The 517090-nt window shown below is 36.9% G+C and overlaps 14 protein-coding genes and 1 pseudogene across 30 annotated transcripts; 8 read left to right on the top strand and 7 right to left on the bottom strand.

The window, feature by feature from the left end:
- Positions 1–215: 215 nt before the first annotated feature.
- Positions 216–76308, top strand: LOC149414623 (box C/D snoRNA protein 1-like). 2 transcript variants are annotated; one of them, XM_089642893.1, is made up of 7 exons: positions 216–409; positions 2643–2919; positions 12255–12418; positions 12782–12906; positions 14363–14515; positions 15037–15297; positions 75411–76308. In XM_089642893.1, the coding sequence occupies exons 1-6, from the start codon at positions 330–332 to the stop codon at positions 15294–15296; spliced, it is 1059 nt and encodes a 352-aa protein (XP_089499019.1). In that variant the 5' UTR covers positions 216–329; the 3' UTR covers position 15297; positions 75411–76308. The 2 variants fall into 2 exon arrangements, with proteins under 2 accessions (XP_089499019.1, XP_089499020.1); XM_089642894.1 differs by lacking the exon at positions 75411–76308 and having other exon boundaries at positions 15037–15978.
- LOC149414624 (large subunit ribosomal RNA) lies at positions 54510–55941 on the bottom strand (annotated as a pseudogene).
- Positions 58507–65083, bottom strand: LOC149414625 (uncharacterized). Of its 2 annotated transcripts, XM_089643306.1 has the most exons (3): positions 59660–65083; positions 59151–59266; positions 58507–58751 (listed from the first exon to the last, which is right to left on the bottom strand). In XM_089643306.1, the coding sequence occupies exons 1-3, from the start codon at positions 59714–59716 to the stop codon at positions 58610–58612; spliced, it is 315 nt and encodes a 104-aa protein (XP_089499432.1). In that variant the 5' UTR covers positions 59717–65083; the 3' UTR covers positions 58507–58609. The 2 variants fall into 2 exon arrangements, with proteins under 2 accessions (XP_089499432.1, XP_089499433.1); XM_089643307.1 differs by having other exon boundaries at positions 58507–59266.
- Positions 76309–76721: 413 nt separating the features above from the next.
- Positions 76722–138650, top strand: LOC149414626 (transmembrane protease serine 9-like). The gene is made up of 14 exons (XM_089642940.1): positions 76722–76892; positions 80442–80633; positions 83721–83842; positions 111184–111363; positions 113686–113845; positions 117319–117513; positions 118356–118450; positions 118912–118996; positions 122909–123036; positions 124782–124888; positions 125498–125650; positions 128025–128133; positions 135778–135903; positions 137821–138650. Exons 1-14 carry the CDS (start codon positions 76793–76795, stop codon positions 137980–137982), a joined length of 1914 nt encoding a protein of 637 aa, XP_089499066.1. The 5' UTR covers positions 76722–76792; the 3' UTR covers positions 137983–138650.
- A 25915-nt stretch (positions 138651–164565) lies between these two features.
- Positions 164566–203297, top strand: Atf6 (bZIP_ATF6 domain-containing protein ATf6). Of its 3 annotated transcripts, none has more exons than XM_089642935.1 (17): positions 164566–164604; positions 165637–165754; positions 171164–171338; positions 171844–171965; positions 172330–172445; positions 172591–172672; positions 180615–180874; positions 181059–181223; positions 182138–182272; positions 183452–183618; positions 184229–184558; positions 185983–186119; positions 189120–189296; positions 189420–189521; positions 190453–190632; positions 191339–191442; positions 191567–192744. In XM_089642935.1, the coding sequence occupies exons 2-17, from the start codon at positions 165724–165726 to the stop codon at positions 192107–192109; spliced, it is 2826 nt and encodes a 941-aa protein (XP_089499061.1). In that variant the 5' UTR covers positions 164566–164604; positions 165637–165723; the 3' UTR covers positions 192110–192744. The 3 variants fall into 3 exon arrangements, with proteins under 3 accessions (XP_089499061.1, XP_089499062.1, XP_089499063.1); XM_089642936.1 differs by having other exon boundaries at positions 190456–190632; XM_089642937.1 differs by lacking the exons at positions 191339–191442; positions 191567–192744 and adding an exon at positions 202906–203297.
- Positions 203298–210002: 6705 nt separating this feature from the next.
- On the bottom strand, positions 210003–239403 carry LOC149414628 (rab-like protein 6). Its single transcript, XM_089643181.1, has 12 exons — positions 239228–239403; positions 238738–238863; positions 230628–230782; positions 228806–228993; positions 226646–226792; positions 225557–225731; positions 223187–223351; positions 220457–220668; positions 216485–216640; positions 214771–215384; positions 214638–214684; positions 210003–213247 (listed from the first exon to the last, which is right to left on the bottom strand). Exons 2-12 carry the CDS (start codon positions 238853–238855, stop codon positions 213029–213031), a joined length of 2196 nt encoding a protein of 731 aa, XP_089499307.1. The 5' UTR covers positions 238856–238863; positions 239228–239403; the 3' UTR covers positions 210003–213028.
- Positions 239404–240446: 1043 nt separating this feature from the next.
- Orc4 (origin recognition complex subunit 4) lies at positions 240447–253732 on the top strand. The gene is made up of 6 exons (XM_089643062.1): positions 240447–241004; positions 242550–242675; positions 243615–243837; positions 246174–246706; positions 247990–248198; positions 252626–253732. Exons 1-6 carry the CDS (start codon positions 240807–240809, stop codon positions 252876–252878), a joined length of 1542 nt encoding a protein of 513 aa, XP_089499188.1. The 5' UTR covers positions 240447–240806; the 3' UTR covers positions 252879–253732.
- Positions 253733–254039: 307 nt separating this feature from the next.
- On the bottom strand, positions 254040–269012 carry hyx (cell division cycle 73 hyrax). The gene is made up of 11 exons (XM_089643521.1): positions 268876–269012; positions 268653–268758; positions 268269–268388; positions 266846–266991; positions 265803–266028; positions 264287–264461; positions 263486–263771; positions 262485–262605; positions 261169–261310; positions 259713–259854; positions 254040–258675 (listed from the first exon to the last, which is right to left on the bottom strand). The coding sequence occupies exons 1-11, from the start codon at positions 269004–269006 to the stop codon at positions 258639–258641; spliced, it is 1632 nt and encodes a 543-aa protein (XP_089499647.1). The 5' UTR covers positions 269007–269012; the 3' UTR covers positions 254040–258638.
- A 1469-nt stretch (positions 269013–270481) lies between these two features.
- On the bottom strand, positions 270482–296732 carry G9a (histone-lysine N-methyltransferase G9a). Its single transcript, XM_089643050.1, has 18 exons — positions 296549–296732; positions 294213–296196; positions 293700–294119; positions 292643–292764; positions 291684–291871; positions 290318–290577; positions 289140–289429; positions 286633–286838; positions 285934–286086; positions 283227–283402; positions 282374–282532; positions 281208–281271; positions 280349–280491; positions 279485–279629; positions 278410–278574; positions 278099–278332; positions 277747–277925; positions 270482–274715 (listed from the first exon to the last, which is right to left on the bottom strand). The coding sequence occupies exons 2-18, from the start codon at positions 296162–296164 to the stop codon at positions 274493–274495; spliced, it is 5079 nt and encodes a 1692-aa protein (XP_089499176.1). The 5' UTR covers positions 296165–296196; positions 296549–296732; the 3' UTR covers positions 270482–274492.
- A 2218-nt stretch (positions 296733–298950) lies between these two features.
- Positions 298951–303063, top strand: LOC149414632 (cyclin N-terminal domain-containing protein 1-like). Its single transcript, XM_089643365.1, has 4 exons — positions 298951–298963; positions 299713–299922; positions 300227–300413; positions 302862–303063. Exons 1-4 carry the CDS (start codon positions 298951–298953, stop codon positions 303061–303063), a joined length of 612 nt encoding a protein of 203 aa, XP_089499491.1.
- Positions 303064–303729: 666 nt separating this feature from the next.
- On the bottom strand, positions 303730–416137 carry alpha-Spec (alpha spectrin). 6 transcript variants are annotated; one of them, XM_089643515.1, is made up of 47 exons: positions 415998–416137; positions 394094–394272; positions 387419–387592; positions 386984–387119; positions 386079–386209; positions 385752–385940; positions 385469–385657; positions 384399–384569; positions 376270–376437; positions 375103–375342; positions 374233–374421; positions 373352–373460; positions 371627–371806; positions 370472–370656; positions 368178–368330; positions 363267–363426; positions 362514–362719; positions 360758–360862; positions 359954–360076; positions 358720–358854; positions 339484–339618; positions 332935–333060; positions 331854–332045; positions 331041–331277; positions 330419–330582; positions 329476–329593; positions 326597–326641; positions 323322–323470; positions 322302–322500; positions 320861–321006; positions 320409–320511; positions 319531–319680; positions 318956–319093; positions 318682–318799; positions 316817–317021; positions 315752–315881; positions 315116–315303; positions 314300–314504; positions 313504–313708; positions 313274–313394; positions 312418–312785; positions 311100–311214; positions 310323–310346; positions 308068–308330; positions 307284–307454; positions 306326–306492; positions 303730–305726 (listed from the first exon to the last, which is right to left on the bottom strand). In XM_089643515.1, exons 2-47 carry the CDS (start codon positions 394166–394168, stop codon positions 305598–305600), a joined length of 7329 nt encoding a protein of 2442 aa, XP_089499641.1. In that variant the 5' UTR covers positions 394169–394272; positions 415998–416137; the 3' UTR covers positions 303730–305597. The 6 variants fall into 6 exon arrangements, with proteins under 6 accessions (XP_089499641.1, XP_089499640.1, XP_089499642.1 ...); XM_089643514.1 differs by having other exon boundaries at positions 370463–370656; XM_089643516.1 differs by lacking the exon at positions 310323–310346 and having other exon boundaries at positions 370463–370656.
- Positions 416138–417083: 946 nt separating this feature from the next.
- Gapvd1 (GTPase activating protein and VPS9 domains 1) lies at positions 417084–470688 on the top strand. Of its 8 annotated transcripts, none has more exons than XM_089643531.1 (28): positions 417084–417215; positions 417555–418047; positions 424132–424343; positions 425771–425935; positions 434173–434821; positions 435524–436029; positions 437530–437687; positions 439257–439467; positions 439891–440032; positions 442601–442719; positions 445869–445977; positions 446729–446882; positions 447653–447771; positions 450066–450197; positions 451291–451529; positions 452061–452232; positions 452667–452857; positions 454848–455873; positions 458838–459001; positions 460791–460922; positions 461462–461624; positions 462127–462223; positions 464082–464272; positions 466057–466265; positions 466574–466688; positions 467055–467190; positions 468780–468896; positions 469776–470688. In XM_089643531.1, exons 2-28 carry the CDS (start codon positions 417760–417762, stop codon positions 469929–469931), a joined length of 6072 nt encoding a protein of 2023 aa, XP_089499657.1. In that variant the 5' UTR covers positions 417084–417215; positions 417555–417759; the 3' UTR covers positions 469932–470688. The 8 variants fall into 8 exon arrangements, with proteins under 8 accessions (XP_089499657.1, XP_089499659.1, XP_089499660.1 ...); XM_089643533.1 differs by having other exon boundaries at positions 417090–417151; positions 417264–418047; XM_089643534.1 differs by having other exon boundaries at positions 417093–417387; positions 417723–418047.
- Positions 470689–480599: 9911 nt separating this feature from the next.
- Positions 480600–482313, top strand: asrij (OCIA domain-containing protein asrij). Its single transcript, XM_089642898.1, has one exon. It carries the CDS (start codon positions 480723–480725, stop codon positions 481437–481439), a length of 717 nt encoding a protein of 238 aa, XP_089499024.1. The 5' UTR covers positions 480600–480722; the 3' UTR covers positions 481440–482313.
- A 9577-nt stretch (positions 482314–491890) lies between these two features.
- Positions 491891–500829, bottom strand: RpS23 (ribosomal protein S23). Its single transcript, XM_089643437.1, has 5 exons — positions 500712–500829; positions 500200–500359; positions 497995–498193; positions 492128–492220; positions 491891–492018 (listed from the first exon to the last, which is right to left on the bottom strand). The coding sequence occupies exons 1-4, from the start codon at positions 500713–500715 to the stop codon at positions 492152–492154; spliced, it is 432 nt and encodes a 143-aa protein (XP_089499563.1). The 5' UTR covers positions 500716–500829; the 3' UTR covers positions 491891–492018; positions 492128–492151.
- Positions 500830–502196: 1367 nt separating this feature from the next.
- Positions 502197–502896, top strand: Polr2I (RNA polymerase II subunit RpII15). Its single transcript, XM_089642878.1, has one exon. The coding sequence runs from the start codon at positions 502334–502336 to the stop codon at positions 502718–502720; it is 387 nt and encodes a 128-aa protein (XP_089499004.1). The 5' UTR covers positions 502197–502333; the 3' UTR covers positions 502721–502896.
- The last annotated feature ends 14194 nt before the right edge of the window (positions 502897–517090 follow it).

Raw genomic sequence — 517090 nt, forward strand, 5'->3', positions numbered from 1 at the left:
AAGAATTTTTCGAAATGCAATTCCGTAGCTACCCCCCCCATGGATTTCGAATAATAAAAGGGGTAATCAAGCTCACGTAGAATATTTGTGGAGAATATGTGGGCAGAATTTATGTGAGTTCATTAGAATTACTGCAACTGAAATTCGGCTACATTAGGCCACTTAATGTTTGAAAAACGGCGACATTAGGCCAAGATCTGCCAAGATCCGTTGGCAACACTGATAAGCACATGTTTATTTACGCTCCATAAGTTGATAATTTTGCCATTTGCAATTTTGTGTTTCATTTATTCTGTCTAGAAACATTAGAAACAATCGATTTTCGCGTCATGTGCGATCTGGATTCCGAAACAGTTTGCTCAATCGCGAATCAAGAGCCCGAGAGTGTTGACAATCTCCCGATGCACAGGTAAATACTGAAATAAAATAGGTAGCAGTTAAATGTAACATTTTTGTTTTATTTTTTTATTGTAAAGGATAATTTTCAGGTAAATATTTCTTCTTTCTATGGCTTGGACAGTTGTCAATCTTGTTTGTTTTCATTCCGCGCATATTCCGCGTCTCGCAGCTCTTGTGATCCGCTGTATAATAATAGTATAAGTAAACTTTTCGATCGATTTGATGCGAGTTATACGGATCTGATGTGTTATGTGTGCGGTGTTATTATTTCTGCACCTGACATTACGTGAGTGAATTCCGCTTCTCCGGCGACTATCTACCCTCGAAACCCCGGTTCGCCTCCGTGCCGTGCCGTCCACCATCACCTTCTCCCGTCCCATCGTCGTCGATTATTTACCGTTAAATAATAATAATCATGGTGTTATATCTTCGCGCGCGCGAAACGATCCGAACAAAAATGGCGTGTCATTGTCCGAACCTCCGCTTTGGCTTTTCATATTAGTCCAAGCGATGACCGTAAAAATCCCATCCCATAGGCCACATGAATCAAAATAGTACTGGGCTTTAACCCCAAATAAGATTAGTTAAAAAAACGCATTCATCCAGATTTCGGCCCGGGAGGAGTCCTGGAAAGCGACGATTCGCACTGTGGTTAGTTGGTTTGTTAAGTGATCTACTGAAATTGTTTAAAAAGCAATTTTTGCATTTCGGTGGATCTTGTTTTTTGGGCATTCTTGAAATGTACCTAAAGCAGGGTACTCACCTAACCGTGTAACATGTAACGTATCTGATACTGTATCAAGTGAGTGCGTAGGCGCGAGCCTACTGCGAGCCGCTCGCGGGTGGAGCGCAGTAGGCTCGCAGCGACCCGTCGACGGCGGTTTCACTGCGAGCACTAAAGGCGGATCCGGGAGCTCGTAGCTGGATACGCGGTTACCGTGGACGAGCCGTACCCACTTGCAGATTGATACAGTATCAGATACGTTACATGCTACACTCTTGGTGAGTACCCTGCTTAAGATGTCTAAACAAAACAAAAGAACCATCTTGCTCAACCAGTTTGGTTAAATTTAAGGCAATGCTTTGTGCAGCTGGACTGCAGTCTTCTACCTTTACTTTATTATATCCAAGATTATCAGTGTATTTGTTCTTTTCTCATTGTCCCACTAGGTAGTTTCCACTATGACGTTAGAAAATTCAGTTGTTTTCCTCTTTATTATTTTTTTTACCTCCATCCTGTTGGCAGCGTCCATTTCGTGAGCATTTTTTATATCTTCATTTTGTGCTATTATTTGCCATTTCATTTTCAACTCCTTTAAAAATAATTCACGGTTTTTTTTTTTCTTACGTCTTCTGCTGTTATGTGGATGATATTTGTTTTCTTATTTATTTCCATTTATTGTGGCTAAGGGACTGACATAACTGACTCTGAATGTCTCGGGGGCTGTAGTAACGACACTACTTCAAGATTATTTAAATAAAGGACATAATATTTTTATTGATAATTGGTACAGTAGCCCTCAACTATATGATTTTCTCCATACGAACAAAACCAATGCATGTGGTACGGTGCGGAAGACACGAAAAGGCATGGCAAAATTTAATAAACTTAAAAAGGGTGAAATGAAAGCACAACATCGTGGACCTCTGTTGGCTTTAAAGTGGTGCAGTAAAAGAGAAGTTCACATGCTAACAACCTTACATGACGACTCCATGGACATGACGGGAAAAGTTGATTGGAAAACTCGTCAACCAATTATGAAACCCAAGTGCGTTCTAGACTATAATAAGTGTATGGGTTCTGTTGACAAAGTGGACTTGATGTTAAGTAGTATTAATTGCCTGCGAAAAACAATTAAGTGGTATAAAAAAGTGGCCTTCCATATTGTTGATCTATATTTATTGAACTCTCATATAGCTTTTAAATCAATTACAAATAAAAATGTTAGTTTAGCAGATTTCCAATTAGCCGTAATACGACAATTGTTGCAAAAATATCATAAAACTTCCCAATCTGAGCCTCATTCTCGCTCTTCACACGATTTACCTCTGCATTAGTCTAAATGATTTTCGTCAGTCGCTATACAAATAATAATATTTTTTTCTATTATTAATCTCAATTCTCCTTCGAATCCTTGTTGACTTGACATTTTGCATATTTATAGATTTGTTCTCTCCTTCCATCATCATTCAGCACTTTTTATTAATTTGGTAAAATTATAATATGTTTGAATATTGATCAGATTGTCATCATGCGAAGTGTGCAACGCCACGGATGCCAAATATACCTGTCCCAAGTGTGAAGTCAAGACATGCAGTTTGAATTGTGTAAATATACACAAAAAGGAACTCCAATGTGATGGAATTCGAGATCGGACCAAATTTGTCAGCTTGAGGGATTTCTCCAGTACAGACTTGTACAGCGACTACGTGTTTCTTGAAGAGTGCTCCCGATTCGTCTACGGCAAACAAAGGAATGTTGCCAAGCGTTATACACACATCGACAAGCCTCTGCCACACGTGAGTAATAATAATATTCATGATTTAACGCAAAAATAAACAATCTTTCAAACCATGATAATTAAATTCTGTGGGGGCAGGTGGTGCTTGTTTGATTTTTATACAAATCTATGAGCTCACTTGAACTTCAAAACAAGAGGAAGGTCACTGTCTAAGTCTGATTTCTAAAAACTGTAAGGATGGCTTGTTTAGCAGAATTTGAACAATTCATCATGTTGACACAACTATTAATCTTCCTTTAATTACCTACAAGTACCTATCATTATCTGACTATACCCACGTTGTGTGTGTGTGTGATTTTACAACAATAAAAGTGACTGTCAAACCAGTTTGATGATGGAGCCTGTTTGATGAACATCTCTTGTTATCAGTGCTGTTATTAGTATCGACTCAGGGTAGAAGGCCTGTGCAGTGAACATATTCGGTTCCCTCAGTGTGTTTCGTATCCAACCTGCATGTTATGGAAGCTTGTGCGTGAAATCATACCATCATCATCTTTGAAGAACATCAAAGGGTTAAGTCGGATTCCTTCCTTACTCCATGTTAACCATCTCCAACCATAGTTGTGTCAACTTCAAAGTTCAACATTAATATTTTACAGTCTACTCTTGATTCGCCTATTGCGATCACACATCAAATTTCAAAGTATATTTTAAGTTCAGTGAAAGTTCTATTCAAGTTCTGTGAAGCAACCAGTACATAATGATACAATAATATAACTTGAATATGACTTTCACAGAACCAGAAAATGAATGTTGAAATTTGATGGATTGTTTAAATTCTTAAGTGTAAAGCCCCCCAGGGACATCAGCTCAGTAGTCAGTACCTACTAATGAACATATTAACTGACTAATTTTTATTACACTTTTCTTACAGTAATGATGTTGAGTGTTTTTATACATATAAGTTTCTTGCGCCAACTGATTCTATTTTCCAGTAACTAGCAATGATATGTGGAAGAATTTTTTTGTTTGATTTTGAAGAAAAAAAAGACGAGAAATCTATATATTTACAATACTTTAGGTCAATTTCACCGCCAACAACTAGGGCTGTTTTAGAAACAATCTTGTTTCAGAAACAGTACCCAATACTAAATCTTTGGGTATTCATTAACAACTTACCTTTTTAAGCTGTCATACCCTTCAATTAAATATACCATTCCTGAGAGAAAGTCCAATTATATCCAATTATGTCCTAAATCCTGTATCTATCTGTACAATTAGTTAAATGTAAATTAAGTGTTAATCTCAAGTGACCTACCAGGTAAGTATGGTACTGAAAGTGTAAATTATCTCCATATATAGTTAGTAGGTCATTTATTTATTGTTTTCAAGTTTAATTTGTAGAACTCCATTATATATTTTTTTAATTTCTTCAATATACTCAATAATATTATTATTCAATTTATAAAAACAATTTATTTATAAACAAGTTCTGCTATGTAATTATTATTACTTGTGACAGCTGTTTCGCCCTCAAGGTATTATCAAACTGTGGCATTACCACTTACAAACAATGTAAATATCGATATAAATACATCGTCCGTAAGTGGTAATGCCATAGTTTGATAATGCCATCAGAGGGCGACGTAATAATAATTACCCAGCAGAACTTGTTTATAAATAAACTGTTTTTATAAATTGAATAATAATATTATTGAGTATTTAAATTAGTAGATCATTGTAGAAGTGTATTATATATTTGTACAGCGCCCTTGAGGTGATTTTGCACAAAAACGGCGCTGTATAAATCATCCAAATATTTTTTTTTTTTTTTTTTTTTTTCTACTTCCGATTTAGTTGTCCGGGTTAAATCTTCCCCAAAGGAAAAACTTAACCCTTCCACTCACTTTTCCACAAATGATCATCTAGTCAATCAACATTATGTAAGTGCATTATATAAGTAAAATAAATACAAAACAATACAAGAACAACAACACGTCAACTCACCAGATATCAAATGGGAAAAAAAATTCACCGTCTCCAGATATTTTCATATCAGAGGGTTCGGCTCGGTAGAACTTCTAAAAGGGCCTATAAATCCTACTGATCCCTCAACATAAATATTTAAAAAATCTTTTGTTATCCTACATGTATTCAAAATGACCGACTTTTGCATCTTTATATATAATTTTTTTGATAAATCTAATACGCCTAAATTTTTAATTAGAGAGCTAGGTATAATGCCGAATAATAACGAATGGTAATATTTTTATAGTCTGAGAATGCCAAATTCTTTTTATTTCATTTCCTAAATCTGTGTATTTTCTTATTTTTTCGCTAACAGATTTTTGAATATTACAGGAATTTGGTATAGCGACATCAATGATATAAGTTATTTTTTTTAATTTTGTCATGTAAAACTATATCGGGTCTATTATGACTAATCGCTCGGTCTGTTAGTATAGTTTTATCATAATATATTTTATAAAATTCGTTTTCTAAAAATGAATTTGGTTCGTATTCATAATATGGTACTACATTACGGCAGTCAATCAAGTTATGTTTAATTACCAAATTTTGGTGAATTATTTTTAAAACTTGATTGTGCCTAAATGTATACTCGGACGGTGCTAATATAGAACATCCCGATATAATATGTTCTATAGTTTCCGGAAAAGCCAAACATTTTCTACACAAATCATCAATTTGATGTAGAAAATATTATATTATTATTAATATTATGTAGATTGGTCAGCCATGTTGGAATAGAGATGGGGTCGCATTGAAACTCGAGTGGTAATGGTAACAGTTGGACAAAAAAATTAAAATGAATTATAAGCACGTTTTCTAAGGGTTTTAAATTCAAGAATAATTGTCACTTTCAAAAATTACTTATAGTAAGACATATAAGGCTAGCTTTAGACTTGTAAGTTTTTTCGTAAACTTACGACTTCTAGCCAATGGGCGTATTGGATTTTAAAAATGCAAGATGCCCATTGGCTAGAAGTCGTAAATTTACGAAAAAACTTACAAGTCTAAAGCTAGCCTAATGCTATTAATAATACTGATGTAGCTTTTTGTGTTGCATTAATTAAGTGACTAGAATTGTAGTTATTTCGTCGATTGAAGGCCAGTATAATAATAATATTATTGTATTTACTATGCTTATATAATGCACTTGCATAGTGTGGATTGACTTTAGTTTTTCCTGTGGGGAAGACTTAACCCAGGCAAAAAGTCTCAATTTTTTGTTTGTTTTTTTTTCTTCATTTTTTGTAACAATCTGAAATAATGATATCCTCACTGGGATCTCCCGCACTGAGAATTTAATTTACATTTAATTAGAATGTGGTAGTTTTGATAATATGAAGAATATATAACTAACTAACTAACCATCACACCGTTTCTGCGCAGGGGTAGGCAGAGAGGACGGACCGCCAAACAACTCGGTCTTGGCACACACTTCTTGCCTCATTCACATTCATACATCGTCTCATACATACTCTTCTATTGTTCTGACTCTTGACATGGCCCGACTCAAGTATCTGATTCACTTTGTCGTGCCATGTCTTCCTCGGGCGTCCCCGACTTCTGCTACCATTCACATTTGCATCGTTTGCATCTCCTTACACTCCTTTCTTCGCTCATTCGCTCTACATGCCCAAACCATCTAAGCGTCCCTTTCTTGATCTTACTCATTACGCTTACATCAGCCTTGCACACTTTGTGGATCTCCACATTCCTCAGGGATCTCATTTGAACAGCATTCAATCTACTTTCATCCTTTCTTTGCCAGTTCCATGCCTCACTTTCATACATCAGGGTAGGTACCAGCACTCCATTGTGGACTGCTAACTTTGCTTCTTTGGACAATTTTTTCTTCATTAATAGAGTTACCTGCATTTACTCTTCTTTCAATATCTCTGTCAGCCTTCCCATCTCTCGTAAACATGCTTCCTAAATACACACACTCACCCACCTGCTCCAAGTATTCCTCATTCACAGCTATATTGCACACTGTTTTCGTACTCTCTCTTTCAAATACCATTACTTTAGACCAGAGATGTGCAAAATGGGTACCCAAAACCATTTGAAATGCAAAATGGAAATGGGTCAAAACTTTTCCATTTAAAAATGCAAAATGGTTTTTAGAAAAGCATTTCAAATGCAAAATACCTATTTTCAAAATGCATTGAAAATGCAAAATGGTTTCTCAGGTCAAACAATCAAAATAATTATATAATTTTTAAACAATTTTGTCATTTAATAATGGACATCAATGTAGAACAAACATATTACATGATGGTAAATCCAAAAACACCACGACTACAGATTATGAAACCACAAAAAATTTGCGCGGTACTAGTGTTGCCAACGTAAAAACATAGAAACTGCTATCTAACATTTAATATTACAGCGTCATGGCCCCATGTTCAGTATTTGAATCAGTGTTTTTTGTAATGGTATCACTCAATTGCCAGGGCTCCTACCAGGGAGCAACTTGATAAATGGAAATTATCTCTCATTGCGAGGTTGAGGACCGACTGATATTTGGGGCTTATGAAAAAAAGGTGTGTGGAGAAAGTAGGAATAATGTTGCAAAAAAGAATTTAAAATGGAAAATGCATTGAGAAAAGCATTTAAAATGCAAAATGGTTTTTAGAAAAGCATTTAAAATGCAAAATGGAAAATACCCATTTTGCATTTCCATTTGAAATGGATTTATTTGAAATAAAGCACATCTCTGCTTTAGACTTACTTACATTCATCATTAACTTATTCTTCATGCATACTTCGTTCATCCTAGACACGGGAGACTGCAGATCGATCATCCATAAAAGATTATATGCTTAGTAGCAATTTTGTGATTTATTGACTAACAAACTAACTATTCGTCACGCCGTCACACAACTCTGTATTGGTATACATTGTTCGCTTCAAGCACATTCATGCATATTATAATTCACAATTAAAATTACAAAATGGTATATGGCAAATAAATGTATCTTTCATAGTCTTCACAAAACAGTTGTACACCAATACAATGTAAATGATAAATGGCTAAAAAAATCGGTTGTACATGAGTGAAATGTGAAATACTCCCTAGTGAAATTATTCATGATCCATGAACTCAAATTTACTTTGAATTTAATTGTCATATTCAAAATTGAAACTGCTTGTGTGAAGTAGATTTCAGGTAAGCGTGTAATGGGTACATACCCATAATATTTAACTGAAATTAGATAGCTTTGCTTAAATTCAAATACGGTATTGTCTTTACTTTAAAAGTTGTTATAAAAACATAAGATTGTTCATTTTAATAGTAGATTTATTTTTTTCGTAATTATATATTTTTTAAAGTCTTTAGAAATTAATATTATTTCACAATGTTTCAAAATAAAACCGGTGACCGATTATCGTGCTTCGAATTTGGAAGATGATCCGCCCCATCACTAATTAAACAGCTGACCAGAGCTAAATGGCGAACAGATGATCCGCCCCATCACTAATTAAACAGCTGACCAGAGCTAAATGGCGAACAGATGATCCGCCCCATCACTAATTAAACAGCTGACCAGAGCTAAATGGCGAACAGATGATCCGCCCCATCACTAATTAAACAGCTGACCAGAGCTAAATGGCGAACGTTTCGTCATCATTCGTAAAAATTAAAAATGATAACTTGTTTTTCATGAATAATGATTAATCATAAATACTTTCACGATATTCACATAAATATAAATCAAACACTGCAAATTCAATGCGAAAACACTCTTTGAAAGACATTCACTTTTAACATACTATTATTGTACGATTAAATCATCAAAAGCAACCAAAACGAACACACACAAGTCGTTAATATATTTATTTATTATTTTTTATTTTGGCTTTCACCCATTAGGGGTGATCTTGGCCATATACAAAAATAAGTGTAGGTATATTCATATGTATATATTCTAAAATGAGGGCCTCAATACGGGCTAGGCGCTAGCGTTATGAGGCAGGTAATGACGAACCTCAACTTTTGTTACATATTGTTATTTTATATTTTTATTAATTTGTAAACAAATGTATACTATGCACAATTAACATGTATACTCGGTTATGATTTCTTACAACAAAGATATTAAATAATGGAGCAACATTAATAATCGGGTACGTTTATCCCCTCGTTCCATTGGAGTGGAGGACCCTCAAAAAGGCGTATCCAGAGGGCCTTGCATGACCATATGCGGACCATGTTGGGTTTCATGGTCACCTCGTATAGCCTCTCACAAGATAACATTGTAATACCTTTATCCCCTCGTTCCATTGGAGTGGAGGACCCTCGAAAAGGCGTATCCAGAGGTCCTTGCATGACCATATGCGGACCATGTTGGGTTTCATGGTCACCTCGTATAGCCTCTCACAAGATAACATTGTAATACCTTTATCCCCTCGTTCCATTGGAGTGGAGGACCCTCGAAAAGGCGTATCCAGAGGGCCTTGCATGACCATATGCGGACCATGTTGGGTTTCATGGTCACCTCGTATAGCCTCTCACAAGATAACATTGTAATACCTTTATCCCCTCGTTCCATTGGAGTGGAGGACCCTCGAAAAGGCGTATCCAGAGGTCCTTGCATGACCATATGCGGACCATGTTGGGTTTCATGGTCACCTCGTATAGCCTCTCACAAGATAACATTGTAATACCTTTATCCCCTCGTTCCATTGGAGTGGAGGACCCTCGAAAAGGCGTATCCAGAGGGCCTTGCATGACCATATGCGGACCATGTTGGGTTTCATGGTCACCTCGTATAGCCTCTCACAAGATAACATTGTAATACCTTTATCCCCTCGTTCCATTGGAGTGGAGGACCCTCGAAAAGGCGTATCCAGAGGTCCTTGCATGACCATATGCGGACCATGTTGGGTTTCATGGTCACCTCGTATAGCCTCTCACAAGATAACATTGTAATACCTTTATCCCCTCGTTCCATTGGAGTGGAGGACCCTCGAAAAGGCGTATCCAGAGGGCCTTGCATGACCATATGCGGACCATGTTGGGTTTCATGGTCACCTCGTATAGCCTCTCACAAGATAACATTGTAATACCTTTATCCCCTCGTTCCATTGGAGTGGAGGACCCTCGAAAAGGCGTATCCAGAGGTCCTTGCATGACCATATGCGGACCATGTTGGGTTTCATGGTCACCTCGTATAGCCTCTCACAAGATAACATTGTAATACCTTTATCCCCTCGTTCCATTGGAGTGGAGGACCCTCGAAAAGGCGTATCCAGAGGTCCTTGCATGACCATATGCGGACCATGTTGGGTTTCATGGTCACCTCGTATAGCCTCTCACAAGATAACATTGTAATACCTTTATCCCCTCGTTCCATTGGAGTGGAGGACCCTCGAAAAGGCGTATCCAGAGGGCCTTGCATGACCATATGCGGACCATGTTGGGTTTCATGGTCACCTCGTATAGCCTCTCACAAGATAACATTGTAATACCTTTATCCCCTCGTTCCATTGGAGTGGAGGACCCTCGAAAAGGCGTATCCAGAGGTCCTTGCATGACCATATGCGGACCATGTTGGGTTTCATGGTCACCTCGTATAGCCTCTCACAAGATAACATTGTAATACCTTTATCCCCTCGTTCCATTGGAGTGGAGGACCCTCGAAAAGGCGTATCCAGAGGGCCTTGCATGACCATATGCGGACCATGTTGGGTTTCATGGTCACCTCGTATAGCCTCTCACAAGATAACATTGTAATACCTTTATCCCCTCGTTCCATTGGAGTGGAGGACCCTCGAAAAGGCGTATCCAGAGGTCCTTGCATGACCATATGCGGACCATGTTGGGTTTCATGGTCACCTCGTATAGCCTCTCACAAGATAACATTGTAATACCTTTATCCCCTCGTTCCATTGGAGTGGAGGACCCTCGAAAAGGCGTATCCAGAGGGCCTTGCATGACCATATGCGGACCATGTTGGGTTTCATGGTCACCTCGTATAGCCTCTCACAAGATAACATTGTAATACCTTTATCCCCTCGTTCCATTGGAGTGGAGGACCCTCGAAAAGGCGTATCCAGAGGTCCTTGCATGACCATATGCGGACCATGTTGGGTTTCATGGTCACCTCGTATAGCCTCTCACAAGATAACATTGTAATACCTTTATCCCCTCGTTCCATTGGAGTGGAGGACCCTCGAAAAGGCGTATCCAGAGGGCCTTGCATGACCATATGCGGACCATGTTGGGTTTCATGGTCACCTCGTATAGCCTCTCACAAGATAACATTGTAATACCTTTATCCCCTCGTTCCATTGGAGTGGAGGACCCTCAAAAAGGCGTATCCAGAGGTCCTTGCATGACCATATGCGGACCATGTTGGGTTTCATGGTCACCTCGTATAGCCTCTCACAAGATAACATTGTAATACCTTTATCCCCTCGTTCCATTGGAGTGGAGGACCCTCGAAAAGGCGTATCCAGAGGGCCTTGCATGACCATATGCGGACCATGTTGGGTTTCATGGTCACCTCGTATAGCCTCTCACAAGATAACATTGTAATACCTTTATCCCCTCGTTCCATTGGAGTGGAGGACCCTCGAAAAGGCGTATCCAGAGGTCCTTGCATGACCATATGCGGACCATGTTGGGTTTCATGGTCACCTCGTATAGCCTCTCACAAGATAACATTGTAATACCTTTATCCCCTCGTTCCATTGGAGTGGAGGACCCTCGAAAAGGCGTATCCAGAGGTCCTTGCATGACCATATGCGGACCATGTTGGGTTTCATGGTCACCTCGTATAGCCTCTCACAAGATAACATTGTAATACCTTTATCCCCTCGTTCCATTGGAGTGGAGGACCCTCGAAAAGGCGTATCCAGAGGTCCTTGCATGACCATATGCGGACCATGTTGGGTTTCATGGTCACCTCGTATAGCCTCTCACAAGATAACATTGTAATACCTTTATCCCCTCGTTCCATTGGAGTGGAGGACCCTCGAAAAGGCGTATCCAGAGGGCCTTGCATGACCATATGCGGACCATGTTGGGTTTCATGGTCACCTCGTATAGCCTCTCACAAGATAACATTGTAATACCTTTATCCCCTCGTTCCATTGGAGTGGAGGACCCTCGAAAAGGCGTATCCAGAGGGCCTTGCATGACCATATGCGGACCATGTTGGGTTTCATGGTCACCTCGTATAGCCTCTCACAAGATAACATTGTAATACCTTTATCCCCTCGTTCCATTGGAGTGGAGGACCCTCGAAAAGGCGTATCCAGAGGGCCTTGCATGACCATATGCGGACCATGTTGGGTTTCATGGTCACTTGGTATAGCCTCTCACAAGATAACATTGTAATACCTTTTTGTATTTTTCAGTACCTAAACAGATTGAAACGGGCCGCTCGGGAGCGAGGAACTGTGTTGCTGTTCCTTCCGGAACATTTCGTTTGCCGGAAGAACAACACTAGCCGCATAGCCAAGGGTCAGCAGATATTGTGGAGAGTCGACTGGCTGTTTGCAGACTACCTACTACCAAACAAGTAGGTCTAAACTCAATGCCTTTCCATCCGCCAAATACTTAAAGCAGTTAAGATTACAAAGACAATATCAAATGAATATGTAATAGGTGACATTATGTAGCATAGGCTTTATTTAATTAAAACCTATAAAGTGAGATAAACATTACCATTTTGCAGCCAAATGGACCAGTTTCTTACCAAGTTCGTGTGTAATTCTTAGTTTAAATTTCCCGCCAATGTCACCTGGCAGTCCTGGCACTCCCGGCACTCCCGGCACTCCCATCTGTCAGGCGCCCTTGCCCATTAAATATCAGTTGAAATACCAGAGTTTGAACTTAACTTACTTTGTGCATGACCTAAGTGTTACGCTTTAACCTTTTTCAGGGGTGGTCCATTGGCGGAGACGACGGTGCTTGGACGGGTGCTCCAGGAACGACTGGAGGAAAAGGACCCCCGGCTGGATTGCTACCGGGCTGCAGGGGTGCCAAATGTTAGATTATTTCTTAAAGGTAATAATATATTATGTATTATTAGTGAGCAGGCAGCCGTCTGTTGATGCGCTCATGTCTATTTTCACAATAAGTCGATCCTTTCCTCTCTCCAAATGAGAATCCAATCTTGAGCTTTAAATTGATTTATATTTGTGGCATCGATGACATGTTGTGGAAGTTTGTGCCTTGCTTCCACCACTCTGTTTGCAAGGAAGTGATCCTAGGATTGGATACAAAATTTGTATTGTTAATTTTTTTGTATCCACAGATTTATATTTGTGTTGGTGGTGAAAAAATTTCTTGAATACAGGACAATTATAACGTCCAGATAAAATTTTGAAAGTCTCAATCAAAACGTCCCCTTTCTTCTTTCTTTTAACACTATATGGTCGGGCATTTTGCCGCCAAATCACAGCGTAGCGCGGATGTTTTTTTAAATTTTAGCGCCAAAATTAGACTTTCCGCAAAATATTCATATCTTATGATCTATTTGATATTTTTCGATGAAACTTTCAGTGTTTTACTTTAAAAAGATGTCTCTATTTATTTACTTAGCAATGTATGTGTAATTCCTTTTTTTAAGAACAAAAACATTCTATTTTCTTGGGAATCATAGAAAAAACAGTATTTCACAATCGAAATAACTTTATTCATACAAAATTACAACATTATTTAGTAATTTTCAATACATAAAAAAAAAACTATATCCTAATAGTGCTTCAATGTGTGATAGCGTTCAAAACACTTTCCTTTATGCAGGGGCACATTGCAAAACTTGCACATGTACCGCGTTTCACTGCGTAGTTTGTGAGCGGAACATATGCGACAACAACGTAAAACGTTTTTATTTTTGCCGGTTCCCACTAACGGTTAATAACGGTTTGATTCCTCCACAAGGAACGCAAACAAATTGTCGTCGATAATCAAATTTACGGCATCTACCACGCTGTCAGGAACGTCCTCGGTATTTATTCCTGGCTGCCCTAAAAACTGGTGAAGTATCTCTTGATGACCATTCTTCGCCATGGTCTAAATCAGAACTTATTCGTCTTCGGGTAAACGTTGATGGAATAGGAATAACATCTTCTTCACAAGGATCACTGACGGCCGGCATAGTCCAGTGGTAACGCATTGGACTGCCATTCCGAAGGTCGCGGGTTCGAACCCGGCGTGCGCAAATAAATTTTATTTGATTAATTTGTGTTATTTCACAATTAATTAATTAAAATAATATATAGTATATTTGCGGCACGTTCCAGAGTGGAAGATACTACCAGTATCGCCCTGGTGTAAGATACTACCAGTATCGCCCTCTTTCACATTTTGTTAATATTTGAATGGTTAATAATATTGTCTTTAATGGTTAAATATTACAGTTTGACGTTTTACTCAATAAGTTATTTTATATGTATTTATCGTTTTCCCTGTGTTAAAATAGAATTAAGTGACCATACGCTGTATTTATTTTGTTTAGCTGAGCGCATCCCAGGCTGCTGCGGCAAATATTACGAGCTGGACCCGGAGATGAGCATCCAGCAGAACCTGACAGGCAAGTGCCTTGTGGAGTACCCAACGGTGCACGTCCTGCTGAAGGACCATGCGTATGCCCTGGACCTTGTCAACTCGGGTGAGTTTAATACAATAGAAACAATGGAGATGGGCCATGATTCATTATAAGTATGAAACATCGTTCACCAATTCTACTGCAAATCACATCTACGCATAACGGCGGCCCACCAGCCTTTCTCCCTACACACTAAATGCACAACTTTCATAGTTTGGTCATAGCTCGGCAGCAGTTGGCGCGTTTCCATGCTTATCTCCCTGTGCTTCTATTATCTGCGGTAGCAATGCAATTTTTATTAAATTCTAAAATTCTCTTATTAAACTATGACATATGTATTACACAGATGATTATCGGAAACTGAATATGAATAGAGGAGATTGTAGTTTTTTTTTTAATATTTTTTTTATTTCAATAAAACGGAGACGATTTACAGTTTCCGTGAGCACTATCTCCCTAATTTTTTATCCTAATATTCCTTCTGTAGTGCCCTCTCCTATCGGAGATTGGTTGGTTGGCTGTCAATCTAGGAGACTAGTACGAACAAATAATACTAGTGTATTCTAATTGTATAACTTCTACAGATGATGAATTGGATAATAAGGATGAGCTGATCTGCCACACCTCGGATCCTCCTCTCAAGAGAAGTCACACGGAAGAAGAGGGTGCTGTGGACACTAAGAGACACAAGGAGTTGATGACGGTGCGGGTGGCGCGCGAGGAGCGCTACAAGATCCAGCAGCAGGTGGAGCAAGAGCTGAAGCAAAAGCCTCGGAACCTGCTCTTCGTCACTGGCTACTCATCAGATGAGCTCTCTGGTGAAGAAGACAACAACTCAAACTAAGGTTCAATGCTGACTTTATTTCTGGTCTAGGTCCTGATATGTACTATGTTTTTAAAAATATTTTCCATTTTTGTTATGTGAATATAGCCTTTAATTTTTGTGAATACTGCACTAGAGTCCCAACTGATACCAACCGTCTGGAGTGCAACTATGGCATCCATGTCTGCGATTATCAATGGCATGCATTGTTGCCAGTTCGATTGGTAGTGAGTGTCTTTCGTTACAGAATCGTAGAATTCTATTTTATGTCTGAATATGAGTAATATTAAATCATTAGGTTTACTATTGAAAACAACTTAATGGGCAGAAGTGTGAGGCGTCCCTTTACTAAAAGACAGCAGCAGCGCAACAGTCTGTATAAGAACTTTATAAGCTTGCCTCCAATTTAATGTGTACCAAATAGTACTAGTAGCTAGTTAAAAATTTATTTCTTTCATTTGAGGAGATGTTACTTTCTTTTTCATGGCGACGGAGCACTTATATGTATATGCACTCGTCGGGTTGCCCCGTGTCGTTTGCGGTGCATTTATTTCCTTCTCCCGAGGAGATATTACTTTCTTTGCTTTTTCATGGCAACAGAACTAGGGAATGCAAATCTCGCGAGATTGGGGCTCAAGCGAGATCCCGCGAGTTTATGAATCTAGTACCTCGAGATCTCGAAATTGCCGAGATCTCGCGAGATTGGCAGTCTTGTGTGTTTATTTTTGCAAATAATCACAATATTTGAATAAATTAGTATTATAAGATAAACATTTATGTTCACGAATAGACTATTAGAAATTACACATTAATTAACAAAATATACCAATCAAATCAGTTCAAATCACAAGCCATTATTAGGAATTATTTTGAAAATAGCTCCTTAAGAAGCACAAAATGTCCAAAGAATCGTCTGCTAAACGGCTTCTTATTTTGTGGCCAGATAACCAGCCGCTGAGAAGGCCTTTTCGGATTCAACGCTAGTTGTAACCACAGATCTCAGGCAGTTATCCACCAACTGTAAAAGTTCGCCTTTTGACCCCCCGGACTCGTATAAATTCATTTCCTTTTTGATTTATGCCTCCAGAGAATTCGTAGTTAGTTTTCTGTCTCTAGGTTCTTTGAACGCAGCAGTCAATGTTTCCTGAAGTTCTTCTTGCAATGAAATACTCTTGCGTGTCTCAGAAAGAGATGAAAGCGGATCATTATCGTCATCATCAAATTCAGCTATATCATTAGCGGTGGCAGCTGATGTTGATGCGATAGACCAAGATGGATCTGAATTTGTCTGTGTTTGTGAATTAGTCAGACTGTATTGCGGATGCCAACGCTCTATAAGTGATTTAATTTCAGTTCGAATCACGTTTTTCGGAGGCAATTTAAATGTTCCGTCTTTCGCAAGCTCTTCTTTATCTGCTTGGTATTTAGCTGGATCTCTAATATACAACGAGCATGCTGTCAAATTCGTCCGACGCTCAAGAATGCGCTTTCTCAAGGAGCCAGCTAGTTTTTCTGCCAATGGAGTTTTTAGCTCTTCCAGTTTGCGAATCATAAACCTAAGTGTTGTTTCTGCGATAGCCAAGTCTGTATCTTGACGACATAACACCTCCACAGCCAGTTTTACAGGTTGAAATGCCTTGTCTAAGTTCGCTAAAACCGCACGTTCTTCCGCATTCAAAGAGAAGTTCGATCAAAGCTTTGCTGACACACAGCTTGATTCTAATAAATGTAGATTTTTTATTTAGAAAAAAAGTTAATATTCACAAGAGATAAAAAATATATTACATTTCATATCAGACATCACTTTTTTGTTTACCCAATTTGTAGAGAAATATTCTCGGGTCAAACTGGGGAGCTAGTCTATCTGTCTTCTCCTCCGTGCAGCCACCGCGCCTGGTTGCTCCAAGAGCCCTGTAGGCTCTCTTGTAGTCCGCCTTCAGCAAAGTCAGCTCATTCGACCACCATGGCGTCCTGAAAGACGACTTTGGGTTTATTCTTCCCAGAGCCGTCTCTGCGGCTGATACTACGGCCGCGTTGAAAAAGTTCCCCAAATTGTCAGGATCGTTAGCTGCTACGTCGTGAAATCCCCTTAAAGGATCACGTAGCGCATCCCCAAAGTTATCCCAAATCGCTGAATTGGTTTTGAAGCTCCAGGAGGATTTAGGAGCTCCAGTCTTTTGGACACCAATCTTGAAGGTAATGAGCCTGTGATCAGAGGCAATTGAGGATTCGTGTACCTTCCAAAGCGATATCTTGGCCGCAACTGATCCAGAGCAGAGAGTTAGATCTATGTTACTCTTCCCATGGGCGTTCGAAAATGTGTATAACGAGTTAGGCTCGTTTAAGATAGTAAGACCTTGCGCAGCAATGAGGTCTTCAACGGCGTCCGAACGTTCCGTTCGATTTCTAACATCATGATCGTGCCAGAATGGGGAGTGAGCGTTAAAGTCTCCTCCGATTACTACGTTCCGACCTTTAAGCGCGTTTAGGGCGCGCGTCAGGCTCAAGATATGCGGTCCGACCGGGTTCCCATATTTAAAATATACTGAGATCAGTACGATCTCAGTATTACCAAACTTAATTGAGACGCAGGTTTGGTATTCGTCAGAGAGACCCGCCAGGAGAAGGGGGCTGATCAATGTTGAGTTGAACAGAATCCCCGCTCCGGGCGCGACGCCCGTTTCAATGACCGCACCTGGATGGCAAACAGGGGTTTTACCGCCCCAGGTGTACTGTTCCTGGACAAGCAGGATGTCGATGTGAAGGTCAGACATGACCTTCAGCGCCTCACTGGTGGTCGCCCGGGATCTCTGAAGGTTGATCTGACCTAAGGAAAGGGAGGAGTTATTGACTATAGTCGGTCATTCTGACTTCGCGTTGATGGCAGCCTGTAGAGCTGGGCAGAGTCTGTCACCTGTCGGGTGGTTGGCTGGTTTTTTAAATCTGGTGCACGTGGCACATGTAGCCACCAGATTTTTCTTCGGACAGGCTTCTGCAGGTGGAGCTCTCTTGGGTGCAGGCCTTGGAGATGTGGCCGTATTGCTGGCATTTGAAGCACCTGGTTGCTCCCAGGTAATCTCTGGTCCTGCAGGCGTTCCATCCCAGGAAGCATAGGCCGCTATCAATGAGGAGTTTCCTGGCTTCTGGGTGACATGTTACTACCATGTTCATGGTAGCTCCCTCTTTCTTCCCGAACAGGGAGACTCGTCTCATGGTTCTCAGGTGGTCGACCTTAGAGAGGACACTCTTGCCTGAGATGTTGTTCTCGAAAATTTCGTCGAACAAGGCGGTATCTCCTTCCGAGTCTCCTCGGGGGATGTCGTAAATCACAATTTTAGGTAGGCGTCCCTGGGGAGCTACCATTTTTATGCCCTTGTCGGCCAGTTTATCCATCGCCTTCTGGATGTTGAGGATGCCTCCGGGAGTGGTGGTTTGGACAGCGATCCCAGCCCCTTTAATATCTTCCGCGTGCGGACAACTTGGAAGCCGTCCTTCCGAGGGTTGAGGATTTCGTTGAGGCATTTCTGCACTTCCTCTGATGTTTTGCCCTCTGGGATGGTCGGGTAGAAAAGGATGGTGGGCTGAAGTAGAGGGGCTGGTCGTTCGACTCCGTTCGTAATGATGGATTTGGACAGAGGGGGTGAGCTGGCAGTGGCGCTTGCGTACAATCTCGGACTAGTTGTGGTGGAAATAGGGATGCTGGTAACTGGATTGCAGATCTCCTTGTCGATTTTCACAATTAGGGACTGTTGGGAGGCAAGGATCTGGTCAATGGTGACGCTTCTGGTCCTCACTGCGGTGAGTTCAAGGGAGATAGATGTTAGGTCTGCCATTAGGGAGTCAACCAGAGACGTGATTTCGCTCTTGTCATTCTTGTTGAGCTTGTTGCTCCCTTCAGTGATAATGGATACGATTCTCCTCAGGTTCAGAAGGGAGGGGAGGAGTTTCTCTTGTTCGGGGGATGAATTCGGGTCATGGTCAGTTGTTGTTGGTCGCTAGTTGTGTTGGAAACTGTGTTGGATTTTTCACCGGTTGAGGCGGTCTCATCGCCTTTGTCTCCATTATCCGATTTCCTTTTACGGGATTTGGACATGGCCTTGACGTATGCCGCGTAGCTTTTGATAGATTCACACTCAGAGTCCGAAGACCCTGAGGTCGACATTATTATTATTTTTTTTTTCCAAACTGCTATGAGTGGATCGATGAAATGGCAGAGTCCGTGGAAACAGAGGCCGACCGGGGAGCAAATATGATTTTGAGCGTAGAGTGGAAGGGTCCTGCGGGCAGAGCCCGGGAATTACCGTGCATGCTGAGAAAGGTGTGAGCGGCTACTCTAAAAACTGTCTGGGAGAGTTTGTTTGATGAGATCTGATTGTGCACTTTTGCCCCTGAAGGTGGCGCTGTGGGACACCCCGAGGGGAGGGGGAAATGGACTGTCTGTGAGTGCGTTGGTGAAGTGATATTGGTGCGTGAAAAGAAAAAAGAAATAAAAACTTTTCTCAGGAAAATTTGAAGTGGAAGGGGGAAAATGTCTGTGCGTGAATGTTATGTGATATGAAGTGAGTGAACTGTAAGTTTGTCGGATATTACTGTAATTTTGGTCGATGCACTGGAGGGGGCGGATAACTATAGAAACGTCTGTGCGTGATAAAAATTGTGACTATTGGCCTTGTAAACTGAGGTAATAGTAAAATGTAATAATCACTGGAGAACACTGGATATGTTTGATTGTATGTGTATTCACGTCACTGATACACTATGTTTGGAATAAAAGCACATTGTTCTAAAACAAGATGGCGGTCACTTACTGTGGAAGATTGTACTTACTGTAGTAGATAGGGACAGATGGGAATCTTGTTAATCCATTCATGCGCGTCACTAATTAGATGACGAGGCATTTGGCTATTTTACAAATCAATCTGACCGGGTCAGCTAAACTATCAACTTCACCTATATTAGTGACGCATACCCCCAGTCTGCCCGTAAGTAGAGACCGGAGTCTCAGACCACCGGGCGAGACCGGGGTAGGACTAAAGACCTCCAACCATCGGTCACACAAATAAATTTACTGATGCTACTCGCCGACGATATGGTACCTGCCGGTCGTCAGGTCCTAAAAATAACGGCGTGTCTGCACACGTCCGTATTAGAGGGTTCGTTTGCCAAACTTACCCTACACCACTCCGATATCCGCGTCCAGTTCCATTACCAAATTGCCCGTAGTTAATCCGGGTGTTTCTCATAAATGCTCTGAAGTTCATAAATGAACCCCAGAGCACTCGTGTGGTTATACCACGGAGGGTACCCCTGGTAATGCCAAGAGCTGACAACTCTTTAACACTATCGGGTTGCCAAACTCCACGCCAGGAGATTGTCGCCGCATTCACAACGACGTTGTCCACTGTGCCGCCAAGCCTAGCAGCGACCGCCTGCTTAAGCTCGTTGCCGCTATATTTCGCAACTTTTTCACGATGGGCTCTGATGATACCCCAACTATCGGATATTACTTGTGCGTCCAAGATGACTTGGACGCCCTCCCGTTTCGCCACAATGTCCGGTTGAAGATTGACATCTCCGGCTATAAACCTTTTCTCCCTTTCTACTTGCCACCCCTTGTCTCGCAACGCGCCTGCGAGACTAGCACACACCGCATCGTGCCTACGCACTCGGCCTCCATGAGTTCTGGGGCAGTTTTGAATCACATGGGCTGCCGTTTTGGTCGCATTGCAACCGGCACGACAACTCACGCGCTCATCCCTCCCCACACCATCGTTCCGACCAGAGCTTCTCCTCCCTCTGGTGGTCCTCATCTTAACCGGTAACGCGTTTATATGCACCTGATGATAGTGTCGGTAATCACCTGCGGGTATCCCATCGGAATTAGGTAAAATCCAATCCGATGAGAACCGACAGCCCCTGGTAAGTGCTAGTTCCTTACCATCGACACTATCGTGCAGCAGTTTTGCGAAGTGCGTTTTGGTCTCGCGGGAGTTCCCTACTCCCAGAGCGTTTAATCGATCCCTGCTCCATCTGAGCTGCTTCTCCATTCGACCTACCCCTGGAAGGTCCAAGTCGATATAGTCGTCACCTTCTTCTTGTCTTGCCACGATAGTACGGCGACATTACCAGCGTGACGACCGAAATAATGTACGTCAGCCATGTCGATACGACTGAATTCTGGTGGAACATTGGCCCTATTAGTGCGCAATGTTCCAGCGCAGTCTGTCTTATTTCGCTTGAGGAACCTAGCTAGTAGAGGAGAGTTGAACCAATTGTCCATCCAAAGCGTGTAGCCCTTATTCAATAGTGGTTTTATAAGCCTAAGTACTGTGGATGTGGATTTCAAAAGCCCAGGTGTTGAATCTACAGCAGTTGTTTTTCCCGAATAAACAAAGAACGACCACAGAATTTAGCAGCCTTTGTTTTAATGTATTGCTTCATACCCAATTGACCTTTCCATAATGTTAACGACTCGTCAATTGAAATATTTTGGCCTGGAACATAAAGTTCTTGAAATTTGGTATTCAAGTGATTTATTATAGGCAATATTTTCGAAAGCCGCATGTCTTCAGGACAAGTGTACCTACGATCGTTGTCGTTGTAGTGTAAACACCTCACCAACTCACCGTACCGCTTGTAAGTAATTAATTTTCTAAGCACATTAGTTTTCATCAACCAATGAGTTGAGAAACAAGAATTTATTGTTGGCATGCGAATAATTCCTAGCATCATGAAAAATGAAAACAAAATTAAAATTTCATGTCTGTCAGTGTTCCTCCATGTAAGGCTTAGATTGTGATGACGCCGAGCGTCCATCGCATATTTGTTCGTCTCTGCTACAATAAAATCAAGAATCTCATCAGTCCATATAGCTCGAAATGCGTCATAGATGGTATCATACTTAGAGGTAGGCCCTGACATCTGGGGCACAAATGTTTCCTTTTGACCGGCATATGTACTTATGCCAGCCCAAAAGAACTCCGATGCGTTCTCACTATCGGTCAACAAATGATCACCGGTATCCGAAATGGGGTAATCCACTTGTTCACCATCTGCCTCAAGTGTTGGCCGATGATCAGAACGTGCTGGCAACGGTGCACCTCGCGCTTGGCGAATGCGCCCACCGCGAGCCATACGGGTCATTTGTGCCCGAGATAAAGCCGAGAGCTCGGGAGGTACCTGGTCATCCGTCGCATAAACCTCAGTTGGTAAATTCCCGGATACCTAGGTATCTCCCGCTCCAACAGGACGTGTCCTCCAGCGGCGTTGCTGGACAGCAGCCCGGACGATGTTGCTGCCTTCGGTCCCAACACCGTTTCCGCGGGTGCGTCTGTTTCCGCGGCCGCGTCTACCCCCCCGTGACGCCTCGAGTGGAACCAGGAGCTCGAAATCTAAAAATAATGGTAGAAGTTATAGAAATTATTACTTTTTGTCATATTTTGTAAAAGTTTATGTAAAATAATTTTTTTTTTTTTATTTATTTCATATATATCCCGTTAAACTACAGTTAAGTAGTTTGTCAAACAGGATTTTTATTACAACTTTTTACAGATTACAACTTAGACCTTAATTTATACAATAACAATAAACTTACACATTAAATCGCCTAATACAAATTATTTCTACCTAGTAGCCACGTTTTCAGCAAATATCTGACTCTATTTGGAAATTCGCATTTCTTAATATTACCAGGTAGCATATTATATATTTTAGGCACATTATACTCAAGGGTTCGCTGTCCGTATTTATTATTATGTTTAGGTACAAGCATGCCTTCATTCTTTGTGAACCTAGTATTGTGCCCATGTTCAACTTTCCTCTTATACTCAGAGTCAGATATGTGCTGAATTAATATTTTATACCACAATAAGGCCTGCACCGGCAAAACTGTTAAATTTTGATACAAAAGTGAAATGTTTCGTCTTTGCGAAAAAATATTTTTTTTAACTAGTAATTTAACGATAGAATTTTGTATTGATTGTGCGTAATTTAAATTTGTTTTGCAAGAATGTCCCCAAGTGGTTATTCCATATCTTAAAGTTGATTCCGCGAGTGACATGTAAATAATTCTTAAGGTATTCACAGGAACGAAACACTTCAATTTGTATATTCTACCCACTATCGCCCGCAGCCGTTTACAAATTTTGTGTATTTGTATGTCCCATTTAAAGTAGCAATCAACAGTCACGCCCAAATAAACATATTCGTTTACTAGCTCAATCGTTTCGCATGAGCAGGGCTGCACAATATTTTGATGGATGCAGGTAAAGTTATGAGAAATTATTTCAGGCATGATGGAAACTTTTGCATGTGGAGATCTTATGTGCATGAGTTTAGTTTTTTTTGTATTTATAATTAATCCTACGTCATGACACCATTTAATCAGAGATATAAAGTCTTCTTGCATATATTTCATCGCAGTATATAATTGTTCATCCGATATGACCAGTGCCGTGTCGTCAGCATATACAAAGTGTTTAACATGTGAGAATAGTTTACTCATTATTGATACAAATATTATATAGAGGGTGGGTCCCAAAATTGACCCCTGCGGGACACCGGCGTACATTTTTTTTTTTCCACTCAGTTTTTCAAATATTTTTACACAGATATGTCTATTAGATAGATAATTTTTAAATAAATTTAGTAGATTTCCTCTGCTTCCTATTGCTTCTAGAATATTTAATAATTTTTGCGGATTAATTGTGTCAAACGCCTTGGAATTATCGATAAATAATACTAAAACATGCATTTTTTTATTTAATTCATTATTTACATAATTCGAGAAATCCTGTAATAATATTTCAGTACTCTTTTTCTTTTGAAAGCCATATTGACTTTTGTCTATAATGGAAAATTTCTGTAAGTATTTGTTTAATTTTAAAGAAATATATTTTTCAAAGATTTTTTCAAGTGCAGGCAAGATACTGATAGGTCGATAGTTTCCTATCTCTGAGTGTACTCCACCTTTGTAAATAGGTCTAATTATAGCACACTTTAGATCATCAGGTATTTCTGCTTGAGTAATAAGTCTATTTACTAAGTGCGTAATAATTGGGGCTAAAATATTTATATGTTTTTTTATGTCGTGCATTCTTATACTATCCATTGCAGCAGATTTTGAGTTTTTAATTTTTTTAACAATATTTGTTATCTCCGTGATAGTTGCTTTAGGTAGGTACATACTGTGAGGTAATTCTACTGTATCAATATTAGATGCTTTAAAATCACACTTGTGCAACATATGACATATAGTATCTGAAAAATAATTCACATATTGGTTAGTTACACTTTCCACTGTCTGATCTTTTATCACATATCGCGAGATGACTTCATCACAATTGCTTTTAGTTTTTCTTCCTAAAATTTTATTTATCTCATCCCACGTTTTTTTAGTATTATTGAAACATGTTTTAAATTTATCTTTAAAAAAATATGATTTTTGTTTAGTAATTAGTTTGTTAACATTATTTCGAAAGGCCTTGTATTCATTTTCGTAATTTTTATTGGTTGGTGAATTCTTCCACCTTCGAAATAGCAAATCTCTTTTTTTAATTTTCTCTAAAATATCAGTAGTTATCCAATTTTTGATCCTGTTTGGTCTTTTATTCGGTTTTTTCAGGAATGATACTGTGCATCTTTCGTATAGGTTAATAAAATTGTTTTTAATTTTTTGATACAGTGTAATACTGTCTTGTTCATCAAGTAAGGAATTCCAATTTATTTTATGTATTTGGCTGTCTATACGTTTTTGGGACAAAACAATAATCTCCTTCGCAATGTTTAAAGGTTCCTTTTGCTCGTCATATTTAATATTAACTGCGACCATGTAATGATCTGCTATAGCAATCTCGCATACGCACGCTGATAACGCGTCCACTTGTTTATGCCCGTTATTGTACCTAACATAAATGTGATCGATGCATGAGCGTGTAACGCGTCCGTCTACAATTGCTTCTCTAGTCACGCCGTCTATACACTTGATTAAGTAATTGCTAGCTAGAATATTTTCATATGAGATTACAGCAGGATCTTGGTAATTCATCAAATTTAGATTAACATCCCCAAAGAACAAAACATTATCGAGAGGATCTATGAAACTTGTCAAAACAGATGTTATTTCCCCAATAAATGATTGTTTGCTAAGATTCGGCGGTCGATATATTGCTAAAATACTAATATTTTCTTTATTTGGAAGAGTAATTACACCGAATACATTTTCAAAATAAAACGATTCTAGTTGTTTTTGTTTGAATACAATATTATTCCGAACATATAGTAGAATGCCCCCACCTGACTTGTTAGTGCGGCAATAGTTATAGCATGTGTAGCCCGGTATCTCATATAAATCAATAAGGTCAGTTTGTATGGAAGTTTCGCATAGCATTAAAATGTCTACAAACTCCCAGCAACTATTTAAGTATACATGTAATACATCCCAATATTTACATATTGATCTAATATTAACTTGGATGCAAATTAAATCTCCTATCTCACTTTTACGTTTCATTTTTACCCATTGATTCAAATTGTTTGTTCTTATAAAGTCCACTTCACAGTCATCTTCTATATAATTATTTAAAGCCATAGTCGATGGTTGCCAAGTCCCTGGATAGTGCTGCTTGATAAGCTGGGCATTCCTTGTCTCCCGTCGGGTGGTCCGCGGCCTTACCGAACCTCGTGCATGTTGCACATACCGGCTTGGCTTCAGCGCTTGGGCACGATTCACGTCCGTGTCCTTCCTTGGCGCAGTGAGCGCATCTTGGTTTTTCCTTACAAAATTTGAATGAATGTCCAGTCATCTGGCAATTAGAGCACACAGTAAGCCCTATAAAATCTCGTACACGGCACACCGTCCAATCCACGAATACCCGTTCCTGTTCTACTAACAGATGACGTAGCTTAGCCGGAACCTCATACACTCGATGACAGGTTGAGCCAGATCGAGCGCCAGCCAAATGGCTGAGTCGGCAATTCGAAATCATCTCTCCAGTGTCCATTTGCTCCATGTTTGGAATTCCAGCTAAAGCGCTATTCAGGAAGCTCTCATCGGATAACTCTCTAGGTACATTGAAAAATATTACCTTGGGATGTCTTTTTGCTGGTAGTCGTGCGCTTAAAGTACTTGAATTTGTATTAGTGAGCGCAATTAATAATTTTTGTTGGTCTTCAACACTGGCAGTATGAATCGCTACTCCCTTATTTCGTATGTTTCTCATGCCGGTTACTCGGACACCTAAAGCTGAGGGCTTTAAAGTTTTTCTTACATTTTGTTTTGTTTCCTCGCTGTCTTTAATGCTATCCAGCTTAGGAAAAACGCATATAGTAGGCTTTGTAGGTCCTACTGCTTGTCCTGTACGAGTGATCGGCAATGGAGTCGCATCTTTAGTTTTTATTTTGGTGATGTCCGCAAATGACATGGTCGCCTCAGTAGCTTCAGCGACACGTCGCATCACAGGTCCTAGGTCCGCCTCTAGCTGCTGAATTTTCTCCGCGAGGTGACGGTTGCAGTCCTCAACCGAACGTTTTTCCGCCTGGGCCACTTTCAAACCAGCCTGGGCAGTAGTCAGATCAGCTCTCAGTTTTTCTCTGTCCAATGTAAGTTGTGATACAGCACCAATTACGTAGGTTACGTTTCTGGCAATTTTTAGTTGCTGCTCCTTGCTTACCTTACATTGCTTTTCAGCTAAAGTGTCCTGCAATTCCTCCAGCGCCATCTGGACATCGCTTAGAGCTTCTTTCCCAGATCTAAAGTATTCTTCAGAATTGTCCGAATCCTCGTCCGAAATATCACCTAGTTCTAGCCTGGGACTGCTGCAGCTGGTGCCCGGGATCTCGGCGGCGGCGGTTGTGGGAGAGTGCGGGGGGGCGCCGCCTCTCTTCTTCCTTCGGCGTACGTTATCGTCCGGTTGATCCATAGATGATGGAAGGTAATTCTGGAGTGGTCTTCTCTGCGTTATTGTTCACTTTGTAAACATATAACTATTATCCTCTACTAAGCACTAGTTAATAATATTATAAACTTCACTCGGTACAGCCGCGAAAACAAACGTCAACTGTCAAAAACTACCGCAAACATAAACGTCAAAATTAACACAAAAAAAGGAATCTAAAACTATGCTGAATTGACCGTGCCAGATTTCACTCGATGGGAAATGTTTTTTAACTTCTGGGTGGTCTCTTATTTACTAGATTAGAACTGACTTAAGTACTAAAACACTAACTTAAAGACCGGGTCCTTTGGACCGGGCCGAACTGTCACTTTCAAAAACACTAAACCATATAATTACGTTGATTTTAAGTTTTAATATTATGAAACTGATAAATTGGCGGAAAGCCCTTGACTTTCTACGTCGATTGAGCACTTATTTTCTTAATGAAAAACGCTATTTTGAATTTTAGAGTTGAGAATTGCACGGAGCAAGTGTTATTGTATTGCATAATAGGGTGAACGCTATAGCTATTGGACAGTTAAGAGAATGACTTTTTTTTAAAGTGTATAATTCGAAAAATATTACTGAAAAATATCTAATAATCTTGAAACTGTATTATTGATAAATCTTGCCTATTTCTTACTTATCCCTTTGGTTTTGCAAATATATGATTTACTTACTTACATGATTCCATATAATTGAGCTAGGATTCACTCACCAAACACAAGAGCCTCGTCTCTTTATGGTGAGGAAAAGCTATTATTATTTACCTTTATAACACTGTATAATATGTATAAATTGTATATTTATTGTAAAAAACATACAAATATAAAATAAATAAAAAAATAAAAATTATTATGTAGGAAATATTTCAGGTATGTGTAGTGCTGTAGAATTGAATGGGCCATAAGGAAATATAGATAAAAAAAAATATCTAAGGTTTTTTAATTATATTTTATTAAACTAAAAAGTACGAAAAAATACAGTTATTGGACACTTTTTATAGTATTGGGACATCGGTGGCACAGTTATTGGACTCTGCATTTAAATTAGAATTTCAAGTAAAATGAATGTCCAAAGTCATACCCCCATATGTCAGTTCAGGTTCTACAAACATAAAAAAAAACAAAATAGTGTTTTCAAACTAAAAAAAACTAATTTGCTACAAAAAACCCATTTCAACGTTATAGTCATTGAGTTCTTTTAATATATGCGTTATGCTTTCATCAGACCCATCAGATTCTTCAGACACCTAATAGCATACGTGACATAAAAACGTGTCATTATCCTCTCTCATTGGTACATTTTCGGAATGCTTTTTTGGTATGCAGTTGACATGAAAAATTCCAACGCACTCAGAGCATTTAATTTTATCATTTTCCACATGCCTTTCACATCTGTTACATCTATTTAAAGATATATTTTGCGATGATGATTCTATGGTTATATTTTCCAATTGAGCATTTGATGTGCTAGGCTCATTTTCTTTATCCTTTTTTTTATTTTCGGCATTTTTTTTCACCATTTTCAAACGCTTCATATTCTTTCCTTCATCCAATCGTCGTTTTTTTTCATCCCGTAATTGTTTTTTTAGCTTTTTTTCATCTTCGAATCTGATCTTTTCTCTTGCCTTATTTTCAAGGGCTTCTTGGTTCTCTTTGGAAGAGATATTAAAGGAAATCCGTGCTGTTTGTCTCTTACCTTTCCTTTTAGGTTCTGCAGGCTGAATAAGAAAATCTTTTATTCTAGTTTTCATCTCGATGTCCTCAGCACTTGGGTTATTGTTCTGTGCCAAAGGCAATCTATTTATTTCTGAAGAGCACGCCTTTGACAATTTCTGGGGAAGCAATTTCGTCTGTTGCAGTTGGCATGATGAATGCATTTGCTATTGAATTTTGTTTATGAATTAGATCTTGATCTCCAGTGGAATTCAAGGAAATTTGCGAAACATCTTCAGTGTTAACAGTTGGATGCTGTGACGAAATGAAGAAGGAATTGGTTTCACAAGCCGTAGTTTGTTCGATGGATGTATTTGCTTTATAAACCTGTTCTTGAATTTCACCTTCAGAATGATGCAAACTGTGCGAAACTTCTTCATTATATCCTTCGGTTCGTTTTGATTTATAAAATTCCCAGATCCTAAATAATGTTTAGCTCCTCGTTTTTATTATGTTCAACATTATCGGTAAATCTTTTAAACTTTTCGATTGTTTCTATCCCAACAATCTCCTTAAAATTTTGATAGGGCATGTCTGGGAAATTCTCGTCAACGTCGGAAATCGGTGGGTTCTTTGCTGCAAGGCACTTTGAATAATCCACTGCATCTGGGTCAAAGGGTTGCAAACCGCAAGCTCGGAAGCCGTTTATTACGCACGGCAAAATTCTGTTTGTTGACTGGTTCTCCCACATGTTCTATTCCCCAATCACGCACTGCTGCCTTCCAGAGTTGTTTAATGGGTCTAAAGAGAGCAACGTCCGCTGGCTGTAGAATGTGTGTGGAGTTTGGGTATAATGCAATTATTTCAATTCTCAGTGTGCTCGCTATGGTGTCGGTACCTGGTGTAGTGTGCCATATTGTCTTTGAATGGGGTTTTCCTGGGAATCGCAGTTAGAAATGCCTGCACAGAGTCCAATATATCTTCTTTGGATCTAGGAAATCCCTTTCGCCCTAATTCACAAATCCAGCCTTCCAAGTCTTGCTCCTCTTGATTTGAAAGATATGGATTGGGTCCAAAATTTATCTTTTTGTTTGAATGGGTCATCTTGTAGTGAATGGTGCTTTTTGGAATTCCATATTTTTTTGATGTAGCCCTTATGCCTGCCCCTGCGCTGATTTCCTCTAAAGCCTTGTCCAGTAGTTCATTGGTATAAAGAGGTTTTTTTGGGATTTTGTGAGATCTTAAAAAAAGGCGTAAAAAATGTTTTAGTTATTGGACCGTACCTTGTTATAGTTATTGGACACCCGTCCAATTACTGAACGCATAATGTCAGAGAATAGCTCTAATTGACATACTATTAAAGCTCACCAACTTTCATGAAGATCGATAAATTTTAAGCGGAGACAGTATTAGGACAGGGCGTTCAATTACCAAAACATTCATAAAATTTGTTATAGTAATTGAACACCCACATTTTGAGGTTATTATTCATATTACTGATTAAATCTCAATGAATACTCACAGTTTGTAGCCCTTTGCAACCTCCCTTAGATGTTTCTTCCAAAATATACTGAACTTGTATGAAATAATCAGGAATAAAATATCTCTGTCCCTTAAACAAGTTGCTAAAAAAACACACGTTATAACGGTTTTATCACGACTTGACATATGAATAAAGTTTTGTCAGTGGTGACATCTGTTGGTAAATATTAGAACATGCATACGTATAAAGGAGAAAACAACATATAGATTGGTCCCTTTCACACTTACAGAAATGCTGAGATTGCCTTGTTTCGGAAGTTTAAAGTTGAAGTGTCCAATAGCTATAGCCCGTTCAATTACTATAGCACCCACCCTAAATAGATAAAAAAGTATATAAAATGTACCTTCTGCGTAGCTGCCACCCACTTGGCCAGCAATACCGCCACCGACGTCTGTCATCAATTTTGAAAATATAACAAATTATTAGAATGCAAGTACATAAATCGATATATACATATCTTAAAAAATAAATATAAATAAATTTACGTTCTGCATGGCTGCCTCCCGCCTGGCTAGTACCGCCGCCACTGACATCTGTCATCAATTCTGAAAATATATCAAACTATTAGAATGCAAGTACATTTCTCGATATCTTCGTAAGAAAAACTGTGCTTTATGTTACGTATTTATTACTGCAATATTTTTACTAGCACTCATACCATCGTCCGTGGTCTGGAAAACTACTTCCATCATCCCCACATCCATATTCCTTGCGTAAAATGATGACGCCTGTGAATAAAGCAAATATATTATTATATAATTATTCACCGCATTATTTCAAGTGCAGTGTGAAATAAAATAAATAATGAATACCTCTTCGAAACCATCAACCGGGTTGAGGATTTCTTTCTCACTCGTCTCTTCGTCATCTTTTCGCTGCTGGTACTTATCGTTTCGAGAAATTCCAGCAACTCGGTTGGTGGCTCTTCCTCCGTTGCGCAATTCCATAATTTCCTAATGTAATTGTCACAATAATGAGTTTTATGTATTATTCTATCGCTGAATTTTGGTAACCAAAAATGTTTATAGTTAGATACCTATTTATTATTTCTGTATGTTATTTTTTTCTCCAATTCATTATCAATATTTAATATTATTACGATAGTACATAAAAAAATGATTATAAGCAATCATTATTAGCCTGAAATATCCATTCAAACTGAAAAAAATATTACGAGAAAAAAATATGGCCGCCGACAAGACTCGAACACGTTTAAATATAGCATATAATAATTTCTTATCCTTTGTGCTATGCATAAAAACCTTGTCTTATAAACTTTAGTTTGATATTTAAAAAAAAAAAGATTATTATTAAATTTTAAATTTAAAGAAATTTTAGATAAAGATTATGCACAATAACGATAATATACCTACTTTATAAAAATATAATTAAAATTACAGTTACAAAATAAATAATTAATACCCACAAATCTTCGAATTTTTTTAATTTTTTTTTTAAATTTATTTATTAAATTTAATATAATTACATTTTTATACAATATAATGTATGGGTAGTCCCACAAAGCTGTGACAATCAGCTTGTCTGTAGGTTCTACCATTTAATGTTATAACATAATACACATTAGCTTAAGTTTAAAAATTATTTTTTTTATTTTTATTTATTTATAGAATACATGATAATACAATAATACATTTTCTTACATGTGATACATTAAATCACCACACTAGGCGACTGCCTGTCTCGTGGCGACCAATGGTATATAGTTAGTATGTGAGGTCTAGTGTTAACATATGAATTAAATATTTATACATGTTTAAAGTATGAAAGATTATATTAGAATGAATTATAATGGAAATAGAAAATATAAAAAATTTTAAAGTAGAAAGCAGAAGACAAAAAGAAAAAAAGAAAAATAAAAAGAATGAAGAAGAAATAAAAATAAAAGAAAAACAAAAAAACAACAAAAAAAAATTAGAAGTCTAAGACATGCTATTATGCAGGAAAAGATCAAATACATAACTCTCTATTCTGGTTGTGTAAGTGTGCATGCATGAATGAGCGCGTAAATACGCGTGTACACGCATACATCCACACACACACTTATTCATATTTATAGATGCATACATATTCATACAAAGATATACAAATATATATAAATGTATACATACATACATACACATATATATATATATATATATATATATATATATGCATACATACATACACACACATACACATGCCTACTTGTACATAGTTGTTTATTCACTATCTGAGAATGAGAAACAAGTGATTAACACTGTCACAATCATTAATCAAAAAGTCATCAAGCGCTTTTTTGAAAGTGAGATATTTGGTTATTGACTTTATTTCAATTGATAAATTGTTAAATATTTTAGGGGCAAGAAAGTTAAACTGGGACTGTGCCATTGAAGTTTTTGTTGCCGGAATAATATAGTTGTATTGGTTCGAGTATCTTGTGTTATAATTTGAATCGGATATATATTTTTTTGTAAATTTGAATTTAAAATAAGAGGTAACATTTTTTACATATAAGGATTTTATATTAAGAACTTTAAAGTCTTTAAATAAGTCCTTCGTGGGTTGTATATAATGCGCTTTGTAGATAGTCCGTATTATCAATTTTTGGGCTTTTATTAGTGGATCTAGTACAGTTTTAGAGCATCCTCCCCAGACAATTATACCGTACGATAAAATTGATTGACACAGGGAAAAGTATACTGTTTTTAGTGTGTTTTTGTTTAGTATATTTCGCAATGCTCTAAAAATATATGCCAGTTTCCTTATACGGCTCGTGGCATTAATTAGATGATCTTCCCATCGAAGTTTATTGTCGATTATTACGCCCAAGTATCTAATTGAATCTACTCGTTCCAGTGCGTTGCATAGACAGCTAGATATATCCCTACAGGAATGTATTTTTAGTACATGATTTATTGAGGGTTGATTTGGATTATTTGTACTAAATGTTAGGTATTTTGTTTTACTTATATTTAATGTGAGTAAATTATTATCCAGCCATTGTTTAGTAATTTTCAAGATTAGTTCTGCTCTATGAAAAGTTTCTTCCCATGTTTTACTTTTTATTACTAAGGCAGTATCATCGGCAAAAGTGATTATATTGCCATCAATTTGTAATCTACATAAGTCATTAATGTATATGAGAAAAAGTATAGGACCGAGTACGCTGCCCTGTGGTACACCAAAATTAATTCTGGTAGGTTGAGACGATTTTTGTGATGGTAGCTTAACACATTGCTTTCTGTCTGTCAGGTATGATTTGAACCATTCAAATGCCTTATTCTTTATTCCGATTTTCTGTAGTTTAGCTAGAAGGATTGGACGAGAGACTGTGTCAAATGCCTTAGCCAAGTCCAGAAATATTGCCAGACATTTATCACCTTTATCTAGGGCTTGTGTTATGTGTGATGTTAATTCTAGAATAGCTGAGTCTGTGCTTAGCCCTTCTCTGAACCCATGCTGGTTTGGCGAGAGAATGTTGTATTTTGTAAGATGGTCGGTAAGTCTTTTTTTTACAATTTTTTCTATAATTTTGGACAGTGATGATAAAATGGAGATAGGTCTATAGTTTGAAATATCAGTTGGAGTTCCAGCCTTAAAAATTGGTTGAACCAGAGCAAGTTTGAGTTTATTCGGAAATACGCCTTTATTGAGACTGAGGTTAATGATATGTACTAGTGGTTGATGTATAAAAGGTTCAATAATTTTGAGTATGTTTGAGGATATTTTGTCATGATTACATGAATGGGAGGGCTTTAATTGTTTGATAGTTTGCGTAATTTCAGTAGAGTTGGTGGGGTTAAGTGTGAGTAAATTATTTGTTTCACAAGCAGAGTTTTTGATTTTGTCGGCAAGAGAATTTTCATCGGTTGATGTCTTATTTAATATTTGTGATGCTAAATTTTTTCCGATATTACAAAAATATTCATTTATATGATTGGTCACAGTGTCAGGGTCGTCTTTTAGGGAGGTGTCTAGTCCGTTGATATTTAATTTATTGATTGGTGGTATTGATTGGTTAGTGTCAGATATTTCTTTAATAATTTGCCAAATTTTTTTATTGTTATTGCCGGCTCTGAACAATTTTTGTTTATAATAGTTTAATACCAAATATAATGTTTAGGATAGATAAACGTTTTGTTCATTTATTAACCACTTTTTTGTCTGTTTAGGGCAGGGTTCCTCATTATTTTTCAAGTTAAAGTTTTCGTTAAATTTGTTATAAATCACAGGTATCAAATAGTCAAGTGTTCTGCTACCATACTTATTTGATATTAGTGGAATTTTTAGGCCTTTTTTTTCAGTAAATCTTGTTTTGTGACTATGCACCAATGGCTTTTTGTACGCATTTTCTCCCGCATTATCCATAATTATAATAAACCAGAGAAGCCCTTTAATTGAATAAATTATCGATTCAATTTTGGTTGCGTTCACTAAATTATGCAATTCAGAAATTTGGTACATAAAACATATTTCGACATTCGAGTTGACATTTTAGAACAATACTTTGTAATTATATAGATTAAGTCATTACTGTGTTTCGTGAATATTAAATGTAAATATATGCTTCCACTTTTTACATAAAAATATTCATAAAATACAGGGAACTCAATTACTAAAAATGGATTTAAAAATGCGTTTGCGGCGATTTTAGCATTTTTTAAATTTTCTATAGGATAATTATTGCATTTTAAATCATCAAAACCTATCAAATATAACATAAACACGTATATAATATATTGATTAACAAATACAAGTTTACTTACCTAGACATTTCGTCGTATTTTTCGTTAAAAACGGTTTTTTGTAAATTCAGGCGCACACACTTCACGATTGTATTGTGAATAAAGGGCGGGAAACAAAACGGTCACTTTGATTCAAGATAGTAAAATATCTATGTAAAATAGCTTCGATATTTAAAAGACAATAACAAGCACTATTTCGTTCTCTTTCTGACATAAAAGAAATAATTAATTTTTAGATGAGAGGAAGAGAGATATATGCATTTTAATAATGTGCGGTCGTTCTGGGACAAATATGGTCTTAGGAGAGTATAATGCGCGCACGGCATTTGGGACTGTTTGGGTCTTAGAAGGTCCCAAGGGTTAAAACAGTGTTTATTTCGTGAAAGACACAGGTAGGTTTTACATTTTTCACATAAAATTTTCGTTCGGCTTTTACAATTTTCCATGCGACAAATTCTTGGTGTAACAATATTATCATCAAATATTGCCAAATGGTCATAACCGTCATATCTCCTATCTGTTACTGGCAGATTCACAGGCTTGTACTGTTTATTTTGGGTATGTTCACATTCTTCTTCGTTCAGATCCTCAGGTGACTTTCTTTTACGTTCTGGAGTTGTAGTAAGCGCTTCACCAACCTCCAAACGAAATTTTAATAAGTCTAAAGGCTTTTTATTTGCAGTTTTTTTTTAATTCTTCGCGATACAACAACCATGAGTTTACCAAAACCAAGTCCAAAATGTGTATTATGGTTTTTAGGGTCCATTTTTTTGTTTTGATCCACGTACGGTAACACTCCATTAGCTGGTCGCAAATATCCACACCTCCCATTAGCTTGTTATATTTTTTTATAATTTGGGGTGCCCGAACAGCAGCGTATGTCTTTGTGGATTTGTTCCACCTCGTGACAGTTGAAAGGGGCTCAGCTCCTGTACAGTTTGACCCAATTAAAACTGTTTTTTTATCTCGCCATTTAATTAACGCGATATTCTCGTTGACAAGCTATTGATGGTCTCCTTGTTTCATCAATTTATCAGGTTTTAATTTCAAACCTCTTAAACGGTTAGCCATAATAGTTCCCGTCCCATGAAAACCGATTTGAGCTAATTTTTCTAGAAGGGCGAGTGTTGTAAAATACCTATCGAAATATAGGCGGCTGTTAGGTGGTAAAGTTTGTGCTAAGCGCAGAACGACACCAGGACCTAGGCCTAACTCTCTGTTGGGAAGTGGAGTGGACGGTCCTTGATAGATTTCAAAATCTACCACTAGCCCACTAGAAGAGGCTACAACGAAGTTTTTTAAACCTCTGGGTCTAGGTTTGTTTCTAACTAACTGCCGAACAGGACACCTACCTGTGAAAGGTATCATTTGCTCATCTATTGAATAAGTTCTGCCAGCTCGTTCAAGACTAAGGCATCTCTTCCTGACAGCGTCAATAACTGGTTGTACCTTCCACAGCTTGTTTTGATGATGATCAGATTGAGGAGTGACGGTATCGACAAAATGGAGGGAAGAACGCAGTAAAAAAAATCTATCTCTTGTTAATATCGGTGCAATAGATTCTTGTCTATATTTTTTATTCCAGTACATGTGAATTCGCGGGTAGGGAATACAGCCCATGATAATGTGTATTCCAAATAGTTTTTTCATCTCAGGAACGGTTGTGTTCAGTAATTTACCGTTCTTCAGAAGATGATATCGGCTGGAGAAGTCAACTGCTTTTTCAAAAAAGTCATCATTGAAGTGATCATTAAAGTACTCGTGGTGAACGTACCTCAACATTTGTTCATAAGTATACAAAATAAAAAATGTGGTTAAAACCTATAAAAAAAGAAACCTAACCGAAGAAAAAGATAAGAACATAAGGGAAAAAGATTACAAAAAGAGGTAAGAAAAAGATAAAGGAAGTTGCATTAAATTCAATTAGCTGTATCTCTTCCCAAGAACATCTTTCCTGTTGTCTTTAAATTGAGTTCAACTTGAGTCTTCTCCTCTGAAGTGAGGTTGTCGATCCTGTACCAACTTGTGGTTCCGTAAGTATGAATATAGTTTTTCTTCTCTAACTCATTTTTCAACTTAGATCTCAAGTGTGTCAACATTTCCACCATTCCAGCCATCGTTCTGGGTGTATTAAGAGAGTCATTTCCACCCGAAGCCAAGTAAGATATAAAATCTTTACTCATTGTAACTTCACGTTTCCCAGAGAAAACCGCTACAGTTGATATCTGGGAAAAGGTATTGCTTAGTAGACCAGACATGTTTGCCCCAGATAGCTTAGACCAGTAGTTCAAGGTGGGAGGAACGAACTTGACATCTGAGGATTTATCCTTCTTGAATCCTGATCCTAAGTCTGAGCGGGTAAACCAGTTACCAGTGTTGGTGACCTGTGCAAGTACGCCCAAATCTTCTTTAAATGACCCAAACACACAGTGAAAGAATACCTGAGAAGCTGCCTCTCTAGTATGAGAACCCGGTAGACTGAATTCCCTATTCATTATTTCTTTGTAAGCAAGGAAACCACCTTGCCCTGAGAAGTTGAAGTTCTCATCTTTCACGTCTATCAACTCAGGGTTATATCCATTATCTCTCATGAATGCAGGTGCAAGTGCCCATGCTAGGACATTTGATGGAAAGAACATATGGGATTGTTGCCTGCCCCATGTTATCAAGAGTATGTCTCCCAAAAGGCTTGTGATTTGTTTTGTCTCGGCATAGCTCTTAGATACACACAACTCTATGATGGTATCGATCTCTGGGATGTGAGACATATCACGTTTAACCGCAGAACGCCATTTGTGGGTATATGCCCTTTCAGAGTGTACCAATTGAACGAAGGCTGACAGAGGACCAATACTCTGGGGCATGCTTGATTTCTTCTCGGGGGCCCATGTGATTCCTTCAGCTAACACATGGTGGTGCCCCTTGATTCCGATATCTTTGATATCAATTGTCCTTGTTATCCCGTCAGCTTTTCTAATGGGCATCCGTGATTGTCCCATTCTAAGTTCGTTGAGCCTTAGCTGGAAGCCCCCGACATAATTCAAAAGTGGGCCTGCTGTTCCGTACCAATTTTCCGGACTTTCCAAGTCGTACTTTTTGTACTCGAGATTATGTCTCTTAGCAGCCTCTAATACGAGCAGCTGTGCTTTCTCTCTTGTAATAGGATGCTCTATCTTTCCTTCAGTCACTTTAAAGGCTGTCTTCTCATGGGTTTTTGTTAGAGAAGAAACTATTTGGTTTGCTTTTTGCCTGAGAGCATTATGCGTTGCGAAGACGATGTTGTGCACTTGCATCGCTATCCCAATCTCCAATTTGAATCTTTGGAGAAGTTTTACCTCGTTTGCAACAGCTGCATTCGCTGATATAACGAAACTTAGTACGTTATTTTTCTTGTTGGGATCAAGTTCAATCTTCACTCTCTTGCTGTCGGTCACTTCTTTATTTATGTCATCAGGATCAACTCTGATGAAGGATCTTTTCTGTCCCTTGTCTTCATTTCTTATTCCAGATGGTCCGGGCTCATTTTCTTGTCCGAAACATCGACCTCAGGGTGATCCAGTCCTGGGAAATCAGTCTCCTTCCAAATCGGTTTCCTCACAGATGAAGTAGATGCAACAGGTTCTACATCATCCAACACATAATCATTTTGATCGTCATTCTCTTCCACGTCTGGAATCTCAGGAATGGATCTGTTCGCTAATAATGCAAGGGTATCAGCAACAAGATCCTCATCCTAACTCGAATATCCTTCTATTTCCGAACCGTTTCCATCTCCAATAGCATTCAGGACAAAATTTTCGAATCCTTCATCATCTGGTGATATTTCAGGAATTTCACCTTAAAAAAAAATATTTAAAAAAAATTAAAAACATACTCCAATACAATTTTATTATGCCCAAACATAATTACAATGAATATCTGGTGTAACGCCTGTGTTGAGATTGCCTGTGGCAATTTACAGAGTGTTTTTATATATCTATATTATATAGATGTCTCCTGTGACAGGTTAAAACATGGTAACATGCTTTTTTAAATCAGTGCCATCTGTTGGACGTACTATTTTTTCTCTATCTGCACAGAATTAAATTAAACAGACATTATCTCATTGAAAAAGAAAGAAAAAGAGAAAAATTATAACACTTTGCAAATATTTATCGGACAGAATTGGAATGGAATGTATGAGAATAAACCTGACCAGCACGTCCGTGCTGGTGTTAATATTTCCATTAATAAATAACACAATGCTGAATGTCATACTAAAGAATGAACTCATTGATTAACATGTTAATTACAATAATAACACGGTGAATTACTTAAATACTTTATATATTTGTATTTATAAATAACTTACGCCACATTTTGACAGTTTTTAATGATGCCCCTAGCGGTAATTTTGGAAACAATGGCCAGTAGGGCTTAGATACAAGCCCGCACGGTCATTGTAGGCCGGAATACCAACGAAATTTAAAACCGTTTTCGAGAAATATTTTTATAAACGGACCCGCACGATCGTATCAGCCAGTGCTGAATGGGATATGAATATCAAAAATAAGCTTAGAGTCCAATGTCACTCCCAAATCTTTGATTTCTGTTTTGTTGATTAATATTGAGCCGTTCAGATTATATTCATTGATAATGATATTTTTATTTCGTGTGAAATTCACAACGAAACACTTTTTAACATTAATTTTAAGGGTATGCTGTGTACAGTAAATATTAATTGTATTTCAATATTCAAATTATCATTGCTAATGTCTATACCAGAGGTTTGCCAAAGAGCCAAATATGTACATTACAATGATTTAAAAAAAAAATAAGAGCCAATTCTGTTTTTTTGATTTAGCATTATATTATAATTTCAGCACTTTATTAAATTACGGGTAGCTACGCTGAATAAAACTTGATATCATATTTAATAAACATTTTATTCAAAAAATAATATATAATTAAGGAATCCATAATGAGACATCTCATTCAAAAATCAAAACAAAAGTAAGGTCATTCTACCTCCGTGGAACATGAAAACAGTTAGGTCATTCTACCTCCGTGGAACATGAAAACAGTTAGGTCATTCTACCTCCGTGGAACATGAAAACAGTTAGGTCATTCTACCTCCGTGGAACATGAAAACAGTTAGGTCATTCTACCTCCGTGGAACATGAAAACAGTTAGGTCATTCTACCTCCGTGGAACATGAAAACAGTTAGGTCATTCTACCTCCGTGGAACATGAAAACAGTTAGGTCATTCTACCTCCGTGGAACATGAAAACAGTTAGGTCATTCTACCTCCGTGGAACATGAAAACAGTTAGGTCATTCTACCTCCGTGGAACATGAAAACAGTTAGGTCATTCTACCTCCGTGGAACATGAAAACAGTTAGGTCATTCTACCTCCGTGGAACATGAAAACAGTTAGGTCATTCTACCTCCGTGGAACATGAAAACAGTTAGGTCATTCTACCTCCGTGGAACATGAAAACAGTTAGGTCATTCTACCTCCGTGGAACATGAAAACAGTTAGGTCATTCTACCTCCGTGGAACATGAAAACAGTTAGGTCATTCTACCTCCGTGGAACATGAAAACAGTTAGGTCATTCTACCTCCGTGGAACATGAAAACAGTTAGGTCATTCTACCTCCGTGGAACATGAAAACAGTTAGGTCATTCTACCTCCGTGGAACATGAAAACAAATATGTAGAACTATACAAGATCTGTGAAAAACAAATAATATTGAAAACAAATAATATTCAAAACCAATAATATTCAAAACCAATAATATTCAAAACCAATAATATTGTGGACAAATACCTAGATCTGTTAACCATTGTGAAATAAACTCTATGCCGTCTACGTAAGGGTTTCACGCTTTTGTATTTAGTTACCGCCCAGCTCTGGCGGTATGAAGACGTTCTTTATCTTAGTGCCGCTCTGTTCTGTGAAATTTTTTCAACTAAAATCAGTTTACGTGTAATAGTTTTTTTTTAAATTCCTAGTTTTATACAATGGGGAGGAAAGATAATAAAAAAACTGGGTACGCTGAGTGGCCCAAAAAAAAAAAAACATTTTGGAATATTTGGGTTAGTTAAAATAATTTTTTTCATAATTAGGTACCTAGAAACAATAACGCAAGAAATATTTGTTTATTTTACGTTATTATGTTTAGAAATCAAACAGATATACATAAAGAATAATAGAAGACCCCAAGGCAAGAAGTTGTTAACTTACATTGAAGGCATTCTGAGATATTTAGACTTTTGCATTTTGCCTTATAATTTTTTATTTGAATGTCATTTACAATGTACTGATCTTTCATGGTGTAGTAAACAAACCAAATTTACATTACATGTAGTAATATTAAGTAGTTTTGCAGTCTAAAAGTTAAAATAAACATGTTTTCTACAAAAAAATGTAGTTAACATGTTCATGCCATCTTCAGGGATAAAATCCAGAATCTATAATAGTAGGCGGGAGGGTTTTATTGGAGGCATGCCATGGCATTTTGTTAAATGAAGTTTAAATTCGAGTAAGATAAAAAAATAAAGCAATGAATTATTAAATCGATTATTTTTTATTTATTCATTATGTACTTAATTTTAATTGTAAATATTTCAATTAACCACGTATTTCTGGGCATTTTGAAATATTTTTACGTTAAAAATTTAACGTTTTTTTGTTTTATGTGATTACCATGCGAATCTAAATTTATTATTTATTGCCCGAAGCCAGTGGTAGAATCATAGAATCGCATCTCCAATTTGTAGAATGTTACAACGAAAGAACAATGGGAAAGAGGAAAAACATAACTAATTTAAACCATTTCAAGTAACATTGTAGTTCTGACGAGGGCCATAATGAGAGTAACTAACCACCGTAAATGTGCTTTGTATTATTTTACGTAAGTAACCAACCATTAATGGTGACATCATGCTGTTTTCTCAGTCCTGGCAAACAATACATACCCTTCTGTTATTCTGCCTCTAGACATGGCCCGACTAACTATAAATAAATAATTATTATTTATGAATATAATTATATTCATAAATATTTAAACATTAATTTAATTATCATTTTTTATATTTGGAAGCTTTTATAAATTTTTCAACAGCGCCAAGAGTAGGGATCCTGAAATACAGACATTTTGTATTTGCACTTGGACTGGGACAGAGCGGCAATTGACTAAATTCCTTCTTCTTATAAATTCATTCCATAAAAATATCCAATTCACTTTAGAGATAGGCAGTAATGCATCGATTCATTTTTTAGATTTAACGCTAACTTCAGTAAATAATAGAATTACATTTATCGTAAATCCACATACACGGATACAATCATACATAACACATAAACATTCTGCTTATCCTTCGATGGTAAACCGGCTAGTAAAAATCCCTTTATCATCTGTTAATTTCACAATTGAACTATCTAAAATTAAACATATGGTCTAAATAATGGTTACTCCACACACTCATAAATCAATGACAAAATCCTGAATTTCACCAAATATTTTATTCACAAAACTTAAACTAGCCCGCTATCTCGAGCTGCCTTTAACCTGAAGGATCCTTCAACTACAATTGTAGTTGAAGGAAAATTCTCCTACAAGCCGACCCACTACAATAGCAGTTTCGAGAATTCGTCATGTTCATCTCCAAATATTGAGTTAATTTACCGGTAAATTTTAAAAGTAAAAGGTTCATACTCTAAAACTGAATGTTTTCTATCATACCATTTAAAGAGGAACTCCTTTTTACTTACAGTGATTTTTTAATTAATTTTTTTGTATCCATGTATCCCTTCACAATTCATCAAACTTTTTGTCACTCGCATTAGAAGTGTGTCGTTCCGCTCATTTTTCGGACTCGAATCAGAGTCCGGACTCATTCTAAAGGACTTGATTCATTGGATTCGCTCCGACTCCTTCGAATCAAGGCGATCAAACCGCTCCGCCGGACTCATACTACAAAACGAATCAAGCGAGTCCGGCGGAACGGTTTGAGTCGGAACGTTTGAAATGAGTCCGGCGGAACGGCTTGAGTCGGAACGTTTGAAATGAGTCCGGCGGACTCAAACTAGAAACCGTTCCGCCGGACTCATCTTGAATCGATTGAGGTTCAAGTCCTGTGGACTTGAATTTGAATCAGCTGGATTCGCAGAACCCGGTGGAACGTCACAATGAGTGTCACGAAATAATAATTTTGTGTATCCTGTTATCTGTAAGGCTAGCTTTAGACTTGTAAGTTTTTTCGTAAATTTACGACTTCTAGCCAATGGGCATATTGGATTTTCAAAATGCAATATTTTGAAAATCCAATATGCCCATTGGCTAGAAGTCGTAAATTTACGAAAAAACTTACAAGTCTAAAGCTAGCCTTATACCTAGAGATGGCAAAATTTCGTTTTAATTAAAAACGCGAAAAAATATTTATGGTTCGAAAATAGGGCATTTATAAGTTTTCTTTGCGTTTCAAGGCATCTGAAAGTGTTTCCAGTGATTTCTATTTCGCGAATTAACGCGAAAAACGTGATTTTGGCCGTATTTCAGCTAAATTATTCTATTTAGCGAAATAGGCGCGAATTTTCCGAAAATACCGGGTATGTAACAATTTCAAAAAATCGATATTTATCAGCGGAAATAAGTGATTAAAAATCATCTCTAACTTCAGCTCGCGCTCCCCCGACTGTGTGCGTAAACGCTTTCCGAAAATATTGCGTATTTCAGAAGTCGAAGAACCATACAAATTGGAGAAGCTGATACAGTAATATTTAGTCCAGTACAACTAAAGAAGAATTGAGAAAAATGCATAAGGAAGGTAGTTTCATGTGAATATGCAGGGAAAAGTATTATGCCTACTTTATTTCAATTTTGGAATCCTTTCCTACGATTTTTTATAATTTTGTAACTATTTTATGTGTAAATATTTAATATTTCTGTACTGTAGGCTAAAATTGCTTTTTGACATTACACAAATTGTGCGAAATAAATTACGCCTATTAATGTTAATCGCAATCTGCATTTGTTGTGTTTGTGTTCGACCCGTACTTAGAGTTTCCTTCCTTATTAATTTAATATTAAAATTAATTATTTATAATCTTTCACATGGAAATACTTGCAAATTAAGGTTAAACATATATTTTACCAAAAATACTTAAAATATGCGCTAAAAACATTCAGGAAATACATTTTTTCTATTTTGCTACAAAACGCTAAATTATGCCTCAAAATGCTATAAAACGCTAAATTTCCAATTATTAATGCTAAAAAATCTGAAAATTAATGCTAAATTTTGCCATCTCTACTTATACCTACTTCGCAACTCGCCCTTTTCGAAAGGTAAAGGATTAGTTACACATATTATTATTAACTACAGGAAGGATACTTAAAAATACAAAATTTGCAAGATTAAAAAAAAGTCGAATTAAAAAAAAATCTATTTAAAAAAAAACAAAATTTTCAAAAAAAGTCAAAATTTTCAAAAAATCAAATTTTTCAAAAAAAAAATCAAATTTTCTAAAAAATTCGAATTACCCAAAAAAGGCAAATTTTCAAAAAAAATCTAATTTTCAAAAGTTTAAAAAAATTACCAATTTTTTAAAAATCAATAAGTAGGTTTATTTAATAATTTGTTTATTTGCTTCACTCAATTCGTGAGGTACCCACCTTTCAAGCTTTTTCACATTCCCAATTTGCTTCAAGTGGATTAAAACAGTTTTATCACTAACACCGCAACCTGCAGCTTACTCGGACAGTTACAATATATATAATCTACAAATTTAATTAAGGAATATTAAAACATCGTACGTTGGAAGTGGAACCACCACCATTGAAACTTTTTATTACGTCCTTTCATTTTTTTATGATGATACAAAAGGTCCATTTACCCAACAAAATTCATATTACTGCTTATGAACATCATCTGAGATACCTTTTCAGGATTCAGCCTGCTTCTTCTGTCACTAATTATCATTCCGGTTTTGGAGAACAACCTCTCACATGGGACTGAAGTCGGTAGTATACATAGTCTGGTCTTCATAATTTTATAAAGACGGGGATATACCCGCCTTCTCTCTTCCCACCACTTCAAAGGATCTTCCTTTCTGTTCATGATGGGCTCCTCAATGTATTTTTTTACTTCGAGCAATGCAGCTGCTTTGAAGTTAGAAACAGTCGGAGCCATCACAGTCCTGACTGTTTTGTCGTATGTTTTCCATAAAGAAGATTCAGCTGTGCTGCTGTCGTAACTAAAAACATAGTAATTACCAAAATTATCAAATGTGACCACCACCACAACAATCATCACAACAACCACCACAACAATTAAATAAGTAATAGTGTATTTGTGGCACGTTAGTATATTCAGTTTTCGAGATTGAAACGTTGCTTGAAATGATTTTATCCGTGTTTGGTGACTAGATCTGAAGAGCCAGGTACTTCCAAAATGTATCTACTACTTCATCTACTTCCCTTCCCCATTTATTTCGCCCCACAACATACCCCAACCAGGATGCCATAGTAGTTGGGACTTAGGACTATTTTTCACATTTTATTGCTTTTTTACTTACTTACAGGCACTACACATACAGGCACTACACTCGAACACTTAGAAAACGAAAACGCCATTAATAAGTAAAAACAGGAAATCTCATATTTTCAATAGATATCATTATAATAATTAGAATAACATCACTTAGTTACATATTATTATACTTTACAAACTTTTTATGGATAATATAGGAGCCTGGAGCCAGTGAGGCTATGGTATCGCCAATTGGGGTATGTTGTGAGGCTGAAGGTAGTGGGGAGGGAAAGGAGATGGGGAAGAGGAATGTGGGAAAGTACCTGACTTTTCAGACCTAATCACCAAACACGGCTAAAGCCATTTCAAGCAAAGTTTCAATTCTGAAAGGTGGTCCTAGACCAGAGCGATACTAAAGTATCTTCTACTCTGGAACGAGCTGCAAATATAAATATACCTTATATTATTTTTATATGATTGAATTGGGAAATGACACAATTCTATCAATTAAACTTACTTGCGCTCACCAGGATTTTAACCGCTCGATCAAGGAAGCCGTCAAAATAGTTTGATCATGCCTTCAGAAGGCGAAACAGCTTTCATGCGTAATAATAATTACACATCAGATATTGTCGATAAATAAACTGCTTTTAAAAATTGAATAAAAATATTATTGATTATTTAAAATAAAATAAAATAAGTATTTACTTACCACGGCAGTACCGATGATGGAGAAGAATCGCTTGTACTCGTCGTCGCCGTTAGTTCTTCTTCGACATTACATGTAATTGATGTCATATACGATGCCCTCATTTCAATTTCATTTCTTGTAATTTTAAACTGGTTTTCAGTCATCCCTCCGTATTGCTTGAATCTTGGGTCCAAAAAGATAATTTCATTGATTATTTTGTCTTTATGGACCTTCGAAAACCTCCTTATAATTTCTTCATTTAAGAAGTACGCCATTTCACATACTTCAACTGGAAAATTACTTCCATTCGCACAGTATGAATTCAAGTGGTCATGCATTGCCTGAATATAAATGATCACTTTGGAAAATGCTACATTATTTTCACTGCTGACGTCATTGGTGACGTCAAGAAATATTTTTAAAATTAAAATGGAGTGTTCTATGATAATCCATTTGTTTTGAGTCATGGAGAGCAATAATGGTTGTTCCACGACCAACGTTGAAACAACAGCATCCCTCAGCAGCCAAATCCTCGACAGCATATTGTATGTTGAATTCCATCTCGTGACGACGTCTTGTATCAATTTTAAGGGCGGCAAGTTTAACTCGTTTTGTCTTGCTGTTAATTTAGCCAAAGCATGGGAGCTGCGTTTGAAATATTCTACCATTGCTTTGACTTTAATTAAAGTTGGTTTAATTTTTTCCAGCCCAGACTGAACAATTAAATTTATGGTGTGGGCAAAGCACCCAAAATGGGGCCAACCACACAGACGAACTCCACTTACAACATTAGCTGCGTTGTCTGATATAACGGCTGATATTTTTAGATTCAAACTCCATTCCTTCACAAGGGATTTTAAAAATATTGAAATATTTTCTGCGGTATGCCTTTCGTCAAACGAAATACACCCCAGCAAAACAGAAGTCAGTTGCGTTTGATTGTTTATAAAATGGCATGTCAGAGCATAATAGCTTTGATTGGTGCGAGAGGTCCACCCATCCGTCATCAAGGAAACGGCTTCTGCTTCTTTCAAAACCATTATTACCTTTTCTTTAGTTAAATTGTACATTTTAGGCAATAGGCTTTTGCTGATGGTTTTTCTAGATGGAAGGCTGTAGCTTGGACATAATAAGGCTATTAATTTTTTAAACTCAGGATCTTCTACGAGGCTAAAAGGATGATATTCCTTGACTATCATCAACAGTAATTGGTTATCAATCTCTCTTGATTTATGCACAGAAATAGGTTTTTTTACGGTGACGTAGTCCGCGATACAAGTTTGCGCACCACTGATAATACGAACATTTCTCGTAGCTGGTTCTGATGAAGTGGAAGGCTCGCTTTCGGGTATTGCTGGTGGCTGTCCTGGTGGCGATACTGATGAGGAAGTAATGACACTGGTACTGGCACTAGCACTAACACTATTATACATTGTAGGTTTACAAGCTGGCACAATTAATCTGTTTGCCCCGGACCTACTGGAATACATTATATTTTTTACAACGGGCACTGTTGAATGTTTGCGTTTCATGTGACGTGATAAATTACTTGTTGACCCACTAAAATTAATAATATCAGAACAATATTCACATTTCGCATTCTTTGTATTTGTAGGTAACACCGAAAAATGCTTCCAGATTTCACTTCTCTTATTTATTGCAGACATTACGGAACAAATTGCTTTAAGTTTTTGCGTACGTTCGCCTTCACCCGACTACGAGTACGAAAACTGCTACTTTTACTTTAAAAAAAATTATCTCTAATACTAATACAATGAGTAATTAATGCACAACAATAAAAAAGTATCACCTTTGTTATTTATTGTTATAATAATAAAAACAATAATGACCTATTGAGTTTGCAAATTTGTGAGGTGCCTTACTTAACGCCCTGAACCCTTGAGACCTTGTTCCGAAACTTCTTGCAGGTGCTCTGGGATGAAGCTGATGTTTTAAAGAAAAATCCCACATATTACACTATTGAATAGGGTTGATTTTCGTTTATGACTAATATTCATGACGTATATTCAAAAGCCTCGTCGTTCCTTTATACAGTACAGATGGTTAGATTCCCCACCAAAATAAACATATGATCACAAACCTTTCACTCAAACGCAATGTTGTAACTTGATTATTTAACAGCCAATAGAAGACTTGAGATGACGCGCCACAAGAAATTTAATGCTTTTTATCAAATGTTAGTTTTCTTAATACGCTGCTTCCAATTTATCGGGGACGTCCGGCGTATATATTTTTTGAGGTATTCATACAGCTGATTAAATTGTTAATAATAAAGTCAGCGCCGTCAGCGGTGACCCCCAGCTAAAATACTAATAACTGCTTTAATGTTGTGTTTGAAAAATGATCTTCACAAAGCTAAATAATTAGACTAGATAAGACCTAAGTAACGTTGGCGCGAGTTTACTGGAACGCAAATTTGCCCTATGCAGACCAACAAAAGGAAAAAGCAATGCTTGTTGCTATCTTTTGACTAAGACTTACTAAACTTTCTTTTTGAAAAATATTTTCGTCAACCAGTGCAGATCAACAATCCAAACACAGTTCGGTTCGAGGTGCGAGTTACGAGCGAGAGGCGAGAGCGAGAGGTGAGAGTTGAGAGCGAGAGGTGAGAGTGAGTCCGGACTCGATCCATTTTATTTTGCGGACTCGGATCGATTCAAACGCCTTCGGACTCGGACTCATTTGATTCGCTCCGGCCGGAACGACACACTTCTAACTCGCATACAGTCTCGTAACGCGCGTCGATGTATGCGTGTCGTCCCGTTGCCGCGAGTGTGTTTACATTACAGACTGAGTTATTGCTACTTGCGGTGAACATAATTGTTTATTAGAATTTTTTATCTTTATAGCTAATAATAAACTGTTTGAGAAATGTGGAATCCTTTGTCCAATATAAGATAATCTTGTTAATATTTACATTAGTGAAGTGATTACTTTAGATATACCATTTTATTTAGGAACATTTATTCTTTGGGTGTCTTCAAAAATATTCCGTTGCGGTGCATATTCTTCCATGGTCCATTTTTTATTATCTCCAATAATTTCACATAAATAGTTTGGGATTTTAATTCTTAAAAATGAATAACGAAGATATCGAAAACTTTGTGTTAGATTGTGATTCGGACTTTTCCATGAGTGACGATGAAGACTATATTCCAGAAGATTTGGAGAGTTTAGATGAATCATCAGAAAATGGAGATAATGAAATTGACATTTCTGGTTTGGACGAACATTCCTCCCCTGATATAAATTTTATGAATTTCTCGCCAATATGGGAAAATGGAATTAATTTCCAACCTGAAGAACACAATTTTAATCAACAATCTGGTTTAAGAGATTGTGAACTCAATCAGGAGAGTAGTGAAGTTGAATTTTTTGAACTTTTCCTAAATAAAACTGTTGTGGGTTGCATTACAACCGAAACCAACAGATATTTTGATACTGTAAAATCACAAAAAGTATTTGCTCCAAATTCGAGTTTACATAAATGGAAAAATGTTGATACAGAGGAAATGTATGTGTTCATTGCCCTGACTATGCTAATGGCAAGAAGCAAGAAGGGAAAAATCCGTCAATATTGGACACTAGACAAGCTCATTTCATCGCCTATATTTGGAGAAACCATGTCAAGAGATCGATATTTATCCATTTTAAGCATGCTCCATTTTTCAGATAGTGAAAAACAAAAAAGGGGCGATACGACATTTAAAATAAGAGATTTTGTGGATATGGTGTGCAGTCAGTTTAAAAAATTCTTTTATCCATACGAGAATTTGTGCATTGACGAATCTTTGGTATTATTCAAAGGTAGATTATCAATTAAGCAATATCTCCCAGCAAAAAGACATCGATTTGGCGTCAAACTATTTGTTTTATGTGATTGTAAAACCGGTTTCATTTTACAATTTGTTATTTATTGTGGAGCTAAAACGGACATTATCATACCAAATGTGGAAGAAGGCATATCGAAGCAATTGATGGTTTCTGGGAAAGTTGTGGTGTCATTATTGGCTGACTTTTTAGGAAAGGGCCACACTGTATACACAGATAACTGGTATACAAGTCCTTTTTTATTTAGTTATTTACATAGTAAAACCACCAATGCTTGTGGCACTGTTAAAAAGACGCGAAAATGTTTACCACCATTTGGTGATGTAAAAAAAGGAGACATGGAATGCAAAAAATCTGGGAGCCTACTTGCAATCAAATGGCATGATAAAAGGGACGTTCATATGCTGACCACATCACACAACGCTTCAATGGTAGAAACAGGAAAAGCGAATTGGAAAACAAAGGATCCAATAGTAAAACCCAGTTGTATAGTAAATTATAATAGAAATATGGGGGGGGGTTGATAGGTCAGATATGTTGATAACCTTCGTGCAATGTGTTCGTAAAACTGTTAAGTGGTACAAAAAAATTGCGTTTCGGACAATCGATGTAGTTTTAATAAATGCCCACGCGATGTATAAGTACAAAACGGAGTTTGACGAACTTCGCTGAATTGACGGACAACTTGAAAACTCTTCGAGCAGCTCTGAGAGCCCCCTGTCGGGCGGCTGCCTCCTCCTCCGTGCAGCCACCGCGCCTGGTTGCTCCAAGAGCCCTGTAGGCCCTCCTGTAGTCCGCCTTCAGCAAAGTCAGCTCATTCGACCACCATGGCGTCCTGATAGACGACTTTGGGTTTATTCTTCCCAGAGCCGTCTCTGCGGCTGATACTACGGCCTTGTTGAAAAAGTTCCCCAAATTGTCAGGATCATTAGCTGCTACGTTGTGAAAGCCCCTTAAAGTATCACGTAGCGCATCCCCAAAGTTATCCCAGTTCGCTGAATTGGTTTTGAAGCTCCAGGAGGATTTAGGAGCTCCAGTCTTTTGGACACCAATCTTGAAGGTAATGAGCCTGTGATCAGAGGCAATTGAAGATTCGTGTACCTTCCAAAGCGATATCTTGGCCGCAACTGATCCAGAGCATAGAGTTAGATCTATGTTACTCTCCCCATGGGCGTTCGAAAATGTGTATAGCGAGTTAGGCTCGTTTAAGATAGTAAGACCTTGCGCAGCAATGAGGTCTTCAACGGCGTCCGAACGTTCCGTTCGATTTCTGACATCATGATCGTGCCAGAATGGGGAGCGAGCGTTAAAGTCTCCTCCGATTACTACGTTCCGACCTTTAAGCACGTTAAGGGCGCGCGTCAGGCTCAAGATATGCGGTCCGACCGGGTTCCCATATTTAAAATATACTGAGATCAGTACGATCTCAGTATTACCAAACTTGATTGAGACACAGGTTTGGTATTCGTCAGAGAGACCCGCCAGGAGAAGGGGGCTGATCAATGTTGAGTTGAACAGAATCCCCGCTCCGGGCGCGACTCCCGTTTCAATCACCGCACCTGGATGAGAAACAGGGGTTTTACCGCCCCAGGTGTACTGTTCCTGGATAAGCAGGATGTCGATGTTAAGGTCAGACATGACCTTCAGCGCCTCACTGGTGGTCGCCCGGGATCTCTGAAGATTGATCTGACCTAAGGAAAGGGAGGATTTATTGACCATAGTCGGTCATTCTGACTTGCGCGTTGATGGCAGCCTGTAGTGCTGGGCAGAGTCTGTCACCTGTCGGGTGGTTGGCTGCTTTCTTAAATCTAGTGCACGTTGCACATGTAGCCACCAGATTTTTCTTCGGACAGGCTTCAAACTCATGCCCCGTCTCTGCACAGTGTCTGCAGGTGGAGCTCTCCTGGGTGCAGACCTTGGAGATGTGGCCGTACTGCTGGCATTTGAAGCACCTGGTTGCTCCCAGGTAGTCACGGGTCCTGCAGGCGTTCCAGCCCAGGAAGCAAAGGCCACTGTTAATGAGGAGCTTCCTGGCTTCTGGGTGGCATGTTCACCATAATTCTACCATATCACCAACTACCATATTCATGGTAGCTCCCTCTTTCTTCCCGAACAGGGAGACTCGTCTCATGGTTCTGAGATGGTCGACCTTAGAGAGGACACTCTTGCCTGATATATTGTTCTCATATATTTCGTCGAACAAGGCGGTGTCTCCTTCCGAGTCTCCTCGGGGGATGTCGTATATAACGATTTTGGGAAGGCGTCCCTGGGGAGCTACCATTTTGATGCCCTTATCAGCCAGTCGGTCCATCGCCTTTTGGATGTTAGCTATGCCTCCGGGAGTGGTGGTTTGGACAGCAATCCCTGCCCCCTTGATCTTCCGTGTGCGGACCACTTGGAATCCGTCCTTCCGAGGGTTGAGGATCTCGTTGAGGCATTTCTGCACTTCCTCTGATGTTTTGCCCTCTGGGATGGACGGGTAGAATAGGATGGTAGGCTGGAGAAGGGGGGCAGGTCGTTCGATACCATTTGTAATGATGGATTTGGACAGAGGAGGGGGAGTGGCTGTGGCGCTTGCATAGGATCTAGATCCGGTAGTGGAGATGGGGATGCTGGTTGGAGGACTGCTGATTTCCTTGTCTATTTTGACTATAAGAGACTGTTGGGAGACAAGAATCTGGTCAATTGTGTCGCTTCTGGTCCTTACTGCATTGAGTTCCAGGGATATGGAAGTTAGGTCCGCCATTAGGGAGTCAACCAGAGACGTGATTTCACTCTTGTCATTCTTGTTGAGCTTGTTGCTCCCTTCAGTAATGATGGACACTATCCTTCTAAGGTTCAATAGGGAGGGCAGGAGTTTGACTTGTTCAGGGCAGGAGTTCGGGATCATGGTGTGTAGTTGGTCAAGTAAAGATTTCGGATTTTCAGACATTGAGGCATGCTCATCAACTTTTTCTCCATTGTCTCCATTGTCAGATTTTCTCTTTCTGGTCTTGGACAAGGAAAAGGCCTTTACGTATGCCGCATAACTTTTCATCGATTCACACTCAGAGTCCGAAGACCCTGAGGTTGACATTATTGTTTTTTTCCTATCCCCAAACTGCTATGAGTGAGTCGATCAAATGGCAGAGTCCGTGAAAGCAGAGGCCGACCGGGGAGAAAGTGTGACTTTGTGCGTAGAGTGAAAGAGTCCTGCGGGCAGAGCCCGGGAATTTCGTGCCAGCTGAGAATGGTGTGAGCGGCTACTCTAAAATGTGACTGGGAGAGTTGTTTGATGAGATCTGAATTTTGCACTTTTGCCCCCTAAAGGTGGCGCTGTGGGACACCCCGAGGGGAGGGGGAAGTGGACTGTCAGTGGGTGCGTGGGTGATGTGATGTTGGTGCGTGAACAAAAATTTGTAAAACTTTTCTCAAGAAAACTTGAGGTGGAGGGGGATAAACGTCTGTGCGTGTGAACGTTACGTGAAATGTAATGAGTGAAGTGAAAGTTAGTCGGATTTTCCTGTAATTTTGGTCGATGCACTGGAGGGGGCGGATGACTATGTAAACGTCTGTGCGTGATGTAAAATGTGAATATTGGCCTTGTAATGTAAAATGTAATAATCACTGGCGATGTTGGAATTGTATGTGAGTTCACAACACTGATACACTATGTTTGTGTTAATTGCACACTGTTCTAAAACCAAGATGGCCGTCACTTGTATAGAGAAAGAAATCACATTAGCACATTGTTCTAAATCAAGATGGGTCACTTACTGTGGAAATGTGTGTGGGTGGTCCCATGGAAGCTTTGAAAGCTTCTAGAACAATCGAGATCCTTCTAGAAGGAAACAAGATGGCCGGCCAAGATGGCCGGCCAAGATGGCCGCCCTGACGCCGCGTTGCCCTCCACACTATCGACCAATAATTTTGTTTTTGGAGATTAAAGCACTTGCACTTATCCGAAATCACTGTTTTAAACGTACACTTTGCGGATAGAGTGTAACTCTATCCACTGTCAAAATCCGTTTAGCCGGAACTAGTTTGTTTCACTCGTATTCACTATATTGGTTTCACTTTTGTAATTCACTGTATGTAAAGACACACAACAGGTCTAAACCTGGCTTCCCAGCACTCGTAAGGTGAAATTTCACTGCACTTATATCACTATGAGAGAATGTGGTGAAAATTCTGGTGAAAAGTGTGAAAATTCCCACGAAAAACCTTTTTTACAAAATTAATTCGTGGAGTAATAGCTCAGTGTGACCGCTCTACTCGAGAGTAGAAACTGAGATAGAGTAGATAGGGACAGATGGGAATCTCGTTAATCCATTCATGCGCGTCACTAATTAGATGACGAGGCATTTGGCTAGGTTTAATTTAATCTACCCCGATTTAAATTTTGGATCTGAATGGAATTTCGCGAAAAGGATTTAAAGTTTAATTTAGATGCCGAAAGATGGAAAGAATGAGTTACTCTGGGGCGGTAGAGTTATGAATTTACTGAGTCTAAAGATGAATAAGTTTGTGCGTACCAGTGCACGCCTGCTGAAAGGGGCTCGTTTTCAGCCCACACCGATCCGCCGACTAAGACCACTCTGAATGTTTCTCCTAGTAAAAACTGCCAGCCTGCCAGCCAGTTATCCCTGTGGTAACTTTTCTGGCACCTCTCGCTAAAAACTCTTTATACGAAAGGATCGATAGGCCGTGCTTTCGCAGTCTCTATGCATACTGAACATCGTGATCAAACCAGCTTTTGCCCTTTTGCTCGACGCGAGATTTCCGGCCTCGCTGAGCTGGTCTTAGGACACCTGCGTTATTCTTTGACAGATGTACCGCCCCAGTCAAACTCCCCGCCTGGCAGTGTCCTCAGAACGGATCACGCGGGGAAATGCGGCGACGCGACGGAACGAACGGCGGCGCACTTGCGCACGCACACCGCCCGAGACCGCCGCGGCTCGCCGCCCCGTACACGTTTGGCGCGAAAAACCCGTGACGCGCGGCATTAACGCCGGCGCACGCCCTCCGCCCAACTGAGTAAGTAACGAAACGATGAAAGTAGTGGTATTTCACGTTTGGAGGAATTGCTCCCGCCTCCCACTTATTCTGCACCCCTCATGTCACCTTACAATACCAGACTAGAGTCAAGCTCAACAGGGTCTTCTTTCCCCGCTGATTCTCCCAAGCCCGTTCCCTTGGCAGTGGTTTCGCTAGATAGTAGATAGGGACAGATGGGAATCTCGTTAATCCATTCATGCGCGTCACTAATTAGATGACGAGGCATTTGGCTACCTTAAGAGAGTCATAGTTACTCCCGCCGTTTACCCGCGCTTAATTGAATTTCTTCACATTGACATTCAGAGCACTGGGCAGAAATCACATTGCGTCAACACCCGCGAGGGCCATCGCAATGCTTTGTTTTAATTAGACAGTCGGATTCCCCTTGTCCGTGCCAGTTCTGAGTTGACCGTCGTCCGGCGGCCGTACAGGTAACCGAGCGTGCGCGAACACGCCGGCACCACACAGCGAGGAAGATCCGAGGGGAGGCCAAGGCGAGGCGCCGGGTGACGGAGATCCACACCCGCGCGGCACCCGAGGGCACCACGCGGGGAGACCCCGCCCGGCTTCCACGTCTCGGCCGATGACCTCTTCCCGACCAGGCCCGACACGCCACGGCCCTCAGAGCCAATCCTTATCCCGAAGTTACGGATCCAACTTGCCGACTTCCCTTACCTACATTATTCTATCGGCTAGAGGCTCTTCACCTTGGAGACCTGCTGCGGATATGGGTACGAGCCGGCGCGACATCTCCGCGTATCCCTCACCTGAATTTTCAAGGTCCGAGGGGCCGATCCGGACACCGCCGCATCGGCGATGCTCTTCGCGTCCCGAGCCCTATCTCCCCGCTATGGGATTCCAGGGCGCTCGAACGCTCAGGCAGAAAAGATAACTCTCTCCGTACAAAAGATGTGAGCCTCACAGATTTTCATTTAGAAGTTATCAGGCAACTCATTCAAAAACATCATGTTCCCGGCTCATCAAGAAGAGTTAATCGAGTTGGCGAAAATCCGCTGAGGCTAATTGCCAGACATTTTCTTTCGGATGTTCCACAGGCCGCAAATTCTAAGAGAAAGTCGGTTTACCGGGAGTGTTATGTTTGCAAACACTCAAAACTCAATCCAAAACGTCGCGTTCAGACACGTTATTGGTGTTCGGACTGTGAAGTTGCCTTATGCCCTACTACATGTTTTAAAATATATCATACTGTACAGAAGTTTTAATAATTAAAGTGTCCGCAGCGCTTAATACTCTTATGGTAACCCTATCTAATATGGACACGATGTCTTGTAAGTGTATGTGTAGCCGGGGGAAAAAAGCGACTGCGTAATAAGAAATCAATAATTGTAATCAATGTGTTAATCAAACGGCAGATAAATTTTCATAAGATGACTGATAAAGGTATATTATTTATGTGTGAAGAAAAAATTCTTCGATATTATAATGAATAAATAAACAATGAGTGATTATATTTGGAGTGGCGGCATTTTGAAGGTAAATTTGCTTTTACATTTAACATAACACAAAATCAGACACTAAAAACCTAATTTTCGATATACATATACAATAAAACAACATTTAAGAATGCCATAAAATAAAATTTATAACTTAAAACCTGTTTGGGGCAGCTGTATAAATTTTTAAACAATGACACAAAATTTCAGAAAATCATGCCGGTCCAGGCAACCAATTCATTGAGATCCTTCCCGGTTCCTAAGGGTTAAGGCAGCCCTCTTCGCCCTCCTCGCCATGTTGCTACGTTGCCTCCTCGTCTGTAACATTATCTCCTGCTCCTTTATACGCTGCCACCACTTGAATACAATCCACCCTCTATTTGCAATGAAGATTGCAATAAACATATAGATCATGTAATCCAGAATTTTCCACATCTGAGAAATAAATTAAACATTAATAAGATAAAATCCAGAATCTACTGAGATAAAATGATAGAAAATATGATTAATTTTAAAAAGGAATTAAGAAAGTATGCGTGCCTCCATTTTGATGTAATTTTTTACAGATTCATTATACAGACTTACCAACGTCGAAAATTATGTTTAAAAATAGAGCAAAAAATAATCAATTTATTAAATCCTGATTGAAATTAAGAACTTTCCTAAGTTGGTACTTTTATTAACTCCACTCGAGGCCTTGTAACGGGATAATTAAGTACCCCGTTATTTTAATTAAGTACGTAGTTCCCGTGAGCACTTAGGCCATAGGCCCATTGTGCTATATCCCATTTTACCTCTTAAATCCAAGGTCATGCTAAAGAGAAATCAATACTCCGTACAGACTTGCTTCTATACTCTCTTTGTCTTCGCGTCTTCCAATTAAAATAAATGAATAAATATTACTGATCTATAACTAAAAACGAAAATAGACACAATTCTGAGGTTAAATTAACGTAAGTTATACAATACATTAGGAACAAACAAAGAGAGATTCGTACCTGTATTATTGTTATAATCAAATTTCTTGTTTTCTACACACCGAGGTCGAGGCAAATCCACGCATTGTCCGATGACGGGAAGATTAAGTGTCGGCAATGCATGCTTTCTCAATGCACCATTCGACCCTTTGCAATGAATTGCAAAATGCGATGCACAAACTCTAGCATATGTCGTCAATATCAGGTTATGAATGAACTCTAATCTATTTATCCTCCACGACCATTCACGAAACACAATCTGGCACTCACTGACACGGAAACCTGTGTCGAATTGATGTAGTGTCTGTGCATCATTTAACATTGCACTATCTTTTAAGAGTTTTCGACATTTTCATAAAAAATATTTGTTTTGACATCGGCGTATAAACATGAACTGAGCACAAAAGTTTGTGCAGAATGTACGTCACATAGCCATAGAGATTGTCGTGTCTTTTTTACTGACCCACTTTTTTCTCGGAGTTATACCCCCCTGTTGTTTGGCATATTGGTAGTTGGTACCACTTACGTAGAATAACTGGCAAATTGTGCTGATTATGTTATGTTTTTAAAAATCACTATTCTTAGTTACGATCCTTTTTAATCAAAACCGTTCTTATTTATTACCGTGTTTAGTTGTCATATGATCCATATGTATGTGTTGAAAACTCATGTTATGAAAATGTTTTTTTTTTTCGTTATCTGTTCACCTATGGCTAGTAAAAATCCCTTTATCATCTGTTAATTTCACAATTGAACTATCTAAAATTAAACAAATGGTCTAAATAATGGTTACTCCACACACTCATAAATCAATGACAAAATCCTGAATTTTAACATATTTATTTATTTATAATATTTTAATTTATTTTCCGCTGTCTCGAGCTGCCTTTAAGGCAGCTCTCTTCAGTCTTCTTGTCATGTTTGCTCTCACTCTCCGGGCCTCCAGCAATTGATTTTGTTCATTCGTCTGTAGCCACTAATTGTAGAACTCTCGTAAGTTAAGGATGGTGAAAAAAATTGCCATAGCAATGATAATAAAAGGGATGTAGTCCAACTGCATTTTCCACATCTGAGAAATAAATTAAACATTAATAAGATAAAATCCAGAATCTACTGAGATAATATGATTAATTTTAAAAAGGAATTAAGAAAGTATGTGTGCCTCCATTTTGGAGTTATTTTTTAGATTCTGAAACGGATTCTGTACGGAGTATATAAATACGAACAGTTGTCACTGTTGTTATTGTTGTGAATACAAGAATATAATATTAAATTAAATTTAAAAAATTTTGATTTTAGCGGCCGCCTTCACGGGCCGCTCTCAATGCGACCCGTCGCATTCTCTTTGCCAGGTTATGTACCATGTTATTGCAAAAATGTTGTCATTATGTACCTGCTGACAAACTACATAAGTAGTTTAGCAGGTTTGAATGTTAATAAATAAATAAAAATAAAAAATAATAATTACCTTGCTTCTCCCGGGGGCCGCCGGCCACTCATAATATCGGAAAGTTCTCGGTGGAGGGCGGCCGCTACCTCGGGAGCAGCATCCAGCAACAGCTCCCCTATCTCTCCAATCCGTTCCTGAGAACATAATTGATACCAAACTAGTTTAAAACATGACAATGTACTATTATTTGGAATTAATATGTGAAAAGGAAAAAGCAAATAACCCATATTTAAGAAATGAAAAGTCGTCAAACAACATTATATTTCAAAACATTGTTCTTATTGTCTATATTACCCTCCACACAGCATCCCCAAAGATGACATAGGCCCTGAGGGAAATTATTTTCTTCGGGGCCTCCTGTGTGGAGTTAATATTAAAAAAAATATATATATATATATAATGAATAAAAAAGTGTTAATAATGCAAATTTTAAAATCTTCTCAATTATATGGAGCCATTTGAGTAAAAGCCATTGGTAAAAAAGTAATTGGTAATTACTAAAAAAATAATTATTTCAATCAATTTACCTTTATATTCTCTTCGGGACGCTGAGACGCTTTCTCAACCAAAGTAATTATTTTCATAACAGTATGTTATTAATGTATATGATACGGTATAGAATGCAACATCATACCAAATCCCATGGTATTCGCTCCTCTCTCCACTGATGCGTATGATTGTCCGAGTAGGGCGCATATATTTTTATCCTCCTTAACATTTTTTGGACATCTTTCGTCAATTCTTTACTCCTTGTAGCGCCCATTTTGGCTTGATTAAATTTTGATCTAGAATTTTCCAAACAAAAGCATACAGTTTATTGTTTGAAATTTAAAATCTTTTTCTTGCAAGGCGATTGGAGATAAGTCGGTACTGGAAAAATAACATAGTTCCTGCATAGTTATGCATTGTCGTTTCAAAACCAAACAGCTTATAAACATTAAATTATAAGTTAGAGGCACTATTATAAAAATAAAGTAGAATATCGTATATCCTCCAAATATCCGGGCCGTATATCCTCCAAATGCAATCTATTAAATAGAAAATGTTAATAAAAACGTATGTATGTTATTAATGTATATGATACGGTGCGGTGTGTATAGAATGCAATATCATACCAAATCCCAGGGGAGATGGGACGCTCTCCATTGATGAGTACGATTATCTTCCATTCTTAACAGTTAGCGCCACGCCGAGTACAATGGCACGGTAGATTTGATACAAAAGATAGCCGCCGTCTCGGGCCGCTCTTAGAGCAGCCCTTCGCAACCTCCTCGCCAGGTTGTTTCTGTTGCGCCTGTCCTGGATCATTCTTTCCATTTGGTTAATAATTGGGTCGACCGTCCTCCCAAGATCTGGTCGCGCCTTGGTCAGTTCAATGTTGATATTGCCCCTGAAACCCTCTGCTACCATGCAGGCTTTTGCATCAATCCACATGCCTATCTCTTGGTCCGTGTATCGTTTCTTGGCTCTGTCCACAACAATGGCTGCGTTATGAGCCTCCGGGCGGGCATGTCTCGTGTGGACCCCAAGGCCAGTCTTACTCCCGAAGTGCCGTGGACAGAACGAGCACGCAATCTCATCATCGGTGTGGTAATGGTCTGAGTCAGTTGATCGGGGGGGATTCAAGCATTCCTGATTCGGTCCGCGCCTTGTATTTAATCTGTTCATGCAAGTGGTTGGCACCACCCTCACCCCCAGTACGAGCCTGGTCACACTATTTGAGGTCCCCACACTTGGTTGTTCTCAGCTGTTGGTTCGGGGTCACCATAAGGGTCACCCCTTACCTTGAGGACCCCCTGCATGTTATTCAGGGTGTCCTTTTTATTTAATTTTAGCCAGTCTACCAGATGGATTATTCAAAGAGATTAGCCATTTTACACTGCTATGGTCAGTAACCACAGTAAATTTGCTACCGTCTATGTATCCTCGAAAGTGGTGAATAGATTCCATTACTGCCAGTAACTCTTTTTCGGTTATTCCGTAGTTCTTTTCGTGTTTGTTCGGGAAAAGTATGCTACAGGGTGTTCGCCGTCGGGGAATTCCTTCCGGAAGGGAGTTAGTACTCCGCCGATTCCAACATTAGATGCGGTGAAATCAGGACAATTCAGCACAGGTGCCGTTTGCAGTGCAGATTTCAAGGTGGTGAAGGCTTCTTCGGTTTCGGGGGACCATAAGAAGTTACTGATGCCTTTACGAGTGCCAGTGATTTTGTTGAGGGGTGCTGCTATGCTAAGTTTTTGATGAACCTTCTATAGTAACCGGCAAGTCCTAGAAAAACTTTGACTTCTTTTGCGTTTCTGGGCCTGGGGAAATTCGCCATGGCTTCGACTTTAGCTGGGTCTGTTCTCAGACCTTTTTCATCGACAACAAAGCCTAAGTAACGCAAGCGGGACTTGCAAAATTATGATTTTTTCAAGTTGATGGTCAGACCGGCGAGCTTGCCAGCAACTGCCGAAGTGCCGGACTGTCCCGCTGGCGGTTCAGCCTGAGCCATTGAGACTTCCCTCGGTTCTTGTTCAATGGTCGCAGCCTCGTTATGACGCGCGCCATGGATGCTGGTTTAAGGTGACGAGTGCCTTTGAGTAGGCGCCGGATGCCTCACCGACAAGCTCTTTAGGAGCGCCACAGAGCGTGGTGAAAGTTCTTTTTGTTTGCTAAGCGCTTTGCGTAGTAACTCATTTTCGCTACACAGCACAGCAAATTCAACAGAGGGACCCCTTCCAGGGGTTCCCTCATCGGAATCCTCCGATTCCGACATACGGAAAAATATTCCCTAAAAATGGGGAAAAAAAATAGAAGAAAAAAAATATAGACAATAGCTTTTATAAATACTTAATTCTGAATAGAGTCACTTGCCAGCGTCAAAAAAAATGTCAAAAATTATAAACTTAAAGATTAGAAAAAAATTAGTAAACACTGCACCAAACTGTGGTGTACAGTAAGGTGGAGTGAAATTTTTTTTTTGAGAATTTCGAAATCGGCATAGTTGCGAAAGATGCTCCATATATTAACAATTACAACATAAAGAATAAAAAAAATATATTCACAATACCTGGACATCTCCAAAGCTTTATATTTTATCATTTTCACGATTTTACCTAAGTATTTATAGCTCATGTACGCGAAATAAAACACACATAAAATTTGTATTTTACCAATTATTTTACAGATAATACATTCGTAGATTGTTAGAATGGAACAAATAGTGGAAATAAAAAATGTACATATATTATTTACCGCATTGAAAAACTTGAAAATTACAAAAGTTACTATGAACGGTACTGCATTTTGGTGTTTAAAATAAGCATAAGGTGTCGTGACTCTAAGCTTGTTTTTATGAATCAATCTCGCCTCAAGGGTCCACAAACAACGGCTGAGGCTTCTGTTACAATAATCTCTCTGTAGCTTGAGTGTGGCAAGGAAAATTCTTTATCATGACATCGTCAATAAGGAAGTTGAGTCCATTTTTTAAAATGTTTTTTATCAATTTTTTATTCAAACTTAAATACTGGTATTTTTTTTTTTTTAAGTTTGTTTTCATAATTAAATTAATTCTCAAAGTTAAAATTTTATTAATCCCGCCAAAACGAGCGGAATCCGAGCGGTAAGAGGCGGGGTGTGGGTGTGAGGTCATTCAAACTGTGAGAACCACGTCGCTTAAGCATTTTGTACGGAAAAATTTTTAATTCTTCAATAAGGAATTCCAGTAATTTTTTTACCAATGTTAACCGTCTATTAGAATTGATGTTATTAAAAAAAATAGAAAATTGATTAAGATTTCATAGTTAAATTAATATTTTAAGTTAAAATATTTGCTTCTCCAGCCCGGCACGGTATTGCCGTCGCTATTTGTTGACGTGCCCCGTGCCAATTCAGGACCGCCGCGCAGAAAAGTAAAGACCATAGGTAAAATAACGGTTTACAGCCCAGTTCACTGTGAGACTTTTCTGCGCGGCGGCCTGAAGTGGCGCTATTGACAAAGGGGTTTCTCCGGGAATGCAGCTGGTTTTCAGCAGTGCCTTATTATATGGTAAACAAAAGATGAAATATTTAAAAGCCATCACCACATTATAATATATATTATAATGTGTAGAGAATAATTATCATGTCATGCGAAATCAATAAATATACCTGCACAAAACTAGTGAGGTTATGGCGAAATGTCAGATGGGTAGATACGCAATGATTATTATACTGTAAAAATGTATTATATTTATCGTAACGTACAAATGAACACAATTAATAATTTGATATACTTACTTGGAAGCTTTAACTCCACGAATTTCAGCACTAATGTAATCAGTATTATCTCTTAGATATAAAATCAACATGTCAGAATCAACTACTGGTAGGTTGTCAGACTGGGCTTGAATATATCCGATTTCTGACATGGTATGTAGTTTTTTAAACAGATTTTGTATTACATGAACTTTGTTAACTAAACTATAAATACACCAAACCATCCACTACTAAACTTAAAAAGTATTTTATGAGATAGGAAGCAAAACCGTTTGTACTGAAGACCGGCTGTGGTTTGACCCAAATAAACGTTTGGCCTATACACCTCTCTCATCTAAACCGACCATCTCTCATGTAATAGAAAGAGATGCACCATAGACATTGCAGTGACCCGTTCTACGTACAAGCCACGATACATGTGACGTCAGAATTCTTTCGACCAATCGTGGAGCGTATTCAGTTTATTGCTATTTAATGCTTTTTCAAGAACGTTATTCCAAGAATAATAATATAGAATTCGTAATTCTAAGAATAATAATATAGAAATATATTTATATATTTAGAATCGATATTTTTTGATCTACATGAACATATTTTTTATAAGTCAAAATATTTTTCACTCAACTTCCTTATTATCGTGTGATCGGTAATGGCTTGTAAAATTGTCTCGTCACGTCAATTTTACGGCATACTTAATGGTGTTCACTGTGTCTCAATTGCACTGAATTTAAAAGAGTAATGGACTGAAATGTCAAAAACTATGTCCCAAGGTTCAGACTTGGCCCTCTTTTTTCTGAGAACTAAAATTGTAAATAAAAACCATTAAACTGCATAGAATTAGAAGTAGTTTTTTCCCATACGTCCACGGGGACAGCGCGCACACGAGGGTACCCCTTGGGGGAGCCTGAGGGGTACGGGGGCATTTGGATGGCACCCAGACGGGGGTATGGCTGCCAAACTGTCACTTTTAAAACTTAAAGTACTGAAAAAAAAACTTTTTATTCACTGTAACACTCTGGAAAAAAAGCACTAGTCTTGTAGCCCGTAACTTTAAACGTTAGTAATGCACTTTTGACTCGATTTGAGCTATATTTATGTTTTATTATTATTATTTATTAATCTTAAGTTAGCTCACATCTTCGTGTGTGCTAATAGTTTTATAAACATATAAACATGTACATTGTTTGGCAAACATAATCTTTCTTTAAATATTTCAATAAAGTCACAAAAAAAGAAACATTAATAATTGAGATAGACATATTTTCTTAATTCATTTTTGAACTTATTAATATTTTCTATCACAGCAATTTCCTTCGGGATTTTGTTATAGAGTTGAACGGCCTGGTACATCAGAGATTTTTGGGTGCTTGTTTTTTTTCTTGTTGGCAATCTAATTTGCTTAGAATTTCTCGTCCCGTGTCCGTGTATCTCGTTATTGTAATTTATTTTTCTTTTCAGTTCCTTAGACATCATCCCTATGTTAATTTTATGTATAAAAATAAGTACATTCAAATACACAGTTTGCTTCACCGTCAAAATATTCAGCTCCTTTAACATGTCTCTTATCCGTGTGTATATGTTGCGCTTAAGTATTATTCGCATTGCTTTATTTTGCAGTATTTGCATTTTTTCATTTTCTCTTTATTGCAGAGAAAAAGAATACTTGAACAGTAATTAAAGTGTGGTGATATAATTGTATTGTATATTATCTGGCATTTTTATTTTATTTTTATTTTTATTTTTTATTTTTTTTTTTTTTTTTTTTTTTATAAATTTAATTTAGATTAAATTTGATAATATTATTATTAAGTTCTGCAAGTGTTTTAGTTTTTTATTATTGTGACAGCTGTTTCGGCTTACAAGGCCATTTTCAAACTGAAAACTGACAGTTTGAAAATGGCCTTGTAAGCCGAAACAGCTGTCACAATAATAAAAAACTAAAACACTTGCAGAACTTAATAATAATATTATCAAATTTAATCTAAATTAAATTTATAAAAAATTAAATGGAGTTTTACGAATTAAACACAAAAACAATAAATAATTATCTGGCATGTTTCTTTATTTACTTTGTTTATGATTCTACCAAGAAATGATATTTTTTTTGCAATTTTTTTAATTGTATAGTCTGCATTTTTTGAGAAGTTCAATTTTGAGTCTATAATAACACCTAGATATTTAATTTCTTCCACTTTTTTTATGATTTCTCCATTTATAGAAACCTTTGGTTCAAATTTTATGAGCAAATGAGCAAAATTTTCCTTTTTATGAGCAAATGTAGCACAAAGCGAGGTAAAGTAAGGCAGGTCTGCACAAAAGGCGAGAACTGAACTGACTTTTTCCAGCATTACGATGTGTTTTTCAAACGTATCGGTGATGATGATCGTCTAGATAACAGAATAGGTTTGCTATCCGATTCTGGACCGAATAATTTGTCCATTAATCTTTGTAGCTCGGCGGGGCTGTTTTTGAGACCGAATAGTAATCTTTTAAAATGAAACGTACCTTCACCCGGTACGACAAATGCAGTTTTTTCACATGATGCGGTGTCTAATGGTACCTGCCAAAAAGCTTTGCTTAAATCCACTGAAGATATAAACTTGGCGTTCCGTAGTTTGTCCAGGATCGCGTGAACAAACGGCAGTGGGTATGCGTCAGCCTCCGTGCAAGCGTTAAGGCTTCTACTGTCGAGGTAGAATCGTGCAGAGCCATTTTGATACCAAAAGAGTTGGGTTGGTCCAGGCGCTTCTGATAGGGACTACAACGCCCATACCCAACATCTAACTCATTTTCCAATTGTTTAAGTTTTTGGGGAGCTAGGTTATAATACCTTTTTTTGATGTAATGTTCGACTAGGTTGGTTAATCCCAAGCCGCATTTTTCTAAGGAAATAGATTCGAATTTGTAGAATTTTAATTGTTGTGACTGCAGAACTTAAATTTTCGTTAGGTATTATTGTACGAATCTCACTAACTTGAGTGGAGTGGGGTGTGTTGCCGCAAGTGTTGAATGCCTGGGGGGCGACATTAAAGGCTTTCCAGAAGTCTACACTGAGGATGAAGTTTTGAGTTATTGAAGGAACCACTAAAAAGTTAATTGTGATTGTTTTGTTTCCTCAGCTGACAGGTAGTGCAAGAGAACCTGTGACGGTTTGGGCTGTGTTGTCTGCGGTTGTAACGTGTGTAGAATGCATTTTGATTCTAAATCCGCAATTGACGAAAGGTGTATGTGCCTTATTGCCGAGGCAACTGATAAATGCGCCACTATCCAAAAGTCCCGAAAAGGTGACATTGTTGACGGAGAATTGGGCGTAAGGTCTTCCGTCCTGTGCTTCTTCACAGCTTACAGTTGAAAGATGTTAGGCCTGGTTGAAGTAATTTATGTGTCAACCATTCCTTAGGCCTTGGGGTGAAATGGGTTCTCGGAGGTTGGATATTAGTTTTTTTTGTTTTTTACTCACCCAATCTGGTGGGAGTCTTGTAAAGTCCGGTGGAGGTTTGACAAATTTATTGGGAGCTTGTAGTCTCTCGTAATTGTGTCTTGACCTTTTAAAAATATCTCGTAGGTTGTCACGAGGTGGAGAGCGGTTTTGGGAGGAATGCCTCTTGGGTGCTCTGGCATCCCGGGGTTCTTGGAGTTTAGCTTTTTAAAACAAGTAGATTGAGAATGGTCGTTTTCTTGCAGAAGGAGCAAATTTTCCTTTCATTGTATTCCGGTTTGATGCCAGAGGATCTGCTTGGTTTGATGATTCCGTTTGCAGTGTTAGTGTCTTGTCTTCTGTTTTGGTATGTTTCCAATAAGAGGCATATGTCGTTTAATTGGTCTAGGGTGAGGATTTTTTCTACAAAAAAGTTCGTCATCCGGAACGGGTGAAGAGAGCCTGGCGTTTATGATCTCGGCTCTTTGTATATAGTTGGCCACTGACTTGTTTGAGAGTTGCTTGATTGCAAACAGCGATAGTTTTATTTTATGCTGTGCTTCTTTCTTTCCGAAACTGGTGATGAGAGCTGATCTGAGTTTAGGCCAAGAATCTGCCCTCTTTTTCTGTAACTTAGCCACGTAAGTAATTCCGGTGTAATGGAATTCCTCTGATTTGGGCGGTTTCCTCTATTTTTTCAATGAAGTTTTCTACATCAGTGTGACCGTTGAATTAAGATGTTAGATCGTAGCTTTTATTTAGGGGAATTACCGGTGTCCGTATGTTTTTTGTCTCCAAGGGATTCTGGTGCAATTATTTTTGCTTCGGAGCATTTGAATCGTAAGTTTTTGATGTACTTTTTGTTGAAGTAAAAGTAAAGGGCGTAAGTTTATTAAAGATTTCCTTGATTTGTCAGTCGGAGACAGATCCCTTTTACGAAGAGCTTGGAGTAAGATTTCTCTTTTAGATTGGTATAAGTTGGCAATTACACCAAATGTAGTTTTTGCAGGTACTGTGAGTGTATCCATTTTAAAGGATTGTTTGTTGTTTGAGAAGAGAGGAGAAGAATTTTGAAGAAAAGGCATGAGTTTAAATTACACTTTTTCACTTCACTAGTATTAAGGTTAACACTGTCACCTGCGCACTTGAAAAACAGTTATACCTATAATTTATTGGAAGTAAAATGCATAAATGGTGTTGGTTGGTAATGTTCACGACAGGGGAAGAAACATTACGACTTTGTAATGTCTTAAAAGAAAAACAAACACAATTTCGCAATGTTTTTTGAAAAACAAAAACAACTTTGCGGCTTTTGTTTGAGATCGCCATGTTTTATGCACGCGATTTTGCTCTGCTTGGCAGTTGAAATACGAACGAAGGGCGGGGGAGCCATTTTGTAAAAACGATTTGGCCCGTGGACATTTACTAGGAGAGAATATTACATGTTGTACAAGGGAAATAGTTGTAGAAATTATGAGATGGTATTGATGAGCACTTTTTAATTGATAACCGAGGTCCCAAGGAAGGCCGTCACATTGGATTGCCAGTGCTGCGATTCGGGCTCCCACCTTGGGATGCCAGTGTTGCGTTTCAGACTGCAGCGAGTGGAACACAACTTTACCTCTTTGACTCGCTCAAGTCGGCTGGCGATGAGACTCCAAGGACAACACATGGCATACATATTCGTAACACACACAGTTTAAATAGTATAAGGCACAGCACAAGATTACTAGCTCGCAGTTACAATGAATCACGGCACACGAACGGAGCGTCATGGAACTAACTTTACAATATTAAACGTATTTTAATTACCATAGAGTTTTGTAATGTAACACTACTCTAACAGTTTCTTCTAATTATTTTGAAATTTCCCGCCAATATTGCGTACATATATACAAGTATTGTATGCTTACCTAACCTATTTGGTGATAAACTGTTTAAGAACTTTGAAAATCTAGCTAAATATTCAACCCAAGTGTCACAATTTTTGATTTTTAACACTTTTTTAGTGGGTGTGCGAAATGGTTCCGTGTTCGGAAGTAATTTTTGACAGTCAGTTTATGTAAAATAATAATCTGAATAAGCAGGTACTTCCCAACCTTCCTCTTTACCATCTCCTTGGACTCCCCACTCATTTGGGGATGCCGTAGTCCCACTGGCTCCAGACACTTGTGTCTCTTGTGCGGTATAAAATAAAATAAATAGAGTTACAAAAGAGTGTAAAATATTCTTCAGTGTGTGTATTAATGTGCTGATTTTATGACATTTAAAATAAATAATAATTCAGTTAAGTTACAGATCAACATACTCATGCAGTTGGGGACATTTTGTAAATACAAAAAAATATATTTGTAGATTTCAAAAATTGTTTTGCTTGTTCAACTTTTGGCTGCACAGATAAACATGTCAAGATGTACCTGTAATTTTTTGTTGATATATTTTTTTTGTTTTCAAATTTCTATGAAATAATAAAATGTAAGCTTAATATTTCAGCATTCTGCGAATATTAATAATTGTACAGTAAAATGTATTGTTAGGTCATTTGGTTTGTTGTTTCAGTAAACGAGAATGTTAATAATTGTACAGTAAAATGTATTGTTAGGTCATTTGGTTTGTTGTTTCAGTAAACGAGAATGTTAATGATTGTACAGTAAAATGTATTGTGAGGTCATTTGGTATGTTATTTCAGTAAACGAGAATGTTAATAATTGTACAGTAAAATGTATTGTTAGGTCATTTGGTTTGTTGTTTCAGTAAACGAGAATGTTAATAATTGTACAGTAAAATGTATTGTTAGGTCATTTGGTTTGTTGTTTCAGTAAACGAGAATGTTAATAATTGTACAGTAAAATGTATTGTGAGGTCATTTGGTATGTTATTTCAGTAAACGAGAATGTTAATAATTGTACAGTAAAATGTATTGTTAGGTCATTTGGTTTGTTGTTTCAGTAAACGAGAATGTTAATAATTGTACAGTAAAATGTATTGTTAGGTCATTTGGTTTGTTGTTTCAGTAAACGAGAATGTTAATAATTGTACAGTAAAATGTATTGTGAGGTCATTTGGTATGTTATTTCAGTAAACGAGAATGTTAATAATTGTACAGTAAAATGTATTGTGAGGTCATTTGGTTTCTTATTTAACACCTCGACTCCGGTGATGGGTCTGGTTTGACCCAGTGTTTTAAAAAAAAAAGATTTTGCCGCAAATATCTCGTTTAGGCTAATTTCCTTTTGTCTATTCTTTCATCAAATATTTACCCACATTTCAACTCAAAAATGATTAAAATCGGACACGTTTTAAAAAAGTTATAAGAATAATTGTGTTTAAAAACACGCAAAAACTCATTTCTTCTCAGTTGAATTCGAGCAGCCGACGAAACAGCATATCTCTCGCTCTGTCCTTCCGTCTTTGTCTCTCACAGTCCCGCGCAGATGTTGTCAACCATTCGGGCACATTTCTAGTATTGTGATTTTTGTTTGTGACTTTGTTTTAATTTTTTTTTCGTAGCGTACGAACGCAATGGCAAAGCAAAATTATTTATCTGATAATGAGATCGAAAAGCTACTTAACAGTTCGAACAGTGAGATCAGTGATGATGGCGACTTGGAATTCGAAACATTAGATCCAGAATTTGAAAGTGATCCGGAAGAAATATTACTAGAGGAAATATCTGAAAGTGGAAATGGAAGTGATAATGAAGTTAGTATTTAAATTATTATGTATTTAAATTTTATTAATCGTCGAATCATTTTTGTATTTTCGTATTTAGAATATTGCTTTTATTCCTTTTTTTTAAATGAAAATTGTTAATTTAAATTTGTTTTATTGAAAAATAAAAGTTTTAGTATATTTTAATGTGTGTCATTCAATGGTTTTAATTGTGACAAATAAATGTGTGAGGAAGTAAATACTCAACTTGAATTTGAATGCCATTATATAATATTTTCTAATATTTGCATAAGCAATCATCGTTTAATATGGCTTTAAATTGAATTTATTTTCTCTTTACACAACTTTCTATTAGAGGTACAGCCACAAGGAAATTATCAAATAAGTGATTTATTTCTGGTATTTTAAATAATACACGATATTCTTGTAAATGCACACCATCGAAAATTTTAATAATTATAGAAATAAAAATGTTTGTTTCCGCTGACGAACGCTTCCTGTCCCCCTCTCCCGCACTGCCCTCCTCATTCCCCTGACCGTCGCCCGGCACCCGCATCGGCCGTCGGGGCCGTCTTCGATTCAGTCGTTGATTAGCTGTTGCGCGGGATGTCCGCGCCGCTGTATATCGACGAACCGCAAAATTTACGGAACACTAATTTCCAAAACTTTCATGTTCATACAAGAAACACAGGGGATATGTTATGAGTTAATGAGGAACTACAATAATATCATATAAAAGTAAGAATATGAACGAAAAATGCATAAAAAGCCTTTTAATTTCATCATTTCAGCCGGGTCAATCTGGACCCACCACCGCCGCATGTGTTTCATTTTCAACCTCCGGGTATTACGTGTTAAGTAAACAATAATATTAATAATTATACAGTAAAGTGTATTGTGAGGTCATTTGGTTTCTTATTTAATTAAACAAGAATATTTCATTGCCACTGATATTTTTTATGAAAATTAATAATATTAAATGTTATTTTCTTAAACAATCTGTTGTAATTTTTTTTTATTGCTTGCCTAACAGAGATTTGAAAAACTATGTATTTTTTATGAAAATTAATAATATTAAATGTTATTTCCTTAAACAATCTGTTGTTATTTTTTTATTGCTTGCCTAACAGAGATTTGAAAAACTATCCATGTTTCTTGTCTTCTTGTGTCCTATCCTATCAGAGGTTGTCTATCATCAGAGAATTCTTCACCCTGAGGGTCAGAGCCTGGAACAACTCAACAGAAATGCATGTATAGAATTTACAGCCTTCATAACAACAAAGCCATTTGCTTTGCCTTTGGAAAACTTCACCGTTCACAATAATCATAATTTTCAACACGTTGACTGCCAACTACGAGATAACTCGTAGTGTGTTTACTTGCCATAATCGCTAAAATACGATAAAATTCCTAGTATATCAGTGGTAATATGGGTAGATGGCTTCTGGGAAGAGAACAAAAAATCAATGCTGGCTTACAGAACATAAAATTTATTAATAAATTAACAGAAAATATAATTATAAAAAAATTATTCAAAATCAAGTATGTAGTAAAAAAATATTTAAATTGGCTTTTTAGACCGGAATTCTGAAAATTGTTGTGGCAGTCAACGTGTTAATGTTTACTCTTTTTTTATAGAGGTCTTCAATTTTTAGAACTTAATATTGAAATTGCAAAGGGTTATTTATTTCTGTCTCTGATACAATTTTACAGGAGAGCAAAAACAATGTTTTGAAATGGTTTGACCCTTAGACTATAGATATATACTTGAGTACCTATAGAACAATCCATTTGTATGGAGTTATTCTGGGGAAAGTACTTATAACAATAATTGGATAATTTGTACAGTGCCGTTTTTGTGAAAAATCACCCCAAGGGTGCTGTACAATTTATTACGAGTTCCTAGGCTCTATCTTATTTTTTTATTTACAAACAGATATAGAAAACATTCTTACCTGGCAGGTCAGTTCAGATAAACACACTTTATTTACAAACAGATATAGAAAACATTCTTACCTGGCAGGTCTGTTCAGATAAACACACTTTGTTTACAAACAGATATAGAAAACATTCTTACCTGGCAGGTCAGTTCAGATAAACACACTTTATTTACAAACAGATATAGAAAACATTCTTACCTGGCAGGTCTGTTCAGATAAACACACTTTGTTTACAAACAGATATAGAAAACATTCTTACCTGGCAGGTCAGGACGGCCGGCATAGTCCAGTGGTAACGCATTGGACTGCCATTCCGAAGGTCGCGGGTTCGAACCCGGCGTGTGCAAATAAATTTTATTTGATTAATTTGTGTTATTTAACAATTAATTAATTAAAATACAATAATATATAGTATAATATATAGTATATTTGCGGCACGTTCCAGAGTGGAAGATACTACCAGTATCGCCCTGGTGTAAGACCACCATTCAGAATTGAAACGTTGCTCCAAATGGCTTTAGCCGTGTTTAGTGACTAGATCTGAATAGCCAGGTACTTCCCCACCTTCCTCTTTCCCTTCCCCACTTACCTTCAGCCTCACAACATCCCCCAATTGGGGATGCCATAGTCTCACTGGCTCCAGACGGGAGCAGTTGGGACTCTTGTGAGGTATTCACTATAAAAAAAAAAAAAAAGGTCAGTTCAGATAAACACACTTTATTTACAAACAGACATAGAAAACATTCTTACCTGGCAGGTCAGTTCAGATAAACACACTTTATTTACAAACAGATATAGAAAACATTCTTACCTGGCAGGTCAGTTCAGATAAACACACTTTATTTGAACGTTTATGCTTGGAGAAGATACAGAGCATTACATTTGCTATTTTACCGTTGAAAGTTTGTAACACCCGTTTATTTATACGTGGCCAGCAAAGGGCGCAATTAGCAGCCAAGCAGAAATATAAGGCGAGGAAGGGTTTCTGGTTGCAATGGCAACACTTCTTCCGCCTATCCATCGAGGAAGTAAACATATAATATACCGAACTGTTAGTTACGTCAACTTGTGCTTGAGTCATCAATTTACATACTATTATTTGTCATTCTCCTGCATAATAAGATACCAAATCACTCCATCACTATTGGTATTTAATTTATTAGAAGATTAATGTGGATAATTTAGAGTTGATATTTACATGTTTTAACCCTTGGGACCTTCTAAGACCCAAACAGTCCCAAATGCCGTGCGCGCATTATAGTCTCCTAAGACCATATTTGTCCCAGAACGACCACTTATTATTAAAATGCATATATCTCTCTTCCTCTCATCTAAAAAATAATTATTTCTTTTATGTCAGAAAGAGAAAGAAATAGTGCTTGTTATTGTCTTTGAAAAAATGGAAGCTTAGAGAATGTTCGATGCGTGCAAATCAACAACGTCTCAAGGGTTAAAAGACTGGAAAATTTAGGACTCTAGGACTGGAGAATTTTTATAAAATGACCAATATTTGTCCAATCGAACCTTAAATTTCTATTCAAATGGGATGGAGAGCTACAATGTTAGAAGAGTGAACATTTGTTTTATTTTATTTATTTATTTATCTATCAATATAAAGTTTTTTACATGTATTTATCGACATCTGTCTCACTAGGGTACACCTGTGTCGAGACAGACGTAATCAGATACTTGAAGATTTTTACAAAAATATATGTATGAATATATGTTTGTATATTATATAATAATTATACTGGCAGAGAGGGGATGGAAGTGGAATACTGTAGAAATAAATCACTGAGGCCTATGTGCTATAAAACCATGTATATTCCCAAAATAATGCAATGCGTAAGATTAAGAAAGGGGCGGTTTAGGCATGTAGAGCAAATGTATCTGGAAAGAGGTTAAACATATCGAAACAAAATCTAAAAAAAATGAATCTAAAATAATAATGTTTTCTATAACTTTATTAAAGCACATTGCATAGGAGGCGAGTTATTTGTGAAAAACATATCTCGAATCGCCCAACTGAAATTAGGTTTACTTATTTGTAACTGAGATGACGCTGTAGTTTTATCAATGGTTCATATAACTTTATTAAAGCACATTGCATAGGAGGCGAGTTATTTGTGAAAAACATATCTCGAATCGCCCAGCTGAAATTAGGTTTACTTATTTGTAACTGAGATGACGCTGTAGTTTTATCAATGGTTCATATAACTTTATTAAAGCACATTGCATAGGAGGCGAGTTATTTGTGAAAAACATATCTCGAATCGCCCAGCTGAAATTAGGTTTACTTATTTGTAACTGAGATGACGCTGTAGTTTTATCAATGGTTCATATAACTTTATTAAAGCACATTGCATAGGAGGCGAGTTATTTGTGAAAAACATATCTCGAATCGCCCAGCTGAAATTAGGTTTACTTATTTGTAACTGAGATGACGCTGTAGTTTTATCAATGGTTCATATAACTTTATTAAAGCACATTGCATAGGAGGCGAGTTATTTGTGAAAAACATATCTCGAATCGCCCAGCAGTCTTCTGGCTGTTGTTTTAGTGGGGTCCACACAAGGATAGTTTACTTGCAATCAAACAGATTTTAGAAGATCACAGGCACTTCTCAACGATGATCATTTGCGTTGGACTGAACAACCTCACAGGACAAGTCATTACAGGGCTAGAGGTAATCCACAACTGAATCTGGACGGCGCACGCCTCAAAGTGCACACAAACCCTAGCTCTATCATTGGTGCAGAACAAACAGTAACAAACATCCAAGCGTATGTGTGTATGAAAATTCAGCTTTATAGGAATTTTTCTGTCTAAAAATCCTCATTATACTATAATAATTTATTTTATTCCAGAATGTTGGGAGTTTAATTCGATTCCACACATCCCACAAAAAATATAGACACATGTGAGAAAGTACAAAAAAAAATATATATATATATATAAATGGAACAAAAAAAGCATTATTCGAGATTAATGAGGCCAATAATTTTTCAGTGTTCTTCGGTGCTGGAAACTGGAAATTGGCTGGATTCTATAATGAGGATATTTCTGGAGTTGTGTATCCTGTTCCTTAATCCTGCCATCCGGGCTCTTATGGGGGCTGCAAAACTAGGAACTCGTCCCTCTGTTAACACGTTGGAAGCACTGCAGTATCTGGGAAGGCAGAACATCATGCAGTAGGCGTTGTTGTACTGCACACAAAGCCTTTTAATGCTGCTCTTGTTAAAGTTGGCCCAAAGCTCGCAAATAGGTTCTATGATAACTCATGAAAAAACTAACCTAACATACGTAATGTATTTAACCTAGTTTTGTTTCATCACTTTTTATATATATTTTTTCACTTTCACTTTTTAACCCTTATGAGATGGGTAAAATTTTGTAAATATCTCAAACAAAAATTTAATATTGAAAATTAAACTAGAAATAATAGACACACTTCTACAAAATGTCGCTGATCAGATGCTCTTGTATAAAATTATTAACTCTAAAGTTGAGTGCCCGGAGTTGCTGAACAAAATAAATTTCCATGCGCCAATTCGATACAGCAGACAAAATACCCTTTTCTACATTGATAGATGCAATACCAATTCCAACCAAAATGAATTTATGCAAAGGACATGTAACTACTATAATAATAAATTTGCAAATATAGACACTCGTGCCGACATATTCACTGCTAGTTACTATCACTACAGAATTTCATTGTATCACATTCTAATTCATATTAACCACTGTTAAATTGATTGTACCTAATATTTTAATATTACTTGCGTGGCAACTTTTCCTCATCCCTCTCCTCCCCTTTCCCGTTCCAACCCAAGTCTATTTAAGTATAGTTAAAATCACTTTTATTTATTGCCGTTTATGGTAGGCATATTATAGGTTTATCGTTTACAGGTTAGTTTTATGTTTCTATATATATCTGTGAACATTAATAATTGGTCTGTTTTTTTGTTATTCTCTTATGTATATTATATTACTAAGACTGTTTATGTTCCTCAAATAAATAAATAAATAAATAAAAATGGACTTTTTTACTTTGGAATTTTCATGAACAGTAACAAAATGCGTTAAAAACATTTAAAACCTAGCTTTACACACTGCACACTGCAGTGCACCTCAACAAAGTCATAATTTCACTGGACGTTAGGGGTTAAAGGTGTATGTTGAATTATTGTTGTGTTGAGTTGTCCGGTTGCCTCTTTTTCTTCCTTCTACTGAGCACATTCGACGAGCGTATCAGAATGTGGTTACATTAATTAAAATAAAGATAAGAAAGACAGCAACTAGGTGATAATGAACCAAAACAATATTCAGTCAACATTCAACAGCGTAGAAGACTGTGTCGTGTTGCTTGTGTTGGCCATTTGACCATAATGATAGTGTGTAAGGTGGTATTGATGGCCTTTGCGGTCTGCTTACCCTTGTGTATAGGGCAGACAATGGTAGTGGGAGATGCGGAAATTAATCATGAAGGTAAATCATTGATTAAAACAATTAATTAGGATTCTTATTTTAATATCCTTCAGAACTTATATTTAAAGCAATTTATAGTTAGAAATATATATTCCTGTACTACACAAATTATAAATATAATATAAAGGAGATATTTTAAATAAAACTGCACCTGCACATGTTATTAAATACACTCTCATATGTAAACACTCTCTGAATTGAAAACTACAAATACAATTCTTTAATGAATTACTACAAAATATAATAACGTATTATTCAAACGCACAACGACAATAGTAGGCAGCTTTTTATTAGGTACAAATAATAATCTATATTAATTTTCGTTTGTTCAAAATCTTAAATCTCCAAATGTTCTTCACCGATTGCTTTGAAATTTTGACACAATGTTGTTATATTATATAGATGTCACCTGTGACAGATAAAACATGCTTTGTTTTTAAAATGTGCAATCTGTAAAAGCAACACGCACTATTGTTTCACTATCTGTACAGACAGACGGAGTATAGCTGGTAATATACATATATGTACTATTGTTTCTCAATCTGCACAGACAGACTGAGCCACAGCAACGCGTGGCCCAGTACAGCCACTAATATACATACGTATACTTTAAAATAATAACTTCTTCAATTACAACCCAGATACCAAAACTTGACCAAGAAATGAACTTATTTTAAATTAGAACATTGCACGAATACAACATATTATGCCTTTTAATCTATAAAATACAACATTTATAAAAACGTCACAAGTACACTAACACTCTACAAGACAACATAATAAATTGTACACTAATACAGTAAAGTGGTAAGAGAAGCATAGGCCATGAACTCTAAACTAACTGATAGCCTAAAAACGGAGAATCAAATAAATAAATTTAGTAAACAATTATGATTTAAGATTTTCACGGCCAAAAGTATTTTTGTTTTTGGGGTGTTATGCCGTGTTGCGCTAACTTCAGATAACACATCTGCCCTGATGATGGACACTGCAATGCTGTCTGAAACGTTGGTGAAGAAGGAGTTAGCGCAACACGGCATAACACCCCAAAAACAAATAACAAAAATTAATAAACAATTGTTCAATCTTAAGTTCAGTGGACAAAATTATTATTTTATTTTATTTATTGTTTATTTGTGAAAAACAGAGATTCCAATAACATTTCACATCATTTACAATAAATCATACACCTACGAGTACATTAATCTATTTTATACATTTATTAAAACAGTTGCGATGCATCATTGTGTTATTGGAAACATGTCTATCTCTGAAGGAAGTTGGTTTAAAAGCGTAGTCATTCTCCCCAGGGGCAGAATTATTATTGTCACGTGTATTCATATTATCAGAGATGTGCTTTATTTCAAATAAATCCATTTCAAATGGAAATGCAAAATGCAAAATGGGTATTTTCCATTTTGCATTTTGAATGCTTTTCTAAAAACCATTTTGCATTTTAAATGCTTTTCTCAATGCATTTTCCATTTTAAATGCTTTTTTGCAACATTCTTCCTACTACATATCTCCACTCATCTTTTTTTCATAAGCCCCAAATATCAGTCGGTACTCAACCTCGCTATGAGAAATAATTTACATTTGTCAAGTTGCTCCCTGGTAGGAGCCCTGGTAATTGAGTGACCATTACAAAAAATACTGATTCAAATACTAAACATGGGGCCATGACGCTATAATATTAAATGTTAGATAGCAGTTTCTATGATTTTACGTTGGCAACATTAGTCCCGTGCAAATTTTTGTGGTTTCATAATCTGTAGTCGTGGTGTTTTTGGATTTACCATCATGTAATATGTTTGTTCTACATTGATGTCCATCATTAAATGACGAAAATTGTTTAAAAATTCTATAATTATTTTAATTGTTTGACCTGAGAAACCATTTTGCATTTTCAATGCATTTTGATAATAGGTATTTTGCATTTTGCATTTGAAATGCTTTTCTAAAAACCATTTTGCATTTTCAAATGGAAAAGTTTTGACCCATTTCCATTTTGCATTTCAAATGGTTTTGGGTACCCATTTTGTACATCTCTGCATATTATATAGCTGTATTTATGTGGTTAGAAAGTGAAATACTTATAACTATGTATAATAAAAAATACAAAAGTATATACCTAATAATTATTAGAGTAATATTGTAAAATTTCAATCTTATAATAATTGTAAGAATGAAATGTTACAATATTCCTCTGTATCAATTATATAGGATGCGCTAATTTTGAGAAGGGATTCTTCATGATTGTAAAAGTAACAAATGCTACAATATTCCTCTGTATCAATTATATAGGATGCGCTAATTTTGAGAAGGGATTCTACATGATTGTAAAAGTAACAAATGCTACAATATTCCTCTGTATCAATTATATAGGATGCGCTAATTTTGAGAAGGGATTCTACATGATTGTAAAAGTAACAAATGCTACAATATTCCTCTGTATCAATTATATAGGATGCGCTAATTTTGAGAAGGGATTCTACATGATTGTAAAAGTAACAAATGCTACAATATTCCTCTGTATCAATTATATAGGATGCGCTAATTTTGAGAAGGGATTCTACATGATTGTAAAAGTAACAAATGCTACAATATTCCTCTGTATCAATTATATAGGATGCGCTAATTTTGAGAAGGGATTCTACATGATTGTAAAAGTAACAAATGCTACAATATTCCTCTGTATCAATTATATAGGATGCGCTAATTTTGAGAAGGGATTCTACATGATTGTAAAAGTAACAAATGCTACAATATTCCTCTGTATCAATTATATAGGATGCGCTAATTTTGAGAAGGGATTCTACATGATTGTAAAAGTAACAAATGCTACAATATTCCTCTGTATCAATTATATAGGATGCGCTAATTTTGAGAAGGGATTCTACATGATTGTAAAAGTAACAAATGCTACAATATTCCTCTGTATCAATTATATAGGATGCGCTAATTTTGAGAAGGGATTCTACATGATTGTAAAAGTAACAAATGCTACAATATTCCTCTGTATCAATTATATAGGATGCGCTAACTTTGAGAAGGGATTCAACATGATGGTAAAAGTAACAAATGCTACAATATTCCTCTGTATCAATTATATAGGATGCGCTAACTTTGAGAAGGGATTCTACATGATTGTAAAAGTAACAAATGCTACAATATTCCTCTGTATCAATTATACAGGTGTCTTAGTTTTAGTTGATCACCTCGAGAAAGAATATCGACAAGTGTGAAGAATAATAATAACCATCTTGTAAAATATTGTACTTTTCGCTTGATTTGAAAGATTGTTTTTTTTTTTTAATTTTTTGCACGGATATTTCTTCCAATTTAAATTTCGCACTCAATGTAACATTGTCCGATTGTCATCAAAAATGGCCAATCAGCACTATTTGTTTTTTTCGACATTTGAAACGTTAAATGCCAATTCTAGACCCGTTTTAGTTTTTGAACAAAGTGTGATCAACAGAAAAGCACGATTATCACGTGTTTATGCTTGTCAGCAGTTCAATTTGACATTTTTTGTTGTAATTTAAGATTGTGGAGTTGAAAAGAAAGAGAATAAAACATACGCCCAAGCAGTCCAAACAGCCCAACCTTTGATGATGTACGCACAGGATGTGGAACCAACCAAATTCCCATGGCACGTTGGAATCTTCAAATATACCCCGGGGGAATACAAAAATATATGCGGTGGAAGCCTGATATCGCTGAGGGTCGTGGTGAGCGGTAAGTGCCCTTCGCCTTTCTCATCTCCTTAATATTTAACAGTTGTACACCGATGTACACAATGTCCGGAAACAAAAGCATACCAATAATTCTAGTTCTAGAGTCAAACAAGGTTTTTAAATTTTCTTTCAATAAAAGTTTGAAAATGGCCTTGAGCGCTGAAACAGCTGTCACAATAATAAAAACTGAAATGCTTGCAGAACTAAACATGATAAAATAAATTTTATAAGCATTATTAAATGGAGTTATAATTCATATGAAACACAAAAACAATTAATAATTAATCAAACAACGTTATCCACAAAAAACATACCTATAATTACTTGTATTTCTTTTTATCGATAATGTTACATGACTTTAAGACTTAGAAATGTTTTTTGTAGATAGCATTCGAACCTCGCTAGAAGCTCATGAATTGGAGTTAATTTTGTGGTATCTATAAGAGCTTTCGTTTTCGAATAAATCGAGTTTGAGGTAGGAATTTTTTACTTCAAATGGGGTAACAATTTTTTTTTATTGTCCTCAGATGCGTAGACCAGGCTTCAACAGTTTTTATTGTCCTCAGATGCGTAGACCAGGCTTCAACAGTTTTTATTGTCCTCAGATGCGTAGACCAGGCTTCAACAGTTTTTAACCCTTAGTTACTCTACACAACTACAAAATGCTCACAACGACTCCAAAAAAACATGGCACGTCATAAACGAAATCTCTAACAGGAACCAAAAAGTTCATAAAATTCCTCAAAAAATCATTACTGACAATAACACAACCATCGAAGACGCTGAGAGCATTGCAAACAATTTCAATCACTTCTTTACAAACATCGCCTCAACCCTCATAGATGATAATCCCAGTCTTAGCATCCACTCGAATCAAATTCCTCCCGGCCTTTCAGATTCTAATGTCACTACATATGAACTATCTACCTTCAAAGAAATAACAGAACTTGAAATCTCAAAACAAATTGACAACCTTAAAGAGAAGTCTGCAAATGGCCCAGATAACATTAGCAATACCACAATTAAATCAATTAAAAAGCATATAATCATTCCAATACATCATATTTTCAACAACTGCATCAGGCATAGCATTTACCCCAATGACTTCAAACTCTCTCACATCATTCCAATACATAAATCCGGATCTCAATTCAAAACAGACAACTACAGACCTATAACTTTAACTTCTCAATTATCCAAAATCTTCGAAAAGTGTTTAAAACGACAAATTATGAACTTTCTAGAATCTAATGATATCCTCTCAGCTAATCAATACGGCTTTAGAACCAAACTGTGCACCGATGACGCTATCTTTAGCTTAACCAAAAGCATATACTCTAACCTTGACTCTAACACTAAAACGCTAACCATTTTCTTGGATTTAAAGAAAGCGTTTGACACAGTCAACCACAGAATTTTATTAAAAAAAATCTCTAAAGTCGGTATTAAAAACAAAAGTTTCATGTTATTAAAAAGCTATATATTGAATCGCCAACAACGCACAAAAATAGGAACAAGCTTAAGCACCTATGACTTGACAAAACATGGTATTCCTCAAGGAACTGTCTTAGGGCCACTACTCTTTCTAATCTACATCAATGACCTATGCAATATTGCAATACCAGGTAAAATTCTCTCTTTTGCCGATGATACTGCAATAACAGTACAAGGTAAAACGTGGGAAGAAACAACCAGTAAAGCCAACAAATGTATTGCAACAGTCAAAGATTGGCTTGATAGAAATCTCCTCAGTCTAAATTTGAATAAAACTATCTTTATTCCCTTTTACAATTCCCAAAAGTCATCCCCTAAAAATAATCTTAATCTGAAGTTCCACAACCCTAATTGTAACTTTGCGACATGCTTAAATTGCGAAGACGTGAAATTCGGACAATATATCAAGTATTTAGGAGTTACTATAGACTGCCAACTCAAATGGACTTACCATATAGAAAAGACGGTCAATAAACTGAGATACCTAAGTTACATTTTCAAACGAATGAGCAACATTGTCAATATAAGAACCATGAAACTTGTTTATGACGCGTTAGTGCTTTCATCTATTTCCTATGGAATAATTGCCTGGGGAGGAACTTACAATAATCACGTAAAACCCTTAGAAATCGCTCAGAAATCCATCATTAAAATAATGTACCAAAGGACCAAGACATATCCCACCAACCAGTTATTTCAAGAAACAGAAATCATGGAACTAAGACGGATCTATTGTATTCAATGTCTCAAATTTATATTTACGCGTCCTATCAATTTCACCAAAAACACAAATCGCTCGAGCCAGAGACATACCACATGCGTGTTCACAGTCCCTCACTGCAAAACTAGGCTGGGCCAAAGGCACATCAACTATATTGCCCCAAAATTGTTCAATTCTTTACCCAATTCCATCAACATGTGTCAAAACCTGAACTTATATAAGAAAAATGTTAAAAGTTGGATAAGAAACAATTTTGAAGCGAGTAACTTTTTTCTATAATTTAAGCCATCTGTTTCTAAATAACTAAACAACCACATGTCTTTCTGTAAATTAAAGATTAATTTCTTTAAATCAAAGAAATATATACATGCATCTATGTCTTATGTGTGTGTGTGGGTGTGTGTGTGTGTGTGTGTGCGTGAGTGTGTGTGCGTGTGTCTGTGTGTGCGTGTGTCTGTGTGTCTGTGTGTGTGTGTGTATATGTTTGTAAATTTAAAAAAAAGAAGATAAAATAAAAACTTCTCTAAAAAAAAAACCAATCACATTGATCTCTATAGATACATTTAACAAGTTTAAAAAAATATATATTTTAAACACCACTGTTTTATCCTTACACTATAATACCCACGCTCAGGCTTCGCCTTTGTGGGATTTTTTTGCTACTCTTTCATTCTATATTACTATGTATGTACCTGAATTGTATATGTATCAAAAATTTTGTTAATAAAAAAAAAAAAAAAAAAAAAAAGTTGCCGAAAAAAAAATCAAAATTCTGAATCAAACCCAAAAACTCATTTTTTTATGGTTAAGGGTTAAGATTTGTTATAAACTGTCCCAAAAGTAAATAAAAAATAAAGGTTTTTTGGTTTCCAGCCGCTCATTGCTTCTATGATCCTAACACCTACGCTACCCTTCCGGCAACTGGGTTCAGGGTTTCCGCGGGCTCCCTGAAGAGGATCTGGGACCCCAGCGACCCCAACAGGCAGGAGTCAGAGGTTAGTCACTAGGCCTGGGTATCGCCTAATACTGATATATTTCTCTGCCAGATAACATCCGACACATATATAATATTATCCTAATACTTATTATTAGGATAATATATGCGGCGGACAGAAGTAGCCCCATCTTTTGTCCACGCTTTAAATTTTTTTATTTTTTTTTTATTTGGTAAAAGATTATACATTTACATATATAAATTACTTAAGAAATGTTTTGACTGCCCAACTAGGAGGATTCCCGTTTTAGGTCAGTCAAACTAGGATGAGTATTAATATTTTGATAAGTTGTTTGATAAGTATAGTATTAAAATAATAATGAAATAATATGTATATGTACTTTTAACTGGTGCCTAAGCCTTCTAACATATTTTGTATAAATGTGAATAACAAAGAGAAGAAATAGAATTAAATAAAATATCCAATTAAACATACGATTAACTGCTGCTTGGGTAGCATTCTAATTACATCACAAATTAGACACATTATCGATATACATATATCTATATGTATATATATATATGAATATCGAATCCGATATCGATATATCTGATATCTGGCGGTATATAAACAAATGACAATAATGACAAATATAATGGGTAGAGACCGGATTATTTGCAACAAAAATAGCCCAAAATATGCATGCAAATATGCAATAAAAATAGCTAAAATATGCACGAAAATCCATAAAAAGGGTCAAAATATGCAACATGAAATAATACAGGAAGTCGTATTTTTACATATTTTTTTTTATTTTAGTAAGCTATTAGTTCTCAAGGATAACAATTATATTTTCTAAAATATCAATTATAAAATGTATTTATCAATAAAATTTACCTTTAAAAACGTATATGACTAAGTACTGTTCTAAATGTTCTGTAGACAAATTGTGTCTACGATCGCTTAATATATTTTTGTAAGCGGAAAAGGAACGTTCTACGTCTACTGATGTGGCTGGACAGAATTTAAATTTGGGTGCGATTTTTGAACTTATTGTTCCGGGCAAAATTTCACCTGCCCCGTTGATGAAGTTATCAATTTGGCACAAAGGTTCAAACCCTGGGTTATTATTCAGTATGTTTTCAAATTTTTCTTTGAGTTTAGCTCGGCTGTGGAACGAACTGCCGGCCTCTGTGTTTCCTCCCTCCTACAACATGGGACTCTTCAAGACCCATGTTCACTCCTTCCTCTCCAAAAAAAGACCCTCCACACAGCATCCCCAAAGATGACATAGGCCCCGAGGGAAATTATTTTCTTCAGGGCCTCCTGTGTGGAGTAAATATAAAAAAAAAAAAAAAAAACTCGGGAATAGCTTTGGCAACGAGGAATTCATAAGGCGAATTTCCAACCAATTCGCCTTATGAATTCCTCGTTGCCAAAGCTATTCCCGAGTAAACTCAAAGAAAAATTTGAAAACATACTGAATAATAACCCAGGGTTTGAACCTTTGTGCCAAATTGATAACTTCATCAACGGGGCAGGTGAAATTTTGCCCGGAACAATAAGTTCAAAAATCGCACCCAAATATAAATTCTGTCCAGCCACATCAGTAGACGCTAAAATTTTTAACCTGAATAGATGCATTCAACGCCAATCCATGGGTTTCAAGCGTTTTTATACTTGTAGGTATGTAGGCGAAATGAGTGGTAATCATAGCTAGGTTTTTTTAATACTGGCGTCGTCAAACGATTCTTTGCACTGGAAAACTGCCAAAGCCTCTGCACTATCGAAGTCATTGATAACACCCTTGATGGCTTCAAAATGTTCATGGTAAAACATCGCAGCTTCGATCCATGTACCCCAACGTGTTATTACTGGCTCAGGAGGTAAAGGGATATTTGGCAGTTTTTCTTTATAGGCCTTTATACGAGCAGGCGCCTTAAGAAACACTTTCTTTGCTGATGAAATCAGGTTATTTACATTCGCAAACGTGGATCTCACTTCTTCGGCGAGTCTGTGAATTCCGTGAGCAAAACACGTCACATGAATCAAATTGGGATAAAATACTTGGAGGGCTTTGCCTGCTTTGATCATATAGGGGGCAGCATCTGAGAGCAACACATACACATTTTCATCCGCAGAAGATTCAGGAAATATTTTTTTTATACCTTCATTCACAAATCTGGCGATCGTAGAATGATTTGCCTTTTCAAGTTCTCTGCAGGCCGCCAAATAGAAAGGTGAAGGTTTTAATGCACCAACAATCAAATTTGCAATGTAACGGCCGCAAGTGTCGGTGGTTTCGTCAGCTGAAATCCATATGATGTTATCCTTGAGTTCATTGCGTATTTCTTCCAGCACATGTAGATAAATTGATGGTATGTAATTTTTACGTAAAGCAGATTCATCCGGTATATTTTGATTTATGCAATATTTTCTGAGAAAATCCTTCAAGGCAGGATTTGTCAGTTTGTATAGAGGGATATTGCTTGCTGGCCGCCGGCCGTAGCGATCAGTGAGATCAGTTATCAGTTCTTCGCTCAGCTTCGCTAGCGGCGCGCCTTGCTATCTGACGTCTATAGTGTCGCTATGTGAGGCATCTGAACGATATCAAGCGTAAATATGCAAGATCTCAAATTATTTGCTTAAATATGCAACTACCGCTGAAAAGGGTCTAAATATGCATTTGCATATGCAAATATGCAAATGCATATAATCCGGTTTCTAATAATGGGCTTTAAAAACAAAATTATTTTAAAAATCCCACCATTCATAAATCTTAACTTCTTTCAAATTATTTATTTCTTCTTCATTATTATTTATAAGCCATATTCTCAAACTTCCTATAATTGTTTGGTTTCAGTTAACAATAATAATGATATTTGGATGATTTTTATAGCGCCGTTTTTGTGTACAAGTATATATGTAATACATTTCTACTATGTTATTACTAACTATATATGGAGATAATATACAGTACAATACTTACCGGGTAGGTCACTTGAGATTAACACTTAATTAACATTAACTAATTGTTTATTAGCGAAATTTAGATACAGGATTTAGGACATAATTGGAAATAACTGGACTTTCTGTCAGGAATGGTATATTTAATTTAAGGGTATGACAGCTTAAAAAGGTAAGTTTTTAGTTTAGACCTGAATTCTGTTGGACTTGTTATGGATCTTAGTTCTGGAGGGAGTTTATTCCAAGCCTTCGGCCCAGATACTCCGAAAGCGCGATCACCAAACTTAGTATTTGGCTTGCGCTTAGGTTCCATCAGTCTGCCTACAGCTGATGATGTTGCTGATCTAAGAGTTGATTGCCTCAGACCAGTGTTTTCCGGGATGCATAGTTCAGAGATGTAGCGTGGGGCCATTTCATTGATGGATTTAAACACCATCCAGCACAGTTTGTACTGGATTCTTTCAGGGCACTTGAGCCAGTGAAGGTTACGAAGGTGTTCTGAAATGTGCGAATATTTTGAAACCCCGGCCTCCTTATTGTACCTTTTCTAAATTTAATGTCTACTCTGAATTATTTGTTTTTGGGGTATTATGTCGTGTTGCGCTACGTCCTTCTTTAGCCAATGTTTCAGACAGCATTGCAGTGTAGTTAAATAACACATCTGCCCTGATGATGGATACTGCAATGCTGTCCGAAACGTTGGCTAAAGAAGGAGGTAGCGCAACATGATTAAATACCACAAAAAAAAAATCTCTGTAATACTTTTGGGCGTGAAAATCTCAAATCATACTCTACTCCGAATGTTTTATATTATGTTTTAGTTTTAATATTCTTGTTTTGTCCTGTTATTTTTATTCTTTGTTTTGTCATCACTTTGTATAAACTGTACATTTAGTGTTATATTATTTGATCTGTATTGGGTAAGGCACACTGTAAGAATAGTTTGTCAGTAAAGCGCACTTGAAGTGAAATGACACTAAACTGCTCTTTATAAATGTAATATTATTATTATCATTTATAATGATATACATTGGTCTATCCAGGCCTATTGGTCGCTTTTCAAACCTCTCCGTTAATAATGAACTACTGCACATTATTTTCAAACTGTTGCCCAATTTGTCATCAAAACATATTTTGTGTTACACGAAATATATGTATTTATAAATTGTAATTATTTAATCCAATGTATTGCGGAGAACTCTGCGTTTAGTATATTTACAGAGATATTTTTATAATTATTGGAGACGATGTCAAATCAATTGAAAAACAAAGGTTTAAGTTCAGCATGTACATATTTTTTTTTTTTTTTTTTTTTTTTTTTTTAAAAGAAAGACAAACATTCCCGGGTTACGAATAACCCAACAATGTTTGAAAATCTCCTACTACCACCACAGAAAGCCGAAAATGTTGCTTGTGTTGTGATGGAGGACTTAGCCAGCCGAGGAATCGAACACGCGACGCTCGGGTGAGACCCAAGCGCTATGCCCACTCAACCACTGACCGGTCTATATACATATACATATATTTTTTTAAATTTAATTAAAATCAAATTTAATAATATAATCATTATTTATTCCCCGCTTCTAAGTATTTTCACAAAACCAAAACAATATAACACATTTAAATAAATGAATAGCAGCCACATCATTATTAAACAATTAAGATAACATTAATGGCTACCATAATACGGGCATGTGCCTAGATGGTGGCTGCAGAAACAAAAAAACTGTAATCATTTAAATTTTTATGAATAAAGAAACACAAAAAAAAATAAAAAAATGTGGGGAAAACAGGTTTCAAAATACCCCCACAAAATATAAAATCTATTGTCACAATAAGGAAGTTGAATCCATTTTTTTAATTTTTTTTTATCAATGTTCGCATTCAAACTTAAATACTGGTATTTTTTTTTTTTTTTTAAAGTTTGTTTTCATAATTAAATTAATTCTCAAATTTTATTAAGCCCGCCAAAACGAGCAGAATCCGAGCGGTAAGAGGCGGGGTGTGGTGTGACGTCATTCGAACTGTGAAAACCACGTCGCTTAAGCATTTTGTATGGAAAATTTTTTAATTCTTCAACAAGGAATTCCAGTAATTTTTTTACCCATGTTAACCGTCTATTAGAATTGATGTTATTAAAAAAAAAGAAAATTGTTTAAGATTTCATAGTTAAATTAATATTTTAAGTTAGAATATTTGCTTTTCCCGCCCGGTACGGTACTTGTACGGTATTGCCGTCGCTATTTGTTGATGTTCCCCGCGCGAATTCAGGACCACCGCGCAGAAAAGTAAAGACCAATAGTAAAATAACTGTTTACAGCCCAGTTCACTGTGGGACTTTTCTGGGCGACCGGCGGCCTGAAGTGTATCACATGTAATGTGACATGTATAATAATAAAAACTTCTAAGTTATGCAATAAACAACATATTATTATAAAGCACTATACGAATATGTATCTTTAGAAATCCATTTCATATAATAATAACAAATACGTACATATATTTGACAAACCCAAATAAACCTTTGGCCTATACACCTCTCTCATTTAAACCGACCATCTCTCATGTAATAGAAAGAGATGCACCATAGGTGATCCGTTGTACGTACAAGTCACGACACATGTGACGTCAGAATTCTTTCGACCAATCGTGGAGCGTATACAGTCTATTGCTAATGAATGCTTTTTCAAGAACGTTTAACTAATTATAAGAATAATAATATAGAAATATATTTATATATTTAGAATCGATATTTTTTGATCTACATGAACATATTTTTTATAAGTCAAAATATTTTTCACTCAACTTCCTTATTATTTAAATGGTAAAATATATAAATCGGTTTTAAATAATCGGAAAAATGGGGGTGGGAGTGATTTTTCGAAATCTTACTAAGACAGTGACCTTCCTCCTGTTTTAAAGGTCATGTGTGCAAAATTTAATCTGTCCGTAAACTGATACTTTTTAGATACTGTTTCTGTTTTCGAATATCTACTGCATCCACTTTATTTTTACAGCTAGCCTTACTTTGGACTAGGTGGCTAATTTTGACTATGGTTCAGAAATGATTAATTTTTGAAATGTGAAATCGTTGTGTTTATTTGGACTTTCTTATTTGCATTTTTTCAACATTATGGTACCTACCTGCCTGAAGAAAGTTTGAAAAGAATTATTATTATTTGTACTAGACGGGAGTCCGCACAAGACTGTAGATTTGGGCGTTGGGTCCAAACCGTGTCTTCAACCGATGGGAATGCTCCTTTACGGCCGATGATGATGATAGTTATTTATTGTTTTTGTGTTTAATTCGTAGAACTCCATTTAATTTTTTATAAATTTAATTTAGATTAAATTTGATAATATTATTATTAAGTTCTGCAAGTGTTTTAGTTTTTTATTATTGTGACAGCTGTTTCGTTACATCGGACAAACGGGGAGGGCATTCTCAACTAGATTCCAAGAACATATACGATGTTATAATAATAAAAACACATCCTCAAAATTCGCAGAACATCTCTTGGTGAATAATCATACCCCACTTAACAACAAGGGTCCTAAACCATTGCATATAGAAAAAAAGGGCATTAGATTAAATTTACTTGAACAATTAGAAATCAATAAACGAACGAATGACCCAAATTTAACACTAATTAATAAAGTACGGAAAATAATTTACTCACCACTTCTTAGTATTTTCACAAAACCCAAGCAGTATAATGCACCCAAATAATTCATAGCAATAAAGTCATTAGTAAATAATTAAGAACCCATTACCATTTACTGAGGGGAAAACATAGATTGGTTTAACCAACAATAGATCATGTCATCGGTGTAACCAGTAATAAATCAATGTATGCACCTTCAAAATTTACATTTGAAATAGTATAAAAACGTCGTCTCAATGTGGACTAACCACAGTTTGAAAATGGCCTTGTAAGCCGAAACAGCTGTCACAATAATAAAAAACTAAAACACTTGCAGAACTTAATAATAATATTATCAAATTTAATCTAAATTAAATTTATAAAAAATTAAATGGAGTTCTACGAATTAAACACAAAAACAATAAATAAATTAAAGGTAGTTGATATAGCTACCCTTGTGATCTTATATAGACGACTTAAACTCAAACATCGAAAAATAGTTCAAAATTTGTGGTTTAACCAAGAGTGCTTGAAGTGTAATGTGATTCCGAAGTTCGTGCAGATCTCCATCAAAAGTACATCTACGGCAGCCATAGCCACTGTGGTGAGAGCACAGAGGATATGGCTGAAGGAAGAAACAAAGGAGTGCTGTCGGAAACGGGACACATTGCTTCACTACATAAAGGTGATCCATTCAGAATTAACATTTAAACTTCACGCATGGGAATTTGATACCCTAGATTTTGATACACGTGAACATATTAACGGAATTATATTTGAAAAATTTAAAACACAACAAAATAAACTTCAAAATTTGATTGATAACAAAAATAAAAGTTCGAAAATAACTAAGATTCCCACCAGGAAAAATATAGAATTTTATAAAAAAACTGTGAATTTGTCAAACACTGCATTTGAAACGGATGAAAATAATTTATTAGATAAAGGCTTTAAATATAAAATCCCTAGCGAAGTAACACCCAAACAAATAGAATCATTAGCTATCGACACTGAAATTTCTCTACGTAAAGTGGAAAATAATAATTTAACAAAACACGTCACGGCAGTTATTTTAGAAAAAACACTAAAATCGATAAACAATAAAAATAAATATGCTGTCAGTACAGAAACCCGAACATTGAAAGAAATTAGAGATAAAATTAAAAATAATAATCTAACTATAACCAAAGCTGACAAAGGTAACTCAATCGTTATTTTAGATAGAATTGATTACATCAGTAAGGTGGAAGACTTCTTGTTACCAGAAGATTTTAAAATTTTAACTAAGGATCCAACCAATAAAATTGTCAATAACGTCAACATCCTTATAAATAATTGCAATGCCATATTTCCCACCGAATGGTCAAAGAAAAACGTAAGGGTCATGAACCCAAGAGCCCCAGCTCTGTATGGCCAACCTAAGCTCCATAAAGCGAATAATCCAATAAGGCCCGTAGTATCTTTTATTAACGCCCCTACATCAAACCTGGCTAAAAGACTTAACTTCATCTTCAAAAAATTAACAAATTTTTCACCACGTTACAGTGTCAAAAACTCGATAGAACTAGTTAATAAAATAAAAAATTTCAATCTCCCGCATAACTGTAAATTCATTTCTCTAGACGTAAAATCCCTATTTACCAACATCCCCATTAAAGAATGCCTAATAATAATTGAAAATATCTTGGAAAAATGCAATATCAATCCGGTAATAAGAAAAGAGTTATTCCAGCTCATAAAAATCTGCGTAGATACAAATTATTTCCTTTTCAATGATATATATTACCAACAACATGATGGTCTCCCCATGGGGTCACCATTAAGTCCACTTCTAGCGGAGATATTTATGGATTATATTGAAAATATAATTCTTAAATCTCCCTTAGCTAAACATATAGTATATTATGTCCGATACGTAGACGACATCCTTATATGTTGGAATGGTACCAACCGACAGTTAGATATCTTTACTAATTGGGCCAACACCGTTAATAATAAAATCTGCTTCACAGTTGAACATGAGATTGAAGGTAAAATAAACTTTTTAGATCTGACAATTGGTAAAAGTAATAATAAACATACCTTTGAAATATTTAGAAAACCAACTTTTACAGATACAACAATAAATTCAAATTCAAATCATCCTTGGTCTCATAAATTATCAGCGTACCATTCAATGGTACATAGACTCATTAACATTCCCTTAGACAATAAAGCTTATGTAAAAGAAAAGGAAACGATAAAAACGATCGCGATTAATAACGGCTATGAGGCAAATAACATTGAAAAAATAATAAAAAATAAGAAATATAAAAATAAAATCAATTTAATATATCCGGTAAATAACAAAAATATAGAAAAATTTGCATGTCTCGAATTCCTCGGCCCAATATCTGAAAAAATTGCAAAAGAAATTAAAAAATGTGGTTTAAATATAGCTTTTCGAACAAACAATAATTTAGGAACAAGCCTTAAAAACTCTAAAAGTAAAATCCCTATACTCAATAACAGTGGCATATATGAATTAAAATGTGACCACGCCGATTGTAACGCCACTTACATCGGACAAACGGGGAGGGCATTCTCAACTAGATTCCAAGAACATATACGATGTTATAATAATAAAAACACATCCTCAAAATTCGCAGAACATCTCTTGGTGAATAATCATACCCCACTTAACAACAAGGGTCCTAAACCATTGCATATAGAAAAAAAGGGCATTAGATTAAATTTACTTGAACAATTAGAAATCAATAAACGAACGAATGACCCAAATTTAACACTAATTAATAAAGTACGGAAAATAATTTACTCACCACTTCTTAGTATTTTCACAAAACCCAAGCAGTATAATGCACCCAAATAATTCATAGCAATAAAGTCATTAGTAAATAATTAAGAACCCATTACCATTTACTGAGGGGAAAACATAGATTGGTTTAACCAACAATAGATCATGTCATCGGTGTAACCAGTAATAAATCAATGTATGCACCTTCAAAATTTACATTTGAAATAGTATAAAAACGTCGTCTCAATGTGGACTAACCACAGTTTGAAAATGGCCTTGTAAGCCGAAACAGCTGTCACAATAATAAAAAACTAAAACACTTGCAGAACTTAATAATAATATTATCAAATTTAATCTAAATTAAATTTATAAAAAATTAAAATGATGATAGTTGTATGAATTTTGCAATCTGCCTCCCGCACCCGGTGCTCGGTGAATGTTGGGCACTGGGTGTGCTGTCTTCTCTGCTCGCTTCTGCTGTTGGCGGTTTTCCTAGGCAGGGCCGGCTGGTCTTGATGAGGTAACACCAGAAGGTTTGGAGCAGAAGACTCGGCGAGGTGAGGCAGTTGGTGGGCAGGAGGCACTTGTAGAAATAAAAACGCTTGTTTTGATGGTAAAGTTGAACTGATTTAATATTTTTAATGTCGCTGCTTATATTCTATAAGGTTGACTCGCAGCCGATATTTGGCTGTCGACCGAAAAAGGGTGGGGATTCTATCCGCGCCACAAACGCGTACATAAGCCACCGTAAAATGTTGCATATTCATTTTGCCGGTGGATTAGCCGAAAGCAGACACTTGAATTTGAGAGTTTGCAAAGATTTTGCAAGCTCGCCCGTATTACAATAACATAGTTTTATTACATAGCAGTTATAACAATGTGTATCCTGACAACTAGATTTTTAGTTTGTCAAGAAACGACAAAAAATAAGAAATGTTTGTAAAAATGATCTTGAAGCGATCAAATTTGTAAAATGGTTATGGGAGTATTTTTCGCAGGTCCCCCTTGACATAGCGCTCCGAAAGAGGAAAGATTCACTATGCTACGAGGTTCCTGGATTTTCGTAAATATGTAAAAATAATTATACAAAAATGGTTACATAAAATTGTTAAAAAACGGCATTTTAAATATCTCCTCAGTGGTAGCATATCGCAAATAGTTTTTATTTGACTAACCGCCTAGGAGATGTACAACTTAAAAATAGGTATTAGTAATATTTAGTAAATTATAATTTGTTAGTAAAATTTGTAAACCTAAAAATCTGAACATCGTACCGCTCGGCCGTGGTACGTGCGCGATACGATACCGATGCTTTTCGGAGTCAGAATTTTTGGGCAATTTTGGCCGAAACGGGATACAAATGAGAAGTGGCGGGGAGTGAGGAATTTGCCAATGGCGTGGAGTTGGCACATTTTATAAATGTAAACATATTTTTGACAAAATGAAAAATGTGGCCAACAACGTCCGTTACAATTATTATTGAGATAGTGACGTTTCTTAAGACAAATTGTATAATACTTTATTTGAAATAAAAAAGTTAAGTAAAACAAAATATATGTGGTTTATTATTTCTGTGGGAATTTTCGGATTCGAAATTAGAAATATTTTAAACACAATTTTTCTACTATTCACGGAACTACTGGTGTATAATATTTACACATATTAATAATTATCGATTTATTTCTAGGGTACTGTAAAATATTGCACTCAATCCTTTTTAATTTCCAGTTCAATTCCTTTTACAATATTAAAATTCAAGGACGCTTCGGTCACAAGCTGTTTATTGCAGAGTTAGAAAATTCGAAGAGAATAAAAGAACACTGATTATCTACTGTACGAGACGAGCGGGAGTGTCTGCACAGATACTGTATTCACGATAGGGGCCAGACATTATGTCAGTCAATCTCAGAAAGCGAGGTAAATCTAAGTCAATTGCAGAGAAGAATTTAATTCTGGATCTGAATTGACACTAGGCAAAACTGATTATAACATTTTCAGATTAAATATTTTTACAGTGCATAAAATACAGTTAGGTGTCAGTTTTCAGGTGCTGATATTTATTTCCTGATTATAATTATGACCAGTTTCTCCGTAATTTGTACGGAGAAACTGATTACAACAACAACAATACGGAGGGTGCACACGCATTATTTTTATCCTAACAAAATCATCTAAAGCAGTCATAAAAAGTATTAAATTTAAAGTGTTTCACCTAATTATATTAAATTAACACTGGCTTAAAGTTTACTAATTGTCAGAAAAGTATATAGTGCATTAAAAGTGTTTAAAACAAGGATTAGTGTAATCAAGTGACAGTTGCTATAAGCCCCCCGCGCCCGCATCTACACCGCCCGCGCCGCCAGCGGTAGTACTTACACGCCCTACCAAAAATCCAGGGGTTCACAACTGTTTAAAAAAAGAAAAATAAAAATAACAATGGCTCTGAGTGATAAAGCTTCGCAGTACATTACCAAAGTAAATGCGATAATCAGTGGATTGATCTCAATCGTTCATGAGCCTAGCAATAAATTCTCTAAGGAAAATATCGTAAAAATAATACCAAAAACAACCGAACTTATGGCTACGATTGCAGAATTGGTAGTCGATTTTGGAGTAATGCAAGGAGAATTAAATTCAATGAAAAATAATACGCAACTCAGCAGGACCAACCCGATTGACATTAATATGGGTGATATTGTCACCGAAATGGAAGATAGGGCCATCAGATCTAACAACGTCATATTATATAACGTTCCCGAGAGCTTGTCTGATGAAAAGGCAGTCATCATTACGGAAGATAGAGATAAAGTTTCTTCGGCTATAAAAGCTATCGACCCGTCATTAGATCTAATCAACGTCAAAGTATTCCGACTGGGTGCCAAGAAAATTGCCAACAAAAATCGTCCAATTAAATTGGAATTTACAAACAATATCGCACCGAGAACTCTCCTACGTAATAGCACCAAATTTAAAGACGGAATCAAAGCAAGTAATGACTTAACCATCCTCCAAAGGAATCAATTGGTGGAGCTTAGAAAGCAGTTATTGTTCCGTCAAGAGAATGGTGAACCAAACCTTACCATAAAGTACATAAACTCCAAACCAACTATTGTTACAACCCTTCCAAAAAACGACACAATGTAAACAAACTGAAGTGCTATTACCAAAATGTCAGAGGCATGAAAACTAAACTTAAGGACTTTAAAATACATGCCCCAACACTGCCACATGACATCCTCATTCTTACGGAAACCTGGCTGGAACCATCCATCAACTCTGCTGAGCTTGGTCTACCCCACCATCATATTTACCGGTCTGACAGAAGTCAACAAACCAGCGCTAAATCTAGAGGCGGTGGCGTCATGATAGCTGTCAACAAGATACATCCTTCAAAACTTCTGAAAACCAAAAATTCTAATGTGGAACAAGTTTACATTTTACTAAACGGCAAAAATCAAAAAAATATCATAGGCAGTGTTTATATTCCGCCATCATCAGATATAAGTGTATACAAAAGTCATTTCGAGGATATTGAACAACTGTCGTTTAAATTTCCAAATAGTAAAATCACTATCATCGGTGATTACAATTTACCAAAAATCAACTGGGGTACCCGCGACAATTCTACATTATCTCAAAACTCTAGCTTAACTGACACAGAAAAAGAAATAGTTGAATTATGTGATTTCCTTAACCTAGTTCAATTAAACAATGTAAAAAATGACAATAATAGATTACTAGATCTTGTTCTGTGTACCGACTTGTCAACTGCGGTTGGAAAGTCACTCGATTCAGTTCTTCCCCCTGATTCTCATCACCCACCTTTAGATATTACTGTATTATGTAACCCTATAAAATGCCAAATTAAAAACCAGACACAATATCCTAACTTTAATAAAGCCAATTATGTTGCAATACACAATTATCTATATAACACTGACTGGTCTATACTAGAAGGAGGTAATCTCGATTAGAATATTAAAGCCTTTTACGATCATCTATATAAAACCATAGAAAACTTTGTCCCAATTAGTTATAAACTATCTTCAAATTTCCCTCGCTGGTTTAGCAAGGACCTCATTAACATAGTAATTGAGAAGAAAAAAGCGCATAAAATTTACAAAGAAACAACAAATCTTTCTGATTTTATAATTTTCAGCAAGCTGCGAAAAGATTGTAATAAATTATCAAACATTTGTTATAATAATTACATTAAGAATGTGGAATTTTCGATTGGTAACAATGTAAAATATTTTTTCAACTATTGTAAAGCTCAAAATAACAACAACCTTGGCATACCTGAAACTATGCACTATAAACTGAAAACTTCCTGTAAAATCAAAGATATTGTCAATTTGTTTGCAGATTTTTTCAAGGATGTATATGAAACAGATATCCCTGATGAAGACATTCCAAACTTTGAGTCCGATATAAATTTACAACTATCTCAGATACATATTGAGATTAAAGAAATTGCAGCATGTATCAAACTACTGGAACCTAAATCGTGCTCAGGGCCAGATAAAATTCCCCCCGTATTTCTAAAAAACTGTGGGAGTAGTGTCTCTTACCCTCTGTACCTACTATTTAATCAATCACTTTTAACAGGCAAGTTCCCACAAATATGGAAAAATAGCTTTCTCACTCCTATATTCAAAAGCGGAGACAAGTCTTTAGTTGAAAATTACAGACCAATATGCATACAATCGTCAATACCAAAAATTTTTGAAAAGTTAATTCTCCAAAAAATATGTTCTTGCATAAAATTTAATATCTCATCATTTCAACATGGTTTTATCTCTGGACGATCTACCTTAACTAACCTTACACTGTATGAACATTTTATCTCTGGTGCTCTTGCTAATAGAGAACAAGTTGATTCAATTTACACGGATTTTAGTAAAGCCTTTGATAAGGTTTGCATTAAAATTCTTATAAATAAATTGTCTAAATTAGGAATAAGTGGTAATTTATTATGTTGGATTAAGAATTATTTATCAAAACGTGTACTAACTGTCTGTATTAAAGAACACTTATCTTACGAATTTGAAGCCACTAGTGGTGTGCCTCAGGGTTCGCACCTTGGTCCAATATTGTTTATACTATTCATAAACGATGTCACTTCCATATTCACTGATGTTAACATATTATTATTTGCCGATGACATGAAAATATATAAAATCATAAAAAATATATACGACTGCTTGTCCCTCCAATCCAATTTTATAAAATTCGTAGAATGGTGTACCATTAACAAACTTACACTTAATATAAAAAAATGTCAAATCATGAGTTTCTTTAGAATTAAAAACCCTATCAAATATAGTTACTCTTTTAACAATCACAGTTTATTGTCAGTACCTGTAATAAGGGACCTTGGAATAACCTTCGACTCTAAACTACTATTTACCAATCACATTGATATAATAACGGGTAAAGCAATGAAAATTCTGGGCTTCATTGTAAGAATTTGTAAAGATTTTAAAAATATCCAAACATTTAAAATACTATATACAACTCTGGTTAGGAGTCATTTAGAATACAATTCCCCCATATGGAACCCTTTCTACAAAAGCCATGCAAACTCCATTGAAAGAATCCAACGCAAATTTCTCAGATCAATTAATTTCAAATTAGGTATTCCTGCGGTTGACATAAACTATGAATCTTTATTACAAAAAATGAGACTCTTATCGTTAAAAGATAGAAGAATACTCAATGATCTTATTTTCTTATTTAAAATAAACAATAACTGGTTTGACTCCCCTGAATTGGTCTCATTAATAAATTACCATGTACCTAGTAGACCGACTCGACTCAAAACACCTTTTCACTGTGACAATACTATGACGAACGCAGAACAAAACTCAACCATCAATCGCTTGCATATTTTAGGCAATGAATATGCTAATATTGATCACGCTGCCGGTAATCTGTCTTCATACAAAAGATGCGTTAAACTAAATTTGTTTGCTAGTACCACGTAAATACATCATGTAAACATAATATGCCTACCAGTACTTCTAAAACTATTAATGCACTTGAAATCATAAGTACTTGTAAAATTTATCATATCGGTTAACATAATCCAGGATTTATTACTTTTTATATTTAAATCATTGTCGGTACCTTGAGATAGGTATCTTATTGGTACATTTTATTGTTTTATTTCAATCTTTAAATTTTTAAATTTTTAAATTATTATTTTTATTTATACTTTTTCCTAATAAATTATGGTTTGTACTTTAATACTTTATATTTTAAACTATTCACTTTACAATGTCGGGATATAAGAAAGCACCACCAATATTGTTAATATTAAGATGGTCACACTTATGTAATTGCAACACCGGCCGCTCGGGTCGCCGAACGTTCCAGCGGACACGCCGGCGACCGCAGCGCCACTCTGTTTTCGAGCGTCTTAGGATTAACACTTTGCTTACAAATGTTAAACGTACCTTCATTAAATAAATAATTAAACGTGGAAATTTCTTTTACTTCTCCGAGTCGATAGCCCCGCTACTACAGGTAAGTATCCGTGGCTATCCCAAGCCGCATAACTTCTTCCACAACTGGTGACTTCCGACTTTGAATCGTAACTTTTGTAAATTCATTCGCCATTTTCAATTTCGCGAAACACGTGTTAGTTCGACGCGAATGACCTCGAAAACAGAGTCCTGGGACAAATTTGGTAAGCACCTTTTCATTTTTAATTTAAAACATTTAAATTCTAGTAAAAATTTAATAAATCCCAGTATTTTTTTGTAGAAATTATATTCAATCATATGTGTTTGCACCACGGGTAGCTCTGCAATTACCCGCTTTACAATTCTGAATACCCACTGAATTCATTCTACGTCTGTATATCCACGGCGTATAAAAATAAAATAAATCGAACAACAAGCCCTTCTTCTGTTGTAAACTGTGACATTTTCGTAATTTGAACTAAAGGCGTGTTACCCTCTATTTCAGCTAAAACTGACGCAACTTGTGGAAACTTCCACACCTTTCACATCATCATTCATGAGCCGAGATCTTCCACATCTGGCCTACGAGGAGATCTCAAACTACATCTTCCACAATCTGTCCACAACGGGTAACCTCTTCCACAACTGGTCTTCCACATCATCGATCTACCAGCCGTCTCCAGCCCAGATCCAACCTGCAACGGACGACCTCGGAAACCTGATCAACGTTTCCATCCATCGTCAACATCCATGATCCCGCCACGTAAATTTCACATTTTTTGTCATTATCTGTGTTCAAATATTCTTACAAAACATTAATTTCTCACACAAATTTCGATTGAAATTTAGCGTAACGTATTGTCACATAGAAATCAAATTCTTGCTTGAGATGCTGAAAAATAATATGTCACATGGTATTTGCAATTCTTGTAACAAAAGTGTACAATAATGTTACATTCTATGTTCACAAACAACAATATTAATCTCATGTAAAATTTATTTAAATTTATTTAAATTCATTTCGCATTTTACGAAAAAGGTTTGCGTCTAGAATATTTTTTTTTTTGGGCAAAACTTGAAGAATACTCACATAGATGTCGGCAATCTATTTTTTTTTTTTTTTTAATTTCTAGCATTATTCTAAATTTTTATAACCTGTAGGATTTGCCATACTATTGTCTTCAGTGCTATTCCGATTTATGTTGAAATGACCTCGGAAAAGAACAACTATACGTCAAGCACATCATCAAGTGAACATCAAGATCAGGCAGCTAAAAATATTCGCACCAACATGGAACATATCGACAATTCAAGCTCCGCAACAACGATTAATTATGTCTCGGTTAGACTACCACCGTGCTGGAGAGAAAACATCTCACTATGGTTTGTGCAAGCTGAAGCACAGTTCATCAACTCGCGTATCAAGGATGATTTCACCAAATATAATATCATCATCGCAGCGTTGGACACACAAACACTACAATGCGTGAGCGACGTAGTGATGCAACCACCTACCTCAGAAAAATACATCAATCTGAAAGCAGCACTTATAGATCGACTTCAAGACTCTGCTGAAAAACGCCTCACTAGATTACTGACCGGCATTCAACTGGAAGACAGGAAGCCTACCGGCCTATTACGTCACATGCTTGAACTCGCAGGACCTACCTTGGCAGACAGCGCAATAGTACGCACTTTATGGTTACAACGCCTACCTCAACATGTGCAAGCAATCCTTTCAGCTCTTCCGGACAACGACATCAATCAACTTGCCACAGCTGCAGACAAAATCTTAGATGTGTACCAATCTACCGACTGCAGCGCTGTTGATGACAACAATAAAGCAAACACCTCTCGTCACAAGCCGCATGAAACCTTCCACATCTGAAAAACAAAACTTCTTCATATACAGATGAACTTTCCTGACTGCTACAACTTCAACAACAAAACGCCGCACTTTCGCAGGAAGTTTCACAGCTACGCATGGCGAGAAATGAACCACTCATGACCCGGTTCACGCAACTCATCTCCCAATTGGAATCGAGAGGGAAAATCAGGCAGATCAACGTCAGACGTACATCAAATATTTTTTTCTACAAAACAAATAAAAAGCTTACCCTTCAAACAACAACTCAAATCAATCAACAATCAGCCGTCAACAATTTAAGAGAAAAGCAAGTAATAACCTCCGCATCTTCACCGACCAAATCACACAGCCGTCAACAATTTGAGAAACGCAAGCAATAACTCGCGCATCTTCATCGACCAAATCAGCCGTCAACCAGCCTTCAACAATTTGAGAAACGCAAGCAATAACTCGCGCATCTTCATCGACCAAATCAGCCGTCAACCAGCCTTCAACAATTCGAGAGAAACGCAAGCAACAACCCGCGCAGCTTTACCGCGCGAAGGACGATATTCCCAGCTCTGCTAATGGACTCATCGGGACAACACTGTAGCGCCCTGGCCCCGGCAACCGCCCCGGACCAGCGCTACATCGGACCTGAACGCCCTGGCTCCTGCAATCGGACCAGCGCTTCATCCAAGCACCACGACCACCACGAGGATACGCGACATCCTCACTGGTCTAAACAGCACCCGCCCAACCGCCTACAAGGTCAACTGTACCTTCGGCATCCTGTCAGCACCGGAGTGAAGAACCATGTTCTTCCCCAGCGCCTGACCATCACCGAGTCCGGTCAACAGCGTCCGACGTCGACTCACTGACTCACGCACGACCAGCAAACCACCGCACGCATCCGGGGAATTCAATATCTGTCACACATCATCTCTCATCACGACTACCGCATATCACCTTCAAGCTAATGGCCAAGTTGAAAACCTCTCTTATGGCAAGTAGAGACCTAAACTGGCAATGAAGGTCCTCACAAGGCAGAAGAGCGCGACGACAAAACATTTGTCACCTCACTATGGACACACCTGCCGCTATCACACCTGGAACCAAGAAAACAACTCGCTCAGGTCGGCAAGTACATTCTCCAAAACGATTTGGATCGGAATACGCACAAAAAGACACTTCTATTGGCATTTCATTTTTTTCTACAACTCATGATAGAAATTAATTACCAAATTCCGCCTAGCTTTCTCTTACAAACCTTATTCTTGAAATACATATTTTTCTTAAAAAACGGCAAACCAAACAATATTAAATTTACATATTTTTGATGGAAATTTGACTTTAGTATTGTTTGTTATCAAATAATTATAATTATAATTTATTATGTATTCACGAGGTGAAACATTTTCATTACGATGAACACAAATCATCTTGTAAACTGCATAACTCATGCACCTTAAAACGTATAACAATTATACAATAACTCTATGCTCGGATGAAAACTTTTCACCACTTAATAGCATTTATATATGCATTGCTACTCAATTATTAGCATCAACCGTCATCACAAGTGTGATCGACTACCAATAATAATGAGCATAGTTCATTTATTTTTTTGCAAGCATATTAGTGAAAACTTTTCACCGCTTAATAGCATTTATATATGCATTGCTACGCGATTAATTGCATCAACCGTCATCACAAGTGTGATCGACTACCAATATAATGAGCATAGTTCATTTATTTTTTTTTGCAACCATATTATCGAAAACTTCTGTTATTTAATGTTTTATTATTATTTTTTTCTCATGCAATAACAGTAAACAGCTGATGATGTATTACTTTCCTAACTAAGGAACATTAACCCACTTTGTTCATACGTATGTAAATAAACATGGTTATTCGACTTTTTGTCTTCAAAAAACACATATTTACATACTGATGACAGACGTGTTGCATAGTTAATGTAAAATTATCAATTCACCGCTACAGATTAGCGTAACATATTAGATTTCTAATACCATAATGAACACCTTACTAAGGTTACCTTAAACATGTACTTCTTTAATTAAGACAACTGTATTATTTATGCTTATGTTACTCTATACTCTAGTTATAGTTCTCTTGACATATATTGTTGGTCAAACAAATATTTTTATATAATAATTTAATGACCCGCGCTACATTGTACGCACTCTGCATAAAAATCAAGCAGTTACACTGAACATAGTTCTACTTGCAAATTTCACGATTTATACAGTGAAACCACAAACTGGAATCAAACTTGGATTTCCATGCACTACAAAGTAATAAACAATGCTCCGAACAACTAGTTCGTCGATGCACCTGACACCGCAAACGCGGTATATTAGCAAACTTTTAGTTTTAAGTTACTTTGTAAATAAATTAAGACTGCAAACACTCATTGTAATTAAAAACTTAGCAATAACACCTATAGTTATTATAAGTAATCTTAACTAGTAAATACTGTATTAGAATTAAGTTCTCTTGCTGACCAATATGTTGCTTCTTATATCCCAACTCCTTTAGCATGTCGTGGACACTGGAGGGGAGGCTGTCGGGATATAAGAAAGCACCACCAATATTGTTAATATTAAGATGGTCACACTTATGTAATTGCAACACCGGCCGCTCGGGTCGCCGAACGTTCCAGCGGACACGCCGGCGACCGCAGCGCCACTCTGTTTTCGAGCGTCTTAGGATTAACACTTTGCTTACAAATGTTAAACGTACCTTCATTAAATAAATAATTAAACGTGGAAATTTCTTTTACTTCTCCGAGTCGATAGCCCCGCTACTACAGGTAAGTATCCGTGGCTATCCCAAGCCGCATAACTTCTTCCACAACAATTTACTTTATACAGGGTGTATCGGCACTAACCCGACAAACTTTAACCAGCTATTCCTTAGCACATTTGGAGTAAAAAATGTTATGTACACTTTGCTGTCCGGTAACATTTTTTTTCTTTTAAAAACAAAAAATAAATAAAATTTCCACACTCCGCTACTGCCCACAGTATAGGGGTAAAATAATTGGCAACGCCGCGCTACTGTCATCTCTTTCACACATATTCTGTCTCAAGTCCCGTGTGGTTCCCGCCACCCCGTCTCGTATCAGTGGTCAGTGCTGTTTTGGGAGTTCGCATGTCATCAAGTTTCTAGTTTCGTTTTTGTTTTGTTATCTAAGTTTTTACTGTTGAAATATGCCCCTCAATTATCCACCTGCCGAGCAAGCAGATATTGTTTTTGTTTATGGATTTTGCAATGGAAATTCACGAGCAGCCGTAAGGGAGTATCGCATGAGGTTTCCTGGAAGACGCGTCCCACACCATGCTACCTTTGTCCAGGTTTGTACCCTATCAATTGTTTATTGAAACTATTTACATTCATTGATAATGCCAAAAAGCGCTTTTGAAATTTAAACTGGGAACATTAAAAACATAACAAGGGGCCACCAACTTTAAAAATGTAAATTGTACTTTAGGTGATTTGTGTTCAGTGGTCACTAAACGGCGTTTTAAAAAGTTAATTAATTTTAATCTCTAATAAATGCATCATTCACTGCAATTGAATTCACTCCCTTTCTCACCATGGGATTATTTAAATTACTTGAATTCAATTTCACCCCTGTGAATCCAAGATATCAACCGTACCTAGTTAAGAAAATTATAATTTAAAACACTTTGTTATACATTTTACTATAAAAAAATGAAATAAATGAAGAGAAAACGTAAGTTTTCTGATATGTGCCTAAAATAAGTGTTCTTTAAAAATAAAATGAGTGAAAAAGCCCGCGATTGTTTATTTGACATTATTACTGAGCTGAATAATAAAAGCAGTTGTTATTTGTTGTTTTGTTTCAGATGTATCAACAATTGCGTGACTGTGGCATCGGACGGATTGAAGGCGCCGGCGGAGGACACAACATCGTTCCTGTGGCAGTTGAGGAGAGAATCCTGAACTTAATTACCGAAGACCCCACGCTGTCCGTGCGTCGGGTCGCTCTGATGATAGGACACAGGGAACACATGGCGGTATGGAGAGTTCTGAAGAAGCACGGGCTCAAACCTTTTCACTATAGGCGCTGCCAAGGCCTCATGGAGAATGACCACTTTTCCAGAGTCGTGTACTGCAGAAGAATGCTGCATAATGTCATAAGAGATGCAGACTTCATGAAAAACATATTGTTTACCGACGAAGCACAGTTCACTAAAACAGGAGTGCTAAATGTGCACAACTTGCACCATTGGGCTGAACAAAACCCCAAGCTTGTTCGGGAGTCGTCGAGCCAGGACAGATTTTCCATCAACATGTGGGCAGGAATCCTGGGAAATCAAATACTCGGTCCAATCGAGTTGCCTCCCAGACTAAATGGACCGATGTATTTGGAGTTCTTACAAGTGCAACTGGGCGAGATTCTGGAAGATGTGAACCTCGAATTACTACGGAGAATGTGGTTCCAGCACGATGGAGCCCCACCACACTATTCGATTGCCGTGCGGAACTACTTGGATGTCGAGTTTCCTGGTCGTTGGATAGGCCGTGGAAGTCCGGCCATTGCTTGGCCACCAAGATCACCCGACCTGACCCCCCTGGATTACTACCTGTGGGGGGCTCTCAAGGAAAAAGTGTATGCTAAGCCAATAGCCTCAAGAGAGCAACTGCTCGAACGAGTGATGGAAGCCGCTGCAGAAATTAAAGCAAATCCTGCAAACTTAAATAATCAAAATATAACAAGACTACACGCTTGCATCGAAAATAATGGTAGTCACTTCGAACAAATGCTCCAATAAAAAAATTAACATAAACTACATGTCCGCATTTTCATTTATTATTTATTGGTAAAATTCTCACAATGTCATTCATTTACACATCAATATTACCTACATATCAATATTTAATAAAATCTGTAGAAGAGTATGCCCGTCGGCATTCAACAAGTTTTTCGACAAGTGTGTCGAAAAGCGTCTTCTCTCTTTCCTACACACTAAATATTAATGGTTAAAAATGAGACGACTGATGCTTGTAAGCGCGCCAATACGTAAAAACAACGAAACTCGAATAAGAATTGCCAGGTGGGTTTTTTAATCGCTTTAATCTGACTTTAAACAATAATTAAACACGTAAAAATTATTTAATATAATATTACAGTACAGTACTTTGAACCTTCGCAATAAATTTATTTGATTTTAAGTTTAGTTTGTAGAACTCCATTTCAATTTAGAGATTTTTTTTATTTTAACAGTCTTATTAAAAAATTTATAAAAACAGTGTGTTTATAAACAAGTTCTGCTAGTTGTAATTATTATTACGCGTGACAGCTGTTTCACCTTCTGACGGCATTATCAAACTTTGGTAAAGCCACTTACAGACGACGTAAGTGATAACTTTCTTTTTTTATTATTCTGGCTTTATTGATTTCCGAGTAAATTGTCGTAAATTATTATTTGCTAATCCCAATATTATTTGCTAATGCTAATAATTAAGTGAAATTTTAAACAATGCAATAATAGGATTATTGCATTGTTAATTTCACTTAATGTCGTTGGTATTTCCAACTGATGACTCAGGGGTTTATTTCCCTGAATAATTAAGTATTTTGGGGTCTAATTATTATGCATTTCATTACATCCGATAATTTAAACAATTTTTATGTTGAATTGGGGTAAGTTTTATGGCTAAGGGAAGGAGTGGAAGGTGAGGAAGTACCTGGATATTCAGATCTGGTCACCAAATACGGCTAGTCATTTCAAGCAACGTTTAAATTCTAAACCTGGATATTCAGATCTGGTCACCAAATACGGCTAGTCATTTCAAGCAACGTTTAAATTCTGAACCTGGATATTCAGATCTGGTCACCAAATACGGCTAGTCATTTCAAGTAACGTTTAAATTCTAAACCTGGATATTCAGATCTGGTCACCAAATACGGCTAGTCATTTCAAGCAACGTTTAAATTCTGAACCTGGATATTCAGATCTGGTCACCAAATACGGCTAGTCATTTCAAGCAACGTTTAAATTCTAAACCTGGATATTCAGATCTGGTCACCAAATACGGCTAGTCATTTCAAGCAACGTTTAAATTCTGAACCTGGATATTTAGATCTGGTCACCAAATACGGCTAGTCATTTCAAGCAACGTTTAAATTCTAAACCTGGATATTCAGATCTGGTCACCAAATACGGCTAGTCATTTCAAGCAACGTTTAAATTCTGAACCTGGATATTCAGATCTGGTCACCAAATACGGCTAGTCATTTCAAGCAACGTTTAAATTCTGAATTAATTAATCAATTACGAAAAAGCGTGGGGTTAAGAATATTTTTTTTAAATTATAGTTGTAATTTATTGTCGATTTTTTAAAAAAATTGCGATATTTTAAATAAAATTTAATAATTATTGTTTAAATAAATTAGCAATCTGGCAGCATTCATTTGCAGGTGGTCAATCCAATGCAGTCATGACGTTTGTGTGAGTGCTTTCCTTTGTCTCAGTGTGTTGCGCAGCAGTTTTATATGAACCGTTTTTTGATTCATCGGGATTGTTTTTAAAACTATACATTCTTTGTACCTTCAAATTAGTGGAAATAAACTTAAGTGTGTCAAGCTGCTCGTTATATTCCGGTAATTCTGGAAGGCTTTTAACATAAGCAATAATATTCATAAATCACATTCCGCGAAGTTGTAAATAACTAAATTTATTAAAAAATATACGTTGTAGGATAGCCTAGCAAGTAACATTTTGACAGAGCACTTACGGTGATTTAAAAAACAACGGCGCTGTTCAAATAATCCAATTATTATTATTGATAAGTACCTAAGTGAGGAAAATTGTTTTTAAAAGTGCTCAGAATTATTGGACTTCGATTATAAATTCAGGAAATCTACTAATTAGTTTCTTAGTTTCAAAATTAGACTATTTAATACGTGAAACGCGTAAGAGGTGAAACCAAAGCATTCCAGAGGTGAAACAATTTAGATACAAAAATAAAACTGATGTGTACAATACAAGAAGACAATCAGTGATTCGCATACGAAAAATGTGAATAATCATTATTGTTAAATAAAATATTTCTTTTCTGGTACTGGATTATGTAATACGGGCTTCGTTCGCAGCAACACGCGAGAGTTGCGATGTTGCTTTCAAATTTTGACAAAGGATAAAACAGTGGTGACATGTGGTGAAAATATGTTTAATTAATTTTTTATTAAAAAAAAACGTTACCGGACAGCAAAGTGCACATAACATTTTTTACTCCAAATGTGCTAAGGAATAGCTGGTTAAAGTTTGTCGGGTTAGTGCCGATACACCCTGTATACATTATAGTTTTTATACACTACTTATTACCTTACTTTTTACCTATTTTCTTAAATTTTACTAACATTATACTGTTATTCTTCATGTTGTTGTACTATTATAAGTATGTCAATTATGTTAATGGCACGTGTTGTGCCGTATATGTGTAAATAAATAAATAAATAAAGTAATTTAGTTTGAGAAATCGTAATTATTTGCAACTTCACTGTGATTGGCTGTAGGGCTGTTCGGGCCAGTGGGAGTTAGCATTTCATCCGGTGAGTAGTGGATGGGGGATAACGTGTACATGTATGTACTCAGGAAGTCCCTAGCGGCAGTCATTCCCTCGTCTGGTGGCTCCAGATGAAGAGATAGATCTACACTTAGATTGGCTGTAGGGCTGTTCGGGCCAGTGGGAGTTAGCATTTCATCCGGTGAGTAGTGGATGGGGGATAACGTGTACATGTATGTACTCAGGAAGTCCCTAGCGGCAGTCATTCCCTCGTCTGGTGGCTCCAGATGAAGAGATAGATCTACACTTAGATTGGCTGTAGGGCTGTTCGGGCCAGTGGGAGTTAGCATTTCATCCGGTGAGTAGTGGATGGGGGATAACGTGTACATGTATGTACTCAGGAAGTCCCTAGCGGCAGTCATTCCCTCGTCTGGTGGCTCCAGATGAAGAGATAGATCTACACTTAGATTGGCTGTAGGGCTGTTCGGGCCAGTGGGAGTTAGCATTTCATCCGGTGAGTAGTGGATGGGGGATAACGTGTACATGTATGTACTCAGGAAGTCCCTAGCGGCAGTCATTCCCTCGTCTGGTGGCTCCAGATGAAGAGATAGATCTACACTTAGATTGGCTGTAGGGCTGTTCGGGCCAGTGGGAGTTAGCATTTCATCCGGTGAGTAGTGGATGGGGGATAACGTGTACATGTATGTACTCAGGAAGTCCCTAGCGGCAGTCATTCCCTCGTCTGGTGGCTCCAGATGAAGAGATAGATCTACACTTAGATTGGCTGTAGGGCTGTTCGGGCCAGTGGGAGTTAGCATTTCATCCGGTGAGTAGTGGATGGGGGATAACGTGTACATGTATGTACTCAGGAAGTCCCTAGCGGCAGTCATTCCCTCGTCTGGTGGCTCCAGATGAAGAGATAGATCTACACTTAGATTGGCTGTAGGGCTGTTCGGGCCAGTGGGAGTTAGCATTTCATCCGGTGAGTAGTGGATGGGGGATAACGTGTACATGTATGTACTCAGGAAGTCCCTAGCGGCAGTCATTCCCTCGTCTGGTGGCTCCAGATGAAGAGATAGATCTACACTTAGATTGGCTGTAGGGCTGTTCGGGCCAGTGGGAGTTAGCATTTCATCCGGTGAGTAGTGGATGGGGGATAACGTGTACATGTATGTACTCAGGAAGTCCCTAGCGGCAGTCATTCCCTCGTCTGGTGGCTCCAGATGAAGAGATAGATCTACACTTAGATTGGCTGTAGGGCTGTTCGGGCCAGTGGGAGTTAGCATTTCATCCGGTGAGTAGTGGATGGGGGATAACGTGTACATGTATGTACTCAGGAAGTCCCTAGCGGCAGTCATTCCCTCGTCTGGTGGCTCCAGATGAAGAGATAGATCTACACTTAGATTGGCTGTAGGGCTGTTCGGGCCAGTGGGAGTTAGCATTTCATCCGGTGAGTAGTGGATGGGGGATAACGTGTACATGTATGTACTCAGGAAGTCCCTAGCGGCAGTCATTCCCTCGTCTGGTGGCTCCAGATGAAGAGATAGATCTACACTTAGATTGGCTGTAGGGCTGTTCGGGCCAGTGGGAGTTAGCATTTCATCCGGTGAGTAGTGGATGGGGGATAACATGTACATGTATGTACTCAGGAAGTCCCTAGCGGCAGTCATTCCCTCGTCTGGTGGCTCCAGATGAAGAGATAGATCTACACTTAGATTGGCTGTAGGGCTGTTCGGGCCAGTGGGAGTTAGCATTTCATCCGGTGAGTAGTGGATGGGGGATAACGTGTACATGTATGTACTCAGGAAGTCCCTAGCGGCAGTCATTCCCTCGTCTGGTGGCTCCAGATGAAGAGATAGATCTACACTTAGATTGGCTGTAGGGCTGTTCGGGCCAGTGGGAGTTAGCATTTCATCCGGTGAGTAGTGGATGGGGGATAACGTGTACATGTATGTACTCAAGAAGTCCCTAGCGGCAGTTATTCGTATGCTACAATCTTCTAAATTGACAAAAAAATGGTTGCTATAGTAAAATTAAAGTGACATCTGTTGAAAACATTAAATATACCTCTAAACTTAAACAGGTACCATAATTGTACCGAATCAATTTTCTGTCCACAGGTGCTCGAAATTCACCTCAGAGAGAAGTTCGCTGGAATGGAGAAGAACTTTCAGGAAGACATAGCGCTCTTGTTGCTGGCGAGTCAGTTCAAGTATACGGAGATGGTCCGGCCGGTCTGCGTGAGTCTCAGCAACCGCGACTTCTACAGAAGGCAGGTCAAGCCTGGCAACTCCGGCTATGTGAGGACAACATCATTCATCACATCCTAACCTAACTTAACACACTTCATGCTGACGAAAACATGGGTCCTTTTCGACTAAATGGATTTTGGTTTTTGAAAATAATACATGATTTGAATTGAATTTTTAATGTTAAACTCACCACACCCCTTATCTGTGTTAACAATTCATGAACAAGTCTGAAATTAAAGCCTGTCTTTGTAATACGACTCACGACAAACTGAAATTAAAGCCTGCCTTTGTAATACGACTCACGACAAACTGAAGTTAAAGTCGGTATTAGGCCATTCAGTGATGTTTTATGTGGTAACAATTTATTTATTTAATATCCACAGTATAAATATGGTGACCGGATAAATCATCACAATGATAATTCATCACATCTTTTAAAAGTCATGGAAAGTGATGAAACAAAAACTTTATTAACTGGGTTATGTGGGTTAGGTTAGGTTAAAAAAAAAAAAAATTTCATGGTTTCTAATGACTCTATATCACTTTTTAAAAGTGTGTTGAATTGTCACTGTGTTGAGTTATCATGAAACCATAAATATACCATACACACAGAATATAAGCATAGTCAAACACTAGTAATAATTTAAACAAAAATGGCATTTTATCATAAAATGACAACAGTAATAAAATTAATACTAGAAGGAGATACAAGTGCATACAAAATATTATCAACAAGTATCAGTAGACTTACGTTACAGTAGTAATGATTTAGAAGATATGATAGTATAGCCTTCTTGTACCTAGCTTCTGTGCAGTTAAACAGATCCGGTACATCTGCGTACCTATTACTAACTTCATGTAATCTAGTCCTGGAATTGTTACATTTAAACAGATCCGCTACATCTGCGTACCTATTACTAACTTCATGTAATCTAGTCCTGGAATTGTTACATTTAAACAGATCCGCTACATCTGCGTACCTATTACTAACTTCATGTAATCTAGTCCTGGAATTGTTACATTTAAACAGATCCGCTACATCTGCGTACCTATTACTAACTTCATGTAATCTAGTCCTGGAATTGTTACATTTAAACAGATCCGCTACATCTGCGTACCTATTACTAACTTCATGTAATCTAGTCCTGGAATTGTTACATTCAAACAGGACTTTAAAAAGTGTAGCTCTTGTAGGTATACAAAATTCAATGCGGTTAATTAAATAAAGGCTATTATATGTACGTATTTTATTCGATAACATAAAATTTGTTTTCATTTTCAAAAAACAAATTTTTACAAAAAAAAAAACAAAATGTTTTGCATCTCTAGTGCGATAAGTGTAAGGTTGTATTATCCGTTCTACGGGTTTAATAGTTTGCTTTTGATAAAATATTCTTACACACAAAAGACAAGAAGTTGAAGATGAGGAAGACTTTACATTCCTTAAAACATATATGTAGTTGGAACCTTACAAAGAGATTGATATAAAACATATATGTAGTTGGAACCTTACAAAGAGATTGATATAAAACATATATGTAGTTGGAACCTTACAAAGAGATTGATATAAAACATATATGTAGTTGGAACCTTACAAAGAGATTGATATAAAACATATATGTAGTTGGAACCTTACAAAGAGATTGATATAAAACATATATGTAGTTGGAACCTTACAAAGAGATTGATATAAAACATATATGTAGTTGGAACCTTACAAAGAGATTGATATAAAACATATATGTAGTTGGAACCTTACAAAGAGATTGATATAAAACGTCTTTCCTGCCATTCAAGTAGGACCGGCGTAAAAGGTCCTACCCGCCAGAAGTGAGTTAATCTGACCTATTCTGTGGCAGAGGTAAATATGGTCCTCGTGGCAGCAGTAAATATATTCTAACTATGAATTAATAACGTTTGTGACCAAGTCTCGGCTTGGAATCCAGAGGTTGCGGGGTCGGGGTCGAGTGCCAGCGTGCTCAAATTAATTTAATTTGAGTTACTTTCAATAAACGTAAAATAATATATTTGCAGCATGTTCAGTGAGGTAGGTACTCGTAGTATAAGATCTGGTGACCAGATCTGAGTAGCTAGGTACTTCTCAACTTACCATCACGTTAGGCTAACAGTTACTATTGTGCGGTACAAGAATATGTAATATTATCGCCTTTCAGGCAAAGTCACCAACCCACATGCGTTTTGAGATATTAAATTTGAAAGTAAATAATCAAATTTGATTGCTTTTAATTGTTTTCTATTATTTTGTGGGTAGATAAATTTCAAATTGACAGCATGTGAGTATGTGTGTGTGTGTGGTTTGGTGACATTTGCCTGAACCGGGATAATATAGTACCACGACTCTTATTCCAGGTGGCTGGCTGGGGTCTGACGGAAATGGACAGGCCCTCGGATGTCCTCAAAGTTCTGAGTATCCCGATTATTGGAGACAGGGAATGCACCGCCATGTCGCGTAAATGGAAGCACACCTCGTTCATGACGGCTGATAAAATATGCGCCGGACACTTTAACGGTAAGTTCTCTGAACAATGATTTTTATCTCACTGATCTCGCCCCGGGAACCATTTATTGGATAATCAACACTTCTTCTGCCGTAGGTCACCCCAAGTGGTTTGCTACATTTGGTGACTTAGCAGGAGTGCCCGGGTTCATCAGGTGAGGTGTGTGCAGGATGCGCCTGCCCAACACACCGCGTGGCGTGCCAGATCGGGAGAGGCTGGTTTGGGGACACCCTTTAACCTCTCTCAACCCATGGTGTGATATATTCATATGTCCGTCACACTGATTCCTACCCAACCATCATACCTTTTACCTACCCAGAACTTCCTCTCCTTCCTTTCCTTGATGAAGACCCTCCACACAGCATCCTCAATTAGTTAATGTTTAACTTTATCTTTATTACCATACGTAACCAGTCTCGCTTTATCGTATTTTGGATGAAAATCCTTTTTTACTTTGATATTTACCTTATATCCTATCGGCCGCATTATTTGATTCGGCCAGTTTATTGAGACTCTTGGTGTCTAAATACTCTGGGATCAAATAATATAACTTAAACTTGAAAATTGAATGGTTGATGGCTGAGTTGACAATGCCCACCCAGGGGTCCCACCCAGGCGTAGTGTGTTCAATTCCTCCACAGAACACAAGCAACATTTTCCGCTTACTGTGGTGGTAGTAGGAGATTTTGAAATATTGTCAGGTTATTCGTAACCTGGTAATGTTTGTCTTTCTTTTTAAGTTATAAAAAAAAAAGTGAACTTTTATTTGTGATATTATTATATACAGGGTGTCCGGAAACTCGTAGTACAAGCGGGAAACTGGTGAATCTACATCACATTTGGAGTCGATTTTGTAGTATATTTTTTTGTTATTTGAGCTTTCGTTATCGAGTAAATCGAGTTTGAAGTTGATTTTTTTATTTTTTTAATTTTTTTTTTTTTAATCAAATTCTTATAAATTATTACTGAAGATCAAAGTACCCAACTAATTAAAACTATTTGAAAGTAAAACAAATGAAGAAACTCGGATTTGAAGCATTATTTTGAAATCACCCTTTTATTTAACCCGGTGTAATCATAAAATATTTCTGCTCTGCAGGGTTAAAACATCTGTTATTCAACCCTTAACACCAGAAAAATCTTTCACCCTAAAATAGCCGAAAAATATTTTTTTTTGGTTTTTTTTTTTTTTGAAAATGCTCAAATCAAAAAACTTAAGAGAAAATAATGATCTATTGATTTGTAAAACAGCTGAGCCATTTGCTGTAAAGCAAATTGGGCCCACTTATGTACGCATATTTTAGTAGAAATCAATCACTTTGCGTTCTGACATTATTATTGTGTGAAATAAAATATTCACTTTGTACGAACCACTAAATTTATTGATATACACAGGTCTGGAAACTTGTGAATCTACATCGCTTAGAGCAGTGGTCCCCAAACCCCGGTCTGCGGATCGGTACCGATCCGTGAACCAAATGGTGCCGGGCCGCAAAAAAAACCAACTGTTGAAAACATCTTTACGCGATAATTAACCGCTGACACACTACCTTTGAACACAATTCAATAAAAATTATTCAAAATATTAACATTTTATTAAACCACCCTCATCGGGCTGCGGTAAAATTTTTAGAGGTTGACCGGTCCGCGACGACAAAAAGGTTGGAGACCACTGGCTTAGAGAACCCAACTTTCCTTTTTGTTTCGGAAACGATAGGGTTAAAAAACTTATATAAATAAACATCTGATGGTAACCCCGTAGCGACTGATTTTTTGCAAATTTGACCTAAAAACATTACGACTTGGAACTCGGAAATGAAAGCTGAAATCAAAAATCTTATGCGACAAAATCTACTCCAACGGAATGTAGATTCAACAGTTTCCCTGCTTGTAACACTGGTTTCCGGATACTCTAATATAATTTAATTTCCGGTAATTTAACGACTCATACAAGGTTGAAGATTTTATTTTTTGTTCAATTCAATTTATTAATTTTAAAAACATTACAAAATTGTTCATTGTAATGCGTTTTTAAATACATTTATGAAGATAATTCTTACATATACACGGTGTCCGGAAACTCGTAGTACAAGCGGGAAACTGGAGAATCTACACCACATGGGGAACCCAAAAAAACATAAAGTTTTTCGATTTGAGCATTTTCAAAAAAAAAAAAAAAAAACCAAAAAAAAATATTTTTCGGCTATTTTAGGGTTAAAGTTTTTTCTGGTGTTTAGGGTTGAATAACAGATGTTTTAACCCTGCAGAGCAGAAATATTTTATGATTACACCGGGTTAAATGAAGGGTGATTTCAAAATAATGCTTCAAATCCGAGTTTCTTCATTTGTTTTACTTTCAAATAGTTTTAATTAGTTGGGTACTTTGATCTTCAGTAATAATTTATAAGAATTTGATTAAAAAAAAAAAAATAAAAAAAAAATAAAAAAATCAACTTCAAACTCGATTTACTCGATAACGAAAGCTCAAATAAAAAAAAAATATACTACAAAATCGACTCCAAATGTGATGTAGATTCACCAGTTTCCCGCTTGTACTACGAGTTTCCGGACACCCTGTATATATGTATATCAATCTACCACACGTAAAAACCTTCAATTTTCCAAAAAAGTAAGTTTCCTCTCTTAGTCAGTATATATTTTATTTTATTTTTACATAAGCTTCACACAGCAGTCCCTGAGGAAATAAATTGCCTCAGGGTCTATGTCGTCTTTGGGGATGCTGTGTGGAGGGTATCATTAGGGGAAGGAAGGAGAGGAAGTTATAAGAAGTATGAATCTGGGGTAAAAGTGACCCGGAGTGACAGACGTATGAATCCATCCCTCCCACTGCAGTGCAAGACGGTGGATCCAGAGAGTCCAGTTGGAGAAGTCAAAAGGTCTCAGTATCTCTCAATCTGGCATGCCACACAGTAGGTGGGCAAACGCAACGGTTTTGTTTGTGTGCACTTTCCCTGGATATTTGATACAGATCTGACATACTCACGCACACTATATGACTTTTGTAGAAGCTTGAAGAGACTCATGTTTCAGCGGGAGGAAACACAGAGCCCTTCAAAACATTCTACAGCCGAGCCATTGAACCGTGTATGACAAATATCAACCGTGTACAAATGTTGGGGCGCGCGTTAGGCGTGCTTCCTGGTCCCTTTGAAAACTTCTTAAGAGAGTTTCACTGTATTTGTAATCCAGCTATGTTGAAATACTCATAGGAGATCTCATGTACTGTTTATGTTTTGAAAGTGATAAATTTTTGCTTCTCAGAACGCACCAATAAACAGAACAAGTCAACTGTTTAAGGATGCTGCATTTACAATTGACATTTTTAACACAGCCAGTTTAGCGACTATCTTTTGACACAAGCAACTAAATAGTCGCAAAGCTATCCCCATGACCCTTATATACTTCTGTTTCCGTGGAAGGGGCGCTACTACCACCAACACATTATACATTGATCTGTGTGCAGCTTCCACAGTGTGCCAGGGTGATAGCGGCGGTGGGCTCGTGTTTCGGTCGCTGGGGCGCTACTACCTGCGCGGCTTGGTGAGCAACTCGCCCAAGGTGTTAATCAGCAACCAGGAGTGCAGCCCCACATATGCGCTCTTCACCGACATCAACGCGCACGAGGAATGGCTGCGAGCCAAGATCCTACAGACGTCTGGTGCGATTTTCTTTTTCTTTTAAAGCAAAGGGCGGGGAACTTGTATGCTTGCATGAAAATGGTTCTAATTTTTACAGCAAACAGTCTGCATCTTGGATTAAAAACTTAATCCAAGATTGATTTTGATTTTTACAACTTTATTCTTGGATTAAGATCAAAGATGGGGTGATTTTAATTTTATATAGTTATAAAATTTAACATTTTATATCTTGTGTACATCTATTCTAAAACTAGTATAATAATGTTCTATTACCTACGTACTAATATTTGGACTTCACAACATTGAGGAAACCCATGAAAAACTAACAGAATTTTGGCTTCCTTAACATTTATAACACGTCCTTTTCCCTTATGTGTTATTATTTGTCCGACAAAGTATTATTTTGTTATTCTTACATAAATCATGTATATATTCGTACCAGCATTTTGGTTTGAATTAGTTTAACAATGATTTTCATTAAAAAGATGGTACAAGAGTATGTGACATGTGGGTACTTTCAAATCAATTTTGTTTAATTAATTCGGGCAGTCAGTAAAGTTGCTTACGATTTTGTATGTAATCTGGATATTGGCTACGTACACTCAATGCATATTTAGAATAATACAGTTGCATCAGATAATTATTAAATCGATTGTGCGATTTGTAAAAAATGTATTTTTTCTGAATCGATTCAATTTTGTTTATACATATGTACTTCATAAAATGACCTAGGGATAGAAGAATAGTTGTTTTGTTATGATTTAAAATAATTAAGAAAGATTTAAATGACTTCATAAAGTGTTTTCAACTTCTTTGATATAATTGCTTACACAACTTGTGAAACATTGTATATACATTATAGCCTGTACGCTCAAGAATGGCAATGTGGGAAGGTGCCGGTCCCGGACTGGCTGTCCGCCAGCGATGGAACTACGCGAAAATAATATTTTACCAGAGGTAAGCTGATAACTGACATCTTTCAAACAACCCTTACCAAGAGATAGACTTTTCGTAAATATACAGGAAATAGGGACATGCACATTATAAAAATAATGTATTTTACATAAAAACATAATAGGGATCACACTGGATAACTTGAGAGGCAAGTATGAAAAGCCAAAACATTAATAGCAAAGTCATCAACAACCAAATAAACTTAAATAAAAGTCCAATACTTAGGTTGTTCCCTATTGACAAAGAGCACTTTCTTCCTAATCCTTCACCTACTTCTACCACCTCTTCCACTGAAGCTCAGCCTACTTGTAGGTTTTAGTAGAGTACATATTGTAATGCCCTGAAGAAGCTACAGTTGTAAAGAAACACGGTCAACATTAATTATAAAATATAAAAGTGGTGTTTACGAAGTTAATGTTTAATTTTAAATTATAATGTCAAAAAGATTATTTTTATGTTTCCAGCCATGTCTTCCAGGCGTGGACCGGGTTTGCTGTGATGAGTGTCCGTCACTACCGCAGAAGACAATTGCTTCCAAAGCCTTTAAGTGTAAGTCTCTGCATGTTTCTTATTAGTCGAATGGTTGCAGAAAAACGAAGTTTATTTTTTTTAGACACTCGCAACAGGAAAAAAACCTTTTGTTGAAAAATCGGGAATAAATTTTTCATTATGGATGTGTGTGTTACTAACTTGGCGAGTGGTGCAAAGTTTCTCTTGCCGTGCGACTCTGTGCGGTCGTAAATATAAGGCGGTTTTAAAAAAAATTATTTACTATGATTTGTATTGACATAATTTTATTTCACAATGTTTTTCCCACTGGGATTTCCCGTGCCGGGAGATTAATGGCCGGCTGGCAGTAATGGATGTGTCATGCATTTTAGGCGTGGCCAATATTTTTTCCGCGGATTCGACACTATATTTCATAAATGTACATTTAATTATTATTTTTTTGACTAATTGTATCTGTAAACTAATACAGATTACAAAAATGAAAGAAAATTAAAATGTAGCCTTACTGGGGCCACATTGAACATGTAGCCTTACTGGGGCCACACTGAAAATGTAGCCTTATTGTGGTCACGCTGAACATGTAGCCTTATTGAGGCCACACTGAACATGTAGCCTTACTAGGGCCACACTGAAAATGTAGCCTTACTGGGGCCACACTGAAAATGTAGCCTTATTGTGGTCACGCTGAACATGTAGCCTTATTGAGGCCACACTGAACATGTAGCCTTACTAGGGCCACACTGAAAATGTAGACTTATTGTGGTCACGCTGAACATGTAGCCTTATTGAGGCCACACTGAACATGTAGCCTTACTAGGGCCACACTGAAAATGTAGCCTTACTGGGGCCACACTGAAAATGTAGCCTTATTGTGATCACGCTGAACATGTAGCCTTATTGAGGCCACACTGAACATGTAGCCTTACTAGGGCCACACTGAAAATGTAGCCTTACTGGGGCCACACTGAAAATGTAGCCTTATTGTGGTCACGCTGAACATGTAGCCTTATTGAGGCCACACTGAACATGTAGCCTTACTAGGGCCACACTGAAAAAGTAGACTTATTGTGGTCACGCTGAACATGTAGCCTTATTGAGGCCACACTGAACATGTAGCCTTACTAGGGCCACACTGAACATGTAGCCTTACTAGGGCCACACTGAAAATGTAGACTTATTGTGGTCACGCTGAACATGTAGCCTTATTGAGGCCACACTGAACATGTAGCCTTACTAGGGCCACACTGAAAATGTAGACTTATTGTGGTCACGCTGAACATGTAGCCTTATTGAGGCCACACTGAACATGTAGCCTTACTAGGGCCACACTGAAAATGTAGCCTTACTGGGGCCACACTGAACATGTAGCCTTATTGAGGCCACACTGAACATGTAGCCTTACTAGGGCCACACTGAAAATGTAGACTTATTGTGGTCACGCTGAACATGTAGCCTTATTGAGGCCACACTAAACATGTAGCCTTACTAGGGCCACACTGAAAATGTAGACTTATTGTGGTCACGCTGAACATGTAGCCTTATTGAGGCCACATTGAACACGTAGCCTTACTGGGGCCATTTAATGCAAACTTCCATAATTCAATTAGTGTGTGTAATGCTGCGTATAGACACGAGGAAAAAACGCATGAGCTGAGCGACAAATTACGGGAAAGGAACGAAGCAACCACAATCGGCGTTTCGCGCTATTTTCGGTTGCTTCGTTCCTTTCCTATAAGTTTTGGTTTGACTCGGCAGTTCGCTCGCGTGTTTATACGCACCCTTATATTTAAATAATCATATTTAGGTAATAATGTCAATTCTGAAAAAGTAAAAGATGTATGTTAGAATTATGTAAGTGCATAAAGAAGAGAAAAATGTTTTAAAAAAGTATTCACTTTTTGGGCACTTTTGGGAGATATTCTTCACCATAGAGAATCATAATGGATCAACCATAGAGTCTTTTTGGGAGATATGTATTCTTGCCTGACATGGTCTCATAAAAGTTGTGCTCATTTTGTATTGTGGTGAGAAATATGATTTAAACCGCATTAGAAAGAAATTGAAGTTTTAGTTTGAATTAAAAATTTTACCATTCACGCTTCCGGAAATTTGTTAAAAATTCTATGAAACAACATTTAGCATTTTAAAAATATTTTTCAATGTTTGCAAATTTTTTAAATTTTTTGAAAAAAAAAACGTAAAAAAGTGGTGACGATAACTTCTACAATACTTTTACTAATAAAATGCAATAAATAGTTTTGTATAAAAGAGTAATTACAGTATACATAATAAAAACCATCGGAAAGCATCTTTAAAAACTTTAAGTATCTTTGTTTGCTTTAAAAACTTTAATATTAATATTATTTTAAATATTTTCCCAATTACCCGGTCTTTCCCGTCTAATGACATTTTAATTCCTACTTTGAATAATCCTCCCCCACTCTTACCCCTCCCCGCTTCTTCTACCTCTTCTTTCTAGACCTAATTTTAATTATAACTTTAGTATACTTGTGCTCCTGATGAAGTGAACTTGGTTCATGAAACATGTTGAGATTTTGTATCGAAATAAAGTGATGTAAACAATGTTATTTGTTTTTTTATAAAAAATAAATAATGCCATCACAAAGTGAAAAGCAGTTAGAAGAAGTTTTCTTAGAAAAAATAATATTTTTAATCGTATGAATGTCGATTTATAATACTTAAATAATCTTTAATCTGCTTTCGAGCTTTTTGAAATAGATTTTTAAAACAGTGGTTAGAGAGGGAGAGTGTTGTATAAGTTGATTAAAAGTAATGAAAATTTATTTGAGCAAATGTCGATCTAGTTGTGGTAATTAATAATGCAAACTATTCATTTTTATCCTACCTAAATTAACAAAACTCCACAGACATAGGAATTAATAGACGAGAAGATAATGGCGAGGGGTAAAATCAACTGTTGAAGAACGAAGGGGGTTAAGCTGACTGTGATTCGTCAATAAATCAATCTGACAGTAAATAGGCATCTCGCATTATAATATAACCATTTAGTTCTTAAAAGTAAAATCTGCTTTTGAATGAATAGACATTTTTACATGGGAGCGCAAATTACTCGCCACGTTATGAACTAATTTGCGAAGTCCAAATTCGGCAAAGTAAATTTCTTCTGTTTGCAGAGTCGTAGTTAGTTTCAGAGTATTTAGTTAAGACACTTTTACAAATGTTTCATAATTTACTTACCCCAGTAAACAACGATGAGCACCCTTGAGAATCGCTACATTGTGATGTGATAGTATATGTTTCTAAAACTGATCCATATAATACGGTGTGAATAAGCTTAAAATAAAGTAAAATAATGCTTACTTATGGAATGTAATACGACAATTGGGTTTATTCTCTTTTTCACATCTATTTTTACAAGTTTTCATATCACAAGTCAACATTTTGCCGTGTTATTTCGTAAAATGAACCGATGATGCCTCGACCATAGTTCGCACAAGAATGATGACGTCACGTTTTCAAATTTCACTTGAGGCCATACGCGAGCCCAGCCGGCTCCAATGGAACCGGTATGGGGAGTGGGGATAATACGCTTTTAATCACTTAGGGCAGGTCTACTAATATTCATATGTCTATGCAAAACTCTAAGGCCCAGTTGTTTAGCGGAAATTCACATGCGATAAAGTCATCACCATTTTGTTTTTTTGACAGTTGAAAGGATCCCATTGAATGCCGACATAAGTCCGTATCAGCTTTGAACAAATTACAAAATTAGAAGAAGAGGACAATTTTAATGATATTAAGCTTATCAGCTTATTACAATCTGATAAACAGATGAATTGCGCCTAGAATCAGCATTTAACTGGGACCTTTGAAATGACAATGTTACATTTGAATTTCTGCAAAGCAATTGGGTTAAAATGTACACTGGGAGTTGAGTACCGTTAAGGAATGTAAATAATGATGTTGCAGACTGCAGAGGTATGGCCGAGAAGGTGTTTCCCTGTCCGGCAGACGGTGGGGGGAGGTGTCCCACTCCTGGTTTCCCTGCACAACCGTTCTCCAACACGCCCATGACCGTAGCTGAGATTCCGCATTACGTGAGTAGCACTTTATTTTTACATTAACTTTCGAGGGTCTTTGTGAGAAGAGACTGTCGTTAATAATTTTGTTCATCTCGAGGTGTGTGAGCAGTTTGTCGTTGATCACTTTACCTTGGATAGATTAGATGTGAACACTATTGGGCGGTAGTTGGCCGGGTTGGAGCGGTCACCCCACTTTGGAATAGGATTAATGACCGCTTTTTTCTATCCAGAGGGTACAGAGCCAGACTTCGGGAACATTTTGAAAAGCTTCATCAAAATTGGAGCTATTTCTGCAGCGTACCTCTGCAATATCAGGGCAGGTATTTCATCAGGCCTACTAGCTTTACTAACATCGAGCCCCCGGAGTACATCCCGATGCTGGATCCTCAGCTTTTTCATAAAGAAACCGCAGTGAGGAACCGACGCCGGGACAGCACCCCGATCATGGAGGGTCAAGTTTTCCGAAAACATTTTATCTAATAAGTTGGCCTTTTCGGCGGCAGAGGTGGTAGATTGGATTTGCAGAAATTGCGACCACTACAATACATATTAACCTCTAGTGTGCCAAGAAATCTACTGTGGATTCCTGACATTTGTACTCGTCGTGCGCCAGCAAATCCACCGTGGATTTGCTAATGGCTCATAGCACTCGATTTTTGGTACCTTAAAAAATGCTCCAGGAATACCAAAATATATTTATTGGGTTGGCAATAAAATAATGTATCTTAATATTATTTTAGCTTGTTCTTTCATCACTTGCAAATGCGTCGCAAAATTCCATGTTATAATTCCGATTTTCAAAATCTATTGGTGTTTGAAAATATTAATATAATTTATTTATATATATTTTTATCATTCTACTTACAGGATCTCGTTTTTTGCTTTGTTATTAACACATTTTCTTTACTTCTATATTCTATCCATTGCTGCTTTACACACTCATTATTGAGCTTGGATTAAAACTGACGAAAAATAACACAAATAATAGTAAATATATAGAATTATGCTAATATAGTGGTAATTGGTCATTAGAATAGAAATTATGATTTCAATCACACATCAGACAAAATTCATACATAAATGTAGCACATATAAGTCTGTCAAAATGTGAAGTTGTCAGTTCTTCGCAACATGGAACGAGAAATATTTTATTAGTTTTTTTTATTTTTTATTTCTTTTATATACTTAATAATATTATTATTCAATTTATAAACAAGTTCTGCCATGTAATTATTATTACGTGTGACAGCTGTTTCGCCCTCTGAAGGCATTATCAAACTGTGGCATTACCACTTACAGACGATGTATTTATATTACTAGATAGGTGTTTGCAATAAAAAGATTTTATTGCTTTTATTTTTAAATTATCTACTGATTTCCCATATTAATTTCTGATTAAAGTGGCTGCAATTGAATAATAATATTATTGAGTATATAAAAGAAATAAAAAATAAAAAAAAAACTAATAAATAAAATGGAGTTCTACAAATTAAACTTAAAAAAATAAATAATTTTTTTATTAGTAATAATTCGAAATAGAAATTGAACAGTCTTTGTACAATGTGTAACAAAAAACACCGTTTAACGGTTGTGAAGTGATTTTTGAATAATGTTAGTAGTTTTAGTATGTAAGAGGCGAAAGGCGTTAATAATTCAACTAAATAATAATAATAAATACCTCTAAAAATTGTGTAACTTTGGTTTTCATCCAGACTGAGACCTTTTGTTTGTTTTCATGTGATGTCTGTGTTATGTTGCAGGTGAAACTCGGCAAGGGTGAGCGCTCGTACATTCGTTGGTGGTGCCGCGGCGTGTTGATCAGCGAGAGTTGGGTGTTGAGCACCGCCAAGTGCGTCCAACAGCAGGGGTGAGTGCCATCACATCAGCATTAGTATGCGGGAGTCAGGCGCTTCCCTCTTCTTTAGCCAACGTTTCAGGCAGCGTTACAGTGTCCATCATCAGGGCAGGTGATGTTTTTTTTGGGAAAGAAATATGTATAAGCCTAGTAACTACACTAGTAAGCATAAAGGTTTTGCTGTTAATGTCACAATGGAGGTTCTAACAACTAGGCCTATTTTTGCTCGCAAAAAAAAGGTGGAAACAAATGTTGGCTTTCACTCCAGGGCCACTGGTCAACATGTGAAGACCGTTACTCATTCGATTAGCGAACCAGCAAATTTACAAACGATATCTCTTGAAGACAAGATGATGAAAAAGATATCTATTGAAGAAAAAAATTTCAAATTTTTAACAATTTAACAAATGTATGTATAAGTGGAAATTAAAATGTGTATTTATATTAGTGTATCTATTTTTAGTTTAATATAAATAAATTTTAATAAAACAAGCAGTAACCAGTTAAGACAGAACACAATAAAATAATAAGTTAAGGTTAGGTTAGGTATGTGTTTTTCATGCCCTACTCATCAGCAAACCAGTAACTTGAACGGTGACTATAAACAATGTTTTGTTGCAGGCCGATGCAGTTCGCCCGCACCGGCCTCAGTACGCAACGGCACTTCACTACCGGCGATACGTACGGCATCAGCCGGCTAGTTATTCATCCGGTTTACAACTCCAGTTATTCCCTCGTCTACAACGACATTAGTCTACTGCAGCTCGAAACGCCGTAAGTCTAAATATTATGTATATAATCTAATTATATATAGAGATTTGGAGGATTGTGATTATCGCCAATTTAAATGGGTGGTTGGCTGAATGATTCTGTGGTTTTCCAATCCGCAGAATCCAAGGTTGCGTGATTACTCTCAGTGTGTAATCCGCAGAATCCAAGGTTGCGTGATTACTCTCAGTGTGTAATCCGCAGAATCCAAGGTTGCGTGATTACTCTCAGTGTGTAATCCGCAGAATCCAAGGTTGCGTGATTACCCTCAGTGTGTAATAATGAGAATTCGGATATTTCCAATTTAGTGTTTTATTTTAACAAAACTCACGTTACAATAATATTATGAACAAACAGATCGCGTACGCTAGAGGAGATTTAGGGCTAACCAGACGGCTAGACCGCTGGAAACAAAATAAAATATTTTCCGCGCGAGGTACAGTGATGGCAGCCTCACAAGAATGTGGGTAAAAATAATGTTGTCCTTATTTTTGGGAGATGTGTGGAGAAGTCCCTATAATTTACCCTACAGGGAACATACCAGACTAACTTTCACCATCGCTTATTTGGACTAAAATTTATACTTGGCTTTATGGTTAGTTTAATACGCTTGTGATTGCCGCTTTAGAGGTACCTACTGCTAAGTGTTGGTTAAAACCAGCTGGGATCGAACCAGGTTATGAATTGGCTAGCTCAGTAAGGGTAAGCAGATGAAACTCGTGTACTATCAGGGGTGGGCAGCTCCTTTAATCATCAGCTCGTCCATCGGTTAGGAGGTTGGAAAGGTCAACACACAGTAATAACACATGAGTAGAAAGGCACAAGGTATATTAATCATCTCGAGAAATACAGGGTTGACATAGATCTCTACTCTCTCCCTATAAATTGACGACCGGATGAAACGAGGAATATACATGAATTTATATGTTTGAACACAAGAAAGGGGTATACTGGAAGCTTACGATTCGCCTTGAGATGAGGAATGGTGCATCAGGCCGAGCTGGTCTTTCCCGCGCCAAAAAGGCCCGGCGGTAATGTCGAGGTGAAGTTGAAACACATTGATGCTTCGACGGAATCGTGGTCCCGGCGAACAAGGGTTAATTTTGGGATGTAGAATCATGATTATGAATGATGCGGCAACTATTGATTACAACAATTGAGTTGGTTTAAATACGCGAGAACTACGTGAGATTCGGGTGAAATGATAATTGCCAACTGTAAGAGCGCGTGGCTTAATTACAAGCCGGAACAAGGTCGCGTCTAATATCGCGTAATTATGCACGCCAGACATTGTGAGTGTTTGACTCCGCGAGAGACACAGTTGCTACGACCAAGGTCGGTTCTACTGCTGGTGCCGCGCGGCAAGCGGGGCCGCTGGCAGTGTTTGCTTTGACCACTTACTTGGTGGAAGGGGTAACACGTGTACTGTGCATGCCGTGGACCTTTGGCATGGTGCGGTGACCATTGCTGTATGTAACCATCCTTTTTGATTTAAGGTGACTCTATTACGTAGGGTGACTGTATTACGTAACACTACATAAGAGTTAATTGGTTTTGAATACCCGCAGTCGATTTGCCCAAAATATGCATCCTCATTATTCCTTCCTTATCTCTTCCCGCAATCTCTGACAGACGGCCTCCATGGTCGAGTATACTTGCGGCACGTTCCTGAAGATATGGAAGACACTCTCAGTATCGCCCTGGTGCAAGACCACCATTCAGTATTGAAACATTACTTGGAATGGCTTTACCCGTGTTCGTTGACAAGATCTGAACAGCCAGGTATTTCCCCACCTTCCTCTTACCCATCTCCTTTCCCTTCCCACTAAATTCAGTCTCACAACATACCCCGATTGGGGATGCCATAGTCTCACTGGCTCCAGAAGGTTGGGAGCTGTTGGGATCTTGTGCGGTATTCACATAAAATAAAACCTAAAATCGCAGAAAAAAACTCAGTTATCCAATTATGCTGTTGGCTGAACGCTGCACCTGCTTCGCTGATTTCGGACAAACCGCAAATACTTACGATCTATCTCGTGGATTGCTAAATCCGCTGCGATCTTGGATTGTGTTTATAACATAATTATTTTATGTTGAAACTGTCATTGTAAATGTTCTGTGATAAGAGACCAGAAGAAGAAACCAAGAAGAGGCATTGAAGCCCAAAATTACAGACCACGGTAAGTCTGTGGCTTCCCCTCTCTTCCTTTCCTCCATTCCGCATTATTGGGCAACTTAATTATTGTTTTTGTATCCCACCGCAAAGAACGATAGTTGATAGAACCAGCGTGTCACCAATTGGCAAGTAATTGGCAGTTACTTAGCAGAGTGACCAGTGACGACTTGTGAAAGTTTTTATATTATTTTATGATGATTTCAGGGTGACCTTCTCTAAGACAGTTCACCCAGTCTGTCTCCAGACCAAGGAGCAAATGCCTCCTGGACTGGTCTTCCTCGGATGGAGCAAAGAACTCAAGAGATATGCCAAGGTGAGTGTATTCTTTTAATGTTACTATCAAAGCTGGCGCAATTCGTCTTGCTCCCTTTTCTGGTGCCCATGGGAATAGTACATCAAAGCTAAGCAATGAACTCAAGGAGTATGCTAAAAAGTGACATTGTCCTTCTGAATTTATATATTCATTTTGGGCAAATTTCAAAATTATATGAAAGATTGGAGTCGAATTCAGACAAGAGATGAGCTGTTCAATGGGGGGAGGCAATTTTAGACAAGGCTTGATAGAAGAGAGGATACATATTTGTTTGGAGAGGGACAACCAAAATATACGTGGTCTAAAGTTCCCACTTCTAGTCCACAGAGAGTACAATCTGAGGAGTCAAGCACGTGAATTTTAAAAAGGTGAGAAGGAATGAAACAATGTCAAATCCTCATTCGAATAAGTGAGGAACTTTCTTTTTTGGAGAAATGGGGGAATTGGTGAACCCACAGTCTTGATGGGATAGTCCTTTGTATTGAGGCATAGCAGGCTCCCTTGGATGGACTAGCAATGTACCAATACTCTGCCCACACACAAAGTGATCATCAGGATGAAGAAGAGGACTGGATTTAAGTTTTTGGAGGGAACTGTAAAAGTCAGAGAGAACAAGGAAATGTTCAAAATTATTTTTGAGAGATTCAATTATTGCATTGCACTCTGCTGAAAATATTGAAAATTGGTTTGAAATTGAATGAAATATTCTGTCATTAGAATTATTGTGGTAAACGTTAATACCTATACCACTATTAGGAGAGTCTGGAGATTTGGAGCCATCAGTAAATGAAGGAGTTGGGCCACTTATTATTGTATAATTGCACATACATTATTGACAGTACGTGCCGGGAGATTGGAATGGCTTTTAAGGATGCCGATTCCTTCTAAAATTGTTGGGGTAGGGTGACGTAACTATATTTTAATTTCTGTAAGGGAAGAAGATCATTTTGGGATAGCCATATATCAAACAGAGGTTTATTGATTAGATATTTTGGTATTATATGCTGTGGAAAGGACAGAATAAAGTTTTGAGTTATGTAATATGCGAGTCAATGTTTCTACAAAATATTACAATATTGCATTTTTTTAAGAGGATGTTACCGCAAGTGCAGCATAATTGCGGTTTTTGACGCAGTTTTTAGAAATTTATATATTGTTTATTAGAAAATAATAATATGTTTTGAACAAATAATTTATTTTTCTAAACAATGAGTAAACAAAACGTATTAAAATGTTTAAAACAATTGCGTGAAAAAATATTTACAGAACCTCTAAAAATAGCTTAAAGTTCGATTGTATCCTTTAATTCTAAAAACAGGAGAATTTTTAATATATAAATTATCACCACGTCAATGTCGCCTAAACGATTAGAGAATAAAATTATTTAAAAAAAGCATTAAAACAATGCTTAAATAAATAAGAACAGTGTTTCAATACTAAGATTTCAATCCTGGGTCCGCTGTTGTTTATTCTTTTTATTAACACTGTTACTAAATGTTTCGTGCATTGTTTATATCTTTTGTACGCTGATGACATAAAAATATTTGCCATTGTTCGGAATCTAAACGATTGTCTGCTCATACAAAGCGACTTAGTAAGGTTCGAAACGTTTTGCAATGAAAACAAAATTTACCTAAGCTACAATAAATGTAAACAAATAAGTTTTACTAAAAACCACAACGCTATCAAACACAATTATTGTATTGGTAATTATTTACTCGAGCGCGTTTACTGTATAAGAGATCTAGGCGTTCTTTTTGATTCCAAACTCCACTTCGATGCGCACATTGATAATATTGTGAATAAAGCTTACAGCATGCTAGGATTTGTCATCAGAAACAGCCGTGAATTTCGAAAACCTGAAACATATCTTCTTCTTTACCACACTCTGGTCCGTTCTCAACTTGAATACTGCACCTCCATATGGAATCCACTTTACGATATCTATAAAGAAAATATTGAAAGTATTCAAAAGAAATTTCTGCGTTGCCTCAATTACAGAATGAGCGCACCCAAACGCGGGTACATAAATATGCTCTCGAGTTATAAAGTCTCCACTCTATCTAACCGGCGAACATACCTTGATCTCATGACTCTGTATAAAATCTGTAACAACGTTATTGACTGTCCCGACTTACTGAAATTAATAAACTTCAAAGTACCACCCAGAGTAACAAGGCTTAACGACTTATTCCACATTAGCAGGACGCGTACAAATGCTGGTGTCAGGGATCCAATCAGAAGAATGTGCGAATCACTTAATCAGAACCAAAACCTCAAGGACTCTGACTTATTCTTTGATACACGCACTACTTTTAGTAGAAAAATGAAGACTGTTTTCCTACAAAGTTCACAGTAAAAAACTTAGACATACTTGTTTAAATATGTATATATTTTTTAATTTCTGTTTAACATTGTTTATCTATTTATATATATATATATATATATTTTTTTTTTTTTTTGTTTTACTCTCTAAATTTTTTCAAAAATAATTTGTAAATTCTTATAAGGATATTGCGCATTTCTTTCATATCTCTATTTGTAAAATAATATTCTTATGTATATATTTTTCCCCTATTTATAAGTCAAAATATTTGTAAATGTTTTTAACTGCTGTTTAAGTTAATTCGTGAGAAATAGTTTGGATGCAGGTAAATTCTCTAGTTGATGTTTTGTATATTCTTGTCAATTGATATCTGTATCTGTTTTTTCTCCTAAATAAAAAAAAAAAAAAAAAAAAAAAAAAGATATTATTACTTGTATCACCGCATTATATAAATCACGACGCAAGTTATTTATCTTCAGTGTCCGAGATGGCTTCAAAGCGAGAGCACGTTTCATTTTACAAAAAATTAATACGTAAATGTGTAGGCACATGAGAAAAGAGATCTCACTAAAGCATAGTCGTTATGTTATTATGTATCATTTCTAGCCCAAGTTGACTTTTTTACTATAAATCCCGTTTTACGACACTTGGCCAGCCGGCTGACAACCAGCGGCACAGAATGTTATAGAGTGTCCCTTCACTAGAATCGTATTCCTAGTTTCATTTATTTACGCCCTACTGGGCTTTTACATAAATTTCTTACTATACAGTTATGTTAGTTGTAACAATGGTATATCTTATAAATTATGGTAAAATAAAATGGGTTTTTTACCAAGGAGTGATATTCTCTTATATTTCGATAAAGTGTTTGTGAAGAGTTCGTTTCATTACTAATACGGACTCCCCAAATATATCGACAACATTCTCAAATATAAAAACCAGATTATGCCGTCGTTTTATAGATGTGGTAGTTAGTTTCAATAAAAACACAGGTTACAAACTTTTTAAATTGGATTAACTAGGCAAGATCACAATGGAGTTAGAAATCGCGTTTGATTTACACACGATAGTTAAACTTTTTTGATATGTTTCGATATAGCGAATTTTTTTCAAGTGTCAAATGATTAGTTTGATAGAGCGCGTCGTTACTTCTAACGTGTAGGTACGGTCATCACCAACAAATCAATACAAAAACCGACCTATATAAACCGTAAATCTTTTTTCGTAATTGTTTAGAATGGGCAAAAAACAAAAGAAGAACAGGCATCCGCTAGTAAGCAGGGTGAAAAAAATACTGAAAAAAGGTGCAATTAATGCTTGCTTCTAGACTCAGCTATATTGCACCTTGACCTCTACCTATATGTATTACAACACAGGTAATTTATACATTTGTATATACCCATCTATACACTCGCGTGTCTAATGCCAAAATTTGATTAAAAAGTGAATTAACATAATTTTTCTAATATTGTTTTTATTTCATCAGGAAAATACTGAAAATATCAATAATGCGATGTCGAAAGGACCGATGTCGCCTGAGAAAAATTCTTAACAATTAATAACTGATTTAAACATGTAATTTTTTTATGAACGTTTTGAAGTCGTAAAAGAATTTTCAAATAAATATTTCCCATACATATTGTTTTCAATTGACGTAAATAAAGTAAATGTTTTGTTTACACAGGAAAAGAAGAAACCCGTTATTCTGGAAGGAAAAAGAATAGTAGACAGAATATTTTTTTAAATCTCATATATTAAATTTAGCAGTACGACTCTGTAAATTATCTAACTTGGAGGTAGTTGAAGAGAAGCAATTAGGATTTAATTCAGTATTGATATTTATTTGTAATATGTGCATGAACAAATTTAGTATTTTTACCTGAATGTTACTGATTCAATGGTTTCTGGAATTATAAGTATTGGATCTGGCTATTCTAACCTAAAAAAACTAACGACAGTAGCAGGGATCCCTTGTATGAGTAACAGACAGTTCAGCAAATCACATGAAAGGGCATGTCAAAAGCCGGATATGGATAAAATATCGTTTGATGCTGCAAAAAAGCAGTTTTTAAAAGATTTGCAATGTTCTTACCCAGCACATCGGCGAATTGAAAAGGAAACCATTTTACAGTGGTGAATGGTTAGAAAGGCGTCGAAATCTTTTGACAGCGTCGTGGTTTAGTTAGATTTGTAAGAGAAGAATGATTAGTTGTGCGCCACTAGTTAAAACTTTACAATGTGGACGTTCTTTGCAAAATGTTGAATCAATTAAATATGGGAAAATAAATGAGCCAATCTCAATTCGGCAGTTATGTGAACAAGAGTCCAACTATTGAACAGATTTATTAGTGGATTAGTATTAAAGCGAATAAATTAATTAATAATTCTTTATTTGTGTGTTGCTTTGTTTTGTTTCGTTACGTACATTTGACAAATGTAATTTTGAATGTTTACTTACTTTAAAAAGATAATTTGTTTTCTTTCGAAAGGTCTTATTTGCCGTGAGCTTATTATTTATGTTGATTATCGTGAGTAAAATGTTATTTTTTAAATGCTTTCAGCTCTTAAAATCCAAAAATTATAATATCCCACGATTTGGGTTATGGGTCATGTCAGTCATGGTCAGGCATGACAGCGTACCGTCTAGCAGTGTAGTTGATGGTGTGGGACATAAAGGAAATAAAGTAGTCCCACAATGGTATCGAATAATTTATCAAACTAGTTTGATAGAAATCTGATATGAATCATAAAATCATGAGCTCCCTCTGGAAGAGGTAATTTTTCTATCAAAATTTACCTAAAACATGCACATTCAACTTAATATTACTATTCACATAGTTTGAAAGACGCCCATTATTAAGCATTTCATGTTCAAACCTTACTCATGGGTACCATCTAGTGGATTTCATCGCTGCTCTGACTTCGAACTGAGTTGACCAGCGCGCGTAGCGTGTTCCCCGTTCCAACTTACTTGATTGTACACTTTTCTTTTTACCTTGATTTCCAGAATCTCAGAAAAACAATAGTTTCTCGAAAATATTTATAAATAATTTCTCTAAATCATTAATTATTATTCACATTATAAATTCATTTTTTTTTTAAATTACAAATGGGATTCATAATTTTTTTTCAAAACAGCATTCAAGATGTATGAATTAACATATTTCATGATCATGTTATATCTAAGACCTAAGTATAAAAACTGTTAATCACTATACATAGGTACACACTTCTTAATAATCTCTTTTTAATGGGAGGAAGAAGTTTAGTTCGAGCTCTGATTGTAAGTGCATGTATGTGTTGAGTCGTTGAACAATGGGGATAACCTATAACTACTGTAGTATATGTGAGTTTGAAAGAGTGAGATAGGGACGCAAGAATGAGAGTGCAAATTTTAGTTCACCAGTTTTAATAAACGGCCAACGCTATTCTTGTATTACATGAGTCGTGTGTGTATCGTTCATTAAGTCAATTTATTGTTATTGCATTGTGTAAAGTGTTCAGTGATAAATATATACAGTCAAACTTGGTTATAACGAGCATCAGGGGATCGACTAAATTTGCTCCTTATATGTAGCCGTTAATCGTTACATCCAAATCAGTTTTATAACTTATATATTTATGTATGTACCTACCTAAATGCCTCTACCATCAATATATTCGCAAATGTGTAGTATATTTTCAAAATACGACTAGGTATTTATTACCTATTAAAAAATTAGTTAATTAAATACATACACTTATATTTCTCAAATTTATTATCAATGTTTGTTAATAAATTTGCTGCTCAATTTCCTCTTGAAAACAATCAAAGCATTATAACTATCATCACCTGGTTCAAGGCTTCAAAGCATTATAACTATCATCACCTGGTTCAAGGCTTCAAAGCATTATAACTATCATCACCTGGTTCAAGGCTTCAAAGCATTATAACTATCATCACCTGGTTCAAGGCTTCAAAGCATTATAACTATCATCACCTGGTTCAAGGTTTCAAAGCATTATAACTACCATCACCTGGTGCAAGGCATCCAAGAAAAATATCACTAAATTGTATATCTTTTTATCACTAGCTTGTGCGTGCTGTGTGCAGGATTGGTTTGGTTTTCGGATGTAAAAATTTACTTGTCACAAACCTGTGATGCACAACCCCCGGCCCCATTCTTGTGGCCCGCGTGTCTATTTCTTACGACCCACTTGGCTATAGAGAAATCTAAATGTTTGGGGTAATTCTTGAAAACCCTGGCTGAGAACATTTTTGGATCAATGGTACGAAATTTGAAGAACCGGGAACAAAATTCAACAGAAACCTTAACTCTTGAATTTTGCTGTCAACCCCCTCCCCCTCGTCAAACATCAAAAAATACCGCTTGTAAGGTCGCGGGCTGTTTGAATAATAGGCAAAGCGGCCCCTTTGCTGAAAAAGTTGTGCATCACTATCACAAATTTACCCCGTGCAGAGATGTATGTACTCATAACTAGGTACCTTCATAAACATATTTATTGGTTTTTAAAACAAAATTGAAGATGAATTGTAAAACAAAAGAAGACGTTATAAGCTGTGGTGTCATTTTTTAAATGAATTTAACTAGACAGGGCTAATCTAGTATAATATATCAATGGTCGGTAATTGACCGGTCGGTGGCCGAGTTGACATCGCGCTTGGGTCCCACTCAGGCGTAGTGTGTTCAACTCCTCGGCTGGCTAAGTCCTCCGTCACAACACAAGCAACATTTTCAGCTTACTGTGGTGGTAGTAGGATATTTTCAAATATTGTCAGGTTATTCGTAACCCGGGAATGTTTGTCTTTCTTTTAAAAAAATAAAAAAATTATAAGGGAACAAAATTTGCAAAGCTCAAATTTCGCATGACTTTCGCAGATTTTATGACAATTTTACACTGTTCTCGATGGATAACAGTCGACAGGTAATGCCATAAAAATATGAATCCGTCCCTAACGGGGTAGGAAATTCCCGCCCATTTGTATGTCACTACTTACTTCGGGAATAATTCTTGAATAAATCCCAACTATTCATGTATTCAGAAATTGTATTATTTGCTAGGTATATCAGTGAATCAACCTCGTTATAACAGTCAACAATAGAAATAAGAAATTATCGTTTTGTAATTGCTCATTATAGCCATGAACTCGCTATTGCTGTGATCGTTATAACCAAGTTCGACTGTATTATAAATCGGAACTGGACTTATCTATTACTTCTCCTAGATAAACCAAGGACGTAACAATAACTTTGCCTATTGTGTACCTACATTTAAAATTAATATAAAAATATTTAAAAGAAAACTTCTAATTGCAGACAACAATGGAGGGTTTACTCAACACCCAATGCAGTAGTGTATTCCCCTCGAGTACAGACCTGCCCGATGGAGTGCGCAGCAGCACACAGGTGTGCGCGAAGCCCAAGAAGGCGGGCAACTGTCACGTGAGTTATTTGTTCCACCCTCATGCATGCATAACCTTGCAAATGTTGCTTGGAAGGTTGCATCGGACCTTAGAGAATCACGTCAAAGTCACCACTTTAGGAGTCCATCGGTGGGTTGTGTAATCTCACACTAAATTGAAGAATTTGCTGGTGCGGCGACAACCAATAAATAAAAAAATAACAAAAGGATTAATGCATATTTAATCATTTATTGACTGATTAATATATTTATGCTGAATTATAAGAACTAAGGTAACGCCTTTCATTGCATGAAATCTACCTCTTTATTAAAAAAATCTGTCCATAGGAGCGGAATCCAAAATGCACCTATGGACAGATAATTCCTATAATATTTCATAAGAACAAAAATCTATCTCGTAAAGTGAAAGGTACGCACCTCTCTACATCTGATTGCAATATTCGTTTGATGTGCAAACAACATTCACAACCGGGACTCTTGTGACATCTGACCAATGGGTTAAAAATTTAATAGAATATGTGAAACCGCACAAAAGTCCCAACTGCTCCCAATCGTCTGGAGCCAGTGAGGCTATGGCATCCCCAATTGGGATTCGTTGTGATGCTGAACGTAATGGGTAGGGGAAGAGGAAGGTGTGGAAATACCTGGCTATACAGATCTTACACCAGGGCAATACTGAGAGTATCTTCCACTCTGGAACGTGCCGCAAATATACTTAATAAGTAAACTGTGAATAATTGTGCGCACGTTAGGATTTGAACCCGCGACCCCTGGTTTGCTAGACGAGAGCCTTACCCCTCATCACGTGTGTCGGCCTAAACCAAAAACGTTTATACCAGTGACATCTAAGAATACATTTATTAAATGCCAATCACTCCTTAGATAATGAGGTGTCTCTCTCATTTTGTAGTATTGGCAATGATATCTAAGTGGCCCTTTTGCGTGTTCAATATGAGGCAGTACTAGAGTTTAGAAAGAGAATTAGCGTAACAAACCCGTGCGTGTTTTAAGGCAGCAATAATGCCTATTGAACACGGAAAAGGAAATATGCGGCCCTTCACATCCCTGAGTGCTTTGAGGATTATCTTAAAAAAAATTATTATATGTAATAATAAATATCAAATTTATCATTGTTACTTTTCTGTCAAAAAAAAATTGAAAGTTATTATTTAATCCGCATTTACACATATAATTGTTTTCAAGGCATACAAAAAGTCGAAAGATTTGGTCCATCACACAAGTAAATTTTTTAAATTATTACATTTAAACTTATGGTTGAAAATTTATATTTATAGATTTCAATTTTTGGTACGAAATTAATTGTGGGGTGAGGACCAATTTAAAAGTTTAATGAGTCTGGGACCAGTGGATTGAGGATTAAGTGAACGGAGATTAAAGGAATTATTTTTCTTCTTTAAACTCTTATTGAACCTCCTTTGAGAATGACCGCAAATCACTACTGGCATCATCAAATGTGGTAGAACATCAAAATAGTTCAAATTAAATGTTGATTCCCCTCATATGATTTTTAGGTAACCGGATAACTCAACACAATGACAATTCAACACACTTTTAGAAAGTGATAATCATGAAAAGTGATGAAAGAAAAACTAGGTTAAATAGGTTATTTTTTTTCATCACTTTTAATACTGCACAAGAGTAACTACCGCACTGTCTGGAGCCAGTGAGACTATGGCATCCTCATTTGGGGTATGTTGTGAATATCCTCCTGTATGAAGGTAGATCAGATCTGATCACCAAACACAGCTATTTCAAGCAACATTTCAATTATGAATGGTGGTCTTACACCAGGGCGATACTAAGAGTACCTTCAACATTTTAAAGGTGTGTTTGTTGAATTCTCATTGTGTTGAGTTATGAATGTTTGTATGCCCACAGTAATATACCCAAACTAAACTAAATGTGTTGGCTTTTAGAGTTACTTCAGCGGCTCGCCACTGCAGGCGCCCAATACGGAGGTGCCTTGCACCCAGCTGCTGGCGGGACTCAGCTCAATCTGGGAGACAAACAATTGCACGCGAATCTTCCTGCGCACCGCTACCTTCGTGTCCTGGATAGAGGACATTGTGTGGCCCTAAGGCCCCAACTTGCGCTCTATTTCAATTTTTTAACATTAACTCTACATAGGAGGCCCCGATGGAAATAAGTTAGTAGGGCATGTGTCATCTTGGGGATGGGATGCTGTGAAAATGGTATACATTGAGGATACAAGACTTGGAAAAAATTATTTCAACTCACTTCGGGAGGGTCCCAAATTGGTGCCAAAATTGTACACATGGAGGTCAAGTTTTCCTAGAGCCCCCACCAGGTGTCTTGTGTCCTATGCAGAGATGTGCTTTATTTCAAATAAATCCATTTCAAATGGAAATGCAAAATGCAAAATGGGTATTTTCCATTTTGCATTTTAAATGCTTTTCTAAAAACCATTTTGCATTTTAAATGCTTTTCTCAATGCATTTTCCATTTTAAATGCTTTTTTGCAACATTCTTCCTACTGTCTCCACTCATCTTTTTTTCATAAGCCCCAAATATCAGTCGGTCCTCAACCTCGCTATGAGAGATAATTTACATTTGTCAAGTTGCTCCCTGGTAGGAGCCCTGGTAATTGAGTGATACCATTACAAAAAATACTGATTCAAATACTGAACATGGCCATGACGCTGTAATATTAAATTTTTTCGTAGGAAGCAATCACTTTGTGGTTAGACATTATATATTAAATCAAATAAAACACTTTGTTTATTAACCACGACTTTTTTATTATTACATCTAGGTACCGGTTTCGCTACAGTCGAGCTTCATCAGGATGTGAAATATAACTAAAAACTAAGACAGAGGTCATGCATATTTATAGGAAAGCAGAGGGAGACGGAATATAACACATTATAAAAGTGGGAGGAGTCAAATATTACATAGGCATAGTGAATTAAAGATATATAATAACAAATTACAAAAAAGCATTTTTACATGAATTATACATATAATAATACATTTTAAAGACATAAGAAAAAACATAAACATATTATTAAGGAGTGGAATGGATTGTGGGAAACAAGTTAAATATAGGACCATAGAATGTGTTTTTTTGATTAGATAAATTAATTTGTGTATTTAATAAATGGTCTGACAATATTAAATGTTAGATAGCAGTTTCTATGTTTTTACGTTGGCAACATTAGTCCCGCGCAAATTTTTTGTGGTTTCATAATCTGTAGTCGTGGTGTTTTTGGATTTACCATCATGTAATATGTTTGTTCTACATTGATGTCCATTATTAAATGACAAATTTGTTTAAAAATTCTATAATTATTTTAATTGTTTGACCTGAGAAACCATTTTGCATTTTCAATGCATTTTGAAAATAGGTATTTTGCATTTTGCATTTGAAATGCTTTTCTAAAAACCATTTTGCATTTTCAAATGGAAAAGTTTTGACCCATTTCCATTTTGCATTTCAAATGGTTTTGGGTACCCATTTTGCACATCTCTGGTCCTATGCCCTGTACAATGAAATCAGGTGCAAATCGCGAGTGCGCCCCACTGTTGAATTTGGCAGCCACCTCTGGTCTGGAGCCCCAAAACAAACCCCTTTTCACCTGCGCAGATACGGACAATCTCAGAGCACAGGCGTCAGATAGAAATGCTTTCCTTGTTCTACTGACATGTCAATGGGGAAGATGCTTTGAGGAACTAGCGTCATTGATTCCTTCGGCAAAGGGTGCATAGTTGGTAAACATGCACAAACGTGCGCCTAACTTTTGAACACATTTGTCATTGACGACTCATTCTTGAGTTGAACAGCTCGGCTGTGTTTCCTCTATCCTAAAACATGGGTCTCTTCAAGACCAGTGTTCACTCCTCAAAAAGCCCCTCTACACAACATCTCCAAAGACAACATAGGCCCCGAGAGAAATTATTTTCATCAGAGCCTCCTGTATGTAGTTAAGCCATTCCGGAGACGGCCGGCATAGTCCAGTGGTAACGCATTGGACTGCCATTCCGAAGGTCGCGGGTTCGAACCCGGCGTGCGCAAATAAATTTTATTTGATTGATTTGTGTTATTTCACAATTAATTAATTAAAATAATATATAGTATATTTGCGGCACGTTCCAGAGTGGAAGATACTACCAGTACCGCCCTGGTGTAAGACCACCATTCAGAATTGAAACGTTGCTCCAAATGGCTTTAGCAGTGTTTAGTGACTAGATCTGAATAGCCAGGTACTTCCCCACCTTCCTCTTTCCCTTCCCCACTTACCTTCAGCCTCACAACATCCCCCGATTGGGGATGCCATAGTCTCACTGGCTCCAGACGGGAGCAGTTGGGACTCTTGTGAGGTATTCACTATAAAAAAAAAAAAAAAAATTCGATCAAATCAGTCCCTGTCCTGTGTATTTCAATGGCAGTTCGCCCACTACACAACTTGTCAAAGGCCAGTTTTCAACGCCGACACGACCAGTCTCTAACAACTCTAGTCTATGTGAGTTCAGGAGGTTGAAAAATTCCCTTCATGATTATTCAAAACATAACGGAAAAGCTTGGAGCGAAGCGGGAGAAAAAGTGAATTTACCTTCACATATGTGTATGATTCCACTGCCGAAAGGGCTGTTTTTGGTGATTCTTATAAAGTTATCAGTCAAATAACTTCTTAGGTTAATATTTGAACACTGCAAAGTTATTTAAAGATCCTGTGGAGATGGTATTGTCTCGGTCTGGACTAAAATTTGTATCGTAATAAAATTGTCGTGGGTTGTACTGGATATCCCAAGATTTCTCTTTTAGACTTGTTGCTAATGGCGTCTTCACCATCACAGTAAACATTTTTTAATATTACAATGATAGACAAGGTGCTTTTCTTTGGTTAAACAATCTGAGGTAATGACTGAAACCGTAAACTTGAGCAGCGTCGTGAGAGAAGCTCGGTCGTCAATCAGTTGGCAACCTGCTCTCGGTTTCGGTTTATTCGTGAGTGAAGGGCCTTGCCACGCCCCGTGCCCTATGCCTTGTGCCCTCCTTGGAATTTATTATAATTCATAGTTATAATATTTTAGTATGTACATAAACTCTGTCTTGCAACATATAAATAAAATAAAACGCTGTAACTAAACCAAAAAGACAAAACTTTGTTTGAATATTTTTATTTTTTAAACCATTCGGAGCAAACACTCCACCATAAGGTCAAAAAATAACTTAAATAATTAAATACCTACAAATAACATGATGCAAACAACACATACCTATAGTGTGTGTATTGGTGTATATTCACTTCCGTTATTGTTTTTAGCAAAAAAAGAGTTGACAACACATGGGGATCTTAATGGAATTTTAATATTTAAAGTGTGTAACACTTCCAATAAGCAATTGTGCTGTGCTTTATATCAACTCTGATTGCGATAGTTGCAATACCTATCGATATGCCGTATAAATTTCATCTTGTCTTCATTTATGAATCATTTTCCTTACATTTACGTAACAAGCAATGTATTAACGCTGTTTTAATTAGAAGTTACAATGCATTCACAAAATATCTCTGCGTCCTGTTCTTGCAACCACAATCCAGGCAGGTCCTAATTATAATCAATATCTCTGCGTCCTGTTCTTGCAACCACAATCCAGGCAGGTCCTAATTATAATCAATATCTCTGCGTCCTGTTCTTGCAACCACAATCCAGGCAGGTCCTAATTATAATCAATATCTCTGCGTCCTGTTCTTGCAACCACAATCCAGGCAGGTCCTAATTATAATCAATATCTCTGCGTCCTGTTCTTGCAACCACAATCCAGGCAGGTCCTAATTATAAACAATATCTCTGCGTCCTGTTCTTGCAACCACAATCCAGGCAGGTCCTAATTATAATCAATATCTCTGCTCCCTGTTCTTGCAACCACAATCCAGGCAGGTCCTAATTATAATCAATATCTCTGCGTCCTGTTCTTGCAACCACAATCCAGGCAGGTCCTAATTATAATCAATATCTCTGCGTCCTGTTCTTGCAACAACAATCCAGGCAGGTACTAATTATAATCAATATAACAAAAAAAAAATTCAAATGGGCCAAATTTTTGGCCGAAAATTGATAAAAAAAGTAAAAATCAAATTTACACAAAAATTTTCGTAGAATAAATCAATCAATAAATTGATATAAAAATACATAATATTTGAGACATGAACTTCTAGTAGATTTTTCAAAATAATATCTTGGCTATAAAATTACCACAAATTTATATTATTATTGTACATATTATGTGATCTGTTTGAATTCACTAGGTTAGAAGAGATGGAAAGGATATTGAACTAGGGAGGCTAGCAGCCTACAAGAGAGGGTTGATACCAACCCTGATGCATGGCAGTGAGACATATAAGAGGTAGGATGAAAGCAGACTGAATGCTGTAGAAATGATATTGAAATTAGTGGACATCTGGAAAGAATAATATTCAGATAGGGACCCTTAGACATGTAGAGCGAATGAGCAAAGAAAGGAGAATATATGATGCATAATATATGGAAGTAAATGGAAGAAGTCAGACACAACCGAGCGAATGAAATACTCAGGTCATGTCAAGAGTCAGAATTACAGAAGAGTATGGGATCTTAGTGTCAACATTATCAACTTAGTTGTAAAACCAAACTGATTATAATTTGTATATATTATTATGATTGGTAGGATAATGATAATTTCTTTAAGGGCTGCTCTAATGGTGATAATTTTTTTAGCGTTTTTCGGGGAAGATATTATCTCATTTAAGAAAGAAACATTCCTAGGTTGAAATAACCTTACAATATGTGAATTCTCACGTTTTTTCTCGGTTTGCCCACGTAACGTAGTTCCTGACGTTTCAATTTTAGTGTAACGCCTTCAAAAATTCCAAAAGAAGATATTATCACCGCAGTAGAATCATCCATCTCCAAACTTCCCTTAAACAAAGCTGAAATAATCAGACAAGACACTTGTCATATTCTTAAGAAAAGCCGTACAACCTAAGAAAAATATATCACTAGAAGAATCTAAAGCCCTTAAGGCATTTCTTACCGACAGATAAAGGCAACGCGACAGTAATAATGAACACAAGCGATTATACCTCAAAAATGCGCGAAATCTTACTTGATCCCTGTACGAGACAATTTACCGTCCGTACAATAACTGTAAATACGAAGGTAGCTGGGTACACTTGTCAGCGTTTCAGTCTTGGTGGATGTTGCAGAGGTTTGTAGTGAAGTATAAAAAGCCAAGATCAGAAAGGAATTTATTTCGAAATCTGAGCTGACGAAAAGAATTTATTACTGGCAAAAACTGAATTTAATTCTGAATAAAAACACTTGAAAATATTTCTTGGAGACTTGGAGATGGTTTTTCAGGAGAGAGGATTCTCTTCCAGAGGTAGTTGCTGAACTGACTTTGTATGGAATTCGATTCTCTATTTATAGAACGTTTTCAAATCGGGCCCTCTCGGAGGAGGTTTTACCTCTTTAGTGAGGGGTGAGTTGGTTAGGTATTTTTCCTCTTCGCAATTAGCTTGTTGAGAGGAAAGTTATATTTTAATATGATACCTTTAACCGAGTCAGTTCAATCTACTAAAACCATCTCCCCCGGTCTCGTTTATTTATTTTATAACAAATTATACAAATTTTCATATTGGGTTTGAAGTTAAATATCTTTGGTTTGAACATTTCCCAAAGAGTAACAAATATATTTAGGCATAATTTTTTATGTTATTATGTTAGCATATAATCATTTCTTGATGTTGATATTTATTCCGTGGTTATATTTTCTATAATTTTCCCGTAAATTGAGTCTGATGTTATCACAAATAGTCGCATTGAATTTCGTAATCATTGTTTGATTAGAATCTCAATGGAATATGCTGTGCTGTGATTGGTTGAAGTCGGCGGCCATCATGGAATTCCATCCGGGTAGTAGTGGAGGGGGGTCAACGTAAATACTGAGTCGCTTCCTTAGCGGGGGTCATTTCGTGGGTTGGTGGCTCCGAGTGAGGTGGTGGATGGTTATTTTCAGATGTGTTTCAGGTTCTGCTGTTATATCGCTATGTAATTATCTTGATTAATCACATATAGCACATCATTTGGTTGAGTAATTATGATGTTAAGATTTCCAATTGTGTCGGCGACACGGTATCAAGCGGTTTCGGGGTTTGAGTGTTCTTGCGTTTTTTGCGTAAATATGAATTTTCTTGAAAAATTCTGGATGTCTAGATACGTATGATACAATCCCGTTTACAAAGTTAATAAAAACGACCCCACTACATATCTTGAGAAAACAACAAAAAGCAAAATCATGGCCTCTGAACTCGATGATGATCTCAAGAAGATGCCTATCTCTAGAGAAAAGTCATCACGTTGTCCAAAAATGTATGGTCTTCCAAAGATTCATAAACCCAACGCGCCCCTCAGGCCTATTGTTGGCTCATGTTGTTCACCCACCCAGAAATTAGCAAAATTTCTAGCCCAACACTTACAGCCTTTTGTTGAAAAAGCTAATTCTTATGTGCGTAATGCTGAGCATTTTACTTCAATTATATCTAATATTACTCACAAAGGGGACATTTTAGTTAGCTTCGATGTAGTCTCTTTGTTCACAAAAATACCAATCATTGAAGCATTAGAGTTAATTAATCGAAACTAGACGTTCCCGCTGATTTTATCACTTTGACGGAACATTGCTTTAAAAATACCTACTTTCAGTTTGAGGGACAAATACATAAACAAATTCTTGGGGCTCCCATGGGCTCACCCCTCAGCCCGGTAATCGCTAATATTTAAAAGATGTATTGAAATAAAGGCATTAGAGAGCGCTCCTCTGAAACCTTCAGTATGGCGTCGGTACGTATATGATACCTTCATTATTTGGCAACACGGAATTGAAGAATTAAATAACTTTCTTATTCATTTGAACAGTATCCACGAAGATATTAAATTTACCATGGAAATCGAAGAAAACGATTGTCTCCCATTTCTCGATATTTTAGTTAAAAAGAAAAATAACGGCAGCCTTGGCCACACCGTATATCGTAAAGAGACACATACAAATAGATACTTAACCCTTGGGACCTTCTAAGACCCAAACAGTCCCAAATGCCGTGCGCGCATTATACTCTCCTAAGACCATATTTGTCCCAGAACGACCGCACATTATTAATGCATATATCTCTCTTCCTCTCATCTAAAAATTAATTATTTCTTTTGTGTCAGAAAGAGAACGAAATAGTGCTTGTTATTGTCTTTGAAAAAATGGAAGCTTGTAGAAGGTTCGATCCGTGCAAATCAACAACGTCTCATGGGTTAAACGCCAACTAAAATCACAACCCATCTCAGTTGTCATCAGTTATAAATACCTTAGTTACCTGATCAAAACGAATAGCAGACAAAGATCATATTCATGAAGAACTGGATCTTCTTAGTAGTGATCTTCAAGCAAACGGCTTCTCCAAATATGTAATAGACAAATCCATAAATAGACGCAAAAAAACTAATCCTGAAACGGAAGAAGATCCCCCTTTCTATAGCAATTCTCCCATACATCAAAGGCTCAACAGATAAAATTAGTCGTATCCTCAAAAGCAATAAAATCAAAACCATTTATAAATCGGAAAATAAAATCTCGTCTCTATTAAGAAGCCCGAAAGACTACATTCCACTTGAGTCACATGGTATTTATAAAATACCTTGTGGGGCATATGAAAGGTGTATATTGGACGGTGTAATAGAAAAATATCATGTAGAATTGCAGAACATAAGGTGGATGTCACTAATAAACGCTTTACTTCATCCATAGTTCAACACGTCCTTAATGAAGGTCATAAAATAGACTTTAATAATACCACAACAAAAGCTAGCATTTACAATAAATCAAAAAGAATTTACCGCGAAGCAATTGAAATTCGTAAACATAAAAATAATATGAATACCAGAAATGAATCAATTAGAATTCCCAACACCTGGAAAGTTATAATTGACCAAAATAACTCAAAAACGGCATTTCCAAAATTCTCAAAAGTACCTCAAAGTAGTACAAAGCAACCCAATCAGGTCACTACACGCATACCGCTTGATATTGCCAACCCCGCCCCCACCCCCACCCCCTCTACCGTCAAATCACTCTCAACACTTCGTCCTAGACATGAGAATTGAAAAGTTCCAACTTGTATCTTGACTTCTGGACCAAACAGACACGCGAAAGCGTTCAGTTTGAGACAAAACTCAAGACATAAGGCCTCTGAAGATGGACAGTGAGATCTGTCTGAAACGTCAGGAATTATTAAGTCCTTTTAAGGACTGCGTTACGCGGGTAAACCGAGAAAATTATTCTACATTTTACACCCGTGAAACCTTAGTGGTCGAGAGCCTTACCCCTCGACCACGGGGGCCATCAAAGACCACTCCCTGTTAAAAGACCTCTATTCAGAATGGAAACATTGCTTGAAATGGCTTTACCCGTGTTTGGTGACCAGATCTGAATAGCCAGGTACTTCTCAACCTTCCTCTTGCACATCGCATTTCCTTCCCCACTATGTTCAGGTACAACATACCCCAATTTGGGAACATCACAGAAAATATGGACACTGTAGGCACATTTTATTTTGGTAATCTTTTACCTACAACTAACGTTTTTAATACGCATTTTTAAAAAACCTTTAATTTAACTTAATGTCAACAAACAACAACTTTTTGCATTTACGATTATGGAAAATAGTGCTATTTAATATTAATGTCTTAAATATTAATAAACCCGCAAATCTGTAAACTGACACACCATTCTTGGCAGATCATCAAAGTGAATCAATGAACTATGGTGAAAAATATTATGGCTAAAAAAATATATATATTCATACGGATCAGGGGTGGGGAACATTCGGATCAGGGGTGGGGAACATTCGGATCAGGGGTGGGGAACATGCGGCCCGCAAGCCTTTTTGTTGCGCTTCCAGTGCAGCCCGCTGACCACAAAATAAAATAATTTCAGAATGCGAGAATAGTTTTCTTTCAGAGTGTTTCAGATACATTTTTAAGGCATTATTAAAAAAAACCCAGAGAAAGGTATAACATAGCTAACGGGTACTTACGTATGATGCACCTACTTTACTAGAAAGCCATTTAGGCACAAATAAATAGTCGATCCAACATCCCTTTTTAATTTTAATTTCTTATTATTTTTCTAATAAGATATTAAATGTGTAATAATACATTATGAGTGTAATGCTAATTAAACTGGGGACTCGCTTACAGATAAAAATTACAATTGTGGATTAATCTGCAAACGCATTGAGGAAGGAAGCCATTATCGTGTTCTATGTGCAGTTATAAAATTCAAGATGCAGACTGTGTGCTGCAAGAGAAAACCATTGGATGTAGTTTTAATCAAAGCTGTGGGGGAGGGAACTCACATACAGATTCAATCTTAACCTTTTCACCGCAATCAAATGTACCGAAAATTACACTCGTACGCGGTACTCACTTTGAAAATCAAAACCCACCACTTGAAACAGCTATAAATCTCTTATTTCTAGACAGATTTATGATTTGCTTATCTTAAAAGCTTTATTAATGCTCTTGAAGTTTGTTGAAACACATAAATAAACAATAAACCGCAAGATACAGATATAATATTATAAACAGTGACCCATCACAAGAAATCAACAAGAACTGTCGCCATCGCATGCACACTGCTATATTGTTTATAGTATTTACTTACCCGGTCTGATGGGATTTGGACCACTGCGCCGATATCATCAAAACACAATTATTTTTATTATTATATCTACTAACAAATAAAGTTTTAATAAAAAGTTAACACGAGGAGAAATATTTATAAGTTTTGTTTTTCATGGTAGTTTCTAAAACATGGCCACACACACAATGTCACATCGCACTCTGGGCATTTATACTGGGATATTTTCCTTTTTTTAGAAATGGCGCACACTCGGCAGGCTCGGTGAAGTTTTTGAGAATTATTTCCCTTTATTGGGTGGGGCATATGTTTTGCTAATGCCTTAGCAGTTAGTCTCAGAGGTAAATCGTGTGAAGAGCGAGAATGAGGCTCAGATCGGGAAGTTTCATGATATTTTTGCAACAATTGTCGTATTACGGCTAATTGGAAATCTGCTAAACTAACATTTTTATTTGTAATTGATTTAAAAGCTATATGAGAGTTCAATAAATACAGATCAATAATATGGAAGGCCACTTTTTTATACCACTTAATTGTTTTTCGCAGGCAATTAATACTACATAACATCAAGTCCACTTTGTCAACAGAACCCATACACTTATTATAGTCTAGAACGCACTTGGGTTTCATAATTGGTTGACGAGTTTTCCAATCAACTTTTCCCGTCATGTCCATGGAGTCGTCATGTAAGGTTGTTAGCATGTGAACTTCTCTTTTATCGCACCACTTTAAAGCCAACAGAGGTCCACGATGTTGTGCTTTCATTTCACCCTTTTTAAGTTTATTAAATTTTGCCATGCCTTTTCGTGTCTTCCGCACCGTACCACATGCATTGGTTTTGTTAGTATGTATGGAGAAAATCATATAGTTGAGGGCTACTGTACCAATTATCAATAAAAATATTATGTCCTTTATTTAAATAATCTTGAAGTAGTGTCGTTACTACAGCCCCCGAAACTCCGAGACATTCAGAGTCAGTTATGTCAGTCCCTTCGCCACAATAAATAATGAAGTCTAATATAAAACCCGTCTTCACGTCACACAATACAAACATTTTAATTCCAAACCGGTGACGTTTGGATGGTATATATTGTTTGAAAATTAAACGCCCTTTGAAAACAATTATGCTCTCATCGATGCATAAATTTTCATAAGGTATCAAAGTTTTTTTGAACATTTTTCGGGTATGGTCAGTTAGGATTTTAATTTTGTAAAATCGGTCACCAGGAATTTGTGTGTCGGGGTTTGAGAAGTGTAACATTCGCAATATAATTTCGTAACGATCCCTAGATATTGTTTTTTCCGAAAATTGTACTAGTGAGCAATGGGTCAGTGGACCAGTGTTCTTCGATAGTAAGATGTCGGTTTCTCGTCATTAACATTAACAGTGCAAAAAAAATGTACATTTCTTCGACAGATGTGTCAACCCATTTACGAAGTCTGGATTTTTGGGAAGGTTCTTGTTTTGATATGGTGGCTATGTAATATCGATTAGTTTCGATCACCATTTTTGTCACTATTTCTTTGTTCAAGAAGTATTCAAAAAAGTCAATTTCCGATTAATTACCAGAAAATAAAGTGGATGGATCAAAACCTGACACAAAATCATCAAATTTATGAATTATTGGAATAAATGGACCAGAGGTCCAAGAAGAAAAGCAGTCTGCATTTACGGTATAGTCTAAGTTAGGTGTACGAGAGTCATGATCTTGGCTTGTCCCGGGGGCGTTTATTTCACTGTCACTAACTTCTTCAGTAATTGGTATATCTTGATCATCTTCACTTATTTCTAAATCAGAGTCCATGTCTAAAAATGTTTCATAAATTTCGTCTTCCGTAAGACTGGGGTTTGCCATTTTTAAGGGAGTTCAATTTTGATATATAAACGGTAAGCCTATAAATATAGACAGATATATTACTATTTAGGTTGTCCACAAAATTTAGAAATAAAATCATAAAATAAAGTCAATCAAAAAGTCTTGAGTAAAATAACTATTTTTAAAACACGTCACGTCACAAGTTCACAAACAAACGAAAGTCAATCAAAAAGTCTTGAGTAAAATAACTATTTTTAAAACACGTCACGTCACTTAAGTTCACAAACAAACTAATGTATCACAGAAAAATAAATTACTTAAAAAGATTCGCAAAATAGAAATCGGTCAATATTTTACATCGACGCATAAGTCCATCAAAGCAGATTAGATCACCTAAGAAATACTATGGATGACAACGATTCAGCGGCGGGACATTCAAATGACTGAATGAAGATTTAACGAATCATCGCTTTCACAATGTTTTATGTAAACAATTTATTATATTTTAACCAGCAAACGCAAGATGTCAGTAAGAAAAAGGATTGAACTATTTTTTGGTTCAGTTATCTGCTAAATTCGTCGCGTATTTACGTAGTATCAAGCCGCTAAGGTGAAACGCATGATATGATGCGCGTAGCGTGGGGGGCACGAATTATTTTCGCATGAATCGATGCGCGTAGCGGCGAAAAAGTTAAGTTAAGAGCAGTTTTGTTTTCCAAATGATGTGTTCAAATTCCAGTGCGATTTCGAAGGAAACCGTTCGCCTGTGCCGAGTGGAGTTTAAATTATAGTTTCACACAATGTGCTGCCAAATTCCGAGGAAAACCATTTGCTTGTTCCGCGTGTAATGAATATTTAAGCTCGTGGACTCTCATGCAGAATTACTCTAAAGTTTATTAAACAAGTCTTGTGTTTTGAAAGCAAACTTAAAATTCGATTTGCGGACTCATCTCACTGTAGATCCAACGCAAGGGAAACCATTCTCACATTCCGAGTGTAGAATTTTTAGGAGCAGACTCGTTTGCGAAAATGACATTTGGTCACGCATTTTCCATTTATTTAAATTCTTGCCAGGTGTGATATAAAAATAAAATAAAATCGGTACTTGGTAAAATGATGTTATAATAATATATCGAGGACTCCCCCCCCCCCCCCTCCGCCAGCAAAATCTTGGTGCGGCCTGTGGGTGAAACTACAAACATCCAAATGGCCCCCGATGGCGAAAAGGTTCCCCACCCCTGATACACCGTTTCGTCGGTACGACTGAATCTGCTGATTGTTGTTTGCTGCTGTCATAACCTGTCTACGTTGGTAATGTACCTATGGTCTACAATACCCACATCGAGGTTTTGAACAAAAGAGAAAAATCCGAAAATGACTTGAAAATAAAAAGTAAAAGCTAATTTCAATAGAATTTCATTTCATTTTGGAGGTAAAGGAAGTCGTGGGGAATTTGAACATTAGAACATATGCATTGGCAACTCTGGTCCACATTCACATTTGAACATTAGAACATATGCATTGGCAACTCTGGTCCACATTCACATTTGAACATTAGAACATATGCATTGGCAACTCTGGTCCACATTCACATTTGAACATTAGAACATATGCATTGGCAACTCTGGTCCACATTCACATATGAACGGATGAAAATGTTTTAATGCAGGTTTTTAAACACCGGTAAATTGTTTATTAGGTGTGGTCAAGGATGCATTTATGTACTGTGGTTCAATATGATAATATTAGTGACAAAATGCTAACATTTACCTAGTGTTCTTCAATGTTAAAAGCGGGTAATCTTAAGAATATAAAACGTCTCGACTCTCTTACAAAAAACAGCATTTGTAAAAAAAAAAATAGTCATTTTGAGACTGATGACGTCACCACAGGTCACGTCCATAAATTTGATGCCTTTTCAGGAGACCTGAAAAATCAAAACTGTTAATACTAACTATAACAATAAAAGAAATATACTGATATTTAAGTTAGAAGGTCATTGTAATTATTTATTTTGGCCATATAAAGTTTAGATTTTCTCTTAAAATTAGTTACATTTTATTTTTTGGAATAACTTAATGAGTAAAACCTCAAATTGTAATATTTAATTATTGAAAACAATATTAGCGATTCCTAAACGAAAATTTCAAACAGAAAAATCAGAAAAAGATACGGTCACATCTAGGACTGCCTTACAACTTGGGATTATCTAGATTGCATTTAGTTCGGGTTGAATCTTGCCATCGTACATAAAGATAGCTGCCAATAAAAATGTGCGGTGAGAAAAATGAAGACAATGTTGGTAGTTCTTATTCAAAGTATGATATGACGGTTTTGTTTCAAATTTTCGTTTAGGAATCGCTAATATTGTTTTCAATAATTAAATGGTTACATTTTATTTTCAACTTCAGTTACATCAAAGAAACAAACGTGTTTATAAAAAATACAATAAATGAGAGTAAACAAACATTCAGATGATTCTAGATTTCAACATTTAAAAGAACAGATTTAAAAAAAAAACTGTTACTTTGAAATAAACAAAACAAAACTGTGGTTACACGGAAAAGACAAACTTATATTACAAATATGTACATCAAATGAATGTAGAACAATAATCAGATGATTATAGTAACACACTTTATGCAGGCGAAAACAAGGGTCCCATTCGAGAAAATTGAGAGTTTTTAAACAGCTGTCTTTGAAAATAATACATATATTTTAGTTACATTTTTTACATAGTACTCACCACACCCCAACTATAAAATTGCTGTCTGAAGTTAAGCCTACTTTTGTAATAGAACTCCATAATCTGAAGTTGAACATCAGTGTTGGGACATTTAGTGATGTTTCAATTGTAAAAAATGTGCATAGTTTTTATTACATTAGAAATATTTTTTTGCTCAAATCATTACAAAAGAAAAACAAAAAACTTCCGCATTTCCGGTGCAATAAGTGGAAGGATGTACTACGGGTTTAAATATAGTTTACTTTAGATAAAATATTCTTCTATACAAAAGATAAGGATTTAAAGATATGGGAAGACTTGGTTTGCATTTTTAAATACATATACATCATAGACATATGAATATTAGTAGACCTGCCCTAAGTGATTAAAAGCGTATTATTCCCCACTCCCCATACCGGTTCCATTGGAGCCGACTGGGCTCGCGTATGGCTTCCCGTGAATCTTGAAAATGTGACGTCATCATTCTTGTTCGAACTAGCGTCGAGCTATGGTCGAGGCATTTTATGAAATAACACGGCAAAATAGTGACTTGTGATATAAAAAAATTGTAAAAATAGATGTGAAAAAGAGAATAAACCCAATTGTCGTATTACATTCCATATGTAAGCATCATTTTAAGCTTATTCACGTCGTATAATATGAATCAGTTGTAGAAACATATACTATCACATCAGCCAACATTGGTCGAATGTAGCGATTCTCAAGTGTGCGCATCGTTGTTACTAGGAAGTAAATTATGAACACTTATAAAAGTGTCTTAACTAAATACGTAAACAAAATATTCGACTCTGAAAATAGAAGAAATTTTTTTTTGCCGAATTTGGACTTCGCAAATTTGTTCATAACGTGGCGAGTAATTTGCGCTCCCATGTAAAAATGTCTATTCATTCAAAAGCAGATTTTACTTTTAAGAACTAAATGGTGATATTAAAATGCGAGATGCCTATATACTGTCAGATTGATTTATTGACGAATCACAGTCAGCTTTACCCCCTTCGTTCTTCAACAGTTGATTTTACCCCTCACCTTTAATTTCTAGTCTATATATTCATATGTCTGTGATATACATATAGTTGAGATCCTTACAAAGAGATTGGTATAAAAAATTTATGTTAATTTATCGGACAGCAATGCCTTTTCCGCCATTCAGGTAGGACCGGCGTAAAAGGCACAACTACCCTTCCCGGACAAAGTGTGTTGACATAAACATAGTATCTATTTTATTTTATGTTACTGTTGGTAATATACATATGTTGGGAGGTGAGAGAGCTGTGAGAAGTAGCAGCTCGATATCCTGATCAATGATTATGACTGCATCATGTTGAGAAGGCAAAGACTTTGCTGTGGTTACTACGAGAATATCAACATCCAACCAAAGATTACAAACGTAATTTGAGAAAAAATTATGAAACTTTGTGAATTTTTTAAAAATAATTTTTATATGAACCGACCAAAAGTGTTTGCCATGTTGCTCATGTTTGCCTTCTAAATAATATTATTTGGATACATACATTCAGGAATATTCCATTTATTTGGATTTTTTGCAAAGTGGAAATGCACACAAATTCTCCGGCCTTCTGACAGCATCTTTAAAAAAATATAAGTCTATATGCCAGAGGCCTAAGGGGTTAACATAAACAATACAGAGCTGGTAATAATATTAGGTAATCACAAAATTATAAAAATAGGAACTTGTGTACAGTAATAATGGTCATTTTTCACTATTTAAAAGAACAGATTTTTCCATAATTAGTAACATTTTTTTAACTTATATTTATTTTATCTTTAGGTGTACAAAATGTCAGTTTATTTAAATTTTGACTGTCTTATTGAACAGACAAAACATTTTTCAAATGTATGCACGGTGTCCGGAAACTCGTAGTACAAGCGGAAAACTGGTGAATCTACATCACATTTGGAGTCAATTTTGTAGTATAATTTTTTTTGATTTGAGCTTTCGTTTTCGAGTAAATCGAGTCAGAAGTTGATTTTTTTTGTGATTAAATTCTTATAAATTATTACTGAAGATCAAAGTACCCAAGTAATTAAAACTATATAAATGTAAAACAAATAAAGAAACCCGGATTTATAGCATTATTCTGAAATCACCCTTCATTTAATCCGGTGTAATCGTAAAATATTTCTGCTCTGCGGGGTTAAAACATCTGTTCTTCTAATATTCATACCTATCTCTGACATATTCGCAAAATATAGCTTTCTAGTATGTTGGGTTCTATTACCATACGAAGGAAAGAGACGCACAATAGTTTTCAAAAATACGATTAGTCAAGGAACTTAAGATACATAGATACAGTAGTGCTCGAACCAACGTGAACAAGGTTAATATTATTTTGTTAATAATTTATTTATTTGTATAAAGTATATTAACTAATATGAAATATGTCTAACATTGGCTTTAATAACTTCTTGAACTCAGTTTTTTCAATTGTTGCCTTACAAATTGCCCAGACAATTTAAAGGACAAGAATTGCAATCCAAGCAGCAGATATTGCTATAACTGAAAAAATAAAGATCCGTCTTTGATTTGTGGTAAGGTGCGTTACCTTGTTGGAAACTGCCAAACCTACTACTTACCACTACTTCGTAACCCACTACGACTACTTTGTAAGTTCAACAGCTGATCGATCTTCCAAAAGATTTTTACATCGTGACACGTGTCACCACAATCTACATATCTGCCCTGATGATGAACAATACAATGCTGTCCGAAACGTTGGCTAAAAAAAAAAAGCGCGTAAAGAGAAAGCGCAACACAGCATACTGTCCCAAAAAACTTTTGGACTTGAGATTCTAAAATTTACATCATTTTATTTCACGATAATAATTCTAGTCACTTACGCACTGACGGATCAGCTTTCAAAGTTCCCAACCAATATCGACGTCACGTTTATTTTTCAAGCGGTGAAATAGATATCCGAAAATTGGTAGGTATCCCGCATTTTGATTGGTGTCCGCAATAACTAACTTATTAACTCTGCAACAATCACACCTACACAAAAAGACACGACAAATGTTTTACACCTTCCGCAGAAGAAATTATTATGTTTACGCACCAAAATGTAGTTTTTTGTGTAAATTTTGTTGTTTTGCGACAAAAAGTTTGCAGGATGCAAGATATAGTAGCGAATACACGCTGTTAGCGGTAAGCCATCTTGTATGAATCTAGTTAGTAGATGTAGTGTTTGGTGATTTAGGTTCGGGCAGGTTCGGGTTCTACCGAACGCTACCAACGGCCTCCGATTACATTGTCGGGTCGCGAGGAGCTCATTCTCTCGCTAGACGGCCTTTAGGCAACTTGTATTGTCAGTTTATTATATTCCGAATTAAACAACGTCCGTATATAAGAATCTACGACTATTCAATATATTACCAGATCCCTTCCTCGTTAGAATACTGGAGATTAAGGGCCCAGTATTCTATCCTATTCAACAACGATACGTTACAGTAGACTTTTTATACGATTTGACAGAGAGTCGGTCAATGCTAACGGCAACACGTTGCCATGAAGCCATCTTGGAGAGAGTAAAATTTCAGGTGTATTGGTCTCATTGAGCGCTTCCGTAAGTTAAACTTCTGAAAAACTATTAATTTTCATAAGTTGTACTCGTATTTACACGCACTCCTGAGTGATTTATCAAAAACTTAGATAAGCCATACATTTAACCTCGGAGTGTAAAGGCCGCCTAAGTGAAAGTGATAAGTTATAGGACAAAATTAAGTTGTACTGTATTTAAACTAGAAAGTTGGTTACTAATTGTATTGTTGTCTTGTTTTGAGTTATTGTTTAAAAACGAGTGAATAGACAGCAGAAGTGAATTAAAAAAAACTTAAGCAACTTTGTTGCAAGTTAGTTCAAAACAGCGCGACTGCAAATTTGGAACGTTAAAATAAATTAAAAAATAATAATCCCAACGTTCGGCATAAAGTGAACAGTATTCTAAGCAGATGTCCCATTTCTGTTAAATCGTAAGTAGGTCAGTGTTGATTTATGGGTCGTCGTGAGTGGTTTATTTATGGGATTGTTTACATTGCGTTTTGCTTTAAGAAATGTTCTCGTTAATTTAAACATAAAAGCGAATTGTGGGCGAAATTTGTGTGTTTTAAAACGCCTTATTATTGTTTTGATATTGATACTTTAAGATTTATCATCGATGCTTTCGACGTGTTTGAAAACAGTTGTACGTTTTTAAAGTTTTGATTTTGAGACTTATCATCGATGCCTTCGACGAGGTAAAAATTAACTCCAACATGATTCGAAGAGTGCAATAATCAATCATCAGACGGACCTAACTGTGAACATTTTAAATAATTTTTGTGACGTGTTTGCGCTTTGAATTGGAGATCGCTACATATTGTGAGTACCTACCTGTGCAAATAATAATTCCTATCCGTTGCGTCGGCGTCTCAGATCGAATGACGAAAAAATTTTAACCCTGAAATGGCCGAAAAATATATTTTTTGGTTTTTTTTTTTTTTTGTTGAAAATGCTCAAATCAAAAAACTTTATTTTTATTTGGGATCCCCATGTGGTGTAGATTCTCCACTTTCCCGCTTGTACTACGAGTTTCCGGACACCGTGTATAATAACAGTACTATAGACAAGATGATTATCGACAAGTGTATTAACATAAACAGTCAGAGTTGGTGTTAGTGATCACGAAATTGTATGGTATAAGGTTCCTAAAAATAGGAACCTGAACAACTGAACACAATGGCATTGCAAGAACAAATGATTAAATGTTCAGATCACTTTTATAAATAAACTAGTGGGCCCGGCAATGCTTTGCTATTGATAATGTCATTCTCGGACATCTCCGACTTCTTCCACCATTCACTACTGTGTACCACAATGTTACTGTTAAAAACACTACATTACGTTGACTTTAATTCAACTCATTCGGATACACAGATATTGCGTTAAGTATTCCTCGGGAGTTCCAGACTTCTTCTAACATTCAAAGCGTCTCTTTAAACACTTCTCCCACTAATAAAAACAAACTTTGAAATTTTCATCAATATCGGTCAACTACTTCCAATTTTTGCGAGTGTAGGCTAATTTTTTTTTATATAAATATTTCGCCAAAAAATGGTGAATATCAGGAGTGATGAATCTGAGAAAGCAGGGTATAGATAGGCCAGTGCAATTAGAGCAAAAAAGGGGGTCGAGATTGTTATTATTCCGGTAGTCAATAAAGACAAAAAATAATTTAAAAAACATGTTCAAGAAGTCGATAAGATAAATTATTTTGTTTCCTGAGAGATCCGTAGATGAAGAAACAAATTGGGCATTGTAGTCATCCAGAATGACCAATGAAGTAGATATTTTTCGAAGCATGTGGATCCATAATGAAAGGTCAAATGGGATAGAATCAGAGGCGGTTCCTTGGTACGTGCATTTGTGCATTGCACTGCTTGTCTTCAATCTCCACATAACAAATTACAACGACATCTGTGCCCCAGTGATCGATGTAAGAAATTCGTAATTCCCGTCAGGTCATTATTTGAGCTATCTTCTAGTAAAAAAATCCCGTCCAAGAGCAAGCGGTCGTGCATACCCAGATATGCACAAAACCAACTTTTACCATACTACTAAAACAGCGTTGGGCAGTATCGAGACAGCCCGAAGTAGCCGAAACGGTGACATGAGCGAGACAGATTACACTCTTAACGTCAAATTACGTGTTAGAGCAGTGCAGATACATAACCCATCCGTGCATTATCGAAGTGTTTTGACGGCGAGTGAATTTTGCATCACTTTGATCATGCGTAATCCAATGCGTTTGGAATGGATTCGCTTAGAAATACTAATGTTCAATGTTAACGCAACAACATTAACACATTGGAACTCGTTCGCGGTGAAATCAAACGGTTTCGCTATATTTTCAACGATGAATTGAGAGTCCTTTATTTTCGAGATAATTTTGTATTATTTAATCAGTTATTTTACAAATATAACTTAGAAGATAGAATGAATTGCAGTAGGTGTTCCCATTCATTAATTTGCTCCACCTAAATTACAGACTAGGTATATTTTAAAAGTGAAATGCACTGCTGGTAATTACAGTCACGGGCCGCTTCTGGATAGAATGTAATATTAGAGGCAGTAGCTGCTACTCATTGTTGATGGGAAGGGTGGTGCAGCCCTTCTGGGCCTTTGCGGTCGCCCGCAGACACTGGCAGCCACTCACCTTGAAGAGCTAAGACGTCTAAACCAAGACTCAGAGATGGTGGTGCAGCCCTTCTCGGCCTTTGCGGTCGCCCGCAGACACTGGCAGCCACTCACCTTGAAGAGCTAAGACGTCTAAACCAAGACTCAGAGATGGTGGTGCAGCCCTTCTCGGCCTTTGCGGTCGCCCGCAGACACTGGCAGCCACTCACCTTGAAGAGCTAAGACGTCTAAACCAAGACTCAGAGATGGTGGTGCAGCCCTTCTCGGCCTTTGCGGTCGCCCGCAGACACTGGCAGCCACTCACCTTGAAGAGCTAAGACGTCTAAACCAAGACTCAGAGATGGTGGTGCAGCCCTTCTCGGCCTTTGCGGTCGCCCGCAGACACTGGCAGCCACTCACCTTGAAGAGCTAAGACGTCTAAACCAAGACTCAGAGATGGCCGCAATCGATATGGAGTGTAAATGTAGAAGGCGGATGAGGTGCTTCTACTATTCCACTGAAGAATTGCTGCTATCGAACTGGAGTTCCTTATTCGCTTATGTTTGTAGGTATTGCAGGCACTACCAACCTAGAAAAACAAAATACGAAACACATAACCAGAAGCTAGAAATGCATAAATACAAACATAATTAATAATAATGGATTGTAAAATTAGCCAACAAACCTCGAATCACTCTCTGCTAACTCAGACCTGAACTCATTATCTTCGTCATTATATGGATAGTAGGCCATACTTGCCATTTTAAAAAATGAATGTATTCTGTCTTTGTGTTTTGGAAGTGATCTTTTCCAGAGGAATTCACATAGGTATCCTTCGGAGTGCAACTCGCTCCTTCCAAATCTAGGAAGATTGGCACGAACTTCTCGCCAACATCTTTCAATATTTTGAGTATGGGCTCCACTTTCCTGATCTACGAAGGTGACACTACGGTTCACACTCAAATGAACAAAGCCCTCTTCCTGTAGGCAGTTATAGGCCTTCCAACAATCAGAAATTATCGTGGTTCCAGGCAAAATATTGTCTTTAATTGCTTTCAATAGAGTTTCCTTGGATCTATCTGGAACTGAACACACAAACATTTTTTTTGATTCCCTTTCGAAACCGCCGAACACCCAATTTTCGTTTACTCGTTGACCCCTGTTATATTTGCGTTTTACAATTCTTGCTTCGTCAATTTCTACAGTAATGCCAATCCCACCCACTTTCTCCTTCGTTTTGTGGCACCAATTTATACATACTTCCCTACAAAATGATGCCCAGTCCACTGCAGTACGGCTACTAATCTCGAGCTCATCAATTAAAAAGGCCGTCCTTGGTGGTCGCAGAATTGACCAATATAAAACAAATTTACAAATTTCCTCAATTGGCAATTTTGATTGAGAAAAAAAGGTGCATTTTCTAATAGATGCAGTAAAATTACATCTAGTTTTTTTGCTATTACGGTGTACAGTGATTGTTTTCCCACATTTAAAATTAAGTCGGGAAGTCAATGTACACTGATTTCCACACTTTTCACAATTTTTGACACTACGTATAACTTCATGATTTCGTAGCCAATCCAATAACATATCCTTATTTCTAATGATGTCCAAAAATCCCGCCAAGCCAATTACACAAGAATCACAAGACATTTTATAATTTTCAGTTTGAAATAGCTGGAACCAGAAACAAACCACTCACGTTGGAACACTAATTGACAAACATAAATAAACAATCTGACAAATAACGGCTTTATTATTAAATGATAAATAAACCAATCACCAGTGTTGCCAACGGATCTTGGCCTAATGTCGCCGTTTTTCAAACATTTAGTAGTCTAATGTAGCCGAATTTCAGTTGCAGTAAATTCTGCCCAAATATTCCCTACAAATATTCTACGTGAGCTTGATTCCCCCTTTCATTATTCGAAATCCATGGGGGGGGGTTGTTAGAGAATTTCTGTAAAACATAATTCCCCACAAAAATGATTCAAAATAAGTACTACCCACAAAATAATTGAAATCCATGGGTTGTTTCAAAACTTCGCTGTAAAAAAATTCCGCACAGCCAAAAACATTATGTGATTCCCCACAACAATTTTGAAATCCATGGGGGGGGGGTGGCTACGGACGAAAAATTCCTCACATTTTTCCATTGAAATTTAAAAATCTGAGGTAGCCTAATCGGCGACCAGTCGCCTTTTCGATTTTTACGTCGCCGATTCTCGTTCTGAGTAGCCTAAATGGCGATAAATCGCCTTCGTTGGCAACACTGCCAATCACCGCTCAACTAAATGGACCGTTTTCTGAGTAATTATAAAATATCCGCTAGATGGAAGGCGCCCCCCGTGTCTTCTTTTTTTTTTAATTTTCTAGATTCTTAAATTCCATGAAGTGGTGAATCATTTAAATTTACTGAATTTAAAGTTAATGTTCTTTATACAAATAGAACGGCGTTATATGCGCCTCACAATTTTTACCTCATATGGGTTTATTTAAATATTACCTGGCTTTTATAGACTTAGAGGCCTTGTATTTTATCGGGAGGGAAAAAATTTGTGTCTTCGATCTAAGCGGTTTATCTATGGACCACGGTTGCCAATTCGTGGCGGATTCCCCAAATTCGGGCAAATTCTATAAATTTAAACCGATTGTGGAGAGAACCTTGATGTGGGTAAAATGCATGGATTGTACAATTTTACGAGAACTGTAGATTAAAAGAGCATTTCCTGACTATGCAACCCTATTGAAAAACAATATTTACAATTACAAGTGAGAATGTACTATGTTTTCGTTTTCTTTCGCAGCAAAATTTCAAACTAATTTCTAATTTTTCTATTTAAAATTTCTAAGCCAAAAGTGAAAATCCGAAAAAGACTAAATAATAAATTTTAATGTTAATTTCAATAGAATTTTGTCTCATTTTGGACTTCAAACATTTGGGCCCAATATTTTCGAGATATCAACATAAGTTTTAAGTATTCCTACCATGTTTATTTATGATTCCAGCACTCACACAAGAAGACTTGCGTGATATATAATTCATAGTGCGGCACCTATAGCGGTGTAGTCAGTAGTGGTGCGAGTTGATTCGAACGGCATTCTAGAAGTTTCGGCTTTTTCCAAACAAGCTTCTTGGATGTTCTTTTATTTTTTAATTTTAGTTTGGCAATATTTACATAGCAACCAAAATGTTCCAGAAGCTTCTTCACCTTATAAAAGCGACAGCGTGAAGGAACTCGACAGTCAGTCTGCCATCAGTCGTTCAACAATTTACAAGACTTCGCGAGTGACAACCCGCGCCCCTCCGCTGTGCGCGGGGCGATAACACCCGGCTTTTCAATCATGGACTCCATCGGGATAATCAACACAGCGCCCTGGCCCCGGCCATCGTCCCTGGCCATCGCTACATCCAGCACATCTGACCAGCGCTACATCCACGCATCTAGACCACGCGGCATCCTTGCCGGTCTATGCCATCTCCCGCACAACCGCCGACCAGGTCCACTGCACCTTTCGGCTACCCTGTTCAGCACTGGAGCACCCGGAAGACCCACGCTCTTCACCAGTTCCTGACAGTCAACGAGTCCGGTCACCAGCAGCGGCGTCGACTCACTGACCCACGCTTGACCAGCACTTCACCGCCTGCATCCGGAGTCTTCATCATCGGTCCTCAAGTCATCTCACATACGGCAACCTGACTCAAATAAAACACTGTGACCTTCACAACATCTTTCATATCGTGCCTCCTCACCAGATCTCCAAAGCGACAAAGACGTGCGAAAACAAATAACACCTGAAAAATAGCTTAAGTTGCCATTTCTTCAAAAATAAAATAAAAAAACACGGGGAGGGGGTAGGCTATTTTGAATTTTTTGAGGAAACGGTTCAATTTTTGTCAGAATTACTATAGGCACCCCCCCGAGGTTTTTATTGACAATCTATTTCACATACTAACGATTTCTAGTTTCGGGACCATTCGGGACTTGGAACTACCAGATGCGTTTTTTTTGCTAATGCATGTAACCGACGTTGTTGGACATTTTCCATCTTTTTTTTAAATTTTGTGCCAACTCCACGCCACTGGCAAAACCTCACTCCCCGCCACTGGACAATTCTATACCGGTTTTTGCCAAAATTGGCTGAAATTTTTGACTCCGAAATGCCGGAGATACCGCGCCGTCCACTACCATGGCCGGTCGGACCATTTTGTAAATTTATCTATGGAATTCGTTTACATAATTGTGAAAATTAACTAAAATGTTATTAATTCTTTTATATCTTGTATATCTCCGAAGCGGTAGTAAAATCAAAAACTATTTGGGATACACTACCACTGGAGAGGTATTAATTACCTTTATTGATAAAATTTCAATATTTCTGTAATAAAATTTACATATTTGCGTATACAAAAATCCAGGAACCTCGCGGAGTGAAACAAACCTATTTTGGTGCGCTACCCTACGGGGGACCTCGGAAAAATCCAAATTTTACATTTCTTACAAATTTATTCGACTGAGGATCAAATTTATTTTCAACTTTTACAAACATTTTTTTTGTATCTTGACTAACTAAAAATCTAGTTGTCAAAATACACCTTTTACCATATGTCATAATATTAAACACTGTATATGTTATACAGGTGAGATGCAGGTGAGCCTGTATAATTATTTTAAAAAAATAAATTCAAACGAATGTCTCCAGCAAGTAATCTGACAAAATGACTTATGAAATATTGGCATACAGAGCTCCGGGCCAAAAAGGCCCCTTTCTCTTTCATCATGATTTTAAATATTGGTTGTAGGAAAAATAGACAATCTGACAAAATGTACATGAAACATTTTTTGTCAGCTTATATACCCCATCTAGTCAGTGTTGCCAACGAAGGCGATTTATCGCCATTTAGGCTACTCATAACGAGAATCGGCGACGAAAAAATCGAAAAGGCGACTGGTCGCCGATTAGGCTACCTCAGAGACAAGTTATTTAAATCAGCCAAATAATAAATAATTGAAATGAAATTTTTCAATTTTGTGGGGAGTACCTTTTTTGAATTATTTTTGTGGGGAATTATGTTTTACAGAAATTCTCTAACCACTCCCCCCCCCCATTGATTTCGAATAATAAAAGGGGGAATCAAGCTCACGTAGAATATTTGTGGGGAATATGTGGGCAGAATTTATGCGAGTTCATTAGAATTACTGCAACTGAAATTCGGCTACATTAGGCTACTAAATGTTTGAAAAACGGCGACATTAGGCCAATATCCGTTGGCAAGACTGCATCTAGCGGGGACAAATTTCCCCACATTTTTTCGGCCGGCAGGCAAATGATGTCGCTATCGCATCGGCCGAATATGATGTAAATAGCGAATTATAAGAAAATAAATCAGATCATCTTTACCACTCAACAAGTCTTTTTACTTACCTCAAAAAGTGACTCCTGACCACCAGCTGCCACACCTCGCCTCTGCTCTAAACCTTCTAGTGCTTACCTCATCAAGAACAGCCGGCCCTGTTAGGCGACCGCAAATTGCCAGAAGCGAGCAGGGGCGAAGCACATCTAGTTCCCACCATCTACCGGGCGCTGGGCAGCTTGGTGCGGGAGGCAGAATTTTACTACTGTCATCATCATCATCCTCGTATAAGCAGATTTTCACCAATTACTATCATCATCATCGTGAAGGAGCATTCTCGTCGGTTGAAGACACAGTTTGGGACCAGTACCTAAATCTACTGTCTTGTGTGGATACATGTCCAGTACAATGCAGTTTTAACAACTAATGATTATTTTTAGGGTATTTGATGAGAAAAGGAACGGAATACGACATTACAAAAATTAAGTACTAAGGCACTGTTGGTAGACACGGTGCACTTTTTCGCTGCAGCAGCTGGTCCAGTTTCCTCACCACCTAGGATTCTTGCTCCAGAGTCGCCATCTTCTATATTTGTGTCACCTGTTGCTCTAGTTCATCACCTGTTCCTGTACATCATTTTATTTAACTTTATTTTTGTAATATTTATATTTTTTGTAGCATCAAATTTAAAGCGCCCCTGAGGTAGTATCTCACAAAAGCGGCGTTATATAAATTTTCCAATAAATAAATAATAGCTGTGTTGAACCACCGGAACCGTACCATAAATCAACTATCTACCGTACTAGCAAATAAGTACAGTCCACTTGGAAGTAGGGAATTCAAATAATTCAATTTACTCATAATGGCAACACCTTTATTTATAGAATGGCCGACTGTCCTTGGGCCGTGTTGAAGTTAATGTTTTCATTCGACGCAGGGGCATTTAACTAAGCTTTGGCCTCGAAACTCATTTGAAACCGCCACGCCCACCTCAAAATTCTTATAGAAAACGAATAATATGGCTAAAAGCTCAGATCTCATTGGTGAGAACAGAAGGATTGGTTTGATCTCTCGCTCTCTACCATAATGACTCGTGTAACAGAAAGAGATGACGGAATTTTGACAGTTTCAAATCATTCAAACAAAATGACAGTGGTTTATTTATACACGCGGGTTGTCATTTTCTGCCGAAATACTATCATTTCCGTCGAAAATATTGCGTGTTAATGTTGTTCGTGATAAAAATACAATATAAGCCAGTATAGTGTTAGCGAGTTACAAACATATTATATTCAACCTACCTACGTAAGTTCAAGTTTAAAGTGAATTAACAGTTTTAGGTTATTCGTTCGGTTTTTTGAACAATGCTTCATACTTGACATTATGTCTTCCTCCACAACGTATAAATGTTATTTATTATATCGATAAACTTATTCATGTTATTGATTAGTGTTATCCTGTATTATCTTATTGTTTTGGTAAAATTAAAGATTTTTTAACATATGTAACCATGAGTTCATGAGGCTGAAAAATGTCGGAATTCTTCGTCATACTGTCGGACAATCATGTTTTGGAAATTTTCTTCAGTGTTTTTGCAAATTTCTTGTCATTTTGGGTTTCTTCTTCTCAGATTTACAAGTTTCATCTCAAGGAAATGCACTGTAAAAGTTTATTTTCTTAGTCAGGCCCTTGGAAAACATTTCGACATTTTTCTGCTTCAAGGACATTTTTATTTTTAAAATATTTTTTTTGGGCTAGTGAATGAATGGAGTAGGCCGAGAGCAATTATATTGTCTATGGTTGCATCTTACTTTTAGATGACCTTGAGTTTTTTCTATCTTGTCTACTGCTCTTTTCCGCACGGTAGGTACTGCTTGTATATCTGTGGTTAAGTACTGTATAATTCTGTTGTATACAAAAAGCCCGAAGATATCGATCTAGAGAGTGGTATATTTATGATTCGACGTGTCAAATCGCGGCGATAATGGGCAATCCTTAACTGCTGTGTTTCATTAAATATAACATTTCGGTGTTTTATAGCCGGCATGGACATCGACCAGGATACTTTCATTTATGGTTTGTGAATCATTTCGTTTCCTGTTAACTACGCACCGGTTTTCATTTTAAATTTAAGACTGAAATACTTGTAAATAGTGAGTAACGTGTATTATTACGTTATTGTGATGCCAGTTAGAATAATATAGATAGCCCAGCGAGCTATTGCAGCGCCGAACTTGTCAGGTAGTTTATGAGCATGTGAGATTGTTTGGCAGCCGATAAGTCGATGACCCCCACCTGATCCTGACCAAAAATAATGGTTGTTTTTCCTGATAATATTATGCTCGCGTATAGCTTCTATCCCTTGTCACTCGATAATACGTTATTAATAACTGTTCGCGTTTTCAATTATTGTAAATAAAAATGAAAATATAAAAGTTAGATCTATTCAACGAAAACTATCATATACTTCTTTATACTCAGGTACAACAGTGACTTCAATAAATTAGGTTAGGAAGTTATAAGATTCTGAGCAGATTGCTATTGTCTCCTATCCATTTAAGTCCAAAAACCATCAAGAAATATCAAGCAAAACTGAGTTCTCTATCTTTTTTACATCATTATTTATACATTAAATAACATGGTAAACTTTTACCTACGACTACCATTCAATACGCATTTTAAAAAATAACCCTTTGATTCAACTTGATAACAATAAGAACCGACTATTTCAGATGTTGGAGAGGGAAACGTAAAGTCCTTATTGAATATGACAATTTGGAAGTTGACCCATGTGAGCTTGGCCGATCACGTAAAAGCCTTCTTATTGGATATGACAGTTTGGAAGTTGACCGACGTGAAGTTGGCCGATAGATAGGTACTGCCAACCTAAAAAAGAAAACATGAAATCACTTAACGAGGTGATAACGAGGAGCTATAAACGCAGAGCCACTATTCCGACATTAGGAACGAAATCTAAACAGAATTAATAATAATGGATTGTAAAATTAGCAAACAAACCTTTAATTAAAATCTAAAATTAATTAATAAAATGGATTGTAAAATTATTGTTAATTAGAATCTAAAATTAATTATTAATAATGGACTGTAAAATTACCTTCAATTAGAATCACTCTCAAAATTATGTATTTACATTACATTAGGTTTACATATAAATAACTAGCTGTACCCCACCACGCGTTGCTGTGGCTCAGTCTGTCTGTGCAGATAGAGAAACAATATTAACTTTCGGAAAGCGCTCTGTGACAGGATAACGTCTTATATTATAAAATGCATTCCAAATGGTTGAGTTAAATTCTAATTGATTTTTAATCTTAACACTTTTCTGGTGGGTATTTTTTGCACTGGCGCTATGCTGTCTCCGGTCAAAAATAAAAGTAAAAATTTCTACGTACTAACTCCGCATACCCAAGCTATAAAAGTACTAAACGAATATTATTTGAAATGCAACTCAATTAACGTTGTAATATGTTTATTACGGTTCGCCTATTGGTATTTGGCCATACTTGCTTTCTTTAAATACATCTCTCGCTCGCTAGAAGTGACCTGTTCTCATGTGACAAATGTCAACTGTGGAAAGTTTGGACTGTGCACCGGTGTCGAAGGGATCAATGACGATAGTTCCTTGGAACATCTTCCATTGAAATATCTGTATAACAAGGATAACATTCCCACTCAACACCTGTAGTTTAAAGATTGTAATCCGTTTGTTAAGATCAGAGAATCCATCAATCAGACCACCCGTTCAGCACAGAGCCAAATGTTTTCATTTTTTTAAATTCAAACATGGGGGCACTTGTCATTTGTAAAGGGTTGGCCTTAGGCCCTGTACAGTCCTGTCGGCCCAGCTTCTGAGAGGCTAACTTGACTCTGGCTTCGATGGAGACCCCGTGCCTGAGCTGGTCACGGGTTACACCAAACGTACTAATGGAAGGCTTGTTGGGAAAATTGCTTCCGTTGGAAGAATAATACCCACTGTGCAATAATCCCTAGTAATTAGTATTAGAGGATTATATTTACCGGTCAATGTCTGAGTTGGCATTGCGTCTGGGTCCCATCCAGGTGTCGGAACTTCAATTTTTCGTCTGGCTAAGTCCTTCATTTTAACACAGGCAAAATTTTCCACGTAGTGTGGTGGTAGTAGGAGCTTTTAAAATAATGTAAGATTTCGATGTTCGATGATGTTAATGTTCATCTTTATTTTTAAAAAAAATGTACAAGCTCACCCAATACAAGTTGTGCCCGAAGAGAACTTCGATTTCATGGATTCATTAGAATCATCAAAATATTAAAAAAATAAACCCGTAAATAACTAATTAAAATGTGTGAACAGCGCTATTAGATAATCCAAATCCTAATTGGATGGTACCGAAACTTATTTCGTATATTACTGCTGAAAATTTTCATAATGTCATCCAATTTCGGAGAAATACTTGTATATGTATGCGTGAGTACCACCAAAAGTTTATAGATTGCATTGTCATTGACAAAAAGTCTATTTGCCGAGCTTCAGCTTGATTGGATGTCGGAAAGTGGGTTAATTTTCACTTCCAAGATTCCATTTCATTCATTCATTCATTCAAATAGATGTATTTAAAACTAAATCATCTTTTTGGTACTGAAACCAAGCTTATGAAGCAATTAACGTTTTGTCCATTGCGAATAATGAGTGTGTCCCTAATAATAATATTTTCTTTAATGTCACAAAGGCTTAACACGTAATACGCCCTTGTGTTTCTAATTTTATATTTTCATTTGTATCTCTTAAATGGCTGTATGTATGAAATAGAGCTTCGTGTCACTTATAAATATGATTATGGCATTAACTCAAAACAACAGTTTTCGTAGTTAGGCCCCCGTGATACTAAGCCCCGTATTATTAATTATTTTTATATTTTCATACCTCATTTCGTACTAGGGTCTCTGCGTTTATAGCCCCTGATTATGTGACTTCATGTTTTCTTTTTTAGGTTGGCTGTTGGCCAACTGGGCCAACCTCACATCATTTGAATATTTAGGAAATTATTATTAAACCCCACTATTTTTTCTCTCGGACAACAGAAATAGTCGTTTTCTTATTGACATTGAGGCCATTCCCACATGGAGCAACTTTCAAGCGTAACGAGTGCTGTGCGCGTAGCATATGCGTCACTCGTGAGTATCTGCCATACTATTTTGCTAGTGTTCGTAAAGGACGCGTCGACTACGGGTTTGACCTCAGTTGCACGCTACTGACAGTGATGGTAGCGCGCTACGTGAGTTCATTCGCATCTACTACTCGTTTGACAGAAATGACGTCCAAATGTGAATTGAATGTTTAATTTATTCTGGAGGTGGGAAAATATCCATGATTATATAACTTTAATTTACCGAAATACGTTAGAAAGGATTTAGCGCAGAAAGCATGGATCTTGGTTGGAAATAAAAGTCAATTTGACATCATTCTCATTTAGTTTCTTGGTAGCGACGAATGCAGTTAACTTTTATTTCGTTGTGTGAGTTTTTATTTTATTTTTTTATTTTTATTTTTATTTTTTTTATTATTATTTTTTATGTGACACCTCACAAGAGTGTCCCTGCCTGTGCGGTGTACAGACAGGGGAACTATGTCACCACCCGGTTGGGCGGCGTTGTGAGGCGGAATAAGGTAGGGGCTGTAGGAAGGGATTTGTTAATGCGGGCCTTGAAGAGGCTCGGATTATAGGAGGGAGGAAAAACAAATGCCAGTAGCTCGTTCCACATACGAGCCGACTTACACAAAAACGAGTCGTAAAAACGGCCCGTTCTCATGAAGCCAAAGTCAACCGTGAACGGGTGTTCAGTTCGTGTCCGTCGAGTTTCGCGCACGTGCACCGGTGCATCAGGAATCAATGCTGCTAGCTCCTTGGAGCAGGCTCCATTGAAATACCTGTAGAACAGACACAGCATGCCTACATTGCGTCTATGCATTAGAGAAGGCAATCGGTCTGTTAACAACGGATTGTCAATCAGACGGATCGCTCTCCTTTGCACAGATTCAAGCAGGTTTATCAAGTACCATTGATATGCTTGGTGTAACTATAAGTGACCAGCTCAGGTACGGGGGCTCCATCGAAGCCAGAGTAAAGTTGGCCTCTCAGAAGCTGGGCGTACTGTACAGGGCCCGCAGATACTTTAATAGTACACAACTGCTCACCCTGTAAAAATCGCAAGTGCGCCCTACGGTCGAATTTGGCAGCCATCTCTGGTCTGGAGCCCCTAAATACCTGAAAAAAACCCTTGACTCTGTGCAGAAACGGGCGGTCCGTTTGATAGATTCCCCAATCTTAACAAACGGACTGCAATCTTTAGAGCACAGGCGTCAGGTAGGTATGCTGTCCTTGTTCTATCGGTATTACAATGGAAGATGCTCTGAGGAACTAGCGTCATTGATCCCTTCGGCACCGGTGCGTAGTCGGGATACACGCCAAACGCGCGCCCAACATTTGTACACAGTTGACACTTGTCACATGAGAACGGGTCGCTTCTACGATTCGTTCTTAAGTTCAACAGCTCGGCTGTGGAACGAACTGCCGGCCTCTGTGTTTCCTCCCTCCTACAACATGGGACTCTTCAAGACCCATGTTCACTCCTTCCTCTCCACAAAAAGACCCTCCACACAGCATCCCCAAAGATGACATAGGCCCTGAGGGAAATTATTTTCTTCAGGGCCTCCTGTGTGGAGTAAATATAAAAAAAAAAAAAAAAAAAAGTATTTTGGGGCACCAGCCCAAAGGTGGCTCCCAAATTCAATAGTTGGGCGGACTTGAGACTTGTACAGGGTCAGCAGCTGGTCACTGTTGAAGAATCTCCTAGCCCTGTACAAGACGCCCAACTTTTTGGAGGCCTGATTTACTCGGGCTTCTATGGATCCCCGATACTTGAGCTGGTCTGATATAGTAACTCCAAGCATTTCAATGGAGTCTTTATTGGGGAGAGTGCTCCCATCAAATTGCACCAGACAGTCATTGATCTCCCTCTTTGCCGAAATCAGACACGCTTGGGTTTGGAGTGAACCCATAATCTTGTTTTAGATTGTTTTTTATGTTTGTAAATATAAAGAAATATTATTGTGTTCATCGCTAGCGTCACTTTATATCTATTAAGTTTGGTCTAATTCGGTTAGCGCCGAGTACGGAAACCAGCTTTAAAGAGTAACATATCGGTAGGCTACTTGTGGTTGCGTCACAATCTCGTAGCTCTGCGTACAAAGGGTTTAAGTTACATCAAAGGTTTGTTTTTTAAAAAAATCTTATTAATAACTTGTAGGTAAAAGTTTACTACCGAAATAAAAAGTTTTCAAAATAATGTGCATAAAATTATTTATTCTTTGTGTTTTGCCTTCATCCGTCCTGTCAGTAAAAATGCAAACAATAAAAACAACCACACTGGTATTGTAAACACGAAATCAGTTGAAGTAATTTTATATATTTTTTATCACTATTCCAGATGGCTCCGATGACCTGTTGTCGTGCCTGTCCCGAGAGCTGCTGCTGCCCTCGGTGCTGGAGGGAGACGCTTCGGCAGGGGAGATCCTGGCGCAGGCGGCGCTGCAGATGGACCAGCACACGCACAATGTGTCAGACAGCTCATCGGCGCATAATAGCGACGATGAATCTAAAAGGTACGGTCTTTTTTCATACTAAATTATATCAATCAGCTTTTGTTAATTCGTAGTTCAATTAGGTAATAAATTACATTTGAAATATCGTGATCATCTTGCTAGTGTAATTTTTTAAAGCCCACCTCCTCACGGGTTAAAAAACAACTTTGCAACAATGAATGGCCGACAGTCCAGGATCATTGTTTAATACAGGAAAAGAGAAAAGGATTCAAAACATAAATAAACAAGTATCAGAAATTTTGTTAAGTGATTATACATAATTGAAAAAGGTTGATAGGAAAACACGTATACACTGCTATTTTGTGACATGCGTCAAAAGTTAGTTGTTAAACTGTCATCAAGCGACGATAAAAGTGTCAACGGTTAACGCAGTATCATTAAACTTTGATTGGCACGTTCTGATAAGTAGAAGTTCTCTCTTTTGGAACATAAAATAGTTTGTGAGATTTTTACAAGTATATTTGTTAAAGACAATTAATAGTTATAATGATGTTGGTTGTTCCAGCTACCAGTACTGCAGCAGTGCGATGCTGTCCAGCTCTCCTAGTAGTAGCTCCAGTGAGGGTCTTTCGGACTTTGGACAAAATGGCTTCGAGGAGATAAACATGACGGGAAATTCTGAATGGGGTATGATTATTTTATTTAAATTAACTCATTGAATTAAATGAGCACACTTTATCGCTCCAAAGAAATGATTTTGATTTAAACCGCTATACCTTTGAAAATAATGTGAATGTTTTAACGAGGTTTGTATTTAGTAGTTCTCACTATATCCCAGCATAAAAAGCATTGACTGAAATGAAAGCGTACTTTGTAATGTAACTCAATAAACTGAAAGCAAATTCAGTGTTGGATCATTATGGTGTAATGTTTTAAGTGTAAATAGGGTCCATATGTATGTAAGTCTAAATAGCTATCATGCAGGGGTAGGCAGAGGATGGACTGCCACACAACTCTGCTTTGGCTAATAAACCTGGTGTTTTGTTTGCAGATAACATTTATACAGACTTTGGGGTGCGGCGTAACGGATACGGCGCAATGGAGGAAGCTCCCGCCACTCTGCCACACCAAATATTCTCACACCAACACCAGAACATCAAACTCGAGGTTGCTTAGCTCTCATTATACTAATTTTTACTAATGCGACGGCCTATGTATGGTTAAACCGACCTTGAAAGGCCGACTTACCCATACCATGCTGAATCTAACAAGTAAGATGGACTATAATACTAAGTATCCCATTCTCTTGCAGGATATGGGATGCACTATAAAGGAGGAGTTGAAGATGGAACCGTCATCTGAACGAACTTGTCCTTCCCCCCAAAAGATACAAGGTAACGCTACAGTCATTATTTTATGTATTCTCCAAGCTTTTAATATAATACCTTCATAAAAAAACAAAAAGGTAGCTATGTGAAGTTATATTCAATAAGAAGTATAATTAACACATTGTCGTCGGGACAAGGCATTTGCCGTTTTTCGCGGACTGTCGGTCAACTGCGGGACACGGCAAATGCCGTTTTTATCGACTGTCGGTTTTTGGCGGGAAACGGCATTACAGTAGAACCCCGTTAATTCGAACCCCGATAATTCGAAAAAACGCGTAATTCGAAATTTTCGCAAAAAAAATTTCCGCTGAAAAATTTTTTCATACAAAATTTTTTTTAATTCGAAATTCGTTAATTCGTAATTCGAAATTTATTTTTGTCCGCGCACGAAAATTTGTTCGTGTAATTCGAAAAAATTTGATTTTTGCGAAAATAAATCATAATATTTCGTAAATCTGAATCTAAAAGTCAGCCGTGGCGGTGAAACGCCGAAAAATGTATTTTTACGTGGTTGTACATCGTCCTAATTAGTATTATTATTTTGTAAATCTCAATCGATTTACACTGGAATGTTGTATTTTTTCAAATTTATTTCGAATATCCGAGTTTAAAGGGCCGAGAAAATACATTTTACGCGGATATATGTCGTAGTTTTACGAGTTTACGCCAAATATCTGAATTTAAAGGGTCGGCCGCGACGAAACTCGGCCGCGTAATTTCGATTTATGCGTAAATATATCGTATTTCATCACCGCGACGGAAATCGGACGCGAAATTTCAATTTATGCGGAAATATATCGTATTTTTACTAACTTTACTTCGAATATCTGAGTTGAAAAAATACGGCGCGACGGAAATCGGCCGAAAAATTTCGATCCATGCCGAAATATGACATATTTTTACGAATTTACTTCAAATATCTGAACTTAAAAGGCCGGCCGCGACGAAAAACTGCCGACAAAATTCGATTTACGCGGAAATATATCATATTTTTACGAATTTATTTCTAATATCTGAATTTGAAGAGCCGGCCGCGACGGAATACGGCCGCGAATTTTCGTTTTACGCGGTAATATATCGTATTATTACGAATATCTCAATTTAAAGGGTAGGCCGCGACCGAAATCGGCAGCGAAATCTCGATTTACGCGTAAATATATAGCATTTTTATGAATTTATTTCGAATATCTGAATTTGAAGAGCCGGCCGCGACGGAATACGGCCGCGAATCCTCGTTTTACGCGGAAATATATCGTATTTTCACGAATTCAAATTCAAATATTTGAAATATACGGCCGGCCGCGACAGAAAATTACCGCGAAATCTCAATTTACGCGGAAATATATCGTATTATTACGAATATCTCAATTTAAAGGGTAGGCCGCGACCGAAATCGGCAGCGAAATCTCGATTTACGCGTAAACATATAGCATTTTTATGAATTTATTTCGAATATCTGAATTTGAAGAGCCGGCCGCGATGGAATACGGCCGCGAATCCTCGTTTTACGCGGAAATATATCGTATTTTTACGAATTCAAATTCAGATATTTGAAATAAAGGGCCGGCCGCGACCGAAAATTACCGCGAAATCTCGATTTACGCGGAAATATATCGTATTTTTACGAATATCTCAATTTAAAGGGTAGGCCGCGACCGAAATCCGCAGCAAAATCTCGATTTACTCGTAAATATATAGCATTTTTACGAATTTATTGCGAATATCTGAATTTAAAGGGCCGACCGCTACGGTAATCGACCGCGAAAATAAAGAAATAATTGGTATTAATACGAATTTACAACTAAAATACCACTCGGATTTGAAGAGGCGGCCGAAAAAATCGATTTTCGGCGAATTTTAAAATTTTTTTTTTTTCATAAAATTTCGAATTACGTGGGAATTCGTTAATTCGAAATTTGATTTTTGATGTCCGCTGGATTTCGAATTAACGAGGTTCTACTGTATAAGGGTTTGTTATCAGCGTGAAATAAAACGCCTTGAAGGGTAATTTGCTACCTGGGTGCTAGGCGACACTCTGTCAACGTTATTTGAGATGCCTTGTCCGGATTGGCTAGTGTGCCGCTTGTAAAGGTGTCTCCAGAAATCTACAGTTTTTATGCGATCTCAATCTCCAGTTTAGTTTGAGTCATTTCACGTATTGGACTAATTTTCATACCGCTCGCACTGTTTTGTTTACTGTTTGGTATTTTATTATTTGAATATATTATCATTACTTTATCCCTACAAAAATGTCTTTACAAGCCAATGATACATGCACTTATGGTGTGTGATGGATTATCAACATATGAAGTGTACTGATTCCTTGAAAGAATAAATACTATCATTCATAAGTGGAATGGGCTCTTCAATTAGGCGAGGCAACCGCAAAAGACTCTTTTTTGACAAAAATCAATTAAACTTATGAGTTATTGAGTGTTCGCCTTCGGCCTTAGGCGACACTGTTCAATATTTACGCGATCAGATTTCAGACATCCAGCGATTGTAAAATTGCGGGCATGGCAAATATATATTATTATTTATTATATAACTATATGATATAAATAAACATGTTATCTTTTACATGGAATTTTCAAATATTGAATATTGAATGCTATTTACTGAATTAATATCAGGTTTTTATATTCAGCTTTGAAATGTGGTGAAATTATGATGTAATCAAAGCAATTATAATTTATTTTTGATGATCTAATGTCATATTCCTTTGAAAATTTCAATCGAAAATATTATTTGGTTTAGAAATTGTATCAATTTTTAAGAAACCTGACTACCTACCTCTATTTATGAAACTATTGATGTACTTGTTGATAATACTAATTTGTTCATACATTTATTTTTACTTGCTTATTATATAAGGCTTTTATGCTGCTATTTAAACTTTTCTGCAATGTAACCAATTTATGTAATTATGTACCGTTCAAATTGTATCTTATGAGTGTATAAATGTTGTCTCTATGTCCCTGCTGACAAACTACATAAGTAGTTTAGCGGGTTTAAATGAAATAAATAAAAAAAAAAATTAAAAAAAGCGATATATTTTTGCGCTAATCGCGAAAAACACCCGCTATAGGCTAGAGTCTGTTGTTTGAAGCGCCCGACTACAATGTGTTAATAATTGTTATCTCTTCTTGAATACATACATGGTTATTTCATTATCCGGACCATGTTAAATCCCTAATAGTCGGAATAATGGAGGTTCTATTGTAATTAATAATTGTTTTCTCTTCTTGAATACATACATGGTTATTTCATTATCCGGACCGTGTTAAATCCAGAATAGTCGGAATAATGGAGGTTCTACTGTAATTAATAATTGTTATCTCTTCTTGAATACATATGTATCAGACGTAATCGTGTGACACATAAGACTGTAAGGGGCCGGTGATCCCAATCCGTGGAGGCGGAAGATGTCGTCCTTCAGTGGCGTGGAGGGGTAGAACGGGGCCGTCTCTGTAGCCGCTGTAGAGCTGGTCCGATCGCTTGTCGCTTGTTCTTGAGCTGATTCCGAGTCTGGTCCGAAGGGGTAGGCAAGTCCGTGGTCCAGGGTGAGGCGGGGGTCAGAGTGAAAGAAGGCGAGTAGAAGCAGAAGTCGGAGCAAGGTAGAGGGCAGAGCAGAGAGAGAGGTGTAGAGCTGGTGGTGGTTTCTGGAGATCTGACGTTTTGAGGGCCTGTTGCCCGTTTTATAGCCGCCAGCGGGCGCGCGACGCGCACACGGGCCCACTTTCTCTTTGATTCCTGGAATCTGTGAGCCGTGTTTGCGACGCTATCGCGGCGCCCCGCCGGGCCGTCTACCGCCGCTCGGCCGGTAGTATCGGGCCGTGGTCGAACGTGACCACGGCCTTCCTTTGTTTGGGCACGATCCTCAGAACCGCGCCCGTGGGACGTAATGACAGCGTACCACCGGTCATTTGTGACGCTATGACGGCGCATGGCGCACGGCACGGCTTCCCACTACGTTTTGGCACGGTTCTAACAATCGTGCCCGAATTAAAATATGATTATGATTTTACCAGCTCTCACGATACTTCACTGCCCGTATACCTCTAGCCAAGCTCCGACGTTTCGTTTATTGTAACAATTTTACATTTTACATAGCAATTTTACAAATTTCTTCATTTTACATATTTACAGGCAGTTTATTTATTTTAAAAATAGATTGAAATATGGGGCGACCGCGTCCGATCCCGGAGCAGTACGTCCGTTACAACATACATGGTTATTTCATTATCTGAACCGTGTTCAATCCCAAATAGTCGGAATAATGGAGGTTCTACTGTATTTAATAATTGAACACAATGTTCAGCAACGACCGATAGGCGATTACTATAATCGTGTTGCACTGCTTCCATGACAAAGTAGAAAACCGGAGAAAAGTGATGATAAGTAATAATTCAATCTGACCTAAGCTATTATTTTATAATATTCTGTTTTGTCTGGTTACCGTTACATGTACACGTGTAATGTTTTCTGCTGTTTAATTTGGGAAGCGGGTTTGGGTACAGCTGCGCCGGTATCCATTTATTGGATAACCAACACCTCTGCCGTAAATCACCCCAAGTGCTTCGCTACGTTTGGTGACTTAGCAGGGGTTCATCGGGTGAGTTGTGTTCAGGGTGCAACTGCCCACCAGCTGCGTGGCGTGCCAGATCGGGAGAGGCTGGTTTTGGGAGACCCTTAGATCTCTCTCGACCCATTGCCTTGTGCCGCAGCGGGAGGGATATATTCATATGTCTGTCACTCCTGGACACACTAATCCCTAGATTCCTACCCAACCCTCATTCCTTTTACCTTCCCAGAACTTTCTCTACTTCCTTTCCTTAAAAAAGACCCTTCACACATCATCCCCAAACATGACATGTTATACTTGACAGTAAACTTACATTTGAGGCTCATATTGATATGATTGTTAAGAAAGCCCTTAGAATGCTAGGATTCTTATTCCGTATTGGAAAAGAATTTAATAATATCATAACACTTAAAATATTGTATTTTTCTTATGGTCGCAGTCATCTTGAATTCGCTTCTCCCATATGGAATCCTCAATATAATATTTACATAAATCGCATTGAAGCCATCCAAAGAAAATTTGTCCATCATTTAAATTTCAAACTAAATTCAAACCTTGACGTAAACAGCTCGATGGACCTTTATGGACTTAAGCCATTAAAAACTAGAAGAGACTCCGCAGATATAATATATCGAATACTTATATTATGTAATTAATAACCTACTATATTGTGTAATTATATTATGTAATTGTTATATTATGTAATTCGTGTATCTTTTTTTTACTAATAAAAAAAACTAAAAAAAAAAAAAAAAACTAAAAAAAATAAATAATATATCTCCATAAAATTATCAATGGCTTTATTGATTGTTCTCCCCTTCTGTCTGAAATTAATTTTAGAGTCCCGAGCGTTAGAACTAGAGAAAAATCACTTTTTCATCTCCATAAATGTTCTACTAATATAAGACAAAATGCGTTTATATTCAGAGCCTGTAGTATATTTAATAAGAATTTTAATGATATGGACATATTCTCAAGTAATTTAGGAACCTTTAAAAGATATGTAATAACTAACATTAAATAATTTTAAATATTCTACTTGAAGTTATCATGTTATTGCTTTGAATCCTTTCCAGTTACTTACCTTCCAATTTATACTCATGTGTTCAATTTAGTTGTAGGTATACATTTATTATATTGTTATTATTGCTATTGTGTAGTGCTTTTATTGATTGCCGCTGTGTTGAAATTTTACAATACATTTTGTTTTGAATTTTAGTTGGTTATTAGTATATCAGTTAAATTTAAATTTTTGAAATTTAGCTGGTTATTAGTATATTAGTATATCAGTTAACTTTAAATTTTAATTTATTTGTGTTCCTAGATCTGTTATTATTTTTTATTTATTATTTACAATTTTGTATTTTTTGTAAATTTCTCAGGCCACGGGTACAGAACCCTTAGTTTCTTGTTTTAATATTTTTTATTATTATTATAATTTTAAGTGAAAATCTGTTATTGGATTTTATCTTTATTATTTAGTTTATTCTTATATATGTAAATAATCTGTTGATTTTCCCAAATAAATAAAATAAAATAAAATAAAAATGACAAAGGCCCCGAGAGAAATTATTTTCCATTTTTATTTGTTTGTTTTTGAATCTTTATTTAGATGTACGCAAATTTTTTCATACATCTAGTAGGAAAATATAAATAATACAAAAAATAACAATTACATTTTAAAAGAAAAAGATAAAAATAATATTGAATAAAATAATGTTGGTGAGTATGTTCAACAATAAAAAATTATTTTTTACATATAAAGCACATGTCCTACGAAAAGTGCTAACGCTTGTGGCTTCCTTTATGACATTTGGTAGGTTATTATAAAGTTTTTGCCCTTTATAAAACGCGCTGTTTTGTGTGCATGAAAGTTTAGTTTTGGGAAGCCTAAAATCTCTGCGTCTTCTCGTAGGATAATTGTGAACATTTTCATGGTACATAACATTTCTTTGCAGATAATTTGGGAGCATATTATTTTGAAGCTTATACATCATTGTTAACGTATTATATGTTGTTTGGTTGTCATCATATTTAAATTTTGTAACATAATTTTAACTCTAGTAAAAATGTTGCATTTTAAAATCATTCTCATCCCCCTATTTTGTATAACCTGGAGTTTATTATTTTGGGCTTCGTTGCATAAGAATAAAACACTAGAACAATAATTTAAATGCGGAGTAACAATAGAATTGTAAACAAGGCGCGTTGTCTTTAGATCCAAGTTATTTCTGATCCTTTTAAGGAATCCAACTTTTTTAGCAATTTTCTTTGTTATGTATTCTAAGTGTTCAATCAAATTTTAATTTTTCATCTAATATTACACCCAGATATTTAATGCTACTCACCCTTTCTATGTTTACGTTATCAATTTTTAGTATTGCCTGCTCGTTTCCCCCTACACTATCCACAATTAAAAACTTTGTTTTCATAACATTCAATTTTAGTTTGTTTTGGTTTAACCAAAGTGTTACACAATTTAAGTCAATTTGTATTTTTGCAATGGCGTCCTGTAAATTTTTACTGGCTATGTATAACAATGTATCATCAGCAAAGAGTTTAATTGCACAATGCTTTAACACTTTGATAATATCATTCATGTATATAATGAACAACAGTGGACCTAATACAGAACATTTATTGGTGTGATGTGGTTCAGATGTTATACCACCATATTTTGTTACTTGCGTTCTTTCTGATATTCGTTTTTGCATTACTCTCCTCACCTCCAACCATGTTTATTTGGTCTATATTAGGTTAGTTGTCATCTTGCCTGCGGTGTACACTATTACCCTAAATGCCATTTCATATCACTATATAATTAGTATAATTTAAAAGTAGTATAATTTTTTTGATTATTTTTTCGCCTATTGGGCAGATTAAATTTCATCATTCATTCTTTAATCCCTAGAGTCATTTTAGGAGATTAAACAGTATTAGAAAGACAGAACACCACGTTTCGTGTTTTCATTTAAAAGTTTACAATAGAATTTTTTTTTAATTTTAAATAATTCTATGAAAAAACAGCCTTTGAAAAATGTCTAAAATATTTTTGTATAATGAAGTGACAATAACTTTTATACCTATATCTTTTTCTAATTAAATATGTTTTTTAGGATTCATAATTAGTTGTCTTAATTACAGTTTAGACGATAAAAACCATTTTAAAAGCTTTATCTACGTTTGCGTTCAAAATTTTAATATTTTATGTATGTATATTTGTAATACTAAAATCTGAAAGAGTCTCTCATCTGCTTCCAAAACAGCGATTCTATTTCAGATTAAATGTCAAGCAAGAATATTTGATGATATGATATTAATTTGTTGAGGCCTATTCTATAAAGTGCCTCTTCTACTCATAAGGTGTGCGCGTATACTCAGGACTGCCGCAGTTTAAAATGGAGCGCGAGAGTAGCGCCGGTCGCGACACGGACTCCTCCAACCTGGAGCGGAACCAGCTGCTGAAGTTGACCAACGGAACCATACGGAACGGACGCCTCTTCCTGACGGACGTGGCCGCCAAGATCCTGCCCGAGACGCCGCCAATATCCCCCCCGTCCGCCCTCAGCCCCCCCGCCTCACCCCCCGCACACCTTAAGCTGGATCAGACCAACGGCGTCAAGGTTTATATAATTTTTATTAAATTTGTTCTCCAGTCCTAAAATCCAACCATAGATTTTAAACTTAGCTACTGCTGTCCTTGTTGTGTTAATGTAATTAATGTATGTAAAGTAATATTGTACTACGTCCTTGAGGTGATTTTTCACAAAACGGATCTGTACAAATGATCCAACTATTATTATTAAGGTGTCAGTCCTGCCCACCGTCCGCCTGCAGAACGGAGGCTTTGTCAAGAAGTTGAAGTTTCAACCGAAGCCGTATTCCAAACAACCGAGTCAGCCCGTTCAGAATGGAGAGAATAAGAAGACCATATTATTGAGCGCTCAGGATTTTGCAGCGCTGTCTAAAAAGGTAATTAAAAATATATCATTAAACATTCTTTAACGAAATAGAACAGTGAAAAAGAGTGTTGAAAACTAATCTATCCTTACCTATTATTTTTGTCATATTCTATTGTAATTGTTCTGTAATATCTGGTTACTATATTCACCTTTTAGTAATTAAGGCGAAGCACTATGTAGTCATGCAAAATCAAATTTTAGTTTGAATATTTGATTGCTTACAAATATTTTAAATGCTTTAATTAAATACTGTGAGTAAAACACATGTTGGCCTTTGGAATAATCGAGTCTTTTTATTAGCTAAGGACGAAATAAAGTTTTGGGCCTATAAAAACTCCTTTAAAGTTCAAAATCTCCTACTTATGAAATCATTTTCTGTTATGGTTGTACCCCGCCACTCGTTGCTGTGGCTCAGTCTGTCTATGCAGATAGAGAAACGATAGCCCGTGTTGCTTTTACGTCCAACAGATAGCGCTCAAAATGTTTTTACCTGTTACATGTGACAACTATATAATATAGGCATATAAAACAAATGTGTATTTGAATGTAACGTTGTGTCAAAATTTCAAAGCAATCAAATCGGTGAAGAACTTTTGGAGATTAAAGATTTTTAGTAAACATTTACATTTTTATTTATATAGATGTGCCAAATTAAGTTCTTTAGAAAATGATCATAAAAAATTTCAATATTTGTGCTGGAACCTTGCGAAATAAAATAAAACCCTTTTTGGTGATGTTTTTTTCTTGCGTAAATCAAAATGGACGGCTGGTGTTAGGCGGGAATTTAAACCTTATCACCATCTATATAAGGAGTGTTATTGTTAACAGCCTGATTCCAATGTGGTTATCGTTATAATTTAGACAAGTCAGGGAAACATGGAAATCAAATCCTCTCTTGACTCAATCTATCTGCGTTTGTGTTAGATGTCCAGCACGGGGCAGCTTGTGAAGACCACCATAGTGACGCAGGGCCCCGGAAAGGCCCCCGCGCGTCTCACGGACTCCGCCATCACAATCCTGCCCGTAGTCAGCACTGCCAACACCGCGCCCGTCACGCAGGTAACTACAGCGCAAGTAATTAGTACCACAGTCCCAACTGCTCCCAGTCACTGGGAACATAGAACAAACACAAACATGAATAGGACTGAATCAAAATATATTAGCCAGCTAGATGCCATCAACTTTCAACATCTGCATCAATAATTGAATTATATTACAACCTTCATGCTAATATTATTCATCACAACGTGATGCATCCAACTGACTATGTACCCATTGTTTTTAGCAGTCTTGGCGCTAAATACATATATTAAAAATGATAACAATTTATACTTTGTAAATTACATTATGTGTGATGATTCATAATGTACTAACATGCCTTCTTTCTAGACATCTGTGGATTTTCGTATCTGAACCGCCGATAAGTATCGTCAAGCGATTCAGCTGGTGGCAAGTAAAGTAGCTGTTTGATTCCTTGCTCGTTGGATCTTTGCCTATTAACTGTCGTTTTTGCAGTTGGGGTAACCCGACAACTCAGGAAAGTGCGAAATCCTGAGTTGTCATGGAACCAACAGTTGGATGTTCCTAGCATTGGGATTCACTTCATGTCAGTACTGTACAGAAGAGAACTGTTGGTACCTAGCATCGTATTACCTACACCTTTCCTTTTGATCTCCTTTATGGATATTATTGTTGCCCACCGACCCAATTCCTACCTTTCCTATGCCGATCTTACCTGTGTTTGATTACGGAGCCCCCTTTTTCGACCATGTCGAAACTTAAAAGCCATTGTGAGCTCGCGCATTTTGGTGAAAATTAGTGTGTTGTGTATGAACCAGCGCATAGGATAGAAAATGCGTCGGCGTGAAAGTCGGCATATCCGAAGTCTCCATTCCTATTGCATTCCACGGTGCGACAGTGCTTTTTCGTCCCCAACAAGACCATTCTGAAGAAACTAGTTAATTTTTTAAATTTATTTAATTACTTGAATATTACATTTAATTATAATAATGGCGTATTGCCCATCTCACTAGGTGTGTAACGCCCGTGTTGAGACGGCAATTTACAGAGTGGTCGTTAACTAGGTTTTTGTTTACAAAATATTATGAAAATTCTAGATAAAATAAAATCAGTATTTTATTTTAACCTATTTCATTTTTAAATTATACAATTCAAGAATGAATGTAGAAGATTATTATTATTATTATAAGGAACATAGTTTTTTTTTCAATTCCTCAGATTATTTCCCCACCGATAGTCCTGAAAAAGCGTGAAATGCTGCAACCCATCGCTGCACAGAACCTCCAGGATGAAGACGAGGGAACTGGCTATCCAAATCTAGGCAGACTTACGCCCGACATGGCAATAAAGGCACTGAAGAAGCAACAGAGGATGATTAAGAATAGGTAACTAAATTTATATAGGCGTCCTTTTCCTGCGCTATTTCCGTGGTCCATAGCGGGAAAAAATGGAAAAATTATGATATTATATAAAGTTAATTAAAAAAAAAAGAATACGCAATAGTAAAAAGAAATAAATAAGAAACAAAAATAAAAAAAACCTATTATGCAGAGATCTCGTTAAAATATGCATTGCTTAAATGTTTTAGTCAGTAAAGATTTATGTTTCAATAGAAGCTAACATAGCATATTAGTTTACCAGTGGTGGGTAATCTATTTATAACAGAATTGTAGCCTGAAACCGTAGCATAATTGTTACAATAATACATACCTTGATAAAAATGGTAGTATCATGAAAGTGAATAAACAATAATATATCAGGGCTATCCAAATGATAATTTGCATTTTTAAGATCAAAAAAATTTCTTCCGTCTTTAACTTCAATAATTTCACTGAATGTAATAAAAACTCTTAATCTATTGATTCTAAAGGAATTCCAAGTCTAAAATGAATATTCCTAATACATAATGACTAATAACTAATTTAACCTACTGATAATGCTATGGATCGCCACACAACACACTGTCTACTGACAATTATCAAACATGTTCCATAGAGAATCTGCATGTCTCTCTCGCAAAAAGAAGAAAGAATACGTCACGTCCCTGGAGGGACGTCTCGCCGTAGCTGAGGCAGAGATCAACCGTCTGCGCAAAGAGAACGCGGCGCTGCGCTCTCGTCTTCTTCCCCCCACAAACAACAACACGGCCAGCAGCGCTAATGGGATCTGCGTCAACGGCAATGGCGGCCACACCAACCCTGCCAAGTATGCGGCGCCCATGATGAAGGCGGCCGCTGGACTGCTGGGAGGGACGTTGCACAAGAAGAATGTGGCGCTATTGTTTGCCATGATGTTCATGGTTTCATTGAATATCGGAGGATTTGGGTGAGTTCACTATATGTGTGGCATAACACAAGTCTATAGAAACTGGCTGCAGGAAATGGAAGAGAGAAATAATATTGGAAAGTACCCTATTATTAGATCTGGTTAATGCACTTTGCCTGGGAAGGGTAGTTCTATCTTTTACGCCGGTCCAGCTTGTATGGCGGAAAAGGCATTGCTGTCCGATAATTTTACATAAATTTATTATACCAATCTCTTTGTAAGGATCTCAACTATATATATACGTATTAAATCCTTGTCTTTTGTATGGAAGAACATTTTATCAAAAGTAAACTATATTTAAACGGGTAATACATCCTTTCACTTATTACACCGGAAATGCCGAGGTTTTTTTTTTCTTTTTTGTAAAAAAAAAAAAAAAAAAAAATTCCAAATAAAACATTACTAAATGGCCCAACACCGATGTTCAACTTCAGTTTATGGAGTCGTATTACAAAAGTAGGCTTAATTTCATACAACAATTTTATAGTTGGGGTGTGATGAGTACTATTTAAAATATATGTATTATAGATGTTATAATACTGTTATATAGCTGTTTAAAAACTAAATCCATTTTCTTGAATAGGGCCCTTGTTTTCGCCCGTATAAAGTGTGTTGGTACCAGTCAAACGTTTTCCGCTCACCGGTGAGTGACATTTTTATGACCGTGTGCTCGCTCACCGGTGAGACCTCTAATACCATCCATGCTGGAATTTTTGTCATACGATTATAACCTTTATATTTGAAAACTGTATAGAGGACAAAATCAGAATCGCTTATGCTAATAACACTGCAAATGCTACTTTTTATGAATGTAGCCTTTCTGACTGCCTAGAAAACATTTTATCTGTGCATGTCAAAATTCATCTTACAATATTAACATGAAATATATATGAATAATAAGATAAATATTATATGGTAAACAAAAAATTATTATCTGGTAAACAGAAAATTAAAAAAATAAATCTTTGCTATACATATTTATATTCTGATATTTGAACAAAACTTGAGGTAATTATCGCGCAATTCTGCAAATTCTCTGCCGATAGTCAGAGGTATTATGAGGATATTCCTACTCTGGCATTCGGAAGGTTAAACAAAGCAGAAATTTAAATTCTGAATGATGGTTCATAGGGAGAATCAACAATCACAGCATACTACTTGCTATAAATTACAATTTTTATCTTATTCTATTAACAATGTTGATAGGGGGATGGTCAGACTATTGCTAGTTTACTGCTATCTCTCATGTTATACATTATTATTTCTTGGATGGAGTTCCTTCAGTGGCGTTCATCATTGTTGTCAGGGCATTACAATAATAGTCACTCATCTTATCTTTCAATGGCTCTACCAAATGACTCTAAAAAGTAAAAGTAAAATCACCAGTTGATGTAAGTAAGTATATTGTGTATATAATATTCCAGGACCTACTGGTTACGAGGAGAGACAGCGGGGCTGCACACCCGCCTGGCACCTGCCCCCCGCCACACACGCGCCCTGCTCTGGTCCCCAGGGAACCCCCAGGAAGATGGCGAAGGGGATACTTCCTACTACGACACCAGTAAGCCAGTACCCACTTACAGCACTACATCCTCTTTAACCCTTTCGAAAACGTACTTCATTTTGAAAATAAATGTAAGGAGACGAATGAAAGAGGTTGTGAGGTCACAGCGTTTATTAAGTCAGTGTAGTAGTGAGATGACTCTGGACCGTTGCTCACGCAGTTGGTGGATGCAGTCGACGGTGAATTTCCCAGGCCGAAGATCGACGCCGCCTCGGTGGATGTAGTCAGCAGAGATAAGTGGCTCGACACCTCGTTGGTGCAGACCGGACTTGTAGATGGTGTTTAGCACTGGGGAAGACGTTGAGTCTCCCTGGTACTCCAGTATGAAGTAAAAGAGCCGAAGATGCTGTGAATCTTGATGGCAGCGCGAATGCGCTTGCTGCGCGGGAGATGCAGGCTGGCGAAGATGTCGCAGGGCCAAGGCGCAGACTATCGAAGATGGCCTGCGCCCCCCCAGGTCCCCTAGGGCACAGGCCAGGGAAGATATCGTAGCCTCTCTTTTACGTTTGTGCAACGCCGGGAGTAGCAGGTCCTTGGCCCATCGCACCACGGTGAGGTGGGAGTGGGGCGCGGTGCGGGGGTCGGTCAAAGTGGCCGCCCGAATTTAGTTAGCGGTGAGCGCTCATACTGGGTACTCACTTGTAAGACTCTGTAGCTGCTAATTACTGATTGACTTAGGTACCTTGAGGAAGCCGCTTATATAGGGCAAATACGTTTGAGAACACACCAGCAAATCGCAAGTAGGTAGATTTGTCGTACATTCAATGTTTCACTAGTAGGTTCTAATACGAAGCAGGGTTGCATGTATCAATGTTCCTGAACCTTCTAGTAGCTACCGCTACACATGTTTTTCAGAATTTATTCCTCCATATCTAGTAGAATAAATCAAAATTGGCTGTTTTCATTTTCAAATTGATGGCAATACTGTCTTAACGCACTATTTTTATCATTGGATTCTAGCCATTCGTACAGGTGGTAGCCATGTTTATAATTTCACATTATAGAAAAAACTATTTTATATTACAGTAGAACCTCGTTAATTCGAAATCCAGCGGACATCAAAAATCAAATTTCGAATTAACGAATTCCCACGTAATTCGAAATTTTATGAAAAAAAAAAAAAAAAAAAAATACGCCGAAAATCAATTTTCTCGGCCGCCTCTACAAATCCGGGTGGTATTTTAGTTGTAAATTCGTATTAATACCAATTATTTCTTTATTTTCGCGGTCGATTACCGTAGCGGCCGGCCCTTTAAATTCAGATATTCGCAATAAATTCGTAAAAATGCTATATATTTACGCGTAAATCGAGATTTTGATGCGGATTTCGGTCGCGGCCTACCCTTTAAATTGAGATATTCGTAAAAATACGATATATTTCCGCGTAAATCGAGATTTCGCGGTAATTTTTCGTCGCGGCCGGCCCTTTATTTCAAATATCTGAATTTGAATTCGTAAAAATACGATATATTTCCGCGTAAAACGAGGATTCGCGGCCGTATTCTGTCGCGGCCGGCTCTTCAAATTCAGATATTCGAAATAAATTCATAAAAATGCTATATATTTACGCGTAAATCGAGATTTCGCTGCCGATTTCGGGCGTGGCCTACCCTTTAAATTGAGATATTCGTAAAAATACGATATATTTCCGCGTAAATCGAGATTTCGCGGTAATTTTCTGTCGCGGCCGGCCCTTTATTTCAAATATCTGAATTTGAATTCGTAAAAATACGATATATTTCCGCGTAAAACGAGAATTCGCGGCCGTATTCCGTCGCGGCCGGCTCTTCAAATTCAGATATTCGAAATAAATTCGTAAAAATATGATATATTTCCGCGTAAATCGAATTTTGTCGGCAGTTTTTCGTCGCGGCCGGCCTTTTAAGTTCAGCTATTTGAAGTAAATTCGTAAAAATATGTCATATTTCGGCATGGATCGAAATTTTTCGGCCGATTTCCGTCGCGCCGTATTTTTTCAACTCGGATATTCGAAGTAAAGTTAGTAAAAATACGATATATTTCCGCGTAAATTGAAATTTCGCGTCCGATTTCCGTCGCGGTGATGAAATACGATATATTTACGTGTAAATCGAAATTACGCGGCCGACCCTTTAAATTCAGATATTTGGCGTAAACTCGTAAAACTACGACATATATCCGCGTAAAATGTATTTTCTCGGCCCTTTAAACTCGGATATTCGAAATAAATTTGAAAAAATATGACATTCCAGTGTAAATCGATTCAGATTTACAAAATAATAATACTAATTAGGACGATGTATAACCACGTAAAAATACATTTTTCGGCGTTTTACCGCCACGGCTGACTTTTAGATTCAGATTTACGAAATATTATGATTTATTTTCGCAAAAATCAAATTTTTTCGAATTACACGAACAAATTTTCGTGCGCGGACAAAAATAAATTTCGAATTACGAATTAACGAATTTCGAATTAAAAAAAATTTTGTATGAAAAAATTTTTCAGCGGAAATTTTTTTTGCGAAAATTTCGAATTACGCGTTTTTTCGAATTATCGGGGTTCGAATTAACGGGGTTCTACTGTATAGAAAAAACGCGAAACCAATCATGCGATTTTATTTTCATGCGTTTTGGAGATTTTCAAATATTGTCAGGTTATTCGTAACCTGGGAATGTTTGTCTTTCTTAAAAACAAAAAGAAGATAAATGGAAAGTTATACAAAGTAGTTTGATAAGCGTTTTATGGTAATATAATAACGTAGGGCATGTTCAGTTCAATTCGGTGCTGATAAATCTTCATTATTCAAATATAATTTTTACATTTTCGTTCAAAAAAACAATAATATTAGTAGACAGTCTAATATTATTAGATAATATTAGTAGATAAGTCTTAACTTTCATCAAATGTTTATTACCACTGGCAGTTTTAATTCACGTCTGAAAGGTTAAGACTCCAACTCTCTATAGTACTATTTCCACCACCCCTGGCTGGTTTCACCATATATATTTTGGCAGGTGGCGAATACTCCGGCAACGCCACCCATCCGGTGTGTCCGCCGGTGAGCGCGGTGAACAGCAGCGAGAGTGCTCGCCTAGCCGGAGAGCTGCAGCGCTGGCTCAACGGGGAGGCGGCCTACGCCAACTTGTCGCTGCAGGGACTTCCGCTGCCCGCTGGTCCTACAGATCACACAGGTACACACGCAGTTGTGTGGCATTCCATCCTCCCTGCCCACTTCTCGTGACGCTTAGACATGTCTCAGGACAAACCTTTGTGTTTTCTAAAATTTTATGTAAAATATTATGTATTATTTACAGAACCGGAGAATGTAACCGAGAAGCCGATAAAAAAATTACAAAGTCCACAAGATCCTCTAGTACCAGCCGTCCAATCGGAAAAGGAGGCCACCACGTCACACGGTAATTAAATATACATTCATTTATAGCTTTCATTTTTGCTACTTGACAAATCAACCATTTGCCCATAGCATATCCTAAGATGCTTTGGATGAGAACACAAACCCGTAGAAACTGACGGTCACTGACAAAGTGTTTGGCAGGAGAATCACCTACATCTGGAACTTCGGTGTCCTTGGCTCTCTACGCCGTGCAGGACCGCGAGGACAGCCTCCATGGTCTCCAAATCCTGGCATGCTCAAGAAAATTTCATTTGATTAATTTGTGTTACTTCAAAATTTGTTAATTTGAAATAATATGCAGGGTGTCCGGTGTAAAGCGTACAAACTGCGGAAGGTGATTCAACATCTACATGATGAAAAAGATAAATAACTTTTTAGAAATTTCAACGTTTTAAGGTAGTTTTCAAGTACAAAAATTGAATTGTTTGTATGGAAAAAATAATAATCTTCTAGGGAAAAATATATTTGTATTGGAAAAAAAAAACAATGTAATTTCTAAAAAGTTATTTATATTTTTTACTTCTACCATCATGTAAAATCACTTTTTTGTGCACTTTACCCCGGACACCATGTATGGTATATTTGCTGCACGTTCCAGAGTGAAAGATACTTCCAGTGTCGCTCTGGTGACCACCATTCAGAATTAAAAACTTGCTTGAAATGGCTTTATCTAAATACAACACTTACCCACATTCCTCTACCCATCTCCTTCCCCTCCCCACTAGCTTCAGTCTCATAACATACCCCGACTGGGGATACCATGGTCTCCATAGCTCCATACGGTTGGGAGCAGTTGGAACCCATTCGCACTCCAACAGGGAAATTGGAGTGGGAGTCATTATCCACAGCAATGAGAAAAAATACCTTAGCTTTAATTTCTGCCACTATTAAATTATCTTGAGTCACTTGATTAATTAATTAATTAATTCCAGAAGGTCCCAAGTTTTTGGAGCAGCAGAGACAGCATGCGGCCCTGCAGCCCTCGGTGCGCCGTCCCGACACGTACTACCTGGTGGCGCTAGGCGGCAGTCGGCTGCTGCTGCCCCCCGTCACCAACAACCTCACGCACCCGCCCAAGGTGGCCCTGCTGCTGCCACATCCGCACTACAACGGTGAGTCACGGCACATGGAGATGGCACAATGTCTGAATACTTACTAATGTAATGATTTAATTATTAATTAAATCATATTTTAATTCTACTATTTGGCATTTCTTCTGTCTGTAAGTTTGTTTGTATGTTCTATTTCCGTTTTAGAATATTTGCTGCATCAACTTTGACTACGGTTCAGTAAATATTCTTTTTTCAAATGTGAAATGTTAATTTGAACTTTCTTATTCGCAATAATTTTTCAATATTAAACCTACCATGGAATAAAGAAAAACACAAGAAATGTTGTGTGGGCGTGTTTCGTGATCGAAATATTTCCCTAACCGAGCCTTAAATTTCAACTATGAAACTGTGTTTACGAAATTCAAATGGTATGGAAATCTACGAGTGAGACAGAGTGCTGGGTTATTGGGCTAAATGGAATGTTTTTTCCATTCAAATTCGTATGGAAGCAATTCTAGTTTTCTTCTTTATTTTATAGTACGACATACCTACCCGCCTAAAGAATGTTTGAAAAAAGAATTGTCATTGAAATGTCGCCTTTTTTGAACGTCAAACAAATGTTATATAAAATATAATATTTATGGTTTACAATTAAGTAGGTAAGTATTTAAGTACTTACTTACAAATTTTACGATTTCAGAGAAAACTTTGTTTTAAGAGAAAACTTTGTTTTAAGAGAAAATTTGATATTTGATCTTTCCTTTAGAATCAATGTCGGAGGAATACGTGACTCTCCTGCAGGTGGACTGCGCAGTCCTGGACACCACCCTGCTCCGGCTGAAGGCAGACTCCCTTCCTCATTATCTTATGGTGAGAATACTCCTTATTTACTTCTTTTCCCATTGATTCCTTAAAGAACCTGCCTCCTCCAAACGTCCTTTTACAAACCCCAAACTCGACAACTTCCGGAAGTCAATATTTCCTTTCTTTTCAGAGTGAAGGATTTCCGTTTGAGACAAAACCTCACAAAGGAGCCAAGAAAGACACAAAAGACATTTTCCCGAGTAAACTCAACAACGGAATAGCAGAGAAAAGATCTATGGAAAATGCAAGCCTCCTCCATTCTAACAGCGTCTTCTCTACCAACCCGGCCATACCCAATTCCAAATGGCGCAGAATGCAAAGGATACCGACCAAAGAATACAAGCTTGATTCTCTCATAAATGTTAATAATTTAACAACTGGTAATACTGAGAATATTTCAAATCATTCCGTTTCAAAGCGCAGTGTCGCTAGTGTGGAAAATGATTTTTCTTTTTTTTATAAAATGGTCAAAGGTAGTTCAAGACGCGGCCGCCAGCTGGTGGGTAAGAACCAATTTGCAAACATTCCTGGTTTCATGCAGTGGAGGGGCAATTCTTCCATGACTGGAGACAAAAACCCCTCTATTATTAAAACTGATGACCTGCAGAAGCAGGATAAGGAATTATTAACCACTTTCCGGAGAAGAAAGAGATTTTCACCAGGTCAAAAATAAATACACAATATGCATATTAAAATAAATTTATTTAATACTTAGTATATTTTTTTTGTAAATATTTGTATAATTAAAACACTTTGATTTCTCTGTTTTTAAAGTCTGATGTCAAGAGACAGATTTTACTGAAAAAATATGATTTTTTTTTATTTTATTAAAAAAAATTAAACAGTAAATACATTATTTCACCCACCATGAGAGGAAGTCCCAGTGTTATAATTTATTTGGAAAATGATTGATATTACATAATAATTATTAATAAATATAATTATTAATAATTAAATTAAGTAAATTAAATAGGGAACAAAGTGTTTTAATTATTAATTAAAAATGTTTTCATATTGCAATACATAATATTGTTTACTCCGCGTACTAAAGGTGAGTTTATTTATTGTAAATTTACTATTTATTTTCAATACTAATTTGAGATGCAAGAACTCAACATTAGTATATCAGATTTAATTTATGTTATGAAGTAGGTAAGCTTCCAAAAATATTTTTTTCTGGCATTTTTTTTTGTCCATTTTTTAAAAAAAAATCACTACTTTAGGCATGGTAACAAATTTGCCTTAACATAAGACTCCGGGTGATTGAATTGAAAATAGTATTAATTGGTTGTTTGGAAGATATAATAATATATACAGGGTGTATCGGCACTAACCCGACAAACTTTAACCAGCTATTCCTTAGCACATTTGGAGTAAAAAATGTTATGTACACTTTGCTGTCCGGTAACATTTTTTTTCTTTTAAAAACAAAAAATAAATAAAATTTCCACACTCCGCTACTGCCCACAGTATAGGGGTAAAATAATTGGCAACGCCGCGCTACTGTCATCTCTTTCACACATATTCTGTCTCAAGTCCCGTGTGGTTCCCGCCACCCCGTCTCGTATCAGTGGTCAGTGCTGTTTTGGGAGTTCGCATGTCATCAAGTTTCTAGTTTCGTTTTTGTTTTGTTATCTAAGTTTTTACTGTTGAAATATGCCCCTCAATTATCCACCTGCCGAGCAAGCAGATATTGTTTTTGTTTATGGATTTTGCAATGGAAATTCACGAGCAGCCGTAAGGGAGTATCGCATGAGGTTTCCTGGAAGACGCGTCCCACACCATGCTACCTTTGTCCAGGTTTGTACCCTATCAATTGTTTATTGAAACTATTTACATTCATTGATAATGCCAAAAAGCGCTTTTGAAATTTAAACTGGGAACATTAAAAACATAACAAGGGGCCACCAACTTTAAAAATGTAAATTGTACTTTAGGTGATTTGTGTTCAGTGGTCACTAAACGGCGTTTTAAAAAGTTAATTAATTTTAATCTCTAATAAATGCATCATTCACTGCAATTGAATTCACTCCCTTTCTCACCATGGGATTATTTAAATTACTTGAATTCAATTTCACCCCTGTGAATCCAAGATATCAACCGTACCTAGTTAAGAAAATTATAATTTAAAACACTTTGTTATACATTTTACTATAAAAAAATGAAATAAATGAAGAGAAAACGTAAGTTTTCTGATATGTGCCTAAAATAAGTGTTCTTTAAAAATAAAATGAGTGAAAAAGCCCGCGATTGTTTATTTGACATTATTACTGAGCTGAATAATAAAAGCAGTTGTTATTTGTTGTTTTGTTTCAGATGTATCAACAATTGCGTGACTGTGGCATCGGACGGATTGAAGGCGCCGGCGGAGGACACAACATCGTTCCTGTGGCAGTTGAGGAGAGAATCCTGAACTTAATTACCGAAGACCCCACGCTGTCCGTGCGTCGGGTCGCTCTGATGATAGGACACAGGGAACACATGGCGGTATGGAGAGTTCTGAAGAAGCACGGGCTCAAACCTTTTCACTATAGGCGCTGCCAAGGCCTCATGGAGAATGACCACTTTTCCAGAGTCGTGTACTGCAGAAGAATGCTGCATAATGTCATAAGAGATGCAGACTTCATGAAAAACATATTGTTTACCGACGAAGCACAGTTCACTAAAACAGGAGTGCTAAATGTGCACAACTTGCACCATTGGGCTGAACAAAACCCCAAGCTTGTTCGGGAGTCGTCGAGCCAGGACAGATTTTCCATCAACATGTGGGCAGGAATCCTGGGAAATCAAATACTCGGTCCAATCGAGTTGCCTCCCAGACTAAATGGACCGATGTATTTGGAGTTCTTACAAGTGCAACTGGGCGAGATTCTGGAAGATGTGAACCTCGAATTACTACGGAGAATGTGGTTCCAGCACGATGGAGCCCCACCACACTATTCGATTGCCGTGCGGAACTACTTGGATGTCGAGTTTCCTGGTCGTTGGATAGGCCGTGGAAGTCCGGCCATTGCTTGGCCACCAAGATCACCCGACCTGACCCCCCTGGATTACTACCTGTGGGGGGCTCTCAAGGAAAAAGTGTATGCTAAGCCAATAGCCTCAAGAGAGCAACTGCTCGAACGAGTGATGGAAGCCGCTGCAGAAATTAAAGCAAATCCTGCAAACTTAAATAATCAAAATATAACAAGACTACACGCTTGCATCGAAAATAATGGTAGTCACTTCGAACAAATGCTCCAATAAAAAAATTAACATAAACTACATGTCCGCATTTTCATTTATTATTTATTGGTAAAATTCTCACAATGTCATTCATTTACACATCAATATTACCTACATATCAATATTTAATAAAATCTGTAGAAGAGTATGCCCGTCGGCATTCAACAAGTTTTTCGACAAGTGTGTCGAAAAGCGTCTTCTCTCTTTCCTACACACTAAATATTAATGGTTAAAAATGAGACGACTGATGCTTGTAAGCGCGCCAATACGTAAAAACAACGAAACTCGAATAAGAATTGCCAGGTGGGTTTTTTAATCGCTTTAATCTGACTTTAAACAATAATTAAACACGTAAAAATTATTTAATATAATATTACAGTACAGTACTTTGAACCTTCGCAATAAATTTATTTGATTTTAAGTTTAGTTTGTAGAACTCCATTTCAATTTAGAGATTTTTTTTATTTTAACAGTCTTATTAAAAAATTTATAAAAACAGTGTGTTTATAAACAAGTTCTGCTAGTTGTAATTATTATTACGCGTGACAGCTGTTTCACCTTCTGACGGCATTATCAAACTTTGGTAAAGCCACTTACAGACGACGTAAGTGATAACTTTCTTTTTTTATTATTCTGGCTTTATTGATTTCCGAGTAAATTGTCGTAAATTATTATTTGCTAATCCCAATATTATTTGCTAATGCTAATAATTAAGTGAAATTTTAAACAATGCAATAATAGGATTATTGCATTGTTAATTTCACTTAATGTCGTTGGTATTTCCAACTGATGACTCAGGGGTTTATTTCCCTGAATAATTAAGTATTTTGGGGTCTAATTATTATGCATTTCATTACATCCGATAATTTAAACAATTTTTATGTTGAATTGGGGTAAGTTTTATGGCTAAGGGAAGGAGTGGAAGGTGAGGAAGTACCTGGATATTCAGATCTGGTCACCAAATACGGCTAGTCATTTCAAGCAACGTTTAAATTCTAAACCTGGATATTCAGATCTGGTCACCAAATACGGCTAGTCATTTCAAGCAACGTTTAAATTCTGAACCTGGATATTCAGATCTGGTCACCAAATACGGCTAGTCATTTCAAGTAACGTTTAAATTCTAAACCTGGATATTCAGATCTGGTCACCAAATACGGCTAGTCATTTCAAGCAACGTTTAAATTCTGAACCTGGATATTCAGATCTGGTCACCAAATACGGCTAGTCATTTCAAGCAACGTTTAAATTCTAAACCTGGATATTCAGATCTGGTCACCAAATACGGCTAGTCATTTCAAGCAACGTTTAAATTCTGAACCTGGATATTCAGATCTGGTCACCAAATACGGCTAGTCATTTCAAGCAACGTTTAAATTCTAAACCTGGATATTCAGATCTGGTCACCAAATACGGCTAGTCATTTCAAGCAACGTTTAAATTCTGAACCTGGATATTCAGATCTGGTCACCAAATACGGCTAGTCATTTCAAGCAACGTTTAAATTCTGAATTAATTAATCAATTACGAAAAAGCGTGGGGTTAAGAATATTTTTTTTAAATTATAGTTGTAATTTATTGTCGATTTTTTAAAAAAATTGCGATATTTTAAATAAAATTTAATAATTATTGTTTAAATAAATTAGCAATCTGGCAGCATTCATTTGCAGGTGGTCAATCCAATGCAGTCATGACGTTTGTGTGAGTGCTTTCCTTTGTCTCAGTGTGTTGCGCAGCAGTTTTATATGAACCGTTTTTTGATTCATCGGGATTGTTTTTAAAACTATACATTCTTTGTACCTTCAAATTAGTGGAAATAAACTTAAGTGTGTCAAGCTGCTCGTTATATTCCGGTAATTCTGGAAGGCTTTTAACATAAGCAATAATATTCATAAATCACATTCCGCGAAGTTGTAAATAACTAAATTTATTAAAAAATATACGTTGTAGGATAGCCTAGCAAGTAACATTTTGACAGAGCACTTACGGTGATTTAAAAAACAACGGCGCTGTTCAAATAATCCAATTATTATTATTGATAAGTACCTAAGTGAGGAAAATTGTTTTTAAAAGTGCTCAGAATTATTGGACTTCGATTATAAATTCAGGAAATCTACTAATTAGTTTCTTAGTTTCAAAATTAGACTATTTAATACGTGAAACGCGTAAGAGGTGAAACCAAAGCATTCCAGAGGTGAAACAATTTAGATACAAAAATAAAACTGATGTGTACAATACAAGAAGACAATCAGTGATTCGCATACGAAAAATGTGAATAATCATTATTGTTAAATAAAATATTTCTTTTCTGGTACTGGATTATGTAATACGGGCTTCGTTCGCAGCAACACGCGAGAGTTGCGATGTTGCTTTCAAATTTTGACAAAGGATAAAACAGTGGTGACATGTGGTGAAAATATGTTTAATTAATTTTTTATTAAAAAAAAACGTTACCGGACAGCAAAGTGCACATAACATTTTTTACTCCAAATGTGCTAAGGAATAGCTGGTTAAAGTTTGTCGGGTTAGTGCCGATACACCCTGTATATAGGAGATTTACTAATGGATTCTACTATATATTGTAAATTGACCCATAAGTTCACTACCTTTAACCCATATTGTCAATAATCCGCACTTCCTGGGAGCTTTATTAATGATTGGATTGAAATTTTGGTAAATCTAATTTTCTGGGTATTCTTCTGAGTCAGTTGTACAATTATCATGATGAGGTGAGTTTGTGTAAGAACTTTCAAACTACATATAATCTTTCTCTGAAAACCTTTTATTTTCCTAATAGAGTTTTAATATTCTATGTAAACAAACATTCACAAATAAATAAGCTTACAATGTGATATTACAGAATATAAATATGTTTATATTATTTTGTTATTTAATAATTTATAAGTTCTATATAATTTATATTACACAGACTATTTAAGTTTTCTTTAAATTTCTGATAAACCAGACTGATCGGTCTGACTTGTTTCTTCTGTTATATTATTAAGAATTGACAAACATTATGTATTAAAGGTACCTCACATATTCCATGTATTTTTAGTGATTTACATGCCTCATGGACAATATTGTGCCACTGGGAGAATTCTTCAATATGTATTGTATACTAAACAATATATTGTGTGACTGACTCTCTCTCCTTGTTCATAATTATCCAATATGTATTGTATAAGAAACAATATATTCATTTTTTTATTGAATTCTTCTGAATAATTGCATGCCCTTTTACAGGTTCTTTGGTAGACTAATTAAATGTTGGTAGAATCCGACCCACATATTGTGATTTTACAAAGTTTTCACGTTTTCTATTTGATAATAAAACAATAGTATCACAAATGTTTAATTCATAGCTTAACATGTAGTTAATAACAAAAATATTATAAATTAGTAATTTTCTGTACAAAATATTAATAGGTACGTTCATTAATATCAGATCTCTTCTATAAAAAACTTTTGAAAAACTATACACTATTATTATGAGTTAGAAAATATATTGTAATTTTAGTTTTTTAACATATTAGTTAAAATTTTAATAAAGATAGTGTTGCCAATTCGAGAAATAGTATTATTATCATAGTGGGTGAGTCATTCCGTCGTTTTGTTCAAATTTACATGTTTTGCTTTTCTATGATATATTTTTATATAAATGTGTTCCTGTATCTATCAGATGTTGTAACGTGAAAAGGGCACCTTTGTACAACCTTTGGATATGAAGAAAATTGATAGAAGGTAATTTATACATTTGGATGGCTATGAAATCTGGAGGCTGGTGAAACGTACAAGATCCTTACAAATCAGTGTCGTTTGACTTGACGTGGTGAACAGATTATTAATGTAAAAGGAAGGAAAACCCATTATGTATCGGGTATGCCCTCATCGTAGTTGCTATTTTCTACTATATTTTTCTCTGCTTACAGTTTAGAGAGTTCTTTGGCTATTTTCGTATTTGCTCTCTCTTGGCTCTTGCGCTCACATCTTCAATCAGAGTGTACCTTTTCTTTCTTCCTCTTTTTGAAGACTGTACTGTAATGCTATAGAATAGTTCCGGATTGGAAGAACAATAGTAGATAATTTTGATAAATTTACAGGAGAGTCCAAAAATTCTTGCTACCAAATTTTAGTACATATTTTATATATTTACATTCTCTAATTGTTTACATTAAATAATTAAAATTAGATATATCGTTTTTTGATCAAGAACATTACGCTCGACTCTTGATAGAAGATTTTTTTTTCAAACTGGCTTTAATTGGAAAAGATTGTATTAAAATTTGTCAGTTATGAAAATTGAAAAAACATTCCCTTTTAATAAAAAAAATCGTTTTTCAAATAAAGATTTGCAGGGTATCTAGGAAGTTTAGATAGATTTTTTCCAAGTTTTCGGTTTTCTATACCAAAAAATATATTTTCACCATATCGAAATTATCCGCTTTTGTTTGACAACTCATGAATTTTGGATGCCAGAAAGAAAGAAATTGCTTTTCATTAATAATGTGAGGCATTATTAACCTCCACAGATGGTCCCAGATGCAAAAATTTCATTATCCTCCAAACCTCTTCATTACCATCCGGCGAAAATTTATAGGGTACGGAAGGTAAAGAAGAGGAGGGTAATTATATTCTGACAATCTTTCTTCAATTACTCGCATAATAGTGACATTCCAAATCTATAAAATTCTATCAAAAATAGTCTGACTAAATACAGCTAAATGATTTATATCAGAACAGATATAAATCGATCATGTACTTACTTTAAAAAACGCTGAAGGTAATGCTGTCTGGCCGGTTACCGTGTAAGTCATTACCGTGCACGGAGATTGCAGAAATTTCCTTCTTCAGCGATGGCCGTCCCCCCCCTGTCTAGATATAGTGATACACTGATTGGCAACGGAGGTGCAGCGAAACCGCTAACGCACGGACAAATTCAGTCAAAATTTGAATTGTGAAGGCAATGAAGATTTTCTTAAAAAATATATTAAATTCCAAAAATATGCATTGTTAGTTAAACATATTGGTGGCATAATTAATGCAGTAATTTGACTTAACTGCTCTAAATTGTCGATCAGTTTATCGGTCCTTCCCGGGGAATGGACAAGGTAATGTATTCTGTATGTCATAAGTAAAAAATGTCTGATGTGACAAATACTAGTTTTTCCTTTCTTAAATAGCTACATTTTCCAGTAAAATTACCTTGAAAAGCGTTCATTTTTATTGCTGGGAAATGCGATTCGAACGAAACGACGGAATGACTCGGGTACATTTTCCATAAGTGATAAATAATATTATGTAAAAATAGAACATAGACAATTTTTATATTCCCTGTTTAATAGTAGGTACCTAGATTGAATATTATGTAAACAAGTACTACTTACTTATATTTAGACCTTTTTTTAAAACCAAATAACACGAGTGCAATTTACTAATCAATACAATACATAATATTATCTTATTCCACTTATTACATAGAAATTCTTCTTTTAATATATTTACAAATCTTTTATTTACATTTTTTTAAATGTTAGTGCATTTAAATGATACCAGTACAACTATGTATTTATTACATACATTTCTGTGACTTTCTTTTTGGTTGCATTGAAAAGTAACAATCTCAAATAATATTCGTCTTCCTATGATCTCGACGAGAGACAACAGTTAATATGTATGCATGACTTTTGCCCTTCAAATTATTGAACGCTGAGACAAATAAATTAAAACTAAAAAGATTTACATTTAATTAATTATAATACATATATTAAATGAAAATAAATTTTATTATTTTATCTTTATAGGGCCTCACTAATAAATGTGTTTTAAATTTTATACAACTGATAAACAACCGTTTACGATACAAACATGGCTGTTTATCAGTTGAGAAAAATTTAAAATGCGTTTATTATTGAGGGGGATTGTGTCCAAGTTCTGGCAGAAAACGTTGACCTGTTACTTTAACTGTTTAAGTTTAAAGTTCAGATAAGAGGCACTATGTAAATACATAATAAAAGTAATACAGTTATCCTAGATTAAGTATTTTTAGTTTTAAAAAAGCACAGATTTTTGGTTTGTTATTTTTACACCTACAAAGAGTGATCGTACTTTTTCTAGCCAGTGCTGCTTAGTTTGTATGTTAGATTTCAATCATTAAAAAATCGCTGAAAATAGAATGTTCAATAAAGTTTTCAAAAATTATTTGGTATTTTCCTTACCCCATGACAATATTATGCTGTTTTATCAATTAACCCATTGCCCCCACACCCCGAGTGGAACTCGGGTGTGCATCTGAATTAACTACAAACCCCGAATGGGACTCGGGTTTGCATCTGAATTAACTACAAACCCCGAATGGGACTCGGGTTTGCATCTGAATTAACCACAAACCCCGAGTAGGACTTGGGTGTGCATTTTAATTAACTACAAACCCCGAGTGGAACTCGCGTGTGCATCTGAATTAACTACAAACCCGAGTGGGACTCGGGTATGCATCTCAATTAAACAAAAACAAAAAAAAACTCCGTCTACTATTGTTAGTTACTTAATAAAACATCCTTCTTTGTTTTGCTCTGTCATAAGTTTATTTCAAAGAATAATATTTAGTTCAATGATCTCACGTGGAAGTTATTTCAATTTATTCTTTGGCAAGCTTCCTACAATTCAAACTGATAACACGTAAGAAGGGTGTTTCAGTAAATTTATTGTAAGGCAGCTCCCTCGTGGGTCGGTAAGGAATAACCTAAATTGGGTGCTGTAAGTCAGCGTGATATTGCGATCAGGAAGAATGGAATTGACTTTCCTACACATGTTTTGAAAGTCTTGACCTCACGAATCTCTGCAATGCAAAGGGTCAAGGGCCAATTTTAGTTGCTACTTCTTTTTTACATTGGTCTTTCCCAGTCCACATAGCCTGGGTACTGTGGTATACTCTTTACCTACTTAGATTTGTTTATGACTGAAATGAAATTAAAAAAAAATTTATGTTCTTAAGTTCTCAAATGACTAAAGTGCAGATCTGCACTTTAGTAATAAATTTATATTTGAAAATTATAAATAAATTTTTAGCATCCGATCGGAGAAAAATTTGTATCCGTTGAGCGCTGGTGTATCCAATTGGTAATCTGAAACAATATTTTGTGGGATTTTTACCCTCGGTACGCTATGGAGGTATTTTGTCGCAGGAGCAATTGAAGGTTAAATCATATTGACTGATTTATTATGTAGTGGTACGCAACTACTTCATTCGAACGAAATTCTAGAAGTCTCGATTGTTCCAAACAAACTTCTTGGATGTTCTTTTATTTATTTGTTTGGAAAATTCTACATAGCAACCAAATTGTTCCAGAAGCTTCTTCACCTTTTAAAATCGACAGCATGAAGAAGTCAGTCATCAATCTGCCATCAGTTAACAAGGTGCTCAACGAGTGATAATCCGCGCACCTCACTTGCGCGAAGGACATTCATCACGGCTCTGCTCATGGACTCCATCGGGACATCATCATAGCGTTTTGGCCCAGATCGCCGTTCCTGGCCAACGCTACGTGGATTACAGCGCCCTGGTTCCAGCGTCTCTGACCAGCGCTTCATCCACTCACCATGACCACCACGAGGACACGCAGCATCCTCACTGGTCTACTCAGTTCCCGTTCAACCGCCTAAAAGGTCCACCGTACCTTCGGCCTTCCCGTCAGCACTGGAGTACTGATTGCCAAGATCGCCAGTGCCTGACATACAACGAGTCCGGTCACCAGCGCCCGGCGTCGACTCACAGACCCGCGCTTGACCTGTCATCACCGCCTGCATCCGGAGAATACTACATCTATCCTACGCCCACTCTCATCACGGCCCTGACTCATCAAATAAACACTCTGACCTTCACGACACGTCTTTCATTCCGTGCCTCCTTCACCAGATCACCAAAATTATATAAATAAACTAAAATATTTAATATTCGTTAATTATTCATATTGCAAACCATGGAATATGTATTTAAAAAGAAAAAATATATATATAATATGCAATACAAAAGAATTAATATTAAAACCGAATGAATGACCACTTGACAAACATTCTTTTTTCACTACCACCGTTACTTCAAAATTTACATTATACATATCTATTATTTTATCAAAATTTTTTTTTAACTTTCTTAGTGCTTTTTCTGGGCGGCGAGTTCCTACCCGATTAGAATATTCATTTGGTTAATTTTCTCCGGTTGGCACTACTGTTTCGTGTTCACAGTGCGGAGCGTACTTCGTCTGGGTCAGTTGCTGGCTGGACTCGGGAGACTGCGGTGTGTTTCGTGCGACACTGGGACATGAGGGACTATATTGCAATCCACGAAAGGTCTTTTCTATTTTAACTTTTATTTTAAATATTTAACCTAACATTCAAATATGGATTACTGATTTAACTTCTTGCATAGTTAATTATATACTATGCTGGCGCCCACTCAGACAATCTTTACAAGATACTTAAAGTTTTAAATTGATAATGTTACCTGCTCATTAGTCATATTTTATCAAGATGGCGTTTATCTTACGTGCATTCTTGACACGCCCGGAGATAAGATATTATTAGAGTCTCATGTTCATTTTTATTGATCAAATATTTAATAATTGTAATATTAATAAATTAGCTTCTGTTGATAATTAAAACCTTCTATTATTTAACTTCCTTCTCAGATCTCATCGCTACCTACATACATTGTTGTCAGTGCGCGTGGTTGAGATGAGTAGATTATTATAATGGTATTACCAATTAATGTCACAATCATTGGATCCATCATTAATTAATTATAATAATCTTTTCATCACCAATCCATTGGCAGTAATGTTACATAATGCCCCACTAAGGCACTGCCTGTGTGTGGGAAATGTAATAGAAACAAAGGTAAGTAATAGTGACCCACTAAGGCACTGCCTGTGTGTGGGAAATGTAATAGGAACAAATGTAAGTAAGAGGGACCCACTAAGGCACTGCCTGTGTGTGGGAAATGTAATAGAAACAAAGGTAAGTAATAGTGACCCACTAAGGCACTGCCTGTGTGTGGGAAATGTAATAGGAACAAATGTAAGTAAGAGGGACCCACTAAGGCACTGCCTGTGTGTGGGAAATGTAATAGAAACAAAGGTAAGTAATAGTGACCCACTAAGGCACTGCCTGTGTGTGGGAAATGTAATAGAAACAAAGGTAAGTAATAGTGACCCACTAAGGCACTGCCTGTGTGTGGGAAATGTAATAGAAACAAATGTAAGTAAGAGGGACCCACTAAGGCACTGCCTGTGTGTGGGAAATGTAATAGAAACAAAGGTAAGTAAGAGGGACCCACTAAGGCACTGCCTGTATTTGGGAAATGTAATAGAAACAAATGTAAGTAAGAGGGACCCACTAAGGCACTGCCTGTGTGTGGGAAATGTAATAGAAACAAAGGTAAGTAAGAGGGACCCACTAAGGCACTGCCTGTATGTGGGAAATGTAATTGAAACAAAAGTAAGTAAGAGGGACCCACTAAGACACTGCCTGTGTGCGGGAAATATAATAAAATAAGAATAGAAACATGCTTTTTAAATTAAATTAAATACAATGTCAAGCAAGTCACAGTGTAAATTTTCAAATTACCATGTAGTAGTGTAATATTGTTGTGAAGAAAGTTTAAAAAAAAACGGACAACTCAGGAGAGTGGCAATTCAACATGGTTTTGAAAATTGGTGAAAAAAGTAGGTAAAAAGGGTTTTTTACCTACTTCTTCAAAAGGGTACGGGACCCCCACCACCGCTCACCGTTCACTGTCGCTCTCTCACCGTAGTCGCTTACTGAGGTGAGGGAGCCACTGACGAACGTTCTCTCTCTCTCTTCTCTCTTTTCCTCTCTCTCTAGCCAACGACGCCACGCCAGGCATCAGCTGCTTGCTTCGTGTACTGCGCGGTGAGTGTAATACGAGTGAAATACGTAATTGATTGTGGTTTATTCGATTTGGAACAGAGTTTTAGTGTCAAGTGATAGAAGTGAGAAAAAAGAGAGAATGAAATGAAAAGAGAGAGAAGAATACTAAAAGTTTCACTTCCGTCGTGCGTAGGCTTGCCACACACTGTATTTTTTTCTTTTTTCATGGCATTAAAATAAAGTTTTCATAAAGTGTCTTGAATTGCCACTCTCCTGAGCTGTCATAGAACCCATGTTTTTACATGTACCTACCTACTTGTACAGTAATCTTACTTCCTGGAGAATATAATATAAAATTTCTTAAACAAAAATGTTCATGTCGAGTCATGCCACCTAATCATGTCTAAACACAAAATAAATTAAAATGTCCAATTTGTAATAGAGTATAAAAGTCATATCTTGAACTCGAGCGATTCCCGCCCCAAACTAGAAAACTTTCTAGAACTAAAACAAACGGTTCAGTACTTTGTCACGAGGGGATTCCGCGGGATTCGAAATTCACATAAAAATGCGCATGCGTGGTTCTCAAATTGCCTACGATCAAGAAAAAATTAACCAATCTCGGATTGTCCCCAAGTGCGCGGTAGGTTCTGCACACTGAGAAATGGATTCGCGCGCTGGTTGGCTTGGGTATTCGCCGCATGGTCGTCGCTCGCCCTCGTAGTAGGTAGTCTGCTACAGACACAATATTATTTACCCTTAATGATGTCATCTTGGATTCAAATTGGTATCCCAAATATGGTCTAGGATCTAGATGACTTTCAATATTGATCGTCAACGGATCAATTTGTTCCGTTGAAATGGCTACTTTTGACACTAAGAAACTTAATAGATTCTTTAGGTCGCCAAATAATTTGCACGGGTCTGCAGTTTTCGATTCAAATAATGTATTAACTCTCTGAACCTGTTCCAGCACTGGGTGAATAAAACAGAATATAAGAACGTTGGTATCGTCACGGTACATGTTATATAATATTTCTGCATTATAACAATTTTGAGTATGCCTCGTTTTATTGAAACGAGCTTTTAATTCTATCTATTGCTTTAAGATTCGATCGGTACCATCGCTCTGAAGTGGACGTGTAATTGCCGGTATTGTTTGCTTGAAGAAGTTGCCAGTGCGATAAAATAATGAAACGAAGGACTCATCATTTTTTCAGATTAGTAATTCCGGGCTCTTCGATTCTGCCAGAATTTTGAATTCCGCTAGACACGAAATTCTTCCGCTTCGAGGGCACAAAATCTGCCAAGTTGGCAACACTGTACATTTTGCTGATTAGACAAAAATAGGCAAAAAATACGTGATGAGTCAATTCAATATTATCTTCGAAACCAAAACATTCTTAAATGACTGCTGAAAAATTATAGTGTTGCCAGTGTGGGGGAATATTATTACGAATGAATTGACGGGTAGGTACTGTAGAAAAAAAAAGGGTTTAAGCCGTCTTACGCTTCTCCTCCCTCTTGAGCCAACGTTTCGGACTGTCTTGTAGTGTCCACCATCAGGGCAGATGCGAACAACACAAATCACAAGTTGAACAACAATTGAACTTAACAAGTAATATTTGCCACTGGCCATTTTTTTTATGCAAATTGTACTAACGCATTGTCCGCGTCACTAAAAAATTAATCATTTTGTATAATAGTAGGCGGGGAGGGTTTTATTCGAGGCATGCCATGGCATTTTGTTAAATGAAGTTTAAACTCGAGTAAGATAAAAAATAAAGCAATGAATTATTAAATCGATTATTTATTTATTTACCATGTACTTAATTTTAATTGTAAATCTTTCAATTAATCACGTATTTCTGGGCATTTTGAAAGATTTTTACGTTAAAAATTTAACGTTTGTTTGTTTTATGTGATTACCATGCGAATCTAAATTTATTATTTATTGCCCGAAGCCAGTGGTAGAATCGTAGAATTGCATCTCCAATTTGTAGAATGTTACAGTGCTGAAGAAAGTGGCGGTAGGAAGAACAATGGGAAAGAGGAAAAACATGACTAATTTAAACCATTTCAAGTAACATTGAATGGTGGTCTCTGACCAAGGCCATAGTGAGAGTAACTAACCACCGTAAATATTTATTTTACGTAAGTAACCAACCATTAATGGTGACATCATGCTGTTTTCTCAGTCCTGGCAAACACTTCTTACTTCATTCACATTCACACATTGTTTCATACATACCCTTCTGTTATTCTGCTTCTGGACATGGCCCGACTAACTATAAATAATTAATTATTATTTATGAATATAATTATATTCATAAATATTTAAATAATAATTTAATTATTATTTTTTATATTTGGAAGCTTTTATAAATTTTTCAACAGCGCCAAGAGTAGGGATCCTGAAATACAGAAATGTTGTATTTGTACTTGGACTGGGACAGAGCGGCAATTGACTAAATTCCTTCTTCTTATAAATTCATTCCATAAAAATATCCAATTCACTTTAGAGATTGGCATCGATGCATCGATTCATTTTTTAGATTTAACGCTAACTTAAGTAAATAATAGAATTGAATTTAACATTTATTGTAAATCCACATACACGGATACATAGCACGTCAAACCATCCGGTAACAAATAAACATTCTGCTTATCCTTCGATGGTAAACCGGCTAATAAAAATCCCCTTATCTGTTAATTTCACAATTGAACTATCTAAAATTAAACAAATGGTCTAAATAATGGTTACTCCACACACTCATAAATCAATGACAAAATCCTGAATTTCAACATAATTTTTTATTCAAAATCTTTACAGTTGCCCGCTATCTCGGGCTGACCTTAAGGCAGCCCTCTTCACCCTCCTCGCCATGTTACCACGAAGCCTCCTCGTCTGCAACATTCTTTCTTGCTCCTTGATTGCTGCCACCACATGTATAGTCTGCACCCTCTATTTACAATGACGATTGCAAGAGATACATCATGTAATCCTGCATTTTCCACATCTGAGAAATAAATTAAACATTAATAAGATAAAATCCAGAATCTACTGAGATAATATGATAGAAAATATGATTAATTTTAAAAAGGAATTAAGAAAGTATGCGTGCCTCCATTTTGACATTATTTTTTACAGATTCAGTATACAGACTTACCAACGTCAAAAATAATGTTTAAAAATAGAGCAAAAAATAATTAATTTATTAAATCCTGATTGAAATTAAGAACTTTCCTAAGTTGGTACTTTTATTAACTCCACTCGAGGCCTTGTAACGGGATAATTAAGTACCCCGTTATTTTTTATTAATGGCTGATTTATATATTATTTTAATTTATTTATTGTAGTGTTGTGCTGACAGGTAATAAGATCGGGCTTCATGGTCTTCGGAGAACCGCCGTAGATTGCCGAAGGCGGCAAATATGGCGGCAAGGTGCCGGAGCGAGGGCGATTCTCGTTCTACTTAACGACATGAAATTTGTCCTTTCCTTCAAATTAACAATTTTTTACGTATTAAGAGATTCCGGAGGGCGATTCTCGTTCTATTAGCCTTAACCTAAATGATAGCATTCGTCAACAAATGCTATCATTTGCGAAAGCTACCTTGAGGGCGATTCTCGTTCTAATAGCTTTAAGCTAAACGATAGCATTCGTCAACGAATGCTATCGTTTGCGAAAGCTAGCAGTCTCTCGCTTGTAACATCTTTTCTTAACTAATAATCGATCATTTGATATCCTTACAAGTTCGATTTTGGAGAGACCTAGTAAAAAATCCTTAACAAGCATGGTTAAGAGCATTTATGAAATTGTTAAGAGATTTTTGAAAACACAAATTGGTGGAATATAATCAAGTAACCCAAGGTTACTAAAAAATTTTTTATGTTTTAACTAAAACATAAAAAAATGACTTTGTATTATAATGCATTTTAATAACTGCTTATTTTATTTATGAATAACATAAATAAGTCATTTATCGAAGATTTACGTTTTCTAAAAAGTTACTTACCTCGCTGGATAGTTATGACTTTGTTACACTTCTAAAGTGACATTTGCCACCGAACCGCTAGCAGTCACCGTTTTCATGTCGGTTTGCTGATAAAGTTGGCGAAATTGTTTAAAATGAGCTAATCAAATGCTATATGTTGTAAGTAAAAGCATGAATATCATTTAGATGCTTTTCATCCCAGACTGAAACGGAATTAACAACATATTATGCAGAGATGTGCTTTATTTCAAATAAATCCATTTCAAATGGAAATGCAAAATGGGTATTTTCCATTTTGCATTTTAAATGCTTTTCTAAAAACCATTTTGCATTTTGCATTTTAAATGCTTTTCTCAATGCATTTTCCATTTTAAATGCTTTTTTGCAACATTTTTCCTACTATCTCCACTCATCTTTTTTTCATAAGCCCCAAATATCAGTCGGTCCTCAACCTCGCTATGAGAGATAATTTACATTTGTCAAGTTGCCCCCTGGTAGGAGCCCTGGCAATTGAGTGATACCATTTCCAAAAATACTGAACATGGGGCCATGACGCTGTAATATTAAATGTTAGATAGCAGTTTCTATGTTTTTACGTTGGCAACATTAGTCCCGCGCAAATTTTTTGTGGTTTCATAATCTGTAGTCGTGGTGTTTTTGGATTTACCATCATGTAATATGTTAGTTCTACATTGATGTCCATTATTAACCCCTTCAGTAATCATTTAAAAATTAAAAATGGAAAAAAACACCTTTTTTTTAATCAATGAATTCAAAATATATATCATCATATAAAAGCCATTTCGGGCCCAAAATGGGACTGAATATTGATGTTGTGGTGCATAGTGAAAAAAATTATTAAAATTTTTCTTTAGTATGAATTCCGAATTCTGGCACATAATAGCCGCCCGAGTATACTCTGGCGTGGTCCTTAAGAGGTTAAATGACAAAATTGTTTAAAAATTCTATAATTATTTTAATTGTTTGACCTGAGAAACCATTTTGCATTTTCAATGCATTTTTAAAATAGGTATTTTGCATTTTGCATTTTCAAATGGAAAAGTTTTGACCCATTTCCATTTTGCATTTCAAATGGTTTTGGGTACCCATTTTGCACATCTCTGATATTATGTCTGTGTACAATTGAACGATTGTATTTTTAGGTTATTTTCGAATATCATAATATTTTTCACTAAAACGAAGTAAAAAGTGACAGTTATTGTATTATTATCTTTCTTGTACATACATATTATGGTCTACCTGAAAGTACCCAATCAAAGATTGGATACTTTCTACCCAATCACTTTGTCAGTGGGTCATGATCAATCGACCCAGCAATAAGCGGCACTATAGGAGGTATTGATATAATAATATTTATATGTTTAAAGGTTTACAAGGAGCAATGGATTGCCCTCGACGAAGCAAGACGGGAAGTGTATAAATCACAGAGATGCAAACAGTTTATAATATAATATATTCAATACAGTCATACTGTATACATACATTCACAATCATTATCATTCTTATTTAACAACAGATTATAATAGTCTTTATTCCGAGATCAGAGTTTTTCAATCGGAAAAGAAAATTTAAAAAATAAATAAATACTCATTTTAGCCTGTGATGTCAATATACTATGAAAATGATCCTTTATCTTTTTTTTAGTACTGTACGGCTGATTATTAATCCATTTACAGTACCATCTTCTCATTCCGACACTCTTAACATCTTGGAAGATAAGTATGCAAAAAAGTCTAAGGCTTAGATTTATTAAATATATCAACTGTTTTAGAAATTATATTTAACAGCACCGTTCCTCGTGTCATGCTATGTTATGCTAGAATATCTCTTCTGCCGTGTGGTATCTTGAAAAAGTTATGGCGACGACTACAGCTGAATTGTTCGGACACGTATAAGCCATAGCATTCCAAGAGGAATGGGCTATCAATAGAGTTATGAATTATATTAAAATTAAGCATTGCAAGATTTGCGTAATGTAAAAAAAGGATCATTATTGAAGATGTTTTTAGAAATTTACGATTGACATTTTAAAACTGACAAAAGAATTTCCCAATTTTAGCTAAAGCATATTGATTTCACAAAATTGAAAACTAACCTTTAGTTATTTGGATAACTTGTCGAATTTTGCTTCACGATTAATGTGCAAAAAATTTATAAATAGCACTTGGTTTCAACTTAATTACTACAAGAAACAACTACTTGTATCGAGGGAGATCCATTAAAGTTCCTCTTTTCTCAATCAGAGTTAAGTTTAAAGGTTCGGTTAGGTTACAAATTATTAAGAAAACCCAAATTAACAACATAAAAACCTATTTAGTGCTGTGTTGTTTTTTAAAGAGCCTTTGCATGAAGCGGAATTCGACAAGTTTACCGTTACTCGATTCATTTCTAAAGGCGGTATCCAACCCGGTTGAAATGGAATAGATATAGAGCAAGTGTGAGTGCGTGACAATTCCTTTATATTTTCCAATGGTTCGTTCTGTGCAATAGATCATAAAATAGATTAGACGAGATCCCAGCTTTACATAATAAAAAATGCATATTTAAAAATTATAACTACATTTTAATTACGTAATTTGACAGCTATGATCACGTCGGATCTATTTTTTAATCTGGCTGTTTAAAATTATCGTTAAAAAGTTTTAAAAAAATACAGAATGCTTAAGAAATACTTCCTAAACTGAAAGTTAAAAAAATGCAAGCGCCTCATTCTGTATTTGCAGCAAAATGGCCACCGTTAGACTGTTTAACCTTTCCAACGTAATTTATCCTACCACACGGCGTGTCTTATATCTTATATGCGTATTCGTTTTAGTGAAACTTCACAGATCATATACGTTACATCGATAGCCACCAATGGATCAGATATATCTACCAGCCACATAGATAAAGTTTTTGAGTTGATTAGTTTTAAGGTTACATGGTAAGCTATACAAATATAAATGCTTTAAAAGTCATGGCTTACAACATCTATAGAGGAAGAAATCACAATTATTACATAACCTAATATTATAATTACAAATTTATACACATATGTATAATATTTTCAGGCGAAATTACTTTTGGCAACTGTTTTTTGACATTTTTGCAACAAGTTTGGGTAACCAAACATGATTCATATTCTATCAGTTTAAAGAATAATCATCCACTCCTAGGAAACACTTCCTTGCAAAAAAGAGTTGTGGATGCATGGAACAAACTTCCACAACATGTCATCCATTCTACTAATATAAACCAATTTAAAGCTCAATTAAATCTTATTTGGAGAGAAGAAATGAACTTATTTTAAATTTAAAACAACTCAATTACTGTTAAACTTATTGTAAAATAAGATATAATCTATTTTATAAAATAGTAAAAACATAAATAATTTGTTAATGCACACACAATGTAATGTCTCAATAACTCAAGGAATAAAAAATGTTAATACATAATATATTAAATTAGATAAATCTCTACACACTACATATGTATATATGCAGTATACAACAGTGCGATCCATTGATCTACAATAGACTAGAGAGGTCCTACGTTTAGTCACCAAACATTATAATACTTAGGCCGTATTTTGCTTGCTTAATTACAAGGTGCATATTCATCTTAAGATCAATGGATGCACTGTTTAAATCAATATATGGTCAGTGCCAATTCTTTACTTTACATGTAACACAGTGACGAAAGAATACAGCATCCCCAATTGAATTGAGGCTGAAAGAATCGATTACGAATGTGTGGTCTTTCACTATCTCTCCGGAAAGTGCCGCAAATATAATAAGTACTCATTTATACTCCTAGTACAAGCAGAAAACTGATGGATGTACATCACATAGAGAACACAAAAAACTTATTTCCGGGTCTAAGTTTCGACGCATTTTAAAAGACATTAGCTGATAATATTAAACTCCTAATGACCAATTTTAAAAATTAAATTTGCCATAAAAATTTCAACTTAAGAATTATAATTCTTACGGGAAGAGTACAAAGTTCCATTTTTTACGCTGATCCTAGTTGAATGGCTATAAAGGCATTGCTGTCCGATAATTTTATATCAATGTAAGGGTTCCAACTATATGTATTGTGAACCAAGTCTTGCCCTTCTTCAACTTCTTGTTTTTTGTGTGGAAGAATATTTTATAAAAAGAAAGTATATTTAAACCTGTAGAACGGGTAATACATCCTTATACTTATCGCACCGGAGATGCGGAAGTTTTTGTTCGATTTGACTACGAATGGAGGCCTCTCGCCGGGGCAGTGTACAATATACTGCATAAGCATATAAAATGCCACATATATTATTAACCTTATGCAACGCAATCTATCCTATCACTAAGTGGCACCTTTTGACACATTTCGTTTTGTGTTTTAATGAAAGTTTACAGATCTAGATATGATTAAAAGATATTTTTACATACATGTGAGGAAATGAATTGGCACTGACTGCGTTATTACGTATAAACAAGTTAGAAATTCTCATAGGCCTCCTGAGCGGGCTCTACCCCGCTGGTTCCGTTGAGGAATTCCTCCAGGAAGTCGTCAGAATCTTTCTTCTTGGGTTTCTTGTCTCTGTGCTTTCTTTCTCGGTCCTTATCCTTTCTCTTCTCCTTGTCACTTCCCCGATCCTTCTCCTTCTCTTTATCCTTGGATTTTTTGCTCTTCTTGTGTTTCCTCTCTTCCTTGGACTGCGGAAATATATTTAAGATTATTTATTTATGGTAAAAGTATCTGTAAATATAGAATAAAACATTTTTGAACAAAACAATTATACAGTGTAACATACTAACTGACCGTAACGCCGTTTCCCCGCAGGGGTAGGCAGAGAGGACGGACTGCCAAACAACTAGGTCTTGGCATACACTCCTCGCCACATTCATAGATACTCTTCTCTTCTTCGCTCATTCGCTCTACATGCCCAAACCATCTAAGCGTCCCTTTCTTAATCTTACTCACTACGCTTACATCACCAGATCATTCTTCGCAAATAATTGTTCGGTTGGTGGAAATGGAGATTCCGGGGAGAGCGGAAACTGAGAAACACGCAAGATGGCAGCGGAAGTGAATCTGCCCTGATGGGCGGAGAGTTTTTTTTCTATCAGATATAACCATGTTTTCTTCTTCTCCGAGACCAGTGCTATAATCTCATCATCCCACCATGCATCAACTTTCTTCCTTACTAATATGATTTAAATTAACTAAAATATACAATCAGGACTAAAGGAAACACAATGTTAACTCACAACTGTTCACAACAAAAATATGTGAAATGCTTTTTTGGAAATATCTGCTACTTCTGCGTATTGGTTACCTAAGCTGGGTATGTGTGTATGCGTGGTATACGGGAGTTTAGAAACTAATTGGTACTGACAGAAATTATTGTTGCAGTGAAAGATATTTTTAGTTCACGTCACTCTTTTAGGAACATAAAATGAAATCAAATAGTACAATAGTGCAAGCCTGTCAATAAAGGAATTAATTATTTAAAAAAGAAAAATGACATCAGAGACCAATCTTCTGTCGGACAGCTTTATTAAATTAATATTTTAATTACGATAGTAATGACGTAGCATATTAGTTGACAAACAAATAACGGACAAAATCTGTGAATTTTTTCAGAGGGAGATTCTTAAATAAGCGAATCCTAATCAGAAATACTATTTTCTGTTGTTTGTTTGTAACTCTAATTGAAATTATTTTTACTGGATTTCTTTTGAAAAAAAAAAAATTTTTTATCAGACAGTTTTACTTTAAATTTTGATTAGACAGTTTTACTTTAAATTTTCATTAGACAGTTTTACTTTAAATTTTCATTAGACAGTTTTACTTAAAATTTTCATTAGACAGTTTTACTTTAGATTTTCAACGGAGTGTTAAGTTTTAAAAATTTGTGCTCTATTTTTTTAAATTTTATTTACAAGAATATATATTAAAGGAAAATATGAAGTTTGGGTGAACCTAACAATGAATGGTGTGAATTAGTAATATAATAATATATGAATAAGTACAGGCCCTGTGGGTAGATAGTCTCCAATAGGAAAGGGCAGCAGAAGAGAAAACAAAGAATTAAATTCTCACCCTTTTCTCACTTTTGACTTCAGAATCTGGAGCAACGTCTTCACCTCCTACAAAAATATGTACATACATTTGAATGAAATTAATGCATATATTAATATTTGTAAAAAGAACAACAACACATTATACTTCATACCTTCTGGCGATCGTCTGATACTTGTGTCGATCGGCCACATGGGAGTGGGGATATACAGATTGGATTCGTTTAACTCAGGTCCGCTGTCGTACTTCTCCTCTTCTGACGCTGCCACCTTCCGCTCCTGATCGTACACAGTCAACTTGTCCATTTTGCCAAACAAACTTCCGTCCGAATTACTCGCTGACAATTTTCCATCGGGGGAATCCACCCACTTGTTCGGATCCTTCTCCTTGTACGGCGTGAAGACATTTTCAGAACTGACGCATGATTTGATGGATGACTCAATTGTAGAGTACGGTTTCGACGGAAGATCATTTGTTACATTGAATGCTTTTACAGATGATTCCGTGTTCGATTTACCAATGTTCGCAGTAAATAGTTGTGGAGGTTCGGTTGTCACATTGGAAGCGTACGGTTTTGTTGATTCGTTAGCGGCATTAAGCTGTAGGACTTTGGCGGTTTTGGAGACATTTGTAGTGATATTTTCCTTAGTGGTAAACACCGGTTTAGGTATTGGTTTGTGTCTGAATTCTTGAGTGGCGACATCCTCGTCACTGGACTCGAGGTCGTCTTGGATTCTGACCACGAGTGGATTGGCCCGGTCGTCATCACTAAAACACAAATACATATATACACATTTAGCTGTCACAAATCTAATAAAATAACAGCTCAGAGACTAGCAGTGGTGAAGATTGTAAAGTCTATGGGATTTTCCTTCTGAAAGTCTTCAGTGACTTCTGTTCAGTGACAGTGTACAATAATTTCCCTCTCACCTGCATAACCATCGGCAGGTTCTTGAACCATTCTGCAGACAGGAAGATATAATAATCTATCTGACTTCTATAGAGCATAGAGACTTTTGCTCGATACATCTGTCCAATTATCCACATCGGTGTTAATAAATTATTAACAGTTTAATTCAATGGTTAACCATCGTCAATTATATCGGCACTGCTGTCTTATTGAATCAGTAATATGACTATGCGTATATTATAGCACCGATATGAATATTTTGTTAAAGGTAGAGTTCCCAGCACAGCGACAGTAGTGTCAGTGACACCGCAACATGGTGACAGTATTATGCACTATACAAATATACAGGAGAGTATTCAAACACAGCTATACTAACCAACGTCAGTAAGGCACAGCGATAGTGACAGAGCCGCATTTGCGCTTGCTGCAGGGGTTGATTTTTTACTTAGGAAGATAATGAGCTATTTATAACTTTGGTGTCACAACATTCATTATTGTTTACGTGCAAAAGAATACAAAAATGCAACAACAACAAAAAAAAAGAGTTTAGAGTGAAATCACTAGATAAAATTTATGGATGACTAGGTAGACGATCACATAATGACGATGATGTCATGGCCCTTGGAAGTGAATAGCGCGTCAATGACGCTGTGCTCGGAACTTTACCTTAAATTGGTAGCCTTTTCTAAATAAATACGTTTTTAAATTTCAAAGTAACTTTCTGACATTAAACTAAGTGGAAGGTCATTCCAAGAGTGCGGACCCAGTACGATGAAAGCTCTGTCCCTAAATTTGGTGGCATTCCTGCAAGAGGGTTCAGACTTGGCCGACCTGAGCGGGAATTGCCTCTGAGTAAGATTGTTCATCACGCAGAGAGAGTTAAGTAGTATGATGATGTCATAACCACGAGTATAACGGTGTTGTAACCATATCCAGATATATATACATTATAAGTTACCTATCACTCTCCGCAGTGTGCTTGGGGTAATTTGGAACGTGGGCTTCTTGCTGGCTCCGGGAAGTGGGCGACATATCGTCCAGGAAGCTGTGGTCCAGCACTCCGGCGCAGAAGTCGTCCAAGTCGCTGGCGGAGCGAGGGCCCGGGGACATCTCACTGAGATATCACTTATTAATTAACAAAGAACTGTGGCAATATAGACCTACATGGCCACATAAAGGAACTATGTATCTTTCTAAAAAGAAATGAAATCTAAGATAATATATTTTAGATGCTCTTATGATGACGTAGACGTGCGTAAACAATGAGTAATTTTTTTATCAAATTAAAAAGTGATGAATACAAAGTAATAGATTTATTATTAGACCTGTAAATAAAACACCGGATATGATACAATATTTAGAAAAAGACAGAAATTAAATAAATTTTCTATTCAAATATTGTAGCAGGCTGCATTCACATTGGTAAGATTTCCCGTAAATCGCTCACATAAGTGACTTATGGCAAAATTACAAATGTAAACGACACTGTGAGCCTCTTACTGTAATTTGTAGCAAGTTACAGAAGTCCTAAGTTTTTGATAGGTCTAATTGTGTCCGCGCAAACTTACAGCCTTCTCACAGCTTATGAAATCACTCAAAGAACTCAAATACGAAAATGAATGTAAACGGAAAGGAAGATTCCAAGACGAAGAGATATAATTTATTTTTCAGGTGGAAAAAAGCTCTCTGAAAATGAGCATCCTTTTTTTAAATTATCTGTCCAATCCTTTCTAATCCAACGTTTCTGTTTATAACATTACATATTTCAATTCAAAGTCGGTTGTTGTCATCTCGCTATCATTCGGATAAAATTAAAGAACTCCATTCAATTCAGCCAAAAGTGCGTGGAGAATTGTTTCTCTCAAGCCAACATCTATTCCAACACTTTTATTTGGGCCTTTTCATCTTTATGGACATAATCGTGTAAATTTGACAGCGGCAAAACGTTGTTTACAGAAAGCCATCTTACCGCACATAAAATTACGGGTATAGCGGTCGCTGTGTGCACTTACGTGAGTTAAACTTCCGAACCACTTCTACGAGCTATAAACGCTTGTGTGAGTAACTTATCGAAAACTTACGTAAGTTGTAAATTTAGTCCAGTCAGTGGGGAGTTTTACCTTCCAAAAGGTTAGGTAGTAGCGATTTTGATATATGTTGTTAAGATTGGGACTCTAAGGAAAAAAAAAAGTTTTCGACCTTGGGAGGGTCGAGCTCGACCCGCCATCTTGGATTGAAGGTGCCAAAATTTGTTTTTTTCAAAATAATTGTGAAGTGGTCGTTTTTACAACCAAATTGTCAATGGCAAACTTAAAGACAACTAAATTACCTACATTTTCTGTAGATAGTATTTTTTTGTAAGTCTAGTAGGTAACGAGTTACAGTGGCGGAAATGTGAATATTTTTCTAAAAAATGATGAAATTCCCAACTTTGTAATTTTTTCGGGTTATTCATTACATAATTATAATAATTTTGTAAACTCATTTCCACACCACCATGAGGTATAGAACATGGCGCATTTTTTTATTGTGGTATCTCCAGTAGGTCTACTCCACAGATATACCAGCGATGGTAGATTTCGAAATTATGTTACATTACTATGAATTATGTTACTATAAATTATGTTACTTAATAACAGTCTTCGTCACCAATGTCATCATCTAACTCATTGCCTGTGATACTGAGATTCTGGGCTTTCATTGACAAAATCTCTTCTTCTTCGTCCTCGACATCGATGTGAACCTCTAGCGAATTTCAGCATGTTTGACCATTACAGCACCCACATACAATAGAACACTTCAATCCAGCTTTCGTGCAGCTACATGCAACGCCGCATCCTTTTTTACAATTGCATGAAATGAATTTTAATAAAGTCTCGGGTGCTGGTTCCTTTGTCATTCTTACTGGAACAAGCCCGTTGGTGTCACGTTTCCAGCCCCAGTTTCTGGATTTTTTTGGATTCCATACCATTTTTGGACTTGATGGTACGTTCTAAATGCATTTTCTTATCCATGTCACCCCCGTACAAAGCAACAAGAAAGCGTGTTCTTGCAACTGCTATGTCTTCTGGTGTTGCATCATGTTGTTTGAAGATTCCTATCATGGCATTGAGTCTTGTGTCGTTTTGCACAAGCGAAAAAAAAATTGTTTTTCCTTGGTTGAAGAAGGACGATGTTGTATCGCAGCCGCTAAATGCCTTAAATGCCATGAAGAAACAGAATATTCTCAGCCGCCTCTTTGTATTTCACACTATTCGCGGAACACAGTCTTTCAAAAGTTTTGCCTCTCCCGGGTTTGCGAATATATATACTACTTTTGGGTGGTGCTAATGCTGTCAGCAGAACTAGGAGATCAACGTCTTCGCCAATAATGAAAACAGCGTCATATGATGAACACAAGGAAATCGCAGTATTGACAATCAACTCATCAGCATCTTCTTCAGCCTGCTTAACTGTAAAATCATCCTGTACAAATTACTTTGTAAGCATCGAAATCAGACGGACTTTGTTATTTTCATTGGCTAAAAATCGTTCTTGTGAAACTTGAACTGGCATTGTTTCATCGAAAAGAACATCTGCAGACATGAGCATCCAGGCAACGTCCTGTAACCAGGACTCAATCAGTGTTGCCAAGTCAGCTGTAGACTAGGATCCCACTATAACAAATCAACGTCATCGAGTAAACGGATGATGCTATATAAGTATATTGTAACGTAGAAATACGTTAAAATGATATTGTGTAATATGTTCGTACAAAATTTATCAAGAAAACTGGAGTTTTACAATTTTTTGTCAAAATTTTCTTCTTTCAACCGCTGTAACTCGTTACCTATTAGACTTACAAAAAAAAAACTTTCTACAAAAAATGTAGGTAATTTAGTTGTCTTTAAGTTTGCCTTCAACAATTTGGTTGTAAAATCAACCACTTCATAATTATTTTGAAAAAAACAAATTTTGGCACCTTCAATCCAAGATGGCGGATCGAGCTCGACCCCCCCAAGGTCGAAAACTTTTTTTTTTCTTTAGAGTCCCAATCTTAACAACATATGTGAAAATCGCTACTACCTAACCTTTTGCAAGGTGGAGCCCTTTTTTATCCCCCACTGACTGGACTAATTTTACTTATGAGTGTAAAGCCAGCCTTATAGGTAGGCCACCCATGTTATCGTTTGTCTGAATTCTTCACACAATCAGGGGGCCTAGTCTGTATCTTTCAAAATGTCCGTGCTGCCGGTTTAGCCACGTCACAAACCAGTATTAACCAATCAGTTTAAATCGTTATGCACTGGTGCTGTACATTCGGTAAATATTTATATATTGTAATTATATCATCCAATGCATAAACATATTGCGGAGGAATGCCTAAATTATGAAATCTGTGTTTAGTATATTTACATAGATATTTTAGTAATTAGGGACAGTGTCCACTCAGTTGACAGCACTGGCAAGGAAAGGTTAAACCACGAACTTACTGGTTTGTTAACCTGAAAGATACAGAGTAGGCCCCCAGTTCTAATTTTGAAAATGACACTTAAATTCAAAGCCAATTTGAGTTTGTTGAACCACATTACACGCAGGACGCATAGGCAACTGAAATTAGTATGTTTGATGTAACTGGAGTATGGCCCACGGACATGGAGCGTGCAATCCATAGATACAGAGGGAGGTATGGAAGGGAGCTGCACTGACTAGCAAAGAGGAAAGTTATGTGCTTGGTGTAGAGAAAGTCTAGGGTAGAAACAAAGGCCACTGTGCTTAGACAGGAATGACAGTAGTATGGGTGAACGATGTTGGCGACACAATGTTATTCGCGTGGTTTCATACTAATACTGCTTCATGTACCTAGTTCCTTTTATCTGTGGTGCAGTCTATAAAGGCCGTAAAACTGTTATTTTCACCAAGAAAAGAAGAAAAGAAAATACATAGTCACCTAGATCTCTGTTTCTTTGGTGTAGCGGCAGTAATAACCTGCTGCGGTAAAGGGGGCCCCTGCGCTGACGCAGGGGGACCCTGTCCCGCCCGGGGGCCATCCTGAGGGGCGGGACTGGCAAGGGTGCCGGCGGGAGGCGCGGGGACAGCCGGTGGCGCTGCAGGGGCCAGGAAGGAGCGGTTCAGGGACACACCCACTGCTGAAGATGCTTGCTGCAAGATAAAACACTTAATTAAGTACAGCAACATACAGCGTTATCGTAAGCGAATAGCGATTGCCGCGTAAGAATCCCAACTGCTCTCATCTGTGAGGCTGAAGGGAGTGAGGAAGGCAAGGTTATGAAGTACCTGGCTATGCAGATCTGATCACCAAACACGGCTAAAACCCATTTCAAGCAACGTTCCGATTCTGAATGGTGGTGTTGCGAAGGTTGAAGATGTGTTTGGTGTAAAAATTAAAGAATGTGATATTTTATAATATATTTATTCTGTTGCCGGGATACAACAGCCGTGAATAAATGATAACAATATTTTATGTATCACACAAGTAATTAATCAAAGACACAGCAAGGATTATTCAAGTAATCGCGGCGCGAAAGGAGCAAGTTGTTTTGATTAGCGCGCCAAATATAAGTAAGTAGTAGACTGCCTGAGTACCTTCCCGCTGTCGCTTATGTAAGGTGCGAATGCATCGAGAATCATCCAGTGGGCAGTACCTACGGTGTTTGCTAGTAGGTTCCAATGCGATTAAAGTTGCACCTAAGAATGTTCCCGAACATTTTAGTTGCTATCGATACAAATGTTGTTGCCCGTAAGGCTGAAGATTCTAGCGGTCGTCCAATGGCTGTAGGAATAGCGCGGTAGTTTCAGGTACCGTCCGGCTTGACCTCTAGGCAACGGCCGAAGTGTCCGGAAGTTTATATGACGGCCTAGGTACCTTAGCTCTTGGCACCGTGTACTTAGTAGTTAGTACCTGAAACCGTCCGATTCGAGTAGTGGCGTACCACTACAGTGGTCTTTCACCAAGGTGATACTGAGAGTATCTACCACTTTGGAACGTGCCGCAAATATACTGTATATTTTTAAACTTATGTGAAATAAGTGGACCACAGAGGTCGTCAATTGCAAATGATCTGTTTCATTGTCATCCATTGGGATACGCAAGTATTCCATGCTGATGTTGTTACTGATCCGCATCGTCATAACCTCACTCACACCCAAAGAGTAGCTGTAGCTGTCATTTTTATATCCTTTGTTGACTGTTTTGTTCCTAGTATTGATCTGAAACACATCTGACTTATTACGGTGCAGTCCTCCGGTGAAGAAGCAACTATTTCAGACATACTGCTTGAGCTTTTACACTAGAGAACTATGGCCAAGGTATAACAGTATAACCACGAATACAGGGCGCTGTTCGGCCTCCCTTGGCGATGCAGCGCCTTACAGATGTTCGCAGACAGAAGGGTGCATGGGTTTTCTGCCTTAATGAGCCACAGAGTAGCCGGGACGAATCAGCGCTACCAAAGATCGAAAAACACTCTCGCCTAGTGGCAGGATGCGCCCCTACACCACGAATGGAGAATTTCTCTCAAGCCACCGTAGTACAAGTGCTAAATATGTTTACCATTTAATATCATATTGTGTTATACGAGGGTGGTCTGAAAAGTTTCCGACCTCAAAGCAAAGATGGCGGTACTCGTCAATAAAAGCTAGTGAATGTAGTTGTGCATCTTTTGACAGTTACTCACAAAAGTTTCAGCCATTTTGGAAGCGCAGTTTTTATTTGACAGTCGTTTGGGTGAGTCGATGTGTGTGTTTCTGTGAAAATGGAAAAAATTGAGTATCGATCTGTTATTAAATTTTTGTTTTTGAAAAGCAATACGCCTACGCAAATCAAAGACGAGTTGGAATCTGTGTATGGGGACTCTGCACCATCATTTACCACAGTGAAATTTTGGGCTGCTGAATTTAAACGTGGCCGTAAGTGCTTGGGAGACGATGAACGTTCGGGACGTCCAAAAACTGGAACTACTGACGATAACATTGCTAAACTTCACCAAATAGTGTTAGACGACCGCCGAATTAAAGTGAGAAAGATAGCAGAGGTTATGAAAATGTCCAAAGAACGTGACTGTCACATATTAAATCAAGATTTAGACATGAAAAAGCTGTCCGCGCGTTGGGTGCGGCGTTTGCTCACGTTAGACCAAAAACGTGTTTGAATGAACATTTCCAACGCTCTGTTGGCGCAGTTTAGGCGCAATAAATCCGAGTTTAGGCGCCGATTAATTATTGTAGATGAACAATTATTTTGCAGAGAAAAACGCCGAGTACTATTTCGACGGGTTAGAGAGATGGGAGCATCGCTGGGAGAAGTGTGTAGAGTTACAAGGAGACTATGTAGAAAAATAAATAAAAAGCTTAAGATAAAAAGCATGGTTTCATTGTTAGTTTGTAAACTTTTCAGACCACCCTCGTATGCTTTTACATGGCAGACAGAGTATTGCACTCACCGCTCTGTTCAGCTTAAATAAACGAACATTATTATTAGGAGACTGGCATCGCCGACGAGTTTACAAAATGTCGACAATGTACGCCTGTCTGCGAATCTCCGCACAGACGTATGGCAGTAGTCGCCAAGATACATTAATCGTTGAGTATCAAATACTTGCGTATCCTTGTGGAAGAGGGGCCTTACTTGGTAATAAATCTGGAAACAAAAATAAGTTACCAGAGGGTTGACATTGGGAGGCACGATGGGTTTTCCGCCACCCAGCACGATGGAGGGTGACCGGTCGTGGTGCTGGCGGATGGTGGGCGCTGTGCCACTAGCCTCCTGCTTGCGGCGCGACGCTAGCTTCTCCAGGAAACTGTTGTAGTCTGCCTCCTCCGACTCCTGAAACCAAACATTAGGATTAATTGGGAAAGATAATTTGACAGTTTCCGCCGGTCCTACTTTAAAAATGGGAAAGGCATTGCTATCCGATATTTTAAAATTAATATTGTATACCAATCTCTTTGTGAAGGTTTCAACTACAAGTATGTATATGCATTAAAAAGAAATTATACAAGTCTTCCGTAACTTCTTATCTTTGTGTCTTTTGTGAGTAAAGATGCGTATTTTTAATCTAAACAATACCAAAACGCTCCCATAGAGTACTAGCATTGTATGGTTTCTTATAGTATTTTTAATCTAAACAAGACCAAAACGCTCCCATAGAGTATTAGAATTGTATGGTTTCAAAAGGTTCTTATCTATCTTATAATAAAAATTTAAATATTCATTTGTTCATAATCTTGAATCTCCGAAACTTCTTCACCGATTGTTTTGAAATTTTCACATAACGTTGCATTTGAATACGCGTGTGTTTTTATATACCTATATTATATAGATGTCACCTGAGACAGGTAAAAACATGCTTTTATGAAATACATGCGCTATTGTTTCTCTATCTGCACAGACAGACTGAACAACAGCAACGCGTGGCAGGGTACAGCTAGTAAATAAATAAATACTTATGAATGTATACACGATCTGTGCGTACTAATCACATATTTTCTACCCTCGATTAGTGCGTGTGTATTTGAATCTGTACTAGGCCACAACGCACCCATAGATTAACTGTATGGTTTCCGAAGTATTAAAAAATAAATTCTTTAGAAAGTATGTTAGCAAGTTCTAAGAGTGTTAGAATGCAGATAACCTACACTTTCAAAATATGCTAAAGACTTGTTGTTTCACATAAATTAAAAAATTCATCAAATTATAATTTCCAATTATATATTCATTTTTTTATTTATTTTTTATTGTTTAACTTATTTTGTTTTGTTTATTTAGGAAAACCAACAGATTTTTTACATCTTTAAATAATTAACTTATAAAAAATACAAATAATATCTAATGATAGGTTTTCACTTAAAAAATTAATTATAATAACAAACTAAGGGTCCAGTACCCGTGGGCAAAAAATATTTACAGAAAATACAAAATACTAAATAAAGTAAACATAACATCGGATATAAGAACACAAGTAAATTACAATATAACAATTTTATCCTCACACAACACCAATAATCACCAAAAAATAACATTGTTATAAGTTAAAATTATATATGGATAATTTGTATAGCGCCATTTTTGGTGAAAATCACCGCAAGAGCACTTTACAAATTTTACTTATTATCTAAGCTTTATCTTATTACGTACAAGCAGATACAGAAACGAGCCTAAATGAAGTAACTGAACCTGAAATTATCAATGATTATTTACATTTTCATATTTAGTAATCGGTGACAGTCGTCAAGCTTCCATGTAACAACTTCCTTCGTTTCATTTATCTATGGTTTTTGATGCTTCGAAAATAGATTTATAGCAGTCCCAGATAGATGTTGGGAAGGTATGTCATCGACGACCGTCCTGTTCCTTCTCACACATCTCGTATGAAAACAAAAAAATACAGAAGATACTACGATGATGTCAATGACAACTTCTCTCTGGGACTAGCCTAGCTTTATAACGAAGATAAGTTGTTAAGAGTCGATGAGATAAGTTAAGTTAAGTTGATAAGTCAAGTTGATAAGATAAATATATACATTAAGCCACTCTGGCATCTACAAAGTCAATTGTAACGATTAACCGGTTTTATTATATATAGATATATATATAATAAAAGAACAGGCTAGGTGTTTGACAAGTACGGGCTTTTCAGAATTTGCCGAACACTTAATACCATACATTTAATAAAAATACAGGAGTCCAAATTATTCATAAAAATATAATAGGAATACGTCTTAATAATTTAAAAGCATTAGAAATATCCAATACGAATAAAAATAAACATAATTGCCAACTTTTAATAAACAGTTAAAGATGTTCCCTTTGTCCCTATGTAACCACCCTTTCCCTACCCCTCTACCTACCCCTCCACCAGGCATTCTTTGATGCTCTCTCCATCTCGTAATTGTAATTGTCCTCTGTATTAAGTTAGTCTATATTTCCATTGTCCTGAAGAAGGTTGAGTGCAGCTGAAATCGGTTGATAACTCAATAAAGTGGTTTAAAACAAAGTATTTTTTTAATTTTATTTATACAAGTTGTTAACCTGGAATACATCCAACTCGTTAAGTGCCTGATCAGTCTCCTGCTGATTGGTCTGCATCTGCGTCTGGAGAGTGGACTTCTGCAGGTTCAGGAAGGGGATGCTCAGGAACTTGTGCAGGAGTCGGAGCCCAAACCCATTCCTCATGGAGGCCTCGGCATATCTTATGGAGCCACTTCTAAACAACGGACAAAGACACTTTAAGTAATAATAAATGAATCGTTATCTCCCTTTTAGTTTTGTTACAAGTGGAGATAATGACATCCTCATTGGGATTTCCCGTGCTGAAAATTCTTTTTTTTTAAATTTTCTAATTGTTTCTGGCTTTCACCCTTCAAGGGTGTTAAAAGGCGAGAGAGGGAAGGTCAATTTCATTTACATATTAAAATTAAATTTATGAATACATAATATGAAGTTATTGAAACAATTATAAAAGTATTACAGTGAAACTCTCTTAAGAAGTTTTCCAAGGGACCGTAAAGCTGGGAAACTTTATATGTGGGTTAAATTGGGCAATTTTTCAAGTTCAGCCTTCAAGGAACCAGAAGTAAGAAGTGTTTCTGTATTTGGTGTCGGTATGATTTCTGATTCTGAACTCCCCATGTAGCTTCTTATTTGAGTTTTAAATGTTCTGTTTTATAATGTTGATGTGATTGTTGAAAGAGAATGGGATTTTGTTGTAGATCTTAGTACCACTTATAAGAAGCTTTTTTATCCAAATGTTGTAATTTGTAGGTATGTTGCTTGTTGGATATGTTTTTGAACCTGAGATAAGTAAGTATTTCTAACACATGAGTTATTTTTTGTGTTTTGTATTTATGAATATAAAGGAGTGTTCTTTTAGAATAGAGGTGTTTAATTGACATAATGTAAAGGTTGTTAAAGATTTTGTTAGTGCTAGTTCTAACAAGGACGTTCAGTAGAATTTTCATGATGGCTTTATGGGTTTTAATTGGTGAATTTAGAATATTGTCATTTGCACTGTCCCACGCCATTGAACTTTATAACTTCATGACTATCTCATTGAAACAACTCGCAGAGAATATACCAACAGTAATATAAAGCTAGCAAAAGGTTGTGTGCGTGTGTTACCTGCTTTGCATGGCCATCTCCATGACGCACTCTATCTGGTGCGGGTGCACCTGTCTGTGGTGGTGCATGTCGCAGTGGTTGCCCAGTATTATCACTGGCACGTCGGAGGGAATGCCGGCCAACTCGCGCTGGACGTAGTCAAATGTCCTGAAATAATAATAATACTTGGATAATTACTATAGCTCCGCTTTTGGGAAAAATCACTTCAAGGGCACTGTACAAATATACCTAGATATGAGGCGCGGTCCCTCCATACATGCTTAGGATTAACAGCATCCTGTATGTTCTATATTAAAAAGGTTTTAACTTAAAACAGCAATAGTGCAATTGACGACACGACGCACGGAGCAAATCGAAATACATTATTAATTCTCAATGCTCGAATATCTTTGTGTAACCGCACAGCGTGCAAATACACACCTACTAGCAACAGCATCTCAGAATGACTGCGTTTAACCAGCGACACAACGTACGGCCATGGAGCAAGTCATATTTATGCTCGAATATCTATGAACCGTGTACACACATACCAGCAACAGTTTGGATGCTATCTAGAACCCAGTATCCGAAAAGCTGAAAAAAATTCTAATTTCGCACATGCGTATTCTCTCCCGCCTGCTCAGGCCTTTTAAGGCCAAATACATATTTGGCTAGAGCATCCAACATGCGGTGACTTTAATGTATGTGCGCATAATGCACAGAATAGTATACCTTATTACGAATCAAATGGATTGTTTTTAGTTAAAGTTTGCGCGATGCGTTTCAACAGTTTGGCTTGAGTAACTTTAGTCAAACATTGAATATCCGTCGATTAGTTATTTAATTAATTTAATTTAGGATCTGTAATTGATGTTGCGGATCATTAAATATGACAGACATTGAATTTTAGCCGTGACCGCGCCGTTTCAGTCATCCTCGAAGAGTGGTTAAAGTTAGAGACTTATGTAATTAACTAACTATCAGTCCGAGGACGGGCTGTGAAATAATTCTGTCTTGGCACACTTTCTTTCACTTCTCCTTGATCACATTCCGTCCTCCTCTGCGCCACCGAAGGGTTGGCGGTGTGATGGATAGCGAACCTCATCGACACCTGTGTCGGCCATTCCCTTCCAAGGACTACTTATAAAATCTAGCTTAATATACCGTTAAACACATATAAAACCTACCTATGTAAACAAAACTTATTTATATTAAACTAATCACATGTCATTTTGAAAGCTCAATCTATATTACCACAGAGCAGATAATCCCCTACAAGTGTCATCAACTCCTGTTTATCCCTTCAGTGTATTTAGTGAAATTTACTTATAAAGTTTTTAGCAATGGCTACCCAGATGCAGGTAGGTTTTTTTTTTTTTTTATAGTGAATACCTCACAAGAGTCCCAACTGCTCCCGTCTGGAGCCAGTGAGACTATGGCATCCCCAATTGGGGGATGTTGTGAGGCTGAAGGTAAGTGGGGAAGGGAAAGAGGAAGGTGGGGAAGTACCTGGCTATTCAGATCTAGTCACTAAACACGGCTAAAGCCATTTGGAGCAACGTTTCAATTCTGAATGGTGGTCTTACACCAGGGCGATACTGGTAGTATCTTCCACTCTGAAATGAATCTGAATGAATCTCTGAGGTGAATTTTATATTAAAATTAATTATATATTAAATGATTTTTATTTATTTTTTATAAATTTTTTAAACATACGGGATAGGCGGTTCCATGCTAACTCAACACAGTGACCATTCAACACACTTTTAAAAAGTGATATAAAGTCATTAAAAATGATGAATTTTTTTTTTTAACTTAACTTAACTTAACCTAACCTACTTAACCCAGTTAATAAAGTTTATGTTTCATCACTTTCCATGTCTTTATATAACTTTTTAAAGATGTGATGAATTATCATTTTGATGATTTATCCGGTCACCGGGATAGGCGGTGAAACCTAGGTAGATTCATTAGCTTTAAAACACAGTAAGCAGTTCATAAGTTTCTATATTAACATTTTAAGATACATTAATCAAATCGAATGGCTTAATCAAAAACAGAACACCTGGAAATCTCCATCGCTCAAGTGGAAAAAAAGTTTTCATGTTTTAACTCTTTGTGTGCCGATGCTAAATGTTCGCCATGTGCCAGCTATTCTATTTCTATCTGAGTTGCACTAACCATGGTTTAGTGATGTCCAGCATCAAAATAACTCCATTGGCATTCTGGTAGACGTTGAGGAAGGTGGCATCCAGCTTGGGGGTCTCGGCAATCTCCGACGCAGCCCCGGGAGCCGCATTCTCCAGCTTCAGACCCGCGTTGCCCTTTTTCTTGGCCTGCGCCTTGTCCACTACCTCCCACACTTCCACCTGCCAACAAGTTATCACTTGACAATGAATAACAATACGAAAATAATATAAATAATTGAGCAATGGAATCATGGCATGGGGAGGTGGCACTTCATCTGCACTACACCCAATCATAAAAGCCCAGAAAACCATAATCAAAATAATCCTTAGGCTACCTCTAACTACAGACTCGAACATAATCTTTAATATTATGAATGTGTTCGTTCGGCAGATATACGCAAAAATAATCCTCACGCACCTTTATAAAAACATACATAAATACTACACAAATTTAAATACTCGCTGTACTCGAAACAATAACAAAGATTTACTCCAAATTCCTGTAATGCATACTACTTTCGGACAAAGAAATTTTAGGTACATGCAACAAGATTGTACAATACTCTTCCAGAGTACATAAAATAATATGAACATTATAATTTGGATAAAAAGTAATAATAGGACCTTTACCGGTGCCCTCACCCAAATTCTCAAATATTGAGTGTTTATATTATAATATAAGTGTAGGTATAATCACAAGTATTTAAACTAACTATTAAAATGACAGCCTCAACACGGACTAGCCTTACTAGCCTAGTGAGGCAGGTTATGAGAATCCTCAACTTTATCTAATTGTTATGTATTCTATCTATTTACATGTTTATATTTGCAAATTTATTGAACAAAGATTTGATTATTATTATTGATAAACACCAAAACATTATTCAAATCAAAAAAATATATATCTACATACATACATATATATTTTGGAGTAAGGTATGCAAGCCTGAAGGTTGCTACGAACGGGGGTTTTGCGGGCTCCACGATGGAAACCAGTGCCGGCTGTTCAGCTTCAGAAGGTAGAATCGTGGGACTCTAATTATTAGCTCAGGTATTGAGTCGGCAGGTTATGCCTTTACACGGGGAACATTCAACAATTCAAGACTCCACTCCATCGTCAAATGAAACACCTAAATGGGAATGATTAATGAGTGTATTTACAGGTCAACAAGCACATAGAATAACACAAAAAGGGGACACAATATACATCCTAAATTATTCCTGGCTGATTGAATTGAACAAATCTCTTTCTCATATTGGCTCCGTCTGGCAGACGTCTTTAACAGGCATTTAAAAAAAAGGCACATAGTAGGGCAAAGGTTTGGTGCACGCTTACATGAGTTGTCCCGGGGGATGCAGGAGTTGCTAGGCTAGCGAGATGTTACTTCCAGACATTGTAGAGTGGAAACAAAGGTAGTAATCGTCTACAAGCGAAAAACGAGCGCGTGCTAGGCTATGGCGATGTTGAGGAGGCCGGGGCCGGGCGCACAGCGTCCGAGTTTTAGAGTTGAAACGCACGTGATGTCGAGCCCAAGGCTAGAATTGGAGTGAAGATGGCTGCCGGTCATAAAACCGTTGGGCTTTCACGTTGGTGCGCAGTATGCATGCGCACCGTTCTGCGCCGCCTAGTTCTGCGTTGAATTTAGTTTCGCGGGGATTTTAAAATGTGTTTGAGAGATCTGTTTCGTGACAAGGTAGTGGGGAGGGGATGGAGAAAGGAAGGTTGAGAAATACCTGGCTATTCAAATACAGTCACCAAACAAGACTAAAGCCGAATGGTAGTCTTTCACTGAAAATACATATCTTCCACTTACCTTGACAATGTGGTCAGTTTCCTTGTAGGTCCAGTTGATGGGTGCCACCTGAATCTGGTCGGTGGGACGGTACTCCTCGATGAAGGCTCCGCCCTGTAGCCGCTGCAGCAGGCAAGTCTTGCCTACATTTCTATCGCCCTTTATCAATATTTTCACTGGAAATAATGTTTTCATATTTATAGGATTAATATAACTTTAGCACCCTCCCCAATAAAGACTCCACCGAAATGCTTGGAGTAAGTATCTCAGACCAGTTAAGTAACGAGCCTTAGATTTAATTTTGGATCCCCCGGGGAGCGTCAGTGCTCGTAATACAAGCGGGAAACTGGTGAATCTGCATCACATTTACAGTTGATTTGGTAATATAACCTTTTTTTGGTTTGAGCTTTCGTTTTTGTGTAAATCCAGTCCAAAGCTGAAATTTTTTAGGTCAAATTTGATGTAAATTCTATGTGATAGAGATTAACTTATTTCCCGTTTGAACTATGAGTTTCGATAAATAGCAGAGACGTGCCTCATTCAATAAAGATAAATTGTTTAAAAATATATGTTTTTGGCTGTCACTGTGGATATGGAAACAAATTAATTAAAAGATTGCAACCGTTCAATAATTTGAACATTAAATTAACACATATTTACATAGTAAAATCAGAAGTTAAATATAATTCAGAAAACAGTGGGGGAAATTATTCAAATAGCCGATCAAGGTTCTTCTCGAAACAGAAGATTCGTTTATTGCACATGTCTTCGGTGTGGCCATTGTCAGGGAAAATAAATTATTAATATAATGACTGGGTTCTTAAGTTCTTCCACACATTCTCAAGCAATTTTTTTTTCTTTTAAAATAAAACCCAAACTAAGAACCCAAGAGCCTTCTTTACAAAATAGGTTACTTACAAGGAGATACAAGTACGTACAAAATATTATAAACAAGTATGAGTAGACTTAGGTTTAATTAATAATGATTTAGAAGAGATGATAGTATAGCCTTTTTGTACCTAGCTTCTGTGCAGTTGAACAGATCCGCTACATCTGCGTACCTATTACTAACTTCATGTAATCTAGATACAAGCGAGTGTTTGAAATGCTCAGCCCTGGAATTGTTACATTTAAACAGGGTTTTAGAACGAGTAGCTCTAATGGGTACATGAAATTCAATGAGGTTAATTAAATCAAGGCTGTCTACACTAATATTTACAATTTCGAACATAAATATTAAGTGGATCTGAGAGTTTTTATAAATTATTTATGATAAACAGTACTTGCAGTGAAATTTCACAAAACTGCTGTACAAAATAAAGATGACATAAGAATGATAAAGAGATAACCGAAAGCGATAATAGGTAACATGGCTAATAACCTTAATAAAATTTTTATTGAAATCAGCACTCAAATGAACATTTAAAAGGTCCATAATTCCTGTAAAGTAATTGTAACGGACAACTAAATTAACTTTTAATAGGACAACCATGGAAAGGCAATAGAACCCATATTCCATACTAGAGAATGAAGCATATTTTTGGAGTAAAACTCCGCTCTCAACTACCTGTTGTCATGATAATACGGTAAGAAGGCACAGGGGATACACATGGGGGTATATGTTAATAAATTTTGGCTACGATGTAATTTTTTTATTGACCAATACAACATTTATACAGGCTCTGAAGTACATCCATAATAAAATAATACCACTTACCATGAATTTAAAAAACCTGTTAAAAATGATAAACTGTTTTTGATAACATAGATCATCCATATAATTTCAATGGCCGAGAGGTCGCTCGTTAGTAATTATAAAAAAATCTAAAATATCTAAAAATTAAATTTGAAACAGTCTGACGTTGACCTTAAGTATGCCTTAAAAGCCACTTAGCATACTTTCCATGCAGATTGCCATTTCTAAGGTTTTTACTTCCATGGACATAACCATCGATATATCAACCAAATTATTAGAAATTGAGTGGCGAAAAATAACCAATTAAAAATGGAAATTCCAACAACACATAATATATTAGTATTCACCGCCTTTGTTAAATAAATTGTTTACAAATAAATCATAGTCTAGCAACGAAGGTCGGAAATTCCAAATAAAAAGTAATAGAAAATAATAGTATTGAAATAAACCATAATTAAGATTTAGAATATTGTGGCGAGACACCGTGTTCGAAAAACGAACAGGGGTTGGAATAGCCGACTCAAGGGCTATTCCACACAGATAACAAATCAATTAATTATACGGTTTTTGACAGGCGAATGCGGAAACACAATGCGTAACGTTACTTCACAAGCAACTTACCGGTGAAATGATGGTGAAATCTGCATCAGCCTCATCTGTCAGCACTGGAACTGAACTGTCGTTCGTTATCACTCGTTATTTTAGATTAAATTGCGATAATAAATACGTATTATGATTATTCCGATAACACAACCGGGGATCGATAATTGACAGGTCGAACCGTTTTTGTGCAACTGGCTGGGCTCACGGCTTTCCGTCGTTTTAGCTGACTTGTGCGAACTTAAACTAAACAGTTCAAATCCTGACGATACGATTGGTTAGTACACGGCCTGTCAAAAGCAATTGGCGTTACGGAACATTCCGCCCACCAAAATACAACAACGTGTATTTTAAATAAAATTTAGAAACAAAACGGGCAATGCTGTGGAACGTTGCGTGAACGAAGAAACAGTGAAAAGAGAGAAGAAAAAGAAAAAAAATATATATTAATAATAATAATGAAAATGATAAGAAAGAATGCGCCGCGGAAGCGAAAATGATTAGTCACATTGACTAGGCAATGGACACAATTTGGGTAATGGTCTCGTGAGAAGAGAACCATTCGATGTACGAACCGTAGCGATACGAACAACGCCGTCGGGGCCTGGATGACAATGTTCTCGATGTAGAGCGTCTATCACAAGAGAAGTAAGCTTAGATTCGCGAGGAAATAGGGCAGGATGTTTATACTCGAATTCGAGCCCAGATTGAGATAACCTGCCACCCACCCTGAGCACACCGTGGTCGTCAATGAAGGGATTAAGCTTCCGCATTTGTTTCGACATAAGGTTGCCCTCTTTCAAGCGTGTGATATCATTATTAAAATGTACATGATGAGTGCGTTTAACTACTGTCAAAAGTGAAGTGTGAATTTCGGCACGGTTTAATGGAAGATACAAACGACGAGATTCTTTATTCTGTAGGTTGTATATGAATCTAAGACAGTAACCGAGAATGCGTTGGATCTTCCGAATCGAAGAAAATTTAACTAATAATAGGTCCACCAGATTTTCGTCCTGTTGGACAAATAAAGATCGAACTCGTTCCTCAGAGTGAAGTTCAATTTCGTCGAAATTGCCATCGAACAACGGCCAAGAATCGGATGACTGGATCAGCCACGAAGGCCCCGCCCACCATAACGTGTTATCGATCAGATCGGCTGGAGATTGACCACGAGAAGCGACATCCGCTGGATTATCTCCAGATGACACGTGATGCCAGGAAGTCCCTTCGAGGGCATCTTGAATGTGACTGACACGGTTAGCCACGAAAGTCTTCCAGCGACACGAAAGAGAACGTAACCAGGCGAGCACGATGGTTGAATCCGACCACGCAAAGGTATTGGAGATCTGAAGCAATGGTACGTATAAATCTTTGACGAATTTTAATAGATCTGCTAGAAGAACTGCCGCACACAGTTCAAGGCGAGGCAATGAAATCTTTTTTGTGGGGGTGACTCGAGACTTGGCGCAAACCAAATATATTTGGACTTTATCGTTAACATCCATGATTTGCAAGTAAACTACCGCGCCATATCCAAGTTCCGAACTATCTGAGAAGCCATGAAGTTGACACGACTCCATGTGAGGGAATGACACCCATCGAGGGATTTTGAACGACTTCAAGAGCGGTAATTGTTTAGTATAACGATCCCATTGACGAACAATTTTAACAGGGGGGGTGTCATCCCACCCAACCTTTAGAACCCACAACTTTGGTACTAGGGATTTGGCGAAAAACGTCAAAGGGCATAGAAAAACGAGAGGGTCAAAAACCCGAGCGACTTCACTGAGGATAGTGCGTTTAGTGCACTCGCGATCGAGGCATAGGACTTCGAATGAAAATGTATCATGTCGTGGCTCCCACTTTAATCCCAATACCTTAAGAATGTGAGAGTTATCAACATCCATGGACACCAAGTCATTGAGGCAGTATTCCGGAGGCAGATCGGCGAGTAATTCTGGTTTGTTACTAGCCCACTTCCGCAATTCGAATTGACCTCGTTTAAACAGCTCGATAACTTCGGTTTTCGTTTGTTGAGCTTGTTCTAAGCTGTTACAACCGGTAACGATGTCATCTATGTAAATATCCGAAGTTAGCACACGACGCGCTAGCGGTAAATCATAACCTTCATCTTTGGTCAACTGTTTGACAGTACGACAGGCCAAAAATGGGGCGGAGGAGACACCATAGGTTACAGTGTTTAGTTGGTACTCGTGGAAGGGTTCCGACGAATGAAAACGCCAAAATATTCTTTGGAAAGCGCGATCTGGTTCTAGAACCAATATTTGGCGATACATTTGTCGTACATCAGCAGTAAACACTACCGATGGTATACGGAATTTTAGCAAAAGCTCCAGCAGGTTCTTTTGAAGCTTTTGACCGATAAGCAAGGTATCATTTAACAAGGATCCGTTAACATCCGTCGCTGAGGCGTCGAAAACGACTCTTAAGTAAATGCTAGTGCCGCCTGGACGAAGAATGCAATGATGAGGTATGTGATACTTTCCCTTGTGCAAATCTTTTCCAGGAACACGAGTCATGTGACCACTGTGTAAATAATCAGTCATGAAAGCAGAATATTGTTCACGTAAGGTTGGATTTGCTATGAGTTTGCGCTCGAGTGAATGGAATCTACGTAAAGCGATCTCACGCGACCCTGGAAAAGAGATATCCCTTCCACTTTCTCGGAAAGGCAAGGATACGATGTATCTTCCCGAAGATCCGTCCCGTGAGTGGTCAGTGCAGTACATTTGTTCACAAAGTTGTTCCTCATGAGTGAGGTGTGAAGACTGGGGAATGGTGTCTAACTCCCACAGTCGCTGGACCTCTTCGTGGAGCCGGTCCTCGTTAGTAACGATGAAAGATTTCGTTTCGTGAGCAGTGTCCGAACCAATTGAACCTAGAAGAAGCCAACCAAATGCAGAATTGAAAGCTGATGGCTGACGTGGACCACCATTCACATTACCAGGTCTCAGAAGACAAGAGAAAACCTCAGCACCCAGAAGAAGATCAATCGGTCCCGGTTTGTGACAGTCAGGATCGGCAAGAGGCAAGTCTCTCAACTGATGCCACGATGACTTATCTAGACGAACAGTTGGCATGTTGCCACAGATACTTGGCAGCGTAAGTGCCTTGATGTTGAAGAGAACCCGTCCCTTAACACCGATCTCTAATTGAATGACTCCTGACGTGGTTGCGGAAGATTGGCCTAAGCCGCTAACTCTCTGAGAACTGGCTTGACGAGGGATGCCTACGAGCTCCGCAGCACGATCGGTGATGAAGTGAGCTTGACTGCCCGAATCGATCAATGCGCGAAAGGTTTGGAAACGGCCGGATGAATCGCGAATGCCAACATTGGCGGTTGACAATAGTACTATGGACTTGTCTCCTAAGTTGGTGAGGACCTGAATTTTAGAGTCGGAAGAAGGCTCCTGGTCCGTAGACGCCGTGGAGTGTTGATACTGATCTTCCAAAGAAGCGTTTTCGTCTCGATGGAGCAAAGTATGATGTTTTTGCTGACATTTTTGACATGTAAACAAAGATTTACAATCTTTAAGATAATGAGAAGAATGAAGACAATTGAAACACCAACGGTGTGATTGAACAAACTGTAGGCGATCCTGAACTGACTTGAGTGCAAATACCTTGCACTTGGAAATGGAGTGGTCTTCCCCGCAACAGGAGCATTTCAGATAAGTGGTGGAGTTCGAGGACCTATTTGTTTTAGGCTGTCCTTTCTTAAGATCGCAAAGAAGCGCTGAAGTGCGTTTTTTGGCAGCCTGATTAAAGTTCCGTGCAAGAGGTTTGTCAATAGTACTGCTATCGCGAGTCGAAAAATGTAAGTCTCGTACAAGAGCTTCGCATTTGTTATAAAGAAACTCTTTGAGTTTCAAATATGAAGGCAGGTCGGTAGGAGACTGCAGTTGTTCGAATGCGCATCTTGTAGGTGAATCTAATTTCGACAGAATTAAATAACAAAGCACGAAGTCCCAATTATCTATTGGGAGATCCAATTCTTTTAAAATTGTTAAATCCTCATTAAATACATCGAACACGCGACGAAATTCAAAAGGATCGTTAGGCGGAAAATTTAAATTTAGCATTTCCCGCCAACACGTAAAGGCGAGTTCACGCGCGTTACGATAGCGCGCGATTAATCTTTGATATGCTTCAACGTAGTGAGCTCCTTGTACTGGAAATGTCCGAATTAACCCTAAAGCTTCTCCAGATAAACATGAGAACAAATACTGCATGCGTTCGATGTTGGATAAAGATTTGTTTTCATGAATCAGAGCGTTAAACATGTCGTAAAATTCGGGCCATTGCTTGACATTTCCAGAAAATATTGGAATGTTTATTTTTGGTAATTTAACGTTTGTGCACGCATTCGCGGTCTTACAATCGAGAGGCTGACTGGTTAACTCCTGGTAAATTTCGACAATTTGATAATACATCTCGTCAAAGGTTTCACGAATTTTATCCTCATCAATTTCGTTTGTGTCATCTAAAGCTAATATTTCCGCGTGAGACGTTTCAAATTCAAGAACTATCTTTTCCAGAGTAGTATAATGCGCTAACAATAAGTTGCACTTAGTTGCATCGTGCAAAGCGCTTTTTGCTATTTCATGTGTCTTGACTAACCTATTATTCGCTAATGTCCGTTTCCGGCGCAATGTTTGAATGGCTGGGGCCATGTTGAATAAACGCGATTGGAAACGTACCTAAAAACGAAACGAAATAAATGATAATAATTTAATCTATTATAATTATATACGCGGTAGGTCGTAAATACTATGAAATCGTAAATACTATGGTCGTAAATAAACGAAATAAATGATAATAATTTAATCTATTATAATTATATGCGCGGTAGGTCGTAAATACTCAAGAGCTAGGTACCTACCTAATTACTGTTCGAATTGATTATTATTCAAAATTTAAGAAACATTCCACAGCATATATCCGTTTTGGCATAGATAGATTATAATCTTAAAGTTCCCTAGTTTCGGCACCAAAAATGTTCGAAAAACGAACAGGGGTTGGAATAGCCGACTCAAGGGCTATTCCACACAGATAACAAATCAATTAATTATACGGTTTTTGACAGGCGAATGCGGAAACACAATGCGTAACGTTACTTCACAAGCAACTTACCGGTGAAATGATGGTGAAATCTGCATCAGCCTCATCTGTCAGCACTGGAACTGAACTGTCGTTCGTTATCACTCGTTATTTTAGATTAAATTGCGATAATAAATACGTATTATGATTATTCCGATAACACAACCGGGGATCGATAATTGACAGGTCGAACCGTTTTTGTGCAACTGGCTGGGCTCACGGCTTTCCGTCGTTTTAGCTGACTTGTGCGAACTTAAACTAAACAGTTCAAATCCTGACGATACGATTGGTTAGTACACGGCCTGTCAAAAGCAATTGGCGTTACGGAACACACCGATTATGTTCGGCAAAACTCACCGAACAGATGTAAAACATCTTTAATTTGGTCTTTTCCACTACTAGAGGATACATTATATAGTATTTCTTTCGTAGTTCGCCCGGTCGGCAGTAATGCTTTGAGCTTACCGTGGCTAGTTACCTCACCCCCCAAATATTATTCCAATCTTCGTCAAGATGCCGTCAATGAAAATAGATTATTTTGCTTCTCCGTGGACTGAAATAGTTGTAATTAAACTGATATGAAGGATGAGGTTTCTGCATATTTACCGTAATAATTACATGTTTATTACGGAATGTGGGGAGGTTTGTACAAGCCAACACATTCCATAAAATGGGTTCAACTAATAACAGAATTTATTTTACGATACTCACTGTTATAATGAACGCCTCTGGAAAACTTCTTCTGTAAGGAGGAGGACATGGGCGCCGGGGCTGACGAAGATTTCTTCCCGTCCCCGGACTTAGTCAGGCGATTAAACACCGAAAACATCTTGAAACCTTCCAAATAACACAATAATTAATAAAATAAATTGTGTACAGTGGAACCTCTATTCCATATTCGTTCGCTCGCTCATCAGCTAGCTGAGCCACTTAATAACTGTTGGAGCTTCATAAAGAACAAGAAGCAACAATTACTCATTCCATTTAATAACGGTCTTAGAAAACATATGCTACAATAGACATGTTGTTATTATATTTGAAATACACTCATGTCGAATCTTTTGAGTATTGATAACAGTAAAGCTCATAAACCATATTCGCAAAAAATGCACCGTGTTTAATAATTATAATAACTGATAAGATACAACATTATTTAGACCACATCACACGACATGGTTATAAAAATAATCTAACGGTATACCTTAATGGATCCAGTTGTTATAAAAGATAATATGTAAATAACATTTGAGGTAAGAACAATTATTCTAGATAGAATCTTGTTCAAAACAGTTAGGTCAACAAAAGTTTTCACATTTCATTTTCGGAAATGGTCTCAGAATTTGGAACAAATTACTTAAGTCTGCTTAAGTCACAACAATAAACGTCAAAAGTCAAAGATGAAAATGTTAATCTATGGCATAAATGGGCATAAATAAACCATCTATGGTTATCGCCGAGATCATGAGATATTGGCAACAAGCACCGCCTAGTGATGGCATAATCGATACATTTAGATAATCGAAATATTTTAATTGAAACATTAATTCCTGTTCATTCAATATTTTAAAAATTATTTACAGAATAAACTTTACGATACGGAATAACCACTTGAGGACATTCATGCAAAATTATTTTTAATCACCTACAATCCGTACAAAATTTTATGGTTAAATTAGCAGTTCAAAAAGATAAATTAGTTAAATTACTAGTTCACAGAAACAAAACATATAATTGTTCATCAGAACTTAACTATCTTACCGGTGCAGGCCTAATTATAACAACATGATTCAGAACATATCTAACTGTGAATATAAGAGGAAAGTGGAATATGAATTGAATTTTTATTTGTTTAGTGTTATAATCTTTATTTAGATGTATGCAAATTAACATATCTTATATCTGAGTAGATTTTTGTAATAGTATGTACCTATTTGTGTAACTGGATTGTTATCACGTGAGAGAAATCATATGTAAAAACTCTAGATTCACAAAAAGAATGAAGGCACGCTAGTAACAAAATATAATAATAAATAGGACAGCGAACCCTGACGTATAACGTGCCCATCATTTTAGATTATATCAATAATAATAATCGGCATATTTATAACAAGTACTGTTATAAAAATGTAATATTAAGTTCACTTATATTTACATTATAATTGAACATCGTTAAAATATTCTGTTAATAAACTGCTTAGTTGTAGTTCAAAAGAGTCGAATTTCACTCTGAGTTCAGCAGGAACAATAGCTTTGGTCAGAGGCGCCATTTTTATCTACTTACTTATTTTTGCTATTTATTATTAATCATAACAAAAAAACTTGTTCCGTCTTTTACATGTTCCTACCTAAAAGAATCGCAAATATGTAACTGTTTGTTTATGATTCATTTCACCTTTTGGTCTATGATGCGCGAAATTGTTTTCAGCGGGAAAGCCGGTAATGTCAATATTAATGTTATTGTCAATATGTCAAATTTAAATTGCTGATTTGTTACGTTGCTCTCAGCTGAGTGGTTTATTTATGTCTCAGCTGTAGTTGCTGATTACAATTCTCGATTCACTCGCACTTTGTCGTTGACAGTAACAATATAAATAATCATCTATTAAATATTCGTATATATCGTATGCGAATCCCCATTTTGCTGATATATTTCTGTTACTTTTCGTTTCATTTATAATAATATTACGCTGTATCGACACACGATAGACCGTAGACTTTTTATTGGCGTGCATTATTGATATATTTTATCAGTCTTCGTAGATATCCACTAAATCTTTAAAATGGACCAAAACAGCGAAGACTTTCAGATTAAACTGGCTAGAAAATACTTAAAGATGAAGATCATGGAGGATGATCTAAGTTTTCACGGACACGAACAGCAGAAAATGCATGTACGCGATCTTTTGTCGCGGACTGTGGAGGCTGGGGAGTCGAATTCAGCCCTCATTATCGGTCCACGAGGATCAGGAAAAACTACGGTAATCCACATTCATTGTATCATCTCCTACTAGCTTTAATAAATTGTGTTGCCCGGTCTCTGATAAATATTTACCTAACTGCCGCACTTTTAATAATCACTGATTATGGAAAATACAATTAAGGTAAGAAACAACTATTTACACGAGGAATGATGCCTTAAAATTCCTCTTTTATTCAATCAAAGTTAAACATGTGTTTTATAAAACAATCCCTTTGCTGCCATTTTGGATTTTTTCCTAAGGATTGATGTTTGTGAAAGTTTTGTTTCAATCTAAATATGCACAAATGACTTAATTAACCAAACCTAATAATGCGTGTACACGTTCGCCCAATGTACAGGACGACTTGGTGGTTGCTTGCGTTGGCCTGTCAAACCGATTATTGCTCGGTATCTAGGGGCCAACCCGCAAAGGGCGTTCACATGTTCAAATGACTTAATTAACCAAACCTAATAATGCGTGTACACGTTCGCCCAATGCACTGACCCATCATGTACAGGACGACTTGGTGGTTGCGTGCGTTGGCCGGTCAAACCGATTATTGCCGGGTATCTAGGGGCCAACCCGCAAAGGGCGTTCACATGTTGGTACGCAATACGCTCAGTTCGCAATACGCTTTCAGTGGAGGCAGTCGTGTCGATTTACATTTACGATGATTAATAATTTTATGTGCTGTACAAATAAATTGCTGAAGCTGCGATAATTTCCACATCCATATAGATTTTACAGCCTACGTGGTCGAGGGGTCTCGACTAACAATCCGAAGGTTGCGAATTCAAATCCCGGTGCAAAAGTAAATTTTATTTGATGAATTTGTGTTGTGTCACAATTCATTAATTTAAAAATAATATATAGTATCGCCATGGTGTAAGACCAACATTCAGAATTGAAACATTGCTTGAAATGGCTTTAGCCGTTTTTGGTGACTCGATCTAGCCAGGAATCCCCCATCTTCCCCTTCCCCATCTCGTTCCCCTCTCCACTACCTGCAGCCTCACAAAATACTCCAATTGTGGTTGCTGTAGTCTCACTTGCTCCAGACGATTAGGAGCAGTTGGGACTCTTGTGCGGTATTCATATAAAAAAGGAGGTGAAATGGCCAACGCAGAATGGGTATTTTCATTATATTTATATATAAGGTTGGCGACAGTGTTCACACATTGGCGGGTTTGCCCAATGCATTGGGCCAATGTGGACTGGGGACTTGAACCTATTTTGTGGATATTTAAAAACACACTTATTTTATTAGAAAAATGTATTGTAAACATTTCTGTCACCTCACATTTTTGTTGTTTCATATAAAAATAATGAATCCAAAATTCACAAGGACTCAAAATATATATATTTTTTGTTTCATTAAGGTGCACAATTTAATTCTGCTGTGGTTAACTTCTAGATTTAAATATATAAAGTGTGGTTTTTTTCTCTTCCTAACATTGTTTAGATCATATTTCTCACCCCAACAATAAGGGAGATAAAAAGAGTTGTTCCCAAAAGCGAACAAATTAGCCTGAAGGGTGAACTTATTGGCAATTTAACTTTCAGCTTGTGAACTCTGTTATCCACACCTTGAAGCAAAGAGCAGGCTTTCATGAGGATTCCATCATCGTACAGCTGAATGGACTCCTTCACACAGACGACAAGCTAGCCCTTAAAGCCATCACAACACAGGTAAATTCATATTAGTACCCCACGAGGCAGAGGAGGCTGTGCCTCACACCATACTAGGTGCACGACCGTGTTGCGGCTCTCACTCGGAGAACTCTGTTCTCCACACCTTGAATCAAAGAGCAGGCTTTCATGAGGATTCCATCATCGTACAGCTGAATGGACTCCTTCACACAGACGACAAGCTAGCCCTTAAAGCCATCACAACACAGGTAAATTCATATTAATACCCCACGAGGCAGAGGAGGCTGTGCCTCACACCATACTAGGCGCATGCCCGTGTTGTGGCGGTCGGATTACTTCGCCATTTGATTAGATCACTGATTATTTTGCTGCCAGAAAAATCGTCAAGTTGATTTGATCTTCCGCTGACGTGGTATGTGGGTATACATACATACTAATTCATGCAAGCTACAAGTGATGCTCATACTCATATTAGTCCAGTCAGTAGAGATAAAAATAATACACATACGCAGTTTACTCCTACTATTCATGCAAGCTACAAGTGATGCAAACCACTCATACATTAATCCAGTCAATAGAGATAGAAAAGGCCCATGAAATGAATTTGTATTTTACAGGACACGGCTTAATGAATAGCCAGAAATAACAAAAATAGGGTTTTTCACAATTTAAAAAAAAAAACTTTTCGCCTCTATAACTCGTGTATTATACTTGGAAAAAAAAGAGAAATGTTATCTTCTTGTGCTAAATAACTTTGTAGTAAGATCAGCTGTTGAGGAATTATTTAAAAAAAAACTATTTTTGGCACCTTTAAAAACAAAATGGCGACCCTAGCGGAGGTCATTCGAGGGCAAAAACTTAATTTTTTTTTCAGGGTACTTACCTTTACAATGTGAAATCAAAATATCTTTCAGACCACCTTTTGCTAAGCAAAGACCTCTACTGACTGGACTATAAATCTTTTTTTTTTTTGAACAGATGTCCCTGGAGAACGCTATCGGCGACCGGGTGTTTGGTTCCTTCTCCGAGAACCTGGCCTTTCTGCTGTCGTGCCTGAAGTCCGGCAAGGACCGGCACTGCAAGAGCGTGTTATTCTTCCTGGACGAGTTTGACATGTTCTGCCATACGCACGGTAGCCAGACGCTCCTGTACAACCTGTTTGATATAGCGCAGAGCAGACAGGCCCCCATCTGTGTTCTGGGTGAGATAGATTGATTACAGCCTTATTTTTTGGTAAACTAATGTTTAAGACAAGATTTTTTATGCATAACACAAAGGGTAACAATTATTTTATAAGCAATAATTATTAGCCTGAAACACGACCCGTTGGCGTCATGTATCTTTTATCAGGAGATTTTTCAATGTGGATGAGTGTTTCAGGCTAATAATAATTATTGCTTATAAAATAATGATTACAACCTGTTACTGCACACCAGCATCACCTTAGAAACCAAACCAACGTTAAAAAAGTATTACATTTCTTACTTATTATTATTATTTAACGAGCATGCAGCATTCTGCTGATGGTGCTCATATCTGATTTCACAAGTTCAACAGTAATTGAGTTGTTTTAAATTTCAAAATAAGTTAGTCCTTTCTTCTCTCCAAATAAGAATTTAATCGAGCTTTGAATAGGTTTATATTAGTAGAATGGATGACATGTGTTGTGGAAGTTCGTTCAATGCATCCACTAGTCTATTTGCAACGTAGTGTTTTCTAGGAGTGTCCACGGAGATTTATATTTTTTGTTGGTGGAGAAGATTTCTTGGATGCCAGGGTAATTATAATGTCCAGATAAAATTTCGAAAGTCTCAATCAAGTCACCCATTTCTCTTCTTTCTTTTAACGTTGGTAACCTCAGTTCCTTGAGTCTTCATATTGCCGGTTTTTCAATGCTCTTGGAATTTTTGTAAATCGTCTCTGGGCTCTGTCTAATAGATCTATATCTTTTGCAAAATATGGACTCCATATTAGGAGAGCATATTCCTGGAGAGGTCACACATATGGTTAGGTCAAGGAAGGCTTTGCTGATTAAATATGTTATTGAATTTGATAATTCCAGCCATACTTATATAGGCTTTTACATAAGAATACATAATAAAAATTATACATAACTGAACTGCCCCAGTAAAAATCTTTTGTATTTATTTAGTGATAAATTAAAGATGTCCACTGACTCGGCATAATTATTTCCCTCCATTAGTAATTTGGGCAATGAGGAATTCATATTATGGTAGTTAGTCCCAGAATTTCTGCACTGAAATAAATCCTTACTTTCTAGTATAATAACCTATTAATAAAATATATCTTAAAACCCAACTTCCATAATTATTTATCCTTATTATTATATCTATTTTATTTCATCTTTTCTTTCTACATTTTTGTTATTATTCTCATTTATTTTTTATTTCTTTTATAAATCTTCTGTTAACCTCAAAGAAATAATATTGTATTAGCGTATTTAACTTTAGTTACCCATTACTTACGTTCCTCCTACGCCTGTCTCGACACGGAAATTTCCCAATGAAGCGTACATATTTAACCCCTGTAATGTGGCTGGCTACGTTTGCAGTCCAGTGAAATTATGACTACTTTGAGGTGCACTGCAGTGTGTAAAGCTGAGTTTTCAATGTTTTGGACATAGACATATGAATATTAGTAGACCTGCCCTAAGTGATTAAAAGCGTATTATCCCCACTCCCCATACCGGTTCCATTGGAGCCGGCTGTGCTCGCGTATGGCCTCAAGTGAAATTTGAAAACGTGACGTCATCATTCTTGTGCGAACTATGGTCGAGGCATCATCGGTTCATTTTACGAAATAACACGGCAAAATGTTGACTTGTACTATGAAAACTTGTAAAAATAGATGTGAAAAAGAGAATAAACCCAATTGTCGTATTACATTCCATATATAAGCATTATTTTACTTTATTTTAAGCATATTCACATCGTATAATATGAATCAGTTGTTACTATCACATCGAGAAACGTCTGGACGCGAAACACAAAGCTGGTTGGTTGCTGGGAAGTAAATTATGAACATTTATAAAAGTGTCTTAACTAAATACTTAAACGAAATATTCGACTCTGAAAATAGAACCGAATTTTTTTGCCGAATTTGGACTTCGCAAATTTGTTCATAACGTGGCGAGTAATTTGTGCTCCCATGTAAAAATGTCTATTCATTCAAAAGCAGATTTTACTTTTAAGAAGTAAATGGTGATATTATAATGCGAGATGCCTATTTACTGTCAGATTGATTTATTGACGAATCACAGTCAGCTTCACTCCCTTCGTTCTTCAACAGTTGATTTTACCCCTCGCCATTATCTTCTCGTCTATTAATTCCTATGTCTGTGGTTTTGGATGTATTTCGTTACTGTCAATGAAAATTCCACACTAAGAAAGTTGACATTGTAGAAGTGTGTCTATTATTTTTATTAAAATTTTCAATATTTACAAAATTTCATCCGTCTCATAGGGGTTGAGATAAACAAATAATATATATTTTAAAAGTTGATAATATTTGTTTCAGGAATCACATGCCGCCTGGACGTCATAGAGCTACTTGAAAAAAGAGTCAAATCGAGGTTCTCTCATCGTCAGATATTTATCTTCCCCAACGACAGCGAGTCGGAAGAAAAACCATTTGATACAAGAATGAAACTCTTTCGAAGCCTGTTGAGTCTGCCTTGCGAAATCACCCGCACAAAAAACCTCAATAACTCGACAAAAACCACACGAAAAAATAGTTTAATCAATACACCAACAAAAGTTAATAAAAACACCACCAAATCAAGAAATGTTAAAAATTCTGAATCTGATTTCGACAATGAAATGTCTGATACGTCCGATACTATTGAAGAAAAGTTACATGATTTTGAAATAAGTCCTCATATCTTGTCCAAGTGTGGATCCTCTTGGAAGGAGTTCAGTAAGCTGGATCCGATTTTCGTGTCATTTTGGAATGAGAATATAGCGAGCATCTGCGAGGACAGCTCTGTGATGGCTGCGGCCGAAAGACTGTATGACCTGGATGTATCAGAACAGACCTTCAGGAATATATTGGTAAGTTAGATAATAATGGTAACTTTGATTGTAATCAAAAAGTTTGTATGCAAAAAATTGTACGTAAAAAGGTTGTAATAATCATTTGATCATAAATTACCACTTGATCTTTTTTTTTGCCTATGATTATTTTAGAGTTACGATCATTTTATTATGATCACTTTGATTACGATGATTTTGTGTACGTATTTTGTTTACGATCATTTTACCCATAACCGATAATAACACCTCACAAGAGGTGTTATTTTGAATAGCCCGCTATTTCGGTAGATGTTACTTTCGAAGCTGTCATTTTTTGACATTTGACAAGTAGAAACTACGCCATTAATAAAAATGGAACGATACACGCTTCAACAATACATTGAAATTATTAAAATTCACTTGAGTGAATTAAATGCAAATCATCTTGAGTGATGAGGCCCATTTCCACCTCGGTGGCTTCGTCAACAAGCAAAATTGTCGCATCTGGGGCTCGCAAAACCCAAGAGTTATTGTTGAAAAACCTCTCTATTCTCAACGTGTGACTGTTTGGTGCGGTTTATGGTCCGGCAGAGTCATTGGACGTTACTTTTTCGAAAATGAGGCTGGAGCAACAGTTACGGTGGTGAATGGATTGCGCTATCGAGAGATGATTAATGATTTTTTATGGCCGGAATTGGATGGTATTGATCTGGAAAACGTTTACTTTCAACAAGACGGCGCTACGTGCCACACAAGCAACGAAACCATTGATCTTTTACGATTGAATATCAAAATAACACCTCTAATTGGAAAACCCTGTATATCGCCACTTGGCTGGGCAATGTTGTGAGGCAGGTCAAGGGGGGGGCTGTAGGAGGGGATTTGTTAATGCAGGGCCGTATTAAATGTAGCTCGTTCCTACACTTAAACGAATCAGCAACATCAGCCATTCTCGTTAAGCTGACATCAACGTATTGTCCATCAGATGAACCACCCTCATTTGCACAGAATCAAGCAGGTTTATTCAGTATTTGGGAGCTCCAGCCTAGAGGTTCCAAATTAAGATGTGGATGTACCTGAGATTTGTGTAGGGTTGGCAGCTGGTCACCATTGAAGAATCTGCTAGACCTATACAAGGCTCCCAGTTTCTTGTGCGCCAGATTTACTCTTGAGCCCCGATACTTGAGCAGCTCTGAAATACATACTCTAAGCATTTCAACGTAGGCTGAATAGTTGATCTGAGGGGTGGAATTTCGTTAGTGGCCAGAATGGCTATATTAACATTGAATTGTAAATGGTGTAATATTGAGATCTTCTTGTAGTTCCAGCTGGTCTGCAAGCTATCCAGTGCCCACCCGCAGCTGGAAGTGTGCGACGTGACGCTGGCGTGCCAGAGCGCCCTGAACGCGGACGACAAGCTGCTGGTACTGCTGTCGCTGTCCATCCTGGAGCTGTCCCTCGTAATCGCCATGAAGCACCAGACAGAGATATTCGATAACCAGCCCATGAACTTCGAGATGGTTTTGAATCGGTAACTGATTTTTTTTAAAGATAACCCTCATTTAAAGTTATTCTATAACATAAAAATATCCACATTCATAGAACATCCATTTTTATGCTCGACAAGTAATTACTACTCAGTTTCAACGCCAGTTTTTCTCATCGAACAATGAATAATAGAGATATAAGGACAGATTCTGATACAATTGAGCCCTCACACGCTATCGCTAACAGCTTTATCGAAATAACAGCTTTATGGAAGTAACAGCTTTATCGAAGTAACAGCTTTATGGAAGTAACGGATTTATCGAAGTAACAGCTTTATCGAAGTAACAGTTTTATCGAAGTAACAGCTTTATCGAAATAACAGCTTTATGGAAGTAACAGCTTTATCGAAGTAACAGCTTTATGGAAGTAAGAGCTTTATCGAAATAACTGATTTATCGAAGTAACAGCTTTATGGAAGTAACAGCTTTATCGAAGTAACAGCTTTATCAAAGTAACAGCTTTATCGAAGTAAGAGCTTTATCGAAGTAACAGCTTTATGGAAGTAAGAGCTTTATCGAAATAACTGATTTATCGAAGTAACAGCTTTATGGAAGTAACAGCTTTATCGAAGTAACAGCTTTATCAAAGTAACAGCTTTATCGAAGTAACAGCTTTATCAAAGCCAGAGTCATGTTGGCGTCTCAGAAGTTGAGCGTACTGTACACGGCCTGCAGATAATTTAATAGGACAAAATTGCTGACCCTATACAAATAGCGAGTGCCCTCACTGTTGAATTTAGCAGCCACCTCTGGTCTGGAGCCCCAAATATCTGAAAAAATACCCTGACTCTGAAAACTCTGGGTGGTCCTTGATAAATTCCCCTATCTTAACAAACAGATTGCAATCTTTAGAGCCGAGGTGTCAGGTAGGTATGTTGTCCTTGTTTTACCGGTATTACAATGGAAGATGCTCTGAGGAACTAGCATCATTGATCCCTTCGGCACCGGTGCATAGTCGGGAAACACACCAAACATGTCTACACGGTTAACATTTGTCACATGTGAATGGATCGTTTGAAACTGACAGTTTGTGCGGACGGCGCTTGGAATATTTATCATTATTTGAACTTTTTCTGTGAAGCCTGATAGTGCTGATTGGCTGAAAAATGTCTATCAGCGGGCAAAATTAAATGAATGGATTAAATTTTATCTTGTGACACACTTGATCTGATTCTCAATTTCAAACGGAATTGATTCTTCATTCCTTACCCTTGGCCTTGTATCCTACGATTTTTAGAGCGCCTAATTAAAAAAAAAGATTTTTTTACAGTTAAATTATTTCAATGTATAATATTACATTAATAATTTTTCAAAAGAAGCAAACGCATTGTCACTTGACATTTTAAATAAATTAAATGAAAATACTTGGTTTCATATCATAAATAAAGTGACCTAAAACCAAGTATTTTAATTTAATTTATTATTTTAATACATTTCCGGCGGTAGTTTTACCTTTTACGCCGGTCTCACTTGAAAAGGCATTGCTGTCCAATTAGTCCCAATTTCTCAATAAACTCGGAGCCCTGTGGAACCATGTCATCCCCAACTGGAGTAAGTGACGAGAGCAAACAAAGTGGAAAATTAGTTCTCATAAACACACGGAATAGTGCCGAAACATGGAAGCTCCTTTGGATAGGTATATGAAGGGAGTGGAGTATGAATTGTTATGTTCACAAAACTGAGGGCAATTAGTCCGACGGCTGGGATGAAGCAGGACGGCAAACAAACCGAATACTTCTTCGGACAGCTGTTTAAAGTGACGTACCCCACAAGGGAGGAATGGGACTCGGTCCCAGGTCCAAACTCCAAACAGGAACTAATCTGGTTCACAGACGGGTCCAAGATGGAGGAAGGAACAGGGGCCGGGGTCTGTCTACAGGGATCTAAGAGGGAACTCAGTATACCTCTAGGAATGCACTGCACTGTGTTTCAAGCTGAGATGAAAGCCATCTTAGCCTGCGCACAGGAGAATATGAGTATCGGGTACAGAAATAGAACATAAACATATGTTCGGATAGCCAGGCGGCCTTAATGGCACTGGAAAGTAACCGATGCGACTCCAGACTGGTGATGGAATGCAGGACTATCCTAATAGAACTGGCGACCATCAATAAAGTAACCCTGCTCTGGGTACCAGGACATAAAGGTATTGAGGGCAACGAGCGGGCTGACGAACTAGCAAGGAAAGGGGCGAAAGCACCACTTGCGGGATCTGAGCCGGCCGTAGGAGTAGCAGCTTGCCACACCAAACTACATATCAAGAGGTGGGTCAAATCCCAACACTGGAAGGAATGGAAGAAGGCACCCGGAATGAGGCAATCTAAAGTACTCATAAACGGACCGGACCCTAACCGAACCAGGCAACTACTCGATATGGACAGAAACTCACTGAGGGAACTGGTAGGACTATTAACGGGACACTGCCATCTCAGGAGACACATGCAACTGTTGGGAGTGGAAAACACCAACATCTGTAGGAAATGTGAAGAGGAGGAAGAGACTCCAATTCACCTATGGTGCCAATGCCCCGCTCTGCTGGGAATAAGGCTCAGATACCTGGGAAGACACAGTGTGGAACCAGAAGACATCGCCACATATCCAATGACAGCCCTGGTGAACTTCATAAAAGGGACCGGGTTACTGGCAAGGGAATGAGGTAAAATGGGAGATAGTACAATGGGCCTATGGCCTAAGTGCTCGCGGGGAACGTAAGTAAACCGCCTCCGACTATAAAAAAAAAAAAAAAAAATATGTTCACAAACACACAGAAAAAGCGTTGCAGACGAAAAATTACCGTAATCTGTGGGACATAAAAGCAAAATGCGCTATTATTTATCTACACAGACAGACTCAGCCAGCTATTTAAAACAGCTACAGCTAGTTAAAAAATAAAATAATAATCGGTTGTTTTTTTTTTTTTTTTTAGCCATTTGTCTAGAGGGGGGGCAGCTTCCCCCCCCTGCCGACGCCCATCAATGATTTCTTTCTTAAATGCATCTGTAGATGAATCCATAACTGTAAGTTTATCTGTAAGCGAGTTCCCAGTTTAATAAGCATTACACTCATAATTTCTTATTACACATTTAATTTCTTATTAGTAAAATAGTAAGAAATTAAAAAGGGATTTTGGATCGCCTATTTATTTGTAGTGCCATAAAACGTCAGGGTCCGCAGATTCCCCACTCCTGCTTTATTACGTGTTTCTCTTGCTTTCAAACATTCAATCAGTTGTATTATTTACTATTGAGATTTAGAACATAGGAAGTGTGATTTCTTCACATTAATTAATTCCTATTAAAATCGAAAAATGTAATTTTAAGATTTAATCTTAGCTATACAATGCAAAAAATCTTAAATGCAGCTGTGCTAGCGTTTTTTTTTTGAGGAATTAAATGATTGAACAAAAAGAATCAATTCACACGACCAGGGGAATGAGATTGAATTGATTCACTGCTGTGAATAAACTGCCCATGTCTACCTTTCTTTTATCTTTATTGTACTTATTACATATAAAGTTATATTATGCTAACTACCGACAAATGAAGTGTTTAACAGCCAAAATTATCTCAAAACTCACTTTTTCACATAACACTGTTTTTCTGCATAGCGGCTCAATTGTTTCCATTTTAATGATGGTCATGAAAATCAAAGTTAACCTTACTTTTTAGGCATAAAACTAGTAAACAATAAAGCCGTAAAACTGTGATCTAAAATCTTTTAGGAAACAAACTCTCACTCATTGAGCTCTGGCGTCTTGTAACTTACACAGATCTCTCATTCATCTGTATTTCTAGGTAAACGCATTTATTTTTACCTCGCATCATAACTTTCATCATGACCTAGAGTTTTGCAATAACCATTTATTTTTACCTCGCATCATAACTTTCATCATGACCTGGAGTTTTGCAATAACCATTTATTTTTACCTCGCATCATAACTTTTATCATGACCTGGAGTTTTGCAATAACCATTTAAACCTAAAAGAAAATAAAAAAGACACCACATAATATAGTTTAATATACATGACGTTCGGAAACTCATAGTACAAGCGGTAAACTGTTGAATCTAAAGCAATTATTTCAAACACCTTTTTTAAAACTTTATTTCCACACAGGAGGCCCTAAGGAAAATAATTTCCTTCAGGGCCTGTCGTCTTTGGGGATGCTGTTTGGAGGGTCTTTTTGAGGAAAGGAAGAAGTGAACATGGTTAACTAGGTATGTGGTAGGAGGGAGGAAACACGGAGGCCGGCAAGTTATTCCACAGCCGAGCTGTTGAACTCAAAAAGGAGTCGTAGAAACACCTGTTTTCATGTGAATGTTTCCCTTTTACTGGAACACTAAAAGTTTTTTTCATTTTTACCTTAAATTAATGTGTTATATCGGGATGTTTAAAATAATTATCTTTTCCAGTTATATGAAGTTTGCCAAGTGCAACTCGTCCTCACAATCGGTGCCGCGCGCCGTGATCCTCAAGGCGTTTGAGCACCTTCGTGCCGTGGAGCTGGTGGCGCCGGTACGCGGCGAGTCTCAGGGTCTGCGGCTGCAGCGTGAGCACCAGATGCACCGCCTGCTGGCCACCGGGGGGCAGGTGCTAAAGGCGGTCCAACAGTACAGATCCTTGCCCACGGAACTGGCCCAGTGGGCCGCCAGCGATATTGTCTGAGGTTTATCATCGCTTGTACAAAGACAAACATCACTCAGTACGACAAAATAATTAAATACTACTTAATAATTGCTTGTTGTTCATTTCTAATGGCCAACAGTTGTTGTCATCAATGGTCGGAGATTTCAACCACACTTAAAGGGTATACGTCACTTGGACATTATTATACCTTCTGAATCGAGGATGTGTACTAGTACCAAGAGTCGTACGATCATTCATATAGCCGCATCGGGCGAGCGCAGTATTCTCATGCTCATATGCTCTGAGCTCACGGCTCCCGTTCAATTGAGCTGGTACCGTGGCTCCCTCTCTTCATAAAATGAGTCCATCATTACATTGAACTCTGAAATTAATCCAAAGATATTCTGTATTTTTGCCTTTACAACGCTTGTCATTTCAGCGCAATCTATCCCATGTGGCACACGTTTCGACATAGTGTACGAGGGCAAATCAAAAATTTTTCATTCTACAATTTAACTACACAAAGGAGTTCAATATGTGCGTTCATCCTTTTTCTACATAGCACCTCCCTTATTACGAGCGCTTGGTTCAGTGGTCCACAAACTTTCTACAAATAAAGTTACCAATTTTAAATTACACAGTATTTTATTTGATTATATCCTGAATAATCCTTCACTTCCGAAACTTTCATTAGGTTTTATTAAAACTTAAAATTTGGACTTAATTGATTTGCTTTTGGGAACAACTCGTTTGGTCTCACAGAAATCATTGTGACTCCCTTACTATCATGGTGAGAAATATGATCTAAACAGTGTTAGAAAGAAAAAACACCACACTTTATATTCAAATCTAAAAGTTAACCACATAAAAATTAAAATGTACACCTCTTTGAAACCGACCGCTATTTGAAAGAAAATTTATGAAACTTGGTGAATTTTTTATTAATTATTTTTATATGAAACGACAATAACGTTTGTAATACATTTGTTTTAAAAAATGTGTTTTTATTTTTACTATGGAAAAAACGTTAACGAGTAATTTTTAAAACTTGTAATAATAAAATTTAAAAGCGTATCTCATCACCTTTCAAAAACAGTTTTTAATCTTTATTTCATTTATTTGGATTTTATTGCATAATGGAAATATTCTGACCTGACAGTCAAGAATACTGATAAAATTAATTGAGTAGGTTTTTTATCATCATCGAGTCGTAACATAACCTCATATTTGATTGAAGTATGATTTGTTAGAAAGTCATAAAAATAAGAAATAAAAAAAAACATCACAGGTTTTCTTATCTTATTTAATAATAATTATTCATCAACAAATACTGTACATATTAAAAAAAAAAAAAAAAACTTAAATCCCAAATTAGCAATTAATTGCATTAGCGACGTGGTAAAAATGATTATATCTTAAACAAGCACAAACTAAAGGAAGCAACTAACATTAATAGAGACAGCTGATGACTCCCAATTGTATATATATTAACAAAACTATTTAAAACATCACTTTTCAAATACCGCTAAAGGGTAAGTCCACTTTGTGATGGAGACTTCTCAGGCTTGAAGTTAGGAAGAGATTCTTAAGTTCAGGTGTTTCGCAGATATTGAATTGTAAGATTGTCATCAAATGGCCAATCAGCGCCATTTTGTTTTTTACATACACACAATCTCGGTAATCCACAGCTTGATTATCCAACAACTACTATAATTTGCCATTTTTTTTTTGCCCTATAATTGGCCGGTACTAGTATTTCAAATTCAGTATTCAGACTTGAGCGCCAAGCCAAGTACGCACACCGGTTGGGTTATCTTACTCTTAAACACCCAGCCGCATGAGGCTAGTATTTCAAGCCAGGATAACAATCTAATATGCCGGCGACCTATCCTGGCTCGGCACAAACTAAAGCAGTTCATAGGATGTTAGGAAATTTTAAGCTAGAATCATTGCAGTGACTAAAGTAACAGCAAGTCTTTAGGGAAAAACACTACACTAGCCTCGCCGGCCACACCAAGCCAGGATAGTAACTTTGGTGGTTGGGTGCGCTACTAGCTTAAATAATACAACTGCATCCTGGCTTGAGATAAGCCTACTGGCTTCCAAACAAAGCTAGTTCTGTTTACATGTAGCTAGAGTTACTAGCAATAGATTGCCGCCGTCTTGGCTTGAAATACTAGCGACTCGGGCGTCAATTACTGTACTGCCGTTCAGCTTGCTCTCGCCGATGATTCTACCAGTTACCAGACTTAGTTATTGTTTTTTTTTTTCAATTCACCCTAAAAAAAAGTGCTTTGTGATTTATTTTGTATGAAATATTGAATCCTCTGTGTATTCAAGCAACTATCGCAGTTCTGCCACTTTTTTTAATAACTTTACAAAGTCTTTATTAGAAACAAAAGGAAATTTTATGAAAGTTTGATATATGTGTTTGTTTTTATGAAATACCTTTTTTTAATTTTTAGCCTATTTTGTATGTTTGGGAAGCTGATTATTAGTGAGTGATTACTGTTTTTGAAAAAGCACAATTATCATGTCATTATGATTAACAGCTGATAATAATTTGATAGAAAGCTGAAACAGACGTAGAATCGGCATTTAAGGGGACAGCAGCGTGGCCTTTTTCATACAAAACTTAAATTTGGATTTGAGGTTAAAATACCCAACCAAATTGAAAAATAATTTCTTTAATTCAAAGGTATAGCAAATGTACAGGTAAATGTGCTACTTTTTTTTTTTTTTTTAGATTGTATTTATATGTAATTAAAGTATTCAATTTTTCATGATTTTAGATGCAACTTTGGCAATTATTTGTGAGTTAATGATAATTATTAAAAAAAATAATTTTGCTCCTACTACTATAAGAATATAATGAATATGATTAAAAAATCATTTTGATGGACATAAATTTAAATTACAAATGACCGATTTACGTTGCAAAACAAATTTGTTGTATGTATGTAAATTTTAATTTCTACCCAAAAAATGCGTTCTTTACAGTGTTTTATTTCATTTTTCATTATATTAAAACAGTGGGTAGCAAAAGATAATTTTTAACATTTACAATTAACTCACAAAAAATACCAATGTTGCATTTAAAATCTTGCAAAATTGAATTCTTTAACGGCCTATATATCGTAATTTAAATAGCACATATCCGTACTTCTTCTTCTTTCGTATGGTGGGGGGGTCAGAGGGGAACATCTAGGTCTGCGAGCCAGTCTAGGGCCTCAGGCGTCGCCATGTGAACCTCATCAATCCCACCTGAGAATGAATGTCTGCACCGCACCACATTCACACATCGCCTACTCTTTAAGGCCCCAAGTGTGCATCATGTGGGTACAGCGATCCGTACTAGATATTTGCGAATTATTCAGTTTGATTGGGCATTTTGGCCTCAAATCAAAATTTAAGTCTTGAATGAAAAATGCACACAGCTGTTCCTCTTAACAGGGACCTTTCAAATGACAAAAAAAAAAACAAAATGGTGCTAATGGTCCATTTGAAGAAAATGTTACAATTGAATTTCTGCAAAAAAAACTCCCACTTTTTGTTGTTGTAATTTACTGAGAAATTTAAACCCGGGAATTTCCAAGAAAACTTATACAGTATTTGGAGAATACAGAGAATGAATTAATTCTCCATCACAAGTGTTGATTGAAAAAGTGGTAGATTAAAGGCAGGAATGACACTGGGAAGACCAAATCTCGATAAAGAGCCGTGATAATGACGACCGATTGCTTCTTGGAACGGAGATATGTAAATAATAAGAGAAGAGAGTAGACACTACAGTAGTAGTAGTGGTACTAGAGTAGTTGGGGGAAGTTGATAAGAATAATAATTTTCTAAGACTTTTACATTTCAATATTTAGATTTAAATTGAACCTATGTTACTTAATTTTCTAAAAACAAAACCTTTTTCACTCATATTCCTGTGACAATATTAAAGATTTTGCTACATACATCCTTTATACGTATCTATTATATATTTGAACATAAATATTATGTACCAACATGCTTGCTATGTACAGCTGAAATAATGTTAAGATCGTGTATACTATAATTTTGTTGCACGGCAATGCATAAAATTATTTTTCTGTATATTTCATAAAAACACAACATATAGTCTTATGTTCTGGTAGAAAAACTCTACAGTTTGACAGGGTTAACTTTGCAGCAGTCACTAGTGTAGTTATTTTGAATACAAACATTTTAAATTAACTAACATGTAGTTGCTTGTTCGTTAGTTCATTCTTTGGCCGCCTGCAAAGTTAACCATGTGGAGTTGTAAGGCCGGGTTGTTTCATTTGTGGTAAACAAATAAACAACCTTATTATAATGTAAAATATCATAGAGAGAAAAGTTAAGAAATATTTAAAACAGTTCTGGTAATCTGAAATCTTAAAGATTGGCGATTCAAAGAATGTCTTTAATATCTTCCAACATTCAGTAATACAGCCCATCAACTAGGTACGCAGTCTTCACATATATAACTTTTCATGATGTAAATAGTATTTGGCAACAAGTATGGTCAGAATAGTAAAAAACTTAATTTAAAAACACTGGTCTTACGCCTGGTTTAGCTTTGTCAAATACTGTAAAATAGTTGTAATATCTTCAACTTCTGACATTTCTCATTCAGTCTGATGGCAGTATGCTACACAAACGCCTCCTAGTGGCGTGAGTTGTGCGGGTTAGTTTTCTTTCCTATACTTTAATGAATTTTATGCCATGTTACAATAGCGCCTCTAGCGGCCAGAGTTGCCAGCCAATAGATGTAAATACTGCCAACATTTTACTGGAGTTGGGCGTGTTATTGATATTCTCAGGTATTTGACTATGCCAATGCTGAAGAAAATAAGAATCTAAAAATTATGTTTTCTTATACAGGGTGTTAAGGGACGTACTTTACTTATTTTAACCAGTGATTCCTGACATTATTTGGAGACGGACACTTATTAATGACATACGATTGCGATATCTTAACATATCTTTTCAATGGAACCCACTAAGTGGCACAATATAGAGACGGATCACATGTGCAACATCCGTGTAAGGGGATAGCTGCCGATGGATCACATATGTTACAGCCGCATAGGTAAGGTTAATGCTGAAGTAGCCAAGGGAAACATAAAGGTTGAATCTTTGACTGAATTATATATTTAGAAATACTTTTGTGTGAATTTTGTGGCTAGTGGTGGAGGGAGCTAAATGTCATTTTCTCAATTGTAGAAGATTTAGGTTCAACAAACACAAAACAGATATATTACATGACTAGTGCCAAGCCAACACATACAGCTATGTACCAATACTATTGTTCCCGTAGATAATATGAACAAGGGAGATATGGCATGGAAGCGTACTGATCGCCGGCGAGCTACGACCAAACTGCACAAGTTATGCATTTGGCGTGGAGGTAGAAAAAAGGTAGGGCGCCGTAGTATGGATGAATGACATTGGCGACACTTACGGTTTCACACACGCCGATGGCCCATCTCCCTTGTTCTTATTATCATAATATAACAAGGTCTGACTGTTTTATGAGCCATGCCATGCCTAAAAGGATGGCTCACAATTACGTAGTAATCATGACCAATTTATAATTTGTAACAGATCATGGTCTGATTTGACGTTATATTGTTATAGGGCGGCACACTCTAAAGACGCAGCAGGAGTTTGTATTTCACATCAAACACAATCATATAAGGCTTCATTTTTTCTTGAGAATCCAATGAATGAATAAATGAAGAGGCAGGTGGACCACACCCCTCACCCCGCAACTGGGGTTTCGCTCGGGTGCTAGAACCTCAGGTGTGGCTTGTTCTTTGCCATGTATCTGGAAACAAAACCAAAAACAATATTACTACCGCTACCTGCAAACCTGGAGCCCTGCGAAAAAACACTTCATCAAAATAACACAGAGTTTTGGAAATCCTTTCAAATTAAGCACCGTATATACAACAATGTCCGCATAAAAAATCTTTTTAAAATTTCAACCACCGAAGGCAGTACGAGGCCTAGAGTGGTTTGTGCAAACAATATTTGTCATTTGTCATCAACAGTGCTGATTGGCCAAAAAATGCATTACACTTTTGTCTAATCACTAATGAAAATTAACCTGATTAACTCAGACCTATTTTATGGAAATACAATGTATTTTTTTCTCTTCTTTTATGTTTATTTTACTCAAAAGTTATGAAAAAATTGATTAAAATACATAAAACATGTTTTGTGCATTAATTAAAAGACCTTATAATCATGTCAAAATTCGTTTTCATAAAAGGAGTGTCGCAAAAATGAAAATATTTAAGTTTAAAAGTAGCATTAGTATACAAGTCATGATTTTATTGAAAACACCTTTCGATTATTGTTTTTCGTGTGGAGTAAGTAGAAATAGTAAAACCAATAGATTTTTTTTTTTTTAGATAAGTTAGCTATTCTGGGGAAACGTGATATATATTTTAATAATAAGATACATTATCTGGTAAACAGAAAACAATGGAAAAAAAATCTTAGCTTTTAGTCTTTGAGCAAAACTCCTCAAGGTAATTTTCGTGTGGCTCTGCGTATTTTCATCTGCCAATCGAGTGTATTCTGAGGATTTTTGCTCCGTCTCTCCACAGGTTAAGACCTCACAATTTTAAATGATTATTATTTTTTCTATTATTTATTTTGGCTTTCAAGGGTTTTTTTTATCTTGGCCATACAAAATTTTAAAAAATTCTTTATAACTTTTACATTACATTACATTAAAAAAAAAAAAAACCTGAGCAGTATGTTGTTTGTGTATGCAAGATGAACGGGCCAATTAAGAACATTCTATGATTGTAGATATAGATGGTGGGAGTCAGAGATAGCAGGAAGTATAGTTACTTGTCTAAAGATTCCCAGAACTCCATGAGCACGGCCCGGTCCAGATGGCGCTTGGTGCGGCTGAGCTGCAGCACCTTGACGGCCCAGCGCGCCACGTTAGCGTCCAGCCGCATCTCGTCAAACTTCAGATGGAACGCGCAGACTGCCGAAACAAACACACACAAATATATTAGCATAAGTATCTATTATCTCACAATACAAGCTGACAGAATAACATAACATGACAGCTGATTCCATCAAAACTTGAAACGAGTTGAGGTAACTGTCTGGCGAGAATTTTCAGAACCACGCGCAAATTACCTTGATGAGTTTTGTTCAAATATCATTTTAAATTTTATTTTTTGTTATATATTTTTTTTTGCGTTTTTTGTTTGATTTGTTTGTTGATTTGTGTTTCAAACAATAATTACCTTTATACTACTTTCAAAACTCAACGCAACGCCGTTTTGTGTAAAAAATTTTTGACATTCATAGACATATTATTTCGTAAGCTGTCATTCATGAAATAAACAGTAGAATCTACAGTGATATTAGCGCAAGCAATTCTGATTTTTTCCTTTATACATTTTTCGAAGCATTGGGGTTAAAATTCCATGGAAAAAAGCTCCAGCGTGGACAGTACTAGAGCTGCGAGACATGGGCGCAAGCATCAAAGAAGGTTGTAAAAAGTAATCAAAAAAATAAAAATAAATTAGGAGCAACCTCATTGTCAAGATTTTGAATGCAATGGTCGGTCAACAAATTAGCCCTGAGTTAGGTTGGGTTGTTCCACAGCATTTGAACAATTCATCAAATTTCAATGTTAATTTTCAGGTTCTGTGATAGTCCCATTCAAGTTCTGTTATTTTATCATTATGGACTAGTTGCTTCACAGGACTGAAATGAAAACAGAATTTGTATAGAACTTAAAAATTAACTTTGTAATATGAAAATATTATTATTATATTTTATATATATTTTTTAAAATATTTTTTTTATACTGCATTGCCCACTCTCCGATACAACGACTTCACACCATGGGAAATCATTACTTGGGTGATGTTGACATATTCAATACCAACTTGGCAAGTTTTGTGGATCATTTAAAACATTTATTTCAACAATACTCCTAAACACATCATGTAAACCTACAAATAGCTGTAATTTTCTGTTTTTGTTTCTTGTGTTTGTATGACTTGTTGCATAGCTTTTATCAAATGTAATTTTATTCTTATTTTTTATGTTTCAAAGTATCTGTCAAATTAAAATTATACTACCAAAACCATGTAAAAGCCCTCTGGGCGTTAAATAAATAAATAAATAAATGAAGAATTATTGTGCAAATTCTGTGAAAAAACCCGTACTTAGTGTAATTTTTGCTTTCATCATGGCAAAGTGGTTTCATCTGTGTATCTGATGATGTAGAAATAATGCTATGGGTTCCCATTCTATAGCGTATTTCCTGCAGTACACTTACTGTTAGCAAAAATATGCACAGGATTCCCATCCCAGGGCCAGCCCTTGAATTGCCAGGCGGGTCCGGCCACAAACACAGCTACAACGCGCTCCCACTCCGCTGGGGAGAGGCGCGCAGGGTTGTCCACCACCCGGTAGGGGACCTGAAACAATTATTGTCATTAGTACACACTATAACCTCAGGGGAACTAGCACGACCGCCTTCATATTGTCTTTCATTAAGTTTGGTGCTTGCCGAGCATTTAGAAAACTTTGATTCGGCTCCTTGAAATGTGCATTTGTGCATTGAACTGCTTGTCTTAATACGACGACATCTTTGTTTTCCTCCAAGTCTTAAGGCGAGTTCATTGAACATTTTAAAACCTTATAACAAATATTGTTTTGTGTTGCCGATAAATTTGTCTTAGGAAGTTTAAAATCGTTGCAGTTTCTCGTAGGATAGCCATGAACTCTTTTAAACATGTAATCTGGTAACATGTTTTAAAATTTATATGTAAATACTAGGGTATTATAGACTAAACGTTGCCACACTTGGAATATTGAGTTGCATTGCATTACACAATAACCTTCAGAAGATAATTTTGAAGGTTATTCTAAAAGTCCCGTTGAGAACGAGTACTGATTTTATTTTTAAGACATTAAATGTTCCTAAACTAAAAGAAATATATTCAAAAAATATCCTGATTCATCAATTTAAAATATTTCACCAATAAATGAAGATATAATATGTCTCGACGCCATCTAGTGAGAAATTTAGCACTAACAAAGCCTTTCCTACAAAAATAAAGTTGGTTGTTTACAGGTGAAAAAATATAATAAGCAGTAATTGTTGATTGAGGTACTAGTACATATTGAATTATTTGGCGGGTTGGAAATAAGCCGACATAGCTCAGTGGATACCGAGCACCTGACCGGACATCAGAAGGCACGGGTTCAATTCCCGTTGGCGGGATTTATTTTTGCTCGGGAGATATTTTCAATTTGTATTAGTATTTCGAATGACTAATTATTGCTTATAATTATTTGTTATGCTATGCATAAAACCTTGTCTTATAAACGTTAGTTTATAATTTAAAAATAATAACTGTCTACTAGGTTATCAACTGTCTGCCTACTGCTTATTCTAAGACACTTTGGACATGTTGCTCGCCAAACTGAAAACTCAAACCTGGAGACACTCACGCTCACTGGCAAAGTGGAAGGGAGTGATCAAATATCACAGGCGTCTGTTCTCCAAGGAATGCAGGAGCCCTGTCCACCAGTCAAATCCATCTTCAGCAATGAGAAAACAAGTAAGAAGTTATGTTGTCGGCTTACCGTGATAGGTGTAGCGGCATTGGCGGCTGCGCTGGTCTCCATGGATCCTTTGCGCCTCTGCAGCAAGACCTCGTTCTCCCGCATGGTACCCTGTGCTTTCTTCTCCTCCACTGACACAAACCTGCACACAAACAATTTTTAGTTACAAACAGTTAAGTTTAACGACCCCTCACACTAGTACTGTTTTAAATGACAGTTGTAATAAAGAAGGAACGCAATTTGTCCTTTAGTTCTACATTAGGTGTGTTTCCATTTAAATTCTCAGAAATTCCCACCATCTTTTAATATCTTCCTCTTTTGCATTCCGTCTCTTTCTTTTGTATATGTATTGTAGTTAATCACTATGGTTATTGTTTCACTATTCCATTGTTTAGTGCATGTTGCTTTTACGTCCAACAAAAAAAGCATGTTTATCCAACATATGGTGCTGTTATGTTTTTACCTGTCACAGGTGATATCTATATAATATAGGTATATAAAAACACACGCGTATTCGAATGCAACGTTGTGTCAAAATTTCAAAGCGTGAAGAACTTTTGGAGACTTAAGATTTGGAACAAACGAATATTTACATTTTTATTAATATATAAGATAGATATATTTTATCTCCCTCTTTATCCACATGTATACACAAAAACCCACTCTATGGGAAATATTTTTTAAATTTTACACAACTGTGGTGACATTGGCCATTACTGCCAAAATTTGAAACACATGTATCATTAGTAAGGGGGTATGTATTTCTGTGTAGTTTAAATTGTCACCCTGATGATGCTTGCCAAGCGAAACTGGTTGGTAAAAAATTAAATAAATTAGTGGTTTAATAAGTGGTTTTGTGCATTTGTTCTATATGTATAATAAAATCCAGCTGTTATAACAGTCTTCACAGTTGGAACTCCCTTACGTTGGGATTCCCTAATATTATTTCCCTATTGTTAAGCGTGAAAACTTCCGATGTGGGAACAGGATCAGTCTCACCATATCATCCAAAAAAAACTCACTTGTGGTCTTGCAGAACATCCTTGGCATTGTACATGGTTATGAGCGAGGTGATGGTGGCGGGGATGACTATGATGGGTGTCTTGCTGGGACGCTTGGTGCCGGGGGGCATGAGGCGCGCCTGCGCCGTGGGCAGCAGCTCCCGCGGGGGTGCCATGGCCCCGGGCGCGGGGGCGGCGGCGGGGGCACCGGGCCGGCCGCGGGGCGCTGCACTCGGGCCCTCCGTCACGCTCTTCAGGGTCATGCCGTGGTAGGAGCCCATGGTGTCGATCTTGAAGCCCTCCGTTTCTGTGATGGACCATAGAATACATTTTAATGTCTAACTAAATTGGTTAACCCCTAGATAAATATTGGGAGATATTTCTCAAACACCCGTAGTCTTTTTGTCCAGCCTGACAAAGACTCATAAAAGTCATGATATCTCGTTTTGCATTACAGTGAAATATATGATTTAAACAGTGTTAGAAAGAGAGAAAACCACGTTTTGTATTTTTTTTACTTTTGTGTAAAGTGGTAATTACAGTTTACATGATAACAACGATCGGTAAGCGACTTCTATGCTTGTACATATTAAAAATTTTAATATTTTTAATTGCCATGTCTGTTTGTAGGTAATATAAAAATCTAAAAGATACTTTCATCTGGTTTCAAAGACAGTATTTTATTTTGAAATACTTTCAAAAACCACAAATTTATCTGGAATCAAATATAACATAGAGACTACAACAGACATTAAGGTGCTCCCACAGCCGTTGAGACCACGTAATTCGTAGGTTAATATGTAACTCTGACTAATAACTCACCCTCCTTTTGGCGGATGAATCTCTCCTGATCGTATCTGTTGTACATGGCGGGCTGTCCCTGAGCACGCGAGACAGGGGCCGGGGGCACCACAGGCGGGGGAGGGCCCCCGACTGGCCGGCCCTCCTCCCGAGCCCTAATGGACGTCAGCAGGGCCAGGATATTCTTAGCAAACATCTTTAATAAACAACAAATAATTCATTAATACAATATGCCGTGGGTATATAAAGTTTTCGTATTATTGTTATTATTGGTCTGTTTCTTTCTGTTCGGAGTCTGTCTGTTTCTTGAGCTTTAATTTACGAATATAAAGTTAATAGTAGATTCCTGTTTTACCATAATAACCAGTTTCTTTTATTTGTCAATAGAGTGAGATTAGTAGATTCATGTTTTACCATAATAACCATTACTCTTTTGTTTTATCCACTGGAGCTTATTTGGCCGTATTTTGGCCATTTGCAAAACCAGCGAACTTACAATCCCAAACAGACTTGTCCACTTCAAAGAAGATGTGTTATAAGTGTGGGCATGGTGACGATGATGCGCCGTGATTTGCTAGCCAGTCGATATTTAACTAGCCGTAATTACGCGGCTGTCATCTGTCAAGGTGACAGATCCTATACAAATATATGATATTCTGCGGCAGTTCCCCAATTGATCTGACCCCCTCTCCTGAGTAAGATTATAGCGTAGTATGACACCTCAGCATATAATACGTGTAGGCCATGCCCAAATAATGGGTATAGCGTAATACGTCTAAAGTTTAAGGTAGGCGACACATTATGCTATACGCATCATGGCTTGGCCTATTTCAGCATATCGCTCACCATCATCAATAAACCACTCACGCCATACACTACCAATGAGAATGTATGGCGAGCGATATACTGAAATAGGCCAAGATACGAAAATATAGCGTGGTCTGTCACAGGCTTTAATGTAAAAAAATTTCAGTTGCCAAATATTTTTGGAATGCCATTTCGTCGTTGCATTCAAAATTCCCGTGAATGTTTATTTTACACAAATTCTGTAATGTATAGCATATCAATGTATTTGTTATAGAACTCCCAGCTTATTGAAAGTTATTTCAAAGTCTTCAAATTAAAAATAAGATGTTAAAGTGAAGTTTAATTTGCACCTGTCAAAAAATATTCTTTTTTGGGACGGTACCTGAATTATCATTAAATACAATGTGTAATATCGTGACTTATGTAATTTTTAATACTAATTCAGCTAGAGTGAGTCATAACAAAGAAATAGATGCAATATTTATTATTCAAGGATAACTTTTAGTCTGATAAATTAGGATTGAAAAATTATTTGCCAAAAAAGTTATGGGTGCTTTAAAGTGTGTCTCATGAGGTGGCGGTGCTTTACAAGCCCCCTCAGTAAGTTTCTCCATATTAAATAGTTAACTTCTGACTTGTGCTCTTTTTTTTACTAGTTTCTTTGCTTTGGTTTATTTGCATATTATGCTGTCATGAGCACTTTGCATTAACTAATAAATAGTATGTGTACCTTCCCAGTGCTCTGCAGCACGGTGGTTCTAGTCCGCCACTGGCGCTCGCGACTGATGATGTCTTTGGTCTGGTCCACGTCGTAGTCCAAGATAACGCGCAGGTCGGAGCCTACCACGCCCAGCGAGTCCGAGTAGTCGTTGCTCTTGATGGTGGTGCGCTTCTTGGCCAACCGCTTGGCCTTGATGGCCGCGATCTTCTCCACGGACATGGCCTCCGAGAGGGATCTGAATAATTACATATATATTTTATACAGAGCAGAGTATCGAGACAAAGTTAGCAGTGTAAATCAGAGTACCGTCCCACACTTACATCAGGCGCGGCAGGTACATTAAATGTTTGTTTGATTGACCGAGTAATAATTCAAAAAACATACTGTTATTATCAAGGTACTAAGAAAAAACCAGTCTATGGTGAAATAATAACAAAACTTGAATATCAACTTTGAAATTTGATGAATTGTTTAAATTCTATGAAACAACCCGGCAAAACCGATTTATAGAGAAATTCATTCAGGACCGCTTGGCGTATATTGGCCGTAGCGCACGTTGTCTACCAACGCTGGCCGGCCAACCTGATTGCTGTCAGTTTTTGTGCTCACATTAAAGAATCTTGGCACCAACCCATCAACAACGTTCACACGTTGGCCCAACGTGTCTTAGGGCTTTAGGGCTAGCCGTGCCTAGCTTACATATCATCGCCCTAGTGCTTAATTGTCCAAATGAACAATTAGGAAATTTTACGGGAGAGGAGGTTTGTCTATTTATTTGAATGAAACATTATAACAGTTGTTTAAGATGAAGCTATTTTCGTAAAGGTAAAGGTTACATTAGTTCCTTAGTAAAGTGACTAATTATTGTTTTTGGTTTTAAAATGGATATTGGACAATTTGCTAATTGGTCGTTTGGACAATTAAGCACTAGGGCGACGATTTGGTCTCCAAATCTGGATGAATAATGCTGGCCAATTACAGAGCTTGATTTTGTATAGTTTTAGCAGATTATAGTAGTTGTCGAATAATCGAGAGTACTGAGAATACTGTACTTGATATTGTCGACTGTGACGGAGGCTTCCTTGGGGGCATCTAAGCGGGCAGCGAGCTGCTCGCGCACCTTCTGGACGTGCAATTCTTCGAAGCGAGCCTTCTTGGGATGGATCTCGGGCCCATCGTGTTCCAGGGAGCGCTTCACCTGCGGATTAAGATCACATGAAATGAATATTTCAGACTAAGCCCTTTAACGCAATCTGTCCCATCATGCGACTCAGTTACCTGAACGCAGTGTACTTTGTTATGAATCACATACTCGACATCCGCGTACGCCGATGGATCATATATGTGACAACTACACATGTAAAGAGGGAACACAGACGATTCATAAAAATACCAAGAGACCGGTAATATGAAGATAGTCCCAAGGAACAAAAATTACCAACATTAAATTAAATAAGAGAAAGAGGAGACTTGATCGAGACATTCAAAATTTTATCTGAACATTATAGTTGCCCTGGCATCTAAGAAATCTTCACTATCTACAAAAATATAAATCTCAAACCACAATCCTTGCAAAAGTAGTGGAAGCATGGAACAAACTTCCACAACATGTCATCGATGCTAACAATGTAAATCAATTTAAAGCTTTTGGATTCTCATTCGGAGAAAGAAAGGATTGATTTATTTTTTTAAATTTAAATTAACTCAATTACTATTAAACTTATGAGTAAATGCTGCCTTCATTAACTAATTATAATAACTCCGTAGATAAAATTAATTCTTACATGCAACCAAATCTTTTTCTGTTTAATACTTTCATTTGAGAGTCGCTAATATTGTCATCAATGAGTCAATGAGTTAACAAGTTAATTCAGTTGCCGTCACACTATTACAGTTCAGTTTTAAATTACCCGCTATAACACGGGGACATCCCGGCAAGGCGGGCGAAACAGTACAAGCACAAATAAAAGCACTCAAATTTCGATTAACTCAAAATTTGCATGTGGTATTGTAACTTTCGCTATTCCATAAACATAGTTCACAAATTGCACAACCACCATTTTCCAGATAGAGGAATTCAAATACTGTCAGGTTATTTGTAACTCGGGAATATTCAACATTCTTTTAAAAATAATAATCCGCTATAATAAAATGAAAACTAAAAAAATACAAATATATGATGTGTTCATAATTATAAATATGTTTCTGCAGAAAGTAGGACTTGATTAGTAACCTTGGTAATTAAGGTGAATCAAAAGGTTTTATTAAAAAATATTTCATATTTGCCGTGGCCAGCGATCCCGAATATTTACCGAATTCTTTTTTATGTCACAAACATTGTAACCAAATGAACTTTTGGGAATGTTATCACTTTAGATGGAGTTATTTTTATTATTATAAATCCATAACATTATAATATTCAAGACAACAGTTAATACGGATACATGTTAAATAGATAGTAACAAATAATCTTACCTGAGTAGGAATCTCCAATGGAGCACTTTTGTCTATAGCGGAACATGTTGCCGTTTCTCCATTCAAATATGCCAGAAGCTCTTTTCTGTCAGGTCTTCTTACGGCTGGTATATTTGCAGCCTGTAAAATTCACAATATAATTGAAATGAAGTAATATTAAATAAAAGCATTTGGATTTCTAAATACGGCGGAAAATTGGTAAATTATCAAGATTGAAACTGGTTAATTTACGACTTCATACAGTTATTTACAGAGAATAAAATAAAAATCAGTGAAAACATTTCGAAAGTTGCGATTTGACAGGAATGAAATTTGATTACCGCGTAAAGGTAAACCAAAAATACACATAAAATAAAACAGATGCATTGGCAAGGAATAACTTACGGCAGCTTGTCTGACATAAACGGGGTGAGTGAGGGTGATATTTTTGAGAATAAATAATAAACATTCCAATGTGTAATATTCCTTGACACTTCCGTCTTTTCCCGACCTGAAACAGTGATAAATAAATTGTAAAATATGCGCCTAGGACACATCACCTAACAACCAAAACAAGAAATGTCATTTGGCAAAACGTTATTTCAGGGGCGTTTAAGCCGGCACTTACCCCCACATAAGGTAATTTGTTTTGACATTTTTAGGCCAGGAGAATTCTCCGAATATTATTTGGCTATCCCTTTCGATAATTTCCTTTTTATTCACATTATATTGCCGAAGCAAACTTAGCGGGTCCGCCATGGTGGTGGTTTTGCAGGTTTACTGAATGCATAGAAAATTTAAATGCCAAAATAACCATAGATATTTAGTACGACCATAGACAATAACTAGCCTAGCGGTCAAATTTCTGTCGTTGCTCGGTTGGAGGGGCATACATGAACAAATATTTTTCTTATTTTTTTATGCTCCTTGTTCTAAGAAACGAATGATTTTCGTAATCTACAGTTGCGAGTATAACGACGCTCCCGATACGTGAATTTTTTTTATCTCTAATAGGTACCTGCTCAATTTTTGTCTTTTATTAACGATTTACTTAAATACCTTTATATTTTACTGGTTAACCCTGAAGGCGGAATTCATACTGGTCGGCCTATATCATTATAATGTTATCTCCTTCAAAACAAAATTAATAAAGACTCCTTGAATTGCGTCCCCCTCTTTGCGTTAAGGCGAACTACAACGTAGTAATGCAAAATCATGTGTGTTTGGTATGAAAATTTGATCGCTTAAAAATGTTTAAGATGCTTTAAATACTGCTGTAGAATACATCTCGGCCTTTGAAATAATTGAGTGTTTCTTTATAAGCCCATAAAAATAAAAGTATCAGGCCTTTAAAAACTGTACTTCAAAATTTCCTACTTACAAACCCCTTTTCGGTTATGGTTTTATTGTATAATGTGGCAAGTTAAGTTGTTTGGAAAGTGATCATAAAACATTTAAATATATATGCCTCAATGTCCGTAAAAAAAAATAAAAGCCCCAATTTTTGCGATGTTTTTTTGTTTCTTACACAAATCATAACAGGCGGCTGGTATTAATCGGGAATTTAAACCTTATCGCCATAAGGAGTGTTATTGTTAACGGCCCAATTCAAAATGTTACCCGACGTAATGCATTGCCTTAAATCCTGCATACTACTGAAGATTCCCAATATTTTTTCTGTGTTGACTGCGCGGAATCCGCTTTACATTTTTATTGAACAGTTACAATAAAATGTGAAAAATTATAATTTATTAATTTTTTCAAATTACGCCTTTCATAATATGGCAATATACGGCACTGGTAACTACCAACTTACAGATATTTTGCAGATTTCCTGGTTTCCACAGAATATAATATTATTCTCTTGATAAAGAAACGGTAAGTATTCGGGATCACTGGCCACGCTTAATTAAATTATTTTAAATGGCTGTCATCCCATAGAGCGAAAGCGAATTTTCATTTTACTTAATTCAAAATAGAATGTTAAAATTAAATATTCCCAAATGCAGACAGTTGCCGTTTATAGTAATTAAGGTGAATCAAAAGGTTTTACTTAAAAAAAAATCGTGGCTAGGATTCCGAATAATTACAAAAAAAACAAAATAATAACCCAGGGCAACACATATAAAAAAAAATAATAAAGAGTGTAGATATATATTCATATTAATTTATTTAAAATAAAATGCAGGTAATTTACAAACTTTATATCATATTATTTATGAACACAGGTTGTAACTTAAGATGTATCTTAATTAATATCTACGATATGGTAAAAAACTATGTTTACTAATATATTATTATATATTCATAACATTACACGACCACGAAAGTATAAATAATATTATAAAATAGTTAAAGCTATCAGTAAATATTATTGTATGTATTCTACAAATGCTAAGATTTTGTTAAAAGAGGAAAAGAAAGTAGCTACCCTCAGTGGAATTCAAACTAAATGGAAAAATGGTGTCGCTAATTTCTAAGATAGACACCCGACTCCAGACATGATTATCTGTTCAGGAAAGAGAGCTGATATTAGAAAAGGTTTTATCAACTTCACGCCTAATAAGGGAATACATATTAACCTTACTTCGGGCACACCAGACATGCCCACAATACACAAATATACACTATATAATCTACTGTGGCCCGGTATTCAGTTGATTCTAAGCTCGGCTTGGTTGGAATGTCGAGCTTAGCGCGGCTTGGAACATAATCCGTATATAAGTCGCAAGCCTAGATATCACCAGTATGATTTGAATAGAGGAATGAGTTTATTTTTCTTTGTAAAACCAAACTACTGTTTACATGAGTGTGGTACATCTATGCTTTCTACTGTTATTGAGAGAATTTCGCAATCCTTAAAAATGTCAACGACGGCAGTTTATTTCAAGAACCTAAAATATATTTAGGTGAATCAATTTTTTACGAGTTGATGTTTGATAAAGTACCTCACCTCAATCACCTGATGATTGTGGCCAACATCATAAATCAAACTCGCATTAAAAGAAACTGCAATTGTTGACATTTTGAAACATCGTGTAATGTTCCTTATCTTCCTCATCCTTTCATTACGACTAAATAATCAGATTCCTTTGTGTAGAGAATCGTGGGAGTCTTCAAGGACATTAAAGTAGTTCGTCAAGATTACAAGTTGTTTTATTTATGTAAGAAATACAATAGTACTGTTATAAGACTGACGTCTTATTCTAGTGAGTCTCTAAGTTATTCTGAGAACTGCTGATTGGCAAGTGCCGCCTCCTGGCCACGATCGGCTAGGTCTGGAATTGGACGAAACCATTCAGAAACTGTGCGTGCGCATCATCTAATTAATTAAACTTATCTTTACTGGCATTACACATCGCAATGACAGTAGTTTGGTTTTGCAAAGAAAAAAGAAACAGGTTCCTGTATTAAAATTATAGACAAACATATAATATTGGTGTGTATCTATGTTTACGACCTATATAAGGGTCTATGTGCTAAGCCATGCTAAGCTCGACATTCAAAACAAGCCGAGCTTAAAAGCAACTGATATACCGGGCCTTAGTGCAGAGTTGCACGAAGTTAGTGAGGGAATATAACATTGGTAAATCCACAGTATCTGATTTGAAAGTCAAGTTAAAAGGTACCGGAAAACGTCAAGTTTTCGAATGTTCCGAAAATCCAGCTGTTTCTTAAAGATTCCAGTAATCCTAAAATACGTTAAACCAAAAAGGATCGGTTTTTAAGTATTCAGATTGTAGAGACTATACTGTATACATAGAGATGGCAAAATTTCATTTTAACTAAAAACGCGAAAAAATATTTATGGTTCGAAAAAAGGGCATTTATAAGTTTTCTTTGCGTTTCAAGGCATTTGCAAGTGTTTCCAGTGATTTCTATTTTGCGAATTAACGTGAAAAACGTGATTTTGGCCGTATTTCAGCTAAATTATTCTATTTAGCGAAATAGGCGCGAATTTCCCGAAAATACCGGGTATTGACTGACAGGCGTACGAGAATGAAGGAGCCCACTATTGAAACGTGCGAAATGCTATCATTCAATCAGTAAAGTGCCTTTTCCATTGTTTTTTGTATTTACCTGTATTTCAAATATGCCTACTTTATTTCATTTTTGGAAGCCTGTCCTACCTCTTTTTACAATTTTGTTACTATTTTATGTGTAAATATTTAATATTTTTAATTTATACTGTACGCTGAATTTAAACGCTTTCCGAGAATATAGCGTATTTCAGAAGTCAAAGAACCATACAAATTGGAGAAGCTGATACAGTAATATTTAGTCCAGTACAACTAATGAAGAATTGAGAAAAATGCATAAGGAAGGTAGTTTCATGTGAATGTGCAGGGAAAAGTATTATGCCTACTTTATTTCATTGTTGGAAGCCTTTCCTACGATTTTTTATAATTTTGTTACTATTTTATGTGTAAATATTTAATATTTTTGTACTGTAGGCTAAAATTGCTTTTAGACATTACACAATTTGTGCGAAATAAATTACGCCTATTGATGTTAATCGTAATCTGCATTTGGTGTGTTTGTGTTCGACCCGTACTTAGAGTTTCCTTCCTTATTAATTTAATATTAAAATTAATTATTTATAATCTTTCACATGGAAATACTTGCAAATGAAGGTTAAACATATATTTTACCAAAAATACTTTAAATATGCGCTAAAAACATTCAGAAAATATTTTTTTTCTATTTTGCTACAAAACGCTAAATTATGCCTCAAAATGCTATAAAACGCTAAATTTCCAATTGTTAATGCTATAAAATCTGAAAATTAATGCTAAATTTTGCCATCTCTATGTATACATATATAAATTATCTCCGTTATATTTCTCAACATAAAATTATTACAACATCGACACAACCTTTTGACAAAAATAATTGTCTATCTTACAGGTATTTCAATGAAGACTTCAACTAGGTACAAATGTCAAGTACAACAATTAAATTTGGGAGCTACCTCTGGGCTCCAGAGTCCCACAATACTCAAAAAACCCACTTGATTCTGTGCAAAGGAGGGCGGTCCGCCTGATTCACAATGTTAACAGATCTATGACCATCTCTAAGGGACAGACAAAATGTGGGCATGCTGAGTCTATTCTACGGGTATTTTAATAGAACCTGCTCTAAGGAGCTAGAAGCATTGATCCCCGGTGCATCGGTGCACTTGCGTGAAACTCGATGGACACGAGCAGAACATCCGTTCATAGATGATGTTGGCTTCATGAGAATAGGTCGTTTCTTCGACTCGTTTTTTGTGTATGTCAGGTCAAATTTTTTTCTTCCTTCATATAATCCGGGCCTCTTAAAGATCCGCAATTATAAATCCCTTCCTACAGACTCTACCTTAATCCGCCTCATAATGCAGGCCCAACCGGGTGGTGACATAATTCCCCTGTATTTACAATGTACAGACAGAAATGTTCTTGTGTGGTGTCACGTAAAAAAAAAATTGATACATGTTAGTTGCCAGCTTCGTTGCTAATTAAAAAAACTTTCTATTTACAAAGTATAAAATAATAAATATTATATAGTTATAAATTCAGAAAACACAAATTATTATTTAAAACTAAAGCTGCTGTTTAGCACACTTATTGTAAATAAAGTAAGCGAAATAAAAAAATATTTTAGGAAGACAATGTGCCTGGGAAGTTTACTTAAAAAATAAAATGGCACTACATTCTACTTCTGAATAAAGTACCTAATGTTTGAAACCTAATACAATAAATAATACTTCTCGGCTGCCATAAATTATTGATAAATAAATACATATTGTGTTCAATAATACATTACTACATATATAAAAGAAAAATGATTAAATATAGATATCTTGGAAAGAGTCACTACATTATTTTTATGATTGATCTAAATTCATTCCATGCTATTACTTCACATAATATCAACAAGTGAACGTCCCATGGTTTTAAAAAATTAATCATTGCACACTAAGAGTCAGTTTAAAAGTTCTTACTTAACCGTTTACCCATCATGACAGATAACTATATACATATAATTTTCACTAATCTTCACCAAAATCTTCAGTCATCCGTTTCTTTATTGACCAGGTATTTGAGAGGGGAACTGTCATTGATGTAACCTTGTCCATTGACATCCCCGTAAACGTATTCCATTTCATCGACATCCTCACAATCATCTCCATTGCCCATCATTCACACATCTCTATACAGTAAACACATTTCATCAACAAAATTTTCACCACTAGAATCTTTATATCAGTCTTCTGCTTCATCGATGTCTTCGCCGTTGTCATCCATCTCATCATCGTAGACATCGTGGTCGATGGCGTCCAGGCCTTCATCGACCGTGATGGGCTCGGGTTCGGGATCCTCATCCTCCTGCTCCTGCCGGTCCCCACTGTAACGACAGTCAGGAGAGCCACATTGGCAGTTGAAACTTTTACGTTTCACGGCCCAGAACTTTTCACCATAGTCGAAACTGAAATATATTTTTAAAGTTCTGTACAGTCTGACAAATAAATGTACAAAAAAGCTAAACTCGAAACACAGTCAAACTTGGTTATAACGTGCACAAAGAAACCGACTAAATTTGCTCCTTATAGCCGTTAATCATTATATCCAAAATAGGTTTTTTAAAAGTCGTGTGTACCTACCTACTTGCCTCTACTATCATTATATTCGAAAAAGTACAGTATATTTTTAAAATACGAGTAGGTATTACTTACTAAAAAAGGATATTAGAAAAACACACTTTTTATTTCTTTAAAAAAAAAGATAAACATTGGGTTACGAACAACCTGACAATATTTAAAAATATCCTACTACCACCACAGTAAGAGGAAAATATTGCTTGTGTTGTGATGGAGGATGGGAATTGAACTTGCGACGCCTGGGTGGGACCCAAACGCGATGCCAACTCAGCTACTGACCAGTCAATCGATTATTACTCAAATTTATTATCAATGATTGTTTTAAAGATTTCGCTTTCATGCTCCTCAAATTCCAACAATCGAAGCATTATAACTATCATCACCTGGTTCAAGGCTCCCAAGAAGAATATCACTAAATTGTATATCTTATTATCACTACCTTGTGCGTACTGTACCTACCGCTTGTAAAATCGCACTTGTCATAAATAACTAGCTTGCCAGATTGCTTTGGTTTTCGGCTGTAAAATTTTACTTGTCACTAACAAGTGATGCACAACCCCCGGCCCCATTCTTGTGGCCTGAATATCAATTTTATACCAATTGACAATTGTCAATGGCTATAGAGAAGATTCTAAATGTTTGGGGTAATTCTTGAAACCCTGGCTGAGAACATTTGTTTTGGTTCATTTACGCTGCATTTCCTAAATGGAACCTGATTTGAAGAACCGGTTTGCAAAATATGAAATTCAAAAAAATCAACAGAAACCTCAACTCTTCTGTTGCTGTCAACCCCCCCCTCAACGGAAACAATCCGCTTGTAAGTCACAGCGTGTTTTTCAAAATAGGCAAAGCTCTGTTGAAAAACTTGTGCATCACTATCATAAATTCACCCCGGGCAGGGATTTAGGTACTCGTAACTAGGTACCTTCATAAACTGTACTATGAATGTGTAAAAAAAATAAAAAAGCTTATGTATGTAAATGGCACTAGTGCCGTTAATTCTAAATAAATTAATAAATAAACATATTTATTGTTTTTTAAAACAAAATTGATGTTGAGTTATAATACAAAAGAAATTCACCAATTTCGCAGTTTTTATGACAATTTTACTATGTGCCCGATGGTACAGCGCCTTTGAGGTAATTTTGCACAAAAACGGCGCTATACAAATTCAAAAGAGAGAGACAGAGGCACTATTGCGTAGTAATTTTTTTTTTTTTTTTTTTTTTATATTAACTCCACACAGGAGGCCCTGAGGAAAATAATTTCCCTCGGGGCCTATGTCATCTTTGGGGATGCTGTGTGGAGGGTCTTTTTGTGGAGAGGAAGGAGTGAACATGGGTCTTGAAGAGTCCCATGTTGTAGGAGGGAGGAAACACAGAGGCCGGCAGTTCGTTCCACAGCCGAGCTGTTGAACTCAAGAACGAATCGTAGAAGCGACCCGTTCTTGTGTGACAAATGTCAACCGTGTACAAATGTTGGGCACGCGTTTGGCGTGTATCCCGACTACGCACCGGTGCCGAAGGGATCAATGACGCTAGTTCCTCAGAGCATCTTCCATTGTAATACCGATAGAACAAGGACAGCATACCTACCTGACGCCTGTGCTCTAAAGATTGCAGTCCGTTTGTTAAGATTGGGGAATCTATCAAACGGACCGCCCGTTTTTGCACAGAGTCAAGGGTTTTTTTCAGGTATTTAGGGGCTCCGGACCAGAGATGGCTGCCAAATTCGACAGTAGGGCGCACTTGCGATTTGTACAGGGTCAGCAGTTGTGTATTATTAAAGTATCTGCGGGCCCTGTACAGTACGCCCAGCTTCTGAGAGGCCAGCTTTACTCTGGCTTCGATGGAGCCCCCATACCTGAGCTGGTCACTTATAGTTACACCAAGCATATCAATGGAAGGCCTGTTCGGAAGATTGCTTCCGTTGAAGGAGACTAGATTATCATTTAGATCCCTTTTAGACGTAATCAGACAGGATTGGGTCTTTGAAACATTAAATTCGACGAGATTATTTTTACCCCAGGAGGAAATACTCTCGAGAAAACCGTCCATTCTCTGCTTCAAAGCCCTCCGAGCCGTTGGAGTTTGTGTGCCCTTTGGGGGCCTGTCAAACAAAAAGCTATCATGAACTGTACTGTCATCCGCGTAACAATGTATCGGTGCACATGTCAAAAGGTCATTGATGTGCAACAAAAACAAAGTCGGAGACAGAACCGATCCCTGTGGGACGCCAGCATTTATAGAGTGCGAGGAAGAGGTGAAACCGTTAGCAACCGCCTGAATCGACCTATCCCTTAAAAAGTCAGCAATCCATGTACACAGGGATGCGGGAAGTCCGTAAGAAGGCAATTTGTTGACAAGTCCTCGGTGCCAGACCCGGTCAAAGGCCTTGGATATGTCTAGTGCGACCGTTTGGGTCTCACCGTGACGTTCCAGGCACCGCCCCCAAACATGCGACACATACGCGAGAAGATCACCGCACGAGCGGTTCCGCCGGAATCCGTATTGACGGTCGTTAATAATTTAATATTAATTATTATAGCAATGGTTCACATAGCCGACAATCTTACACAGGTAGTGCCATAAAAATAGGTATCCGTCCCTAATTCTTGAATAATTCCCAACTATGTTTTCACCCATTCATGTATTCAGAAGTTGTGTGGACTAAATAATTTGCTCGGTAAATAATTTAGTTCAATTTGCTCAGACCTCGTTGTAACACTCAACAATCATATGAAGTTGAGGCTGAACTAAAATATCGTTTTGTAATTGCTCATATAGCCGTAAATTTGGTATTGCCGTGATCGTTATAAGCAAGTTCGACTGTATATAATCTACTAATTGTAGTAATTACCCGAGTTCTTCCCCAGGCGGTATGTCTCGACAGGCGAAGAAGGCGATCCGGGGGAAGCGCAGGTCCCGGTGCGTGGTGTAGACTCGCACGGGCACCAGACTCGGGGAACATTTGTGGTTGATGAAGCGGGACACGTTGCCGTATCGGCGCGCGTCTATGCAGTACATGTCGCTGTCGTCCTGCGCAGGAAGGGAGACACATAAAGTAACAAACTAACAGGCAAGAAGGTAACCTGGGGGAAGCAGGTCCAGGCTCGGGGTGTGCACTTGTGGGATGTAGAGTAATTCAACATAGAGATTATACATAAAATAAAGCTAGCAGGCAGAGAATACATGCAAGGGAAGCGACTCACCTGCAAGATGCTGCCCTTCACCTCCATCTGGAAGAGGTAGGCATCATCGTGTCGGGTTCCGGCCTGCCCTGAGCCCAGAACCTCCCCCACATACTCGGCCACGAACTGACCGCGCGCGATTGGGATGGCGGCTCGCACGCCCCAGCCCCCCTTGCCCCCCCGACCCTCGCTGCAGCGGAACACCTGCAGCACAGCCTGCGACCCACGTCCTACGCAACGGTTCAGGCACTCTTTCTGCAAACAGATTGCATCAGGAACATTAATACTTATCACCACAATGAAGAACACATGAGCAGCACGATCACACCTACCTTATTGCAGTTGCAGACATCGTTGCACTCAAATATCATGGGGGGGTCGTCATAGTCAAAGTGCGGCACCAGCTTGCCCCCCGGCTCGTACCAGGACTGCACACTGATGTTGGAACAGGCGCATTGTGCGTCTGCCTGGCCACACCTGCCCGTACAATCACATCCCTAAATAAACAAACACTAAAACTTTAAAAAATACTCTGTACATCATTTATATATGCACTGGAAAGGTGCAAACGGGACATTGGATGAAAAAGAGTAGACGATAAATTGGAGAGACAATATCAACTAAACGTGTTCCTGTTTAGCATGCCAATGAACAAGCCGTTCCGATGTGGTGGTAAAAGGCTGACATTTTCAAACCAACTGTTTACCAAAAGTCTGACATTTACATACCCACGGTTTGTTACTTTGTATGAAAACACTCTCATAAAATTTTGTGGACGATATCCAAAATGAAGTACTGCTCTGAATGTAGGCATAAGTCGCTTAGCATTTGTTACAGCAAGCATTTATAAATATGTACCTATTTTTAGGTTTATACATACTATAATCGCGTTATAATATTGTCATCAACCACAAATGTTCCCCGAGTCTGGTGCCCGTGCGAGTCTACACCACGCACCGGGACCTGCGCTTCCCCCGGATCGCCTTCTTCGTCTGCCGGGACATACCGCCTGGGGAAGAACTCGGGTAATTACTACAATAAGTAGATTAAATACAGTCGAACTTGGTTATAACGATCACGGCATACATGTGGTCAATGAATGCTCGCTCCATTCATTCCCCGGCGGGATTGATGAGGTTCACATGGCGACGCCTGAGGCCCTCGACTGGCTCGCTGACCTAGATGTCCCCCTCTGACACCCCGCCATACGAAAGAAGAAGAATATTGTGATGAGCCGTGTCATAAATTGGAGTTTGTTCGCTTGGGAATTTTTAGATTTAGGCTGAAAACGTATGCAACTCCTACACACATTAGGGCTAGTAACTACTGACCTTTACATATTTGAAATTGTATTTGTAATAGGCAGTATGGTGGTCATTCATTATTACATTAAAAACTAAGTCTCACCTCCATAGATGTGATCTTCCTGTCCACCATGATGTCCGTTGTGAAGCAGTTGTCTGTGATGTAAGTGAAATCACTGTACATGTTGGCGAAATCCCAACCATTAACGCACTGCACGGGGTTTAGCTCTTTGCCATTTGAAATATCACTGCGAAATAAAAAAACATGCTCGTTATTGCATGTGTGCTGATGTTATGTGTGAAGAGTTATAATATTACATATTTTATTAATATACACAACAGAGAGAGGATAAACATTGAACAAAATTACGAATAATATTAATAATTTAAGAGATAACAAAGAATAAATACCAACCCTCCAATATGTAAACATAAATCAATATTAGTATGGAACACCTGTTTACAGTTGTGGCTCCTATGCATCTGCTTTTCCTTCTTCATATAATACAGGCCTCTTCAAGAATCACATTAATAAATCCCCTCCTACAGCCCCTACCCTAACTCGCCTCACAACGCAGTCCCCAGTGTCATTCAGCCTGAGCACGGTAGTTGACATCTTGGCTAGGGTTGGCTATTGCAGGTTGTGTTCTGCTCCCCGAGCGATGGATTCACCATACTCCCTACGTTAATGTCTCAGAGTAAGTTTGTCCCTCAGTCAAATGATGGTAACAGTTCAATAAGTGCCTTATGTGTATACGTTAAGACAAATTTTAAACTACACCGCATATTAGATGAGCTGCTGTGTTCAACACCCCTTGTCTGTTTTGTATGTTCAAACATACGTTAGGCAGACTGGCATAAAAACTTCTGCAGTCATCCAATCTTGAGAATATAAGAGTCAGCAGAATCAGTTCTTATGACACCTTCCACCACGCAATAAGCAAATATGTTGAAGATGTAAACGAACTTGGAGACGATCCGCTCTGTCCCGCCGAAAGTGGACACCAAACCCTGCAGCTGCTGGTTGACTGCCAGGATGGAGTGGCTGTTGCAGGACTCATCCTCGATCAGGTCCAGCGGAGTGTGCCCGCTCGTGTTTTTCACATTCACCTGGTACAAGACGGACAGGTTAGAGCAAGGTCTGAACAAAATTTTAATGAGAATAATATAATGAATTAGCGCAGACCCGTGATAAACCTTGGGGTAGTTACAAAGGCACTATTGTGTGCTTATATCTCGTCGAAACATGTTCCACTATTGTCACGCGAGTAGCAGTGGCGGGGACCGGATTCGGTAGTTTGCGGTCATTCGGCGTTGGAGGTCAAATTGAAGGTAAAAAAGTATAAGAAATTTTTTCTCTTCGTATCTCACCTAAATAGGGATTGTCTGAATTCTCGACAAATCAGTTCCAATTTCGAAAATTGCAATTAAAATAATTTTCTGTTAAAGATATTATTGTCTGCACATAGCGAACTTCTATTTTGACTCGACTACTTTACATTTCGTCTGTCTGTAAATTTGTTTGTGTGTTCTATGTCCGGTCAATCCTACCAACATGGTAGCCATGTTTGATAGTATCTTTTTATTCCGCGAGTGCATGAGCGTTGCCACTGTTGCGAGCTGTCAGTTGGAGTAATCAACATTATGCGGAATCCACTGTTTGCAGAACTACTAGTATTATAGATAGGTACTCTATTACTTGTTTTAATTCTCTAAAAAAACACTTTTTCACCAATTTCAAAAATGATACTTATATTCAAAGCAAAAATTCTAGAGTTCACTGTACCGGAGTTACAGATAGACAATTATTTTTAATGATAATTTACCTGGGCTCCTCGTGCCAGTAGAAGGACAATGCAGCTATAGTGATTCTGTCTTGCGCAAACATGTCTGAAACACAAAATTTCAAGGCTAGACATTAGGCTCTGCCACACATACACTTCGGAGCAGTGGTACGACGAGCCACTCCAGGCCGCCACGCAGAAAAGTAAAGTCCGAAAGTAAGGTAACGGCTTACAGCGCAGTCCATTGTGAGATTTTTCTGCATGGCGGCCTGGAGCAGCGCGTGGCACCACTGCTCCTAAGTATACGTATGGCAGAACCTTATGTCTTATATATGTGTAAGGCTAGTAGGTTATTCAATTTTTTTTATTTTATTTAATTTTTTTTTTTTATGTGACACCTCACAAGAGTGTCCCTGCCTGTGCAGTGCACAGACAGGGGAACTATGTCACCACCCGGTTGGGCGGCGTTGTGAGGCGGAGTAAGGTAGGGGCTGTAGGAAGGGATTTGTTAATGCGGGCCTTGAAGAGGCTCGGATTATAGGAGGGAGGAAAAACAGATGCCGGTAGCTCGTTCCACATACGAGCCGACTTACACAAAAACGAGTCGTAAAAACGGCCCGTTCTCATGAAGCCAACGTCAACCGTGAACGGGTGTTCAGTTCGTGTCCGTCGAGTTTCGCGCACGTGCACCGGTGCATCAGGAATCAATGCTGCTAGCTCCTTGGAGCAGGCTCCATTGAAATACCTGTAGAACAGACACAGCATGCCTACATTGCGTCTATGCATCAGAGAAGGCAATCGGTCTGTTAACAACGGATTGTCAATCAGACGGATCGCTCTCCTTTGCACAGACTCAAGCAGGTTTATCAAGTATTTTGGGGCACCAGCCCAAAGGTGGCTCCCAAATTCAATAGTTGGGCGGACTTGAGACTTGTACAGGGTCAGCAGCTGGTCACTGTTGAAGAATCTCCTAGCCCTGTACAAGACGCCCAACTTTTTGGAGGCCTGATTTACTCGGGCTTCTATTGATCCCCGATACTTGAGCTGGTCTGATATAGTAACTCCAAGCATTTCAATGGAGTCTTTATTGGGGAGAGTGCTCCCATCAAATTGCACCAGACAGTCATTGATCTCCCTCTTTGCCGAAATCAGATTAAATCAGACTTGTACAAATTAGTTTGGTACAAGTTTAGCGTAACAATACTCACAGTGGTGTGTCCCCAAAGCAGTTGGGAATGTTGACGTAGCTGCCGGCGTTAAGCAGCGCCTCCAGGGAGCGGCTACACCCTGATACGGTGGACCAGTGCAGGGCCACGTTGTTCTCCTTGTCCCGCACCATGGGGTCCGCCCCGCTGTCCAGCAGGAATCTACAATATGTGATGCTATCTTAGAATGGTGTATTAACCCTTGGAAAGCAAGGCTCTCACTGCCTAATAGTATTCTAGTGTGCCAGGGTAAAATTCCGAGCTATCCGCCGTGCGCTGGCTGACACTATTTTTGTAATAAAATACTCGTTTTTTTTTTAAAATTATGTTTTTGTAGATGTAACATGTTTTTTTTCTCTCAATTTAAAATATTGAAGAAATTTTGGGTTTTATTATATTTTCTAGCTAAAAAAGCGTTCTTCACAATAAAAATAAATCATATGAGGCTATCCTATAAAAAAATACTGTACTATGATTTTTTAAATCGGCATATGACATTTGCCACGGAATTTTTTATGCGCTTTTCAAAAATAGAATCAATATGTCTGCAAGTGACGAAACACTATTTCCTTGCGAATAAAACATAATTTAGTTTGCTAGGAGAATTTTTAAGGTTAAAAATACAATAAAATCGGGGCAAGCGAGGTGAACTATTAGCAAATGTGCTACAAATTCGCCAGCATACAACGGGTACAAATAACCGATATTGATAAAGTAATGTTGAATTTGACAGCTTAGTTAGTGAGGTATCATTATTCTTAGTTGCAGATATGAACATACTAGGCCCCCTGCGCATTGGTAAAAGATCAAGGAAAATGGGAAAAATCGGTGCTGGATTTTTGACTGCTATGCTGACCTGACAATGCCGACATTGTTGTTCTCGGCGGCCCACACGAGGGGTGTCCAGCCGCCATCATCTTGCTGGTTGATAAGCAGCTTGGAGACGCCGCGCTGGTTCTCCAGCAGGCAGGCGTACATACGTGCGTCGCTGTTCTTCGCCGCTAGGTGAAGTGCCGACACCCCCTCAGGACCCTGTAGAAAACATTTTCATATAAAGCAGGTACAGTGTAGCTTCCTTTGTTATAAAAGATAAAACAAATACAAACAAACTTATTATTTACCGTTATTTCAACTAGTTTCAAACAGGTTTTTCTATCAGGGGTGGCTGTTCCCTTAGGTCAAATGAACATTGGCCCCCCATAATTATAAAATGACAATATTGCTGTCATAAACAGAAAGGCAGCTAGGATTTGCAAAAAGTCACATTCTGATATACGAGACCTTTCACCTGTTAAAATAAAAGAACATACATGAGAATGTGACTTTTGAAAGTTCGTAACTGCCTTTTTACTTACGACGGTAGAATAGTTAGTATAAAACATTACACAAATCAAAACAACTGGTCATTTGGGCGCGGTCAGTACTTGGATGGGTGACCGCTTGGTCATGTACTAATTTGAATACCACAAGTAGCGGGCAGCGGCAGCGGTGAGTGGCGACATCAGATTTCTATTAGAAACTACAGTTCTGCATTAGCTTGAGTATTATTTTACAACCGAACAATCACATGAAAATTTCAGATGTCTACACTGAAAAAGGACCGGTGCCTCTTCGGCAATGGAAGAAGGAAGATTTTAGAATAATATCTGACAGAACGGACAATCTCCAGAAGGATAGGTGAACACTTCAGAGCATGTAAACTCGGCCACCCTGACAAATCGGCAATTGCCGAGCATTTCATTGAAACCGGACATTACTTTGGATTTGTTCCTGAGGTCCTGGAGAGACCCAAAACATATAGAGGACGACTAATTACGGAGGCAATTGAAATTAATAAAAATCCCGTAAATATTAATAGAGACGATGGAGCTAGGCTCAGTAGTTCTTGGTATCCGGTAATTGACGGCTACACCAAAACTAAACGCAGAAAACCATTTAAAAATTATATGTTAATGTCAGCTCTTAGAGGGTTGGAGCTGGCAACACGGTATTGCATCTTCATACTTAGTAATAATTACTTAGTCTTAGATTTAGTCAGGTTTAAAACATAAAAAACTAAAGACTTACAGCTACAGAGGGCAGCAGTAGCTAATTTTAATAAATATTATAATATAATTTCTTTTCTATGTCTGTACGCGCTATATAATAAATTAGATGGCATTATATTTTCTGCGCAGATGCAATTTCTTTTTTTTCATTAAAAACAACCGCTAAACTGCCAAAGCAGTTTTTCAGCAGGTCAATTTTACAATAATAATGATTAGACTAAAACATAAAGATAACGAGAAATTACAATAAAGAAAATAGAGATAGAAGAATAACATAGACAACATGCTCATCGGCGTATACACACTCATATACACATTTGTACATAATACAGACATACTCAAAAATATTACAACAATTTACCTACAATAATAATATTATGTGTGATTAGTTTTGAAATGACAATATGCCTAGTTCTTAACGGAATGTCATTTATCCAGATCCTACCTATCTCCAAACATCTTCATTGCTGGAAAAGGATTTGAAATATAGAACAATAGCAAGCAAACTGCAAATTCTAATGCGTTTATTTGAAAAAAAATGTTTTGAGTTGATCATGTACATTGAAAAGAAGGAAGTATTGAAAGTGTTTAATATCGTTTAAGGATTCATTCATTGTATTGTCGTGGAACTCTTATAAATTATATTGTGATGTGTGCTGCTTCTTGGTAAGTGATTGGTCTCCCTTTTTTGCATACCTTGTTTCATCCCTAAACGTATGATAACCCAATTCCAACAAACATCATTAATTTAGCTTTGTTTTAAATTCATTCACAGTCCACATAATTCACGTTCGTCTGAAGCTGTAATTGGGAAGCAGTTTCGGATGCAACAATCTGCATAAAATCATTGGATAATAATGTATAGGTACTTTGAGACAAGATCAATTAAAAAAGTCTTGATCTATTGTTGCAAATTGATTAGCTTTTTATATTTATGGGCATTGTATTAAATATAGTAAGTACAAGATAAGTAAATGTTTATTGTACGTATTTATTTGTAATTTTTGTAATGGCCATCCTTATCTTGTGTTGTGTATGTGATCTACTTTTTCTTTATATAATATGGAATCAGACAATAGGTTTTGGCATTCAATTTTAAAACATAATATCCCTCGAACAGGTAATATATTAACGCACTCATATAATAATTTTACATCTCTTCGAAGTGCATTTGGTTAGTTTGAATGTAACTTATATTTGTCTTGCACGAGTTTCCTCAAGAAGTTATTTGCAAAATGAACAAAGTTTGGGTCATGTCTATGATAGAGACAGCACAATGAATATTATGTGTTTGAAAGATGTAATAAACGCAGGTCCATTTTGTATTTTTCATGCGAACAAAGGTTGTTTTAAATTTGGACTGTTTGAGATTTCATTTGCTGAATTTAGTTGATGTCACATTAAAAGAAATAGATAATTATTTCCACAATTATTATGATTAATTTTCGACAGACATAGAAGAGAGGTTGGTTTGAAAAAAAGTTTAATTTTTCAGTGGGGATAGAATAAAGTAACCTTTAAGCTGACATCGCAGCCGGCCTTGCAGAGGTATCGCACCACGTTGTAATAGTCCTCTTTGGTCTCCTTGATGGCATCCTTAATGAGGATGATGGTCGGATCGGTATCCACGACGGACGCGTTGTAGTCCTTGTGACCGAGGCTCGTCATCTGCAATCAACATTATATAAATGTCAATAGTGATTGGTGCACCCGAAACTGCGTTCGAACCGCGTGAACGTAAATTAAGGAAAAATTCAACGTGGTGGTAATAAGGAAACCAATAACTGTAGTGAAATTCCATATAGAATAATATATCATCAGTCTGAAACAATACATAGTTCTTCTCACAGCTTTCATTGAGAGTTGTTGATATTATCTTCGAAATGTATTCTTTCCTACAAAATTATTATTATTCTTTAATGAACAGGCAGCATTCTGCTGATGCGCTCATATCCGATTTCTTCTGCTTCTTTTTCAATATGGCTATAAAGTAATGATGTGGGCAGGTAGGGAATCGGATAAGATACATCAGAGTAATGACTTAATATGATAAATTTCAATTTATAAATCCAAAAAGTAATATTTTATCAAATTCGGCCATTTAAATGACTGCATCTTGCTACTAAAACCAGATATCTGGTGGATCACAGAGGCTGGCAGTGAAAGAAGAGAGCAGGTATAGGTTATCGATGAATCTGTTAATTAATTGATGACCTGCCCCTCGAGGTCCCGCACCCGCTTGCCGTAGCCAATGATGGCCACCATGAGAGGGGTGCGGCGTTTGGTGTCGAAGCCGTCCAGTTGGCAGCCCAGCGCCTTGAAGATGTGCAGCGCTGACAGGTTGAGCTCCCGGGCCGCCAGGTGGAAGCACGTGCCGCCGTCCGCCTTCAGAATGGGCTTCCTCGGATCCTCACCGCCCACTGGAAACAACATCTCGTGTTATTATTATTATAATGAGCAGGAAGCATTCTGCCGATGCGCTCATATATAATTCCACAATAAGTTTTTAAATTAAAAAATAAGTTAATCCTCTTTTCAAATCTCTCTTCAAATAAGAATCCAATCGAGCTTTAAATCGATTTAAATTTGTAGCATTGTAAGCAACGACATGCTGAGGAAGTTTGCCAAAGGTATGCCAAATTAACACTATCCCGGTGCGCCGCAATGCAAAATATTTGATGTCACGTGACGGGAGATTGATGAATGGCGCGGCCAGCCGGTCTTAGTGCACAATAAGGATGCAAGTTAAATGTTATTTATTATGTTATTATTATTATTAAATGTTAAATACCAAAACATAGTAGTTTTGGTATTTTTTTTTTTAAGGGTGGATGCGGTTTACACCTAGTTTCCGTGAGCCTCAAGCCATATGCCCATTGTGCTATCTCCCATTTTACCTCAATCCTTTAACAACAACCCAGTTCCTTTAATAAAGTTCACCAGGGTTGTCATGGGGTATGTGGCTATGTCTTCTGGTTCCACTGTATGTCTCCCCAGGTATCTGAGCCTAGTTCCCACCAGGGCAGGACATTGCCACCATAGGCATCTTCACATTTCCTGCATCTATTGGTGTTTTCCACTCACAATATCTGCATGTGTCTCCTGAGATGGCTAGTAATAGCAGTAGTTGTAGTAAATATTTGTACATTTTTATTTCCTTCTACCCACATTTCTCCAACCGTTTGCTTAATGGCATCTGTAAATGTACTATTAAAATGAACAGATTTTAATATATCTATACTTATGTTTTCGTATTTCAAATTCAACCCCCATTTACATAAGACACTATACATATTCCTTAGTTAGTTTTAGGAAAGCATGGGCAAATGCCGTGTTGTCTAAGCGTATTGTGTTAGCTTTTTCCATAACAGTAAGTGCATTTTCTCTTGGATTTCTGAACGCGTTGAACCAGTTGAAAAGACCACGAACCGCCACTGCTCTCGACCCATCACCTTGCATCGCATCGGAACTCTTGGATACACCGACTCCCAGATTCCTACCCACCCCTCATACCCTTTTCCTTTCCAGAAATTCATCTTTTTCATTTCCTAAAAAAAAAACCCTTCACACAACATCCCAAAGATGACATAGGACCTGAGGGAATTTTTTTACTCAGGGCTTCTGGACATTCTGTGTTTGTGGGTCTTGAAGAGAACCATGTTGTAGGAGGGAGAAAACACAGAGGTCGGCAAAAAATTCCACAGCCGAGCTGTCGAACTCAAGAATCAGTCGTAGAAACACAAAACACATTCTCATGTGACTTATTAAATATCATATCACACACATTCTTCAATTAAATATCCCTGTCGAAGACTTAAAATACAATTTATTATTAAATACTCTAAAAATACATACATTAGAAGATAGACGTAAAATAAACGATTTAACGAATTATTCAAAATACTTAACTCTAAATTCGACTGTTGTGAACTCCTGCAACTTATAAACATACATACACCCACAGTAACAACATGACAAAATACAATATTCTACAGCAGCACACATAAGCGTAACTACATTGCCCACTCTCCGATACAACGACTTCACACCATGGGAAATCATTACTTGGGTGATGTTGACATATTCAATACCAACTTGGCAAGTTTTGTGGATCATTTAAAACATTTATTTCAACCATACTATGCAAACCTACAAATAGCTGTAATTTTCTGTTTTTGTTTCTTGTGTTTGTATGACTTGTTGCACAGCTTTTATCAAATGAAATTTTATTCTTATTTTTTATGTTTCAAAGTATCTGTCAAATTAAAATTATACTACCAACCATGTAAAAGCCCTCTGAGCGTTAAATAAAATAAATAAATGTGACAAATGAAAGATGAGTAAAAATGTTGCGTTCGTGTTTAGCGTGCTTCCCGACTATCTATGAAGGGATGAAGGGATCAAGGAAGCTAGTTCCTCAGAGCAACTTATATTGAAAGACCGGTAGAACTAGGACAGCATTCCACATGATGCCCCTGCTCTAAAGATAGCAATCCGTTTATTAAGACAGGGATCCCCTACCTACCAAATAGACCGCCCGTTTCTGCACATAGTCAATGATTCGTTTGTTAGGGAGATTGTGACTCCAGATTAGAGGTGGCCGCCAAATTCAACAGTGGGGTGCACTTTGATGACAGTGTCACATTTTACATGTTGTTACATTAGAATTTCTGTTAAACATCGCAACCTACATTTAACCTGAGAAACTGACATAGCCTCACCTATAGCGGCCAAAATAGCTTCAATGGTCGCATTCTTCGGCAAGCAGATGGCCTCATCCAGCGACATCCTCTCCACCTTGTCCTCCTTCATCAGGATCTCGTCGTAGTCTATTGGCTTGTTCTTGTTCTCTTGCAACCGGGCCATCTCCAGGATCATGTCGGGGACTAGGTCGGGCGGCAGGATGGGCAGGTCTATGTCCAGGGCCTCAATCATGGCGGCGACCCTCTCCTGTTCCACGTCTATACTCTTGGCCGCATTCAATGTCGTGGAGTTAAATGACATTCGAGCACTGGAAATAAATAAAAAATAACACTGAAAGGCGCTGTTAATTCCTAACACGTAACAGTCCTAACACATCGTTTTATGTTATCAACTAGTTTTGTATGTTGTGGGCATATTGTATGCCCTAGGTAAGGACAATTTTAACTGCTTAAGGACTACGCCCGGAATACGCTATTATGTGCGAAAATTCTCACACACGAGTCAACTCGGGCAAACTTTAACCGCAGAATAGACCACTCCCGAATATACTCGGGTAAAAAAAAACTATTTATGGTATGAGGAAGCAAGACAAAAGACAGCTGCTATGATTTAAAACGATGTACCACCCCCCAATCTCAGCAAATCAGGTGACATCACGCGATATTAGTAGTGCGCAGTATTTTGAGTATGTAATGAAGTTGGGTGTTTTTTGTTTTAATTACATGATTCAATTTCGATATTTTTAGGTTTTTATTTTATTTTTTTGTATTTATAAGGCATTATTAATCAATTAGGGTGAGTAAAAATGAATATATTATGGCTTTTATGAAGGATATTAAGTAAAATTCATTCATTCTTTTAAAAAAAGGTGTTTTTTCAATTTTTTTATGATAACTGTTAATTTTTTTTTTACCTTTCTCTTGAACAGATTTCAATCAATTTCAATGGCCTGTATGGGACCTAGAAGTCCAAAAGGATTATCTGTTCAGTGATTTGATGAAATTTGCGCAGATATTTTTTTCATTTTTTAACGGCTCCCTACTAACAGCCAGAGCCTGTATCTCCGATTGGGGTATGTTGCGGCTGAAGAGAGTAGGGATGGAAGAAGAAGAAGAAGGGAAGAGGAAGGTGGATGAGTACTTGGCTATTCAGATCTGGTCAATAAACAATATAAATTAAAGTAAAAGGTTTTTACCCCTTCAAGCGGTATGGCAGGAGAGCATTGGGCGCTGTGCACCGCATCTCAACTTTCACCTTGAAGCAGCATGTGTTCCTGGGCAGCAGGGTGTCCTCCAGCAGGCCGCAATGCGGGCAGCCGGGCTGTACTCCATAGGTCTCCGTCTGCTGCTGTTTCTGCTGCTGAGGCTCCGGGCCAGGTGGCAGCAGCACCGACACAAACGGCAGCCCGCACTCCCAGTGGAACAGGTGGCCCAGGTTGCATTGGAAGAAAATGCCCTGGACAAAATATTATTGTATTAATTTATCAGAGACAGATACAAAGCAGAGATGAAAACTGAACACAAGAAAGTTTTCATATTATCCGGTGTCACTCTCATTACCCTTGTCCGGTGGCATAGGTACAATTGTAACTTGTGGTCCGTCAGAAGTCTGAAATTGTATTCTCTCTTATTAAACAAGTATTGACTGATAGAGAGGCCTAAACTCAGCTGGCTGGAAGGTGGTGATAAACAATATCTCTGCCGTAGGTAACCCCAAGTTGTCATTTGGTGACCTAGCAGGGATTTTCTTTTTTTAATGTGAGACTATGGCATCCCCAATCGTGGTATGTTGTGAGACTGATGGTAATGGTAAGTACCTGGCTATTCGGATCTGGTCACCAAGCACGGCCAAAGCCATTTCAAGCAACGTTTCAATTCTGAATGGTAGTTTTACAACAGAGCGATGCTGAGAATTCTTGTGTTAATTTTTTTGTAGTAGTCTTAAATGTGATGATTTGAACTTTGCCGAGGTTTCCACATCCCTGACAAAAGAAAATTTTGAAAGCAATATATGAACAGAAAACGGTGACCGTGTATGACATCAAAATGACAATTTAACACACCTCCAAAACGTGATGAAACAAAAACTAGGTTAAATAGGTTACATAGGTAACTATTAAACGTAGTTTTTGTTTCATCACTTTTGATGACTCTATATTACTTTTTGGAGGTGTGTTGAATTTTTATTTTGATGAAATATCATGGAACCACAGAAAACAGGATACTAGCGGCATCTAACGAAAATTATCAAACGCTAATATAAGCGTTATTCATAATAAAAATATTATATTAGACTTTCCTGTTAATAAATAAAATACAGTGGCTTTTGGAAATTAAAAATTAAGACATTTGACTCGGAATTTTGGGTTGCACTTTTTCACAGACAAAAAATCAATGTTTGCAAGTGACGAAACAACAAGCGAGAATAATATATGATTTCCTTCCAAATTTTAGTATTCTAGGAGCATTTTTAAGGTTCAAAATACCATAAGGTGCGGTGAAGTAGTGGATTTCTTGGCACACTATAAGTTGTAGGCTGCTTGCTTCGTTAGTTGAACATACCTGGGTGCAGTAAGCCCCACAACTGGCGCAACAGTGGTGCAGCAACAAGCGCTGGCGATGCATCTCGCAGGCCAGGAAGTATGGGGCGCGGTGACCGGAGCGCAGCAGGGGCTGGTTGCGGCTTGCCGTGCGGTTGCAGCCTAGCGCGCGCCCTCCTACCCAGTCCACCGCCTTGCACCAGTCGCCAACTGTGGCAGACAACCTTCATCATTCTAATTATACACTGTGTTTCCTCCCTCCTACAACGTGGGTCTCTTCTAGACCAATATCAATCAATCATTCCGCCCTCTCCTCAAAAAGACCCCTCACCCAGCATCTCCAAAGATGACAGGCCCTGATGAAAATTATTTTCGTGTATGGAATTAATGTAAAAAAATAAATAAAAGGAAAACAAACATTCCCAGGAACAAAGATTTATTAACAAAGCACTCTTTTTAGGGTGAATTGCCATTTACAAAAAAAATATATATGTATATTTTAACAATTTTAGTATAAAAAAAAAAACAGACAATGTTTAAAATTCTCCTACTACCATCACACTAAGCAGAATATGTTTCTTGTACATTTAGCTAGAAGAGGATTGAACCTGTTAAACGACAACTGTTGATTGACCACCAACCTTGTTCTGCTGAACAAACTTTTTAATTAAATTCTTTATTATTTTTAAAAGCATTTTAAAACTGAACAATTTTAGAACGATTTTAAAGATATTGCAGTAATAAATAATGCAAGACGTACAATAATATATTCCTTATGTTGTTATAAACAAGAGAGAGAAATTGAAGTGATAAAAAACGAGGTATACATTAAATTTGTAGTATAAATTATTAAAGCAGTAACAAAACTTTCTGTTAATTGATGCAAAATTCAAGAATAAGATCCAAAACAAAAATGATCTGCTATCTGACGTGAAGTTATCCGCCCACCTGAGAAGAAGCTTCTTAGTTAGCTCAACCTACCTTCATCAGAGGGCTCAGCGTAGACATTGGAGGGAATCTCGCACAGGCAGGCCTGAAGTCCTGTCGAACTGCCCACCGGTTGGTTGGCTGTGGATAGATTACCTTCCAGCGGATTGACCGCCCTACAAAAGAGATTTACATATTAGTGACTTTGGTATTCACCCTTCAAGGCGCTCTTCACTTTGTATCCATTCACAGTTCAATAGTACAAAGGTTCATTTATATTATATCGTTGGCTTACAACTAAAATCTACTAAGTGCAGACTTGATAAAGCAACCGACTGTACAAAATATAGAAGATGTATAAAGCTAAGCTGTACCGTACTAAGTGGACAAAAAAAAACCTTAATCCGCTATAAATGTAATTTATCAGAAACACGAAAATCCATAAAGCGCATCGGGTGAATTCTTGGCAAGATTTAGAACGGTTCAAACAAATTATCCCTTTTTAACAGCTGATGTTAACGGACGAATATTTGAATCTTTAAATAGCATTTACTAAGCATTCTGTTTTATGGACTGGATTCGGTGTATTACAGATGTTAACTGACGATACTATGGTTAAACTTTTACCCGCGGTTGACATAATATGTGATTTGTAAAGTTAAGTCCATGGCGTGGCTGACGGATACGTGTGTAATAAAGTGTCTAATTCAATCCGGGTTTAAATGTGGTTTATTCTTAATTCCTTTGGCATCTGTTGTAAATCAAGAAGAAATATCGCCGATATACGAAAATAGGCACCATCTCACGCCATTTAATCAATACGTATCTATATCCCTGTGGCTTCGGTTGTGTTTTCTTAATTTTATATTTTGTCTTTATCATAAATTATTAACATAATTTTAGTACGGAATGCGTTCATGTTTATGTTATTGTAATAAAAAAATAATGGTTTCAGAACAAGAAAAATGTTTTAAATGATAAATAAAAAAGCTTTTAAATCGAGTATTAATAAATAATCATATTATATGCAGCAATGTACTGATGGGAGGGGGGGGTTAAAAAGAGTGCAAGACCAGCATAAGATATTGTAAATAACACAATGGTTACGCACCACGCACTATTCAGAGCATTTCCCTCGACAGTTGCATTATTTCTCGTGGCCGAACTCTCCATCTTGGATCGCTTCCTCGTCATCCTCACGGGGGGCTGTGAATCCGTATCGTCATTATAAGGACATTTTGACTCTATCGGTAGATTGCCATCGTTTCCGATGAAATTCTCAGACAAGGGTGGTGCATCAGTCGGTAAGGAACTGTAATCTTCCGGAATCGTATCCATGTCCTCCAGTTTTATGGTAAACTTGGACAGCTGGACGATGGGCAGATTGTCCTCGATGTCTGAGGAGACTTTCCTCTTTCGGTCCTTCCTAGAAAGCACTTCCTCTTCCGAATCCTCGTTGCTGCAGTCCCTCTCGGCCAGGACGTCTTCCAGATCGTCTAGTTTGTCGAAACTCTCCGCTTGGCTTAGTGAGCTAAAATGAAATATAATATAGCCTTTTTACAAATCTGATAATAGATGCATTGACCGTGTTCATGTGTAGAGTATAGAAGAATAGTGAACTCACCCAAAATCAAAGCTTTTGCTCCTGGTGTTGAGATGTTCCACAATAGCTTCCGTGTTAGTGGAGTCCATGGTAGATTCATCAGTAACCACCTCCCTGTCGGGTAAGCCCGGTTTCTTCTTCCTATCGGTGACGGCCTTCAGACCGAGTTTCTTCAAATGCTTCTTCTTCAGCTTGTGCAATCTTCTCTTCTCTCGTTCCTCTTCTGTGAAGAATGCCTGCATGTCAGAGTTCTCATCTGTGATTGCATTGAAATCTTCGTCGAATTTCTGGCACCTTAAACTGAGCAGTGATTGGGCTTTGCCTGTATTGGATCTGTTTATCTCATCCATGGATTGGTTCCTCGCTGTTTGCTTTACAGCTTTTTCACTATCTGCAGATTTCTTTTCTTGAATTTCCGCGACAAAAGTTTTCCTTTTCTTGTTTTTATCTGGGGAAGATTTAGGCGCAGTCATGATGGATATTTTATTTGGTTTTTCCGGAGAGCGTTTGAGTCGGGATCTGGTGACTTTGAACTCCTCCGGCGGTAAAGGTACTTCTGTTGAGAGTGCGAGCCTGGCAACATTTTGAGTTTCAAAACCCATTCGAAGTTCTCTGTTTGCGAGGACCTTGGCTGTTGGTTTGATGCGGCGAGACAGTCTGGTCGTCCCGCTGGTTGACGGTTCGTTATAAAACTTTTCTTTTCGAGCTATAGCGTTGGCCAATACATTGTCTGTTTGTTCTTTAGGCCTGTGGCGAGTGGATCTTTTGACATTGCCATCCTTGACCACCGGCGGAGAATCTTCAGAGTTAGAGTCCGAAGGAGCGGCGCTGGTGTTGCGTTTGTTACGCCGCGAGCTCGGTGGTTGGAGGTTAGCGCTATCGTCTGATTCACTATTAACTACTTTTGCTACTTTATCGTCAGTCTGATTCTCTGCATGTTTTTCCACTGTGATGGATTTCTTCTTGTCATGGATTGAAAGATCCGGTATGCCGGTCAGTGTTACTTTATTTCTCAAGGATCTGCGACTAGTGCTTGTACTCTCCTCGCTTGCTTTTTCATTATCTGAAACAATTTTCATGTTGGTACTGCAAAGGCCAGTTTTCTCCGAGCGGATGGTCAAAACGATACGAGGTTTGTTTTTTGGATCTGCTGAGGAGATTTTCTCCGAGATGCTGATTGCATCAACCTTAGGAATAGAGTCGGACACTTCATCAGTATCGCTCGCGTGTTGATCCTCACTTTCTCTAGATTTGGTTTTTTTGCGTGACTTTTTTTTTGGGGTGTGTTTAGATTTGTGGTGCTTGCTAGATTCAGCTGTTCCTTCTTTCTCCGGAGTGCTGCCATTGCTCGCTGCTTTAGGTTCTTCAACTTCCACAGCTGTTGAAGGAGTAATTTCTTCTACTGGTGGGATAATTTCATCTTTAGCCTCAATAGACTCTGTAAGATGTATGACTTCCACCAAGCTATCAGCCGCAACATCTATCTCTGGTATTATCTCTCCTATAGCCGTATTTTCAACAGGAATCAGTGGTATAATATCGGGATCTTCGGTATACAAAACATAATCAGGAACATCTTCATTCTCCGTTTCTTCTTGATTTTTAGATGCAAAATCCGTTTCATCAGTAAAGATTTCTATATCGGGCTCATCAGACCCAATGTTTATATCGGTGTCTTTGATAGTCAATTCGGAAGCGAGGTTTGATGATAAACTGTTCAAACTAGATGTAGATTTGCTTAATTTTTTGGCAGTAGTAGCTTCCCTAGAAGTTCTTCGTTCAGAAGGTGGAGACTTTTTAGGTTTGTTCTTCTTTGGTTTGTTGAAGACAGATTTCATTCCACTGAGAACTTTGGAGAAGATGTTGTCTTCGGTAACCTCATCCTTATTTAGAGCGTACAATTTTGAAATCTTGTTTTTGTCTGGTGTATCAACTAATTTGATTATTTTTTGGTTGGAATGTTGGTTTGACATTATGAATTTTGGCTGCTTCCCACAACGAAAGCCTGAAAATAAGAATACGTTTTGAACTATTGGAGCACTCTGGTATTTTTCTTCTTCCTCTTCTAACCTTTGCTGGAAAGGCTAGCTGAATGTGACAGACTTCTGAAACTGAAGTGAAACAAAATTCAAATGTCGGCCCCTGAAAGTGATGTTACTTTATTGAGGTTATTATTTTTATGCAAAGGCTAAACTCTTCACCTATTTGGGAAAAAATACGCCCATTTTCATAATGTCAACAATTAAATATATTATACTGTGATAAATATTTTACGCTAATTAAAACATAAATAAGAAGAAGAATTTACAAATAAATTAATGTTTTTTATTGTATTGTTGTGAAGAAATGAGGCTTACCTTCTTATTTACTTATTGAGAAAATTATTGTAGGCATTGAGATAATGTGTAATAAACCATTAAGGATTAAATGTACGCAAATAAAATCAGAGGTAAATTACGCCTTCCGAAAACTATGTATTTTTATTATGCCAAAATATAATTGTTTTTGATCGACTTGACGGAAAATGCACAAAACTGCATACAAAATGCTTATCTTTTCTCTGCTTTTCTGCTTTTGACATTTGTGCCAAGTGCTGCCATTATAGCTATTGCAGAATATAATATATTATTATTATTACAGGAAAAATATTCTGCCATTATCAATATATAATTTATTATTATTCGAAAAGATTCATCATAGTTTTAATTAAATAATTTCAATATTATTAAAGCATTACAATAAAATCCGAGGACAGCTGAAGTTCATATTGGGTTAGGCGCTCAAAAAAAAAATTTGATTCTGCCAACACTGGAAAATATTTTTCGTTCCATTTTTCAAATAACGAAAAAATAGCTGAAATGGCTGAAATTTTCTTTTACAATGTCTGATTCTGATAAAAGTGTTGTTTGTGAAGAATCGTCTCATGAGATCCAAACGTGGAATTCGGAAATTTGTAATTCTCTCTATCCGTATTGGCAAAAGATGTTCTTAATGAAGCCTCCAGTCATTGAAAGAAATGCTTTTTCTTCTCCATTCTTGGTGATGCAAACGCCTACTGTTGAGCTTTCATTTCACCTATGTAGCATATTGGATCAGCCTTTACCAGTTTACTTTCTCAGTATCGATATTTTCGATATTTTTATTTCAAATCACATAATTCAACTGTTTGAAAATATAGCTGATGTAGTGTCTGATGAAGGAGGTAAGAGATTTTTTAATCATAATTAAACACCTAATTCAAGATAACTTGTGCCTTTTTTTCAGAGTATTGAATGTAGATAAGAGATTATGGTTTTGATTGTCGCAGTTAATTAAGAATATTATTTATGTTATGAGCAGGCAGCATGTGCTAATGTGCTCATATCTGATTTCACAATAAGTTTAACAGTACTCGAGTTGTTTTAAATTTAAAAATAAGTTGGTACTTTCTTCTCTCCAAATAAGAATCCAATAGAGCTTTAAACAGGTTTGTGTTGTAGAATGGATGCCATGTTGCAGAAATTTGTTCCATGCATCCACTACTCCTTTTGCACGGAAGTGTTTTCTAGGATTGGATGCAAATGATGTTTTGTTAATTTTTTTCAGTGTCCACGTAGATTTATATTTTGGTTGGTGGAGAAGATTTCTTGTATGCGAGGGCAACTATAATGTCCAGATAAGATTTGTTGGATGCCAGGGTAACTATGATGTCCACATAAGATTTGTTGTATGCTAGGGCAACTATAATGTCCAGATAAGATTTGTTGGATGCCAGGGCAACTATAATGTCCAGATAAGATTTGTTGGATGCCAGGGCAACTATAATGTCCAGATAAGATTTGTTGGATGCCAGGGTAACTATGATGTCCACATAAGATTTTTTGTATGCGAGGGCAACTATAATGTCCAGATAAGATTTGTTGGATGCCAGGGTAACTATGATGTCCACATAAGATTTGTTGTATGCTAGGGCAACTATAATGTCCTGATAAGATTTCTTGTATGCGAGGGCAACTATAATGTCCAGATAAGATTTCTTGTATGCGAGGGCAACTATAATGTCCAGATAAGATTTGTTGTATGCTAGGGCAACTATAATGTCCAGATAAGATTTCTTGTATGCGAGGGCAACTATAATGTCCAGATAAGATTTCTTGTATGCGAGGGCAACTATGATGTCCAGATAAGATTTGTTGGATGCCAGGGCAACTATAATGTCCAGATAAGATTTCTTGTATGCGAGGGCAACTATAATGTCCAGATAAGATTTGTTGGATGCCAGGGCAACTATAATGTCCAGATAAGATTTCTTGTATGCGAGGGCAACTATAATGTCCAGATAAGATTTGTTGGATGCCAGGGTAACTATGATGTCCACATAAGATTTGTTGTATGCTAGGGCAACTATAATGTCCAGATAAGATTTCTTGTATGCGAGGGCAACTATAATGTCCAGATAAGATTTCTTGTATGCGAGGGCAACTATAATGTCCAGATAAGATTTGTTGGATGCCAGGGCAACTATAATGTCCAGATAAGATTTCTTGTATGCGAGGGCAACTATAATGTCCAGATAAGATTTGTTGGATGCCAGGGTAACTATGATGTTCACATAAGATTTGTTGTATGCGAGGGCAACTATAATGTCCAGATAAGATTTGTTGGATGCCAGGGTAACTATGATGTCCACATAAGATTTGTTGTATGCTAGGGCAACTATAATGTCCAGATAAGATTTGTTGTATGCCAGTGCAACTATGATGTCCAGATAAAATCTTTAATGACTCAATCAAGTAACCCCATTATTTTTATTTTTTTTAACGCTATTTTGGTTCCTTTAGTCTATTTTCCTACCTGATACATGTAACGTCTCACTGTTACTCCTCGGGGCCATTAATTTTCCTGCAAAAGATTATCGTACAGATCTTCCGTTACTCCTATATGAAATGCTGCGTATTCTAGAGAATTAGCAATGAATTTCTGTATCTCACATTTGGTTATTTTGTTCTTCTCCCGATGCGCCCGGATATCATCCACCGTTGTGTCCTTTAGTATCCCAGATACAATGATATTCTTTATCCTTGGAAATATTTTGACATTCGAGGTCTTATCGGAGTTACCGACAATCAGGTTTTTAGCCGTCCTGTTGCCTGTTTTTACGTTTGACATTTATCCAATCTTCTTTATTTGACTCGATTCAGGCTCGGAAACTGGATTCTATGACACCACCGCCTTTGTCCTGGGGATGGCGCCACTGAAAGAGGCAGCATTGAATTGACTTGATGCATTATCTTTTGCTTTGGTAGCCGCTCTAGTCCTGTATAGACAAGCTGTAGTTAATATTTATACAAATCTACAGTTTTATTCTGATAATGATGAAATTTTGCACACTTGACCTTTGAAATAAGAGGAACTTCACTGTCTAAGTCTGATTTCGAAAACTCTGTGTAAAGCTCGAGCAGCTGCGGGGACTTCAGCGAGTATTTAATTAAATTCTCAGGAAAAGTTAAAATTTAAAAAGCTTTTTTTATTTTGTTCCTAGGATTTGCAAGAGTGTGGTCTTGCGTGAGCGCACACATCAACAACCAGCTCTTCCTGCGACTGCTGTCCTGTATCCAGCTGGCTTCCAAGATGGTCTTCACTGGGCAGCTGGTCACCACGTCGCAGATCCGGTCCATCCTCGCTGCGGCCCACCAGAACTACCAAATGCAGTCCATCATTGCCTCGGAGTTTAGGGTCTTTAAAACCCTGGGTGAGGCATATTCATTGTTCTTCTTCATGACGAGCTTTCTGGTATCCAGCCTTGAATAATATATATGTAATAGGACACAGTTTCTGTAGATTTTACATTCTCGGTGCCCATCTGAGAGTATCTCAGAGTATCAGAGTATCAGAGGCAAACATCTGTGAAGAGCTGCATCGCCAAGGGAGGCCCTGTATGCGTGGTTATACTGTACTGTGAGCAACCTCTACATCTCTTTCAACGCCATCCAATGATATAGTGATTCCAACAATAAGTATATTTCAATAATTTCAATTTAGTATATTCCTTCCAGAAGTGCTCTGGGTGTTAACCAACAACTTCTCAGGTTTCAAGGTCCCGCTGTACAGTTCCCTGGACATGTTGGAGCAGCTGCTGGAGATGTGTGTAGGTCCACTGGGCCTGGACTCCGAGATGATGCACCCTGCCAGTGTGGCCGTCCTGAAGCTAGCTTATCTCAAGCATGCGCCCATCAGCTCCAGGTACTTACTTTATTTCTACACCATTGACCATTCTATAATGATTTTAATTATAATTATGTATTACAGAAACATGACCATTTGAAGATTTGAACACGCCTTGTACTAGTAGTTCCGTGAATCCTAGACCTTGCGTCGAAACAATGTTTCTAATTTTCTCTTATTTAATAAATCAAAACGTAAATTTCCTATGAAATCATAAAATTTTTTAGTAGGTAACATAAATTTATCTACATTTTTTTATATTTCAAATAAGGAATTGGAGTCCATTTTTTTTCCACATTCCCGGTATTTTTTTTTAAAGTTTCGTTTTCGTAGTTAAATTAATTTTCTAACATATTTGTAAAAAGCATTTACTTTGTGGCTCGTCATAATTTACAATAAAAGATATATATTTGTTTTACACCACTTTGATTTTAATTGTACTTTACCGGTTTCGGAAGCACCCTTCCTTCGTCAGGAGAATATTAAAATTAACCTATGATACAAAATATTGTCAGATATATAGACAAAAAATATAATCTAGGTGTTTGAGTGAGAGGTTAACAAAGGGGGACGGGTAATTGCGGGAATTCCGGCAATAACAGAGCGGTTTACTGGAAATATATGAATGGGACTAAACGATAAATTAATTTAGTTATTCATTAGGGATTTTTTGACTTCAAGGTCTTCTAAGTTATCTAATCTTTTGCTTTTATTATTACGGTGAAGATTTTAACCCCTGAGTCCTTAAAGTATAATTGGTGGAAATAAGATGATTGGCAAACTCTGAAAAATTATTGTTATTTAAAAATCTTAAATGTTCCGTGATTCTAATATTTATATTTCTGGTTGTTAAGACAAGGTAAGCCTATGTAGAATGATGGACAATCATTGCATCATAGTTGGTAAATACCTGAGTGGCTCAATTTATGATCTTTATCTTTAGTGTTTTTTAATAATTTACCTGAGGTGTTATCAGTATAGAACGCAGGTTTAATGTGGGAAGGTAATTTTTTTGTACTAACGGAAGAAAAATTGGATATATATAAGATTCTACGCCATTGAAAGGGATTTGTGATTTTATTATTAGTTTGAGTTGTACCAAATAAAAAATTATTAGTTGAAATGAGCTTAAGTTTCTTATTTATTAAGTGTGTAGAGTAACCATTATTTAGAGCAATTTGTTTAATTTTAGATAGTTCAATTGTAAAATTAACAGATGATAAGGGGATTTTTACTAGTGGGTTTACCATCGAATGATAGGCAGAATGTTTATGTGTTACCGGATGGTTTGACGTGCTATGTATGGTTGTATCCGTGTATGTGGATTTACGGTAAATGTAATTCTATTATTTACTAAAGTTAGCGTTAAATCTAAAAAATGAATCGATGCATTACTGCCTATCTCTAAAGTGAATTGGATATTTTTATGGAATGAATTTATAAGAAGAAGGAATTTAGTTAGTTGCCGCTCTGTCCCAGTCCAAATACAGAAAATATCGTCAACGTATCTCTTCCAGGTAAGAACATTCTTTAAAAGTTCCGATTTACAATTAAAAAATTTATTTTCTAGGTTATTAAAAAAAAATGTCTGCTACTCGTCGGACTACCCATGGGTAACAATTGATTCTGTTGGTAGACACAGTTGTTATATTGGATTAAATTATTTCCAATATAACAACTGTGTAATTTATATCTTTTATTGTTAATTTTCTATGTTTGAATTTTTTAATAACCTGAGCGATAAGAGATTGACGGGTGCGTGACGTCATCTGTGCTCTGCACGTCCACCGTGGGTAGTACTGGGTAGGCATTTTGTATGGAGATATTCTTTATTCTTCATTAAGGAATTCCAGTAATTTTTTTATCAATGTTAACCATCTTTTTAACCCCTTTTTGATATTATGTGAAGTTTGGCAATTTCCGTACTGGGAAAATTTGAAACTTTAAGCTCGCAAAATTCTTATAAAAATATTTATCTTTTTGATATTATTTGAAGTTTGGGAATTTTTCATATTGGGTTTGATCGGAAAATTGGTTGGAAAATGGGTAGGGAATTTTTTTTATAAAACATCTTTTTGATATTATTTGAAGTTGGGAAATTTACAAAGTATTTTTTCTGAAAAAAATCTTCGGGAAAATTGAAAAATGGGTTTTAAGAATTTTAAAAACATCTTTTTGAGTTTAGAAATTATCTATGTTGACAAATTTTTATTTAACTGAAAAAAATTCTTCCGGGACAATTGGAAAAGTGCTCGGAAAATTGTGTAGTTATTGAAATTTCTCAGTTCTCAGAATTATAAATACAGAAGTGTTTGTAATTTTTTTTTAACATTTTCTCATCGGGTATGTTGTTTGAAAACTTCAACGCTTCTTTTTTAAAATAATAGAGGGCGCCACTTCCGTCTACAAAAATCAAAAATGTTCAGTCATGGAGATACTAATACTATCGGATATGTATTATTTCAGAATGGAAAAATATGTGTGTAAGTCGCAGCTGCCGTCGCTATTGGCCGGAGGGTCCCTGCTGACCGCGTGTCGCCTCACCTCAGTGGAACAGCCAGTTGTGACCTTGCTCTACAATAGAATAGCCACACACACTAATATTCTCAACGACTACCTCAGGCAGTTTGTTGATCTTGTGTTTACCATGGTTGTCAACCAGCATTGAAATACATTTCTTAAGGGGGGGTGTAACAATAGCGGGCTTTACACGTCCGTTCCCACAACAGACTGCGCTGCAAATCGTTTCCTTTTTTCAGCGGACCTTACATTTCTGCGCAAGGTCTGGAACGGCACGCGGAAGATTCCTTCTTAAGCTTAGGTGTGGGAGAGTCTATTGTATTCAAATGGACTATCATAATTTTTGTTTAATTTAAAAGGTCTCCGTTAAACGCCAATTGTAGGTCACATTCAGCTTTTGCAGAGATTGTAATCAGCAGAAAAGCACAATTGTCATGTTATGCTTGACATCTGATCACAATTTGGAAGACAGCCGAAATGGACATTAAAGCTGCTTACAGCGTGGACCTTTTAAAAAACAAAATGGCGCTTATTGGTCATTTGATGATAGTGTTACATTTGAATTTCTGCAAAACACCCCAACCTGAGTTTTTAGAGTAAGTACAAATTACCAAAATAATATTTCTGGTTAAGTTATACAAAATAATTACATTCATAACTACTTACCTTTAAGACTTTCCTAACTAAAGTAAGACTTCTGGCATTTTCTTTATAGATATATATTTATTTAAGACTTGTGACAATTTGTTTGCTTATTCCAATTGTGTTAATTTTGATGATAGGAGAACTTAGTATGTAGTACTTTAGTAGTGAACTATTTCCGCTGAGATAGAAATGACATATTATATGATGTATACATTTATATTAAAAGCATTCTTTTTTAATGATAAACTAACGTTTATAAGACAATTTTTTTATGCATGGCACAAAGGACAACATTATTATAAGCAATAATTATTCGCCTGAAATACCCATAAAAATTGAAAATATCTCCAGATTAAAAATAAATGCTGCCGACGGGAATTGAACCCACACCTTCTAATTGCCGGTCAGGTGCTCTAAACCACTAAGCTACGCTGGCTTATTCCCAACCCGCCAAATAATTCAATATATACTATTATTTCATTGAATGAAATATAGCTAAAAGGATTAAAATTAGTGTGGTATATTCTTGAGTTTGAAATCCCAATAAATGGACGCCATTTATGTAGTCTGTTCCCTATAATATGTATTTCAAATGTTAAAACAATTGGGAAGTAACTTTACAATTCCATGGTTTTAGAATCAAATAAAAACACAGTGTTATATTGGAATCTAAAAATGTATTTTTTTTTCAAGACAATAAAGCTTTTGAATATATTTTTTAAATTTCAAGCCATATAACAGAATTACATATAAACTACATACTCAAATAATTGGTTGTGCATTCATGAAAATTAACACATTGGCAACTCAATGAATGTGTGGTAAGAGTGATGTCGTTTTGCAATTGCCAATGTGTTAACTAACACATTTTTACACCAATATCTGTGAAAATATAAAAAGACAAAATAATTTAAAAGCACATTATTAATTTAATAAAATATATTTATAAATAAAACTTTTTTTTGGATGTGAACTTAATTTATAGTAAAAATAATGCATTGTACCAAAACTGAAAGAATACTTATATACCTAAAATTAAGGCGATCCTTACACTGAGCCAGACTGATTTTTTAAAATAATTTCCAATCTTTTTGTTGTTTTTTAAGGCAAACTGGGATTTGTATCTTGCCCAGTGTACAAAATGGTGAAAAAAATAATATTAGATAATTAAAGAAATAAATGCGAGCAAAAGTGTATTGAAGAACTGGAATATTTGAAGTGTTTAATAGTACATTTAAAAAAATTTATTTCGACAAGTTACTATCAATAAATTCAGGTGCTGTCGGATATGAAAAAGTAAATAAAATATTTGTTCAATACACAATAATTAAATATTATATCTGAATCTAACTACCCAAAATGAATTGGGTATCATTAATTATAAATAATACACTTCTCTCTGTACTACACATTAAAAACTATTTCCACATTAATACTCGAAATAAAAATTGAATTAAATTTTTATATTTTCTCCACCACAAACTGACGCGAGAATTAGACGAGAGAATTACGGCAAGTGACAGCTCAAAAAAAAGAAAGAAAAAAGTTTGCTACCTTTTGAATGGACTGTTAATAAACTTACATCTTATAAGTTTAACCAACCACTTCAGACGGTACACAAAGGTCTTTGAATAATTCTTTTATAAATTTTCAAGAGCTTAAGTTTAGATCAATTCACTGCAGGTAAAAAGAAAGACAAAAATAAGAATAAGCAAAACTAACACATTAAAATAAGCGATTCGTATTATTTAACCAGTAAATACATCAGTAGTTTGGCTCCTTGTTAGCTTAATAATAATGATGAATGGAAGCAAATGGAATAATGACGTAAAATACAAAGCAGAATTACGCCTAAATGAATTGTCATAGATTAAGTTGTTTTTTCGCTCATTGTAGTTGTAGTTACATGAGCTCATGGGGCCACTTTACATTCTATGTCAATGTAATGAGTAATGAGTTTGCAGTAGAAACAGTGCATCAGCTTGTAGACGTTAAGTGAAGTATCAAGAGTGTGTGTTGTGTGTGTGTTACGGTTGGTTAGTTCTGGAAGAGGGTGCGAGTGAACTCGATGTAGTCGAGCGCTCCAGCGATGGGCCGCTCTGTCTTGGGCTCCGTGTACGACTTCATCCGCACCACGCAGTAGTCCGCCATCTCTTTGGTGAGGTTCTGGAATAAATAATACATATTATTCTATGTCTGCGGTGAGGTTCACCATTGAGTTTACTGTATAAAGATTTGACACTCGACTCCGTAGAAAAACACATATCTATTATAATAGGCTGCCTCTAACACAGAGAAAAACGAAAAATATATTTTTATATTTAAGATTGTCTGTTTGTATAATATTTTTATACAAATCTATAGTTTTATCGCGAGATTGATGAAATTTTACACACTTGACTTTCAAAAGAAGAGGTAAAAATAAAGAAGCAAATCGGTTGAATACACAACAGACTTCATAAGTTATATTATTTCTCTTTATACATACAGAAACTCTAGACCACATTTACTAAATTGAGCATATTTAGTAAACTTGAACTGTAGTTTCTTCTTTTAACGTTCTGCAGTTGCATTCGGTAACGAAAACAAGTAACCAACATAATGGATAAAATCTTTATCGCTATGTTCGTACTAGGCAGCCAGAGTTTATCAGGCTTAAGACATGTTTAAGTTTGATAAAATCTCCTCTAAACCAACTCCTGCACTCCATGGAAAATGGCAAGAATGTTTAGTCCATAGATAATGTACATGTAATAATAACTTACGGCATATAATTCCTCTTTGGTGACGTAGGGGCGGTCGGCTGCGGTGATGGCCTTGAAGGCGTTCTCAATCTCCTCCGAGGACTGCACGTTCTCCGTCTCCTTGGAGATCATGAAGGCCATGTACTCCTGCAGGGACACCTGCCCGTCCCGGTTGGGGTCCACCACATCTGCACACATGTACACTGTTAGTTATATCAACACTGGACCAATCTCCAGTCACCTTTTCCGCACAGAGCCATTTAAAATAGATTGGACAATATCACAAGGAATAATTATCATCCCTTCTAGTGAACATTACCAAAACTCAACTACTTTTGTTTGTCTGTGCGGGAAATGATGATTATTCCTGCGTGAAATTTTCAATGTTCAACCTACTCAAATTTTCTTTGAATTTAAGTGTCATGTTCAAAATTGGAACTGATTGTGCAAAGAATAATTCAGACAAGCGATAAAGTAGGTACCTACCTATAATCAGGAAATAATTTTATTTTAATTAATGAATAGTAATAATGATATTTGGATGATTTGCAAAGCGCCGCTTTTGTGCAAAATCACCTCAAGGGCGCTATTAAAAAAGCTACATTTTATCACTTGTATTTCGTTTGTTTAAATTTTTGACAGATTTTGTGGTTTCAAGTTTACTAAAGGTGTTCATTCGAAAGGTAAATTTCTTACTTTAATTTGTGAACAAAAAATATAATTATATCATAAAGAAAATTTAAAATATTTAATTATTTTAAAAGATACTAAGGCAAATAATTTATAAATACTACTCATACTCGGAAACGAAATTGGAAAACACGCAGGCCAGTCTTTTATATATAATAAAACAAGCCAGGCTTCTTTTAAGAGATTTTCATCATATTTCTATATGGTGTGGAAACACGGATGCAGCGCAGGACCACGAAGAGTGGAGTGACGATCCACTCAAGAAGAAGAATACAAAGTAACGTCTCACCAAGGATGGCATCGAACTCCGGGTCAGGCTGGCTTTCTTCCACCATGGGCAGGTCGTAGCCGAGGGCTCGCAGGCAGGACTTGAACTCCTGGTGGTTGAGGCGGCCCGACTTGTCCTTGTCAAAGTGCTTGAACATCATGGAGAATTCTTTCAGCGCATCCTCGCTCACACCTGGAATAGACAAATATACATTGTTAGTATTAATCGCACCTTAATATGACCGACCCGATTAGCTAGAACAATAGATAATAGAAACAAATGGCGACTGACGGTACCGAAGTTTCGGTTTTTAAATACAATTAAAAACTGATTTGTTTCAAATAGTTAAAGATTCCATTAAAGTTCGAATAGTGCTAAAAGTAAACCAAACTCATTAAATTGATGATTTATTTTTATTTTAAAGTACTGTTTATTTAACACAAACTTTAAAGATCTCTTACAAGTTTAACTATAATGTTTTGGTCTGTCACTAGAAACAAGGATGGGTTATGAATCATTATTAGTATGCAACCACACACACAATGCGTGTCACCAACATCATTCAACTATACTACTGCAAATCGCATATATGTACAGTGGTACCCCGACTTTTGTTTTTACCTACACCCCAAATGCATAACTTTTATTGCATAGCCGCTTTAATAGTTTGTGCAGTTTCGGCATAGTTCACCGACAATCAGCACGCTTTCATGTCATATCTCCCTATGTTTCTATTATCCATGGGAATATCATAATTCCGTTCTACTGAGACTTTTGGGCGGTATTCGTATAAATTAATAGTTACCGCTCTGGTTCCTGGCCTGAATCTGCTGCTCCAGGTTGTGCTGCATGCGCATACCGAGCTGATCGAGCTGGTCCCACTGCTGGGCCAGGCCCACGGTGCTGTGCTCCGTGTAGCGGTTGTCCAGGATGAGATGACCCTCGAGCGCGGCGCCCAGCTCCTCAAGGCGGCGTAGGTCTCCGCGGCGTGCGCGAACCTCTCCGGCCGCACGGCGAAGTGCCTCCAACTGTTGCTCAAGCGACCCGCTGCCTTCCATCATGGAGGTACTGAAGGAATACCACACACAAATTAATAATAATAATAAACACTACATAAAATCATAATCATCATATGGCATCATTGATTGGATAAGAGAAGTACACGTCGCCCACAGATGAGATGGATGGATGATCAGATGTGTGAGAATTGCCAAGAAACAATAATTTAAGGAAAAAGGTGAATGTTGAAAGGTGGATGCCAGAAGGCTCATGAATAAGAAGAGTCAAGCCATATGCCCTAAAACCAGCTTCAAAGCACCAGGACCCAGCCATTGTACTCCGTTATTAGCATCTGACACTAGTCAAACGTCTGTAGTATAGTCTAGCATAAGTCAGAAGTTAACAATTCAATATGGATAGAAATTCAGTGAGGGAGCTAGCTAGTAGGAAACTACAACCACAGGAGATACATCCAGCCGTTGGAGTGGAAGACACTGCGCGGCTGTAGGAATTTACCAGGGTCCGTGTTGCCCCTCAAAGGGAAGAAGGATCAGATACTCGTTGACGTTATTCATGGTCTAACACGTACTAACAGCCCTGGTGAATTTTATTAAAGGGACTGGACTGTCGAGACAATAAGGTGCACAAAGGAACTTAGGTCCGAGTGTGAAAGCCAACCTTGTTTGTGATCATTTGGGTAGGTTTGTTGCATGTCCACAAAATCTATATGCGTAATAATCAGACATTGAAATTGATAAACCAGCCAATCAGGGTAAGGGGAACAAACCAAGTTGCGCGGAGCTTAAATGAATCTGATACAGGAAACTCGCATTGTGATAACACTATTCAGTCCTTCAAAATAAAATTACTAGGCCTTTTTACGATGGTGCGCAAATTGCTGTCTGCGTAGAAAACTTAACTACAAATCCCAAATCGGGTAAACAAAAGTTTGGGCTTGTTTCCAGAATTGAAATATATTACTTTACCCACTTCACTCATTTTTAGCGTCGCTACGCCAGGTGGTTTGTTTAAAAAAGAACAATCAAATCCTGAGTAGAGTAAGACCGGTTAGTGGCCGAGTTGCATTGCGTTTGGGTCCCACCCAGGCATCGTACGTTTAATTCCTCGGCAGGCTAAGTCCTCCATCACGACACAAGCATCATTTTCCGCTTACTGCGGTGGTAATAGAAGATTTTCAAATATTGTCAGGTTATTCGTAACCCGGGAATGTTTGTATTTCTTGAAAAAAAAAAATGTACTCCGCTGTAAACTTTTGCCTTACTTTTTCTGCGCATGGTCTGCTTATTTCAACGGGGTCAATGAACAAATGCTGTCATAGTTTATTAAGCATTCTCGAAAGCAAAAATTTGGTCACGTGGTTTACCTCCAACTTGTCGAAATGATACCCAGATTTCAAGTTAGGGCAAGTCTATAAATTTATATCTCTATGGTAATAATTAATTTGGTTTGTTATAAAAAACATCATTAACTTCACTAAATATTTAAAATTATTTTACCATTGCGAAATAATAGTATGTTGTGAAGAAGCTATAGAGTGTTAATTCAGCAGTGGGAGTTAGTTATCAAACTGTATTTAACAAAACCAAAAATTAATGAATAAAGCATTATCAATCTGTCATGCAATAAAAAATGAACACTTTTGTAGTGAGTGCGATTAGATCATAAAAATGTACAAATGTTATAACAATGAAGGGTAAGTGGGCCATCAATTTGGTGGGCGAGTATTGATTGACCAACACTTCTGCCATAGGTCACCCTATGCGGTGTGCTACATTTGGTGACTTAGCAGGGGTGCTCGGATTCATCCTACATACTTATTAATTCCCAGACCTTCTCTCCCCTAAAAAACAACAATCAAATCATGCACACCAAAAACAGATATGTAACAGCATTAAAGCGGTGAAATTATTTCCCTCAGGGTCATCTTATGAATTTAAAAAAATCCCAAAATAGATTTAATGCGGTGTATTGTAAGCAGAAAGCAAATAGCCAGTCTGTGAAGAGCATTTCATAAACTCCAATAATAATAAAATCATTCACCCGTCCCAGCCCAGGATACGATACCTGGATAACAAAATACATAAACTGTGTTTAGCAAAACTACTACATAATTATTAATGTCATTCTATGTTTGCTGAGCAATGCTTCCAAAACTTCCTGTGACAGCAGATTTTAATGAATTGAGAACATTGCAAGCATCATATTCGCTTTCTTCAGATCCTAGTCAAGTCACAAATCATTTTATTTACTAATATTTGAAAATACTGATCAAACTAAAAATAATTTGCACAAAAAAACTTTTTCATTCCCAGTACGTATTCTCTCAGTAATCCGCTACTATAACCCGCTGTTATTTTCACCAGCGGTAAGTACAATATTAAACTTTATAATTGGAAGGTGTGGATTCATACGTGAAACAAATTCAGTAGACTGCCTAGACTCGAGCACCGAGCCAACAACACCCACGGGTCAGGTTATCTTATAGTGTGTAAGTTACTATACTCCCGTCTGGCTGACACCAGGGTTATTATATTCTAGCAACTGTGGCATCTGTTCGTTTCGTTCTGCCACGTTTTATAAATACAACACTTTCACTTTAAACTAGTACAAGTACAAGAAGTTTGTAAAAATTGTTTTAATTTTTAGCATAGTTTGTGTATGCACTATATTCCGCCGTTTTCACTAATTGGACCCTTGCCCTGTTTTTGGGGTGGCGGATTAGTGAGAAAGTACTGTATTTCCATAATCATAAAGAAACTGAACCTGTTTCAACTTGGTAAAATAACAAAAAGGGTATAAGAGGATAGTTTGACTAACCGAGTCTCGGTGAGCCAGAGATGGAAGGTGTTGGCATGCTTGGCGAACTCCTTGCGGAGCTTGTCGTTCTCTTCTTGGCGGTGGGCTTCCTTGGTCAGTTCCACGTCACGTTCGCCTGATGACACAACATAAACATTAAACATTCACTTTGTTGCATCTTCATTTTAATAAAATCGATTGTTAACCAAATGCTTTGAGGGCGACCAAAAACACCAAATGCGTTAGATATTTATGATTTGAAATATTTATGGCCAAAAGTATTACATATTATGATTCATTTTAATTTTATTATTGCGTGTTGCGCTTTGTTCTTCTTTAGCCAGCGTTATAGTAACAATCATAATGAAAGATGTGTAAATTCAGGAATTCAGGACTTCAGTACTTTGGATTTCTTCCTGAAGTTCTGGGAAGACCCAAAAGAGAGACGAAAAATGTAAAACGTAATTAAAATCCACAAAAACCCTAAATAGAGATGAAGGGGTTATGCTTAAAATGATTATTTTGTACAAATCATAAAGATATTGGAACTATCTTTTTTTTTTGAGTCTGAGCAGGAATAATGGGAACTTCTCTCAGAATTATTATTCAAACAGAACTTGTAGTTGTCGGTATTTGACGGCTACACCTAAATGCCGAAAACCACATTAACTGAACTCATTATTATTTATTGATTTATATGAGTTGTTTGGTATCAAAACTGGTCAGATCCAAAATTAAAAAAAAATAAACTAAGTATTGAACTGTGTTCATTATTAACAAAAGAACAGTTCTTATTTTTCAAAAGCTTAGTCATATCCGCATATTTTGTAAGAGAAACCGGTTTAAAAAGCGGCTGTGGTATGAAAAATAGTCAAATCCAGCACTTGTTTTGGTGTTTCCTGAAAATTCACCTAAAGTGGAGTTGACCAGTTTTGATACCAATGGTCACATATAATATACCCATCGGGTTTTTACAAACATTTGATATACATGATAGTTTAGTGGAACAGTAATCATGAAGTAAAATTTGCCATTAAAATTAAATAGAAACTCGATGCAGAAGAATAGTTATTATGCTAACCTTCATTATTAAATTATTTATACTGAAATACCTGCCCTGAGACGATTAACGCACGCCTCACGATATCACCTTTATACTTCACAACAATCTACACAACTGCCTTATTATGATAAAGTAAAGCTGTATGAAACATTGGCTAAAGGAGGAAGCGTAATACGGCAAAATAACATAAAAATGAATCATGTTAATAGCAAAGAAATTGTTCATATTCCATATTGTTTGTGTTTATGAAGTAAAATAATAAGTGACGGTATCTACCGATGATTTTCTTGAGGTTCCTCCAGGTGTCTTCGAGGGCCTCCATGGTAAACCAGGTGTAGGGGTTGGGGCCCACGTTGAAAGACTTGATCTTCTGGTCCAGGGCGGCCAGGGCTTCAAAGTCCGCTTGCGCAGAGGATAGGGATGCCTGAAACTGGGCGTGCGCCTCCCGCAGCGCGCGGATCTCCTCGATGGAGTTGCAGCGGACGGGATCCGTGAGATCTTCCTCGGCGTTCTCGAACCAGCTGTTGAAAGCGGACGCCTTCTTGGCGAAGGTCAGGTAGAGGTCCTCGATCTGCCGGAACTGATCCTGCAGCTGTAGCAGGCGCTGCTTGCGTTCATCCGAGTCTCCCAACAGCTTCTGCCATCTGGAGTATTACAACCAAAACCACAATATTACATACAACTACTATACTGTGGCCACGCATGTTTCTTATATAGGTTTCCCCCTGTCATGTTAGTACCACTTCCTGTTGTGACCATGTGGCATACAAGAAAAGATCATTGTTTGCTCTGATTTGCACAGTTTTCGGATGCAACACCAGATATCCCAATCTTCCAAACCGGAAGGGTATGCAAAATAGCGCGGTTTAATTCTAGGGTGATTTTTCTTAATGAATCTTTAAATACAAAGAGTTTTGTCGAAAAGGCAGTTGATTGGTGTTGGCTGCACGATGACCAGAACAAATTCAGAACCATGCGCAATTGAATATTTCTCACGCGACTGTTCAACATGTGCAGTTAAATAATGTCAACACGGTAGTTCGCATGGGTCGTGGCACCGAGCATTTGACCTCCCCACAGAACAATGTAAATTCCATAGTCAGTATGTGTGCTGATATTATTCTTTACGGACCTGGCGATGACGTCCTGGTGCCGCTTCTTGATGGCCGGAGTCTGATCATGGTTGGCGGCCACCAGCTGGTCCTTCAGGGCCGTGATGTTTTGGATGCCCTCGTGCTCGAAGGCAGCCAAACCTGGAAGCGTATAATAGTTGACAGAAGGCAGCGGGGAAGGTTGCCTCAACGAGGAGAGATTCTTTCAGTTATTTTTTGATTCTCTTATAAGGTAAGTACGTGAACTCACCAGCATCGAAGGTATCCTGCTTGGTGAGCAGCGTCTTCACTGTGGACAGGTCGCGTCCAAACTCCTCACTTCGCACATGCGTCTCCTTGTCGGCAATCCACGACTCCACTACGTCGGCCTTCCACATGAACTGCAGGTATGCAGAGTTGTCCACCAGGGCGGCCTTGCGCGCCGCTCCCAGCCCGGACAGCTGCTCAAACTTGGACTGGAAATTACACATATACCGTGAATAAATGACATATGCAACATATTAAGGGAATACTCCAAAGAATTAATAATCTGCTCTTTCATAGATGGGGCCAATTTTATTATTTTAGGAAAAAGATCTTTTTGCAATTTATGCTTTCATATTAAGATGAATTATTTGTTTGCATCCTTATGTAAGCAATATGAATATGAATAAATAGTTTTGTCCGCATACAAACTCAATTCTTTCAGGAAAGGCATATAAATACAATATTAGATTGAATTACAGATACATACAATACAATATGTTCGGCTTTCAGTTGGCATTGCTGGACATACCCTGAGTTCAGCTTTAAAAGGTTATCTTAGGCCAGCGTGTCAGTTAGTCAATCAGGAAAAGGCTGTAGGAAAAGTGAAAAGGATGGACATGCATACATTCATTTGTGGTTTTAATGTCTAATGAAACGGAAAAAGGTTGTGGAACCGCGAGACATGGATGAACACCCAATGGCAACCCACTGGAACTTAGTGAAACAAGGGAGATAGCACAGTGGGCCTGTAGAATGAGAGAATGAATGAGAACAATAACGAGAATGAGGTAATCAGTAACCTGCAACTGTTGGCAGCGGTGCTGGATGCTGTCAGCATGGTGGTTGCCTTCAGAAACCAGGTTGGTGCCCGCGCCGCAGATGTCGGAGCAGCGATCTCGGTGCGCCGCCAGCTCAGTCTCGAAGGCATCGTGCTTCTTCAGCAGACCCTGCACAGCAGCCATGGTATCTCCGTAGTCCTCCACAGACAGGAGTTGCTGCTTCTCGCTAAAATAATTAGAGGAAATGTTACAAGATTCTAAAAACATTTGGAATGTATTTATAAATGTGATAATTAATTATCTAATCTATTTAGAGTGACATAAGTTACAAAATGGTATTGAATAAGAAGCTCGACGATCCAAGATGAGCTAAACATCAAACTCCTGCTACTCTTACAGTACAGTAGAGTAGTACAAGGCCCAGTTGTTTTGCAGAAATTCATATGTGACAATGTCATCAAATGGGCATTCAGCGCCAAATTGTTTTTTTTGACATTTGAAAGGTGCATTTCAGCTTTTTATCAAATTGTAATAAGCTCACAAGCAAAACCATTTGAGCGATGGCTACCCACATTTAAGTCTCATCACTCTAAGCCTTGATTAAGTTCCACTATGGATTCGCTGGCATTCCAAGGGTTAAAGTGGCTTGGTCATGTATTAAGAAGGACCGAAGATGTGCTATTCCAGAGAGAAGACCACCAGGGTGCCGCCAGACGAAGTTGAGAGAACCAACTCCTGCCGACGGAGGCCGCTGAAATAGCGCAGGACAGAGATGTCCAGGGGCACTTTATGGATGCAATGGATGCAAATAGGATGGAGTGAAGATGCATATATTACCTGATCCAGGCTTCCTCCTCCTCCACCTTGGCTAGGAACTGTTGGTAGGTGTTGCTCTGGTCCAGCTTCTGTCCGCGGGTGTTGGCCAGGCCCTTGAGCTCGGCCCAGGCCTGGTTGAGGGCCTTGAGGCGCTGCTCAATCTCAGGCACGCCCAGATTGGACACGTCCATTAGCTTCTCACCAGCCTCCTGCCAAACAACATACAAATTGTTCTAGTAAATCTCAACATTACATATAAAAATGATGAAGTACCTTAGTATTGAAGACATAATCAAAACCGGTACACCCTGAGTAGGAACTAATTACCTCACAAAAAAACCAGAAAAGTGGAAAAAATTATTTTTTCCGTCACATATGTAATCACGTCTGTTACACGGTTCTCCCCAATATTAGGATGGCAGAACGATATATTCGTAAAGAGGAAATTTTTACCTAAATTCTGACATATATCATTCAGGTAAAGGATGAGATATTTAATTGCCTTTGGAGTTGACCTTTTAATTCGTCTGCTAGGTACAAAAGTTGGTAGAATTGCTTGCTATTAATATCCAGTAATCATTTGGTTGAGGTAACTGATTGGTGAGATTATTCTATGGTCATCGCTTGGGCTACATAATACATAGTGATAATAGTTACCTGAACGGCCTGAATGGCTGGCTCGTGTGAGGCCAGCTCAGCTTCCAGTCGCTTGTGCTTCTTCTTCAGGTTCTGTACTCCCGTCAGATCACGACCATAGTCATCGGACCCAACCAACAATTTCTTCTCCCTGGAAAGGTAAAAGTGTCACGTTATTAGAGTTAGTTGTAAGGCGGCCGGATGGTGTCAAACACCACAGCCTCAACCTTCAAAACGCAATCTATCCCATCACGCGGCATGTTTTAAAAGTGTAGGCGGTTAGTGAAACTTCATGGATCATGTATGCGACTTTCATGTACATTGATAGCCACTGACAGATCACATAATGGAGGTGAAAACGAAATTGCATCAGTGTGAATTTCACATACCAATATTACGCACGGACGGAATTACACATGGAGAGAATTACAAGAACTGGAACTACACACGTCAACAAAATCTGTTTTTTAATAGGTTTAAATTTTGTAAGTGTTTAGCCGGTTCAGCACCAATCCCTCCCGTGGGTTGACAAATCATATTTAAATTTAATGGCTTATATGTGAAGTGTGTGCTAAATAACTTAAATATTGAAAACAAAAGTTTGGTTAGTTAAGTTACGTTAAGTTTTTTCTTCCCGTCCCACTACCTTCAGCCTAACAATATTCGCGATGTCATAGTCTCACTGACTTCAGAGAGTTGAGGGCAATTAAGACTCTTGTGGGTATTCACATTTAAAAAAAAGCTCATTCCTTCCTACATCATTTTGATGTCACACTTCAACAGCGTTCGATGGTTCTAGACAGGGCCGGTCCTGTGCATGCGCATTTGGAGCAGTCCGTTCCTGGCGCTGATAACTAACTCCTAAAGGTTTTTACTGGAACCAGATGACGTTTGTCTCAAAATCCGGCCCGGTTGTAGATCAACCAAAGTTGTGGAATAGAGAGAGTTGGATTTCCGACCTCCAACTAAGTGGATCCATTTTATCGCTGCGTTTCATTTGTATAAATCAATAATGGCGCTATATAAGATTGACCAATTATTGTATATTATGAAGAATATATATAAGTGGAAAGTTTGGAATCTCACTTGATCCAGCTCTCCTCGTCGGCGATGTCCCTGAAGAACTGGTGCAAGGTGTTGGCGTCATTGAGGCGTGCTCGGCGGTGGGCGGCGAGGTTGCGAACGCGCTCGCAGCGCTCGTTGATGCCGGCCTGGCGCTCCTGGATGCCGTGGCGTGTGGCGCTGTCAAACTGCCCGCTTTCAATCAGTGACTCGGCCTGCTCGTTCATATCTGGACAGGACAGATACAAATAAAGTAAGAATATGATTTAATTACTCTAGCTAACTGTAAATTAATGTGTGGAAAAGACCGCATGGAAGACAGGGACGAAAGAAGCTATCACTTAAGCCAAATCCTAATTGGATGGTGCTGAGATTTATTTTGTATATAAAACAAATATTGCGTGTGTGCGGAGTTTCCACCAAAAGTTGATAAAATGTATTGTCGTCGACAACAAGTCAATTCAGCTCAATCAGATGTAAGGAAGGGGGTTAATTTTCATATCCAAGATTTCATTTCATTAATTTATTCATTCAATCGAGAAAACAAAATTCAAATTCAAATAGATCAATTTAAAAAGATGAAATGACAATAACTTTTATAATACCTTTGTCTAATTACATATGTTTTTTAGTTTTGTGTAAAGTGGCAATAACAGTTTACACAATACAACCACCAGTTAGTGACTTTAAACACTTTATTTATTTATTTATTATTGGATAATTTGTATAGCGCCGCTTTTGTGAGATATCACCTCAGGGGCGCTTTACAGTTGATGCAGGTATTACAGAAAATATAAATATTACAAAAATAGAGTGAAGTTAAGTTAAGTAAAATGAAGTAAAGGAACAGGTGACACGAAGATAGAAGATGGAGACTCTGCAGCAAGAATCCCAGGTGGTGAAGAAACTGGTCCAGCTGCTGCAGCGAAAGAGTCCACCGCGTCCACCAACAGTGCCAGCACGAGGTTCGTCATCCGTCCAGGTATGTGTCTGCTGCTAATAAAGCGCTGACACACTATCCTCTCACAGATACCAGACCTTGGCAGCACCGCTGTGACGTTCTACGAAGATAGAAGATGGAGACTCTGCAGCAAGAATCCTAAGTGGTGAAGGAACTGGACCAGCTGCTGCAGTAAGAGAGTCCACCGCGTCCAACAACAGCGTCCAGGTATGTATCTGCAGCTAATAAAGCGCTGACACCTCACATAGATAAGAGACCCTGGCAGCACCGCTGTGACGTTTGTCAAGTCCATCATTTATCTCCATGTAATCCTGTTCCTGGTAATTGTTGAAGTGGTGCATTCTGTCCGCAATAAAAAGACGGTTGGGTAATAAATTGCCCTGGGCTTAGTAAAAAACTTGCCAGTGTCCAAGCTTGCCCAGTTTCCGAGAATTTTGTTGAAAACATCTGGAGTGCATTTACCGGTCGCCGTTCGTTTCGAAAGTCCGATATTTGTGAGCAAATTTCAGAATATTCACTTTAAAACACTGCACTCAAATCACATATTATAAAGTTCTAATAATTATTAAGTTAATTTTTATTTAAGTTCAAATGTTGATGGATTGATTTTAAAAATAATTTCAAAGGGATGTTGCCTCATTTCCCTTGAAAATACTAAAAAAACACAAAGCGGTTGGAGGAAGCGTTAGGACGCGTCCTGCTGCCACGAAGGGCGCTACAATACTTACCTCTGTTTATCTTTATCTCTGTTTGCATTCAAAATATTTTTAATTTCATTAATCGATTTTTAGTACAAAAATCTGAAAGAGACTTTCATCTGCTTCAAAAACAGTATTACACTTTGAAATACATTAAAAAACAGCAAATTTATCCAGAATCGACGTAAAGTGAAAATATTTTCCGATTGAAATTTAAAAGGTTGACTTACCCTTGATCCTATCCTCGTGGGCCGCGATGTCGGCCTCCACAAGTTGGTGTTTCTTCATCAAGTTTTGAACAGAAGCCAAGTCCTTTCCGGAGTCCTCAGATGTAAGAAGACTCTCCACCTGTCAGAAAAAAGAATTTATTAACAAATGAATCATTATGCATTTCAAGGCTTGAAAAAAAATTCTATGTCCGATCGGGATTCAAAATATCTTTTAAAAGTACAAAAATGTACGTCCAATAGACGTATCCGGGATAACAATTAAAATAGTTCTTACCTCTCCGAGCCAGAAATCGAGGTCCTTGACGGCTGCGATGTAGGTCCTCTGCTTGTTGGCCTCCTTCAGCTTGAGGGACTTCTCCGTTGTCTTCTGCGTCAGGTATTCCCACTGGTCGGCGATGGAAGCCAAACGAGCCTGAGGATGTAACACAAACAAAGTGTTAGTTAAAATATCCTATTTATTTTTCTCATTCAACAAGTAGAAATCTTCAGAGCTGAAATTCTATCACACAACTTAATCAATGAGTGTAGAGTACTACAAATTTTTATCTATGGTAAAAAAACTTCAACAATCAGATGTTAACGATAATAAGTTGTTGATAACCCATCTTGTGTTTTCTCCTCCTTCTTGAGCAAACGTTTTTGACAATCTTACAGTGTCCTTTGTAAGGGCAGATGTGACTTTATATTTAATATTATTATTGATAATGAAACGTTTTGCTTAGCTCCCTAGAGTGCTTTATGGGTGTTTAATAATGTCATTAAAGGTATTTAGAACGCATATATATCTCATAATGTGACTCCAGTGGCTTGTTTGTTTGTTTGGATAGGGTTACTAGTTGGGTTGCTCACCTGAACGGCATCTTCGGATCCGCTGCACTGGTTCTTGTCGATGAGGTTGCCGCCCATAGCCAGCACGGACTGGATGCGGTCAGCGTTGGCTGCCAGCTCCGCCTCGAAGGCCTGGTGCTTCTGGTGCTTGGACTGGATGTTGGCCGGGTCCTATGAACAACAATACAATATTAGAGCTTATTTACATCCTGGTCGACTTCTAATGAGTCTTATAACAATTTTTGTTGTTGCTTTTTTTAAGCAAAGGCAGAATATCTACAAAAATTTTAATATTTTTCAATGGTTTGAGCTCGAATTTGGACATTATTTTCATTTTGATGATAACAAACTGAAAATTTTATGGAAAATATTTTCAAAGTTTGTAATTAATTATTGGGATCGACCATCGACCGACCAATTTCACTTCACGATTGGTTGGGAACCTTTGTTCTACACATTTAAAATTAATTTTCCTTCATAATTTTAACCATTAATTACAGTTTTTGCAGATTTTGTCACAAAATTATATGAATTAGTGAAAAATGGGATAAAATTTTTTTATAAGCAATAATTAGTCACCTGAAACATTACACAAATTGAAAATACCTCCAGAGTAAAAATAAATGCTGCCGACTGGAACTAATTAATGCTTATAATAATTTGTTATCCTTTGTGCTATGCATAAGAAACCTTGTCTGATAAATAATGGGAGTTTTGGATGTGAAAGGAAGTTTCTATGTTTTTTGGAAACACAAATCTTAAGGAAGCATCCCCCCTCCAGTCATCATAATGCTTCAATATGGAAAAGTGTCGAAAAGAAGATTTTCTTGGTTTAGTCCTGGGATTTGTTGTTTGGGAGTTTTCCCCGTCTGCACAAAGCATCAAATGAATGAAATTACCTTGTAACTCTCCTCAGTGGCGAGTTGCAACTTCTCTGCGATCCAATTCTCCATCTCGTCGGCATCTCGGGAGAACTGTTGCAGAGTTTGCTCATCACCCAATCTGCAAGAACAATTGCCAATTATATTACTTTGTTCATTCTAACGGCATTTCAAAATAAAATTTCCAAAAAAAAATTCAGGCAATGGTGAAGATCGGATCAATGAGGAGAGACCCTTTCAAGAATCAATAGGGTTTTCGTTTTGATTTTTTCCTCACTGATACAAAATATATCCATATCCGAAGAGATTTGGTTCAGAAGTAATATACTCCTCCCCACCGGGAGAACAATTGACAGGTTGGTCCTACTGGCAGGAAGATAGAATAATCTATGATGACGCTGTCTAAGATGGTCATCAGGAACACGTGTCACTCACGCGCTCCTACATATAGTATGGGTGAAAACCTTTACCTGGAGCGTTTCTCGATGAGGGCCTCCTTGAGGTGGCGCCACCTGTCCAGTACTTGCTTCCTCTTATCGTCGATGGGCTCGGCGGCATAGTGGTTGGCCGCGATCAGCTGATCAGCCAGTGTCTGCAAGGCGGCGATCTTCTCCTCCTAAACACGTAATAGGATGTTCTATAAACTGCATAAGAGTCCCAACTACTCCCAACCGTCTGGAGCCGCTGGGAGTGTGGCATCCCCAATCGATGTGATTGTAATGACAGCTAAATGGAGATCTGTTCACCAAACATGAATAAAGCCTTTTTAATGGTGGTCTTTCACTAGGGTGATACTGAGAGTACCTCCCACTCTGAAATAATCGTACGCTAGTGTGAGACCGTGCCAGGCATGTAGTACGACTAACATATGACGGTTTCAATTCCTACATCAGATGGCATTATTAGTTGGGAAAAAGAAATATGTAGAAGGTTGCCCATAAATGAGTTAGGCTGACAATCTTAATAAAACGTCTGGTTATGAAAACACGGTAATGAATAAATGTAGAAAAAAGGAGGGTGCTGCAATAATTTAAATTGCTTTGATGGAAACATTCAAAACTTGGTAGCTAAGAATAACCTCATATCTAAATCGGCATAGCTCAATGATGTGAAATCATTTAACAGGTTCACTGCCAGCCTTGCATAGAAAGTAGGCTTGGAAAACTAAGATGTTTTTTTACTATCATTTTGGCTCTAGGTTTTGATTGAATAAGAAGTTCAAATTTTTTTTTCAATTTCCTTTTGTTTATTTAATTCAAACACAAGGTCAGCATAAAAGTTATATTTATTTATTTGCATTATATGCCCATACAGCTCCTACAAACGTGATATATATTAATTTACATTATTAAAGTAGTAAAATTTGTTAAATACATTATAAATAGAACACATGCAAAATAATAATACAACTAAAATTAATATTTATTTATGAAGTTATTATAGCCTTCTTGTAACTAAAGTCCGTACAATTGGGACCATCTACCATTTCTGCTAAAGTATTCCCAACTGCATGCAAAACAAAGGAGTATCTAAATGACTCAGTCCTGATATTGTTGTTGCAATTAAAAAGTAATTTTGATTCTAGTTGGTATATGGAAGGTGAGTACGCTAAGTAAATCAGGGCTGTCTTGTAAGCACAACACCAATTGGCATTAAAAAATTCAAACTATGGCAAATGTTGTTAACTAAATTGTCAAACTGTACATAGTGTTTGATACACTGAATAATTCTAGTGTATTGTGCGCGTGACTGTGTGCCAGAAGTAGGGAAAATAATTTTATCTTACTTCTGATGAAATTGATCAAACATTTTCAAATATGGAAATTGTTTCAATTTTATTGGGCTGTCTGGAGCGAAGTCATTAGTTTTCTTTGTGATATCAGTATAGATGTTGTTGTATTGAAAACTCACATGAGCGTTGATGGCCTTGTCAAAGTCCTCGTGCTTCTTGATGAGCGCCTCCACGTTGTCCCCCTTGGAGTCCACCTCGTCGGCTGCCGAGAGGAAGGCCTCGCGGGCGCCCATCCAGTTCTCGGCCTGCTCGCAGTCGCGGTAGTAGAGCTGCAGTTCCAGATTCTGGTCCAGGCGCATGCGGCGAGCTACCCACGCACTGCAACATACACATACATATCATTAGAACACTACTTTTAACTTAACCCTTAGAAAACGGCTAAGATCTCAAAGCCAAATATAATATTGAAATAATTGACAGGCATCTACAATATCAACGTATTACTTAGGAATTTTCATGGACAGTATAGAAATGCGTTAAAAACTTAGCTCTACACACTGCACATTGCAGTGCACCTGAAGGTAGTCATGATTTCACTGCTATTGTAGTTAGTCGGATCCCGAGGCTTAATCTCGGACCTGGTATGATGTAGTAATTAAAATATAGCTGGCCATTGGAAATGACAGCTAAATGCATCCAACGCTAAACTCTTTTGGCGAAAATTTGCCTTAAATGTAAGTTAGTTAGATATAATTGATAATATCAGTAACACAAATATTATTCAACGCAATGTAAAACAATCAACTGACCTAGACCTAGAAAGACCTCACCCCATGAACCCGGGCACCCCTGCTAAGTCACTGAACATAGCGGACCACTTTGGGTGATCTATGGCAGGGATGTTGGTTATCCAATGGTTCCCAAGGCGACGGTAACCGTACCCGCCTCCCAAATTAAATGACTCACTGGTCGACATTGTGGATTTTCTTATCCAACCAGACGTCTAGTTAGTAGTACCTAACGTGGAGCAATTCTACCGGTGGCAAATGAAACAACAGTACCAAGTTATATGACCGTAATAGCGTAACACGAAAACACAACACAAGTCTCAGGAGTGAGAATGACAAACATCCCAAACCGGTTGTGCTTTCTTGGTGAATTTAAGACAGCAAACAATAAAAATCATAACATAGTTTAACCTTTCCAGATCCTTCCTGGCATCGGTGACTCCGCCGATCTTCTCCTGGATGTCCGGGCTGGCGTAGTGGCCGGACTGCAGAAGTTGCTGCCCAAACAGCTCAAAGGCCTGGAAGGTGCCGGCGCGGGCATCAATCTCCGTTCTGTGCTCCTGGATTTACAAACACATTATATTAGCACGGAAACAATGCTGCCAAAGATGTCATGCCATTATTTTAAAGCGCTAAGTCAAACTATAGGAATTACACAACGACAATTTATTTTAGTAAATCGTTACTACCTCGCTACTCCTCATAGAAAGGTCGTAATTGAGGGTGACTTGGACGAGTATTAAGAATGCCAGTGCTATTCTAGCGGGAAGACGTCCAGTGGGCCGCCATAGACATAGTTGGGAGAAACAACTCTGTGCAAGGCTGTGCGAGAGACTGGGCCTGATATGGACGGAGGTCGCTGAAGTAGCGCAGGTCTGGGACACATAGATGTCATGATGGTGGTGTGACGACCGGAATAGGACAAGGGGAAGATGTATGTACGTCCATACCATCCGGTTTTGTCAGAGTTTACAAATAACCTGACATATTTGAAAAACTTCTACTATTTACCATCACCAAAAGCGAAAGATTTTTCTTGTGTTATTTTGACGGAGGACTTGGCTAGGAGAGAACAGCTATACAGCTCTTTATTCTTATGGAACAATTAAAAATAACACATCTAGAAATGTAGATGAAATTAATTGTGTTAACCTAGAAATTCCTGAAAGTGGCGTGAATTTCATGGCGCCTGAGTTAACTGTTTTGAGAGACACATACAAACAGATTTTCAGTTTTTGGTTAGAGTTTTCACAAGTGGAAAGCATTAAGTACTTTTCTCAAAGCATTAATTAAACAATAGATGCCATGCAGTAAAAGCTATCAACAAAAGTTATATTTCCAAGGAGCAGATTTACAATTCACTTCACAACAGTAAGTTATTAAATACAATGCCAATTAATATACAAAATGAACACAAATCTTTATCTCCACATCATTATTTCTTTGCAACATTGTGAAGCCATTTATTAACACCCTCAACATAATAACCTAACACTGAGGCCACAAGTGCTTATATATTTCATGGACTGCAATGAATTATTCATTAATCTTACATTGTACATTAAGCCTTGGTTAGAAGACAAATTGAATACAATTCTCCCGTCTGGAAGCCACATTACAATATTCATGTACCAGCTATGGAAAGAATCTATATAAATAAAAAATTTAATGTTTGTTCAAAATTTTATATTTTCTAAAGTTCTTCACCGATTGCTTTGAAATTTTAACACAATGTTGCATTCGAATTCTGTTTTTTATATACTTATATTATATAGATTTCACAAATATGATTTTTTTAAACAGCGCCATCTGTTGGACGTAAAAGCAACACGCACTATTGTTTCTCTATCTGCACAGACAGACTGAGCCACAACAACGCGTGGCGGGGTACAGCTAGTACATATTGTTTTTTTAAATTTATGACCTGAATATGCTCAAATTGTCAGACAGAAGGATTTAAAAATACAAAATGATGCATTTGATAGACCAGAATTGCTTGTGATACTAGAGAAGTTGGGATTTATTTCAGTGCGGAAATTCTGTGACTAACCACATATATGTATACTTCTTCGCCCAGAATACTAATGGAGGGAAATAATTATACCAAGATAGTGGATATTTTCAATTAATCACTAAAAAATACTAAATTTTGTTACTGAGGCAGTTCAGTTATGCATAATAAATACTGTATAAGTTTTACTATTCGTTTGTAAAAGTCTCTAAAAAGGGCATAAATACATACATAAATCAAATGAAAGTGGATTGCTTCAAAATTGTGCATTTTCTTTTTAAAATCTATAAAGCTGATTTTTTCCATGGTAGAAACCCGTACATCTATTTACCACTATTTATTTATGTGAAATGTGATTTCTAAGCTTCAGAACAAGGAATCTAAGATAACATCAATTGACATCTTATTGAATATGTCCATCTTTTCTTCCTCGTTTTATCAATTCCTTCCTACAGCCCTTTCCGAAACGCGCCTCACAGCGTCTCCCAACCTGGTAATGCTATAGTTCCCCGGTTGTTCAATGTAGAAAGGGATGCTGAGGCGTCCCAAAAATACAATTAAAATTCTGAGGAAGCACCGATGAGATAAGGCGATAGAACTGCGTTTGGGCCTGTCTCATGTTCAAGGGAATGTTGCCCTTACTTCTGGTGACATTCACTGTTTAAAATATCATCACAACATAATAAATTTCATCCGCCTGTATGGGGCCCAGGGGGTCTCACAATGTCGGATCGATAGGCGTAACTACCGATGATTTCAGTGCGACCTGTTGCGCACTGTTGAAACAGGACCGATATTGATAACTCAATAAATAAGAATTCGACATACCCTGGCAAAACTGGAGGTTTTTTCTGTGATTTGACATTCCTAAACGTCAGAAGACTACGTGAAAGTTAAAAATACTAACAAATTGACAATATCGAATTGAAATAATAACTTTAACATACATGGCAGTCCGCATATACATTCTTGTCACTAAAAAGTTCATTAGTTCATGAGGTCTTTAGTCGTAACTAACTACTTTTGTTTCTCCAGGCTGGAACGGAATCAATTGATCGCGTCTTAGATAAATTAATTATGTCTATGAATTCAATTCTAAGGGCTTAGTTATTTCACCTCCATTCATTAAATAAGCTAGTTATTTTGTGTAACGAACGACATTATCCAAAAAGTTGTGCATATTGACAGCTTATCAAATACCTTGGAAGCAGCAACTTTTGTCTACCAACTGTCTGGATCATATTCTGACAGTGCTCACAAATATCGCAACTGACAATGGATGACGGATTTTGTCAATATTATATTGGCGTAGGGCTTTATCGATTGTCCAAGATAGACCTCCAGGAATCCAAAGTTGACGTGTAAATTGGCGATGAACGATTTCTTCAAAATGGGTATAAATTACATTTCTAAGGATTTTATTTTCAGTGAGACGAGGTTATAAAATGTACTATATAAGTTAAATTAGTGGGATAATAATTATACACACACACACACACTCACACGCACACAATATGATAATTACAGAACACTGTCGCAGAGACGTGAATAAGTCTGGAATGAACAAACGTGTCTGCTTAACCTCCAGACTTACCCACATATCTCAGAGTATTTAGCACACAGACAAGAACACAACACTGAAGTAGTAGTAACTGGACGCCCTCTTCAGCCTGACCTGTGGCATTATGCCGTATCTTGCGTCAATTTCCAGTCGCTGGCCCTAGACAACACATTATACCATCACCATATGTCGCATTATACAACTTATTAAGGAGAGATTTCTATACAAATGCTGAAAACTGTTGTCAATAGATGTCAGTTAAAAATTTTATATCTTCTTCCTGAAGCTCGCGACTTCAAGATATCCAGCAAGGTCGATCGATTTATCAATAACTTGTCATCGTTCCTAAGCACAATGCAGATCGCTAACTTATAAACGACAGTTCACATTGAATAAATTAAATAACAACAATGGTAAGTTACCGACAATATTGATAAATTCTTTATCGATCGATCGATCGTGCTAGGTATAAGAAAATAGGTATTCAATTTGACCACTGATTTTAAGAACAAAAAAAAGTGTGGAAATTGATCAACTTATCCACTTCAGCCGATATAAATGAAAATTTATAGTCTGTACGCATCTTTAAGGCCCTCAATACTAACGACAAAGTTCTTGTAATATTATACAATTACATGTGTAGAGAAATAGTCGACAGCTTTTGTATAGAAATCAATTTGTATACTTGTATACTGTTTTATTTTATAAATAAGTATTAGTTGTTGAATAATATAAAGAAATAAGTCAGTACTGACTCTAACTTGAAATTATGGTCAAAATCAAAACAAGACCCTAGATGAATGTAAAATTGTAAATTATTTAGAATGTACGAGAAAAAAAGAGACGAGCGAAACATTGTCATAGCGATGGATAACATGCTATATGGGCGTACCGCTGACAGCTTCATTGTGAGCATTCTTTCTTTTTAACAAATGAAGTATTTTGCTGAAAAGAGGTATTTAAAGGGAACTCTCAGTAGTAAGGCCATATTTGGACGATTTAACGCTTCGTAAAACACCCGACACCAAGACAATATGGAAAAGTGGTACAATAATACCGATGAAATAACTTTGATTAATGTTGTGACTGAATATAACTAATACATAGACTTATTCTTAATCATATAAAAGACAGTGACATAGAAAACACTGTGAAACAAGAAAAACATAGGAACTTCTTATCACCGAAATAAAATCAAATTGTCAAATTAATAAGAGTTATACAGTAGAACCCCGTTAATTCGAACCCCGATAATTCGAAAAAACGCGTAATTCGAAATTTTCGCAAAAAAAATTTCCGCTGAAAAATTTTTTCATACAAAATTTTTTTTAATTCGAAATTCGTTAATTCGTAATTCGAAATTTATTTTTGTCCGCGCACGAAAATTTGTTCGTGTAATTCGAAAAAATTTGATTTTTGCGAAAATAAATCATAATATTTCGTAAATCTGAATCTAAAAGTCAGCCGTGGCGGTAAAACGCCGAAAATTGTATTTTTACGTGGTTATACATCGTCGTAATTAGTATTATTATTTTGTAAATCTGAATCGATTTACACTGGAATGTCATATTTTTTCAAATTTATTTCGAATATCCGAGGTTAAAGGGCCGAGAAAATACATTTTACGCGGATATATGTCGTAGTTTTACGAGTTTACGTCAAATATCTGCATTTAGAGGGTCGGCCGCGACGAAACTCGGCCGCGTAATTTCGATTTACGCGTAAATATATCGTATTTTTATTAACTTTACTTCGAATATCCGCGTTGAAAAAATACGGCGCGACGGAAATTGGCCGAAAAATTTCGATCCATGCCGAAATATGACATATTTTTACGAATTTACTTCAAATATCTGAACTTACAAGGCCGGCCGCGACGAAAAACTGCCGAGAAAATTCGATTTACGCGGAAATATATCATATTTTTTACGAATTTATTTCGAATATCTGAATTTGAAGAGCCGGCCGCGACGGAATACGGCCGCGAATTCTCGTTTTACGCGGAAATATATCGTATTTTTTCGAATTCAAATTCAGATATTTGAAATAAAGGGCCGGCCGCGACAGAAAATTAACTCGAAATCTCGATTTACGCGGAAATATATCGTATTTTTACGAATATCTCAATTTAAAGGGTAGGCCGCGACCGAAATCGGCAGCGAAATCTCGATTTACGCGTAAATATATAGCATTTTTGTGAATTTATTTCGAATATCTGAATTTGAAGAGCCGGCAATACGGAATACGGCCGCGAATCCTCGTTTTACGCGGAATATATCGTATTTTTACGAATTCAAATTCAGATATTTGAAATATATGGCCGGCCGCGACAGAAAATTACCGCGAAATCTCGATTTACGCGGAAATATATCGTATTTTTACGAATATCTCAATTTAAAGGGTAGGCCGCGACCGAAATCGGCAGCAAAATCTCGATTTACGCGTAAATATATAGCATTTTTACGAATTTATTGCGAATATCTGAATTTACAGGGCCGGCCGCTACGGTAATCGACCGCGAAAATAAAGAAATAATTGGTATTAATACGAATTTACAACTAAAATACCACCCGGATTTGAAGAGGCGGCCGAGAAAATCGATTTTCGGCGTTTTTTTTTTTTTTTTTTTTTCATAAAATTTCGAATTACGTGGGAATTCGTTAATTCGAAATTTGATTTTTGATGTCCGCTGGATTTCGAATTAACGAGGTTCTACTGTATTTTTAAACATCTGGGACAAACATTGTCATCAAACGGTCAGCACTATTTTGTTTAAAAATTGAAAGGTTCCCATTAAACACCGATTCTAGATCCTTTTCCGCTTTCTATCAAATTGTGATCAGCTGACAAGCATCGGCGTTAAACGGGAACTTTTCAAAAATAAAACAATTTGATACTTATTAACTATTTGGCTCAAAAATGGAGATGAAAAATGGTTAAAAAGGCAAATAATTTTACCCTAGCATCCATATAACGAAAGCATTGTTTGTTACCTGGTGACGTTCAAGCAGAGCTTCGGCCCCCGTGACATCGTTGGCGAGCTCCTCGGAGCTGACGAGCCCCTTCATGGAGTTAATCCAAGCCATCAGGTCACGGTAGTCAGACAAGAACCTGAAACGGTACACGCATCAAACATAGTCTTCTTCTCGGTACAGTCGGAGAGTGATGCAAAGTGGCTACAAAGGGAGGCAGAATTCGGTCAGCCATTCAGCATCACTGTGCCTACCACTAAAGTTGCAGGTAAATGAGAAAGAAAAAATTGCCTATTATTGCCGAACAATTGTCTCAGCCATCAATAGTCGTGCAGAGCAACGTGTCCACCACTAATATTGTCGTAATGTATAAGACAAAATAACTTCAAAAAAAACATCTGCAATATCTCAAAAAATATATCTCTTGCATAAACTGTAAAGAAAAATCATTAAGTTTCGAGAAACTCCACACCCTCCAATTGGCATATGTGTCAATATTAAGGATAGCAGTGAATCTGTTAATCGCATTTGAAATTAGGACAGTTTTAGTAACAGAGCGAGAAGGAAATAAGAAAATCTTAACAGAAATACCTTGCCGGCAAGAAATTGTTATAAAAAGTTGCTCGTTTACCAGAGCCTTTAGGTACAGTGTGGGTGTGTGTTGGAGTGAGTGTGTTGTGTGTGTGTGTGTGTGTGTGTGTGTGAGAGGAACTCGTAGTGGACACTATTACAATTAACATGCTTTGTACTTTAACTAGAATTAGAATGTCTGGCTACAAACAAAACTTATGTGACAGCCTTCGGCAAGCACACTAGATTCTGCAAGTCACCGTGACTCTTGGCTGAATCGAGGAGCTTCACGACTCGGATGGCAGTTCATCTCTTCACCCTGCCGATGCATCCATTACTCTGACGTAGTTTGTTGGAAAGAAGAATAATTACTGTTGGGGTTTGTGTTTTTTACCTCTGAAGGTCGTAGCTGTCGAGCAGCTTCTCCTTACGCGAGTTGGCCTTGGCGGTCAGCTGCGTCCACTCGTCGTTAATCTCACACTTCTTGGCGTATGTCTGCTCCGCCGTGTCAGGGTGCGATGTCATCAGCCTGGTGGCCGTGTCGTCCAGCTGGCGAATCTGTAAACGAAACAGGGAATTATTATCTATAACTGCACACAGCATGATGATGTCATTCATGTCTCACCCTGCACGACATCAGAAGCATCTGAAAGCCTCCTGGACGGGAGAAGAGAGACTCCTTTGGTTAGCTATAATCCTGAGTGACAAGTAATCCATATGAAAATGACCATCGCGTATCTGATCCCACTGAGAAGCAGCCTGCATTTTCATGGCCATTCTGGTCCTCCACCAATAAGATAAGGTGTTCCCACAGCCGATGTGGCAACAGATGCACAAGGAGAGGACTAAAAGAGTTGGTGATAAATGAGCACAGTGCAGATATGGAACATGTGGTTAATGAACGCCCCCTTGAAAGAGTCCAGTACAACAAACACATTATTGAGCACCTCTACTTTCTAGATGCAGTCATTAATCTTATCCACATGGCGATAAAACTAATGCAATATGATGTTTACCTTATCGCCAAGAGCAGCCAGATCCCTCTCTAGTCCTTCGTGCTTTCGCTGCAGGGCCTGCACGCTGCGCAGGTCCCTCCCGAGGTCCTCGTTGTTGAGCGCCTCGTCCTTCTCCTGGATCCAGTCCTTGGTCTCGTCCACGTCGCGGTGGAAGCGCTGGACCTCGTGGGCGGATCCCAACTGGGCAGCGCGCTCAGCGGTGAGCTGCTGCAGAGACGACCACTTGGAGTTGAGCTCCTGGAAAGACAGAGAGAAACATCAATGTACGCAAAAAATAAATACTTATTCTGGTCATTCAATCTTCACCCTACAGAACTGCACTAGTGGTAGCAAACTGCACTCGTAGATTTAGAAGTGACTTATATTATGAAGTGCAGTATCTTCCTTATATCGTCCCCTGAGTTATCAATTGCGTATTTTGTATTTGTCGTTCCTCATAAGTCTTTCTTCCACAGGGATACGCAAGTATCCGATACTCGATAATTTCAAGTATCTTAGCGACTACCGCCATACATCTGCGTGGAGGTTCGCAGGCACACACTGCTTACATTTTGTAAAATCGTCAGTGACGCCAGTCTCCCGCGACCAGCAGGACGAGGTTGTTCCAACTCACGTCGTCGAGTCATTCTGATTTGTAAATTTAAGCATAGGATGCAGTTACAGAAGAGTTTACTGAAAGCTCCTAGCCGTCTCAATGCGGATCCTTACTTCTTAAGATGGATCTGTTAACCTAATTAATAATACTAAGAAACATATTCTGTTGGATCATTAGGCCTGCAGGTAATAATATGGGTCAATATTGCATATTCATACTTGAATTTGGGTCTGGATCTTCAGCGCGGCCTCTGTCTGGCCGATGGTCATCAGCTGCACGGCGATTTCATTCATCTCGGCGAGGCGCACCTCGTTGGCCTTTAGGTCGGCCTGGAAGTCATCAAACTTCTTCTGCATCACCTCCACCTGCTCAAGGTCCTCGCCCACATCCTGGACTTGGGCGTGGTTTTCCTGCAACAAATAATAAAAACAAAACATTATAATATGTATCTAGAAGAATGCAAGGTCTTAAGTATGAATTGAAGACCTTCGAGAAGACATCCTTGACTGAGGGATCGGTCACGGGTTCGAAACCTGTAGTCAAATGACCTTTGATGATACATTCTATCATGACATAACGAATTTCGTTATTAAATGTCAAATGAGTTTGTTCTGCAAAAATGATTTTATGAATGACTAGCTGAAGTCCCCGGCATTGCCCGGGCTTTACATAGAGTTTTTCTAAATCTTATGTAGACAGTGATCTTTCTCTCGTTTGAAGAAAGAAGTGTGCAAAATTTTATTACACTCAGAATAAAATTGGAGAATGCCGATCACCCGGTGACACTCTCCTTTATACAAATAGATTTTAGCCATTTGCTATTTTTGCAATTACATATCAATAACAGTAAGCCTGTCGGTAAGAAAATGTCAAAAACCAAATGCTTTAAGACCCTGCGCAGAAATGTTTCACACTGAACTGCGCTGCAGACCTACGTTGCCTTACTTTAGAGAACTTAATTTTCTGCGCAGGGTCTTACAGCACACGGTTTACATCGATTGCCAACCGACTCGTGGAACGACGGAATAACTGTCACAACTTATTTCCACCCATGCTAAATAAAATTTATACTTGTTAATTAAAAGCAGCCAATAATTATAAAACTCGCTTTATAATCAACTTTATATCAGTAGGCCTCACTAAACTTGGTAGCTTTTAGTGGATGTCGATTTAAGATTTTGACAATGTTGATGATAAAACCCTTTATCGTATTAATGTTGACCATTTTACAGCGGTGTTGTTAGCCACCACATATAGAAGGAGCGGAGAGGTTGGATTGACAGAATGTATGTTTGTTACCTTATCCTTGATCCAGGTGGCGAGTTCAGCGGCCTCGCGCACCAGCACGTAGGCCTTGGTGGTCTCGCTGAGCTTGTTCTGCCTCTCCTTGGCCAGACTGAGCAAGTTGTCATACTGCGAATTGATCTGAAACAAACAACGAAATTTCATCAGCTAAAGCTATTTTAAGCAAACATACAAGAAGTCTTCATAAGGCAGTAACTTTGTAAATAAAAATAATTATAGTAACACAATTATTCCGTGCTCTTAAGAAGTATAGAGGTCAATGAATTCTATTGATGACATTTGCAAAAATAAGAGGATCTTTTGACAGGGTGATGACTTTTGTACTACCTTCTATAAAAGCCAAAACATTTGAACCAATTCTATAATACCTACATAACACAAACATTTGTATGTATTATTTATAAGGGTTAAGGCAAGAACACACTGGGACCATGTATGCAACGTATGCGATGCTACTTTCCCAGGCCAAGGACCCTTCCAACGCGTGTGGTGTGTCTAGTTCTTATGTACGGGGTGCGACAGTTGATTTTACGTTTGTTTTTTAGGTCATGTGTATCCCTTCTTAGAAGATACACGTATACTTAAAAGATGCACATATACTTGGAAGATGCATGTATACTTAGAAGATGCACATATACTATTCGGCTTTGTCATGCCTTATGGTTTTGAAAGTGAATTTGAGGATGAAAAAGATTATTGTTTTTAAATTAATATCTTCATAAATGCATGAGCATTTAAAACAACTCAATTACTGTTATTGTGAAATGGGAGATGAGCGCATCAGCAGAATGCTGCCTGCTCATTAAATAATAGTAAAAACGTCAAATCAACTGCTATACAATCAAATGTCAAATCAACTGACGCCTTACGTGCGTAAGATATAAAAAACACTGGTCACACACATCGGAAAGCTGACAGCCATCCTCTCCACCATACACACGTCCCACGTCGATCTGGACAGCCCAGATCGGTGTTGCGTGTGGAGCGTAGGATAGCGATGCGTGACAAGTGTTGTCCAGATGTCTTAATCTTTCAGGCCTCGGAAGGACATTACTAGCCATTCCGTTAGAGTCTCTGAAGGACAGATCTGACCGGGGAGTTTATAGATTACAAAAGTATATTTACTTTATTTCTACAATGTGTAATTTCTTTGGAAAGATAAATAATTATTCTTCTTGTACATGATTACATGCATAAAATCCAAAAAATTGTCACAAATGCTTACAAATTGGCGGGATTTTTTCATTGACTGTTGAAAGTTAAAAAATCATTTGTATTTTTTTTTTGTACAAACGGCATAAAAGTGAAGTGACAGATTTCTTACTAATTCCCTACACAAAAGGAAAGTGTTATCTAAATATTGAATTCTTTCAACATTATGCATGTTTCTAGTTAAAATGTCCCGGTAAGTTTTTTTGTTAATATTTTCATGTTTGATATTAAAATTTTATTTTTTAGAAATGTGAATGTTTATTTCAATTTCAAAGATAATTTAATCTAGTTTCTAAAATGGTATTTTTTTTTTTTTTTTGTATTAGGCAATTCACCCTAAAGAGAGTGCTATGTGCCGTTAAAGTTAAGGGAGATGGTTATAATTTTATGGGAAATCTATACGGGAATAGGAAATCTCAAATATTGAAGTCATTCAAGTCTATGAACTTGTATAGAACTGAGAAAATGCGAGAATTGTTGAGAGAAAGTAAATAAGGAATACTAAGGGGAGATTGGTGGGTGATTTTTATAAGTAAACGATAAATGCCTTTGAAGGATGAATGATTTTTACAATTAAAGAAATATTTACAACAAATTCAGAAATATGTGGCACATTTTAGATCTCGATGAAATTTCACCTTGTTATTGGGATTCGTAGGTAAAAATATTTTAAAACCTTGAGGGTTAATGCGTTGGGTACACAGCCTGTCCTTACCTTTAATCTGCAAATGTTTTATTAATTGTTGATTGCCATGACTCGAAACAAGGTATTTAAAGTCTAATCTATAATGAAAACATTAAATACATCTCTATACACCTGATAACCTGCAACATGAAAGACGGGCATACTGGTATGAAATTATGGTAAAATTTTACAAGTTCACCGCATTCCTATTTACAAAAAAAAAAAACAAAAATGACTGGAAACTATACAAAAGGGGTAATCACATTAAAGAAGTATGATTTAAGATTTTCACGGCCAAAAGTATTTTTGTTATTTGTTTTTGGGTTGTCATGCCGTGTTGCGCTAACTCCTTCTTTAACCAAAGTTTCGGACAACGTTATAGTGGCCATCATCATCACACATCTGCCCTGGTGATGGACACTGTAACGTTGTCCGAAACTTTGGCTAAAGAAGGAGTTAGCGTAATACGGCATAACACCCCAAAAACAAATAGCAAAAAAACATTAAAGTAGTGTTCGAAAATAATAATATAATATGTGGCAAAGTGATAACTTCAAATGAGTATAATATATCGATGGCTAAAAGCCAAGATATTGAATAGCCATAAACAATTATTTCAAGAAGAACAAAGCTAGAAATTTGAATCTCTTGGAAATTGGATTTTTACGCTTTGAAATACGTAAATATCTTTAAAATGGTGCAAGTTGCTATATTTTTACATGTACAAATTTGGGTTGTTCTTAGAAGAGTCCCGTTCATAACTCATTTATTTATTTATTTAGAATTGCCATTTATATACATGATAGTTATTGATAGTCATAGTCAGAAGAAAGATTTTTTTTTTGAACTTTATATAAGTAAACAAGGATAAATAATACACATTAGTAAAAACTTTGAAAAAGAAATGAAGAAACAAAAACAAAAACCTGTTAAGCAGTGGCCTCGCTAAAATGTTTAATTAGTTCAGCTTTATACTTCAATAGACGCTATTAAAAACATCAGGTAACATAGCATAAGGGTTACCAATGGTGTGTAATTTATTTATTACATAATTGTAGCCTAAAACCGTAGTATAATTGTTACAATAATACATACTGGGAATTTTGATCTAATGGTAGGAACATAAATAAAGGAGATACAATGTTTAAGGCATTTACACACAACAAAATAAATCTCTGTAGTACGGAAACTAACTTGTTGCAGCTAAAGTCTATACAGTGTGTATCAGAGCATGACCGATAGACTAACCAGCGATTCCTGAACATATTCTATATATAATAATTAAAATAAAATAACTTTGTTTGAATACCACTTTATTGTATATATTTATAACCAAACGTTTTCAGTTCAACCCGAACCTTCATCAGGATTAAGGGGGAAGTATCATAAATAGCGCTAAACATCACTTTGTATTTACCTAGTAAAAGGAATACCACTAATAATTTATCTAAAAATTCTAAAGGGGTAGTTAGAAAAATGTCTTATGTTACCAGTGAATGAACTTTTTTTATCGTAAACTTTTTTATTCTATATGAAATACACATTGCAACTTTACGTAAAACTTCAAAAATGCCTTCGCTGGAAGCAGAATAGCTCCTATCAGAGAGATTTTTTTTTTAAATCCATCGGTCATCTCAAAGTAAATATGATACAGGTCATTTTAAATAAATAAAAAACACTTTAAGATATATGGATTTTTGTTGTGATTCAATTAAACTTCCCGAATATTTCAATTATTTTCCGTCATACAAAATCCTATGGATGAAATCATTGTCCATGGCTTGACCGAACACCGCTAGTCACTGTCAGTCTCGAGGTGAATTCGGAAGTGAGAGCACGCTTGTTTTGTTTATTCTCCAGTCCTCGGCCAACTTTCAAATTTCTAATAGGAATCCAGAGGAGATTGGTGCTATAGCCAAGGGGTAAGTGGAAATTAAATATTATTTATTTTGTAATATATAATTTGAAACTTGTTTTACGGTCTCAACTTTTTTTTTACCTTTTTCAGGTACCAATACGTAAATAATAAAGGGGCACATAAATGGGAAATAATAAAGGGACTCGCGCGTACAGCGCCGAAAGAGACCGCTCCACTGGAGGAAAAGAAGAATAAGGTTTGTCAAAATACATCATTCCGATGGACACGTTTTCTACAAATTTTTACCGACTTCTATCGAAGTCGGTAAAACGGAGTAGGTAGTGGCTTGAACTCGGATCTAATTTCAAAATGCATTATTTCGGCATCAATCAATTTCTCCAGTTCTCTACCGATTTAGTTCAAAATCGGGATTAGGGAGTTTGGATGTGCACTGAACTCGGATCTAATGTCAAAATGCATAATTTCAGCATCCATCTGGGATTTCTTCAGTTCCCTACCGATTTAGTTCAAAATCGGGATTAGGGAGTTTAGATGTGCATTGAACTCGGATCTAATGTCAAAATGCATAATTTCAGCATCCATCTTGGATTTCTGCAGTTCTCTGCCGATTTAGTTCAAAATCGGGATTAGGGAGTTTGGATGTGCATTGAACTCGGATCTAACGTCAAAAAACATAATGTTGGCATCCATTTTGAATTTCTCGAGTTTTCTACTGCTTTGGTTCAAAATCGGGATTAAGGAGTTTGGATGTGCATTGAACTCGGATCTAACGTCATAACTTCAGCATCCAGCTTGAATTTCTTGAGTTTTCTGCCGATTTGGTGCAAAATCTGGATTACGGAGTTTGGAGATGGACTTTGCGAGACTAGTGTGAAGGTGCTTTCAACGATTCTACCGATTCCTTTCAAACTGTCGCTAAGATTGGGAACAATGTATATCAGATCCATTGATAAATGCACTGAATTTCGTTGATGGATAATTCCGGGTAGTAGTATTATAAATAAATTATTTAAAAAAATATATATATAAATATACAGGGTGTATCGGCACTAACCCGACAAACTTTAACCAGCTATTCCTTAGCACATTTGGAGTAAAAAATTTTATGGGCACTTTGCTGTCCGGTAGCATTTTTTTTTCAATTAAAAACAAAAAAATTTAAAATTTCCACACTACATCACTGTCATTGGCATTGCGTTTAGTGTTAAACAGCTGTTATAAGCAAGTATGTCAAAAAGCGTCTTCACTCTTTCGCACACACTAAATAATAATAGTTAAAAATGAGACGAATGGTGCCGTGCTATTTCGTTGTGACTGTAAACGTGCGCCAATATAGGTACACACGTGCATTATTCAACGGAATTCGAATAAAATATTTGCCAGATGGGTTTTCAAACTTTGTCAAAGGATAAAACAGTGGTGACATGTGGTGAAAATATGAATAATAAAATTTTTATTAAAAAAAAACGTTACCGGACAGCAAAGTGCACATAAGATCTTTTACTCCAAATATGCTAAGGAATAGCTGGTTAAAGTTTGTCGGGTACGTGCCGATACACCCTGTATATATATGAGAGAGAGAGAAAATAAATATAAAATAATATATTACCGGTAACATGCATAGTAAGAATTATAGTGTATTTTATACAATGTACAAAAAACTTTTTTAATAGCCTTAACCACAAAGAAAGCCAAAGTTTTGGCACTTTTCGAGGATATTATGCTAAAAACATGAAAAAAGTATTTTTAACCAAGACATTTAGATAATTTTATATCAATTTTTATCAAATTCTTTATATCTATCTTAGACTGTGTTTTTTTCTTAGTTTATGTACTTCATTCTACTTTTTTGTATATCTAAGTTAAAATTGTAAAATATATTCTTTCCCGAGTACGAAAAAAACATTGAAATAAATTTTCAAATTACATTCATGATTTACAAATAAACTTTTTTCCATTTCTATCGCACTAAATATATAATCAAAAAATATTTGTCGTAACTTAATTTTACGTTTTCCCTTTTTTCACACCCATTGCTTTCTGGTAATATTATATTAAAAAAAACAGTTATTGTCATTACACAAACCATACAATCAAATTTATGAACCAAAAATCTTTTCCAAGTCAAAACACGATTAGATTCTATGTGACTTTGAGTAAAAAACTGAGACGTCAAAAAAGGTCCAGGGCGTAAAAGATGTGACTGTATATCCATTATTTTGCTAGTATGATTTTTATTCTGTCAAGTTGTATCCATTATTTAGTAAATAAATATAAATTTTATAAAGCACGTGTATTTTTATTTCGTATTTTATCAAAACCGTGTCAATCATCCCCCTATCTACTCAAAAGACGCAGGTGTTCTAGCGGCCGACCGATTCATTTACAAGTAGCAATAATACCTAACTGTACTGAAGTCGAGATTTGATACCGTCCCCTTAATAAAAACATATTGTTTTTCAAACATGTATACCCACTAAGTGCTTTCTACAAGTAAAAAAAAAAGTAAATAAATAAATTCTATATAATTATTATTTGTAAAGTCTGTCAGGCACGTCCCAATAAACTCTGCATATGTTGTGGCGGACTTAAAAATAGAAAATTGACACTAGACTATGTATACATGGTGTTCGGAAACTGGTGAATCTACATCACATTTGGAGTAATGTGATGTAGATTAATCAGTTTCCCGTTGTACCATTAGTTTCCGGACACGGTATATAAAAACATACTTAGTAATAGAAAATATTGGATATTGGCGTGTTACCTGGTTCTGGCGGGCGGCAATAGAGTTGCTGTCGGCAAGGTTCTGCTGCGAGGCCGTGAGTCCCGCGTCGATCTTCTTCACGTAAGCGGCAGGCACAAAGCCCTGGCGGTCGTTCACCTCCACCTTCCACCAGTCCTGGGGACAACAACACAACACAGCTTAGTTAAATACTATCTCATGTATTATTCACATAATCAAAGGACAACGGTATTGAACAGATCATTCGGGGAAGATGAGCAATCATTAAATGCACCATTGAATCCGTGCAGCGCACGGCTAAGCTAAAATTTTCTGAAAATCTTCATACAAAAAATCGAATTTCCGAAAAAAAATCATTTCCAGCTACAACATCAATTTTATATTTATAATTTTTTGTAATATTAGCATTCTAGGGCAACCAACTAGTTTCGACACTAGCAGTTAGTATAAAAATAAGTATAAACCAAAAATATAATTTGGGTTGTGTGTCTGTCCTGTGTAAATCTGGTTCAATGGTTTGTAGAACTCGGAATTGCTTTAAATTTAAGTGTCATTTTCAAAATTGGAATTATTTATTTGAAGAATTCAGACAAGCGATAAAGCGTGGATTTGATTTTTATACAAATCTACAGTTTTTTCATCGACTGATGAAATTTTGCACACTTGACCTTCAAAACAAGATGAAGGTCACTGTGTACATCTGATTTCAAAAAACTTTGCGCAAAGCCCAACCACGGGGACTTCACCTAGTAATAGTTTTTATCGTTTTCAGAATTGGAACTGATTTTTTAAGAATTCAGACTAACCGTGATTTTTCAAGGGTTTGCTATAGTCTAAATTATAAATAACAGATTTGTATGAAGTTAATATCAAAAACTAACAGAAACTAATCTATAAAAAATAACAAAATGCTTTGTTTCAAATATTTAAATTTTAGTAATTTAATAGGAACTTAGATATTTCTTTTTTTAATTTTTACTATTATTCTCCGCTTAGTAAGTTGCATCATCGAGGTAAAAGGATTATTTATGTGGGAATGATTTACAGTGAAAACTCACATAACTACTAAGGAATAGTTCTTCCTCATCAGGAACCCAACCAAGCTCCAGGTTCCTCTCCAAACTGCAACCCAACCTCATGGAGTAGGGGTACATTTTAAGAGGACTATCACCAGCATTATGTATACCATAGTCCAATAGTTTACACCCAGCTCCGTTTATGCCACCAGAATTTAGAATAAAAACAGTATTCTGTTGATCAGAATTCTGAATATCACAATTTTCCTTAGGGGCGCATCTTCGCCTTTCTGTTTTATCACAACTTTGTACACCAAAGTCAAATACGCCACCAGAATTACATATATATGCAGCATTATGTTTCCCACAAGCAATCTGAATATCACCAGGATTCTGTACACCAGAGCCCAGTATATCGCCACCTTTTTTTATGCAGCCATAATTTCGTGTATAAACAGTATTCTGTTTATCGGCAGAACTCTGAATATCGCCAGAATTATGTACACTGGAGTGAAGCTTTTCCACAGCTTTGTTAATGTCACCAGAATTTCGAATAAAAATAGTATTCTGTTGATCAGAATTCTGAATATCACATTTTTCTTTAAGGGGGCATTTTCGCCTTTCCTTTTGACCGAATCTTCTTATAAGACTACAGATTAATAGGTTCACAGCCCACAATGTAATGATCATCATGAAATAATATTATTTCCTATAGTTAGGATCAGCCAACTTCACAATAGCAAGATGCCATGTTTTATGTTCCCATAAATAAATTCTGCTGTTAGTATATTAGGACTTTTCCCACAACTCCAGTGATATTTTTATTTTGTATTGTGGACTTAATTTTGATATTATTAATGTACACTTGTAACGCTTTGAAGTTGATTGTTTGAAGTCAAGGTTGTAACTTTTGTTTCAATATTTTGATAAACAATAAACACTAACTTGTTTAGGTACCACAACAACTTATTTACTGACAATTGACAACAACTAATGTGGCAATAAAAAAAGAGACAGAAAATTAAATTGTCTAAATCAAAAGTGTTGCTATTTCAATTAGATTAATTTTAAAATCAGTGGTGATGCACACAATAAAAAAATTAAGGGCGAAACACAAGACGAAAACGCCAATTTTATCAGTTTCGTAATCGATTATTCGCTCGAATCCGTAAATAATACGTTAGAAAAAAAATCGTTAAAATTTTAATCGAATTATTTAGATTTTTTAAATAATGAGTATTTCGGAATGGATATCTCGATTAAACAATTCGACAATGAACAATTCGCGATGTATTATTTAAAAAAAAATAACCTTGAGAAAATAACTTTAACCCAAGTTCTGATGTTGAAAAATAAAGATAAAATTCGGCTTTAACAAGTTAATCATAAATCACAAGCACATATATCTCGTTTAGTATAGGCAAGACGTGTAAAATAGCACAAAAATTTATAAACCAATTACTTAAAAAAAAAACACTAAACACGACCGCTAACTGAAAAAAATACACTGATAACAAACATTACGATGGAACTTTATAATATCAGACGAGAAAAAGGATAATTAATTCATACTTCGAATTTCAAACAGATTTTATAACTCGCGAAATTTATCATCCGCTGATTTATATTACGTATTTAAAAACACGATCTTTCTCCCTCCGACCTAATTAATGAATGAGTTCGGTTCGAGAGCTGATTACACAATGTTGAACGCTATGGACATTGCCGTGTACCCTGCACCTACATCTACATTATAATATATACGTAATATTACGTCTCGTGAAAGAGTGTTTAGTCGTATAGTATGATGATACACGTACATTGCGTGCTTCGAAACTTCAAGCCAAAATATCAACAGCACTCTTTCACGTGACGAGAGTTTAGCACAGATAAAACGAACCGGCAGACAGACGCAAGCAACCACTGACTGTTAAATAAATACGCAATGGGAATTCATTGATAAATTTTATTGTTTTACAGAATTAGGGGTAGGTGGTTGTCATCAAAATCGGAGCTTAGAGCGTGATTTTCTGACATCGGCGAGAATATTGATTTTTTTACTCAATCGATCGTGTCCAATACATGAATGGGGGATTTATTGATAAATGCATTCAAATTAGAGTAAATATCGGCAATTACGCGTCAACCTCGGATAATCGCACCGCTCCAGGCCGCCGCGCAGAAAAGTAAAGTCCGAAAGTAAGGTAACGGTATACAGCGCAGTTCCTTGTGAGACTTTTCTGCGCGGCGGCCTAGAGCGGCGTAGTATAAAGAATAACTGCGCTGCGGGCGATTTCGTGATCCAAATGTAAGCCCAATTTTGGACGAATACGAATTTCAAATGGGATGTAAAGTGTCAGCTACACTACTCGCTTCGACGAAGTTAGCCGAAGTTCGAAGTGCGTGCCCACACACTCGTGCAACTTCGCGAGTAGTGTAGCTGGGCTTTAAGTGTGAGAGACAGACCTCGCGCTTAATGGTCTAGAACCAAAAGGTACTAAGTCAGTGACAGGTTTACATTCAAATTTATATGGAAGGCACTTTTAGTTTTCATCTTTATTCTATGGTCATTCAGAAGTGTACGAGTAATTGCCGTTATTAGGGATTGATACATGCAAATGTTGCGTAGAAGCAATAAACAAAAACTTAAGGCGACATAAAGCCGCGTTTACACCAAAGTTGACCACTAAAAGTTGACAAAACATTGTTTTGAACCTTTAGTTGAAAACTAAAAGTTGTCAACTAAAAGTTGCTCTTCTCAAATTTAGAACAACAAGTGGAAAACTTGTTGCCAAAGAATTGACGCGAAAGGCAGTAGTGTCAAGAATTAGGCAGTTAGTGTAGCTGATCTCAGAGAAGATGACGTCGATCCGTTGAGTGGTGAGCCGAGGTGCAACGAGAGTGTCACAAACTGCACTGAGAATGACCAGTAGTGACTTTTGAGTATTTGATTTCAATGATCGGACATAAAATCAAGAAAGGTGACACAAACTACAAGAAAGCAGTACATGTCCAAGAAAAGCTAGCAGTAACATTACGTTTTTTGGCTACTGGTGATTCGTACACAAGTCTCGGTCATTTCTAAATCAACCATTTCACTGTTTGTTATTGAAGTTTGTAAGTTTGCGTGGAGGGGGAGCAGTTATCTACTAGTTTACTACAAGTTGCTAGCGCAAAGCGCGCAGCAGCAAATCTTCCACTTTCAGTTGTCAACTTTCTTTGATCTTTACCGACACTCCGCGGGAAACCAAAATTTAGTGGAAGATTTGTCTCTCCACAAGTGGAAGACAGAAAAAGTTGCTGTATTTTGTAGAAAAAGCAACAAATTGCCGCAACTTGTGGAAAACTTAGTGCACGGATGCTTCACTTACGTTGTTAAGATTCTGGGTTTATTTTAGGGTATTGTCTCGTCATAAACGGAAATGATTTTAAAATTTGGGCGGGAATATTGCTATTTATCGAAACAACACAATTTCAATATCATGAATAGATGAGGCCAAGTCTGCCCTTTTAGAGCTAGAGTTATCTCTAAAAGATGTCTCCAGCTTGACAAAAAGTGGTTTCACTTCAACAATGATGTTGGCAACACTGTCTTTTTTCCAGTTTCGCTAAGTTTGCGTCTCGACCTGTTCAATGTTAATATTAGTAAAAAAAAATATAATGAGTGGAAAAGCTCCCGGCGTCTTTTTACAAATCTTATTGTATTAGACAAATACATATATTATAAACCTTAATGTCACCCCACTTTTTGTGGTTTCCTATAAAAATAAATAATTTTTTTTCAAATTGCGGTCGGAATATTTGGTTTCATAAAGGTGTAAATTGGGGTTAACTTCTAGATTTTACTATAAAGCGTGGTGTTTTCTCTTTCTAACACCGTTCAGATCATATTTCTCATCACAACAGTGAGGGGGATACAACGATTTCCATGAGTTGTTCCCAATTAGCCATAAAGGATAAAATATAATATTATGTATATAAATAGCTATACGAATTGTAGAATTTTCGACTTTTATCTCCGCTTATCAAAGCGAAATATGAAATTTCTAGAGATGTTAACATTCTTGGCGAATCGTTAGTGTTTAGTGTTTAGTAGCAGCGATAAAGCTGCAAATGCTACATACGTGATTTCGCAGGTTCACTGAGCGAGGCGCGCGTTGAAAAGCTGTGACATCGCAGCGTGAAGATTGCCACTTGTGGGAAACGCGCCTCGCCACTTACATTGTTTTAAAATTAAACGGAATATATTACTAGTTGTAATTCACATTTTCAATTATTATTGCATTGTATTATTAACGAGTGAAGCGTTTATTATTAGACGTGGAAAATTTTATTCAAGAACTAATAAGTTGGAAATCTTGCAGACGGTTATCTCGAGATTTAATAATTACAGCAACAAGAATTATAATTCCGTTTTACATTGTTTTTGAAAATCGGAAATTTTGTATTATGTAATCTTATTAAGTTCACAGAAATTCAAAAGTAACTTTTTTTCATTTGAAACGTCCACGGAACTTCAATTCTAGGTTCGTAAATTATTTATTTCTATCTATTTAGAAGAGTGTCTGTGGCGGGCGGAGTTATTCCGAGACTGATGAAAATTTATTAAAAATCCTTAACCTTCAAAATAAGAGAAAGGTAACTGTCTGAATACGATTTCGAAAAGCCAACGCCATCCCATTTTGCCACCCCTCAAAGCAGGATGTTGATAAATCTTGATGAAATTGTACACACTCGAGTTCAAAATAAAAGGAAAATTACTGTCTACATATGATTTCGAAAAACTCTGTGTAAAGAGACTTCAGATAGCAGCGTATTATAATTATTACTGACATCGAGAACAGAAGCGATTGTGGTAAAATGACCACTAATGGGTAAGTAATAAACATTGCGTTACTTTGATTGCGCCTCGCATTGCAAGCAAGTTTAGTGTCTAGCGCCTGCCGCTAAGCGAGATTCCAATTTGGAAAAGTTGGCGAATGCCGACGCACAAATCGCCAACATGTGGCTCGGTCCTTTAATCCGGTAATTTAGCTGGCGATGATGTTGAAATTGCCACTACTTGAAGATACGATTCAAATCACGCGTTTTTGGTTTTAAGTTTTGATGGTCCAAGAATATTACAGACGGTTTGATTAAATACTACGAGTAGACCACATCTTGGGCAAGGTGCTGGTAGAATTGACTATTTTAACGTCTTGGTCGTCAATAGTCTCGCAGGGCAAGGTGTTGACAGTCAATATTGTCGCGCCCCGTCAAGATTGTCGTAATGTTTACAAATACTCGACACAAAAAAAGATTTCTCGCAATAAATAATTCCACCAAACTTGTGTAAACTTTTTTTTTGGTTTGACCGGGGATTGAACCTTCTTACCCAAAAAGTGGAGTCGACAACTCTACCAACCGAGCCAAATCCCGATTGGATAATACCGACATTTATCGCGTATATTAACTGTTGTAATGTAATCGAATTTCAGAGAAAAGCGCGTGTGTACGTGATTGCCAACAAAAGTTGAAAGATTGTATTGTCATCGACAACGAATCTACCTGCCAAGTTTCAGCTCGATTGGATGTGGGGAAGTGGGTCAATTTGAATTTCTAAAATTTGCATTCATTCAAGAAAACGAAAGTGGAATTAAATAAGATGTATTTTTTCAAAAAGCCGAAATTATTTATCCATGATCGTGTTAGAAATTATGAAAGTTTTGGTAGCGAGTAGGTGGCGAACAGAGATGCACATTATGTAACAGGGAAAGAAGGAAATAGATTTGGCCCGGCAATATTGTCGTAACATCGGTAGCCGAGCGAACTCACTACCAAGACAGGACAATAGGTCGACAAGAATATAGACAATACACGACAATCTTGGGCAATCTTGGCCGACAATACGGAAATACCTTGCCGGAAACAAATCGTCATAAAAAGCTGCTCGTTTACCAGATCCTTTAGGTTTAATTGGACATTTTTGTTAGCGAGTCGTTTAATGCTACGTATACATCCGCGAGCCGAACTGCCGACCTGAACCTCAACTTATGAGAAAGATACGAAGCAAACGCAAATGGCGCCAAACGCCGTTTGCAGTTGATTCGTTCCTTTCGTGGTACACTTCGCAAATGTATAAAAAGTCGAGTTTACATGACGCAAGCAAACGTGATTTCTGAAGAGAGAGAAAGGACAATAATGTTGACAATCTCTGAGAAAATGCGACATGACGCAAGCAAGCGTGGTTTCGTTCATTTGATTTCTGAAGAGAGAGAAATTACGATCCCTGAGAAAATGCGACACGACGCAAGCGAGCGTGATTTCGTTCATTTGATTTCTGAAGAGAAAGGACAATAATGTTGACAATCTCTGAGAAAAGGCGACATGACACATGACGCAAGCAAGTGTGGCGCACTATTCACCCTACGTGAGTAAAAGCAGCGAGCAAGATTTATATTTAGCCTCCGTCAACAGATGTGATAATAGGCTCGATTAGTTCCGCAAAAAGTATAAAATATCATTTTTATGGCATGTGTGTCGTATTTACATCTGACGCTGTTCTTGAATGCCGTAAATTGTACTGTCGTTTCTTTGCTGTTTTGCTGATATTGGCCAAATGACGAAGGGTTTCTAAATATAAAGCACTCGGAATTAAAACAAAATAAATTAATTGTATTTAAAAAACAGCAGCAAAGTTTTTTTCATTTCGGGGTTCAACATAATAAATATTATTAAATGAAACAAACACTTTGTTTTAAACTACTAATTTAATCACCAACCGGTTTCGCTTGGCTTATTTCATTAAGCCTTGTCAAGGTGACAATTTAAACTATTTGATACATTTAACAAAGTTTTTACAAAATTGTAACAAAGTCGAAGTTATTTATTAAAATCTTACGCGTCGGTTCAGTGATAGTACAGTTAAAATGGGTAACACCTAGTTACTATACCTAAGCCACGGTTATAAGATTCACAATTCCGATCTCACACGCCGCGTAATATTTAGACAGCGATTAAAAGAAAGGGATGGAGGATTACGTTTTTAATATCTTCTGATTAGACCATTTTTAATGAAAGTTTTTAATCCAGCGGGACTGGGAGGATGGTGCCATCCCAGTTTGCCATATTTACAAATTTATTTATTTATTCACTTCGTCCAGAAAGTGCGCGGCGTGTGGCGATAACAACTATCAAGGGATAGTTGAACATTAACGAAAAGGCCCATATACAGGGTGTATCGGCACTAACCCGACAAACTTTAACCAGCTATTCCTTAGCACATTTGGAGTAAAAAATGGGCACTTTGCTGTCCGGAAGCATTTTTTTTTCAATTAAAAACAAAAAAATTAAAAATTTCCACACTACATCACTGTCATTGGCTTTGCTTTTCGTGTTCAACAGCTGTTATAAGCAAGTATGTCGAAAAGCGTCTTTGCTCTTTCGCACACACTAAATAATAATAGTTAAAAATGAGACGAATGGTGCCGTGCCATTTCGTTGTGATTGTAAAAGCGCGCCAATATAGTACACACGTGCATTATTCAATGGAATTCGAATAAAATAATGCCAGATGGGTTTTCAAACTTTGACAAAGGATAAAATAATAAACATATGGTGAAAATATGAATAATAAATTTTTTATTAAAAAAAATGTTACCGGACAGCAAAGTGCACATAAGATTTTTTACTCCAAATGTGCTAAGGAATAGCTGGTTAAAGTTTGTCGGGTACGTGCCGATACACCCTGCATATTATAACAGTAACAAAAGTAGTGAAATAAAAAAAGACGTTTTATTTTTGATTATAAATATCTATCAAAAATTTTACATAATTATATTTTTAAATAACTCGGCCTTTGGAGTTGGCCATTGGCAATGACCGAGTTGGTTCTCCGAGTAACGCAGAGATCCTGGGTTTAATTCCCAGTTGAGACCGTTACCTTTTAATTTATCTGTGTCCATGTTTCATTTATATTTAATAGTATTATCTTCATCTTCAAGTAATAAAAATTATATTTTCTTTCAAACGTGAACAAATACTTGTCTTACCCCGAAAACAAACAAATTTTTTCACTTTACTTTGAAAAAGTGGTTAATTCCAACTGCTTTTAGTTAGAACAACGAGAGTGCATGATTTGGTTATCAGATCAATTTTCTGCCAATTTAAATATTTCAAAATATATATAATTTTCAAACTGAGTCGTTGTTATTTTCAAGCTGAAATTTTTCTGTTTTTTTTTGCAGAAATTACAAGTTTATTTGTGCTGTAACAATATAAAATATAACACATAGAAGAACTTAACGGTTTAATACATCATTATTTTTGTAATCAAATTAATAACATTTTTTGCAAATTTTTGTCTACACATTTCTGCCGAGAAGCTACTTGAGAGTATCTTAAGAGGTGGAAACTTTTATCTGTAATAAAATATTACTTATTTTTGGGCATTCGGAATTGAGAAATATTGTTACTCCCGTGATGTGATGCCAGATATTTTTTAACCTTTCAATGTCAACACATTTACGAAGGAAAGCACAAATGATTATTTTGGCATAAAAACAAAAATTATTAAGTAGCAAGCAAAGAAATGTATATTATAGAAAGGGATGTTTTAATATCTAGTTGTGGTAACAGGACAACTTAACACAGTGACAAATCAGCACACTTTTTAAAAGTGATATAAAAGTCATGAAGTGATGAAAAAAAAGTTAACAGGTTACGTTAAGAAGGTTACTTTTTTTTTCATCGCTTTTAATAACTTTATATCACTTTTCAAAGGTATGTTGATTTGTTACTGTGTTGAGTTGTCATGGAACTCTTTTATTGATATTAGCCCGGGAGGCCCGAGGGAAATAATATCCCTCACGGCCTATATGTATAATCTTTAGGGATTCATTTGAGGATGCTGTGTGGGGGGTCTTTCTGAGGAGAGGAAGGAGTTAAGATGGGTCTTGATGAGACCCGTGTTGTAGAAGGGAGGAAACACAGAGACCGGCAAATCGTTCCACAGCCGAGCTGTTGAACTCAAGAACGAGTCGTAGAAGTGACCCGTTCTCATGTCACAAATGTTGGGCGCGCGTTTAGTGTGTTTCCGGATTATGGACCGGTGCCGTTAGTTCCTCGGAGCATCTTCCATTGTAATACCGGTAGAACAAGGACAGCATACCTACCTGACGCCTGTGCTCTAAACATTGCAATCCGCCTATTAAGATATGTGAATCTATCAAACGGAACACCCGTTTCTGCACACATTCAAAGGCTTTTTTTAGGTATTTTGGGGCTCCGGACCAAAGGTGGCTGCCAAATTCAACAGGGCGCAATTGCGATTTGGACAGGGTCAGCAGTTGTGTACTATTAAAGTATCTGCGGGCCCCATTCCTGTGATGTAATTATCAATTTTGTTTGAAAACCAATAAATGTTCATGTTTCATGTAGGTAGATATGAGTACCTTCATAGGGTATATTGACGACAGTGATGCACAACCTTTTTAGCAGAAAGAGAAAGGCATTGAAAATTCAATTTTTCAAAGGTTTGCGGGCTACTCAGAGTACCAATTCTCTCCCTTAGAAGCCTGATCGTAATTTGACCATAATCTTCTTGAGATCGCACTCCTCTCAATGTGTATTTTGTTTTTTTTTTTCAAATATCGTGATAACTGCAATAACACTGCTTTTCCAAATGTTTTCTGTTTACATTATCTCTAAATAGTATAAAACAAAGTGGCTATCCGCGTCTGTCTGTTTCTGCTCTTAGTTCTAAACTACGCAACGGATTTTGATAGGGTTTTTACTATCGTTTAGAGAATTTATTTCGGAAGGTTTATATAATATAATACATGTATTTTATATTTATAGAAGATAGAGAAAAGTCAATGTTTTATAATCAAGACTTAAAATTAATCTTTGGGCACAAATTCACAACCTCAAAACCTTAGTCCAAACCATTCACAACACCGAGTAACGCCGGGTACACGTCACCTAGTTATTTATATACATATATTTATTTCATGTTGATATCATAAGACATTTCCCCAGAATACGTTTGGATTAAAGCGGAAATACTCTGACATTCTGACAATATGCCAGACGCCTGAGGTGTTAAGATATTAAGCAGCTGATATTCACCCTTATTTGATCTTACAAATTTTAACTTTAGACTCAATTTACTCGAAAACGGTAGCTCAAATTAGAAGAAGTTTTACCACTAAATTGACTGTGAACTTGATATAGATTCAGCAGTTTCCCCCTTGTACTGTGAGTTTCCAAACACTGTATAGGAAAATGGGAGATAGATTTTATTGTATTAAAATCACTCTAGGATTTGCGTAAAACAGAATTAATTGACTATTTCACGAGCAATATTAATACAAGCGCGGTTTTAACTTTGACGACTTCCTGTCAGAACTAAAAGCTTCTCCGCTCTGTACACATAGCGCATGGGAAACAGAGTCGCCAACCAAACTAGCAGCAGATTATAACACCATCCTTTCAACCCTTTCAAATACATATGCTCCAATTTCTACAAAAACTCGGCGTCTACGAAAATCTGATGCCTGGTTTGACGAAGAATGTCGGAGCCAGAAGAGATTGATGCGTAAATTGGAGAGGTCCTACAGACACTCGGGGGTTACATCACGGAACGATTGGATACAGGCTCAAAAAGAGTACATGATCTTAATCCGTTCAAAAAGGTCTGAATATTGGACAAATAGGATCACTTCAGAGCGTCAAAATCCACGTAGTCTTTGGAACTCGGTTAAGACAGTCATTGCTGATGTCCATGCACCAAATACAATCGACATAGCTCCGGAAATCTTCTCCAAGTTTTTCCATGACAAAATTGAGTCATTACGAGCCCTAACAACCTACGCTCCACCACCGTATTTTACTAAATGCAATAGAGAAAACCTTTCTACCTTCAAACCTACATCCCTAGAAGTAAGGAAATTAATTCTTACTTCACCGAACAAGCAGTGTTCGCTCGACCCTATTCCAACGTGGCTACTGAAAAAGTGTTGCAATGAAATTGCTCCCTTTTTAGTTTATCTTTTCAATAAGTCACTTAGCACGGGTGACTTTCCAAAATCCCTTAAATCAGCTATCGTAACTCCATTATTAAAAAAACCACAACTGGGCGCTGAAGATCTTTCAAATTACCGACCCGTTTCAAATCTGCCTTTTATATCAAAAATATTAGAAAAAATCGCTGCCTCACAGGTCATATGTCACTTAAATTCAAATGAATTATTAACTAAATACCAATCTGCATATAGATGGTTCCACTCCACAGAAACCGGGTTACTACGTGTTTTGTCGGACATAACTACTGCCATTGAGTCGGGTAAACTGGCATTCCTTCAGTCTTGGACATGAGTGCTGCATTTGACACGATTGACCATGACTTTCTTATTAAACGATTAGATGAATCATTTGGTTTAAACTGTGATGTTAAGACCTGGCTGACATCGTACCTGGCCAACCGTTTACAAGCCGTAAAAGTGGGAAAAAACCAATCAAATTATGCAACCCTTTCATCTGGAGTACCCCAAGGGTCCGTTCTGGGCCCACTACTCTTCATCCTCTTCACAAATGATGTCGCTAAAATAATAGAATCATTCGGCCTTCTATCTCACTGCTACGCTGATGACCAGCAAGTTTATTTTTACTGCTTACCAGAAGAAATAAACAGTCTAAAAATTCGTATAACTGAGTGTATAGAAGCAATTACTCGCTGGATGACCTCAAATAGATTGAAACTGAATCCCACAAAGACTGAGTTTCTGTGGACTGCTACAAGCAGACGTCAGCATAACATTGAAAACTCCCCAATAACCATTTCCGGAAGTGACATCACTCCAAAAACGTGCATCAAATTACTGGGTGTCAATCTGGACGCTAATTTTTCCCTTAAAACTCAGGTGAACAGAACTGTAAGCACGGGGTTCTTTCAATTAAGGCAAATTAAAGCAGTGCGGAGAAACCTGCCAACAGAGGCGACTAAATTGCTAGTCAATTCCTATGTTGTTTCACGTCTAGATTATTGCAACGGAATATAAGCAAATCTCCCTAAATGTCAAATCAACAAATTACAATCCGTTTTCAACGCCGCGGCAAGGCTTATCACCAGAGTATCTAAATACTCCCACATTTCAGAGCATCTCAAAAATCTGCACTGGCTCAAATGTCCTGAAAGAATCCAGTTCAAGGTATGCTGGATGGTATTTAAGTCACTTAACGGAATGGCTCCGGCTTATTTATCAGAATTGTGTATTCCAGAAGATTCCAATTCCCGACAGTCAACCCTTAGGTCAGCAACGTCATCAGCTATCGGAAGGTTGAAGGAACCAAAGCGCACACCAGATACTAAGTTCGGTGAGCGTGCTTTTGCCGTGTCAGGACCTAAAGCCTGGAATGGACTGCCACATGATTTGAGAATGATCGCAGACTCGACAGAATTTAGGTCTAAACTTAAAACGCACCTTTTCAGACAGTCGTTTCCATAATTTCAGAAACCTCCACTTTCACAGTTGACGGCAATTTAAATTAACAAAATGTAAAAAATACTAAAAATAAAATAAATAAAAATAATAATTAAAAATAAATAAATAAAAATGATAACAACTAACAGTTTGTAGGCTTTTAAGACAGTTAAAATACATTTAAATTAAAATAAAAACTATAGCAGACTTAAGATCATGCGACGACCAGTGTTTTTTGATATAGTGTCCTCTGCGTGCAGTTCTATCTTTTATAAGCATAAACTTTTTAATATAAGTGTGTTTGTTGGAAGTGACTTGCCAGGTAAGTATGTTTTGGTATCTTTTCTAAATAACAAATGTAGATCCTAGGAAATAAATTGTACAGCGCCCTTGAGGTGATTTTTCACAAAAACGGCGCTCTACAAATTATCCAATTATTATTATTATTAAGTTGAGAACATTGGAGGGGACCCACCACATTCCCTAGGGTTGTGTGAGGAAACTGATTGGTTTTTTTGTAAAAAGGAAGCTAAATTTATTTTATAACAACTCTAAACCCTCCAATGTCCTCTCCGAATGGGGTTAATCATGGCGGAAAGAAGGGAGAGGAGATGGCACTACAACTGGGCAACTGGGCAGGTCACATAAAACAAACTCAACTAGACGCAATTGGGCGTGGCTTATTAGACCAGTACGAATTCGCCGCTCGGCGTGAGCCGACCCTTCATAAGCTATAAAGTGATATTGTTACCTTTAAATGATGAAATGTAGTGTGAAATTTTGTAAAAACCATAAGGAAGGAAGATAAAAACTAGGGATGGTATTAGCTTTCAGGTGAAAGTATTTTGGTTGTTTTTTACAATATACACGGTGTCCGGAAACTCGTAGTACAAGTGGGAAACTGGAGAATCTACACCACATGGGGAACCCAAATAAACATAAAGTTTTTTGATTTGAGCATTTTCACAAAAAAAAAAAAAAAACAAAAAAAAAATTTTTCGGCTATTTTAGGGTTAAAGTTTTTTCTGGTGTTTAGGGTTGAACAACAGATGTTTTAACCCTGCAGAGCAAGAATATTTTATGATTACACCGGATTAAATGAAGGGTGATTTCAAAATAATGCTTCAAATCCGAGTTTCTTCATTTGTTTTACTTTCAAATAGTTTTAATTAGTTGGGTACTTTGATCTTCAGTAATAATTTATAAGAATTTGATTAAAAAAAAAAAAAAAAAAAATCAACTTCTAACTCGATTTACTCGATAACGAAAGCTCAAATCAAAAAAAAATATACTACAAAATCGACTCCAAATGTGATGTAGATTCACCAGTTTCCCGCTTGTACTAGGAGTTTCCGGACACCCTGTATAGCTCGTGTTTCTGCCACGTGTTTTTGACACTTTTTGTCGTAGCAGTCTCTTTGTACAGCGATGTTATGCGATATTCGGCATTGATGAAAGTTACTTTAGAAGTCACAATCGCATGGCTTAGACTTGTCAGATGGAACATTGTTATCCGAAGGGGTCAGTACGCGATGTTGATTTCATTGTTTCTTTTAATTCCGCTAGATGCCTTTCCTCATAATTACATAAATAAATAAAATAAACATTTTTGCTATCTAGTGTGCATCTCCTGGATTGTAAAATATTATTTTATATCAACGGTCCCGAAGAACAATGTCGGATGTGCAAATGTGTAGTTTGCAGTAGAGCTGTTTAAAGTTTCATTTCTGCATTTTCATTTAGTTTCATTACTGTTTTCGATAATATATTTATATTTCAAAATTGATTTTCAAGTTATGTGAAAGATTTTTTCAGGTTCTGTTATTATTTCAGTTCTCTCAAACAACTAGCCTACAATGATATAATAACAGAACTTGAATAGGACTTTCACAGAGCCCGAAAATGAATGTTGAAATTTGTTGAATTGTTAAAATTCTCTGATACAACCCGTCTTATATTTCTTTATCTAAAAATAGTAAAAATTCAGAAACGATACTTTAAACAGCTCTATAGCAAAACTAGAAATATGCATACCAAGCGCTAAGGTACTACCTAGGCCGTACTAGAACCTACTGGATATGTCGGCCGTTGCCTAGAGGTACCAAGTGCTAAGGTAGTACCTAAGGCAGAGATTCCCAAACTTTTTTGCCCCGTAGACCACTTGCCAAATATTTTTTTCTGTAGACACCCTGCCTGCCGAATATTGAATTTTCCTAAAAACTATTAACGTCCCATGTGATAATCATTTATTTTTTTAGTAAAAATATTCCCTTCCCTTGCCTGCCCAACAACCGGGTGGCGGTATAGTTGTTCTGTCTTTACATTGTGCAGACAGGGGCACCCTTGTGAGGTATTAAACCAAATGAAAATGAAGCAGGATAAGCAACGGGAATTTCTTTCTGTAGCTAGCCCTACAGAACTGCCGCTTAAGTTCTTTGTCAGTGCTTATTCCGGTCAGTTCTTCTTGTCACATGATATCCGATTCTTCAATGTTGCATTTCCGTAGTCAAAATGTCCTCAAACTTGGTTTTGAAGTCTGTGTGGAGTGCATTTAAATGTTGAACGTCATTATTACCCAGGACGTTTTTCAAAAACAAGTTGGGGAACTAGGAAAATTCGCAGCTTCCAATGTGCAATGTTTTGCTTGAATATATTAATTCTGACGAGAAAAGGAATGTAGACTCTATTTATATACCTCAATTAATTCTCCGGATACGGGAACTCACTGGTCAAGTCGGACAGTACTAGACACTACCACGATGTTCCTGCAGGTACTTGGCGACCGCTAAAAACTTCAGCTTAACGGGCGATAATATAAAAAGCAGCGACACCCGCGCCACAGTTAGTCTACTTCTTACAAGTTTAAGTTTCACGTTAATCAAGATAACTTATATCATTTAGCGCCGCTAACTAACTTACTAACCATCACGCCGTTTATCCGCAGGGGTAGGCAGAGAGAACGGACCGCCAAACAACTCGGTCTTGGCACACACTTCTTGCCTCATTCACATTCATACATCGTCTCATACATACTCTTCTATTGTTCTGACTCTTGACATGGCCCGACTCAAGTATCTGATTCACTTTATCGTGCCATGTCTTCCTCGGGCGTCCCCCACTTCTGCTACCATTCGCAATGCATCATATATCCTCCTTACACTCCTATCTTTGCTCATTCGCTCTACATGCCCAAACCATTTAAGCGTCCCTTTATTAATCTTACTCATTACGCTTGCATCAGCCTTGCACTCTTTGCGGATCTCCACATTCCTCACACGATCATACATGGTTTTACCACACATACGCCTCAGGGATCTCATTTCAACAGCATTCAATCTACTTTCATCCTTTTTTGCCAGTTCCATGCCTCACTTCCATACATCAAGGTAGGTACCAGCACTCCGTTGCGGACTGCTAACTTCGCTTCTTTGGACAATTTTTTTTTAGCGCCGCGATCACTTAAATAATTTTTACGGCTTCCATTGTGATTAATTACTTGTGTTGTATATAAAATTGTTAAAATTTATTCACAGCTGGTTTATCCTGGTAAACAGAATAAACCTATTATAAAATTATTATATATTTTTATTTTATCAACACCGAAAACATCCTCAACCTTCGCAAAACTTTGGAACACTTAAGGCGAAATAGGTAGACTTGACCTGAAATTTGGCATTTTTGAGGCCACTTTTAGACGTATGGACACTTTTCTTGAAAAAAACACAAATTGATTTCGAAAGATCGTTATTTTATCTTGTAAAGTAAGATGTAAAATTTTGAAAAATAATATTATTTTCATATCATAATAAAGTGTTACCGTTGGACGATGCGCAGATTTGTTGCATTTTCAAAGGTGAAGTTGTATTATACAACAAATATTTCAAATCATATAATAATACAGTATAAACAATCAATAAATTATCTATCATATGTATGTATAATAATTTTGTTTTTATTTCAAATAAAATTACTAATAAATAAATCCGAGCACGCGTTTTGTGACGAAAATCCCTCAATTGGACTATTTATTTATGGTCTTACAAATTGGTATAGTTCAGATTTTTTTAGAAAAATAATTTACCAAGACATTATTGAAACATTAGAAATAATTTATGACCAAAAAATATATTCTTAAAGTATATAATAGTAATTAATTTCGATTCGCGTTTGTTGTTTGTGATTACCCCGGCGCAAGCCGACATTTTATCATTCCCCGCTGCGACAGCGCGGCGAGCGGACGTCTACTCCACGCCAGTCTACTTGATAACATTTTAAAGAAATTCCTCGCTTAAAAATGAGGAGGAAAATACCCTCGAAAAAAAGTTTTATTAGATAGCACAAATTACGACATCAAAAACGTACGTGGGAGATATATTTTCAGAAAAAATAAAGGTTAGTGATATTTAATTATCCGTGTACATTGTACGTACTTAAATGGTACAGAGTCGTTCGAAAGAATCAGTCAGAATAAGCACATATTTTTTATAACATTTGGCGATAATTTTGTGTTGTTTAATTTCCAGGGAAAAGAATCAACTATGGACAGGAGTTTATGTCTGCCATCGTTTTTTCATGTATAAATGTTAAAACTTATGCCAAAGTACGTGAAACTGTTTGTGATTGGTAGTCAAAAAGTGACACGAACCAAATGAATTTCGATTCGTGATGTACGATTCAAATCATTTTTTAATTTCTCTTTTATTGTCCAATTCACTATTACATTGGTACAATTCAACATATTTAATATTTTTTGTGTTACTTTTTGTCAGTTTCATAATGTCATATTGTGAATTGAGCTTCTTGTTTTAGGAAAAAAACAAGGTTATTTTTGACAAGTAATACTTTAAAGATAAGTATTAGAAATAAAACTTACCGGTAATACCTTTCGGACAAACGAATAAATAAGTAAAACAAAAGATTTTTACTCACCTTTAGAAAACTCGTGTAAAATATTTTAAAAAAAAACAAATTAAACAAATATTTGAAAATTTTTTTAAATGTATATTCATATACCTACATATTTTATATCTACCATGTCAACAAACTGCATTTGTATTTATTTATGTTTACGCACTCCGACGTATAATTTACAAATATGTAACTACTTATTAGGAAGAAAGCTACAACCAAGAATTTAACAACAATAATTGTTATTTCATCGGAACCATGCTGTAGTTTTCACAGCCGCGCGAGTGGACGGCTCGCAGCGGAATGAATTCGGTATTTCTGTCTCGGTCTAAAAAAAGTCCGATCGCGAGTCCATCTTTTAACGAAATTTGAATTCTCGTCCGCTGGTTAAACCACCTTAACAACCAAATTTATACAAAGTTTAAATTATTTTTATTTTTTAATTAGCACCATCTATTGCTAATTTAACACTTGATGAATGGGCGTGTGAATTTGAAATTTCCACCCCTGCGCCCTAGGCTTCGGTCCTAGAAGTTAGCGACAAAAGTTTCATAGGAAATGTTGGTATAACCATCTCCTCACCTTTTTTCCCCACCTCCGTGGGGTTAATACTAGTCCTGGGTCAATTGTCATTGTCGCGAGCGACCCGGGTCGTGTAAAATGATCAATCCATCCAGCTTTAGGTAATACACTTCAGGCAAAAGATACTTTCGTCCGATATCTTATTATTTTTTACATAATTATTCACTAATTTAGGTAGGTATATTTAATTCTAGAAAAAGTATTCGGTATACGATCAACATTTAAAAATTATATTATTATGACACACTTTCTCTGTCCATCCATCTAAGTAAATAGGGGACAGTTCCTACCTTGTTGTTAGAGTTGAGGAGGGTGAGCACATCTCCCTTCTTCATAGATACCTCCCTGGGGGACTTCTCGATGTAGTCGTAGAGGGCCATCACACACTCCTTGCCCGTTACGTCCACCACCGGAGTCTCTTGTTGCTGAGGAAAACAAACAAACATTCATTAAAATTAAGTCGCAATTGATGTGCCTTGGTCACCCATGAAAAATGCCAGATGTTTAAATTCGTCTGAAAATTCTCGGTGCAATTGCAGAGGGAAGACGTCCAGTGGGACCCCATAGATACAGTTGGGAGAAGCAACTCCAGAGGCTGTGCCTGCTATGGACGGAGGCCGTTGAAGTAGCGCAGGATAGGATGCCTGGAGGCGCTGTGTCGATACGTTGAATCCCCGACCAAATATAGGACAAGGGGAAGAATGTACGGATACAAGTAATATATACATTTTCATGGTAAGCAACCAAAGAAAAGTTAAGTGAATGAAGGTGTCATGTCGACCCCTTATAATAACAGGTTTCCTCTGTCACGGCTATATGCGATAATGAACTCTTAGCATCTTTCTCTGGAGACCATTTTCACATAGAATTGGTGCGTAGTAGTCCCAGAAAAACATTGTACATTCGTCCTTTTCCTTCTCACATGTCTTGTATGAAAACGAAAAAGACAGAAGATACTAGAACGATGACATCACTTACAACCTCTCATTGAGACAGTTCCATGATAAATCAACACACCTTTAAAAAGTGATATAAGGTCATTAGAAACGATGAAAAAATATTAATTTAAACCTAACCTACTTAACCCAGTTAATAAAGTTTTTTTTTCATCACTTTCCATGACTTTATATAACTTTTAAAAGATGTGAAGAATTATCATTTTGATGATTTATCCGGTCATCCTTTGAGACTACTATATTACACTCAGCTCTCAGCGATAGAATCATGTGTACTATAGAGATGATAGAAGCAAAAGAAGATATTTGGTTCAAGCCCTTTTAGCACACGCTCTGTCTCTCTTACACTGCCTGACATCGTACATCGTCATTACATTCGTCGAAATGAAAATTTTCTTAATGATGATGAAACGAGTTTCTTTATTTGAAAATTAAGCAAAAAATGGTCAGACTTTTGGATTACGAACGCGCCCCAATGGCATTTCTTATGTTCTTCTTTATTTCATAGTCAGGACCATAGAGGAGGGTGTGTTTGGAATAAGACTTGATGGAACGGATGATAACTTACCCTGCAGCTCTGAGCCTGGTCCTTCAGGGACTGGATGGTGTTTCCGAAGGCCTCCAGGTCGGACATCAGCGCCTCGTGCTTCTTCAGCAGGGCCTCCGAGGAGTCTTCATCCTTTCCATAATCCTTCGGGAATGGAGAATAAAACAATTTCTTTTAACTTTTCTGAATAATCAAGAAAGCATGCCTCAAAGTTATCTTATAAAACATACTAATTTCGGTTATATGTGATGATGTGCGTTAGTTATTCCTGTGCAAAATTTTTCACATTCAATGAACTTATGCTATGATGAATTTAAGTGTAATTTTCGAAATTGGAACCGATTGTGGGTACAATTCAGACAAGAGATAAAATATAAATATTTTAAAAATAATTTTACTATCAGTGTTCTATCGAAAGGTAAAATTATGTTTTTGAAAGGAGAAATCCCGAGGCAAATATTTATACTTCACAAAAAAATAAATTGTCAGTCAAAAGGAGAGCTTCATTTATGCCTGCTTTCACCACTGGCGGTAAAAAGGCAAACCCTTCACCCTGTCGGTAAAAAGGAGGGCTACATTAACTTTAACCATCCATGGAGCACAACAGTCTGTAGTTAATAAAGACCCATTGACATTCATGGTGGAGATGAATCGAGTAGTTCAAAGCATAGGATTGGTGCCTTGGTGTAGCGGGTTCCACCCCCTGTTAGCTAATATAGTTCTACAGCACAGAAAAAGCTGTGTAAACTCATGTTTGCTGCTTTAGATATAATGTATATTGGCACATGTATTATGCAATAAAGTGAGGTTAAAAAGCCTGCTAACCTGGTTGCCGACGATTGGCTCCTTCTCCCTCATCCAGGATTCAGCCTCGTTGGCATCGGCGAAGTACTGGTGCACCTGTAGGGAATCCTCCAGATCTTGCTTGCGCTAAACAGAACAAACTTAGAATTAATATATGTACATACTGAATTATCAATAAACATTATTACAATGAAACCCACTAATAAGAAGTATTTTTTCCAGTCCTTTAGAAAACCTTATAAGGGTACGTATGCATTTGCGAAACGAAACGCGAACCGTAAAGCGAATTATGGGAAAGGAACGAATCAACTGCAAGCGGAGTTTCGCGGCATTTGCGGTTGCTTCGTTTCTCTCCCATAAGTTAAGGTCCAGTTCGACAGTTCCGCTTGCGGATGTATATGTAGCATAAGAGAGTTTCATCGTATACAATAGTCAATTCTGTTTTTACACGGTATTTTATTATACAATGTTGACTTAACACAATCAACAGAACTTATTGGTAATATCCATTCTTTTATTTATTTATTAGCGGCCTTTTTAGGGGCTTTTACATATGAAAAGTAAAAATTATACATAACTGAACTGCCTCAGTACCAATCTTTTGTATTTGTTAAGTGATAAACTGAAGATGTCCACTGACTCGTTATAATTGTTTCCCTCCATTAGTATTCTGGGCAATGAAGAATACATTTGGTAGTTAGTCAGTCCCAGAATTTCTGCACTGAAATAAATCCCGACTTCTAGTATTCCGAAGTGGAATCCGAAAGCTTAACAATGCAAGCAATTCTGGACTATCAAAAGCATTATTTAGAATTTTATATAGAATTATCAAGTCCCCTTTAGGCTTTGAAAACTGTGTAGAGGACAGAATCTGAATTGCTTGCTTGTATAGGGTTTTCCAATAAGAGGTGTTATTTTATTATGTATATTAATTAAATTTTTATTTATTTTATATACATAAACACACACTTGCCACAAACTACACATCACTTCTTATCACTTATCACTTCTTTTATTTTATTATGTATATAAATTAAAAATGACAGCTTCAAAAGTAACATCTACCGAAATAGCGGGCTATTCAAAATAACACTTCTTATTGGAAAACCCTATAGAATTTGTTTATCATGAAGAAGGCTTTATGTACAAAATAATTTTTCCATGAATGTTAAAATTCATTTACGTAAAAGGGCGTAGCAAAAATGAAAATATTTAAGTTTTCAAAATAGTTTAAAATCTTTTTTTTTTTTTTTTTTTTTTTTTCATAGGAAGCAATTACTTTGTGGTTAGACATTATATTATAAAATAAAACACAAACACTTTGTATTTAACCACGAATTTATTATTTCATATATCGACCGGTTTCACTTCGACCAAGCTTCTTCAGGATATAATAATAACTAAAAAATAATAAATAATAACTTTTTTAGTTATTATTATATCCTGAAGAAGCTTGGTCGAAGTGAAACCGGTCGATATATGAAATAATAAATTCGTGGTTAAATACAAAGTGTTTGTGTTTTATTTTATAATAGTTTAAAATCATTATTTCTTTGAAAATACCTTTTGATTGTTATTTTTCATGTAGGGTATGTATTCAGGTTTACGTAGAAAAAATAAAACCAGTTATGGCTCAATTTATCCCACATATAGAGAAACTGTATAAGGGTTTTTATATAAAAATAGTGTTTACAGTGAAACCCCCTTACAGGTAGGAAGTTTCCCTCATAAGAAGTTTTCATGATTAATTAACTTTTTTAGAGAATGTATGACCAACCTGGCTAGCCTTGTCCTTCAGGCTGGTCCACTGGTCGGATAGGGCTTGCACACGGCGCGCGATTTCCTCTGACGCAAAGTGTCCAGCTTCGCGCATGCTCTTGCCGGAGCCGCAGACGGCCACAACGCGCGACTCATGGTTGTTGATCTCCGACAGCACTGCCTGGTGCTTCTTCATCAGGTTCTGGACTCCAATCAGGTCGCGTCCTGGGAACGAACACACAATAACCAACTTAGATGTGTGTACATGATGAATAATCGTGAAACACACATATAATGGGCACCTCACCATAAAATTCACATTAAAAATGTAGAAAGAATTCAAGAAAAGTTTTTTTATTGTCGCCGATCTCCCGCCATTTAGTCGATAAGTACCTATATATCTCTGACTTCGGTGTTGTTTATTTAATTCTATATTTTGTCTGTTATCATAAATCATTTTACTTTGGGGTGTGTTTATAGCTTACGTGTTCATGTTATTTTAATAAAAAATTCAAGGTTTTAGAATAAGATAAGTGTTTTAAATGATAAAGGAAAAATTAAGCCGCGCAAGGTGGATGTCTAAGCAGGCTTGTTGAGAGCTGTCTGTATTTAACCCGTGTTAAACGGTGCTAATTTCAAAGGAATGAGATTGAATGTGAGATATTAACGCTAAAGACTGTCTCGGTCTAATATATATGTAATAATGACAATAATCTGCCAAAAAATGGGTAAAAAATAACTGTCATTTAATGGCAATGTAAGATGTGCGTACCTCTGTTTGTGGATGCAGCCACGGGTTCCTTCTCGCGAATCCAGGCCGCCTCGTCTTCCAGATCTCTGAACAGCTGTTGCGCCTGCAGGGAATCCAGCAGACGCTGCTTGCGGATGGACATGGGCTTCTCCAGGGCGGAGTAGCGGCTCACCAGAGCGTCCTATAATACATCATAGTTCATCATCAATGTGTCATAGATACTGGTTCAATGAACCCGCATTTGTTTTAAATTGAAGTGTCATTAGTAAGTAACTATAATAACAAAAAAATGAAATTTGAACAGAAAATTATTTGAAAACCTTGTGCGGCCCGTTGTGCGGCTGGCTACATTAACATGTTTCAAAGACCCAATCCTGTCTGATTACGTCTAAAAGGGATCTAAATGATAATCTAGTCTCCTTCAACGGAAGCAATCGTCTCCTAGCACCGCAGTGGGTGGGCTGGAACCAAACGCTCATCACTCCTGGACAGCCTGAACCCCAGATTCCTACCCACCCCTCATACCTTTCCTTTCCAGACCTTTCCTTTCACCTCCTACCCTTATAAAAAAAAAAAAAAAAAATAAAATAATAAATAAATTCATGAACATACAACACAACAATTTTAACATCGTTACAGCGGCGAGTAGCAGGCGTCCCCGGTGCGGGCCAAAACTGTTGGTAAATTTTGCCAACATTCGCGGCCTGCACACAAATTTAAATTCCGTCCATCACCATCTTTTGTCCCAACGTCCCAACCTTCTTTTCCTATCCGAAACTCAGATAGCCGAGCCGCCAGACTCCTCCTATCTGGACTGCCCGGGCTTTACCCTCGCAAGCAAATTCCGACTGAAAGGAGGAGTCTGCCTCTATAGTCGAGCTGACGTCAACTGTGTGCGACTATTGAGTCTGGAAAACTCCAGATTCGACGTAATGTGGGTGCGCGTCAATCTTGCCAGTACGGCAAGATTCTACGCATGTCTATACCGCTCACCGAACCATAGCGAATCAGACACTTCCGAGCTCTTCAAACATTTGAGCGATACTATTGATGATCTCTTGCCCCGCTACCCTTCGGCCGAGTTTATTGTTCTGGGGGACTTCAACGTTCATAACGAACCATGGTTGAAGTTCTCAGGCCCAACGGACTCGGCTGGCCGACAGGCGGAATCCTTTGCCATTTGCTACGGATTAGAGCAATTGGTTCAGGAGCCTACAAGGGTTCCTGATGTCCAGACTCACCGCTCCAATCTGTTAGATCTTTTCTTAACTACTGTGCCACACGGTTATAAGATTGACGTCACAGCGCCTCTGGGATCATCTGACCACTGCCTAGTGACGACATCAATCCCCGTTAGCCTCAGACCAACCAATGAGAGGCTGAGGAGAAAAGTGTGGCACTATAGGTCAGCAGATTGGTTCGGTATGCGGGCCCATTTCAACGCTTTTCCGTGGTCAGCTGTTTGTTTTCGGACTTCGGACCCTTCAAGATGTGCCCAGGAGATTGGTGAAGTCATCAAATCGGCGATGGATGGCTTCATACAATCGACTACTAAAGAAACTGGTGTGGGCTCAAAGCCGTGGTTCAGTCGACAATGCTCCGAAGCAGTCCGACGAAAAAACGCGGCTTACCGAGCCTACAACACATCTCGAACGCCCGAAAGCAGATCAGCATACAACAAATCGGCAAAGGAATGCAAGAGAATCATCAATAGGTCGAAATTCGAACACGACCTGCAGATCAGCAAAAAGCTGGCTGCCTGCCCGCATGGCAGCAGAGCATTCTGGTCGCTTGCGGGCTCAATAGGTCGAAATTTTTGCAAACCCAGTTTGCCACCTCTTACCAGACCTGACGGCTCACTAGCAAACACCGCCACCGAAAAGGCTAACTTATTAGGGAAAATGTTTGCGGAAAACTCGACCCTCGACGACGGGGGTGCTGTTCCGCCGTCGGTTCCTCACTGCGGCTTCTATATGAAAAAGCTGAGGATCCGGCATCGGGATGTACTCCACGTCATACGGGGGCTCGATGTTAACAAAGCTAGTGGACCTGATGGAATACCTGCCCTGGTATTGCAGAGGTGTGCTGCGGAAATAGTTCCAGTTTTGACAAAGCTCTTCAAAATGTCCCTGAAGTGTGGCACTGTGCCCTCTGGTTGGAAAAAAGCGGTCATTCACCCTATTCCCAAGAAAGGTGACCGCTCCAACCCGGCCAACTACCGCCCCATAGCGATCACATCAGTTCTGTCCAAAGTGATGGAACGTGTGATCAACGACAAACTGCTCACATACCTCGAGAAGAACAAAATTATCAACGACCGTCAATACGGATTCCGGCGGAACCGCTCGTGCGGTGATCTTCTCGCGTATGTGACGCATGTTTGGGGGCGGTGCCTGGAACGTCACGGTGAGACCCAAACGGTCGCACTAGACATATCCAAGGCCTTTGACCGGGTCTGGCACCGAGGACTTGTCAACAAATTGCATTCTTACGGACTTCCCGCATCCCTGTGTACGTGGATTGCTGACTTTTTAAGGGATAGGTCGATTCAGGCGGTTGCTGACGGTTTCACCTCTTCCTCGCACTCCATAAATGCTGGCGTCCCACAGGGATCGGTTCTGTCTCCGACTTTGTTTTTGTTGCACATCAATGACCTTTTGACATGTGCACCGATTCATTGTTACGCGGATGACAGTACAGTTCATGATAGCTTTTTGTTTGACAAGCCCCCAAAAGGCACACAAACTCCAACGGCTCGGAGGGCTTTGAAGCAGAGAATGGACGGTTATCTCGAGAGTATTTCCTCCTGGGGTAAAAATAATCTCGTCGAATTTAATGTTTCAAAGACCCAATCCTGTCTGATTACGTCTAAAAGGGATCCAAATGATAATCTAGTCTCCTTCAACGGAAGCAATCTTCCGAACAGGCCTTCCATTGATATGCTTGGTGTAACTATAAGTGACCAGCTCAGGTACGGGGGCTCCATCGAAGCCAGAGTAAAGTTGGCCTCTCAGAAGCTGGGCGTACTGTACAGGGCCCGCAGATACTTTAATAGTACACAACTGCTCACCCTGTACAAATCGCAAGTGCGCCCTACTGTCGAATTTGGCAGCCATCTCTGGTCTGGAGCCCCAAAATACCTGAAAAAAACCCTTGACTCTGTGCAGAAACGGGCGGTCCGTTTGATAGATTCCCCAATCTTAACAAACGGACTGCAATCTTTAGAGCACAGGCGTCAAGTAGGTATGCTGTCCTTGTTCTATCGGTATTACAATGGAAGATGCTCTGAGGAACTAGCGTCATTGATCCCTTCGGCACCGGTGCGTAGTCGGGATACACGCCAAACGCGCGCCCAACATTTGTACACAGTTGACACTTGTCACATGAGAACGGGTCGCTTCTACGATTCGTTCTTAAGTTCAACAGCTCGGCTGTGGAACGAACTGCCGGCCTCTGTGTTTCCTCCCTCCTACAACATGGGACTCTTCAAGACCCATGTTCACTCCTTCCTCTCCAAAAAAAGATCCTCCACACAGCATCCCCAAAGATGACATAGGCCCCGAGGGAAATTATTTTCTTCAGGGCCTCCTGTGTGGAGTAAATATAAATAAAAAAAAATAAAAAAAATCTTCCGAACAGGCCTTCCATTGATATGCTTGGTGTAACTATAAGTGACCAGCTCAGGTATGGGGGCTCCATCGAAGCCAGAGTAAAGCTGGCCTCTCAGAAGCTGGGCGTACTGTACAGGGCCCGCAGATACTTTAATAGTACACAACTGCTGACCCTATACAAATCGCAAGTGCGCCCTACTGTCGAATTTGGCAGCCATCTCTGGTCCGGAGCCCCAAAATACCTGAAAAAAACCCTTGACTCTGTGCAAAAACGGGCGGTCCGTTTGATAGATTCCCCAATCTTAACAAACGGACTGCAATCTTTAGAGCACAGGCGTCAGGTAGGTATGCTGTCCTTGTTCTATCGGTATTACAATGGAAGATGCTCTGAGGAACTAGCGTCATTGATCCCTTCGGCACCGGTGCGTAGTCGGGATACACGCCAAACGCGTGCCCAACATTTGTACACGGTTGACACTTGTCACATGAGAACGGGTCGCTTCTAAGATTCGTTCTTAAGTTCAACAGCTCGGCTGTGGAACGAACTGCCGGCCTCTGTGTTTCCTCCCTCCTACAACATGGGACTCTTCAAGACCCATGTTCACTCCTTCCTCTCCACAAAAAGACCCTCCACACAGCATCCCCAAAGATGACATAGGCCCTGAGGGAAATTATTTTCTTCAGGGCCTCCTGTGTGGAGTTAATATAAAAAAAAAATAAAATTAAAAAAAAACAGTCTAATGAAATAATGACTACCTTGATGTCCGCTGCAGTATGCAGTGCAGCGTGCAGACCTAGGTTTTAGGTTTTAGACATTTTTAATATATTTCGTTACTCTCCATGAAAATTTACTAATTTACATGTCCTAATTAATTGTCATTTTCGAAATTTGTCAAGAATTCAGAAAAGTGGTAAAGTACGTACATACCTACAAATTACTTATTATAAGTTACAAACCATTAAATTTTATCATTTTGTATTTATTGACGAGTGTAAATTTTATAGTTTCCGGCAGCGAATTATAATATTTATTATAGAATAAACGGTTTTGTGTACACATTGGCTTTGTGTACGTATTTCCTATATTAGTAGTCCGATTTCATTGTACGTCCTTGTTGTATATAATTTTGTTTGAAAGGTATTTTGGTAACAGGTTATTAATTATTTTATGCATTCAGTGTCAACATCTGTTTCACTGTTAGCCAATTTAGCTTCTTTAACATTTTAGTATCTTTTGAAAATCAATTTTGCTTAAGTATTATTCTCGAAGCTCTATTTTGGAGAATTTGCAAAACTTAATAAGTAATGAAACTTTGCTCACCCTCTTGCTCTCAATGGTGTCAGCGTCAAAGTGGCCCTTCTCGGAGAACTGCTGGGCGGCGATCTGAATGCCCTCGATGCGCTCCTGGTGTGACCCCACGTCTGCCTCCAGCAGGGCGTGCTTCTTCTGCAAGTTCTGCACGCTGGTCAGGTCCTGAGGATCACCGACACGCAGAATGTTAGCAAATACAAAACTTTGGATTCTTCTGGGTGTTGCTTTCAATAAATCACTATGCATAGGTCATATCTTGTAAGCAACCCTGCTTATTTTGTGGGTAGAAAACAGTCATTCCAAAGATTTGAAAATATCAAGTTTATGCGTGTTTTGATGGTTAGACCCATAGACAATAGAAACAAAGGGATATGTGGCATGGAACCTTCCCGACTATCACCGAGCTACAACAAAACTGCACACTATCAAAGCGACTTTACATTTGGTGTATAGATAGAAACAAAGGCGGGGCGTTGCTGTGCATGGATGCGATTTGTAGTTGTATGGATAAAGGATGTTTACGCAACACGTTGTGCGTGGCATCATACTAACAACGGTTCATGGCCCATCTCTCTTGTTTCTATTATCTAAGGTTAGAGCACTATTGCGAAAACAGTCTTTATAGACCTTGTGGAAATAAGAGTTGATTTTTTTCTCTTTTAACTTAATAAAAGTGAAGGTTACAATAATTATTGCAAATTGAATACAATGTTATGAAAATCGTGATGCGTATAATTTATTTATAGTATATAATAAATATTGCAAGAGTTTTTAGAAAAATAAATGATGTCCTGTAGAATCATAAAATATGATTCCTTTGCATATATTGACAAGCTGTTAGTTTTTGTTAGTGTGCTGAAAATGTGCGACACCATCCCAAAACATTTAGTGCTGGTTTTAATCTTAACCGCCCTCCACACTAGTGACCAAATTCATTGAAAAAGTATTCTGATATCTATAATTCAATCGAAGATCTAAAAGTTTCAAACTGCAAAAAATATTGAAAATGCCGCTCTGCCGCTAACATAATTACGTTAAACCATCAATTTCTATGTTTTAGATTTCAGAATACATACTTTTACATATTAGAATTTGGACAGTAGTCAATTAGGTAAATATTTAATAAAAAGTCGATTTGACATTATTTGTGAAATCATGGCTATGATTGATGGAAGCTTTTGGTTTGTTAGTGAAATGCAATTGTTTATATAATTTCTAAAATCACTCAGTGCTGGTGAAAAAATGTGTTTAGACGACTGATCTTGAGTTCACAATTTTTTTTTTCATTAGCTACCCGAAACAAGTGAGACTCTTCGGAACTGCATTCGATGCATCAAAAGAGATATATCATTTGAACAGTGTTAGAAAGAGAGAACACCACACATTCAGTTTGCGTGCAAAAGTTTACCATAGACACATAATTCTTTGAAAAAACATTTAGGACGGGTTGTTTCGGAGTATTTGAACAATTCATCAAATTTCAACGTTCATTTTCAAGTTCTGTGAAAGATTTTTTCAAGTTCTGTTTTTATTTCAGTTCTGTCAAGCAACTAGCCTACAATGATATAATAACAGAACTTGAATTGGACTTTCACAGATCTCAGAAATGAACGTTGAAATTTGAAGAATTATTCAAATACTCCGAAACAACCCATCCTTAGTATTTGAAAAATATTTGTCAAGTTTTGTAATTTTTTTAATAAACATTTTTATATAAAATGAAAAACAAATGAAGTTACGATAACTTTTTTACTACAGTTTACACGATAAAAACCATGGGTTTGCGTCAAAAAATTAGAGTATTTTTAATTGCATATGTTGATTATACGCTACAATCTGAAAAGGTGTTTCATCTACTTTCAGTATTAACAGTATTTTATTTTGAAATATGTTAAAAAAAGTGAATTTATCTGGAATCAAATGTAACGGGAAATTATTTCCCGCAAAATGCTTTATTTTTTTTTATTAGTATAGTATATTAGTATTTTCTTAAAGTTTGTACATGATTTAGGTATAAAGTATAATATAAGTATATTCTATTAATTTTTCTCAAAGTGTTCAGCAGGGTTTCCTGTTCTGAGGCGGCCTGTAGTTTTGAAACTTTTGTATTTAGTTTCAAGTTGTCTTTACATCGTCTTCATAATGTTTGTAAATTGAATTTCACTTAATTAAGTTCAGTTAAGGCGTCCTGTGGTGGTGAGAAGAAATATTAAGTTAGAAGCTTGCGTTGTTAGTGAGCTGGTGCGGTTCTGCCCTCAACCCAACAACGTATAGACTGATTGATACCTGCTAACCTGACTCACCTTGCCGTAGTCCTCGCTCATGAGCTGGCCCTCGATCTCCGACAGCCACAGCTCCACGTCCTCGACGGTGCGGTTGAACTGCTGCTGCTGCGACGCCTCCTGCAGCTTGGTGCCCTTCTTCTCGGTGGCGCCCACCAGCGTCTCCCAGAGACCCAGTATCTCCGAAGTGCGGGATTCAATTTGGGCTGCAATCGGAATTATTGTTGTCATTTTAGGAAAATGGAAAAATATTGATCAACTCAAAAAACATACAAATACAGGGTGTCCGGAAACTCGTAGTACAAGCGGGAAACTGGTGAATCTACATCACATTTGGAGTCGATTTTGTAGTATATTTTTTTTTGATTAGATCTTTCGTTATCGAGTAAATCGAGTTAGAAGTTGATTTTTTTTTTTTTTTTTTTTTTTTTTAATCAAATTCTTATAAATTATTACTGAAGATCAAAGTACCCAACTAATTAAAACTATTTGAAAGTAAAACAAATGAAGAAACTCGGATTTGAAGCATTATTTTGAAATCACCCTTCATTTAATCCGGTGTAATCATAAAATATTTCTGCTCTACAGGGTTAAAACATCTGTTGTTCAACCCTAAACACCAGAAAAAACTTTAACCCTAAAATAGCCGAAAAATATTTTTTTTTGGTTTTTTTTTTTTTGTGAAAATGCTCAAATCAAAAAACTTTATGTTTATTTGGGTTCCCCATGTGGTGTAGATTCTCCAGTTTCCCGCTTGTACTACGAGTTTCCGGACACCGTGTATATGTTAGTGTCCTAGGAACCCAATCAAATTTTATTTAATGTATTAATTTTAATTAACTATGTAATTAATCACATATAGTATATTTGCAACATGTGCCAGTGAGGAAGATACTCTCAGTATCGCCCTGGTAAAAACCTCCATTCAGAATCGCCCTGTTGCTTAAAATGGCTTTCGCCATGTTTAGTGACCAGATCTGTATAGCCAGGTACTTCCTACCTTCCTTTCCCCCATCTCCAATACCTGCAGCCTCACAACATACCCCAATTGGGGATGGCATAGTTCCACTGGCTCAAGACAGTTGGGACTGATCTGCAGTATTCACATAATTTTTTTTTTTAAATGCAAAATTATACAAATAATATTATGTTAGGTTAGTATGGTGTAATACTCACGTGAGGCATAATGCTTCTGGTCAATGAGGTCCTGTCCGGTGGAGATGATCTCGTCGACTCGACTCTTGTTGGCCTGCAGTTCCTGTTCAAAGTTCTGGTGTTTCTGCACTTTGCCATTCAGGTTGGTGGGGTCCAGGTAAGAGTCGTCCGTGGCAAACTTCAGCTTCTCGTTGACCCATCCTGTGACCAACACATGTAATCGTAATGAAGTAAACCATCAATAATATCATCAAGGCACAATATCCCAAAATGCCAAAAGAAGGAGGATTAGAACTATCGTCGAAGCGAATTGTTAGAGTATATAAACTAATTTTTAAGTAAAAAGAAGGAATTTGACCAGTGGCGGCTCGAGCACTTCTTTGATGGTGGGAACCAACATTTTTTGGTAACCGAGCAACTCAGGACAGTGGCAATTTAACACATTTTACAAAAGAGATATAAAGACAATAGCAAAATGGTAAAAAAAGTAGTTTATGTTAGATTAGGTTTTTCTGTTTTCATCACTTTAAATGACTTTGAATGCTTTTCAAAAATGTGTTGAATTGCCACTGTCCTGAGTTTTCATGGAATCCACTTTTTACGTGCGCCTACTGTACCGTAATCTCGGTACACGGAGAATATATTATAAAAATTTCTCTAACAAAAATGTTCATTGTCAAATCATGTCACCTAATCAGTCTAAACACAAAATAAATTTAAATATCCATTTAATTTATAAAACAGTATAGTAAAAATATCCTGCCCGAAACTACGAAACTTTCTTGAACAAAAACAAACGGTTTGGTATTTTGTTACGAGGGGATTCTACGAACTGTCCCCACGTTAGTTCACATACGAATACGTAAGCACAGTTCTCGGATTGCCTACGATCGAGATATAAATGCAAAGAATAAACCAAAATGTCTAAAGGAACATCTCGGATTGTTCCCAAATGCGCGGTAGGTTCTGCGCACTGAGAAATGGAATCGCAACGACTCACACGCTAGTGGGCTGTCCGCTCGTCCGTTGGTCGGCCTAGCTGGCAGTTGCTTGCGCTCGCCCATAGTAATCACAAACAGCTTCAAAACATGGAGAAATGATCCGAAATAAATTTTTATATTTTATTTCTACATATATAAATTGGTTTTATGTTTAAAGAATTCATTAATTTTGGTGTAAGAAGCACTGGCTGTTTTTTTCTAACCCCATCGACCCCCTGTAAAGAACCGCCACTGAATTATCTTGTTTCGTTTGGTTGTGGCGAAAATTACATCGGGGTATCGTGGTTAAACTATATAACAACATTGTGATTGTGTTGTGTGCTCCTTCGCCGAGATACAGTGTGGCAGATAAAGTGTTGGTCATCCTGTTTCTCTTCCTTCCATACCTTGTTCATTCCTACACATACTATCCACCTGACTCCAGCAAACACCATTCTGTTTTGTTGTATTTACAGTCCATTTACAAGTGCAAGCTGTAATTCGTAAGCAGTCCCAAATGCAACATTTGGGTACAAAAATAATGCAAGCGCAAACATCACACCTTAACTTTAAGCCAAAAAATTAACATTTTACAAAACATCAATCAATAGGTGTGTTTGTTTTGACGAAACACATGTTGTAATTTTTGGCATATTTTGTATGTATGAAAAATAATTTGCAGTTCTCATTAATTTCACAATTTGGGGTGGCATATTAGTGAGAGGGTACTGTACTTATATTTTTTAAATTAGTTTAACAATGCTACCTTTGGTTTCGTCGCAGTCCCTCTCAAACTGCTGTAGTTTGTAGGCATCGTCCAGGAGGGCCCGCCTCTTGGAGGAGTGCTCCAATAGGGCAGATCTGCGCTCCAGCAACTGTACACAGAACATACACATTATTAATATACTGTCAGTGCAATATTCTAATACAGGCGTCACAGACGTTTGGTTCGTTAATCCGCCTCCAGAGATGCTGCCCTCGTCACTATCGGCAAAAAAGGAAACAACTAGGCATTCCAACAAATTGATTAAATTTACAATACTAAATGAAAGCTAATAAAATAACTCTGATCTGGGTACCAGGTACCATTGAGGGTAACGCGTGGGCTGACAGATGAGCAAAGGGAAAGAAGCACCACTTGCAGGATCCGAGCGCCGTAAGTGTGGTATGAAATATTGAACGGTGACTCAATTCTCAGCACTGGAAGGAATGGGAAACCAGGCAACTACTCAATATGGACAGTATGCTCCGTAAGGGAACTGCCAGGACTACCAATAGGACATTGCCGTCTGAGTAGACACAAGCAGCGGTTGGGAGTAGAAAACACCAATAGATGCAGAAAATATGAAGAGAAAGCAATTCACTTATGGTGCCAATGTCCAGCCCTGATGGGAAAAAGACTAAGCTACCTGCGAAGACACTTTGTGGAACCAGGAGACCTAGCCTAATATCCAACGACAACCCAATAAAATTAATCAAAGGGATCGGGTTACTGTTACAGGAATGAGGTGAAATGGGAGATAGCAGAATGGGTCCATGGCCTGAGTGCAAACGGGGACTCTATCAGTAAATCCACGTTTAATAATAATGAATGAAAACTAAAAGCAAAACAAAGTAATTATAAAACAAATTTAGGCGTGAGTTTACCATCTCCCTCCTCTGCGCCACGTCGTCGGCCGCGTAGTGCTGTCCCTCGATCAGCTTGGTGGCGAACTCGTCCAGCGCCTTGATCTTCTCCTCCTGCGCCGCCAGCGACTTCTCAAAGTCCTCGTGCTTCTTGATGAGTGCCTCCACCGAATCAAGCGAGTCTCCCAGGTCCTCGTTGGCCAGGAAGGCCTGGAAATAAACAACAAATACTACATTAACAATGTGTAACAAACATCAGTAATTTTTCAAGTATTATTGAAAAATTATTACTGAAAGTTTAAAAAAAACAGATTGAAATATGTTTTAAAATGCATGTAAAGTAAAGTTCGCAAGAAAAACATTAGAACTCGGATTTACTTTGAATTTAAGTGTCATTAAGTGTCATAAGAACTGATTGTGTGAAAAATTCAGCCAAGCGATAAAGTTGGTACCTTCCCATAATAAAATAATTTTTATTGCCTTTTTCAAAATTGGTATATCCTCTGATAATTTACAGGTCTGCGCTAGTATTTACATAAATACTGATGCAAAATGTGGTCATACAAAGCAATTCGGTTCAACAAGATTACTATGACTATTGGAAGATTAGTCCTGCAGACCGGGAGATAAAAACAGTACATATATGTTGTCGTTGAGGAAGACAACCATCAGGAACATAGAAATGTACATTCTCCATGATAGTTGAGTTTTCAGATCATCTATGAAGATCTAAAGAAATGTGTAGCAATTTACACTTCCCTTCTGACCCTTGGATGGCATTTTCCTAGAATACCCATTAGGATAGAGCCACAGGTAGTACCAAGTAGATAGGTAGCTCTCTTCAAACCGAGGATATATACACATAATAATAGGGGTGGAATGATTATTCACCTCCTGCTTGGCCATCCAGGTGTCAGCCTGCTCCGTGTCCCTGTAGAAGAGCTGCAGGTCCATGCACTGCTCGTAGCGGACGCGGCGCTCCTCCCACAACGCGGCCAGTGAGGCACGTGTCTCGCCCAGCTGCTCCATGCGCGCTACCACGCTCTCGGCCGACGGATGGCCGTCCTCCTCCAGTTCGCGCCCAGCCGTCAGGCAGGCGGCCAAGGAATCACCACGGGCATCGATCTCACCCTGGAACATTAAACATTATTCATTAGTTAGATAATTAGTACCCGACTGCTTATCCAAGGATTGTTGAAACCACAGTTTTGATGGGATAATCCTTTGTATTGAGGCATAGCAGGCTCCCTTGGATTGACTAGCAATCTATATAAGTAATGTTCAACATGATTTTTTTCAATAATGGTCCATTTAGTCGAGATGGAAGTAACGGATTCTATATGAGAAATGTTCAATGTTATTATTTTTCACCTAAACACCCAATCACACCTAAACTTAATTACGAAATCAAACTTTGTTCAATTGAATCTAGAGGTAAAAATATGGATATGGTAAAAACGCACTACCTTTTGATCTAAGTAAATGAATAAAAAACTATATGAAAACTATATACAGGTTCAATTTTCACAGAGAACTGTTGAAGTTTTCATGCAATATTATCTATTATATTAATACGTTGACATCTGCCATACACACTTGCACAATATGCTACAAACGGGAGTGCTGCCATCTATAATATTCACATAGAACTATTGAAGTTTTCATACAATATTTTAGTAAGTAAATACACTATCGTCTGCTGTACGCACTCGCTGCATGTGCTAGCTATAAATGGCCCTGAGAAAAATAATTTCCCTCGGGGCCTGTGTCATCTTTGCGGATGCTGTGTGGAGATCTATAATTTTCACAGAGAACTGTTGAAGTTTTCATACAATATCATCGTAGGTGAATACCCTAGCGCCTGCCGTACACATTCGCCCATGTGCTAGCTACAAACACGAGTGCTGCCATCTATAATTTTCAGAGAGAACTGTTGAAGTTTTCTTACAACATTTTAGTAGGAAAATGCGCTAATCAACATACTGGTAGACAGATATACTACTTGTATGAGGACAAGCAGTATGAACATAATAATTGGTCAATACGCGTAATGGTTACCTTGTGCTCCTGGTGGCGCTCCAGTAGTGCTTCGGCCCCGGCCACGTCCTTGGCCAGCTCATCGGCACTGATGATGGCGCGCATATCCGCCATCCAGGACATGAGGTCGCGGAAGTCGGCCAGGAAGCGGTGCAAAAGGTACGAGGAGTCGAGTTTCTCGCGACGTTCCTGCAAAGTGACAAAATAGATTATTCATACTGCAACCTGGAGTCTTCAAATGCAATGGGTCAAAGTCTAACCTGATCTGACTCTTGCATATTACTTATTAATTTAATTGATTCATTAATAATTCAATAACAATCAACCAAGAGACAGTTGTACAGGAAGGATGTACAGAAAACAAATTAAATTCATAACAGAATTATATTAAGATGAGAAAATTAACTCGGGACATGTCAGAAATGGACTTTGTTTACAGTTTGTTTTGCATTGATCCACCTCGAACAGGACAGAAGAGCGTGCGGAGCGCGTAGAAACATTAAATTGAAACTTATTCAGCAACTTCGGACATATAATTGAATATTACTGAAATTATTCAAAGCAATCAGAAACATTAACGATTGCCATATTTTATCAAATAACTTGTCAAGATTAATTATATGGTGTCGTGATAACCGCTTGCAACTTAACATAAGCAAATGCCAAAATTATGAGGTTTTATCAAATAAAGAATCCAATATTTTTTGATTATTCCATATGTCGTTAGTATCTGTCTCGGAAATTAATGACTTAGGCATTTGGTTTGACACGAAACTTAACTTTATCAAGCATATTGAAATAATAACCAATAAAGCTTTGAAAATGTTGGGATTTATTTTAAGGGATTTCAATAATGTAAACACTGTAAAAACATTATATATGTCACTAGTAAGGAGTCATGTAGAATACAATTCCACGGTTTGGTCCCCAAATTATGAGGTTCATTCACATGCGATTGAAAGAATCCAAAATAAATTTTTAAGATATGTAAATTTTAAAATGGGCATTCCTAGAGAAAACCTAAGTTACGATAACGTACTTTGTTCATTAAATTTAATAAAATTATCTGATTGCAGAATTATTTCCGATTTAACCTGTTTGTATAAAATTATTAATTCAATGTTTGATACCCCTGATTTATTATATGTAATCTCTTTTCATACTCCAAGCAGGTCAGTTACAAGACAGTACCTACCATATTATTGTAGCAATTCTATATCAACGTCCCAATATCACACTCCTATGCGACGGATTCAACAGCTAGGAAACAAATACTACGATGTTGTTGATATACGAGGCGTATCCAGAAAGTAAGTGTACTGAGGCTCTCACGACCGAATGAATTTTATTTTCGACATGTTGGCTATACTTACGTGTAGCCTGACTCTTCCCCTCCGCAACGAGACCGGTTCAAGGTCAGTACGTTGAGAAGTGTCAACGCGACAACACGTTTCGTGAAAAATGTCAATCCAATCTCCCGCCAAGTGCGAAATACGCGGCGTCATCCGTTTTCTCGTTTGGTAGGGAAAACCTCCGTTTGAGGTTTATAATTTGGTGAAAACTGCATATGGTGATAAAGCTATAAATCGTACGAGTATGTACAAGTGGTATCGCGAGTTTAAAAATAGTTCTCACCTCTTCACCCTCCGCCAAAAAGTTCAAAACCACAATTTCAGCCAAGAAAATTATGGCATCCGTGTTTTGGGACTATCAAGGCATAATTTTGATTGAATATCTGCCTCAAGGGGAGACCATCAACTCTGCAAGATACTGTGAGACCCTAAAAAAATTGCGGAAGGCGATTCAAAACAAGAGGAGAGGCATGCTGACAAAGGGAGTCAGCCTGCTGCACGACAATGCCAGACCACACACGGCCAGCGCAACGAAGGAACTGCTTGCTTCGTTTAAATGGGATGTCCTAAACCACCCTGCGCATTCCCCTGACCTAGCACCTTCAGATGTTTATCTCTTTACCTCCCTGAAGCTGTACATGGGTGGAAAAGGGTTTTCAACCGACGAGGAGGTAAAGGGGGAGGTGGAGAAGTGGACGAAGGGGTTGGCGGGAAACTACTTCGAGGAAGGCATCAAAAAGTTGATACCTCGCTTCACCACCTGCATTGAGAGGAATGGCGACTATGTCGAAAAATAGCTTACATATGTACTACGGTAACCATGTAATTTTTATTTTTGTTGTTTGTTTTTGGGGTGTTATGCCGTGTTGCGCTAACTCCTTCTTTAGCCGACGTTTCGGACAGCGTTGCAGTGTCCATCATCAGGGCAGATCCGGTAGATCCGAAGATGTGTAAATTTTGGTTGTCGAGTTTGTGCTTATTTATTTGTGGCCTGGGCCCGTCCAAGTGCGAAATGCCAACGGAAGTGGCGACATCTTGTGGCGAATTCTGAAAGCACAGTATTTATGATAGCCTGGGGCCCATCCAAGTGCGAAATGCCAACGGAAGTGGCGCCATCTTGTGGTGAATTCTAGAATTAGAAAACCGATTGACAGCGGTTAGAGTAGATGTACCCAGTATCAAGGTATAAATGCAATGGTTTTATATTGTATTATTATATGGTATTGGAGTATACTTAGACATGTTATTTGCGTTTAGCTTTGGTGTAGCCGTCAATTACCGGATACCAAGAGCTGTTGAGCTTAGCTCCGTCGTCTCTATTGATATTAAATGGATTTTTGTAGATTTCAATTGCCTCCATAATCAGGCGTGATCTATAAGTTTTGGGTCTTCCCAGGACCTCGGGAGCAAATCCAAAGTAATGGCCGGTTTCAATTAAGTGTTCGGCGATTGCCGATTTATCAGGGTGGCCAAGTTTACAAGCACGAAAATGTTCTGCTATCCTTTTGGAAATCGTCCGCTCTGTCTGGCCTATATAAACTTTGTCACAACCAGAGCAGCTGAGTTTGTACACTCCATCTGCTTCCAGAGGAAACTTAGTCTTTGAAGACCTCAGTAGGTCTTGGATTTTGGTGGTGGTTCCGAAGACAGTTTTGATGTTTTCTTTTCTCAACAGCCTGGCAATTCTGTCTGTCACATTGTGAACGAAAGGCAGGAAAGCACAGCCTTTTGAGTCTTGTTCAACTCTGTCTTCGTTTGTTGTAGATTTGGCTCTTAAAATTTGCCTAGTCTGACTTGCCGGGTAACCGTTGCGCTCCAGTGCATCGGTCAGTTTTATAAGTTCTGCTCCAAGTTTTGTTTCTTCACATATTCTGGTCGCTCGGGTCACCAACGTACGGATAAGTCCTCTCTTCTGCGCTGGGTGGTGGTGCGAATCAGCGTGTAAGTATCGATTCGTATGAGTTGGTTTCCTATATACGGTATGTCCTAGGCTACCATCGTGTTTTCGCATCACCTCCACATCTAGAAAAGGCAGGATTTTATCTTGGTTTTCCAGCTCCATTGTGAACTTAATTTTGCTGTGGAGAGAATTAAGATGGTCCAGGAATTCGTTAAGTTTCTCCGTTCCATGAGGCCAAATGGCGAAGACATCGTCGACGTAGCGCCACCATACTTTAGGGACAGCTGAAGCTGTATCAAGTGCCGCTTCCTCAAACTTCTCCATAAAGAAGTTGGCTATTACTGGCGATAACGGACTGCCCATTGCAACTCCCTCCACTTGCTCAAAAAGTTCACCCTGAAACGCAAAGTATCCCGTTTTGAGGCAGTGTTCAAAAAGTTTGCAGATGTCTTCCTCATATATCTCACTGAGCATTGTCATTGAGTCTTCTAGAGGCACATTTGTGAAAAGAGACACGACGTCAAAGCTGACCAAAATATCTCCTTCCTGGCATTTCGCACTTGGACGGGCCCAGGCCACAAATAAATAAGCACAAACTCGACAACCAAAATTTACACATCTTCGGATCTACCGGATCTGCCCTGATGATGGACACTGCAACGCTGTCCGAAACGTCGGCTAAAGAAGGAGTTAGCGCAACACGGCATAACACCCCAGAAACAAACAACAAAAATACTTTTGGCCGTGAGAATCTAAAAACTTACCATGTAATTTTTATGTTTCAATAAAATCATTTGTAACCTACAAAAATTCAGTACACTTACTTTTTGGATACGCCTCGTATTTAGTACATCAATTTCAATATATGTATAAGCATACCCTATTGAAGTTTTTTTCATCAAGTAGTGGAATATTTTAATAAAGGTATTTAATTTGATTTAACTAACACATAATAATTTTGTCAACTGAAACAGAAAAAAATATTTTGGATTTTTTATGTTTTGTGCCTGCATGCTGTGTAGATCAAGTTCAGTGATATTTTGACTTCATATTTATTTTTCTGCAATTGTTTTAAATAGTCGTTTCCTGCACTATTTTCATGTATAATTTCGTAAATATTTTTTTATATATATGTATATAAAAGCCTTAATAGGCGTGAAATAAATAAATAGTAATAGTAATATAAAGAAACTATTGCAGGCTGTAAACTAAGTCACCTGGCTGGTGCTCGCACAGGTAACGCTTGTCACCGTATCTACGCAGTACCCGCTACCGTACGTAAATTTCTAGTCGAGCAAGAGAAAGTATTTATAAGCTGGACTATTTGCCGCGTCCGAGATTTTATTGGCCTTACTGTCTGCACCAAATGCTACATGATTGGTCACTCATACAAGTATTGCAGAGATACCAAACCCACATGTGGACATTGTGCTCAACAGAATCATACTGGTGAGTCCTGCCCAAATTCCACCATCAAACCAGTTTGCGCGACATGCACCAGATTTGGTAAGCCTGCTGATCACTCAACTGGAGATAGGGACAACTGCCCGGCCTACATCGCTGCACTCAAGAACGACCTTGCAACTATAGATTATGGAGTGTAACATACATGAGCATAAGTGCCTCACCATCGAGAATTATAATCCCGTGACGAACTGTCTACGAATAATGTATATGAACGCGAGAAGCATCCGTAATAAGTTTGATGAGATCGAAGAAAAAGTAAGAAGTTCGCGGTACATTGTACACGTGCTCGTCATTACGGAAACGTGGCTTAAGATTGGAGAGGAAAAGTTTTACTCCCTGAATGGTTACAAAAGTGTTTTTTCTTCTCGCCCCAACGAAGGAGGAGGCGGCGTAGCAATATATGTGATTGATACTATGAAGTGTGCAATTATTGAAAATTTCTCAAATGAAAATTCCTTTTTAGGTATAACGCTTAGTAGCAGTGATAGGAAACCAGTTAACATCTATGCTATCTATCGAAAACCCAACACAAATATGCAGGATTTTCTAATACATCTAGAAAAAATACTGAACGAAAGTAGACAAGATACATTAATATTCGGAGACTTTAACATAGACATATCCATATCCACACATTCTTCATTAAATTTTTGCAACATCTTACAATCTTACAATCTTACAATTTTTCAATACATAACAAAACATTTCCCACGAGAGTCACTGATACAAGCTGCACCTTAATAGATCACATCTTATCAAATAGGCAAAACATTCAGACTACTATATCGAATATTGATGATCCACTTAGTGACCATAATATACTTATTGTTGATTATAAGAACAACTTAAAAAAATGTTTTAATAATAGAACCAAATCCCGGATTACGAGACCTATCATCAACAGTATGTCAGTAAAATCCTATCTTCTTGATAACAATTTCACGATCAACTTAAGCAACTCAGAAGACCCTTTTAAAAGTTTCAATTATCACATTAAAAAGGCAATAGAATCAGGTACAACTACACCAAAAACAGGATTAAGAAGTCGGGTACAACTGAATACTCCGTGGTTTGATTCCAAATTAAATACATTAATCAAAGAACGAAACCAGATTCACAAGCAGTGGAAACAAGACCCTGGTAATCTTACTCTTGTAACACTTAAAAAGAGATTGAGAAATACCATTACTAATTATAGGCGAAATCTAAAACACAAATATTATGCGAACAGCTTTCAACAAAACCAAAATAACCCCACTAAAACCTGGAAAATCATAAACTCTATTCTATCAAACCGAACACATAAACCAACTAACGAAATAGAATCCCTCGTGGTAAATGACTGCGTAATTAAGGATCCGAGCCAAATAGCATCCGCATTTAATGAGTTTTTTCTCTCAATAGGAAAAAAGCTAGCAGCTACCATTCCGTCATTCCCGGATGACTGTAATACCGTTTTTGTGGAACCGAAGGCTTGCCAATCCTTGTACATGGCTAGGACAAACAAAGATGAGGTACTGAGGATCATCTCTAAAACTAAGCTGAAAGCAGCACCGGGACTCGATGGAGTAACACCATCAGTTCTTAAGACTTGTAAAGAAGAATTAGCGGGTCACCTTACAGAACTTTTTAATTGGTCACTGTCCTCGGGAAAGTTTCCAAATGAATTAAAGTTAGCGAAGATAATACCTATACACAAAGGAGACTGTAAAACATGTATCTCTAACTACCGTCCTATATCACTTCTATCGGTTTTTTCAAAAGTATTTGAGACCATAATCAAAGATAGACTCCTAAAATACATATCTGCGAATAATATCCTTACACCACAACAATATGGCTTTCGGAAAAATTCTAGTACTCAATGTGCCGCCTTTGATTTTATCTCCAACCTTCAACAGTATATAGACCAGGGTGAATATGTGGCAGCCATATTTATAGATCTCAAAAAAGCCTTTGATACGGTCGATCATGAAATACTCTTAAAGAAATTGGAATATTTGGGAATTGTTGGGAAGCCCCTAAATCTCCTCCGAAGCTACTTAGATGATAGATTTTGTCTTGTTGAAGTCAAAGGTGTCTCGAGTGGCTTAGGTAAAATCACATGTGGAGTGCCACAGGGATCAATTCTTGGGCCTCTGCTTTTCTTGCTATATGTCAATGACATAACTAAATGTGGTATCTCTGGAAACCTCCAACTTTATGCGGATGACACTGTAATCTATTATCACAGTACAAGCCTGAGTGACCTGGAGTCTCAAATGAATGTAGATGTCTCAATTCTAGCTAATTGGCTGCGTATTAATAAATTGAGCCTCAATATAAAAAAAACGCACTACCTAACTTTCGGTAATAAGGATTATGTGCCAATGAATATCACACTTGGAACTGAGAAGCTCCAAAATATAGAAGTCACGAAATATTTAGGGCTATTAATAGACTCTAAACTTTCGTGGAATTCCCATGTTGAGCATGTGAAATCTAAAATATCCCCAATAACCGGCGTACTGTACCGACTCCAAGGTCTTCTCTCTACATCTCTACTAAGGGCCACATACTATGCGATGATTCACTCCCATCTGAGTTATTTAGTTAGTATCTGGGGCACTATTACTAAAAAACAAATATCAGAAATACAAGTGATTCAAAATCGAGCAATAAGGAATATCTACCGTCTACCGTGGGATATACATATCAAAGATATATATTTAAAGACAAACATACTTCCTTTTACGGTTCTACCTAAATACAATATCACTTGTACAATATTACAAATCATACATAGATCCTCACACACTAACATCAAACCAGCATTTAATTCAGACATACACCAGCACAAAACACGGTCCCAAAATCTAATACACCTAGCATCGTCTACCCACACAACAAAATTTGGTATTAACTCATTACAATATATTGCATATAGACAATACAATGCATTACCTAATGAAATAAAGCAATCAGTAACTAACAAAAAAATATTAGTTAAAACGCTTAAAGATTATTTCCTGAAAATGTTTTTAAACCAGTGAATTTTCGCTCGCTTTCATATGTTGGTTTACTATGTTTCATGTGTATAGATGTCTCTCAGTATTTCTAAAATCTCTATTCTTAACAATGTATTTTTCCTTTTTTATTTATTTTTCTTTTCCTTTTCAATATGTTGTATTTTTTTAAAAGTGTAATATCCTTGTAAAATGTATTTTATGTGTCTGTACTTCCCGTAATGAGTTTTATCTCAACTCATTGGGAATAATGTGTTACTTACCATGTTTTTTGTAATACATTATAAATAAATAAATAAAATAAAAATAAAATAAATTAATGTTAACTAATTTACACAAGACTATTAATACTAAAATTTCTGTGGGGAATACAAATTGTCGAATAAGCCAATCATTATTAGGTTAGTTTGTCAAATATTTATGTACCTTAGCCTTGGCGATGAGGCGCTCCCAGGCGGCCTGGATCTCCTTGCGCTTGGCGTCCGTGTGGGTGGCGTGCGCCGCGTGAAGCGTGCACAGGCGGGCGGCCTCTGCGCCCAGTGTGCCCACGCGGTCCTCCAGAGCGGCCAGATCACGCTCCACGCCCTCGTGCTTGCGCTGGGAATAGACAAACAAACATATGAGATTTGGAAAGCAAAATCAAATGGTACTAATTCATTTGTTATAATTTATATACAGTTGGTAACAATTTCGCAAAAATGTGTTTAATTGCACGGAATATAGTTACAGGAAGGCTATAATAATAATAACTAAGGTTAGCATAATACTATTTTTCTGTGTCGATTCTATATAATTTGAATATAAAATTTTACTTCACAATTACTGTTCAATTTTTTTTTTTTACGTTAGTTAAACACAGGAGGCCCTGATGAAATTAATTTGCCTCCAGGGACTATGCCATCTTTGGGGATGCTGTGTGGAAGGTTTTTTTTGAGGGAATGGAAGGAGGGGAAGCTCTGGGAAGGACCAAAAAAAAGGGATAGGTAGGAATCTAGGGATCAGGGTGTTCAGGAGTGACGGATGTATGATCTATCCTTGTAACTCAGCGCAAGACAATGAGAAAAGAGATATCAGTTGGAGATGTCAAAGGGTCTCCCCAAACCAATCTCACCCGATCCGGCACGCCACGTAGCTGGTGGGTAGGCGCATTCTGAACACACCTCACCCGATGAACCCGGACAACCCTACTAAGTCACCAAACGTAGCGAACCACTTGGGGTGACCTATGGCAGAGGTGTTGGTTATCCAATAAATGGTTCCCGCGGCGGCGGGAACCCAAACCCGCCTTCCAAATTACTAAACTATTATGTTTGTGAAAGCCCGAATGGGCGTATAATGTAAATAAATAAATAATGTGAAAAGTATGCACCAGGACCATATTGGCATTAATTTTACCATTTAAAGCAATGTAAGCACCGGCTTAATACTCTACTACTCATGTTTTCCAACATTCATTTGTCAGACTACTTATGTAATGTATATATTTGTGATAATACCTGCAAGGTCTGTACGCTGGCCAGATCGCGGCCATAGTCGTCGGAGCTCAGCACCACATCCTTCTCCGAGATCCAGGCCACTGTCTCGTCAGCATCCCGGTTGAAGCGCTGAATCTCCTGGGCGCCGAACAGGCGCTCCTGGCGCATCAGGGCCAGCTGGCGGAGACGCTGCCACGCCTCGTTGAGTTCCTGAACAGACAAAAAGATTGTTACAATGCAAACTTGCTCCGCAACACCTCCACATACTCCATATCATAATAAGTTAGTATGAGTGGTAACTTACGTCCTTCCTCTTAACGATGGTCTCCCTTTCGGGGTGTCCCTCGAGCACGAGCCTCTCGGCCAGTTCGTTGACCTCGGTGACACGGTACTCCTGCGCCGCCATGTCCTTCTGGAACTCATCGAACTTGCGCTGCAGCACTTCTACGTGCTCCAAGTCCTGTCCAAACTCCTCCACGCTCACAAACATCTCCTGGAATGGTAACACAAGTTAGATTAGGTTGGAATCATTAGTATCGCTCCAGGACTTTAGGAGTCACTATTTGATTTTTAACAGCGGAAAAGTACTACAAAGCGAGCAGCTGGAAATCAGTTAAATGAATGACTATACCTTGTCGTGGATCCAGAACATGACCTCGTCGCAGTGGCGCAGGAACTGCACCAGTACCAGCGCCTGCTGCAGCTTCATGCCCTTCTCTGCCAGCTTGGAGAGCAGCAGCTCCCACAGGCGGTGGAGTTCCTCTGCAGACAATCGACACAAGTAATCATTACATTGAGTTGGCAAAAACGCTTCAATCGCCTAATTTGATTGACCATCAAATACTATTGTTCGAATTCTGAATGACAATCTAGACTCGCTTTATCTTGTAAATATTATTGAGTTTCACGTACCAATGACAGAATTATTAATTCTCAATTCCACATAATACATATAGATCTTGGCTAGTTATGAAGGCATGAAAAGAAGAGTTTCACGTATCAATGACAGAATTATTAATTCTCAATTCCACATAATACATATAGATCTTGGCTAGTTATGAAGGCATGAAAAGAAGAGTTTCACGTATCAATGACAGAATTATTAATTCTCAATTCCACATAATACATATAGATCTTGGCTAGTTATGAAGGCATGAAAAGAACAATGATGAAACTAAATTTAACAAAACATACGTGGTGAACGTATGTCTGTCGGTATGAAAGAGACAGGCATATCTGAGTGAGACAGCATGACCGAGACGTATAAAAAGGCATGTCTGTTGTAACTCGTCCTCTTTTCAATAACAACTCTAATACTGTCCATTTGTATCAATACTTATAGCAACCTAAATAAAACAAAATATAGTACGGAGTACCCGCATGCATTTTATTAACAAGTAATCTGGGTGATCGGCACGGAAGATCACTACACTTATCCCCATCAAATGGGGGATAGTCACCAGCCACCGATGGATCACATATTCGACAGCCGCGTAAATAAGGTGAATCGTGGAAGTAGATAGAATAAATACTAACCGAGGCGCTTGCGGATGACATCGGAAGAGTAGTGGTTCTGGTTTATCATCTCCATGCCCGTGTTGTCCAGTACCACAATGGCGTTGCTGTGAGCAGCCACCTCTGCCTCGAAGGCCTGATGCTTCTGGATTTTGGCCTGGAAACAGACAAATACTTATTACATCATTAACCTTTGGAACGCTGAGCTCCCGCGACCTAATACTTCCCTAGTGTGCTGAGGGTGAAAATCCCACCAACAGAATGTATTAATGTTAGATTACATTATGGAAACGCCTCCAATGTAAACACGTTTCCAATGGGTTACTTTTGGAGAAGTTAATGTATTGTAAATGGTTGTTGTCAACGCTTTTAGTTAAGCGGGGCTTAAGCACGCCAACGCTGAACCAACACTTAAGAATCTAATAAGACGGTGCGAGTAGAATGGTGCATGGTTACCTGAAGGTTGGTAGGATCTTTGTAGCTCTCGTCGGAAGCGGCCTGCAGCTTCTCGTGGACCCAGGATTCGAGCTCGTCAGCGTCGCGCTTGAAGTACTGGAACCTCCTGGAGTCTTCGAGTCGCTCCCTCTTGGCGCGCGCTTCCAGCTTGAAATCATCGTACCTGGCCAACACCTGGGAACAAAAAAGATAAATCAATAAATAAATTAATATAATAATAAATACATATAACCTCTCGAGCGATAGTTGGGTGATTTTATGAATTAAAATGAATAATAATTCAAATGTTTTCTTTTTTTATAAAATCTAAAAATGTATAAGATAAAAGGTGAAATGGTGGATTCATTAGCTTTAAACCGCAGTAAGCAGTCTATGTTTCTGCATTAATATTTGGAGGTATGATATTGAATTAAACTGAATGACCGAATTGAAAACCGAACTCCTGAAAATCTCCATCTCTCGAGTAGATGAGAAGCAAAGCTAGCAGATCACAATGGAGGGTGATACCTCTGATGTACGGTAGCGAGGCGAGGAACTGGCAGAGAAAGGATGAAAGTAGAACAAATTCTACTAAGTTTAGGAAAGGGACGCTTAGATTGGAAAGGGCATGTAGAGCAGATGAACGAAGACAGAAGAATGTAGAAGAAGTTGGGCACGCCCGAGGAAGACACAGCATGATAAAGTGAATTAAATACTTGAGTGTAGAATGCACCGAGTTTCATACATCTGTTTCAAAGCATTTTTCGATCAAACAATGGATATAATTCAAAGCTCTTAAGGGGGGGCTAGGGTTTTAAAATTATTTTTTTTGCATTTTTTCTAATTTTTTTTAAATAAATGCTTAATATGTTAAGAATATAGTGTTCAAATTTCAAGTTGATTGGAGCAAAATTGACGAAGTTACGAGTATTTTTATACCTGTCGGATTTTAATCCCTACCCGACCATACGTATAAGCCGAGCAGAGCAGGAAGCTGAGAGACAAACTAAAGAAGGCAGGATTCGTCGTAGACAGGAGCAAAAAGGTGCTTTAGACATCATGGATGATAGCAACATCCTTTATGGACCTGGCATTGATGATTCAGTGTGAGGTAAGCCGATAAAATTTGCTTATAAACGTCTAATACCAGATTTTTTAGTGTTCAAAACTTTATAGCGTTTTTCCCACAACTCACGTTTTCAAAGTCGGTGACCGTCATAACTTCAAAACTACTGCACCGATCCTTTTGAAATTTTGAAAACTATTTCTGTACATAATTTACGAGGTAACGCTGGAGAGTTTTTTTCAAATTTGTTAATAATTATTATTTTACAATAACAAATTAGCCGATTTTTTTCACTAAAAATAGCGTTCTTCCCTTCAAAGTGTTCCAAAAAAGTGAAAAATTAAAATTTCGAAAAACCCTCCCAGCGTTACCTGAGAAAAACTATTATCTAACGAATGAACTTTAATTTTTTGATTTCAGATGACCCAGCACCGAGTTATTAGGGTCACCGCCATTCTACTTTTTTTTGAGACACTTCCGAATAATTGCTGCCATTGCCGTGTTTTTTAATATTTCTCCGTGAAAATTTTATACAACATTCTTAAAATGTCATACTTTACTGTCCTATTAGATTTAATAAAGAAATTTTAAATGTGTTGTCACAAAAAATTCACAAAAAATGCCTTTTTTCGTACGAATTAACCCTAGCCCCCTCTTAATGGAAATTAAATAGAAAACTAAAAATAGTTGTATTAGCCTAGAAACTTCAGACAGAAGAAGAAGCAGTACTAAATTTCATTTTTTTGCTATTTGCTATTTCAAAAACAAACTTACAGATTTCTTGTTTAATAGTTAAGATTGCTCACAGATAATAAATGATTAATTTGTATAGCGCCTTCTTTTGTGAAAGACCACTTCAAGGGCGCTGTTAATGTACATATAATATATGTAACATCAAGAGTATAATTAACCTGTAGGGGCCGACAATAAACTTCAATAAATAAACATATTTTTTGTTAAAGCCAAGACAATGTGACCGTTTTATTTTTGTCCTTAACCTCTTAACCACTCAGAACATTAGAACGTCAGAAGACGTAAATATGATAATAGCGGTAAAGACATTAGAACGTCTTTTCACGTAAACGCGCGAGATTTTACAAAAATCGATTTATTTCCATCACTAGTATACGGATTGCCATGATTTAAAAAACAGAGTATCGATAATGAATAACACTACGCGTCTGTATTCAAGAATATCTATGGAACGTAGAGGTGCATTATCTAAGCCGATTGAATCTGTCATCTTGTTCGTTCATAATTTATTGCGTTTGTAAATAATTTATTAAAAATATTTTAGTTTGAACGGTTAATATTTTGAGGTGACTAATAGTTTCTAATTATATTTCTTCAATATATAAAGTGTTATTTCTTTATGATACTCAGAAAAAAGTACATTTTTCAAAGCTTTGAAATAATTGTAAGCGATTTTTAATTTTTTTTTTGACGTTTTCATAAAATGTATATTTAGAAACGCAAATATTTACGTATTACAACACAATGCGATAGTTGATTTCATAATCTTTCCATAACATTTTTTAGAATGAGGCTACGTTTCCCAAAAACGTTTAGCAAAACTCGTAAATAACACAAAAATTATCACGTTTTGACAGTTCTCAAAGGAACACATAGTAGATAAAAGTCTTTGTCTGAGAGGTTAAGGACCACGCCCGAGTATACTCGGGCGGCCAGAATTCGGAATTCATACTAAAGAAAAATTTTAATTATTTTTTCACACTTAACATCCAATATTCAGTTCCATTTTGGGCCCGAAATGGCTTTTATATGAGGATATATATTTTGAGTAAATAAAATTCATTGATAAAAAAAAGGTGTTTTTTTTTCCATTTTTAATTTTTAAATGATTACTGAAGGGGTTAACTAACCCTAGTCGAGGTAATAATCTTAAGATAAAATGAATGTACTGCAATTGCAGTGCTTCATACAGTGTATGGGCATGATTCTTCTACACTGCAAATGCAGGGGTCCAGCCCCTAGGAGTTAGTATTAAAACATAGGTATTTAGATCTTAGAATAAAAAAATTTTATGTAGGATATTATACAATTAAACTGATTGATCAGTTTTGTAAGATCTAAGTAAGAGAAAATAATGTACCAATAAAAAAAACTGAATAAACACATATAAAAAAAAAAAATCCTATATATAAACAACATTAGATGAAAAAATTGTTACACATCTCGTAACAGACCTAAGTATGTATTATTAATCTATTGGAATTTGTTCAAACGCCCATTTTACAATTTCCAAATAAAACCAAGGTTTATAAGCTGTGAACAAATTTGTTCTGGAGATATCAGTAGATAATCAACAAGCGGAATCAATGATAAACATTTAAAATGAATATTAATGATGTCACGAATCGAAATAGGAAAATGCTTTATCTCAGGAACAAACAAAGATAAAATAAGAAGTTACCTCATACTAATGATAAGCCTTACATGTTAGAATGTATTTTGCAGGAGAATGATCTACATACTTTCATTATTTTTTCATTGGCTTAAAAAAAATCAGATTATGGAAATGCTACAATTTTACAAGGTTTTCAGCTAGTTAATTTTGTGAATCCTTGCTTAAATTTTGTGAATCCTTGCTTAAATTTAAGTGTACTAATTCGGCCGCTTAGTCCTTGCTAGACTTGGCACTAGTTCCACAGTAGTGTCAAATGTCAAATTTGACGAATATGTAAGGACGGGTTGTTTCGGAGAATCTGAACAATTCATCAAATTTCAAAGTTCTGTGAAAGATTTTTTCAAGTTCTGTTTTTATTTCAGTTTTGTCAAGCAACTACCCTACAATGATATAAAAACAGAACTTGAATAAGTCTTTCACAGAACTCGAAAATGAATGTTGAAATTTGATGAATTGTTCAAATTCTCCGAAACAACCCGTCCTAAATAATATTTTTGAATTTAAGTAGGCTAATTCCGCTGCCTAATCCATGCTTGGCTTGGAAGCACTTCTTTTTATAGATGCTGCGGCGATAGTAACTACACATGTCAAATTTGACATTTACGTGCATAATTGCACATTTTTGTCTCAAATTGCCAAAATTTGTGTGAATTGCCTACTTTTATGAATATGGATAATTCATCGAGCGATGAGGAATATCGATGAACGATGATATTGTATAATTATAGTCTGGTAAGTATAAAAGCGATCTTAAAAGATACAATCTGAAAACAGTTTGTTTTCAACGGTTCATTCACCATAATTAGGTTCCTTGCATGAGGCACCGTGCTGATTGGTGTGGGGACTTCAAATCAAAAATCAACCCTTTAATTAAACCCGTGTAAAAATAAATATTGTGACGACAGTTTGGTTTTGCAAAGAAACACATTCCTCTATTAAAATAATAGACGAAAGGTTTAATTTTTGTTATATCTATGCTTACGACCCATAAACGGATTTTGTGCTAAGCTTAAAATTACAACCAAGCGGGGATAAAGAGCAACCGATATACCGGTCCTACGGTAAATGAATAAATGTTTTAGTAAGACGAGTCAATACCTGTCTATTGACAGATAAAAAACCAAATAAAAAAAACTTTTACGTTGGTTCAAAAGTCAATAAAAATCGTTTTAATGCTTCATAAATTTTCATTTCGCAGTAAAATTACAAAGATTTGAAAAAACGACAAAAAAAATTCTCTTAAAAATCTTTCCTAAACTGAATAAAAAATCATGCAAGTGGCTCATGATGAATTGGACGCATCCTACTTCACCCACAACTTAACTCTCACACTTTACAAATACACAAATAATTGTTTTAATATTTAGAAATATGTTCAATTAATTTTAAAGAGTTTCTGTAATGTGATTGAATTTCATGAACTACTTTGCAACACCATAAAACTTGTAGTTTAATTATTTTTGTAGCTTTGCTTTGCCATTCACAAGGTCCACAAATCTCAAATACTTAACTAATAATACACAACAGAACATTATTTATAATTCAATGTTGTTCTGTTGCCTTCCTTATAAACATGTTTGAAATTTTAGACTTTTCAGAACATCTATTTACAATACATAAATAGTTGTTTATCAATTGTGTAAAAATGGAAAAAAACGTTTATTAGTAATAGTAAGGCTGTAAATATTTAAAAACGCTCTCACAAAAATACTGTGAATAAGTTTTGTTACGGTCTTACAAATCTACATGTTTAGAGAGAGTTGATTATACAATATTATAACATGTGGTCAACATATTTCCCTACTTGGCCATACATGAGACATAGAGACAAATATACTTTAGTTTCATTATATTATTTATGACATGTTTCATTTCACATTCTTCAGCTGCTATTTTTAAGGCTCGGTTGTTTCGCAGAAATTCGTGCGTGACAAAGTCATCAAATGGCTATTCAGAGCCATTTTGTTTTTTTGACAGTTGATAGGTTCTCGTTAGATGTCGATTCTAATTCCGTTTCAGCTTTTGAACAGATTGTGATTTGAAAGAAAGCTGAAACGCACCTAGAATAGACATTTAACAGGGACCTTTCAAATATCAAAAAAAAAACAAAATGGTGTATAATGGCCATTTGATGTTACATTTGAATTTCTGCGAAACAACTGGGCCTAAGATCCAACGATTCAGTGAAGTATATATATTCATTCAGGTCAAATATAAATAGAAATCACCTTCTTTTTGGCAAACGACCCATTTAATTTGTTTACAAAATATCCATTTACTTGAATACAGACAGGATCATGATAATTATACTTGAAATATAAAGATATATGTAACTCTCAGAATATACATAATGGAAACAAAAAGAGATATGGCATGGAAGCGTGACAACTGTAGCCGACTGGAGCTAATGAAATTTATGCTTTTGGTGTGGAAATAGATACAGAGGCAAGGCGCTGCTGTGGTGACACTTTTGTACACAATTTCATACTAATAATGGTTCATGGTTCATCTCCATTGTTTCTATTATCTATGTCTCAGAATGCTCACCGTTCACAAATTTTGGCAGCTAAAGATTCATGCTTTATATAATTCACATAAGAGTTGCCCTATCTTTACACTGTACAGAAAAGGGCACTCTTGTGAAGTGCCACATAAAAAAATAAAAAAGTTTACGTTTAGTAAGGCTCGTATTGATAGGTGGGTCAAATCCCAGCACCGCAAAGAATGGGAGAGAGCACCTGGAATGAGACAATCCAAAGTACTCATAAAAGGACCAGACCCTAAACGAACCAAGAAACTACGCTGAGGGAACTGGTAGGACTACTAACGGGACACTGCCATCTCAGGAGACACATGCAGATATTGTGAAGAGGATGAAGAGACTCCAATTCACCTATGGTGCCAATGTCCTGCCCTGGTGGGAACTAGGCACAGATACCTGGGGAGACATACAGTAGAACCAGAAGACATAACCACACACCCAATGACAACCCTGGTGAGCTTTATTAAAGGGACTGGGTTGTTGTTAAAGGAATGAGGTAAAATGGGAGATAGCACATTGCTCACGGGAACTACGTGTAAACCGTCTCCGCCCTTTAAATAAAAAATAGGCTCGTTTCTTTTTCCTTCACTTTTCTTCAATTTTCTGTTTTGTCAAGGACTCACAATTGACAATTGATTTAGTAATTGATAATATTAGTACCTGTTCACGCCTCTCCTGGATGTCCTCGGCCGTCTCCAGAATCTTCACCTCCTTTGGCGGGGGAATCTGCTCCATGCTGACTCCTTGGATCAACCACACAAACAATAATAACAAACAGTCGGCTTCTAGACTCCTCTAAGCCCGGGTGCTGTCGTTGCCCGTGGTGTCGTTAGGTCGATCTGAAACCAGATATAGAAAGGGGATTGTATTACCAATACATATTGTATTACATACTAATTGTTACAACATACATACATACACACAATATTATCTGTCTCAGTTAAGTGCATTTTACTTATAAGCTTATAGTGTGATCTATAAAAATATAAATAAAAATGTACATGTTCGTTTGTTCAAAAACTTAAATTTTCCAAAGTTCTTCACTGATTGCTTTGAAATTTTTACAAAACGTTGCATTCAAATGTTTTTATATAGATGTCACCTGTGACAGGTAAAAACATACTTTTTAAAAAACAGCGCCATTTGTTGGATGTAAAATCATAGACATACTGAGCAACAGCAACGTGTAGCGGGGTACAGCTAGTTTCAAATAAATTTTAACATGTATATAGCTAGACTGCAAGCAGAAGGATATGCACAGATGCTTGTCTCTCGCGAGGTGCAGAAGGGAGGAATTTATTCGTAGTTCTCTGGAGGCTTGTCATTTGGCAAATGACTCTAGGGAACAGTATTATGTGTTTCATTGAATGGTAGGTCTTCAGTGTACGATCGATTGTTAATCAGGATGGCAATAATTGCATATATCGAGGCTTGCATATGAGATATATAATTATAGTTACATTTTATTGGATACAGCAGTTGCACGGATAATGTAAGGTTCCCAGTTTAAAAGTTATGGCAATTTTTTAAATTTTATTTATCTGCGAATAGAACACATCTTTCAATTTACCTAGCAATTTTATTTTTGTATTTTAGTAAGCTATAGAAATATAAAGCATCAGTCAAACTAGTGTCAAACCTTGATACATAATTAGGTACCATTTTTCGGATTTAGTTTCTTTGTATAATGCGAAAAATTAGAATACAAAATGTTTTTAGGGTAGGATCGGTAACCATTTTAAAATTTAAGACAGAGCTGCACAAATAAAAATAACATACTTTTTATATTAGATTTAGCCAATTTACACAGAAAAATCTGCATAAATCGGCAGCCGGCGTTAAGTGGCAATTTCAACCTTATTTCTCCAACGCAAGGATTACGCAGATTTGCTCGATTTCAAAGGTATTTTAAGAACACCAAGAATTTTCCTTTAACTTCTTGATCGCCTTGCACTAAATTTACGCAGTGCACCAGCTTATTCTGTTTTCGTAATAACGCACTAGTTTTTGGCAAATTTTTAATTTTTTTTTTAAATTAATGTGTTTATATACATATAACATGAGGCAAAAATAATGTCATAATCTTAATTGGCTGCCATTTTCTCAGATATAAAAAAATGGGGCTTTGTTTTCGCAAAAAGTTTAATTGAAGGTGTAAAATAGATGACATTAAGTTAAAAAAATGATATCGGTCAAATGACCGACTCACAAAAAATTATGGCACATTCACATTATGACTTTTGCCCAACCATGTATTTATTAAAAAGTATATAATCTTCTATAAATAGTTTCCCCAAAATAGCTACTTATATTCAGAGAAATGATTTTTGGAAAATATCCTTAAAGATATGTCGGCACACAAGAGGCTAAGGATATAACTTTAAAATGTTTTAATTTATTTAACAAGCGTGGAAAATACTCTCAGTATCGTACTGGTGTAAGACCATCATTCAGAATTGAAACGTTGCTTGAAATGGCTTTAGCCGTGTTTGGTGACTAGATCTGAATAGCCAGGTACACCCACACCTTCCTCTCTCCATCTCCTCCCCCTCCCCACTACCTTCAGCCTCACAACATCCCCCAATTAGGGATGCCACAATTTCACTGGCTCCAGACGTTTAGGAGCAGTTGGGACTCTTGTGCAGTATTCACATTTTTAAAAGCCTTAATAGAAATCTTTTATATTGAAAAAAACTTTGCATAATTATTGTTTATTAAAATATGGAAAAAATTGAATTGGTAGAATTTCATGTTATTTGTACTGATTAAATATAATCAATATTGAATAGAACAGATAGTCAGTTAGTTCTGCCACACCCATTTGGATTAAAGAGAAGCAACCAATCTAACACACACACACATTCATTATATACATGTAGTTGTGCATACAGACTATAAAAATACATTCACTTGAGTGATGAGTCATAGTTTTACGTCAGACATAAAATGGGTCATGGAGTTTAATCAATTAAGACCAAAATGGTCTAACTTCCTGGCTTTTTAACATAGATGGCAAACACACTAATTGTTTAAGATTTTGTTTTCCGTTTTTAATTTATTAATCTTTGGAAAACCAACAGTTGGTTTTTTTAATTTTTAGATTATAAAAAAAAAAACCAATTATATATTTACAGGGTGTCCCGGGGTAGAGTACACAAACTTTAGTAAAAGTGCGCTAACTTCGAGAGGTAATTCTAGATGATGGTAGAAGTGAAAAAGATAAATAATTTTTTCGAAATTTCAATGTTTATTTTCCCATACAAAAATATTTATTATTATTTTCCCAAACAAACAATTCAACTTTTTTTACTTAAAAAACTACCTTAATGTTGCAATTTCGAAAAAACTTATTTATATTTTTTACTAGTACTATCATGTAGAATCACCCCTCGAAGTTAGCGCACTTTACCCCTGTACATCCTGTATGTACAGAGGTGTACATAAAATAAATTAAATTCATAACATTTTAACAGCACTTTTTTGTTTTGTTTTTTTAACATATTTATTTATTTATTTAACGCCCAGAGGGCTTTTACATGGTTGGTAGTATAATTTTAATTTGACAGATACTTTGAAACATAAAAAATAAGAATAAAATTACATTTGATAAAAGCTATGCAACAAGTCATACGAACACAAGAAACAAAAACAGAAAATTACAGCTATTTGTAGGTTTACATGATGTGTTTAGGAGTATTGTTGAAATAAATTTTTTAAATGATCCACAAAACTTGCCAAGTTGGTATTGAATATGTCAACATCACCCAAGTAATGATTTCCCATGGTGTGAAGTCGTTGTATCGGAGAGTGGGCAATGTAGTTACGCTTATGTGTGCTGCTGTAGAATATTGTATTTTGTCGTGTTGTTACTGTGGGTGTATGTATGTTTATAAGTTGTAGGAGTTCACAACAGTCGAATTTAGAGTTAAGTATTTTGAATAAGAACGTTAAATCGTTTATTTTACGTCTATATGTTTTTTTTCTTTTCTTTCTTTCTATATTTGTACTAGGACTATCGAACTATCCAGTATGTAAATGGCACTTGTGCCGTTAATTCTAAATAAACAGCAGAAAAGTAACTTGTGACCATGACATGTCAGAAAAAGAGTAGTTTATGGACTGTTTGTATTTATTCAGCTCTACCAAAATATATACATCTATTTATATAAAAATGAATGTTTCTTTCTTGTACCATTCATCTGATTTCAATGAAAATTTCAAAGTAAGTTAGTTAGTTAGTTAGTTAGTTAGCCAAGAGTGTTTAGAGATTGATTTGAACGATAGAAGAAATCGGGGACCCTCGAGAAAGACTTAACGCATTATCTCCACACTGGAATATACGGAGACGAATTAAAGTCGACATGTAGTTTTTTTAACATTAACAATGTGGATTTCATGATACTACATAAAGTGAAAGGTAGAAAAAGTCGGTGACGCTCGAGAAAGACTTAACGCATTATCTCCACACTGGAATATACTGAGACGAATTAAAGTCGACATGTAGTTTTTTTAACATTAACAATGTGGATTTCATGATACTACATAAAGTGAAAGGTAGAAAAAGTCGGTGACGCTCGAGAAAGACTTAACGCATTATCTCCACACTGGAATATACGGAGACGAATTAAAGTCGACATGTAGTTTTTTAACATTAACAATGTGGATTTCATGATACTACATAAAGTGAAAGGTAGAAAAAGTCGGTGACGCTCGAGAAAGACTTAACGCATTATCTCCACACTGGAATATACTGAGACGAATTAAAGTCGACATGTAGTTTTTTTAACATTAACAATGTGGATTTCATGATACTACATAAAGTGAAAGGTAGAAAAAGTCGGTGACGCTCGAGAAAGACTTAACGCATTATCTCCACACTGGAATATACGGAGACGAATTAAAGTCGACATGTAGTTTTTTAACATTAACAATGTGGATTTCATGATACTACATAAAGTGAAAGGTAGAAAAAGTCGGTGACGCTCGAGAAAGACTTAACGCATTATCTCCACACTGGAATATACGGAGACGAATTAAAGTCGACATGTAGTTTTTTTAACATTAACAATGTGGATTTCATGATACTACATAAAGTGAAAGGTAGAAAAAGTCGGTGACGCTCGAGAAAGACTTAACGCATTATCTCCACACTGGAATATACGGAGACGAATTAAAGTCGACATGTAGTTTTTTAACATTAACAATGTGGATTTCATGATACTACATAAAGTGAAAGGTAGAAAAAGTCGGTGACGCTCGAGAAAGACTTAACGCATTATCTCCACACTGGAATATACGGAGACGAATTAAAGTCGACATGTAGTTTTTTAACATTAACAATGTGGATTTCATGATACTACATAAAGTGAAAGGTAGAAAAAGTCGGTGACGCTCGAGAAAGACTTAACGCATTATCTCCACACTGGAATATACGGAGACGAATTAAAGTCGACATGTAGTTTTTTTAACATTAACAATGTGGATTTCATGATACTACATAAAGTGAAAGGTAGAAAAAGTCGGTGACGCTCGAGAAAGACTTAACGCATTATCTCCACACTGGAATATACTGAGACGAATTAAAGTCGACATGTAGTTTTTTTAACATTAACAATGTGGATTTCATGATACTACATAAAGTGAAAGGTAGAAAAAGTCTGTGACGCTCGAGAAAGACTTAACGCATTATCTCCACACTGGAATATACGGAGACGAATTAAAGTCGACATGTAGTTTTTTAACATTAACAATGTGGATTTCATGATACTACATAAAGTGAAAGGTAGAAAAAGTCGGTGACGCTCGAGAAAGACTTAACGCATTATCTCCACACTGGAATATACGGAGACGAATTAAAGTCGACATGTAGTTTTTTAACATTAACAATGTGGATTTCATGATACTACATAAAGTGAAAGGTAGAAAAAGTCGGTGACGCTCGAGAAAGACTTAACGCATTATCTCCACACTGGAATATACGGAGACGAATTAAAGTCGACATGTAGTTTTTTAACATTAACAATGTGGATTTCATGATACTACATAAAGTGAAAGGTAGAAAAAGTCGGTGACGCTCGAGAAAGACTTAACGCATTATCTCCACACTGGAATATACGGAGACGAATTAAAGTCGACATGTAGTTTTTTAACATTAACAATGTGGATTTCATGATACTACATAAAGTGAAAGGTAGAAAAAGTCGGTGACGCTCGAGAAAGACTTAACGCATTATCTCCACACTGGAATATACGGAGACGAATTAAAGTCGACATGTAGTTTTTTTAACATTAACAATGTGGATTTCATGATACTACATAAAGTGAAAGGTAGAAAAAGTCGGTGACGCTCGAGAAAGACTTAACGCATTATCTCCACACTGGAATATACTGAGACGAATTAAAGTCGACATGTAGTTTTTTAACATTAACAATGTGGATTTCATGATACTACATAAAGTGAAAGGTAGAAAAAGTCGGTGACGCTCGAGAAAGACTTAACGCATTATCTCCACACTGGAATATACGGAGACGAATTAAAGTCGACATGTAGTTTTTTAACATTAACAATGTGGATTTCATGATACTACATAAAGTGAAAGGTAGAAAAAGTCGGTGACGCTCGAGAAAGACTTAACGCATTATCTCCACACTGGAATATACTGAGACGAATTAAAGTCGACATGTAGTTTTTTAACATTAACAATGTGGATTTCATGATACTACATAAAGTGAAAGGTAGAAAAAGTCGGTGACGCTCGAGAAAGACTTAACGCATTATCTCCACACTGGAATATACGGAGACGAATTAAAGTCGACATGTAGTTTTTTAACATTAACAATGTGGATTTCATGATACTACATAAAGTGAAAGGTAGAAAAAGTCGGTGACGCTCGAGAAAGACTTAACGCATTATCTCCACACTGGAATATACTGAGACGAATTAAAGTCGACATGTAGTTTTTTTAACATTAACAATGTGGATTTCATGATACTACATAAAGTGAAAGGTAGAAAAAGTCGGTGACGCTCGAGAAAGACTTAACGCATTATCTCCACACTGGAATATACGGAGACGAATTAAAGTCGACATGTAGTTTTTTAACATTAACAATGTGGATTTCATGATACTACATAAAGTGAAAGGTAGAAAAAGTCGGTGACGCTCGAGAAAGACTTAACGCATTATCTCCACACTGGAATATACGGAGACGAATTAAAGTCGACATGTAGTTTTTTAACATTAACAATGTGGATTTCATGATACTACATAAAGTGAAAGGTAGAAAAAGTCGGTGACGCTCGAGAAAGACTTAACGCATTATCTCCACACTGGAATATACGGAGACGAATTAAAGTCGACATGTAGTTTTTTTAACATTAACAATGTGGATTTCATGATACTACATAAAGTGAAAGGTAGAAAAAGTCGGTGACGCTCGAGAAAGACTTAACGCATTATCTCCACACTGGAATATACTGAGACGAATTAAAGTCGACATGTAGTTTTTTTAACATTAACAATGTGGATTTCATGATACTACATAAAGTGAAAGGTAGAAAAAGTCGGTGACGCTCGAGAAAGACTTAACGCATTATCTCCACACTGGAATATACGGAGACGAATTAAAGTCGACATGTAGTTTTTTAACATTAACAATGTGGATTTCATGATACTACATAAAGTGAAAGGTAGAAAAAGTCGGTGACGCTCGAGAAAGACTTAACGCATTATCTCCACACTGGAATATACGGAGACGAATTAAAGTCGACATGTAGTTTTTTAACATTAACAATGTGGATTTCATGATACTACATAAAGTGAAAGGTAGAAAAAGTCGGTGACGCTCGAGAAAGACTTAACGCATTATCTCCACACTGGAATATACGGAGACGAATTAAAGTCGACATGTAGTTTTTTAACATTAACAATGTGGATTTCATGATACTACATAAAGTGAAAGGTAGAAAAAGTCGGTGACGCTCGAGAAAGACTTAACGCATTATCTCCACACTGGAATATACGGAGACGAATTAAAGTCGACATGTAGTTTTTTAACATTAACAATGTGGATTTCATGATACTACATAAAGTGAAAGGTAGAAAAAGTCGGTGACGCTCGAGAAAGACTTAACGCATTATCTCCACACTGGAATATACGGAGACGAATTAAAGTCGACATGTAGTTTTTTTAACATTAACAATGTGGATTTCATGATACTACATAAAGTGAAAGGTAGAAAAAGTCGGTGACGCTCGAGAAAGACTTAACGCATTATCTCCACACTGGAATATACGGAGACGAATTAAAGTCGACATGTAGTTTTTTAACATTAACAATGTGGATTTCATGATACTACATAAAGTGAAAGGTAGAAAAAGTCGGTGACGCTCGAGAAAGACTTAACGCATTATCTCCACACTGGAATATACGGAGACGAATTAAAGTCGACATGTAGTTTTTTAACATTAACAATGTGGATTTCATGATACTACATAAAGTGAAAGGTAGAAAAAGTCGGTGACGCTCGAGAAAGACTTAACGCATTATCTCCACACTGGAATATACGGAGACGAATTAAAGTCGACATGTAGTTTTTTAACATTAACAATGTGGATTTCATGATACTACATAAAGTGAAAGGTAGAAAAAGTCGGTGACGCTCGAGAAAGACTTAACGCATTATCTCCACACTGGAATATACGGAGACGAATTAAAGTCGACATGTAGTTTTTTAACATTAACAATGTGGATTTCATGATACTACATAAAGTGAAAGGTAGAAAAAGTCGGTGACGCTCGAGAAAGACTTAACGCATTATCTCCACACTGGAATATACGGAGACGAATTAAAGTCGACATGTAGTTTTTTAACATTAACAATGTGGATTTCATGATACTACATAAAGTGAAAGGTAGAAAAAGTCGGTGACGCTCGAGAAAGACTTAACGCATTATCTCCACACTGGAATATACGGAGACGAATTAAAGTCGACATGTAGTTTTTTAACATTAACAATGTGGATTTCATGATACTACATAAAGTGAAAGGTAGAAAAAGTCGGTGACGCTCGAGAAAGACTTAACGCATTATCTCCACACTGGAATATACGGAGACGAATTAAAGTCGACATGTAGTTTTTTAACATTAACAATGTGGATTTCATGATACTACATAAAGTGAAAGGTAGAAAAAGTCGGTGACGCTCGAGAAAGACTTAACGCATTATCTCCACACTGGAATATACGGAGACGAATTAAAGTCGACATGTAGTTTTTTAACATTAACAATGTGGATTTCATGATACTACATAAAGTGAAAGGTAGAAAAAGTCGGTGACGCTCGAGAAAGACTTAACGCATTATCTCCACACTGGAATATACGGAGACGAATTAAAGTCGACATGTAGTTTTTTAACATTAACAATGTGGATTTCATGATACTACATAAAGTGAAAGGTAGAAAAAGTCGGTGACGCTCGAGAAAGACTTAACGCATTATCTCCACACTGGAATATACGGAGACGAATTAAAGTCGACATGTAGTTTTTTTAACATTAACAATGTGGATTTCATGATACTACATAAAGTGAAAGGTAGAAAAAGTCGGTGACGCTCGAGAAAGACTTAACGCATTATCTCCACACTGGAATATACGGAGACGAATTAAAGTCGACATGTAGTTTTTTAACATTAACAATGTGGATTTCATGATACTACATAAAGTGAAAGGTAGAAAAAGTCGGTGACGCTCGAGAAAGACTTAACGCATTATCTCCACACTGGAATATACGGAGACGAATTAAAGTCGACATGTAGTTTTTTAACATTAACAATGTGGATTTCATGATACTACATAAAGTGAAAGGTAGAAAAAGTCGGTGACGCTCGAGAAAGACTTAACGCATTATCTCCACACTGGAATATACGGAGACGAATTAAAGTCGACATGTAGTTTTTTTAACATTAACAATGTGGATTTCATGATACTACATAAAGTGAAAGGTAGAAAAAGTCGGTGACGCTCGAGAAAGACTTAACGCATTATCTCCACACTGGAATATACGGAGACGAATTAAAGTCGACATGTAGTTTTTTAACATTAACAATGTGGATTTCATGATACTACATAAAGTGAAAGGTAGAAAAAGTCGGTGACGCTCGAGAAAGACTTAACGCATTATCTCCACACTGGAATATACGGAGACGAATTAAAGTCGACATGTAGTTTTTTTAACATTAACAATGTGGATTTCATGATACTACATAAAGTGAAAGGTAGAAAAAGTCGGTGACGCTCGAGAAAGACTTAACGCATTATCTCCACACTGGAATATACGGAGACGAATTAAAGTCGACATGTAGTTTTTTTAACATTAACAATGTGGATTTCATGATACTACATAAAGTGAAAGGTAGAAAAAGTCGGTGACGCTCGAGAAAGACTTAACGCATTATCTCCACACTGGAATATACGGAGACGAATTAAAGTCGACATGTAGTTTTTTTAACATTAACAATGTGGATTTCATGATACTACATAAAGTGAAAGGTAGAAAAAGTCGGTGACGCTCGAGAAAGACTTAACGCATTATCTCCACACTGGAATATACGGAGACGAATTAAAGTCGACATGTAGTTTTTTTAACATTAACAATGTGGATTTCATGATACTACATAAAGTGAAAGGTAGAAAAAGTCGGTGACGCTCGAGAAAGACTTAACGCATTATCTCCACACTGGAATATACGGAGACGAATTAAAGTCGACATGTAGTTTTTTTAACATTAACAATGTGGATTTCATGATACTACATAAAGTGAAAGGTAGAAAAAGTCGGTGACGCTCGAGAAAGACTTAACGCATTATCTCCACACTGGAATATACGGAGACGAATTAAAGTCGACATGTAGTTTTTTTAACATTAACAATGTGGATTTCATGATACTACATAAAGTGAAAGGTAGAAAAAGTCGGTGACGCTCGAGAAAGACTTAACGCATTATCTCCACACTGGAATATACGGAGACGAATTAAAGTCGACATGTAGTTTTTTTAACATTAACAATGTGGATTTCATGATACTACATAAAGTGAAAGGTAGAAAAAGTCGGTGACGCTCGAGAAAGACTTAACGCATTATCTCCACACTGGAATATACGGAGACGAATTAAAGTCGACATGTAGTTTTTTTAACATTAACAATGTGGATTTCATGATACTACATAAAGTGAAAGGTAGAAAAAGTCGGTGACGCTCGAGAAAGACTTAACGCATTATCTCCACACTGGAATATACGGAGACGAATTAAAGTCGACATGTAGTTTTTTTAACATTAACAATGTGGATTTCATGATACTACATAAAGTGAAAGGTAGAAAAAGTCGGTGACGCTCGAGAAAGACTTAACGCATTATCTCCACACTGGAATATACGGAGACGAATTAAAGTCGACATGTAGTTTTTTTAACATTAACAATGTGGATTTCATGATACTACATAAAGTGAAAGGTAGAAAAAGTCGGTGACGCTCGAGAAAGACTTAACGCATTATCTCCACACTGGAATATACGGAGACGAATTAAAGTCGACATGTAGTTTTTTTAACATTAACAATGTGGATTTCATGATACTACATAAAGTGAAAGGTAGAAAAAGTCGGTGACGCTCGAGAAAGACTTAACGCATTATCTCCACACTGGAATATACGGAGACGAATTAAAGTCGACATGTAGTTTTTTTAACATTAACAATGTGGATTTCATGATACTACATAAAGTGAAAGGTAGAAAAAGTCGGTGACGCTCGAGAAAGACTTAACGCATTATCTCCACACTGGAATATACGGAGACGAATTAAAGTCGACATGTAGTTTTTTTAACATTAACAATGTGGATTTCATGATACTACATAAAGTGAAAGGTAGAAAAAGTCGGTGACGCTCGAGAAAGACTTAACGCATTATCTCCACACTGGAATATACGGAGACGAATTAAAGTCGACATGTAGTTTTTTTAACATTAACAATGTGGATTTCATGATACTACATAAAGTGAAAGGTAGAAAAAGTCGGTGACGCTCGAGAAAGACTTAACGCATTATCTCCACACTGGAATATACGGAGACGAATTAAAGTCGACATGTAGTTTTTTTAACATTAACAATGTGGATTTCATGATACTACATAAAGTGAAAGGTAGAAAAAGTCGGTGACGCTCGAGAAAGACTTAACGCATTATCTCCACACTGGAATATACGGAGACGAATTAAAGTCGACATGTAGTTTTTTTAACATTAACAATGTGGATTTCATGATACTACATAAAGTGAAAGGTAGAAAAAGTCGGTGACGCTCGAGAAAGACTTAACGCATTATCTCCACACTGGAATATACGGAGACGAATTAAAGTCGACATGTAGTTTTTTTAACATTAACAATGTGGATTTCATGATACTACATAAAGTGAAAGGTAGAAAAAGTCGGTGACGCTCGAGAAAGACTTAACGCATTATCTCCACACTGGAATATACGGAGACGAATTAAAGTCGACATGTAGTTTTTTTAACATTAACAATGTGGATTTCATGATACTACATAAAGTGAAAGGTAGAAAAAGTCGGTGACGCTCGAGAAAGACTTAACGCATTATCTCCACACTGGAATATACGGAGACGAATTAAAGTCGACATGTAGTTTTTTTAACATTAACAATGTGGATTTCATGATACTACATAAAGTGAAAGGTAGAAAAAGTCGGTGACGCTCGAGAAAGACTTAACGCATTATCTCCACACTGGAATATACGGAGACGAATTAAAGTCGACATGTAGTTTTTTTAACATTAACAATGTGGATTTCATGATACTACATAAAGTGAAAGGTAGAAAAAGTCGGTGACGCTCGAGAAAGACTTAACGCATTATCTCCACACTGGAATATACGGAGACGAATTAAAGTCGACATGTAGTTTTTTAACATTAACAATGTGGATTTCATGATACTACATAAAGTGAAAGGTAGAAAAAGTCGGTGACGCTCGAGAAAGACTTAACGCATTATCTCCACACTGGAATATACGGAGACGAATTAAAGTCGACATGTAGTTTTTTTAACATTAACAATGTGGATTTCATGATACTACATAAAGTGAAAGGTAGAAAAAGTCGGTGACGCTCGAGAAAGACTTAACGCATTATCTCCACACTGGAATATACGGAGACGAATTAAAGTCGACATGTAGTTTTTTTAACATTAACAATGTGGATTTCATGATACTACATAAAGTGAAAGGTAGAAAAAGTCGGTGACGCTCGAGAAAGACTTAACGCATTATCTCCACACTGGAATATACGGAGACGAATTAAAGTCGACATGTAGTTTTTTTAACATTAACAATGTGGATTTCATGATACTACATAAAGTGAAAGGTAGAAAAAGTCGGTGACGCTCGAGAAAGACTTAACGCATTATCTCCACACTGGAATATACGGAGACGAATTAAAGTCGACATGTAGTTTTTTTAACATTAACAATGTGGATTTCATGATACTACATAAAGTGAAAGGTAGAAAAAGTCGGTGACGCTCGAGAAAGACTTAACGCATTATCTCCACACTGGAATATACGGAGACGAATTAAAGTCGACATGTAGTTTTTTTAACATTAACAATGTGGATTTCATGATACTACATAAAGTGAAAGGTAGAAAAAGTCGGTGACGCTCGAGAAAGACTTAACGCATTATCTCCACACTGGAATATACGGAGACGAATTAAAGTCGACATGTAGTTTTTTTAACATTAACAATGTGGATTTCATGATACTACATAAAGTGAAAGGTAGAAAAAGTCGGTGACGCTCGAGAAAGACTTAACGCATTATCTCCACACTGGAATATACGGAGACGAATTAAAGTCGACATGTAGTTTTTTAACATTAACAATGTGGATTTCATGATACTACATAAAGTGAAAGGTAGAAAAAGTCGGTGACGCTCGAGAAAGACTTAACGCATTATCTCCACACTGGAATATACGGAGACGAATTAAAGTCGACATGTAGTTTTTTAACATTAACAATGTGGATTTCATGATACTACATAAAGTGAAAGGTAGAAAAAGTCGGTGACGCTCGAGAAAGACTTAACGCATTATCTCCACACTGGAATATACGGAGACGAATTAAAGTCGACATGTAGTTTTTTAACATTAACAATGTGGATTTCATGATACTACATAAAGTGAAAGGTAGAAAAAGTCGGTGACGCTCGAGAAAGACTTAACGCATTATCTCCACACTGGAATATACGGAGACGAATTAAAGTCGACATGTAGTTTTTTAACATTAACAATGTGGATTTCATGATACTACATAAAGTGAAAGGTAGAAAAAGTCGGTGACGCTCGAGAAAGACTTAACGCATTATCTCCACACTGGAATATACGGAGACGAATTAAAGTCGACATGTAGTTTTTTAACATTAACAATGTGGATTTCATGATACTACATAAAGTGAAAGGTAGAAAAAGTCGGTGACGCTCGAGAAAGACTTAACGCATTATCTCCACACTGGAATATACGGAGACGAATTAAAGTCGACATGTAGTTTTTTTAACATTAACAATGTGGATTTCATGATACTACATAAAGTGAAAGGTAGAAAAAGTCGGTGACGCTCGAGAAAGACTTAACGCATTATCTCCACACTGGAATATACGGAGACGAATTAAAGTCGACATGTAGTTTTTTTAACATTAACAATGTGGATTTCATGATACTACATAAAGTGAAAGGTAGAAAAAGTCGGTGACGCTCGAGAAAGACTTAACGCATTATCTCCACACTGGAATATACGGAGACGAATTAAAGTCGACATGTAGTTTTTTTAACATTAACAATGTGGATTTCATGATACTACATAAAGTGAAAGGTAGAAAAAGTCGGTGACGCTCGAGAAAGACTTAACGCATTATCTCCACACTGGAATATACGGAGACGAATTAAAGTCGACATGTAGTTTTTTAACATTAACAATGTGGATTTCATGATACTACATAAAGTGAAAGGTAGAAAAAGTCGGTGACGCTCGAGAAAGACTTAACGCATTATCTCCACACTGGAATATACGGAGACGAATTAAAGTCGACATGTAGTTTTTTAACATTAACAATGTGGATTTCATGATACTACATAAAGTGAAAGGTAGAAAAAGTCGGTGACGCTCGAGAAAGACTTAACGCATTATCTCCACACTAGAATATACGGAGACGAATTAAAGTCGACATGTAGTTTTTTAACATTAACAATGTGGATTTCATGATACTACATAAAGTGAAAGGTAGAAAAAGTCGGTGACGCTCGAGAAAGACTTAACGCATTATCTCCACACTGGAATATACGGAGACGAATTAAAGTCGACATGTAGTTTTTTAACATTAACAATGTGGATTTCATGATACTACATAAAGTGAAAGGTAGAAAAAGTCGGTGACGCTCGAGAAAGACTTAACGCATTATCTCCACACTGGAATATACGGAGACGAATTAAAGTCGACATGTAGTTTTTTAACATTAACAATGTGGATTTCATGATACTACATAAAGTGAAAGGTAGAAAAAGTCGGTGACGCTCGAGAAAGACTTAACGCATTATCTCCACACTGGAATATACGGAGACGAATTAAAGTCGACATGTAGTTTTTTAACATTAACAATGTGGATTTCATGATACTACATAAAGTGAAAGGTAGAAAAAGTCGGTGACGCTCGAGAAAGACTTAACGCATTATCTCCACACTAGAATATACGGAGACGAATTAAAGTCGACATGTAGTTTTTTAACATTAACAATGTGGATTTCATGATACTACATAAAGTGAAAGGTAGAAAAAGTCGGTGACGCTCGAGAAAGACTTAACGCATTATCTCCACACTAGAATATACGGAGACGAATTAAAGTCGACATGTAGTTTTTTAACATTAACAATGTGGATTTCATGATACTACATAAAGTGAAAGGTAGAAAAAGTCGGTGACGCTCGAGAAAGACTTAACGCATTATCTCCACACTGGAATATACGGAGACGAATTAAAGTCGACATGTAGTTTTTTAACATTAACAATGTGGATTTCATGATACTACATAAAGTGAAAGGTAGAAAAAGTCGGTGACGCTCGAGAAAGACTTAACGCATTATCTCCACACTGGAATATACGGAGACGAATTAAAGTCGACATGTAGTTTTTTAACATTAACAATGTGGATTTCATGATACTACATAAAGTGAAAGGTAGAAAAAGTCGGTGACGCTCGAGAAAGACTTAACGCATTATCTCCACACTGGAATATACGGAGACGAATTAAAGTCGACATGTAGTTTTTTAACATTAACAATGTGGATTTCATGATACTACATAAAGTGAAAGGTAGAAAAAGTCGGTGACGCTCGAGAAAGACTTAACGCATTATCTCCACACTGGAATATACGGAGACGAATTAAAGTCGACATGTAGTTTTTTAACATTAACAATGTGGATTTCATGATACTACATAAAGTGAAAGGTAGAAAAAGTCGGTGACGCTCGAGAAAGACTTAACGCATTATCTCCACACTGGAATATACGGAGACGAATTAAAGTCGACATGTAGTTTTTTAACATTAACAATGTGGATTTCATGATACTACATAAAGTGAAAGGTAGAAAAAGTCGGTGACGCTCGAGAAAGACTTAACGCATTATCTCCACACTGGAATATACGGAGACGAATTAAAGTCGACATGTAGTTTTTTAACATTAACAATGTGGATTTCATGATACTACATAAAGTGAAAGGTAGAAAAAGTCGGTGACGCTCGAGAAAGACTTAACGCATTATCTCCACACTGGAATATACGGAGACGAATTAAAGTCGACATGTAGTTTTTTAACATTAACAATGTGGATTTCATGATACTACATAAAGTGAAAGGTAGAAAAAGTCGGTGTGACGCTCGAGAAAGACTTAACGCATTATCTCCACACTGGAATATACGGAGACGAATTAAAGTCGACATGTAGTTTTTTAACATTAACAATGTGGATTTCATGATACTACATAAAGTGAAAGGTAGAAAAAGTCGGTGACGCTCGAGAAAGACTTAACGCATTATCTCCACACTGGAATATACGGAGACGAATTAAAGTCGACATGTAGTTTTTTAACATTAACAATGTGGATTTCATGATACTACATAAAGTGAAAGGTAGAAAAAGTCGGTGACGCTCGAGAAAGACTTAACGCATTATCTCCACACTAGAATATACGGAGACGAATTAAAGTCGACATGTAGTTTTTTAACATTAACAATGTGGATTTCATGATACTACATAAAGTGAAAGGTAGAAAAAGTCGGTGACGCTCGAGAAAGACTTAACGCATTATCTCCACACTGGAATATACGGAGACGAATTAAAGTCGACATGTAGTTTTTTAACATTAACAATGTGGATTTCATGATACTACATAAAGTGAAAGGTAGAAAAAGTCGGTGACGCTCGAGAAAGACTTAACGCATTATCTCCACACTGGAATATACGGAGACGAATTAAAGTCGACATGTAGTTTTTTAACATTAACAATGTGGATTTCATGATACTACATAAAGTGAAAGGTAGAAAAAGTCGGTGACGCTCGAGAAAGACTTAACGCATTATCTCCACACTGGAATATACGGAGACGAATTAAAGTCGACATGTAGTTTTTTAACATTAACAATGTGGATTTCATGATACTACATAAAGTGAAAGGTAGAAAAAGTCGGTGACGCTCGAGAAAGACTTAACGCATTATCTCCACACTGGAATATACGGAGACGAATTAAAGTCGACATGTAGTTTTTTAACATTAACAATGTGGATTTCATGATACTACATAAAGTGAAAGGTAGAAAAAGTCGGTGACGCTCGAGAAAGACTTAACGCATTATCTCCACACTGGAATATACGGAGACGAATTAAAGTCGACATGTAGTTTTTTAACATTAACAATGTGGATTTCATGATACTACATAAAGTGAAAGGTAGAAAAAGTCGAGGATGCCCGAGGAAGACATGAATCAAATAATTATTTGTGGTAAAATGAAACGTGATGAGCAAAGAAAGAGGAGTAAGGAGAATGTATGACTTGAAAGTGAATGGTTGAAGAGGTTGAGGACACCCGAGGAAGAAAAACAAATACTAAAAATCACAATACAAAAATATTATTGTCACCTTAAAAATGCACCCAGGTGTCAGGTACTCTAGAAGTAACAACCTCAAAACTTTACCACAAAGCATTTATAAGTCTCGGAGCAACGCCAGGAACACGTCACCTACTTTACTATATAACGGAAGAGCATCTTATTTAGCAACTCAAATTTTTAACTAATTTATACTGCAATAATGTATCTATATGATGCATTCGTATACTCAATGAATTGATTTCGTTGGCTAAAGAAGAAGAAGCGCAACATTTCGTAGTAACCCAAAAATGAATCATGATAATATTATTTTCCATTCTCAACATTACACAGCTCCACAGATTGAATATATTATGCACGCACACACACTAGTAATATAAACGTATGATAGTGTTGGTAGTTAGTTAGACTGAGGTTGATTGGCTCTGACCTCAGTGGAATGATGTCACTTCGCCTGTCTCATTCGGGGGTCACAGATTGACAGGCAGCCAAAAGCACTACTAAATTATGTTTAAAAAAAAGTTAATTAATTTTTGTTTTAAAACCTACAGCAAGAACGCCCCCAACTACATCGATAAGTTTGTAGAAAAATATATTTTTTTAAATATTTGAGACACAAACAGGACATTTAACCTCTCAGACAAAGACTTTTATCTACTATGTGTTCCTTTGAGAACTGTCAAAACGTGATAATTTTTGTGTTATTTACGAGTTTTGCTAAAAGCTTCATAACTCACGTTTTGGGAAACGTAGCCTCATTCTAAAAAATGTTTTGGAAAGATTATGATATCAACTATCGTATTGTGTTGTTATACGTAAATATTTGCGTTTCTAAATATACATTTTATGAAAACGTCAAAAATATGTAAAAATCGCTTACAATTATTTCAAAGCCTTGAAAAATGTACTTTTTTCTGAGTATCATAAAGAAATAACACTTTATATATTGAAGAAATATAATTAAAAACTATTAGTCACCTCAAAATATTAACCGTCCAAACTAAAATATTTTTTATAAATTATTTAGAAACGCAATAAATTATGAACGAACAAGATAACAGATTCGATCGGCTTAGATAATGCAACTTCTACGTTCCATAGATATTCTTGAATACAGACGCGTAGCGTTATTCATTATCGATACTCTGTTTTTTAAATCATGGCAATCCGTATACTAGTGATGGAAATAAATCGATTTTTGTAAAATCTCGCGCGTTTACGTGAAAAGACGTTCTAATGTCTTGACCGCTATTATCATATTTACGTCTTTTGACGTTCTAATGTTCTGAGTGGTTAAAGTACATTCTTGTGGTTAGCATAAATTAAATTTACATACAAATATAAATGTCCCTAGACTAATGTATCTGCAGCAATCACATTTGCACATTCACTATTGCAACAATATCAGTATTTTTTTATACAAAGCTTAAAATTACAACATATAATAATTTTAAAAATATGTTTAAATTAGGTATGTAATAGAAAATATCAAACATCAACAAACAATATTTGTTTTTTATTTTTTTTTTATGTACAGAAATCGTGGAGATATCTCTTGAAACAAGTTATATTATTTACGAAAATATCTATGTAAAATTATTATTATAACAAAATATCTATTACTTGGTTATCCCTGAGACCTGAGGCTCATTTTAAACCATTTTATTTTATATTATTATTGAATGAGTATGAAGCATTCTGCTGATGAACTCATATCTTATTTCACAATAAGTAATTGAGTTTTCTTTAATTTAAAATAAGTTAAGGGCTCATATACCCCCCTGCACGCACTGAAAACCGAGTAAATTTGAAAATTATTACATGGGTTACATGAAAAAAAAAAAAAAATTTGATTTCACATTTTTGACTAACTTTTTAACTAAAAGAAAAAAAAACTTTTTATATTAACACGATCGACCGATTGATGCTTAACGCAGGAGAGGGTAGTTCTACCTTTTGGGCCGGCCTCCTTTCAATGGCAGAAAAGACGGAATTATTCAATGTTTTTATATTAATATTATTAACCAATCTCTTTGTAAAGGTCCCAACTATGTGTACATAATTATCGAATCGCAATGCAAGTCTTCTTTTTATATTTATTTTCGTGCCTTTCGTTTACATGGGTATTTCAACAAAAGGATAGTATATTATTTGTTACTGTAATAATTTAATTAATGGAATGAGGGTTTTTATGACCGTGAAATCCGATTCGAATCTCTATCTCTGTTCCGCCCCACTCAACTCTTATGTGCAAGCAAGCGAGAGATGCCGGGCGTATTTAAAGAAAGCAAGTATGGGAAAATACCAATAGGCGGGCCGTAATAAACATATTACAAGGTTAATTGAGTTGCATTTTAAATAATATTCGAATTTAGTTTAGTACTTTTATAGCTTGGGTATGCTGAATTACTATGTTAGAATTTTTATTAAAATATTTTCGAAGATATAGCGATTTAAAACAAATAAGAATTTCGTCCGGAGACAACGTAGCGCCAGTGCAAAAAATACCCGCCAGAAATGTGTTAACATTATTTTGTCATATCGTAACATCACCAAAAAATATAGCTAGGCAACGGATTTTGTCGTTAAGAGATTTTTTCTGGAAGGTAAGTATACAGGGTGTATCGGCACTAACCCGACAAACTTTAACCAGCTATTCCTTAGCACATTTGGAGTAAAAAATGTTATCGGCACTTTGCTGTCCGGTAGCATTTTTTTTTCAATTAAAAACAAAAAAATTAAAAATTTCCACACTACATCACTGTCATTGGCATTGCTTTTCGTGTTCAACAGCTGTTATAAGCAAGTATGTCGAAAAGCGTCTTCGCTCTTTCGCACACACTAAATAATAATAGTTAAAAATGAGACGAATGGTGCCGTGCCATTTCGTTGTGATTGTAAAAGCGCGCCAATATAGGTACACACGTACATTATTCAACAGAACTCGAATAAAATATTGCCAGATGGGTTTTCAAACTTTGACAAAGGATAAAACAGTGGTGACATGTGGTGAAAATATGAATAATAATTTTTTTATTAAAAAAACACGTTACCGGACAGCAAAGTGCACATAAGATTTTTTACTCCAAACATGCTAAGGAATCGCTGGTTAAAGTTTGTCGGGTACGTGCCGATACACCCTGTATATAATACATGCATATTATATTTAAAGAAAGTAGAGAAAAGTCAATGTTTTCATGCATATTATATTTATAGAAAGTAGAGAAAAGTCAATATTTTGTAATCAAGTCGAAAAAAAATATTTTCGGTCGCTTACATTGCTACACTACACTACGCTGGCTAAACCTTATGAAATACATCAATATAATGTACTACGGAATTGTACATAGTAAAAAGGCCTAAAGAAAAGTCTGCAATGATATATCTCCTAAGGATAGCCCCAGCAACGCTGTACCTGGCGTCATCTAGTTAAATAAATAAATTCTGAAAAAGGTTTGATTTGAAAGTTCAAAACATTTTTAAATTCCTGATACTAGGCTTATTAAAAAACCAAAGATACTGTGAACCAGCCTATCGCCTATTCCGATAATAATATGGAATAAATTTTAATGTATTATTTGCGCAATATTGTTGTTATCAGCTATATATAACTTCAGAATGATTGGATACGATTAACTTCAAGTAATATGATAATAAAACCACAATCGAAGTGAAGAAACTCATATCAGATAAAAGATTTGAAAAATTGAAATTTTTAAAGAAATAAGGCACAATTAGAGTTTGCGAGGAAACAAGTTTTTTTTTAAATTTTATTTCACATACATAATATTACAACGTTTCTATTAAAATTGGTTATGTATTACTTTAAACCCATAAACTATTATTTTATACAGATATTTGTGTAGAAAAATGGTTTTCGTTGGCCTGATTTAAATGAAATTTCTGATCATATTTAGACTTAAACGTATCTATTTACTCAATTCAATCGTTGGGGATATATACATAATATTTAAAATAAATTAAAAGTGACATGTTTTTAACTGCCTGACAGAAGTTAGTATGCGCATCCTTTTTATGTCAAATGATGTAATGCACCAAAATATGTATGGCGGCCGTCCTGTCATCGGCAATGATTCTGACCCTATATTTACTCCCAAATCACTCGCACGCCGGTATATCGGCCGCTTTCAGTAAAATAAGACCAAACGAACCTATTTCGAGAGATAAAAATACCCCGATATCACATAACTTGGGAACAGTGGGGTGTGGCATTGTAAATTAAATAAATGAGATGGGCCGTGGCAGCCGAACATATTTAGCAAAAACTATCAAAAATACTAGCCATTCTAGGGGAAAATTGGTAACAATATATCATTTCACTTACACTAATCACAATTATCGCAGTATTATTTTATCAGCGACGATATCCGTGTAGTTTTTTAACGATATTTCAGATAAAATACTGAACGACGGCTTCCATCACAATTTGTCTCACTCACTCTAAAAATCATTGCACTATTCCAGTGGCGCCAGGCTGAAAAAACGAAAATCGATTTGCCAGATGTAAAAAAATCGGTAGGTCCCTAAAATTTGTGAAGGTATGTAATGCATAAAAAAAAATTCCATCCCGAATCCAGAAAATGACAGTTTGACATTCAGGAAAAACGGCATTACACATTTTAAGTAGTTTTTTAAGTGTTGTTGAAAGTTTGTGTTTCTTCCAGGTTATTTGATTTATTGTTTGAAATTTATGATTTTTTTTTTTTGTTTGAAAATTGCAGCATTTATAATATTTTACATATCTACAATACAGGAAAACTAAGTAAAATTTCCATACTCCGCTTATTTCCAAACACGCTTAAATTGTTTAATTAATAATTCGTTTCAACTTTATCAAGTAGTATTAGAAGCAAAAATTAATTATGCTAGGAAAGATGAAAAACTCAAACGAAATTAAGTTTGAGTTATATTTAAACAAATTTTGCGTATTTCGGTAAACGTTACATCACACTAACAAGATCAAATATAACGTTAAAACAGGAGAAATTTTGAACTTGTATTTTAAAAAAATAAAAAAAAAATTTTTTTGTGTTTATGTTATTTCACCTCTTCCAAAGCAAATAGTTGTTTCTTGCAGTAATTAAGTTCAAAAAAAGTTTTAATTAAATAATTTGTGCGAGTAATTGTTAAGGGTAAGCTTAGTACGGATATTTTATCAAAAACTTTTCCATGCTAAGTTAGATTGCTAAAAGAACAAGAAGTTCGAATATTAACCTTTTAAATTTCCTCAGAATTTGATAATATTATATGCTTTTAGGAAATACTTTTAATTTCACAACACCGCTTGATGTTGATGTGAAAAATTTCAGATATAATAAAAATAAATAGTGCATAACCTTGAATTTTTTATGCAATGTGCGTGCACACTTTTTGTTATGACAACACCAAAAGAAGTTACATTTTGCAAAAACAAAATGGTCGGTCGACTAATGTCATTTTAGTGAATAAAAGTGGCCTTATTTGGGGGCGTATTATTGTGTAAAAGTTTGCTTTCTGAATATCTGAATTAGTTTCCATCCGTATTCCATCGCGGAATACAAATGTAAAAAGTTTTCTCGTATTTATCCATTTCGTTTTATTTAATTCGCAGTGTTATTGAAGCATTTTGACACGCATATTTTTATTGTGTATCAATATTTGAAGTGTGAAATAAGTGGTAACGTAAGAAACGAGTGCGAAGTCTGTACGCTCAGATTGTGAAATTACATGTAAAGGTCTCTCTTTTGAAATAGCGCTGTCACGCTAGTGGTTATTTGCATTGTCACAATAAATAATTGAAATAATTATATTTTCGGCTGTCATTTCCGCTTTGTTGTGTAGGTAAAACTCGTCAATATTCACCATTCGACGATTTAACTTTTTTAGCAATTCCATCCTGCAGATTGGACGTGAACTACAGTAGATGATACAAATAAATACCAAATCATTAAAATTTTCAATAGATTGCTTTTATAGTCCTACTCCGCGCCACTAGGAGCGTTGCTCAATTTGTTTTGAATATTTGTGTTGAGAGTTTCGCGTATTGTCATTTTTTAGTGCAAAATTACAGTGACCGTGAGATCTCGTACCATTATTAGTTGAATACAATGCAATCTACTTCGGAAGGATACTTCGATGTGGTCGGCCTTGCCAAAGAGCTAAGGAGCGAGAAGTTGTTTGTGCAATCGGAGTTACAATCTCTGAGGCAACTGAATGAACGCCTGGAGAGGAGTGCTTTAGAGCTGGCGCAAGCGACATGGACCAGTACCCAGCAAAGGTCCAACCTCAAGCAGATCTTCGCTCAAGGAGACTTCAGCTCATCTTCCTGCTGTCAGAGGACGGACTATGTGCTGGCTCCAGTCTTTGTGGATGCCCACAAAGTGCTGAGATATCAGGTAAATATACAATATATTTAAAAAAAATACAAACATTCCCAGGGTATGAATAACCTGACAATATTTGAAAATTTCCTATTACCATCATTCAAAGAAAAAGTCGTTGCTTGTGCGATGATGGATGATTGAGTCAGCCGAGGAATTGAATCAACGATGCCTGGGTTGGAACCTGACGTATTTTTCAACTAACCCACCGAACGGTCTAAAATATAGCTACGATAGACTTACAGCTCTTGCCACACAGCAGTGGTGGTTCGTGGGGTTGAAAAGTGGGGAGGCACAAACAAATAAACGATTGGAGGAAGTGTTGGAGGTTAAATAACGCTCGACCATGTCAGCTACCATTCTTTTCGATTCCATGCCACTTCCCACCCCCCTTTAGCGGCTCATCGATGCGGGTCCTACGTCTACCTCAAACCCATGTATGGCCTGCCGGAATTACACAATATTATAAAGACAACCAGTCCTAGTGAAAAAAAAACTTATATTTATATAATCGTTTTTATTTTCTTTGTAATTTTGGAATACACATTGTTTCCATATTATTTATGTCATAAAGAAGCATTAGGAGTTTTAAAAATAGATAATTTTAATGAAAATATCATTTAAATTTGCCTTGTGGTTTTCCTGGAGTTTGGGGCTTTAGCATAAACATGCAACTACATAAATGAATGAGTTGTGATTATCAACTTTAAAATTATATATAAGATTAAATTTACTGGACACTCTGCTCATATTAAGAGATAGATGATATTACTCATTATTATGATGAGCATGCTATGGTATGTGTTTAATGTTAATAATGTGACGCGCCCTTGAGGTGATTTTCTCACGAAAACGGCGCTATATAAATAATCCAATCATTATTATTATTATTAATGTATTCTATTTAAGGTACAGAAAATAATATTTAAGTAATCAAGTAGAAAATACTTGTACGCAAGTAAGAAAAACTCTCGCGTACTACTGTTTCATACAGTCTTCAATTTCAAATAATATTCCTCTCGAGAAGTCACTAATTTAACGTCTATAAAACACACCAATGCTAATTGATACTGAAAGTATGTTCCACTCTGCCACTAGGCACAGAGTTACGCCTTTGTTTCTACCTCCACACTGGTGATGGTAGCGGACCACTGCTTCTGCTTCCACAAACGCGGAAGTTCTGCATACTTTTCACTTCTGCAAAATTATAACAGAAGTATAATAGAATTTTTTTAGGATAAGTTCCTTAGCAACAGTGACTGGGCATGAGGGAATGTAGGCAGAGAACGGGCCACGTGGCAACCTGCGCGTGCCAGCGCCTTGCATGATTGGTGTTGTTTTTAATTTGTAATTAAGTAACTACCCTAAGTGTATATCGTTTTGTGTGTTTATTTCTCGCTTGCCACAAATTAAAGGGTGAAAAAGCGGCAAAATTCATTTTTTTAAATATAACTTACCAATTAGAACAGAATTCTTCTAGTGAGGTGGGTTACTTTCATGTTTGTGATTATGATTATGTTATTGCAATAAACGCCCGGGTTGAGAGCAATAACACACTTCATCAAAACTCTGTGTGGTATATTTGCTTCTATTGTCACTAAAATTTGCAATGGAGCTATTCTAAATGATGATAAATTTTTAATTAGTAATATATTTCTTTGTGTATATTTTAATAATAATATAGGGTTTTCCAATAAGAGGTGTTATTTTGAATAGCCCGCTATTTCGGTAGATGTTACTTTTGAAGCTGTCATTTTTTGACATTTGACAAGTAAAAACTACACCATTAGTAAAAATGGAACGATACATGCTTCAACAACGCATTGAAATTATTAAAATTCACTTGACTGAATCAAATGCAAATCATCTTGAGTGATGAGGCCCATTTCCACCTCGGTGGCTTCTTCAACAAGCAAAATTGTCGCATCTGGGGCTTGGAAAACCCAAGAGTTATTGTTGAAAAGCCTCTCTATCCTCAACGTGTGACTGTTTGGTGCGATTTATGGTCCGGCGGAGTCATTGGACCTTACTTTTTCGAAAATGAGGCTGGATCAACAGTTACGGTGAATGGATTTGCTCTATCGAGAGATAATGAATGATTTTTTATGGCCGGAATTGGATGGTATTGATCTGGACAATGTTTACTTTCAACAAGACGGCGCTACGTGCCACACAAGCTACGAAACCATTGATCTTTTACGATTGAATATCAAAATAACTCCTCTCATTGGAAAACCCTGTATAAGATTTTTTTATTATCAAAAATATGATGGTTTGTTTACTTTCATTTTCACTTGGTTCAATAAAAATCAATTTCGATGTTTCACATATGTCATCCGTCCGTCCCGTGATGACTATTTTTCTTTTTATTTCACATTCTTTGAATGTTACTAATTATGTTTTAATAATAAATTAATAATCTCCATGATTCTGATGAAAAATATACTCCAATTATTTTTTAAATACATTTTTAAATACTATTTGAATTTCAATTTTATTTTCTTGTATGAATAAAGTGGAATCTTGGAAACATAAATTAACCCACTTCCCGACACTAGATGAAACTGAGCAGTTAGACTCGTTGTCGATGACAATGCATTCTATCAACTCTTGATGGTAATCACGTATACACATGCGGCCATATACGCATGTCTCTGAAATTTGATGACACTACAGCATTTAATATATGAAATATATTTCGGTCGTACCTAATTGGGATTTGGCTTAGTTAGCGCAGTTGAGAGGAAGGTTGAATCCTCGGTCAAACCAAAAGAAATTAATAATAGATTTATTTTTTATGGGTGGATTTCTTATTATGCCCAAATCTCAAAAGTAGCATGAGCATATTTATGACATGTTTCAGTTTCAGGGTCACTCACAGATATGTAAATTGAATGTCTAACTAGAAACTGAGTGGGTATAATGGTTTGTACATAGATAATATTATTTCCATGCAATCGTCGGCTTGTAAAAACACACATTGGCTTTGATAAGATAAAATAACTATTGAGTTTAAAATACTCCCATTTTCATGTCATTTTAATTAATGTATATTATTGTACAATCAGTGAGATTATTTATTTGTTGTTACTACAGTGGAAATCGTTTAACACGAATATGCTAAAACATTAAAAGTCGATTCACCAAATAATATTATCAAATAGTATTTTGAGATTTTCTCCGCCAAAAGTATTATCGTGATTTATTTTTGGGGTATTATGCCATATTGACTTACTCCTTCTTTAGCCAATGTTTTAGAAAGTTTACAGTTTTCATCTGTTCCATCTCGGTGTCCCGTCCGTGTCCATTTGTCACTTCTGCCCTGATGATGAACACTGTAACACTGTCTGAAAAGTAAATGCTAAAGGAGGAGGAAGCGCAACATGGCATAATTAATATTAGAAATAGAAAAAGTACAAAAAAGGTTTATGCGTCACCTGTATATGAGGGAATATACATACTATCCATTCCTGTATCCATCCTTGTTCTTAACAGGAATGCTCGATTTCAATACATTAGAAACCCGCAGAAAAATATTTTTAGGCAAAAACTTTTTTAAGTACAATACATTTTTTGGTACAATACATAATCCGCCTATGTTGAAAGAGGTTAACTTTTATGTCCCTAACAATTATACTCGAGGGAGATCCCATGCACTCTTATATGCTCCAAAAGCGAGGACTTCTGCCTATCAGAACGCGCCAATAAACAGAGCGACTCAACTGCTTAACGATTCTGCATTAGCCATCGACATTTTCAATGTCACCTACAGACAATTCAGTAACTATCTTTTAACACATGTCACAAAATAGTAAAACTGCCTCTGTAAACTTTTTAATTTGTAATCTTCTCCATGATATATTGGTGTATAACAGTTTTATGGAGAACATGAAAAAATAAATAAATAATACCCCAAAAATATAATTTCGGTTGTGAATACAAAATTCTTATTTTGTAACCGGAAAAATTACTCCTTGTAATAGTGGAAAAATGGTGAATCTACATCACATTTGGAGTCGATTTTGATTTTGAGCTTTCTTTTTCGAGTAAATCGAGTCCAAAATTAGAATTTTTTAGGTTTAATTTGGAAAAAATCAGTCTCGAGAGGGTTAATATCAGCTATTTAATGTATTTTAAAATGCGTCCAAGTGTAGACCCGGCTCTGAAAGTTTTTCAAACCTTTAGCTATATGTTTTTTCTACTTCTAAAATAACGTAGAATAACCCCCCGAAGATAGTCCTACATCCTACATGTACACCTACATCCTGTATCTAAATTTCGCTAATAAACAATTAGATAATGTTAATTAAGTGTTAATCTCAAGTGACCTACCAGGTAAGTATTGTACTGTATATTATCTCCATATATAGTTAGTAATAACATAGATCACTGTAGAAATGTATTATAAGTTTGTACAGCGCCCTTGAGGTGATTTTGCACAAAAATGGCGCTATACAAGTCATCCAATTATTATTATTATAGTGCACTTTATTCCCTGACACCCTGTATGTATAGCGTTATTTTTGATTTTATTCTAAAAAAAAGTGATGTTAATTGAGCGGTGGGAATGGGTACCGCCGCCCCGGGAACCATTTATTGGGTAACCAACACCTTTGCCTTATGTCATCCCAAGTGGTTGGCTCCGTTTGGTGACTTAACAGGGGTGCCCAGGTTCATGGGGTGAGGTTTGTCTCGGTCTTGGCGGCGGATGCATCTGCCCGCCTACGGCATGGCGGGCCGGATCGGGAGACACTGGTTGAGGGAGACCCTTTGACCTCTCGTACAGGACTCTATTGACCCATGGCCTTGCACCGCACTGGGAGAAATGGATTCATACGTCCGTTACTCTAGAAAACACTGACCCCTAGATTTCTACTCACCCCTCATACCTATTTCCTTACCAGAACTTCCTCTCCTCTAACTAACTAACTAACTAACTAACTAACCATCACGCCGTTTTCCCGCAGGGGTAGGCAGAGAGGACGGACCTCCAAACAACTCGGTCTTGGCACACACTCCTTGCCTCATTCACATTCATACATCGTCTCATACATACTCTTCTATTGTTCTGACTCTTGACATGGCCCGACTCAAGTATCTGATTCACTTGATCGTGCCATGTCTTCCTCGGGCGTCCCCCACTTCTGCTACCATTCACATTTGCATCGTATATTCTCCTTACACTCCTTTCTTCGCTCATTCGCTCTACATGCCCAAACCATCTAAGCGTCCCTTTCTTGATCTTACTCATTACGCTTACATCAGCCTTGCACTCTTTGCGGATATCCACATTCTTCACACGATCATACATGGTTTTACCACACATACGCCTCAGGGATCTCATTTCAACAGCATTCAATCTACTTTCATCCTTTCTTTGCCAGTTCCATGCCTCACTTTCATACATCAGGGTAGGTACCAGCACTCCATTGTGGACTGCTAACTTCGCTTCCTCTCCTCTATTTCCATAAAAAGACCCTCCTCCACACAGCATTCCCAAAGATGACACAGGCCATTAAGGAAATTGTTTTCCCCAGGGCCTCCTGTGTGGAACTAGGAATGATAGAAAGGAATGACCGGTCGGTGGCCAAGTTGAAATCGCGTTTGGGTCCCACCCAGGCGTAGTGTGTTCAATGCCTCGGCTGGCTAAGTCCTCCATCACAACACAAGCAACATTTTCATCTTACTGTGGTGGTAGTAGGAGATTTTCAAATATTGTTAACCCGGGAATGTTTGACTATCTTTTTAAAAAAAAAAAAAAATTATATATTACATTACTTTTGAATAAATACTTACCTTGGGAAAACTGGCTATTTTTTGGCTGGCTAAGTGTGCTAGCAGACTGCAGCCAGTTTTTTCCGGCCACCTTGGGCGTTTAGGTTTTAAGCTGGAAAATGGCTGAGACCAAATTAATTATAGTTTATTAATGGCCCTAAATAATAGATTTACCGTTTCAAGGCCATCTATTCCACCACACGCACGGCTTGACTCAATATATGTTCATGGATCTGATGTGGTATCTGCATAAAGGTATAGCTTCTGATGGATCACATATTTGACAGCCGCGTAGATAAGAACTAATTTAACCTTTATTTGCAGGATGCCCTGGTCCTATCGGAGCTGATCCAGCGAGTGCGGTTATGCCCCGCCATGGCATCAGTGTGGCTGGTGGCGGCCGAGGGGGGACGCGCCACGGGCCCGGCGGCGCGGGCGCTCTGCTCCGGCCTGCTCAACGGCGCCTCGGCTCCCCTTCGTCGAGTGCTGCGCCATCTGGCCAGGCACCGGGTCGCCACCTCCGAAGACCCGCGAAGGTAATATGCCATATACACGGCACCCATAGATAATAGAAACAAGGTAGATGGGCCATGGATTATTATTATAAATCGTACACACAATGCGTGGTGTTCCATTATAAAACAAGTGACAAAACAAGGAGATTGAAGAAACGTGAAGAAAAATAATAAACTAACCTCTCCTAGCCTAACCTATTATGTTATTATCTTCTATTTTGTCACTGTTCTGTTTTATCATGTTACCCTTCACCCATACTACAGCAAATCGCATCTAGGCACAACGGCGCCTCGCCTTTGTTTCTACCTACACACCAAACAAAACTTTCATTGCAAAGCGGCCTCCATAGTCTGTGCAGTTTGGTCGTAGCTCAGTCAAAGTCGGAAAGCGTTCAAGCGTTATCTCTCTTTGTTTCTATTATTTACGCTTTTTATAAAAAAGTGTGTTTTCAAAATACTTAAGTTTTCAATACCAGTTTCTGGCCTCAGTGATAAATGCTCTGTCCTCAAACTTCGCAATATCATAAAAGGGTGTCAAAGCCTGTCACTTGGACGCTTTATACTCATCTTCTCAATTCTCTGTACAACAAATACATAATATGAAAACATCATTGAACATGTACAAAAACAATATTTAAACTGTTTTCTTTTAAATGTGGTTGACCATATTTAAAAGAACTATCGTAGGTCTTATGAGAAACGTCTCGACTACTTCAACTTTAATATGAACAATGACTGTTCAGTGACTGAGTTGGCATCGCGTTTCGGTCCCACCCAGGCGTAGTGTATTCAATTCCTCGGCTGGCTAAGTCCTCCATCACAACACAAGCAACATTTTCGTAGTAGGAGATTTTCAAATATTTTCAGGTTATTCGTAACCTGGGAATGTTTGTCTTTCTTTAAAAAAAACATAAAAATGAGAAGGCAAATGGCTAACTTCATATGTCTACATGAAATAATTCTCAGGCATCTTAATACCACTCTTTGTCTTTGCAGTAAATATTCAAATAAACCTCTCTAATTCTTATTGTTTGAGACATCTCTTTGCCTCAAAGATAATAAGATCTTTGTATTCTCTTCTTCTATTTTCTTGTATTTCTCTTTATGTAATAATAGCTGAAATTCCCATTGTTTCCCGGGCACAACTCAGCTTTGGAAAAAGGGGAGGAGGAGAAAGATTAGAGAAAAATTGTCAAAGTTGCCCCTAAAATCATGAAAAAATGAATTCTTTAATGTCCTATAATTTTTAATTTAAACCACAAATAAATAAAGTAGCACATATTCATTACCTTTTGATTAAAAAAAATTATGATTTTGTTTTTGATAGATGATGGTTTTCCTCTAATGGCGCCATTGTATTTAAAGTCGTTAGGTGTTTATGTCCGTGATCTGACTGTGGTGACTAAAGTATGTAGTCCTATTATTTATGAAAAAAAATTGTAATTTAGGATGATCGGCCTGGGAAGTTCCAGCTTTTCTCGGCTGTACTGCGAGATGGTGGAAGGGTTCCGGCCAGCCAGACTGTTCCTGACTGCCGCACTCAAGGGCCCACTTCTACCTCTGCTGCAGCTGGATGAATACCTTCTCGTGGATCCTGATAAGGCTATGGACAGGTACAAACAGTATATTTATAAAATGTGCAAAGGTGTTAATAATATAATTTCTCCCAGACTAATGTGTAAAATATATAAAGTAACTACCTACACCATCTAATAAGAATATCCAATGAGGCATTGGAGGTTACCACTTTCCTTCTACCTCGTCCCACGGCGTTCTAAAGAAACAGATTGTTTTCTCCTTCACCATACACAACAAGACACTAATGTTTTATAGACCTCCAATGTCCAGGCAATGTTTCGGCAGGACTGCCAGACGACTGCAACTTAGCTGCTTTGATCAAGTCACAATCTCATCTTAATATTTCTCTTATAATTCTTGTAACTTTTTTCTCTTCATCCTATGAGTAGCCAGCAGTGGCCCAATGCACATAACTGTAGTACAATCATTGTATACACACATACAGCATTGTGACACTGTTGAATTTGGCAGCCACTTCTGGTCTGGAGCCATGGGCGCCCGCAGGGGGGGGGGGCAAGAGGGGGCACTTGCCCCCCCCTGGATTGATTGAAAATAGTCATATAATATTACTTTTATTTTAAATCACTTTGTGTTAGCATAAAGAAAGTGTGGAGAGAAAGAACGTTGGCTAGCCTGAAGTAACATCATCGCCAGGTTGGCGACGCACCGGTGTGACGTGAGCGTCAAGCGTTACTTAAAATATTTTGCCCCCCCCTAGTAAATTTTCTGCGGGCGCCCATGTCTGGAGCCGCAAAATACTTTATATATTTTATGAAGAAAAAAAAACCCTCGGTGGTCCTTTCGACAGAGTACCCTATCTTACCAAACAGATTACAACCTTTAGAGCACAGGCGTCGGGTTGGAATGCTATCTTATTCTACCGGTATTTCAATGGAAGATGCTCTGCGGCCCTAGAATCCCTTCGGCACAAGTGCATAGTCAGAGAAACACGCCAAATGCACCCCCAACAATTGTACACGGTTGACTTTTGTCACATGAGAACGGTTCATCTCTGTGACTCGTTCTTGGAACAATTTACCAGCCTCTGTGTGTCCTCCCTCCCACAACTATGTTCACTCCTTCTTCTCCTAAAAAAATCCCTACAAACAGCTTCATGATACAGGCCCTAAAGGAAATTATTTTCCTTTAATGTAAAAACAAAAAAAAAATCAGCTGTGTTTTAGACAAATTTCACTATGTAAAATTTCAAAGACACTTTCCTCTGACACAGGCAATATGCTCGGTACATATTGGGTATGTGTCGCCACAACACTATATACAACACAAAAAGGATTATAATAAAATAAAATGTTTAATATCCTTGCTAAAGGAATGCTAACAATATCTCTTATCATTACTCATATCACTTTTTTTTTTTTTTTTTTTTTTTTTTTTATTCACATTTAAACCCGCTAAACTACTTATGTAGTTTGTCAGCAGGGACATAGAGACAACATTTATAAAATCATAAGATACAATTTGAACGGTACATAATTACATAAATTGGTTACATTGCAGAAAAGTTTAAATAGCAGCATAAAAGCCTTATATAATAAGCAAGTAAAAATAAATGTATGAACAAATTAGTATTATCAACAAGTACATCAATAGTTTCATAAATAGAGGTAGGTAGTCAGGTATTACAAAATAATTGTTTTTCCATTTTCTAACAATATGAATTCCATTTCAGGGGCATCAGTATAAATCATTATTATCCAATAACCATTTCCTTAGATTATATTTAACATTAGCAGTATACATGTTACTATTTTTAATTGTCATTGGTAATAGGTTAAAAATTTTGGGTACTATATAGTTTAAAGTTCTTTCACCATATTTATTAGTACATTTCGGAACTACCAGTCCTTCATTTTGAGTGAATCTTGTGTTATGTTTATGGCAAACTCTTTCCCTATACAATGAATCAGACAATATAACATGTTGACTTACAATATTATAAAACAATAATCCTCTGACAGGTAAAATATTCAGACACTTGTATATTAATTTAATGTTACTTCTGTGTTGATTGTCATATTTATGGATTAACAATTTTATAATGGAGTTTTGTAATGTTTGTATATAGCTTATATTAGTTTTACAAGAATGTCCCCAAGAAGTAATTCCATAACGTATAGTGGATTCAGCCAGAGATAAGTAGATTAACTTTAAAGTACTTATAGGCACGAAATATTTTATTTTATAAATCCTACCCACAATAGCTCGTAGACGTTTACAAACATTAGCAATGTGTATATCCCATTTCATGTAGCAGTCAATAGTAACACCCAAATATACATAACTTTTGACAAAATCAATGGTTTCACATGAACAGGGCTGTGCAACATTTTTATGTATGCAGTCAAATGTGTGTGTATATAATGAAGGAATTACATTACATCTGGCGTGTGGAGATCTGATGTGCATAATTTTAGTTTTTTTGGCGTTTATAAAGAGGCCTGCATCATGCGACCATTTCAGTAGGGCAATAAAATCATGTTGCATAAGGTTCATTGCAGTAACCAGATCTTCGTGCGATATTACGAGCGCCGTATCGTCTGCATATACAAAATGTTTAGCGAATGAAAACAATTTTCTCATAATTGAGACATAAATAATATAAAGGGTTGGCCCTAGAATTGACCCCTGTGCAACACCTGTTGAGATATATTTTCTTTTGCTAAATTTTTTAAGAATTTTTACTCTTATTTGTCGATCAGTTAGTAAATTTTTTAATAAAACTAGCAGCTTTCCTCTAATTCCTATTGCCTCCAGTGTTTCTAATAGTTTATTTGTATCAATGGTATCAAATGCCTTAGAGTTATCTATGAATAAAACCAACACTTGTTTTTTTAGATTTAATTCATAGTTTATGTGATTTGAAAATTCCTGAAGCAGCATTTCCGTACTTTTTTTCTTTTGAAATCCATATTGGTTGGGATCCAACAAAGAGAAAGATTCGAGATATTTATTAAGTTTTATGGAAATGTATTTTTCAAGTATTTTTTCTAGGGCTGGCAATATGCTTATTGGCCTATAATTTTGAATATCTGTATGTTTGCCCCCTTTGTAAATTGGCCTAATGATGCTACTTTTTAGTTCATCTGGTATTACTGCTTGCGATAAAATTAAATTGATAAAGTGTGTTATAACAGGCCCTAAAATATTAATATGTGTCTTAATGTCAAACATTCGAATGTTGTCAATCCCTGGTGACTTTGAATTGTTTAATTTGCTAACAATAATATTGATTTCTTGGCAGGTAGCTCTGGGTAGGTACATACTATGTTGCACTTCATTCGGCCTGACGGTCGATGCTAAATAATCACATTTATGTATCATAGAGTTAACACTATTTGTAAAATATTCAACAAACTTATCTGCTACGGTTTCTTCATTATTCGTATTTAACATATATTTCGAGATTATTTCGTCACAACTACTTTTGGACTTGCGTCCTAATAATTTATTTATTTCATCCCAAGTTTTTTTTGTATTTCCAAAATAATTTTTGAATTTATTGTTAAAAAAGGTAGACTTACATTTAATAATTTCTTTTGTCACCTTATTTCTGAAAGTTTTATATTCCAATTCAAAGAATTGATTGCTAGGAAAATTCTTCCACCTTCTGTACAATGAATCTTTTTTTTTAATGTTTTCTAAGATATTAGAAGTTATCCAAGGTTTTATTGACAGAGGTCTTTTTTTGGGTTTATAATTCATAACGATTTTACTCTGTTCATACAAATTCTTAAAGTTGTTTTTAATTTTACTATATAGTATATTGCAATCTTGTTCCTCAAGCAAGGAGTGCCACTTAAAATTATGAATGTTTTTGTCGATTTTGTTTTGCGATAAAAACGAAATTCTTTCCCCGTGTTCTGGGGCTTCTTTCCTTGCACTATATTTAATATTAACTGCAGTTAAAAAGTGATCTGCTATAGTAATATTATTACATACACATGAGGAAAGAGAATCGCTTTGTTTACATCCACTGTTAAATCGGACAAATATGTGGTCTAAACAAGTACGAGTAACTTTTCCTGCTAAAACTGCTTCTCTAGTAACGTCACAAATACATTTGATTAAATAATTATCCGACATTATATTTTCATATGCCATAATAATAGGGTTTTGACAATTTAACAAGTCTAGATTAATATCTCCTATAAGTAAAACATTTTCTTTGGGGCTTATAGTATGCAGAATGTCAGATATTTCATGAAGAAATTGTGGTTGGCTACAGTTGGGGGGGCGGTATATTGCTATGATGTTTAAAATACTCTTGTTTGGAAGTGTCATAGAGCCAAGCACACATTCAAAATGATTTGTTTCTATTGTTTTCTGTTGAAATGTGAATTCATTTCGAACATATAACAATATACCTCCTCCAGATTTTTTAGTTCGGCAATAGTTGTAACAATTAAATCCAGGAATATTATACAGACAGACAAGATTCGGTGTTATAGCTGTTTCACATAACATTAACACATGAATATGCTTCCAACAAGTATTTAAGTAGACATTCAAAGTATCCCAGTATTTATAAATCGATCTAACATTCAACTGAACAACATTAATATTTTCCATATTGTAGTTGCTATGAAACTTTAGCCAATCACAGAAATTATGAGTATTTTCATAATCTACCTCGTCATCTTCTTCAATGTAATTAGACGCCATAATCAATAGTTGCAAAGTCCTTGGCAAGGGCAGCCTTGTAGGCCGGGCAGGAGTCCTTGTCTCCAGTCGGATGTGCAGCGGGCTTCCCAAATCTTGTACAGGTGGCGCAGACAGGCTCGGCGGCGGCTTTTGGGCAGTTTATCCGGGCGTGACCTTCGCCTGCGCAGTGTCCACATCTTTGCTGGTCCATCCACTCATTAAAGAATTTTATGAATAAGTTTAAAACTGGTGTCAGGTGCAGTAGAATCATTGCTAAGACCAGTGCAATTCTTTTATGTCATATAAATCTTATGTAAATTATATAGACGTCAGAATGAGAGCTAAAAATAAATACATTCATATATATACAATCTTAATTCATGCATAGTAATTTATGTTGAAATCTCAAACATACGCATGCTACAGTAATGTAACTTATGAATACAGGTTGTGGTCACTCATGAAATATTAAGTAATACGTCATATTATGATCTGTTTTTGCGTAGGAACGTGTTTAATGATGATATATGTGGATTTGCTGATTTGTGGTCAGGAAGTTTGTAATGAGGTAATTTTACTTTGAGCATGAGTGTCATGTTATTTCTGTTGGATAAAATAAAAACCAATGAATAATTCAGCCTTTGAGACTTCATAAACCGGCGAGACGACCTCCGCTTGTGGGGTCTGAGACTAAAGGTTGCAGGTTTAAAACAAATGTGTGTTATAAAGATTTTATTTTTTGGAATAACTTAAAGTAAATCCTTAAATTGTAATATTTAATTATCGACATCTAGGACTCGATCTCAGGACCCTTGCCTTGCCAGGGCACCGCTCTACCAACTGAGCTAATGGGACCCTATCTCCTTCGGTCATATTTAACTGTATCATACTTCGAATAAGAACTACAAACATATCTTCATTTTTCTTACTGCACATTTTTACCGGCAGCTTTTCTTTATGTATGATCGCAAGATTCAACCCGAACTAAATGCAATCTAGACAGTGTCTTAAATATATCTTAATTTTTATTTTAATATGCGACATAACACAAACAGAAAAATCAGAAAATGATACGGTCACATCTAGGGGTCGAATCCAGGACCCTTGCATTGCCGGGTACCAGCTGAGCTAATGGGACCCTATCTCCTTCGGTCCCCAGCTCAGTTGGTAGAGCGGTGCCCCGGCAAGGCAAGGGTCCTGAGTTCGAGTCTTAGATGTGACCACTTCTGTTTGTGTTATGTCACACATTAAAATAAAAAAAAACAAATTTTCGTTTAGGAATCACTAATATTGTCTTCAATAATTAAAGTTATATGAAGAACTTATAATATATTCCCCTTTCTTGTGATCATTTGACAGCTCCTTGAGAATTGTGGCATGCCCCCATAATATGCCTTGCCGTAGAAATAGAAGTGATAATGGAGAGAGTTTGACAATCTAAACCAGGGGTGGGGAAACTACGGCCCATGAGGGTTTGTGTGGCCTGCCAAAAGCACTGCAAAAAAATTACATTCTTCTGAATGTAATTTTTTGCGAGACCGTTGTTTTTCACCGTATGTCAGATTCATTTAACCACTCAGAACATTAGAACGTCAAAAGACGTAAATATGATAATAGCGGTCAAGATATTAGAACGTCTTTTCACGTAAACGCGCGAGATTTTACAAAAATTGATTTATTTCCATCACTAGTATACGGATTGCCATGATTTAAAAAACAGAGTATCGATAATGAATAACGCTACGCGTCTGTCTTTAAGAATATCTATGGAACGTAGAGGTGCATTATCTAAGCCGATTGGATCTCTCATCTTGTTCGTTCATAATTTATTGCGTTTCTAAATAATTTATTAAAAATATTTTAGTTTGGACGGTTAATATTTTGAGGTGACTAATAGTTTCTAATTATATTTCTTCAATATATAAAGTGTTATTTCTTTATGATACTCAGAAAAAAGTACATTTTTCACGGCTTTGAAATAATGGTCAGCGATTTTTACATATTTTTGACGTTTTCATAAAATGTATATTTAGAATCGCAAATATTTACGTATAACAAAACAATGCCATAGTGGATTTCATAATCTTTCCAAAACATTTTTTAGAATGAGGCTACGTTTCCCAAAACGTGAGTTATGAAGCTTTTAGCAAAACTCGTAAATAACACAAAAATTTTCACGTTTTGACAGTTCTCAAAGGAACACACAGTAAATAAAAGTCTTTGTCTGAGAGGTTAAAGTAGTTAAATAATTGTAAAATCGTTTTCGATTTTAATTATGTTAATCTAGTTGCAGACCATAAATATTTTGCAAATGCAGGAAAACCATCCACATGTTCTGAGAACAATTATTACAATTTAAGATGGTGGACTCTTAAGCAGATTTATTGTTAAGTTAAAACCAGTCTTGTGTTAAGAATGTACAGAAAAAATTCCATTTGCAGATTCTTATGCTGACACATTTCAAAAGAAACCATTTCAAGTGCAGTTATAAAATTCTTGTTGCAGACTATGGACTATGGACTATGTAAAAATTGGAGGGAAACCATTTTCGTGTTTTGGGTGTAATCCTAATCAAAGCTGGGGACTCGCACACAGACTCACTCTTAAGTCAAAGCCAGTTTTGTGTTCAGATTCATCTGGTGACGCATTTCCAAGTAAACCATTCTCGTGTTCCAAGGGTAATTCAAGTTGAACACCGTTTGTTACAAAATTTGGAGAAAAACAATTTGCTTGTTCCTCGAACAACCATTATTTAAGGTTATGGACTCTTTATGCAGATTCACTCTTCAAGTTAAAACCAGTCTCTTGTAATGAATTTGCAACATTAATTCGAGTTGCAGACTCGTCTGCTGGCGCAATTCAAGAGAAACATTTCTCGCATTATGTCTGCAGTTATAAATCTGTATTACAGATTCATTTCTGAAGATGACATTTGGTGCATTTTCCATTTTTTTATTTGAAGAGTTCTTGTCAGGTGGGATATAAAATTTGAAAAATCAGTACCTACTTCGTAAAATGATTTCCCCCCCCCCCACCCCCCCCCCCTACCTTCGCCTATAAATCTAAGTGCGACCCACGGGTGATACCACAAACATCCATATGGCCCCCGGTGGTAAAAAGATTCTCCACCCCTGAACTAAGCCGAAAGAATTATTCCACCTGAAAAACCGTTTTTAGCAACTTTTTTCTTTCCACGAAGGTGAATTAACCCTTGGGACCTTCTAAGACCCAAACAGTCCCAAATGCCGTGCGCGCATTATACTCTCCTAAGACCATATTTGTCCCAGAACGACCGCACATTATTAAAATGCATATATCTCTCTTCCTCTCATCTAAAAATTAATTATTTCTTTTATGTCAGAAAGAGAACGAAATAGTGCTTGTTATTGTCTTTGAAAAAATGGAAGCTTGTAGAAGGTTCGATCCGTGCAAATCAACAACGTCTCAAGGGTTAAAATAAATAAACTGGTGGACTTATTATATTGAATATTCTTGTCACGAGGGTTGTATAAAGTAAAAATGGTGGTTTTCCACAATTGTCAATCAGGTGTATTGTTAAAGGTACTTCTGCCATACAGATACCATGTAATGTTTGTTTTGTTGTCTGCAGAATAAAGAAGTACTGCACATCGAGTGGAGAGCAATCCACCTCCGACTGTCAACAGAAAGTGGCTCGCTATCGCAAATGGACCATCTCGTCTCTGGCCACGTCCTGCGGCAGATTCGTCACCTCGCTCAGTGAACACTGGCAGTGCTTTCCACCCACCGTGGCGTGGGTTGTTCGCCAAACAGCGCTCGCCCTCCGAGCCACCAGGCGAATCCCGGAAGAAGACATACATTCCATCTGTACGGAACTCGTCTTCACCAACTTCATCTGCCAGGCGATCGCTAACCCGGAAGCGTACGGCATCACGGACATACCCATCACGAACATCGGACGTTTTAATTTACTGCAAGTCGCGCAAACTCTGCAGATCCTCTGTCTGATGAAGTATCAAGAGGTTGACGGAAAACTAAGGGATTTGTATTCGCGCTTTGAAAAGGACAGCGTTTATTCGCTGTTGGATATTATCATCGAGGATGAGAGTTATTCCGCCGTGCCGGAAGAGGAGCAAGCTTCGGAAGATGGGAATGTCTCTTTCTCGGAGCGGCTGCCATCTGCGCCCGGTTGTGAAGAGGATGATGAGAATGCCATAAAGATGGAGCCAAATGTGAACGCTAATGTGGCACTGTTTACGAGAAGCGATCTTCAATTGTTGGTGAGTAGAATAAAAAAATAAAAATTTGGTCATATTTTTAATAGTCGTAGTAATTATGTTAGTACTCTCATATTAACTTAATTACAGTAAGTTAATATGAGGGTTTTTATAATTTTAATGCTCTCGTCAAGTGGTTATAATTTATTGTTTCTATAGATAGACCGACTTATTTTATTGTATTTTTTCAATGGAATCGGAGTGGATTTTAAAGTGAGGGGATCAGATAGAAGAATTGTTAATTATTCGACTTGATTTTGAACTAAAGAAGAATGTAAGATTTTGAATGTTGAATGTTGTCTGCCATTATGGATAATGAAGCCAAGCATTTTTAATCCTTTATTTGTTACTATATGAAGTTTAATGAAGAGAAATGGTAATAAAGACATGGCATCTGCAATTGAAGAATTGTTGTAATGCTGCGGGACGACAAGGAAATGGCATCTGCAATTGAAGAATTGTTGTAATGCTGCGGGACGACAAGGAAATGGCATCTGCAATTGAAGAATTGTTGTAATGCTGCGGGACGACAAGGAAATGGCATCTGCAATTGAAGAATTATTGTAATGCTGCGGGACGACAAGGAAAGGGGAATAACCGATGTTGGGAAGTACATTGCTGTTTAGATCTTAACATAGTTCAAGCCATTTTGTTTTTTTTTTTCAAATTTTACATAATATTATTAACAAAATATTCCATTTTCAGGTGTCTCTTCTCAAAAGAATACCCACCGCGGTCTCAAACGGCTTCGACTCGTCCCCTGAACAAATCAACCTGAGCACTTGCAGTACGTCCATCTTGGAGCAAGACTTCCAGGGGCTCTCCATGGCTGAAAAGATTACTAGCGAGCACGCTCTGGCCGCCAAGATGACCGAAAACCATGTCCAGGCAGCCAAGATGACCGACAATCACGTTCTGGCTGTCAAGATGACCGGGGACAATGTCCTGGCCGCCAAGATGACCGGCGAGCATGTCCTGACCTCCATCGTCAATGGCGTTGATCCCTGTACAAATGGTAGCGAGGAGAGTGACGCCGACTTGGCGTGCGGCGTGACTCCCGACGGCCTGGACGTGTCCAAGATTGACAGCAACGTCATGAGCGACCTATCCAACGATGAGGTACTGAGTCATCTGCTGAAGACGATACATCCAGAGCAGATATCACGGCTGGAGACTCTTTTGAACAGACTGCCTGATTGTAATTTTACAAAGTAAGTACCATACTCGCACATTGAAACTCTTATAAAGTTTTCCAAGGGACCAGATTAAAAAATTCTATGGGATTATTCAGGTCATATTTGCATTTCAGTCTTCAAAGGACCCAAAAAAGAAAACTTCTTACACATGAACATTCTGTGATTGTTTAGTGATTGATTCATAGAATTCCATTTAATTTTTATAAAAATTTGAAGTAAATCAAATTTAATAATTTAATATGATAATTTACAGTTATTATTAAGTTAAGAAAGTGTTTTAGTTAGTTATTATTTAAAAACTTTTATGTTTAATAATGTTATTAAAGTATTTTTTTTATTATTGTGACAGGTGTTTCGGCATTCAAGGCCATTTTCAAACTGTGTTTTTGAAAACATCGACACAGTTCGAAAATGGCCATGAACGCCGAAACAACTGTCGCAATAATAAAAAAAAACTAAAATACTTAATAATATTAAATTATTAAATTTGATTTACATAAAATTTTTATTAAAATAATAATAATAATTTTATTCCAGAATGTGGGGAGGTTATTGCAATCCCACACATCCCATATAAATATACATTTTTTTTTTTGTATAATAAATATAATAAATTAACAAATAAGGACAACTATGCAGGGTGTGGTCTTGAGTGCGATTGGGCCCAGCGCTCACTCAGGAGTGGCGCTTGGTGTTGGTAGGCTGCGGTCACCAACGTGTTGGCGGAGGCCATTAGCCGCACCCTGGCTCCAGTGACCCGGTGTCTCATCAGGCCAGCAAATCCATTCAGTCCTAGTTCCGTAAACATTGTCGATGCGCTGCTGTATCTTCGATATCCAAATATGAATCTACAGGCGTCATTATATTGAATTCGGAGTCGTTCCATCGAGCAAGTTCGGTAGTGACACCATATCTCACACGTATACAGGCCAGTACAGACTGCGTTGAACAGTATTTTTTTAACGGTATTCCTGCATTTGCAAAATCTGTGGTAATCAAATTAGACACTATGCTTAGGCTTCTCCTTTGTCGTTCGATATCGCCATCGTCCGATAGGTCTTGATTAATAATGTGCCCCAAGTATTTCACGTTCGAACATGTATTTATTTTTGCCTCGTTAAGGTATACGGGGAGCATCTTACTTGTATCTTGACTTTTTCCATGGTGGAACGCAATCAATTCCGTCTAAAAAAATGTGAAAACTTTTTAGGTGGGAATTTTATAAGTGAGTTTCACTGTAATAGTCTTTTTTGATTCACCTTTTCGTCACCTCTCTTTGCCAACTTTCTACTTACATAGGTCTGTCGCTCATCCTAACTTGACCAGGTATATGATAACCAGGCTTTTTTCTTAAGATGATCTATCTGTCTGTCGCTATTAGTTCTATTAGGGGTTCTCCCCATATGTGGATATTTGATTCATAAAGTTTTATCAAAAGGTGCCGTATAGATTGCGTTGAAACGATCAGCATTTTAAATTGATTTATTTCAAGTAATATGTATATTGTTGTCCCAGGGAAAAGCCAGCACAGAAATTGAACTCCAAAGGAAAACACAATGGCACCAACGGCACCTCCCCCGCCAAGGGCCAGAAGAAGGGCTCCAGGGCCCCTCCCATGTCCCAGGAGGTGCTGGTCATCAAGTTGCCTGGAGACGGCGCCTATGAACCCATCGGTAGGTCGATTTAAACCAACCACATCTGAAACAAATATCTAGGCTATATGAATTAAAACCACATGTTTATTTATGTATTTATTTATTCACAACTTTTACATGTGTACATTGCTATAGGTAAGTAGTTCAGGAGTACAAAACATAATAAACCGAGTATGAACAATAAAAGCAGGTACAATACAAGTTATCAGGGAGAGTTCTCTTGTGCAAAGGGGTTCAATAATTGTATATAATAATAGAAGTACAAAATTAGTACTGTAAATGTAGTAATTTTGTTGATATTTATAAAAATAAACAGCAATCTGTTGTAAAGCATGTTTGTATTTAGCAAACCTTTATTACGCCAGATTGGGTGTTTTACAGAACAAAAAAGGTGCACATGAAGAAGTATGAAAGATATAATAATATATGGAAAGTTGTAGAATGGAGTGTGATAAGTGTATTTATACAAGTAATATAATAAGGTAGTTAAAGTAAGTAACCTTATTGTTCTCAATAATATCATGATATCGGCCTCCGTAGTAGAGTACATGATATGATTCTCCATTAAGGTAAGATAGTTAAAGTAAGTAACATTATTGTTCTCAATCATATCATGGCCTCTGTAGTAGAGTACATAGATATGATCCTCCATTACGGTAAGGTAGTTAAAGTGAGTAACATTATTGCTTTCAATAATATCAGCATATCGGCCTCCATATTAGAGTACATAGATATGATTCTCCTTTACAAATCCAAATAGAAAATAAATTTTATATCATTAATTATTTGTGTTTATTCACAATTAATTCAATTTATAATATGTAGTATATTTGTGGCACGCTTCAGAGTCGTATATAATTTCAAATGTTGAAATGGCTTTATCCATGTTTGGTTTCCTAGATATGATTAACCAGATACTTCACCACCTTCCTCCTCACCATCTCCTTCCTCTCCCCTCTACCATCAACTTCACAATATACACCAATTGGGGATTCCAATAGTCCCACTAGTTCCGAACAGTTGGGAGAAGTTGGGAGTTTGGGGCGGCATTCGGCAGCCAAGAAAAGATATATATGTATTGGTGAGAAAGATTTACTATACCATTACAAAATATGTGCGGTGTGGAAACATGGACCCTTAGAGCCAGCGAAAGGAAACTAATAGACGCTCTCGAAATGTGGTGCTGGAGAAAAAAGCTTAGGATTCCAAGAACAGTGAGGTGCACAAATGTATCAATTCTGGAAGATCTGGTCATCCACAATAGGCTTTCAGCGGTCTGTCTACAATGTATTTTAAGATACTTTGGACACGTTGCTTGCCCAACTGAGGACTCCAATTCGGAGAAACTCATAGTTACTGACAAAGTAAAAGGCAGGAGAAGCAGAGGTAGGTCACCAATGCACTGGAGTGACCAAGTATCACTGGCGTCCGTGTGGTAAGTCACTGCTATGTCAGTGTCCTTGGCTCTCCACACAGCGCAGAACTACATAAGCTATCCCCTTCGTACTTTGTTTATTTTGTACAATAAAGGTTTTCTGAATTCGAATTAAAAATAAAAGAATTATTAAAATGTTTTATCATTTCCAGGCATGGTGCCCGAGAGCAAGGTGCTGGAGTGGCACTACTCCGCTCAACGCGCGGCCCTTTCTGCGCCACCGCTGGAGGCAGCCGACGTGACGGAGGCGGTGCCGGGCGGCAGCGGGCTGGGAGAGGGCGGTGTGCTGACCGGCGGCCCTGAGAGCCGTGGCGGCGAGAGCGCAGGCGACCAGCCGCACCGAGGCCAGGAGAAGAGGACCAGGTTAGTATTCCCCGTATATCCTGCCGTGACGAAAACACAATAAGTTCATCCTTTCTTCTCTCCAAATAAGAATCCAATCATGATTTAAATTGATTTATAGCTTCGATGGAATGTTCTGAAATTTTCTTCTATGCTTCCATTATTATATTTGCAAGGAAGTGTTTCCTTGGATTGGATGCAAAAGTTGTTGATTTTTTTTGTGTGGTAACAGAGATATATTATTTTTGGTAAATTTTATTTGATAAGAGTCTCAACTGCTCTTGACTGTCCAGAGCCAGTGTGACTATAGAAGTGACTAAGAAAAAAAATATTTTGTGAGGCTAAATGGAATGGGAAAGAGGAAGGTTGGGAAGTATGTACCGGGCTATTCAAATCTGATCACCAAACGAATAAGTCAAGTTATTTGGTGAATGTTTTCCTTAGGTTCTCACTGTCCCACGACGAGGGTTCCATCGGCAACACCTCAGACAACTTGGAGGCCGTATCGGAGGCGGCCAGCAATCACTCCGTCACCTCGAGCCTCGAGATGGAGACGGAGGACCAGAATGACAACCTCAGTGATATGGTGAGTTAAAATATTATACAGAGGGAGCCTGGTAACCTGGAGCCTGGAAGTCAAGGGATGGGAAGAACAAACAATATTCATAAAATTCAAATACACAACATGAATTATATAAACACAACAAATCTCAGGCAAAAATACATGTTACCAATTCCGTAGTGCACGGACTCCAGCAAAACAAATACTATTTACAGTTAGTTTCCTAGCATATAGCTCCATGCCTTTTGAAGTAGGGAAATCAAACAATCAGTTCTTAAATTAAACATTGGTAAAAATTAAATACTGTTGTTGACATGTGAAAACATCGCGATGACAGTAGTTTGGTTTTGCAAAGATAAAAGAAACACGTCCCTCTATTAAAATCTTTGACAAAACGTGTGATGGTGTTTTCTGTGCTTACGACCAATATATGTACGAATTTATGTTCTAAGCTCGACATTCCAACCAAGCCGGGCTTAAAGCAACTGATATACCAAGCCTTAGTGGAGAGAGTTGTATAACATTTGTAAATCCACATTATCAGATTTGAAATATAAAAATAGTATTTTTTACTATGTAGCAGCGTCTATGTTAAAAGGTTCCGGAAAACATCAAACTCTCAAATGTTCTGTGAATCCAGTTGTCCAGTAATCTGAAAATTCGTTAAACTGAAGAAGCTAGGTTCTTTATTTTTCGGATAATAGATTATAGAGGAGTCGCAAATATTGGTTTAAATTAATAGTAATAGCATAAATATAAATGTAGCATATATTTATTTAGCTAATGAGTAAATTTACATTTAACCCATTGGCCTCAAACGATGCCGTCCCGGCGGGTCTGGTGTCGTCAGCTTAAAAACGAAAAAGGGATACATTATTGACACCTGCTCATCCAACGAGACTTAGTAAGGTTCGAAGCGTTTTGCAATGAAAACAAAATTTACCTAAGTTACAATAAATGTAAACAAATAAGCTTCACTAAAAATCATAACGCTATTATACACAATTATTATATAGGCAACTATTCACTAGATCGTGTATACTGTATAAGGGATCTTGGCGTACTTTTTGATTCCAAACTTCATTTCGATGCGCACATTAAAAACATTGTGAATAAAGCTTACTGCATGCTAGGCTTTGTTATCAGAAACAGCCGCGTATTTCGAAAGCCTGAAACCTACCTTCTGCTTTACTATACGCTGGTCCGTTCTCAACTTGAATACTGCACCTCCATATGGACTCCACTTTACGATATCTATAAAGAAAATATTGAAAGTATCCAGAAGAAATTTCTGCGTTACCTCAACCACAGAATGAGCGCACCTAAACGGGGATACACAAATATGCTCTCGAAATATAACGTCTCCACTCTTACTAACCGGCGAACTTACCTTGACCTAATGACCTTGTTCAAAATCTGTAATAACTTTATCGACTGTCCTGGCTTACTCAATCTAATAAACTTTAAAATACCACTCAGAACGACGAGGCTTAACGACTTATTCCATATTAGCCGGACGCGCACAAATGCTGGTGTCAGAGATCCAATCAGAAGAATGTGCGAATTGTATAATAAAAACCAAAACCTGAAGGATTCCGACATATTTTTTGATACATATAGTACTTTTGGCAGGAAATTGAAGTCTGTTTTACTATAAAAAAAAAGAAAATGTGTACTTACTTCATTCACTATACTCTTTAAGTACTTTTTATGATCTATCTCTAAACTTGTTTACAAAATATGTGTACACTTTTATTTGATACTGAGCATTATCTATATACAAAATTTTTACCTTATTTACATGTAAAAAAATATTTAAAATTGTTATCTACCAGTCAATCAGTGAGAAATAGTTAGGATGCAGGCGAATTCTCAAGTTATTGTTTTAGAAAATTATCTTTTAATTACTGTCTGTATCTGTGTTTTCTCCTTAAATAAATAAATAAATAAATAAATCTGTGTTTAAAATTTTGAATGCCAATCGCTCTGTAGATAATTAAGCATTCATTTCGTAGTAATTGGCAGGACTCCGTTGGTACAGTTTTTTCCTGATATTTACGATTGAAATTTTGTTATATTTCAGCGTCATTGAATTTTTTTTAAAATAGCGTGTGGTTCGGGAATTGACAAGCTTGTTCGTAAAATGCGTGGTGGGCGGCTAACATCAGCCCAAATTGAAATAAAATATATTATGGTCATAAGTATGATTAATGTAAAACTTTTCTTAATCCAATTATAAAAAAAAGAAAGAAAAAAAATATTTTTATATCCTCGTTTAATCATATTATTATTATTTTTTAAAAAACTGCATATATTTTTTGCATACCTTAATTCAATGAACGAGTAAATTTAAATAAATTGTTTCGTTTGCATGTTTAGTTTAAAAGTTATGTAAGATTTAGTACACCACTGCAGATTTAAAACTTCGGTACAAAACAATTCGGAGGCCAATGGGTTAATTTTAAATAAATATATATTTATCTAAAATAATAGTAAAAAGAAAAACAACAATAAACAAATAAATTAGAGACAAATAATAGAAATAAAAATGGGAAGGGAAGCAATTAAAAAACAATTATATTTCAATTCCAGGTGTCGGCAAATGTTAGTGGACGGGGTTCCCCCAACATCTCGGGGCGGGACACTCCCTCGTCACAGGTCACGGAAGGGGACGCCAGTGGCCCAGGTCTCGCCATGCCACTGCCACACAGGTAAGATGATTGTTCAACAGGTTATTACTAGCAATACGCTTTGCTGTATTTTAGTATGGCTGTGTACTCCAAGCATTCCAGATGGGAGGAGGGCTGACGGATATAACCTGAAGGTGTGCAGGTAGAAACAAAGGAGGGACGCCGCTGTGCATAGATGTGATTTACAGTGGTATTAGTGAACCCTGTTGGCGACATGGCATTTTTTATTAATTACGTATTAAAGAAACATGGTACATTTAAGAGTATATTCACAGTCCTTATCACTAGAAATTCCTGTTCCGAGGCAAACTGTAGGTTGTTGTGTTGATATTACATTATGATTTCCACATCTTCATTTTTGTTGATTTCCTCTTCTTCATGTTTGCAGACCTCATTTTCACCTTTGGTGACTGTGTTTGTTAATTTCCTCTTCTTCATGTTTGTAGACCTCATTTTCACGTTTGGTGACTGTGTTTGTTAATTTCCTCTTCTTCATGTTTGCAGACCTCATTTTCACCTTTGGTGACTATGTTTGTTAATTTCCTCTTCTTCATGTTTGTAGACCTCATTTTTTACCTTTGTTGACTCTGTTGATTTCCTGTTCTTCATGTTTGTATACCTTGTCTTTCTATTTGTAGAACTCATCTTAGGACGGGTTGTTTCAGAGAATTTGAACAATTCATCAAATTTCAACGTTGATTTCCGGGTTCTGTGAAAGTCCTATTCAAGTTCTGTTAATATTTCAGCATAGGGTAGTTGCTTGACAGAACTGAAATAAAAACAGAACTTGAAAAAACTTTCACAGAACCTGAAAATTAACTTTGAAATTTGAAGAATTGTTCAAATTCTCCGAAACAACCCGTCCTCAATGTTTGTTGTCTGCGTTTGATGATTTCCTCTTCTTAATTTATGTTGACCTCATCTTCATGTTTGTAGATTTCCTTATCTTCATGTCTGTTGACTGTAGGTTGTTGTATTGACGTGTCACATGTAATTGTGGTGTGTAAAATATCGAACATGTTAACCTTGTTCAGAGGGGGAGTTATGGGATGTGAACTCACACATAAAAAACTGTGTTCTCAAACAATACAATATGCAAATTTAACGTAATTAGAGTACAAGAATGGATGTTAGAATATATACTGTGATTAAGGCAAGAGAGAGAGTGTATCTTCATTATTGATGAATTTAATGTTAACATACGCAATTTTATGGAGGTTGCACGGCGATGGTAAAATGCAATACTATGCTGTTGGCTCCAGGTTGTCTCCAAAATTAACCTTCAGATTCCTCGTGTGTCCAAACGATCCGGTTCTCGTAATTATGGTATCCATCCACAGCTCGCTCCGTCATTTCCCAAATTCACTTTGCCACGCTTAGCGACGGGAGTGTAGCAAGGGAAGTTCTCGTGCCTCAAATAAATGTGAATACAAAATAATTAAATTAAGAGTTAAATTCAGAATGTGAAGGTATTATGTTCTCCCAGTGTAATGTCCAGTCTCCAGTCCGCGGACTGCCCCTTTTAAAGAATCTCCCTTGAATGGCGGCCTTTGGGCGGGGGTGCCCGCTGCTAGCGGCTGCGCTACTCCTTGCCGCTCTCTTTGAAAGTACTTTCTCGATTGCCGTTGATTTGATTGTTCTGCGCAGACGTTCGGGGACCTTCGATTACTTCGGCAAACTGCAGCTAGAGTTGGAATAGCAGGAGTAGGGATGTGCAGTTTTGTGACCTTTGGGTACTAACCCACATGTTACAGGCACTTAGCCATATTTGATTCTTAACCATATTTGGATGTTGTTTTTAAACTTCTTTATCTCTATGGTATTTTTAATTTCATTTGTGAGTGCGCTTTCATAATAATGATGGTTCAATTGGTACTGCCGCCCCGGAAACCATTTATTGGATAACCAACACCTCTACCATAGGTCACCTCAAGTGGTTCGCTAGGTTGGATGACTTAGCGGGGGTGCCCGGGGGTAAATATGCAGAAAAAAGGGACGCATGTTGTAGGTAGTAGTTAGATAATAATTAGAAGAAAGTATTCAGTTTCTGGAAATGGAAAATAATGCATTTTAATAGTTATTTCGTTAAAATTAAAATCGATTGTCACTCGGCGTCCCACTATTATTGATAATAATAATAATAATATTTGGATGATTTGTATAGCGCCGTTCTTGTGCAAAATCACCTCAAAGGTGCTGTACAAATATATAATAAATTTCTACAATGATCTATGTTATTACTAACTATATATGGAGATATTATACAGTACCTTGATTTTTCGCTAATAAACATTAACTAATTGTTTATTAGCGAAATTTAGATACAGGATTTAGGACACAATCGGATATAACTGGACTTTCTCTTAGAAATGGTATATTACAGCTTAAAAAGTTTTTAGTTTAGACGTCAATTGATTGTTTTGATGTCAAAGTTTTAAGGTTAGTTTTTTTCTTCTTTTATTTAAACCAATATATGAACCTGAAACTAAAATAGGTTCTTAGGTCGTCAGTTTGGGTTCAATTAAAACATAAATGAATAAAATAAAATAATAAAAAAATTTGTCAAAACGTGGCGTGCAGAAAAGACATTAATTTATCAGTTTTTTTTTTCTTTCGAAATAGCTACTAAGATGCATTATTTTCCATTTTTGGAAGCTGAAAAACTTCTCATCGTTATCTAACTGATACACAGTGGTTTTTCTATTAAAGGTGTGTATTGAACGTGTCGCTATTTTGTGTATATTAACTGTGCCCTGGTTGGGGTGAGGTGTGTTCAGGTTTTAGCGGCAGATGCATCTGCCCGCCAACAGTGTGGCAAGCCAGATCAGGATGCATTTGTTGAGAGACCAGCAGGACTCTCTTGGAACATCACCTTGCACTGCAGTGGGAGGGACGGATTCATATGTCCGTCACTCGTGGACACACCGACCCTTAGATTCCTACCCACCCCTCATACCGTTTTCCTTCCCAGAACTTCCTCCCTTTCCTTTCCAAAAAGGACCCTCCTCACAGCATCCTAAAGATGACATAGGCCAAGAGGGGAATTATTTTTCTCAGATCCCTCAGTGTGGAGCTAATGTAAAAAAAATACCGCATATCAATTGTTTCTATTTTCTATGCTACTTACCAATATTGTTGCGCTATCCCTAAATTATACATTATATTTGCAGGCACCCCGCCAGTGTTCCCCTGAGCCAGACAGCCGCCAGCAAACAGGCTAAACTGTTGAAGCGAACGCGGAATGATATTGAGGACAAGTTTTGCAAGTTTGAAATTAAGGTAAATATGTAAATAACTTCATTATGAATGATAAATGAATCATATTGAGGAAAAAAATGGTGGCTCGTGCATTTTACAAGTTCAATGCTTTATAACTCATGATGATGACATTGCGAGCTGAAAGTAGTTGAGTTAACGAAGAAAATGATGTGCAAATTTCATGATGGCAAAGTTCACTTTTCTAAACGCTAGTCACATACTAAACCTCTATAAGCTTGTACATTCTCAAAAGTGCACTTTCGGATTAATCTGCTAATAATTCGAACCAAGCATTCGAAGCTCATGTACTTTCAAAAGCATCTCATTTTTTACTGAGTGTAGCGAAGTCCTGTTTTAACTCGACCATTTGGTATTTCATCTGTTTCTGTTTTCTAAAATCTGCTGCATCTGTTTTATTTATTATAATATACAAACCTCTGACATTTTGTAATGTACTGCTTTTAAGAAATTCACATTTTTCAATTATTGTGGTGTCTACCTGCCAGAAGAAAGTTTAAAAAGTGAATTGTCATTGAGATTGTGACATTTCTTTGTATAAATTGTATCCGTAAAATATTTATGGTTTATAATGAAGTAGGTAGGTATTTATTTACCTTCCTTAAAAATCTTGTGATTTTGTAGAAAAATTTGGTTTTGATTTTTGTGACAATGTCTACTGTTCACAGAACTACCAGATTTATTTTTATTAACGTCAAATAATAGTTTTTGAAGAACCTTTATTCATATTTATGAATTTATTTGCTGTGGTTAGAAACTACTAGAGAGCGATGAGACCATCAGCATCATATCTGACACCTGGAGTACGGACGTGCTTGCCTCCGACTCGGAGACCATCGGGGAGGCTCCGTACGAGAGGAACATGGTCACTCCGAGTCTGGCGCTGGGGCAGCAGCACGTCTTGACAGGTACATAATACTACTTATTACTGCTGTTTCTTCCTTCACTTTTTAACCATAAAATCCCCAGCCTAACTAATGGAGGGAGCTGCGGTCGTTACACGGCAACACTAAGATGAGTCAAAGGAAAAAAATGTAACTTTAAAGAAATGACTATGATTCAAGTGAATATTTTTCACATCTATATTATCAAACAGTATTTAGAAATTAATGTCAATTCACGAAATGAGATAATATCTGAGTACCGCACAAGAGTTCTAACTGCTCCCAAACGTCTGGAGCCAGTGAGACTACGGCATCCCCATGCGGGGTATGTTGTGGGGCTGAAGGTGGAGGGGAGGGGAAGGAGATGGAGAAGAGAAAGGTGGCGAAGTATTTGGCTAAAGCCATTTCAAGAAACATTTCGATTGTGAATGGTTGTCTTTCACCAGGTCGATACTTGGAGTATCTTCCACCCTGAAAATACTTATCGAGATGATTTTGATGAAAATTTTTATTATTTTTGAAATGTACATATCAAATAAGTAAAAGACGAAATACGCCCTATTAATTTTTTTTTTATAATAAGAAATTTGAACCATTTTTTCTGTCCACTATCAAAATATCAAAATTGTGAGTCAATCATAACCTCACATTTGAATCTATTTTGTTCTAAAATTGGTATTGCTCAGTGTTGCCAAAGTAATGAAATTTTTTGTTATTATTTAATTATTAACTTTCTACACTAACTTTCTTGATGCCCTTTATCATAGTTAGTTAATATATATGTTTTTGTGCAGGCGGCATGGCTGCGCCAGCACTGCCCCTAGTGGCCCCCCTACCGGACGCCTCGGAGACGGCCAGCGAATCAGCCTGGAGCACCGATGCCCTCGTCTCGGACAGTGACAGGATGACCGAGGTTTGTTAAATCCCATTTCTGATTGATTTTACCCTTGGAAAGCCAAGCGAAAATGTCCCTCCGTGCGCTGAATGACACCGTTTTTTGCCTAATTTTATTTTTGTTTTAACCCCTCCGACTTTTCGCGAACTTGAAGCTAAGATGTCTTTACCGAAATGTCAATTTCACGAAAACGTTGTGTTATTACCGCCTCACAATCAAAGCTCTATAAATGAAACATTACTGAACGGAGCCGAATAGTAAAAACTGTTTTAGAAAGGTTACAAAATAGGCTTTCAAATTGTTGTATCATAAATAAATATTAACATTTGTAAATATTTAAATTTAGAATGGAAACATGAAAAAATTGTAAAAATGACTCACCTGTAATGTTTTATGTAAAAACGATACTAAAATCACGGATAATGTAAAAAAAAACACTTATTTCATCGTACAAATGTACAATAAACAATTCTGTCACTTCACTTTTTGACCATTTCATACAAAATATATTTTTAAAAAAATAATTAAACTTGCGAGGCGGGTCGGCACGTCAAACGGCTTTCTTGGCGTCGTTTTACGATTTGGCGGGTAAAATTTGCTTCCACTGAGTAGGTCTTTTTACGGGTTTCTATGGATAACTTTGAATAGAGATGTGAAGCTTCATTCAATACGAATATTCTACTTTTTGTTTTAGGGATTTCACTAGAAGAATAACGGAGTTATGACGATTTTTGTGGAAACACACGCGTTGACGTGTAAACACGCTTATTGTACTTGACTGCTATCGTTATTTTATCGTGTATATCTGCTTACGTTGCTGACCGGTTAAACCGTTATATCTTTGAAAATAATACATATATTTAATGATTTTTTTTCATAGTAAGCACCACATTCCAACTCTAAAAGCACTGTCTGAAATTAAAGCATACTTTGTAATACAACTCCATACACTAATGTTAATGTTTGTTTTGGCTTATTTAGTGATGTTTTATCTGTAAACAACGTACACATTTTATTACAGTACAAAAACTTTGGTTTTCACTTTCGCACAAATGATTGTCACAAATCATCAAAAACGATATTCGCATCTCCAGTGATGGCACTTATGAGTTCAAGGATTTATTACCCACTCTACAGATTTAGTATAGTTTCCTTTTGATTAAATATTTTCCACACAAGAGACAAGAAGATAAGAACATGGAAGACTTGTATCACATTGTTTATACCCAGGCGTAGTGTGTTCAATTCCTCGGCTGGCTAAGTCCTTCATCACAACACAAGCAACATTTTCCGCTTACTGTGGTGGTAGTAGGAGATTTTCAAATATTGTCAGGTTATTCGTAACCCGGGAATGTTTGTCTTTCTTTTTAAAAAAATAAAATATTTACAGTAGGAACCTTACGAAAAGATTGGTATACAATATTCATATAGAATTATCACACAGCAATGCCTTCACAGCCATTCAAGTAAGTCCGGCGTAAAAGGTACAACTACCCTTCCCATAGGAAGTGTGAGAAGATACATTAATTCCTTGCCAATAATAATAATATTAGGGTGATTTGTATAACGCAGTTTTTGTAGAAAATCACTTCAAAGGCCCTGTACAAATATATAATACATTTTTACAATAATTTATGTTATTACGAACTATAGACTAGTCAAACTATTATCAATTTATGGCTAACAGATTTTATCCACTGGTTCGTCGATCATAATACAAAGCCATGTGTACAATACATTTGATTGATGAACATGATGCTAGAATGTACATGTGTTGTTATTCTTATTTATTTATATTTTGTACAGGCAGATAATATACGGTAGGATATATGATGCATATGCGAATGTTAGCAGAAGTTGTGGACGCCCGAGGAAGACATGGCACGATCAAGTGAATCAGGTACTCGAGTCGGCCAGGTCAAGAGTCAGAATAATAGAAGAGTATGTATGAGACGATGTATGAATGTGATTGAGGCAAGGAGTGTGTGTGTCAAGATAGAGTTGTTTGGCGGTCCGTCCTCTCTGCCTACCCCTGCAAAGAAACAGCGTGGTGGTTAGTTAGGTGAGACATTATTGGAAAATTGGACATTGTTGGACTTTCCTGTACTTATTTTATTTTAATAATATGTGTGTATTTAATAATGTATATGCTAGAAGCATTTTGAAGGGTTGAAAATAGCATAAAATCACAGCAAGTGCGGTAAGCAACACTAGCATATCTGCTTCAGATACGCTGGTATTGCAAAGGCTAAGGTAAATGTAAAACAAAGTTAGGTGTGTGTTTTTATAATGAATGTTACGTATCTATTTAGGTGGATATGGATGACTGCAACAGTGTGGGCAGATCTGAACCCGGTACAGCTCGTTTGGAAAGCGACCCACCCTCTGCCTCTCTGCTCATGCCCGACCTGCCTCAGCCACATTACCAGTTCAGTCCGCTCAATGTAAGTCATATCAATCAATTTCAAGAAAATACTTTTTATCTCTTACCCTAGTATTGTTTTACGTTATCGACCATCAGTCAGTCAACTGTGATTGAGTTGTTTTAAATTTTAAATAGTTTTTTCTCTCCAAGAATCCAATCGAGCTATAAATTGGTTTACATTAATAGCATCGAGGACACGTGGAAGTTTGTTCCATGCATCCACTACTCTTCTTGCAATGAAGTGTTTCCTAGGATTGGATGCAAAAATTGTTATTAATTTTTTTAATCTAGTATCCACGGCGATTTATATTTTTGTTGGTGGTGTATGTCAATTTAACTTCAGACATACAAACGGAATATTCTCCAGAAACAACTCACAAGACAGTTAAAATAATTTTCTGTTAAAATTTTGTATTATTTGTAGGTACCTACTTCATCACTTGCCTTAACAATCAGTTCCAATTTTGAAAATGACAATTAGATTCAAAGCAAATTTGAGGTCATTAAATGTGAAAAATTTCACGTAGGAATAACTAATATTTCAAGCACAACAACCGAAATTAGTATTTTTAATATCACTCAGGACACCAGTTAAACCATTTTCAAACAGTTGTCACACAAAACTTGCGAAAGATACAAAACAAAATTTATGTTACCGTTGGAGGTCACTGAGATACCCCACACATGTTATAATTATTAAATTCATATTTCGAAATTTATTTTTGTCCGCATATTGGTCTGTATTTGTCTATTTGTGCGAATATATATCATATTATTTCATAAATCTGAATCTGACAGGTCAGTCGCGACGGTAATCTGCTGTGAAATTTCATTTTACACAGAGATATGTCATATTTTTTTACGAATTCACTTGGAATGTAAAGGGCTGACCGCGACGATAATCGGCTGTGAAAATTCGATTTACACAAGAAGAAGTCGCATATTATTAGTAATTACCTGAAATACCCACCTGAATGAATGGGGTTTCAGTGTATATGAAGGATAATTGCTACCAACAGGAGTTCCTTTAAGATTGCTCTTGCACACATCCAATTCTGAATAAAATGCAAATACATATCTATATTTAATTGCAAAATTTGTTTTGGTTTCAGAACATAAACCGCGACGCGCTGCTCAACCGCCAGCAGATGTCAGCGGCGTCGTCGGTCCACACGGCGCACCCGGACAATATGGTGGCGGTGACCGTGTCCAGCGGACCGCTGCTGCATCTGCACCACGAGAGCCCCGAGGGACCGATGGAAGAGGCGGACGTTCCAGACGCGGAGGAGGGGGCTGAGGACTTCCAGGACAACCCCGACAGTCTGGTGGTGCTGCGGAGTCCCAATAACAGGTATAGGTCTTGGCCAAACATCGAAAATTCTGAGGGCTCTCCCAAAGGGGAGACATCCAGTAAGCCACCCCAGACACAATCGGGAGAAGCAACTCCGGAGGCTGTGCAAGTAGCGCAGGACAGGGATGCTTGTATGCGTCTTGTCGATGCGATGGGTCCCAAAACCGAGTAGGACAAGGGAAAAGATGTGTAAGGGCAGGTAACCTGAAACACCCGAATCAGCTTACGGCACTGGTGTAGTTAGCGAACCTACCAGTAGGCAATTCTTGTTTATTTCTATGCAGTGACAAGTATCATACTTTACGAATGAGGGTGCATTTATGTGGATTCCAATTAGGTGTGTGTTATGTAGGATCCAGAGGTGTGTGAATAATTTGTGTTAATTGGTTGACATCAGTTTTCTTTCAAATCGGTGTAGATCACACTTGTTTTGAGACAGTTACGGAAAAATCTGAAAACATGTTTAGGATTTATTGGTATGTACATACACGCATGAATTTTCAATCCTCATGTATAATTTTTCTGTTGTAGGAGCAGCATATCCTCGTCTCTCTACATGGGCGTGTCCAACCCGATGTCCAGCAGCAGCGAGTCGAGCGCCTCGGCAGGAGGCGGGCGGCGGCCCACCGGCTACCATGAACGGCAGGCAGGCCCCTTGGCCTATGCTTCCGGAATTTCCAGTGGCCTGGTCAACGGCTACTCGGTAAGTCCTTATCCAATTCCTACCTTTCCCTATTAACTATTTAAATAATGGAACATAAGTTCGAGTGTTTGTATTTTGGACCAAGAAGAATTGGGACTATCATGGAAGCAGGTTGTTTGTGTTGTCGGTGTGTATAGTCTCCGATTTTAGAACTCATTAGCTCGTTTGGCGATAATTACTTCGAGGTATCGCTGCAGAACTAACAAAGTGATTATGTTGTTAAGTGCTCCTTCGCAAACGCAGTATAGTGGTAAGTGATTGGTCATCCTTTTTTCCCTTCCCATACATTGTTTTATCCTACATATACTATCACCCAATTTCGTCAAACAGTCAGTTTACAGTCCACTTTCAAGTTCATCTGAAGCTGTATAATTCATATACAGTTTCAGACGCAACACTATCACGAGTAATACTATGGCCATATGAAGATATAGATCTTGTTTCAGCAGCAGGCCTCTCCGTTTGGTTCCGGGCCCAACCTGCACAAGGAGCACATGGCCCCGGACAGCCCTGGTCAGCAGATTCCCTTCCCGCCCTACAGCTCGGCCCACCAACGGCCCGACATCCACGACATGGATGTGTTTGACTTCAGCCTGCGTAGTGAGGGGTATACATCACATTATATGTAAATATAAATATAATGTAAAAATAAACTAGCTCAAGTGTACCCGTCGTTGCTCGTCTTTTCTCTACTTTCTATAAATGTATTATATATATATATAAACCTTTCCTCAGTATAATAGAGATAGTGAGTGTCATCATAAAGAGTGACAGCAGAACCATAGTACAGTAGAACCCCGTTAATTCGAACCCCGATAATTCGAAAAAACGCGTAATTCGAAATTTTCGCAAAAAAAATTTCCGCTGAAAAATTTTTTCATACAAATTTTTTTTTAATTCGAAATTCGTTAATTCGTAATTCGAAATTTATTTTTGTCCGCGCACGAAAATTTGTTCGTGTAATTCGAAAAAATTTGATTTTTGCGAAAATAAATCATAATATTTCGTAAATCTGAATCTAAAAGTCAGCCGTGGCGGTAAAACGCCGAAAAATGTATTTTTACGTGGTTATACATCGTCCTAATTAGTATTATTATTTTGTAAATCTGAATCGATTTACACTGGAATGTCGTATTTTTTCAAATTTATTTCGAATATCCGAGTTTAAAGGGCCGAGAAAATACATTTTACGCGGATATATGTCGTAGTTTTACGAGTTTACGCCAAATATCTTCACTTAAAGGGTCGGCCGCGACGAAACTCGGCCGCGTAATTTCGATTTACGCGTAAATATATCGTATTTTTACTAACTCTTCGAATATCCGCGTTGAAAAAATACGGCGCGACGGAAATCGGCCGAAAATATTCGATCCATGCCGAAATATGACATATTTTTACGAATTTACTTCAAATATCTAACTTAAAAGGCCGGCCGCGACGAAAAACTGCCGACAAAATTCGATTTACGCGGAAATATATCATATTTTTACGAATTTATTTCGAATATCTGAATTTGAAGAGCCGGCCGCGACGGAATACGGCCGCGAATCCTCCTTTTACGCGGAAATATATCGTATTTTTACGAATTCAAATTCAGATATTTGAAATAAAGGGCCGGCCGCGACAGAAAATTACCGCGAAATCTCGATTTACGCGGAAATATATCGTATTTTTACGAATATCTCAATTTAAAGGGTAGGCCGCGACCGAAATCGGCAGCGAAATCTCGATTTACGCGTAAATATATAGCATTTTCATGAATTTATTTCGAATATCTGAATTTGAAGAGCCGGCCGCGACGGAATACGGCCGCGAATCCTCGTTTTACGCGGAAATATATCGTGTTTTTACGAATTCAAATTCAGATATTTGAAATAAAGGGCCGGCCGCGACAGAAAATTACCGCGAAATCTCGATTTACGCGGAAATATATCGTATTTTTACGAATATCTCAATTTAAAGGGTAGGCCGCGACCGAAATTGGCAGCGAAATCTCGATTTACGCGTAAATATATAGCATTTTTATGAATTTATTTCGAATATCTGAATTTGAAGAGCCGGCCGCGACGGAATACGGCCGCGAATCCTCGTTTTGCGCGGAAATAAATCGTATTTTTACGAATTCAAATTCAGATATTTGAAATAAAGGGCCGGCCGCGACGGAAAATTACCGCGAAAACTCGATTTACGCGGAAATATATCGTATTTTTACGAATATCTCAATTTAAAGGGTAGGGCGCGACCGACATCGGCAGCGAAATCTCGATTTACGCGTAAATATATAGCATTTTTACGAATTTATTGCGAATATCTGAATTTACAGGGCCGGCCGCTACGGTAATCGACCGCGAAAATAAAGAAATAATTGGTATTAATACGAATTTACAACTAAAATACCACCCGGATTTGAAGAGGCGGCCGAGAAAATCGATTTTCGGCATATTTTTTTTTTTTTTTTTCATAAAATTTCGAATTACGTGGGAATTCGTTAATTCGAAATTTGATTTTTGATGTCCGCTGGATTTCGAATTAACGAGGTTCTACTGTAGTAAAAAACAACAAAAGTACAGCTTGTGTAATATGTATGCCTTTAACAAAATAATTTTTCTTTTTAGTGAGAATGAAGCCATCAACATTCAAGTGTCAGAGTCCGGTATCTCCACGCCAGACGGAATGTTTCACTCCTCCAACTCCCCCTTCGTATCGGCCATGAGCAACGGGAGCGCCACCAGCCGCTGGCTCAACGACCCGTGCCAACGCTTCCCTACCCGACCCGATCACCCCTGGACCCCGTGCAATACCCAACCGGGCTGCTCCACCTCGTCCGACATGGCTACCCTCAACCAGAACAAACCCGACGCCGAGAGATCTGGAAGTATGTTCCGACCTATCAGAGCGGAAGCCAACATGTCCGATATCAACGACTCCGGAATCTCCGATCTAAACGCGTGCAGCATGATGCCTTTCTTAAACGGAAATCACGATATCTCCAACCAAGACTTTAGCAACACCATATTGAGTGATGTTTCATTCAACACGTCAAACACCGGCTTCTCTGAACAATTCCACGAGACTTCGCAGCATTCCGAATTTGACGCAGATATCCAAGACGCTTCTTCCGACGGTTCACTAATCTCCCGAATACATTCATCATCGCTGATGACGTCGCAACACAGTTTCACATCCCCGAATCTTATTTCGAATACGATTTCTCGTGTTTTAAAAACGTCAGAGAGTCGAACGAGTATTATTAATATGAGTTCTTCCCGCGCAGACAAGTCTAATATTAAACAAGGGGAGACGAAAACAGACTCTCCGCTTAACGGTATATCGTGCGGTAGTGCTATATCTCTAAGTACGTTATCTGTGAACAGTGCCGACACGTCTACAAGTGATCGTAGTTCTAGTCAGGATGTGAACTCTGAGAATCTGACTGAAAGGAGGGTCACCCCTCCACTGGGGTATGTGTCTATCCTCAACTCTACGGATGTGAAGATGCAGAGGGGTTCCGCTGGGAATAATGGTGCCAATACGCTGCCCAGGAATTCTACGCCGTGCACAGGATCCTTGAAGCCGGGAGCTTCCACGGGGGCCATTCCTAAGAGTATTAGCTTTGATGCAACCGCTGAAAAAAGTCACAGGTACAATTCAAATATTATATCATAACTAAGAATAACTTAGTAATACAGTAGAACCCCGTTAATTCGAACCCCGATAATTCGAAAAAACGCGTAATTCGAAATTTTCGCCAAAAAAATTTCCGTAGAAAAATTTTTTCATACAAAATTTTTTTTTAATTCGAAATTCGTTAATTCGTAATTCGAAATTTATTTTTGTCCGCGCACGAAAATTTGTTCGTGTAATTCGAAAAAATTTGATTTTTGCAAAAATAAATCATAATATTTCGTAAATCTGAATCTAAAAGTCAGCCGTGGCGGTAAAACGCCGAAAAATGTATTTTTACGTGGTTATACATCGTCCTAATTAGTATTATTATTTTGTAAATCTGAATCGATTTACACTGGAATGTCGTACTTTTTCAAATTTATTTCGAATATCTGAGTTCGAAGGGCCGAGAAAATACGTTTTACGCGGATATATGTCGTAGTTTTACGAGTTTACACCAAATATCTGAATTTAAAGGGTCGGCCGCGACGAAACTCGGCCACAAAATTTCGATTTACGTGTAAATGTATCGTATATGTACGAATTCATTTCAATTTGAATATAAATGGCCCGTTTCGACAGAAATCGGCCGCGAAATCTCGATTTACGAGTAAATATATCGTATTTTTACGAATTTATTTCGAATATCTGAATTTTAAAGGGCCCGACGCGACGGAAATCGGACGCGAAATTTCAATTTACGCGGAAATATATCTTTTTTTTACTAACTTTACTTCGAATATCCGAGTTAAAAAATACGGCGCGACGGAAATCGGTCGAAAAATTTCGATTCACGCCGAAATATGACATATTTTTACGAATTTACTTCAAATATCAGAACTTAAAAGGCCGGCCGCGACGAAAAACTGCCGATAAAATTCGATTTACACAGAAATATATCGTATTTTTGCGAATATCTCAATTTAAAGGGTAGGCCGCGACCGAAATCGGCAGCGAAATCTCGATTTACGCGTAAATATATAGCATTTTTACGAATTTGTTGCGAATAACTGAATTGAAAGGGCCCGCCGCTACGGTAATCGGCCGCAAAAATATAGAAATAATTGGTATTCATACGAATTTATAACTAAAATACCACCCGGATTTGAAGAGGCGGCCGAGAAAATCGATTTTCAGCGTTTTTTTTTTTTTTTTTTTTCATAAAATTTCGAATTACGTGGGAATTCGTTAATTCGAAGTTTGATTTTTGATGTCCCGTGGATTTCGAATTAACGAGGTTCTACTGTAACTAGCGTAGACGCATAATGTAATTGTAGGATTTGTGAAGCTGAAAGTATTTTTAAAAAATGTTTGCCTCGAGATTGCATTTCAATAATGCCTTTCAAAAGAACAAATTTACCTTTAGATTGTTATTTTTTTTTATTTTATGTTTTTATTTAGTTGGAGAGGATAAATAGAGGGTCCTTTTAAATTAAACACTGTTATTTTGAGAGACAATCTGAATCACTTTATTTACAATACACCATGATTAGGCACTTTTAATACACTAGATACAGACCGGTTCTGATTGTTTTGGAGCAAGAGAGAGTTTTTAAGGAAACCTAGCCTTTTGTATGAAGAGATTGTTTACAAATACATGGACTCTGTCAATTTCAACTGGCAGTAGTACATGAGACTGTTTATACCGACGTGATTTAACAGTAAGTAACTAGCAGAGGCGGGAACCTTTCATAATTAATATGACCTAAAATTCACAGGTACACACTACAATCAAAATAATACAGTTAAATTCATACTAATCTATATGAGACATGTGGGATTGTACCAAATTCTATTCCACATCCTGGAATAAAAATTATTATTATTAATTGAACAAAAAATTTAGCAATGCTTATGAAAAGGATACCCATTCAAAAAATATGTATATGAATGGGCAACTAAAGTATGTCTACTGGACCTAGTTCACTGTAACTATTTGCATTTTCTCAGTAACATATCTTCACTCTATTAATTCATCTTATTGTTACGAAACACGGTCCAGCCTAATACACAATATACAATTCAAGCCATCCTAAATAGTAAGAGCTTCACAAATTCCCCGCTCGCCTATACACTGGGAAACAATCGGCCGCTTCGGCAGTTGAAATCAGACACCGGTCTAGCGAGCACGCGGCATTCGCCCCGAGATCACAAACAACGCGGTCAAAGCCGCGTCGTAGTATCTATTGTTTGGAAACGGTAATACTGCCGGTATCCTTAGACCATGGACCAGGACCGCTATAATCGGGTCCTGGGAGTTAACCTAGTATTGAATCCGCGTGTGTACCGACTCAACTCCCCGCCTTGGACAGCAAGTGCGACTTCCTCCATTATGACTTGACGTACTCGTAAGCTATCTTCAACCTAAACCCCCCCTTATTTTGTGTTCACTTAGTAAATTCATTAGTACCATTCACCCTGTTGAGAGAAAAGAGAGAGATCGATACTGATTTTATGGTTAGGATGTACCCCCGTTGTAAACTATTGAAATAAACCCTTTTCACTACATCCTGGCTTGTGATATTTGAAACCTTATCTGTGTTGAGCGTGGAGAGCTCGAGGAGAACAAAGAAGTCCCCCACGCCTTGCAGACAAAAGAATCTCACCGCCTCCGATTACTGAGCTACACACGTGCCCCTGGTTCGATACCAGTAAGCACAGGCCTTCCCTTGAGGACCCCCCGTGTCATAACCTAGCACTATCATCTGTTAATAACGAATACATATGCATTTCAAATACAGATAATGTTGGTATCTACTTTGTTGCTTGTGTTACATAATCTTGGTGCCTATTTTTTTACTGTGCACCAACAACACAAATTAGTATTTCTAATAATCGACAAATGTGTATGAGATGTACCTGTATAAGATAACTTGCTCTCAGAATCTATTCAAGGCCCAAATGAACAGATGACTATAACATGTATCTTTCTATAATAGGTATCACTCGGGCAGGAGAGTGCCCGAGGATTCAACGGAGGGTGGCGGCCTCAACTTCGGTGACCTGAAGAACAACATGAAGAGGTCTGGCGGCAACTTCCTCAACAAGATCAAGCAGTTCAGGAACAAAAGCAGGGGATTTACTGCAACCGCGGCCAGCTTTGGTATGTCTTTTTCACATATTCATTATATGACCACGTTCCCCAAGCTCACACAGACAATGTTGCAAAACCGTCCATATTATTATCCTACTGCTGAGTTTAAGTTAAGATGTTTTGAATGAATATGTATGAGCAAAACAGTGCAATTGTCATGTTGTAATGCTTGTATGCTGAAACAGATCTAGAATGAGCGTCTGAGGGGGACGTTTTTATAAAAACAAAATGGAGCTGAACAGACCGTTGCAATCCCATGAAAAATCACAGGATAGTCTGAATTCTTGACAACTCTGTTCCACTTTTGAATATAAAACACATTTAAAATAATTTTCTGTTGAAATATATTATATTAGAGGTAGATTATCGCTTGTCTGAATTCATCACATAATCAGTTACAACTTTGTAAATGCAAATGACACTTTAATTCAAAGCAAATTTGAATTTATTGAACTGGACGGGAGGCACGCACAGCCGAAATTAGTATTGTTTACTACAATGGTATTGTAAGCTGTTACCTATACAGGAATAGTCATTGGCATAATTCTTGAAACAATGTCTGTTCGCAGAGGCAAGCCTTCCATACAGACACATAAACACTGCCTATCCTACCTTATTCGCAAAAAAAATATAAATAATATCAAAATGTATAAAATTATTGTATCTTCACGCAAAATACCAACCATGAAAAGCAGCACTATACCAAATGTTTACTCTTTTCGGATCTGGTAAGGTAAGGTAAGATCTGGTAAGATGATGTTGTGTTGTGTCACAGCGTTTATTGCGAGTCAGTGGAATTGCGTAGTTGCCAGATGACTGGGACCGATGAGGATGACACCAGGTGTAGACGGCGATGGTGTGGTCGAGGCGCGGGTCAGTGAGTCGACGCCGCGTTGATGGAGACCGGACTCGTGGATGTGTTCAGCACTGGTGAAGACGTGGGGTCTTCCGGGTACTCCAGTGTGAACGAGGTAGCCGAAGGTGCGATGGACCTGTCGGGAGATGCAGGCCGGCGACGATGCCGCGGGGTCTAGGTGCAGACGGGTAAAGTGGTCGCAGGGTCTAGGTGCGTGAGGTCAGCGCTGGCCAGGAATGATACCCGGGGCCAGGGCGCTGATGTGATCCTGTAGAGTCCATAATAAATTGTAGTCCGTGCAGAGCCGTCTGTAGGTAATGGTCCTGTAGAGGTGTAGTGAAGAAAGAGCGGGACTCGACGCGGAGAAACCGGCGGTCGGTGTCGGCCGCTTCAGTAGGCAGCAAGCAGTAGCGGCGCTCGCATTGTTGGTCACTCGTAAAACTGCTAATTAATGATTGACTAAGTACTTCTCGATGCGCCTCATTATATATCCACCCCAGTGCATCTAGAACATTTCAGAACTGTAAGTAGGAACGCTGAACGCTCGCATTGCGTGAAGAGTGTTCCAGCTACAATGCATTTTGTATTGGCGATCGTTCCAGATAATTCTCGTAGCATCGCTACAACTCTATTCTACACAAAAACGTACATGTGTGCGCCAGGGACGACTTGTATAAGTTATGTCTAAAGGCCGTGCCTTTCCGCAATGCCAGCAAATGTGGCAATCAGTGCCATCTATTGGGACATATATTCATTAGTACAACTTTACAAATGAAATATTTTTAGAATCACGTTGGCTTTCTTTCAAAATATTGTCAACATAGCAGTTGAAATAGCTTTCACGTGGGGTTATTTTTAAAATGTAAATTTCTTTGCTACTGTGTCTGTATGTACGAGTGGAACATTGATAAATAATAAGTGTTTTGACTTGTCTGGCTGCAGGTAAACGAAGCAACCCGCCTGGCTACGCGGAGGATGTGTCGAAAGCCGGAGGAGACTGTGAAATAGAGAGCATAGGAATCATCACCAGCGGGACTGAAGACATTGTCAACTTACCGCATAAGACCAACGCTGGTAAGTGTCAAATTTAAAAAATTCTAAATGGCACTAATCGTCCCAATCTCAACGTTTGGTAGGATAATCAGCACCTCTGCCATCCCAAGTGGTTCGCTACATTTGGTTTTAGCAGGGGTGTCTGGCTCAATGGGGTGAGTTTTGTCTAGGTCTTGGCGGTGGATGCGTCTATAGAAAAAAAACTGCGTGGCGGGCCGGATCAGGAAAGATCGGTTAAGGGAGACCCTTTGACCTGTCTAGCTGGACTCTCAACCCATCTCGTTGCACCGCAGTGGGAGGATGAATTCATACATCCGTCACTCCTGGGTGCACTGGCCTAAATTCATACCTGCCCCTCATACCTTTTTCCTTCCCAGAACTTCTTCCTTTCCCCCCAAAACAAAAGACCCTCCACACAGCATTCCCACATAGGTCTTGAGGGAAATTATTTTCCTCACAGATTGCATTGAAAAATGCCAGCGTTGTAGAAATATACGCTTATATAGCAGGTCTGTTTATTATGCTTGGATTTTTAAATGTACATATACATATTATTGCAGAATTATCAGACGACATCCTGGCAAAGTATCGCAGGAAAGCATCTTCTTCAAGCAGCGAAGCGGCCGCGTCGGACTCGGGCCACTGGGGCTCCCGGGCCCGCCCCGCCTCGCTGCTGGTGGGCCCCCCTGGGAATCCCGGCGACCAGGACTCAGCCATCAACAGGTAACAACTTGCCACTCAACTCTCTTACACACTTTGCAGCTTGGACCGGAATGTGTACCGTCTGACGTCTTGTTGCAGAAAACATTTTGGGCCATATCGACAACTAATCAGAATAATACGACAAACTAAGCTGTTTAATATATCGATAGTTTTATCTTGTTTTCTCTAGTTTCATCTCTGTCTCCGTTCATTTAGATGAACCCGTAACAATTTTCAACTTATATAGAAAACCAATGTGGTCGATAAACTAACTAGTGGATTCAGCAACTGTTGAACTCCATTACAAATTGTGGCCATGCTAGCTACCGGTTGACTATCAACCGATGGTGTGAATTAAAACCTATATTGTCTCAATGTTATAGATAATAACAGAAACAAGGGTTTCTAGCTACACACCAAACGCATCATTTTCTTTGGTTCCACTGCGGCTGTTATACGCGCAGTTGGTCATAGCTCGGCAACGATCAGCACATAATATATACCTGTTATTTTATAATTTCAGCGATGTCGCCACAAATGTAGAATTTGAGAGTTTGAAGAAGAAACTCCGCCAAGTTCTCTCCAACATGGACGTCAGTACGTTGGAATTAGCTTCGGGGGTGAGCATCCTCTCTTTCTTATTTACATTCCCCATATATGGATTATAATTAATAATGGATGTGCCTGACACCCTTTTTCCTTACATTTCTATTATGTTTATCTTTTTCCTTCCCAGAACTTCCCCACCTTCCTTTCCTAAAAAGACCCTCCACACAGCATCCCCAAAGATGACATAGGCCTAGAGGGGAATTATTTTCCCCAGGGCCTCCTGTGTGAAGCTAATATGAAGAAAAAAAAGTAAATTTAAAAATGAAAGCTAAAATAATATGTAAGACTAGCATAACGCTTCATTCACTTATCATATTATTATTCACCCAGTAGGATATGGGTTATAATTAGAGATGTGTTGAGTCCGATTCCTAATTCAGTCAACTGGACTCGATTCCTCGGACTTGTTCCTTTCGTTCTGCCGGACTCGCCGAATCACCTGGAACGCCACGAAGTTGAGAAACAGTAGGAGTTACGAGAATTAACAAACTCTTCAGTTAAACGCTTAATGCTTTTAAACGAGTCACGCTTGCGCGCTAAATGCGTTTAATTTCTTGCTAGCAGAAATTGCGTGCAATTTCTGCTAGTCCGAGTGATGCTCGCCGGTTTCGACTTGCGGCGTTCTATTTTTAGCTAACACGAATAACGCTCATAAAAGTTAGCGATGTATTACATTTGCTTGCAGCTCAACTGCATCGGTCGTGTTTTTGAGCTGCTTATTTCGTTCTTATTTATATTTTAATTGAAAAATGTATAAACTTTGAATAAAACCTGATTTTTTTAAAAATACTTTTTATTAACTCTTTACACACGCGGCTGTATCAACAGTTGATACGGAAACTTTGACGGCTGATATTCCAGCGCTCTTTCGTCATAAATGTATTTCTTGCTCACTCAGACATTCGTAGAACTGTCACGATGCTGACATCTACAAGAATTTCTCAAAAATAAAATTGTATTTCATAAAAAAAGATCGATAATCAAGTGCGCCTCTTCGCGCCTTTTAATCCTTTAGTTTACATTTTTGTCAACGGATGGCGTTAGTACTAGTATGTCATTCATAACTTTTCATAACTAAAAATGATAAGTGATCATGGTGTCCCACTTGTGTCTATCAACGCAGTGGCCTAAGTACACACACGCCGAGTGAATGGCGGGACCACATTCAAAAGATACGGTACGTCTTTGTATGAAATTTTATGTTTTTGTTTTTATAAACATCTAAGAGTGTTGACACACGAGGATTTGTTTTCATATTGTGGAGAATAATCTGTTCTGTCTATATAATCCATTAAATCATGCCAGAATGCTATAATTTGACATTTAATTGCGTGCATAGGTATTTGAAAATATGTACCGCGTACGGGTATAGATCAAACGGAGCAAATTAACGCGTTCAAAAGGTTAAAAAACCCTAGCATTAAGTGGTTAACAAACAAAATCAGATTTTCTTACCTGAATCACGGAATCGGAACCAATTATTCATCAGTTTGATTAATAATCAGTTTTCTATAAATTTTTGTAATTCAATATGCCTTTATGTAGATGCGCATTTGCATGTTTTATCTTATCACTACCGTGCGCACTCTTTATTATTTTATATTGTTTATTGGCACATATCATGCGTGTAATAGGGCGTGAATAAATAAGAACCTGCCCGCCTCACAACGCTGCCCAACCGGGTGGCGACATAGCTCCCCCGCCTTTACAGTGCTTTCACACAACGAACTATCACTAAACTGAAACTTTTATCGATTTTCTGTTCACTGGAGTTAATAGAATCAAAAACTTTAATGACTTTCCAATTTCATCAATTAACGCATAATAGGTTTGCGCATATTTATAATTATTGTATTTTAACCCTTCCAGCGCACGGGTGCCATCACCCTGGTGTGTGCCCTCCGGCTCGAGGGCAGCGGCGCGGCGGCCTCCGCCCTCGCCGGCCTGGGTTCGGCACCCCTGGCCGCTGTGCGCGCCGACGCACGGGCACGCCTGCCATACCTTACCTATCTGGCGCGCTGCCGGCGGGCGCTGGTGGCCACCATAGCGGCGCTCGACAGGTTAACAGACATTACTTTAAACTTTTACTGTACTTCAATTATTATAATTAAAGACGGTTGTCGGTGCGTGCGTGAAGTGATATGAAATGTTCAATGTTATTTTAGCTTTCAAAATTGGAACCGATTGTAATTCAGAGTAGCTGTAAAGTAGGTATCAAAATTATTTTATTTACAACTAGCTGTACCCCGCCACGCGTCGCTGTGGCTCAGGCTGTCTGTGCAGAAGGAGAAACAATAGTGTTGCTTTTAAGTATAACAGATGGCGCTGTTTTTTTTTTAAAAAAGCATGTTTTTATCTGTCACAGATGACATCTATATAATAGTAGTTGACCCCGCAATGGGGCGTCTTCGACATCTTTGCCCAGTTGACTACTCTATACCCACATTATTTCGACTCCGGTGTAGAGATATTGCGTCCTGGCACTAAACACTCTCTGAACTTTTTTGTTATTTGTTTTTGGGGTGTTATGCCGTGTTGCGCTAACTCCTTCTTTAGCCAACGTTTCGGACAGCATTGCAGTGTCCATCATCAGGGCAAATGTGTTATTTGAGGTTGTGGTGAAATGTGAGCTTATGTATGAGGTTGTGATACCATGTTGCCAGCTCCAACTCTCTGAGCTAACATTAACGTATCATTTTTTATTTAAAGTGGTTTTCTTCGTTTAGCTCTGGTGTAGCCGTCAATTACCGGATACCAAGAACTATTAAGCTTAGCTCCATCGTCTCTATTAATGTTTACGGGATTTTTATGAATTTCAATGGCCTCCGTAATCAGCCGTGCTCTATAAGTTTTGGGTCTCCCCAGGATTTCAGGAACAAATCCAAAGTAATGCCCGGTGTCAATCAAATGCTCGGCAATTGCCGATTTTTCAGGGTGGCCGAGTTTACGAGCTCTGAAGTGTTCTGAAATCCTTTTGGAGATAGTCCGCTCTGTCTGGCCTACATAGACCTTGTCACATCCGGAACAGCTGAGTTTATACACTCCATCTGTTTCCAGAGGAAACTTAGTCTTTGCAGACCTCAGTAAGTCCTGTATCTTTGTTGTTGTTCCGAAGACAGTCTTGATACTTTCCTTTCTCAATAGCCTGGCAATTCTGTCTGTCACATTGTGCACATAAGGCAGGAAGGCACAGCCTTTCGACTCTTGTTCAATTCTGTCTTTGTTTGGTGCAGATTTGGCTCTTATGATTTGCCTTGTCTGACTTGCTGGGTAACCATTACGCTCCAGTGCATCGGTCAGCTTCGTAAGTTCCGCTCCGATTTTATGTTCTTCACATATTCTGGTCGCTCGGGTCACCAATGTATGGATAAGTCCTCTCTTCTGCGCTGGGTGGTGGTGCGAATCAGCGTGTAAGTACCGATTCGTATGGGTTGGTTTCCTATATACAGTATGTCCTAGGCTACCATCGTGTTTTCGCATCACCTCCACATCTAGAAAAGGCAGGATTTTATCTTCGTTTTCCAGTTCCATTGTGAATTTAATTTTGCTGTGGAGAGAATTAAGATGGTCCAGGAATTCGATTAGTTACTCCGTTCCATGAGGCCAAATGGCGAAGACATCGTCGACGTAGCGCCACCATAATTTAGGGACAGCTGTGTCGAGTGCCACTTCTTCAAACTTCTCCATAAAAAAGTTGGCTAGTACTGGCGACAACGGACTGCCCATCGCAACTCCCTCCAATTGCTCAAACAGTTTACCCTGAAACGTAAAGTATCCAGTATAAAACAAAAAATTATTCATCTATAAATTTTTTACTGACGTTCAACCCCCCCCCCGTCCCCAGTGAGACAGAGTGGCAGCGAAGCGAAGCGTTGCGGCAGGCGGCGTTGGTGGCGGCAGGGCGCGCTCGTGTGTCACTGGCGGCGCGCGAGTCCCGCCTCGCCAGCTTGCAGGAGCGGCTGCGCTCCGGCCTGGCCGACGAGAAGAGAGAGATGCTGGCACAGACGCTGCTCTCACTCAACCAGGAGATGGCACGCGAGGACGCCTGGACTGGTGAGTCTTTACACATCTCAACACTCCATGGACACTCAAACAAAAATTAACAAAACACCTTTTGCATCCAATCCTAGGAAACACTTCCTTGCAAATAGAGTAGTGGATGCATGGAACAAACTTCTTCAGACAACTTGTCATCCATTCTACTAATATAAACCAATTTAAAACTACTCAATTATTGTAAAACTTATTAACAGTTAACCCGTCCACCCTCAGTGAGACTAGTGGCAGCGAGGCGAAGCGCTGCGGCAAGTGACACTTATTTTATTATATTTTATGATAATGTTATTATTTTGTGATTCCAGGAGCTACCGAGTGGGAGCTGGAGCAAGCAGCCCTGACGGTGGAGAGGGCAGTAATGGGACGGGTTTACCTTCAGGCCATGTTCCCTAACGGAGACGGCGACATCTTGAGAGACCAGTGAGTTCTTCATACTTGTAGAATTTCTTATTTGCTGAAAGTTTAATATACCCGGGAGGCCCAGAGGAAAATGATTTTCTCTCAGGGTATATGCCATAAAGGAATGGAAGGAGAGTAAATTCTGCGAAGAATTTAACAACCAACCAACCAAGGCAATCGTGACTAAAGGGTAAGACTCTGAACTAGCAATCTGGAGGTCACGGATTCAAATCTCGTGCGCAAGTAAATTTTATTTGATTAATTAGTGTTATTTCACAATTAATTCATTTAAAATAATAAATATGTAGTATATTTGTGGCCCGTTCTAGAGGGAAGTACTCTCAGTATCACCATTCAGAATTAAAACATTGCTTGAATTGATTCCAGACTTCTGACGGAGCACATAGCGCGGCTGAGCGCGGGGGGCGTGGGGCTGCCGGATCGGGGGCTGGCGGGGGCCCCCTGGCTGCCAGCGCAGAGGATACTCGCTCACCTGCCCGTCTACAAGACCCCCAGAGACAAGGTCAGTACAGTACCTCCTATCCTAAACTCCTCTCACAGATTGTAATCTTGTGGGATAATTAAATTGTCAGTTTGACTTCACCAGTATTAATCTAATAATGTGTGCTCACTCTACCTCCTTTGCATTCCAGCTCTCCAGTAGAATTGCAATTAGATCTCATTGCAATATATTGTTAGTGATATCGCATATTCAATAAACCTACGAGTCTCCCATTAGAACCTTTGAATAATATCATGATTGTCATGATTGCATCACCTAAATAATATTGGTATTAAGATGCGACCATTTGGAACTCAATTGATATGGGAAAATACTGCGCAGTTTGATACTGTGACAATTCGTGGTCGATTGCAAAGTCAGGATTTAAGTCATCAGAGTTAGTATATGGAGAGTAGTATATCATTTTTTTTTAAAAGAAAGACAAACATTCCTGGGTTACAAATAACCTGACAATATTTGAAAATCTAGTCTTTGCTGAGGCACCTTAAACAAACTAACTAACTTACCATCAGACTTAATATCTTACCGGCATACAGGATAGACTGCCATACAACTCTGTCTTGACACACACATCTTGCTTCATTCACATCGGGTACAGCAATAAGAGCATGGCAGCCCTAATGGCACTGGGAAGTAACCGATGCGACACCAGACTGGTGATGGAATGCAGGACTGTTCTTTCAGAACTTGCTACCATCAATAAAATAACCCTAATCTGGGTACCAGGATATAAAGGTATTGAGGGCAACGAGCGGGCTGACGAAATAGCAAGGAAATGGGTGAAAGCACCACTTGTAGGATCCAAACCGGCCGCAGGAGTAGCAGCTTGCCACACAAAATTACATATTGATAGGTGAGTCAAATCCCAGCACTGCAAAGAATGGGAGAGAGCACCTGGAATGAGACAATCCAAAGTACTCATAAAAGGACCAGACCCTAAACGAACCAAGAAACTACGCTGAGGGAACTGGTAGGACTACTAACGGGACACTGCCATCTCAGGAGACACGTGCAGATATTGGGAGTGGAAAACACCAATAGATGCAGGAAATGTGAAAAGGATGAAGAGACTCCAATTCACTTATGGTGCCAATGTCCTGCCCTGGTGGGAACTAGGCTCAGATACCTGGGGAGACATACAGTGGAACCAGAAGACATAGCCACATACCCAATGACAACCCTGGTGAACTTTATTAAAGTGACTGGGTTGTTGTTAAAGGATTGAGGTAAAATGGGAGATAGCACAATGGGCCCATGGCCTAAGTGCTCACGGGAACTACGTGTAAACCGTCTCCGCCCTTAAAAAAATAATAAAAAAAAATAAAAGTCAATAATGACATTTGGGAATGTGTAATTTTAGATGGTTTGTAAAATCAATAATTGATTTTTAGTACAATGATCAGAATCAGAAAAATAAACTTTAAACCGTCCACACATTTTCAACGAGTGAGGAGATGGGGAATAGAAAGGTTGAGATGTACCTGGCTATTCAGTGTTCAGGTACCTGTGTTCTCTTACCTGGGTGATACTGACAATAACTTCCACTCGTGTGAAGTAGCATTCAAATAATGAATCCATTTTTGTTCCAGGTGGAGTGCGTGGTCCGCTGCATGGTGTCCATCATGTCCCTGCTGAGTCTGACCTCGGAGGGGGGCACTCCCGGCGCGGACCACCTCACTCCCGTGCTCATCTACGTCCTCATCAAGGTAACTTCCCCTTCAACACACACTCAATATGGCTTCACCGCAGTGATTGCTTGTTACATAAAAGATTTTGTGGATCCTTTTAGATGTATTTTTATCTATGGTTTCGGTGTGTGCACTTCTATCATTGAAGATTTTAGCATTGTGTATTGGCCAAATTGCCAACACTGGATTTTTGGGTTACTGCCAAATCTGCGAACTAGCCACCGCACCTTTGAGTTCAAATCTGGGATTCCTTTTACGACAGTCCAGCGCTTTGGATCACCTCTGGATTGACGGATGACGAATCAGATTATCGTTAATAACGCTATCTTTACTTGATATTGGAAACTTGATTCTTGGAAGATTTTGACAATCGGAGGACATCTACCGATCCTGCACACACGCTTCGGACTTTTTGGCATGGAGTCATGGTTGACACAGCCGCGCTGGCTTTGAAAACCACCCGAGATGATATTCCTACATGCCACGCTGTTCAACTACAACTACTCTTCAAGATCAAACAGTATTGCACAGTGTTACTACTTTTAGCAAGCCTCTTTGCCAGACAGAATTAGAATTAGGATGATGTTGTTCTTGAATTTTCAATACTTCTTTTATTCTGAATAGAAAACCCAATCCTTTACAGATCAGTTTCTATAAATAGAGGCTCATTAAATTTGACAACATTAAATGCCAGACTTGCAAGCAATAGTGCAGACAATTATTTGAATAACACTTTGTTTGATTTACTGTTATCATCTAATCCTGCGATGACATGCTTACATCAAATCTTTTCCCATTAATGAGGTTAAACTCTTACAATTATACATACTACCTTACCATGTTGTTAAGGTGATACATACTTCTTGCAAACTTACAATCTGTCATTTCAACCAACAGGCGAATCCTCCGTCGCTCCTCTCAACTGTCCAATTTGTGAGCACCTTCCTGAATGCGCCCCTCGAGGGGGAACTACTGTATTGCTGGACGCAGTTCTGCTCAGCTGTAGAGCACATCAAGACCATGGACTACACCCGAGGAGGATCCCGGCGGTAGAGGCGGCATATCAAAGTTGTTACAGCGGATAACGGCTTGGTGAAAACTCTCAGACGCTGGACGTTAATCGGGGCTTTGTGGCAACGGATGTTAGATTATGGCCACCAACAACAGTGGACAAAACATTAACTACATCTGTGACCGTAGTTTGATTGTGATAAATGCTCCAAGGTCTCGAATAATGGCGGATGGCCACTAGCCTGTATCAGCAGATGTTAGAAAATGGGTTTCAAAGTGGACAATCTGGGCACATCAGCTGTTAGACAATGGCCATCAAAAATAGACAGTGGACAGCGGTGTAAGGACTAATGTTAGACAATAATGGCCATCAACAACAACATTCTAAGGGCCACAGACGTTAGACAATGACAGATGTTAAACAATAGTCTAGGGATAACATATGTTAAAGAGAATGGCCATGAACAGACAGCGGTCTAAGGGTCACAGATGTTAAGACAATGACCACCAACAATGGCAATCAACAGCAAATGGTGAAGGAGCTTGATCTGGAGCCAACTGGTGATTTTGTGTTAGACGGTGATTGACTGTTTGTTGGTAAGTCCTGGTGACTGTAATATAATGTAATGTAATGTGTGAGCATTGTTCATAGAACGAAATTTATTTTTGTATCAACTATTTTTCCACGAGTGATATTGATGCCCATTGCAAGTATGTATATTACATGGGCCATTAGCAGAGGCGGCTCTAGGGGTGTACAAATGCCGGTAACATGTTAATTTATAGGTACCCCATGAATATGGTACAGTAAAACTCGCTTAAGAAGTTCCCACTTAAGAAGTTTTCACGCTTAAGAAGTTTTGATTTTTGGTCCCTTGAAAATTCCATACAAAAAACACGATTTTTTCCCACATAAGAAGTTTTAGAGCTAAAACTGCTTCCCGCTTAAGAGGTTTTAGAAATCCGGCGGTAAAATCAACACAAACGAAATATTGTGTCGCAAAATATCTAAAATGAACCTTTTTCCAAGTCATAAATTGAAAGACGTTGACTGAAACCCATACCTAGTACCTGACATCATAAAACCCTTTGTCGGCCGCCGGGCCGTAAGCCGTAACCTGCCGTAACCAATAAACATCCAATAAATAAACCAAATACCCCGTCTCCTAATCCCCTAACTAGGTAAAATAGCAATGGAACGAATAAACAATGCGGAATTATGTAACAAATATGCAAGCGTCTTTAAGGCCGAAATAACATGAAAGATTATATTAAACTCAACCTTAATGACAACGTGGGCTAGATCTACATTTGCATACATTTGACGTCTCCTTCAATAATCTTCTCTTTGATAATGAACATAGAGATGTTTCGTAATATTATTGTATAAAATTTTTATTCCATCGAATTTGTAAAACACGAAAAACTTTTGATAATCTATCGGATCACGGTTAATACGGAATATTTCACCTTTAAATACATAACAACATGATTATATGGCGGGGGAGATGGTAAAATATGCATTATAATTACGTTTTTTTCATTCAAACATCAAAAATTGCCGTGCATCATGTTTCATCTGACATTTGTCGTAAATTAAGTTTGAAGGTTAGGAAATACATATGCATAAATTTAAAATGTAGATTGAAACGAAACTTCGCAAATGATTTTTCTAGTTTTTGGATGCGTTCACAGATTATACATAATTCCAGCGTCAAACAGCTTGTATGATATAACTTTCTGATTCAAGCATCAAGCCATTTATTTATGTGCGAAATCGTAGCTATTCGATGTCTGCTAGTTAGGTAGGACCATAAATGAACCTACAGGTACATAATATTGAGCTGCGCATATTATTTTCATAAGGAATTTCTAGAAAAGGATTAAAATATCTTTAAAAATATACGATAGTCGACTGTGCCTGGCGAAAATACATCATAACAATAGTCTCTCAAATCTCAAATGCCATTGGAGCAAGCAGCAAGCGTGCAAAAAAGTTAAAGTCCGCCAACTAATAAGCAGTTTGCCGCGTAGACTTTGTGAGATTTTTCTGTGCAGTGCCATGGCAGGGTTGCAGTACGCAAACGGTTCTGAGACAAAGAACCCGCTATCATTAGTTTGCGGTTACCAAAATTACTTGCGGTGTCCTTTTATCAAACCGCTTGGTAAAATTAACCACAACAAGTCTTTCTTTCTCCCTCAGTTCATATAGTAAACGAAAGCGTAAAAAAGAGACGGCGTATATCCACAGCTCTGTCTTCAACTGTCAAGTTAAGAGTGAGTAATCACTAACAAGTAAATATGTATAATCCATTGCCTTTACACCAATTTAAAATAAGATCAACAGTATGAACCTTTTGGAATGCTGCAACTTTTACTATCCGAATTCGAGTGGCTTTTTCGAGGGATGTACTTTAACAGTTTTAAAATTGTGTTTACTTTGTCCATGGGATGGTTTTGTTTTGATTTGTAATGTTTAGTCAAAATTTTACAACAAAAGAATTCAATAATAGAGTTAAGCAATCTACTATAGATAAATACTTCGAAATTTTTTTTTATTTATATGTAGGTATGTAAATAAACTTTTTATAATCAAATATGTTCTACCATTTTTCATTTATTTTACTTTCCCACCTTTTTCTAAATACATAATACTAATTACCATGATAACTAGAAGATGTATATGTATATATTTTTTTTTTTGACCGCTTGGATCATATGAGCTTGTTTTCACAACAATTTAACGTAGGTAGACATAGGAATGACGTATGCCCCGGACTCGAGTTATTAAATGGCTAAAATTGAATCCCACTTAAGAAGTTTTCCCACTTAAGAAGTTTTTTTTCCCCGGTCCCTTGGAAAACTTCTTAAGAGAGTTTCACTGTAGTCAAATTTTACTTTATATTTTCTCAAACAATATTTATTAATTTCACTAATAAACACGTCATAACAAAACATATGAGTAGTAATACATTGCCTATATGTATCTATCTCATTTATTGTATAGCGCATATAGATACAGCAGATAGGACATTGGGCTTTTTGACCGAGCATTGGTACGTGCAGAATGGGTAGAGCTTCTAATTGAAATGCAAGATGTCGCCACTGTCGCTGCTCGCTGTTTTTTGGCCGTGTTCAAATAAATGAAGAATTTAACCAATTGTTTTGATTTGTATAATATGTTACATGAATTATTCATGACAACTGTGTTCTTTTAATTCTTGGGGGTCAAAGTTGTCAGTGCTGAGATGTTTTATCGCATTATATTCACGCTCATTATTGTAAAAGACACTGCTTACTGATTCAATGCTAACTTTGTAGCCACAAATTATTCTGTTGATCGGGAGAGATACCTCAGTTCACATCGGGTTTACCCCACTTCACTATTATAATGTGTACACATATTATTAGCATGAAGTTCTTTTTAGGTCGTGAGCGACCTTTGTTTCTTAATTTCAACTCTTAACTGAGTATGCCCTCCGATGTCATTTTGGGCCTAGCATAGTCAAACTTGAGTGTGGAGATTGCAATGGTAATTTTGGCAACTTTTCTCTTGCTCCTAATCCTCTTCCTATCTCGCGAGAAGATACCTAGTATGACTTATGTGAATGCGGCTAAGTTTGCTTCAGGAAATGCTCTGGTATCTCTACTTAATGGCAGATAATCTGAAGAGTTTGAAGCTGATGGCGCTAGGTGGGGGATATTAACATTAATGGCATGACAGCTATGTAATACGGTTTAAAATGAATTAATTTAAGGATTTAAATAATAATATTACAAATATTGTCGTTAGTTGTAGAGTTCTAAAAGTGACAAGTGAAGAATATGATATTACCGTCCTTTTGTTTTAGTGTTAAAATGTCATGCGTCCCTATTTCTAACAAAATTGCATTAATTAGTTCCAAAATACTCTCTTGCGTGACGAGAAAATGTTTCCACTCGGTAAACACTAGTAAAAGTCAGGAATAACCTTAAATTCTAAAATAATCCAATTATTTCGATTGTTTCCTGAACATTTTCAGTGCCATTAGAGAAGTCAACACACAACTATAATAAGGACAAATATGGTTGATAAATGGTTGGTTTGACTCTAATAATATATGTATACTAGCTGAAGTCCCCGGTGTTTCCCGGGCTTTACCTAGTTTTTCGAAATCTAATGTAGACAGTGACCTTCTTGTTTTACAGGTCAAGTGTGCAAAATTTCATCAACCTCTGAATAAAACTGTAGATTTGTATACAAATCTAATCCATGCCACCCGCCACAAACAGACAACATTGTAAATTAGAAGATACAAATATGTAAAATCAGATTCACATAGTCTGATGCAACATTTTTTTTATTGCAAATACAAGAATTTTTTGTCGGTTTATATTTATCTCTTTATAGCCACAACTACTTTTTTCATTGTTCTTCACTTAGAAACCTATGTCCAGACATTCTCGTTGAGAAAAAAGGCACAGTACAACATTGAGGTTTTTTAATTACAATTATTATTAATAAACTTTTCTCAGCACTGGAATTGACAGCTAGTACGACCCCCAGCTGGTTCAACGTGGTTCCAGATTACCTGCCATTGAAAGATAGATGGATATGAATTGTCTTTGAAGCTTATAAATAATAATGTGTGTGTGTGTGTGCAAATGGGAAACTAGAATATTATTAGAAGAAGAGATTCCTTGTGATATTTCATATTTAGGAACAATCATTTCAGAATATATATATTTGTTTAACACTGTCTTAGGTTTACTTTATATTATATTGTACATTAAATCTTCTCTGCAATTAACTTAAGTAACAAATCATGAAGTCTCGAATATCCATTTTATATTATCATTTTTAACGTTGCCTCTTTCCAAATGATTGATTTACTCGCCGCAAACGGTGTTCGCTACCAAACACCGATAGCAGCAGAGTTACGTTGCACGATATCCGCCACATAATGACACATCTCGTTCCATCTCCTTCTCTCTTATGGTCAAACATATGATATTAGAAAGACAGAACACCAACTATTTGCATTTAAAAATCTGACATATTTTCTCTAGTAACTATCGTGATATTATACTGTCTAGATTCGAGAAAAACTTGTATAAAAATTTATTGCTGCCACTAAGACTGGGATTTCAATTCGGACCATCTGTTCTAATCACTGAGCTATCATGATAACTTACGCACATGCCGTTTTTCTCCTGCACATATGCACCAGTTCAAGACAGAAAAAAGTCTGAAAAACAGATTTTAGATTTACATATGTATTACTGTTGCCAAATATCCTATAATAATACCTCCAACTTCTGACATTTCCCATACATTCTGATGCGTCTCCTAGCGGCGTGAGTTAACCTATGTACAATTTTACCGCTTTTTGTGCTCATATGTAAAAAATGGTGACCAGGTATGTCATCAAAATGACAGTTCAACACACCTACAAAAAGTGATATAAATTCATGAAAAGTTATGTAACAAAAACTAGAAATATCATGGAACCGTAAAAAATCTTAAAGACTTAGAAATATAATAAAATACTTATATAATTGTAAGATTTTTTTTATTTCTTATTTGTGGATTTCATCTTTTATGTTTATGTAATCAAGAACATTTTATTTGTATACTATTTTGGCATCCTGAAAATGACTTGGAGTCTTTTTGTTGTTTGTAATTATTACATCTGAACCTACTTTTTGGGACATTTTTATCAATATAGATCAAATACAAATTAGAAAGCACAAAACGCCTAAAAAAAAAAATTCAATTTTCCGCCATTGAAAGGAATGTCAAAGTACATATGACACAATAGCGCCTCTGGCGGCCAGCTTTGTTGATATTGCCAATATTTTACTGGAGTTGGACGTATTATTAATATTATAGATATTTGCTGTCGCTGAGATATTGCACAAAATGAATGATGGCGTTGTAACTTTTTACTACTTTTCAAGAAGGGAGCAAATCAATTCTGTGTTAGTTGTACATAACACTTTTATTTATTTATCAATAAAACCAAAAATATCTACGTATTGTTTTTGTTGCAGTCTTTATATTTTTGATTATAATTAAAAAGTTTCAAACGTTTATCTCAATATCACTTATTTGTTTTGTTTCTGAGCTATTTCGGCCCTGTCCTCTTTGGTCATATTTAACTGTATCATACTTCGACTAAGAACTAAGAATATTAACTTCATTTCAACTAAGAACTACCAACATTTCTATCGAAGAGGATAGGGTCGAATTAGCTCAGTGGTAAAGCAAAGCCCCGGCAAGGCTGAGTTTGTGGGTTCAATTCCTAGATGCGACCAAATCTTTTTCTGTTTCAAATATTCATTAGAGTTGCTAATATGTCTTCAGTGATAAAAAATATTGCTCATCACTGGTATACCGGATAAAACAATGTTATAAATTTTCATTTGAGATTCGCTAATATTGTCTTTAATAAACAAATTTTAAAATTTGAGGTTTTACTCCTAAAGTTAATATTTTTTTATTTACTGAGGAAATGTATACGGGGCAGTTTAATGTACATTGAAGACACAGTAGTGTCAACACAAAATGAACAGCAGTGAGTTCCTACAAAATAATATCATATATATTTTGAGAGTATTTTATTCTAATTTTAAGGCTAACGTGAGAATAACAAATTGTATTTTGGATGGTCATTATTTTTAGAGCATTAACACATATTTTAACGATAGGGGAAGCGGGGCTTCTGGTTTCACCTGTAAACAGTCAGAAGTCAAGTTATTTCAACAATTACTGCAATGTTATCAATATAGATAATAGAAACAAAAGATATGGTCCATTAACTATTATTAGTATGAAATAATCACGCTCACAACACGTGTCGCCAACATCTTTTACCTATACTAATACAAATTTGTTTCTACCTGTACACTAAATGCATAACTTTCATTGGCTCAGCAGTTACAACAGTTTGATCGTAGCTCGGCGATAGTCAGCACACTTCCATGCCATATCTCTTGTTTTATTATCTATGGAGTATCGCAATGACGGCAAAAGAGATACTTGTTGAAGTCAATTTTAAGAAAACTTAAAGATGGCTTTTCCAGTCTTGGTAATATGATGTGTATTGTTAAATTAATTTGATGCTTGTCTTTACAATACATTCCTTAGATCTTATATAATTAGGTAATAATTTATTTAATAGAACATTCTTTGTTTGTTATTATGTATTTCTTGCCGGATGTAAAATAAGATTATACAGGGTGACTGATGCGAGTGACACTTTGAAGCAGATGATTCTTAAAGTAATAATATTCTAACTCATATTCTATAATTTCACTGGTCGGGAAGAAAAACATCACAACCAAACAAAAAAAAACAAATAACTGGTCAGTTCAATTTCTCGGCTGGTCGAGTCCTCCATCACAACACAAGCAACATTTTCCGCTTACTGTGGTGGTAGTCGGACATTTTCAAATATGGTCAGGTTGTCACTTATGTAATTTTTTTGGTGAAAAATTTATGTTTTTATTTTGGTAATTTTTCTTCCGGTCTAGCAATGTGTGTCCTCTGTGTTGCTTTGTGCAATATTTGGCATTGAGTGCCAGTCACTCTGTACAGCTATGATTAGTGCTAATATTTGTATTGGTGGGTTGAAATGAATCTTCAATGCATACATATGTCGCTGATATAGAATAACATCCAGCATGTACACGAGCGTAGCGTACACAAATATAAAACCCTGAATTATTAACTTATTTCTACAAATTTTCTTTGCGCGGGGAAACGGGAAAGAGATGTGAACTGCGATCTTGAAGAGAACTAGGTTGTAGGAAAGCGGAAAACCATTCAGATTTGAAACGTTGCTTGAAATGAAGTGATCAAATCTGAATAGTCTGGTACTTTCCAACCCCCTCTTTCTCATTTCCTTCCCTCCCCACCCCCTTTTGCCTTACAACATACCCCAATTGGGAATGCGTAATTATATTCTCACTATTGCATAATAGTCTCACTATTGCATAATTATATTCTTCAAGAACCAATCTCTATTTTCTATATTGGCGACATAAATATAATAAATCTTACTAGTCAATATTTACTTGTACACCTGTCTGTGTGATGTTCTGCTCATAGTTTAGTGTGCTTTTGATTAAACGACTCGACTCGGTTAAACTTGTTGAGTCATTGTAGCACCCATTATTGTATAATATCTTTTCCTGCACTCAATCTCAAAACTTAAGCTTTAATTTAATTAACACACTATTAACATTGTGTATATATACATCATAATATAGTTTTATTAAAGGTATGTATTAGTAGTTGTTATATTATATTATGCTGAGAATTGTTTGTGAAACATCCTCTCGCTTTTAACTCCCAATTAAGTTGATCTTATAAAAATATTTAATAAAGTACTTATATCCAATACTTATGTAGTTTCTTATTTTCTGTGGGTTAAGTATAAAAGCGTCTTAACTAAAAAAGTCAAAATGAAACGGAATTCTTTCTTAAGGCCTTATTTCACCGGTAAACCAAGGTGACATACGGAGACGGTAGGACTCCAAAACAAATGTACACCACTTTATGGAGGGTCCCTCACCTGGTGTCCGACACGACCAAGTAAAATGTTTAGCACTGTCTGGCGGCTCATTTGGACACCGCGGTGTTCCGGTGAGAGGGCCCTTAGACCAGAATGCAATCCAGTGAACACTTCCAGGACCTCTTGGAGGAATTTGCGAAACAAGTCAATTTTTTGCTTCCATTGGATTCACCCATAGAAAAAAAATAACACGAGAAGTGCCTTTTAGGCGTGTTTTGTGATATTTGGCCAATTTGGACCTATATTTCCGCACAAAAACGGTGTTTTTGAAATTTAAATGAGATAGAGATCTACGATTTCAGGTGAGTAAGTGAGACGGAACGCTTGGCGGACGTGCTAAATAGAACCTTTGTTTCCACTCAAATTTTTATGGAAGGTACTTCTTGTGTTATATTCTTTATTCTATGGATCCACCACCACGGCATTCTCTTTTTTTGTGTGATTACCTCACAAGGGTCCCAACGGTCTAGAGCCAGTGAGACTACGAGAAGGTACTGAGGAGGAGAAAGAGATGGGAAAATGCCTAGCTATTCATTCTCGCTGGTCAACAAACACGGCTAAAGCCATTTCAAGCCATTTTTGACGGCCGGCATAGTCCAGTGGTAACGCATTGGACTGCCATTCCGAACATCTCAGCCTCACAACATCCCCCAATTGGGGATGCCATAGTCTCACTGGCTCCAGACGGGAGCAGTTGGGACTCTTGTGAGGTATTCACTATAAAAAATAAAAAAAAGCAATGTTTTAATTCTGAATGGTGGTCTTACACCGACCGGGGTGATACTAAGATTATATTACACTCTGGAAAGTGCCGCCAATATACTATATATTATTTTAAATTAATAAATTGTGAAATAACCCAAATTCATCAAATAAAATTTACTTCTGCTTGCCGGGAACCTGCGACCTTCCGATTATCTTATCCCTCGAGCGGAGGCCGTTCCCTGATGGCCTCATATATCAATTTGAATGTCCGTGATCAAATTACACTATTTAGCCTATCCATATTCCCTTGCCTTGTTCTTGTTAGTATAAAGTGACATTTGCCAAAATTGATACAACACGACTTTAACTGAACACGGGCAATACCTAATCATTTCAACTAAATTTGGAACTTGCATCTTTTGCATCTTTATTCACTTATCTAACAGAATTGTTACCTAAATAAATACATTACAATATTATATACTTGTAAGTCTCCCCTAACTTAAATAGTTGTTACTTCTATTTAAGTTAGTGGAGACTTCCAATTTTGAGATGAAGGTACAGTCAAACCAGATGAAACAAGGATTGAGAAGGCTGAACCCGCTCCAAAGGCTAGATAGTTTTATCAGCTAGGAAAGTTGGAGAGCCGAGGAATTTGGTTCATCGAGTTTCTGGAAAAAGGGAAAAAATTAATGGGCAGAAGTTGTCAGCAAGAGAAGAAACAGTCGCATTTGAAGAGGGAGTACTGGTGGTCCCATTAATACAACTCAGCGTCTTATGGTTACGGTGGTCGCCATTGCCAAATTCTGGTACCTGATTTAAACTGATACTGGGCAGGCCCTGTGCAGACCCAATTGGAGCACTTCACTCCGGAAGCCAACTTGCTAAGGCACCAAGGAGCTAAGTTGCTGATAATACCCACCACCTAGTTTTTACTAGCGCCGTTTGGCTCGGGTGCGTCCTTGCCTAATTCCATACCAACCAATTTAGCACCCGACAAGTCTTTTCTATTATTGCCGAGTTCCGGGTAAACTGATCATCAAAACAAAATTGTAATGCCACGTATACATTCGCGAGCCAAACTGCCCAACTGAACCTCAACTTATGGGAAAGAAACGAAGCAACTGCAAATGGCGCAAAACGTCGCTACGGTTCGCGTTTCGCTTGGCAAATGTATATGTACCCTAACATCTATGCTATGAAAAAAATTATTAAATTATTTTCGTTTTGACAATCATTCGAAATCGAATGTCGATTTTTCTGAACCAAATTGGATCACCCTCTTTTCAATTCAAAAAGTGATCCCAGAATTAAATATCTCGGTCTATTTATAGAAATGTAGTTCGAGTGAATCGAAAATCGATTATTTCATGCCGGATTCTGTTCACCTCATCACTAATTTTCTTATAATCATATCAGTATTTTTCTATGGTTGTGTTATGTCAAAAATAAATAATTTAGGTTAGGTAATGAAACTTAAGTGATTCTGGTAGGAATGTCTGTCAAATGTTGTTGTTTTGAACAAAATTAAATTAGAAATTTTACCAGTCAGCTAAAATTAGTCACCAAAATGGGCGATAGGGGCAATTTAACGGAGGATGCAGCAATTAATCCAGGCGGGCAAAGAAAACAATACCAGTTTACGCAGGAAGAAATGAGAGTTCTGGCAGAGTGCAATAGGGAGAGTTTCTATCAGAGATCATTACCCTTCTCTGCTATTTTAGGTACAATGACGTATTTTGGCGTGAAGAGGGGAGCATTGAAGGCCAGCCCTCGTTTTGGTGCTGTTCCGAAGATTTTAGCATCTACCGCTTGTGGATATTTCTTAGGGAAACTGTCCTACCAACGTCAATGCGCCGAGAAATTGATGCAACTGCCCGATAGCTACGTCGGCGAAATGTTAAGGAAGAGGAAGAATAAGGAACCATTGCCGAGTGGGAGTGGCAGCGGTCTCGGATTGTACGGTGCAGCGGCTCCCGATGTTTACTCGGATTCCCGGCCCCAAGAGTCGCAGGGGTCTTCTCTTGACCTGGACACGGACAGGCCGACATTCCAAGGCCTCGCAGAGAACAAGCAGCCCAACCTGGACTCTGGCGCCAGCCCGAGTGAGGAGTCGTTGATGCCCCGTTCCCCCGGGATGAGCTACGAAGAGCTGCGCAGGAAGAACCGCGGAGAACCGGCTCCCAACAGTGTGCAGCCCTACAAGCTGGACGAGCCCGCGCCGCCCGTCTCCCGGGCACGCGTGGAGCAGCCCGCCAGGAACAAGTATGGGGACATCATCAACTAGTGATGGGACGAGGATTGTAGCATGTTAGTTCTCGATAAAGCTTAAGTTCTTAAATTAATTACCATTCAAATCATTTCTCCATCGACACACTCCTAATTCTTTTATAAACAGCAGCAAAAATTATATTGTCTCTTACTTTGACAGGACAAGTTCTGCAAATCTTTATTTTTAGATAACAAGTAATTGCAACTTATCATTTTGTGCAGTGTTGTCCAGTCATATCTCGGAGACCCCTTATATCTGGAAATCTGACAATGACAATGTATCTGAATGATGTTACCTATTTTTCACAGACATTTTTATAATATCTATAGCCCTCTTGACCATATGTACATACATTTACGATAAATTGAACCTTATGGACATCCCATCTAGCATCATTAAATTTGTTTTCCAGTACATTTAGATACTATAAATCCACAACTTTCATTCTAATTCCGTGGGTTCTTGTAACTACGGTGTTCAATTGAAATTGTATGAAAATTATTTTGAGAACTTCTTTTATTAAAAGCATGTGCGTGGCACTGCCCAATGTGTATTATAAACTGTTTCTTTTAAAGTATCTTTCACATCCCATTGTTTCTTGTATATTTCATCATTTGTTGTGATCGCTAGGTAAGGGATACCTTAAAATAAATGTTGCCAATTTAGTTATTTTAAAAACTACTAATAAATAAAACATAAAACAATTACATTCGACTAGACCGCAGTCAAAGTTTTCTAAATTATCGAAAAAATATTGTTACTTACAAATTTGTAATGTTATTGCCCCTTTGTTGATATCTTTTATTTATTGTATAAACTTGATTGTTTTAGCACAGTGGAAGAATTGTTTTTTACATGAATTGAATAAAAATGGTGTAGGCCGGGTTTACCTGTGGAATGTATTATTACTTTCGTGTTTGCCTTATTATTTTTTTAAATGTGAAAAATAGCAGAAACTCACCCATAACCCATATTGTACACAAACTCGAGTTAGGAAGAGTATTTTTCCAGTGAAATTGATAGCATTTTGGCATGCCTATGTATCATCTTAAAAACTAATTGATTTATTTGATAAACTTTTTATTTGAATTTCACTTTTGTTTTGAAATCTTGAAAGTAGAAATTAACACACTTCCCGACATCCAATAGAGCTGAAACTCAGCAGATAGACTCGTTGTCAATGACGATGCATTCTACAAAATTTTGGTGGCACTCACGTACAAACATGTGGCCATAAAATAATAATAATATTTGTATAGCGCCGTTTTTGTGCAAAATCACCTCAAGGGCGCTGTAAAAATATATAATACATTTCTACAATGATCTATGTTATTATATGGAGATAATATACAGTACCATACTTACCTGGTAGGTCACTTAAGATTAAAAATTAATTAACATTAATTAATTGTTTATTAGCGAAATTTAGATGCAGGATTTAGGACGAAATTGGATATAACTGGACTTTCCCTCAGGAATGGTATATTTAAATAAAGGTTATGACAGCTTAAAAGGTAAGTTTTTAGTTTAGTCCTGAATTCTGTTGGACTTGTTATGGATCTTAGTTCCGAGGGAGTTTATTCCAAGCCTTCGGCCCAGATGCTCCGAAAGCGCGATCAACAAACTTAGTATTATGTGTATTTCTCTGAAATTGGATGACAAAGCAGTTCATAAACAAAATAAATGTTGGTCCTAACCAATCGGGATTTGGCTCAGTTGTAAGCGCGGTTTTCTAGGGAGGAAGGTTTAATCCTCAGTCAACCAAAAAAAAATCTTTGAAATTGGCTACTAGCCAGCCCGAGAGATAGCGCAAATAAGTCGAAAATTGAAAATATATGCATTATAATTTGGTTTTTAAATTTGCCGGTCGATTAATTTAAATCACCAATTACTTTCTAACTTAAATACCAGTACAATACAAGGTGTCTGGGGTTAAAGTGCACTAACTTCGGGAGGTGATTCTTCATGATAGTATGCTTTATTCTTCATGCTGCAGCAGTCCCAGGCTAGAACTAGGTGATATTTCGGACGAGGATTCGGACAATTCTGAAGAATACTTTAGATCTGGGAAAGAAGCTCTAAGCGATGTCCAGATGGCGCTGGAGGAATTGCAGGACACTTTAGCTGAAAAGCAATGTAAGGTAAGCAAGGAGCAGCAACTAAAAATTGCCAGAAACGTAACCTACGTAATTGGTGCTGTATCACAACTTACATTGGACAGAGAAAAACTGAGAGCTGATCTGACTACTGCCCAGGCTGGTTTGAAAGTGGCCCAGGCGGAAAAACGTTCGGTTGAGGACTGCAACCGTCACCTCGCGGAGAAAATTCAGCAGCTAGAGGTGGACCTAGGACCTGTGATGCGACGTGTCGCTGAAGCTACTGAGGCGACCATGTCATTTGCGGACATCACCAAAATAAAAACTAAAGATGCGACTCCATTGCCGATCACTCGTACAGGACAAGCAGTAGGACCTACAAAGCCTACTATATGCGTTTTTCCTAAGCTGGATAGCATTAAAGACAGCGAGGAAACAAAACAAAATGTAAGAAAAACTTTAAAGCCCTCAGCTTTAGGTGTCCGAGTAACCGGCATGAGAAACATACGAAATAAGGGAGTAGCGATTCATACTGCCAGTGTTGAAGACCAACAAAAATTATTAATTGCGCTCACTAATACGAATTCAAGTACTTTAAGCGCACGACTACCAGCAAAAAGACATCCCAAGGTAATATTTTTCAATGTACCTAGAGAGTTATCCGATGAGAGCTTCCTGAATAGCGCTTTAGCTGGAATTCCAAACATGGAGCAAATGGACACTGGAGAGATGATTTCGAATTGCCGACTCAGCCATTTGGCTGGCGCTCGATCTGGCTCAACCTGTCATCGAGTGTATGAGGTTCCGGCTAAGCTACGTCATCTGTTAGTAGAACAGGAACGGGTATTCGTGGATTGGACGGTGTGCCGTGTACGAGATTTTATAGGGCTTACTGTGTGCTCTAATTGCCAGATGACTGGACATTCATTCAAATTTTGTAAGGAAAAACCAAGATGCGCTCACTGCGCCAAGGAAGGACACGGACGTGAATCGTGCCCAAGCGCTGAAGCCAAGCCGGTATGTGCAACATGCACGAGGTTCGGTAAGGCCGCGGACCACCTGACGGGAGACAAGGAATGCCCAGCTTATCAAGCAGCACTATCCAGGGACTTGGCAACCATCGACTATGGCTTTAAATAATTATATAGAAGATGACTGTGAAGTGGACTTTATAAGAACAAACAATTTGAATCAATGGGTAAAAATGAAACGTAAAAGTGAGATAGGAGATTTAATTTGCATCCAAGTTAATATTAGATCAATATGTAAATATTGGGATGTATTACATGTATACTTAAATAGTTGCTGGGAGTTTGTAGACATTTTAATGCTATGCGAAACTTCCATACAAACTGACCTTATTGATTTATATGAGATACCGGGCTACACATGTTATAACTATTGCCGCACTAACAAGTCAGGTGGGGGCATTCTACTATATGTTCGGAATAATATTGTATTCAAACAAAAACAACTAGAATCGTTTTATTTTGAAAATGTATTCGGTGTAATTACTCTTCCAAATAAAGAAAATATTAGTATTTTAGCAATATATCGACCGCCGAATCTTAGCAAACAATCATTTATTGGGGAAATAACATCTGTTTTGACAAGTTTCATAGATCCTCTCGATAATGTTTTGTTCTTTGGGGATGTTAATCTAAATTTGATGAATTACCAAGATCCTGCTGTAATCTCATATGAAAATATTCTAGCTAGCAATTACTTAATCAAGTGTATAGACGGCGTGACTAGAGAAGCAATTGTAGACGGACGCGTTACACGCTCATGCATCGATCACATTTATGTTAGGTACAATAACGGGCATAAACAAGTGGACGCGTTATCAGCGTGCGTATGCGAGATTGCTATAGCAGATCATTACATGGTCGCAGTTAATATTAAATATGACGCGCAAAAGGAACCTTTAAACATTGCGAAGGAGATTATTGTTTTGTCCCAAAAACGTATAGACAGCCAAATACATAAAATAAATTGGAATTCCTTACTTGATGAACAAGACAGTATTACACTGTATCAAAAAATTAAAAACAATTTTATTAACCTATACGAAAGATGCACAGTATCATTCCTGAAAAAACCGAATAAAAGACCAAACAGGATCAAAAATTGGATAACTACTGATATTTTAGAGAAAATTAAAAAAAGAGATTTGCTATTTCGAAGGTGGAAGAATTCACCAACCAATAAAAATTACGAAAATGAATACAAGGCCTTTCGAAATAATGTTAACAAACTAATTACTAAACAAAAATCATATTTTTTTAAAGATAAATTTAAAACATGTTTCAATAATACTAAAAAAACGTGGGATGAGATAAATAAAATTTTAGGAAGAAAAACTAAAAGCAATTGTGATGAAGTCATCTCGCGATATGTGATAAAAGATCAGACAGTGGAAAGTGTAACTAACCAATATGTGAATTATTTTTCAGATACTATATGTCATATGTTGCACAAGTGTGATTTTAAAGCATCTAATATTGATACAGTAGAATTACCTCACAGTATGTACCTACCTAAAGCAACTATCACGGAGATAACAAATATTGTTAAAAAAATTAAAAACTCAAAATCTGCTGCAATGGATAGTATAAGAATGCACGACATAAAAAAACATATAAATATTTTAGCCCCAATTATTACGCACTTAGTAAATAGACTTATTACTCAAGCAGAAATACCTGATGATCTAAAGTGTGCTATAATTAGACCTATTTACAAAGGTGGAGTACACTCAGAGATAGGAAACTATCGACCTATCAGTCAGTATCTTGCCTGCACTTGAAAAAATCTTTGAAAAATATATTTCTTTAAAATTAAACAAATACTTACAGAAATTTTCCATTTTAGACAAAAATCAATATGGCTTTCAAAAGAAAAAGAGTACTGAAATATTATTACAGGATTTCTCGAATTATGTAAATAATGAATTAAATAAAAAAATGCATGTTTTAGTATTATTTATCGATAATTCCAAGGCGTTTGACACAATTAATCCGCAAAAATTATTAAATATTCTAGAAGCAATAGGAATCAGAGGAAATCTACTAAATTTATTTAAAAATTATCTATCTAATAGACATATCTGTGTAAAAATATTTGAAAAACTGAGTGGAAAAAAAAAAATGTACGCCGGTGTCCCGCAGGGGTCAATTTTGGGACCCACCCTCTATATAATATTTGTATCAATAATGAGTAAACTATTCTCACATGTTAAACACTTTGTATATGCTGACGACACGGCACTGGTCATATCGGATGAACAATTATATACTGCGATGAAATATATGCAAGAAGACTTTATATCTCTGATTAAATGGTGTCATGACGTAGGATTAATTATAAATACAAAAAAAACTAAACTCATGCACATAAGATCTCCACATGCAAAAGTTTCCATCATGCCTGAAATAATTTCTCATAACTTTACATGCATCCATCAAAATATTGTGCAGCCCTGCTCATGCGAAACGATTGAGCTAGTAAACGAATATGTTTATTTGGGCGTGACTGTTGATTGCTACTTTAAATGGGACATACAAATACACAAAATTTGTAAACGGCTGCGGGCGATAGTGGGTAGAATATACAAATTGAAGTGTTTCGTTCCTGTGAATACCTTAAGAATTATTTACATGTCACTCGCGGAATCAACTTTAAGATATGGAATAACCACTTGGGGACATTCTTGCAAAACAAATTTAAATTACGCACAATCAATACAAAATTCTATCGTTAAATTACTAGTTAAAAAAAATATTTTTTCGCAAAGACGAAACATTTCACTTTTGTATCAAAATTTAACAGTTTTGCCGGTGCAGGCCTTATTGTGGTATAAAATATTAATTCAGCACATATCTGACTCTGAGTATAAGAGGAAAGTTGAACATGGGCACAATACTAGGTTCACAAAGAATGAAGGCATGCTTGTACCTAAACATAATAATAAATACGGACAGCGAACCCTTGAGTATAATGTGCCTAAAATATATAATATGCTACCTGGTAATATTAAGAAATGCGAATTTCCAAATAGAGTCAGATATTTGCTGAAAACGTGGCTACTAGGTAGAAATAATTTGTATTAGGCGATTTAATGTGTAAGTTTATTGTTATTGTATAAATTAAGGTCTAAGTTGTAATCTGTAAAAAGTTGTAATAAAAATCCTGTTTGACAAACTACTTAACTGTAGTTTAACGGGATATATATGAAATTAAAAAAAAATTTAAAAAAAAAAAAAAAAAAGTACAAGTAAAAAAGATAAATAACTTATTTGAAATTCCCACAATTTAAGGGTAAAAAAAAAAAACATTATTTGTGTGGGATAACAATGGAATTTGGAAAACATCTATGTATCTTTTTACTCCTACCATCATGTAGAATTACTTCCCGAAGTTAGTGCACTTTTTCCTCAGTACTCCCGGGGCCGTCTTAAGCCATGAAGGGCCCTTAGGCACACTGAGTTCGGGGGCCCTTTTTGAAAGCCAAAAACCTATAGGAAAACAACAACCCGAATCGAATGTTTCTATAATTTTATTGCAAGACAGAAATTGTGATTTCGAAATATATGAGCTTTTGAAATAATTACAAAAATTCAAAATACTGCAATTATCAATTTGAATTGTGTGTTACACAATTCCGAGATCTGGAGTAAAAATTAAAAAAATTATATTTGAAAACATTATTTTGCATCAATAAGGTTAAATAAAAATTAAATATTTGTTACAAACTATTAATTTTAACCCAATTTGACAAGTGACGAGAGCAGATTTACAAATACCACAGACACGGAAAAGTGCCGATGGCAAATTTTCTTCCACGGTATCCTTGGGGATAGAGCAGTCATACTCAACCTGCGGCCCGCCGAGCTATTTTGTGCGGCCCTCAATACATTTAATATCAGGAACATGATTTACAAAATCTGGCATTCTATATCACGTTAAGTTGAGATTAATTGCGACTTTGACGTACAGACATTGAAACCCGAAGAGGATAGTATAAGTATAATATACTATCTATATAATATAATATGGTATAAGAGTGTTGCTACTGCACAAGCTTGGATCTATCTCTAAAACACAAAGATTTGACAGACAAATATGCGCGCAAATTATTTTGCTCGTGGCAACACATAAATTTTTGACAGTTCCAAAGTTAAATGGTTACCAGTGTTACTTGTTACTACCAACGAAGGCGATGTATCGCCATTTAGGCTACTAAACATAACAAAAACCTATCTTCATATATCTATTCTATTTGATATAATATTTTTTGCGGCCGGAAATTTTCGAAAACGGAATTCCGTAGCTACCCCACCCCCCATGGATTTCGAAAAATTGTTGTGGGGAATTACATATGATGCTTTTGGCTGTGCGGATTTTTTTTTCAGCGAAGTTCTGCAACAACCCCCCCCCCCCCCATGGATTTGAAATATTTCGTGGGGAGCACTCATTTTGAATTTTTTTTGTGGGGAATTATTATGTTTTACAGAAATTCTCTAACAACCCCCCCCCCATGGATTTCGAATAATAAAAGGGGGGTATCAAGCTCACACCATGCTCACACCGTTGGCAACACTGACCAGTATAGTGTTGCGGCCCGCGTAGCTTTACAAACATATGAATGTGGCCCCCAGAAGAAAAAGGTTGAGTATCACTGGGATAGAGGTACGTATGTGGTGTGGGTGAAGGGAGTAGAATATGAATTATTACATTCACAAAGACATGGAAAAGCACCTCAGGCGAAATTTTTTCTAGATCAGAGGGCAAACCAATACAAAAGTCAGTATCCCAAGAATATAAAGCGCCCCTGAGGTGATGTCTCACAAAAGCGGTGCTATATAAATTAGCCAAAAATAAATAAAATAGTCGGGAATCCTTTAGTATTTTCTTTAATGGAAATCTTTTAGTATTCTAAATGGAAACATATCAGCTTAGCCAGCGAGTAACCCAGTGGACAAATGCGTCGTTCAATCTGCTCCATCAGAGCCCGGCCGGGAACTCTCAGGCCCAGGCGGGAAGTCTGACCCTGACAGAGACAATGCGTTACAACTGTATCTGGCACTAAGCTCATTAAATTAATTTCACAGTCGTGCATAACAATATTTTAGTGATGACATGTTGTTTCAAGTACTGCGATTGCTAGGGCCCGATCCCAATGATTCATACCTCCATGAACCCCCATCTCGGCAGCCCTGTCTAGGGGCATGAATTCGGGGGCACCCTCAGACCCTAGGCTCATGCCCATAGGGTAAATACGGAACTGCAGGAGGCCCAATCAGCATTTGCTGAAATGCTGACCACCCCTGGGCACTACGGATATATATTATTTTCAGTGACCGGATAAATCATCACATCTTTAAAAAGTTATATAAAGTGATGAAACAAAAACTTTATTAACTGGGTTTAATATTTTTTTTTCATCGTCTTTAATGACTTTTTAAAGGTGTGTTGAGTTATCATGGAACCAGAGATGTGCAAAATGGGTACCCAAAACCATTTGAAATGCAAAATGGAAATGGGTCAAAACTTTTCCATTTGAAAATGCAAAATGGTTTATAGAAAAGCATTTCAAATGCAAAATACCTATTTTCAAAATGCATTGAAAATGCAAAATGGTTTCTCAGGTCAAACAATTAAAATAATTATAGAATTTTTAAACAACTTGGTCATTTAATAATGGACATCAATGTAGAACAAACATATTACATGATGGTAAATACAAAAAAACCACGACTATAGATTATGAAACCACAAAAAATTTGCGCGGGACTAATGTTGCCAACGTAAAAACATAGAAACTGCTATCTAACATTTAATTTTACAGCGTCACACAGTGGGCTGAAAATCGCCTTTCATAGACATAGAGACTTGAATTTTCAAGGGTATTTTTTTTGGCTAGAAATGGATTCTGCTGATCATTACTATTCTATAAAATTTTGTATGAAGCAATTGCGTGTACAAATGAAGGAGTTATCATTTTTTAAAGAAAAATTTGTATGGCACAGACATTAAAAATGAGGCTATCTCTGGAATCATAAGGTTGGCCATTATATCCTTACACACAGATATACAACTATTTATTTGTATTTTTTTGACATACTTCGTATTGTGGCGCAACTTGCGATTTTTTTCTCCTTCATTTGTACACGCAATTGCTTCATACAAAATTTTATAGCATAGTAATGATCAGCAGAATCCATTTCTAGTAAAAAAAGACCCTTGAAAATTCAAGTCCCTATATCTATGAAAGGCGATTTTCAGCCCAATGTGCGTCGTGACCCCATGTTCAGTATTTTTTGTAATGGTATCACTCAATTGCCAGGGCTCCTACCAGGGAGCAACTTGACAAATGTAAATTATCTCTCATAGCGAGGTTGAGGACCGACTGATATTTGGGGCTTATGAAAAAAAGATGAGTGGAGATAGTAGGAAGAATGTTGCAAAAAGCATTTAAAATGGAAAATGCATTGAGAAAAGCATTTAAAATGCAAAATGGTTTTTAGAAAAGCATTTAAAATGCAAAATACCCATTTTGCATTTCCATTTGAAATGGATTTATTTGAAATAAAGCACATCTCTGCATGGAACTATTATTTTCAGAGTCCAGTGGCTCCAATGTGTACCATTTTTACAGCATTCCCAAACATGACACATTAAGGAACTTATTTCCTATCAAGGCCACCTGTGTGGAGTTAATGTTAAAATTTGTGATGGTGTTGTTTCAACCTTTCAATTTATTGTATGTACCTTAATATGTAATAATCATTCTGATTTTTCATATTGTCTTCGATAATTATGTATATGACAAATTAAGATTTTATTAATTAAATTATTTTTACAAAAGGTAAGAGTCAGTTGTTTCACAGAATTTGAACAATTCATCAAATTTCAAGTTAATTCCTAAGTTCTGTAAAGGCTCCATTAAATTTCTGTTATTATACCGTTAATATAATTTTAGTTCAATTTATATTACCACGATAACTGTAGGGTTGATTAAAATGTATAAAGTTGAAATTCTAAACCCAATTCATTTCATTGACATCTTTTTTATTTCATTCCTTTATACATTTTTCGAAGCATAAGGGTTAAAATTCCATAGCAATAAGCTCCAGTGTGAAATATACTAGATATCAGACACATGCGCTCTGAACACCAAACATGGTTGCAAAAAGCAGTCCACTGTAACCAACTTGTAGGACTTATATTACATCACATAAATATGGCTGACATTGCAGACTGGCCATATCTGGTGAGGGCTTTTCCCATAGAACATTGTGCCCGAAATGGGAACTTTCAACATGTGATGAATGAGAAGGCACGTCAGAGGTCAATAAAGGAAAAGGCTTGTTGGTGGAGATGAACAATTTTATTGAATCATTCACACATAAAGATGGTCATTTGTATAAATACAGCCCTGCATGTAGAGATGGGGGGGCGGGGAGAGCTCCCTCTTCTCTGCCGAGGAATTTAACCTGCAAACAAACAACACATTAGTCTCGCATCTTCCCAGAATAACACAGCATGTGTAATGAAATAGATATTAAACATGTTACTATTTTAGAAAATAAATTAATATCATACCTTAAAAAAATAACACAGCACAGCTTATGACCTCGGCCTTTCCTTCTTCTCTTTGTAGAGGGCGAGAAGTGATACGTTGGCCACCTTCACCACCTGGAGACAACAAGTTACATTACATTAGTTCTTGTACACACTAACTTCCCGTTCAATTATCATTCCCGGAGGTTTCGGGGGTGGGGAAGCAGACTCAGACCATAATCATCATCATTTTACCTCAAGAGTAGCAAATACAAAAGTAAACTAACATCATTGTCTGCTTTGGGGAATACTTATATCATTTATTTCGCATCAGCAAGGAGATTCAAAGGGTCTCCCATTTGACGCCATCTTCACAAGTTACATGATAACTCAAAAACACCTTTAAAGGTAAAATAAAGTCATTAGAAGCCAGGGTAAGTTTTTGTTTTACTTCACATCACTTTTTAAAGGTGTGTTGTTGTCAAGTTATTCGGTTACCACTGCCAACACTGTTTTTTCTTTATCCCTCATTAAACTTTAAATTTGTTATGTGTAAGAAATTAATATTTTGCAGGAAAAACGTGATTTTTCCATTAATTTATGGAAGTTCTAAACGAGAAATGTGTGTGGAAGCTTGAGATATGGCATTTAAATAGCCAGGGTTTAATGTTAACAAGAATTTGTGACTTGGCTAAAGCATAATGAAAGTAAGTTGGAAAATAGGGACCCACTTTTCAATCAGTTAAGACAATAATGAAAAGTATGTATTACAGTGTCCAGAAATGGAAAGTAATGCATTTAGGTTGGCAATTTATTTGGTGGTTTAACACCTCGTATGCCGGGCCCGCATATGCGCGGCCCATACAAATTTAAAAAAAAAAAAAAAAAAAAAATTTATATGCGATTTTAACCCTAATGTACAAAGAATTTGTATGGAGAACAAGGTCTTAATCGCTTGAGCTATTCTCGTTCTTTACGCATCATATTTCAGAAACACTTGAAGCTTCTTCCACATCTAATTTTAAATTTTTCTGTGGGATGCCAACTCAACCAAAAATAACGGTCAAAGCAGGTCAAAGTGAAACATCGCGGTTCTATTTTAAAGTGCCAAAACGAAGTAATTTATCAATAAAACGTAAGTAATGTTTTTTTTATACATAGTTTATTGTTCACGGCATGTGTTTCGGTAAATTTAAAATACGAAAACTCAAAATAACCGACAAAATATTACGTCAAAGTATACACCATGTTTTCGTGATAAAAATGTTCGTTTTATTTCTAGCTATGTTCCATCATATATTGTGTGATTTGCTTTGTTTCGTATCTCATTTTGCAGATAAATCAATTGAGAACATATATCACAGCCTTTGATTTGTCCATATTTAGTTAATATTTTACAAAAAATAATATTCTAATGTCCTCCGCGCTAAAAAAGTGTCCGAGAAATTTTTTGACGTTTCTCCATCAATATTCACGTAAATATTGCCTAATCTTATAAGGATTGTACATTATTATGTAAAGAAAACTATTGAGATTGTGTATAAAAGCCCTAGTTTCGTCAATATTTAGTTAATATTTTTTAATTAAATAAATACGAGACATCGGAAACCTGCACAAATACACGTGAACTGTTTATATGTATGTGTGAGAGGCCATCTTGAAATCATATCCGCGCCTGCGTAAAACGCACTTCGATCTGCGCGCGCAAATATGAACGATTTTTACAAATTCAAATTTTGTATGGGAGCTACAGGGTTCTTACAAAATACATGATTTATTAGAAATATTTATTTCTAATAATATTTATTAGAAATATTATTTTTTATTTATAAAAATGGTAATAAATATCACAAAATTAGATCAGTTATATAGGGTGTGCAAAAAAGTACTAACAAACTTTTTTTTTGTTTAGGTATAAAATATTTATTCGCGTATTGATTTTTTTTCTTTTCTTTCTGTCTATAGGAAACCGACCACGTCGTTGCGGAGTTCTACGGATTCACTGATAGCGAGGATGAATCCCTCGCCGGTGATGTAGAACTTCCGTCAATGGTGGAAATGGATGTTATGGATGGAGGATGAGTTGGAGCCTTTGGAGGAGGGGGAGGAGGAGAATCCAGAGGAGCAGACCTTCACCTGGTCCGAGGATTTCTCCACCTTCACGGGTCAGCGTGAGCATTATGCCGTCCTACAGCCTGGCCCATCACCCGACGTGTTCCCTCCGACAGTCGCTACATCTCCATATGACGTCTTCTTATGTGTTGTTGTTTATGGTTTTGGTTATTTGTTGAATGTGTGTTATCATTTGTTACTTGGATTTTGTTATCTGTGATTGTAATTTGGTACTGGTTGTTGTTATTTATGGTTTTAATTATTTATTGAATGGGTGTATTTGTGCATTATTTGAATAAAAATGTTTACTGAAACAAGTGCATTGTGCATCTTTGCATTGTTTGAATTTTCGTTTCCATTCATTGTATCTTCCACTTTTGAGGAGGACAGAAACAGTGTCTAAAAATTTGAATATTATAATAATAAATTTATGTATGTGAAAAATGATTTTTTTCGCAGTCTCTCGACCAAAGATTAAAAAAACGTGTTTCATGTACCTGTTCTAAAACTGAAATAAATATGATGAAATTTTTTTCTTATTTATTTTTGAACCACACAGTATCTGAATTTAAAAAACGCATTTAAATAAATATTAATAAAAAAAATATTAGAAAATTTTATTTTTATTCCCCGAGTCATGATTTTTTTGTCACCCTGTTCTTTCAAACACATCTGTATACATGGGCTGGCCGCCATTGAATTCAGAGCAATGCAAAAAGATCGCGAATTCTTCTAAGGTAAACTCTTACTTCTTTCATTATTTTTGATATAAATTGATTGTGGACATAATAGATTTGAGGTATCATCAGGCTACCTTTACACTTGTAAGTTTTTTCCTGTAAGTTGCTCACGTAAGCGACTTACGACAAATTTACCAATGTAAACGACACCATAAGTCACTTACCGTAATTTATACCAAGTTACGGAAGTTTTTTTTACGTAAGTTTTTGACAGGTCTAATCGCTCACGCGGGAATTTACGGCTCTCTCACAGCTTATCAAAACAGATTGATAAGTTGAGACGCTTACAGTAAGTTTTGACGTCACTGTCGGGATGGTAAAACAGAAATCTGCAACACTGACAGGTCTTTCTGCCGTTGCTCATCGGGACTTGTTTATTTGTCGCCATGAACAGCTTTATGAAATAATACACTGCAATAATCTATGGAGACTAACATAACATTATTTATCATTAACACAATGTCATCTTTAAAAAATGCCTGCGTAAATGTGTGATAATGATTCTAGTATTCGACTTCACGAACTGACGGATCAGCTATCAAACTTCACAACAAATTAATATCTCCAATGAATGCATACAAAAATGCAATACAAGAATACATAGAAAACATTACCTGACGCCAAAAATCGAAGAGTCACCATTATTTTTTCTAACTAACTAACCATCACGCCGTTTCCCCGCAGGGGTAGGCTGAGAGGACGGACCGCCAAACAACTCGGTCTTGGCACACACTTCTTGCCTCATTCACATTCATACATCGTCTAATACATAGGTACTCTTCTATTATTCTGTCTCTTGACATGGCCCGACTCAAGTATCTGATTCACTTGGTCGTGCCATGTCTTCCTCGGGCGTCCCCGACTTCTGCTACCATTCACATTTGCATCGTATATTCTCCTTACACTCCTTTCTTTGCTCATTCGCTCTACATGCCCAAACCATCTAAGCGTCCCTTTCTTGATCTTACTCATTACGCTTACATCAGCCTTGTACTCTTTGCTGATCTCCGCATTTCTCACACGATCGTACATGGTGTTACACACATACGCCTCAGGAATCTCATTAATTTTTCAGCTGGTGAAATAGCATTCCGAAAACGAGTATCATTCTTTTTAATTAGCGGTCCAACCATTTCCAATATGTATTAGAAGTCAGTTTCTCTAATTTGGATAAAATTAAAGAATTTTCGTTGTTCCTCAATTATTAATTCTGCCGTTAAACGAACGAAATCCCTATCAGTACTTTTTCTTTGAAGCCAACTCCTAATCCAACGCACTCTGCGGGCCCTTACGTTTTTGTTTGACAAAATTGTGCATATTATCGCAGCGGCAATCCGTTGTGTGCGGAAATGGGTATTATATGGGGATCCATGATCTAACCGTACATAAACAAATTTAATCCCTTATCAAATATTACTAACTGACAGCTGTCAAAGTCGGCGGCAACGCGTTGTTGCATGTTGTCAGGAAGCCATCTTACGAAAAATAGAATTACTGGTGTAGCGGTCTCTGTGAGAAGTTCGTAAGTTAAACTTCCAAACAACTTCCGTGAGCATTATTTACGATAAGTTGGATGCATATGTAATCGCTCCTGTGAGTAACTTATCAAAAATTTACGAAAGTCGTAAATTTTACTTACAAGTGTAAACCCAGCCTCAGAAAGATAGTTTTATCTACATTATTTTGATGTAATTTTTATAATATTTCACCCAAGAAAAGTGATGAAAATTTACTTCGTAAGAAATGTCAAAATTTTTACGTCCTAATGAATAGTTTTATTATTAGCATTATTTATTTACAGGTTTCTTGTACAAAATAATATTATTAGTAACAACAGTTGTATAAACTACCGAAATCTGGAAGAATTGTTATCATATACTTATAAAATACGACACAAAAAAATTTTAAGTGGACACTTGACGTTTGATTTTTTTTTTGAATAAATGAAAATATTTTACATTTTCAAAGAAGTGTCAATGGCATTACTTCTTCGAAAAAACCTTTGGATTATTTTTTTTCACGAGGGGTGTCTATTCAGGTTTGTGTAGAAATAAAAAAATCAGTTAATTTTCTTATGAATATATTTTTTTTACATTTGTTTGCCGAATGGGAAAATTTTTACACATTTTTTTTGTTAAAGTTAGCTATTCTGGGAAAACTTGTAACAATATTATCATGTAATATATATGAATAATAAGATACATTATCTGATAAACAGAAAACAATCGCAAAATAAACAATTTCTTTGTTTTTAAACGGATGTTTGACCAAAAGGCAGGAGAGTAATTTGCGCGCGGTTTTTTTCAAAAAAGCTTGGAATTTCCGAGCATACAACAGGTTAACAATAATAAAAAAAAAAGTTTTTTTCCATTATTACAAATCTGTTCAGATAGATACATTGAAAATTTTGTGTATTTATTTTGGTTTGACTGAGGATTGCACCTTCCTCCCCAGGGACTGAAGTCAACCACGCTAACATGGCCAAGTCCCAAGATTAGGTAGGACTGATATTTATTTCGTATTTTAACTGCTGTAATATCATCCAATTTCAGATAAATGTGTACATGTCCACATGTGTATGTGTGGATTGTCACCAAGTACAATACGATGGATTGTCATCGATAACGGGTCTGTCTGCAGAGTTTCAGCTCAGACGTCAGTAAGTGGGTTAATTTCCACTTGCAGGAATTGTAATTTATTCACAAAAACAAGTTCAAATAGATGTATTTAAAAATCGGATAATTTGATGTCTTTTCTACTAGACTTGTTTCGGCATAAAAATGGTTTTTATCTAAACCCAAACAAAGAACTTGTTCTAGGATCACAGGTTTTTGGGTTAAATAAGAGAAGAAAAACTAAACTTTAAATTTTCACAATAACAATGGCTGCCAACTGAACATAAATTTTCACATAACTCTTAAAATGCATTATTTTCCATTACCCGAAACTGAAATTCTCGTTATTATCTAACTACTACAGTGTTTTTTAAAGTGTGTGTGTGTGTCACCCATGTTTTGTATATTTAGCATTAGTTAGTGCATAGATATGGTTGCTTACCTTGAACCTGACTCCGGGAATGTCTCCTACGGCGTGACCCTTCCTACCGAAGCCGGCAACCAGGACCTCGTCGTTCTCCTCAATGTGGTTGAGGCAACCATCCCGGGGCACGAACGCCGTGATCTTCTTGCCGTTCTTGATTAGCTGCACTCGCACGCACTTGCGGATGGCAGAGTTAGGCTGCTTGGCTTCAACGCCACTACAAACAAAATACATAAACCATTCAACAAACAAATTCATCTAGTCCATTAATACAGATTATATGCGCACATTCAAATTCTGGCTCAGAGTACTTTTGTCGTCATGTACAATCCTGCACAATCAAGAGTAGCAAATACAAAGTAAGCATCATTGCCCAGGGAAGGTTCAATAACTTCACTCTATTACTTTAAATGGAAAATTTCACTTGAAATAAACTATTCCATTATGACATAAAACTTATCGCAAATTTTTGACATTAAAATAATTCCGATGTGACCTCTTTGGGCTATCTGAAATTCTTATACACTTTATCACTGTTATATTTTAGAAAATATGTGGAAGCTAACAGCAATCTAAACTAGGATTCTAACTAACATTCAAATGTTCATATTCCTTATGATTTTTGACAAAACCAATAAAATCTTGTAGGTCACACAGTTATGAGTGGAGGCAAACACATACAGGGTTGGTTGCATAATGTTGTTACATGTAAATGTACATATTTTACAACAGCCTTTCGTCTACTTATTGTTATTAATGACAAGTAGACAGCGACAAATCATTTTACTTTTCACAGTGGGGCACAAGTATAAAGACGTGAGGCAGGAATTGAATGAGCAACCATCTGTTCATCAATAATGTGCAAATTGATATTAGGTATAGTAATGATTTACCCAACCGACGAACTTTTAGGCACAGATTATGGAAATTACACTTCCTTTCTACATTAATTTACATGCATTTAATAGGGGTTAATTAAGTCATGTATACATATTAGATTAAAACAAAACTTTCACAAATGTCAATCCATGCTACAAAAATCCAAAATGGCAGCAAAGGGATCATTTTATAAGGGAAATTTTGAACTTAAATTGAATTTCAAAGCTTATTTTACTATCTCTCCCGAAATAGTTTTTCTTGTAGTAATTGTGTCGAAACGAAGTTTTATTTCCATAATCTGTGCCTAAGTGCGGCAGTTGGGTATTCTATTTCTAAAAGGGTTTAATTTACTGTTTCAGCAATAATAATGTTTTATGAATCGCATTGGAGTAATTGTCTAGTCTTCCAGAAGTATCACGAAAGCTCACACTGAATAGAATAAACAAAAACTTTGGTCCAATACAACGAGTGAGACAAAACATAGCTCATTACCTCGGTAAACTTCTTGGGTAGCAAAAAAACACTTCTATGTAGTTGTTTCTTTCTGCAAGCTTTATCTGGTATGAGAATAGAATCACTTTCTTAAAGACCAGCATCACCGACGTGTCGAGGATGTTCTGTGGTGAGTCTGAATGTCGAGACTCGCAGTATTATCCTGTGATTGTCATCAATCAACATTCACAGGCATAATACCACGAACCTCGGCAATCCCTTCTTCTCTTCAAGTCTTCGCCAAAGCATGGCAACACAACACATGGCACACTTATTTGTTTCACTGGTTTCACAATCCACTTAATTATTCTATGTTAATAACAACTGTACATTTGGAATAGTGGGTACATAACAACGAAAGAATGATGACCCAAGTACTTCAGTGATAGCAAAGATTATTATATTGTGTGAACCATGATATTATTATTGGTCATGTTTACAGGGGGAGAAACACATGTTAGTATAACTGGTCCAAACCACATAATAAAATGTGTGCTTATGATAAACAACTAGATTTGAGAAAATGGAAAGATTTACCATGTGGTGTTTCAGAATAGCTCAATAATACCTATGCACAGCAGTAAGTTCACAGTTCACTGGAAGTAGGGGTTACCTCAATTACACACATGTTGGATATCGATTTTTCGAGCAAGTCAACTTATTATACCAAATTAGCACCGAACCAGACTTTGAGAAAGTTTCGAGTACCTTGTAACAGATCACTGGTAAACACTAGCACAGAATTAGTATCAAGTAGAAGAGACTCGTCTCGGTTTGACGTATTGGTATATCGACGTGTAACCCAACTATTAATATGTAAATGCGGATATCAAAAATGGGAAACGTACTTACACCTTCTCCAGGACGATACCCTTGGCGTGAGAAGCCCCTCCGAAGGGGTTGGCCTTCCAGCGGGTTCCCAAATGGGCCTTCTTGTATTCTTTGTCGGCCCATCGCTGCTGGCGACGGTGATCTGCGTGTTTACGGGCGGTACGGAGTCCACGGGGCTTGCCTGCACATATGAAAAAATAATTCTATGATAAACTGCCGAAAAAACGAAAATAAATTACAAACATCTCTCACAATACTCGGACGCACGTTTTAAAAATTTAATTTGCCTACATAATTGCGTCTAAGAGTAAGGATGAATTCGATTACTTTTAGGCACCACGCGAAAATCTCATGTCGGCACTATGGCGGTTACGACGCCGACCGATTACTACAGAGTAATTTAGCGAAAAATTACTGAAATATAACAAAACTAATACGCTCACTGTATAGTTTTAGCGATAAACTTACATAAAATAATGCAAGAACTATCCGTAACACTTAATTTAACATAAAAACTCAAAAAGTCGCCTCACCCATCTTGAGCGCGTACTACACAGTCCTTGACGGAAGTAAAAGAGGCTTGTCAGAAATAAACTGAATGGGACATGCGCGACAAACGGGAATGGTTGCGTTTGCTTTTTTTTCTTTTTGTGTTTTAAATGGCAACATTATACAGGTACTTACCTTCAAACTGTTACCATAAGTGGCAAAATAATCAAAATGTTATTATTAGTTATTAAAATAGCTGAATATTTTTTCTGGTTTATTGAAATGTATTAATTAATTAATTTTTATTCATTTAAATACTGGTATGGTTTACTATTTTTTAATGGTTTTGAAACAATAATACATGTGGTCTTTAATGTTTTTGTGTAACCGAACTTTTATACCATTTGGTTTGTAAAAAAAGTTTAAAAATACTAATAAATGTGACGCTGCCAGTAAGTGTTCTGGTTTTATCACATTAAAACGTGCATTATCTATAAAAATACTTGCTAAGTACAATTTTAATGAATTTGTAATACATGTGTTTATTTATTAATTTCTCTTTGACAAATTTCGTTTATAGATAGCAATAATATTTTTTTCAGAAGGAAAGTTTTTTAATTTGGAAATAAATTCAGTAATTTTCTTAACCCCTCAGGCCTCTGGAATATTCTGTCAGTAGGTCGGAGTTTTTCCGCTTTGCAATAAAATCCATATAATGGAATATTTCTGAACGTATCACCTCACTTTTTTTATTACAAATCTCACACAAAATAATTAATAAAAAAATCACGAAGTTTCATTTTTTAAGATACGGTTGGAACCTTTTGTTTCATAAAGGAAGGTGCACATTTTAATTTTTCTAGGGTTAACTTCTCTGGGTAGGAATATTAAATGAGGTGGTTTTTCATTTTAGAAATTTACTGAAATATTGCAGTATTTACCTAAATATATTTGATATTAGTTTTATTTCAAGATGAGAACATCAAAACTATTTGCGAAGACGCAAATGAAATATTATGAGTGGTAACAACAAATAGATAGATAGATAGCCCGTTGTCCCACTGGCTCGAAATCGATAAAAATTGGAGACCGTGAGCAGAAAAATAAAGTTCACAACGGTTTGAAGAGCAGCCATTGTGGGATTTTGCTGCGCAGGGTCTCCGGTTTTTGTCGATTTCGTACCGTTACCGAGCCAGTGGGACGACGGGCTATTTTATAACGCAAATGTCTCTCTGATTGGTTTATTTATGTGTCTCTCGTATCGAGCACAAAGAGCAAGATACACTTTTGTTCTCTGGTAGAAACCCTGACAAGATAAGCCGACTGATACCATTATTACTAGAAAATACTGATATACCGGTCCAGTCAATGATATAAATGCTTTAGGTGTGATGAGAGCCTCTGCTAAAAAAAGTGGAAAATTTCCATAAACAAACCACTCAAAACATTTACAAAAGTGAAAAAAGTCAACTGCGTGCTTATATCTATGCACCATTTGCACATATATCCGCATACCGCATATAGAGAGTGGTTTATTTATGCGCATATATCTATGCTTTGGTAACTGTCAAACACGCTGTCATCAAACTTAGTGTTTTTAACATTAACTTTTTATTCGATTCGGCAGAATTATACCAACTTTTGAATAGTGCAATTTCGCCCGACAATGATCAAGACAGACCCAGCCCCAAAAAAAGACGGCGGTCCAGGCTATGTTGGAATCAGATTTTGTCAAGAATGTAACAACATGCTATATCCAAAAGAGGACAAAAACAACAAAGTACTGCTGTACGCGTGCCGGAATTGCGACTATAAACAATTGGCTGACTCGAACTGTGTATACGTAAACAAAATTATGCACGAAGTAGACGAATTAACGCATATCAATCCTGATGTGGTGAGCGATCCAACACTTCCTAGGACCAAGGAGCACCAGTGTCCGAAGTGCAACAACAGGGAAGCGGTGTTCTTCCAGGGGCAGACCAGGAGAGCAGAAGAAGAGATGAGGCTTTATTATGTGTGCACGAGTTGTAAGCATCGATGGACTGAATAGATTTACTTCATTATACTGCTCATTTATATAATGTCAACATTGTCACCAGAGCATAAAATCTAAGAAGAATTTGGTCTTCTTAGCAATAAATGTGTGTCTTCATTCACTCATGCAAAACCCTAGTAAGAAATGTATTATTTTTTTAAATGTCCAAATAACTTGAAAAATAAATTATTTTCACAATTTATTCTTGTGTCATCTAACTATTATTTTCTTTATAAATATAAATTGTTAATTTATAATAACTTTGCATTTGGTGGTATAGCTAAGATACATTTTTTGGAATCAAAGAAAGTTTCCTGAAGATTTTCAGCGCCATTAGAAAAAGTGAGATAGTTAACGTAACAACACACAAGTATAAGAAGGATAACCTAATAGCAGTAGGTCGTCTCATACAGTATTCCGTGTTGGTCATATAGTGTAAGCGAGCAAGTGTATCTCGTTATCTCACTCACACCCGTGATGTTAAAGGTAGTATTTGACGCAAATACGAAAACGCCGCCCGCTATCGTTTATTTCATTCACACACACATATTCTTATAATGTCTATCTTTCTTTGTCATACATGAACGTTTGAATTAGGAATTTACTGGAAACAAGAGTGTTTCTTACTTACCACATTCTTAAGTTTGTGAGACAATAACGGGTCTAGATGTATTGAGATATCATTGAGTTTTACCCATTAAGTTATTCCAAAATTGAACAAACTTGCATGTTTTCTTCGAGGGACAGGAATAATTATTGATATTTTTGAATGAGAATCAAATTGCCGGTTCACTGATTAAATGAGTACCAGTCTTTTCTCTTTTTGTATGAAATGCATAAATAGGCGAAAAGTTATCATCATGGCGCTACGTCCCAGGTTGCGAATTGGCCTCCTCCGCAAATGCCGTCCCTCGCAATTAACATATCCAACCCATGGCAGTCTGTAGGACAGACTGAGTCTTACAATTCTAGTATAAATAAAAAACAAATAATTCATCACTTAAGATTTTTATTAACAAATCACAGCCAATGCTCCTCATTACAACAACACAGTACTCTATAACATTTAACGTTAAGCAACATTGTTTCAAAACGGTTGCCTATTTCGTTGTTCTATTTTATCAAAGCATTATTTAAGTTAAAAATTTAGGCCCAGTTGTTTCACAGAAATTCAATTGTAACATTGTCATCAGATGGCCATTCAGCATCATTTTGGTTTTTTTTTTACATTTAAAAGGAAGGTCCCTGTTAAACGCCGATTCTAGGTGTGTTTCAGCTTTGTATCAAGTTGTAAAAAGCTAACAAGTTCATTATTTGTTCAAAAGCTGAAACAGACTAAGGACGGGTTGTTTCGGAGTATTTGAACAATTCTTCAAATTTCAAAGTTAATTTTCAAGTTCTGTGAAAGATTTTTCAAGTTCTGTTATTATTTCAGTTCTGTCAAGCAACTAGCCTATAATGATATAATAACAGAACTTGAATAGGACTTTCACAGAACCCGAAAATGAACATTGAAATTTGATGAATTGTTCAAATTCTCCGAAACAACTCGTCCTTAGAATCAGCATTTCACGGGAACCTTTCAACTGCAAAAAAACAACAAAATGGCGTTGTATGGCCATTTGATGACAATGTTACATTTGAATTTTTGCGAAACAACTGGACATTAGAGTTAAGGATCTAAAGAGTGAGTGAAAGAAGCAAAAAATGTTATATAAAGTATTCTCGTTCATATAATGTAACAATAATCATGTATCATTTGCAAATTGGTAATTTTGCATAGAGCTGTTTAAACAACACATTTGTAAAGGTGTCTAACTAGTGTGCCAAAATATTCAATTTTGGCAACAAGCCGAATTTTAATTTACCTGATTTGGGATTTGCAGTTAAGTTTTTTACACAGCCAGCAATTTGTGTGCCATTGTAAAAAGTAAAAGGACTAGTATTTCGTAAGCAGATTTTATTTTCGAGGACTCAATAGTGATGTTATATTGCGAGTTGCCTTATACCGTCAGATTAATTTATTGACAAATCACAAAAAGGGGGACGGTCACTTCGCCTCCCTTCTATCAATCTGAAGGTCTATGATAGGAACAATATCATTATTGCTACTTTAAACAGCTCTTATGTAAAATTAACAATTTGTATATTCAACACTGATCATTGCAACCGTTGTCATAGTAAAGTATTCCCGAAATAATGTAACCAATTTCAAGGACTTACAATATTTCACTTACGGTTAAACGTGACGCTCGTTATATTCTACATGTTCATAGATGGAGTTAATTAATTTATGGTACCGATGATTCAATCCAATATTGTATTGGTATGCCTTTCTTGAAAGAATTGAGTTTTTTTTACGGATAAAACTGTTTATTCAGATTCATATTGCGTATCTACGGGCGCAAACAAATAATTTGTCTTAATATTGTAAAGCAATACCTTGCAAAAAGCGCATTTTAATCAAATAAATTAATTAACGCCATCTATGAACACATAAAATATTACGAGCTTCACTGTTAACAAACTCGACAATAAAAATAATTATTCTACCCTATACTGCTTCAGATCTAAGTAATAATAATCTGTCGAATTATGTTGATCGATTTGGGGTAGGTATATTACAGCAATAGTTGTGTTGCACTTCCTCCTTGAATAGCCAAAATTTCGGACAGCCTTACAGCGTCCATCAACGTGCCTGAGATTATTATCCCAAACATCGATCACTTTGCTGCGATCTTAAATTATGGTGTTTACCTATATGTAAGTTACGAGGCCCCAGAAGAAATTCATATTTAAACCCTTTTCAAAAGTTTTCGTTGCACTAATAACAATGTGTAAAGACAAAAAATAATAATACATTGTCTGCATAGATAATATAAACAAGGGAGATGGGCTATGAACCATTGTTAGAACGAAACCGTGTGCATAAAAGTACTTTCAACATTGTTCACCCAGTGGCGTCTTGCCTTTGTTTCTACCTAACCCTACACCAAATGCATAAGTTTTAATGCATAGTTTTGTTGTTTGTTTCCATGCCTTATCTCCCTTTGTTTCTATTACAATTTTCAGAACAGAGTCCTTTGCTCCAATTTTCTCCAGCAAAGCTTTGGGTTATTACCACAGACATAAGAATATATAGACTAGAAATTAAAGGTGAGGGGTAAAATCAACTGTTGAAGAACGAAGGGGGTAAAGCTGACTGTGATTCGTCAATAAATCAATCTGACAGGATATAGGCATCTCGCATTATAATATCACCATTTAGTTCTTAAAAGTAAAATCTGCTTTTGAATGAATAGACATTTTTACATGGGAGCGCAAATTACTCGCCACGTTATGAACTAATTTGCGAAGTCCAAATTCGGCAAAGTAAATTTCTTCCATTTTCAGAGTCGTAGTTAGTTTCAGAGTATTTAGTTAAGACACTTTTACAAATGTTTCATAATTTACTTACCCCAGTAAACAACGATGAGCACACTTGAGAATCGCTACATTGTGAGGTGATAGTATATGTTTCTAAAACTGATCCATATAATACGGTGTGAATAAGCTTAAAATAAAGTAAAATAATGCTTACTTATGGAATGTAATACGACAATTGGGTTTATTCTCTTTTTCACATCTATTTTTACAAGTTTTCAAATCACAAGCAACCATTTTACCGTGTTATTTCGTAAAATGCCTCGACCATAGCTCGACGCTAGTTCGAACAAGAATGATGACGTCACATTCTCAAGATTCACGGGAAGCCATACGCGAGCCCAGCCGGCTCCAATGGAACCGGTATGGGGAGTGGGGAATAATACGCTTTTAATCACTTAGGGCAGGTCTACTAATATTCATATGTCTATGGTTATTACTAATATTATTATTTTTTATTGGAAACAACTGAGGCCCCTGCTAGTCGAGTTGGTAATATAATTCAGCTGTGAGAATTTAGGAATTTAAGCATTATGTGACAATGACAATAAAGACAACTACTAGTAAAAAATCCAAAGTGCGGTTATGTTGCAATAAGTCACTGGGATAATAGTTCTTAAATTACTAAATCTCTACCAATATGATTTCTTCTGACTGCAACAAAATTGATAGATTAGAATTATAGTTTAGAAGTAAATAGATTGAACGGCATTACAATAGCACAACTGGTATTACACACATTATCAACTATGTATTATTACATTATAAAAGCGTTGGTACAAAATCACAACCAAAAGTTTCTATTTTTCTTTTTGGAAGTTCACATGTAATTTGGAAATCTAAACATATGATTGTTCTACAGCATTTTTAAGCACAAGCTCGATTTATTTACGTAGAGACAGTTGTTTTACAGAATTTGAACAATTATTCAAAGTTCATTTTCAAGTTTTGTTTTACAGAACTAAAATAATAACAAAACTCGAATGGAATTTTCACAGCATATAAAAAATTAACTTCGAAATTTGATGAATTGATCAAATTCTGTAGAACAATCTGTCATTAATGTTTTATTATTTAGAAGAGATAAGATTTCTACTTACTAATATTGACAAGAATGTGGTTTCAGTATTAACTTTACTCTACTAATTCTCATCGTAATGATGACAAGCTCTTCCAGCACAGTGAACAAATGAGAATATTCAATTTAGAGAATAATCCATTTACAAACATTGCAATTGTTAATAGATAGGTTATCGTTATCATGACAAGAATTTGACATTATTTCATGAATTGAACTGAATCATTGAGTTATTACCTCAATGAATTGAATTGACAGCTGTTCACTTTCTCAGATTCTGAGCAAATGTAATATGTCGTCCCAAATTTAAAGGGATATTTTTTATTGATAAAACCAAATTCTGTAGAATATATACCAGGGTTTTTGATAAAACAAAAGTACTTAAGGAGGTACCTACCTAACATTTCTTTCTGAATGTTGGTTTTTCATGAGAGCAACACGGAAAGCGTCTTACACATTATTTTTGATTGACTTAGCCCGTCGTTCCACGGGTCGGTGAGCAATCGAATGCTGCAAGACAAAGCTCAGAAAAGTTCCACACTGAACTGCACTGCAGAGAGATACATTACTAAAGCGAACATAATTTTCTACTGAGTGTCTTTTCTGCTCACTGACCCGTGGGATGACGGGCTTACTCACGAGCAGTCCGCTCCGTGCGCCGAATCGCCAAGGCGCTAATAATGCTCAAAAGTCCGAACACATCGCCCTTGAGATTATTTTTCATAAAAAAGCACAACACATAAATACAAATATTATTGATTACAGTGATCACCTTTCACAAGGGGCGCCAAAATTTTACCAGCGCCTGGCGCCGTTTGGCTCAGGGCCTGCCTTGCTAACACTTTTCCTTATATTTGCTCATTTTACTAGCCCTTAAATACCAAAAAGAAGAGCTTACTTTCTTACATAGTCGATCTATCATAACCAAGATGAAATCAACAAATTTTCTGGTTGCATTATGTATATGCAGTGTTAAAAAAAGTGTGGTAGGTACTTTCCAAAAGAGATTGTTAGATTTGCGAGTCAAACATAACCTCAATTCTGTATTGTAATAATTGCTCAGAAGTCGGCGATAGTAAATGTTTATTTCCACTTTATTCTACATTTTATTGTCAAACTGTAAGTGGATAATCGCAGTACAGCTAACTATAGTGGTAGAAATACATAATGCCTAGAGTTTTAAGCAAGTCGTTCTCAGTTATTATTTTCCACACCATGATAATCATTCATTTAATTTAGATAGTAATTAAGATTACAGTTCACACTAAACCTAAAACACACAACTAATTTATTAAAGAGTAGAGTAAGAGTAAAAATAATGTTTTCACACCTAATTTAAGGTAAAACATCTTAAATTTTCTACTCTACAGGAGCGAAATCTTTTATTTTGGCTGTGTTTAAAATCCTAAAACTAAGCCATTATTATTTTATGTGAATATAAGCCAGAAAGACTATGTCATCCTCGACTGGTGTATGTTGTGAGACTGAAGGGTAGTCGGCAGGGGAAGGAGATGGGGAAGAGGAAGGCGGTGGTGTACCAGGGTATTCAGATCTGGTCTCCAAACATAGCTGAAGCCAATTCAAGCAACTTTTCAATTCTGAATGGTGGTCTTACACCAGGACGATATACCATATATTATTTAAAATGTTTAAATTGTGAAATAACACAGATTAATCAAATAAAATTAACTTGCGATTTGAACCCGCAACCTTCGGCTTGCTGGTCGAGAGCCTTAACCCTTGACCGCGGAGGCCGTCATTATAATACATTAATCGATTATTATAATACAACATTCTTATGCTTGATTTATAGAAATTTCAAAAGTTTGATCAATTCACCCAAATTAGGGGAAAATTTAGCTTACTTCTGGCACAACCCGACACAACACACGTCTACCGGTTTATGTCTTTGGTAATCTCAGTAGTATTAATAGTAATAATACAGATTTGCAAATAGGTGCTTTATGTAGGGCCCGTCAATATCGCAGTTTGCACACACAAACTCTTTTTTTTTACCTTCAATACAAAGCTATCTGTGTAAAAGATGCAGTAATAAAAACTAAGAATACTTTACTATTAATCTAATAAATAGAGTAGCAGGAGAGAGTATTTTCCATAAAATACTACAAGCATTTTTACAGTAATATATTAGGAAAGATTCAAGATGTCAGCAACTCTGTGAACAACAACTGTAACTAATTGAATCCAAACGTTTGTTTTGTATAATCTCGCATCCCCATTTCAACACTTCGCTTTCAGAAGCAACGTGAAACTTTTCATAACTGTAGCAAGAAATGTTTTTTCATAACTATGTACGAGGGCTGTTCAGAAAGTAGCCACCGTTTACAAAAACTCGCTTAGACACAAATATGTTATTACGTGCCTCTTAAAACTATAGCTTTCCACAATTTTTTAACATTGTCACCATTTCAAGCACTTGTCATAGCGTTTCACCAACTTGCAAATTCATTCTGCATAAAATCAGCTGCCTGGGAATGTAGCTAACCTGTCACAGCATTTTGAAGATTTTTTTATTTTTTTATTATTTTAATATAGATCATAGTTACATTAATACATACATTTTTTTGCAAAATATAATATTTAGGTACATAATTGGTCATGTATACCTTATCAGAAAAGAGGAGCTCTTGTGCCTGATAAGGGAGCCACGATTCTTGATCATCATTCATCATCATCAAGATCTTCGTCATCATCGAACCCACTTCTTTGTGTGAGTGAATATACAGAAATCTTGATCATCATTCATCATCATCAAGATCTTCGTCATCATCGAACCCACTTCTTTGTGTGAGTGAATATACAGAAATCTTCCCCCATTCCTCATCCCATTTACAGCCTTGACTGGCTCCATCGATTTTCCATTTATTCACTCACTAGAACAAGGTGCTTGGAGCCCAGCCACTGAAAATGCTTTGACACGTTGGATACAGTTTTATGCAGAAGGAATTTCAAATTGGTGAAACGCTTTGACAAGAGCTTGAATTTAAATGGAGACTATGTTGAAAAATACAATATGTAATAAAATATTTATATCTATGCGGGTTTTTTGTTTAACCTAACAGTGGTTACTTTGCAATCAGCCCTCGTACATGACCACACGGAGTTGCAAAACCAGCCCTGGAATTTTTCGGAAATCTGAAGATAGTTGCAAAGAACTCTTTGAAACTTGAAACACCTAAATATACATCCTTTTTATGCTAAATTTCTAAATAAAATCATAAGTACGTTTTTCTTTTGATATTTAGCGAAATTTGAACCCGTGACCTCTGGATTACTAGTCGAGAGCCTTACCCCTCGATTATGGAGGCCGTCATTAATATTATAATATAATGTAATAATATATGTACTTTTGATAGATTTCAAATGATTTTTTTGTGAATGTATCAAAACCAGCAGAAATTTCCAAATCGGATTTTGCAAACCACAACTCATACGCATATAACCAGAGATGTGCTAAATGGGTACCCAAAACCATTTGAAATGCAAAATGGTAATGGGTCAAAACTTTTCCATTTGAAAATACAAAATGCAAAATGGTTTTTAGAAAAGCATTTCAAATGCAAAATGCAAAATGCCTGTTTTCAAAATGCATTGAAAATGCAAAATGGTTTCTCAGGTCAAACAATTAAAATGATTATAGAATTTAAAACCATTTTGTCATTTAATAATGGACATCAATGTAGAGCAAACATATTACTTGATGGTAAATCCAAAAACACCACGACTACAGATTATGAAACCACAAAAAATTTGCGCGGGACTAATGTTGCCAAGGTAAAAACATAGAAACAGCTATCTAACATTTAATATTACAGCGTCATGGCCCCATGTTCAGTATTTGAATCAGTATTTTTTGTAATGGTATCACTCAATTGCCAGGGCTCCTTCCAGGGAGCAACTTGACAAATGTAAATTATCTCTCATAGCGAGGTTGGGGACCGACTGATATTTGGGGCTTATGAAAAAAAGATGAGTGGAGATAGTAGGAAGAATGTTGCAAAAAAGCATTTAAAATGGAAAATGCATTGAGAAAAGCATTTAAATGCAAAATTGTTTTAAAAATTCTATAATTATTTTAATTGCTTGACCTGAGAAACCATTTTGCATTTTCAATGCATTTTGAAAATAGGCATTTTGCATTTTGCATTTGAAATGCTTTTCTAAAAACCATTCTGCATTTTGCATTTTCAAATGGAAAAGTTTTGACCCATTTGCATTTTGCATTTCAAATGGTTTTGGGTTTGACCCATTTTGCACATCTCTGATAACATGATACATTTAAAATATTTTTAAACGGCAAATATACATAACAGTCACTCAAAAACTTATAAGTACTTATAATAAGATATAGTAATATATATATATAATATATATTATAATATAATATATATACATATATATATATAATATAATATATATAATATAATATAATATAATATAATAATAATAATAATATAATATAATATAATATAATATAATATATATAATATAATATATAATATAATATATAATATAATATATAATATAATATATTATAATATAATATAATATAATATATATAATATATATAATATAATATATATATATATATAATATATAGTTATATATATAATATATATTATAGTACTTATAATTTACTAATAAGTACTTATTTTAGATTGCATTTCGCATCTCTATATTATGTACCAACATTAATATTATGTATTATACAATATAAGTACCTTCATATTTCAATGGTACAAAATGCCTTATTAATTTACATCTTACATTGTAACGACTGAAAAATGCTGCTACATATTAATAATGAGGCAAACCTTCATAAATGACTATGAACTAATTTAACAAATGGACGAATTGTATTTAGGTACTTGTGCTCATTATCAGTTCATCAATGGATTGTGAAAACGTACACTTTGTTGAACAAATACATACAGATTGTGAACGAATATGTACATACATGTATGTTTTATATAATATTACTACAAACATGCATTTGCATATCCTATACAAAGGTACAACCTGTGCACAAATACATAACACGTCAAGTTATGTATACAACGATGTATGTTGAATACAAATATTGATATATTGCTAACAAAATGTACCAATGTATATATTATTCTCAAACATTCATGTATATTGTACAGCTAATTAATAGGTGTATTTACATTGTTAACAAATCATACATTGTATACACAAATGTACATACAAAGCTTGGATTTTTAATTGTTAGAGAGTTGATACGGCAGCTTTGGTAAGTAACCACAACTAAAGGTTTTGATGTAGTTTGTGTTCATATCATTTTGATATTTTCATAATATTATGTTAATTTTAATATATTTTATGATTCAAAACAATTAAAAAGATAATGTATTATATATTCAACGTTAATTGCTTTAAAACACTGTTACATACTATAGTTAGTGAATAAAATAATACTGCAATTTATTGATATAACTAGAACCCATATTGAATAATATAATACTGTAATGAATTGGACCAAAACACATATTTTGAATGAAATAATTCTATAATTGATGTGACTAGAACCCATACTGAATAAAATAATACTGAAAGTAATTGATGTGACTAGAACCAAATACAGTAGAATAATTATAAAACGTCCAACTTTTGACATTTCACATACATTCAAATGGCAGTATGCTACACTAGCGCCTCCTAGCGACACGAATAGAGAGGCTTGGTTTAATTTCATACATTTGAATGGATTTTATACATGATTACACAATGATTCACTAGCACGTCTAGCGGCCAGAGCTACCAGTCACGGCCAATATTTTACTGGAGTTGGACGTAGTATTACAATTCTGGTGTATTTGCATTATGCCTTAATTGCTGACCTTTATAATTGCCAGATATTGCATTCGTAACGCAATGGTAAATGGCTTTACCATAGGATTTCAGTACTCCTTTATTTTGCCAGTTTCACGTTCCATGCCTCACTTAATGTTGGTATCAGTACATCAATGTGAACTGTAAGGATGGCTTCCTTTTTGTATAATGCATTCAGTTTTCCAATCATAGTGAATAATAATCTAATCAAATTACAGTGCGCGCATTCAAATTGAGTTCGATGACAATCTTGCAAGATATTGTGTTATTTTTACTATGTTTTAAATTGGTATATACTTATATAAATGTTCTCCGGGAAGTGAGATTTCAGTGCGCTGCATGTAAAACATGTGGGTCCACATCATGGAAGAATTGCTGAAGCCGCCACTATCAAATAATATTTATTACTTTAAAATTAATTGTTAATACATAGTCTATTAAATATTACATACATATAACACTTATTAAAAAGCACATTATTCAACAACATTATAAACCATATCTATTTAAACTTAATGCCTTTACTGCCTATCCACAATTTTATTCTAATTAAATAACAACTTTTATGTAAAGAAAAATCATTTTAAATGAAATTAAATGGAAGCATATTGATTGTCCTTTCTCAGAATATCTTTTATTTGATTGTGAAAATTTGGAGTTCATTTTCTATTTTCTTGTTTACCCATCAAGACGGAAAGACAATTGAAGGAATGAGGTTGTCTCCTACAATGATATTTCATGTTATTTATGAACATATAATATTAATTAGAACATTCTGAGGACACCATTTTTGGAAAATACTGTATAGTATCTACCGTAGATATAAGCCGTCAAAACGTTGATATTTTCAGCCGGCCGTAAAGCGTGTGACTTCAAGCTACGTGTACGGCAGTACTGCAGCATTACCATTCGAATAATGAATTGTACTGCGTGTGAAGTCACAAGATTACACGTTACAATTACAGGACACATTTTTACCTATCATCACTTTGAAAGCTCATAACATAGTCATTTGTGGAGATATCGAAATACTAATTTTACTGTCATTATATCATTAAATACAATGCATTTTCATAAAAAAAATAATTATGTGACAACCTCATCGGAGTAAGAAATGACTAGGTTGTCGGTTTACAAAGATCATAAATGCCAAAACTTTGTTAATAATATTTTGGTTCCATGATAACTCCTCAAAATGACAATTCAACACACCTATAAAAAGTGCTATAAAGTTATGAAAAGTGATGAAAATATGTATACATATTCAACCTAGTTTTGGTTTCATCACTTTTCATAACTTTATAGCACTTTTTATAGGTGTGTTGAACTGTCATTTTGATCAGTTATCCGGTCACCTAATATTTTGTCAAAACAAAAACAAATTTACAGCTGAAAAAAAAATTGCATTTTTAGATGTGATGATGACTCCTCTGACAGCCTGCAAAGTTATCCGTGTCAATCTACACATTATTAACGATCAACAATCCATATTTCATTTGCTTTTATAAATAGGAGCTATGTACATTTCTATTTTTATAACAAACATTTTTTATGTCCAGATCACAACCTGAACAACCTCTCCCAATTTTGAATACAGGTATATCTTTAACCCTTTGCAACCGGCAAAAAATTTCTGAAATGTCATTCTAATAAAGCTTGTAGTTATGATCTCATAGGGCTGGGCGACTTACAGGTTGAAACACATGTGCATGAACTTCCGCACATTCGATCGACAACGGCTCCATTCCCGAAAACAGATTTATTTTATGTTAGGATCAAAAACTAACTCACACTCATATGAAGCCGGTTGTAAAGGGATACATATTTAGTTTTTTTTCTTAAAATATAAGAAAATACGACATACATACATATGTACAAGATTATCTTTGCCGCGGCCAAAAATGGAACTAGTCAAAGTAATATATATTTTTTAACTGTAGAAATGTACAACTTATTAACTACTAAACTGCCTCACAAAACCAATGTTTACATAATTTTTTTAATATTATATCTGTTTCTTTCGGGTACATTTTGGGATGCATTAAAAAACAATGTATCTATTTAAAATTGAAAGTCAAGCTGGAATATTTAATGACATGATATTTTTTGTCTAGACCCGAGGGTTAAGGATTCTGAATTGTGAGAATCTGATCGTTACCAATTATGGAACATAATATCATAGAATAATGTTCACACCACCAGTTTTCCTAAGGCACATCTGTGCTGAATAAAGTGACTCCCGCAAAGTAACTTCATTATAACTCCATTACAATTCCATTATAACCTCAAACTATCTTCCACCATACGACGAAGAAGAAAGGTATTCATAATATAATATAGTATGTATTGATTTGTTCCTTTTTTGGCCGCATGCTTAAAGATTTGTAAGCTTATTTAATTCTTAAATAAAGGAATTGATATTTCTATTATGTGCCAAAATCATGCCATATATATTATTTATTTTCTTGAGAGAGAGCTCATAAGCACGTCATCGATGGTCGTCCTCATTCTTCTTACACGTCTTGTATGAAATCGAAAAAGACAGAAGATATTAGAACAACAATGTTACAAACGACTCTGGTACATTAGTAAATGTCATTTCAAATAAATAAATTTATAAATACATACATTCTATAAATATGACAACGTATATTTATAATAAATCAATTATTTTAACCTTGGCACATTCTAATGGTGTTTTCCCCACCAAAACCCAAGAATAATTGCGTTTTATTTTAAATATTCAACTATTTTTAAGACTAATCAAATGTATTACTAAGCAGGTACATCAATATAACATTAAACACATTTTATATAAAAAGCACATTGCGTCAGCTTTCAATTCATATAAATTTAACAATGTTTAACATTTTCGTATAAAACTTTTTTGTAAAAAACATAGTTTTGTTCTTTTCTGGAATTTTTATCGCAAATGATTCGCAGATCATTTTTTAGAGCAGCCTTAGCTGATATTTTGCACATCCCTCTTCCTATGTCTCATAAACAATGTATAAGTAACAACTGAGCTCTCAGCAGTGTTGATATTTTTACATTATAATGATGAAAACAATTTTGTCGATAACTGTCAAAACCGATTCTGTTGCAATATTTTTTATAATTACAACCGCTATAGCATCCCAAATACATTATTAATTACAATATTTAATGTGAGAATTAGTCAAATATCTGGCCATTTATTCATTGCATTGGAAATGCAACAATCATTAGGTAGAATTGTTTCCGTGCACAGATGCAATGTTTAGTACGAGTGATCAACATGCATACTTTGTGGTACACTAATTATTTGGCTACTTCATTCTGATGGCTTATGTCTTTTCAATATACAATTTGCTGTTACTCACAAGAAGCTGATTGCATCCTACGTGGAAACACTGAACATTTAGACAGACGCAGGTGACATCTATGAAATAACAAACTAACCAGTTTTATACTGACATTAAATTTTAACATATTAATAATATTGTTTGTATCATAGATTGTTTTAACAGGAAGCTCTATATTGCTTTGAAATTCAATAATCACTTTTGATTGACATTACACAATAAATTTTTATGTACAAAAATAAACAACGCTAATACTTATAAATATTTAAAAACAATAACTTTTTTGCTATAGGCATCCTTATTTATATAATGCAAGCGTTTTAACCAGTCGCGGCTTGTCACTTTTAAGTAAGCTAGAGTGCTAAGAATGAAAAAAATGATGTTGTAATTAAGTTAGTTCATAACCTTGCAGTGCAGACTTCGTCCTGGATATTGTAGTCCGGAATGGGTATTTGGAAGATTGGACACACTGGACACCTCGCTGGGTACCTTACTGGAAATCAGGTCGGTCTCCAGATCGTTCCTTCATTGTTTTGACCCACTGTGGTCCAGCACTTCAAAGTCTGGAACCTTGTAATGCGAAACGTTACAGTCTGGGATAGTGTGATCCGGAACCGGTATTAGGAAGATCATTGTCTGGAAGAAGATACACTGGACACCTAGCTG

Source organism: Hesperophylax consimilis, chromosome 19, assembly GCF_061612785.1.
Source record: "Hesperophylax consimilis isolate HC1 chromosome 19, BYU_Hcon_1.0, whole genome shotgun sequence".
NCBI classification, from domain to species: Eukaryota; Metazoa; Arthropoda; class Insecta; order Trichoptera; family Limnephilidae; genus Hesperophylax; species Hesperophylax consimilis.

Excerpts from the sequence above, each read along its gene's own strand:
- LOC149414626 (XM_089642940.1), top strand. The coding sequence starts at position 76,793 with ATGATAGTGTGTAAGGTGGTATTGATGGCCTTTGCGGTCTGCTTACCC. Across the intron at positions 118,997-122,908 it reads TGCTTCCAAAGCCTTTAAGT|ACTGCAGAGGTATGGCCGAG; the intron begins GTAAGTCTCTGC and ends ATGATGTTGCAG. Across the intron at positions 124,889-125,497 it reads AAGTGCGTCCAACAGCAGGG|GCCGATGCAGTTCGCCCGCA; the intron begins GTGAGTGCCATC and ends GTTTTGTTGCAG.
- LOC149414628 (XM_089643181.1), bottom strand. The coding sequence starts at position 238,855 with ATGTTTTCGGTGTTTAATCGCCTGACTAAGTCCGGGGACGGGAAGAAA. Across the intron at positions 220,669-223,186 it reads CTCCCAATGTCAACCCTCTG|CAAGCATCTTCAGCAGTGGG; the intron begins GTAACTTATTTT and ends TTTATCTTGCAG. Across the intron at positions 214,685-214,770 it reads TATCAGACGATCGCCAGAAG|GAGGTGAAGACGTTGCTCCA; the intron begins GTATGAAGTATA and ends ATATTTTTGTAG.
- LOC149414623 (XM_089642893.1), top strand. The coding sequence starts at position 330 with ATGTGCGATCTGGATTCCGAAACAGTTTGCTCAATCGCGAATCAAGAG. Across the intron at positions 410-2,642 it reads GACAATCTCCCGATGCACAG|ATTGTCATCATGCGAAGTGT; the intron begins GTAAATACTGAA and ends AATATTGATCAG. Across the intron at positions 12,419-12,781 it reads GACTACCTACTACCAAACAA|GGGTGGTCCATTGGCGGAGA; the intron begins GTAGGTCTAAAC and ends AACCTTTTTCAG.
- hyx (XM_089643521.1), bottom strand. The coding sequence starts at position 269,006 with ATGGCGGACCCGCTAAGTTTGCTTCGGCAATATAATGTGAATAAAAAG. Across the intron at positions 268,389-268,652 it reads TTTATGTCAGACAAGCTGCC|GCTGCAAATATACCAGCCGT; the intron begins GTAAGTTATTCC and ends TGAATTTTACAG. Across the intron at positions 261,311-262,484 it reads ATGCCGCTACACCTATCACG|GTCCCCTACCGGGTGGTGGA; the intron begins GTAAGCCGACAA and ends TAATTGTTTCAG.
- RpS23 (XM_089643437.1), bottom strand. Across the intron at positions 498,194-500,199 it reads GGTATCGTCCTGGAGAAGGT|TGGCGTTGAAGCCAAGCAGC; the intron begins GTAAGTACGTTT and ends TTTTGTTTGTAG. Across the intron at positions 492,221-497,994 it reads TTCCCGGAGTCAGGTTCAAG|GTGGTGAAGGTGGCCAACGT; the intron begins GTAAGCAACCAT and ends TGTTGTCTCCAG.
- LOC149414632 (XM_089643365.1), top strand. Across the intron at positions 299,923-300,226 it reads TAGGGTCTTTAAAACCCTGG|AAGTGCTCTGGGTGTTAACC; the intron begins GTGAGGCATATT and ends TATTCCTTCCAG. Across the intron at positions 300,414-302,861 it reads CATGCGCCCATCAGCTCCAG|AATGGAAAAATATGTGTGTA; the intron begins GTACTTACTTTA and ends GTATTATTTCAG.
- Polr2I (XM_089642878.1), top strand. The coding sequence starts at position 502,334 with ATGATCAAGACAGACCCAGCCCCAAAAAAAGACGGCGGTCCAGGCTAT.
- asrij (XM_089642898.1), top strand. The coding sequence starts at position 480,723 with ATGGGCGATAGGGGCAATTTAACGGAGGATGCAGCAATTAATCCAGGC.
- G9a (XM_089643050.1), bottom strand. The coding sequence starts at position 296,164 with ATGTCAAACCAACATTCCAACCAAAAAATAATCAAATTAGTTGATACA. Across the intron at positions 283,403-285,933 it reads GCTGCGATGTCAGCTTAAAG|GGTCCTGAGGGGGTGTCGGC; the intron begins GTTACTTTATTC and ends TGTTTTCTACAG. Across the intron at positions 281,272-282,373 it reads TGCTTTGGGGACACACCACT|ACATGTTTGCGCAAGACAGA; the intron begins GTGAGTATTGTT and ends TTTGTGTTTCAG.
- LOC149414625 (XM_089643306.1), bottom strand. The coding sequence starts at position 59,716 with ATGAAAATAATTACTTTGGTTGAGAAAGCGTCTCAGCGTCCCGAAGAG. Across the intron at positions 59,267-59,659 it reads GTCCCGAAGAGAATATAAAG|GAACGGATTGGAGAGATAGG; the intron begins GTAAATTGATTG and ends TTATGTTCTCAG. Across the intron at positions 58,752-59,150 it reads CGGCCCCCGGGAGAAGCAAG|ATGTGGAAAATGCAGTTGGA; the intron begins GTAATTATTATT and ends TTTATTTCTCAG.
- Atf6 (XM_089642935.1), top strand. The coding sequence starts at position 165,724 with ATGGACATCGACCAGGATACTTTCATTTATG. Across the intron at positions 171,966-172,329 it reads GACGGGAAATTCTGAATGGG|ATAACATTTATACAGACTTT; the intron begins GTATGATTATTT and ends TTTTGTTTGCAG. Across the intron at positions 183,619-184,228 it reads CAGAGGATGATTAAGAATAG|AGAATCTGCATGTCTCTCTC; the intron begins GTAACTAAATTT and ends CATGTTCCATAG.
- Orc4 (XM_089643062.1), top strand. The coding sequence starts at position 240,807 with ATGGACCAAAACAGCGAAGACTTTCAGATTAAACTGGCTAGAAAATAC. Across the intron at positions 241,005-242,549 it reads GAGGATCAGGAAAAACTACG|CTTGTGAACTCTGTTATCCA; the intron begins GTAATCCACATT and ends TTTAACTTTCAG. Across the intron at positions 248,199-252,625 it reads TTCGAGATGGTTTTGAATCG|TTATATGAAGTTTGCCAAGT; the intron begins GTAACTGATTTT and ends TATCTTTTCCAG.
- alpha-Spec (XM_089643514.1), bottom strand. The coding sequence starts at position 394,168 with ATGGAGCAGATTCCCCCGCCAAAGGAGGTGAAGATTCTGGAGACGGCC. Across the intron at positions 322,501-323,321 it reads GCCAGGAAGGATCTGGAAAG|TGCGTGGGTAGCTCGCCGCA; the intron begins GTTAAACTATGT and ends TGTATGTTGCAG. Across the intron at positions 317,022-318,681 it reads CCACGAGGATAGGATCAAGG|ATATGAACGAGCAGGCCGAG; the intron begins GTAAGTCAACCT and ends TGTCCTGTCCAG.
- Gapvd1 (XM_089643531.1), top strand. The coding sequence starts at position 417,760 with ATGCAATCTACTTCGGAAGGATACTTCGATGTGGTCGGCCTTGCCAAA. Across the intron at positions 451,530-452,060 it reads CTGCGGAGTCCCAATAACAG|GAGCAGCATATCCTCGTCTC; the intron begins GTATAGGTCTTG and ends TTTCTGTTGTAG. Across the intron at positions 462,224-464,081 it reads CGTTGGAATTAGCTTCGGGG|CGCACGGGTGCCATCACCCT; the intron begins GTGAGCATCCTC and ends TAACCCTTCCAG.